Here is a 530,000-nt window from a genome sequence, read left to right as displayed (position 1 = left end):
AAATTTACTATGCAGCGCATGGAAATTTCTGCCGTAGAACCAACATCATACCACTAAGCAAGGCATCATCCATATAATGAATATGAATGAACGTCTTGCGGAGTAATATTTTACGTGTAAATAGTTCGCGCATGTGCAATTATTTATGTTTTTAAAATCGAATTTTAAAATAAATAAAAAAACAAAATAGCTTATCAATATATCGCACCCGGGGAATAATAGTGGCACAAGTCCAAATTTAACATTTTGAGTTAAGTATTCAGAAATGTTCCAAGATATCATTTCTATTCGCAAAAATAGCGGCATAATTCTTAAAAATATAATGGTGGCCTTTTAAAAGCATTTTTGTCATTATCATCATGTCATTGTCATCATGATCATTGTGCCATTGTTATTGCGGATAACATTCAAAATGAGATGACTCAAGTGTGCCAACTTCACGCTATTATAAAGGAATTTTAAAAAAACTGATTTAAGGGGGAGAGGCACGCCAGCAGAGAACCTAGCGGAAAAATACGAAGCTTGCAATTTGAGATTTTTTTTTGATAATTTACAATTTCAACTGTATTAATTAATAAATATGTACCTATCTGAAAACATTAAAAAGATTTTTTATTTATTTTTTAATTTAAAGATAAACTGGCAATTGTAAAAAAATGTAATAAAATGTGAATTCGTTGCATGGTCAAATCTTAGTATTACATTATATTTTATGGCCATATTTATTATTAAAATTTAGTTTATTAAGTGTTAAATTTTCTGTCGTTTAGATTTTTGAGTAATTCATCATTTTAATATTTTTTATATATATTTTAAAAAACATCGACTTTTATAAAAATATAAATGTGTATAACTTGAAATCCTTATTATTTATATCAAATCGAGCTTCAATATTGGGACCATGCTTAAAATAAAATTTGATATAAATAAAATGCAACCATACCCTTTACAGCATTAGAAACACTCAAATTTTATGTTTGAACTTAGCTTGCTCAAAAATAACCAGAATGGTCATGGTTCACTATGCTTGTGAAACACTCATATTATATACACATACATTGAATATGTCAGAAGGCGAATCCTGGAATACTAAACTCTCATTAATCATAATGTATGTTATGTTAAAAGTTAAGATCTCCTAAAAACTTTGAAACAAAATAACACAAAACCTTATTGTTTTTTGTAAAAATAAGTGTGTACTATCAAGTTTTTTAATAAACTTTATTAAAAAATGTAAATTAATGTAATGATTTTCATAATAATTCCCGAACCGGAGCGCCATATTCAATTTTTCCACAAGATTTAGCGGTAGTTAGGGATTGCAATACCGAATGAAAATTTCAATACCGGTTTTACGGTATTTCTTATTGAATACCGGTATTTCTTAAACATTAAAAAAACAAGTAGGTGCTTATCAATAAATATAGCTATTAAAATCTTTTTAAAATATTATTTCATGGCAAAAATCTACATAGGTACCTACATTTTATATGTTGACATTTAAAAATGTGTATTGATCATAATTGTAGAACTAGTGATTTTTTTACAAATAATTTGAATATATTGATAATTTTAACTAAAGCCCTCAAAAGTTCATCAAGTGCAAATATGTCCGGCTGCAGGAAAAGCTTCTTAAATTCAACGCTTGTGCAGTCATCAATAATTATAGACTAATTGAACATTTTTGTCACGGATGTTTTCTATTTCGAAATAATATTATGATAATTCATCGCGACAATCACTTGTATAAATATATTTGATAAAATTTGTTTTATTATTTTTTCACCTCTGTTGGATTCACTCTATATATTTGCACTTTAGCAGCACATAACTTATAATTCATTTTCAAAAACGTAAATGAGTGTGCTCTCTTAATACCGAAAATTCCGGTATTTTGGATTTTTAAAACCGGTATTTCGGTATTGATAAATACTGAAATACCGGTATTGCAATTCCTAGCGATAGTGACTCCGATGCATTCCGAGCGCTGAGAAAAGAGCGGTGGACGACGAGTGAGTATCATTGAAATGAAAATTGAGGAGGCAAACACTGGGTTTGGGTTGTGGCTGCAAGATTGTAATATTCTGGATAATTATTAAGTCTTGTAATAAAAAAGTGCAGTAGATATTAAAAATTTCTTGTATTTTAATGGTTAGATCTATTTTGTACCACCTCCATATGGTGGAGGTTTCCACACAGGGAACTCAGAAATAATGGGAACTGAAATATATAACGGGTAAGGCGATAGCAGGTAACCGATTCGAGTAAGGAAGAATCCGGGTTAAACTTACACACGTGTCAAGAATACATTTTATGTCGAATACTGACAACTGCTCTCGGTTTATTCATTTATGTTGGTGTATTGAGCGTCAATGACATTGAGCTACTTTACAAGATGTTTGTTGGCAAATTTAAAAACGGGCAATTCAGCTACTGCGATTGTGATGATGACAAACAAAACTTTCCATTCGCTGAGAAGCCAACTAGCTAGCGACTATTTTGACAGAACGTAGTTCGTTTTTTTACCGGGAGGTCGCTACTACGCTCTACTGCGCAGACGCAGTAGGGCCACACGCCGGCGTGTAGCGTGTAAAGTTGACCGGCTTTCAACTTTTCTCGGTAGATTGTTTACAATCTGCTTGTTAGCTTGTTCGATGATGACACTGGGCGATTTTACAGGCAGATTGTAAATTCGCCAACAAGCAGCTCGTAAAGTAGCTCAATGTCATTGACGCTTAACACACACTATTGCACGTTCATAAAGCGTGCTTCATTTTCGTAGGACACTCACACATTCAAAACCCTGCATCAAGATGCGGCATATTGAATAATATAGCCTATCGGTATTCTATTTATTATCTGTTCTGTGTTTCCACACTATGTTTTTTAGCAGAGTGGATACATAATATACATTGTTTATCTTTATCATCATCTGTAATCAAACGCATTAGTAAATTATATACATATAGAGTCAAGAATTCAGAAGATTTTAGATACATAGCTCCATATAAGAGTACGATATATGGATTTCTTGGGTCAACCACGTTACCAATTATTATAAGTTTTGGCTGTGCGATATGCCACCATTAGGATATGTATTACAATTTTACAACAGTAGTTATGTTGTCATGATTTTGTGCTTCGATCATTGTTACTTTAGATGCCGATGCTTTCTAATTAAGCGACCGCATCATCTACATTTGCCGCTCTTTATAGTGTGCCACCCCTATGCAACGCATGTCCTGCCTAATACCATGGGACGTCATTGATACTATATTACTGTTTCACTTCACTAGTTTCATTGGGCCCCAAGGTCTATTGTGGTGTTAAAATGAATATATATATATAATATCAAGCACATTAATTTTGTTCTCGTAGAAAGCAGTACTAGGCAGCTGTCATTAAATTTATTTATTTATTGGTTTCATGGATACTTATACTACGAGTATCATATTTATTATTTATTATTTCCAATTTTATTTATTTTTACATACAGTGAACATTACAAATTCTTAATCACTGCTAACCTTTTAGTTACCTTTTAATCACCACATTTAAATAACACGTTAATTATATCTAATTGCCAAGTACTCCAAACGCGCCAGTCGCGGTGTTAGCACTAAATGAGTGAAGACGTTAACAACATGACATTTAGAATAAAAGAAATATTAATAAAACAGTATTTTTATAAAAAAAAGACCTAGATCAGCATTAAACAGTAGAGAAGTGTAAATAGTATAAATATAAATTAGATAGGTACAAGGAAGTACACCGAATGAGCTAAGCAGACCCTATTTTAAGAATTTATAAAACAATGCCCACCTAATAATACTCAACATTATGAATATCTTGGAATAATTACGGCACGAAACTTGTTTCCAACCTAGGTACGCGTCGGATCTTTGCAGCGCTCGAAATGGAAAATTTTACGAACCGGAATGCTAGAAAAGTTTACGAAAATATTAACATAGTTATCCAATTTTATATATATATTTTATAAAAATAATTGTAAGTATGAGATTTTTTATTATATTATGGTCTATCTAGGTTGGAAGGTTAAATATTTTTCCACGAGACTGAGCGATTATTTTAGGGATTGTATAAACCGGAACGGCGCTCCGGTGCATTTCGAGCCCTGGATATTTGTGAATTGAGGTAACCTTATAAAATTTAAACACATTTTTTAAACTACCAGAGTATTTTTTACGGGGAATAAAAGCTAAAAAATGGGGGCGCTGGGGAAGAAGTTTTACGCATTACGCGCTGTAAACATTTTGAAAGTTTGAAAACCTATGGGCTAAGGGAAGTGCAACTAAAACAGAATTAATTAACACGTATATATATAATAACGCCCATGGTGGCCACGCGGCTTAAGCGTTGGACTGTCACGACGTGGGTCCCAGGTTCGAATCCTTGGTCTGGCAAGGTACACATATTGTTTTTAAATTTGTGTGAGTCAGGGTATGGACCTAATAGGTTGAGCAAGTGGCTGACATCCATTTCTCGTAAAAAAACAAAATATGTTAATACAAACCTATACTCTGTGGAGGCCCATATGATCCTATTAGGATCGGACATGGTCAAAAAAAAAAATATATATATATATAATATTATAAACAATAAGAATAATAATGTTTTTTTTCTAATTCAAAGATAAGCTTCCAATTAAAAAAAAAATTAATAAAATGAGAGTTCATTAAACTGTCTGGTTATTTTTACTTCTTTTATGATTATTTTTTATCAATGCAATGTGGTTTGTTGATAAGTCGCATCAACTTACTATAGTAACTATTTTTTTAATAGTCATGGTCAGTCTTCAATCTCTTTGGTCATGGTACTTAATATCATATCAATACATGGTACTCATATCAATACGTTAGAGGAGTAACCATGGAAGTCACGTTTGGACTTTTGTTCAGGAGAGTCATTTTAGTGTAGGTTAAATGTTTGAAACTCTATAACTTTTTAAAGAACTATAGTAATTAGGGTCTGTAAACGGTATTATTCATAATTAAATTTATTTTTGACCATAGTATAGATAGAAATACCAAATTATTTAGAATTAATAAATTAATGGACTTCCGTGTTTTATGTTCTAACACATAATGTAGAAGTACCACTAAACAATACTTCACCTATAGATAATACACGGAAGTCCATATAGGTATAAATTATTTTTATTTCCTGTGCATCATATTATTATTAATTATTTTATTATAAGTACTTACACAAAATATTTCAGTAAGTTAAAATATGAAAAGGAATTATATATTTTTTAATTTACATAAGTACAAAATTATTTGAAATTTATTATTGCTCTAGAAAAAAATCAACGCAATGAGAATTATTCCTGGTCATTCTCCGGGACATCAGCTGATGAGGAATTATGTGGAATTCTATCATAAAATTCTTGAAATTCTAGAGATATCCATTGTTTCATAGTTTGCAGATCTTAACCGGACACGGTGGTTTTGCCTCGAAGCTCTTGGCCTAATAGAATCTCCGACTTTGCGACTCCGAATTGCAGGATGCTGATCACATCCTCTGGGAGTGTCCCTATATTATGTCGGTTGAAAAGGAAGAGCTTCTCAAGTCAGTTCGACCCTCAGTTGGACGTGTCGGCCATTGCGACTTGGTATCTACGGGGGAAATTTGTCAGCTTTTAAAAAGTTTGCGGCGTTTTACGGCGAGCGAGAAGGTCGGAGGTCCACAATTTGGAAATCTTCATCGGAGAACTTCGCCTTATAACGTAGATAACCAGCGCCATCTTCATATATAAATAAAAAAGAAAAAAAAGGTGTGCCATCAATATTCTTTTTTCGAGCCACTAAAGGAGCTGAAGATGATGCATACAAAGAGTAATAATTGTTTATATCATTTGACTCCATGTTAATAACTTTAAAAGGCTTGTTTCTTTTACATGTCCCTACAAACTGAACCCAATCCCATGGAGTAACAATCTGCATACCATTCAGCATTTGACGTTCTGTTATAGAGTGGTCAGTGTCTATCTCCATGTGTGTATGGCCTCGTAATAGGAATTTGTGATTTATGATTTTCAGCGTAGGAATGGTTTTCAGAAACCAGGTATATGAAAAAAAAATCATGATATTCCTATTTTGGCCAGGGCAATTAATTATCAAACCAAATCGTCAGCTCTTCAATATTTGCTAAAACATTGCTAGATGCCCATTTCATCAAGAAGCAGCCGATCATATTGTCACCCCTTCCACTTTTTATTTCATCCACATCAGTGCTGTGTCTCACTCACCACTTGCATCATCGTAAATTGTAAAATTCAGAGTACACAATTTTCTCAGATGGAAACTATATGGAGTAGGTAAACACTTCTCCAAGTCAACCATTATTACTTTCATATTGGTATTTTTTTCTGTTGCAAGATTTTTATAAATCTTGAAAGGTGTCTTTGAATTTCTTTTTCTTCAAAAGAAATATTGACATCTTTAAGACTCGTCTTAGGGCGCGTCACAGTTATCATTGCTTGGCAAATCAAACCCGAATAAAAATTTTATTTTATTTAATCAAAAATCCATTTGAATAGGTATATGGCGGTAGAGCTACAATTTTGGGTTCATTCATGTGTTTATATTCTTTGAAGAATAAATCAAACATTTTTGTAATACTTATTTATGTATAACTAGCTGTATCATCCGGCGCTGCCCGGGAGTTACGTAGAGTGCAAGGGATTGAATTTAAAAAGTAAAAAAAATACAATATTTTAGATTTTTATTTTTTTGTAAATTTATTGCATTTAAATATCTAAAAAAGTAGTACAAATTCTATTTATTATTATAAAACTCTCCCCGGAGTGCAACGGGTTAAAACTGAAATTCGAGACCCCGACCACGCACTCAGGCTCCGATGCGTCCCCGGGATGCAACGGGTTAAAAGTGAAATTCGGGACTCCGACCACGCACTCCGGCTCTGATGCAACTACATACAATTATTGTCCGTGAGTGAAGCATTCCGATCTACGCGTAACACGTCGCCCGCGCCAACCTGGCGGTTATTAATTTTTCTAATCTAACTTTGCCATTTACCCTCCGATCGAGCTGAAATAAACGCCAATATTTTTTAAATGTACACATTGCAGCGACATTTTCAATAAAAATGGGGGTTGCAGCATTAACTTCCGCGTTTCAAGACCTTGTAAGCGGCGACTTTTTTTCCGCAAAAACCGTAAAACTGTCCCCGGGGTGCAACGGGTTAAATCTAAAATTTGAGACCCCAACCACGCACTCCGGCTCGTCAGCCCCCGTCTACTGTCCAAATTTTGTCGAAATCCGACTGCGCGTGTGGATTTTTACAAAGAAAAACGAAAATTATAGTACGTACCTACCTAACGTTTGTTGGACTTCCGTGTTTATGGAATTATTATAATGGTTTATTAACATTTTTCTTAGAGCATAAACATCGTAAAAAGGACACCCGTTGTTTATGCACTAAAGTGAATTGGACTTCAGTGATTTTATAATTAGCTATATCGGTTAATTTACTACTTATGGACTTCAGTGTTTCATTCATTTGTGTAATGAAATAAAAGAAAATTTTCTGCATATTTAACTCAGAAACGGTAAAAACTGGACTTCCGTGGTTTATCCTCTAATGTACAGATATATTATTAATACATCAATGTTTTCGCGAAAGAAAAATGTTTTAACTTCCGCCACTAGATGTATATAATTCATTATAGTATTATTATACTGCATTATTCGCTTATTGAATATAATTATTTTTATTAACAAGTAAATAATTATATTTTTTAGAAAAAGGCGAAGTGCAGTGTTATCGTGGTAGTTTTACTGGCGACATCCAACGACAAAATACGAAAGATTCAATACTTTTCAATAAGTACAGAGAACATACCAATTTTATTATAATATTATTGTAACATGAGTAAATTTTTATATTTCGTAGGTATTTTAACATGGAACATATTTTACTCATGATCTCCGACGTAAAAGCGTTACGAAAAATATATGTATAATAACCTATAGACGCGGCCCGCACCCAGCCCCGATTACTTACGCGCGCCGATTATTTACATTTTACGTTCAGTACCTACTCAGTAGCCTATATTCTGTGCGACGTATTGTTCGTCTGTTATCATTACTTATTTAGTTATATTATTGTAATTACATAATTTTCAGAAAAGTAAAATTGTTTGAATCCTTTGGAATTCGGTTAGGTAGGTACTTTTATAAATAAATTTTCTTTCGAATTTGGACAACCAGCATTCAGAGAATCAGTAGGCAAAGTATGTTCCATGGTTAATAATTTAAGCCGTCAGGGTTTAAGTAACCATCATTTGATGGGCCCAGGGGGGCAGAGCCCCTTTGCGAGGCGCGAAGCGCCGAGTTTTAATTCAAGATAAATGGACAATTTATTATAAACAAGCTGTTTACTGTGTTCATTTCACTTAATTTGTTAACACTTTCGTATATTTGTATTTAATATCATCAGCCTGAATCTATCCACTGCTGGATGAAGGCCTCTCCAAGCTGAATCCACTGCTCGGTCCCGTGCGTTGCGTTGTCACGTACTTCCGCAGAACTTAATCATTTCATCTATCCAGCGGCCTCTATGTCTAAATGTGGACGTTTTGTACTTCTTGTACGTCTTTGGATGACTATATTTTGTCCAACGATTATCTCTTCTTGTGCTCTTAGCGAACTCTATTACATCGCAAACCCTTGTCTGTTTTCTTATCCACTCATTTTTGTCCTTTTGTCCGTTATACCCAGCATGCACCTCTTCATACCACCATAATTTTATTATTATATTATCTTATGGCTATTTTTATCATTAAAACATAATTTATTAAATTGTATTGAATTTATCACCAATATTTTTATTTAATTCTTTTTGTTGTATTTTATATTTAATTTCAATAACTCGATTTTTGCAGAAAATAAAAATGTGTCTGCATGAAATCTCTAAGTATATTTTCCAAAAAAATCACTGTTATTCAAATTTTAAAAAAAATTGAATTATTCAAAAATATTTTGTCATCATCAAACTAATTTTGAATGATAAACATATTAGATGAATTATTAATAATATGTACCTAGCAATGTTCAACGAACGCACATTTTATAACAGTTTTCTTTCAACGACAGTATATTATTAAGAAACGATATATTTTTATAGTGTTTTTGGATATATGATAAAATGTATTTTTATGTCACTAGATGCCCCTAGTTCTTAGTAGTACTAAACCGCCCCGTAAGGTGAAGCCTTTACTCAGCCTTTCTAAAAGAGGCACCTAGCGGAAAAATACGAAGCTTGCAATTTGAGACATTTTTTTATAATTTACAATTTAAACTGTATTAATTAAGTAATAAATATGTATCTGAAAACGTTAAAAAAAATATTTTTTATTTTAAGTCAAAGATAAACCTGCAATATAAGAAAATTTTTATAAAATGTGAATTTGCTGCAGGGCCCCATATTATTATTACCTACATATTATTTTATAGTCATATTTATTATTAAATTTAGTTTATTAAGTTTTCTATTTTTTGTGATAGAAGTTTTTGACTAATTCATAGTTTTAATATTTTTTATATTCATTTTAAAAAACATCGATTTTTTTTAACTTGAAATCCTTTTTATTTATATCAAATCGAGCTTCAATATTGGGACCATACCTAAATAGGCAGGCTTTGAAATAGCAAAGGAAGAATTAATACAATATTACAGATTTTTATTGTAAGTTTCGTGAAAATGAGTTTTGTTCATTTGCAGCGCTGACAGGGCTTCCCTAACAAAAACATCAGTAGGTACATATATGCGAATACACATTTGTTTTGAATTTTTTTCTTTAATATATAATAATATAGGTAGGCGATAAATTAAAATATATTAGAGACTAGCAAACAGGGTGGTATATTAAGTCTGCTTATGGGCACCACTTTACCCTAGGGCAGGGGTCGGCAAACTCTTGGACCAAAAGAGCCAAATATGAGTATCACAATGGTTAAAAAAAAATTCGAGAGCCATACATGTATTTTTATAAATATGATTTATGTGAATTTTATTGCTTATTTATTAAGCGAAGACGATTTTGCGAATAAAACTAACGCAAATATAAGTTTTTTATCGTTGAAATTATAAATATAATTTTTACAGAAAATGAGTTACATATAATTTTCACGCAGTCCTTGAAACCAATGTGAACAAATGACCTTCCTTGCATTTCTTTGGGGGAATATGAGTTCGGAAAGCTATACCATGTATTAAAAATCGTAGTATCTACCTTATTATTTAGATCTTTTAGAGCGCTCCGCTGTGTTGTGAAATTAAATTGCATTTTTCTCTTTCAAAATCCTCAATTTTGGTGGTAAGACCTACAAATTTGGAGCTCCATAACTCTTTGCTTGTTAAATCCACAAAAAAAATGTATTTCAAAAGTGCTTGTGTCAATATGAAATGGAGAAAAATTTAATTTGTGGACTTTTGCAATGTGCGGATTTAAAATGACAACAATCATACCTTTTTGTAAAAAATCTGAATTGGGAATTTGGCAAAGAGCCGCACGCCAATACACAAAGAGCCGCATGTGGCTTGCGAGCCGCGGTTTGCCGACCCCTGCCCTAGGGGTATAGTATACGCTTCATAACTTTGCACTCCGGTTGTAGGATGTAATATGTTCTAAAAATATTTTTTTTACATATATTATCTACCTTATTTATTACTACACCAGCAGACTCGCAGACCCAATCAGATTCAACGATCATCGTAAGCAATCGTCAGCTTTAAATAGCAATTACACGGAACGATTCAGCTACCAATTCGATCGTGTTGACGCTTGATTTGATTGGTTCATAATTGCTAGTGCTAACAATAATAAGTAAATCAGAATATATATATTGGTCAGCTTGATGGCAACACTAAACAATATTTTCTCATTGTGTTGTTACTGTTCTAACTGGATATACAACTTAGACAAGTAACAAGATGCTGATTGTATTTACTAGGATATTATTTTTGTTTTATTATTTTGGCTGTTAAAATAATGAATATAGTCAGGCACTCTTAGTTTTACTATGTAAATGTAAAACTTGTATTGTTTATCAAATAAAAGACAGGAGACGCCACATGCGGCCACATTTAGAAGCTCAAGACTAATTCGGATATCTTCGACACGATCGTGCCAAAAAAAATAGGAATTGTTCCGATTCGGACATGACTCCAGGAAACGCAATGACATTAATATGGACGAAGCATCTGGAAAAAAAATGACACTCACTTTTTTGTCGGGTCTGCCAAATGGCATAATCTGTACTAACGCCATTACAATAAAGGTGATATTGCTATGAATTCCCGATGCTTTTTGTCGGTCTGCCGAATGGTTCGGTTCGAACGGGTTCACTCAATTAAATATTGACACTAGAAACACTGTTCTATCGCCATTACAATAAAGATGATATTGTTATAAATTTCCGATGCGTGATATCGCATAATGGAAATTGTGTGATGTCTACCTATACATGTGCGAATGACGCAATGCGCGAATTTACTTGCTATAGATCTACCATCATAAATTGGCATTTCAGCGAGGGCGCTAGTATGACATTTAGAATATTACCATAACTAACAAAAAAATGGTAATTTATAATTTTTTATTGGTAGTAGATTTCTGTACAAATATTATGCAATCCATAATTCGAGAAACATGTTGTAAAATTAAATGGCATTTGTAACAAATTTATCCTCGATAGACAATTTTAGTTTCAAATTCGACCGGCTGCCAACTTACGATGGTAGATCTTTAGCTACTGTATTGAGTGCATTGTCCATTAATAATGTCATTGAGGAAACGACTCAAAAGTGACTTTTCATGATCGGGGACGATCGTGGCAGACGGTCGGGCCAGACGGTTGGCCATAGTATCTGCCAATGTAATTTGAGATTTAGTCACTGCGTAAAACCACTGCCTTATAATTATACAGTCGAACTCGGTTATTACGGTCTCGGATATAGCGAGATCACGGATGTAATGAGGAAACATTCGTTGACATTTTGGTTTATGATTTTATCCATACCTTTATTCACTGTTATAACGAGCAACTTATCGGATATACCGAGTTAAAATACTGTTAATATGTCGATCGTTTAAAAACATTTCAACCCTAAGCAATAAAATCCGATCGGACAGGATGCCGCCAGGGTCGGATTACGTTTATGATACTAGTTAAGTATTTAAGTACCTACCTAACTAGTGTTTCGCCGACAATAATAAAGAGTATCCACGCACATGGTTGAAAAATCCAAGGTTTGTGAGGTCCGTAGGCACCTACCAGCGTTCATTACAATAAACAACTTCTTTTGTAGTTTATGAATACCATGCTTGTTTCGGGGATTTTTATGATGATTTTTAGATTTTTTATATGCGACTTTTTTCTCGACTTCATTTAAAAATACCTATCATCTGATATAACGAGTAACGCTTATAACGAACAAATTCAGTTGGTCCCAGCTTCCTCGTAATAACCAAGTTCGACTGTATTTATTAAGACCATATAGAAAGTATTCCTACTGATGGCTATAAAAACCAAAATGTAGTTTATTCAGATGTTTCAGAGCAATAATTACATGTTTTTTCGATCTTGTCAAATCGAATTTATGCACTGATTGACGGACGAATTCTGGCAATTCGGAGAGTAAAATAGGTTGTACCAAACGTGTTTGAAATCCAACGAACCTGGCCTGCGGATTTAAAAGTTCGAAAACTGTAAATCGTCTGACTTGCGTGCCACTGGAGTATGGGTATTATGGTGTAATGCCTGATTTTTTTATAATAAAGGGCTCAAATTAATTTTATTAGATCCAGTGACATCCCTAACCAAAGTCCCGCCCTTAGGCAGACCTAGAAAGCCATCCCATTCAATTTTTAATCTCTCCTTTTTCAGTTTTCTTAAACAGACAAGTGGAACAAAACTCTTAAATAATTACAAGATAAAAAGAACTTTTTTATATACCACGTTTTTAAATTTTCTGTTAAATCATATAAACTTGAGAACTCTATGTACTTATTAATAATTTAGGACAAATAAGGCAATTGTCAACAAATCATTTTTTTGCTATTTTGCAACAAACAAATATAGAATACTGAAATGTCATTTTAATTTCCATAGTAACGCAAGTATATAATTATAATTTAGTTGCTAGGACCACTCCCCCTAGCAACCAATAATAGTGGATTGGATTACGGATTTCTTCCGAAATAACTTTTCATACAAAACAGAATTAAATGAAAATTAATTCAATTCTACTTAAATATGGCTAAAAGAATGCATTGGCATCGTGTTCTGGTATATTCTAAAGTTTCAAATATCTAGATAGTCGGGAAGTTAGTTAAAAATCGATTGCAAGATTTGTACTGGATAAAAAACCACCGGACAAACAAGAATACGAGCTAAGAAAAACGTGGTGAAAAATCATACACGTCATCTGCTGAGGATTACCGCATTCTAACTCTCCATAATAAGGGCGGCACTCTGCATAGGGACGTCACTGCGTACAGTCGTATCCTAGGGGCATTAACCGACAGCAGGATTGTCTTTTAAAACCAGCTGGGTCGACGAACTCATCAAGTTCAGCAAATGTAGGTACATGCCAGCGAATATCTAAGGACCGAGAAGAGTTGAAGAAGCTAACGGTGGCGATAAAATAATTTATTAGTAGCTAATGCTTTTTTTAAGCAAAAAGTTGACCACTTCAACAAACAAGTTAGCCAGACCTGCGTAGCAATTCTTAGCAGTTAGCACTTTTAGCGCGTTTACGTTATTTTATTGGTTCAAATAATTAACACGGAAGGAATTCCATACACATGGCGTTGTCTACAATAATTGATAAATTCGTAATACCGTGAAAATTTAGGTCGGTAGACATGTCGGTCAAATTCGGGTATGTTCGTGCTGGCGTATCACCCGAACCTAAAAAAATTATATTGAAACGTCAAACATATCAACATAACCTACAATTTTATTAGTCATGTCTCATGTCATTGCGATTGTAGCATGTAGTAAAGCAAATTAATATTATATTACTACTAGCGGCTACTAGCTACTCAATATTTGACAGTTCGCGAGGAACTATAAATTAAGGCGGCGGCCGTAACGTATTATTTTTCAAAACAGTCGGACATTGCATCTCAATTCTCAATATTATGTAAACTTGACGTATTCTATCTCGCTCTAAAATTAGTTAACACAGCCAAGAGAGGGACTGTCAAAAGATAGCACCCTTTGACAGTTCAGACGGATACCGTCATGTAATATATTTGTCACATGTAGCTCTTTTTTGATGTTAAGTTATATGTTAGAATAGCCTCGCAGGAATATAGTATATTATGTACCTATACTATTATTATAAAAGGTACCTAAGTAAGATAAGTTTAAAGGGGAATGTATTGAAAGTTTGATTGCCTTATTAAAGCTTTTTGTATTTAATTAATCAATACTAAATTCAATAATAATATTACAATAATTAAAACAAATATTTTGAAATCAGCGTTCATTAAACCATTTTATATAAGTACCTAATTAGTAATATTTTTTTTAATAATTTATGTTTTATCAATTCTTAAACATAGACAATAACAAGTTGTCTCCGCCGAAGCGACGATATAAAATTACAACTAGTATAAATGCGTAATTTCTTATTTTCTATCGAAGGTTTGCGACCGATTTGCAGTACATCACCCTTGGTAAGGGATCGGCAAATCACGGCCTATGAACAACATTATAGCTATTTAGAATGCGCGCGCGGTTCTTCAAAAGTCATCATCAGCTGGGGACTGGATGAAAGCCTAGCTATCTCCATTTTTCGCGGTATTTAGTTCTTCGCTGCCACGTACATCCACCGAACTTCATGAGTTTTTGGGGATAAACAACTCAATCCGTGTCAGCATAATTCGCACCGCGAGTGTAAAACCAAAGCATCTGCATTTTTTTTAATTTCGAGATTAAATGCAAAAAAACTGCAAAAATCGTAAACTTGATAATGTAAAAGTGAAGTAACTGAAAGAACATGCAATATAATGTAGATATAAACTAAATATTATGTTTTTTTTCAGAAACTCTATTTGTCCTAATTTGTCTTTTATGTCTTTTGTTCTTGCCTTGGTTTTACACTCACGGTGCGAATATTGATCAGCGATATTAAATAACTGACCGAATTTCCCGTAGTGTCCAATTATGGCAAACTCAGTAAATAGCTGACTGCAATGACCATTTCCGCAATATCCATATTTGTTTACTCGAAGCGAATGTATGCATATATTACTCGAGTCAATAAGTTTTCAATGGTTAGAAGTAGATAAAGGTGACCCTGCCACATCATGACTCATGACTGACAGTGAAATAGCAGATGAAGTTATGATCTTGGAAAAGGTCAGAAGTAAAGATAGCGAGAAAAAGAAACAATAGTTATACCCAAAAACAAAGTTATCAATGATAAGATCGCATCTCGACTGTCTAACACATAACATTTATTGACTACAGATAACGAAATTCAACAGGTATGTTACACGCATTTTCGTAATTTTAGAGAGTTGATTATAAAACAACAGCAGACTTCAAAAGTGCAAACAAAACTTGAATCTTTTTTCAAAACAGGATTACCGAAAGCATGCACAAGATTAACGTCACTCCTCAACGAGTGTATCTAGATCAGTGATTCTCATGTGCGGCCACCAGACAATTTTGCTGCGACCACCAGCGCTTTACAGAAGAATATATTTTCAAAAAAATATTTATTTAATTATTAAATAATTGGTTGAATACACAAGACTTGTCTAAAATTTCTTTCCACGCTCAAAAATGATCCATAATGTATTTTTGTGATGAGACCATGTGTTAAATAGTCCGTTTTTAAGAATTAAGTCAATTCAAAGAATTGGAAACAATTTGGTTTGTTAATTTTTCCTCTCGATTTTTCCTACTACTGTATACTGTGAAAGATCATTCAGTGTAATGCATTTCATAAAAAACAAATATCGAAGCCAGTTGACAGGTGTAAACATAGATGCAGCCATGCGGCTCGCATTATAAAAAATGAGTATGTATTGAGGAATTTCCATTTGTATCATTTTTAAATAAATAAATATGTACTAAAATGTTCAAATGTCGTTTATCAAATGGACTTGATTTGAGTTGCCTCATATCCACTCTCCATGTTTTAGTAAATAAAATTTAGCTTTAATTGTATAATATATAATAAAAAAAAGTGAAATTTGGTGCGGCCACCAGACGTTTCCATAGAACTGTCGATGTCAATTGTGCAGCCACAGCTAAATTTCACGTGAGAACCTTAGAGAAGTTAGGTACCTATTTCTATATATACTTAATGATTCTTCTCGATTTAACCTTCGAGTAACTGCCGTCCCCAAGCGACGCTCAATCTGCCTACCCCTACGGGACGTCACTGGTTTGAACGATATTTAAAAAAAAATATAGTAATAAAATAATAATAAAATATTTGAATTGAAATAATAGGAAAACACTCTTATTTTATTTTTATTAGTATGTTTTATTGACTGTGGGAGCATTAAACTAATGTGTTTATTGTACACAAATCAATTATTGAAATACTCTACGTGCTTAGGTTGAACTAAGTAAAGATTTTATTTTCTAATGCTATTTGTTTTTACATATATGTATGTAATCAAAACTGAAATATGGGTATACATTCGACATTGAAATGACATTCAACATGAGTAAAATTATTTATATGGTAAGTACTGTGATATTGATGTCACGATGTGTGATAATTTTTAATTATTTATATTATGTTAGTTAAACATAACTTACATAACATAACAATACATATTTTTAATATGTACTAATTTAGAGACTTTATGTTGAAGAAGACCTTCTTCTGTCTACTGATTAGGTTCAGCGTTGCCAGATCTAGCATTTTTCGATCTAGCTTGCAAAAAACGCATCTGGTTTGTGACGTTTATACTAGCATTTTATTTTATGCTTCCAACAGCTTTAAATGTGTTGAAAATACGCTAAATATTTAATTTATGTATTTTCATGCGCATCAAATTTCAGATACCTACTTAAGGGCCCACATGCCCCACGGAGGTCAAAATGGAGGTTTTATGGTATTTTCAAAGCATAATCCTGGACATTCCTCAACCGCTGTAGATAATCTATTTATATCATTTTGAAGCCTTATTATCCTTTATATTTATTTTAAACATTTTTATGACTGCATAAAGTATTTTTATTACATAAAATAGTATTCTTTTAAACCTCTCGTTCTAATGTTTTAGAATATAGTCATATTTCAGTACATCCATGTGCAGTGGTGTTAAGATTTTTTAGTTTTATTAATTTTTAAACGCATTAACAAAACCATTAGTAAAATTAATGTTAACATTATATAGTGAAATATTTACGATAAAAAAATATATTGATAATCTCTGTGATCCCAAATTTGACAAGAATTAGGCATTTTATTATTCAAAAAATTACATTATAAGATCACATTAAGATTTACACATTTTAAGATAATTCTAAAGATATTGATTATAAGCTATGTCTTTGACCATTCAAATGTGATAAACATTCTATGAATAATGTTTGCTTTATAATAATTATTGACCTAAGAATAAGGTAGTATTTCTATTGGCATTTCCCAGTGGTTAAGCTACAACATACGGCCGTAGCCATAAATTAACAAACGATAAATGAAGTAGGGAGTAAGATCATATTAACGCGGGTGTTTTATATCGTCTCTGTTCTGGCAGAACACACTAACTGGAGAATACTAGTTTTGAGTAATTTGACTTTGAAGTTGTTAAAATGTTTGAAATGGTCTATCATGTGAGTTTATTAAGTAATCGTAAAAAGGATGACTTTAAAATAAATATTGTTTATTTATTAAGAAGGTTTCCAGACGGTAAAGTTTGAAATAAGGAACATTTTGGTATAGCTAACTCAATATGTCATTTTTTCGAATTAGTGTCTTCTGCCAGAACAGTAACGATATTATCTCCACCGTTTATGACGCAGACAACTTACTCGCCGGGCATAATAATTTTAAATGACGTTTAATAAATTCCTAGCCATATCTAGTTAATATAATTATTGAGTGTGAAAATATGGGTAAAACACTCATAATAAAAATGATAACATTAATTCTTTTATAAACACATCAATGCCACCAGCTTAATAATATTATAAACATAACCTAAATATTAAAAAATAATAATAATTTATATACTCGGAATGTAGACGAATCTGTTCTGAACTGAAGTATATTTGGGACAGTACAATTAATTATTCAACCCACTTCATACTTACAGAATATGCGTTATATTCAGACGTGCGACTATGATAATGAATTTTATTCTTCTAGGGAGGGAATCTAATAGGCGTTAGAGGACTTTATGCAATTATTAAATAATAATATTATCTTTATCAAAGCATAATATCAGAAAACATTCACAAAGATATAAAAAAACAAAACTTGTGATTTACTTTTTATTAAAATATCTTCATAAGACATGGTTTTAGAGAATTGTAAATCGCAATAAGAATTAGAAACTACAATATTTACATTAATATTATATATTATTTTATTTATTCAATATTGAATACATAGGGTTTTCAGAATGTTATTAATGATGTATCATAATTTTGAAAAACCTCAAAAATATTTTACCTGAATTAATCACAGAGTAGATTTCCTCCCGATTGTAATTTGAATATCTCAGTTAAAACGTGGTTATAATAAATAATTCGCATAAACCATAAATCACTCATCCGGAAATAATAAAATATAAAATATGTACGTTTCAGAGGTTTTTAAAAATTATTATTTCTTTAATATTAAACATATTTTTAATACTTTAAAATATCAGTCAGAAAATTCTATATACGAAAGAAAATATGGGAGAAGTTTAAAAAAAACATAATAATGAGTTGAATGTGTCAAATTAAATTTAAATGATAAAAAGGATTAGCCGAATCGAGGCAGCGATTCAGTAAATAATATACAACTGAGACATGTCAACTCTTATAATTATTCTCATACAAAGATGTACAAAAATTCAATCTTCTTTTGGCTCTCTTGAAAAGTAGTGACTTATGACTTATTAAGCCCATTTCTTTCGCAAACAAATTCATCGACCGATTAGATATAACTTAAAGGGATTTTTTGTTTTAATGTTGATTAAGTAATAAAAAAACTCTTATTTAACTTTATTTATTTTGTATAAATATAATATTGGCCATGTTTATATTGGTGAATCATTTATTATACCAATGCATATATACAACTAAGAGTACCTTTTAGCAAACTGTAAACATACCCAGTTGCACAGAGAAATCTGAATGGAATTCCTAAATCAACCCAATACATTTTAGAATTTAGAACGAAAGACACCGCTTTTCTCTTCTACGTGGAAAACGTGTATTGGCAACACGCAATTTTACATTATGAGTCGGGATTAAATTTCACGAGTTAGTCGTCTATGCCGGTTGACCCTTTTAAAATCCGAGCGTGTGTTACGAAAATCAGGTTCTGCCTAATACAGGGTAGGTATAAATCAAAGTAAGCAATTACCTATGGTACTTATAAAAGGTGAATAAATAATATTAAAATGTGTACTACAATAGTAATGTAACAGGCTAAACAAATACTACTCATTCATGTATTGACAATACGATTCCAAAACTGTGTTGAAATTGAAATATACTTTAATAATTAATATATAGGGAAAAAAAATATTGAATACAATATAATAATAAAATAGAATTAATATAATAATAAAATGTTTAATTATATATCAACGCATATTATTATCTATAGTGCCACTTTTTTATTCTGACCGGTACGTCATTACAGTCATTTGATTAACTAAAAATCCCCTCGTTCTTTTATGCATAATTAAATGTAGTGCTTTAACGTGTCGGCCGCAATATAGAAGTTGCGCTATACTCCCACTTGATTGTATTATTTATTTATCAGTGGCGAAGACTACTTGTTGGACAGGTTAACAAATAAAACAATATACATTATGTTTTGACAGTTATCAATGGGTTTAATATCGTCACTGTTCTGGCAGAAGACACTAATTCGAAAAAATGACATATTGAGTTAGTTACACCAAAATGTTCCTTATATCAAACCTTACCATCTGGAAGCCTTCTTAATAAATAAACAGGCTTTATTTTAAAGTCATCCTTTTTACGATTACTTAATAAACTCAGATGATAGACCATTTCAAACACTTTAACAACTCCAAAGTCAAATTACTCAAAACTAGTATTCTCCAGTTAGTGTGTTCTGCCAGAACAGAGACTGTTCGCTGTGTTAAAGCGCTGGCCTTCCAACCGAGAATTCTGGATTCGATCCCGGTGAGGACACAATATTTATGTGTTTTTCTCAAAGCCTGGGTGTTTGTGATTGCTCAAAATTACTAACAACCACCTTGTACGAAAAAGCAAGGTCATGGTTATTAATAATTCTAAAAAAATATATTATTCTTTATCTATAGTCTTAATGATGCGGTCCCAATCCAAAAACAAGTTCTATCCTGATCGTACTGAACATTTTGGATTTTAGATGGATTTTTTTTGGCAGGAGCAACAAAAAAAAGTCAAACAAGGAATGTGGTCCTGCTCTTCACTCTCAGCGTGATTAGAGGCTACTTGGTGTGTTCTTCTAAAGTCACACCTAGTATCCTAGAGCCTTCGTAAGATGTCATAATTCGCTACCGTAAAGCATCACCGTCAGAATGCAAGCGTCGAATAGGCGGCATTTTGGTGTTTACCGAGTACAATCGTGAGCCCCAGACATTCCGCATCGAGGTGAATGTTGCTCCAGCCAGGGCTCGAAATGGACCAGAGCGTCGTTCCGGTTTGTGAAATCGGTAAATTATTACTACGTCTCGTGGAAAAAATAATTTTACCGTCTGAGCTAGATCGGCCAAATAACAAAAAATGTAACACACTTATTTTTATAAAATACGTATAAATTAAGATAATTATGTTAATATTTTCGGAAAATTATCGAGCGCTCTGATTCGTAAAAAATCCATTTTGAGCGCTGGCTCCATCCATTATCATTCGGATAGTGAGCTCTCTCTGCAAAATACCATCTCCCGTGATGTGTACCCCCAGGTATTTGAAGCTGTTGACGCTCTCGATGCGTAAATCCGGATCAGGACAGGTGCTTTTTAGCTGAGTATTCTAGAATATTGTTTGTGGTTTTATTTTTAGGGGCAAATTTAATTAATGTTAAGTATATTTTTTATAAAGATATTTTTTTGTCGTTTTTTGAGTGCGAGGTTCATTACCTCGGTTTCGATATTGCACAAAACGTTGGTTTTCTTCGCGTTGATTTTCAAACCAACGCGAGATGAGTTGTCATGTTAGTTGAAAGATGAAACCGGTTTTGGTACGTATGTAATAATACTTATAGGTAGTAAATATAAATGTGAAAAAATTACGGAAATAAAACACATATTTAACGCATGTATGTAACTAGTTTTTGTTTTGTTTATATACTCGTAACTAGGATTAGTTTTTTTGTTTATGCTATGCCTACATATAAAAAAAATGCAAATAACTTTTTTTAATTTTCTTTAAAAATATCAGTTGTTCCTCAAATGTTTCTCCGGAAGCAAATGTTTGGGTTCAGTCACTATAGTTTTCAGTGTTAATGACCTCATAATATACAATCAGGGAACTCAGAAATATTCTTTTCTGTGTATACAATATTGATACCTTGCTTTATGCGTGCATATATAGGTCAGTGATTACCAACCAGAGTTACGCGAGAATTAACAAAAGCTTGCGAAAAAGTAGAAAATGCTTTTTGCCAGGCGTGTCCAACTTCAAGTTTAAGCTATGATCTACGATCCACTATCAAAACTGGCATTGATCAACCACACTCTTTCATTGTCATTCTTCAACACGAACAAATGTATTATATTTGTTTGAGGACACTAAGGCGTTAGATACGATTTAAAAAAAATATCTTTTACTATCACAAATAAATAATCAATTGATCGATAGTTTTGGTATTATTTCGTCAAACAATTTCCCTACTGTGCGACAGTAAGAGGAAACTATACCTCAGTTTATACGCAGAGATTCCAAGCTTCTCTTTCACTCACTCCTGCGTCAGGCCGTGGGTAACGGAATCGAATCAAGTAATATAAAGTCACGAGGGTTCCTCGTGGTTAATTTTAAAACTAAACTTTCATATAATCTGGTTAAGGAAATAAAAATAAGAATCGTTAATGATCTCCTTCAAAATCTCAATGAAATCATATTAGATTACAACTGAATGTAGATACAAGTTTTTTTAAATTTTCACTGTTGAATTCTCGACCTGTTGGACATGTTGCTTTATTTCGTATATTAGGGTTTTACAAAATGTCTCGAGGGTTCTAAACGGTGACGTGTAATAAGATTCTTCCCTTTCAGATCCAGTGATTGCAGTCATATAAGTTAGGATAAGTATATGCTCAGAAAATCAGTCATCGTGTCCGGAAATTTGTACATATGCAGTTTGCCGTATCACACTTAGCCGTGGAATGTTGTATCGGAAATATATGGTCATATATTAAAGACTGTCCAACCTCTTTGGCCCTTTGGGTATAGTACTAGTAAAATCCATGTCTAACTAAAACACGGTTCTTGTCGGTTTACAGAATTCAGCGGCAGACAATTTTTGAAAATAGCCGATATACTGGATTATTTGTTAGGTTGGGTTAGGTTTTCATTCTTGAATTCATGAATTTTGCCAAAATCAGCTATGAAAATTGAATTAATATTCATATTGAATCTAATAAAATTGAAGGCCGTATAGTATTCCTACGGTCATCTCTTTCTGATAGAAAGCTCACGGCGAACTGTGCCACGGTGAAGTGTTTTACGTACAATTTACATGTAACCATTATTCAAATGCGACACTTCGTTTTCCACGGGAAAAACGCGGTTATAAATCGCATTTTTCAATTCCCAATGAATACGACGTTATATTATTCATCAGAGTCACCACCGCCTTACGTTACAAAGAATTTTCCAGGGTTTTTGCTAAGATGGTTTCATAGACTCTGGCTGAATTCAAATTAGTGATATCCGATGTGGGTAGACGAATTGTTTTCAATAAGACATTTTTCTTAGCCGGCACAAATTTCCTAGAAATCTCGATAGTACCTAAATGCGAGGTATCCATAAAGGCATCTAGAAAAAAAAGGTTTCGACAAGCAAAAATGGTTGGGAGTCACCGCCATGGGTCTTACGACTCCATTCGCAAACAAAATAATATCAAGTCAGCATCCTATTCAAGGCCAAACATATTATTGAAGTGGAGGGGGAAAATCAGAGTTTTCAAAACTTTATGTTGATGATTCAACTTTTTTAAAACCTTGCCCAGTCCTTATTTATTTTTTCGGAAATCAATTTACTTACATATTATATCTAGGTTATATCATAAATTGACAATATCCACACTCTAGGGGGGGGTCTGATATAACGCGATGATTTGTAACGAAGAGGGGAGGGGTCAGAGAAAATTTGACGTCACAAAATAAACAATGAATATAAAAGCATCTGATAACACAGTACTGGGGATTGGGATTTGTCGAAAATGTGACATAATATAGACAGGGGGTAAAAGGTTATGTGTCGAAATGTAACGATGGGGGGTGGTTGAAAATAGCCAAAATCATGTGACGTCATTAGTGGACGGCCCACAAATATGTCAACTTTTGAGAGCAGTGATGGTTTTCCATGAAGTAAACGTTGCGTTTGATTTATTAGAAAGAAACGATATTTTAGTTTTTCAAATATTAGAGCATAAAAAATCCTGACACGAAGGTTTTACAAACTGAAGCTGTGATCTGATCCATTTAGAGCCCTGTTACGCATTTGTAGAAAGATATCATATCGAATACATAATATATAAATGTATTTAATATTATTACTATCGACCGAAGGTACTTGATGTAATTTGAATTTAAATTCTAATGGATTTAAATTTTGTACTATTCCATTTGAGTCATTTTTTGCGACCCGGGTTTCGCCTTTCGGCATCTTCAGATCTTCAAAAGATGCCGAAAAGCGAAACCTGCGTCGCAAAAAACGACTCAAATGGAATAGTACAAAACTTAAATCCATTAGAATTTAAATGTATTTATGTTTTTCATATCTGTCTAATGATGACTGTCTGATGAAGGTAGCACCCAGTGGCACACTCAGGATTTAATTTTGGGGGGGGGGCAAGGAGGAGAAAGTAAATTAGTCCCATAGGCTCTTTTTCTTCTTCATATAATTATTTTTACATATTTTCACAATACACGGCTGCATATTTGTACAGTTTCTCCTAGTTTTTACTAAATTGAAGGCATATTGGCGGTAACCGTTGAGCGTGTCATCAGCGACTGGCGGATTGGAAGTGACTAACAGCGACTATGCTGGACATGTACGCCTAGTATGCTAAAACATTACTCAAATAATATTGGCTGCGCTACCTGTTTGGTCTAGAGAGCTACAATATTTATGCCGAATTCCACTGAAAAAAATGTTCTTTTGATTTACACCACCATCGACTGTAGTGGGTGTAGTCGATCTTTTCGCCGAATGTTTATCGTTAATTTTTGGTTTTTTAATTTTGAGGTTCCAAAATATTAATTGAAAATGGACAAAAAAAAGTATTATTGCATTTAACTTATACACAAACCTACTCAACACAACACAGCCTAATTTCTCGTTTATCGGTCTTTTATCTATTGCACTCGGTGTACCTACACCATCCTGAAACAGGCCCTCAGGCTAGGATATTTGGCTGGCCCCCTACCTACCGCCAAAATTAAAGGCAGTGTAAAACACTACATTAACGTTTTTCAAATTGTGTTTTAGTTAAAATTAAGGGTTTATACAGTGAATTATTAGCGATTTTTAATAAATCTACTTTAATAATGGAGCTGTCGAGTATCGACACATAATAATCAGAAAATATATTGCACAATTTTATAATTTAAAACGTTCATGGCCACGAAGTATAATAGCGACTTTTTTTTACTATTAAAGCTAATTTATGATGTGTGTTTATCTCACTTACCTGGTCAACCCGACATGCCGGGCCCCCCACAGCTCGGGCCCCTAGACTAGAGCACTGTCAGCCCTCCCCAGTCATGACCTACACCTCCGGAATTCGGTTGGACACCGAGAATTTTTTGACAGTTCCATTAGGGATTTTGTTTCTAAAAAACCCGACATTAGTGTTTCGAAATTTTTGTGTTAGAAATTACAATCTAGGAAATTTTTCTAAAACAGGTGCTGGAGAATTACAAATCATTTTTTTTGCCTTGCTTTTATTTGACTAAGCCTAAGGTAGGTATAGTTTATTGGCTTTCAATTTCAATGACTAAAGCATTCTGATAATTTTTATGTTTGGGGGGCGCCAGGGCCTCTTGCCCCCCCACTCCTGGGTGCGCCACTGGCAGCACCTCCTGGGCTTTAAGGAAATCACCACTGGTTGTGACAACTCGAGGATGACTTCAAAAAATCCATACAAAAGTATTATATAACATCAATTATTATAATAATTATATTAATAAGGCCACAGTTTGAGAAGTGATATGTCCATCAGGCCTGTGGTAAAAAATGTAACTTTCATTCTCGTTTTAGTGATTAGTATGGATAGCAGTGAGCAACATAAGATAATAAAATTTTCACTGACAGATTGACAATAAAAATAATTTAATAAAAAAATCAATCTAACCATTAATTAAATATTAAGTGTGTGCATTATTATTATTACATTGGCATTTGAATGGTTAACCAATTATTTTAATTGTTTAAAAGATAACACACTATCTCCATCCATATATTTTCTTTAAAACAACATCGCAAATAAAAAAATATATTCAGTCATTTGCAGGCAGTGGGTGTGTACATATTATTTTCATACTATTATTAATATTGTGTGTAGTTTTAAGTTAATAATATAATTTGTAAGTAATAAAATAAATATTCACTTCGTTTTAACCATCAGTAAGTTTTAACCATCAATAATATTGAAAACTAATAATCTCAGTTAAAATAAATAATAACACATTTTTATTATGATTATTAAATATTTTAATGTATAATATCGACTTTTCCTTATTTGAAAAATTCCACGATCGGTTTCGTCCAACGACAGGTGAACATTTGATGAAGATAAAACCGGTTTCGGCATTTTAAAACTGTGTAAAAAAAAAGGTACTTACGTAAATATTTATAACAATTATAATGACAATCGGAACCTGTTATTAGGTATATTATTTGGAGCCATATTTTTTAATATTTGGGGCCTGTTTCTCAACAGATGACATCGTCCATTTAAGAGGACGAAACCATTTCTGATCATTGTTCAAATTTTATTTTAGGTATGGTCCCAATATTGAAGCTTGATTTGATGTAAATAAAAAGGAATTCAAGTTATACACATGTATATTTTTATAAAAATCGATGTTTTTTAAAAATAAATATAAAAAATATTAAAACGATGAATTAGTCAAAAATCTAAACGTTAAAAAATTGAAAACTTACTTACTTAACTAAATTTTAATAATAAATATGACCATAAATATAATGTAATAATATCGTTATTCGTGACATAAATATGTAACAAATTCACATTGTTTTTACAATTGTAAGTTAATCTTTGACTTTAAAAAAATATCCTTTTAATGTTTTCAGATACATATTTATTAATTAATATAGTTAAAATTGTAAATTATCAAAAAAAAATCTCAAATTGCAAGCTTCGTATTTTTCCGCTAGGTGCCTCCTACTGGTATAAGGATCCCCCTTAAGGTGGAGCCTTTACTGAGCCTTTTTTAAAGAGGCACCTAGCGGAAAAATACGAATCTTGCAGTTTGAGATTTTTTTTTGATAATTTACAATTTCAACCGTATTAATTAATAAATATATATCTGAAAACATTAAAAAGAAAAATATTTTTTATTTTAAGTCAAAGATAAACTTACAATTGTAAAAAATGTAATAAAATGTGAATTTGTTGAATCGGACCGCACCCTATTATTACATATATTTTATGGTCATATTTATTATTAAAATTTAGTTTATTAAGTTTTCTAAGTATCACCTAAGAGATTTTTGACTAATTCATAGTTTTAATATTTTTTATATGTATTTTAAAAAACATCGATTTTTATAAAAAATATAAATGTGTATAACTTGAAATCCTTTTTATTTATATCAAATTTTATTTATGTATGGTCCCAATATTGAAGCTTGATTTGATATAAATAAAAAGGATTTCAAGTTATACACATTTATATTTTTTATAAAAATCGATGTTTTTTAAAATAGACTTTAAAACTACGAATTATTCAAAAATCTCTTATGTGATGCTTAGAAAACTTTTAATAATAAATATGACCATAAAATATATGTAATAATAGGGTGCGGTCCAATTCAATAAATTCACATTTTATTACATTTTATAAAAACTTAATAAACTAAATTTTAATAATAAATATGACCAAAAATATAATGTAATAATAACGTTATTCGTGACATAAATATGCAACTAATTCACATTATTTTTACAATTGTAAGTTTATCTTTGACTTAAAAAAAAAACTTTTAAATGTTTTCAGATATATATTTATTAATAATTAATACAGTTAAAATTGTAAATAATTATCAAAAAAATGTCTCAAATTGCAACCTTCGTATTTTCCACTAGGTGCCTCTGCTGGTATTCTGCTGGTATAAGCATCGCCCTTAAAGCATTAACAGACGAAACCGGTATTGGTCAATTGTTAAAATTAAAAGTGGAAATATTTAAAAAAATAAATATATATAAGTATAAAATAGTTGAAGCAAGATTGAATTAATGTTAACAAGATAGATTGTATTGCGTTATTATTTATTTAATTACAATGACCTTTTCTACCAAGAATAGATTATAACTTTCAATAGAATTAATCACTACCTATTAATAAATTAATATACTTTCCCTATAAAATAATCATGCAGTATAAAAAAATTAGTTTCATGAATAAACAAAACAGCGATAAATAGAACTATGATCTTATAGGAAAAATATAACATTTAATATTGAAATTGTCGTATTCTCGTAATCTGTTGTATAGATTTTTAAGAACAGGTTTTAAAAATATCAAATTATATGTCTGCATTACTAATCGCTGGAAAGCCTCAATTAAACGGGGCTCAACTCGGTGTTGCCGTCAAGCTTAGGTATATCTCGTCTTAATCAATCTAATATGTTCAAAATGATTGGGTGACAAGGTGTAACGAAATAATGACTTTAATAATTCTGTAGAGATAAAAAATGGAAATTTAGCAATTTGAATATGTATTGTAATCTATCAATAAACTTAGCATCATATTAATATTATTTATTTATCTATCTAGATATCTAGTCTTTTTTCAGCAATCATGAATCTTGAATCATGAATATCAAAATCGAGCAGATAAAGTGAGAGTAAACGACGAACGGCTAACATGCAGTGATTATATATATATTTAATATTTATATACAGTCGAACTTGGTTATTACGAGGAATATGGGACCAGCTGAATTTGCTTCTTATAAGCATGTACTCGTTATATCAGGGGGGGGCAAACTGTGGCCCGCCGGGTATTTTTTTGCGGCCCGCCATCATTAATTGTACTTCTGATTACGAATAACTTTTTTATAATTTTTTAAGAAATATTGACAATAAATTAAAATTTTAAGAATTTGTTGTTTCGTAAATGTGTTATCTCAGTAGGTACGTCTTCCTTGCGTCTCGTCTCACACTATGTAACCAATATTTTCGACGTTGAACATCGTGACATATTTAAATACTTTTAACTCCGCGTTGCAAGGAAAAAAAATATATGCCCATGATATTGTAAAAAGTTTGATTGGATTTCAATTAAAACTCAAGTTAATCCTTCGACAAATATCGAATAACAACGTGGACCACTTTCCAACTTTGAAGTTGCTGAATATACCAGAATATAAATTTGAATAATATGGTAAAATTATTAAAGCTCTGAATGACGATTTTTCACAAAGATTTGGTGACTTCCAAAAAATTGAGACAAGTTTAGCAATAGTACGCAATCCATTTTCAATAGATATTGATAGTGTACCGCATGGCCCCCACAAGGGGGGAGCTGACAGGGCTCTAGCCTAGGGGCCCGGGCTCAGGGGGGGCCCAGCGTGACGGGTCGACCAGATAAATGAGATAAACACACATCTTAATTTTGCTCTAATAGCAAAAAAAAGTCGCCTGCGGCGCTAGCTTACTTCGAACTTATTACCATTTTAAAACATATAGTTGTTGGGACGTGTTGAGAAATACTGTGTTAAAAAATCGCTAAATTACACTGAATTTTATTTGACCTCGAAAACCATTTGAAAAACAATACTGGAGAGCGTCAGACTGCCTTTAACCATAGCGATAGGTAGGGGGCCCGCCCAAGACCCTGGCTTCGGGGCCCGCGTCAAGATGTGGAGGGCATGGTGTACCGACAGAGCTACAACTTAAGATTATTGATCTGCAGTGTGACACTGTTTTAAGAGAATTGCATCGTCGTGAAGAAATCTCCAAATTTTACAAGGCCCTTAATTCAGACAAATTCGACCAACTTAAAGATTATGCAAGAAAAATGTTCGTTATTTTTGGATCAACCTATATATGTGAACAACCATTTTCGATCATGAACCTCAATAAAAATTCTTTACGATCAAATATCTCCGATGCCCATTTACAAGCCGTTTTGAGAATATCAACTACAAAATTAACACCTGAATTTAAAAAATGTTAAAAAAAAAACAGTTTCGTTCTTCTAATTAATTTTTTTGTAATGTTTATTTTTCGTGATAATAAATAGTGTATATCTAAAAATGGTATTTTACTTGCGGCCCGCCACTCATTTTGAATTCTTGAATTTGGCCCTCCATCCAAAAAATTTTCCTCCCCCTGCGTTATATAGTTATATTTTTCGCGCCACGTTCTATTTAAGAGCACGGAACATAAGACATCTGAAAACCATTGCAAAAATCCCCGAAACGAGCATGGGATTCATAAACTACAAAAGAAGTTGTTTCTTGTAACGAAGTGCTGAACCGCCGGCGCTGGTAGGTACCTTCTGACTTCACAAAGCTTCGATTCTTTACATGCAATTTCAACCATATGCGTGGATACTTTTTCAATGTTGTCGGCGAAAACACCAATTAGGTACTTAGACACTTAACTATTGTCATAAACGTAATCCGATCCCGGCGGCATCGGTCTACTTAACTGCCCGGTCGGATTTTAGTGCTTAGGGTCGAAAATGTTGTAAACCATCGACCCGCGAAGTAGCTCGTTATAAAAGTGAATAAATGTATGGAGAAAATCATAAACTAAAATGTCAACGAATGTTTCCTCATTACATCCGAGATCTCGCTATTTCCGTGATCGTAATAACCAACGACTGTATATTTCGTTCATAGTTAGTATTTAATTAAAAAATTGATACGGTAAAAATGAATATTGTTTTATTTTTCCCCTGGCTGTTCTGTTTCTGTCTGTCTCACCGTTCTGTTTTATCATGTTCTGTTTATTCATGCTCTGTTATATCATGTTCTGTTTTGTCCGGTTACCAAAAAAATTATGCAACTACTGGTGTGACTTCTATATAATTCTGGCTGACATGTCGTCCCGTAGAAACTAAAAATTTCCACAGCTTTTACTAAACATACATTTTTTACTCTGAAGTTGATTTACTCAACTTGGTTACCAATTCACTTGCATTAGTTCAATCCTCAGCACTTTAATCATTATTAGTGTTTCAGCTCTCTGTTCAGTAAAGAATTTCATCGAAATCACCATGGAGATGGAGTCTAATAATCAAGATGGCGTCCACTTTACTTCTGTTATAAATGATATAATTAAGAAAGAGAAGATAAGATGTGGGAAGGTAGAGACAATAAATGATTCAGGGAAAGGCGAAAACTACATGGGAGAAATGAAAAGAATTAAAATATCCGGAAAAGATCAGAATAATAAAGACGTTGAATTACGTCTTATTTGTAAGATAGCTCCGGATAAAGAAAGTAGAAGTGTGGTTCGCGTTGATATCTTCTATACAAAAGAAGTGTACTTCTATAAAAACATAATGCCGGCTCTTGATAATCTTCAAAAACAATATAAGTTCACAACCGATGAACAATTCAATTTCATCAAATCCTTCGCAAGCAGCAATGAGTATTTGAAAGAGTATATCATACTGGAAGACATCGGTATTCAGGGATACAAGATGTCCAGCAGACACGTCTCGATGGATATTGACCATGTAACATTGGTTATGAAAGATCTGGGAATATACCACGCTTTGTGCTTTGCTCTCAAGGAGTACAATGAAAAGGAGTTCATGCTATTCGCGGAAAGTATCAGTATTGACGAAATGAGTGGCATGGAGATATATGTAAATGCCGAAGCGGACAGAGCGATATCTGTTTTGGAAGATGAAAATCTTAAGGAAAAGCTGCGACGATTCAAGAAGAAGGCGTTTGCAGAGTTGTTAAGATGCATGTCTCCTGATGTCAGCGCACCGTACAACGTGTTATGCCATGGAGATTGCTGGAACAACAATTTCCTTTTCAAATACGAGGTAAGATGTTTTACAATACATTATATTATACCACCACGTTTGTTCCCGGGAAGATCGTATATCGATGGCCTAATGTTAATATTCCTTTATTAATAGACTTTTTACAAATTGTGCAGGAAGCTAAAAAACTAAATATTTAATATCTCGTGTGTGACTGTTAATAGCACACACATTTTATAACTACATAGCATGCCAATAGCCCATAACGTAAAAAGTGGTAAAGCAAAGCACATAACGCCTAATATAATGATAACATCCAATAAAATGTGATATATCGTCGTCGCGCTTACAAAATCCGCTATGTAATAAAACACAACTTTTCAGGAGAAGGAAAAAACTGATTTACTCAACAATGCCTCACGTTTTTTACAAAGCAAATAAACTGAAAATTAGATAATTACTTCGGATTCAGTATAAATGATATTTTATAATACAATATTTAACACTTTAGTCGTGATAATTTTTTTTGTGGGTAAAAGGCACATAGCTTGTTTTATGTGGGTCTTTAAATTCGTTTTGTGGTTGAGGCAGCACATAGCGGATTTAAATTAACGCGTATTTTAGACAAAGCGGATTTTGCCACAGGTAAAAAATGATAATTGCATAATTTAATGATATTAATTCTATGTGTAAAACATCTTTAACCAAGCCAATAGTCTGTATCGAACAAAACTTTATCTTCCCAGCCAAAATTTGACACATAAATAAGTAATAATTATCGAGTGAAGGGGAAATAAAAATATCCAGAGTAAGATGGATAAATAATTAAACAATTTTATTATAGCACATCAAGAAAGTTACATTAGATTATAAATAATAAACAGTTGTATCACCTATCTACTTACTGGGCTTTTAAAATTAATACTCTTCTTTAAGTAAACACAAAGGATTGTGCAATGTAATGTAATTTTACACTTTTTTATTGTTTAAATATTATTTGTAGACAAACTTAAATAATCCGCTATTTGCACTAGCGCTGATAGTAAAAGGCGCATTCTGAAGCAAAGGTCAGTGCAAAATCCGTCATGTGTCATTAACAGGCGCAATTTATAGTAACTTTTTTTTAGTTTAAAATGCGATATGTGACCGGAATATTCATAGCGTATTTTGCAAGCCATTTTTAAGTGAAAATACATAGCTTATTTTGCATTTTTTCTAAACTAGCGTTGATATTAGAAAACGGGTTTTACAGGCCCGTCCGTCGCGTCTCATTCTATCACATAATTCACATACCGTAAAAATGTAAAAACGCAAAAAAAATGTTTGTCGGATTTTGCAGGCGCAACGACGATATATATGAATATGTGTATTAAATAAGGCTAAGTACCAAAAAGTAGTATTGCCTGTAGTTACAAAATACCGAGTCATTGCAGTAAAATTTCATGAAGTAGACCTTTTGAAAAATGTAGTTTTACAGTGTGAAGCAATCACGGCAGCTTCTATAATTTTAGGTATTAAGAACTCGCAAGTGTCAACACACCATCGTCAGCTATTTTATATTAAATGCCGTTGACCACTGCAGTGCTACTTACACCATTATAAATAAAACACGCCAACGGACTTATAACGTCGACAGGTTTAATTATTTTGCTGTATTTTTTTTGACTTGCTTGAGGCAGTTAGACTATAGTTGAAGTTATTGGCGTTGGTATGTAGAACATTTTTCTATAAAAATGTCAGTTTTTATTATTTTGGTACTTAGCGCCTTAATTAATACACGTATTCATATTTATAAAGATAAACTTCCAAATTTGTTATATTACTTACTGTTCTACCTTTTAAATAATTCGAAAGTGACATTTTGAAGCTGAGTTCAACACATGTCATGCAACACGCTTGACAGCTTAGAGGCAAGATACAGGCTATTACAGGTTTAATCCTGCAATGTTCAGATACGGGAAATTACTAAAATGGTTGTATCATTTTTGTTAAAATAACTACTTCTTCTTCTTATTGTGCCATCCCTCAGCGGAGATCGGCCACCATCAAGGCGATCTTATCTTTGTCGTCTACTACCTGGAACAGTTCGGTGGAGCTGCACTCGTACCAATCACGGAGGTTCTTAAGCCACGAAATGCGGCGCCGTCCTCTGCTACGCTTCCCATTGAGCTTTCCTCGAATGACAAGTTGGGGAATGCTGTAGTTTTGTCCTCTCATAATGTGGCCGAGGTACTGTAGTTTCCTGGTTTTGATACTACGTAGAACTTCTCGGTCCTTCCCCATTTGATTGAGAACTTCAACATTTGTCACCCGCTCAGTCCAAGGAATTTTGAGGATGCGTCTATGCAGCCACATCTCGAAAGCTTCAAGTCTCCGTAAATAACTACAGATACGGGAATTTCGCAGTCGACAGGCAGTATTTTTGTTGTTTTTAATACGTCAAAAAGTTATTTTCATCATCTAGGTCAGATACGAGGTATTAACAATAGACCATCGATACGGCCGTTCACACAGTAGAGATTGCATTGATAGATTTTTGTTTTTATGAGAAATGCATGTTAGCCACTCGATTTTTAAAGTTCATACTCTGGGTCCAAACACACGTTGAATTTATCAGACTCTTATAATTACCACTCGGCCATCGTGGGAGTGCAGGGTTATATTATGTAAAATGTACACATTACATTTTGTCATAGCACAGTTTACTCGGAGCTGTCTTAAGGTGATGCCTTTACTGAGCCTTTTTTATAATCTTATTTAGGTATGGTCCCAATATTGAAGCTCGATTTGATATAAATAAAAAGGATATCAAGTTATATACATTTATATTTTTTGTTTTTGATGTGCGATGTTTTTTAAAATGAAAATAAAAAATATTAAATCTATGAATTAGTCAAAAATCTCTACTCTTCAAAATAGAAAACTTAATAAACTAAATTTAATAATATATATGACTATAAAATAATATGTAATAATAACGTGACACCCTGCACCAAATTCACATTTTATACCATTTTTCGTAAATTGTAGGTTTATCTTAAAATAAAAAATATTTTCTTTTTAATGTTTTCAGATACATATTTATTAACTAATACAGTTGAAATTGTAAATTATCAAAAAAATGTCTCAAATTGCAAGCTTCGTATTTTTCCGCTAGGTGCCTCTTTAAAAAAGGCTCAGTAAAGGCTTCACCTTAACGGAAAGAGATGGCCGTATAGCATTGAGATGAAAAAATAAGTACATTGTTTGTGGAGCATTGCAGACAACAATTTTATTAGATTCAATATGAACATTAATTTGATATTGATTGGTATCAAATATCTAATAACGCTGTCATTATTATCAGATATTCAATTGATACGACTTGATACTCACAAGCACCTACCAGAATTTTAAATAGATATGTACAATATCATTGTATTTCTAATTTACTTACGTACCTATTTTCTTCTGTCTTTCCGTTGTATTCCGTAGTTTATGTCATGTATTTTTTAAGTGTTTTATTTAGACATCAATTTGATCTCAATACTATACACCCATCTACTTCCGATACAACATCTCACGGATAACTGTGATACGGTCAACTGTATACGTATACATTTCTTGACATAGGAAGCTTAATCGTACGTAACATTCGGCGCTCAAAATTGGCTGTTTCGTAAGTGGCGACATCACTAAATAGTGGCATAATTGAGATACTCAAGTGATAGCTGTTATGCTTAGTCCAGAACAAGATACATACTATGTCTGCATACAGATTATATAACATTTTGTAAACTTTTTCCGCTATACAAATGTACGTGCACTGCCATTTGTTAGAAAGATTTGAAACTCAATGCACGTTTGTATCTGCGTATATTGCTATTAAATTGAATGTAGTTTGAAAATTCTACATCGTACAAATTTGCACCCTGATGAATCAAAACAACATTTCACAAGACCATGCATAACTACTTCTGACGAAACAGTAATTTTAATAGTTTCCATCCGCAGTGATACAAAAAAAAATGGCCAATTGTATAATAGTTTTTATACAATGTTAATTTGTTTACAGATAGATGTATCTAGGTTTGGACTAGGCTAATGTCTATAGTGTAGTATTTCTTTTGAATACCAAACAGAAATTTTATTTTATCTACTTAATTATGTGTGTAATAAATATACTTGATCATTTTGACAGATGCTATACATTATGAGTTTACCAAGTTTGCCACCATTTGGTGACAGCACCACTAATGTTAATTTAACAGTGACATCTCTGTATCTGTCCCTAAATGTGTAAGTATATAGAAACCTTTTCTCTCCTCCAGTTTCTTTCCACTTCTAAACAAATAGCCACTGAACCAATGATTTCAATTTACTGAAGAGGTTTGGTGCATTTATTCAAATAATAAAATACCCCACAGACGGTTCATTTAATAATATCCAGATTTTAAATTAATATAATTACAAGATAAAAAGAACTTTTTATATACAACGTTTATAAATTTTCTGTTGAATTATTATGCTCAATATGCTCAAACTTGTACTTGATATGAAGTAAAGAAAAAACAAACAAATATAGAATACTTAAATGTCATTTTGATTTCCATAGTAACGCACGTATATATTAATAATTTAGTTGCTAGGACCACCTACTTAGCAACCGATAATAGTGGATTGGATTACGGATTTCTTCCGAAATAACTTTTCATACAAAACAGAATTAACTGAAAATGAATCCAATTCTACTTAAAGATGGCTAAAAGTATTATAAGAATGCATTGGCATCGTGTTCTGATATATTCTAAAAGTTTCAAATGTCTAACTAGTCGGGAAGTTAGTTAAAAATCGATTGCAAGATTTGTACCGGACAAACAACCACCGGACAAATAAGAATACGAGCTAATAAAAACGTTGTAAAAAATGGACATGCTTACCATAAATTTTGAATTGTAACCTACATTGTATATGAACAACATGTACTTACTTTCTTTTTCAAATATTTTTTTTTAGGAGGGCAAACCGACAGATGTACAATTCTTGGATTGGCAAATGATGAAATACGCATCCCCGGTGCTTGACATACTTTATCTGATGTTCACAAGTACCGACGAACACTTCCGTAGGGAACACTACACTGACGCACTGGACACGTACTACGCGAGTTTAAAGTTGAATCTGACGAAACTGAATTTGGACGTGGACACCTGTTATCCTGAGAAGGTTTTCAAAAAGCAAATGGACGATTATTTACCATACGGTCTGCTGATGGCACTTATGACGGCCGCTCTGTTTCTGAGGGAGGCGGGCGATTCCACCAGCATTAAGGAGTTGGCTGAGACGGCCGGTGCAGTCGAAATCAAGAATGAAAACTCTAAATCGAATTACCAGAAGAGGATGCGAGGAATTGTGAAGGATCTTGCAGATTGGGGCGCGATTTAAAAATAAATATGTATTTGTTTATATAACCTGAAGTCACACTATGCCTACATGATCGCCGTTCAGGCAAAAGCACCATTAGCAGAAATGGCTGGCGGTTTTGAGTTAAATAATTGCATATTTAAGAGTGGTGTAGTGGGACCGAAGTGGCTTTCCAAATAGTTGTAATCAATATTATGTAACAAACAATAATGTTGAATCATTTTGTGAATATAGAGCATTGTGGCGTTGTTATTTTTAATTTGGGAAACACATCAAGAACTTATATTTTATAATAATTATCGTATTAAGTATGTTCATATCCAAAGAAGTGGGGGTAAAAATGCGAAAAAAGCGATAGACAATCCAATTATCGGTGATTATGGAAAAAAAAATGAAGCGCTTTATCCAATTTGGTCAATCACAACCATCTTACGTTGATGATACACTGACCACACGGCTAACTTCTGAGTGACATTGTTTATGATGAACATAATACAACATTTTACTATGGGGGGTATTTAATCGTATACCTAGCTATTCTTTAAATAGGGGTCAAGGTAACTAAATGAATTAAAACCAAAAATGTTGAAGAACACTTCTTCAGTCAGATGGAACCACAGCATATATATATGAAAGTGAAGCAAAATAATTACAAGATAAAAAGAACTTTTATATACAACGTTTTAAAATTTTCTGTTGAATTATTGTGCTCAATATGCTCAAACTTGTACTTGATATGAAGTAAAGAAAAAACAAACAAACAAACAAATATAGAATACTGAAATGTCATTTTGATTTCCATAGTAACGCACGTATAATATATTGATAATTTAGTTGCTAGGACCACCCCCTTAGCAACCAATAATAGTCTTTTACTTTTTATGGATTTTTCTGAAATAACTTTCCATACAAAACAGAATTAACTGAAAATGAATTCAATTCTGCTTAAAAATGGCTAAAAGTATTAAAAGAATGCATTGGCATCGTGTTCTGATATATTCTAAAAGTTTCAAATGTCTAGCTAGTCGGGAAGTTAGTTAAAAATCGATTGCAAGATTTGTACTGGACAAACAAGAATACGAGCTAATAAAAACGTTGTAAAAAGGTCCTACAGCTCTATTCCAACAACGTTAACAGCATAACACCGTATAGTTATATTTCTGAATCGTAGATAACTCAAATGTGTTACGGATGTATTTTGTTTGTAAAACAGTTATCTAAAATAACTGGTAGTCACGCTTCACCCTTTTGTGAAAAGTCCTTCGTGCGAAGTTGCTTTCGTTAATGTTGCCGCGCATGCTGTCAGTTTAAAATTGTGCAAAACTTTACCTATAAAATAGTATAAAATTTATGGATGAAGACGTAGAGATTGATGCTATGCCACGGTTTAATATTACTATCATAATTTTTGGCTTTGTCAAATGAATATTTTACATAATAATGACAATTAACTTATAAATATAATATACTTATAAGGCAACAACTATAATTTGAACCGTTAGTGTCACAATGGGAGTATTACGAGATATTAGTTTTCCAAATTGATGTACCTTAAGTTATAGTTACTGGTTTATATCTAATGAACACCCCTGCCAGACCTGCTTGGACTGCATCATAGCATTTTATCATTATTATTAATGATTTTGGAATTAAATGTTACGTTGGAATAGAGCTGAAGGTCTAATCATTTTCATACAAACTCTCAGAAGCGGTGAAGGCAGTGGCGAATGATGGAGATGGGCTGTGGAGATTTGATATAAATATCAACCACTACACTTTGTCAATCATACTTATTTGTTTTCATTGAACTAAGAATACAATTTGCAGATGGTGTTAATTAGTTTTTAAAATACAATTAAACAATGCCGGAACCAAACTATACGTAATAGATCGAAAATATTCATCTAAATCTATCTATAAAATATCTAAAGTTATGTATGATTTAATGGCATAATTTTAGATATTTTATTGAAAGACGAATATTTTTACCATGTCCAATCCTAATACGATCATATGGGCCTCCACAGAGTAGAGGTTTTGTATTAAAAGATTTTGTTTTTACGAGAAATGGATGTTATCCACTTGCTCAACCTATTAGGTCCATACTCTGACTCATACACAAATAATTCAAAAACAATATGTGTATTTGCCAGATCCAGGATTCGAACCTGACCACGCGGCCATCGTGGGATGGTTTGCTTTAGGCAGGTTTTAGTTGAATTTTAAAAACTCACCAATACCATCTGAAATTTGTATTCTTGCAAACAAATAAGTATGGCTGACAAAGCTTAGTGTACATAATTTACGTCTGATCTCCACAGCCTACTTCCACCCTTCACCACTGGGTGAAGGTAGTCATTGTTTATTACATAGAAAAATAGTGCTTATGAAAACTGGAACATGATAGGGAAACCACAGAAGGCTCCACCAAGAAGAAGATTCGACATCTATGCATTATGCTTAGCCACCAATTTTATTTTTTAATCAATATAAGATTTATCATAATAGCAACACTACTTATATCTTTTTATTAATACAAGACTATGTATAGATTATAGTTAATATGTTGCCATGTTAATTGAATAATTAATATATTATTATGAAAATAAAATGTAATACAGTCATAATGATCTAAATTTATTTCTCTACCAAAGCACACATTCCAAGAATATCTTTTTTATTAATGGTACAACAGCCCGATGTGGGCCCCAGCCATCTCCAACATTGATATCCGCCATTTCCTTTCCGTTAGCCTAACGCCAGTTAGATACACCGAGAATCTGGAGGCCCTTTTCTCCCACTCTGTCTAGCCAAGAAAAACCAAACGCCTCATTTTTTCCATAAATTGAATTTCAAAATGTCCGTTGTAGTGAAATTCTGTATTACGAGTGTCCGTAATCAATATCAAATTTAATGCCAATACTGTGAATAGAATTTTTTTCTATGAATACCAATGCAACTTTACTGTATTGAAAACATTCTGGAGTTGCCACACAAATAGTTAGAGGTCATCCATAGACTGAAACCGTATGCGGTTTAGAACCGTGTGCCATAACGTATGATTTCTGTTCATGAATATATAATTTCACTAAGTTTGTAAGTGTTAGACCCTTGTCCCATACCGCAACTGAAATCTGACGGAACTGGTTGGAGACGGAACTCATAAACTGACCGATGTGATGCTTTGCACACGGCGGTACTGAAACCGACTTGAAATAATAATCACATAACCTCAAACTGTCAAACTGGACCATCAGCTGTTTTGTACAAAAACCGACAAAACGCACGCTGCTGCGTTTACTCGAATACAATTAGGTTATTTCAATTTTGCCTATCTTGTACTTTTGACGTCTTGGGTTATTAATGGTTTTTATAGCATGACACTTGTTACGCAGTACTACCAATTTTGGTAAGAAAATATGATTTTTCACCGAATGTACTGAAATTGGTACCACTGTTTTACGGTGACTGGAAACTTGAGAGATCGCGCGACTAGCATGTCGCGTCTCATCGCGACCGTTTTGAAGCTGAGAGATTCCAGTCTCGCCGTCAGCGAGGCGCCATTGAAATATTAGGTAGCTAGATACTGGTTGGAATTTTAGTTTCAGTTCCGTCGGACTTCAGTTGCTCCGTGGGAGGAAGGCCTTAGTGTATGGTATAAACGGATATGATCGGATGCTTATAATATACTTTGTGAAAATATATTTCCATGAACAGAAATCAAAAGTTTTATAATGGCACACAATTCTAAGCCACATACGGTTGCAGTCTATGGATGGCCTCTTAATATTATTCCCTTTTTGATTTACCCTGCTTTTTGCATATATTTTTATATTATCTAGTTTCTCTTCAATTGTCATTATTATAGTGTAAAAAACAATAATCCAATTAATATTATGTTCATGTATGATTATTTTAAATTAGGAACATTAAAATATTCTGAAGTAACTGTCACTTTTGCAAAATACCTAGTCATATTTTGGAGAACACTAAAATTTTAAATTCGATCTTGTTTCAATTATTTTTTATATTTAACATTTATTTTTATATGTACTTAAATGTATTTTAATAAAAGGTATTTGACAGTATGTAAATTGAAATATGTATCACCGAGAGTGTAGTGAAGTTAAAATTGACATCATGCAGACAATGAACATATGAGTTTAAATCCCACATGGTCCAGAATTGGTAAATGTGCCGCAGATGCCGTTATAAGATTTTATAACTTTCTTTTTAGACCAAACCAAACCTAACCTAACCTACCCCAACCCAACATTACCTAATATAATCACAGTTTGTGATAATGATGCATCAAAATGTATGAAAATTTCAAATTTCAAATTAATCTAATATTATTAATTACAATTAATAATGTGACCATGCCTAAAATAAAATTTGGTATAAATAAAAAAGATTTCAAGTTATACACATTTATATTTTCGTTTATATTATTATAAATCGATGTTTTTTAAAATATATATAAAAAATATTAAAACGATGAATTAGTCAAAAATCTATACCACATAAAATCTAAAATTTAATAAACTAAATTTTAATAATAAATATGGCCATAAAATATAATGTAATAATAAGATTTGACCGTGCAACGAATTCACATTTTATTACATTTTTTTACAATTGCCAGTTTATCTTTAAATTTAAAAAAAAATAAAAAATCTTTTTAGTGTTTTTAGATACATATTTATTAATTACTACAGTTGAAATTGTAAATTATCAAAAAAAATCTCAAATTGCTAGCTTCGTATTTTTCCGTTAGGTGCCTCTTTTCGCCTCTGATAGTATAAGCATCCCCCTTAAACGAATTCTCTGATTTTCAGTTGACAAGCTTAATAATTATTGAGTGTCGATTTCTCAAGTTTTAAATTATGAGTTCAAATCCACGATGTTTTGAAAAACTGCAGTGTTATATAAATACACATTTTCTTATTCTTCTTGTGCCATATAAAATAAATAAATGTAAAATATATGAAATTCCGTATGAAGAAGGTCCATAATATTCGAGAGTTTCATATTCAAATATAATAGTAGTTGGTGACACCCGTGAGAGTCACGGCCCATGGTTTGTGAACCTGTGTCTCAATGTAAAGGTATTGTAGTTAAATAAATTAATTCAAGACAAACGTTTCTACAGATTCATTGTGGAGTGATATTATTTTGAAAACATTGCATTAATAAAAATGGTGGGCAAGTCAGCCGAGTCAAGCGTCTTGATGAAAATTCAGTAAATATAATAGACAAAGTCATCAAAGAAGAGGGTTTTAAAAGTTTTACGAAAGAAATACTGCTCGGATCGGTAATTGGTGACCATTACATGGGAGTTATTTACCGAATTAGAGTGTTCGGTAAAAAAGAAAACGGTAAAAAGGATCAAATCAATTCTATACTGAAAAAATCACAAGACATACCGTGGCTTTCGCGCGCATGCCTAAGACTTTTTTTTATGAGAGAAAGATACTTTTATGAAACAATTTTGCCCGATTTAAATAACTTGTAAGAAAAATTAAAACACGATGCACGATTTAATTTTGTGAAATGTTTCAAAATAAATCACGCCAGTGAAGTGATCATTTTGGAAGACCTGTGCACGGATGGCTTTCGATTGGCTAGCAAAAATAAAATAATAGATTTGGAGCACACGAAAATTGCTGTTGAAAATTTAGCAGCGTTTCACGCACTTTCTTTTGCGCTTAAAAAGTATCACCCGGAGAAGTTACAAGAGTTTGTTAAGAATTTGGTAGGTGGTGAAGAATTTAACGGTGATTACGGGGCTTCTATGTGCGCGGAGACCGAACGGGCCATCGCTGCGATGGATGACGAGGTCTGCAAAGAAAAGCTCAGGAAATTTAAAGATGTTGCGTTTAGAATGATGGTGGAAAGCGCAAACGGGGCGATGACTGAACCCTACAATGTGATATGTCATGGAGACTTTTGGTCCAATAACCTCATGTTCAAATATCAAGTGAGTACTTAGTGATTGTTTTTTAAATACACGCAGGAGATGGTTCACTATATGATTTATAGATTACTTGCAGAAACACCTGTGGATGCAAGGTTTACCGCATGTCGTATGGATATGATACTCATTTGAGAGCTATGAATAGGTTACTAATTTTTTTATTCAGGATTTTGAATGAGACTCTTTATTATAGAAAATACATCATTTTTAAAAACCTATAGTAGTTATTAGTAATAATTTGGATAGAGGAATCGATAGGTCAAAAGATAAGAGCACTCACTCGGATTGTGAGAGATGTGAATATGAATTTTATCCGTCAAACTTTTTTTCTAAGATTTTTTCAAAATTATGGAGTAGGTTCGCAAAAAAGGTAAATAATTAACCCAATGCTTACGGGCCCTTTTAATTAATTTTGTAATTAACGTGTTAATTTGCATTTGAAAAGCAATTAGCAAAAACACAATTTTGTGCGGCCCGTAAGCATTGGGTTAAATGATTTCATACTACCACTGCTCATATCGATTATTTAATAATAGTGATGCGAATGTTGAATACATTAATCCAGTGTCTCCCAACCGCAGCGGCGAAGGGTGGAGGTAGGCTGTTAAGATTCGACATAATTGGTACACACTAAGCTTTGTCAGTCATACGTATTTGTTTTCATTGAACTAAGACTACAATGTATGAAGCGCCTAGTTTCAAAAGCCGCTAAAATGGTTGGGTGTGCTTTTCAAATATCGCTAAAATGGAAAGCCAAAATACTCTTTAGAATGTAACAAATTAAAAAATAAATACATAAAGTTTACAGATTTAATAGATATGATTTTTTCTCATTTTTTCAAAACTACCTAAAATCGTATTTTTCATTTTTTTCAGAACTACTTAAAATCGTTTTAGTGGCTTTTGAAACTAGGCGCTTCATATTATAGATAGTGTTTGTTAGTTTTTAAAATACAATTAAAGCCTGCCTTATCCAAGCCATAGTAGATAATGGTAAAAAAAAATTCATTATCTAATCGTAAAATTAGGAAAACAAATACGTTTGACTGAAAAAGTTTAGTGTGCACTATATATTTATGTCGATCTTAACAGCCTACCTCAAACCGTTCACCACGGGCATCTGATGACGAATGTTGAAGAAACAATGCAAGAATAATATTATTTTTCCCTTTCACATGAGACATCAATTACTAAATGTCATGTTGTTAGTGTCTTAAACTAATAATTTGTTATTAGAGGAGTGTAGAGGAAGGACAGATTCTTCTGGCATTGTGGCCATGACTAAATCACTTTGGAATGGTGTTAGTGTAATTAGAAAGTAACGAACCAACACCTAAATGAGTCACCTGTACTGCCACAAGAATCTGATACCATTCTACACAACATTATGTTTTTTAAATAAATACATAAAAATTCTAAATACCATTTAACTGGGGCGGAATTTTACTATTTTTCTTTTAACGTAAAGTTGGTAGCTTGAGGCCGACCATGGGAGATTTTTGTTTATCCATTTTTGAATCGGCTGTATCAGTATTTCATTATATGTCATTCTCTCTATCGCTGAAATTGCTGTACTGCGGTAAAATAAATTCGCTTCTAAAACAAATAATCTTTGTAAATTTTTATATCTCCCTTCTGTGTTACAGGATGGAAAACCGGTTGATTTACGGATGCTGGACTGGCAGATGATCAAGTATTCCTCGCCCATCACAGACCTTGCATATTTATTATTCACCAGCACCGATGGCGCTGCAAGAAGTCAGCATTTATCAGAGTTAACAGACATTTACTACGCCGCCCTCAAATCGAAATTAGCAAAAATGCAATGTGATGTGAATGAATTGTACCCGGAGAGTGTTTATAGGGAACATCTGACTCGGATTTTACCGTACGGGTTGTCTGTGGTACTGAAGAGTATGCGGTTGATTGTGGGTGAAAAATCTGATATTCTGAGTTCGCAAGACGTTCTGATAAAAATTTCATCAAAAAAGAATGAGACCTTCAAGCCATTTAAAAACCAGCTAACACAAATACGTTATGAAAAGCTGATGAGAGAAGTTGTAAATGACTTTGTAAGACTGGATTTGATTTAAGGATTTAAGTGATATAAACTTATAAATTTTAAGTCAGAGGTTGTCAAAGTGTTCACCTCGACGCCGTGGAGTACTGAGATTTATTCCTTAGGCCGTCGCAGCATATACGAAAAATTTTAATTATTATTTCAGGCAAAATTAAATGGGCGGTTACAAGTGATAGATTCGTATGCTTCGATGGCAGTTTTTTTTTCAGCTAATAACAAAATTTCAACTCAGCATACTGCTCTTCCCTTATTGTAGACAAAACGCATGATTTCAAAAACCTATTAACGTCTTTCACTTCACCAACTCTGATAAAATAGTCTTTCATTATCCAAGTTAGTACTCTGATATTTAAAAAAAAAACCATAATATCAATGTTGTGTTAAAAAAAATAAAACATATAAATATGTTGAAATGACTATGACAATATAATTGAGGTCTGTTATTTTGTTGAGTTTGCAATAATTGGATACTGGCTGACTATATGTGAAAATGAATATTAAGAAATAATATTGAAATTGAGAACTGGGTCACACGGATCCGATGACGGTCACAGTTCTATAAATCCACCAGTATAAGTTGTCCGCCGAGTGAGGGCGCCACATGCAAACATTTGAGATATTATCATTCAACACATTTTATACTGGGGTGAGCTTAGTTCTAAATTCGAACACCGGATGATTTATGATGGTATATCTATACAATCCTTTTTATTAATTCTGTATTTATGATATTCTTATTACAGTAGGCATATGTATTTTTTTATAATACTTGATCTCGAGAGAAACCTATTCTTTATTTTAAGGGTTTGTTTTTATTTAGTTTTTAGTCTGGGAGGGGTAGGGGGGGTAATATCTACAAAAAATATACAAACAACCTACAATTTGGACTTAACAGAATTATTAAGCACTGAGTCTGTCACAATTTGAAGGACTTCCCCGGCACAGCCCCAGAAGAGAGTGACTCCGCTTCCGCCGTGGCCGTAGTTATGGATCACCATGACTCTTTTACCATTGGTGGTGTTTACGACATCTTCACGTTCCAACCGCACGCTGTCTCGGCCGGGTCTTAGGCCAACCCACGTCCGAATTGTCTCAGCATACTGAAAATTTTAAATTTAAGTTAATTTTTACAATGTTATAAAATCACAATGGTGAAGTATTAAATTTTAAGGCAGGGGGGGTGAAAATCTGATATAATTTAGACAGGTGGGTGAAAAATTTTGTGACGAAAGGAGGTAAAAAAAAACTGTAAATTTTTGACGTCATTTATAGACAAGCCCTAAGGGCCCTAAGGGCCAAAGCACACTGGAAGTGGCGCACGTGGCGAGGTGGCGCGAGGGGCTCTTCCAGTGTGCTTTGGCCCTATGGGTTATTTTTTTTGACAGAAAATGTTTACTCAGTAAAAAAGAAATTGTCAAAATTCCTCATTTGCCTTCATTTTCAAGTCTATCTATATTTAATATAAAAGTCAAAATGTGTTTGTTTGATTTCCTTTTCCTACTTGGCCTCAACTGACGTTTACATAAACAAATAATTACAAGATAAAAAGAACTTTTTATATACCATGTTTTTAAATTTTCTGTTGAATCATATAAACTTGACAATTCTATGTGTTAATAAATACTTTTTTTTGTACTTGATAGAAATACTGAATAAATATTATAGAATACTGAAATGTCATTATGACATTTCATATTGATTTCCATAGTAACGCACGTATATATTAATAATTTAGTTGCTAGGACCCCCTTAGCAACCAATAATAGTGAGTAGTAAATATTGCTTTAAACAATTTTTTTCCGAAACATACAAAACAGAATTAACTGAAAATGAATTCATTCTGCTTAAAGATAGCCAAAAGTATTAAAATAATGCATTGTCGTTGTGTTCTGATATATTCTAAAAGTTTCAAATGTCTAGCTAGTCGGGAAGTTAGTTAAAAATCTTCAATCGTCCAATACTAATCTTGGACAAACAAGAAAAAATTTGTACTGTACACACAAGAAAAAATCTGTACCGGACAAACAAGAATACAAGCTAATAAAAACGTGGTAAAATACAGTTAGGTATTATATTTTTTGTTCTTAGTTTTCAAAGTCGACATTAATTTCAAAACAAAGCTAAGTATGAGATTGCTAATAATATTTTCCCTTTCTTACAACTGATAGTTAAGTTATTTAATAATTTTATTATATTGGATACGAAATCAGAGGTTTTAAAAGTGTTGAATTAATAATATTTTTTTTCCTAACGTATTTTATAAACATTTTTGTGGTAGGTAGAATAAATTATAATAATAAAAATAGTAGACCTCCAAATAAGAACCTCATATTATTGATATGCTGAATTTGTGAAGTGACACCTTTTCTTGAACCTATCATATTGTAGGTTCAAATTCAGTCCAAATATTTTTCAAAAAAAAATCTAATACTTATGTATGTTTCTGAGGTGTTTCAAATTGGTATATTATTTATATATATCGGTGTGTATGAATACAAAAGTTATTCATTTTTTCATGATCTTACATTACAAATTATAAGTTTAAAACATTCACAAGATGGCATAAATTTTATTGAATTCGTTTTTATTGAATTATAAAAACATGACTCATAAAAGAAAGCAATTCAATGAATATTTGTCGAGGCACAATTTTTTTTAAATTTAGTACGCAACAATCAAGATTTAAGAAACCATTATTATAATAACGTGTATTTGACGGCAGTACGTTTTGGTCGCCGCGGAGGATTTCGGAATATTAGTGTATAGAAAATTAATAATTGGTTCTTTAATTAGTGTACAGGCTTAACGGTATGTAATGTACTAGAATAACTATTATAAATTATTATTTTTTAAATTTTTTTTCTTCTCTATTGATAGCATCTAATATAATTATTATATTGAGGGTTTCTTATATCCATCAACCGTGTTAGTCTAGGATCAACGAGTTCAGGCAATATACAATTCATATAAATCTTGTCAGTTGTGATGTAAAGAGTAATATTGTTTTTATTATTCAATGAACTAGGTTCTTACCTCAATATATTTTTTACTTGTGTTAAATAATTACTAATAAATGCCTAAGGTGATTCCATTCAATTCAACTCGGCATTAAATATATTAAATTCTAAAAGTTTTGTACTATTTCATTTCAGTCGTTTTATGCGATCCTGGTTTCGCCTTTCGACATCGTCAGGCACTATGCGCACTCATCAAATACACACTGACAACGAAAGCAGCTAATTCTCACTTAACAATAAATTAATACAATAAAGTAAGGTAAAAACTTTATCACCTACCTATTAAGTCAAAGATCACTATGAAAAATTTAACAAACAATTAATTATGAATAGTTGAATTGTGGCAGTATGAAAAAAAAGATTTTACCACAAACCATCTGAAAAATACATATATCATAAAACATATACGTGATTTTGTGCCCCAAAAGACTTTTTTTATTATTATTTTAACGATTAATAAAATTATGACACATGTTTCAGTGGCCATTACGATGACAGCATTCGAAAACGTATTTTACTTTAAATTTTTGGTACTGTTCGGTTAAAGCGGATACAGCGGAAAACGCATTTTGATAATGCCAATAAACATACTCCTGGATACGTACGTCCCTTTGAAAATAACAAAACATGGCCACCCAGGTACATAAAAACTGTATTAAGTACATGCAAAGTTTTTCAAATCGCTTAAAGCCTAACCAAGTAGGTACATATTTATCAAAACAATTAAAGTCCACCTATATTTTATCTAAACTGCTCAAGACCAAAATATTTTTTTTTTATAAATGGGTCACCGAACGAATACCTTCAGTACTTCCTTGTAGCCATCGTGGTTATTAGATTCAATTATCTTACAATATCTCACATGCTGCAACCATTTCAATTACAAGATAATAAATAATATAATAAATATAATAAAACTACATTTTTCTCATTTTGACATTCAGTGGTACTATATGATGTTTGATATTTTAGTCAACACAAATTATAGCACCTGGCATGCGTCCTGTGTTCCGAATAGAACGATACAAATAATTGCGACTTGCCAATTTGATTATTACTGCAAAGAGAGTAGAGGTCATTTTTCCATGAGTTTCGTAAGTCAAAATAATATTCCAGATCGTACTAACGTTAGAAATAAGAAATTAGAAAAACTGTATGGATTAATCGATCAAATGGTCTCTTTTTGTTAATTTTGCAAAATAATTATATTTCTAAATTGTCTGAAAACAGGATAAATACATGAAAATGTACGACGTGTTTTGGTAATATAGTGTCACTAATTGTACCGAATTTATGGGGTTTTATTTATTTTTTTATTGTAAATTATTATTTATAGTATTACGGAAATGTTATATTATAATAAAAAAATATTTTTATTGTGCAGTATATATTATTTTGTGAGAAAAAATCATTCAAAATTGACTGATGTATACTCAAACTAAAATGGCTTTAAAATCTTTATTTTTCTGAAATTAAAAAAAGTACGTGGGTTAATCAATGAAATGTATTGTTTTACCCATTTCTTTCATACAATATATACCTGCAAAACTATTAAATTCAACATTCATTGTGGCGTGACAGTCGTTTTGACCAATTTCGAAAACAGGACTGACTATTTGTCATTTATTTTAAAAAGTAAAGCGAATCAGAAAATTTTAATGACACAAAAAGTGTTATTTGAATATTATTTATTAGATTTTAAATAAATAAAGTGTTTATTATGTGTCAATTCGTGTTAAACGTCCTTGCCATTTCCACGATTCTGAGAAGACAGGAAAAAACGGGTCCAATGGCCTTAAGTAGAATTGGATTCATTTTCAGTTAATTCTGTTTTGTATGAAAAGTTATTTCGGAAGAAATCCGTAATCCAATCCACTATTATCGGTTGCTAAGTGGGTGGTCCTAGCAAATAAATTATTAATATATACGTGCGTTACTATGGAAATCAAAATGACATTTAAGTATTCTATATTTGTTTGTTTGTTTGTTTTTTCTTTACTTCATATCAAGTACAAGTTTGAGCATATTGAGCATAATAATTCAACAGAAAATTTATAAACGCTGTATATAAAAAGTTCTTTTTTCTTGTAATTATATTAGATATTAAACGCAAGATAGCAAGATTTTTACTGCCTAACCCTGTTGTCTATTAAGTTAACTTTAAAATCGTATGCGCTGTTGTTTTAATTTAAAAAATCTGTAACTTATTAAATGAACCGTCCGCGGGGTATTTTATTATTTGAATAAATGCACCAAACCTCTTCAGTAAATTGAAATCATTGGTTCAGTGGCTATTTGTTTAGAAGTGGAAAGAAACCAGAGGAGAGAAAAGGTTTCTATATACTTACACATTGTTGAGCGTTGTTTTTGCGCGTACAATTTGCAATATACATGTTCAAACACGCGCGTTAACATGATCTTAGTCCCACTTCATTTATCATAAACGCCCAAAATATAACAAAACTATTATCGTTTGGCTTAGGCAGGGGTTAATTGATTTTTTATAAACTAACCAAACATCATCTGTAAATTGTAGTCTTAGTTCAATAAAAACAAATACGTATGACTAACAAAGTTTAATGTGCACTATTTATGGCGGATGTTAACAGCCTACCTCCACCCTTCGCTACTGCTAGTTACGCTTGATGTACCAAAAAATAATTTCCCACTAATGTTGAAATGTGGGACTTATCAGTTTTTGTTATTAAATAACTGAAATATCCCTCGACTATCTCCTCGGTGAGTATAAAATTATAATGTATGTACCTTTATGCCAGGTATGATTTCTTGGCAGCCATTCATAATGAACTTTTGATCTTCGGCGGACACTTTTAAATTGAAATCATTTTCTTGATGAGTTCCGCCTAGGACAACGGTTGTAGTACTGAAAAACGAAAGTTCATTATTAACCTGTTACAATGTGATTAGTATAATTGGTGCGGTAGATATTATCAACTGGCAATATTCATTACATTTTAATTACTGTTAAATAGGAGCCTTTTCATATAATGTTTGAGACTTTCACGGTTGTTTTTTATCGTAATAGATTTTTGGGTTCCCACCCTGTGTACATCTTCCTTCTTTCCTCGACCAGTAAAGGACTCGCAGTCTTTGGACTCGGCAGGTGTGGACCAGTTAAGCTGTCGGGGATGCCCGAAAACGTATATAGGCCAAGCTTCTCGACGGTAAAGAAGCGTGTGAGTGAACACGAGAGGGCATACTGACTTAAACACTACACGATGTCAACAATTGCCGAGCACTCGATGGATACAGGACACAAATTTGACTTTGAAACCAAGATACTGGGTCGGATTAAAGAATATTTCGCACGATTGGTAAAGAAGGCAATCGAAATCCATAGAAACCCTGAAAATATTGATAGCGATGATGTGTTACGGTTAAAAACGTCATGGCTTCCGGCACTGTCAGCAAAATCCAATATTCGATCCGGTATCTCTGGTCGTAACGATTGACACATTACTCTGAGCAACGTTTGCTCTTAGCTAATCGGATTCCTTTTGGCATTCTTAGAGTGACATTTGTTTTCATTAACCTACACTACACTTCATCATAACATGTATCTCTTGATAATGGCCTCTGCAATGAGCCCGAAACACCGAGGAAAGAAGGAAGAAGTACACACGGTGAAAACCCAAAAATCTATTACGATAGAAGCCTTTTCAAGTCGTCACTATCGAATATTATATAACAGGGGTTTTCAACCTTTTTTTTAAATGACACATAACCGATAGGATTCTTGTCATCGTGACTCACCAGCATAATCAAATATTAAGTTGTTAAGCTGTTAAAACCTCTGATATAACAAAATTTAAATTCAACAGTAGAGACGAAAAATTTGGTTTGCGAGTATGAATAAGTTAATTTATTTAAATAACAGGTGTAGTGGAATAAATTAACGATGAGTAGGCATAGGACGAATGTGATTATTGTTACGCTTTATTGATGACTATTTACATCGAGCTTATTGCATTGCTTTCTCTCGCACGGAGCCTCTCTGACTATGTCTTGTTTCACGGTAATGTGCAGTGACGTCCCTAGACAAAATGCCACCCCATTTTTTTATACAATATTTTTTATCATCCTTCCATGACTCCAATATCTAAGAAATGTGTTGTATGGATACAATACTAACAAAATATATAGGTCTAATTTAAATGCCATCTCTACTTCAAAAGACAATATTGCGAGTCCACGGTTTTCAGATACAATTCAATATACACCTGACAACTTTCAAAACTCTCGAGTGACTGGCAAAAATATTTGCATAAATTAATTAGGTAGGTACTCTCCAACAAGAAGATTTAGGCTAAAGGCGCTGTTGTCGACTAAATGGGTGGAGCTTGTTAGTTTATAATGGAATTGCGGTTAAAAATGGGAGGAGCTTGTAGTTCGCAGTTTTAACACGTAGCCTAGAAGCTGTTGTTCGAGTATAAGTACGAGTATGTACCTACCTATAATTCAAATATAATTCTCAAACCTGCACATGACATTGCTCATCATCAAGGATCTGACGTTCAAAGACAACGGTAGTAAACTAGACATCGCAAACCCGACAAAAAATACACTCCGGTTAAACATTCCATGTCAATTAATACATTTTGTTTCCAACCAGTGAGGTGTATTATTAATGGAGAGATATTTCCGTAATTGCTAAGTTAGGTACCTATTTCTATATATATCTAATGATTCTTCTCGATTTGCCGCCCTTCGAGTAACTGCCGCCCCCAAGCGACGCTCAATCTGCCTACCCCCACGGGACATCACTGGTAATGTGGTATGTATAGAAGACTGGCGAACGACATATGCTCCAATTAAAGAGCGGATATGGCCAAAGAAAATATTAAACAGCTCGTCATTATCGAGTGTTTGTAATAAACTCTGATGTGGTTATTACGTAACTTGGAGGTATTATGAGTCTTGTTGAAATGAGAGATGTTTTAATTTTGATGGTATGTTTTCACGTTGAGGGTTTTACTAAACTATGCGGTGTAATATAAACGAAAAGGTAATATAAACAAAAACCATTTTGACAAAATTGTTACATCAGAAGTTTTAACCGAATGTATGCCATAAGTGCGTTTATGCGCTCTACAAATCCGTGCATACAATGCCGGACATAAAAAATGAGCATGTATACACGCTGTACTTTACACTCACTACACTAGCCCCGGCGGTTGTTTTAAATAAATTAATATATTATACACAATATACACCCATCTCTAGTAATCATGGTGACATTCTTAACTGATATACAAGTCTTATATGATATACTTTTAATATATTTCTAAATAGTGATGTTTCTAAGATTTTATTTTTTCATAGAAATTATGGCCCAGCCATCTTACTTTTTTGACAGGTTGTCGAATGCCAAGCCGTCTAATATCGCAACGCTCTATTATTAATTGTGTTTTTTGTGAATGTTGCATCAGTCTGAAGGTTTGAAAGAAAGATCTTGAGAACAATATTTGGAGCCAAGAATGAAAATGGATTATGATGCATACGTCTCAACTGCAAATTCTACGGGAAATTTAGGGAAAGCAGCATAATCGAAACCTTCAAAATTTCCCAATCAAAGTAGGCTGGTTATGTTTAACGTTAATGAACTTGGGCCGATCGGTCAGGAAAGTTTTTTATGCTACGGTGTCTAGGCGGAGGAGTGTTGGGAGATCTAAATTGTGGTGGTAGGATGATGTGGTCCACGATGTGTAAGTGGTGGATAAACCGGACTGAGGACGATGACTTGAGTATGTCAGAGCCCAGCCCGGGCTGTGAAAGTGATGTGAAATAATGAGTCCGAAGATTATTAAATCTCCCGACATGGCGGAATAAACAGGAATATATACATTGAAGTTAATGGCCTACACCGAGCCACAACCGCCCCGCACCACACCCGGTTTTAATCGGGCGTATCACGGAACCCTACCTTTGGATGTGAAGCATCATTTTTATTTTTGAGTGAGAATGTCTCAGGAGCAGTTACCCAAGACTAAGGTCGCCATGCACTCAAATGTGCTTTGACTGAATTTACATGACTTTAAGTTAAGGTACCCATGGGAGAGATGAGCACGTAGAGGCAATATTAAAAATTGTAGTAAGTAACAAATAGCTAATACAAAATTTCCGAACATTCTAAATGAAGAGATCTTATCTAAATGCAATAAAATTGGCTTTTGTGGCGACCAGGTCAGACTGTCCGATGGGCCTAACAGATGGTTGAACCGACCTCGAGCAGGTCTTTCCTTTCCGTACACATTTTAGGACATTCCCAGAGGAATTTATACAGGAAAAGTAACACCCACGATGGCAACATAAATATTGTTTTTCAATTTGTGTATGAGTCAGAATATGGACCTAATAGGTTGAGCAAGTGGCTGACATCTATTTCTTGTAAAAACAAAATCTGTTAATACAAACCTCCACTCTGTGGAGGCCCATATGGTCTTATTACAATCGGACATGGTCGGAGATTAGAAATTGACAATACTATGAAAAATATGTCACTTGAAACTTGAGTGACTTAATTTTATGTGTTCTGTGTCAAATTGTCAATGTAGTTTCTGTTAAATTTAAAATATAAATGAATAAAATACTTAGGAATAATGTAGTTTCCATCATCAGAGTCATCTAGTATTGCATGATAGACCCAAGGTGCGTTTACCTGTCAGGAATATAAACAAATAGTATTAAGAACATAGTCAAGAAATAGTTTGTTGACAGCGCAAATATACGAATACAAATATCATATAGCTTGTTGTACAATGATTTATTTTTTACTAAATCTAAACTAATCACAGTTTCATATCATAATGTTCATGCTGAGACAAAATTTTATTGGAATCTTTTGTTATTGGAGTGCAAGCATAGAATTCTTCAGTCATGTTTTTATAATTTTAAAATAAACAGAAAAAAAATTATATGTAGTTTGTGTCTTTCTGGTAATGCTAATGTAACGTCATATTATATCATAATCCACGCAAAGGATTATTCTCGTGGATGACCAAGTCTACAAGTACGGTGAAATGCAAAGCAAGGACGATCTATTTTCATGATACTACACGCAAATTGCCATATTACCGTAAGCTGTCGTACGGGAAACAGGTGGCTGTATAGTATTAAGATAAAAAAAATGATGTGTTATTCATGGAGCATTTCACGATTTAGCTATTTGCTAACATAGTTTTGAATCGTTGAGAATTCTAAATAAATATATACAATAGGATTGTATTTCTAATTTACTTACCTACTTATTTTATTCTGTCTTTCCTTTGTATTCCGGTAGTTTTCATTACGTATTTTTTAAGTGTTTTATTTACACATGAATTTGATCTCAATGCTATAGGCCATCTGTTTTCGATATGACAGCTCACAGTGAACTGTGGTACTGCAAGTTGCATACTTGAATACATTTCCATCCAAGGCATACCAGTAAAATGCAATTTCAAAGATATCAAATGACACGTTGAAGAATATTGTAAAATAAATAAATACAATTTATTTCTTACTCTGATAACCTGGCCCCGTATTGGGAAGACTCTATTGTCAGGCACGAGAGTCCGTGAACCCAAGCCCGTGCAATTTATAACGATGTCATAATCCTGCGACGTGACTTCACTCAATGATTTCACTTCTCGGGTTTCGACTTTGCCCCCTATTTTGGTAAACCGATCCATTAAATACGGCAACAGTATCGTTGGCTCGCATGTGAACGATATGAAGTGATATGCAGTCCTGAAAAGGTGTATTGAAATTAGTGTTTTCAGTTGCCATTATCAGTACTATAACCCAACGTGGGTTTTGATCGCCCGCAGTAAACGTCTCCTTTCTTTTGTTTGGCATAAGCTCCCTCCACTGTCTTGTGTCGCATTCACACATGATTTTTATTGTTATTTATTGTTCAAGTTGGAATCATATTTCAACTGAGTTCCCAGTTAACTGTGAGATACGGAAACTGATAGCCGTATAACAATGAGACCAAATTTCAGGTTTAAATAAAATACTTAAAAATACATAATAAAAACCATCAGAGTACAAGGCAAAGACAGAAGAGAGTAGGTAGGTAAGTAAATTAGAAATATAATCATTATATATAAATTTATATAAAATTCTGAATGATTAAGGAGTATATTAGAAATACAGTAAAACCTCGTTAATACTAATTCCATGGGACCGAAAATCGAAAAAAAATCAAATTATGAATTACGAAATGTATGGGGAAAAAATATTAAAATTTTGAAAAAAAAAAATTTTTGATTTTCATTAATTTCGTTTCCGATCATTAGCCTACCGAATTGGGTCATAAAATGTCAGGATTATTTTTATTACCTTCATAAAATAAGTAATTTTTGATGTTTTAAGAAAAGTCTTGTCACAATTTTCAATGATTGGCTCATGGAATCATGAAATACTTTATTATGATTTATTGAATATTTTTATATGCCAGGATGCTGAAATCATTTCGAATTACGAAATTTGAATTAAAGGTATGGTTTTATATGAAAATAATGTTCAAGGGACTTTTTTTCGGGAAAATTTCGAATTATCAGTGTTCTTACTAACGAGGTTTTACTGTAAAATCATATATTATGTAGTATATATGTATATAAAATTCTGAATGATTCAGAACTAGGTGTTCGTAAGTATCAAGTCGTACCGATATATCCGATGATAATGACAGCCTTATAATCAGATATTTAATACAAATCAATATCATATTGAATCTACTAAAATTGGAACATTATTGTCTGCAATGCTCCACAAAAACTGGGTCATTTTTTGATTTCAATGGTATACAGCCAACCCTTTCCGATGCGATGCTCACAGTAAACTGTGTTACGGCGAAATGTAATATGTACAATTTACATGTAAACCGAATTGGACGAAGTTGGGGTGGGGTCCTTTCTACTATTAGTCGATTCAACAGTGAATCACCATTCGAGTCTAGGCAACTTGCTTACGGTAACCAAGGTGATCATAACTCGCATCGGCACTCGAGGTGAGTTGGAAATACTGTCACCAGATTGTGTATGCAAGTCTCGGATGCAACTACCCATACTCAGTACGTGTGGCCCAATAAACTGGTTCCAAGAAACTTGTTCGAACGCATGCGATGATATCATCGCCACGACTCACTAGTTGGTAGACTTTCAATACTATTGACATTAAATGCGCGCGAGCGAGATAGCATAATACACGTATGTCGATCTGTGATACACTCAACTGTCATTGGCGTCATTGCTCTCTCTTTCTCCCCAGTTGTAAAGTTGGTATAGTGAAGGACAGAAATGATGACAAGTTCGTTTTATAGTAATAATATGGAGTTATGTAGTTTTAGTTCCAGTTGAGTATGAGACTTATATCGAGTTGACGTCAGTCTCAAGTCCCGGAATAGGTACTAGTGCACGAGTTCTGATAAGTATTTACGCGTTTATCTGGTTTCGTCACGTCGAGTTTCTCGAATTTTTAGTGTTATAATTGGAACTTATAAACTGAATTAAAGTTTTATCCGTGATTGTCTAAATGGATAATAATTATATAAACAATTTGTGTAAAAATGGCTTCTAAAAAGTCAAGTACGCCAAACGCCCTGTATAATATTCCAAATACTAGTAAGTATTTTGGAACAAGTTTCAAAACTAAGTATTTTTTTATACTGGTAGTAAGTATACTTAGTCTTCAAAATCAACCAGTTTTCCCACTTCTAATCGGCACATCCAACTTTTTTCGACTAGCATACGATTATGTGGATGATTGTTCTTCGTCAGCGTTATTTAGTCAAACAAAATGACAGTAAGAAATTAATAAATTCACTCAACGCCATCTTGGTTACAACTATCGATTCAACATAAGTTTATATGTAGGCACATTCCATTCAACTTCTTTTTCAACATTCAATACAAAGTAAGTCGTGCACAAAAATTTACATGTGTGAACACGGCATTAAGGACGTTATGTATATTTCTACACGTTCCAATCTTCCTAGTGTAGGACTCATCCCAGGCCTTGTTTCCTCTTCTGTTCTTTTGCAGAATAGGTGTTTTCTTTTATCTTTGAGATATGGCCTGCACAACATTGCAGAGTGTTCAGGCTAAGCTCCAAATTTATTACAAACTCTTCATTCAAAATCTAATTGGATTACTTCCGCCATTAAGAAAAATCCTTAAAGTTAATTATCTCAATATTAAAGTAAATTATACTCACTTATTTTGCATGCCAAGCAACTTGTTCCAGACATCCAGTTCCTCAGCTTTGAGGTTACTGAAACCATAGACAATCTTGTGCCACGACGGCAGCGATTGTTTTTCAGTTTTGTTGACATTTAAAACAGGAAGCAGGCAAGGCCCTGGTACTCCTTTGCGCCACAGCTGTTCAAAAAACTTGTGAGTCTCCCCACTCCATAATCTGTGGAAAACGAGAAATATCAGCCGGTTAAATTAGACAACTGCAAAAATGCCCAGCGCATCTATTCTATACACAAGACTGCTTTCGGCCGCTACAGCAGCTATCTACGGTAGGTTTGTATCGAAGTATTAACACTTATTACCAACCTGTCGTGAGTGTTCCAAATCATGATTGTATCCATGACAAATGATATCTTTAGTCAGGCACACACACAGAAAAATGGTTTGGTATACTATGGCATGGTTTCGCAGGGTTTAATTGAATTTTAAAAACTAACCAACACTATCTGTAAATTGTAGTCTTAGTTAGTTCAATAAAAACAAATACGTATGACTAATAAAGTTTAATGTGCACTATTTATGGTGGATCTTAACACCCTACCTCCACCCTTCGCTACTGCTATTGATTTTTAAGACGGAGGGTTAAAAAAATTTAGCAGGTGCCACTGACTTCCACATTTACCTCACAGACTACTTATAGTTTCTTGTCGCTTCAACTGTGGACTCCCGCACTTTTTTGAATACATTCCCCATACTCAGCCACTCTGCACTTTGAGTCTAGCGATAAACACCAGTGTTCACCTGCGAGCTGTCGCATTCATAAGTGGTTATCGAATGCGCAAAGCTTAATGGTCATAATTTTTCAGATCGTTAGTATATGTTTCTATTGTCCGCACTGTTTTGTCTTTTAGACATCCCGCAATGGAAATTTTAATATAGGCATTTGTACTCTAAAAAATCGCGGACTATCAGAAAATTTCTGCAGACCACCTGTTGAGAAACACGGATCTAGAATAACAAATGTGATACTACTACTCACGATTTATTGCACCCGTGGTGGGTACATGGAATAAAGCTACAAAGTATAAAAAAGGAGAAGGATAATGATTAAACCCTTAGTAGTATGTATATTCATGCGAGAATTTGAAATTCCGACGAAAATAATTAAACTTGTAGAGATGACAATGACACCAGTACAATGCCGGGTGAAGCTTCAAGCGGATATATCCGAGCCATTTATATCACTGAATGGCCTCAGGCAAGGTGACGCTCTGGCATGCCTTCTTTTTAATATTGCGCTAGAAAAAGCGGTACGGGATGCAAAGATTGATGCCCGTGGCAGCGGCACGATATTTAGTAAGCCTGTGCAGCTGCTGGCGTATGCCGATGATATCGACATCATTGCCATATCAGAATTGGCGCTGAAAAAGGCATTCACAGCACTAGAAGCCTCTGGCAAAAGAATGGGCTTACAAATAAACGGGGCAAAAGCTAAATACATGCCTGTCTATGTCACATCACAAGAAGGCGCACCAAAGTTAGATATTGGTGCATACAAGTTTGATACGGTCGAGAGTTTCATATACCTTGGATCTCTTATAACTCGACATAAGGATATTACAGAAGCAATCAACAAGAGAATCATGTCTGCGAATAAATGCTACTTTGGCCTGTTAAGAAATTTTAAGTACCGCGTACCATCTCATCAAACTAAAAGCACTCTTTACAAGATACTTGTAAAGCCAGTGGTCACCTACGCATCGAAAACCTGGACATTAACTCTGCGAAATGAACAAGCCCTGAACATCTTTAAAAGAAAAATTCTCCGCCGTATATATGGACCAGTCAGGGACGGCACCAATTGGAGGAGAAGATATAATGCTGAGCTCTACGGGCTGTACGAAGATTGCAGCGCAGTTCAATCAATTAAAATTGGGAGACTGCGATGGCTAGGTCATGTGCACCGTATGAATGATAATGAACCGGCAAAGAGAGTGATGTCCAGCAATCCAATAGGGCGTAGAAGAAGAGATAGGCCAAAGATTCGCTGGTTGGATGAAGCTGCCAGTGACTGCCGTATTCTGGGGGTACCAAATTGGAAAGCGGCCACACTGGATAGGGACAGGTGGAAGAAGCTGTTGGAGGAGGCCAGGACCCACACCGGGTTGTCGCGCTCTTGATAATGATGATGATGAGTATGTATATTCAGAGATGCAGAAGAAATCTATGCTGTCATAATATTTAATAGTTGTTATACTTACACAATCTTTTCATCGGGGGTATTGCCGAGGATGAACGGAGTCCACAGTCCTGCCGAACCGTCTCCCGTGGTATTTGGACTCAAATCTTTAGCGATTACTGTTACCTGAAAAATAGTTTCTATTATTTATTAAAAAAACCGGTAAATCATTGTTTTTGCATTCACTTCATTTTTTCCTCATTTCATAACAACCTTACGTAACGACACACTCGCATATTAGCCTATTGCTAGTGCCTACACTGTAACTTCAAAAAAAGGCTGTAACAAGTTACTTATTCTCAAAAATTGGCGGCTTAACAAAACATGCAACCAAGTTCCTTAATTACCCGTCAAGATATTCTAGTTAATATAAAATTGTTTATTAGATAAGATTTTAATGTTGTATTACCCTAATTGTTGTATTAAATGTCTAAAGTTGTAAATTGAATTGTATAAACAATAATATCGTCACTGTTCTGGCAGAAGACACTAATTCTAAAAAATGACATATTGAGTTAGTTATACCAAAATGTTCCTTATTTCAAACTTTACCGTCTGGAAACCTTCTTAATAAATAAAAAGTCTTTATTTTAAAGTCATCCTTTTTACGATTACTTAATAAACTCACATGATAGACCATTTCAAACATTTTAACAACTTCAAAGTCAAATTACTCAAAACTAGTATTCTCCAGTTAGTGTGTTCTGCCAGAACAGAGACGATATGTAAACAGTATGAAAGATGCAGTGTGTGAGTTATACCGGACAAATGGGATGTTGAATAATAGTATAATTAATATTAAGGTTATGTAAAATGTATATTAAATGTTTAGTTAATAAAACATAAATTGTACAGCGAAATGATCGAATATAATTTAAATTCAGTAGAGTCGCTTGTAATATTAAATTAGTAAAATCATAATTTTAAATAATAAATACGCAGTAATATTAAAATGGTAACACCATTAAATACATTGTTTTGTCGCGTTATTAAATAATTCAAACCGCGCGGCCCAGCAACAGGAAGTGCTCAGTATTGGCCCTGTGAACCCCAGGCAGTTCCGTTAGTTCTTCGTAGAGTACTGGCCCTGTGAACCCCATGGCAGTCAGTTAGCATCTTTCACTCAACCGCTAAGCACTTACTGTAGGGAAGTTAACTATATAGGAGAAAGCTCGTGCGAGCAACGTATAGCAAATTAAGAATAAATATAAGTTTTAATTGTCTATTAAGTGTACTAAAATAATGTGCTCTGAAAATATAATAAAAGTGAATCTACCAAAAATTTGTGTTTCCCAGTAAAACACCTACTGTCTCACCCGTGTCCCTTTATGACACTACAGTTCCGAATATACCGAAAAAGGCAAATAAATATAAAACAAATACTTTGACACCTCAGGTCACCCCGACTGAGTTAAGCCATAAAAGACCCTGAGGATATGTCACTAACCTAAAATTTACACCTTCATACATAAAAAATATTAACCAATTGGAGACAATTGGCATCGCTGTAGACCAAGTGAGTCTGGACAATCGGCATAAATTTAGGACCGCTAGTCCTTAGCAAAAATGTTAAAATTTTTTAATTTTCGATAATTCTTAAACCTACAAATTTATTTACATAATATAGAGAAATTTAAATTACATTTAAGTATTTTAATAACTACACAAGATCCTAATGGGATCGTATGGGTTTTCCATAATGCGGAGATTTGTATTAAGCTGGCTCAAAACAAAAATCTGTTAGCCGGCTCTCACATCTAAACTCGTCTCGTCTGCAACCTGTCGAATACGTCAATGTAACATCATTATTCACAAAACACACATTGTCAAATGGAGCTCCGCACAGTGGTAGAATGCGACTTTTTAGTTTGAAAAAACATCTAGTACTGCTAGTAACAAATCGCATGCGTCTCAAAGCTGCCAGTACGTATACTGCATACGCACATGCTACGAATTGGTCATTCCTGTACCTTGCTCGGTCGCCGCACCCCATACATATCCACGTTTCGAGAGGTTACACACGACTGTCACTAGGTGCCAATGTACGCGGTCTTCATATGCAACATCGGAGCGACGTTCCTAGGTTTGATTTATGGCTGTATGGTGGACAAGGCGAGTTTAGATGTGAGAGCCAGATTTTTGTTTTACGAGAAATGGATGTGAGCCACTTGCTCAACCTATTAGGTCCATACTCTTGACTCCGAACACAAATTGAAAAATAATACTTATGCGTATTTGCCAGACCCAGGATTCGAACCTGCTACCCATGACATTATAAGCCAAGGCGTAAGATGCTCGACCATCGTAATTAAAATTGAATATATTATAATAAAAAAGTTTAGTTTGGTTTTATTTTCTCTCTTTTGAATCTGTCTTCAACACGTTAATATATTTACACGTATATAATGTTTAAAACAGATATATAGAATTTATAATCGGATATGTAAGTTTATTATTGAGTTACTTAACACAGTTATTTATACACTTAGAGTACTTTAATTCTTAGCTCATTAATTAAATGTTTATACAGTTACCTTAAAATTTGGATATGTTTCCTTGATTCTTAAAGCGCAGCCGATGCCCATAACACCTCCCCCAATTATAGCAACATTCTTCATTGCTAACAAAAATAAATCTGCTAAACACAATAAACACAAAAATATTGTTAAATCTTCCTTGTTATTTCCAATACAATTTGTGAAAGAACAATATTGTATTGTCTACACTTCAAAATATAGATTAGATAGACATTAATAACAGTTATATCTATATATATTTATATTGTAGGTATTTGTGCTATATTGAGTTATCAACAAAGTTATTAACGTATATTATATAAGATAATTTTTAATAAACAAGATTACTAATCATTCTTGTAAAGAAATATTTTATACTCCTCGGTGAGCTATTTTTGTTTCATGTAAAACACACAGATTTATCTTGACATTTCTTATACACTTAGTTGCCAACTTTTAAAAGTAATTTAGCCAATATTCATATTATTTAGACTAACTTTAAAGAAATCAATTTATTAATACATATTAATAATATTTAAAAATTATAATATAAGTATATTAATTTTTAAATTAACTTTACCACAAAGTTAAGTAATATTTGACTAAACTGTTTTTTCTATTCAACGAATAATTTATTCGTAAGACTTAAGAATGTACTTAACACGCTTTATTGAACATACATGATTTGGTTAACACTTCAGAAATATATGTATTAGAAACTATCTAGAAAACAATATGGCGCCGAGCAGAACCGGATTCTGGCCAATGTGCTTTACCAATTTAACCATCTGCAACCTACCTAATTATGACAGAATTAACTAATAGTCATGAAACTGAAATGCTTCTCGAAGGTGTGTTTTTTGTGGTTTGAAGTACCGAAAATAGATCCTCGATTCCTAACCAGTGTCAAGAATCTCTCAAAAATTTACTCTTAAGGGCGGACGTGCTCAGCGTGGGTCAAAATGGAGCTTTTTTTCTATTTTCAAAGCATGATCCTGGACATACCTTAAACGTTGTAGATAATCTATTTGTATAATTTTGAAGCCTTATTATCCTTTATATTTATTTTAAACATTTGATGACTGCATAAAGTATTTTTATTACATAAAATAGTATTCTTTTAAACCTCTCGCTCTAACGTTTTAGAATACAGTCATATTTCGGTACATAACTGTGCAGTGGTGTTAAGATTTTTTACATTTATTAATTTTTAAACGCATATATAAAACCATTAGTATAATTTATGACGAGATAATTTTAGTAAAATATTTACGATAAAAAATTATATTGATAATCTCTGTGATCCCAAATTTGACAAGAATTAGGCATTTTATTATTCAAAAAATGGGCAAGATTAACACATTTGAAGATAATTCTAAAGATACTCATTATAAGCTATGTCTTTGACCATTCAAGTGTGATAAACATCATATGAATAATGATTGCTCTATAATAATTATTAACCTAAGAATAAGGTAGTGTTTTTTTGAAATACGCCATTTCTTTTGGCATTCCCAGTGGTTAAGCTACAACATACGGCCGTAGCCATAAATTGACAAACTATAATTGAAGTAGGGAGTAAAATGATGTTAACGCGCGTGTTTGAACATGTACCGTTTAAAAAAAAGATTTTTTTTCGGTTAGGTTCGAGGTCACATTCGAGGACACATGTTACCTAGCTCATACATGTTAGTGATATGACATGTATTAAAAATGTTATTTTTTAAATTTTCGATTTAGATATATAGAAATGATTTAAGTCTTAAGGTGCGACACTATCGAATGGAAATATGTTCGGACCGTGACACAAGTAGCAGGGAACATATTGTTTTAATCCAAAATACGACTTCTATAAACTTCGTGTCGTATTCCGTTCCACAGTACAGGATGTCTATGGACGTCCTGTCATATCACATCTCACAAAATACAATGTCTATAGACGTTGTGTCCGCGAATGTGATTAAAGACACTGTTTAGTAAAAACATAATGAGACAATGGGGATTGAAATAAAACAAAGACAAATAATGTTGTACATATTATATTTCCATTGAAAAATTCTTTTTTTTTTTAAATTACAACTCTTTTATTTTAATCAGACTCTATTACATAAAACTTCTCAACTCTCAATTTGCTCTAATATATTTCCTAAAAAACGAAACCTTTTATGTGCTTAATATTATGGAAATAAATGTACAAAAAAATCTAAATGATATGTTATAACGTTGTATCAAATGTAAAACTCATTATGTGCGATGAGGTTTTACCTATGATACTACGATATATTCTTTAATCATAATTAATGTCCTAAGAGTAGCTCATCTAGTATCCACTGTATTATATACATTGGAAAACATTGTGATAGATGTATTATATAAAATTTGTATCCAACTACAATACCACAATAAATTCAATCCATTTCCAAAAATATTATCAATCGTCTTAACCCATTGAAATAACCGGTACCAATTTCACGCGACTGTGGACTATGTGATTCTGGACAATCGGCGTCAATTTGAAGCCGCTTGTCCTTATAAAAATGTTTAATTTAGATAATTCTTAAAACCCAACAAATGTATCTACATTATTAAGACGATACTTCAGTGAAACGGCAAATAATTTTCAACTATAGGCGTGACAAAATTTTGGACTCGCTGGCAATTGGAGAGCGAACGTCGAGGTGTGAATACGTCAATTTGTTTCGTGATGGCGACGGGGGTATTAATTCTTAAATCGTGTAAAGATGTATAGAAACGTTACCCATTTACTTTAAAAAGAAAACATGTCAATGAATATATTATTATTGTTACTAATAGAACAATAAACAGAACATTAAATGGACGCATGTTGGATTTATATAACAAATTATATTTCGTTCGGCATGCGTCATTTGCACCCGCGACCCGCGCATCGCCTAGCCACGATCTTTTTAGACCATGCCTCAACTTAGGTATAGCCTTAATAAAGAAAAGTATAAATTCAAGTGTTTCAATATACACACAAGTTTTAAAAAGAATATTTAAATTAAGCAAATAATAAAAAAGTTTTAGCAATTTTAGTAAACTCAAATTTAATCTGGCTGTTGGCCCACTTCTTTCTCCTTTTATATATTGTCTTCAATGGGTTAATAACAATTCAAAAGCACATCAGTACGTAAGTTATCCATACATTCATTATACAATACAAATTTATCTAATTTAAATTAATAATAATTGAGAAACAGAATATCGACTGCTTAACCTGCAAATCGTCCAACACCATTTGGGCAAATTGTTCAGGAGGAAGAAAAAACTTGATAATTAATAATTTAACTGAGCGGAATTTAACAATTCCAAAGATACTTTGTATTTTTTTTTTACAAATAAGTTGCACTATCAATTAATACACTATTTTAGCTTTCCTTTTATATATAAAGAAAATTTATATAAATAGCGGAGTTGTTCCATTTATTATCATTTTATTTTGTTTGAAGAACAATAACGCATTTATTTATAAGCATAGGAGTTTGAAATTTTGTGTGAGTATAAAAAACATGTTTTATAACAAAATGCCATCAAAATCTCATTTTTGGTCAAAAGTGCAGTTAGCTGGTTTGCAGATTAGGCAGTCGATATGTTGTAATATTATGCTTTCACCCGAGTATAGTACATACATACATTATGCTCACGGTTACTTATAATGTATTGTTTTTATAAAATTATTAACTTGTATTTAAAATTATCTATATAAAAGTTCTTCAGACGAAGGTGAATTCCCAATGCAATCATTTTATGATTCTGTTATTAACTTCCTTTTCACATATACGTAAAAGAAAAGATATACCACATTGGTAGTGAAATAAGAGTCAACACGCACAGAATCAGTAATCAACGAGACAAATAAACAAGCCAATAAGAATTTCATAAAACAGCATTGGTAAAAAAATACCTAATGGAATATCAATTTTTATTGTGTGGTAAGCGGTAAAGATTGCATTTCGAAATTCATCTTGGCACGTGGAGTTTCAACTCGTATTTAACTTATGAATATCTTTCTTATAAAATCAATTATTTATGAAATATTTGGTTGCCGGTCACGCAAGATGGGAGAGGTCGTCTAGCTCGGGGGGAGGGGGGGCGTTCCCCTGGCCGATGAAAATTGGCTTCGGAACCATTGATACCGGAGCCTATAAGCCAAAATCACAAATGATTATTACTCACAGAAGAGATACTTTTGATCCGCCGCTAAAATATACTGAGCCAAACAGTGTTAACATCTAACTTGTGGAATAACGTACAAACTGACAAATGCTAACTTTTCAGGAAAAAAAAATAAATAACCAATAAACAAACAAATATGTAGCAAAAACCGTTAAATTTGTGTAAATATTATTTAACTGATAATTCGTATCACTAACCAATCAATCGTTTTTAACTGTTGAAAGGAAAAACTTCACAAGTGACTGCTAACTTTCAGTAGACCAAAAATATTGAATTCCCAGTTTAATTTGAATTAGACATCATTTAATATGATGATTTCTGAAAAAAAAGCCAAGTACAAGACATTATTTCGATGTGCTAATTTGACAGGCCACAAGAGCAACCAAAATAATTATTGTGATACAATAAACAAAAAAATTGTGCTGTTTTACCTTTCAAATACTCAATATTCTCACGATTTCAATTTAAAAATTAATAATACAAATATATTTTTCCCCAATGCCAAAATATCACATCTAGAATTGGTATGATAGTAATTTAAAAAATTACATTACTTAGTTGTGTATACGTTACATCACAGGTAAAACTCTTTAGGTGCAATAGTTTATTGTTGCACTTGATGCATTCTTTCCCATATATTTGAATATTTTTTTTAATGTGCTACATAACAAATGGCGGTGTTCTTATCCACCCTTATAATCAATAATCAAACTGAATGCAATGTCACATTCAGTACTTTGTATCTCTAGCTAATGCCTATGAATACTCATAAACATTGTATTTCTGGTGGTTACAACAAAAAAATAATATAAAAAAGTGAACATAAACTGAAGTGTGTGAAACACATTATTTTCACTTGGTGCGTTATTCCACGACATAGTTGCAATGTAACATAATGGAGCTTACTATGTTCTATTGTGATTTTCGGCTCATATCTTGCCGCAGCCTTAAGTGTAACAATAACAACGAAAGCGTGAATGAGATGATCAATGACATTTAGAGTAAAATCATATTAGACACGTAATGTAGTCCAAAAGTACAAATTTTTTCAATAAATATTTTTCATTCTGTACATCTTGCATGCCGTCCCGTCCCATTCAAAGTATATTATAGGTTAGCAGACATTGATAAAAATACATTCAAAAGCAATTAAAGAAAATGAAAGCATATAATTACATAGCGAAGCGGTAATAATGTATAGAAAAATATTATGAATTTAGAAAATAGGAGCAAATGAGAGAAAGCATTGTGAAAAAAGCATTAAAAAAAACAGATGAAATTAAAAGGAATGAATACAAAAGCAAAAAAAATGTTGACTGCCAAACCGGCTGCGTCAAGTAAAAAAACGGTATATGCCAACAGGTATGTGTTAATAAATGCAAAAACATGAAATCTGCCCATCTATGTCAAGCACAGTATTTTGAAACATACTACTACAATCCAAATAGAATTTTGGATGCAAAATGCAATAAAAAGTAATTATGTAAAAAATTGGATTACCATACATTGTTTTTATTTGAGACGGCCGAACGTCTCTAAATGCAAATACATATTATGCAAAAATGTTAAGTCAAAAACATCTCCGCTAATATTCTTTTTCTCATATGCCAACTATTTGCGACAATGAATGAGACAGAAGATACCCATGTCATACATTTTCATAACAAAAATTAATTGACTGATTATGCCACGCCATCGATTAACCCTGACTCGAATATAATTATTATAAACTGTCTTTATCGACTTTATAAAAATACAAAAATTGTACGAAATTAACAAATACTTGTAGTTTTTTAGCAATATGTTCCCATATTTTTAGTTCATTAGGTGGAATATTTTGTAAAGAATGTGGGTATTTTAAAAGAAAAATGTAGAATCACAGCAGCGTTTATCATAGAAACAACCTGCTCATACAGCTCCTCGCCCATAAAAGAGCATGAACATCTTTAATCAGCCAGGTAAGAAGCATATCGCTATGAGAATATAATATATTGAGTAAATAAAAAATGGTTACTAATATTTCTCAACAAATAATGAATTTAAAGATATACAAATAATGTATAGTTAGGTACTATTTATTCTACAGGTCTCAAGCTCAAAAAACTCGTTTGAAATGTTAATATTTTTTTTTTTCCTGACCATGTCTGATATCATATGGGCCTCCACAGAGTAGAGGTTTGTATTAACAGATTTTTGTTTTTTACGAGAAATGGATGTCAGCCATTTGCTCAACCTATTAGGTCCATACCCTGACTCACACACAAATTGAAAAACAATATGTGTACTTGCCAGACCCAGGATTCGAACCTGAGACCCACGGCGTGATAGTCCAATGCTTAAGCCGCGCGGCCACCGTGGGTGTAAAACCTACTGCACTACAATATAGGTAGGAACTTCTAAATTGGACTAAATCAAAGTACAAAATAATATTTATCATTCATGTATAACAGAATGTCTCGATCATTTAAAAGGATTATAATATTTTTTAGAGAGAAATGGTTCAAAAGACTGTAAATTTTGACGAATCAGACTAGCATCGTAGCAACATTGAATACCCAATAAAAAAAAAATTAAAAAACATTGAAAGAAAAAAATAATTAATAAGCATTTAATAAGCTGATTGAAGAAGCAACAAGAGTTCAGAAAATGCCTTCGGAGCATTTACCTGACTGACTGTTGTCGTCTGGGTGAGGGTGGCGGGTGGCATGCACACCAGCATTACTTTCTGGCCACCCACCCCGCCCACGGAACTGCTAACTCCTTTTACCACTGTCGCCTAAACACAACTCAATTTCGTAACTACAATTGAAATGTCAATTTGAATTACGAATAAAGATAACAGGATCATAGTGAAATTATATGGAAACTGTGGAGACAGTGGTTTTATAATTCGTACATTAAATGTTAATCGTTAAAAATTGTATAAATGAAACACATTAAATATTAAAGAACCATAAATATGATGCACCGAATATCTAATAATTGGCAGCAGGTAATATTTTTGGAATATCTCATACCAAAAAATGAATAACTCAGCATCGTTAGCATCGTTAGGATATTAAAGGCACATAGGTATGGATTGCTGATTTTACCCAGTTAAAATAGTGAAATTTCGCAACACGTTTCAACGTAGCTACAGTAATTTGTAGTTTACAAAGGGCGCGTACGGTGACGTGCTGTCTCCCTCTATCTCAATGCTCCACCTTTCTTTTTCAGACATTCAGACATAAACAATTTGTCGCAATCTGTTTAGTTTAATGTTTTGTGTATTTTTTTATTACATCAAGTGACTGAATAAACTAAGGCGGCATTCACTTTATAATAACCCGAACCTTCAAACGTTTGCCTACTGCCTTGGCAAAAAGGTACCACCACTCCGGCCTCTCCCGTCAGAACGGCGGGCACTGGGTGGTATCAAAATGTATTCAGACATCGGTGCACCGATAGATACATATTAAATTTTTAATAAGAACAACACAAAATATACATAACAATTGAGCCCATATTCGGAAAACGAGCATTTTCCTGAAAAAGGCGTTCACAGATATTGGCAGTTAAACATTTCAGTTGGTTGTTGTGGAGATACCCGTTATCGAAAATATTTAATTCTGATGAATAAAAGTAGTTTGACTAATTGAGAAGACGGTTTATTAAACAAAAAAACTTTATTGGATAAACCACCATGTTTATAATAAAATATACGGTAACAAATTTAATGCTGTTTTTCCTTATAACATAAAATAATCGTACAACTCTGATTTTGATGGTAACATCCTTTACCCTAAGTTTTTAAGTGAGTCACTTGAAGTGATGTCTTCATCAGGAGGTCCATTTCCAACATTTATTGGGATAAATTCCAATATATTTTTTAACCAATCAGCACTCCGTTGACATCACAAAAGGCAAACAAGACAAAATGTCTTGCATTCCGATGGGATATTTTGCATCCCGTTGGATTTTATTTCCTATTTCCCAAAACTTGGAAAAAAAATTATTTTGTTCAACGGCTGAAAAAATGTATTACACAACTTCTGACAGATACATCAAAGTATATTTTCTTGATAATCTTTCCTTTAAAAGTTTTATAATTTTGACCACTATTCGTTTATCGTCGACACGCCTTTTTTAGAATAAATAGATTCAGATTTTATACTCTGAAGAGTAAAAAAATATGTATCGCAATAACAAATAGAAATGCCGCGAACGTTCGTAAGCACAAACGAATTGTGTATACAGTGCCGCAAACTTATCTGGAGAATTGATGGGGGAACCACAGTCGAAAACTACCCAATCAAGACTCGCAACTGGACAGAATCTGACAATTGGAATGGCGTATTCCATATGGCGTCCATATGGGTTCTAGTAGTTCCATTTTTAACCATTATTCAGATTAGTTGGTTGGACTGAATGTCGTGTACGGCATAGATATTATGGTATACGGATAAACAACGTGCAACGCGTGGTCAGTTTGGACTGTCTACTGCCACCCATTGTTAGAATATCAAAGTAATATTTGGCGAGTGCATGTGCATCATAATAAGATAACGCTCGTTTTCCGGATATGGGCTCAATTGTATTAAAATTATTTGAATTTAATATTTGAACACATGAGTTATTTTTAATAGCAAAAATTTCTTTGTATGTAAAATTTAACAAGCATTATAGAAGAAAACACAATATGCATTTATTAGTTATTGTTGGACAAAACAGCTTAATTAAAAAATTAGTCGAAGTAACTATCAAGTATTGACAGGTAACATTGTATTGAATTCAGATTTATTAAATCATGCACGATCACACAGGCAATGTTAAATCTCTCATTTTTATTTCACATGGAAAGATATTGAAAATTGTTTTGAAATGATCTGAACAAAGGGAAGGCATATCTGCTATGATTTTTATCGTTTGCATATTTTGTTACAGACCTCGCACATAGAATCTCAATGCAACTACAACTAGTCAATTTGTCAACGAGTTGCAGTTGCCCCGAGTTTGTATGTGCAAGAACGCTAAGTTTATTTAAGCAAAGAAAAAAAACATAATCCTATATGAGTTTAACAACCGTTGAATCATAATTAATGTTATGCTTTTGAATAAAAATATTTTGATAATTGAAATTCATTACAAATTTCACGAAATATACAAATACAGTATAACCTCGTTTTTACGTGCCCGGAATTCACGTTTTCCCGGCAATTGCGTGTATTTTTTTCAGTCCCGATGTATTTCAGTACATTTAATACCCGCATTTACGTTTTTCTTTCCCGCGATTTACGTCGGAAATATTCAAAATATGCGAGTTACGCGCGCTTGACAATGATTGGGTCGTGACATTCGAACGATTTTTCTATAAAAATTTTAATTGAATGTTGTTTTTTAATAAAATGTTATTTTTTTAGAAACATAAAATTTAAATGTTCTTTTTTTCAATACCCCCTTTTACATTTTCCCTCCAATTAGATTTTTTTTTCAGTCCCTTAAAAAACGTAAAATAGGGGTTATACTGTAACTAATTTTGAATGTAGTGGTATTGTGTCCCATTTACGAAAGGCGAAAGGTGATTGGAATCATTTACCCCCTTCCCAAAATGAAAGTCAATCCCACTCACCATGACTTGTTGTTGTGGCTGGGCGGGGGCTGCAGTCACCACCTGTTGTTGTTGTTGCTGAACAACAATCTGCTGCTGCGGCGGTTGGACGACTCCCGTGGGCTTCTGAGTGACAATCACGTACTTCTGGGCGGGTGGTGGCGCCACGCTTACGGACGGTGTGGCCATTACGCGACCGGCCGATGGCGTCGATGGACCCACAACTACGGTCCTAGCAGGGTGGCTTGTTACACCTATAAACGTTAAATAACATAAATATATTACAGTGAAACCTTGATTTTTACATTGTGGTTTGGATATGACAGGGTTTAATTGAATTTTAAAAAATAACTAGCACATTCTACAATATGTATTCTTAGTTCAATGAAATCAAATAAGTATGACTGAAAGTTTAGTGTGCACTATTTATGTTGGATCTTAACAGCCTACCTCCGCCCCTTGCTACTGCCAGACTTACATAGTTAGTGACAATATATTTCCATGCATAGAAATCATAAGTTTAGTATGGCATACAGTTCAAAACCACATGCGGATGGCCTCTAAAGTGTGTAGTAAGGGAGTGTGATGATGGGTAGGTTACGAATGAACAGAAGGATTTATTGCATGATAAAGTAGCCCCAAATTTATTATCCCTTAACAAACAAAAATACAAATTCAATTACAGATCGTACAACGAGAAGTTTACAAATAATATTTACAAAGATTGTGTTTGCAATGAAAATTATTTTACGTCGAAGTGAGAAGCGTGTAATTAGTTTGAATGATTTGAAGGTACTAGATACTGTTGTATTGTGACATTTGTTTTTATAGAAAAAGTAGACAAAGGAATATCAGAAACGGCGTGGGTTGATTGACCGTTGTTTTGTTCCCATACCGTGGATTGTTTCTTAGAAATTTGTCTGCGAAATTTGACTATGACACAAATGTTATCAATTAAATAATGGATTTCTGACTACAAAGTAGCAGAAATGCACCATTTACTTGTTAATTCTTGTAATACAACAGATGAAACCTGACACGTAAGCATTCCTTCGGACTGCGGGAAACGCTTATACGTCGGTTCGCACAAACGAGTTTACTGATCGTAAAAAATTATATTGCTGTAAATTTAGGTTTGAAATACACTTTAAGATTAGTTATATGATGTACATATTTCTAGGTTTTCTTAACTATGACTTAAATGCTATTGACATGTTGCACGTTGTCTGCGGAACCTCCTTCCACCCTCAAGTGAAACCAGACACACCCAACACATGAAGTACCCAAATTTTCATCACTAATAAATAAATGGTAAATAAACAGAATTAAAATTTTTGTCTCAACTGAAAATGTTACAATTTACTTATGACACCGTTTACCTCTCAGATCCAAATTTTATGGGGCACATCTGAATAATATCAGTTAGAATAATTCTGAATAACATACACTATTAACTCTTTAAAATAGTAACACAATAAAGTAGAATTCCTTACTGCTGGTGTAAGTCTGCCTGGAAGGCGTGGGAGCGATGATTGCAGGCGTAGATGCGACCACAGTGACAGTGAGCGGGGTGAGAGGGGGCAAAGAGGCTGTCGATATGCCCGAGGTGGACAGAAGCGGCCCAGTTCCTGATGCAGTCCTCGCCTTGCTAACGCACGAATGCAAAGTGGGTCCTAGGTAACCATATTCTCTTCTGGAACAATTAGACAACACAACGAATTCACTATCTTGTAACCTATTACTAAAGAGCTAGTAAAGGGTTCTGGTTTTAGCTACCGATTTCAGCAGACTATGGCTGTTGATAATGGTCAAAAACGACTAGACGTTCCACATCCATCGGATTATGACCAATGTGTTTCATCAATTTAGTTACCTGCACCCAATGACATTATTAATGGACGACGCACTCAATACAATAGGTACCTAGCTAGCAAGTAAATTCGCGCATTCGCATGTATAGGTAGACGTCACGCATTTTCCATTATGCGATATCACGCATCGGGAATTTATAGCAATATGACCTTTATTGTAATGGTGTTAGAGCAGTGTTTCTAATGTCAATGTTCATTTGAGCGAATCCGTTCGAACCGAACCATTCAGCAGACCCAACAAAAAGCATCAGGAATTTATAGCAATATCACCTTTATTGTAATGGCGTTAGAACAGATTATGCCGTTCGGCAGACACGACAATAAAGTGAGTGTCATTTTTTTTCCAGATGATTTGTCCATATTAATGTCATTGCCTGCACCATACCTAATAACAATGATATTAACTAATAACTAAACTTTTTAATCAACTAACAATTCACAAGATTCAAAAATGTAACATTCTTTTATTGAACATATATAATATGAAAACATTTTTCAGAAATATACCTATAACCACTAAATAACAAAAATTTGGAGTGATTAAGGTATTTTTTACACTTCGATTTAAAATACAAAAGCTGATTTTCAATAAGTATGTAAAGTAATTTAGAAAGCGCTTCAGAGAGTATTGTGAAAACTGTTAGTTAAATTTGTCACAAAATTAATGTTGAATACCGAGGGGTGTAGGTTTGTATCCTGTTGTATTTTCTTCAAAAAATTTTTTTTCTACTGGTTATATATTTCTTGGAAGTATTTTCAAATTATGAATGCTTAATTAGTAACTAAGCGTTCGAGATGTTCAATCTGCACATTACATGTCTAATCTGGATACGTGGAATAAATTGACTTAATCATGATCCAGATTGAAGTACTAATGCCTGCCTGTCCATGCAAAAGAACATGGCAAAACCAAAACAAAATAATACCTGCTTACCTAAAGTCGTCCATGAGATCTGGTGGATTTCTGAGCGTTTTGAGAACGGGGCCTAATATCTTGAGGACCAGTTGCTTTATGTGGCCAGCCGCCAGCTTATCTGCATTTGACGGGACATCTATATTCGTCTCGATCCTTTCACCAATCCATTTCACGCGAGGCACGATAAATACCTGTCAAAACGAACCGTATTTTGATCAAAAAGGTGACAACATTAGGGTGACCACAAAATGGCCAAATTCGAATTATAAATGTTTAAATTCATGATGTTTTACTAGGACCCATTTAAAATTATGGTGTATAGATTTTGAGAGTGATACAGAATCATACTTAGAAGCGGAAGTCCTTAAGATAGGCATCTATCTTTAGGAGGCCGATAATGAAACCTCAGATTGTGTCGCCTAATGTATCCATACATAATGTACATTCTATATATGTGGCAGGTAGTAAGTCTACGGAAAAAGGGAGTGGTCCAGAACGAAACCATTTAAAACACGGTCTAGACACACCTAAACTAAGTCGAGCTAAATTAGCAACTCTGGAATGTTGTTTATTGTTAAGAAGTGTGAGCATTAGAAGCCTCTGCCAAAAGAATGGGTTTACAAATAAACGAGGCAAAAACTAAATACATGCCTGTCTATGTCACACCACGAGAAGTCGCACCAAAGTTAGATATTGGTGCATACAAGTTTGATACGGTCGACAGTTTCATATACCTTGGATCTCTTGTAACTCGACATAATGATATTACAGAAGAAATCAACAAGAGAATCATGTCTGCGAATAAATGCTACATTGGCCTGTTAAGACATTTTAAGTACCGCATAATATCTCGCCGAACTAAAAGCACTCTTTACAAGACACTTGTAAAGCCAGTGCTCACCTACGCATCGGAAGCCTGGACATTAATTCTGCGAAATGAACGAGCCCTGAACATCTTTGAAAGAAAAATTATCCGCCGTATATATGGACCGATCAGGGATGGCACCAATTGGAGGAGAAGATATAATGCTAAGCTCTACGGTCTGTACGAAGATTGCAGCGCAGTTCAATCAATCAAGATTGGGAGACTGTGATGGCTAGGTCATGTGCACCGAATGAATGACAATGAACCGGCAAAGAGAGTGATGTCCAGCAATCCAATAGGACGTAGAAGAAGAGGGAGGCCAAAGATTCGCTGGTTGGATGGAGCTGCCAGTGACTGCCGTATTCTGGGGGTACCAAATTGGAAAGCGGCCACACTGGATAGGGACAGGTGGAGGGAGCTGTTGGAAGAGGCCAGGACCCACACCGGGTTGTCGCGCCCCTGATGATGATGATGAGTGTGACAATTAATTCAGATGGTTCTGCATCGCGCTCTCAGAGTTCTAGTATTATAACAGGTAATCATGTAAGTACAGTAAAACTGCTTGTACATAATATTCAGACCATTATTAGCAACATGATCATAGAGCAGGGGGGGGCAAACTTTTTGGATGGAGGGCCAAATTCATGAATTCAAAATGAGCGGCGGGCCGCAAGTAAAATACCATTTTTAGATATACACTATTTATTATCACGAAAAACAAACATTACAAAAAAAAATAATGAGAAGAATGAAACTGTTGTACATTTTTTAACATTTTCTTTAAATTCAGGTGTTAATTTTGTAGTTAATATTCTCAAAACTGCTTGTAAATGGGCATCGTAAATATTTGATCGTAAAGAATCTTTATTGAGGTTCATGATCGAAAATTTTTGTTCACATATAAGTATAGGTAGATCCAACAATAACGAACATTTTTCTTGCATAGTCTTTAAGTTGGTCGAATTTGTCTGAATTAAGGGCATTGTAAAATTTGGAGATTTCTTCACGACGATGCAATTCTCTTAAATCAGTGACACACTGCAGATCAATAATCTCAAGTTGTAGCTCTGTCGGTACACTAACAATATCTATTGAAAATGGATCGCGTACTATTACTAAACAGATTTTAATCTATTGTCAATATTTTTTTTTTAAATTATAAAAAAAGTTATTCGTAATCAGAAGTACAATTAATGATGGCGGGCCGCAAAAAAATACCCGGCGGGCCACATGCGGCCCGCGGGCCGCAGTTTGCCCCCCTCTGTCATAGAGTATTACGTGCAGTTGTCGTGTGGTGTGACTTTCTCCAGTAGTTTTGACGTATAAACAAGATTTATTTATGTTTATAAATTTGTTTTGTTTTTAAGAACATAGTTGAGTTAACACCCATAATTAAAAATAACTAAACTGATTTGTCAATTTTTTAACATACGCATTCGTAATACCTACTTTATTATATAACAGACTTAGGGTTTTAACAGACCCCCCCTTCGCGTGAATAAGTCCGTTATATCGAGGTTTTATGGTAATTTTATATCATTCTACACACCAGTGATGGCGAACCTATGGCACGCGAATGTTTTATATTTAAGAGAAAAAAATTAGGTATTATTAATAATAATTCAAAAAAAATATTTTTTTTGCATCAAAGTTTTACGAATCAATAATTATATAATATTAAAAAATAATGACAATATCTTAGACTATAGATACATCTAGACGCCACCCGTTGCATTGCTAAATGAAGCCGCGTGCCTTGCGTTTGGTTTGTGGGCGAGCGAACGCATTCGTCTACAAATGTTCGAGACCATAGACCATTTCGCTAGTGCTCGCCCAAAGTGCTCGCACTAGACGCTCAGAATTAAAATATAATTTTCTATTTTTTTACGTTATATAGTATTTTTAACCCGGCCGGCGCCGATGTCACACACCTTGTACAAATCAGGCAAATTTCGCAATGCGCATGTGTATAAATCGATGTCACCGCTTCCATATTTATCATACGGGACTGATTTTTTCACGTAAATTTGGCCTGATTTGTCCTTCTCCTGCCACCTATGACATATTTTAAAAGCATTGGTTCTAAATATAAAATAATCACCAAAGTTTCGAACCAATTCGTACGGCCAAGTTTTGCCGGTCGACAGAAATCAGTTTGAATTGAGCGCCGCGACTGCGCAGAATACGACAGACTTTCAACCGAGCGGGCCATTGCGCGGGATTGTATTTATCGCATATAAGTTGAATATTTACCGCAATCGTTGATAAATACTTTTTTTGCTGTCTGGTGTACTTATCACATTAAAACTGGCATGATTAACTATTGAACGTATGATTTTATTTTACCGTGATTTTTAAAATACTTTTTGTACTGTCTACCGTGTCCCATTTTAGTGAATGTGAAAATTAATACTGATATCAATAACTATTGTGTGTGAGTTTAATGGTTTCTGTGATTTGGCGTTCCCTAATACTGTAGTTAAACATTTTAAAAACATTTCATAGTTTTATAGTGCGTAAATATGGAGGAAGAAAATGTGCGTACTAATGAGGAATTGGACTCAGATTATGATATGTCGGAAGAGGAATTGGAACAGCATGAGACTGATCATGACGTCGACGATACGGACTCTGACGAGCCAATTGAATTTTTGCGGTCGTGGAGAACTGGCCCGTATATTCCAATAGTTCACGAATTCAATGATTGTCGATCTGGCGTGACATCGAACGACTTGAACGAATCCTCTCCCGAATGTTTTTTCTTTGAACATTTTTTGAATAAAAATATAATGTTGGAAATAGTGAACCAAACGAATACATTTTTTAACCATTCGTACAGTGCGGGAGACCTCGGACCGAAATCGCGGTCACACAATTGGACAGACACGTCAGTGCCGGAGTTGTATACATTTTTTGCCGTATCAATGCTGATGACTCGAAATAAGCACACGTCGATAGAGGAACATTGGAGTACCGATCCTTACCTGCATGCAGACATTTTTGGGAAAATAATGGCTAGAAATCGATACCAACTTATTTTACAAATGCTTCATTTTTCTGATCCTAGTGTGACCGCCTCAAATGATAGACTAGCTAAAATTAGATTACTGTTAGAACACACAAGAACAATTTTTAGGGAAACGATGATACCGTATCAGAATCTTTGCATAGATGAGAGCATAATCGTGTTTAAGGGTAGGTTAATTTTTAAACAATTCATTCCTTCCAAAAGACATCGATTTGGAATAAAAATGTTTGTGATGTGTGACGTAATGACAGGGTATATTATTGACTTTATAATTTATTGTGGGGAAGGGACTGACATACAAGACAATGAAAATCTCGGTATTTCCGGTGCGGTAGTGACAACGCTAATGAAAGACTATATCGGGAAAGGTCACACCTTATGGTGTGATAACTGGTATTCGAGTCCGGCGCTCTTTAAATACCTTCACTCTCACAAAACGAATGCTTGCGGTACAGTGAGAAAAAATCGTAAAGATATGCCAGAGTTCAGCAAACTGAAAAAGGGAGATACCGAGGCTAAGTACAATAGTCCACTTTTGGCTCTGAAATGGCACGATAGGAGGGATGTTCACATGCTATCCACCCTCCACGATGCATCATTTGGACCAACGGGAAAAGTGAACTATAGAACTGGCGAAAACATTGAAAAACCAAAATGTGTTATAGATTATAACAAAAATATGGGTACGGTAGATAAGTCCGACATGATGCTTAGCAACTTGTCGTGTATGAGAAAGTCGATCAAGTGGTATAAAAAGGTCGCATTCCACATGATCAACTTATATTTATTAAATGCTTTTTATTTATATAAATTTATTAAATGTGACAAAAAAACATTGGGCGATTTTCAACTCTGCATAATAAAACAACTAGTGGATAAATATTGTGTGAGAATTTCAAATGCACCCCTGCCCAAGCCGACAGCGTCAACTAGCGATAATCCCGTACGATTATTGCCCAAAAGTGCAACGGGACATTTGCCAGAATACATTTTACCGACACAAAATACCGATAAGCCTAGAAGATGTTTCGTATGCGGGAATTCTAAAAAAAATCCAAAAAAAACAAAACTCTCTCGCTATATGTGCCCAACGTGTGATGTTGCGTTATGTCTGTCACCTTGCTTTAAAATATATCACACATCAAAAGAATTTTAAAATAGGTTTATTATTGTATTTGTTTTTTTTTTAATATGTGAGTTCGTGTTAATTTATCAATAATATTCAATAAGTTAAGTGTTTGTGTAGTTTAAATATATTAAAAGGGTCCCCTTTATATTTGTTTACGACTCAACCCGAAGACATTAATATGTGATTTATCGATATGCACTTGAAAATTAGTAACACCAATTCGTGGGAACGTAATGCACAAGTGTCGAAATAGTACACACCGCGCAGAGCTCTAACTATTGGATACAAAATGGCGTCTTGCGGTGAGTTCTTTCAAATTTGGATAGCATTCGTTTGTTCGAGTGTTTCTGATATTATAACTGATTTATTACGGTTTTTTAGTGTGTCGAAATTATCTTAATGGCTTTGGGTTCTCGACTGGAGCTGTGACATATTTTTTATTGCTTTTTTTAGTATAGAACAAAGACGATAATGAAATTCATGCGTAGTTATGGTGCGTCATACGATTTTTGAGGCAGGTGCCGGGTTAAGCGGTCAAAATGCAACCATTAGATAAAGATATCCATAATTTAAGTTATTTTAAAGAAACACTAGGTCACTGATATTAAAATATATAATAAAATACAAATAAATTATCACGAACATGTATCAACTTACCTATGAAACGTAATACCATCTTCTTGCTTATCAGTACGGCTACCACATTTTAAGACAACACACAGAACCATCTTTTCTACTTAATTAACTAAAAATATTTACCACTGACTTTATCTTTAACACAAAAAATAGCAATTTTAGCAACACGAGCTCGCAAGTTATTGACACTATGTGAAGTGTTTCACCCCGATTTGATGGCGATACTTTTGGAAACTAGCTCACACTTATGTAGACCTTTTATCTTACTCTTAGCACATGTCGCAGAGATTGTAAAGGTGCCGAATACTTTCTCACTCGCACTCATGCATCGTTTTTGTTCAGGCCTTGGACGATATAGTCATGCGAATTTTTTTGGTTTTTAATAATAGTATTATCAATCGATGAGCAAACGGAAACGACGAAATTCATGCTCAAATGACAAATCGTATTGTGTAAAAAATAGCAGGCAGATACTCTTCAAGAATAATACCCCGTTTACACGTGCATGGATTTACTGTTGACAGTAAGTATTATCACGGCAATAACAAGAAAATGTATGGGTAAACATGTATTATACTGCAGTTGCAAGCTTGCATGCATAAATCAAAAAAGTTTGGAAGCTTCTGAATTTTCATGCGACAGTAGGGATTTTTTCGATCTGCGCCTGGGCAGTAGGACGATAATGGCGAACCTGCCGACAAAAAAACCAACTACACCGCGGAGACTCATTTTGAGGTTAACCGATTTTCACTACCTATCAAATAGTACGCTCCTTAGGTTTAATGCGTCACACATCATATTCGCATATATCGCACTGACCTCATCAGGCAGCGGGGGAAGCCGGGCCACGAGCCTCTGATATTGTTCGATTTGCAAAATGCTTGAGACCACTCTAGCGAGAGAATGCCTTATCTGATTGGACCAATTCTGGCATCAATTTGTGTTTAAAGAACCAAACTAAGTAATACAGTAATACTCAGAACTAAATTATATTTTTTGAACTTTTTAAATAAAATTCTTATAACAATTTTTTTAATTTTTTTCCTGTGACAAACTGCTCGCCACGTCAGTCAAAAAATTATATATGGGAAATTTTGGCACGCGTACGTAAAAAGGTTCGACAACCCTGCTATAGACAGTAACTTATGAAATGTAATTAATAAATTATACCTTAATAACTTCTGCCCCCAATTCTGACAGTCCATGTATGGCACCGTAAAGAGAAGCCAGAGGAGTTTTATCGTTCTGCTGCGATAGTTTATCCGCCGGTGACAAGTCTTTACCGATTGCTGGATCTACAGGGGTGATAGCAATCGGATTCAGAGCTTTGCTGAACAGCCTGAGAAAATGAAAACATACGTCACATTTTGTCAAAATTTCTTTTACACCCCTATCCAAATTATGTCACATTTTAAAAAATCAATTCGTGTCAAGCCATCTTATTATAATAAAATAAAAAAAACATGAGTACATAAAACAATAAATAAGTCTCATTTTCTACAACTACCCTTTCCCATTGTCACTAATCCATGACATTATAAATCCTAACAGTGACGTCATATACGGGTAACCCATTGTTACCGCCTAAACCATGGCATCCTCAGAGGATCCAAGGCCATGATGCCTGAATCAACATTGGGCGGATTCATGCAAACATTAGCAGATCGACTGCGAGACAAATTTCTAGCCCGTAAGCTTAGACGTATGAAAATTTATAGTCACCCTTTAGAAACTTAGCCAACAAAGTCTAAACTAAATAAGTATTATTCCATGAATACGTGGGTATTAAGAATAATTACTTTCTCAGCATTAATAATTTTATCAGAAGCCTTGCCATTAAATTCGTCCCTAGCGTAAAAAAAAGAACATCCTAAAAGCACTTACCTACTTGTATTAAAGTCATGCATAATAATAATTAAATACCTATAAATTTATTCATTCCAAGCCATTCAATGTCTAATGTATTTAGTTTAAAATTATGTAAGATTAATTAATTGTGAAAATATGTCTTTGTACCTAGGTAGTTTAGATATTTCAAAATATTATGTACCTATCAAGCAAAGAAATGCAGTAATAATAATTCCAAGAAATGCACAGCTCCTTTTCAAAACATGTACCTAGAAAAGGTCTGAAATATGAGACCCAAGGTACCTACCTACAAGCCAGGTACATATCATATGCCAGAGGCTGTTTTTGTCATTTTTCAGTGACAGAATTTGTAGGTAATATTTTTAATTCTTGCCTAGAGTTAACCTACTCTCCAAAAAGGTTGATGGTCATTCGGGTTGCGTCTCCCGCCAATTTAAATTTAGTATTTTTTAAATATTTTCTACGCTGTAAATTTACTGTAATGTATTCCGACAATAAAACGCCCTGTTTTCGCGTTGTCAATCAATAAGCATGTCCCCAGACGATCACCGTGACCTTACATCATCAGGGGGGGTCCAGCGCATCATCCTACACCCCCCCCCCTATCGGAGGTGACACCATGTGTTTGAAACTTTTCAACATAATCTATTTATTCGTAATAATAAGAATATGTATTTACTTTACCTTGTAACTCTAGTTTGAACGTTATTCGTGGAAGTATTAAAGTTTTTGCATATCTGCGCCATTAAGCGTGACGCAAAGTCTCTCAGCGCCCAATGGTTGTCCATCTCAGGCCGCATGCACAGTTGCCGGGAAACGATACAAGTGGACACCGAAGGTATTAACTCATGCAACTAAAAGAGAGATAATCAAAAATTGTCATTAATTTGTTGTTGAGAATTTCACGTTTGATGAAACAGAGACAATAAAAATAAAGCTATAATATTTAATTAGAGCTGAAGTATTCATCTCTAAAGCAGTAGAGATTTTTTTTTTTAATGTAATGTTTGTTTGAACTAAGGACCCAATGGTTTAGATATCTACTTGTGGTCTGTGTTGAGGCCTTTATTGCTCCGCTTAGGAAGGAAAAAGTGATTTACTACAGTTTACATGATATAATAATTGAGATATTTCATTTTTCATAAATGTCAATTCTGGACATTCTAAGATCTAGTATTGTCAACGTCAAATGGGAATATTTTGTTACCACACAAAAAACCATTCTGGAACTACTATCAACGGTTGTAACAAAAAAAGGTCATGTGAATCTCTTTAGGTATAGTCAAAAGGCATGGTTCTATGTGTCTTAATTCGGCCCTTTTTTCTTCTTTCAGGAGAGCTCAAAGAGAAGTAAATTTACATTCCACTGACTTAAGATGATATTGAACTATCTTTGCATCCGCGAATTTTTAGATAGGTCTCTTTGTCATTTACTGTAATGTTATGTTTTTATATGTCCACAACGATAAGTAACTAAAAATTGCTAAAAGTTAAGATAAGTTTCTTTGACCTTAAGGGGATGAATCATTGATGGCAAACTGTTGTTAGAAATGAAATTTTAATTATACTACTACAATAATTTCAAACTCACATATTTCTCAAGGTACAGAGACTGATTATCCAAGAGCGCTTTCACCATCCTCATGAGGTAGATAAGGAGGGCGAGGTTATTTTGAACAACGTTGACTTTGACGCCTTCCGATATGAATGTGCACATTCTGGGTAACATTTCATGAAGACCAGGATCACAGGATAAAGATTGGAGAGCTTCCTGAAATGGCAGGGACAATTTTTAATGTTATCACAAATAAGTTCACCCTTCAGTTTATGGTCATATTGCCTACAGAGAAGATGACAGCCTGAAAAATGTTGTGATATTGGGTCAAAGGTCGGAGGGGGCAAGAAAGAGCTGCCTCCAGATGGACAGACCAAATCAAGACAAGACGAAAGTCATTCATTCCGCTGAATACCGAGAGAGATGGAGCAAAGCCGTGGAGAAGGCTGTCAGGCGGTGAAATCATCTGGGTCACGATCCTCAGTCATGAGGTTTCAACGAAGAAAAAGTCTTGTAATGTACATATTATTATCACTGCCACTTATAGTCAATCTATTTCCAAAGAGGGTGTTGTTTAGATTAGATTACAAATAATATATTGAATTGATATGGGTTTAATATCCCGTGTGATGAACGTACCGCTCTTCTCGCTTCATCAGAACCGACGCATGCCTCGGTAATTTCTTTGTAGTACAACTGTTGTTCCACACTGAGCTCGTGAGTAGCCAGCTGTTTCACGTGGACTGTTTCCACGTTGCGTAATTTATGCATTTTACCACTGCCAGGTTTACCTGAAAGAAAAACATTGTTACAATTTAGTAACCAATTATTTATGAATTAATTACGTTTGAATTGTTTGTGTACAAATTAAAGCTGATTGCAATAATTCAAAATTCAAATCATAATTCGGAAATCTGACAAACCTACTTAACCACTTGACTGTTTATCCCGACTGTGACTCAGGCACACGTTTTCTTCGCACACTGACTAGCCCTAGTCTGACTCAGGCGTTTTTTTTTATCAACTTGACAGGAATGTTTATCACGCGCTACATTCTCGGGAAGATCGCATTTCAACTTGTCACACAGTTTATTATTTGTTTTGACTGGTATTTGAGTGATATATGAGCCATATGACATAATAAAAGCTTTATTTACTGTAATTTGAATTTAGTTACTTTTGTTATTTTTGAGCACATTTTAGAAGTAAGTTCGTAAAAAATAAGTATATATTATTTATACTTATTAGCTTCATTTTAGTTACCAACCAATACCATCTACGGCGAATAAAGAAAAGCCTACTAGACGTGCAAAGTATGCTGCTCACATATGAATGAAAACGACAAACGAATACGGAATGAGACGAGATTGTGATGTAGGGTTGTGTATTGAATTTTTCAAAATTTACCATACCAAAAAGACTTTATTATTTCCGTAAAATTTAAAACATAAACCTACATATTTGTTGTGATAAAAAGTAAAAAAACTTGTAAACAATTTATAATAAAACGTTAAAAGAAAATTTGACATTTTTCATAAAATTTTAAATATTGTAAAAAAGTGTTAATTTAATGTGAAAAACAACTTTCTCACCAAAATAAAACTGGGAAGTGGTTAAAAAATTATTTTTTTATTGATTTTGAATAAACTGTAAAAGTTGTACTGTTTACGCAGCGCGGCGTCTTACGTGGGCGAAGTTAATGCGAATGCGATGCGACGCGGCGCGGCACGGAAATATCAAAAACATGGAGTGCACGAGGAGTGGCCTATGTGTAGATAATACCCGGCGAGTGACGCCAAGTGGCGCGGGGCTTCAGCGACGCAATCAGTTGGTTTGATATTTTTGCGCGAACGAACGCGGCGCGCTGCGAATACTCATTGAATATCTTCATATAAATGATGAAATTCTCCATGAACGTGTCTTTCTAAATATATATTAGTTCCTCTTCTTTGATATAGATATTTCTGTAAAATTTTGTATTTAAAATATAAATTTTCAAATAAAAAGCCCTTGCGTCCGTCCATGATGAATGTGCGATGCCGACTCATTGCCGACTGGTCACGCAGGACAACGTAGCCGCTTTATAACGCTTCAAACCACATCACGATTGCGTTCGCATCGACTTCGCCTACGTAAGACGTGGCGTTAGTCTTTAGTAAAAATTAATTTATTAAATATTAACAAATTACTAGATTGTAAGAAATTTCGAATTTTGTACGATACTTATTTCTCGAATTATGGAAATTTCGAATTACAAATTAGATATTATGGATTATCGACACGATGGTCATACCAGAAGGGGGGAGCAGGGGAGGTAGTGAAAGGCTCCGGTGGTACCTATTGCATATGTTAAGAATAGAGTATGCTGTAAATAAATTGGTTATAACGACTTTTCACACCGAATCGCAGAGCCAATAACAAAAACTAGAGAATTGTTGCTTTCAACTTGTTATCATAATATGAAGGATACCCAATTAAAAATTACTCACTAGCAGCATCTTTGTCGTTAGATTTACTGAGCTTGGTGATAGGATCCACAGACTCCAATTTTTGGACTTCTTTACTCAACGGTGGGGGGTTTTCTGGCACTGTTGGTTGCACTCCGTCCACGCAAAGCCAATGGGCTCGCAGGGATATCTCTAAGGGGATCTTGGGTGCCGAACTGGCCAATATTTCATTCAGGTCCAACTCCTTTTCTTCCACAAAATGAAGTTCTCGGCCTCCTCCTGAAGCAAAGCGAAACGGGAGAGAGTCCATTTGATAGAAACCATATTGAGGCTGGAATGGAAAAAAGACAAAATCAACCCATTAGAATTTGATTTACTGAAAAAATTTGCATGTTTACATTTATAAGATGTTTGCCTATAACATTCGGTTGTCTATGCTTTTCGAAAAATGTAAAGGTCGCTTTTTATGGCCAGGGGACCAGATTAATATGTCAACCAGTCTAAATGAGTTGTAATACATATTACAAAAGACATGTGTCTTAATAGACACTGTGTAAGATACTTCTTGTACTTCCTGGCGCTACAACCCTGTGGGTTTCGGCCTCCTCCATCATCTGCCCCTATCCAAGTCTGCTGGCCGTTAAACTGCTTTCCTACATCTTAGAATGCCTAAGGTCTTTAAATATAACTCAACATTATCCCTCTTTCTTGTATGAAGTCGACTAAGTCTTTATTTGCCAAAAGCTTCCAAAATTTCAGTTATCAGCCCAGCCATCTGAAGCGGCGCTAATTTGTAATATGACTGTAAGATGTTTGAACCCCCGTACAAAGCGTACAGCGACCCACGATGGCCAACCAGGAACATGTCAACTTAAAATGTCGTGAGTTTTGATTTCTAAAGGCTCATTTAGATGAGTCACTGCGGATGATCATCCGCAGGTATTCACTTTTTGTTTACACGTGTCACCGAAAGTGAAATACTCAATTCATTCCAAAATAGCGTTGCGTGAAATTATTGCAGTGCAGGTTGGAATTCAAACAATGCGAAAAATGCAGAAATTTCATTGCAAGAAAGAGGAATAGAGAAGAGGAGAGAAAGAGGCGTTGGTAGATAAAACCATGGGTAATGCAATGTAATATCATGGAGAATATGATGACAGTACTCAGGGGCGCAGTGTGTATGCGTGGCGTGGGCAGCAGCATGGGTGCGCATGCGTAGCATTTTTGGAATCATCCATATTGATCAAAAAGTAGAACCAGTTGAACTTCATTCACTTTTGATTCCGGATGATCACTTTCGATGATTCGTTGATGAATGTGTATTTACATGAGTCACTGGGGATAATTCCTCCGCGATGATCTTCAACAGTGAATCATGTAAACGAGGCATAATCTCGGGTCTAGCAAATACACATGTAGTTTGGACCCAGAGAATGGACCTATTAAGTTGAGCAAGTGGCTTACATTCATTTCTCGTAAAAACAAAAAAATCTGTTTATACAATGTCCACTCTGTGGAAGTCGGATGATTCTCTTAGGATTGAACATGGTGATGTATGCATGTACACAGATACCATTACTTCATAGACGTGGCTAATTTGTATATTGTTATGGTCGCCATAGCCAACAATGTTTAAATTGCTTCTGTCATATTGGTTTGTACACGCGACCCTCCTCCTGCATTCTCTTGTTAACCGTCCGAACTATCTTACTTACAATGTGGTATATAATATGTAAGGTAAATGTACCAGTAGTTGACCTTTTTTCAATAAAATGCCCAAAATAAGAAACGTAGACACGGGATCGTCTAAATTGTAAAGTTGAGACAAGTGAAGCCATCTGTGGTCGGATTGAGGAACTAACACATCACCATATGTCATAAGAGCGTCATAGCAGCTATTTAAAAACAACACATCACGCCGTAAGCATTTTATTTTTAATTTCTTAAGTAAATTGTTAAGGATATCAGTGGATGTAAGCATATGGCAATTTAATGTTTTTGACTTCATAATATCAAGTTAATGCATTACGGGTAGTCATAATATTGAAGTATCGATATCATTTATAATTTTTAAGTTATATTTACAAGGAAGCAAGTTTGTGGGGGGGTCAACTACTCAAACTTTTTTTAAATACTTTTTCAGTAGTTGACCTGGATGGTCAACTACTAGATAAATTAAATAAAATTATTTCACTTAGTTTTGAACAATTTTTACATTCATAAGTATGGAACGATGATTATTTATTAATTGGAAGTGTCTAGGGTGGTTCTGTCCAGTATATGAGCTAGGCGTCAACTTTTATTTTTTATTTTTTCAGCAACGGGTTTGTGTATTTTTTCTTCAGAAAACAAATATTTCTTGAATTAGAGCCCTGAATATATAGCAACTGAATGAAGCAGGCCAACAATAGCCGACAACTTACGAGAAATAACGACGCGATAAAAAAAAATGCAGGGCATCACGGAGGATTTACTTTGGTCATTATAAACGTACCCATATAATTAATAATGTTAACGTTAGCTTTGCCGCAAATTGTCTATCAGCCTACCTCACTATACTTTTTTATATAACCTGCCTGCTTCACCATACTTTCATATATAGAATGCATAACCGTCATAGTAACAGGGAGTGTCGGTGGGGCTGTGACACCAACGACAGTCCTCTACAAGTACAAAAGAATTCTTCAAGAAATTTCCGAAAATGTGGACTTTGTCCATGGAGCCCTTAAGCTGTAACAGTATCAGGAGAATCGTAAAGTGTGCCCTCAATGGTTACATCAGAGGAACCCAAGCGGTATTTAGAGAGAGTTCCTGAGTAAAAACATTGATGAGGAAAATCTTGAATCATTCCACAAAAACAACGAACCTGAAAAAGATGATAAGTCACTGTTCGCACTGTGACGAAAAGTAAAAAATGAGTTGGAAAATATCACTCCACCTGACCCGGTCAGACTCATCGATGAGGCATTGCAAGAAGAGAAATCCGATGATATGATGTCTTTGGCCCCCTGGAATACTGTGAATTATTATGTTTCATCTCCAATCGCTAGGGCACCTGTGGCTGGTCTGACAACTTGTGATGGTGATTCGTCTCCAATCGCCAGTGCACCTAAGGCTGGTATAAGGATTTGTAATGATTCTTCGTCTCCAATCGCCAGTGAACCCGTGGCTGGTCCATCAAATATTCGTAGTCCATTCAAGAGACATTTTTTCTTCCCCGGTGAAGGGGAAGAAAAATTCAAGAAGAAAGGAAAAAAGGGAAATAACCCCCACCAGTGTTTCCGGTAAACCTTGCCAGAAGTATTTCCTAAACAAAAAGAGGAAGAAAGAAGAAATGGAACGGTTGAAAAAAGAACGAGCTGCAGAGAGGTAAAGAAAGAAAGAACTAAATGAGCAAGCAAAGGAAGGAAAAAAATGGGGGAATTGAAAGCAGTCAAGAAGAAATTGCGTTTTTCTTCCGAGTCTTCTAACCCAAGTGTTGACATTTCAGACTCAGCGGAGAGTGAATGGCATAAGTCTAGTGATGAAAGCTTTAAGCCTAAAACTCGATGGCTGCCCGTTATGAAAATCATTAATGAACATTATATTATAATACTTCTCGGGGAAAATCGTCCATATTTCTAAAGTAAAAGCTACTATTACATCGATGCAAAAGTGCGGGAGACTATGGAAATGGCCAGAGCGACCCGATGTACTTAGCTATGAATGTAAGGCGGTAGTATCCCACATAAATGACCCGACACAAGTAAGCAAAACTCGTAATGTTTATTTAGTTCCGGAATTGGACTTTATTTGGAATATCTAAGGATTTTTATGTTAAGTTTTATTTTGGTAAGTACTGAGCCTATGCGTTACTATGTAGTATGTATGTACTTAGTTGCTAAAATAAATATATTTTTGTATTTTTAGTTTGAAGTCACTAATTTTGCACCTTTTGTTACCCGAACAAAGCTGATGATTGGCTGTCAAACAAAATCCTCTCCTATGTAACTTGTTACTGAACCGCCCATTGCTACCAAGTTGATTCAAGTAGCTATGGGCTAGAGTGGTCTGACAGGAAGCCCTGAGGCAACTCTGATGACAGATTTGCCATAAAGCCTTCTGATTAGACATGGTCAACTACTGAAAAATATAGTGGTCAACTACTGGAACCCCTAATTAGACATGGTCAACTATTGAAACATATAGTGGTCAACTACTGGAACTTTCAATTTTTTGGATGGTCAACTACTGGAACAAAAACATGGTCTTGAAAAATTGAACACAAATTTTTTGTAACAGACCCTTTCTTAATTTTTGTCTTGTCATATTAATTAAGACATTTGATCCATTATGAGTAGACTTGCTTTACCAACATTCGGTGTAATGCTAAGCGTTAATCGTTATTTTTGTTGAATTTTTTTCTTAAATGGTCAACTACTGGTACATTTACCTTAGTCAAATTCTATAAATTTGATAATAATATAATTTTAACTAAGGTATGTCATATTATGTACCTTAGTTACAAAATATCTGATTGATTGGCCATCATTATCTTGCTAATGTTAATTGACTTTCTCTACCAAATGCCTAAATATTAACCTTTTCGGTGCTTTTTACTGGTTCTCCGTCATCGTAATCTGTCAGTCGCCATTTTGAATTTTAGCTATCTTTTTGTCATCGAATTATAGTACGCGGTCCAAGCCATTATAGTATTTCGGCAAAAATTATAGTACGTGTAGAGAAAATGAAAATTTTTTGTTTGTCACAAACATAACGGAGAATTCGAGAAATTCCGATGTCCTACTTAATTATAACACCTCTTACGACCGAAAAATGCTAACACCGGCCGCCGTCATTAACTGTCACGTTAGTTTTTTAGAGTAGGTATACAACGCAAAACCATGTCCATTGACTAAAATCGCACAATGAGATCTTATTTATGCTATTTTTTATAGTACTTATTCCACTTTAATTAAATTCAACGTTGAAAATGTCCCACTGAGGCGGACGAAACCGGTCCTAATATATTAATTAAAGTGGAATAAGTACTATAAAAAAATAGCATTTTTTAATTGTGGTATTTTTGACGTACTATACTTTTTTAATAGTACGCGGACGAAAATGTAACTTTTCGAATAGTACGCGAATCAAAATGTACTATAATTATAGTTCCGTTGGCAACACTGCGCTCACTGACAGATGACAGCGGCCGGTGGCGGAGAACCAGTAAAAAGACCCACCTTTTCGTTTAATACTTGGTTGAGATTATGGGTTGAAGTGTGAATACATACATAGTTTGTTTTCGTTTCAACAGTAAATATTTACAACCGTGGGTAGATTCAAAATTTATCTGAGAAAGGCATAACATAGTATCCAGACGAATGAAAGAATCATTACCTCGATATTTTTTATCTTCAACGCGTGGTCGATATCGTCTGTGACTAGCTTTTGTCGTTTAGAATGGTGCATAAATTTAGTGGAGTCTTGAATTACTGTTTTTAACCTATAGGAAACGTCATCCGCCAATTCTTTTGCCGCTTCGTCTGACAGAAAACCAACACCTATACTTTCGGCAATCACTTTCATCGATTCCAAAGACAGCGACGTGCCATACATCAGATCAGATTCACCCATTTTGACTAGTTTTCAATACAAAGCACAATGCTAAAGGTTCATGACAGCTAAATTATTAGCCAAATTTAACAACACTAGATCCATAGACTCGATCAACGCCGTTCGTATTGAAAGATTATCTATGATTGATACTCTATGGTATTATTATCTATGGTACTGATAGGACCGCAAAAAGTATTAATTATTCGAATTTGACTTTAAAGTCCTTGAGATAGGTTTTGCTCTTTCTTCTTCGCGTGAGGTTATATTCTACTAATTTATTTTCCTTTTTCTTGTCGTTGGTCATTCCTCCGTTTTCATTTACTGGCCATACCCGCGCGTCTGTTTTTTATGTATAAAGTTTGGCATGACTTTGTTTTCATTATGGATTTGACTTTCTTACTTTGTTTACATGTTACGTCTGACAGTTCATTCTAACTATCAAAAAAATTATCTTGGACGAACGTTAAGTGATAGTTAAGTGAACGTTAAGTGATCAGTGATTATGGCGCAACATCTGAATGACCGTGAGGAGGATATTTTAAAAGCAATGGACACCAGACGGCGAAGCAGAACTGCTACAGGAGGAAAAGTTCAACGTACGAGCGTCGATTAAGATGCTGATGTTTGAGGTACCTATCCTCGTTACGTACCTTATTTCAGCAGGGGGACCGGCGAGGAGTGGCACAACGTCCAAAAAACAATTCTTGGCGGCCCCTACGGTCGTAGAGTTAGGTCTAAATGACAAGTTGCGTCGGTGCGACCAATCGTCATCAGCTAACTTTCTAACGAAGAGGACCATCGCGGCCCTCCAGAATGCGATGTTTTCCCAACGGGACAGCTTCTGAAAGGGTATACAAGGGTTAGTGGATTGGGCAACCAATCCTCAAAACAATTGGTAAAAATAATAGCCGTAGCCCGCATACCTTTTGTGCGGATACCACCATTGGTAAGTCCTTCTTTACTTTTCGGAAAAATTTTCAAACGCAACATTCAGCAGACGTCACTCTCGAGATCGAGGACTTAAAAATCTCAGGGGTTCTAGAAGAAGCGGGTCAAACCCCCAGTTTTTCTCTCAACCCTGTTTCTGATCAAGAAAGAAGACGGGGCCCTATGCCCTGTTTTCAACCGAAAGCGTTTGAATGCGTTCCTACAGCCAAAGCCATTCAAATTAATTCACCATACGAGGTTCTAGCCGTCTTACAAACAGAAGACTGGCTAGTAATAATAGATCTAAGCCAGGCGTTCCTCCAGGTACCAATGGCTTCTCAAGATCGTCGATTCGTTCGACGAGCCTACCAAGGGGAGCTCCTACAATTTACGTGTCTCCCGTTCGTGCTGCCAACCGCTCCGATTATGTTGGCATCCCTGACCAATTGGGTCGCCGAACGCCTACGAAAGAATGGTTGAGAATATTGATTTACCTAGACGACTTCTTAGTAGCCAACCAATCCGAGAAACAGTCTCGGTTCAGGTGGAATACAGGATAACCTTCCTTTAGTCTTAAGGGTGGTTAATAAATATTAAAAGATCCTGTCTGAACCCAAGCCAACAATGAGGGTCCCTGGACATCACGTAGGACACACACAACAAGCGGAGGTTTCTGTCGCCGGAGAAGTGTGTAGCACTCCGTCACCATCAGCTGCTAATGCAGGTACAAAAAGGCAGTTGGTCCCTCAGACAGGCACATATCCAATCCCTTCTGGGGCGACTCAACTTCACATCCTACCTCCACGAGGTAGGTTGCATTGCCGACGGCTACAACGCTCCAGTCATCAATATGGCCGAGGTCCTATCCTCGCCAATTGATGACGATCCCACCACAGGCCCAACGGGACATCATGTGGTGGCTGTAGGCGATAAGATCCTCAAAGTTGACATAACGCAGGTACAGAAAGGCAGTTGGTCCCTCAGACAGGCACATATTCAATCCCTTCTGGGGCGACTCAACTTCACATCCTACCTCCACGAGGAAGGTTGTATTGCCGACGGCTACAACGCTCCAGTCATCAAAATGGCGGAGGTCCCATCCTCGCTAATTGATGACAATCCCACCACAGGCCCAACGGGACATCATGTGGTGGCCCTAGGCGATAGGATCCTCAGATTTGACACAACGCAGGTACAAAAAGGCAGTTGGTTCCTCAGGTAGGCACATGTTCAATCCCTTCTGGGGCGACTTAACTTCGAATCCTACCTCCACGAAGAAGGTTGCATTGCCGACGGCTACAAAGCTCCAGTCATCAAAATTGTCGAGGTTCCATTCTCGCCAATAGATGACAATCCCACCACAGGCCTAACATGACATCATGTGGTGGCTCCAGGTGATAGGCCCCTCAGAGTTGACACACATCAATCACTTCCTGACGACAGTCGCGGCTGACACAGGCTAGAGAGCCCAACTGAATGAACACCCCTTATCAGGTACGTGGAAACAAGGCCAGTTAGCATGGCATGGCATTCCAACAGGAAGGAGATGTTTGCAATTCAATCTCAGATACAATCAATCATAGGATCAGATCTGCTTCTGCAGACAGACAACATAACAGTGGTGGCATACATCAATAACGAGGGCGGCACAAAATCTGTCACCCTCCCAAACCTATGCCGACAGATACTAGTATTTACCAGTCGAGCCAACATCACGTTTACTGCACAATACTTCCGCAGAAATTACAACTGCGTGGCAGATCATCTCTCCCGCAGACAACTCATTTCCGAATGGCACCTCATCAACACCGCAACTACCCCCCTGTTTCAAAGATGGGGTGTTGCCGAGGTGGATTTATTCGCCAGCGAAACAGCACATGTCATTGCAACGTATGTGTCACGAGACGTTACAGACAGTGGCGCACTGTTTCACGACGCCTTCAGCTGAGTGTAGGACTTCAGACTGGCGTGGATATTTCCCCCACCAAACATACTTTCACGAGTCCTAGCGCACCTGAACTCAGCAAAAGGGAAGTACTTACTAGTGGCACCCAGCTGGAAACAATGCTTTTGGGAAGTGGACTTACGAAAAAGGGCGATAGTATCTCCTTATACAATGCCTCACCTACATACGACACTAGTAGATATGGAGACCAACCGTCCAACTCCAAGGACCCGGGACCTGTCCCTTTAACTATGGATAATTTCGGGTGGGGTGGAAATAACATCAAATTGAATGGTGGAAGAAAGGGCACTTCTTACTTCCAGATGGCGGCCTTCGACTCTAAAAACTTATAAACCAGCTTAGAACAAATGGAAGACAATGACATGGGTAAAATGAACCTCATGGATCATAATAGCCCTCAACCAATGGAATTGGCCAGATACCTAGGCTACATGCACAACATGGAGGGTTTGTCGTACATAACCATCCTGGTGCATAAGTCAGCCATAGCCACATTTTGCAAACCGATTATCATTGTAGATATCAGCATCAACGTGGTAGTACAACACAATATATTACAGGCAATTTCGGTACATAAAACGAAACCCGTCAAACCACCGGTTTGGGATCCAGGACGAGTGGTAGATCATCTTAGGAAAACAACACCGGTGGAGTACAACCTATTCAAAACCTCTCGCAGGACAGCCACCTACTCGGCTGCTTCTCGCATCGGGACGAAGGGTTCATGACCTCACACTACTCAGTAATAGTAGACAATGGATTAGTGGAAAAAAGTGACCACATAATTGTATGGCCAATGTTTGGCTCAAATACAGATACCGCCAAGCATCGTCAATCGGAATGGAAGCTAAGCGCTTCCACGTGTCAAAACATCGACCCAGTATTCTGGTTACGGAAACTCGTCTGCATGTCAAACCCAGGGGTCGAAATGGACCGGAACGCACCGGAGCGCCGTTCCGGTTCGTGAAATCTGTAAAGTTATCGCTCCGTCTCGTGGACAAAATAATTTGACCGTCCGAGCTAGATATGCCATATAATAAAAAATCTAGCACACTTATGTTTATAAAATACACATAAAATTTGATAACCATGTTAATTTTCGAGCGCTCCGGTTCGTAATCTTTTCCATTTCGAGCGCTGGTCAAACCCAAGGAGAGGGGAAGGTGGGTATGATTTGGAATTATTTATATCTTCAAGAGGATCACCAAAACCAACCACCAGGACAGTTATAGGGAATTGGATATGGTCAGTACTGTTAGAAGCAGGGGTACAAGAACCACCAGGCAGTGTCTGCTCAGTGGTGGCTTCCTTAAACTGTAAATATACCCAATAGATGATATTTTAAAGAGAGGTAACTGGCGTAGTGAGTCGACATTTCACGACAACTACCAGAGAAAGATGGATACACCACCATCAGAAGGGGAAAAGAACCCATTAACTTCTCTATTCAACCATATACATGGATAGTCACGATGGTCTATACCTCGTCAATGAATCATTGTCACATACAGGAATTTGGCATACCCAACACCAGGTGATAACAAACAGATATCTCAAGGACTTCAAAGTCAAATTCGAATAATGAAAGGAGTTTTACCTACCAATAAAACTCTTATTATTCATGTTGACTTTGAAGTCCAGGTAACTTCTACCTGGTTCCTTGAGTCATATCATAATGAAGACAAAGTGATGCCAAACTTTATACATAAAAAACAGACGCGCGGGTATGACCAGTAAATGAAAACGGAGGAATGACCAACGACAAGATAAAGGAAAATAAATTAGTAGAATATAACCTCACGCGAAGAAGAAAGAACAAACCCTATCTCAAGGACTTCAAAGTCAACATGAATAATAAGAGTTTTATTGGTAGGTAAAACTCCTTTCATTAATACCTAATACCTATAGTTTAATAGAATAGATTAATACCAAACACATTGCACGGTAGATCAATACTTTTTTCGATTACAGTACCTACCTGGGTAGGTACTGATTTTGCAATTATTTTTTGATTTTTCAAAAATTTAATGCCAATACTTGCAATGTTTCAAAATCTTCCACCACGTGTTTTCTCTTACTAAAATAGGTAAAGCCGCGTTGACACGGTCCAAGTACACTTGGACCGAGTGGCATCCAAGTGCACTCGTATGAGACATCTTCATACTAATTATTCCTATCCAAGTTACTTGGACCGAGTCCTACTCATCCAAGTTAGCTTGGATAGGAATAATTAGAATGAAGCTGTCACTAAACTTGGCTGGCACTCGATTCAAGTGTATTTGGATCGTACTTGGACCGTGTCAACGCGGCAAACCCGATTTTGTCTTTACAATACTGCTAAAATAAAGCAGACTAAAATTTGTTCATTGTTATTATAACAAATATTATACTTAACGTAAAAAATAGTCTATTCTAAATTCTAAAAAAAACTAGGTAGTTTTATGTACCTAGCTAGAATAGTGGTACCTACCTTGTATCTGGTCAATTAATAAAAGTATTGTATGTTTGTTATTGTACCTAATCGTTTATTAATTTTATAGTTAAATCGATACACTAAATCACTATACTTTAAAAGTTTGTAACACTATCACTATACTGTGCGTAGTGTGCGTATAAAGTGCGTAGGTACCTATGTAGTTACCTATTTGTATTGTGAATCGTAATTTTAAATCATAGATAATATACTTTTTAAATAATATTCTGGCAGCACATGGATACGACCATAGACACGGCGAAACCGCAAAATCGGCAAAATCCGCAAAATAGAAAAATCGGATTCTGACTTTTAAATATTTTATCATGCCGGTCCAGGTGGACAGGGTTCCGGAAAACATCAATTTTCCCAAAGAGGAAGAGCGTATTCTTGAATTCTGGAAGAAAATAGATGCATTCAAGAGTTCATTGAAGCAATCGAAAGGAAAACCCAGGTATTTATACGGAATGGTTTAGTTTCAATATGTCAAATACATCTGACTGACGTGACAACCTAACCTTAAATTTATATATTTTAGGTATTCATTTTACGATGGGCCCCCGTTTGCCACTGGCCTTCCTCATTATGGTCACATTCTGGCAGGAACAATAAAGGATGTTGTCACCCGATATGCACATCAACAGGTAACTTTTTGATATCTTTCCACATGTAATACTTACCACATATTGAGTCATCTATTCTGTCTTCTGGTTTTAAGGAATGTTAGTGATAACGACAAAATGGTACCCAACATTCCTTGGCAGTTGCAGGTTTCACTCGCAAATCCAAATGATTGCTTTTCAGATACCTAACGAAATAATATCTTTATCTATCTATATAAGTAATATCTATCTTTTAAGTCTTGTCCAGACCAAATTACTTTTAATTTAAAAGCAATGTTGGTGCTCTTTACTGGTTCTCCGTCATCTTTATCTGTCAGTCGCCATTTTGGAATTCAGCTATCTTTTTGTCATCGAGTTATAGTACGCGGTCCGAGACATTATAGTATTTCGGCAAAAATTATAGGACGTGTTGAAAATGTAAGTTTTTTGTTTGTCACATAAACATAACGGAGAATTCGAGAAATTCCGATGCCCTGCTTTATTAAAACACCTCTTACGACCGAAAAATGCTAACACCGGCCGCCGTCATTAACTGTCACGTTAGTTTTTTAGAGTATACAACACAAGACTACGTCCATACACTAATATCGCACACTGAGATTTTATATTATTTATATTACCTATATAGATTATACTTACTACGTCCCTCGCTTCACGTTGTTTGATTGTTGTGATTGAAGTACGAACATTTTACGGAACTTTAAGCATCGACAATATAGACAACTTTAAACGCAATGAAATAAGCAATGGGGAATATTCGCACAACCGGCGAATTCAATTAATTCCATTTTTCAAAATTGTGGTATTTTTAACGTACTATACTTTTTTAATAGTATGTCGGGACGAAAATGTTACATTTTTAATAGTACGCGAACCAAAACATACTATAATTATAGTTTGGTTGGCAACACTGCGCTCACTGACAGATGACAGCGAGCAGTGGCGGAGAACCAGTAAAAAGACCCGCAATGTTAACCATGCTTCCTTTTTGGTTTATTCAAGAGGAGTCTTGAGAGGTTGGGTGTCTTCCATCACCGTATAACATGCCATGAAATTTCTTTCTCAAAAGGACACTTAAATGCAATAGAGATTTTTCAAAAATCCGATATACATATACCTACATCCTATTAGCAGTTTAAAATACCATACAATGTGATGCAGGCAAAATATTCTCATCACTTAATCTACTTTTAAAAGTTGTAATATTTGTATTCCTTCCTTAATTAGCCGCCCTTAAGCAACAAATGACCTACCTGTCTACCCTTACAGGATGTCACTGGTGACAGACTGCGCAACTTGCATAATTATGTGAGATGACTGGGGGATAATAGTTTGTAGTTGTACCTTCCTCACCAGTGTCATCATCATTCTATAAGGCCGTATGGCTAGATTTAGACCATGGGTAGCCAACCTTTTCAGCAGCCGGGCCAGATTCTAAAAATGAGATTTCTAACCTGGCCGCACAACCGATTTTTTTTATTATACAAAACAAAAAAGATATATATATTATATAAATATTAATAAAATACAACAAAAATAAGAATCAAACATATTTATTAGATTAGACTTTTTTTAAATAATAAAAAATAAACAAAATAATATAAAAATAGGTAATTTTAGTGAGATGTTTGATTTTGTGTGGCAGAACTTAGTGCACCGATGTCGAGTGAGGTTGTTTCTGCACGCAAACAGTTTTCCAAATGCACATCAGTGATTCGTGTTTTCACTCGGGATTTGATATGCTTCATCCGACTAAAAAGCTGTTCACACGTGTAAGTGTTTCCAAATAGCAAAGTCATCGGTCATCACAGAACATGTTTGTAAAATGCAGGAAATTTCTCCTTATCCAAATATGTTTTGTAAAACTCTTCCAAACCAACCTGATAGAATTTCTCCTTTAACTATTCAACCATATTTCACAATGTGCCATTTGTAAATTTCCCGGTAATAAATTCACGTCTACGTGGCATCTACAATGGCGTTGCAAATGCAGCAAAAATCACATGCTACTTTTTAAAATCTTGAGCTAATATCGAATCTCAATTTGCGAAATTAGCACATCTAGCGGAAGCATTTGATATTATTTTTATTTTCTTACTGCTCCACGGGCCACAAGTTGACACCCAGTGGGCCGTACGCGGCCCGCGGTTTGGCCACCCATGATTTAGACCCTTCTCAATTTCATCCTTTCAAAGATATTCAGCTTCTCCCCATCTTTCTTTGATGAAGCCCTGCATTCCGATCCGGGCTTGTTTAGGGTTTTGTGTAGCTATCTTTGAGAGGAGTATTTGTAAACCATTCATTTGCCAGTGTAATTCCTCAATTAACTTCATGGCTCATTTTGAAGAGTGCATGATCCTATATAAGTATAATATGAATTCGTTAATCTTCTCAACCATGAACGTGAGTGGTGAACTTGAAGGATCCTCACTCGCAGTCATGGGTTTGCTTGATTGACCTGGAGTTTAATTTCTTTAGCAGCTATTTCCTAAGTGGAAAAGTCTTACACGTAATTCGTATTAAAAATTTGAATTTAAGAATGATTATACATGTTGGATTGGTAATAAGTGTCTAATTATATTCTCCGTCTATTGGCAGCCCTATAAACCAAACGGTGGCTTGCGTTCTGGTTTGAGGCGTGTCATTTTGTTGACATAACTTACGTATGCATTTCTTATTTTTTTATGTTATCATTCATCTTTAAAATAATGGTCAATATATTGTTTTTGGTTGCCTTCATAAAATTGATGAGGAAGTATCTTTCTACAGTTATTTATAGCTAAAAGTTGAATTTAATTGTACACCATCCAATCCTATGAATTTAAGTATTCAAGGTTTATTTTAGCAATATCTGCACATATATATAATTAAGTAATTGGGTGAATCTGGAATTATAATGGAATGTCATAGTCGAAAAGTGTGCAGCTTCTCTTCAAATGAACCTGCAATACAAAGTCACTTATATTTAATTTAATCAGTATACCAGAGGTTCTTTTTTTGCTTCAATTTTATACTAAATTTACTTGCATTTCTATAGAAGATTTTTTCAACATCTTTGGGTAAATAAATACCTGTTGTAAGGCTGGACTTTGATGCTTAACAAAAAATACTAATCAAAATGATGCGATTAATCTTGTTTTTTTTTTTTAAATTTCAGGGATATCATGTGGAGCGACGTTTCGGTTGGGATTGCCACGGACTGCCTGTCGAGTTTGAAATCGACAAACTTTTGGGCATCAAGGGGCCTGACGATGTGGCCAAAATGGGCATAGACAAGTACAATGCTGAATGCAGAAAAATCGTCATGAGATATGCGGGCGATTGGGAAAACATCGTTACCAGGATGGGAAGATGGATCGGTAATACTAGGCTTCATATTCATATTTTGTTTGGAGCAACTTATAGAGTTTATGTGATTTAGTTAATATCGCACAAACACATTGTCGTAGAGCTGTGAAAACCTCACAAGTCAAAATGTTTTTTTTATAGTTTCGTAAGACCCATAATAATTAACTTTATTGTAGATACTTACACTTTTCTCATAAATTAAAAATTGACATGCCTGTATTAGATGATTAAATAAAAAAAATTGTAACACATTTTCGTTAAAAATCATGGTTTTTTTTGGTTGAAATTCGAAATTGTGTGAAAATGATCTAAAAACAATGTATTTTGAGTTGATTCCATATGGAACTATGTCATCGATAGTGTTATATTTTAATTATTATAAAATTGTTTTGAATTGCTATCTAGTGTTATAACAGTTCGATAGTCTCTCTCATTATTACCCGAAACATTTGATCTTTTTTCAGATTTCAAAAATGACTACAAAACCCTGTATCCTTGGTTCATGGAGTCCATCTGGTGGGTGTTCAAGCAGCTCTTCAGCAAAGGCTTGGTGTACCAAGGCGTCAAAGTGATGCCGTATTCCACGGCGTGCAATACCCCATTGTCCAACTTCGAGTCGGGGCAAAATTACAAGGAAGTTGTAGATCCGGCTGTAGTCATCACCTTCCCCCTTGACGACGGCAGTTGTCTGCTGGCTTGGACCACGACGCCTTGGACTCTGCCGAGCAATTTGGCTCTCTGCGTCAATCCGAAACTGGTTTATGTCAAGATACTCGAGTTGGCCACTAATAAGATTTACATATTACAAGAAAATCGGGTCGAGACAATCTTTAAGAACCCAGACAGCTACCAAATTAAAGAATCTTTCCCAGGATCCACTCTAAAAGGTCTCAAATATAAACCGTTGTTTGATTATTTTGCCAACCAATCTGCTAAAGGTGCATTCCAGGTTTTGACAGACAATTATGTAACCGACGATTCCGGTACCGGTGTAGTACATCAGGCTCCGTATTTCGGAGAAGACGATTTTCGGTGCTGTTTGGCGGCTGGAATCATCACAAGAGATCAGGAACCGATCTGTCCAGTCGACGCCAGCGGGAAGTTCACGATGCCGGTTAAAGATTTTGTCGGCCAGTATGTTAAAGATGCCGATAAAAATATAATGGCTTTCTTAAAAACCAGCGGCAGACTACTTCAGAGCGGTCAAGTGAAGCATAGTTATCCGTTCTGCTGGAGATCGGAGACTCCTCTTATTTATAAAGCCGTGCCATCTTGGTTTGTCCGCGTGGAACATATGACGAAGAATCTATTAGAGAGTAGCGCGTCCACATATTGGGTACCCGAATTCGTTAAAGAAAAAAGATTCGGCAATTGGCTAAGGGATGCCAGAGACTGGGCGATAAGTCGAAACAGATACTGGGGCACACCGATGCCCATCTGGATTTCTGACGACGGTGAAGAGGTAGTCTGCATCGGCAGCATTGAAGAGCTATCCAAACTCACCGGACAGGTCATCACTGATATTCACCGTGAAAGCATCGACCACCTTGAAATTCCCTCGGCCCGTCCAGGTAAACCTAATCTGAAGAGAGTGAAGGAAGTCTTCGATTGTTGGTTCGAATCCGGTTCCATGCCGTACGCTCAACAGCATTATCCATTTGAAAATGTGAAAGAATTCGAAAATTGTTTCCCCGCCGATTTCATCGCGGAAGGCATCGATCAGACAAGAGGATGGTTCTATACGTTGCTCGTCATTTCTACGGCCCTGTTTAAAAAGCCACCGTTCAAAAATCTAATTGCCAACGGTCTCGTCTTAGCATCCGACGGACAAAAAATGTCTAAGAGCAAAAAGAACTACCCCGATCCTATGGAGGTTGTGAATAAATATGGAGCAGATGCGTTGAGGCTTTACCTGATCAACTCGCCCGTCGTTCGAGCTGAAAATCTTCGTTTCAAGGAAGAAGGAGTGAGAGATATAATCAAAGACGTATTCCTTCCGTGGTATAACGCTTTTCGGTTTCTGATGCAGAATGTCGAAAGAGTCGTTCAGGAAGATAAAGTTGATTATGTTTACGATTCAAAACTTGTTTCAACTACAAATAAATCTGATAACGTCATGGACAAATGGATACTGTCTTTCACACAGTCGTTACTCGGTTTCGTTAAAAACGAAATGGCAGCGTATCACCTTTACACTGTAGTCCCGCGATTGACCAAGTTCATTTCGCACCTTACCAATTGGTACGTGAGGATGAACCGGAAAAGATTGAAAGGCGAAACGGGCGCCCGAGACTGTCACATCGCTTTGGATACTTTAACCTGCGTGTTAATGAACATGATAAGTCTAATGGCACCGTTTACACCATTCCTCTCCGAGCTCATGTATCAGACTCTAAGTAAAATTACCTTAGGGGGCGGACTCGAGAGTATACATTACGTAATGCTTCCTGAAACCTGTCCAGAGTTAGTCGACTTAAATATCGAGAGAGCCGTTCAAAGAATGCAGAATACTATCGAATTAGGACGCGTTTTAAGAGATAGAAAAACAATTCCTATCAAATATCCTCTGCCAGAATTAGTAGTCATACACCAGGATCCGGAATATCTCGCAGATATAAAGTCTCTGGAGAAATATATCCTTGAAGAGATGAACGTTCGTAAAATTACTCTGAGTACAGATAAAGTTAAATACGGCGTATCTTTACGAGCTGAACCCGATCATAAAACTTTAGGCGCTAGACTTAAAGGTGATTTTAAGGCGATAACGCAGAGTATTAAAGGATTAACTGATGCTCAATGTCAGAGTATAATTTCTCAAGGATATTTGGAAGTTTTAGGTCACAAAGTTGATTTAGCGGAAATACGGTTTATTTTCCAGTCGACGGAGGCTAATGAGAAATACGAAGCTCACAGCGATAACGATGTACTTATTCTGCTGGACGTGGCACCCGATCAAGAAATGATGGAAGAGGGAATCGCCAGAGAGATTATTAACCGCATTCAAAAGCTGCGGAAGAAGGCGCACTTAGTCCCGACTGACGATGTAAATGTTTATTTCTCAGTCAGTGATGTCAAGAGTGACATACAGCGCATCGCGGTGTCACATAATAACTTTATCGAAAGCGTTATTAAGACACCGTTTGTTCAAATGACTAATAAAAAAGTATCGAAGACGGTTATAATTGAAGAAGTCCAAGAATTAAAAGGGGTCAAGTTGAATTTGATCATAACGGAAAGCAAAGAATCAGCAATGCCGGCTGTACCTTGGGTTAATGTTCAATTATGTGGAATCGTTCCGAGATACGGGGCGAACTCTCTAACCGGTATGATTCTGCTCAGAGATTTGAAAGGTAAAAATGTGACATTACAAGTTATCATCGCACAAGTTTGTAGGATTTTCGGGTTATATGGAATGCAGTTCAACGTCTGGTACGACGGGAAGAAATTGACCGATGCAGATATACCAAAGATTTCGGGTAAAATAATCCATGTCAGTAATGATGCGCTGGAAAATATCCACGGGTCTCCGGCACCTTTCTGCAAGTTTGTCAATGTTGAACACGGCGGAAAGCAGACTACTCTCATCTTGGAAAATCCCACTGGAGCGTATGTTAAAGATGCTGACATGGCAAAGAAAGAAATATTGGGCATTTGAATTATGTAACGAAAATTTAATAACTAAATTATTTTTTATTTATTTTAAGGTGACACTATTTCACTGACTCGCTTTAGCCATCTTTGAAATGTTTTTGAAATAAATAAATCTGTTTATGGAAATAAACGGCTCTTTTACTTTTAATATCTACATTTTATTTCCTGCCTATCTCGATGAAAGTTTGTGTTCAACTTTGCCTTGAAAACCTGGACATTGACTCGATAAATGCACCGATGAAACGTCTACAATTCTCTATTTGTGGAAATGATAGTTTGTTTTTTCAAATGGGTGAGAATTAATAGCAAGAGAACCTAGCGGAAAAATACGAAGCTTGCAATTTGAGTTTTTTTTTGTTGATAATTTACAATTTTAACTAAATTAATATTAAAAAGATTTTTTATTTTTTTTTAAATTTAAAGATAAACTTACAATTGTAAAAAAATGTAGTAAAACTTGAATTCGTTGCAGGGTCACATCGTATTATTTACATTATATTTTATGGTCATATTTATTATTAAAATTTAGTTTATTAAGTTTTAAATTTTTTGTCGTTTAGATTTTTGACTAATTCATCGTTTTAATATTTTTTATATTTATTTTAAAAAACATCGATTTTTATAAAAATATAAATGTGTATAACTTGAAATCAAATTAATAATGAAATTAATGTTTTCAGATACATATTTATTAACCCGGCACCTGCCTCAAAAATCGTATGACGCACCATAACTACGCATGAATTTCATTATCGTCTTTGTTCTATACTAAAAAAAGCAATAAAAAATATGTCACAGCTCCAGTCGAGAACCCAAAGCCATTAAGATAATTTCGACACACTAAAAAACCGTAATAAATCAGTTATAATATCAGAAACACTCGAACAAACGAATGCTATCCAAATTTGAAAGAACTCACCGCAAGACGCCATTTTGTATCCAATAGTTAGAGCTCTGCGCGGTGTGTACTATTTCGACACTTGTGCATTACGTTCCCACGAATTGGTGTTACTAATTTTCAAGTGCATATCGATAAATCACATATTAATGTCTTCGGGTTGAGTCGTAAACAAATATAAAGGGGACCCTTTTAATATATTTAAACTACACAAACACTTAACTTATTGAATATTATTGATAAATTAACACGAACTCACATATTAAAAAAAAAACAAATACAATAATAAACCTATTTTAAAATTCTTTTGATGTGTGATATATTTTAAAGCAAGGTGACAGACATAACGCAACATCACACGTTGGGCACATATAGCGAGAGAGTTTTGTTTTTTTTGGATTTTTTTTAGAATTTCCGCATACGAAACATCTTCTTCTAGGCTTATCGGTATTTTGTGTCGGTAAAATGTATTCTGGCAAATGTCCCGTTGCACTTTTGGGCAATAATCGTACGGGATTATCGCTAGTTGACGCTGTCGGCTTGGGCAGGGGTGCATTTGAAATTCTCACACAATATTTGTCCACTAGTTGTTTTATTACGCAGAGTTGAAAATCGCCCAATGTTTTTTTGTCACATTTAATAAATTTATATAAATAAAAAGCATTTAATAAATATAAGTCGATCATGTGGAATGCGACCTTTTTATACCACTTGATCGACTTTCTCATACACGACAAGTTGCTAAGCATCATGTCGGACTTATCTACCGTACCCATATTTTTGTTATAATCTATAACACATTTTGGTTTTTCAATGTTTTCGCCAGTTCTATAGTTCACTTTTCCCGTTGGTCCAAATGATGCATCGTGGAGGGTGGATAGCATGTGAACATCCCTCCTATCGTGCCATTTCAGAGCCAAAAGTGGACTATTGTACTTAGCCTCGGTATCTCCCTTTTTCAGTTTGCTGAACTCTGGCATATCTTTACGATTTTTTCTCACTGTACCGCAAGCATTCGTTTTGTTAGAGTGAAGGTATTTAAAGAGCGCCGGACTCGAATACCAGTTATCACACCATAAGGTGTGACCTTTCCCGATATAGTCTTTCATTAGCGTTGTCACTACCGCACCGGAAATACCGAGATTTTCATTGTCTTGTATGTCAGTCCCTTCCCCACAATAAATTATAAAGTCAATAATATACCCTGTCATTACGTCACACATCACAAACATTTTTATTCCAAATCGATGTCTTTTGGAAGGAATGAATTGTTTAAAAATTAACCTACCCTTAAACACGATTATGCTCTCATCTATGCAAAGATTCTGATACGGTATCATCGTTTCCCTAAAAATTGTTCTTGTGTGTTCTAACAGTAATCTAATTTTAGCTAGTCTATCATTTGAGGCGGTCACACTAGGATCAGAAAAATGAAGCATTTGTAAAATAAGTTGGTATCGATTTCTAGCCATTATTTTCCCAAAAATGTCTGCATGCAGGTAAGGATCGGTACTCCAATGTTCCTCTATCGACGTGTGCTTATTTCGAGTCATCAGCATTGATACGGCAAAAAATGTATACAACTCCGGCACTGACGTGTCTGTCCAATTGTGTGACCGCGATTTCGGTCCGAGGTCTCCCGCACTGTACGAATGGTTAAAAAATGTATTCGTTTGGTTCACTATTTCCGACATTATATTTTTATTCAAAAAATGTTCAAAGAAAAGACATTCGGGAGAGGATTCGTTCAAGTCGTTCGATGTCACGCCAGATCGACAATCATTGAATTCGTGAACTATTAGAATATACGGGCCAGTTCTCCACGACCGCAAAAATTCAATTGGCTCGTCAGAGTCCGTATCGTCGACGTCATGATCAGTCTCATGCTGTTCCAATTCCTCTTCCGACATATCATAATCTGAGTCCAATTCCTCATTAGTACGCACATTTTCTTCCTCCATATTTACGCACTATAAAACTATGAAATGTTTTTAAAATGTTTAACTACAGTATTAGGGAACGCCAAATCACAGAAACCATTAAACTCACACACAATAGTTATTGATATCAGTATTAATTTTCACATTCACTAAAATGGGACACGGTAGACAGTACAAAAAGTATTTTAAAAATCACGGTAAAATAAAATCATACGTTCAATAGTTAATCATGCCAGTTTTAATGTGATAAGTACACCAGACAGCAAAAAAAGTATTTATCAACGATTGCGGTAAATATTCAACTTATATGCGATAAATACAATCCCGCGCAATGGCCCGCTCGGTTGAAAGTCTGTCGTATTCTGCGCAGTCGCGGCGCTCAATTCAAACTGATTTCTGTCGACCGGCAAAACTTGGCCGTACGAATTGGTTCGAAACTTTGGTGATTATTTTATATTTAGAACCAATGCTTTTAAAATATGTCATAGGTGGCAGGAGAAGGACAAATCAGGCCAAATTTACGTGAAAAAATCAGTCCCGTATGATAAATATGGAAGCGGTGACATCGATTTATACACATGCGCATTGCGAAATTTGCCTGATTTGTACAAGGTGTGTGACATCGGCGCCGGCCGGGTTAATTAATACAGTTAAAATTGTAAATTATCAATAAAAAATCTCAAATTGCAAGCTTCGTATTTTTCCGCTAGGTTCTCTGCTGGCATGAGTCTCCCCCTTAACCAATAATACCAAACAAAATTAACATATCACACTTTAAAAATATAGGTAAACTTAATTTTGATGAGGTAGTTGTTGCATACAAGTAGTAACATTGGCAAAAATATTTTGCAACATAAAGGATGAAATTCACAAGGTGAAAAATTATTTCACCAAGCAAAATAGTAGTCCCTGGCAATCTGCAACGTCGCATTGCGAGAGATGTCAAAATACTTCAGATCCGTCATAAAGTGAATATGTGTATTAAAAAAGATGATCAGTGCCACGGACAAGTTTACTCGCCAAAGCATGCATGTCGCGTCACGCCACGGATGAATTAACTCGCGGGTTCTTGTAAATGTTGAAAACTTCTGAATTAACTAGTCATAATATTTTCTAAACAATATTCATGATTTTAGTGTAAAAATATTCACGATAAACTCTAGAAACATGTTGATTTGAGTTTTCACAAATATTTATCATTCTGTTCGTATTTCATATTTTTTAAGGCCATTGGAGCCGTTTTCTCCTGTCTTCTCAGAATCGTGGAAATGGCAAGGACGTTTAACACGAATTGACACATAATAAACACTTTATTTATTTAAAATCTAATAAATAATATTCAAATAACACTTTTTGTGTCATTAAAATTTTCTGATTCGCTTTACTTTTTAAAATAAATGACAAATAGTCGGTCCTGTTTTCGAAATTGGCCAAAACGACTGTCACGCCACAGTGAATTTTTGAACTTAATAATAGTTTTGCAGGTATATATTGTATGAAAGAAATGGGTAAAACAATACATTTCATTGATTAACTCACGTACTTTTTTTAATTTCAGAAAAATAAAGATTTTAAAGCCATTTTAGTTTGAGTATACATCAGCCAATTTTGAATGATTTTTTCTCACAAAATAATATATACTGCACAATAAAAATATTTTTTTATTATAATATAACATTTCCGTAATACTATAAATAATAATTAACAATGAAAAAATAAATAAAACCCTATAAATTCGGTACAATTAGTGACGCTATATTACCAAAACACGTCGTACGTTTTCATGTATTTATCCTATTTTCAGACAATTTAGATATATAATTATTTTGCAAAATTAACAAAAAGAGACCATTTGATCGATTAATCCATATAGTTTTTCTAATTTCTCATTTCTAACCTTAGTAGGCTTCTGAATTTCAACGGGTGAGTAGAAAAATGACCTTTACTCGCATTGCAGTAACAATCAAATTGGCAAGACCACATGACGTAGACCAGGTGTTATAATTTGTGTTGACAAATCAAACATCATAAAATACCAGTGAATGTCAAACTGAGAAAAATGTAGTTATATTATATTATTTATTATCTTGTAATACAAATGGTTGCAGCATGTGAGATATTGTAAGATACGAGGGTGGGTCAATAAGTCCTTAGAAAAGCCGACAGGTGGCGCGACTAGTACTGTAAGCGGTTTGTTTTCATGCAGCGGCACTACCGATTCAGTATGCTGCGAAGTTTCAATCAGATTGGTCGGGTTGTTGTGTGTTTCTCGTACATTTAAAAAAAAAAATTGCTTGTTTACAAAAAATGGAGAAAATTGAGTTTAGAGCTGTTATTAAACATTTTAATATAAAAGGGTTAACAGCAAAGGAAATAAAAAATGAGTTGGATTTAGTTCACGGCATATCTGCTCCTTCACTTGCAACTATTTATAACTGGTTAAATGAATTTAAACGTGGTCGTACATCAACAAAGGATGAACCACGCTCAGGACGTCCTGTAGAGGTGACTACACCAGAAATGATCAATAAAATCCACGATATGGTATTAAGTGACCGAAGATTAAAGTTGAGTGAGATAATTGAGGTTACAGGGATCTCAAAAGGTAGCGTCATTTCTATTTTACATGACAAATTGGGCATGAAAAAAATTTCTGCAAGATGGGTGCCGCGTTTGCTCACAGTCGACAATAAACGCAATAGGGTGGTGGCCTCTAAAGCCCTGTTGTCGCTCATGCAACGCAATCGGGATGAATTTTTTCGTCGCTTTGTGACTGTAGATGAAACATGGATACACCACTATACTCCCGAGACGAAAGAACAGTCAAAGCAGTGGATTGCGAAAGGCGAACCATGTCCAAAGAAGGCGAAAACCGTAAAATCAGCTGGTAAGGTTATGGCTACTGTATTTTGGGATGCACGTGGAATTATTTTCGTTGACTATTTGGAAAAAGGAAAAACAATAACAGGGGATTATTATGCATCTTTATTGGACCAGCTAAAAACAAAATTGAAGAAAAACGGCCTCATTTAAACAGGAAAAAAATCCTCTTTCATCAGGACAATGCCCGTGTTCACACATGTTTACGATCAATGGCTAAAATTGAAGAATTGAAGTTCGAATTGGTCGACCACCCACCGTATTCGCCAGATTTAGCCCCCAGTGACTTTTTCCTTTTCCCAAACTTAAAAAAATGGCTAAGTGGACAACGTTTTTTTTCAAATGAAGAAGTCATCGATCGGACAAATGCTTATTTTGAGGAACTTCCGAAAACTTATTTTTCTGACGGTTTAAAAAAAATTGAGAAACGTCTAACCAAGTGTATTGAGCTCCAAGGAGATTATCGTCACCGTTTTAGCAAAACCATCTATGTGCACTTTCTCAAATTGTGCAGGAGAAGGATAAAACTGAATAAAAAAATAATGTTACATTTAAACATTAAAATTATGAAGAATGCTTTATTATAATCAGAAAATGGTCTAAGATTATTATTTTGTTTACAAAAATCTTTTATTTTTAATACAAAAATAATAAAAATACAGTTTGTGATGTCACATAAGTTGTTTTGACCGTTTTGTAAATGGGCATTTTCGCCAAAGTTTGTACATTGCGTTTTTGGCATGTCCCATGACTTTGATTGATTTTTTCATAGTTATTATATTATAAAATGTTGGAAAGTTATGTACTTTTAACATGCAAATTTATTAATTTACTCTATTCAATCAGTTAAATACAACTATCTGACCTGTATATATTTTTAATTGATTATTTAGATCGAAAGGTAGTGCGTTTTTACCATGTCCCACCCATAAATTCAAATAAACAAAGTCTGATTTCGTCATTAATTTTGAGTGTGTAAAATTAAATTCGTAGTGTTTTCAACAGCTTACATTATATATTTTTGGAAAATATATAGTTTTTTCGTAAATTTGTACCAATATTGAAAAAAAATCACGTTTAAAGTGTGTCCCAGGATATTTGAAAAAGTGGAACTCCACATTCCGTTACCACGATTTTAGCATGAAGGCGAAAAATTTTCACTATAAATATGTTTTTTTTTAATGTAGCAACATTTTTGTATAACACTGATCGCCATGTACACTTTAAATTGTTGGTGTGTGTCGGTATCGCTATCGGAACAGGTTGCTTTCTGGGTTGGTCATTTAAGAAGTTCCACTACTGTTACCACGATTTATAAGGTAAGAAAACACATATTTCTATTTCACATACTACACATATGGAGCTTATCTTTCATACTACAGATATAATAAAACATATCGCAGGTTTAACAATAAAACTAAGCTAAATTTTGGCTTCAAACACTTCTGAAACAGAATCCGTTACTTCCACTCCGAAACTATATTGGTGGTAACGTATATGTGGAATGTAAAAGTAACGAAATGGCATGCATAAAGTTGGGTTTACAGTGTGTGTTTAGTTCTTCATAGATTATAAAAAAAATTATTTTGTCTGTTCGTATGAAAAACAAAAATATTTTCATTAAAAAATATAAAAAATAACCTGACTATAATATAATAAAGATTAAAAAAGTATGTGATATGTCTGAATACGCAAAAATAGCGCACATAAAAGTATGGAGATAAAAAAAAACAACAGAAGGAAAAGAAAAAACACCAGACTGAAATAATTGCGAGACAGGCACTGGCTCTGTCATACTCTTTCTGTTATACGCCACCAAAATTTTAAAACTTCTCCATACATTTTAGGCATAGAAATTTATAAAAATGTATGAAAAAGTATTTTTTTGTCACGTTTAACAGAAATGTGTACTCGATTAGATTTAATACCTAGAACTGTAGGTATTCACGAAATGTCAGAAAAGTACGTCTTGATTACAATCAACCTGTATAGCTACATTTTATGTTGATGAATACAATTAAATTTCAAGACAACATAAAGTCGAACTTGGTTATTACGAGGAAGATGGGACCGACTGAATTTGCTTGTTATAAGCGTTACTCGTTATATCAGAGAATAGGTATTTTTAAATGAGCATGTCACATTACACAAAAAGCCGAAAATAAAAAATTTGGAAACCATCGTAAAAATCCCCGAAACGAGCATGGCATTCATAAACTACAAAAGAAGTTGTTTATTGTAATTAACGCTGGTAGGTACCTACGGACTTCACAAACCTTGGATTTTTCAACCATATGCGTGGATACTTTTTTATTATTGTCGGTGAAACACCAATAAGGTAGGTACTTAGACACTTTACTAGTGTCATAAACGTAATCCGACCCCGGCGGCATCCTGTCCAATCGGATTTTATTGCTTAGGGTCGAAATGTTTTAAAACGGTCGACACATTAACAGTATTTTAGCTCGGTATATCCGATAAGTTGCTCGTTATAACAGTGAAAGAATTAAATGTATGGCGAAAATCATAAACCAATTGTCAACAAATGTTTCGTTATTACATCCGAGATCTCGCTATGTCAGAGATCGTAATAACCGAGTTTGACTATAATTATTTTCGTAAAAGTTATATACTCCGTGCCGCGCTAGGAACTCGCGTCTGAATCCCTTGCTGATTTTTTTTTTCATATATTGTTAATTTGCTTAAAAATATTTTTTATCTGAGTTACAAATAATATAAATGCCAAATAAAGTTATGGTAATGTATAGTGTGTCAAAATTATTACCTACCTTATTTTACAAGTATTGTGAAATTTATTATAAAATATGTCTATTTTAGTGATTAAGTTTGATTTGTTTTGTTATTTTGACGCACGTTGAATATTTATCTGTCTATCAAAAAATTCAAATAAATTTCATAAAACAAAAATTTGTTTTTATGGTAACATGTAACTTAAGCTTTACAAATTACACTCCGTTACCATTTCGTTCCATTCCGAAAATGTCCCCAAAAAAGTTGAACGTTAACTATTTTTCATTTGATTATTAAATAACGAAACTTATTTATTTTTCCAATAAAATTTAGTAAAAGTGATTATTGTCTTTAAAAAAATAGCAGAACGAACATTGATTGGTTTTTTCAAATACTAAAGGAAAAATGCTCTGCCATTATAGACATAGGGTAACGGAGGGGAACGAAATGTGCCCAAGAATTAAAATTCAATAATATTTTTTGACTATTTGTAGTTTTATTTTGAAGTGTATGGTTTTTTTAATCTAATAGAGCTCTTTTAAGTGATAAAAAGTGTTTCATTCATGTTTTAAAAGCTAAGTTTCGTAGTCACGGAACGGAAACTTATTATGCCCAATTTCATAATAAAAATGATATAAATATTGTATTAATCAATATTTTGCTGAAAAATTGCTATCACCAATTCAGCAATAGAACAAGGAATCTGCTAGCTATATAAAAATGGTTAATTTGAGTGAAAAAATAATATTACCCAAATTTCAAACATGTACAAACTTTGGCGAAAATGCCCAAATACACATAGCTTAATTTATTCATCAAAATGTGAATAATAATAAATTCATGAAAAACTGTTACATAAATAATAGTTGAAATATACATAGTGCGTTAGTGATAAATTGCAATATCATTTTATTAATTATTAATGCAATAGTGAGATGATATTATATTTATAAGTTCGTTTACTTTCTATTAGCAGGTTTAAATGTTAGGTTATCGTAGAAATAGTGGTGATTTTTCTCTATTACACTTTTTAATTCCTGAAGATGTATGTATTTCGACTGCGATATTGGCAATGATTCATTATATATATTACAAAGGCAGTCAAACGGTTGCACTGATAAAGTTGAGTTTGTAAAAGATTGTTCCATCTGGTAGATACTGTAACATTTTAATATCATATACAACAGGATCTCCGATTCGTTTTCCTGGTCTGATTGAACTTAATCCAGATTTAATCTTATCCATAATTCTTAAAAATTAAAAATCAATGACATTAATTTTATAAGGTTGTTTTGGTCTTGCTAGCCGCATACGTGCTATATAATCAGATGGTGAATATATTGGAGGCTTAAAATACTTTTCTTAGGTGGCATGTGCACTATCGGCCTCTATCATGGTGTGGCCTTTTTCAAGAAAAAGCTGTTGAATCTCGATGTTTTTTCTCTCTAAAGATATAACTTAGAGCAGTAGCGAATAATTTATTTCGGTTTTGATATCCACACCCATCCGATATTAGAATTATTTCATTGTATTGTCCTGCTTTCGATGAGATGAGACAAATTCATAAAAAGATACATTATGAAGAATGTATATGGTGAAATTGTGTAGTTGCAGCTTTTGTTTATAATACATTTGTGCCTGTGTTTTGGACATAGCAGCACACTTTGGAGATCCATTGTGATTACTAACCGTCCAGTAATACTTCTGGTACTCTCCTTCATTTCATTTTTGGTCTTCTAGCATCTTTTTTTTTTTAATAATGTGGCTATTGTATTCCATTTCTGAAACATTCTTCATTTTATAACTATGGCAGTGATGGCACACTGATCTTTACGTGGTTGGTGGATACTGATTTTTTGGTGGTAAATATACTGGAGTATAGTCTGCTGCTTTATGACCATTTTCCAGAGACCATTTTTTATATTCATCATGCATTTGTATTTTGGATCGGAAACACGATTCCACATACACCCTGGAGGTATTTTCTCTGCAATAATGGCTGGGAACTTTGGAATTAGATCCAACCATAATGTAACATTTTTCCACAAATCTCTCCGTTTTGATTTTTGGTTGCACTACCAATTATTTATCTTCAGTCAGATTCTTATTACCTGTCATTGTTGCTTTCAATTGGCCACTGTCATCGAGACGTTTGTAGTTGTTTATCCAACTTTTAAATTAATTCTCGTGACACGAGCAGAAACGCCGACCTTCAGTTAGTGTTTGTGGCAGAGTATGGTTTAACGACATAACTATACAAATCTAGCCTTGTAGTCAATTCTACTTCTCAATAGCCGTGCGACAACCTCACGACAAGGTACAAACAGAATATATAAGTCCCATGGTTCTAAACTATGGAAGGAGTAAGAATGAAATAGTCGAAAAAGACCATGAACAGGTAACCAGTAGCGTAATCGTTTAGTAATAGGAAGTAAAATGTATGTTGTTAACCTTTTCTTTGTAAATGTAATAAAATTTTACGTAAAAAAATTCGCCTCAGAGAATCGAGACTGCTCAAGTGTAATTGGAACGCTGTGACCACAGACCTCGAAATGTCACGTCGTGAAATTTCAATTCGATCTATTTTGGAAATAATTTCCGGGAAATCTCCATTAAACTTAGAAAATAAGTTATGGGAGAGATTGTTTACGTAAAATTTAGCAAGTACATGCTTCAATAACTTTTATAGCAATAATGGAAGTGTATGAAAATTGGAAAAGAAAATTGAATATTTATAAATTTATATACTGTATAATTATGAGTAAAGAATTTTAATACTAATTTTATCAATACAAGATAGAAGCTAACTACCGTTATAAAAATACTGTAAACGCGTACCTATACTTATAGACGCGTAATTATAATTATAGATTTTATTAATGCTATAACTCGCTGGCTATAATGAATATTGTAAAAGTAACAATTGGAAAAACTTAAGATTCTGGTATAGATGGGTTTCTACCCATAAACAATAATAAATCTTAATCGCATCTTGGGTAAATAAAAGAATCAAATACTGCAACTAAAAATACAAATTGACGTGTGACCTTGAACTTTAACTGAATTCCGTTCGACTCGAATTTACGGCCCAGCTGTGTTGAGTTGCAAGATAAAAATAGATTCAAGGTTACGTTTAGATTACTATGGAAAAGCCACTATTAAAGATTAAATAAATTTGTAGTCGCTCGTAATTAACATCTTGTTAGGATTAAGCATTTATATATTTAAGTTGAAATGTTAAGTATAATATTATAGAGTTTCTACGTAATAATATTCGTCCGGAAGATAAATATCGAATGAGAAAGTTTCTGCGGGACCAAACGGTTTTATTAAAACTTAGTAAAATTCTATTGGCCTAAAAAGGCCAAGAGTGGTGGAAAGGACCAGGACGTGGGTGTCAACCTTTCGTTTTGACGTTTTTAATTTAAAGACTGCCATCCCCTTATCTGGTACACGAATACCTATTCCGATACCTCGTTGGAAAGCTAAAAACTTTCCCCTTCGTTTGAACACGAAAAATCACATAAAATCAACTATTTTGCTTACGTCATCCTAACGGCGTATTTAAGGGACATGTTCTAGAGGGTGCTCAAAACACCCCTATTGAGTCTTAATTTTGCGGAAATAAAGTAGAGTAAATTTAACCCGACTAAAGTAGAAGATATCTCTATTAGAAAGTTGCCAGGAACGGGAGATATACGTAAATTTATCCCGTGAGAGAAAGATATAGATCTGCTATCCCTTACGGACTATTTCCTGTTAAACCTCTATCCGAAGGGTATAAAAGGCGGCCACTTTTTCCGTAAAATCATTAGTTTCTACACTTCTCACCAGCGATCTCCTACAAAGCAGCAGTCCTTCCGCGGGTACGAGACACGGTTCTCAGTAACATTCGTGAAATTTACCTACAATAAGTCCCCATCGGCGGGCAAAAAGTAACGCGAATACCTCGTATCTGTCGGTAGTGACGTGTGCCGCTAAACGTAGCGCGAACACCACGTATCTGTCGGTAGTGACGTATGCCGCTAAAACATAGCGCGAATATCTCGTATCTGCCGGTAGTGACGCACACGCGGAGTAATTTTTATTTTTCATTACTCATCATACGAGGTGACGTAATCGGGATAAATTACGCGATCGGATTTGTTTTATAAAAACAAATTAATAAACTTAGTTTGTAATAATAAATTTTACAAATCTTTTCCGGGATTATAAAATAAATTTTTGAAACTTTATTAAGTAAACATAATTATAAAAACAAATTTTAGTAAATAAATTTGTAAACATAAAAACAAATTTTAGTAAATAAATTTGTAAACATTAAGCGAACCTTTTGTAAACAAGTTTGTAAACACAAATAAATATTTGTAAATATACTGTGAACATAAATAAACTTTATAAACAACAATAAAATAAATTATATTCTTTTTATAAACCCAATACTGTGTGACTAAAGAATAATTTATATTTTTCTTATGGGAAAATATTTCATGAAATAAAAATATTCTAAGAATATCTGCGTATACATTCTCCGAGTTAGGTGTGACTTTTTGGAAACTTGTGAAAGATTTCACAGAGATCCTATAGTGAACAAATAAATAGTTTACTGATACTTTAATGAGATTTAATCATGGGAACAATGACAGTTAACTTTATTGTGAAACCGTGAACTCTAGAACCTGAATAAATTCGGCACCACACCAGCTGAGAGTTTTATTTGGGAATTCAAAAGTTGTGATACTACAAAGGAGATCTACCCTCCTAATTCATCACTAGTCTCCTCAGTGACGGCCCGGTAGCATTACTGAGCTAGCCGTGAGCCGGGTCATGTCACTCGCCTATACCATATTGACCATGTAGGCATGTTCCAGAAATTATTGAATATTTCCTGTCTCTCTTTTTGAGAAAGCATCTTTCAAACCGTCGTGCAAGACCATAATGCATAGCATATAACATAGAAACAAACTATGTGTAGCCAAACTGTAAAAAACATTACACTCTCGATATCAAAATACCATCTATATCAGGGGGGGCAAACTTTTTGGATGGAGGGCCAAATTCAAGAATTGAAAATGAGCGGCGGGCCGCAAGTAAAATACCATTTTAGATATACACTATTTATTATCACGAAAAATAAACATTAAAAAAAATAATGAGAAGAATGAAACTGTTTTTGAACATTTTTTTTTAAATTCAGGTGTTAATTTTGTAGTTGATATTCTCAAAACTGCTTGTGAATGGGCATCGGAGATATTTGAACGCAAAGAATTTTTATTGAGGTTCATGATCGACATTGTTTATTCACATATATATAACATTTTTCTTGCATAATCTTTAAGTTGGTCGAATTTATCTGAATTAAGGGCATTGTCAAATTTGGAGATTTCTTCACGACGATTCAATTCTCTTAAATCAGTGTCACACAACAGATCCATAATCTCAAGTTGTAGCTCTGTCGGCACACTATCAATATCTATTGAAATCGATGTTGAACTTAGAAAATAGTGGTTACATAGTGTGAGACGAGACGCGAGGAAGACGTACTGAGATAATACATTTACGGAACAACAAATTCTTCAAATTTTAATCTATTGTCAATATTTTTTTAAAAATGATAAAAAAGTTATTCATAATCAGAAGTACAATTAATGGTGGCGGGCCGCAAAAAAATACCAGGCGGGCCACAGTTTGCCCCCCCCTGATCTATATGTTACTATAATATACACATAGTTGTTTTTGTGAACCGTGGTTTTTGAACCTTACACATAGCTGTTTTTTATTTTTTGAAATAACTTCGGAGCGAGTTTACCCAACACATAGATCATTTTACTGGCCTATAGAGAAAAAAATAAGGAATGACTTGGTATTTAAAAGTCATTTTTGATAAAAGTGACACATAGATGGTTTTGCTAAAACGGTGACGTTATGTTAAGAAATAAAAAAAAAATACAAAAATAAAAACTGTTTTAATGCTTTTTTCTAAGGAATTATTGACCCACCCTCGTAATTGAATCTTATAACCACGATGGCTACAAAGAAGTCCTAAAGGTATTCGTTCGGTGCAACATTTATAAAAAAAAATATTTTGGACTTGAGCAGTTTAGATAAAATATAGGTGGACTTTAATTATTTTGATAAATACCTACTTGGTTGGGCTTTAAACGATTTGAAAAACTTTGCATGTACTTAATACAGTTTTTATGTACCTGGGTCGCCATGTTTTGTTATTTTCAAAGGGAACGTATCCAGGAGTATGTTTATTGGCATTATCAATAGAAACAAAATAATATTATTTTTCAAGGTCTATTTATTATCGATCTTAAGTGGTTTATGTCACAAATAGTAAATTTGTAGAAAATTTAAAGTAAAATACGTTTTCGAATGCTGTCATAGTAATGGCCACTGAAACATGTGTCATAATTTTCCTAATCGTCAAAATAATAATAAAATAAGTGTTTTGGGGCACAAAATCACGTATATGTTTTATGATGTATGTATTTTTCAGATGGTTTGTGGTAAAATCTTTTTTTTTCATACTGCCACAATTCAACAATTCATAATTAATTGTTTGTTAAATTTTTCATTGTGCACTTTGACTTAATAGGTAGGTGATAAAGTTTTTACCTTACTTTATTGTATTAATTTATTGTTAAGTGAGAATTAGCTGCTTTCGTTGTCAGTGTATATTTGAGGAGTGCGCATCCTGACAATGTCGAAAGGCGAAACCAGGATCGCATAAAACGACTCAAATGAAATAGTACAAAACTTTTAGAATTTAATATATTTAATGCCGAGTTGAATTGAATGGAATCACCTTAGGCATTTATTAGTAATTATTTAACTCAAGTAAAACATATATTGAGGTAAGAACCTATTTCATTGAATAATAAAAACAATATTACTCTTCACATCACAAGTGACAAGATTTATATGAATTGTGTATTGCCTGAACTCGTTGATCCTAGACTAACACGGTCGATGGATATAAGAAACCCTCAATATAATAATTATCAAGTTAACAATTAATATCTATCAATATAATAATATCAATTATCAATTAATAGCTATCAATAGAAAAGAAAATAAAATTATAAAAAAAAAACAATTTATAATAGTTATTCTAATACATTGCATACCGTTAAACCAATACACTAATTAAGGAACCAATTATTAATTTTCTATACACTAATGTTCCGAAATCCTCCGCGGCGACCAAAACGTACTGCCGTCAAATACATGCTATTATAATAATTGTTTCTTAAATCATAATTGTTGTGTACTAAATTTAAAAAAAAAAACGTTCCTCGACAAATATTCATTGAATTGCTTTCTTTTATGAGTAATTTTTTTATAATTTAATAAAAACGCAATAATAACAGAAATCTTTCATGCCATCTTGTGAATGTTTTAAACTTATAATTTGTAATGTTAGCTTATGAAAATGAATAAAATTATATTTGTTTACACTTTCGTGTTTTTTAGTATTAGATTTTTTTTTGAAAAATATTTGCATTGAATTTGAACCTAAATATGATAGGTTCAAGAAAAGGTGTCACTTCACAAATTCAGCATATCAATAATATGAGGTTCTTATTTAGAGGTCTACTATTTTTATTCTTATAATTTATTCTACCGACTACAAAAATGTTTATAAAATTTGTTAGGAAAAAAATATTATTAATTCAACACTTTTAAAACCTCTGATTTCGTATCTACTACTTCGAGCATTGTTATTTTTCATGGCGCTTATGTCAAATTTGATTCTTGCGAATAAACCCATATGCTTTAAGGGATTTATTTTATTCCAAAAATGGCTGGCTAGCAAGTCAAAAAAATACAGCAAAATATTTAAATCTGTCGACGTAAGTCGTTGGCGTGTTTTATTTATAATGATGTATGTATGTGGTCAATGGCATTCAATATAAAATGGTTGATGACGGTGTGTTGACACTCGCAAGTTCTTAATTCCTAAAATTATAGAAGCTGCCGAGATTGCTTCACTGTTTTTGTTGAAAATGTCTGCTTCATGCAATTTTACCAGAGCGTTGGAGCAGACCCTTTTTTGAGTTGCTTCGCTCTGGGACCTAATACTTGCTCCGGCTCCACTCCGGGTAAAAAGTTTGAATAAGTATTATTTCTACTAATACAAATGTTAAATAAAAGTAGTTTTAAAATAATCGTCATTTTCATTATTAATTCTATTAAACAAATTTTCCGACAGCAAATCGTCTCTCATTATATGCCTCTTCTGTCAAAAAAGTGAGGTTATTTATTTAGTGTCAAAATATACTAGCATTTTCATTGGATTTTAGGACGAAAATTTAATAATAAAAAAACATCTGGAGCAGTGGAACACTACAAATTTTCAGTGCTCCGGGTAAAATCCCATTGCTCCAGTGCTCCGAGCTCCGCTCCAACGCTCTGAATTTTACTGCAATGACTCAGTACTTTGTATCCACAGGCAATACTACTTGTTGGTACTAGAGAGCCTTAATTAATACACGTATTCAAGTACAACTGTAGAAATTGCAATAAGGCCTTAACAAAGTACATGTATGTACTTACCGTGAAATTTACCCTTAGATTTCGTTGAATAGTCATCCTGCAAGATTCTATAAATTTAGTTTTATATAATTTTTATTGATTTTCAAGAAAATATTGCATTTTCGTCATATTACAAAGTTTCGATCGTGGCTCCTACAAGGGGACGGCTAATAGTGCTCTACTCTGGGGGCCCGAGCTCAGAAGGGGCTCGGTGTGGCAAGTCGACCAGATAAGTGAGATAAACACATCACAAATTAGCCTTAATAGTAAAAAAAAGTCAACTGCGGCACTATTTTGCTGCAATGTTATTATTTTAAAATATATGTGATGTGTGTCGCTGAGTTTCAAAATAAGCTATAACACTTTTTTGAAATAATTAAGATATATATCGTTGTATTCGTTATTAAAATCTCTACATGAAAATTTTATCGCCTCTTTCAAAATCCGCTACGATTAACTGTCATTTATGAAACAAAATCAATGTGTCTATCAAATCACGCTATAACACTACTGAAACATTAAAAAACCTTTTTAGTTCAAAAAGTTTTTATTGATTTTCTCAACAATGAAAAAGTGTTATAGGGGGTTTTGAAACTCAGCGACACATGTATATATTAGTGATGTAGTTTTTAACTGTGTGTCGATACTTGAAAATTCCGTAATTCAAATGGATGCATTAAAATACACTTTAATTTTACTGAGTACACCATTTAGAAAACACTACGGTAAAGTGTCACACTGACTTTACACTTAGCGATAGATAGGGGGGCCCACCCAAGATCCTAGACTTGGGGCCCACTTCAGGATATGGCGGCCATGGTTTCGATACCCTGGTAATGACACTTTTCTTGGGATACAATAACCATACCTAGTATTGATTGTACTTTTCAATCTGACAAGGGAACAGACAGGAACAAAGAAAATGGATAAAAAAAAAAACAATTATTATCCTGTATTCATTATTAATAAACACACATACTACAGAACATATAATATTATAAAATGGCTTCATAATGTTAATGATATTGCAAACTTCATATCAGTAATGAATCTAATAATAACATAATTAATTGTTTAGTTAAACATACATGGTCAGATGGATCGGAACTGTCTTAGGTCTCTTTGGATGAAAGATCTCCTTGACTGGCCTTGGTGGTCGTATTTTTCTGCCGTGTCTGCCATCTTTGCGTTGCCAGAGACCTGATCGCGGCCTGTTTCCGAGCCACCTGTTCCGTTGAGGAGAACCGATCGGCGTCTTTCCGTGTAATACATTCGATAATCGACCTGAAATAAAATAATTAAGAAATTATTAGCAAGCGCAATTACATTATAACTAAATTGAAGTGATCCTGATGCCGTCTATGAATCAAGATTGTCATCATTTATACATTGCTAAACGAAGGCCTCTGCGAGCTGATGCCAGTTTTCTTGGTTCTGTGTGTTTATTGCCATGTATTTACGCAAAAAATATTATTTGGCCGATCCGGTAATCTTCAGATGATTTCTGCCTCTTGGACAACTAGAATTATCCAGCAATCGTCTCTTCTTTGAGCTTTGTGTCCTACCCATTTCCAGTTGATAAACATAACAAATCCAGTGATTTACTGTCCGACAAGAAGATCTAGGCAATAACTGGAAGGCGCTGTAGTCAAAGTGCGATTAACTAAATAGGAGGGGCTTGTTAGTTCACAGTTTTAACACGTGGACAACTTGTTGATAACCGGAAGTCATTGCAGTCCAAGTGCGGTAAAAAACAGGATGTTTTAACATGTTGACAAGAGATCTTGTTCGACAGTAGTGGTACCCAATCGATAGAAAACGTCCGAAAAGTAGACCTAGGGACTAGACGGATAGCTAAGTTCTACAGAAGTATGTGATAACTAGGGAATACAAACAGTGGCTTCCCTTCTGGGTGTGGTTGTAAAAAGGTACAATTCTCGAGTGTAGAGAAATATGGGATAAATTTAAACACATTAAAGAATATGCTGTTTTCAGTAATTAGTCTTATCATAATATTATGCATTGTTTTTCATTCAATATTGCTAATATTTGTGGACATTGAGAGGGCTTTTCATTCCTTACGTTTTATGGCATGACTGTCATTAAGTCATAAACCAAATCTGGCTTCAAACTCTACATCTATGGTAAATGGGTTTCTCATTTTTATACATGGTGGTGACTACACAACACACATGACCAAGAGAAATGTACTCAGCTCAGAGAGGCATTCGGAGGCATAGGTATATTGATATAAATATTGAGGTTGCCAAGTCAAAACGCATTAGAGACATTTTGGTGAAAATTAGTTATTTATGTCCCAAAAGTGTGTCAGCAAGATTATTTTGTGAGGAAGTTACAAGTGGTTTTTGGTAGGGTATGTAGTTACTGTATAACCGATAAAATTATAATTTGGCTTAGCACTCCTAGGCGACCGGTGGACCAAACTTATCCTTGACCACAAACCAACAAGATGTGTACACTATGTATGATCAGGAAAGTCTCACTTCCTGCAGTGACCACAATTAGAGTCTGTCTTCTACAAGTTGGCGTGCCGGTTTCCCCCCGCTTCAGCATCCATCTCGTTCCCTCCCATTGAAAACTTGCAACAGTTGAACGCGACGCGATGGCACAATGCTGTCCGTGTGACGTGTACGCCAGTTTATAGAATACAGACTCTATGCTGCGATGATGGCTATGGTGATTAGAAAATTCTCATTACAATCAGGTACTTACCAACAGTGGCTACGCAATGCTGGTTAAAACTGAATTCGTGTTTCGACGGCATCTGAATAATAACTCGATCATCTGCCTTTCTTAGTATCGTCCCACTTGTTCCTGCCGCGTGGACGTATAACCCTCCCATTCCTACAATAAAAAACATTTTTAAATAATACATCAATATTTTAACATACTAGTCCAGTGCTTCTCAAACTTTTTCACACCGCAGTCCCCGAAATCAGAAAAAAAATCCAAGGCTCCCATAAATTTTAGTCATTAGTGACCAATAGTACTTTGTTTACCATTAATTATTTATTATATAGTTGCATTTTTATTAAAAATAATACAACATTTCATTTACTTGCTTGTAAAGCAAAAACTAAAAAAAAATTAACTTTGAATTTATTACAGCTACTTACAGCCAACAAAAACAATTTAAAGAGAGGGGTGAGATTGCATATTTTTACATAATAAATCAACATCTGTTTGCTCCAAAGTCTCCATTAAAAGACACGACCGGTGTTTATTTTTTATTACCAGTAATGATGATAATGCTGTTTCGCATAGGTGTGTTGTCGCAAAAGGAATTATGATTAACAATGCTGCTTTTGCAATTGACGAATATTCGTGTTGTCGCTTTATCCAAAATTCTGCAAGACTTCGTTCATTAAATTCGACTGCGAGGGAATTAATTATCTGATCAATGAATTCTTCTTGAGCTGCGCCCACGTAATATGATCATATTTTAAGGATTTAGCAAATGTGTTCTTATCCAATTATACTGTTGATCTTCATTTTATTTTGGGAAATATTTATTGAAATACTGAAATATTTTGCGGCTCCCTGCCAGGAGCTCTAGGGCCCCCTAGGGGGCCGCGCCCCCCAGTTTGAGAAGTAGTGTACTTGTCATATGCACTGTCCCAATTTGTATGATTTTTGAGTCAATAATCCCATTTACGTTTTCTCTCTGTTTACATTTTGTTTTTGTCAGTCCTATCCAAAATGTAAAACCGGGGTTTCGCTGTATTTTAAGGCAGTATGAATCAATGCTCATTTGAAGGTAAAAAAATCTTCTTCTTCTTTCTTTTGCCATATCCGCCCCTTAACTGGAGCATATGGACACCACACGGCGCCTCCAAGAATCCCTGTCGCTCGCCAGTCTTCTTGCTTCGTTCCAGGCCAAACCAGCATCCCGTAGCACCGCCGTATACGCTCTGTAGATTGTATTTAGCGGCCTTCCAGGACGCCGGAATCCGGTCGGCTTGAAGAACAGGCAAGCCAGGTTGAAGTTCTCTTCTGGCATCCGCAGCACGAGCCAGGTCCAAGTAGCGTGATAAGAGGCTGCTTGGTGCGTTCTCTTATCTCCTCGTTGCTCCTAAAGTAGGCGTAGTAGTAAAAAATAGGCTCATGTTATAAATATACCTGGATCCTTTTCGATGCAATTGACCAGTGTCCCCACAGGCAGCGCCCCAAGCGGATATGCATCTCCCTCATTTGCTCTGACTGGAACACAAAGTCAATTTAACCACAATTCAATTTTCTGGGAAAAGGGTGTATAGAGAAGGAGTGTGGCACATATGTCACAACCGTTAAATCTACAAGGAATTTAGGAAACCCAAGACAATACAAACCATTAAAATTTAATTAAACATTTAATTATTAGCGGTTAGCACTAAAGTAAAAATAAGTAGACAATGCGCGCACGCAACAGATAACATGCATATCTGATAATTGTCAAATTTTAATAACAAATTAAATGAATGTCATTTTACTTGTTTCAGGAGTCTAGCTGGAGAATCATTAATATTATGGCATATCAATAATTTTTGAAATGACCACAATTCTTTTAAGCTAAAATAAAAAAACACTTACCCGTAATTCTAGGCAGATATCTAGATGTCTTTATAATATCACCGGCTTTCATATTTTCCGTTGCTAAAATATATTTTAGTTCATCGCCTATAGCCACCAAAGCAATATGAGCTGTTCGGCAGCCATCTTCCATAATCTTTAATCCAAAAAGACAACATATTTATTTTGTAATAGCGCCAGCACACGCCTATGGATTTACTGCCACCAATAATGTGTAAATTAAACTATTGTGATAATAACTGTTTACACGTAATAGTGCTGACTGTCTTGCCAATCTCATTCTTCAACTGTAAGTGAGACGCATTGTTGCCATTATATGGTGCTATTTGATAGGTTGTGAAAATTGGTAAACTTCAAAATGCGCTGTAGTTTGTATTTGTTCTACCTGCCATTCAAATTCATAAAACATATTACATTCCTATATATATGACAGAAATATCATTGGTAAATAAAATTATTTTTCTTAAGAAGGTAGGCTTTAAATAATCGCCTAGTATTCGCCACTGATAGCAATTCCAGAATGTTTTTAGTATAATTGAATGTGATTAAAATCTTTGCTTAGGTACCATTGTTTGTAAATAAAAAAATAAAATGATGGTCTGCTGACGCCTTGCATCGGTAACTTATCGTCGCTATAGGATTGGTTTGTCGAATATCCATTTTTGTCGAAATCGACCTTTTAATGCAGAATGATTTTTTGTTGCTAAATGGACCAGAACAATCCTGTTCTTTAAATTGCGTTGTAATGAATACAGCATTCATATGCTGTAAAAACAACAATTTAAATACCTCCATTGTTTGTAGAGTCTCCTTTGACGAGGAATGAGCTTAAGTTAATACTGAGGCTAAGAACAGGGCACACAATGGGCAAAAAATTTGATGTCCTCATGGGAAGAGGCGAATCGCAACTCTGCGATGAATGTCACGTTTTAGAGGACATTGTAAATATAGCAATACAATTCCCTAAATAAGAACTTCACAGAGTACAGCTGCGAATTGCGGATATCTATGAGAATGTCGACGAATTGAAGGGTGTCCTGGCGGTGGGTAAGACGGAAGAGCTACGCAAAATTGTAAAGTTATTTAACAGAATAGGAGTGACGACCTGATCGACGGATCCCCTTCTAGAAGAGAAGAGGCGATATATTTCAACTAATAATGTCTCAGCGATTTAATTACTAAATGAATCAATAAATAAAATAACTATAAAAATTATTATTAAACTGAATATAAAAATCGTATGATTAATGCTTTTAGTTTTTAAATATTTCGAAGAGAATTTTTTATATTTCTTTTGACATGGATTTAAAAAAATATCTCAAAACATTTAGTTTCTATTCACAGATATATATTTATCCTTCAATTTAAATATATTAAGTACAGTGGAACCCCGATCTACTGTTCTCGTATAAATCGTTTTCCCGCATGGATCGTTCATTTTTGAAAGTCCCGCCAAACACCCATAAGAACAATTTTAAATAATCACGCATTAACCGTTCCCTGATTTATCGTCTTCCTCGATCTATCGTCTAAATATTATGGTCCTGTCACAAATATTATCGCGATTGACTGTTTTTGTTGAATATTTATTCATTTCGCTTTCATAGAATTGTTTATGATACATACAGACCTTTCAGTCGCGTTGCTTTGTTTACCCTGCATTCTCGCTTTGTTTGTCTTGAATTTTTACAAGTCGCAACTAAAATACCCCCCATGAAGAAAACTAGAACTCTGCTGAGAAACTGAAAATATTTCAAGACGTCGAAATAATCCAGGAGAAAAACGAGTTTTTTTAAAAAAAAAAAAAATTATATATCTCGCAAATACCGTTCTTTCTTTAGGGTACCTTGAAAATTGTAGAATCGGGGTTTCACTGTAGTTATTTGGTTTGCGTAGCAGTGACTGGAAACACTCCAATTTTTGGGATTTCACTGATGTTTCTACTTAATCAAACGTGATATGTTTTAATTTACAGTAGAACCTCGATATAACAGACTTCAGATATAACGGACCAAATATCCGGTCAAATGTGAGATTTGATAAAAACATCTTGTTAATGTTTTCATGTTTAAATCCAAGTGTCGCCACTTGTAAACAATGTTCTGCGCATCATAATCTAATAACATTTATGGACTATTTGTCAGATAACGAAATTCAACTATATTACCTACATTTTCGAAATTTTAGAGTCGATTATAAAAAAACAGTAGACTTCAAAGTGCATATAAATCTTCTTTTTTCAAAGCAGGATTACCGAAAGCAAGCGCGTTGAGAGAAACATTAATGTCACTATACAACGCAGTGGCGAAGACTCCATACTAGGCGATTATTTAAAGCCTACCTTCTTAAGAAAAATATTTATTAATTTTATATTGACATATTAAATAATATAATCACATAATAATATATTCAATATGCCCAACGACATCTACCGTATAATTGTCATAATAATTTTACGATCTTTTCCACTATTTCAATAAGCACCATTTATGGCATGTCTCGAAGGTTTAAAAAAATAAGCGACATTTCATTTCGCTTCACATATTGTATGGATTACGTTCGCGTGAATCGAAAACTTTTTTTATATGAAGTTTGTTTCTCATAATTTCAAGACGTCTGCGGCGGCCCATATAAATTGGTCAGCTATTTAAGGAGCGCTTACATTTTACGTAAGTGCACATTTATTCAAAATAATTTATAAGATAATTTAAAAAAATAATTTCTAGGGATTCAATCACATATAAATATTGATTGTTGTTAAAAATAATAAATAATTTATCTCGTGATTTTTATTTATCAGTTAGTTTATTCATAAACTAAGACAATTTATTCAGCCAATTATGTAAGTTGAAATCTGATATTGTATCTAATTCTGTGTTTTAAATATAGAAGTATTTTAAAATGTCTAGTTTACGGGTTAAATTATAAATTGTTATGGAACAGATTCACAACAACGGATATTTTCAATATATTTTGAGCGTATCTTGCGTTTATATTTAGGAAAATACATAATTCAAATTAATTGCTTAATTTTATACCATTAGTGAGCTTTTGAAATTTCATCGGTTTTTGTGTACCTACCTATTCATCAGTGGTTATGTCGGATTATCTTCTTATTTCCCGTAAACACATCTAACAAGTGTGCTTTCTCCACAGCCTACCTGTTTCCAAAAGTCACCCTTCGCCACTGATACAACGAGTGTGTCTGGATATATCATTCGAAGACGAATAAACAGGATTTTGGTTGTGTTTTTATATAAAGGACTTTTGGCTTTAATGGACATCCCCTGCCGGCATTAGTTCATTATATCGAGGTTCTACTGTATTTATGATAATATGCCCATTCTTTCAGGGAAGGGGGATACTTTATTATATCGGCGATATTTTATGAATTACCTGTATAACTAATTCCTCTTGTGGGGGACCTTCTGAAGGTCCATCCCGAATCCATTTTACCCAATGGTATTTGTGTTTTATGCCTCCTCCAATACCTTTGGCTATCATTCGACCTGAAATATAAATTTATTTTTGATTATTAAAGTACATACTGATACCAACAAAATTCACCCACCTACAGGGATTATGCTGGAACCAACTTCGGAGTGTTTTATAATCAGAGAGGAGAGTTATTTGCAAGTTAATTACGATTAAGTATAAGTTTTTAATTCTTTGTAAATCTCAAAGCGAGTGGTTCCCAGACGGGGTCCCGTGAGAATTCGCTTAACCAACGGGTAAGGACCTATATCGTGACCTGAATTTAATCAATGGAGTGCATATTTGAAAAGTTGAGCTTGTTTAGGTTTCGATATTGCATCATAGTTATTATTGAATTGAATCTAATTCTACTTGGAAAGAGAATTTTTCCAACAACTATATGAAACAACAAAAATTGAGGAATTCAGTTGTATTAAAAACTGTTATGATATTATTTAATTATCGTTTACTAACCCTACTGGTAGTGACATACCGAACCTGTAGGCAGGGCATGTGTTGCTTAAGGCAAGACATTCAGAGCAAGGCAGATTAACACGTTGATCGCCATGGGGGTCACCGGTGACCGGCATTGGATTACGTTAAGGGGGCCATGGGGGTCACCGGTGACCGGCAAAGAAGACCTGCCTTAGAGTTGTTCTACAGCGCCGGCGGGCACACGCGCAGTGCATTTTTCGATACGCGATGACCGGCATGGCCCTTCTGTATATTACTGCCACTTGGCCTGAAAATATGTCTTCCCAGTCACAAAATATAGGCTCACTAATTTAAAGAATGTACATAATGAAAAAAAAAGTTTTCCTTTATGTTTATGTTTTCCTTAAATGTGTTTTTATTGATATAAAAATATAAATTAAATAGATTATAAAAATGTAAGTTATAAAAAATATGTAAATAATAAAAAAATAGAATTACAAAAATGATTATAAGGTATGTATACGTATATTTCCAGTTTATGTGTATCCAGGTATTATACTACCCAATTTGAAAACTTTTATTCCGTATTTGTGCCTTTTCTGTTTATTATACTATCTAAATCTAAATATAATTCGACCGCGAAATGGCACCATGCTCTCGTCAACACATATGGATAGGTGACCGGCGAAATGGCCGGCCCGGCGCAATAGAATAAATTAACTTGTTGGCGCCGCGACGGACATATGTGGCCGGCACATCATAAAAACCAATATTTACGTAAAAAAATCATCATAATGAAAAAAAAACATTATATTCTTTCATAACCTATCAAATAATACCTTAGAAACAAATAATCATTTTTTAACTATTTTATGTAAAACTAGTTGGCGATCAATGTGTTAAGGAATAAAAAAAAATAATATAACTTTTGATGGTAAATAATATCTGCTGCCAAAAGTTGGTAAGTCGATAATTTAGGTATTTAGAGTTAACAACGGATTATGTGTCTATATATTATGTTGATATGTATGTTAGAAAAAAAATTCAAGGTGATCCAATATATAGATCATGCATATAAAGCACAAAGAAATTAGCATTGTGCCTGATATCAGAAGGCATGTCAAACTTCAAATTGCAATTACTCCATAACATGATTTGGAGACTTACCAACTTTTGGTAGTAACCCCACGATATGAAGATTACAAACGCGCTAATTTCCTGCGAATGTTTATACAGGTGTATGCATATATCTCTTTCAGTGATTTTTTGAATTTAGATAGGTAACATTTCACACTAAAATAGTAATAAACATCATTTTTAGTCTGCTTATTGTTGATTCACTGCTTGGGTACCTATATTAACTGCATACTGCTTAGGATGGCCGTTTTGTAATTTATTGGCCTGGACCATTTTATTGTGTGTAAAGCGTCAATTACATTGAGCTTCTTTACGACCTGTTTGTTGGCGAATTTAAAAGCGGGCGATTCAGCTACTGCGATTTGATGATTACACACAAAACTTTCCATTCTCTGAGAAGCCACAAGCCAGCGACTATTTTGACAGAACGTAGTTCGTTTTTTTACCGGGAGGTTGCTACTGCGCTCTACTGCACAGACGCAGTAGGCCCACACGCCGGCGTGTATCGTGTAGAATCACTGCTATATGCATAGAGTTCGCCACTGGTGACTATCAAAAGACCCTTAGCAAGTCACTTCATGATATAATAAAGACTCTGGTAAATGTATAAATTTAAATAGTGTTTTCATTATGATTATCAGCCGGGGTCGATCCACTGCCTAGGCCTCTCCATAGCTCATTCCTCTCTTCTTGGTCCCTAGTTCTTCATTGCCAGCTTCGATTTGGCGGGTTTTAGGGGGATCCTGTGTTAATTCAATGGTCCGTTACGAAGAACTTTACCCACGTATTAAAATTCTTATGATGACATATTAAAGTATATTGATGTATGGCAGGAGTGGCCAAAGAGTCGACCGCGTAACTATTCCTAATCACCCACCTGTCTGATATGTACACATCTCTGATGCCCGTCCCACACAGCATGCGAGACAAGCCGTCCGACAGAGACAATGCGCTACAATCTCAAAGTTAGCCGATTATCGACGAGTCTCTCTCTAAAACCCGACGGGTAAAACAAGAGTTGACTTGTAGGTAACTCACGTGGCAACCGTAGCGCATAGCGGACATGTGTGTGGCCATTTCGGGTTTTAGAAGTGACATTCCGCTATAATCGGCTACCTTCGGCTCTGCAAGAAGTGTTAAGTGAAGTTTTATTCTTTGACCCACAATGAGTCACCCGACCACAGAAGCCGAAAATATATCACTATAATATCAATTTAGACTTATTTTTGGCTTTAAATTATTACGGTAGAAGTCGGTTATGGAGAAGCCAGAGGCAAATACATTTTGAAAATAGCTGATATACTGGATTATTTCGTCTCTGTTCTGGCAGAACACACTAACTGGAGAATACTAGTTTTGAGTAATTTGACTTTGAAGTTGTTAAAATATTTGAAATGGTCTATCATGTTAGTTTATTAAGTAATCGTAAAAAGGATGACTTTAAAATAAAGACTGTTTATTTATTAAGAAGGTTTCCAGACGGTAAAGTTTGAAATAAGGAACATTTTGGTATAACTAACTCAATATGTCATTTTTTCGAATTAGTGTCTTCTGCCAGAACAGTGACGATTTGTTATGTTGGGTTAGTTAAGTTTAGGTTAGGTTTTCATTCTTGAATTTTGCCAAAATCGGCTATGATATAACCGACTTGTACCATTACTACTTTTAAAGTTGTAAAATATGTAAGTATTAATGTAATTAACCTGTAAGGGGGTCACGTCCAGCCAAATTAGTCACTTCTAGTGGTTTGACAGTATATGCCTCGGGAAAATGCACAATTCTCCGGTAACTCTTGCCGAAGCCGGGTTTGGGTTTTATGATGTCAGGCTTATGTAAATATCTTACCGACATCATGCTAACATTATTGATGCTACATTTCGGAATTAATGACGTCGCTGGAGTAATTGCAAGCTTTTGAAAAAGCCTAGCTATCGTAGCCATTTTTAGGTGGTTAAAACTCCATAAATTTTGACTGATGTAACTAGATTGCCAGTGCTTTAAAAATTATTTCCGTAGAATGTTCCAGTAAAATTTGATAATGCGGAAATTGTTTCTAATATTAATTGATGTCTTTTATTAAAATATTTGCAACTACTAGAATAAACTAGAACTAGCACAAAATATTATACAGTAATAAAATCATAACAACTACCTACCTAGTTAAATAAATGTCTAGATAAATTCATATTCATACGAATACAAAGCATAATAATAAATGAAATCTCTGTCCAAATCTTCCCAGTTTTAGTGATGACGTAAACCTTTAAATCATTATCAAAGTCTGTTTCAATTTAGTTCAATGTTTGACCACTAGATGACTCTATTTTATTTTTTTATGACTGAAACATAGACTAATATACTTTTCATACCAATCTGACATTGAACGGTCGTGACGTTTTTCCGTGTTCACAGTGCTATATCTATGAAAAAATACATCTTCCGGTTCTACAAAAAAACATTTTATATTGAATAAAGGTTAGTCAAGCAAAGTTTTACAAAATATTTCAGATTTTTTTGTATATTTCTAGAATAATGTGATATTTTCATTTGTATTCATTCGAATACACCATGCATTAACGGGTAATATTTACCACATAGGAAGCTAATTTTTGTGAATATATTTTGGCCTTTTTAGATCAACCATGGCTCGCCGACACTATTTAACTGACAGGGAATTTGAAGAGTATGCTAACAACTTATCTGATAATGAGGATGGAATGGACTTCAGTGACGATGACAGTATTGGGGATCCAGAATGTCGACCAGAGATAGATGGAGGTATGCAAGATGACGAAGCGGAAGTTTCCACTTATGATCCAAATGACGACCCATCATTGCAAATAGATGAGTCCTATGATCAACCAATACATTCAACATCAAGACTTCCACCTTCAAAAAATAATCCCCTAAAACTATTATGGAAAAGGAAAAATATATCACTGGATGAAGCCTGCTTATCTTTCTTGGGCAGCACATCACTTCTTCAAGAAGTATTAGAGCTCAAAACACCTTATCAATTCTTCAATTATTTTTTTACCAATGATATAGTTGAAGAAATAGTTGCTCAAACCAATCTGTTTTCCATTGAAAAAGACCCGAGTAAGCCCGTGGGAGTTTCTTCTATTGACATAAGGCAGTATATAGGTATAATTATTTTCATGTCTGTCTTTCGATATCCTGGCACTCGTTCATACTGGTCAGATGTATATCCGTTTTTACCAATAAAATCAACAATGCCTATAAATAAATTCGAAAAGATTCGTCAGTTTCTGCACTTCAACCAAAATGCAACGCTTCTTCCCAGAACTGACCCTAACCACGGTAGATATAAAATCGCAATGAAAAGTCGAAAGCGGTATTTAAGAATTATTTATCATATGATCGACATAGCAGTCGTCAACTCTTGGATATTATATAAGAAGGTACATAAAGCGAAAAAATTACAAGGCAACCTTATGACACTCAGCAGTTTTCGATCCGAAGTAGCTGCCACATTGTGTAAACTGGGGACTCAAAACACTAATAAACGAGAAAGGCCAAGCAACGGAGTAGAACTACTAGACATGGGATATTCACAAAAGAAAGGAAGACCAAATTGTGGTCCCTCGAAAGATGTGCGGACTGATGGCATTGGCCATTGGCCGAATTGGAATAAAAACCAAAACCGTTGCAAAATGCCGGAATGCAAGGGACAATCTAGAGTATATTGTGAGAAATGTGGAGTCGTATTGTGCTTTAATCAAGCAAAAAATTGTTTTAAATTATTCCATAATGTATTATAAATTGTTGTGTTAGTATGTAATTATAAGAATTTGATTTATAATTAAAAGGTTTTAATTAAGTCTTTCAATTTTTCCATTTCATGTTGTAAAGAGTCACTTTTATGAAGTAAATGCATGGTGTATTCATATGAATACAAACGGATTTTTTATTAAAATTTGTCCAAATTTTTTTTATTTTTTTAAATTATTTTCCCCATGTTATACCTAGATAGATAGACAATCGACAGCATATAAATCGAAAAAATCATGCATTTAAGGGTTAAATTGTGGCTTATTATGTATTACATTAATGTTTCAAAGTTCCCTGTGAGCTGTCGTATCGGAAAGGTAGCCGTATAGCATTGGGATAAAAAATGTTGTGTTGTTCATAGAGCATTAATTGCAAATACCAATGTTCCAACAATGTTATTAGATTCCAATAGGAACAATAATTTAATATTGATTGGTACCTATTAAAAATATCTGACTATAACGCTGTCATTATCATCAGATATTTTGATAGATACAACTTGATATTTATTTTACTAACATCGACTTGCTAACCTACTTTTGAATCATTCCGAATTTATATAAATATTTATATGTTATTATTGCATTTCTGTTTTTTACAGTTTTTCTTATATAGGTTGGTACGAGGGTGGGTCAATAAGTCCTTAGAAAAGCCGACAGGTGGCGCGACTAGTACTGTAAGCGGTTTGTTTTCATGCAGCGGCACTACCGATTCAGTATGCTTCGAAGTTTCAATCAGATTGGTCGGGTTGTTGTGTGTTTCTCGTACATTTAAAAAAAATTTGCTTGTGGAAAATGGAAAAATGGAAAATGGAGAAAATTGAGTTTAGAGCTGTTATTAAACATTTTAATATAAAAGGGTTAACAGCAAAGGAAATAAAAAATGAGTTGGATTTAGTTCACGGCATATCTGCTCCTTCACTTGCAACTATTTATAACTGGTTAAATGAATTTAAACGTGGTCGTACATCAACAAAGGATGAACCACGCTCAGGACGTCCTGTAGAGGTGACTACACCAGAAATGATCAATAAAATCCACGATATGGTGTTAAGTGACCGAAGATTAAAGTTGAGTGAGATAATTGAGGTCACAGGGATCTCAAAATGTAGCGTCATTTCTATTTTACATGACAAATTGCGCATGAAAAAAATTTCTGCAAGATGGGTGCCGCGTTTGCTCACAGTCGACAATAAACGCAATAGGGTGGTGGCCTCTAAAGCCCTGTTGTCGCTCATGCAACGCAATCCGGATGAATTTTTTCGTCGCTTTGTGACTGTAGATGAAACATGGATACACCACTATACTCCCGAGACGAAAGAACAGTCAAAGCAGTGGATTGCGAAGGCAAACCGTGTCCAAAGAAGGCGAAAACCGTAAAATCAGCTGGTAAGGTTATGGCTACTGTATTTTGGGATGCACGTGAAATTATTTTCGTTGACTATTTGGAAAAAGGAAAAACAATAACAGGGGATTATTATGCATCTTTATTGGACCAGCTAAAAAACAAAATTGAAGAAAAACGGCCTCATTTAAACAGGAAAAAAATCCTCTTTCATCAGGACAATGCCCGTGTTCACACATGTTTACGATCAATGGCTAAAATTGAAGAATTGAAGTTCGAATTGGTAGACCACCCACCGTATTCGCCAGATTTAGCCCCCAGTGACTTTTTCCTTTTCCCAAACTTAAAAAAATGGCTAAGTGGACAACGTTTTTTTTCAAATGAAGAAGTCATCGATCGGACAAATGCTTATTTTGAGGACCCTCCGAAAACTTATTTTTCTGACGGTTTAAAAAAAAATGAGAAACGTCTAACCAAGTGTATTGAGCTTCAAGGAGATTATGTTGAGAAATAAAAAAAAAAATACAAAAATAAAAACTGTTTTAATGCTTTTTTCTAAGGAATTATTGACCCACCCTCGTATTTTATTTAGATATGAGTTTGATCTCCATTGTATACGGGCTATACGGCTATCTATTTTTGATACAACAGGTCACGGTGAATTATGATACAGCCAACTGCATAGTACAGATTTCCGGACACAAAGTTTTGGATCATTTTGCACAGGAACTCCAATACTTCTGTGTGCAGTGGCGCACCCAGGATTTATTATTGGGGGGGGGGGGGCAAGGAGGAGAATGTAAATTAGTCCCATAGGCTCTTTTTCTTCTTCATATAAATATTTTTACATATTTTCACAATACACGGCGATATATTTGTACAGTTTCACCTAGTTTTTATTAAATTGGAGGCATAGTGGCGGTAACCGTTGAGCGTGTCATCAGCGACTGGCGGATTGGAAGTGAACAGCGACCATGCTGGACATGTGTACCTAGTATGCTAAAACATTACTTAAATAATATCGGCTGTGATACCCACTTGGTCTAGAGCAGTGTTTCCCAAAGTGTGGTACGCGTACCCCCTGGGGTACGGGAAGAGTTTGGTGGGGCTACGCGATGCACCGGGTAATGGCTACGCCTGGTGCAACAAGCATTAATACAACATCCATGATAGAAGGTTTATCTCAGGCGGAAGAAGAGCAATTGTTGGAATTATTAGCTTCGGACGGATTCTTGCAAAATAACTATAAGGAGTGTACTTAAACATCATTTAGGTTGCAAATGCAACATGTGTATCCAGTTTTAGCAGAGAAACTCCTAAAATGCATCTTGCCTTTTTCAACTTTATATTTATGTGAAGTTGCTTTTTCAGCATTTGTAGACATTAAGTCAAAAAAAGGAACAGCCTTTTGAGTGTGGAACCGCATCTCAGATTAACATTAATAACCAGGGAACCAAATTATGATGATCTGTCGTTTCAACATAAATAATTTTATCCTTCTCGTGGTTTATAATTAATGATATTTTTTATAATATAACTTTTATTTATATTTTATTATGAATGAATTTTATTTTTCGTTTATTATTATTTTGTTTATGTACTACAAAAGGAATATATAAATATATTTTATTTGTTATTAAAGTACTTATATGCATTTTTCTTTGTCGAGGAGTACTCAGTGTTACGAAAATTATAGAAGGGGTACACAGAGGTCGAAAGTTTGGGGAAGACTGGTCTAGAGAGCTACAATATTTATTCCGAATTCCACAGAAAAAATCTTCTTTTGATTTACACCACCACCGTAGTGGGTGTAGTCGTTCTTTTCGCCGAATGTTTATCGCAGATTTTTGGTTTTTTAATATTGAGGTTCCAACATATTAATTGAAAATGGACAAAAAAAGGAGGTACTGTTCGGTTATACCGGAGGCAGCGGAAAACGCATTTTGAAAATAGCCGATAAACTGGATTATTTGTTAGTTTGGGTTAGTTTAGGTTCGGTTAGGTTGGGTTAGGTTAGGTTAGGTTAGGTTAGGTTTAGTTAGGTTAACCTAACAAATAATCCAGTTTATCGGTTATTTTCAAAATGCGTTTTCCGCTGCCTCCGGTATAACCGAACAGTACCAAAAAGTATTATTGCATTTAAATTATACACAACCTACTCAATACAACATAGCCTAATATCTCGTTTATCGGTATTTTGCCTATTGTACTCGGTGTACCTACACCATGGCCCCCACATCCTGAAACGGGCCAAGTGGTCGGCAAACTGCGGCTCTTTGGCCCCTTGAGTGCGGCTCTGCCGCAGATGACATGGCTACAAAGAAGAAGCAAAGAACTTGGAAGAGGATAACCGTAAAAATGTTATGTTGAATAGACCGAGACTTCGCGTTTATTCAAAACTTAAATGGCTTATCGACCTGTATTTATGTGTCGGGAAAAATTGGCGCATTCAAATTTAGAGAGATACAACTAAAAACTCGTAATTTTGCGCTAAATATTCTGTCGATGATGCAAGGAAGAAAGCAGCTGAGGAGAAGAGTCAAGAAAAATAAAGTTCTGTATTTAATTAGGTACTGAATAAAATCTTTCAACAACGTTAATATTGCAAGTTTTGTGGTTAGTAAAAAGATTTCCAAGAGAGGAAATCAAGAGTAAATTGAGAAATCGATTTATTGATGAGAACCTGGAATCGTGCTTAAAATTAAATCAACAACATACGAACCTGACTTACCCAAACTTTACAGACACATTGAGTTTGTCAGTCATTGTCATGATTCAATTTTATGGATACCTTACTCACAATTTAATTTTTATTAATAAATAAGCTCATTAATACGTATTATATTCAGTTTTATTCAGTGTACCTACCTATAATTTAATTAGGACTTAAAACTTTAACTAAAGTTTATTTAGTAAATTAGCAGTGTACCTACTTACTACCTACGTATATAATTTAAGTTTAAGAAATTTGGCTCTCAAAAGAAATCTCAATCGTTGTACTGTTGATATTATTGGCTCTATTGACTAATGAGTTTGCCGATCACTGGGCTAGGATATTTGACGGGCCCCCTATCCACCGCTTAGATTAAAGGCAGTGTGAAAAACTACATTAACGTTTTTCAAATTGCGTTTTAGTTCAAATTGAGGTACTTATACAGTGAATTATTGGCGATTTTCAATACATCTACTTTAATAACAGAGCTGTCGAGTATCGACACATAATAATTAGAAAATACATTGGACTATTATATAAATTAAAATGTTTATAGTCATGAAGTATAATAGCGCCACAGGCGACTTTTTTTACTATTAAAGCTAATTTATGATGTGTGTTTATCTCACTTATCAGGTCAACCCGACACGCCGGGCCCCCCACAGCCCGGGCCCCCAGGCTAGAGCCCTGTCAACCCTCCCCAGTCATGACCTATACCACTCCGGAATTCGGGTGGACATCGAGAATTTCATTGAGGAATGGGTTTCTAAAAAAACCTGACATTAGTGTTTCGAAATTTTTGTATTAGAAATTTAAATCTAAGAAATTTTACTAAAAAGGGTACTGGAGAATTACAAATCATTTTTTGCCGTGTTGTTTGTCTAAGCCCAAGGTATAGTTTATTGGCTTTCGATTTCAATGTGTAAAATCATTCTGATGATTTTCATATTTGGGGGGGGGGGGGGCAAGGCCCCCTGCCCCCCCCCCTGGGGCGCCAATGTCTGTGTGTAATATAATAATTCACATGCGTTTTCTTGTTTACCCATATATGTATTATGCATTAAGGCTATTAAAAGTTTGGCATATCTGATTAACAAGACATAGGTACCTTCCTTTTCCTTTTGCACACATATATTATGTTTTATAATTATTCACCTACAAAGTTAAGTGAGGTACTAATCAGCGCTCGAAATGGAAAAATTTACGAACCGGAGCGCTCGACAGTTTTCTGAAGATATTTTCATAGTTATCAAATTTTATGTGTATTTTATAAAAATAAGTGTTTTAGATTTTCTATTAGGTATATATGGCCTATCTATCTCAGACGGTCAAATTATTTTTGCCACGAAATGAACTAAACATTTTTTCTAAACAACAGGAACAGCACTCCGGCCCATTTCGAGCCCTTATTACCAGTAACACAAAGTGAAGTGGTTCTAACTTTTGGTGTTTATCTCAAATAATTTGAGGACTGGATTATAATTCTAAATACCTATAGCCTATAGGTATATGATTTTTTTATGTGTCTTCGAGTTCATTCTATAGAAAAATAAATAAAATAATAACAATACTGGGAAAAAGTTATGGTAGGTACCTATATAGAAATCTGGCTCACTTCACCATTTCCGTTCAAAACCAATTCACTTCAGCACATAAAACAGTTTTATAAAAATTACCCTCTAAATTTAGAAAAACCCTAAAAGTTCTTTCGTGTTACAGTAGTTTTTAACGATGTATGTGTTACTTTTCTAATCGATCATATTTTTAATGCATCATCATCATCAGCCTGAATCTATCCACTGCTGGATGAAGGCCTCTTCAAGTTGCTTCCACTTCTCTCGGTCCTGTGAATTGCGCTGCTACGTACTTCCGTAGAACTTTATCATTTCATCGATCCAGCGGCCTCTAGGTCTACCTTGCGCAGGGCTCAAAATGGAGCGGAACGCACCGGAGCGCTGTTCTGGTTCATACAATCCCCAAAATTATCGCTCCGTCTCGTGTAAATATTAATTTTACCGTCTGAGTGAGATATGTCATATTATAAAAAAATCTAACACAATCGTTTTTTTAAACACATATATGTATATAATTAGATAAGTAACAGTGTTAATATTTTCGTAAAATTATCAAGCGCTCCAGTTCGTAAAATTTTCCATTTCGAGCGCTGACCTTGCGGACGTTTTGTAACTCTTGGATACCACTGGATGACTAAAAATGGCCAACAATTGTCTCTTCTTCGAGCTATATGTCCAGCCCATCTCCATTTGAGGCTTTTAATGAACTCTCTTACATCGCAAACCCTTGTCTGCTTCCTTATCCACTCATTCCTCTTTTTGTTCTTTCGCGTTATGCCTAGCATTTACCTCTCCATACCACGTTGTGCTACTCTAAGTTTCTGGATCTCTCTTTTACGGTGACCGGACAAAACAGAACAGCCAGGGGAAAAATGAAACATTGATTTTTGTGGAATCTATTTATTAATAAAATTTTAAACGAAATAAGTACATATATTAATTGAGTTAGAATTTACTTGGTAGAATTCCATTTCTTGTGAAATACATATAAGTACTTATATATAAATATTTAATATTTAAAAAAAAATCAATTTTTAAGTGAAACCATGAAGGTATAATATATACTTTCATTTTTTTTACAATACCTACTTTTATTTTGAAAATAATTCATTTTTTTTATATAAGTAATAGGTATAGACTTATAGACTGACACTTAACCCGCGCGGCTATCGTGGGCGTGTATTATAAAAGTATTTTATTTTACATCAATTATTGATATGTAATTTGAACACTTGAAACATGTTACAGTCAAATTATTACCAAAGTGTAGTATTGGATAAACTGCTATTTTCATACAATTCTCTCTTTGTAAACATAGTTTTATTTTTCTGGTTTTTCTAGCGGCAAGCTACTCCTTAGAGCCGAGCCACATCGGGCGACTCTGGTCTCGAGACCAGGGGCCTTATGTTGTAACTTGCGAGTTTAAGTCGCCCGATCGACATGACATCATATGACATCATTGTGACGTACTACCGAAGTGAGTCAATAGCATTCGAGAAATTAACGCTACTCAAATACTGGCGTTATTCATTGTCCCCATACAGAAATAGGTGTTTCAGCATAATAATATCTATGGTGAGCCGTGAACATTGGGCGGCTCACCTCGATGCGTGTATTGAGTTTACGTCACAATTACGTCATGTCGTCGGTTGACTTCATGTCACGAGTTATAACATAGGGCACCAGTCGCCGAGACCAGACCGATGTATGCAGTTATATGGACCATGCGGTCGCTCAGTAGTCGCGCAAGCAATAAAGTCAGGCGATCAGTAAAATCTCATTCGTGCGCTCGGTCTGGTCTTCTGGTCTCCCGGTCTCTCTGGTCGGGCGATCGGTTGCGATGTATGAAAACATATAGCTATGTATTGAGCGCTGCCACACTAGGCGACCAGTCGCCGGCACGACTGGTCTCAAGACCAGAGTCGCCTGGTGTGGCCTGGCTCTCAGTTTGTTTTTCCATATCAATAATTTTATTGATGTCATCACCAGTTTACTTGTAATAAACTTGGCTAAGACAAATCCAGATTAAATTGATGTTAAAAATTTGCCACTAGAATTTTCAAGTTAAGTACAATTATTATTATATAATAAGTATTTAATAAAATACTCTTTGCACTGTTGTTTATATTAAGACTGACTGAATGGATTCTAGCAACCTGTTGGTAGTGCCATAGTTGTCGATTTAAATTGTTTTTTTTTTTGCCAATTTAGGCTCTCCACCAGCAAGACCTGATTAAGGACCAGCGGCAAATATCGATGTTTCTCTGACGCATTTATTAAACTCCAGCGAAACGTATAAAGGTGATATCGCACGGCCAAAATCGAATGGCTTGGATACATTATAATCGATAAATAAATCATTAAATTATTATTCGAAAGTGTAATTTTATTTAACCAACTGCAGTAAACTCCCGATTATCTGTGCACCATACGATGTATACAACGACATAATTCTCTAACTCAGTGTTTGCCGAACTTTCGACATCTGTGTACCCCTTCAATAATTTTCGTAACACTGAGTACCCCTCGTCAAAAAAAAAAAATAGCATATACATACTTTAATTATATATATCACATATAATTATAATCAAAATATATTTATTTTTTCCTGTATAGGTAGGTATACAAACAAAATAATAAATGAAAAATAAAATTCATTCATAATAAAATATACTTACTTAAATTAAATAAATAAAAGTTATATGTATTATAAATAACATTCATTATAATCAATGAGAAGGATGAAATTGTTTATGTTGAGACAGATCATCTTAATTTGGTTCCCTGGTTGTTAATTTTAATCTGAGATGCGGTTCCGCATCCAAAAGCCTGTTACTTTTTGTCTACATGCTGAAAAAAGAACTTCACATAGATATGAAGTTGGAAATGGCAAGATGTATTTCAGGACTTTCTCTGTTAAAATTGGATACACATGTTGCATTTGCAATCAAAATGATGTTAAAGTAGGTACATACACTCCTTATATTTATTTTTCAAGAATTCATCTAAATCTAATTCCAACAATTGCTCTTCTTCCGAATGCGATAAACCTTCTAGCATGGATGTTGTATTGATATCGTATTAACGCTTGTTGCACCAGGCGCAGCCATAGCCCGGTGCAGCGCGTACCCCCACCAAACTCTTCCTGTACCCCAGGGGGTACGCGTATCAGACTTTGGGAAACACTGCTCTAACTGATTACTTGTTTTTTTTATTCTAAATGTTATTCTAAGTGTCATGATATAATAGCTCATAAGAAAATTCATTAAGAGATTCCTGCAAACAAACCAAAATCACAGAATTTCTTAATGAATAACGAGTATTAAACATGTTAAAATAATTGTCTACTTTAGAAATGTATAATATTATGTAATATTTTAAAAAGAAAACTATAGTTCGGATTATCTGTGTTTTTCGTTAATCCGTGCCGCCTCTCCCCGTCTTCAGACCGGACAATCGGGAGCAGTGACGTCCCTAGATAAAATGCCGCCCCTAGGCAACACCAAAATGCCGCCACATTTTTATACCGTATTTTTGAAGTTATACTTCTTTTGTCACGTTTGGGAAAACAGATCAGTGTATTTTTTACCATCTTTTCATGACTACAATATCTAAGAAATGTGTATGGATACATTACCAACAAAGTATATACTACCACTAAATCTAATTAAATGCCATCGCTCCAATAGACAATATTGCGAGTCCACGGTTCCAGATACATTTAAAAATACACATGAACTATAAAAACTCGCGAGTGATTGGCAAAAATATTTGGATAAATTAATTATGTAAGTATGTACCCACCTATAATTTAAATATAATTCGCAAACCTGTACATGTCATTGCTGGTCATCAAGGACAACGGAAGTAAACCAGACATCGCGAACCTGACAAAAAAACTACAGTCCTGCTAAACCTTTTATATTAATTTTGTTTCCAACCAGGGAGCTGATTTTTTAATGGAAAGATATTTCAGTTATTACTAAGTTTTGGTAGCTATTTCTATATATACTTAATGATCCTCCTCAATTTGCCGCCCTTCGAGTAACTGCCGCCCCCAAGCGACGCTCAATCTGCCTACCCTCACGGAACATCACTGATCGGGAATCTACTGTATCTACATAGATACCTAGGTCAGTGGTCGGCAAACCGCGGCTCTCGAGCCACATGCGGGTCTTTGGCCCCTTGAGTGTGGCTCTGCTACAAATGCCCTCTGCCCTATTTGACAAGGCTACAAAGAAGAAGCAAAGAAAAATGGATGACGAAAACCGTGAATTTAAAGTTAAACGGACTGAGACTTTCGCATTTATCCAAAACTTAAATAGCCTACCGACCTGTATTATTTGTCGGGAAAAATTGGCTAATAACGCGAAGTCAAATTAGGAGGGACACTTTACAACTAAACACGCAGCATTTAGCACTAAATATCCTGTCGGTGAAGCGAGGAAGAAAGCAGTTGAGGAACTAAGAGACCTAAGAGTCATAAAAATCAAGTTCTGTATTTAATTACAATCTTCCAACAATGTTATTAGTATAACTAGTTTAATTAAGACTTAAATCTCTAACAAAAGTTTATTAAGTTAATAAACAGTGCACCTACGTATATAATTTTAATTTTAGAAATTTGGCTCTCAAAAGATATCTCGATCATTGTACCGTTGATATTTGGCTCTTTTGACTAATGAGTTTGCCGACCACTGACCTAGGTGAATAAATAAAAATGTTATTATTTCTATCACATACAAAAAAAGGGAAAATAAAATTAAAATCTCATCAGAAGTGTAAAATGAATGACTTTATTAATTTATAACGATGTTACCTCGGAGAGTCCGGCTTCGAACAATCCAGTATATAACATGAATTACATATTCCGGTATTGCTATAAAAATAGTCGGCAAGCCTAAGAAGCGTAGTGACACAATTTTCCTATATGACCAAACGAATACAATGAATGGCGTTGACGAAAGTCAGGAAAATGTATAGTAAAAAATATTAGATCATAGTAATTTATGGCATAAAATAATCAAAATTTACTATTTTATTTGCCTATAGGTATGTATTTTACACATAGGTAATAAAATAGCAAACGACATGCGTATCATTAAGAAAAAACATAATTGCAAATTAATAAAATATAAATGAAAAAGAAACATAATATACCTATAATTACTATTAATAAAAGAATACAAACATTGTGTGTTAATAAAATGTCACATGAATGAATAATTATTCTTACCTAAATGTTTACGTTAATTGTCTGAGTTGAAATTGAAAGTGAAAATATTACGCCTAAAAAACAAACAAAACTGATATAGTCTGTCAAATGATACACCCAATGAGGTATCTATCATTTTAGGTTGAAGGATTTGATTATCAATGGATTTTTATATACTTATAGTATTTTTAATCAATCAAAATGCAACCATTAGGTAAAGATATCCATAATTTAAGTTATTTTAAAGAAACACTAGGTCACTTGATGTTAAAATACATAATAATATACAAATAAATTATCACGAACATGTATCAACTTACCTATGAAACGTAATACCATCTTTTTGCTTATCAGTACGGCTACCACATTTTAATACAACACACAGAACCATATTTTCTACTTAATTAACTAAAAATACTTACCACTGACTTTATGTTTAACACAAAAAATAGCAATTTTAGCAACACGGTTATCGACGCTTAGTTAAGCAATAAAGTAAGATTTGGCGGCGACACCGTAGCAATCTCCCACATCTGTAAACCTTTTATCTTACTCTAGCGCGTGTCGCAGAGATTATAAGGGTGCCGAATACTTTCTCACTCGCACTTATACATCGTTTTTGTTCAGGCCTTGATTGCTCCGTCTCGTGGAAAAAATAATTTGACCGTCTGAGCTAGATAGGCTAAATAATAGAAAAACTTACACACTTATTTTTATGAAATAGGTACATATAAAATTTGATAGCTGTGTAAATATTTTCAGGAAACTGTTGAGCACTCCAGTTCGTAAACTTTTCCAATTCGAACGCTGCGTAAAAGTACCATAATTGGACATAGTTATGCAGAAAGCAGCCAGTCCACAAAAAATAAAAAAATGTGATATGATATAGATCAGATGCGAGAAGGTTTTCCCCTATTATTAAAAATTATTCTTGAAATAAAATACTATTTACAATTTTACATACATTTTCAATATCATGTTGCTAAAGTGCCATTATCTCAGCTCGACATCATTGTGGACTGGCTACAAAACTTACAAACCAGCTTGGAACAAATGGAAGACAATGACATGGGTAAAACGAACCTATTGGATCATAATAGCCCTCAACCAATGGAATTGGCCAGATACCTAGGCTACTTGCACAACACGGAGGGTTTGTCGTACAACACCAACCTGGTGCATAAGTCAGCCATAGCCACATTTTGCAAACCGATGATCATTGTAGATATCAGCCTCAACGTGGTAAATTTCGGATTCTGCATAACTAAATTCAATTATTCTTAGTGTGACAGTATAGTATTATAATAGAAATAGGGGAAAGAAGGGTGTATTTGACATATGAAATAAAAACAATCTTTGAACATTTTCTTTATATTTTTTATTTATTTGATTTCACCACACATTCGGATCCCATACATACAATGAATGGTATTATGATGCAGTACAATATTTATAATAGTAGGTATGTATATGTTTGACATATTTCTCATAAGGTACCTATTAGGGTAATTTCACAAAGCGCTTTTTAGACCAGAAAAATCCAATGTTGCATAATTTTTTTAAATTTATTATGTACTTATTATGACTAGAGGCAATAAATATAACGTATGGAATTCAACAACAGCTTTCACGTTTTCTTTTAATGTAATATTATTTTAAAACAAAAGCGAAGTACTTGCGTTGGAATTTTTTAAGGTACATTTATTTAATCATTCCATAAAATTAAGCATTTCGTAATAATATAACATCGTACACCGATAATAATTGTATGGTCCTAAACGATAATAGTAAATATAATATTTCAATTAAAAATATTTGAGTATTTTCTCAACGAAGGTATATTATAGGTACTATTATATTGTAGTCAATATAGTGTAAGGACCCAGGCGTTTTAAATTCAATGTGCAACGATGAAAAAAAAGGGATTTTTTCATGTCAAGAAAGCGGAAGATAATATTATTAGAATTTTTATTATAGGTATAATTGGCTATAATAATAATAATAATCTCTTTTTTTTGTGTTGTGGATGAATATTTACATTTTTATGGATGGTTTTCTTTAACTAAAAACTATTTGAGCTGAAAATTACAATAATAATAAGGGGGAGAGGGGTTTGTTATAAAATAGAAATGCACTGATGCGCTTGGATAATGGTTATTTTTAAATTTGTTTGTAGTTTTTTTAATGTATTTAATAAAGAAGGATTAAGTGCCAAAAATACAATGCACATAATACAAAAAGGTTCTATGTGCCAATTCGAATAAAAGGTTCTAAGTGCCAGTTTTTAACTATTATTTCATGGTTAGCGTATATAGAATAACAACGTTCTCGTTATATTATAATATAGTCTTGGCATACACGACCTATATCATAACAGATATTTAATATAAATTATATATTAAAAAAAAAATGAAAGTAGGAATATCTTTTCAAACCGATACTTTTAAAAATGTATTTATTCATTCAACAACATTAAAATGTAAAATATTACGTCGTCAGTGTTATAATAATTAATATGTTGGATTTAAAATTTGAATATAAAAAAAACCTAATAATAATAATACAAAATAACTGAATAATAATTAGAAATAAATCTTATTGTACACATAAATGTATATGTATATATTTAAATATATATAATATTTATTATGCATGCAAAATGATTAAAACCTCTAACTACTTTTACAACTTGTTTCCTATTCAAAAACACATTGCCTAAAACATCATGTGCTCTTTCAATACCCATGTTTCCAATCTGCGATTAATTTCCAAAAGTTTCTTCGATCATTATATCATAGAAATAATACTTCCTTCTGATGTTAAACAATCTCTTGTTAATTTTTCTTTTTATTTCAATATCCTTCAAGGCATTTCAATGTGTAGCACCATACTTAATATAACTCTATACGTTTCACATGTCCCCTTAAAGTACTTTTATTAATATAAAACATACCATCATTACTCGGATTAAAAACGTCACGACTGTACTACCCTCCTTAGGTACACGGTAACATGTTAAAAGCTCTCATAATACCGGGTCTGCAGTCTATTTGATCACTATAAGATTTCAAAAATTAAAATGTAGGCAGCAAATTTAAAATAAAAATATTACAATAGATACTTAGCCCCTTTTAGTTGTATAATATAACCATAATCGTTACGGTACTGCTAACGATTACATACAAAAAAATATCAGCAATTCATTCCGACTATAATATCATTCATATTCATCTTATCATAGGTACATCTATATAAGATGGGACGTGTAAGAGGATTAATATGACAATCTCCGCATTCGGGTATTACAATAGACAGATGCCTTCACTACTTGACTTGACTATGTCTATACCACTTTTCAATTATTATGGCTAATATAAAAATGGCAATTACATTTATCTATGAAGATATTATATCCAGTTGAAAAGAACGCATATATATAATATTATTATATATTGTATGTAATAATAAATATTTATTTGTTTTAATAAATATTTGACGGTTATAATAAATATTTAAATGGTTATAATAAATATTTAATTGTTATAATGTAAATAAAAATATATATGACTATTCAAACCGCAAACCATAATCGCAATAGTGAGATTTCTTTATACATATTACAAATAAATTAATATTAAGTTGTCCACCACAACAGGCTGGTGGAAACGTTACGATATATGTAGTAATATTTAGATAAAAGCCATGCATTCTAAACAAGCTTTATAGATTGTTCGAAAGACGGCAATAGCACATAAATTTCTTTCCATTATTCCAGAGGTGAGGCGACATTTGATTTCCGCAAAAAAAGTTTACCCCACATAAACTTTCCAGGAAAAAAAAATTGCCACGTCACCCGAACAACGCATCCATTCGAGATGGAAATTTAAACATCATTTTATATTCAATATTGTACAAAACACAATATTGATAATTATAATCTTTTTCAAAAGGCGGTAAGTACGTTATACCTTTATGATAGTGGTTAAATTGTGTTATCTACAATATCAGACAAAAATATCAATCAAGCACCAAGGATATTAGATGTCTCATTGAATTACTCACGCGCGCATGAGAAACTATTGGACCGTAATGTTTTGCACTAATTTTAATTTAACACCAATTAATGTTGCTCTAGCTTTAGACAAACGCATAATTGAATACATTTATCCCAAGACGCTGTGACGAATCACAACTAATTTGGAGTGATTCGAAAGGAAAACTTAGCATACATTAGGAATCACATTTTACACTAAATAGAATATAGACAATACATGTTTTACTTGTTAATTAATGATTCTAAAAATATTCTTTTAAACTTTCTCCTTGGCATCAAAATAAATAACACATTTGGATATGATCAAGGAAAGAAGCGATGATAGATTTGTCGCTGTCGCATTTGTAATCAAATATGGCCGACGGGATGTCCAAAATAAGCATTCATTATTTATTTTTTTACGTAATGCAGCTGACTCTTTATAATAATAAATTTTATTAACTATATAACTAGAGCTATATTGGTATCCTATCACAAAAAATATCAATTTATAAAACATCAAATCAAAATGGATGCAAAATGGAACCGACTTATTTTTAAATAAGTCGTTCTATAGATTCATCTAAATGTCATTCAAGACGGGAAATTAAGATTTAACTGAGCGTAATATGTTTTAAAAATCTACGGAAAAGCTCATTTTTCTTGTGCTTTAATGTCCATGAATTACATCCATTCATCTGCTTAGGGGGTTATGGACTCTGCAATGATTTATTGCATTTATTAGTTAGAGACTAGGTTTATATTGTTTTTCTAAATTAATCTAAAATGTCATGTAGGTATATCGTGAAATGATTCAAGTGTCTCTTTTCACCGGCATAAAAAAAGTTATCTGAGATTAATAATTATTACTCTACGACCGTAAACGGCTTCAGATTTGATCGGTTGCTTGAGCAAAAGATTATGGAAAGTATTAGAGGATATTGAAGCGATGAGAATTATTACAAAATTGTATATTAATTTTATTTCTAGGATTTTTTTTAACGGAACGTCTCTAACACTTCAAAAAATGGAGATTCTTAATAATAATCAACCCGTTTTAAATTTGCTAGAGAAATTTGAAAAATACTAGATGTTCAGATCATACCCTCATACAAATATCATAGTATCAAGTTAATATCTCTAAATGTTTATATTTCACTTGTCAATATCTTTCATTTGACAGTTAATATCCTATCCATCTTAAAATAGCCCACAGTTAATAGGTTTTTGTTATATCTTGAGAATATTTACTGACAATTATAAAATAAAATAATAAGTATGAAGGTACGAGTATATCAAGGAACTTATATAATTTTTTAAGTAGTATCTTTTTAACTGTTATATAAATAGTTTTATTTACAGTTAAAAATTCAACTAACCTTCCATCATTAAATAAAACGTTAATTTTTCTTTTTTTCACCATTATTAATTTCATAATAAATTGATTATCATATTAATTTAGTATGTTAATAATATTTTTGTATTCACAGAAAATTCGACAAATACAAAAAAATTATATCCATAACAATATTGGACAGTTCAAAAGTATATAAGTCAATATTGTTGATATACTTACTTACAAAATGACTTAGGTATAACCTTTGCATATTAATTATTAAAGTCCAATGTATAAATCAACCAAAAATCAGTGTAGAAGTTTTACAACAGAGATTTTTTTGTGGATATCATCGATTATGCGTATAGATCATTTCTGATTACAAAAAAAAAACAGAGTTGGTAGGTACCTATAATATTTTCTGACGACGTACAGGTACTCGATATAATTATTATATTAAGCATTTCATTTTTAAAGTTTTGCCAACAAGAAATTTTGTATGAGTCCCCACTTTTAAATATTATTCAAAATCGTCGTGAAATAAGCGACATGTTTGTATCTTATATTTAAAAAAGCATAGTTTTTTTTTTTGCAATTACGTCATATCAAATCTCTCGTTGGCAAAACTATATACGCATGAATGGCATTAGCACATTATTAGTGTAGCTTCAAGTTTTTTCAGGTAAATAATTTATTGTATAGTGAGCGGTATAAAATCCAGCAAATATAAAGTATATTTTAGTTGTTGTTTGGTCAGAAATGTTAAGTATGACGATTGCAAGATTTTAAGCCGCTCAGTTTAATTAAATTCATCGTTCCATTTCCTCAATTCATTCACAGGTAAAGTGGGTAAATGTTGACAAGACCAGATTTACAAATACCTTTACGATCTTAACGTGTTTACCACCTTTGAACATGTCTTAAAATTAATTTTATATCACATTGTCCATTTTATTGATTCTTCAATAATGCATGACATTTGACCGTTAAATCGTTGCCGTGTTTTAATTTCGGCGTCGATTCGGCATTTGTTTTTACTACACTGTCAAGTGTCCAGTCTTTCCGTGAAATTGATCACTTTATTTTAAATTTATTAAGTATTTGATAGTTGTTTCCATAGCTATCTCACCATAAAATATTACATTCAGTATTACAGGGGGCTATTAACTCATAAAACATCTATCAATTTTAATATAAAATAAACCAACTCAAATTAGTACGTTAAAAAACTCAAATATCCCTTAGGACAAAAATAGTTATATTAATTTTAATCATTCAAATTAAATAAACTATAAAATATTATACAATAATTATGTAACACAATGTAATTTTCTACTATAATATCGTATAATATTGTTATATTATGTTGAAAAAACCACGAATAATAATTAATTGTCAAAGGTGTTTTTTTTGTAGATACACTCTTTTGACACTAGAAAATTTATTGAAAATTGTCATTTATTGGGTTCTGGAAAACGAAAATCATTATGTACCCTGTCTGGATATTAATTTTTAGTACCAACAATGAATGACTGACAACTGAAAAATGTCCTAACTGATTAGGTACTTCGTAATTTAAAAAAATCCTAAGTGCACTTACTGATAATGCCCTCAAATTGAAAACATGCATTATGAAGAGGTAGTTGGGTGATGTATGATAGAAGAGTGTGGTCAAATGCCCCGGTAATAGAATGTCACCTCTTACTTTGGAGGTGAATTCTTTTCTGATGAGAAAGCTATAAACAACCCTGAGACCTAAAACTCGAGTCGGTAGGCGGAGCACGATGTCTCGTGATCTTGAAGATTGATGGTGCAACGGGAGGCCGACGGCGACAGGTCGATCTTGTACTTTTCCAGCAGTTCTTCATTTTCCGTCACCCAGTAGCCAAGCACGTCCGTGTCATACGTTGGGATGATGGTCACTTCTGAAATGTGACAATAATGGTTTCAGTTGCTTGTACACTGAAGATTTTAAAAGTGAGGTAACTAAATACCAGTGACAAAGGGTAGAAGTAGGCCGTTAAGATCCGACACAAATAGTGCATACTAAACTTAGTCAGTCATACCTATTTGTTTTCATTGAGCTAAGACTGCAATCTGCAGATAGTGTTTGTTAGTTTTTAAAATTCTTCTAAAGTTTTCATAATATATATTATGATATATTATATTTTACCATGTCAAAATAAATGAGAAAATAATGTTAAACAATAAAATAAAATTTAAAAACAAAATACAGGGCCCCGAAAATGTCTATGTCTGGTGGGAATGCATTGACTAATCTCGAAGCCCTCGCTACTGGTGCCCGATTACTGATTAGCCTGACAAGTGGAAACAGTTTTGATCCAGAAGTATTCATGGCTGCTGCGATCACACATGTCGTTGACAAATGCAAATGACTTGACATCAAAATGTTAAAATTGGAAACCATCTCTCGTGAAGAGCACGTAAAACTGCTTTAAGAGCGGAAGTGAAACTCAGATCAGGTAGATTTCGCTAATTCTGCTCTCACGTGGTATAGTTTCCAATCCTGATATACTGGAAAATTTGAATTTTTATGCACCCGTGAATTACATGACCTATTTTGGGTGAAAGCTTTTTCCTCATGTCAAGCTCACCGAGCACTAATAGCGAGGGCTGTGCGGCTGGTCAATGCACTCCCTAGAGATGTAGATATTTTTAGCGATGCAATAAGTAATCTGTTTTTAAAATTCTATTTTATTATTTAATTTGTATTTTCCTTGAATTATTGTTGTTTTTTTAATTTTATTTCTTTTGCTATAAATTTTGGTTTCCATTTTTCTCTACTAAGTTGATTTACCTGCACTTTTTATTCTGAGTGTCATGTTGTGAATGTCTTGAATTAATAATTTGCTATGTGCTCAATGTGTCTTTTTTAATTAATAAAATAAATAAATACTTAATTAAATTAGCTGCAAGTAATCTTGCATTGTAAATTAAATTGCAACAAACTTAACATTTGTGATCTGACATTTATTCAATTAATATCGAGAGCCGCTTTGAAATAAACACATTGTATTTGTGTTCCAAGTCTAAAAAAAGTTTTTTAGGCAATTGGTACCTACTTAATTATTGATAGTACAATAGTTAATTTTTTTTAAATATAATAAAAGATTTGTATTCACTCACCTAACTCTTTGTCTTCCCACGTTTGCTTGGCCTCGAGCAGAGCATTATAAATCTCCTTGGAGGGTTCAGTTCCTGAGAACACATAATACCTCGCTCTCACTCGTTTGAAGAACTCGACTGCGGAGTAATACGAGTTGCCGTGGTGCGGAACATATGTTAGATCCATATAAATGGGTTGAATCTTCTTCTTCCGGCTGGGCGACTCCAGTTTACGGCTCTCTTTGGTTTTTTCTTGGTTAATTTTATTTTTGTTAGTCACAGTCGCAGGGGGAACTTTCCTCTCTTTCTTTGGTGTGGTTTTATTCGAGTCGTTCCCGTTAGAAGGAGGTGCCGGGCTCGGTAGACCTAAAGGTTTCCCCCAGCTTTCGATGGGATCCTCAGGAACGGATTTTTTGGTAACGGTTTTATTCTTAGATTCTGCTGTTTCTATCGCTTCTTTGGTGATTTTTGTCGTCGTCGTACTGGAAGTAGTCGATGAGGAGGATGTCGCAGAATGAGATTCAGTGTGTTTGTCTTGGGTATCTTTTGTGCTGACAAACTGCAATGAACACTCATCGCTGCTTTCTTCTTTACCGTTTGTTCCCTCGGCTGAGGGGTATTGGTATTTTGATGTTATTGACGTAATCAAATCGGCACCGCGTGCCAATCGATGTTCTTCTAGTGCCTTTTCAAAATCTAGATCTGCCTCATCTAAAAATCTATGATCCACCTTCTTTTCTATTTTCGCAGAATAAGATGCGTGAACGCTGGATGATTTTTTAGTGTGGGTCTCTTTGGAAACGACACTGTCCTCCGTCTCTGTGAAAGACATCGATGAAGGCTCATCGTCTCCAGGCAGTGCTCCGTAAACGGAAGTGCTCATGGGGTCGAAATTCTTTATGTGGTGTTTGAACGCGTAAATGCTGTCTTCAGACTCTTTCGTCAGATCAAAACCGTGGCTAATATCTATTTGATCTTTGAATGCGTCCGTTTCTTCAAAACTGAGATTTAACGGTGGCGAGTGAGCCAATTGGGATGAACTAGAGCTGCCGATAATATCTCTATCGATTGTCTCAACAAACTCTTCGGTATATTCGGATATTGTGGTCTTTGTGGCTTTCGTCGTTTTTGTATATCCGTCTTTACCTTTGCTCACCGTAGTGGTTTCCACCGTCACCTTTACCTTCTCGGGTGATATTATTTCACGGGTTGTCACAACCGTAATTGTTTGAACTATTTCATCTCCATGTTCCTGTAATGTTTTAGTAAAAACTTCAGTCTCTGTAGTTTTCTCTCCGATTGGGCTAGCTTGCTTCGATTTTACCGCGGTAGGTTTAGTTGCGATTTCCTTTTGGATTGGCTCTTCCACTACTGCCACTTCTTCAATCGGTTCTTCTATTTTTTCAATTTTTGGACTTTCCTCTTCGTCTTTGGGTGATAATCTTTCTATTTGGTCATCTAAGTCATCCAACGATAAGCCGGAAGGCAAATATGTTATTTGGGTTCTCACATCTTTGATTGTTTCTATGGATCCATCTGGAGATTCATTAGTGGTCGTAGTTTCTGTAATAATCTTCACAGCTAATGAATTCTGTATGTCGTGTATCATTTCTTCTTTAGTCGTCACTGTTGTAATGACTTGTTTAATTTCTTCTCCGTCTTGAACTACAATATTATTTTGAGTGTCAGTTTCAGATTTTACTTTTCCAGTCAATTTGAAATGTTTCAACAATTCATTAAGTTCACTGGATGATGTGGTTTGATTTTCAGAAACTGTAATTTTAATATCTTTGGTTGTTTCTGTTGATCCATCAGGGTATTCATCGACTGTTGTCGTTTCAACGGTAGTCCTAATTTTTTTAGATTTCTCATTTGATCCACTCAGTGTATCTCTGGTGGTGACAGTGGTTATTGTCTGTTTTATTTGCTGACTAGCCTTTTCTATTAAATTGGTAACAACTTCGGTGTCCGTCTGAGTTTCTTCAATATCTTCGTCGGTTATGTCCGGTTCATTTAAATCATTGTCGGGACTGGGGGAACTCAATTGAACATCAGCGAGTGTGATCTTTCTATCTTTCGTTGTTTCTACAGCACCATCTGGGAATTCGTCTACTGTGATTGTCTCAACGGTTGTTTTCACTTTTTGAACTACCATACTTTTATTACAAAACTCTTGTCGACTCGTGATAGTAGTTATCGTTCTTAGTATTTCAATTCCATTTTTGTTAATATGCTCAGTCTCTTTTTCGGTAGTCGTTTCAACGTCACCAGCGGGTTTCAGGTCTTTCAAAATATTTTCTAAGCTCTTCGATGATGTAGATTTGTACTCAGAAATAGTAACTTTTATATCTTTCGTAGTTTCAACTGTTCCTTCAGGCAATTCATTCACAGTTGTGGTTTCCACAGTCGTTCTGACTTTCTTAGAGTCGTCTCCTTGTGAAGCTAGAATATCTCGTGTAGTAACGACAGTGACAGTTTGAACGATTTCCTTTCCTTCTTTTGTTATTTTATTCGTTGTGACATCTGTCGTCACATTAGAATCTTCGATTTCGACATCTTCTTCGATTATTTGATCAGCCAAAATAGTGTTTAAATCGGGTGTTACGTCAGCTATGGATACTTTTGTATCTATAGTAGTTTTGACGCTTCCATCAGGGTATTCATCCGCTGTTATAACTTGAACTGTCGTTTTTATCTTCTTTGTAACCTTGTCTTCATCTTCCAATTCTTCGACGGTTGTGATAGTTGTAATAGTTTGAACAATCTCAAAGCCTTCTTTCTTTATCATGTTGGTGGTTTTGTTTTCACTTGTTTCAATTTTACCTGAGGTTTTGTAAGATTTCAGAAGATTTTCTAAGCTGGATGTTTGTTCAGACTTGATATCGGAGATGCTCACTTTGACATCTTTGAAAGTTTCAATAGACTTGTCCGGGTTTTCATTAACAGTTGTAGTTTCAACGGTTGTTCTAAGTTTCTTCACTTTTTCTCCCTTTTCTATTATAATATCTCGTATGGTAACAGTAGTGATGGTCTGCTTCACTTCTTGCGAGTGAACCTTAATGATATTCATTTTGACATCGGTTTCTGTTGACGTTTCTTCCACTATTTCATCAGATGAATCATCAGTGACATCACTGTGGTCATAGACGGTAACCTTTTTATCAACATTTCTTTCAATGCTCCCATCAGGATTTTCATCTTCTGTAGTCGTTTCCACAACTTCCTTAATTTTCTTTGGTATTAAATTACTATCACACATGGTTTCTCTTGTAGTAGTTTTAATGATAATACGTTTAATTGTTATTGTTCCTCTCGTGATAAACTCAGTATGTGTTTCCGTGTTACATGTTTTCTCTCCTACCGATTGCAAATTATCTAATAGGCTCGTGTAATCTTGCAATGACATACATTCTTCATCAGATTTGGCTTCTATTTCTTGTCCACTTGATGTAATTTCCATATCAGTTCCGCTATTTGACTTTTCGATTTCTCCTGACATTGCAGAAGTCGACTTGAGGGTGGATGAACATTCTGAAATCGTTGTTTTAGTGTCTCTTGTAGTCTTGGTTGATCCATCTGACCCTTTGCTTATGGTGGTTGTTTCAATGGTAGTTTTAATACTCTGAGGCGTACCGTCTTCTTTGGAGACAATTTCCTTAGTGGTTACCGTTGTGACAGTCTGTGTCACCAAATTTTCTCCCTCTTTAATTATTTTCGTTGTAGTATCAGTTTCGGTAGTGAACTTTCCTACAGAGTGTTGGATTCCACTAATCATTTTAGCTTCGTCCGATTCCATCTCATCCTTCGCCTGACGCGATTTTTCAGTTTGAGTTGAAATTTTTTGTGTTACAAAATCGTCTCCGATATTCATAGTTTTTGTAACAATATCTGCATTTACACTAGTTATTAAAGAATCATAATTACTTACAATTATATCACAGCAAGCTATTTCAGAACTAGAGCTTGTATCTAATTTATCATGGTCAACAGTCTTTGTTAAGTCTTGTGCTTTAAGAACGCTCGAAATAATTTCCTCTTCAGTTGTTTTCTTGTGGCTCTCAATCTTTTCACTGACAGTTTCTGATACGTGTTGTTCACTAGACTGGAACGATAACTTATTAATAGGACTGACGGGCGCAGTGGGAGGGGTGGAGTGTCCACTTCTTGGCCTTTCGTGAGCCAGAAGGGCTTTCATTTCATTTTCTTTTTCAACATCGGCAATATCCGGAGTACTTTTACCAGAGAGATTTAAATCATCTGTTGAGGCACCTATGTTTTCTGCAGATATTGAAATCTCGTGTTTGGACGATTCAATATTTTCACTGAGAACCGCCGATTTATTTGTTTCCGTTGTCACTTTATCATGACTCTCGACTGATTTTTCTTCAGTTTTATATACCATTTGTTTCGCTTCACCATTGGCATATGGCTTATCAATTTTTTTATCAGAGATTTCAGAAGTAGCTTTTTTTATATCAGCGAGAATCTGATCTTCCATTGTGGATTCATCGATTTCTTCATAATCCTCGGATGCAATACTTCTTTTAGATCTGCCGACTGGATGTGGAATATTGCTTAACTTTTCTGACATTTCAGTGGCTTCAAGATCAACTTGTTCTATGACCTTCATAGAAGTGTCTTTAGAATCAATAACATGTTTTTCTTTGGTGACTTCAGAAGTAACGGAATGCTTGTCATCCTTATCAGCTACAGTTCCATCGTCGGGAATACTTTCATCTTTTACATGTGGAATTAATTGAGGTATATCTACATCTAATGTTGACACTTTCTCAACAGGGGAAAGTGGTTTAGATGCTAAATCTGAACTCAAATCTTTCGTTGAGGAAACCTTTTCACTAAGCCCTGGTAATTTATCATCAGCGGCCAGTGCTTGTTTTCCTAGACTAGTGATTGTTGTAAAGCCAGTCGAGATTTTATCAATAATCTCGGTCACTATTGACTGACTGCTCGAAGAAATCTGTTCACTAGTTATTGTTTTAACATCAGTGACAGAGGAGTATTCTGTACTACTTATTATTTTGTCTGTTTCAGTTTGTTGTGATGTCATTTTCGATAAATCATCAGCTTTGTCATCTGACTCTGTTTGAACGGAAAAGCGACTTTCAATTGACAACTGTGTTTCATCATCAGTGACTGATTTCTTCTGTAAATTATTATCATTATCTACAATACTATGCTCAGGAGATGCTTTGCCATCAGTAGAAGTCTTTCCTGACACAGCGAATAATTCTTTCTCATCAATAGGAGAAGCCCCTCTCGAAGGTTCTTTGCTTACTGAAAGAGATTTATCATGTACGCTTGATTCTCTTTCTTCTGCTGGCGTGTGAGCAGGTACAGGTGTTGCTTTCCCACCAGGAGGTGTCTTTCCAGGGACAGTGAGTGAGTCTTTCTCATCCAGAGGAGAAGCCACTCTCGAAGGTTCTTTGCTCACTGCAGGAGATTTATCGTGAAGGGTTGATTCTTTTCTCGATTTTATATCTTCATCTTTCTCTTCATGAACAGGTGAATCTGCTTTGGATTTTGGTTCAACCTTTTCTTCCGCTGGCGTGTGAGCAGGTACAGGTGATGCTTTGCCACCAGATGTCTTTCCAGAGACAGTGAGTGATTCTTTCTCATCAAGAGGAGAAGACACTCTCGAAGGTTCTTTGCTCACTGCAGGAGATTTGTCGTGAACGGTTGATTCTCTTCTCGATTTGATATCTTCATCTTTCTCTTCATGAACAGGTGATTCTGCTTTGGATTTTGGTTCAACCTTTTCTTCCGCTGGCGTGTGAGCTGGTGCGGGTAATGCTTTTCCATCAGGATATGTCTTTCCAGAGAGTGTGAGTGATTCTTTCTCATCCAGAGGAGAACCCACTCTCGAAGGTTCTTTGCTCACTGCAGGAGATTTATCGTGAACGGTTATTTCTCTTCTCGATTTGATATCTTCATCTTTCTCTTCATGAACAGGTGAATCTGCTTTGGATTTTGGTTCAACCTTTTCTTCCGCTGGCGTGTGAGCAGGTACAGGTGATGCTTTGCCACCAGATGTCTTTCCAGAGACAGTGAGTGATTCTTTCTCATCAAGAGAAGACACTCTCGAAGGTTCTTTGCTCACTGCAGGAGATTTGTCGTGAACGGCTGATTCTCTTCTCGATTTGATATCTTCATCTTTCTCTTCATGAACAGGTGATTCTGCTTTAGATTTTGGTTCAACCCTTTCTTCCGCTGGCGTGTGAGCAGGTACAGGTGATGATTTCCCACCAGGAGATGTCTTTCCAGAGACAGTGAGTGATTCTTTCTCATCAAGAGGAGAAGCCACTCTCGAAGGTTCTTTGCTCATTGCAGGAGATTTGTCGTGAACGGTTGATTCTCTTCTCGATTTGATATGTTCATCTTTCTCTTCATGAACAGGTGATTCTGCTTTGGATTTTGGTTCAATCTTTTCTTCCGCTGGCGTGTGGGCAGGTACAGGTGATGCTTTCACACCAGGAGATGTCTTTCCAGAGACAGTGAGTGATTCTTTCTCATCAAGAGGAGAAGCCACTCTCGAAGGTTCTTTGCTCACTGCAGGAGATTTATCGTGAACGGTTAATTCTCTTCTCGATTTGATATCTTCATCTTTCTCTTCATGAACAGGTGAATCTGCTTTGGATTTTGGTTCAACCTTTTCTTCCGCTGGCGTGTGAGCAGGTAAAGGTGATGCTTTGCCACCAGATGTCTTTCCAGAGACAGTGAGTGATTCTTTCTCATCCAGGGGAGAAGCCACTCTCGAAGGTTCTTTGCTCATTGCAGGAGATTTGTCGTGAACGGTTGATTCTCTTCTCGATTTGATATCTTCATCTTTCTCTTCATGAACAGGTGATTCTGCTTTGGATTTTGGTTCAACCTTTTCTTCCGCTGGCGTGTGAGCTGGTGCGGGTAATGCTTTTCCACCAGGAGATGTCTTTCCAGAGAGTGTGAGTGATTCTTTCTCATCCAGAGGAGAACCCACTCTGGAAGGTTCTTTGCTCACTGCAGGAGATTTATCGTGAACGGTTATTTCTCTTCTCGATTTGATATCTTCATCTTTCTCTTCATGAACAGGTGAATCTGCTTTGGATTTTGGTTCAACCTTTTCTTCCGCTGGCGTGTGAGCAGGTACAGGTGATGCTTTGCCACCAGATGTCTTTCCAGAGACAGTGAGTGATTCTTTCTCATCAAGAGGAGAAGACACTCTCGAAGGTTCTTTGCTCACTGCAGGAGATTTGTCGTGAACGGTTGATTCTCTTCTCGATTTGATATCTTCATCTTTCTCTTCATGAACAGGTGATTCTGCTTTGGATTTTGGTTCAACCTTTTCTTCCGCTGGCGTGTGAGCTGGTGCGGGTAATGCTTTTCCATCAGGATATGTCTTTCCAGAGAGTGTGAGTGATTCTTTCTCATCCAGAGGAGAACCCACTCTCGAAGGTTCTTTGCTCACTGCAGGAGATTTATCGTGAACGGTTATTTCTCTTCTCGATTTGATATCTTCATCTTTCTCTTCATGAACAGGTGAATCTGCTTTGGATTTTGGTTCAACCTTTTCTTCCGCTGGCGTGTGAGCAGGTACAGGTGATGCTTTGCCACCAGATGTCTTTCCAGAGACAGTGAGTGATTCTTTCTCATCAAGAGGAGAAGACACTCTCGAAGGTTCTTTGCTCACTGCAGGAGATTTGTCGTGAACGGTTGATTCTCTTCTCGATTTGATATCTTCATCTTTCTCTTCATGAACAGGTGATTCTGCTTTAGATTTTGGTTCAACCCTTTCTTCCGCTGGCGTGTGAGCAGGTACAGGTGATGATTTCTCACCAGGAGATGTCTTTCCAGAGACAGTGAGTGATTCTTTCTCATCAAGAGGAGAAGCCACTCTCGAAGGTTCTTTGCTCATTGCAGGAGATTTGTCGTGAACGGTTGATTCTCTTCTCGATTTGATATGTTCATCTTTCTCTTCATGAACAGGTGATTCTGCTTTGGATTTTGGTTCAATCTTTTCTTCCGCTGGCGTGTGGGCAGGTACAGGTGATGCTTTCACACCAGGAGATGTCTTTCCAGAGACAGTGAGTGATTCTTTCTCATCAAGAGGAGAAGCCACTCTCGAAGGTTCTTTGCTCACTGCAGGAGATTTATCGTGAACGGTTAATTCTCTTCTCGATTTGATATCTTCATCTTTCTCTTCATGAACAGGTGAATCTGCTTTGGATTTTGGTTCAACCTTTTCTTCCGCTGGCGTGTGAGCAGGTAAAGGTGATGCTTTGCCACCAGATGTCTTTCCAGAGACAGTGAGTGATTCTTTCTCATCCAGGGGAGAAGCCACTCTCGAAGGTTCTTTGCTCATTGCAGGAGATTTGTCGTGAACGGTTGATTCTCTTCTCGATTTGATATCTTCATCTTTCTCTTCATGAACAGGTGATTCTGCTTTGGATTTTGGTTCAACCTTTTCTTCCGCTGGCGTGTGAGCTGGTGCGGGTAATGCTTTTCCACCAGGAGATATCTTTCCAGAGAGTGTGAGTGATTCTTTCTCATCCAGAGGAGAACCCACTCTGGAAGGTTCTTTGCTCACTGCAGGAGATTTATCGTGAACGGTTATTTCTCTTCTCGATTTGATATCTTCATCTTTCTCTTCATGAACAGGTGAATCTGCTTTGGATTTTGGTTCAACCTTTTCTTCCGCTGGCGTGTGAGCAGGTACAGGTGATGCTTTGCCACCAGATGTCTTTCCAGAGACAGTGAGTGATTCTTTCTCATCAAGAGGAGAAGCCACTCTCGAAGGTTCTTTGCTCACTGCAGGAGATTTGTCGTGAACGGTTGATTCTCTTCTCGATTTGATATCTTCATCTTTCTCTTCATGAACAGGTGATTCTGCTTTAGATTTTGGTTCAACCCTTTCTTCCGCTGGCGTGTGAGCAGGTACAGGTGATGATTTCCCACCAGGAGATGTCTTTCCAGAGACAGTGAGTGATTCTTTCTCATCAAGAGGAGAAGCCACTCTCGAAGGTTCTTTGCTCATTGCAGGAGATTTGTCGTGAACGGTTGATTCTCTTCTCGATTTGATATCTTCATCTTTCTCTTCATGAACAGGTGATTCTGCTTTGGATTTTGGTTCAACCTTTTCTTCCGCTGGCGTGTGAGCTGGTGCGGGTAATGCTTTTCCACCAGGAGATATCTTTCCAGAGAGTGTGAGTGATTCTTTCTCATCCAGAGGAGAACCCACTCTGGAAGGTTCTTTGCTCACTGCAGGAGATTTATCGTGAACGGTTATTTCTCTTCTCGATTTGATATCTTCATCTTTCTCTTCATGAACAGGTGAATCTGCTTTGGATTTTGGTTCAACCTTTTCTTCCGCTGGCGTGTGAGCAGGTACAGGTGATGCTTTGCCACCAGATGTCTTTCCAGAGACAGTGAGTGATTCTTTCTCATCAAGAGGAGAAGCCACTCTCGAAGGTTCTTTGCTCACTGCAGGAGATTTGTCGTGAACGGTTGATTCTCTTCTAGATTTGATATCTTCATCTTTCTCTTCATGAACAGGTGATTCTGCTTTGGATTTTGGTTCAACCTTTTCTTCCCCTGTCATGTGAGCAGGTACAGGTGATGCTTTCACACCAGGAGATGTCTTTCCAGAGGCAGTGAGTGATTCTTTCTCATCAAGAGGAGAAGCCACTCTCGAAGGTTCTTTGCTCATTGCAGGAGATTTGTCGTGAACGGTTGATTCTCTTCTAGATTTGATATCTTCATCTTTCTCTTCATGAACAGGTGATTCTGCTTTGGATTTTGGTTCAACCTTTTCATCCCCTGTCGTGTGAGCAGGTACAGGTGATGATTTCACACCAGGAGATGTCTTTCCAGAGGCAGTGAGTGATTCTTTCTCATCGAGAGGAGAAGCCACTCTCGAAGGTTCTTTGCTCACTACAGGAGATTTGTCGTGAACGGTTGATTCTCTTCTCGATTTGATATCTTCATCTTTCTCTTCATGAACAGGTGATTCTGCTTTAGATTTTGGTTCAACCTTTTCTTCCGATGGCGTGTGAGCAGGTACAGGTGATGATTTCACACCAGGAGATGTCTTTCCAGAGACAGTGAGTGATTCTTTCTCATCAAGAGGAGAAGCCACTCTTGAAGGTTCTTTGCTCACTGCAGGAGATTTATCGTGTACGGTTAATTCTCTTCTAGATTTGATATCTACATCTTTCTCTTCATGAACAGGTGAATCTGCTTTGGATTTTGGTTCAACCTTTTCTTCCGCTGGCGTGTGAGCAGGTACAGGTGATGCTTTGCCACCGGGAGATGTCTTTCCAGAGACAGTGAGCGATTCTTTCTCATCCAGAGGAGAAGCCACTCTCGAAGGTTCTTTGCTCACTGCAGGAGATTTATCGTGAACAGTTGATTCTCTTCTCGATTTGATATCTTCATCTTTCTCTTCATGAACAGGTGATTCTGCTTTGGATTTTGGTTCAACCTTTTCTTCCGCCGACGTGTGGGCAGGTACAGGTGATGCTTTGCCACCGGGAGATGTCTTTCCAGAGACAGTGAGTGATTCTTTCTCATCAAGAGGAGAAGCCACTTTCGAAGGTTCTTTGCTAACTGCAGGAGATTTATCGTGAACGGTTGATTCTCTTCTCGATTTTATATCTTCATCTTTCTCTTCATGAACAGGTGATTCTGCTTTGGATTTTGGTTCAACCTTTTCTTCCGCCAACGTGTGGGCAGGTACAGGTGATGCTTTTTCACCAGGAGATGTCTTTCCAGAGACAGTGAGTGATTCTTTCTCATCAAGAGGAGAAGCCACTCTTGAAGGTCCTTTGCTCACAGCAGGAGATTTTTCATGTACAACTGATTCTCTTCTAGATTTGACATCTGCGTCTTTTTTTTCATGAACAGGTGATTCTACTTTAGATTTAGGTTCACCTTTTTCTTCCGCCGGCGTTTGTGCAGGTAAAGGTGATGCTTTGCCAGCAGGAGAAGTCTTTCCAGAGACAGTGAGTGATTCTTTCTCATCAACAGGAGAAGCCACCCTTGAAGGTTCTTTGCTCACTGCAGGAGATTTATCGTGAACAGTTGATTCTCTTCTCGATTTGATATCTTCATTTTTCTCTTCATGAACAGGTGATTCTGCTTTGGATTTTGGTTCAACCTTTTCTTCCGCTGGCGTGTGAGCTGGTGCGGGTAATGCTTTTCCACCAGGAGATGTCTTTCCAGAGACAGTGACTGATTCTTTCTCATCAACAGGAGAAGCCACCCTTGAAGGTTCTTTGCTCACTGCAGGAGATTTGTCGTGAACGGTTGATTCTCTTCTCGATTTTTTATCTTCATCTTTCTTTTCATGAACAGGTGATTCTGCTTTGGATTTTGGTTCAATCTTTTCTTCCGCTGGCGTGTGAGTAGGTACGGGTGATGCTTTCCCACCAGGAGATGTCTTTCCAGAGACAGTGAGTGATTCTTTCTCATCAACAGGAGAAGTCACTCTTGAAGGTTCTTTGCTAATTGCAGGAGATTTTTCATGTACTGCTGATTCTCTTCTAGATTTGACATCTGCGTCTTTTTCTTCGTGAACAGGTGATTCTGCTTTGGATTTTGGTTCATCCTTTTCTTCCGCTGGCGTGTGAGCAGGTACGGGTGATGCTTTTCTACCAGGAGATGTCTTTCCAGAGACAATGAGTGATTCTTTCACATCAACGGGAGTAGCCCCTCTCGAAGGTTCTTTGCTCACTGCAGGAGATTTGTCATGAACGGTTGATTCTCTTCTCGATTTCATATCTTCATCTTTCTCTTCATGAACAGGTGATTCTGCTTTGGATTTTGGTTCAACCTTTTCTTCCGCTGGCGTGTGAGCAGGTACGGGTGATGCTTTTCCACCAGGAGATGTCTTTCCAGAGACAGTGAGTGATTCTTTCTCATCAACAGGAGAAGCCACTCTTGAAGGTTCTTTGCTAATTGCAGGAGATTTTTCATGTACTGCTGATTCTCTTCTAGATTTGACATCTGCGTCTTTTTCTTCGTAAACAGGTGATTCTGCTTTGGATTTTGGTTCAACCTTTTCTTCCGTTGGCGTGTGAGCTGGTACGGGTGATGCTTTACCACCAGGAGATGTCTTTCCAGAGACAATGAGTGATTCTTTCTCATCAACAGGTGTAGCCCCTCTCGAAGGTTCTTTGCTCACCGCAGGAGATTTGTCATGAACGGTTGATTCTCTTCTCGATTTTATATCTTCATCTTTGTCTTCATGAACAGGTGATTCTGCCTCGGATTTTGGTTCAACCTTTTCTTCCGCTGGCGTGTGAGCAGGTATATGTGATGTCTTTCCAGAGACAGTGAGTGATTCTTTCTCATCAACAGGAGAAGCCACTCTTGAAGGTTCTTTGCTCACTGCAGGAGATTTGTCGTGAACGGTTGATTCTCTTCTCGATTTGATATCTTCATATTTCTCTTCATGAACAGGTGATTCTGCTTTGGATTTTGGTTCAACCTTTTCTTCCGCTGGAGCTGGTACGGGTGATGCTTTACCACCAGGAGATGTCTTTCCAGAGACAATGAGTGATTCTTTCTCATCAACAGGTGTAGCCCCTCTTGAAGGTTCTTTGCTCACTGCAGAAGATTTGTCATGAACGGTTGATTCTCTTCTCGATTTTATATCTTCATCTTTGTCTTCATGAACAGGTGATTCTGCCTCGGATTTTGGTTCAACCTTTTCTCTCGCTGGCGTGTGAGCAGGTACTGGTGATGCTTTGCCACTAGGAGATGTCTTTCCAGAGACAGTGAGTGATTCTTTCTCATCAAGAGGAGAAGCCACTCTTGAAGGTCCTTTGCTCACTGCAGGAGATATATCATGTACTGCTGATTCTCTTCTCGATTTGATATCTTCATCTTTCTCTTCATGAACAGGTGATTCTGCTTTGGATTTTGGTTCATCCTTCTCTTCCGCTGGCGTGTGAGCAGGTACGGGTGATGCTTTTCTACCAGGAGATGTCTTTCCAGAGATAATGAGTGATTCTTTCACATCAACGGGAGTAGCCTTTCTCGAAGGTTCTTTGCTCACTGCAGGAGATTTGTCATGAACGGTTGATTCTCTTCTCGATTTCATATCTTCATCTTTCTCTTCATGAACAGGTGATTCTGCTTTGGATTTTGGTTCAACCTTTTCTTCCGCTGGCGTGTGAGCAGGTACGGGTGATGCTTTTCCACCAGGAGATGTCTTTCCAGAGACAGTGAGTGATTCTTTCTCATCAACAGAAGAAGCCACTCTTGAAGGTTCTTTGCTAATTGCAGGAGATTTTTCATGTACTGCTGATTCTCTTCTAGATTTGACATCTGCGTCTTTTTCTTCGTAAACAGGTGATTCTGCTTTGGATTTTGGTTCAACCTTTTCTTCCGTTGGCGTGTGAGCTGGTACGGGTGATGCTTTACCACCAGGAGATGTCTTTCCAGAGACAATGAGTGATTCTTTCTCATCAACAGGTGTAGCCCCTCTCGAAGGTTCTTTGCTCACTGCAGGAGATTTGTCATGAACGGTTGATTCTCTTCTCGATTTCATATCTTCATCTTTCTCTTCATGAACAGGTGATTCTGCTTTGGATTTTAGTTCAACCTTTTCTTCCGCTGGCGTGTGAGCAGGTACTGGTGATGCTTTGCCACTAGGAGATGTCTTTCCAGAGACAGTGAGTGATTCTTTCTCATCAAGAGGAGAAGCCACTCTTGAAGGTTCTTTGGTAACTGCAGGAGATTTATCATGTACTGCTGATTCTCTTCTAGATTTGACATCTGCGTCTTTTTCTTCGTAAACAGGTGATTCTGCTTTGGATTTTGGTTCAACCTTTTCTTCCGTTGGCGTGTGAGCTGGTACGGGTGATGCTTTACCACCAGGAGATGTCTTTCCAGAGACAATGAGTGATTCTTTCTCATCAACAGGTGTAGCCCCTCTCGAAGGTTCTTTGCTCACTGCAGGAGATTTTTCATGAACGGTTGATTCTCTTCTCGATTTTATATCTTCATCTTTGTCTTCATGAACAGGTGATTCTGCCTCGGATTTTGGTTCAACCTTTTCTTCCGCTGGCGTGTGAGCAGGTACTGGTGATGCTTTGCCACTAGGAGATGTCTTTCCAGAGACAGTGAGTGATTCTTTCTCATCAAGAGGAGAAGCCACTCTTGAAGGTTCTTTGGTAACTGCAGGAGATTTATCATGTACTGCTGATTCTCTTCTCGATTTGATATCGTCATCTTTCTCTTCATGAACAGGTGATTCTGCTTTGGATTTTGGTTCAACCTTTTCTTCCGCTGGTGTGTGAGCAGGTACGGGTGATGCTTTACCACCAGGAGATGTCTTTCCAGAGACAGTGAGTGATTCTTTCGCATTAAGAGGAGAAGCCACTCTTGAAGGTCCTTTGCTCACTGCAGGAGATTTGTCACGAACGGTTGATTCTCTTATTGATTTAATATCTTCATCTTTCTCTTCATGAACAGGTGATTCTGCTTTGGATTTTGGTTCACCTTTTTCTTCCGCCGGCGTTTGTGCAGGTACAGGTGATGCTTTGCCACCAGGGGAAGTCTTTCCAGAGACATTGAGTGATTCTTTCTCATCAACAGGTGAAGCCCCTCTCGAAGGTTCTTTGCTCACTGCAGGAGATTTATCGTGAACGGTTGATTCTCTTCTTGATGTCACATCCTCCCCCTTTTCTTCATGAACAGGTGATTCTGCTATGGATTTAGGTTCACCTCTGTCTCCCGCTGGCATGTGAGCAGGCACAGGTGATGCTTTACCAACAGGTGAAGTCTTTCCAGAGACAGTCAGTATTTCTTTGTCATCAACAGGAGAATCTCCTCTTGAGGGGTCTTTGGTTGTGGTGAATGATTTGTCGTTTTCATTGGATATTTTAGGTTTATATTCCTTTACTTCTTCAGTGGATGTTAGAGACACAGTGATTTTTTCAGGAATGGGTGAAGCATCTTTAAATGGCTCTTTGATTTCAGTTTGTAATCTCTCATGCGTCACGAATGATTCCGTTTTTGTTTTAATATTTTCACATTCTTCATGTTGTGTGTGTGAGTCTAGTTTAAATGTATGGTCCCCAATTTCTTCAGTTAAAGCATGTGAAGTTATCGATAATATCTTACTGCTAGGTGAAGTTTTGCCTGAAACTGGTAAAACTTCTTTTTCGCTGATGGGAGAAGGGACCCTTGACGGTTCTTTCGATACTGCGGGAGATTTTTCATCCAAAACTTCATCTTTTTTATCATGGACAGGTGATTGTGCCTTAGATTTAGGTTCAACCTTTTCTTCTGCTGGCGAGTGAGCAGGTACCGGTGATGCTTTGCCACCAGGAGAAGTTTTTCCAGAGACAGTCACTGATTCTTTTACATCAACAGGAGAAGCCCCGCTCGAGGGTTCTTTGCTTGTGGTGAACGATTTGTCGTTATCTTTGTCTGGTTTAGGTATATATTCCTTTACTTGTTCAGCAGGTATCATGGACACCGTAATTTTTTCATGAGCAGGTGAAGCAATTTTCAACGGTTCTTTGATTTCGGCTTGTGATCTCTCATGCGTCACGAATGATTCTGTTTTTGTTTTAATATTTTCACATTCTTCATTTTGTGTGTGTGATTCTAGTTTAAATATATTCTCCCCTATTTCAGTTAAAGCATGAGAAGTTTTTCCTGAAACCGGTAAAACTTCTTTTTCGCTGACAGGAGACGCTACTCTTGAGGGTTCCTTGCTTACTGCTGGAGATTTTTCAAGATCCGCAGCCGATTCTCTTCTAGATTTAACATCTTTTTCTTCGTGCACAGGGAATTCTGTCTTTGATTTTGGTTCATCCTTGTCTGTAAATGCATGTAGAAGAACAGGTGATACCTTCTCGCCAGGAGAAGCTTTGCATGAAACTGGTATAGCTTCCTTCTCGCTGATAGGAGAGGTCACTCTCGAAGGTTCTTTGCTTACGGCTGGAGATTTTTCAGGATGCACAGGAGATTCCGCCTTCGATTTTGATTCATCCTTGTCTGAAGGTGCATGTGGAGAAATAGGTGATACCTTATCTTTACGATAAGTTTTGGCTGAAACCGGTAATACTTCTTTTTCGCTGACAGGAGATGCTACTCTTGAGGATTCTTTGCTTACGGCAGGAGATTTTTCATGATCTACGGCCGACTCTCTTCTAGATTTGACTTCCTTTTCTTCATGCACAGGGGATTCTGCCTTTGATTTTGGTTCATCCTTGTCTGTAAGTGCATGTGCAGGAACAGGTGATACCTTATCGCCAGGAGAAGTTTTGCCTGAAACCGATGTAACTTCCTTCTCGCTGACAGGAGAGGTCACTCTTGATGGTTCTTTGCTTACGGCAGGAGATTTTTCATGATGCACAGGGGATTCCGCCTTCGATTTTGATTGTTCCTTGTCTGTAAGTGCATGCACAGGAACAGGTAAAACCTTCTCACCAGGAGAAGCTTTGCCTGAAACTGGTATAACTTCCTTCTCGCTGACAGGAGAGGTCACTCTTGAAGGTTCTTTGCTTACGGCAGGAGATTTTTCATGATCCGCAGCCGATTCCCTTCTAGATTTAACATCTTTTTCTTCGTGCACAGGGGATTCTGTCTTTGATTTTGGTTCATCCTTGTCTGTAAGTGCATGTGCAGGAACATGTGATACCTTATCGCCAGGAGAAGCTTTGCCTGAAACTGGTAAAACTTCCTTATCGCTGACAGGAGAGGTCACTCTTGAAGGTTCTTTGCTTACGGCAGGAGATTTTTCATGATCCGCAGCCGATTCTCTTCTAGATTTAACATCTTTTTCTTCGTGCACAGGGGATTCTGTCTTTGATTTTGGTTCATCCTCGTCTGTAAGTGCATGCACAGGAACAGGTGAAACTTTCTCGCCAGGAGAAGCTTTGCCTGAAACTGGTATAACTTCCTTCTCACTGACAGGAGAGGTCACTCTTGAAGGTTCTTTGCTTACGGCAGGAGATTTTTCATGATCCGCAGCCGATTCTCTTCTAGATTTAACATCTTTTTCCTCGTGCACAGGGGATTCTGTCTTTGATTTTGGTTCACCCTTGCCTGTAAGTGCATGTACAGGAACAGTTGATACTTTCTCGCCAGGAGAAGCTTTGCCTGAAACTGGTAAAACTTCCTTCTCGCTGACAGGAGAGGTCACTCTTGAAGGTTCTTTGCTTACGGCAGGAGATTTTTCATGATCCGCAGCCGATTCTCTTCTAGATTTAACATCTTTTTCTTCGTGCACAGGGGATTCTGTCTTTGATTTTGGTTCATCCTTGTCTGAAGGTGCATGTGAAGGAACAGGTGATACCTTGTCTTCACGAGAAGTTTTGCCTGATACCGGTAATACTTCTTTTTCGCTGACAGGTGACGCTACTCTTGAAGATTCTTTGCTTACGGCAGGAGATTTTTCATGATCCACAGCCGACTCTCTTCTAGATTTAACATCTTTTTCTTTGTGCACAGGGGATTCTGTCTTTGATTTTGGTTCATCCTTGTCTGTAAGTGCATGCACAGGAACAGGTGAAACTTTCTTGCCAGGAGAAGCTTTGCCTGAAACTGGTATAACTTCCTTCTCACTGACAGGAGAGGTCACTCTTGAAGGTTCTTTGCTTACGGCAGGAGATTTTTCATGATCCGCAGCTGATTCTCTTCTAGATTTAACATCTTTTTCTTCGTGCACAGGGGATTCTGTCTTTGATTTTGGTTCATCCTTGTCTATTGATGCATGTGCAGGAACAGGTGATACCTTATCGCCAGAAGAAGCTTTGCCTGAAACTGGTAACACTTCCTTCTCGCTGACAGGAGAGGTCACTCTTGAAGGTTCTTTGCTTACGGCAGGAGATTTTTCATGATCCGCAGCCGATTCTCTTCTAGATTTAACATCTTTTTCTTCGTGCACAGGGGATTCTGTCTTTGATTTTGGTTCATCCTTGTCTATTGATGCATGTGCAGGAACAGGTGATACCTTATCGCCAGAAGAAGCTTTGCCTAAAACTGGTAAAACTTCCTTCTCGCTGACAGGAGAAGTCACTCTTGAAGGTTCTTTGCTTACGGCAGGAGATTTTTCATGATCCGCAGCCGATTCTCTTCTAGATTTAACATCTTTTTCTTCGTGCACAGGGGATTCTGTCTTTGATTTTGGTTCATCCTTGTTTGTAAGTGCATGTGCAGGAACAGGTGATACCTTATCGCCAGGAGAAGCTTTGCCTGAAACTGGTAAAACTTCCTTCTCGCTGACAGGAGAGGTCACTCTTGAAGGTTCTTTGCTTACGGCAGGAGATTTTTCAGGATGTACAGCCGACTCCTTTCTGGATTTTACATCCTTATCTTCATGTACAGGGGATTCTGCCTTTGATGTTGGTTCATTGTTGTCTGTAGGTGCATGTGTAGGAACAGGTGATACCTTATCGCCAGAAGAAGTTTTGTCTGAAACCGCTATAATTTCCTTCTCGCTGATAGGAGAAGTCACTCTTGAAGGTTCTTTGCTTACGGCAGGAGATTTTTCATGATGCACAGGAGATTCCGCCTTCGATTTTGATTCATCCTTGTCTGATGGTGCATGTGAAGGAACTGGTGATACCTTATCTTCACGAGAAGTTTTGCCTGAAACCGGTAATACTTCTTTTTCGCTGACAGGAGACGCTACTCTTGAGGATTCTTTGCTTACGGCAGGAGATGTTTCATGATCCGCAGCCGACTCTCTTCTAGATTTGACATCCTTTTCTTCATGCACAGGAGATTCTGCCTTTGATTTTGGTTCATCCTTGTCTATTGATGCATGCGCAGGAACAGGTGATACCTTATCGCCGGGAGAAGTTTTGCCTGAAACCGGTATAATTTCCTTCTCGCTGACAGGAGAGGTCACTCTTGAAGGTTCTTTGCTTACGGCAGGAGATTTTTCATGATCCACAGCTGACTCTCTTCTAGATTTGACATCCTTTTCTTCATGCACAGAGGATTCCTCCTTAGATGTTGGTTCATCCTTTTCTGAAGGTTCATGTGCAGGAACAGGTGATACCTTATCGCCAGGAGAAGTTTTGCCTGAAACCGGTATAACTTCCTTCTCGCTGACAGGAGAGGTCACTCTTGAAGGTTCTTTGCTTACGGCAGGAGATTTTTCAGGATGCACAGGCGACTCCTTTCTGGATTTTACATCCTTTTCTTCATGCACAGGCGATTCTGCCTTCGATGTTGGTTCATCTTTGTCTGTAGGTACATGTGCAAGGACAGGTGATACCTTATCGCCAGGAGAAGTTTTGCCTGAAACCGGTATAATTTCCTTCTCGCTGACAGGAGAGGTCACTCTTGAATGTTCTTTGCTTACGGCAGGTGATTTTTCAGGATGCACAGCCGACTCCTTTCTGGATTTTACATCCTTTTCTTCATGCACAGGGGATTCTGCTCTCGATTTTAATACTTTATCGCCAGGCGTAGTTTTACCTGAAACCGGTAATGTTTCTTTCTCGTCGGTAGGAGAAGCTACCCTAGACGGTTCTTTGCTTAGGGCAGGAGATTTTTTATGATCTACAGCTGATTCTCTTCTAGATTTGATATCTTTTTCTTCATGGACAGGGGATTCTGCTTTCGATTTTGGTTGCTTATCGCCTGGCGAAGTTTTGCCTGAAACCGCTAATACTTCTGTCTCGTCGATAGGAGAAGCTAATCTTGAGGGTTCTTTGCTTACAGCAGGAGATTTTTCATGGTCTACAGCCGATTCACTTCTAGATTTGACATCCTTTTCTTCATGAACAGGGGATTCTGCTTTAGACTTTGATACATTATCGCCAGGCGTAGTTTTACCTGAAACCGGTAACGTTTCTTTCTCGTCGATGGGAGAAGCTACCCGTGACGGTTCTTTGATTATGGCAGGAGATTTTTCATGATCTACAGCTGATTCTCTTCTAGATTTGATATCTTTTTTTTCATGGACAGGGAATTCTGCTTTCAATTTTGGTTGCTTATCGCCTGGCGAAGTTTTGCCTGAAACCGGTAATACTTCTTTCTCTTCGATAGGAGAAGCTACTTTTGAGGGTTCTTCACTTGCAGCAGAAGATTCTTCATGATCCGCAGCCCGTTTTCTTCTAGATTTGATATCCTTTTCATCATGGATAGTGGATTCTGCTTTCGATTTTGGTACCTTATCGACAGGCGAAGTTTTGCCTGAAACCGGTAATACTTCCTTCTCGTCGATAGGAGAAGCTAATCTTGAGGGTTCTTTGCTTACAGCAGGAGATTTTTCATGGTCTACAGCCGATTCACTTCTAGATTTGACATCCTTTTCTTCATAAACAAGGGATTCTGCTTTCGACTTTGATACGTTATCGCCAGGCGTAGTTTTACCTGAAACCGGTAACGTTTCTTTCTCGTCGATGGGAGAAGCTACCCGTGACGGTTCTTTGCTTATGGCAGGAGATTTTTCATGATCTACAGCTGATTCTCTTTTAGATTTGATATCTTTTTCTTCATGGACAGGGGATTCTGCTTTCGATTTTGATACCTTATCGCCAGGCGTAGTTCTACCTGAAACCGGTAATGTTTCTTTCTCGTCGATGGGAGTAGCTACTCTTGAGGGCTCTTTGCTTATGGCGGGAGATTTTTCATGATCCGCAGCCGATTCTCTTCTAGATTTGACTTCTTTTTCTTCATGGACAGGGGATTCTGCCTTCGATTTTGATACCTTATCGCCAGGCGTAGTTCTACCTGAAACCGGTAATGTTTCTTTCTCGTCGATGGGAGAAGCTACTCTTGAGGGCTCTTTGCTTACGGCAGAAGATTTTTCATGATCCGCAGCCGATTCTCTTCTAGATTCGACTTCTTTTTCTTCATGGACAGGGGATTCTGCCTTCGATTTTGATACCTTATCGCCAGGCGTAGTTCTACCTGAAACCGGTAATGTTTCTTTCTCGTCGATAGGAGAAGCTACTCTTGAGGGCTCGTTGCTTACGGCAGGAGATTTTTCATGACCCGCAGCCGATTCTCTTCTAGATTTGACTTCTTTTTCTTCATGGACAGGGGATTCTGCCTTCGATTTTGATACCTTATCGCCAGGCGTAGTTCTACCTGAAACCAGTAATGTTTCCTTCTCGTCGATGGGAGAAGCTACTCTTGAGGGCTCTTTGCTTATGGTGGGAGATTTTTCATGATCCGCAGCCGATTCTCTTCTAGATTTGACTTCTTTTTCTTCATGGACAGGGGATTCTCCCTTCGATTTTGATACCTTATCGCCAGGCGTAGTTCTACCTGAAACCGGTAATGTTTCTTTCTCGTCCATAGGAGAAGCTACTCTTGAGGGCTCTTTGCTTATGGCATGAGATTTTTCATGGTCTACAGCTGATTCTCTTCTAGATTTGACATCCTTTTCTTCGTGAACAGGGGATTCTGCTTTCGATTTTGATACCTTATCGCCAGGCGTAGTTCTACCTGAAACCGGTAATGTTTCTTTTTCGTCGATGGGAGTAGCAACTCTTGAGGTCTCTTTGCTTATGGCGGGAGATTGTTCATGATCCGCAGCCGATTTTCTTCTAGATTTTACTTCTTTTTCTTCATGGACAGGGGATTCTGCCTTCGATTTTGATACCTTATCGCCAGGCGTAGTTCTACCTGAAACCGGTAATGTTTCTTTCTCGTCGGTGGGAGAAGCTACTCTTGAGGGCTCTTTGCTTATGGCAGGAAATTTTTCATGGTCTACAGCCGATTCTCTTCTAGATTTGACATCCTTTTGTTCATGGACAGGAGATTCTTCTTTCGATTTTGATACCTTATCGCCAGGTGTAGTTCTACCTGAAACCGGTAATGTTTCTTTCTCGTCGATAGGAGAAGCTACTCTTGAGGGCTCTTTGCTTATGGCAGGAGATTTTTCATGGTCTACAGCCGATTCTCTTCTAGATTTGACATCCTTTTCTTCATGAACAGGGGATTCTGCTTTCGATTTTGATACCTTATCGCCAGGCGTAGTTCTACCTGAAACCGGTAATGTTTCTTTCTCGTCGATAGGAGAAGCTACTCTTGAGGGCTCTTTGCTTATGGCAGGAGATTTTTCATGGTCTACAGCCGATTCTCTTCTAGATTTGACATCCTTTTCTTCATGAACAGGGGATTCTGCTTTCGATTTTGATACCTTATCGCCAGGCGTAGTTCTACCTGAAACCGGTAATGTTTCTTTCTCGTCGATAGGAGAAGCTACTCTTGAGGGCTCTTTGCTTATGGCAGGAGATTTTTCATGGTCTACAGCCGATTCACTTCTAGATTTGACATCCTTTTCTTCATGAACAGGGGATTCTGCTTTCGATTTTGATACCTTATCGCCAGGCGTAGTTCTACCTGAAACCGGTAATGTTTCTTTCTCGTCGATAGGAGAAGCTACTCTTGAGGGCTCTTTGCTTATGGCAGGAGATTTCTCATGGTCTACAGCCGATTCTCTTCTAGATTTGACATCCTTTTCTTCATGGACAGGGGATTCTGCTTTCGATTTTGATACCTTATCGCCAGGCGTAGTTCTACCTGAAACCGGTAATGTTTCTTTCTCGTCGATAGGAGAAGCTACTCTTGAGGGCTCTTTGCTTATGGCAGGAGATTTTTCATGGTCTAGAGCCGATTCTCTTCTAGATTTGACTTCTTTTTCTTCATGGACAGGGGATTCTGCCTTCGATTTTGATACCTTATCGCCAGGCGTAGTTCCACCTGAAACCGGTAATGTTTCTTTCTCGTCGGTGGGAGAAGCTACTCTTGAGGGCTCTTTGCTTATGGCAGGAAATTTTTCATGGTCTACAGCCGATTCTCTTCTAGATTTGACATCCTTTTCTTCATGAACAGGGGATTCTGCTTTCGATTTTGATACCTTATCGCCAGGTGTAGTTCTACCTGAAACCGGTAATGTTTCTTTCTCGTCGATAGGAGAAGCTACTCTTGAGGGCTCTTTGCTTATGGCAGGAGATTTCTCATGGTCTACAGCCGATTCTCTTCTAGATTTGACATCCTTTTCTTCATGGACAGGGGATTCTGCCTTCGATTTTGATACCTTATCGCCAGGCGTAGTTCTACCTGAAACCGGTAATGTTTCTTTCTCGTCGGTGGGAGAAGCTACTCTTGAGGGCTCTTTGCTTATGGCAGGAAATTTTTCATGGTCTACAGCCGATTCTCTTCTAGATTTGACATCCTTTTCTTCATGGACAGGGGATTCTGCCTTCGATTTTGATACCTTATCGCCAGGCGTAGTTCTACCTGAAACCGGTAATGTTTCTTTCTCGTCGGTGGGAGAAGCTACTCTTGAGGGCTCTTTGCTTATGGCAGGAAATTTTTCATGGTCTACAGCCGATTCTCTTCTAGATTTGACATCCTTTTCTTCATGAACAGGGGATTCTGCTTTCGATTTTGATACCTTATCGCCAGGTGTAGTTCTACCTGAAACCGGTAATGTTTCTTTCTCGTCGATAGGAGAAGCTACTCTTGAGGGCTCTTTGCTTATGGCAGGAGATTTCTCATGGTCTACAGCCGATTCTCTTCTAGATTTGACATCCTTTTCTTCATGGACAGGGGATTCTGCCTTCGATTTTGATACCTTATCGCCAGGCGTAGTTCTACCTGAAACCGGTAATGTTTCTTTCTCGTCGATGGGAGAAGCTACTCTTGAGGGCTCTTTGCTTACGGCAGGAGATTTTTCATGATCCGCAGCCGATTCTCTTCTAGATTTGACTTCTTTTTCTTCATGGACAGGGGATTCTGCCTTCGATTTTGGTACCTTATCCCCTGGTGAAGTTTTACCTGAAACGGGTAATACATCTTTCTCGTCAGTAGGAGAAGCTACTCTCGACGGTTCTTTACTTACGGCCGGAGATTTTTCATCATCCGCGGCCGATTCTCTTCTAGATTTGACATCTTTTTCATCATTTACAGGGGATTCTGCCGTCGATTTTGGGTCCTTACCGTCAGGAGAACTTTTACCTGAAACGGATAATACTTCTTTCTTGTCGATAGGAGAAGCTACTCTTGATGGTTCTTTGCTTTCAGCAGGAGATTTTTCTAGATCTATATCTGATTCTCTTCTAGATTTGGCATTTTTTTCTTCATGCACAGATGATTCTGTTTTCGATGTCATGCCTGTGGAAGATATAGCTGACTCTTTTTTTGTAATTTCTGTACTAATTTTTTTTTCTGTGGAAGTCTTCGATTCTGCTGCTGAAATTTCATCAGCAATAGAACTCTTTGTAACTATTTCTGTTGATTTAATGTCATGAATCGTTTTTTCTATTGATTCTATAGTTGATGATGTGATTGTTTCAGACTGAGATTCGGTGTGACTAATCTTTTCTTCAATACTCGTCGTGACACCCTTGATTGATGATTTTATTATTTCATTATCAATAATATCATCATCTACAACATGTATGTCTTGTTCTTGATTGGATTCAGTAGAGAATTTGATACTGCCCTTAGGACATATCTCGATTTCTTGACCGCCGTCTTCACTACTGGCGGTAACAAGCATTCTTTGTACTGTTACTGGAGTTTGTATACCAATAACATTCTCAGCTTGTAAAAGTTTATCTTCACACATATCAACATCCTTCTCTTCATCAATATGAGTCTCGATTTCCTTTTCTTTGGTGGATGGCTGCCCCGTTTCTGTAAGCGAGCAAGGGCTTGTTTTTCCCGACAATATCTTAGGCATAATTTCTTCCAAACTTTTGTCCGACTTTAATACTATAGCTACATTAGCTACAATCTTTTCTACGTCTACTTCTGATCGACTTAAAATCTTATGCGCATCTATAATTTCTTTTTTGTCGTGTAATATTTCACTTTTTACTGTTGTTTGTGTATCAGATATCACATGGGTCGTAGAGTCTATGACTGTGGAAGAAGTTTTTACAGTTTCTTTAACTTCAGATAGCTTTGTTTCGACATCATCTATAAGATCTTTTTCTAGTGATCCATGATCGCTTATTTCTTTATCTTCGATATCTTCTGGAATAGAAGTTATTTTATCAGATTTAGAATGGAAGTCATCATATTGCAAGTCTTCTTTTATCGGTGAATCAACGGTGGTGATGTGAGTTTCACGTAACTCCGTTGTAAATGGTTGATATTCATAACCTCTGTATTCAGTCTTTGCTACTTCCTTACTTGAAGCATGTTCTTCTGTAGATTCTGTGCGTTTTTCACTTGCCGATGTATGTCTTGCAAATGCTGGAGAATCTGGAGCTGAGCCAGGTGTCACCGTCACAACTTCTGCATGTGATGCCTGTTGCAACATTTTAACAACCAGCTCTTCTTCCACTCCCTTGTCAACGTATAGACTTGCATCATCTTCATTTTGTTCTGTTTTTGCTGCTTTATTATCTGGTGGTTTTATGTCGTTAAGGAAATCTAATTCTGGTTTTCTTCTACCCACTTGGTTGTCTGTATATTCTTCATGTTTGAAACTGACCGATGTTTTTTCATCGTGAATTCTTTGTTCCTGTTCTTCTTTTGAATAAATCGAAGTCTTCGTAATTTTTTTCTCTACAGTTTCAGACGAAACGACATGTAATGATTTTTCATCCTTTTTGGTTTCAGTATAACCATCGAATGTATTATAATCAGCTTCTTCGTGAACTGGCAAGTCCGCTACTTCATCTGGCGTTTTGACAATGTCTCTTACTGGCATGGTCTGTGTGTCAAATTGGTTGGTTCGTGTCGAAATTTGAGGGAATGGCTCCAAGGTACTAGGCGGAATCATTACATGATTCTCTTTTTCCATAGTCTCTTCCTTGACATGTTTTTCTTCGACTATCAGATCTTCTTTAATTTCATTTAAAGGTATTCGTTCATCTTCTGGTAGAGTGGGAGCAGTAGTGGTTGCTCCCGATTCGATTGTGGCGGAAAATTTTTCTTCTGGTTGTGATTCTTGCATTATATTTGGTTCAGTATATACTCTAGGTTTATCGTCTGGATCGTCTTTGCTATCTGATGTTTTCTTTTCACTACTGCCATCCGCTTTCTCTTCGCCGCTTGTAGATGTTTCTTCGACTTTATGTTCGACAATTTCTTTCGTTGACGTAACTTCATGTACGATTTCATGTGAGTCTTCTGACTGCTTATGAATAATGGAAGTAGCAGATGTTATAATACTGTCCATCTCTTCTTGAAGCTGCACTTTATGCTCAGGTGACATTATACCACTGGCAATTTTATATTTATCGTCTTGATCTACTTGAGTTTCAATAATATCTTCATCGTGCGAAGAAGTTTCCCCCTTTTCGTTTATTTCTTCTGAAACAACATAGCTCTCTTTCCTTTTCTTTTCAGACTCGTGTGAATCCCGAACATGTTTTTGTAATTCCTCTTCATTTGTATGACTACTTTCAGGTTCATTAATTGAATCCTCTGTATACTGATCAACTTCTTCTTTTTCAATTATGAGATATTCTTCTTCAAATTCTCCCTCTACGGTAGTTTCAGTCTTTGCATCATCAACCATCCTTTCATTGTCTGATTCTACGGTATATTCCACCTTTTCTTCTGTTTCACTATCTCTATTGAATACAGCTTCAATTTCTCTAACAATCTCTTGTTCTTCTCGAAGCTCATCAAGTTCTTGTTGTTTAACATCGTCAATAGATTTAGAACTATCATCGTCTACCTTCTTATCGGCGAACGAAATTATATCACTAACTTTCGAAATCGTTTCATCCTTCTTATGTTTTCTCACAACTGCTTTTTCTTGTTCACCTTTCATCGGTTTAAGCTGCTTTGTTGGACTACTAGCAGATTTAATACTTTTCACCGGAGATGACATAGACTTCGGTCGCCTCGATATGGGTTCTCTTTTTGGTTTTAATACATCTTTTTTCTCAGCCAATTTCAAAGGTTCTTTTTTCGGGGACGCTGCTTTGTATTTTGATTCTAAAACTTTTCTATTAGTCGCTTCTTTCATACTCTTTGCTGGGGTACTACCAGGGCTAGATCTTTTAAACCGATGAGCAATCTTCGGTTTGGATGTATCTTTTTCCTTCGCCGGTGGGGGAGCTGTTTTAATATCAACAATTTTTTTAGGACTCGCCGGAGGAGATTTACTGTCTATTTTTTTCTCTACTGTCTTTCTTTCTGTCGATTTAGCTGTAGTTCTAGATATACTTCTCGAACGAGCTGTGATGTTTGTTTCAACCTTAGATTTGTGTTCACTTTTCTTACGAATAATATCACTTTTCACTTTCACATCACTTTTGTCAGTGTCTTTAATTTTTAATTCGAACTGTTTAATGGCCGGGTCGTCGTCTTTCTTGGGTGTCTCTGATTTTCTTTTGTCCTTCTTATCCACAATCGATTCATTCGTCTCAGTTTTCTTAATTTTCTTATCACTTATATACCTATTATCTTTACGATTCTTTTCAGAAATTTTCTTTTCAATACTAATTTCTGATAAATTTTCAGTCTTCGTGCTTTCAGTCTTAATTTTCTTTTCCGATACAGTTTTTTGCTTCGTTTGAGACGACAGCACAACGGCCGACGTCTTGGACATAATTTTGTGTTCTAGTTTTTTGCTCTCATCACACAGTTCCTGTTCTTTTTCAGTTCTAAGTTTATTGTCAGTGATATCTTTGATGAGATCATTATCATCTAAAAGAGAATCAATATCAATTTTATTACCTATTCTAGGAAAATCACTTAAGTTTGATTCTTTATCAGTTAATCTTTGCTCAATGTGATTAGGAAGAGATTTTTCTGTTGAAATTTGTTGTTTTTCAATAACTTTATGGTCTTTTTCTATTGAAGATTTTTGGGTAGATATTTTAGTGACGGATGACTCATTTGTTGTCTTTTCCATGTGGGAATATCTCGATTGTGAGGTCTGTCGATATGTTTTTGCCGGCTGAGCTATTGGGGCGATAGATTTCGCAGTACAAGATGGATGTTTCATGAATTCCAGATGTCTAATTTTATCTAAGCCTTCAAATATTTTGTGCTGTGGTGTACTTCCGGGGAACATTATCCTTGTAATCGTATCATTCGGATTTGCCGGCTGCCATACAAGCAAGGCGCATATTGAAATCATATTTTGAACTGGAAATGTGAATTCTTTTGAATTACTCCTACTTGCAAAAAGTTTTTGATCACTAGTATGCCATTTGTGTAAAAAATCCTTTACGTATTTTGAATCTTTTGATGGATTTAAAACGTACATGTCCAGCGTGCCTGAAACAATAAAAACAAATTATTAAAGTAACCCATTAAAAAATACAAAGAAGTCAGATTTTTACTTTATTGATGTTTCCAGCTATATTATATCTATCAACCCTGTTAAAGAAATCATTCTCTACAAGACATATCCTATAATATCAAAATGAAAATGAAACATTAGAATTACTCATTAACATTCTAGACATGAGAGCGTTTGCCCTAATAAAAAATACCATTCAAAATTGATCACACTACCCAAATTAATAGATACCACATTAGTGGAGATTAAAAAAATCGTATATTGCAAATCACTACGGTAACAGCGACATTCTAACGTAATTTTATAACTGACGCAAAATACTTACCTAATAATAAAATAGCAAGGCAACTTTATATCAAATTACGTGAAAAATAATCTATTATTAACAAAAAATTATTGTGTATGCAGGAAGTTTGACTATCGAGTTTCTATTATTCACGATGGCAACCCTTTAATGTAGGTATACAGTACACTCTCAGTAATCCGCCGCTCGATTATCCGACAACTACTATAATTGCCTTTCATATCCAGTGACTGCAATCATATAAGATAGGATAAGTATATGCTCAGAATATCAGTCCTATGCGACATTTCTTTTACCACGGGAAAAACTCGACTACAAATCGCAGTCCTCAGTTCCCAAGGAATACGACAAAATATTCATCAGAATCATCACCGCCTTACGCTACAAAGAATTTTCCAGGGTTTTCGCAAGCCGGTTTCATAGGCCCAACAATCATTGTTTGTTTTATTGATTTTAAAAAAAAAATCATATCGAATCTGTCTATTTATTCATTCTGTATAGGGATTGCAATACCGAATTATATCAATACTGGTATATCGGTATTTCTTATTGAATACCGGTATTCGTCAAAACATATTATATAAAAAAATAACTATCTATCAATAAATATGACTATATAAATATTTTATAGCAACCTAAAGTACCTTTGTAAATATGCATAGATCATAATATTTTACAACTGCTAATTTTTACAGACACCCACGGTGGCCGCGCGGCATAAGCGTTGGACTATCACGCTGTGGGTCTCAGGTTCGAATCCTGGGTCTGGCAAGTACACATATTGTTTTCAGTTTGTGTGTGAGTCAGGGTATGGACCTAAGAGGTTGAGCAAGTGGCTGACATCCATTTCTCGTAAAAAACAAAATCTGTTAACACAAACCTCTACTCTGTGGAGGCCCATATGATCCTATTAAGATCGGACATGGTCAAAAAAAAAAAAAAAATTTTACAAATACAATAAGTCCAGGTACAGAAAAATCTCTTTGAAATTCAACGTTTGTTGAATATACTATCAACGTTGGATCAATAGTTATAAAATAATTGGAAAGACTAGCGACGAATGTTATCTTTTTTGAGATATCTTAATTCATCGCGACAATTATTAGTATGTTAGTCGTTAATTATTAGTCTGTTAGTCGACACTTATTAGACTGTCTGAGAGTTTTTGTTTTAATATTATTTAACCTTTGTTAGTTTCAGTCAATATATTTGCATTTTGACAGCATAAAACTTAGTTTCTTTTATTTTGTTAACTGCCATTCATGTTGGAACTGCATTGTATTGTTGTTTGATTTAATAAAACGCATTTTTTTGTACTATTTATTTCGGTACTGTTCTGTTATCAGGAATACAACGGATAACACATTTTGAAAATAGCCGATAAACTGGATTATTTGTTAGGTTAACCTAACCAAACCTAACCTAACCTAAACTAACCCAAACTAACAACGCTGTATTCCTGATAACCGAACAGTACCCTTATTCCACTTTTAATCAATAAATTAGGACCGGTTTCGTCCGCCTCAGAGGGACATTTTCAATGAAATGTTGCATACAGCATAAAACTTATAAATTAAATTTAATATACAATATAGTAGTAAGTAATGTCAAAATAACATTAATTTCAATTTTGAAAAACATGTGCATGCTTTCTTAATACCGAAAATACCGGTATATTGGATTTTTAAAACCGGTATTTCGGTATCGATAAATAATTGAATACCGGTATTGCAATCCCTAATTCTGTATTTCGTGTGAACCAAGTCACTAGTTATTAATAATTGTCAAATAATAAGTTAGTGTTTTTACCATGTCCAACTTTATGATAGAGATTGATAGGTTCGGATCCCCGGTAGCAAGCCTGAGGTTTCAAATTGATTCCTTTTAAGTTAGCCATCATGTCATAACCCTCTTGGAGTAAGCTAACCAAGAGAGGATCTCTGCTGGTCTCACCATCAGGGGTTAATAGATTTCTGCGATCCTGAAACAAAGGAATAAATACTTCACAAAAAATCAGGAGACTGTTGAAGAGGTTTACAGGCTAACATATTATATCACTGTTGAATCTAAGAATACAGATCTATAAGTAAAATCAACAGACATTGTAAAATTAAAACAATAATGAACGCATTTTGTATCCTATTACATTAGTGATGTAGCATATTATTCAACTTCGAATTTCGAATACCACAATGAGGAATCTATTGATCACTTATAAAAAAGTTGGGTAGTTTTTTCTCGCCCAAATTTTAATAACATGATGAATTAGGAGTTGTGTCAAAATTTTCAATATCTTTGGCTACAGGAAATATGAGACAAAGCCATCGACAGTTTGAATTAAGATAATTCGACTGTAGAAAGGAAAAATAACGTAATCCACACAAACCAAATTTTACATTAGGCACAAAAACCTTTATTTTATGGTTTTCGGTTAAAGTTAAAATACAAAATACACACAGCTGTGCATGATAATTAATAATTTAGTTTTTATATCCCAAATCTGATATTAATTATAGAGTTAATTAAAGTAATACCAACAAAATGCTGGTTAAGTCATTTTCCCACTTCAATTCCTTCTTTGTTTAAAAACAATATTGTCAGTTAAATTTAAATAATAAATCAGCATTTTCATCTTACATGCTTTGGGTACAATGTGTATTCAGTTGTGTACAACGTTATTATCCAATAAAACCAAATTTTGGAAAATCTGAGGGTTACATCCCTTTTCCTTTCTACAGTCGATATATTATAATATAATGTAGTTTTACACAGAGCCAAAATGAAAATAAGTTCATAATTTGGAACAGTCTTCGTGAAAAAAAATGATATGTAACTAATTATACCGTTATTTTACAAACACCGCTGCCAACGTAGAGAATATTACTGTTTCTATAGTTATGTATATACTGGAATCGCTATAGAAATAAAAAAAACAATAAATTATGATTTCTTTGAGATTTGAAACTGTGTGTTATATTGTACCTACTCACTTACGGTGCTGAAAATTCGTAGGTACTAGTTTAATATTTTTAAAGTATTGAATAACACAAATTAAAATTTCGATCAGTTAAAATGATTTTTAAAACTATTTTAAATCTTAAAAAATGATATATGTACACATCGTAAATATGCCATCGTCATAGATGACCGTGTATTCTTTGCTCATTTCGTTTGTGTTAACTAAATTAATATGATTTACCTACCTACGTAACAAAAAATCACGGTCAATTCATTCATACGTTAAATATTACACCACAGTTACAAAAATATTAAAATATTATTTAACTTTATTTGAAATCACTTAAGGTATCGCTTTTATGTTGGCATAGAGAAAATCGAATAATAGTTCAATTCACTTTTAAATACTCAGCAACACGATGTACGTACGTAATAACTAATAAGTCTTTGCTTACTAAATCAATACATTCTAATAACTAATAACGATATAATTTTACAATGCCTATAATATAATAAACACGTAACGATCAATTGATATCATATTATTGATACTCTTTTGTATCGAATTACACATGTACAACGTTATTGAAACTAGGGGTTGCAATTTGAAATAGAATGTTAATATCCCGAAGACTCGGGATTAATTTTTTTGAAATATGAATCACTCAGGGTAACTATTTGCTGAGCTTAAAGCTTGCGCCCCCATTAACGCTTTTGGCATTTTTATGTACTGTCCGACAAGAAGATCTAGGCAATAACCGGAAGTCGCTAGTGTGGTTAAAATTGGGAGGGGCATGTTAGTTCGCAGTTTTAACACGTGGACAACTCGTCGCTATAATCGAATTGCGGTTAAAAATGGGAGGAGCTTGTTAGTTCACAGTTTTAACACGTAGCCAAGAAGATCGTGTCGTACAATATGTAAGGACACCTTTATACACCGCGCCAGCTGGCTTCTACATTTTATAAGGCGGAAGTGTCGACAGCTAGACGATAAAAACAGATTTTAAGGACGTACTCTGGGTGGGTTAATACTCCTCTATTATGGCATGTTATTAATTTATATGATTGGAAAAGCCAGCGAATCATAATGACATAAAAATCTTTCCTACAAAGTTTACAAACTATTTTGGCTTAGCTCGCAAAGATATTCCAATTTCTTCATTTGTGATACGCCAATGCTATCGTCCCTATTATTATGACAAAAAAGAATAATTTATTCTATATTTAAACAAAAACTAAATTTATTAAAATAACTATCTTAGAACAAATGAATGTCATTTTATGTTAATATTTGACGATCAAGTTGGTGTCAAAAAGCAATACATAACAATATAATTATGGAGCCTGGGTGTATTAAAGTGAAACGAAAAAACGATCCCCAGGCTTACTAATTTGCGTATAGAATCTGAAGTCAGAAAAGCATTAATTATTATCAGTTGTGTATAAATTATGACAAACCGAAACTTGCTTCAGCGATTTTCACAGAAGGCTTCATCTGTCAGAAAGGTATCTTAACCATCTTTGTTAAAGCATATTTTTCTTATACTTGTATGATATATTATTGGGAATCTAGCCCTGTTATTGAAATCATGCTTCATTACTTGAAAAAATCATAAGAATGACACCTAAAGTAAAATTTTCAGTTCTGGGACTTCGGGGTTAACAAATCAAACATAATACCGGGGTTCGGAATTTCGGAGTTGAAAACCCTACTTAATGTATACCAAATATAACATTGTAGGAAATACAGTAAGTACCTACTTATAATCGATCATAAGTAAGTACACAATATTATGGCGTCTTGTAATAATTAAAGCAGAAGTTCTCAACAATTGACAAATGCTTAGCTATTTATTATTGAAGATGAAATAGTTGTGATTTTTAAGATATTAGGTCGAAAAATTGTTATATTAAGTATGCAGAACTCTCAATTATAATATAAGATTATTTTATATATACGTAGAGATACATATATCACAGTTTTCAGAAATAAATGTATTTATCTTGTATTCCAAACAGGAGTTGACTTATGTGTTTCAAATTTGAAATACAGACGTTATGTGACTTATCAGATTTGAAAAATTAATTCAAAATAAAAAAAATATCACTTAGGTATGTACGTTTTAGTGATATTCAAAATGGTTCGATTTAAATATGATTTTTTGTATTAAAAGTCTTGCAATTTTATTTCAATAATAATTATTATAATAGGTTTCGTGTCACTGATGTGCAGTTGCGTTAAACGTTAAATGGTCATTGCATATATCGGTCAATGGGGAGTGGATAATATTACGGTAGGCATTTTGACATTCAATACCCCCGTGTCTAGTGGAGGGTTTCATTTTTTGAAAAAAGAAATACATACGTTACTCAGTGTTTACAGCATTTGTTTATCAAATCGACAGTAACATATTAATTATTATATTAAATAGTTAAAAATATTAGTTTTTAATATTTTGTTGCTACGTACTTTACTACTTACTTAAATCAAAGGATGGAGATTTTCTTTTTTGCTCACCATTATTTGAAAACCGTCTCATAATAAATAGATAGATCAATTGGAAAGCTCATTATATATTGTGTTTTATTCAAAATTTATGAGTTTCCATATCCTAAAGTATTTCCTGATATCAGCGACGTCGTGTGGGGGTAGGCAGGCCATGTATTGCGTATGTAAATGCAATTTATCGATTTTTTCCAATACCGCAATTTTAATTTAAGTGTATTTTTTTCCAAGGGACAATGGCTCATACAAGCTTAGATTTGCGCCGTGTTTTTTTTTTACTTTTCTTACCAATTAACAATCGTCAGCTGAATGCAGAACTATTTTAACTCACATTTGAAATGTTTTGCAGAAGTTTTGTTTTGAAACAGCCTACTTCAGTTATTTATTATTTATTTGGACAAGTGTATGCACCATATTTTTCATCAGTAATCCTACTAAAATATGATGCATCCATTTATCCATAAAAATAATAAATAATTTCAGTAAGTTGTTTCGAAAAACTCTCTCCTCAAAAATTTCAAATGTAAGTTAGAATAGTTCTGCATTCAGCTGACGCAATGTTTCTTTCCGATGTAGATTTGCGAGCTTTTTTACAGTTCCTTGCCAATTGAAAGTGAGCCTATCAGAATAAAACGTAAGAAATTTATCTCCGGATCAATCTATACTATATATTAGCGGGGTATTTTACCATTGGCAAGATTCCAATAAAAGTAAATTACGAATTTAAATGTAAATAATAATACATAATATAATAGTAAAAGAGATAATACATATCCATATAAATAATATGTACCTAAGGCCAACGCAGGTTTATGTATAACTATCGTTTCTATTAAATTAACAAAAGCAAATTACAATTTTCGTTCATAAGCGGAACACATGGAAAGAGTAAAAGATATACTGGGTAGCAGACGTTTTTTACGTTTAATTGTTGTTAGCCACTCGCCTAATCCATGGGTACAGAGGACACTTCATGTCACTAAAATATAAGTGAAAGATTATTTGTTTATTTTCTAAACTCTTTTTTTAAGCACCAATATGGATGGTTGCTACATCAGTTTCGTGCAGCTTTGTTTCGGGACAAGGAAGTGTGGTACTTGGCGTCATGGAAGGTGGCCGTGTACAAATCGTGACTGCATATACATGGCGGGTGAAGATGGGGTAACTCAAATCATTGATTCCTTGCACTCGATCAAACACACATTGAAAAAGAACCCAGACACGGGATCGAACCCGCGATCCATGTCTACCAACTCGTCTACAATGACTGTAAAGTTAATTAACTTCAATTTAAATCAGCAGTGTCTAACCAGTTTCGATCTATGAGATAACTTGACAATCTTCATCCCTTACATGGCCCTCCTCCATTGCAAGAAATGATGTGTTTTTTAACAACGAATCTTTCTAGTACATTGTCTAATTTCATCCCCCTCATCTTCACTCGATCAATGCGTAGACTAAGGCTAAAATTGAATATAAATTGACAATAATTACATACCTGCAGATTACAAAAGAAGTGTCCCAGCTGAGGATAGACCGGAGCGCCCTTCTTCCGGCTGATGACGGAGCCAAGTCCTCGGCCGGAGCAGTTGTTGAGTCTGGTGAGTAGGACGGCGTCTACGCGGTCCAAGTGACGGACGAAGTCCCAGAAGCACGCCTTTCGGGCGAAACCGCCGTCAACTGAAATCATATTGTAAATGCCATGTCATTTATGTACTTACGTTCATATATTCGCATGAAGGCGGTCTGTCAATGATACAAGAAACATAAATATCTACTGTGACAATTAGCACTTGATGTGACAGTCTTTTTGTTGTATTTCACTGTGCGTGTTAAAAATCACCGAAACTTGGAGTTGTAATAATCATGCTATTATTTAGCAGCAATTATTCTGATCTCGTTGACCTATTCTGACATGGTGTCAAATTTACTACTGCAATTTTGTATGCAAGGTCAGATTAATGGAATCAGAATCAAAATCTGAAACTCTGGGAGACCTTTCGTTATTTTGGAACCGGAGTTCATTAAAAATGTTGAGGTAATAACGGTTCCGTTGATTAAAAAAAAGAAAATTGTTACTTTTATGTACCTAAGTATATTATTTTTGGTCATCATTCACCATTTATTTAATATATATATATATATATATCAATCAACATAAATATCGTACATACATAGAGTTATAGGGAAGGGTGTTTTTTAAGCTCGATATAACATTAAATTGTAAAAAATAGCACAACAAATTAACCTTTAATAATGTTTTAACAGTTGACTATAATCACACTCAAACGGATGAAACTGGTCGTGATGTTTATTATTAAATAAATATATATATATATATATCGACCATGTCTAATCCTAATAGGATCATATGGGCCTCCACAGAGTAGAGATTTGTATCAGATTTTGTTTTTTACGAGAAATGGATGTCAGCCATTTGCTCAACCTATTAGGTCCATACCATGACTCATACACAAATTGAAAAACAATATGTATACTTGCCAGACCCAGGATTCGATCCTGGGACCCACGGCGCTATAGTCCAACGCTTAATATATAAAATATTTTTTACATATTGTATTTTATTTTAATTAATACGTCTTTCCACGGACTTCGACAGAATCGAACGTTAACACTACATAGTATAAATTATTCTGACGTAATATTATACAAAATTTTGAAACGAATGCGGTTTTAACTTACTTAATGTACGGTCACCATCATAAGTTAATCTTAAAAAATGGTATCATACGTAATATTATTTGTGTAAGGCTTCTAATTATTTGGTAAGTATAAATACGCACAAACAGGAAGTATCTTATTAAAAGTAGTTTATTCAAAGTTGGGAATAATTTAAAATCAACAGCTGCAAGTAAAAAAATGATATTAAGTATATAGTATTCAAATAAATATGAGAAAGTATTTAAATAAGCACAGGGAATTAAATTATAATGCTCAATAGCAAGTATACATATTTACGTGTTAGAATAGATTAAAATTTGGGCAGAAATAGTTTAGTTGGCCGCTTTTAAAAATTTAGTTAGTAAAAGTTGTTTACTTGTCAAACTATCATAATAATAATGGATATATGTTTTTCTACTGACATACGTAATTTAAATAATGATTTTTTAGTTATACAACAGATTTTTTATTGTTATTACTTGCGCAAACATTATTTTACCCTCTACATTGCAACGGGCGACATTATTCTGACTTTTCGAAATAAATACTTACCAATGATTAAAGATTCTGACACTTTTCAAATTACTTAAAAAATATACGCCTTTAACTATGTGGGTAAGTATGTTATTTTTGCAAAGGACCAGAACACTAGGAATTGGTCTGATTTTTAATTAGACAAAAGCGGATATTAACGTTTAACAGGTATATATAGAGGGGTGCTAGTTATTTACTATAAATAATGAATTTTATAAATTTACTTAATATTAAAAAAATAATCTCTAAATAGCTGAACATTATACCAACGTAAATATTTCATTTTGATTTGTTTAAATCAAACGCAAATACAAATCAGGTGAGTGGGTGCATATGGCAACATTGCATTATTCAATTATCTAACGAACCTGTGGACTTTATCCAGGTTAATTAGATTGAATTTAAATTAATAGTGTTTATTTAATCTCATCGGCAGTTGGTTATTTGAAAATGCACTGTCACTGATAAAACATTTACGTTTGTTTTATGTACAATTATTATCACGGAATGAGAGCTGGTTATCGTCAATCAAAATTCGTTAATACAAAACAATGACAATAGATGTCGGTGATACACTTGTAGGTAAAACAGTATGCTACATTGTCCTGATCATTGTCTAAATTAATAGCACAGCGTAGTATGGAAACGTGCATGCTGGGCATAACGTGAAAAGACAGAAAATTAAATGATTAGATATGGAAACAAAGAAGGAATGCGGTACAATAAATGTTAAATTGACATAATGCTAGAAGATGGGACAATCTAAGATGTCTGAAAGGTAGACGCAGAGGTCGCTCGGTCGAAAATACAGTTAAATTCTGCGGAAGCACGTAACAATGTAACACACATGACCGAAAAGAGTGGAATCAGCTGATTATGATTGATTGAAGGTTCACCAGCTTCTAGCATGAAGCCCTCATAGTTCAATGTGTAAGGCACTGACTTCTCATCTATGGGCTACGGGTTTAATTCGTAGCACTGGCGAAGGGTGACCTTTGGAACGAACTAGGCTGTTGAGATCAGAGAAAAATAACACATTTTGTCATGTATACTTACGGGAAATAAGAAGATAATACGATATTACTACTGATGATAACGACACACTAATTCGATGAAATTTCAATAATTTACTGATGACATAAAATTGAGTGATGAGTTTAAATTATGTATTTTCCTTACATTTTATAGATATCAAAAATAATTAGATAACATTATTTTTAATTTTTAAAAACAATCTATATTTATTTGATTAAAAGCCATAGAATTCATTTTTCTAAATTGTCTAATTATTAATTATTTTCATTAATAAATTATTATAGGCAAAGACTTAGGCTTACGTATTGGAGCCATCGTTTTGTATACACTGCTCCAGACATCCTGAGGTCATGTGACACAAAGTCCATACAGAAAAAAAACATCACTATTCCCGGCAAATAATTAGACAAGTTTGTCAAGACAGATGTCGCATTGTGGCATAGTTTTTAAACTTTTGACAGACATGCTGTAATATATATTATTTTATTTATAATACATTCATACTTTCCTACATATTATACTTATATTATACATATTAAAAATTATTTTTCTTAAGAAGGTAGGCTTTAAATAATCGCCTAGTATGTAGTCTTCACCACTGATTCGTAGTGAGGTCACCATACATTTTTTGTGAGTATTTCACTACACTAAGGTCATTGCACCTCTTGGCCTGTTGTAGTGTCAAAAAAAATACTTACATATAAGTATATCATATATTATATTACCTTTTATACTTTATAATAAGATATGAAGACAGACACTGGTCGAGGCCAATGCTTGTGTGCTCAAGTTATGGCGACATTTTGTTGTATTTTGAATCCCATATGAGCAGGGATCAGGATGTTAACAGATAACGAAAAACTGTGTTCTTCGAAGTATGTTTTCAGAGTAAAGCGCCCTACCTTTAAGTCGCCGACGACAAATAGTGCGTCCCAAGGGATGACGTAACGTCCCAGCTAGCTTTTATAAATTGTTTATACCAAATAAGTTGTAGAGAACCTTCTTCTAGGAACCTAAATATGTGAACCAGAGTATACATAATTTGAAACACCTCAGAAGTATACATATTAGAAAATATAGTTTTCAAACATTTTGGTAACGTTGCTGTTCATATTATTTGTATACATCGGATTCCCGCCAACGTGCCAGCACCATGCAAATGCCGTAATATAAATACTACATATCCACCGGTATAAGTTGTCAGCCGAGCGAGGGCGCCACATGGTAACATTTGGCATATCATTCAATACTTTTTATGCTGTGATGACCTTAGTTCTAAATTCGAACACCGGACAATTATTTATGATGGTATATCTATAACAGTTAGGGCCGTCATATCGAATGAAAAACTATGGATACTTGGTACCGGTACCGTATCGAATGAAAGTATTGATACCCAAGTATCAAAAAATTTTAATATCACAAAAATGCGATATTTTATTGTGAAACAACGATATACCTACTACTAAATTTATATTCATACCTGATGACAATTTAAGAAAATTTGAGGTAAGTACTTTTTTGTCTAAACTTGTACGCTGCGATTGTAATATTATTTGAATAAACACCGTTCTTCGCTAACAGTTGTATGACTTCTAAGCCCGCTTCACACTGCATCCTGATAACAAACAGATGCATCAATCCCAGGAAGGTAGATACATGCTTGTAGGTATTTCGGATTATATTTTAGTGTTGATGACACTCACTGAGAAATGATAAATAATTCACTTTTCACGATCATAATATGGGCCTCCACTGAGTGAAGGTTCGTATAAAAAGATTTTTTTTTGTTTTTACGAGAAATGGATGTCAGCCTCTTGCTCAACCTATTAGGTCCATACTCTGATTCAAACATAAATTAAAAAACAATATGTGTATTTGCCAGACCCAGCATTCGAACCTGGGACACACGACGTTATAGGCTGACGCTTAAGCCGCTCGGCGATTGTGAGCGTTGTTATAACTATTACCAGGTGGCAGTACCACCTGTCAACATTCTCATACATCTTCTCCCTCTCTACCTCTCTCTCATACGTTTACGTTATATCACTTACATTTTTTCAAATTTATATTTTGCGTTTATACGCCTAGGTTTCCTTGGGTCGCTCTTTCTTACACAATTTCATTTAAGATACACGATAGCCGCGCGGCTTAAGCGTTGGCCTATAGCGTCGTGGGTCCCAGGCTCGAATCCTGGGTCTGGCAAGTACATAATTATATTGTTTTTCAATTTGTGTATGAGCCAGAGTATGGACCTAATAGTAGCCCTAGTAATAAGCCCTGCCTAAACCAAACAATAATAGATAAAAAATATTATTCTATCTATAAAGTATCCTGTATGATTTAATTGCATAATTTTATAGATAGACGAGTATTTTTTACTATTATTTATTATGGCTTAGTTTTGGCAGGGATTAATTGAATTTTAAAAACTAACTAACACCATCTGTAAAATTGTAGTCTTATTTCAATGAAAACAAATACGTATGACTGAAAAAGTTTAGTGTCCACCATTTATAGCGGATCTTAACAGCCTACCTCCACCCTTCGCCACTGAGTACCTAATAGGTTGAGCAAGTGGCTGACATCAATTTCTCGTAAAAACAAAATCTGTTAATACAAACCTCCACTCTGTGGAGGTGCATATATTATGATCTTATTAGGATCGGACATGGTCAGAAAAATATTATATAAGTTTATATTCTTACGTATACTTCATTTTCTATCAATGCGATTGCAATCTGTAAACATTCAACACGTGATTTTTGATTAACCGGAAAATCAATGATTCAGGGAATAGATTGCCCTGTCTACCCTAGTAAAACGAGAGTGAGGTATATGTATAGAGTATACTGTATAGTCTATGTACCCATTCACTTAATATGCCGCCCTGGCTTCTCGGTAAGACTCTGCGTCCTAAATAAACCTCCCAGAGGGACGTAAAGCGAGTGCATAATGTCGCGCTATCATTTTTTTTTGTAAGCGACATTTTGTAAAGTAAGCAACTACGTGGCCTTTAAATGTCTCTAATGGTTTTTTAAGGAAGCCATTTTGCGGAAAACCAGGAAAAAGGAAGAGCCGTTGATAAGACTGCAATGTTTATTTCGGATTTCCATTTAAAAAATAATATTTTTTCGTTGCATTGCGTTTTAATTGTAATTGTGTGAGGCATGCACGTGCGGCAGAAGTCAAATTAATAATGACAATTAAACTATTTTAATTTTGATTGACAGTTTTAAAAAATAGATATTTAGGTATTTAGGACTAGAAAATCGTCTTCTTCTTACACCAAAGAAAGATTTATTATTATTTGACCATGTCCGATCATAATAAGATCATATGGGCCTCCACAGAGTGGAAATTTGTATTAACAGATTTTGTTATTACGAGAAGTGAATGTCAGCCACTTGCTCAACCTATTAGGTACTCAGTGGCGAAGGGTGGAGGTAGGCTGTTAAGATCCGCTATAAATGGTGGACACTAAACTTTTTCAGTTATACGTATTTATTTTCATTGAAATAAGACTACAATTTTACAGATGGTGTTAGTTAGTTTTTAAAATTCAATTAAACCATGCGAAAACTAAGCCATAATAAATAATAGTAAAAAAATACTCGTCTATCTATAAAATATCTAAAATTATGCAATTAAATCATACATAACTCTGGATATTTTATAGATAGAATAATATTTTTTATCTATTATTGTTTGGTTAGGCAGGCTTAATGAATTTAAAAAAATGAACCAACAATATGTGTAATATGTATTCTTAACCTAACGAAAACAATAAGAATGAACGAAAAAGCGTGTTCAATTTTATCGTTTCGCCCAAAATATACCAAAACTATTATGGTTTGGTTTAGGCAGGTTTTAATTAAAAACTAACTAATACCATCTGTAAATTGTAGTCTTAGTTCAATAAAAACAAATACGTATGACTAACAAAGTGTAATGTGCACTTTTTATAACGGATCTTAACAGCCTACCTCCACCCTTCGCTACTGATGGTACATACCCTGACTCAAACACAAATTAAAAACAATGAAAGATTTATATAGTACCTAAATAATTTTGTATTACCTATAAGTCCTATAACTAATTCATTGAACTGACAGGAAATACTTTTCAAATTTTGTGAATGTTCTATATTTAAAATTTCTTATTATTTTGTTCATGTTAATTTATTAAATCAGAATCGAATACCTCCTCACACATTATGATCGTCTGATGCTTTATGATTTTTCGTGATGAATTTTCGTCTCGCATTGCTTTCCTTCAGGCGATTTCACGGTGATTCTTCTTCTCTTACCATCCCCGGTCAGCATCAGGGCGATATTTACTCTATTGTCTGCCACACGGAACAGTTCGGTGGAGATGCACTCGTACCAATCACGAAAAGTTCTTATAACACAAAATTCGGTATCGTTCTTTGATTTTCATTGGATAACGATCGTGGGAATGCTGTGGTTCTCTCCTTTCTACGTATTTTATGACTTTTATACTATGTAAAACTTTCCATTCATTTGCGGACGTTTTTTACCCTGTCGGTTGGATACATCATAAGTTAATCAAAATGGAATCATATATAGTAATAACTTCCGGGTTTGGCAGGGTTGATAATAATGGCAATACTCTGCTACCATATGAGTGGTGTGAATTTTTGTACATACATACCAATAATTTCATCCAAAACTCAACAGCAACACTTGAGTTGTTAATTTATAATAATCCTATGAAACTTCACAATAGTCGTTTAGTATCGAGCCTCTGGCGGTGATTTAAATGGATATATTAATTAACTATTTTTTTATTCAAAGAATAATTCACAAGATTTAAGAATGTAACATTCTAATTATTGAACATACATAATTTTGAAAACACTTCTGAGAAAATATATTATAACCAATAGAAAAAAAAATTAAAAAAGTAAAACACCCCGCAGGATTGAACCTGCATCTCTCGGGTATCGCACCCACGCACATGCTAAAGGAGTCACACTTAATTGCGACAAATTTTAACTAATGACTTTTAATACTGTCTGAAGCGTTCTCCAAATTGAGCTACTATTGGCGATCGGATTTTGTGTAAATCAAAGTAGTATTACTTTAATTACTAACCGACGTCACGGATCACTCCAAGAATTTTTTGATCTAACTTACTTGAACTTAGTTAAAAGCCATTAGTTAAAATTTGTCGCAATTAAGTATGCCTTCTTTAGCATAGTGATCTATATGCGTGGGCGCGATACCCGAGAGATGCAGGTTCGATTCCTGCGGGGTGTCTTACTTTTTTCATAAAGATTTTTTTCTATTGGTTATATGTAATATAATTTCTCAGAAGTGTTTTCAAAATTATGTATAGATATAATAATATTTTACAGAGTAGAAACTTTATAAATATTTTTAGAAATTATTATATGGTATTGTTTGGTGTGTTATATTTATAAAAGTTGCTGTTGAAAAAGAGTTGCCATCGTGCGAGCACTCGAGAGATTTCCACCCGAAAATATTTCCCAAAAAAAAAGTTTTCCGCCGTGTCAAACGGCTTGTACCTAACCGTTCGTCATACGTGTTTTTGTAAAAGAAAACACGGGCTATTCATTCAAAGTTTTCCCGTGTTTCCCAACCGTTCCACTGGCTGAACTTTTCCCTCGCGAAAACTGAGATGAAATTGAACTTTGTCAACTGAGTGGAAGTTGGCCATGCAGACCTCTCTCTTACCGCCGGGAAGCCCCGCGGCACATCTCAAAAGCGTTCTCTTTACTTTGAGCAAACAGAAAACACAATACCGACCCGCATTAGAAGTTTAATTCTTTTTACAGATAACGATAAAGAAAAATACAACACGGGCCTTGAATTTTTACGGTTTTATTACGGCGCCAAGAAAAAAACGTTCTGCGCTCTTTTATTTTACAAGGTTTCCGGAGGAAATTATCCTAGAGTGATTTAAAAAACACGAAAAACTTTAGTCGACCTTCGCAGATGATAGGGTGAACCTTTCACTGGTTATATATTATCCTCTCTGTTCTGGCAGAACACACTAACTGGAGAATACTAGTTTTGGGTAATTTGACTTTGAAGTTGTTAAAATGTTTGAAATGGTCTATCATGTGAGTTTATTAAGTAATCGTAAAAAGGTAAACTTTAAAATAAAAACTGTTTATTTATTAAGAAGGTTTCCAGATGGTAAAGTTTGAAATAAGGAACATTTTGGTATAACTAACTCAATATGTCATTTTTTCGAATTAGTGTCTTCTGCCAGAACAGTGACGGTATATAGCATGCAAAATTGGGTCTCGGACGATTTGGACGCCTGGACAATTGGATAACTGCTCAATGAACGATTGCCATCTTGATGCCAGTATAAAATAATGGAATACGTGAAGAACTACACGTGCAAGTACGTATTATATAGGAATTTGAATAAAATAATTCTTCTTCTTCTTTGCCCATATCCGCCCCTTAGCTGGAGCATATGGACACCACGCGGCGCCTCCAAGAATCCCTGTCGCTCGCCAGTCTTCTTGCTTCGTTCCAGGTCAAACCAGCATCCCGTAGCTCCGCCGTATACAAACGCCGGAATCCGGTCGGCTTAAAGAACAGGCAAGCCAGGTTAAAGTTCTCTTCTGGCATCCGCAGCACGTGGCCGAACCAGGTCCAACGTCGCCTCTTCACTTTCAGCGTGATGAGAGGCTGCTTGGTACGTTCTCTTATCTCCTCATTGCTCCTAAAGTCATACCACCGCACACCCAGTATTCGTCGCAAACATCTGTTTTCGAAGCTCAGTATACGGTTTCCCTGAGCCTTTGTAAGGTGCCATGATTCGCTACCGTAAAGCAGCACTGTCAGAATGCAAGCATCGAATAGGCGGCATTTGGTTTTGACCGAGTACAATCGTGAGTCCCAGACATTTCGCATCGAGTTGAATGTTGCTCCAGCCATTCCCATTCGGATAGCGAGCTCTTTCTGCAAAATGTCATCTCCCGTGATGTATACCCCCAGGTACTTGAAGCTGTCGACGCTCTCGATGTTTTGTCCATCGCTAATCAGAGGGAAATCTGGATCAGGACAGGTACTATTGCACAAGACGTTGGTTTTCTTCGCGTTGATTTTCAAACCAACGCGAGAGGAGTTGTTATGCAACCTGTCGATTGTCTCTTGAATGCCCTCGATTGAGTTGTCGAATAGGACAGCATCATCGGCGTATTCCAGGTCGCATAACTTCACCGTGGGGGTAACAGGTATGCCTCGGTCGGGTGGTATTGACTTCCGTAGTATAAAGTCAAAGAGAATGATAAAGAGAAACGGTGCAAGGACACAACCCTGTCTGACTCTGGTCGTGACCCCGAACCATTCCGTGACAGTATCTCCAATTCTGACACAGCATTCGCTGTTCTCGCGCAGGCTTTTGATTATGGCAATGATCTTGGGAGGGATCCCGTATGCTCCCAGTATCATCCAGAGGGAGGGGCGGTGCGGACTGTCGAAAGCCTTCTCATAATCCACAAAGCAGCAAGCCATCGGACTGTTCAACTCATGGCTCTGCTGGAGAAGACATCGAAGGTTGTGGATTTGGTCTGCACACGCTCGACCAGGTAGAAACCCGGCTTGGTTTTTCCTGAGGACGTGCATTATTGGGTCCCTTATTCTCATCAAAATGATGTTTGCCAAAATCTTTCCCGGAACACTGAGTAGCGTAATGCCTCGGTAATTGTCGCAGCTTAGAGGGTCACCTTTTTTAAGAAGTGTGATGATTTCACCGTTCACCCAGTCCCTTGGGCAGCGCTCTTCTTCCCACACCTTTGTCATCAGATGAAACATAGGGTGCAGGATTGCGCTCAAGCTGTACTTAAGGAATTCAAGATGAATCCCGTACTAATGATCTATTTTTAGGTTTTGACGATTTATTATAATATGCTTATAGAGTGTATTATTAATAATAAGATAGGGGGGGTTTTACCAACATTTCAACTATTCATAATTTGTTTATTATATTTTTTATTGTGACCTTTGACTTGATAGGTAGATAATGGAGTTTTTACCTACTTTATTGTATTGATTTATTATATAAAGTCCCGTTTACACGGTTCACTTTTGACGATCATCGTGGAGAAATCATCCGTAGTGACCCGTGTAAACGCATATTCATCAACGAATCACAGAAAATGATCATTCGGAATCAAAATTGAATGAAGTTGAATTTGTTCTACTTTGGATCATTTTTGATCACTGCAGAATATTCCACGCATGCGTACTGCGCCCCTGAGTACTGTCATATTTGCATAAGTACATAAACTGTTATTTTGAATAATTGAAAACAAACTGGTTAAATAGATGTTCCTGCAGTCCACATCATATTTGATAGTAGGTACCTACATACTGATAATAAACAAAGCGTTGTTTTGTGGTTCTTGGTTGCTGTTTCTGTGATTTCTGTGTTCGTTATTTCACTTGACGCCATTTTGGAATGAATCGAGTATTTCACTTTCAGTGACACGTGTAAACAAAAAGTGAATGTCTGAATCCAATTCCCTGCGGAGGATCATCCGCAGTGACTCGTGTAAATAAGCCTTAAGTTAGAGTTAAGCGTGTTCATTGTCAGCATGTGTTTGCCTTTGGTGAGTATACACAGCGCCTGAAGATGCCGAAAGGCGAAACCCGGATCGCAAAAAACGACTCATAGAATAGTACAAAACTTAAATCCATTAAGACCTTCGGTCGATAGTATTAATAATATAGTAGGTATGTTTGTTTGTTTTTTCCTTCCAATTGTTATCAAATATTAAGGATATATTTTGTATATTTTGGGATCGATTTTATTTGATGTAATTTTGTTTGACTTTTACTATTTTCATTCCAGAGCTGCGCTCCGGTGCGTTCCAGTTCATTTTAAGCACTGCTTGTATCAGATCACCAATGTCTTGGACATTGAGCAACTTAAGGAGGTTGCCTCACAAAGACAATCATTTGTTGCCTAAATTAGCTGGAATGAAAACTGTGCACGGTTGGATGAAACAAGATGTGTGAAAGAAGTAAGAATATAACTTGAAATGTGAAACAATGTTGCCAAATGAAAGACACTGCGCTTCGTAAAAAAGGAAATAATTTTTGTTACATCTCTCTGGCATCTAATCAGCTTATCAAAAGCGAAAAAGTCTTTTGATAGTTCAGTAAAATAATATAAACTTTTTTCACTATTTCTCACAGATAATACGACCCATAATGACTGGACAGAGCCTTCATTGTATTAACAAAAGAAAAAAACAAATGTTTCTATTATTTTGTCGAAGCAAGGTTATTTTTCGTTGTATTTGCGTAGTAAATTTTTATGTTCTTTAACTTTGTGAATAAAATAGAAATATGATACAGTTAACAATGATTTTATTGTAACAGAATATCTTAAGTAAAAGATTGTTTTTGAAAAACAGTACGTTCAATAAAAATGAATGTATATTTTCTTTATCGTTTGGATTGGTTTGTTTGCTATTTTAAGGTTTTTCCGTGAAAGTTTGCATAAAATTTGAATCAGGAAAAAAAGTTTTTTTTTTCTATTTAAAATTTAATCTATCAAATATCATAAACAAGTATAATGAATAACATCAGAAACTTTTCATTTTATTTATTTACAATATATTATTATTCAGCGCTGTCAACACGGAATACTTTTAATTTTCTATAATTACAAATGGGTTCGAATTGTTAGGCTTTTCTATCATATTATTTAGTTCACTGTCACTGATCCGACATAAATAGTGCATATTAAACTTTGACAGTAATTCGTATTTGTTTTTATTGAACTAGGGCTACAATTTACAGATAGTTGTTAAAATCTAATATTCGAGCCGGTATCCCCAGTCGTAGTGATTGACAGATTACTCTGAGCAACGTTTGCTCTTAGATAATCGGATTCCTTTTGACATTCTTAGAGCAACGTTTACATTCACACACATATACTACATTTCATCATAAAACATATCTCTTGATAATGGCCTCTGCAACGAGCCCGAAACGTCGAGTAAAGAAGGAAGAAGGAGACACGGTGAAAACCCAAGAATATACTACGATAAAAAAAACCGTGAAAGCCTCAAACATTATACAGATAGTTGGTTTTTTTTAAATTAATTAAATCATACCCAAACCAAACCATAATAGTTTTGGTATATTTTGGGCGATACGACAAAATTGTGCATACTTTTTCATTCATATTTATTTGTTTTCGTTAGATTTAAGAATACATATATTACACATATTGTTAGTTCATTTTTTTTAAATTTATGAAGCCCTGCCTAACTTAACTATAATAGATAAAAAAATATTATTCTATCTATAAAATATTCAAAGTTATGTATAATTTAATTGCATAATTTTAGATATTGAAGTTATACTTCTTTTGGCGCGTTTGGGAAATCAGATTAGAGTGTATTTTTGGCGTGTGACATGTAACACATAATTTATTTTTTCACACGAAAAAAAACGCACTCGATTGGATTCGAACCACCGATTGTTCGGTTATCAGCCGAACGCACTATCTTTACGTCACAGTATGATACTGCAATCGTGACGATTATACAATATAATATTGTAGTTTAGAATTGTTCCGTTGCCTAGGTAGCGAATTTATTATTGTCGGCCATTTGCAATTCCTTACGTAAATAAACTATTAAACGTCATAGTGGCAGTTGTTACTTTAAAAATAAAAACAACGATGAATAATTATGTATTTTAGTAATATAAGTTAAAGTGTATAGAAATAAACCAACGGCGTTCCAATAAGCGGTCCTTTTTCTTGAGTGTGTAATTTAACAAGATAATTAAGAGCTAGTCAAAGAATCTAGTTTATCACAAGTTTTGTTTTTGTTTTGTTACGCCAAATAAGTATAACTTCTAACGCGCGTACATAAGTACACACACCGATTTTTTTTTACTATTATTTATTATGACTTGGTTTTCGCAGGATTTAATTTCATTTTAAAAACAAACCATCATCATCTGTAAATTGTAGTCTTAGTTCAATAAAAACAAATACGTGTGACTAACAAAGTTGAATGTTCACTATTAGTGTCGGATCTTAACAGTTTACCCCTACCTGTCACTGGTGTGTCCAATACGGAAACAAATAAATCGAATAAAAGTTATCAGGCGAAGATAAACTCACCGAGCATATTAAATCCGTTGATTCCGAAGAGGGCTGCATCTCCCTGTCCCCCCGGGAAGACATAGAGGGTCGGGTGGCTGAAGCGGATATTGCCGACGATGTCGCTCGACTCCAGCAATTGTTCGATACTAGCGGGCACCAGATAAGGTTCCACGTAAGCTGCAACAAAGAAAGAAATCACAATACAACAAGGGTGAAAAGACGACAGATAATAGTAAAAAGAAAATATCCGGATATCAGGCGCGCAGAATGGGACAGTGATAGAGGTTCCGGTATCTCTTTTTGAGGTGAATCCGTTCGCGAATGAAAATTGTTAAAGTGTTCTGGATGACAACATATCTGGGACGAAAATTTTGATCGTTATCTTGCTTTGAAGTGTACTCTCTTTGCGTTCACATTTTTGAAATGTAATTCTAAGTATAGCTGGCAAATATATATCCACTTTCATAATATAATGTAATATACTACTTACGATATAAATTTAAAAAAAATTACCATATCGGGGACGAAAGCTTTTGAAAGTTATGATCGTTAACTTGTGTAAGTCCATGTGTACTCTTTTGGCGATCACATTTTGAAATGCAATGCTAAGTAATAGCTAACAATTATATACCTTTACAATATAATTTATGAGACTGTCTAATGCTGTGTCCGCATTGGCAACAAGTTGCTGGCGACCTCATTAAATTTCACGATAATTATTATGACCATAAATTATTTTAATCGAAATTTAATGAGGTTGTCAGCGACTTGTTGCCAATGTGGGCACCGCTTAAGACAGAAAAAAATTAAATAACCTATCGTTATTGATAGACGTAGAATAAAACACATTACAATTTATTTTCTATATATTCATTATTAAGGCGAAGTCTTCACTGAGCCCTTTTTAAAGAGGCACCTAGCGGAAAAATACGAAGTTTGCAATTTGAGACATTTTTTTGATAATTTACAATTTCAACTGTATTAATGAATAAATATGTATCTGAAAACATTAAAAATAAAAATATTTTTTATTTTAAGTCAAAGACAAACTTACAATTTGTCATGGAAATTGTTTTGACATGTGGATGGGAAGGATGGGATTGGGATAGGATGGGGATGTAGGATATGGGTATGGGTAGGATGGGGGTAGTGGATAGGGATATGTTGGGGATAAGCATGAGACTCGGGGAAATAGGATGCAGGGTCGTGGATGGTTTGACTTATTACCTCTAAGACCTCAGTTACCTGTCCGGTTACTATACTCATTCGTGTAGGTTCCTAGATTAATAAAAAGGCATAATAAATGGGATAAATATAAATATCTCGGTTTGAGCGCCACTCTATGTTGATGCATAGAGACAATTGTGATAAGGAAAATTAAATGAAAAGCAAGTAGAGAAATTGCAACAATTGTATATTAATAAATAAGATAACTTGCGGGCTACAGTGTATAAAAATGTATAATTACTTAAGTGAATCACGAGCACCTAAAGCGATACAATATTTAGATAAATTAGAACAAAAACCCAAAAGCTAATTCGGTCGGTGGACCGTAACATAAAATGACAATAAATACCGATTACACAAAAGGCTCTCCAGCCTTTTCGCTGCCCTCGATTCCTTCCAGGACGGAATCGAGGAGTGCGTCTTCAAACGTGTGGGGAACGTGGAGTTCCTCCGATCTCCTGGCGTGGGGGGGACGTCCTTCAGATGGCCATCGTCCACGTCTCCAAAACGTCAGGAAATCGAAAGCCCTGTGCCCAGGGTCCGAGGCGCGGAACTGGCCAAGACGTCTGCTTCCTTCGAAAGGTCAAGACTGAGAGATCGACTCCCGCTTCGCCTTCGTGTAAAAAGCCCGCTAGCTCCGATAGCGCCGGAAATAGTGTCACGAACTCCGTACAAACTATCCCGTGCGCAGGCGCGATCCGGTCGTACTTTTGCGTAGTGTTGCCCTCGTAAAGACTTCCTCGACTTAGTGTGTTATGTTATAAAATAACATGACATTACCTCCAACCTCGGTAAGAGAAGGACAAGCCATAGCGAGGACTTCGACTGTCAACTTCTCGGGGGGGTCTTCTGATAGCATCAATCCTCCCAGGGGTTGGGCATCATGGACGGCATGCTTAGAGATAGCGCGGCTACAGGCGAAGCGAAGGAGACATATAGATGAAGTTTCCACTCTGTTATTTGGTGACAGAGGGAGAGGCTTATGAAGAATCCAAAAAAAACGAAGAAGATTATTTGCTGAAGAGTGAAGAGCTGGGAGAGGTCACGTAGATTTACCCTACCTAACCGGTCCACCAATAATTTATAAATTTTGAAAAAGATCTAATAAATATAAAAACACCTAAGCTCGTGTATATAGAAATATATAAAATATTATAATTTATCACAGATAATTCACCTCATAACAAATAGTGAGGATTCAACCCAGCAGTGTAAAACTGCAATATTTAGAATATATAAGAATTGATTTAGATAAGGCTTCCAAAAAGATAGGAAGAGTTGTATAATAATTATTAGTTTGAAAAGATTTGATATCAGTATAAAAAAATGGAAATAATAGCCAAAAAATTTACATAAATGCACCTCAGATAATAATAATATATGAAATGGTATAATAAAAATATATTGTATATAAAGGAATTAATATTTTAGTTCAAGAAATTTAATTCAATTCATTAATTGATAAAATTGCAGAGATAGTATAATATAATAAAGTAATTAATAGAATTATATTCAAGAAATTAAAATTGCTTCTATAATTTGAGTAATAATATAAGCATTGAGTAATTAAGTTGAAAATAATATTAGATCAATGAATGATTTAATAGATTGATTTCGAATAATATTAAGTTATTGAAAAAAAGATGAACCTTTAATAGTTGGCAAAAGTTATAAAGTGCACAAAGCAAAAAATATAAATTCTCAATCGTATATGCCGTGGTTTTTGGCAAGTATACATAATACAAAATAATAAATACAATAAATTCACCAACTTGGTTCGAACAAATAACATAATAATTAATAAACAATGAGTGCCAGTTTGCTTTTGCGTGAGGGCGTATCTGTCGAAAAGTAATAAATACTGTGCGTCAAGCACCGTCCGAATATTTAAAAAGAACATTACTAAAATATACTACTTTCAGATGTCTAATCTGAATAAAAATAACAGTGTGGCTAACAACCAACAGCTGTGATGTGAATTCTCTGTTAAGCCTGTAGGAAACAAATGACGTGTGATGGTATTCCAAGCCATGATCCGGATCCCAAGCAGCGCTCCCACAAATAAAATAACGCGAACAAGGAGGAAACTAAGCTAGAAAAGAATTCCTAGTACAAAATGTAAAGTTAAAATTAATCGATGACTTTAGTATACTAATTTAAGATCTACGATTGCGTTGCGAGGTATTCGTCCAGCCCTGGATACGCGATTCTTACTTCAAGACTACGCTAGAACTAAACTGGCCAAACTTAATACTAGATAAAATTACCACACCGCGGACCCCGAGATCAACTCAACCTCGCAAAGCAAGAGACCCCTCATCCGATGCCCAATCTCCCTTGGTTCTCGGTGTCTCCAACCCAAGGACGAGAGAGCCCAAGGCGGAAACCCAAAAGAGGCGTGGCCCGGATGCATAAGAAAACATGAAGCTAAAAGAACGCCGCGCGAAAGCAAACAACGGCAAGGAACCCATGATCACATCGGAAGCTAAATGTAATTAAAAGAACAACATGGTTCGCAACTGGTCCGACATTCAAGTTGGAGCTGCACAAAAATAAAAAAAATGAAAGGCTAAAGAGATCGTATAATAACGTCCACTTTCTTCCCTCAAGGAATTTCGATAAGTAGGTTGATTTCCTTCATACAGTCCAGGCCGCTGCACAACATCATCAGTGTTGACAGACGATCGCTTCTATTATTCGCATCACGCCTGCCAACTCACCATCACCATAAACATCAGAGTGCGGTGGAATCCACACAATCAGCGGCAGATTCCAACGCCAAAAAGAGAGGGGACTACCGGAACCGCCTTCAGTACCGATAGTTCAACCCAAATACCAAGAGGGTTGACTGCTAGAGAAAAAAAATCAGACGCGTCCGAGGAACATCTTCAGCACCCCGGATCACTAAAACACACCGGACAGTAGTGAGACACCTTCAGTTCCCACGACTTCCAAGGAGCTAGCAGCCAACAAATAATAATAAAATCTCCCCGCAGCCTGTACCGACAAAGATACATTGACAGAACAAGTATAACCAATCACTACAATCAATAAAAAAAAATATATAATAAAAATAGCAAACAAAACCGTCACGCAAAATCAAGTACAAAGGCAACTGGTATAAATAAAGATCACATGATCCCCAGCGCGATGTACTTAATTAGACAATTGTAGGTAATTTTAAATATAGGTGTTTTATCACTAGGTAGCTAAACTGACAGGCCCTTCCAAACGCCAAGACAGCGGTTGCGTCTTCCGGGAACACCATAACTCTCATCCTGGCACTATGGTGGTTTTTAGAACTATGCTTGTTTACCAAAAGTAGGTCCAGATGCTGAATGTGTGGTATGAATTGAGTAGGCCTCCTTCCCGAAAGGTCTGCAACCACCACCTTTGCGATGGACGTTCACCGGAACAAGGGTGTATTGCCATGTGCAGGAAAGAAGTCAGTAACTGAAATAGTTTACCATAGGTGAGTAAAAATTCACAAAGAAATTGAAATAAAGAAATATAGAATTTTATAATAGAAAATATTACTCAATGACATAATATATATATAAAATTTGCGATAATTAATTCGATAAAAAGAAAATCAATCCAAAAAAGAAGCTTGTAAAAGAGCAAAAATAATAATTATAATTTATAAATATCTGAGGTGTGTAATAGACAAAAGACAAAACAGTAAAAAATTCCTTCACAAAAAAATTGAATATTAATAAATAGGCATTATTAAAATGCGGCCCTGACAAAATTCAAAATAATTTGTTGAGTGTGACTAGCACGGAAACACACCTTTCCATAATAATAAAAGAAAAAATATTTGACAGAGTGTATGTCATAATGAATGAAGGTTTGATAACTCCTAAAGGTTTCAAACATAGTTGATAATAAATTAAATATCAGCATTGTAAAATATTGCCCAGTAAAATAAGCATGCTAAACAAGCAAAAAAAATCAATCAATTATTAAATTCAGGTTAAATTGAAAGAAAAAATAATTTAGTTATTTCAAATGGAAATGTAATTAAATATCCAATTCAAGATTGTATTTGAAAGAAAAATATTTTAATACTCAAAGAAAATTTTTAAATCTCAATGAAAGAGAATATTCAAAATTAAAATGTACTCTAAATGCATATAAAGAAGTTTTAAATAATAATTATTTATTTATATAAAAAAAATTGCAAAATCAAAAAGAATGTAATTAATAATTTTAGTGAAAGTAAATTGAATGTTTATGAATAATAAATAGCTGAATGCTAGGATTTGAAAAGAGAAAAAAAGAATTTAAAAATATTAATTAATGTTAGCTTATATGCTTTTTTAAAAAAATTAGGAGAGGACGGAAAGTTGCATATAGTTGAGTGAAAGCATCTAGAATGAAATCAAAAAGCTTTAAAAAAAATATGTCTTTAAATTAGAAAGGATTGTGACAGGAGAGAAAAAATTAAATTGATTCAAAAAAATATGTAGACGGAAGTTTTATATAGGAATTAAGAAGGAAAATTTTATTAAAAATATTCACCTGTAAAAATAATTATTTATGTATAATAAATAATCATTCTTACGAAAGAACAGAATCTTGAAATTAAATGTTTCAAATAAATTCTATGAAGGTGGCATCTATCGACCGCAAATGTAAGCGCGCTTGACGTTTTAACGTAAACAGAAATCAATTTGAAATATGAATATTGAATAGGAATTAAAAATGACTAAATCTATTTCAATGAACGAAAGATTATTTCAATTTTATCAATAATGAACGCGAAATGAATAATTTCAATTGTCTACATTATAAAAAGAACAGATTTGAAAAAACTAATATCGAACTGTCAAACTAGTAAGAAAAACAATGTAAAAACATATTATCCGAAATAAATATATTCTACCGTCGCAAATAATTGATTGTAATAGCAAAATAAAATGAATAGAAAGTTAATAATTAAGAAGAAATGAATTCAGAATAATTTAGTGTCAAAATTTAACAAGAATGGAAATAAATCACTGATAATCGATGACAGCGCGACTGCCGACTAAAATAGTGGAATAACCCGATAATGATTTTATTCGAGATATAGAAATTATTAATTATTCACAATATAGAAATGGAACGAAAGGACCTTTTGTAAACTCTATTCCATAATAAGGTTCATCCAGCTGTCCAATTGATTTGGTGTTACATCCACATAGTATGTTTCAATCCAATGGTTCTGTCAAATTTGAGGTTAATAATTCTTGTCATCCAGTAGGTATATAAATGTTCCATGTCGATCTCGTCCAAATCTGACATCCTTCCTTCTCCTTTGAAACTTTATTAAATCACTTATAGCACCATACTAAACATTAAACAAACTTTTTGCTGAAACAATCAATGGTTAACACAAATTCCGATGCCCAAATATTGACATTTCCATACCAATAATGTGGGTATCACATAAATTATAGAAGAAGTATGTATTGATGATAAATGTGCAAATTGTATTTCAAAATTAGGTGTAAACCATATATAACACTCTTAATATTAATTTGCGAAGGAATAATTGTAACTTACAACACAAAATTAAATAAATTCCACAAGGACAATGATAAAATTGACGTATTGATCTCTATCATTTAGATCGCCATTCTGCGCATACCGCATAGACTAGTCCGACGTCTCTTGCAAGTACCGCGTAAGTCAATAAAAGACTATATAAATATATGAAAAATATAACACACATAGTTACGACCACCGAACCAGAAAAATTTAAGAAAAAATATTAAGCAAATAATACGTTTTAATTTGTCATTAATTAATTTATAAGTTTAATAAGTTATAACAAATAGAATAATTATCAAAGTGCGTCTAAAATCACGCCGTGCGGCCTAGCTTGTACTACACGACGGTAAACCAAAAAATTTAAAAGTGAGCCGGCAAAAATCGGTGTAATTAGAACTAATGACTCTGAAAACAAAATACCGTTACGGTAACAATTATTGTATGAAATCGTGACTAGCAAAATTTAAAGTTTTATAATCGGAACAAATAAAATTTAGAATATTAGGACAAAATAACGAACGAGTTCATAATCCGAAACAAACAACTGCGAGTCTTTAAGAGGTAAGTCATCGTGTTTTGGAAAAGAAATATTCAAAAAGAAACACGATGCTTGTTGGGTGCCAATGTCATGGAAATTGTTTTGACATGTGGATGGGAAGGATGGGATTGGGATAGGATGGGGATGTAGGATATGGGTATGGGTAGGATGGGGGTAGTGGATAGGGATATGTTGGGGATAAGCATGAGACTCGGGGAAATAGGATGCAGGGTCGTGGATGGTTTGACTTATTACCTCTAAGACCTCAGTTACCTGTCCGGTTACTATACTCATTCGTGTAGGTTCCTAGATTAATAAAAAGGCATAATAAATGGGATAAATATAAATATCTCGGTTTGAGCGCCACTCTATGTTGATGCATAGAGACAATTGTGATAAGGAAAATTAAATGAAAAGCAAGTAGAGAAATTGCAACAATTGTATATTAATAAATAAGATAACTTGCGGGCTACAGTGTATAAAAATGTATAATTACTTAAGTGAATCACGAGCACCTAAAGCGATACAATATTTAGATAAATTAGAACAAAAACCCAAAAGCTAATTCGGTCGGTGGACCGTAACATAAAATGACAATAAATACCGATTACACAAAAGGCTCTCCAGCCTTTTCGCTGCCCTCGATTCCTTCCAGGACGGAATCGAGGAGTGCGTCTTCAAACGTGTGGGGAACGTGGAGTTCCTCCGATCTCCTGGCGTGGGGGGGACGTCCTTCAGATGGCCATCGTCCACGTCTCCAAAACGTCAGGAAATCGAAAGCCCTGTGCCCAGGGTCCGAGGCGCGGAACTGGCCAAGACGTCTGCTTCCTTCGAAAGGTCAAGACTGAGAGATCGACTCCCGCTTCGCCTTCGTGTAAAAAGCCCGCTAGCTCCGATAGCGCCGGAAATAGTGTCACGAACTCCGTACAAACTATCCCGTGCGCAGGCGCGATCCGGTCGTACTTTTGCGTAGTGTTGCCCTCGTAAAGACTTCCTCGACTTAGTGTGTTATGTTATAAAATAACATGACAAATTGTAAAAAATGTAATAAAATGTGAATTTGTTCTATCGATCCGCACCCTATTATTACATGTATTTTATAGTCATATTTATTATTAAAATTTAGTTTATTAAGTTTTCTAAGCATCACCTAAGCGATTTTTGACAAATTCATAGTTTAAATATTTTTTATATCTATTTTAAAAAACATCGATTTTTATAAAAAATATAAATGTGTATAACTTGAAATCCTTTTTATTTATATTAATATAAATATTTTATTTATATTTATAAAAATAATTGATTTGATATAAATAAAAAGGATTTCAAGTTATACACATTTATATTTTTTATAAAAATCGATGTTTTTTAAAATAGATATAAAAAATATTAAAACTATGAATTAGTCAAAAATTGCTTAGGTGATGTTTAGAAAACTTAATAAACTAAATTTTAATAATAAATATGACCATAAAATATATATAATAATAGGGTGCGGTCCGATAGAAGAAATTCACATTTTATTACATTTTTTAAAATTGTAAGTTTGTTTTTGACTTAAAATAAAAAATATTTTTATTTTTAATGTTTTCAGATACATATTTATTTATTAATACAGTTGAAATTGTAAATTATCAAAAAAATGTCTCAAATTGCAAGCTTCGTATTTTTCCGCTAGGTGCCTCTTTAAAAAAGGCTCAGTGAAGACTTCGCCTTAAGATAGCAATAGTGTTTAGTTAATTCTCCTTTTTATATTACAAAACATTAATTGAAGATGTTTTAACCAATTTATAATTATTGATATTTCACCCATTGAAAGTAAGTATTGGTTATTAACTTGTTAATTTAAAGCAGTGATTCAAAACTGGGGTTCCGCAAATCGTGTCAGAGGCTCTGCGATTATTCGCAAAAGCTACAACTTGAAACCAATATGATGATGAGTAAAACTTATTTTTAAACAATGTAGTATTTTAAATTTTATAGTAAAAATCGAGGATTTCAGTTATCAGTGATGGACGTTACCGCCTATTATGCACTATTCATTGTGTTTCTGTCAAAGTTCAAGCACAGTTATTGCTATACTATTTATTGGCTTGCCCAATAGCGTTGGACTGAAAGTATCTTTAAATAACAATTCAAATCAAATTTTTCACACGCTAAAACACTGTGGATTTTGAGACGAAACATAGTAAGAGCTAGCATGTTTAGTCTACAGCAGTGATTTCCAAACTTTACGTTACTACGCCTCCCTTTTTCAAAAATCTAATCTTGGCGCCTCCCCCCCCCTTATTTCATTAAATACATTTTTATACAAAATGCTTCTAGTAAACGGGCTCGATATATGGATTTCATTGCATCTAATGCAAAAAAAAATTCTTTAAAAATGTTTCTTATAAATTTACGAACGGTAGCAGTACCTACTTGCATTGCTTTTCTTGACAAAGTATTAATATTCTTCAGTTCGATTCAACCAAAATTGAACAAAGGTTTTTGTTTCCACATACCTAGCCATTTTTATTAGCCAGGAAATACACTACAAATAATTATTAAATAAAATTCTACATGTGAATTATCATCAATCACACACATCACACAATCACATCAAATTGTATCTCACAGACACATACATCATAAAATGTTAATAATATGCAACCGAAACAGCGACTTTTTTAACTAATAGAACGAATTTGTGGTGTGTTTATCTCACTTAACTGGTTGATCAGCAACGCCGAGCCCCAGGCTGGAGTCCTGTCTGCCCCCCTCTTGTAGGGGCCATGCACAATAGTATAGAAATGAGGTATAATAAAATTACTCTCCATATCTTCATACAGGTTTGCAAACAACCTAACTTTTATAGAACTGTTTTTTTATGTAGTTTATAACTACCTGCCGTTTTATGCAAGATTTATGAATTATTCTTGCAAACTGCGAACCTGTGGCTACATTATTCTGTTAAACTTTTTGCGCCTCCCTTTGCAACAGTCCGCGCCTCCCCAGGGAGGCGCGCCCCCCAGTTTGGAAATCGCTGGTCTACAGAATTGCATATCGGCATTTTGTCTCAGAATGTCACTACTCTACTTACTGTTGTACACGTATATTTTAGGGTGGGGTGCCTCGAGATTCTATAAAATGTACGAAGGATTTCGCCGAGAGAAATAATGGGAACTGAAATACTTAACATATGTGGAGAAGTAGGCAACCGATCTCGAGTGTGGAAGAATACGAGATACTTAAACACGTGTCAAAAATACGCCATACGTCAAATACCGACAACTGCTCTCAGTTTATGCACTGACGCTCATTTAATATTGGTGTATTGAAGGTTGCAAGGCACATTATTGCACGTCTATATGTAATGCGTTGTTCATTTGTATAGGACACTCACACATTCAAAACCCTCCGTCAAAATATACTGTATTGAGATATAGCCTATCGGAATTCTATTTATTAATATGATCTGTGGTTTCGCTAAACAAAAAGGTTGGGAATCACTGCTTTAGAATGTGAGTCCTGTGGGTCTATTCTATACTTATCGAACACTAAAGTGATAAATAGTATCAAACTTAGGGTAGGTTTGTATCAAAATATTAGCACTTATTGTAACAATTACACGAAGTTGGTTTTTATTGTTGCAATAAGTGCGATATTTTAACAGCAGCAAGATAGTGCTAATATTTTGATACAAACCTACCCTAAGTTTGATAATATTTATCACTTTATTACTTAGGCGGTCGATAAGTATAGAATAGACCCACTGATTGAGCTAAATTATTGGTCCAATCGCTCTCAGACCGGGCCTGCGTACCGAAAGCAGTAATTTTCGATAACTTGTCATATAAACAGAACGATCGCAACGATGATTAATTAATACATTAGCCCTATCTACTTACCTGCGATTATTCAAACCAAGCCGTTGAACTAAATTTTTGGATCTTAACGGTAACTATGCTGAAAAATAAAATTCTTTTGTCCCAAAAAGTGTTTCAATTATTTTGTTACTAACTTTTTAAAACTGCCCCCGCCCCGCATGTTACGTGGGAGGTAGAATACAAAATTACCTCCACTGATATATATTTAACCTGTTTCAACAATCTTATTTATAATTACACAGTATCTCTGTTAACCGAAAACTTTGATAAAGTTCGTAATTGGTGTGAATTATTTCCACTGGAATAAAACAGCTGATGTTGTCTTATTATTCACACGTAATCAATAGGGAAGGTCGTCTGACCTTTTGTACAAGTAAAAGAGATAAGAAAAAGGAAACGTGTGGGGCAAGTTAACTCTAAAACTCATTTGATCAGCTCTCGACGGGGAATCCTGACCTTTACATAATTGAAATGGTGTAAATTGTCTTGCGGCCTGGACCTTCTCTTCTGGGCATATCTCGGTAGATTTGATTCTATTTTGGTATATTACGTTTAAGGATCAATATTGCAGATTTCTCGGAAGCCATCACCGGATATTGGTAACCAGGGTGGATTTATCAGTACTATGAGTGTGTGCAATGGTACGGCCCCCAAAAATAGTCGAATCATTAGTAATAAAGTTTTAAAATATGAAAATACTGTTCCGCTTACATATATTATGTTTATTGCAAATTATGAACGCAATAAGTAAATCACTTCAGTCAAAATATGCCATTTGTTATAGACTTTAAAAGTATTATAAACTCCCAAACTATTCATTGTTAATAGTAATTGTATTCATTGAGAGGTGTATTTTCAAAGTAAATATATTCAACTACTTGAATGAGAATTACTACATTAAGTTATGAATAAGGATACAATTTTATTGAACAAGTATTTTTTGCATGAAAGAACCTACTAGCATTCAATCCAGCAGAAAAATCAACTTCAAAATCGGTGTTAGTTACAAAAGTAACTTATTCCAATACAAAAAAAACATAATATGTATCATCAACACCGCAATTATTACCGTTTTATTCCTTTTGCCAAAAATTTGTTGAAGTGGAATAAGTTCACTTTGAAAATACACACCTCAATTGTAATCATAAAAAAAATGTATATATTATATTCTTTACAGCACTACATCAGGCCAAGAGGCCCAATGATAAGAGGGTATTTAGTAAGAGAAGTGAAAAAATCTCCCAAAACCCAGGTTTTGAGAAAAATCTATTGTGACCTCACCGGAATCGAACCCGGAGCTCCCGGAAGAAATGCCAGCGCTTTATGCACTGGAATACGAGAGCCGTTGAATTAAGAAAGAATATATCGCTTATTGGGAAAGATGTATTGTTCAACAAATTTTATAGATAATCACAATTACGATTCAAAAGAAAAGCGTTCAGTAAAACGTAAAAGTATACTGAAGACTTCGAAACTAAACTAAAAAAAGTTTCTGGAAAATTGTGGAAAATATCATAGTCTATATTATATAACAAAGCCCTCTACAGAAAGCTTTTGAAATACAATATAATAATATATGTATGGATACTCGTAGGTACATAAGTTCCATATTCCAACATAACCAGCTTTTATTTAAGTTAATTAAATACTAATGTAATTATATTTAATTTTGATATAATATGCCAACACTGAAGCTCGTGATACCGTAAGCATTTAATATAAATATATTCAGTACACAAGTTTTAATGTATTCCAACTCAAAAGCATAACAAATTAACCGTCAAAGGAACCCTTAATGTTTCAGACACTTCGCACCTGCGAGCTGACACTTCTATACGATTCTCCGAAATACGCTTTATAATGAATACCGTCTGTATGTTGAATTTGTTGATAGATGGAGGTGAGGGGATACAAATTAATAATGCAAGCAGGGTTACCGCTAAGTTACCTGGCACACCTGCGTACAATTTACGATTGGACAACACCGGTGAACAATGGTGTTTAAGTCATTTTTTTGACGTAGAACATAATGTGTATACACATAGTTGGGTCACCTCACACTTACGTGTTACATACGTATATGATTGTCAACAGTGTTCTGTATTTACTTAATCTAGAGCAGTAAACTACACATCGTTTAAAGGGTAAGAAATATGCCAATATTATGAAAACAATAATCACCGGAAAAAAATGGTAATAGGTATGGCGGAGTGAATAAAATCAAAATTTTACCTTTCTTTCTTTCGCCCTAAAGATTGCCTAACCTATTGGCGTGACTTTTACGTATTTTTTCGGTTTAGTTATAGTTTAAATCTCGGCGTTTTTACTTTATTCGTTTTGAAGTAAAGTTTTTGTCAATTTTATAATTGAAGATTTTTTGAAGTTATACTTCTTTAGGCGCGTTTGGAAAATCAGATCAGAGTGTATTTTTGGCGTGTGACATAATTTACTTTTTCACACAAAAATAAACGCAGTCGGCTGGATTCGAACCACCGATTGTTCGGTTATCAGCCGAACGCACTACTATTACGCCACAGTATGATACTCCAATCGTGACGATTATACAGTGTAATATTATAGTTTAGAATTGTTCCGTTGCCTAGGCAGCGAATTAATTATACAGTATTATATTAAAGTTTAGAATTGTTCCGTTGCCAAGGCAGCGAATTTATTATTGTAGGCCATTTGCAATTCCTTACGTAAACAAACTATTAAACGTCATAGTGGCAGTTGTAACTTTAAACATAAAAACAACGTTAAATAATTATATAATTTATTAATATAAGTTAAAGTGTATAGAAATAAACCAACGGCGTTCCAATAAACGGTCCATTTTCTTGAGTGTGTAATTTAACAAGATAATAATTAAGAGGTAGGCGAAGAATCTAGGTTATCACAAGTTTTGTTTTTGTTCTGTTACGCCAAAGAACATAACTTCTAACGCGCATTCATTAAGTACACACACCGATTTTTTTTATGTTGACAGCTGTTTTGGGTCACAAACTCATCATCAGAATGAGTTAATAGGAGCCAAAATTGAAATATCAAAACAACACACATTAATTTAAACAGCAGTCAGCATGGTGTTTGATCATCTGAGAAGGGAAACAATGTTTTTATATTGTAGAAACTGGGAATCCAATGATTCTTGTCGATGTCTCAGGGCTAAATTTCGAGACTAACTTCAAACTACTAAAATATATTACAAAATTAAGTCCCTGTGGTAGAATTTAGCTAGAGAAATTATGAAATAAATTACTTTATAAAACAAATGTTTATTATCTACCTTACAATCTGAACTCCATCATTATTTTTATACATAGCTAATACAAATGTCCTAAAATTTCGTCTATATAATAAAATGAATTTCAATTTAAAAAAAAATTTAATTTTCTGTAAAAAAAATGTTTTTTTTTTTAAAACAGGTACTTAATATACTTACAAAAAAATATTTATATCATGATTCACTATGATGGAGATAGCTTATATAATATTTATATATATATAAGTAATGTCAGTAACAATTAGTATTATGAACTTGAACTTTATATTAGTTTTAAGGGTTGTCGATGAATTGAAAATTTTTAATTAGGTATTTAAGACCTAAGTTTAGGGAACGCAAAAATAATGGGAAGCGAGTTGCCTACTGGGTGAGGCTTTAATGAGGTTTAAATCTCGTGAAAAGAGAGTATGGAGAAATATGGGATAAACTAAAATACAATATGTTAAAGAATATGCTATTTTTAATAATTACGCCTGTATCATAAATGCGCATTAAAAATTGCCACGTAAACAAAACGCACATTCAATACTGATAATATTTAAGGACACTCGGCGCGGTTTATATTTCTTGTGTTTTATGGCATGGTTGACATAAAAATAATAAACCAAATCCGGTTGCAAAATCTTCGTTCATGTCTACTAGCTTTTACATTTCAGTTATTAATCTGTTCTGTGTAAAAGACGATTAAAGTTAATATTCGACAATTTTTCACTATAGCTATTGCGCAGATAAGGATTTCTTCTACTGCGCACGAATTACATAGGATAAATTTAATAATTATTGTTATCGTTATTATTTCTGACTGCTCTTACATGAAGTATATTGTATCGTTTTCAGTCAGTCATATTACTTTCTGTCAATACTATCGAACTCACAGTACAGACAATAAATAGAATTCCGATAGGCAATATTCAATACAATACATTTTGATGCAGGGTTTTGAATGTGTGAGTATCCTACGAAAATGAAACACGTATTATGCACGTGCAATAGTGTGTGTAATACACCAATATTAAATGAGCATCAATGCATAAACGGAGAGCATTCGACGTATGACGTATTCTTGACACGTGTTTAAGTTTATCCCAGATTATTCTTTATTCGAGATTTGTTACCTGCTACTCCTTATCCGTTAGGTACTTCAGTTCCCATTATTTATAAGTTCCCTGATCGAACTTCACGCATATGTGGTATATTTATAGATTGTATATTATATAATATATAGAATGTAGGCTGTGGCGCCCTATATTTGTTGTCAGGCAAAGTGACACGAGGCAAATACTCACAGTACCAGGGCGGTAGAAAGGCTGTTGGGTAACAAATTTGGTTTACATCTCGTTCCATACAAATTGTGGTTCATGCTTCAAGTTTGTCGGTTTCCCAAGTACTCAGTGCTGCGTTTCTATTCATATGCTAATTGGAATTTGGAATACGTTTGCTGAACCAAATGAGCGCCGAAGTTTTCTTATGAATTTCCGGAGCGTACAGAAAATGCTTGATCTCCATTCTACATTTTCTCCTGTTCTTCATCTATACACAAATCATCACGTGGCTTATAAATTGAATATAATATACAATCCAACCAGAATAAACATTATTAAATTTATCAAAATTCATAAATATAATACCAGACAAAGCACGTAGATAAGTATTAACCCTGAAGTTAAGGGCGTGTCCGGAAACTTGTACGTACGCAGTTCGCCGTAACACACTTCAGCGTGATATTATGTTGTATCGGAAATATGGAATAAGTATCTACTATAAAATTGTGTTTCAATTAATTACAAATAATTAATCAAATAATACAATGCAGTTCCACCGTAAATAATTGACAGTTAACACTATAAAAGATACTAAAGTATTTATTATTTCTCCCGAATCGAATAACTCTGTATTATATATATATATATATATATATATATATGGGGAATATTATATTATATTCGTACAATTAAATAGAATGTTTTCAAAAGTTTCGACATCGTTTTAAAATATGAAATTCATATCGAAAATGGACAGTTTCATAAAAATGATCGACAACTGTCAAATGGTAGATTTTCACCATGGAAATAAATAGTTCTCACTTGTCAATATATTATTAACATTCAAAAATGAATCGATGGAAAATATATATTGCTCTTCTTTGCGGTTAAATTAACTAAACAATATTTTAACATAAGTATACTTAATAGGATTGTACATTACATATTATTATATTCAGATATAATAGTAAGTATATATCAATCTATATTATCTTATATTATATTTGATGTTATCTGTATATGTCAATTAAAACGATAATTTCTATAGTAATATCTTACTTTATGTGACAGATCTAAAATATTAGATGTCTCGTGCAATGCCAATATCCAAGAGAAAGGATTATTTTGATTGATGAACTATTGTCTCGCTTTGTGAATTTCCTCTCTTTTTTTCTATTTTAGTAGTTGTCAAAACTAAGTTTGGTATTAAATATTTAATTTATGTGAAAACTATTTGCTAAATATTTAAATATTTTTTTCGGTGTGAATTTTGACTACGGCGATCTACCTATATAGTATAATATTATATTCGTTTCCAAATGATTGAGTGTATTAGATGTAGATTTCATTTACTACACGTGTCGAGGTCTTATTCTATTACTTTTCATAGTGATTTTAACACACTATGTATTAAATAAATAGTCAGCACTGAGTTCTGTTATTTAAACTTAATGGCGTCTATCTGAAAAGAGACGTAGGTATGTTCTGAACTGTGATTTTGATAATTCCTTCGGGGGACTTTTAGTATAGAGGAATTAATACGGAATTTATAATTGGATTTTCAGTAGTTTAATTAAGTTCATAACAGTAACTGTTCATAATTATAGTTTTTGACTACGGAAAAGTTATTAAAAAGTTTATAGGTAACAAATTGTAATATAATAATTAAACCAGTAGTAGTTATTTGGTCGTGTTTTAAAAAATATACTTACTATTGGAGGTAAATTCATTTCGATACTGTCTTATTGCTTATATTATGCACGATGTTCTTTTTATGGAATAATCTAGATTCTAGAACACATTAGTACATATTCTGTCCATAAAGAAGATTAGCCTTAAGCCTTTTTATAATTTATCTGATTAACAAGAAAAATATTTTTTATTTTAACTCAAAGATAAACTTCGACTTTAAAAATATGTTATAAAATATGAATTTGTTAAAGGGTCCCATCTTACTTATGTATTATTATAGATGGTCATATTTATTATTAAAATTAAGTTTATTAAGTTTTCTATAAATTATCATCAAGAGATTTTTGACTAATTCATAGTTTTAATAATTTTTTATATTTATTTTAAAAAACATCAATTTTTATAAAAATATAAATGTGTATAACTTGAAATCTTTTTTATTTATATCAAACAAAGCTTTAATATTGGGCCCATACCTAAATAATAATGATAAGATTTGATTTTAAAATTGTAAGTTCTTTGAATTAAAATAAAAAATATTTTTCTTTTTATCGTTTTCAGATACCTACATATTTATTAATTAATACAGTTTAAATTGTAAATTATCAAAAAAAAAAAATACTCAAATTGCAAGTTTCGTATTTTTCCGCTAGGTGCCTTTGGTAGGTAGAGAATTCGCCTTAACTCATATTCTTGTCAAAATGGAATTAAGGTTGAGATTTTTTCATTTTACTTTTAATAGTTTTACAATACCTACTGCTTATCAAAAATGATTCACGGATTATTTATCGCGCACAGAAACGATCGGTAACAAAAAGCTCACATTTTTTTGATACAAGGTTTTCCACAATTTTTATGAGCTTTCTGATTACTGCATATTATTGAAGAATTTAATAAATACAGAATTTACGTTTAATTTACGTTACGAATATTACCTACTCGTACGTAACACAGTGTATTATTAATAATGCATATAATCTATTTATCCAAAAAAATGCTAGATGATGATATTATTTCATTTTTAGTCTGCCAAAAACTTTGATACACCCAGTTTCTTCCCTATTTTCCGATCAAAAAGTGGAGAGCTTTTTAAAGCTTTTCATTCCTATGAGAAAAATGTAATAACTTCCCCTTCAAAATCTATTATGATACGCATATGCGAACTTTCGTGTATTTATATATTTGGAAGTGGCTTCTAAAAGTCCGGAAGATTTTGCGTCCTGGTTATGGTTCAACCGAAATGCTGGACAGGATTTTTTTCCAGAACAATCCGGGACGGTTGGCAAACAGCAATTTATTTACAATTTTTATATGAATTTTATATTTAGGACAGCGTGTGTTGGTACCTACTTATATATTTTCAGTCTAATAAAGTTAATATTACATATTATGTAGTACTAGTTTCACTTATTTTAATATTAGTCAGGACCGGTTTCGTCCGCTTCAACGGGACATTGTCTGGTAATGAATATAATACAGATACTAGTGACATACTCCTGGACTTCCCGTCTTCAATGGGGAGCCGGAATAAAGTTTTGTAGGCCTAAACGTGCAGCTTGGCCACATAGTCAATTAACAGAATAGGAAAGACTTATGACGTATCACTTGGCTATCTGGATAAAAAGGAATATGTTAGATTTAGAATGTTAATTATAGTATGTACCTAGATATAAATTTTCAAACAATAGCTTTAAGTGTAATATTAAGATTTATACCATTAAAATTGTAATTAATTTAGTAATAGGAATACATAGTTTGTAAATCTATGTAAGATTTTATTTTATGAGTTTGAAAGAGATGGGTGTAAAAGATGTAAGAGTGGAAGAGAGTTAGCATGAAAGTTCTTTTGTAGTAACTGTACTCGGTAAATTAACACGCGAGAATTTTTAAACATTTAAAGAGGCAGTCGAAAAAAATACGTAGGAATCATGAGCAGACGTAAAGTTGAGTTCGTAAACTCTCGCGTCAAAAATAAAACTAATGTGTTAATAATTAGAATATAAGTGTAAAAAAGAAAACCATTGAAAATATAAAGCCACGTGCTTACAAGAAAAAAGACAAAGACTTTTTATTTAAACTAATTTTTGTGAATCCGAGTTCGACCAATACCCTGAGTTAGCCCAGATCTCGGGATATCTCACTAGCAAAGTTTTAAAATGAAAAAATATTTAATACTGTTGACAAAGGGTACTTGATGGAATTTGAATTTTAATGGATTTAAGTTTTGTACTATTAATTCCGCTCAAATGGAATAATACAAAAAATTTAATCCTCTAGAAAGATTATTTATTGAAGATATTATGAATATTTAAATAAAGTTCAATTATATTTACTTGACTTATAAGAAAACATAAATTATAATCGCATTTATGTACTTAAGCTGCTTTGAGTGAATATTAATACATAATACAGTTACTAGGCATTAATTAAATTGTAAGGAATTGGAAGCGACAGAAACCCTTAATTGTAAACAAAAAATATAAGAAACCTGTTCTGACCAATATTAAAATAAGTGGAAGTATGTAGTACTGCGTAATATTGTGTTATATTTTAATTAAAACAATACATTTCCACCAATTCTCAGTTAAATACCATAAAAGATATTAAAATTAATTAGTTATTCAAACTGTACTTACTGATAAAGTTTTGAATAGCCTCTGATTTTTCGTCGAGGACATCTGGCGGATTAATCCTAATCCTGCATTGCTTGGCGAAGATTTTCCCTGGCAGCTTCTGCCATTCGCCACTGGATGGTGCTGCGCAGTGCACGTCAATGGTTACAGTGTTTTCATATGCGCGAATTACGCGCTGTACTTCGTTTTCTTGGAACGCGTCGCAAAAGTCCGCCAGTGAGAGGGTTCCATCCTGAGAACAAAATTAAATATTTCATAAATAAAATTTATTCAGCTAGTATACTGGAAAGAATTAGTAAAACAATGTAACATGCCATATACATACGGCAGTTAAAGTTATATGTAACCTATTTTGGATTAAAATTGTATTGTTTGTGTTAGGCTTCTCAACTACCAATAGCGATGGTTGCAGGACTAATCAATGCATTCTTTATAGTCAGATATTTTCATTGATTCGCTGTTTATTTTGTTTTATATTGATATTATAGCTTGCTCTATTATAACTTTTTCGGTACAGTTCGGTTATGAGGAATACAGCGGCAAACACATTTTGAAAATAGCCGATATACTGGATTATTTGTTAGGTTAACCTAACCAAACCTAACCTAACCTAACCTAAACTAACCCAAACTAACAAATAATCCAGTAAATCGGGTATTTTCAAAATGTGGTTTCCGCTGTATTCCTCATAACCGAACTTTACCGATTATTTTTATTGAACACAAGGAGGGTTTTGAAAACAATCTTGGAATGATCCGTGACGTTGGTTAGCAATTAAAGTAATCGATACCAACTTTGATTTAAAATACAAAAGCCGATTGACAATAGTAACTCAATTTGGAAAGCGCTTCATAGAGTATATTGTGAGAGCCATTAGTTAAAATTTGTCGCAAGTAAATAGGATACCTATAGCATTATGGTCGATGTGCGTGGGCGCAGAGACGCAGGTTCGATTCCTGCTGGGTGTCGTATTTAAAAAAAATCTATTGGTTATAATATATTTTCTTAGAAGTGTTTTTAAAATAATATTTATGTTAAATGACATGTTGTGAATATATTGACTTATTAATTTATCTATAATATGTTTTAAATAAATAAAAGCAGTAGAACTGATCATGTTTCCATTATGCTACCAGCTACACGATGATTCATAATATTCTCTGCTATACAAAGATTTATTTTTGAATGTATTTTTAAGGCTTTGTCCAGATAGCGCCATTTAACTCGCGCGTAAAAACTCGCGCGTTTCCAGATACGTATAGCCTCACTGAGCCATCCACATGTCATCGCCGCGTGTCACTTCTCGCGCGCAGTCGAGGTACAGGTGACCTAATTGAGCCGTCCACGTACACTCGCGATGTATCGCGGCGAGACACGCGTCATCTAAACAAGCTCTAAGCTTTTATGGTATAAATGCTGGGTTTACGATATTTTTAAATATTTGTGGATAGACCTCTGAAATAAATGATACGATAGTATAGAAATAAAATAATACACGGCTACAAATTAATCAACGTTTCACAGATCAAGCGACATAATAATCCAAAAGATGACAGAAAGAAAGCCATCTGCTGATGTTTAAAATCCTTCAATGTATAAATGGAAAAAAATAATATTATCAGGCAAAAGTATTGATCCGTTTCTTTGAGCGAAAGCTTTGAATTGAGCACATTGTTCTGATTGCGTGGATTGTGCGATATAGGAAAGAAATAGACGAAATGTAGTATGGAAAAAATACCAGTTTGTCGCCAACAGTTTTATACGAGAAATAAAATAAAAATACACAGTGAAGATACGAGAAACAAAAAAAAAACATATTAAACTTCTATAGATAAATGTTCTATTTTGTTTATATAAATTCATAGTATGTCAGTATCTTTAAATTCAGTACAACTATAAATTATCCTAAGGTCTAAAATTAAATATACCTATATATGTATAAAAAGTTAATAAATACTTAATAATTACAAGATAAAAAGAACTTTTTGTATACAAGGTTTATAAATTTTCTGTTGAATCATATAAACTTGACTTGACTTGACTAGCTTAAACGATAAAAAAAAATGTACTTGATACAAATACTGAATAAATATAGAATACTGAAATGTCAATTTGACATTTCATATTGATTTCCATAGTAACGCACGTATATATTAATAATTTAGTTGCTAGGACCCCAGACCCTAGCAACCAATAATAGTGTTTTACTTTTAACGGATTTCTTCCGAAATAACTTTTTATACAAAACAGAATTAACTGAAAATGAATTCAATTCTACTTAAAGATGGCTAAAAGTATTAAAAGAATGCATTGGCATCGTGTTCTGATATATTCTAAAAGTTTCAAATGTCTAGCTAGTCGGGAAGTTAATTAAAAATCGATTGCAAGATTTGTACTGGATAAACAACCACCGGACAAATAAGAATACGACCTAATAAAAACGTTGTAATAAAATAGGATATTTTAAAATTAATAAAACGGTACCTAAGTAAATTTATATAAACCTAATCTAAACGTCAATAAGAAAATCTATAATTATATTATTTGCACGATGACACAAATTATGTTTTCATTTGCAAAATATGACTAGTCCACATACCTACGTGGGATCTAAATGTCTCCATGCAACTCCACTTAACTTTAAATCGTCTAAATGCCAAATTAACTTAATTTGTATGAATTGGTGACCTTTGCCATTTTCATGATGACTTGACCAAATAAGTATGTACGTATCCTGCATAGTAAGAATATTAAATAAGAACTTATAATTTTACTAATGCACTGTCTTTAATTTGACTATAAAATACGAGCTGTTCACTTTTTATAATATATAATATATATATATATGTTTCTTATTTTACAGACAATAATATGTTAATTTATTTAAAAATTGTGGGGTTTATTAAATTTTTGTGCTCTACTAAAAATTTAGCATCATTTACTTATAGCATAGTTAATTATTATCTCTATATTTATTATTATCGACATAAATAGTGCACACTTAACTTTGAACTTTTAACACAAACGTATTCGTTTTCATTGAACTAAGAATACTATTTATTTTGAAGATGGTGCTGGCTAGATTTTAAATTTCAATTAAATCCTACCTATAACACACTTTTTCAGTCATACTTATTTGTTTTCGATGAATTAAAAATACATATTATTTCACACGCTGTTGGTGAGTTTTCATTAAGAAGTGAGAAATTCATTAGGCCCGGTCTACCCAAACCATAATCGATAAAAAATTCTATAAAACATCCAAAATTATGTATGGTTTAATTGTATAATTTTAGATATTTTATAGATTAATATTTTTTGACTATTATGTACTACGACTTGGATTAGGCAGGGTAATTAACCAGCATCATGTGCAAATTGTATTTTTAGCTCAATGAAAACAAATAACTATGACTGAAAAAGTTTAGTGTGCACTATTTCGGTCAAATCTTAACAGCCTACCTCCATTCCTCGCGACTGATATCTACTAATATTAATTTTTTGGCATCTGCCTATTCGTTTTTTCGGTTATAATTAAAAAACAATAAAAACAATATTGATGAAACTAGCACAGTTTATAGATTATAAATTATTCGTACTATCTTAATATAGTTTAATATCGTCAATATCTCAAAAGGCTTAGAATTTATAAAATAAAACTTCTCAAAAATAAGGCGCGGGTTAAGAAACGTGTGCTTAGAAATCGAATAAATTTTGTGTCAATATTTTGCAACAAAATGAGGTAAGGCGCAGATACGGAATAAAAAAATCGTATATTATAACCCGTTGACACGTGCATGAATTAAATGCTCACAGTACGATGTATTATCGCAGCCATAACAAAAAAATGCACGTGTAAACACGTATTATCATGCAAGGAACAAAAAAGCTTCTGAATTTGCACACGACAATTAGACCGTACAATATCTGCGCAGTAGATCCATAGTAAAAAAAACCTGGTGCTGGTAAAAAACTAACTACACCGCGCAGAGACACATTTTGAATTAAACCGATTTTCACGATCTGTCAAATAGTACCATGAAAGGACAAGATCGCGTCTCGCTTACTCTTGGAGAATGCGATTGGTGAGACAGTCAGAACTTTTACGTGTACACATTATTTATCATCGCGATAGTTTAAAATACACACTATTGGTGCAAGTAAATCCATACACGTGTACAGGCGCTATAATTCTACTTTATCATTATCAGTTTATTTTACGCAGACGATGTCGTGGGCGATCGCTAGTGTATAAGATAAAGATATACGTATTTTTGTATGAAATGTTTTCACTTGGTTGATTGATTTTGAACTTTTTTTGATGTCTTTCAAAATCCAAAGAGATAAAAACGTCATTATTTGAACGAGTTTGTTCGTTACATTAAGTCGTGCTCAGTGAAGCCAAATAATGACAAAAGACGCCATCTGCAAAAATACGGATTAAAAAGATTGGAGAGGAAATTCTGGCTTTTCTAAGTATTTTTTTTTTCAAAGACATGTATGTAATCAATCTTCATTTTGTGAGTTTGTCGGTATTCGTGAAAGGGAAATTAAACAAAAATATTGTAAGGTAGTAAGAAATTAAAAAGCAATATTTTTACACTTGTGATCGATGGAAACATTGGAAAAATATTTACGACGGTATAATGTTACTTCATAGAAATATTGGAAACTATATCTAACTATTTATTAAATATATTACATACGGGTTCATGATAATATGTGCAACCGGGAAAGCAAATCAACAAATAGCTTCAAAACCACACCCAATTATAATTGTCATCCTATTCTTATATTGTTTTATGGGATATGTTCAGAAGCAGTAACGTCCTCTTTCATTTTTAGTTGCAAATTCGTTAGATACACGCTTACATATTATTTTATTATTTATTTTCAGCTAAATTAAACAGAAAGATACACTAAATATCTTTAAATTGACATACATACAATCTACTTAGAATTAGAGAATTTCCACCACAAAATCTACTCTTAAACAGTTGTTGTTGTGGGTACGTGGAGGTCTGTGGCGCTGACAGGTTTGGAGACACCCTTGTGAAAATATTGTTTGTGCGATAAACTGCCATCATAGTGGGTATTAAAATATAATAATAGTTATGTTATCAAGATTTTTTATACTTCTAATATTTTTTAAATTAAACCGCCATTACTCTCAAAAGCTGTAATATCTATATTCGTTCCTTCATTCGCCACCCTTTATAATATGCCCCCATGATGCAACGCATGCCATACCTACCCCCAAGGGACGTCACCATTCAGAAGTATCGCCGTGATTTTTTTTGATAATTTTCAGAATCGTGAAAATAATTAATCATTTAAATTAAAAGGAGGCAGTAGGATGGAAAAGTTTGAGAAACTCTAGATAGGTGAAGAAAATTTGTAGCTCTAGAAACATTAAATATAAAATGGAAAATAATCTATCTGCCTTTTCATAAAAAGAATTTCCACGAAATATGACCGATAATAATTTATTCTATTAATTTCGTATTAGGAGCACATGAGTCTTACCGGGTAGATATATATTTTTTTTCGATCTATTAACAATGTATGAAGCTGACGTTAGCTTTAATCATCCCTTTGTGTGTTTGCTGTGAATAAAAAAAGCGACATACCCATAAATATAGAGCTACCCTTCGTAAATAATAAATATACGGTTAAATTATTTCTCCGAGTTACCAGGAGGGCGTAAGTTTGCGGCGAACCGACGTCTAGAGGGCTTCCTCTTAATTCCCACCAGGTGGGAAAAGTAGGGGACTGTTTCCCGACGCGCGATTTTAATTAAAATGGATGAATTGAATAAATAGCGATGCAAGGAGGTTCTGGAACAAAATTTCTCGCAGAACGTCGGAAGCACATTAGCACTAGCAGGCTACCAGGGCAACATGAATTATAAAAGGTGATTTGAATTTGTCAACAGAAGAATCCGAGATGAATTTAAATTAACTCAATGAAGGAAGAAATTTGAAATATGTATAACTTCGTTATTTAAATTTTAAGTCGTAAAATGACTCAAATATTAAGAGTTTCTTTCAGTAATTCAACGTAACTTGAATATGTCTATACTATAACGAGAGAAATGAATATTTTAGAGCACCAGCAGAAATGGATTTTTTGCAATGTAAAAATGTATAATATAGTATTATCATCATCATCCAGAGTCGATCCATCGATCCTAGTTCTTCGCTGACATTTACATCCATCCACCGAACTTTATAAATTCTTCTATCTAGCGAGTTTTAGGGCATCTTTTTGTGGTAGTTTAGTGTATTTTGAGTGTACGTTTTATAACTTTGCATTTTTTGCACTTACATGATACGCATCTATGCTTGATTACCTCGCATCAAATTAGATCAAAATGATATTTACTTTTATTAATATTAGTAGCATGTAATAAATAAATAGACAGATAATATGTTAAAAAATTATTTTGTGTATAATATATTACTTAAATTTCATCATAGAGCCGGAGTGCAAAGTTATGAAGCATATACTCTATCACTGTATAAAAGCATTTTCCAGTGACTGAGCCGACTGAGCGACATCTATAAATTTGAGTAATTTTGTCTGCCATCTTATTTATTGGTTTCTTTTGTGGTCTTTCTACGTTATTCCCTACATGCACTTTTCTATGCTACGTTGCGCGACTTGTATTTTATAGATTTCTTTTACATTAAGTATTCATGTTTCTTATACATACGTGAGTACTGGTAGCATACATTAGTTGAAAACTTTCCGCGTAAGACACGATGGAAGATATTTTTTGAAGATACTGTTTACTGAAGATTAGATTAGTTTAGAATTAGATTAGTTAAGATACTGAAAAAGGGCTTCATTTCAGTGTGGTGGGAAGTGGCTAATATCCATGTCCCGTAAAAACCAAAAAACTGTTATGAGAAGGTCAATACGATATTCTTAGGATTGAACATGGTAAAATAATAATGTATTAGTAAAATACTGAAGATGAAACAAAATTCAAAATCAAGTCCTGTAACTACTGTTGTCTTGGGACGTATTTTCAGTTATCTACCACAGTCTACATTCTTTGAACAGGCACCCTTCACCACTAATATATTATGAGATGTTTACCAAGTTTCATTCGTCGGTAAATGTGTTCAAATGTCATAATATAAATAGCAGGGTTTCGAACAGGAACTGAACCAAAAACCGAAATAAACCGTTATTTTTGTCAGAACAAAAACTGGAACCGAACCGGAAAAAATCGTTTTTTTTCGGTTCGGTATATGATCAAATACGCGCATTAACATCATCTTACCCCCACTTCAGTTGTCGTAGGCGCAACAGATCTTAAATCTTAGAAAACTTAAAAAAAAATCATTCGTAGCTGAACCGAAAACCGGAAAAACCGAAAGTAACGAAAAAAAATAACGGTTTGAAGCCCTGATAAATAGTAGATACTCCTACTATATTACACTAAAAAAATCTTTGACCGGTAAGAAATATTGTATGAGGAGAGATTAAATTACTATAGTTAATAAGATAACTGTATATATATATTATTATTATTATTTTACTATTTTATTAAATCCTACTTTCCTTTTAAAATGTATAATAAATTCTATTGCTACCCTGACATGTTTATAACAGGGATTCATAAATGTGAAGAGGTATACGAAATCCTGTTCAATTACCAGATCGAAGTTTAATTACCTGCATTATCCAGGAACCGTTCCCGGCGAACGTGTATCCGGCGTGTATGATGTGACGATGTCGTGTGAACGAGCTGAGTAGATTCCGCATGCACTGCAGGAGTGTGTTCATCTGGGGGTGAATCAGAATTTCTGTCACCAAATTCTCTGTTGCGTATTGAATGAGTCTCTCGCCTGGAATCACAAGAGAAAATCACGTGGTTATTGGGTATCAGGAGCACATACACTTGGCTTATCATTTCAAGGGAACGTATTAACGATACTCTGGAAAGCTTTCATTGTTGACTTATATAATGGCTATTTTTTTTTTTTAATTATTAGCAAGTAAAAGTAGGTACCAAAGTTAAAACTTAAATTTGCAAAAAAATATACTTTATTAAAACCACAAAATCTGATTGCCAAAATTAAGGCTACACTTCAGCTGGGGTACGGTCTAAAACGATCGTGACTGCGCGACGCGAAGAATGTGCAAACGACGCGTGCAGAACAAAACATAATTTGTCATAAAAATTTAACATCCGTCCATTTAGTGTTATGTTTATTGTTCTATTTGTAATAATAATAATATATTCATCGACATGTTTTCTTTTTCAAGTAAATGGGTAACGTTTTTTAGTCATCTTTACACGATTTAAGAATTAATTCCCCCGACGCCATCACAAAACAAATTGACGTGTTCACAGCTCGACTTTCGCTCTCCGATTGGCAGCCAGTCCGAAATTTTGTCGCACCTATAGTTGAAAATTATAAAAATTAAATTAGTATGCTCTTAACGTATTTTTAAAGCGATGTACCTATATACTATTAGTTAATTTCGTTGTAATTGGATAAGACATACGTGGCTCAATATTGGTACATTATACTGTGGAGAATCCAGTGAATGCGGGTTCAAGTCCCGCCAAACGTCAAATATTTTTTGTAGTAGATAATATATATGTATACATCTGAGGTATTTTCAAAATATATATGTTGAAAGAATGTTACATTCTCAAATCTTCTGAATTATTCGTTGAATATAAAAATAGTTTATTAAAATTAATTTATTTTTACAACGTTTTTATTAGCTCGTATTCTTGTTTGTCCAGTACAAATCTTGTAATCGATTTTTAACTATCTTCCCGACTAGCTAGACATTTGAAACTTTTAGAATATATCAGAACACGATACCAATGCATTCTTTTAATACTTTTAATCCGTTAAAAGTAAAACAATATTATTGGTTGCTAGGGGTCTGGGGTCCTAGCAACTAAATTATTAATATATACGTGCGTCACTATGGAAATCAAAATGAAATGACATTTCAGTATTCTATATTTGTTTGTTTGTAGTTTATTTACTTTTTCAATTCAATTCAATTCAATTAATTTATTTTACATATTGTAGACATTACAAATTATAAGTTTAAGACGTTCACAACATGACATTTAGAAACAACTAAATATTATTAAAACAATATTAGGTACATAACAAAAGAGATAGATCAGTATTAAGTTATTCTAAAGTATAAATATGTAAATAAGGTACAAGGAAGTACACCGGATGAGTTAAGCAGACCCTATTTTAAGAATTTATAAAATAACGTCCACCTATACTCATCCTCACGTAGAGGGAATATATCAACATCCGAAGCGAGTTGATTGAACAGAGTTATTGCCCCCCCCCCCCCCCCAATTGGCATCTATCATATCAAGTACAAGTTTGAGCATATTGAACATAATAATTAAACAGAAAATTTAAAGACGTTGTATATATATAAAAGTTCTTTTTATCTTGTAATTATTACTTGATTAATATTAGGTAGGTACATATACAGTTTCATTGCAATAATTTCTTGATTAAATTAGTCATTAAAATGTGTATTTGAACAACGTACAGAATAGATTTTATTACATGGAAAACTGACGGGTAAATTCAACCACTTAAATATGTTTATAATGAACGTTTTTTTTCAGAAATTTTATTCAATGTTATATCAATTCAAGTAAAAGGTATCTTTAACAAGATTGCGTATGATTTATTAGTACGTACACACGAGAATTTCTCGAAAATGCCGACATAAATTTCCACCCGCTTAGGTTTGCAAGGAATTTCCAGCGTAATTTTACGGCTTAAACGCTTCCCAAGCACAAATTTATAAGACGTCAACCTGGAAGAAAATTTATCGTATGTCATGCTTCACCTTTGGCTACTTTACAATAAAGTAGAGTGTGTAAGGTTTTATCGGTTACAACTTTAATAGCTTTAAATCGCCAAGGACTTTAATATAATTATACGAATTAGGTATACCTAATTGAGATGAGAATTAAATGGATCCATTTGCATAAATAAGTTGAGTAAATCGGTATATTATCAAGAGTACCAATGGATTCAGAGCCCACATGCTCAGCGTAGGTCAAAATTGAGCTTTTATGGTATTTTCATAGCATAACCCTGGACATTCCTTAAACATTGTAGATAATATATTTATAAAATTTTAAATCCTTATTATCCTTTATATTTATTTTAAATATTTGATGACTGCATAAAGTATTTTTATTACATTAAAAAGTATTTTTTTAAACCTCTCGCTCTAATGTTTTAGAATATAGTCATATTTCAGTACATCCATGTGTAGTGGTAAGATTTTTTAGATTTATTAATTTTGAAACGGATTTACAAAACCATTAGTAAAATTAATGTTAACATTATAATATAATGATATATTTACGATAAAAAATATATTTTATAATCTTTGTGATCCCAAATTTGACATAAATTAGGCATTTAATTATTCAAAAAATGGGCACGATTAACACATTTGAAGACAATTCTAAAGATATTGATTATAAGCTATGTCTTTGAATATTCAAATGTGATAAACATCCTACGAATAATGATTGCTTTATAATAATTATTGACCTAAGAATAAGGTAGTATTTTTTTGAAATACGCCATTTCTATTGGCATTTCATAGTGGTTAAGCTACAACATACGGCCGTAGCCATAAATTGACAAACGATAAATGAAGTAGGGAGTAAGATCATGTTAACGCGCGTGTTTGAACACGTACCGTTTTAAAAAAATATTTTTTTTTCGGTTAGGTTTTTTAAAATGGTAAAATGGTTTAATAGGTAATTTCTAAAATGAGAAAAGGTATCATTCAAATTTAAATGTATTTATTTTATATGTATGATGACAAATTATAAATTCAAAACGTTCACAATTTGAGTAAATATTAAAATAAGTACATGTAAGTACACAGAGTGAACTAGGTTGATAGACTCTATCTTAAAAACTTATAAAACAACGTCCACCCAAACTCAACTCACGTAAGTGGAATATTTCAATATCAGAAGCGAACTCATTGAACATTGTTATTGTCCTCCCAATTGGCATTACTAATAGCAGATTAATTCTGCACATTAAGAGAACAAACAACGGATGCTCTCGATTTATATATTTTTAGTCTTAGTTTTTAGTTTATGTTGTAAATAAGTTGTATAATATTAAGTTGGAAAAAATATGTAGCTAAATAAAGATCCCCTTTAAACTTCTAAGCTACATGACGTGTACGTTTAAACTCGCAGACACCCCAAATTTTTCATTGTTAACCTTCACATAGCACTCCTGACATTAAGTGTATGATTATAAGAAATAATGGCATTCACATAGGTATAATGTATTATACATGTATGTAGAATTTAAATTGTTTTTAATTAAATAGAAATCAGTCGTCGGGGATGAAGTTTAATTATAAATCCCCCATTCCAACATCACATAATACCTACACCTCCCCTCTCTTACTATATAAGAGTATCCAAGTACAAGGACACATCGTGGCAAGATTTTCACTTCTTAAAATAATGTTTGGTTCACTTTGTCGGAGAAATAGCACTTGGGAGAGCATTTGAAGAGGATTTCGAGCCAAATAAGTTAACTTTAATTAGCTCTTATGTAAGTCCAAAATGCGGGATAGAATTCGAGCTCAAAAAAGCCAACTAGAAAAACAGACAGTGCCAAAAAACTTTTAGTCAGCAAACCCCTCTTATCTGTGCCAGTGAAGTACTACTTCCACATACAGCACTATTTCTCACTTCCCACAGTGTAGGTACTAGTATTATAGTGGAGTGCCTGGATAAGGGGTATATTCACATATTTTGTATTATTCTAACTAACTGATGTATTAACAGGACAAACATTTACAGAAATTGTATCGCAATAGCCATGGTTACATGTAAGTTGTACGTATGCAGTTCATCGTGGGACACTTATTCGTGCGCCGCAGTACGTGAAACATGAGTTCGTATAAAATTTTATCAAATGACGAGTTCTTCGTTGAACATTTCACCGTGGAATACATTTGTACGGATCTTACAAAATGGGCGACAGTTTGCAAATAGTACTGTTCCAATTAGATTAACCCTAACCTAACCTAGTAATAACATCTCATAAAATTCGCCACATGTAGTAGCATACGTACAAATATACGAATAGCCATTGGGTGCCGTATGAAGATAAAAATATAGAATTTAGCGTGCTACGACTTAATGATTTGTTGATAGGAAGATGTATATGCCATTACGATTACCTGTCTTTTCTCATCTTAGAAATTAACATTTCATGAAATATATTAATACAATAAAACATAATTATTATAAACGTAATCGTTTTAAAATTGAGAATAAATAAGTCATACTATTGATATATCAAAAAAATGTGATTATAGCATTTTAATCAATTATAATATTAAACAGTCAGCACGTGCACTATATCTTATGTATGTTATTTAACATTATAAAAGTAAGTTGTATTTTCTAAACTTTCTATTAAATAAACTTACTAAACATCTTGCGCCTTTTATTTTTCATCAGCGGCAAAGGTTGGAGGTAGGCTGTGGAGATTCGACATCAATAGAGCACACTTTTTCAGTTATACTTATATTCGAAATTACATACACAATTTTGAAAAACGCTTTCTGAGAAAATATAATATTATAACCAATAGAAAAAATCTTTTTAAAAGAAGTAAGCCACTCCGGCAGGGAATCGAACTGTACATCTCCTGGGTTTACGCCCTGTCCGTTGCATTTACCTCTATGCTACAAGGCGACGTACTAATTGCGACACATTTTAACTATTGGCCTTTTTAATACCTACTCATCAGCGCTCTTCCAAATCAAGATACTTTGGCAATCGGTTTTTGTTTTATTAAATCAAAGTAGATACCTATTACTTTAATTACCAACCGACGTCGTGGATTTCTCCAATAGTTTTTATGATGTAACTTACTTGGCTTACATTTTTAAAAAGATTTTTTCTATTGGTTATAATATATTTTCTCAGAAAGTGTTTTTCAAAATTATGTATGTTCAATAATCAAAATGGTAAATTCTTAAATCTTGTGAATTATTCGTTGAATAAAAGAAATAGTTAATTATTTGTTTTCATTTAACTAAGAATACAAATTGCAGATGGTTTTGAAAATTCTATTAAATCGTACCTAAACCAAACTATATTAGATAAATAAATATTCTTCTATCTATAAACTAGCTATATAAATATGTATGGTTTAATCGTATGCTATTAACTATCTACCACGTATACAGCTAGAATATACCTACCTAATGATGATTTGTTTAAAAATAATTGAACTTAATTGGTTCTGTTGAAATATATCTAATAATAATTTATATTATTTGATCAATATTGTAACTAAATGTGGTAAGGTAAAAATGATGCAGACCATGTACAGTAGTACTACAAAGTTACGCGATAAGTGGGCCGGATGAAAATCGCTTAAGTCGGGATACAACATTGCATATAAATATATATACATTTTTGTTTAATTGGAACCAAAGACCAACAAAAACACTAGTTTATAAGACAAATATTTAATAAAATTTCAGTTCTTTATACATATTAATATGTACAACATATTAAAAAATAAATGAGTTATGTAAAAAAGGTATTTCTAAAATTTAATAAATTCGTCTGACGACACAATGCCTTCTTTTTTCACGCAGAATTTCTTCGTAGCTAGCTAATATTTTTTTTATTCCTTGCTTTAACGCGTTCTTCGTTAGAGTGTATAGTGTATGTTTTCTATTTTTTAAGCCGTTTTTAATTGACCTGCGACCTTCTGTCAAGTTTGCAATTGTTATGTTCTTTTGGTTTGAAGTGTCGGGTTATTACTGTATTGCGATTAATATGTGATAATTAGATCAAACTATGAATCGGTTAATTATTATAACCGTAAAATTTATTTTATTCCAAACCAGAGATTTAAAACAAATGATATCCATGTAAATTATTATAGTGAAACAAGGTATATTATATTTCAGTTAATTTCTTATGCGTTTTAAATTAGATTATATTAAACATACATAATTTTGAAAAACACTTCTGAGAAAATATATCATAACCAATAGAAAAAATCATTTTGAAAAAAGTAAGACACTCCGGCAGGGAATCGAACCCTGCATCTCCTTGGTTTACCGTCCGTGCATTATCCTCTATGCTACAAGGTGACATACTAATTACGAAAAATTTTAACTATTGGCCTTTTTAATACCTACTCACCAGCGTTCTTCTAAATCAAGCTACTTTGGCAATCAGTTTTTGTTTATTAAATCAAAGTAGATACCTACTACTTGAATTATTAACCGACGTCGTGGATTTCTCCAATATTTTTTTATGATGTAACTATGTAGGTATCGGTTAATTATTATAACCGTAAAATTTATTTTATTCCAAACCAGAGATTTAAAACAAATGATATACACGTAAATTATCATAGTGAGACACGGTATATTATATTTCAGTTAATTTCTTGTGCGTTTTAAATGAGATTATATCATTTTTGTCAGTCAGTTTAAAGATACTCGACATTAATATATATCCCAGATAAAATTTTAACCACCGGTTATATAATTATGCGCACGTCACTGGATATATGTTCGTGATAGTAAGTAATTTCATTTTCTCATCCCATTCACAATGTGCTAACTTAATATAAAGTGAGGTGAAAATATTTTGGTACGTCGTGTTATCCGTATATTTATTTTTCTACGATCAAGATGGGAAAATTTAATTTTATTTCCTCTCTGGCAATGGAGCTAGTGAGTTTATGTACACCGTTATAATAAAGATAAATAGTTCTCTATATAGGTAAACATACTACTATGTATCTAGGAGTATCTTGGAGCCCACATAATAATATATCTAAGAGTACATACGTAATTTAATTTCCTTTAGGTGCTACCTAATAATGTAAGACTACGAGATATTAAATTTGTGAAATTTCAGAATATATAAGGGAATGTTTTATTGGCTGTACTTTATATAAAAGGAAGAGAAAGAAAATCTTAGGGATTGCAATACCGAATGAATAAATCAATACCGGTATTTCGGTATTTCTTATCGAATACCGGTATTCGTCAAAACATTTATTATAGACAAAAAAGTACCTATCAATAATTATAGCTATTAAGAGCCTACGTGCGCCGCGTAGGTCAAAATGGAGATTTATGGTATTTTCAGAGTATGATCCAGGACATTCCTTAAACGTTGTAGATAATCTATTTATATAATTTTGAAGCCTTACTATCCTTTATATTTATTTTTAACATTTGATGACAGCATAAAGTATTTTTATTACTTTTTTTATTATTTTCTTTTAAAACTCTCGATCTAATGTTTTAGAATATAGTCATATTTCAGTACATCCATGTGCAGTGGTGTTAAGATTTTTTAGATTTATTAATTTTGAAACGCATTTATAAAACCATTAGTAAAATTAATGTTAATATTATATAGTGAATTATTTACGATAAAAATATTATATTTTATAATCTCTGTGATCCTAAATTTGACAAGAATTAGGCATTTTATTATTCAAGAAATGGTCACGATTAACACATTTGAAGATAATTCTAAAGATACTGATTATAAGCTATTTCTTTGACCATCCAAATGTGAGACACATCCTAAGAATAAGGTAGTATTTTTTTGAAATACGTCATTTCTATTGGCATTTCCCAGTGGTTAAGCTATAACATACAGCCGTAGCCATAAATTGACAAACGATAAATAGAGTAGGGAGTAAGATCATGTAAACGCACGTGTTTGAACATGTACCTAACCGACAAAAAATCTTTTTTTAAAACGGTATATTTGAGAAATTTTGTTTTATTGTTATTTAACTTTTGTTGGTTTCAGTCGTATATTTGTGTTATGGTAGCATTAATCGGTTCTAGTCGGTTATGTGGAATACAGCGGCAAACACATTTTGAAAATACCCTATATACTGGATTATTTGTTAGTTTGGGTAAGTTTAGGTTAGGTTAGATTTGGTTAGGTTAACCTAACAAATAATCCAGTATATCGACTATTTTCAAAATGTGTTTGCCGCTGTATTCCACATAACCGACTTGTACCCATTAATATTATACACTAAATTGAATATACAATATAGTAGTAGTAATGAAAAAATAATATTATATTCAATTTCGAAAAACGTAAATGTCTATGTTTTCTTAATACCGAAAATACCGGTATTTTAAATCTTTGAAACCGGTATTTCGGTATCGATAAATAATTGAATACTGGTTTTGAAACACTGGTATTTCCCCTTGGTCTTATCTATGTTCTACTTGGTCCCTACTTGGTCTGATCTATGTTCAATAGTGTTGGCAATTTGCTCAGTTGTGTCCTGGGAAAACTGAAGGAAAATAGTGTGAACAGTAGAAACTGCCCACGAATATGAATAATATGAAGCGATGACCGATAAGTAGTTTTACTAATTGGGGTGACGATCGCCGAGAACCGTCGACATAACTGTCACCGATCGTCAACTGAGTCGTATGCAGAAAATGGGAATAATTCTATTTTTGCTATGACTCCATCTAACGATCCAAAATATCACTACGCGGTCGATACGATCGCAGCGATCGATGTAGACGTAGACAAGGCCATTCTATTACATAAAAAATGTATGCAATAAAGTGGACACGTTAGCAGAATAGGGCAATCAAATTAACGAACATTTAAAATGAACACCCATATTTCAATATACATAGAGTTAATTTTTAAACTAAATATATAATTTTTTTCACGAACGGTTTTTTTTTCTAGATGCCTTTATGGATACCTCGCATTTACTATCAAGTTTTCTTTCAGGACTTTGGCAGGCAAACTACTCTACTTGATGCTAGTCAAATGAAAATTGTGCCGGAACGGTTGTAGATGCATTAGAAAAATATTACAAAAATGCTCTGACGACATGAAAGCAAATTTGCGACGATGATTCTTATTTCAAATTAGGTAGGGTTAATTTTTAAACCACATTCATATACGCAGTGTATTTATGTATATTTTCATGATATAATGACATTTTTTATGAGCAGACTCAGACGCATATGGGAAGAGTCGTTTACAAGAGCCCTTTTATTTGTTATATGCTACGTCCATCAGTAAGTCAATGATGAAAAACTCTGAATTTTACAAAATTACACGTCAGCTATACAAATGAATTTTAGTATATTAGTACAAATACTATAATTATTATAGTATGGTTGGCAACACTGGGCCATCCCCTCGTGTATACTCTTGGTAGCTACTACAAATGTTTATTTAAAATGTATTATGAAATCCAACACCATTTTTCAAAACAATTTATTAAAAGCAACGTTCGACTAATCGTTTTTAATTTCAGCGATTATTTTTGCACAAATTAAAGTCGGCAACCATCTGTCCACGCCACTGCTTTAAACCAACGTTCATAAATATTCATAAACCAAAATGCAAAGAAAATAAACAAATATAATAATGTTATGTAGAATAAATTTAATCCAGGGGAAAACTGATTTACATATTATTAATTTTTACCTGATGTTTTTATTAAATTTTCCCAGATAGGTCAAGGTGTTACAAGTGTAAATCTAATATTATAATATTAAATTAGGTATGTATTTTCGAAAGTAATTTTAATATTGAGAGCGCGCAAGCGTTGATTTTTAATTAAATCTTCCTCAGATTAATTTTAAATAATTATCACATTTAAAATTGTGATTAAATTTACTTTTTGAGGTTAAAAATAAAATAATTGTAAATTCTGTAGACACGCTTGCATCGTGATGACGCTATCGCTTAATTCGAAGAAAGACTGCGGTGTGACGGGGAGTAAGCCAGACCATCGTACACGAACTGTGGAAGCAACAAGGCCTAGTAACGTAATCGATGGACGAGGATAAGTAGCGCGCGATGCGAGTAATACTACAACAGGTAGCAGCGAAGCCTCATCACACATTCTCTGTATAGATTCATAACCTGATAAAGAATAAAGAATTGGCGACATTTTTGATTTGTGACGTAATAATAAGCAATCCATCAAACGGAAGCAATACAAAACCCCCTAAACGTTCTCAAATGTCACCAATATTTGAATGTGTGTTACGTTTACGTGATAAACTTTAATGCATAACGACTTAAATATTGCAATTAACGTTTTCTTTAATTTATCCGCTGTTTATTTATGTTATGGAAAGCCGCTAAATACTATCTGAAGAGGGGGTCACGCGTCGGCTTATAATGTCGTAGGTCCCGGTTTCGAATCATGGGTCTGGCAAATAAGCATATTATTTTTATTATTTTTCAATTTGTGTTAGTCAGAGTATGGACCTAATTCTAATAGGTTGAGCAAGTGGCTACCATCCATTTCTCGTAAAAACAAAAATCTGTTCATACAAACTTCCACACTGTGGAGATGATCATATTATATCCTAATAATATACGGGATCCTGGTATCACCTAGAATGACGCAAGAATACTGGCGATTGACAAAGGTTATTAGAGGCGTCGTATGGTGTCAGGACCCAACCGTCTTACAACCACACCCAGAAGGTTGCGCACTTCCCATTATTTTGAGTTCCATGTACCCACAACCTGTTTCGAGCAACATTATAGTATGCATACGAAGCAGGCATCGTAAGACTTGACGATTGAAAGGTTGGCGATCACCGTGAATGGGCTCTATATCAACTGGAGGAAGTTTGCATCTGACAGAGGGAAATGGAGAGGATTTCCAGAGGTGGCTAAAACCTGAATTGGATAGCCAGTATCAACCACTGGTGATTGAAAACAACAAAACATGTGAAAGAAATAACTTCCAAAAAGTAATTTTATTGCATTTTAATGTATGATGGTATTAGAATAGAATGGGATTAAAAACGATAATTCACTGTTTAGTTTATTTGTTACGTTACGCCATTTAAAAAGAAGTTATTTAACCTTTGCTAGGCCTCTCGATATTACTATGGCAGATCTGACAGGTCCCAGATTTTTGACGACACACGTTGAATGTAGATCGAAGCTCTTACTAAAATCGCTGTCATACCGATAGTTTGTGGCTTAGTATTTCATAATTATTGAAACAGATGTCAATGTGTGTTTAATTTTTTAGATTATGCAAATCAATCGACAGTGGCTAGTAGGTAATTTGAGTTTAAAGTCGAACGGATAATTCGCGAAATTTGTATGTACGGCCTGTCGATCACGGCCTCAGAGAGCGAGAATACTCGCTAAAGGCATGGAACCGGTTAATTAAGATACGTGTAAAACGATGGCTACATTGAGCGAGTAGGGACGTGGTCGTGATTGGAAAAAAACAGCGAGTAAAAGAAATAAAATTAATGATGGTGATTTGACGTCAATAATATGACGTGTTGCCAGTGAATTTCCGACTCGTTACAGCACAACAAAAATACTATAACTGTCCCATCTTTATTTAATTTAATAAACAATGCAGAATTTACATAATTTTGTACAGTCGCCTTTGGAAGATTTAAGTAAATTTATTCAACAATTGTTATTCTTAATTTATAACACAGTTAGATTAAAGTACACATTTCATTGTTCGTAAAACAAAAAAGCTTAAATTGAATCGTTGGCATGCCGTAAAAAGATTAACTACGTTCATTTAATAAAAGCTCATTTATTATCTTGACATAAAGCATCTCGAAAGACATAATCCGACAACCCTAAGATTCTCAACCTTTTCCCGTCAATCCTCTAACGCAAATATAATCTGATTATATTTCAATATTTTTTTGACACAATATTTAATAAATTAATTGTTATCATAGAGATTGGACTGGAACTAGAAGGTTTTTTATGAACCTTTTGTATTTCATTTTAATGATGATTCTACAACCTTTTTAGTGTTGCTGAATTTGTATAAATATACATATTGGATTGTTTCTCTGTTTTCACGTTTCGAGATATGTACCGTATGTATGTATGTATGTGTAGATATTACCTACGCAAGATATACGATTTTTTGTGCTTGTTTATATAATTTTCAATATTATAATTGTTTAGTTGTTGTCGATGGCCGAGTGGCTTACGCTTATAATGTCGTGGGTCTGGCAAATACGGATCTAATAGGTTTAGCAAATGGCTAACATCCATTTTTCGTAAAAACAAAAATCTGTTTATACAAACTTCCACTCTGTGAAGGCTCATATAATGTTATTAAGATCGAGCATGGTTAAAAAAGTATATTTGGTTGCTTATAACAAAATTGACGCAAACTGTCCTTCCACATTAGATGAAATAACTGCATTTGTATTATAATGTGTGTATTATAATTTACGTGTGGTACAAGTCAAATATGCAGTCATCAATAAAACAGTTGTATGCATTCTGATTATACTGATGAAGTGAATCAAAAATTGTATTGAATTAATTGCAATTTTTGACATACACGAGCTCCAACAATGCGTAGTTTACTCCATAATATGCAAAACGACGCCCAACTAATTTAATCATTAGCTTTAGTAACTTTTTTTTCCAGTTATACTTTCATATATTATTTTGGTTTTGTTTAGTGCACAGGGTTTTTAACCATTTTACTAAGCATTATTAGTTAGATTTATAATTGTAAGCATAGCAATGAATTCTGTTTACAGTGTTTTGTATGTTACCAAGGAATACAAACTAACAACGATAACCGCCTTCGCGACTAGAAGCGTCGATTGCACGCCTCACAGTTTTAGAAATCTCACGAACTAATCCATTTATGAATATAGCCAACCGTAAGCTCGGGTCATATTTAAAAAGCATCCCCACAAAAGCTCGGTCGACCCACATATTGCCCACAATTTGGATTATTTGATCATTACGTAAACTCAGGCATCCATTGTTCTGAGGGTTTACACGTGCCTTTGTTAACAAAAGATTACAGCAATTAATAATAACCCAGCGGAAGGTTATAATATTATGTCATTTTGTTTAATGAAAACTAAGCGGTGTGTTACTGTTATTTATTTTCCTCTTAATTTCCATTGTTGCATAATGAAAATCATCCATCTATATGCTATACTAAGAATACAATTGAAGTGTTTGTGATTTCGTAATATTTATATTTTAATTCGTGATATAACTAGTTTACACGATACCGAAGCACAAAATACAGTTTTCAAAATGTTTGTCTACTAGTATATTTAGATTAAGCCTTAACAGAATGATTAACAACATTTTACTCCTCTTGGTTAAAAATTGCAACCCCCTCTACTCATTTGTAATTTGAAAAAAATATTTATTCTCTCTTTCTCACAATAAATATTATGTATATTTGTTTTTTTTTCTATCCCCAACACATAGTATTAACAATAATAACTTGAGTATTAATACTATCGACCAAGGGTAGCGTTGAATTTAAATTCTGATGGATTTAAGTAGTGCACTTTTTTATTTTGTTTTTTGCGACCCGGGTTTCGCCTTTCCGGGGCTCCACGTCCCTAAACCAGCCGTTGAAAATAATATATTTGCTGTAATTCATCACTATTACGTAAAGTGGTTAGATAGCAACGGTGGAATGGTAGGGTGAGGTGGGCATGTATGTACAACCTTTGACAATTTGATAACAATATCCTAGCAATATAAAATAATCAAGAATATAATATATTAGCGAATTATGTAATTATGCAATCTTATTTTATTTAGATCTAATGAGGCGTCTCATTTTTAAAAAAAGTATTCTGTTATCTGAATTCTTCTCTGATCCCATGTATTATTGATTCAGGACCCTAAAATATTATATTCTTGGCTACTTATTAAATATTTCTTCCCATTAGTACAGCCAATTCGCAATGATTAATTTTATGTATCAGTCTGATTATGGCCCATATGTTTCTCCATGTGAATTTAATATAAGAATAAGTAAATATAAATGAATCCATAAAATCGAAAAATCTATTTGTGTAGTATAATATAATTGAAGTCTGCGAAATACTTTTGCTAGCATTCATTACTAGAAATGTTTTCAAAAGCGACGACGTCGTCGGAGTTTTCTACTCTCGCAAATAAATATTTGAGTCCATACTTTATCTCAATTTTCTATCAAAGCCGAGGGCTATTGTTTCCTAGTGGCAATATTAAACCACAGTTGGCTGGATTTCATAACGTCAACCACAAAGCAAAAGTGCTTCCCAGCTTCACAATGCATCAATAAAGAGACCGACGTAATCTCCAATCTTTTGGCAACAGAATCGCTTCTAGCGATAGTTTTGCAGCCGCATAAACCGAGTCTCCTCGATGGAAAATTGTTGACTCGTTCATAATATCCGAAGCTGGTTATACTGCCCGGATACTTTTCTTTGATACTAACGTAAATGTAGATAGCGATTATGTTATTTCCTAGCGTTATATCATAAAGATTATCGACGAGGCTGATGTAATGATGTAAAAAAAAACTACCTTAAAACTTGCTTAACCGCGCGGCTTAAGCGTCACTATCACGCCGTGGGTCTCAGGTTCGAATCCTGGGTCTGGCAAGTACACATACTGTTTTTCAATTTGTGTGTGTGTCAGGGTATGGACCTAATAGGCTGACATCCATTTCTCGTAAAAAGCAAAATCTGTTAATACAAGCATCCACCTCTACTCTGTGGAGGCCCATATGATCCTATTAGGATCGGAGTGGTCGGATATTAAAGAAACTTTATGTTGGCATCTATAATTTAGGAAAATGACATAGATAAAACAATAGATTGCCAAAAAAAAATCCTCCCATAAAGATGGTATATAATCCTAGGAGACAGAATTATAGGTGTATTTTTTTGGAAAATATAAAATTATAGTATCTAAATTTTTACTCATTGCTTATGTTTTCCTGATACTTTACAAATGTGTAATAATTGTAGTCATATGTTTATTCATTCGCGTGATGACTGCTATTATCTATAAAAATACAAATAATAATTAACTGGGTGTTTCAATTTATTATATTATTAGTTATTCTTTAATTCATAATAATATCTACCGATATTTTTACTGCTTCCCTAATACATTTTTTCGTATACTTTTAAAATTCAGTAGTTCTTTAAAATTTATGACACATATATCTAATGACGTAATTCCTATAGTATTATTACGAATTAATTTAAAATCAATTAGATTTGGTTGTATTTAAGAATATGTAGAAAACTAAAAAAACTAGTATTAGATTAAAGATATACATTACAAATTTTGCCGGCAGATATCACAATTGTGGTTTTTTTTTTACATCCGATTAAAGAAATAATCGGTTTACTAATTTATCATATCGACAATACTTACATAAGTATATGATATTATGTACAGGCTTTTCGATCATATAAATATACGTAATATACAGACTGTAAAATAATGCGAAGTTTCCCACTCTATTAAAAGGTTTTTCATTAGATCATATTTTCCCCCAGGCTTTCCCACTTTTACTGTAATTTGAAACATAGCTTACTTCTCATAAATTATATAATTCCACGAGCTTGTTATTTATAATTTTCACGTACTTGATTCAAATAGTATTTTACGACCATTAATATAAATCAATGATTTTCAAACAATTATCTAGAATATAATTTAAAGTTTTATACACAAGAGATTTTATTTTTAGATTTGTAGCAAAGATAAATAAATTTATATTGATGATATTATTATAAAAGATGGCAAATGTCAACAATAAATTGAATAAATCAGTTGAATTGTCATGTTCAGTAGCTATTTTAGCTGTGTTTAACAAAGCCAAAAAATACGACTGTCGTCACCTAATTATATTGTCTGACCCTTTGGTTTTCAGACATTTAGACCCTGGGAACCCTCTGCTTTGAAGACGGTGGCTGAGATCAGTCGTTGCTTGACTGATAAAACAGGTGAGTGCTTTTATCTGAGTACCTGAGACAGTGAATACGCATATAAATCCAAAGAGGTGATGCGGTTGCTGTTTTAGACACTCTTGAGGTATCCAGAGGACTGGAGGAATTATTTTATATTCATTGAGAAAGCTAGTATATCAATAGTTTTATCATTATTAGATTATTTATTTTAAACTTTTTGTCACTTATTTTGTTTTAATATTTTATTAGTATTATTGTTTCTCTATATTATAATTTTTTGATTCTATATGTAATTCTCAATGTTATAATATTCTGTAAATGTTTGTTTGCAATAAAAATGAATAATAATGAAACAATATTTTCTATTATTTCGTGTTTAAATGGATTGTTCTATTGTTATTTACAATAAATTTTTGGTAATCATTAATTTACAAATCTATTTCTGGGTGTAAATTTTCTTATATCTGCTTGCAGTAAGACTGCTATAAATAGTTAAATTGTTATAGTATCAATATAACTAGTTATATAGTTACGGAAGAATTTCTTCTTCGAATCTTTTCAAAAGTTTTAAATGAGTGTGTATAAGTTTCAGAAAAGCTTGCATCTTTAGACGTTCCTGTTAGTAGGCGTATAATATATAATTATTTTATAAATATAATGTTTCAGACTTTCACGATTGTTTTTCATCGTAATAGATTCTTGGGTTTCCGCCGTGTGTACTTCTTCCTTCTTTCCTCGACGTTTCGGGCTCGTTGCAGAGGCCATTATCAAGATATATTATGTGTTATGATGGAGTGTAGTGTAGGTATATGAATGTTAATGTCGCCCTAAGAATATTGGATTTTGCTGACAGTACCGGAAGCCATGGCGTTTTTAACCGTAACCCATCATCGCTATTAATATTTTCAGGGTTTTTATAGATTTTGATGGCCTCCTTTACCAATCGTGAGAAATATCCTTTGTACCGATCCAGTATCTAGGTTTCGAAGTCAAATTTGTATCATGCATCCATCGAGCGCTCGGCAATTGCTGATATCGTGTAGTGTTTAACCGGTTAAGTGCCCAAAGCGTCTTTGGACGCCCTAATTACACCAATTCTTATGTTAATTACTATCAATTAACTAATTGCGGCATAGAAAGGATTAAGTCGGTATGCCCTCTCGTGTTCACTCACACGACGAGGAAAGAAGAAATTATTACAAGATAAAAATAACTTTTTTATACCATGTTTTTAAATTTTCTGTTGAATCATATAAACTTGACAATTCTATGTATTAATAATTTAAAAGTTAGTTAAAAATCGATTGCAAGATTTTTACTGGATAAAAAACCCACCGGACAAACAAGAATACGTGTTAAGAAAAACGTGGTAAAAAGTACACGCAGTGGAAACCCAAGAATCTAGTACGATATTTTATAAATGTATAAAAATGTCACAACGTAAAATTTATTTTATAAATGTATAAAAATATTCCCAAAATAAATTACATTGTTACAGAAAACTCTAGAAATATTAGATGTAAAATATGACTGTCCCGAACTCATTTAAAGTATTCTATGGGCACAGGTTTCATGATAAATAATATCCATAGAATATTCCGGTTAGCAATAAAAAGGACTTCTAACGTCCGCATTTGTCAAATGTCTTCGTCGTTCGCGTGTGAAATTATTGTCGTTAGCACTCCGTTACCTGACCCACTATATCTTACTGCCTCCTGTTCGTATCGTCAGCTATTAAAGCCTCGTTTGGAAATGTGTTTGTTGAATGTTGCCATTACACAAATTGATAAAAATCATAACTCCAGGCGGCGCTGTTCACCGCTTTTCGCGAGATTCCTGTTGTTTTCGTCATGACCTAAATCCGTTGTTATTATTTAAAATCATTTTTCATTTTTAATGGTGATGGAAACACTCTCATTTATTAAAACTACGCGTATGTGTGTCGTGTAGTGAAATAATTAATTGAGGTAATCCCCGGAAAAGCGTCTACGCCATAAATCAATGAGAGAAATTAAAACATATTTTTGATGACTTATATTCCACTTAGACTTAATATGGCACTCGTAGTCCAGTGCGTAACGACATAGCCTTTTGTCAGGGGGCTACGGGTTCGATTCTACGTGAGGTCACAATATATGTATGTAAATTTATCAAAGCCATAGTGTCTGTGACTATTTCGCTTATATTATTAACTACACTACTGTCCTTGGCATGTTGAAGTGCTCAAAAGAATATATAGGTATATTATTTTTCGAATGTTAAAAATAATGTTAATAATACGTACTGGGAAAATTTAACTAAATTTTAAATGGGTACGACATGACCAGGACACAGCGCTCGAAATGGAAAAATTTACGAACCGGAGCGCTCGACAGTTTTCTGAAGATTTTTACATAGTAAAGTTATCAAAGTTTATGTGTTTTTTTCATAAAAATAAGTCTGTTAGATTTTCTATTATAAGGCCTAGCTCAGACGGTCAAATTATTTATTACATATAAGATGACGATATTACGAGACGGAGCAATAATTTTACCGATTTCACGAACAGGAACGGCGCTCCGGTGCGTTCCGGTCCATTTCGAGCCCTGCCAGGACACACAAAAGTTTTGTTTATTTAATATTAAATTAGCATAATTAGATTAATTGAAAATGAGGAAAGATACCGGTTGAATTGACTGGTATAGTAGTGTGACTAATCGACCGTTATGAAAAAAATACCACAATGATGTTGACAGCGATTATGACTCTCATATTAGCTTAAATTTTATGTCCAACTAATTCGTAGCATTTCTATTAATTTACTATATTTTTGTCTTAAATAATTACGTTTGTTTCATAATATGCATTAAAGTTAAACAAAACGCGAATTCAATATTTGAAGACAGCCAGCACGCTTGGATTTTATGTCCTAAAGTAATAAAATAAAATATGCTTCAAATCCTTGTTCCATGGCGACTAGCCTTTATATTTATCTGTTCTGTGAACAAGACGCAATATCATAGATGCATAATATTTTATATAATATGAGATTTTCGTATAGTGTTGTGTAGTTGAATAAATCATTTCAAATTGCAGATTCATTTTTAGCAAAAATATATTTATTTACAGAGTTGTCAAGACCACCATAAAAGATAAAACATCGTAATTGGTACAAGTCTTAAAGAAATTTGTAATAGAACTTACCGCGTACCACACTCGGCATTAATCGAGTGTATCATGATGCTCAAATAGGTGACGTAAGAGGCCTGCAGTTTTTTTTATATCAGGTAATTATTTGAGAAATGTTAGACAAAAAAATGTCTATAATTCATAAACAACCTTCATATGGGTGAACAATCACGAAAAATGTAAAATAATATAACGTTATTAACTAATTCTGGCAAACGTAAACTGCATGGTATGTAATTTAAAAAATTAACGTACAATCTGTGTGCACTATCTGACATTTCAACTGCCACCAATAATAATTGGGGGGTGATACTATCTCAAGATAAATATCGAAATAATTTATATAAAAAGTTAGCATAGTTATAAAACACCCTTATCGATCGAATTTGAAATCAGTTCTTTTTTTAAATTAATTTAAATGCGATTCTCATAGATGGCAGTCTCAACTGGAGTCCTTATTATATTTGTCTATCTTTGTCTATGGATCCAACACTAATAAATCCGGATACCGAATACCGTATCATTGTTAAATTAAATGATTAATGTATTTATACTTGCCGAGTTTTAGTTTAGAAACGAAACCCGTGAAATCCTAGAATACTCAGCGTTAGGGATTATGAAAAAAAACTACTTACCTACAACTATATTCTGGAATTTGATTGATCGCTTCGGGCAAGTCTCGTTTTGTTTACTGTGCCAGTTAAAATGATTGATTGGGTTAATTATTTTTAGTGCGATCGTTAGTTGGGAAAGATTTTCCCTTATTATTATTAGGTGTATAAAATAATATTTTAGATACACGTGTAAGTAATTTTAACTGTTAGAATTATTTTTCAGTTAGTGAATATAACCGAATAATATGTAATAAGGTAAGTCGGGGGAAAACGCCAAAGCTTAAATCGCAACATGTCAGTGCAGTAACCATTTTTAGGATCTGTCATTAATACCGGAGAACAATGCTAGGCGATGGTCCTGTTAAATTTTAAATTAAAAATAATTACAAGATAAAAAGAACTTTTTATATACAACGTTTTTCAATTTTCTGTTGAATCATATAAACTTGACTTGACTAGCTTAAGCGATCAAAAAATTTTGTACTTGATAGAAATAATACTGAAATGTCATTTTGACATTTCATATTGATTTCCATAGTAACGCACGTATATATATTAAAAATTTAGTTGTTAGGACCCCAGACCCCTAGCAACCAATAATAGTGGATTGGATTACGGATTTCTTCCGAAATAACTTTTCATTGAAAACAGAATTAACTGAAAATTAATTCAATTCTACTTAAAGATGGCTAAAACTATTAAAAGAATGCATTGGAATCGTGTATTCTAAAAGTTTCAAATGTCTAGCTAGTCGGGAAGTTAGTTAAAAATCGATTGCAAGATTTATACCGGACAAATAGCCACCGGACAAATAAGAATACGAGCTAATAAAAACGTTGTAAAATACGCTTATAAAACGAGGGAAGTACCCATTTTTTTGGTGGTACTTTATTTACACATTTACTCAAAATATATTCAGCATAAAATTCATGGTTAAGTTCGGTTTCATTGAATAATACACTACGTTTGGCATCACATTTTAGTATTTAAGGTTATCTTGCACACCGGCCTTATTTTATTTCTGTCCTTGGCATCTTACCCCTACAAATGGGGGAAGATGCCATTTTGAATATTTTTGGTCATTCACTGTGTCAGTTTTTAGTATTTTGCAAAAACTCATATTTAATCATTATTGCATTAACATTAAAACGTATTTCTGTCATTGAAAACATAATATAAAAATTCTATATTGTAGTGTAATTAGCATTTCTGATGTGAGTGAATTGAGTGACGAAGAAAACTTTTGCGCCTCTTGCGATCGATATTACTTTGATAAAGAAAGCCCTACAGTTGATTGGATTGCATGTGTAGGGTGCCAACAATCGCTACATGCAACAAGCGTGTCCAATCCGGACATTTGCGACCTGTGCATGAAGTCTTATTTTTTTTTAGTTTGTGGCATCTTCACCCGACAAAGTGGGGGAAGATGGCATTTTTAGTTTTTATATTTTTTATAAGAAATGAAAATATAATTAATATTAAATTCTATAGGTTTTTAAAAGGTTTTGTCGGTAGCTATTTCGGTTGTAACACCATTATCAAGACTATTCCGATAGGCCGTTTGCCTTTGCTTAAATACTAAATGGTGTTACAACCGATATCGACAAAACCTTTGAAAAACCTGTAGAATTTAATATTAATTATATTTTCATTTCTTGTAAAATGTAATTCTACCAAGTAAATGCTAACTCAATTAATATTTCTTGTTTTTTTAATAGTATTGCTGCTAAGTGTTTTTCTAATATAAATATGTTTTTATTTTGAATATAAATATATTATTTTACAATCATTAATTCGTCAAAGCAAAAATTAGGCGTGTTCCCCCGACTTACCTTATAATAATTCTTATTTTTATGTGGGAAGACATTACCGAAAAATTCCCGCAGTACAAAGTATCAGGCTCGCATAAAACGTAGAAGATAAAATAATAATGTCACATAATAATGGTGTGTTGCTGTAGCTTACCATGTCTGGCTTCTTCTCCCTCCGGTGCGTGAGAGGTAAGCACCTGGAGCTCCTTTTCCAAGTCGACGTGACAGTCTGCAGAGTCCCATGATAGAAAACCTGAAAAAGAAAAAAAAAACAATTTAAAAGCTGTTAAAAAAATAATTCAATTTATTTTACCTATCTCCAAAGAATACATTAATATAGAAGTGGTTATATATTTTATGCTGTAGGTAGAGCATCAATAAAACTTTTTAATATTACTTATCTAATCTTAGCCTTGCATTAAAAATGAAAGTAATTAAATTCATATTACGTATTTTGCATTGTCGAATAACTCATAAAGTGAGTTTATGTAAACATTTAAAACATCATTATACATTCTGCTCGCTTCTTTGAGTATAAAAATCAAAGCTTTTTGCATCCGCCGTTGCGAAGCGCTACCGATAATTTGCGCCGTAGGCAGTGCATAAAAGCTCGCTGCATACAAAGCCAATTTCCGTTTCCTACTTAAGCGGGAAACTTTGCTGTAGCAATAAATACGTCGCTGCTCTACGTGAACTTGTTACAATAATTTAGTTTGCATAAAAGCTATCAGAGATAAAACAGTATTATGCCACGGTTCAGAGTGGTGGATATTAAAATCGTGCACCCAGGATAATCACTTGTAGGTGCGACTTTAAGGTTGAACCTCTTACCAGTGGTTACCACTGTCTGGGTGAGGGTTCCGCTGTGGAAGCAATGAGGATTGGTAAGGTAATCGGTATCATAACACGTGGCAGACACACGAGGCACCCTAACAGGAAGAGTGTGTATGGAAAATATACGGTTAAATTCTAATGGATTTAAATGGACGATTTTACACCTCTTGAGTGTAGTATTTTTATTGTTCATAATTACTAATGATCTATAATTAGGTTTTTACGATTTATATATGCTTATCGGGTGTATTATTATTGATAAGGTAGGGGTTTTATACAAACACTTCAATTATTCATAATTTGTTTGCTATATTTTTTATTGTGATTCTTGACTTAATAGGTAGGTGATAAAGTTTGTACCTACTTTATTGTATTGATGTCTTATATACGTTAGAGTTAATTGTATTCATTATCAGCGTGTATTTACTTTTTGGTGAGTGTACACAGTGAATGAAGATGCCGAAAGGCGAAACCCGGGTCGCAAAAACGACTCAAATGGAATAGTACAAAACATAAATCCATTAGAATTTAAATTGAAGTTCCATCAAGTACTTTCGGTCGATAGTATTTATATAATAATAAACGGTTAGTTGCGGTAATTAATCAACCAAGAATACTTCTATAGATTATGAAATTCACAATTGTACAAGATGTCTCATACTCCTCTATCATTCAAGAGTCACATGAATATTTTGGTACACTCTGGTCCCAAAGTGCTCATGTTAGCAAAATCGACACGAAATGGAGCGTATTCTTGCTTTTATGACTGCATGTGCTAATGAGAATATTTCCACCAAAGATATGACTAAACATGGTCATCTTGAGAACAACTTTAAACAATACGAGACTTACTCTATACCGACATAGCGTATCCATCAAAGAAACGTTTTCCCTTGAGAAGTCATTTTCGGATGGCAGAAGAGGAGCTGCATGACAGACTGAGAGGGAGAGCAGGAGAATGCTTGGTGCCATGATTGGCAAGCATGAGACGTGAGGAATTCCCTTCACATTGTGGATTCATTGGACGAGCTCTTGAATTTAAATTTACAAACAAATATAGTATGTGTCTGAACCGAATTCGGTATGGGTATTCATGATGTGCTTGACTGACTTCATGTACATACGAGTATATCATGGATTCCTGCAACATACTCGTATATGCCTTTTCCGGAAAAGCTTCAGCCGTAAATTAAGCTAAGCTGGAGGGTATTAAATAGATTAATGCCACTGTGACTTTTTATATAACTGGGTCTGTGATTTAATTATTTTCATTTTGTTTTCTGATCTAGTTTCTTCTTTCCGATTTTTTATTAAATTTTTAGAGTTTAAGACTTGCTATCTCCGTGTGATTATAATAATTATATTCATATAACTTGTCATTACCATCAGGGTGAATTATATATAACTATCTTAGGCTACAACATTAAACCTTAGAATTCGTAAGAAAGAAAACTTTACGGTTATTTGTTTGATGATTTGGATGGGTTTTTAACTAACACAAGTTTATTTCTTTCTCAAAATTTAACTATAATAAAAAAATGACCAATGTTCGAGTTCAGATACCATAAAAACCAATGTTTAAATTACTTTTTCTGTTGATGACAACTTAATAGGCATTCAACGCAAAAGAAATTTGATTCGGAAGAGAGAATGAACAATTAAAGCAGCCTAATTGTAAATTGAATATTCCCCAGTGTCTGTGAAAACCAGCAGAAATTTTAATTCCAGTTTAAAAATCAATTTATTCAACAAAATGGCGTCAAAACCAGAATTTTCTTATCAAAAGTTAGGCTTAACTTTGTTATTATCTCCGTGTTAGCAAAGTATGCTTAATTAATAACGTTTTGAAAAATAAAATGAAGGTTGTTTCGTTAACAACATTAAAATATTGCCAGTTCAACGATAACACTCATTAAGGCTTATTAAAAGATTATAAAAGCGATTGATTATTCATGTTAGTGCATCAGATAAGCTAGTTGTTAAAATTAATTCGCAAGTTTCATAGAGAGATTATTATATTAAATAATGATAAAAACACTCACTCAGACAATAAAAGATGTGAATTCAAATGCCATTCGGCCCATTTTTTTCTAAATTTGAAACAGAAAAGCACGATACGAGATTTTAAAAGGTGTAATTTTGATAGAAAACGCGCGTTTTTAGGTACTACGTATTTTTATTTTTATTTATGCATAGCTTTTACATTCTTACAGGAATATTACAGAAATGTTTTTACATGGTTATACAAAAACTTAAAATATTTAGAAGGCAGGGGGCTAGGGGTATGACTGCTTTTACCAACATCTGGAAAACACAAAATTTCATGGCTTTATATTATAGTATATATATACAATCTCACAGCAAGACTCTCAGAGTATGGTAAATATCCATCGCTTGATCGATATTTTTGCATGTGAAAATGGCGAGACATTTGAAATTTATAAAATTTAAGTTGGCCTGTTTTTAAATATTACACGTATCACAGGCGTATTGTAAAGATGGTGATAGTAAGTATACTTCTGAGCACAGAGCAGATTAATAAATATAATTCAGATAGGCTATACCCCAATACACAGAATTGTGAAGTAGGGTTTTGAATGTGTGAGTGATCTACGAAAATTTTGCAATAGTGTTGCAACCTTTAAATACACCAATATTGAATTAGCGTCAGTGCATATACCGAAAGCTATATTGTCAGAATGAAGGACAAGATTAGAAGGACGTATTCTTGACACGTGTTTAAGTTTATCCCATATTCTTCCACACGATCGGTTGCCAGTTACTCTACACCCGTTAGGTATTTTAGTTCCTATTAATTCTGTATTCTCTGCTTCTAAGGTTTTTTAAAATTATGCATTTTCATATTATGTAAGTATAATGTCGATCGTAGAATTTAATTGAGATATTTAAACTATGTTTGATCCCCTGTACCCAAAACTTCTCTCATTATTATGTTATTAAACTTTTACTGTACAATGAGAATATTTGAATAACAGGATAATAACATAAAATATTTAAATGGGTTTACTTTAGTGTAGGTAATTTAATGTTCTTTCTTATTTTGGGTTTATCAAAATTGCAAAAAACATTACACCTTTCATTTGGTGTGTGCTTAAAAAAGGTACATTATAAATTAAACTGATATGCATAGGTCCTTTCACGTAGGTACTATAAAAATTCGGACCTCTGAGGGAAAAATAATATTTAACAAAATAATACTTAAATGGGCCATTAAAATTCCCAAAATGGTGCTTTGGAGCGTAATGAGTACCTATCTTGTGGCAAAAACTCCGCAAAAGCGAAATTTATAATTTTACATGATTTTTTTAAAAGTACATAAACTAAAGTCATGATGTTATATTATGTAGTTATTAATATAACACCAATAAACTAAAAATAAAATTCAGTGAAGGTACCTATACGTTTTTTTCTTCTGGTGCGGTCTTATATCGACGGATAGCGACCAACTTATAGTGGGAACAGCTCTCTATCCTGAGCCAATCGTATATCATCCCCAACGCTTATGGTCACTTATGGAGCGTAACTAAGAGAATCTCTTTCTAAATCACGGTATATAATCGGTATCCCAAGTAAAATATTAAAAATTTATATTGAGTTTTCTTAAAACTCTTCAGTTCTTCTTTCTTAAAGCATTTCAGCATAGCTATAAATATTTTAAGCCTGAAAATTAATTTTCGATATTAATAATATTATAATTGGAACGTATGGTTCCGAAGTTATAATAAAAAAATCCAACGCACTTCCAACAATTCATCACGAGTAATTATAGCAGTCGGGTACGCGCCTAGGTTCAACCATTGTACATCACGCGAGATCAGTTGGGCTTTGAATCCAATTCTCACTGACTACATATTGTAAAATTACAAGATAAAAAGAACTTTTTATAAAAAACGTTTTTAAATTTTCTGTTGAATCATATAAACTTGAATTGACAACTTAAACGATAAAAAAAAATTGTACTTGATAGAAATAATACTGAAATGTCATTTTGACATATTGATTTCCATAGTAACGCACGTATATATTAATAATTTAGTTGCTAGGACCCCAGACCCCTAGCAACCAATAATGGTGTCGAAATAACTTTTCATACAAAACAGAATTAACTTAAAATTAATTCAATTCTACTTAAAGATGGCTAAAAGTATTTAAAAAAAAATGAATTGGCATTGACATCAAATGTCTAGCTAGTCGGGAAGTTAGTTAATAATCGATTGCAAGATTTGTACCGGACAAATAAGAATACGAGCTAAGAAAAACGTTGTAAAAATGGAACTACTGTGTAGAAGCGCACGCATAGATATGAAAAAAAATCAAATCAAATCAATCTATTTCTTTATTGTGTGTAGATAAATGTCTACTTTTTATTCCAGTATTTCACGCGGACAAATATGCCGACTATCGTTAGTATAAAATATCTTAATCATTTTGTATTCACCACATTTTGGGCTTCTTGCGTAGGATATAAGCCCTTCCGAATTACACTGGTTCGAAGAAATGTTAAGGTTCAGCAGAAATACGTTGTAATTAAGGACAAGAACAAAGATTGACGAGGCTTTCGACAAGACAAGTAGTACATTGAAACACGTCGATGATTTAACATAATATAGAAAATATTATCTTACGACACGTGTTTCGCTCACATGGTGAGGTACCGAGAGACGGGTTTATAAAATATGTGTAAACAATCTACAGGGTGGAAAAGAGAAATTTAATGTGAGAAAGGGCGAGCTGATAAAATATTCAAAATATTTACTTGTAGAGAGAAAATCATTAAGTTTGTGGAGAAATTAAGAGTTTAAATGTTGTTAAATATTGTGTGCCCAGGATTCAATTCATTTATTTTTAACATATTGTGGACATTAAAAATTATAAGTTTAAGACGTTCACAACATGACATTTAGAAACGAAGAAATATAAAACGGTATTACATAAAAAAAGAGATAAATCAGTATAGAGATAGATAGTATGTTATTAAACAGTAGAAATGTGTAAATACAAAAATATTAATTAGATAGGTACAAGGAAGTACACCGGATGAATTAAGCAGACCCTATTTTAAGAATTTATAAAACAACGTCCACCTATAATACTCATCCTCACGTAGGTGGAATATATCAACACCCGAAGCAATTTAGTTGAACATAGTTATCGCCCTCCCAATTGGCATTACCAGTGGCAGGTTGGTTCTGCACCTTGGGAGAATAAACAACTGATGGTCTCTATTTCTAAGATAGTTATCAGGGACACACAGGTCAACACTGCCCAGAATGGCAGAGTTCTCATTTATACTTCGTATAAGTCGAAAAAAATACGTAGCTTAATAAAGATTTCTTCTAAATTGCAGACTGCAGTATGTAAGCATGCCTAAGAGAAAGTCAGTTGGATAAAGCCACGGATAGTGTCCATACAATCTCAAGTAAAGGAGTCTCAAGAATTTCTTCTGAACCTCTCCACCATAAGGCCTTACTTCAACTGATACAGTGTCCAAACAATTGACCCATTCTCAAGTCTGCTTCGAACTAAAGAGTTAAATAAAAGTTTTAATAGGTACCGTAACATCCGAAAAGACCCGGGAAGTACGCATGACGAAGCCCAACATTTTAAGAGCCTTGTTACAAATGGTAACTATATGGGTAATAAATGTCAGTTTAATCTCAAATGGAAGGATACTTGAGATGTCAGTTTTGATCGTTATTCCAAACAGCGGCACAAAGGTCGAATATCACGTGGAGATGTATGACGTGTTGCACATGTATTTGGATCAAACTGTCAAATAACGTTCCCGCGCGAAGTTAAGATAAGTATGTTCACGCGTAGGTATTTATAAAAAAACCCTGCTCGATAAATTATATTAACAGCCTGTCGTCATGTTAACACTATGTTAAGCCAACCTTATTTTTTCGGTGGAGAATTTTAAAATTGCTAATGAATAAATAGATGGTTAACAAATCACTAAAATATTAACTAACGATTTGTGGTAAGTTGGGGAAAAATATAATTATTTGCGCTCATCCCGAAATCAACTGGCAATACCAAAACAACGCGATACGTCAAAGAAATGCTAGTAATCTGACACGTCACTTCTTTGGCCATCCACTCACGCAGAAACTAAAATCTGACGATCTGGTTGGTGATGGAACTCATAAACTGGCCAGTGACTGATGCTTCGCACATGGCGCTACTGAAACCTAATAATCTCATGACCTCAAACTGTCAAACCCATTGTCTTTCCTACTTCATTCTAAGCTTTTTTCCGTAAATCTTTACGGGAATATTCTGGCAGCCTGTAAGTATACAGGCAGAAGTATTTCTCAACATCTGCCACATATTTTAAATTAAAAATCGGTTCGTCTTCAACATTTGACGTCTTGGCTTGTTGTTTCTTGTTCAGTTCAGTTCATGGTTCAGTGTTACCAATTTTGGTAAGAAAATATGTTTTTTCATCGAATCTACTGATGAAACCACTGTTGGGAAACTAGCATGTCGCGTCTCTTCGGTTTCGGTCGCGAACGTTTGAAACTGAGAGAATTACATCAGCTACATACTGGAGTTTCAGTCTCGTCTTTTTTTAGTATTCACGTGAACGGATGGCCTTTATTTGTCCTCTGTGTTTAGCAGTTTCATTGCGTCTATAAATTCATAATATATTTAACTTAATCAGCATTGTGAGAGTATAGGATAATAAACGTTGTACAATTAAAACTGTGTTTGAATTCAATTTTCTATCTGATGATTGAAAAGAATTGAGTTTTAATAAATATACAGGTTTTAAATGTTCCTTTCAAAACTTCAGCAATTTAAGCTCAATGTCAAATGCAACCATATTTGCATAACGCGAAGCAATAGCGAGGTTATTCTGGATGCGGAAACTTAAAGCAAAGTGTAAACTTCGCCTACTCTCTCCTCGAAGTAGTCAAAAGTCTCATTGGGTTTATTTAGTTCCCGTGAAAGGGGAATTGTTTGATATTTTAAAAGGCGACGCTGGTTTCATTTTGCGAAAAACCGGCGTCGGGTTTTCTAATGAAAGCAAAAAGGCTTTTGTGAAAGTTTTACGGTTGAATTTTTCACTTACTCTCCGGCACCTTTGTGAAGAAAAATATAGTGCCGGAGGAACGCCGAAAAGGTCGCTCTATAGACTATGGCGTGCTTTGAGTTCAGTTTTTTTTTAAACTATAAAATAGGAGTAAATAACTTACTTGAAATGGGTAATAAATATATCGGCAAAGCGAATAAACTTTACTCGGTGGGTAGTGGAATATGTGTGATACTAAATTCAAGAACCATTAGACCTATTCGAAATTGATTCCAAATAGGAACATAAAAATCTATCCGCTAGTTATGTGGCAGTGGTTGAACTATTAAATTAAAAAAAAAACTATATATTATAAATAAATAAATGTTTTCACCCCATTTTAGTTTGAATAAATTAGAATTATTGATTTAGTATTGAAGTACTTAATTAAAGTTTTTTTTATAAAATAATATTATACTTAATAGAAAGTACGAAGCATGGATGTTAGATGAACGGACCATCGGTCGATTGAAGGCTTTCGAGATATGGGTGTTTAGGCGTACAATGAATTATCAGACCGATTGAACGTTAGTCATTTAATTCATTCATTTCATTTGGTAAATAATGACATAAAAGGGTTAATCGGTTTTATTAACAGAGATGTCAATTTGAATTAAAATTTAAAGCACTACTTTTAAAACAGCGAAATAAACGTATTACTGTCAAATGACAATTTCGATTGCTCCATTGTCACAAATGTCACTTATCACAGTGATTAAAATATAGCTCAAAATAGTTTTGAAAATCAGGGTTTCACTCTATTTCCAAGTTCCAATAACTGTAAAGTGACATTTGTCAGATACGATAGTATTCAATGGAGATATATATGTATCTGTAGGTAGGTTTTGTAAAACGTATATACCAACAGTAGTTTTAGTCAAATTTTCCTTATTTTTATAGTTTACCATACACACTTATCATTTTATCATTTATTTATCAAGGAAAAACACTCCAATGTGTGTCTCTTGGCCACTTTTAGGAAACTTAACCTAACCTAACCTAACCTAACCTAACCTAACTTCTATCTCCCGCGACCGATTTAGCGCCAGGGATACGGTGTCTCTTTCTAACAGTCCAATCATAACAATCTAGATATCCAAACCCTCATTTTCTCATCTAAAGTTTGGCTTCTTTTGTGGTTGGGTGTCTTCCATCTTTCCTTTGTGCATTTCCTGTTCAACGGAGTGACCTCACTCTCAACGCTCCGAGATTCTCAATATCGTTATTTAAGATATTATCTAACATTCATTGTATCAATAACTGTAATTGCATGTATTCACGCAAAGAATCTTTGGCAAGTCGGGACGATTTTTTCATCGTTTCACACGACCAATTCAGAAACGTCCCCACTCCTTCATGCCTAAGTCTTACAGTTGCATAATGTTATGTGATGTATTTAATTTCATATATTTAACTAATAATCTAATTGGAGTAAGAAATCGTGTAGCGTGTCTGTGTCATTACTCACCCTCTTATTAGCATAAATCTATAAACCCACGTTATTTTCCAATTTAAATACATAATTATATTCTACCATCCCAACATAATATGCACGTCACTGAAATGTTTCCAAGTTCTCATACGACTTGACGGAAAAAGGGGGCTTTTGGGTCGTAATAATATGTCGACAAGTGAGGGCATATTTAATACCGGAACGAAAACATTGTGTATACAGTAAAGTTCAAAGTTTGGACGCCTAATTGAATCACTTATATATAAAATAGTGTATGTACTTACATATGAAAAAGAACCCCATATTATGCGTAATATATGAATATGTCTTTTATAATATTTTTACCTATTATAGTGATAGCGTCGTATCCGAAAAACCATTAATATGACAATAGAATTTTCTAATCTTTTTGCAGCGAAACAGAATATATTTATTTATTACGTTATAGTATTTTATAATAACGACTCAATTACAGATTTATAAAATAAATAAAAAGAAAATCACTGCCAGTCGCATTGAAAATTCAATAATATATACCTATGGAAAAAATAGTTAGATACACAAATATAGACAATGAAAAATCATATATTTCAGTATTAATTTAATTAATAATGAATATATTTTTAAATAATCATGCCGTTTTCGGTATAGAAAGAAGGTCAGCGATGATTTTAGATATCTTTTCCCTGTCTGTGACTGCTTTAAACGGGGACGGAGTGCTGATCTTAAACCAGTATCTGAGATTCTTGAGTCACGACAGTCTTTTTTAGGAAATCTTCCCTTTGATCTTTGATGATTAGATGCAGAGATGAAGTTAATATCATTTGGGATACCGCATTATAGCCAAATTTCTCTTTTTTTATCGTTGACATCACCTCGATATTCGTAATTGGTATTCCCGGCTGATACGGATCATACAATATCCTTACACTTATATTTCAAAAGCTTAGGTTTGTATATCATTGTTTCTATGAGTACCTATCGACGCGTCCATTTCGTATTTTTCTTTCGACCATGTCCGATCCTAATAGGAACATATGGGCCTCTACAGAGTGGAGGTTTGTATTGACATATTTTGTTTTTACGGGAAATGAATGTCATCCTCTTGCTCAACCTATTAGGTCCATACTCTGACGCATACACAAATTGAAAAACAATATGTGTACTTGTCAGACCCATGATTCGAACCTGAGACCCACGATGCAATAGGCCAACGCTTAAGCCGCGCGGCCACCGTGGGGTTAGTTAGCCCACTTCGTATAGTAGAACCGAAATGACATCTTACCTTTTGCATTCTCAGTCATACTATTAACTTCTTCAGTTGTAAAAAAGCAACCCTGGCCTTCTCGACTCGACATTTAATTTCAACAGTATGGTCCCTCAAAGTTCAACTCAAGTATATAATGGAATGTACTCTCTCCAAGGGGATGTCATTAATTTTCCGCGAAAGGAGACTTGCTTTTACTAGATATGTATGTATATGGTTTATTACAAAGTCATTGAATAAAACCGCCTTTATATATTATATACAGGTTTAATTTAAATATCTGCAAGTGAAGCTCAATAAAGGTTATTAAGAGTAATGATTAAATTAGCTGTAACTCATTTCGAATTGCAGATGAATTTGTAGCAAACTTAAACACTATTATTTATCGTTTCTGTTGAATACCGCAATCATTTCAACACTATTATAAATTGACTTAATCAATCAATTTCCTTTGTCATACTAAAGGGGGAACAACACAAAATATAGATAGCTACCTCTAAACCTAACACATTTCACATGCACAAATATATTTAAATATCTTCCTCAATTATATTGAAAGTGCAGTTTAGTCAATATTGGGTGACTGTGCTGACTGGAAAATGAATCAGTAAAGAGAATAAGTCTAATTATTATGTGCAGAATAAGAGGCATTCCTAAATTCACTGGTAAAAAAAATTGAAAATCTGTCAGTTAGAGAGAGCTATTGGGGGAAGCCAGGAACTACCCTTGGATATCACGCCCCTGATGATGAAAGAAATTGAAATTTTCCGAGAATTAAAATTATCATTCAAACAAAAAAAAAGTAATGACGTTTAAAAAAATGCAAAAATGTTTTATTTCACAATGAAAAATATGCAGTAAAATTTTACAAGTATCAGGCGAACATGAAGTATTATAGGATGTATGTTTCAATGCTGAATGAGAACGTACTTGAAAGAACGTGCTCCGTAAACACTCAGAATTGTGTACTCAGCCAAATACAAGAGAAGCTGGAACTGTGACGTGTGTGTGGGTGAATATTTTGCATGTATCCGTGTGTAAGGTGTAGAATAATTTTGTGAAAATGTATCAGGCCATTACCGGTACATCATTATGCTCTCCTGGTAAATGTATTCATACCAAAACAAAGTAATTAATGTGATAGTTTATCTTAGTATACAGAAACTATATGAGTACCAACCCTTATTATGACTAGGTAGTTTTCAAAGTGAAATTTGTTAAGCAATCCGCCAGTAGAGTAGATGCGGATAATGTATAACAAAAAAAGATTTAAAAATAGAAAAACAAAAAAGTGGCAATAAAGATGGGATGTGATGACGTGAATTCACAGTCACACCTTTCCTACACACACATTCATGTGTTTTGGAAAATTTGATTTAATAGTGATTGATTTAAGACGGCTGACTAGATAATTACTTTTTAATTACCACATTTAAATAGAATTATAATTATATCGAACGGTCACCTAATTGTTATGCGCTAGGCGCGTCTTTAGCGTCCAATGTATTAACTTCGGCTTTAAACTGCGCAGTATTTTATTGTAAAGTTCTAGCCTTAATTCTCCAAAATGGTGCCATAAATTCACTAAATCGCAATAGCCAATCTGTCCGATTGAAGGTCGGACAGACTTGAGTACCCAGTTGTTTCCTTTCAACCGACATAGTATTACGGCGACACTTCTAAAGTATCTGTAGTGGGATTACAAATGCAATGAACGAACATTATTAAAATGAAAAATCACATAAAATCCTAAATACGAAATTCAGAGAGCAACATAAATCAAATGCGGCAATGCATTGGATATTAATTGAGGTACTGATGATTAAATTGGTACAAGTGACAGATTATTAAAAAAAATAGTTATACCTACGTAGTTTTCACATCAAAAACTATATATGTATACCTTATGCGCCGGCTAAAGAGCAGCGACTTGCCTGCGAGCTATAGTTTTCCCGTCCATACACACGGGCTTCCCGATACAAATCGGTTTGCGCATGTAAGCTTGTGGTAAAGCATGAGCGTCTAGCCGGCGCTTTAAACAGGGTTCACATAATATGTAACTTCTTTTTGTGAAAAGATATAAGGATTTTATTTCCAAAATTAATGAATTCAATTCAAGAAAGAAATTAATGCCTTGAAAATATGGTGTTGGTGCCCAATGCTTCCTATTTCTTGTACAAAGCACAGGATAAACTAGGCGATAATCCGGAGACTACAGATCAAGGAACAACTCTCGGGAATATATTATTTGAGACGCATTCTGCAGTTTTTTTTACATATTGTAGGGCGCGGACCGGATAGTCTGGAGAGACTGGAGATTTTGACTAAACTCCAAGGAAGTCAAAGCAGAGGAAGAGTATTAGCGCGCTGGCGGAGCTTACTGGGGCAGCTTTCATTCTGCCCTGAGAGAGGCAGAGGATCGAGAGGGATGGAAAGTCTTCGTCGCTCAAAATATGAAGGAATTAAAAATAATCTCTTGTAAAGCAATAAGTTAAAACACTATTTCTATTATAGTATTTCAATCTCTTTAAAATTAATAATATTCCTACAATATTAATACCTCTCTATCAGAATACCACTAAAGAATTATTAAATAATAAATACGTCAAACTGGCATTAAACTTAGGGTAGAAGTTTCGCGTACTTAATCATTCTAAAGTTTTGTTCGAGAAACTTCTTCTTTAAGACTAGGAACCCTTCTCAATATTGTCATTTAATTGGAAACAAGCTTATAATTTTGCAAAAGGCTTGACACTCATGCTACGGGATTACACTTTGAACTGGAGGATGGAACCTTTGTTGAAGCATTATGCTGAAGTGTATTGTGTCACCGTTTCTAATAATACAATGCGGATTCGAATTTAATGTAGACTGACAGCTCAACAAAATGTTTAAACGATGTCAAGCGTGAAATAGAATCGAGGTTTTTGTTAAGGAATAAAAGATTTTCCTGATGTTCCCATAACTTAGGAAAATGTCGACTTTTCCACAAGGTTTAAGGCCTGGAGTGACGTATAAAGGTTGAACATGAAGAATTCTAAGTATGTGAAGCTGAACAATCGGTAAACTTTGTAAAAAATGCTCTATCCATTCTTGTTATGAGAATTAATACAATAACATAATTTAATTATGAAATAGTATTATTGAAATTCAACAATATAGGTACTGTTTTACGAGTGATAGGTACAGCAATTTTACCCGTGTATAGAGAAGAATCGTAAAATAAAAATACCTGCGGTCCGCGTCGAACCACCAACTCTTCGGTTGTCAGCCAAGCACGCTACTAAATGCACCTTCGAAGGCTAGTCAAATATGAACGTTTTGAGAATACACAACTTACTAAGTGAGGTGTATAAAATAATGTAGTCGAGGTGTATGGCGTGGATAGTTTTGATTTCGAGTCAATCGGCCAACCGCGTAAATCATTTAACTCTCATGATTGCGCATTCTAAGCATCAAATACAAGCTACGAAGCAAATAATGCGATGAAAAGTCTTACCACTAAATGGATGAATCGAGTTATCTCGATTGCCACAAAAATTATGCTAGTGCAAACATTTTAGTGGTCTCTATATTTTTATATGGTGTTGAGTCATGGCCTTGACCTTCGAGATGACTTGTTGGTGGTAAATTAGGATTTAACTCTACGCTAACTCCGTAATTTTTATCTATCACAGTCTTACAGCCAGTCAGTTTAGTCTGATTAGCTCAGACCCTTTTGATCATACAGGTCCTTTATTTTGAAACCAAGCACCTTACACTATCGAGATTTGTTTCTAGTGATAAGTGTGATTTCTAGTTGTCAAATGTAATACCTACCTCAACTGAACTAATCTTTTGGCAAGCTCATCTGGTTATTTGGTCGAGCGAGTCATCTTATCTTGTTAATCTATTGTGTGTTGTGTGTACCGTTTGAAGTATTCTCTGTTATTATTGATTAAATCGTTGTGAACTCTGAATAAATACTAAACCGGAAGTGTTTTTATGTTTGTAAAAAAACATGCTATAAAATGTTTATAAGTGTTTATTATTTCTTAGTAATTATTAAAGTAATATTAGGCACAAATAAATTTCAGAAAACAGATAAAATTCACTTTCAAAGTTATTACAATATCAAAATGAGATTGTTTTTAGTAGCTATATGTATATTATCTATATAGTAAAAAAACTCATTAGTTAAAAAAGACTGATGCTTTTTTGTCACTGACAAACAAACAGTGAGTAGATAACGACTAATTATGTGAGAGTACGCAGTTTGAGTAGAGTAATGGAAATCCTTAAATTAAATTGTCGGTATGTATATACCGTATATAGACATACGTCTATGTATCAGGGCAGCATTAGTTTACACAGATAGAACTCGCGTTCTAAGCGCTCCCTAGTGAGATAGAAAATTTCCACCTCGCAAGCCTTGGGAGCGGTTTCCGCAGACGCGCGAAATTTACAAGCGCGACGCGATCTGTTGCCAGGCAGACCGAGGTAGACTTATGCAACCCTGTTACATGCCGTTTGCAAAAGGGGCACACCCTTGCGGGAAATGTACGGTGAAATTATGAGGGAATAATTGGAGCAGACGCGCAATAACCTGATATTCAAATGACACTTTCAATGAAGGGGTAGGATAATTGAGAGAAGAGAAACTGTGGAAAGTTTGCATACCAAGAATTGTGTTTACGCCTTGCGAAATGCGTGGGTGAATAATTACTCGCTAAGAAATTACCTACGTGACATCTGCTAGCCTGGTATTTATTTCTCAGTTGAAACTATTACTCTATCAGAATAATTTACTTTTAACTGTAAGTTTAGCGTTGAAAATGACGAGTTTTTACTACGAATATTTCAACACGTTAAATTTTAAATAGATAATGAAATAAACGATGAAACAGTTTAATTTATAATAAAATGAAGCTATTCTACCAAAGCCTTCTAATATTTCATTTATGTTCCTAATTAAACAATATTAAATTCTGAATAATAACGTAATAGCATGTCTCTATTGAAATATTAAAACAGTTTACTTCGTATTAAAAATTATATTTGAAAATTTTAATATAAGATCGAATAATAATAATAACTAACAGAGCCAGCTATATTGCTAGGTCTTGAAGCCTACTTAGGGTCATAACCACATAGTGGTAGATTTTAATTAAAGTGAGTCTACTATTTAAAATGGGAAGCTTTTACATGTGATGCCTAATTTATTTTGTAGTTATTTAGTATATCGTCAAAGTTTTTCCTTTTGAATTAACTTCTGCTCTAATGTTAATTTAACATTATTTTTTCACTGATTTGTAACTTAACAATGGAGGAAGAATCAAAGGGATTGGACAAATGGCTAGCAACTATTTCTCGTATAAGATCTTAATATTACTTCGAAGACGTAGGAATTAAAATGGCTATTTATTTACAAATCCACATTGTAAATCAATATAAAAAGTGAAAATGAAAATAAAACCTTTTTATTCCATAAACATACAATATAATCGTAGAATTTATTATGAAAAGGATGACAATGAATTGGTTTTAACAATTATTTAATACCTAACAATTTTACCTCAGAGAGTCCGGTTTAAAACAGTCCGATATATCACATTGATTATGTCCTGATATTGTTTTAAAAGTATTTGGTAAGCATATGTAGACAATGATTGACATATATTCATTTACATAACTTCGTCAAGAAAGGTGATTGAAAATATGATATATAGGTACTTACTAGTTACCTACTACGTACTATATCACTGCTAAATTGGCAACTTTTATATACTGATAAATGTGCATTTTATATAAAGAAATACAAATAATCTTATAAATCATTAACATGTAACCTAAACAATTAGACAAAAATGGCGAAATATTATTAGAAAACCATTTTTGGTATTGTTCAAATTCGACATTGCAACTATCTTCTAACATTTACTTAATCTATCTAGCTGGATTTGATAGTTAGTTATTGGTCATATTGTGTGACATATATTATAATGACTAAGTTGCCTAGAATCATAACTCACATATTCCAAAAATCGAGTTTTGAGATAATCGCCAAAAACCACCGGAGCACTGTTTTTTGTAATTATGAGAAAAGTATTGAACTCCCTTGAATATTAATGAGCGAGTGAGTAAGACTGCAGACACATAGCACACCAGTGGCGAAGGGTGGAGGTAGGCTGTTAAGATCCGCCATAAACAGTGCACATTAAACTTTTTCAGACATAGATATTTGTTTTCGTTGAAATAAGACTACAATTTACAGATAATGTTGGTTAGTTTTTAAAATTCAATTAAACCCTGAGAAACCAAGCCATAATAGATAATAGTCAAAAAATACATGTATATCTATAAAATATCTAAAATTATGCAATTAAATCATACATAACTTTGAATATTTTATAAATAGAATAATATTTTATATATATTATAGTTTGGTGGAGGCAGGGCTTAATGAATTAAAAAAAAATAACCAAGAATATGTGCAATATGTATTTTTAATCCAACAAAAACAAATAACTATGAATGAAAAAGTGTGCACAATTTTGTCGTATTGCCCAAATTAGACTAAAACTATTATGGTTTCGTTTAGGCAGGGTTGAGTTGATTTTTAAAAACTAACTAACACCATCTGTAAATTGTAGTCTTAGTTCAATAAAAACGAATACATATGACTAAAAAAGTTTAGTGTGCACTATTTATAGCGAATCTTAACAGCCTACCTCCACCCTTCGCCACTGTAGCACACTATGATAAATACAGCTTCCTGATTGCTTAGAAAGGCCTTGATGACAGAACTCACATTATTCAGTGAAAAATGTGAGTTATGACACCAACAGTCAACTTTGTCAACGATTTTCACATGGCTTAAAGTGACTTTTTATAGCCAACTCTTTTTCTTTACAGTCACTTGGTATATTTAACTCAAAAATGACAAAATTGCAAAATGTGAGTTATGAATCTAGGTGACTCAATTAGTCTAATTAGGTTTAGTGAAGATAACTGACTTTTCAACTAATATCTTCATTTATCCATTTCAAGAACAGCTCTTTATATAATGATATCAGCTGATTATTATTATCGATTTTAATATAATATTTAAAGAATACAATAGCCACGTTGAAAGTTCGACATGAAATCACGTGGCTATAAAATAACATGTGAACTTTAAGTGATGTACGGCTAGGAATCACTATATTATATATATTATGTTACCCAAACCATCTATATCCGATCCGACCTTTGGCATTTGAAGGAATATGATTGGAGATATTGAAAACTTGCATAGAGCGATAGAACTGGGTCACAGTAATCTAATTAGAGGTCAATGTATTGCCTCGTCTTGTAGCATCGGGACATTTTTAATGATTTGTACTATTTATAAACCATTACATTATTATTTTCGATCGTTTTAGTGGTACAAGTAAAGTATTTGTAATACATACAAATAAAAAAATCATTAACTTATAATAATCCATTATTTGTTAGTAGAGGCATTTAAAAATTAAATACTATCCTATTAAAATAAATAGCAATTTTTAATATAAAAATGGAGAAGGTAACACAACCGTATAACTATTAGTTAATTTCCTCGCGATGAGTTATGAAACTGGTGGTTTAATTGGTAATCCACGTTGCTTAGAATTCGTCCCAACATTTTTTTATTAGATACGTTTTTGAGGTATTCTAAATTTTGTGTCATCATCGATCCAATGCTAGATAAAAGCCTTCCTTAGCTGCTTTCATTCTTCTCGGTCCTTAGTTATATGCTGCCACGTATATCCACGAACTTTATGAGTAATTCGTATATCCAGCAGGTTGTCGGGTGTTCTTGTAGTGGTTTAATACTCTTTGGGAAACACTGTATGACGGTATTTGTCCAGCGGTCCATTCGCCTGCATAGTGACCTCTATTACCTTCATTATCATTGATTTATTTTATGGTCTTTTTACGTTACTGGAGAAATTGCAACATTTTGACATTAGTATTTTCAGTAACACGAAATCTATTCTTTTCCATTTAATACATGCTAAAATCAATAATAAAAATCAATTTAAAAAGCATAATAACATATTAATATACATCATTTTTACAAAGTTTAAAGATTGCTCTTAAAGATACCCTAAAATATTCATTTTCGATCACTGTTTGGCTGGGCAACGAACAAAGATTCGAAGGATGTGTTCCATTAAATTATATTGCGTTTAAAATAGTCTGTTAAAAAATATTGGCATATTTTCAGTGTCTATTTTTACTCTCAATCTATTTAAAAGGTTAACTTGTGTCGCTAGCAGATATAATAATGTAGGTATACTTAAAAAGTACGTATGCATAATTTTGTATGCATCTCATTTCATTAGTACTGCAGGATCTGCAGTGCTAATTCATGCGTTAATAAATTGCAGCTCTACAATTGGAAAGTTCAGTTCGTTATACTAACGAGTTTCTACATAATCGTAGAGCAGCGAATCGCTACGCTGCGACCCAGGTTCACGTAGACGTTAGGTTGCTACGGAGAATAGGGACTGCCTTTAATAGATTATTAAAGTAAAAAATCTTGTATGCCTGCCCTGCAATTTGTTGAAAGTATTTTTATTAGAAAATGTGAATTTTTTTAATTCGTTTTATTTTTGATATAATATTTTAATACCTAGTTACATTTAATTCTTTTTGTATTATTGTATTTTTCTTCTTAAATATAAAATTGATTTTGCGTGACGAAATCAACTACGATCAGACGTGATTATACATTATTATAATATTATAAATAATATATTTTTATTTCTGCGCTAGCGGTCCGCAAAACGTCTTTCCCATTTTCAGTGGTTCACCGATGTAAAAAGGTTTAGAAACACTGATATAGAGTCCAAATTATTTGTTTAACACTAATATATTATAATGGATTAACATAAAATAGTAGGTAAAGATATCTGGCTTTGCAACCAATATATAGATACAGTGACGTCCCTAGATAAAATGCCGCCCCTAGGCAGCGCCAAAATGCTGCCTCATTTTTTATACATTATTTTATCATCCTTTCATGAGTCTAATATCTAAGAAATGTGTTGCATGGATACGTTACCAACAAAATATCAGACTAATCGCAAATCTGCAAGTGTGGTATATGGTTTCTGGTCACCAATGACGTTGAAGGGCAACGGAAGTAAACTAGATATCGTAAAACCGATAAAACCAGTAAGCTGATTTTTTTAATGGGAAGATATTTTCATTATTACTAAGTTTATGTAGCTATTTCTATATATTCCAAATGATTTCCTCGATATGCCGCCTTTCGAGTAACTGCCGCCCCCAAGTGACGCTCAATCTGCCTACCCCCACGGGACGTCACTGTATAGATAGAATTAATTGAGATATTATTCCACTGACTCTAATTAAATTATTATATAGTTAATATTAAATACGTACATCAGAATAACTCAAATTTATAATAAAATTGAGCATTTAACTTCATGAATATATTATTTATAATACGTGTGAGATTGTTTACACTTTACACGCAACGTTGTTTTATGTGTCTATTCGCTTACTATAATGAATTTGTTGTAATTAAAAGCTAAGAAGAATTTATGTTGACAGATATTTTTACACCTATCAAATAAGGGTAGGTATTTACAAGCACTTAACTAAGAGGGTTGCTATAGTTTGTTTATTACCTTGGTAAAAACGTGTGTCATCAAAGTACATTTAAAACGATAGGATATTTACTATAGTATGTGTGGTGATCAATAAGTCATATGAGAACAAGCATTGTCAGCAAAATCCGTGACATACGAATTGATCGCGAAATAATTATTTAATTATTTTTATATACATTTTTAACAGGCCGTCAGCGGTATCTGTTAGTATTTACTCAATGAGAAACGCTGATGGCGAAAATAAGATTGTGTAGTATAATAGGTACATTTTTAGCATACACATTTCATACGAATCTAATTACCAATTGCAAATAAGATTTTTTACCTAATAATATTTATTATGTTAAATTGCATTTTTCATTGAAGGCATAGGATACTCAGGGTAAGCAGTATTTATTCGTGAGGGGTTCAATTAATAGACTATCACGATTAAATGAAGATCTCACTGCATTTTTATCTTGATCGTGTAACTGTCACTCAGTATCGTGAAGCCTCGGGCTATTAAACATATCTCACTAGTTTTTATATCTTATAGTATTGTCTTTATTGTACATATGTAAACTGTACTTGTCAATTCGGAAATAAATCTCACCATCTCCACCAGCAACCATTGAAGATATGTTGAATTATATTTTCTTTAGAGCAGTGTTTCCCAAAGTGTGGTACGCGTACCCTCTGGGGTACGGGAAGAGTTTGGTGGGGGTACGCGCTGCACCGGGCTTTTGTGCAACAAGCATTAAAACAACATCCGTGCTTGAAGGTTTATCGCATGGGGAAGAAGAGCAATTATTAAAATTAGCTTCAAACGGATTTTTAAAAAAAATATAAGGAGTATAATATAAACATCATTTTGGTTGCAAATGCAACATGTGTATCCAGTTTTAACAGAGAAAGTCCTGAAATACATCTTGCCTTTTCCAACTTCATATCTATGTGAAGTTACTTTTTCAGCGTTTGTAGACATTATGTCAAAAAAAAATGCTGTGAAACCGCATCTCAGATTAAAATTAACAACCAGGGAACCAAATTATGATGATCTGTCTCAACATAAACAATTTCATCCTTCTCATTGATTATTATGAATGATATTTATAATATTATTAAGTATTTATTTTATTTAAGTATATTTTATTATGAATGAGCTTTATTCTTCGTTTATTATTATTTTGTTCATGTACTTACTAATATATATTGATTGTTATTAAAGTATATGCAATTTTTTTTTGACGAGGGGTGGGTGTTACGAAAATTATAGAAGGGGTACACAGATGTCGAAAGTTTGGAAAACACTGTTTTAGAGAAATGAAGTGTGTATTACTTTCACAATACAAAGAAAAAATGTCGGAATTAAAGATGATGACGTAAAGTATACACTATTATAAATCCAATAACAAGTTATTGGAAGTTCAGACGGGAAAAGTTTTAATAGGATATTAATGTCTGTACTTGACAAATGAAATTGATAAATCCAAAGATTATAATAGTTGTATGCAGTGATACCAAATATCGCAATAAAAGGGAAGAAAGGAACTCGTATACAATAGTATTTGTAATTTTAAATGAAACTGTAGAGGAATGAGAGATCGGGATGTAGAACAATGCAAAGAATTACACAAATTATGGCACTGTGAAGATGACGTACCGTTGCTTGACTCTGCGTGGCTGGAAGGATAGAGGGTGGATAGTCGGGAAGTAGGCCTTGAAACCGCCTTACCTAATTCGTCATCTTTTCGCCTCAGAGTGTGCGTGCCCGTGAAATATCGATATTAATTATTAATTGTTACTTCAATCAATATCCTATGTCTTGTATATCATGTGAAAAGCAAAATATACGTAATATTTAATCTCCTTGAATCCGTGCTTTTAATTAAAGTAGAAACAAACCCTCCTACATAAACCCTTCTATACCAATAGGCACTGTTACCTTTTGACTGCGTGTTGTATTCCGCAGATTTTATATCAAAAGAGAGGAGTGGTAAATGATAATATTTTCATATACATTTCATACTACTTCGAAAGAAAATATATTAAACAAAAATTACGTGGTTTATAATATATAGTCTAGTTTCTATGAGTTGAAAATGTCTCTCTGAGGCGGACGAAACCGGTACAATTATTTAATAACAAAAAATGAATTCAGTACAAAAAAATTGTTTATTAAAATTGTTAACACAGTGCATTTCCACCATAAATTGGCAGTTAACACAATTAAAGAAATTAACTATTTCTTTTATTCAACGAATAATTCACAAGATTTAAGAATGTACCATTCTAATTATAAAACATACATAATTTTGAAAAACACATATCTAATTTGGAGATATCCGTGACGACGGTTAGTAATTAAAGTAGTAGGTACCTTTGATTTAATAAACAAAAACCGATTGCCAATAGTAGCTTGATTTGGAAGAGCGCTGATGAGCAGGTTATTATAAAAGGCCAATAGTTAAAATTTAGTATGTCACCTAGTAGCATAGTGGTCAATGCACGGACTGGGGCGTAAACCCAAGAGATGCAGGTTCGATTCCTGCCGGGTGTCTTACTTTTTTCAAAAAGATTTTTTCTATTGGTATTGGCTATTATAATACGCCCACGGTGGCCGCGCGGCTTAGGCGTTGCACTATCACGCCGTGGGTCTCAGGTTCGAATCCTGGGTCTGGCAAGTACACATATTGTTTTTAAATTTGTGTGTGAGACAGGGTATGGACCTAATAGGTTGAGCAAGTGGCTGACATCCATTTATCATATCATATATATTATAAAAAACAAAAATCTGTTAATACAAACCTCTACTCTGTGGAGGCCCATATGATCCTATTAGGATCGGACATAGTCGAAAAAAATTATAACGTATTATTTATATTATTAGTGTTTTTTTTTAAATTACGTATGTTCCACAATTAAAGAAATTTCTATTAGCATTCACACGAGGAGATACCATCTTGGTTGCTGTTTTCTATCAACTCTCGTAAAATTGTCCACGATCGGGATGGCGTCTATTGATTTTTAGTCGATCCTTGCTTGTATCAAAACGGCGTGAAACGTATATTAAATTCTTATCGTACTTTGATAAGATAAAAACATTTGTTACTTATATAGAAAAAGTTTTAAAATAAAATAATGTTATCCCTAGAAGTAAGTACTATAATCTTTGTTAGTCAACACCAATTTCCATAAGTACATACCTAATTTGTAGTCATATAAAATAATTGAATTTATATTCCTATAATAATACCCAACTATAATAATATAAAGCTTATCATAATGTGTGAGGCTTTTGGGAATTATCGTTAATTTGTTTGATTAGTTTAGAAAATTATAATCTAGTTATTGCGTTGCGTGCCTACTCGAATAAAATGGAATAATCCTTCCCTAGCAATACATATATGAATATATATTACCAAAGCGGTATATGGTTATATATTATTAATAATTATTATATTGAATAATAACACGACCACAAAATTCGCAGTGCAGTATAAACGCCTACATTGTATCAAACACGATTCTACTATATAGCAGCGATGCCCAACATTTCGAAAGCGGAGTAAGCTTTGCTGGAACGCTTTGTCTGTTGGCGGATTATTGCGGACGTGAAGATCTCTTTTCATAATTTTGTTTGTCCGTATTTTTAAAAATCTTATATATCATTAAATTCATTTATTTATGTTAAGCGGGATCGTTATGCTGACAGAGAACCTAGCTGAAAAATACGAAGCTTGAAATTTGAGATTTTTTTAATAATTTACAATTTCAACTGTATTAAATAATAAATACGTATCTGAAAACATTAAAAAAAAATTTTTTAATTAATTTATTTATTTATTTATTTATAAAAAAGAGTATTACGGCATTACAGCTTTTGGCCAATGCGCCATAATACATAATACATACAAATATATAAAAATATCTTAATTACAAATAACAACTAATATGACAAGAAAGTGGAAAAGACAGCATGTGTAAATATTAAAGAAATATGATAATATATACAATTATAAATTTATCCTATTTAAAACGTCTACAAACATTATATAATTAATAAAAAACAAATCAACCTTTATGGTGCCATCAAATAAGCTAATTGCACGATACACAGCATCATGAAACATAACATCTGTCCTGCGACGAGGTATCTTGAAGACCGTGGAGCTGCGAGTGATATTGGTGGGAACATGAAAATTAATATTTGCCAGTATATGCGGATTGTAAATGAGCCCACGAAGAAGTAAAAAGAAATGCTTTAAAAGAACAATCACTCTTCGGGTAGACAGGGATTGCATTGATAGCATACCCAGAAGAAAACGAGTCGGGAAATTCATTTTATTGTCATTATCATAAGGAAAGAACCCGTATGTTCTTAAGTAGAGAAATCTAAGAAATCTATTGTGGACTCGATCCAGCTTAATTGTGTGCATGAACCTATTAGGACTCCAAATAATGCTGGCATATTCAAGAATACTCAACACAAATGATACGTATAATGTACGTAGCACTCGGACGTTTTCGAATGATTTTGAAACCCTCATAACAAAACCAAGCATTTTGCTAGATCTAGTACTGATGTTAAGAATATGCTGATTGAAAGTGAACTTTGTATCATACAATACTCCCAAATCTTTTATCTCCGTTACCCTACTCAATATTATACCAGACAATGTGTATGGGAACAATAAGGTGTGCCTTGAACGATTGAATGAAATAATATTACATTTGGAGGTAGCGAATTCAAGTTTATTTAAGATAGACCATTGCGAGATAGCATCTAGGTCAGACTGCAACATCGCACAGCATAATGGGGTTTCAATAGTTCGAAAAAGTTTAAGATCATCTGTGAATAGCAAACAAGAAGAATTGGTTATAACTTTGACAATATCATCAAAAAATATTAAAAACAAAATTGGGCCAAGATTTGAACCTTGAGGAACACCAGAGTTTGTTCTAAAAATCCGCGATTCATTCCCATGGTAATCAACAAATTGACGGCGATTTTTCAAATAAGAAGCAAAAAAACATATTATACTATATGACGCGCCAAATGTACAAAGCTTTTGTAATAAAATATCGTGATCAACATGATCAAATGCCTTGGAAATATCTGTGTACACAGAATCAACTTGAATTGACTTATCCATAGAATTTGAAATAAAATTATTATACACTATAAGATTTGTTACTGTGGACCGCCTAAGTTGAAAACCATGCTGCGAATCGGAGAGGCGAGAGTATATTTGACGGTTGATGTTTATATGTAATATCGATTCAAATAATTTACATGGAGCCGAAAGAACTGCTATTGGCCTATAGTTAGAGATCTCTGATCTAGATCCCTTTTTATGAAGCGGCCTTAGGCGGGTTATTTTCCATGCATCAGGAAAAGTGCTGGATGCTATGATTAAATTAAATATATGTTTAAGCGGAAAGGATATATGTTCGTAACAGCCCTTAACCACATAAGGTGGCAAGCCATCTGGACCAAATGAACTTTTGGGAGACAAATTTGAAAACCCATATTCCATATCTTTCTCGTCAAAAGCTGAGATTTGAATATCTTGCGTTGCAGACGAAGGACCAGCAGAATCGGGGTCAAGTAGCGGTTCTATTGAGCTATAAAGTGATTCAAAATGCTTAGCAAATGCATCAGATATAACATGGTTCTCTATAGGATCATTATTCAACGTCATCATGGCATTGTCTTTTGTAGTACTACTGGAACTAAGCGAATGAATATATTTCCAAAAACAATTAGGATCTGAGACAATATTTCGACCAATCGACGTTAGATATGATTTGTGAGCCGAAGAAATGTCACACTTCAATGAGTTTCTAAGACAGGAAAATTTACTATAATCTGCAGTCCGTCTATGTTTTTTCCACAGTGCATGATAATATGCCTTTGACCTTAGATTATAAATAATTTCTGGCGTAAACCACTTAGGATATGAGTACTTCGGTAGATGAACGAGCCGGCGAGGGAAACAGGAGTCCAGACTATTATAATTCAAAGATAAACTTACAATAATTGTAAAAAAATGTGAATTTGTTGCAGGGTCACATGCACTTATTATTACATTATATTTAATGATCATTCATATTATTAAAATTTAGTTTATTAAGTTTTAAATTTTTTAACGTTTAGATTTTTGACTAGTTCATCATCATTTTAATATTTTTTATATTTATTTTAAAAAACATCAATTTTTATAAAAATATAAATGTGTATAACTTGAAATCGGCTTTTGTATTTTAAATAAAAGTAGGTATTAAATTACCTTAATTACTAACCGACGTCACGAATCACTCCGAAGATTTTACAACGTTTTTCTTAGCTCGTATTCTTATTTGTCCGGTGGTTCGTTGTCCGGTACAAATCTTGGAATCAATTTTTAACTAACTTCCCGACTAGCAAGACATTTGAAACTTTTAGAATATATCAGAACACGATGCCAATACATTTTTAAATACTTTTAGCCATCTTTAAGTAGAATTGAATTCATTTTTAGCTAATTCTGTTTTGTACGAAAAGTTATTTAGACACTATTATTGGTTGGTAGGGGTCTGGGGCCCTCGCAACTAAATTATTAATATATACGTGCATTACTATGCAAATCAATATGACATGTCAAGTACAAATTTTTTTGATCGTTTAAGGCTTAAGCCAGTCAAGTCAAGTTTATATGGTTCAACAGAAAATTTAAAAACGTTGTATACAAAAAGTTCTTGTAATTATTTTGTTGTAACTTACTTAAACTTGCTAATAATTTAATTAACTATGCTTATAACATGTAAGTCATTGTAAATTATTTGTTTGAATAAAAGAAAGTTCATTTATATACTTATTACTTTAAAGGCGCATATTTATATAGTATTTTGGTAATTATTAAAAAGGTAAATTCAATACAATATGACAAAGTATTTATTTTAATATTTAAAAAATAACATGACTGCAAATCAGATTTCCAGGAACAAATGGTTGGTCATCAGTGTTATATAATATATAACATGAAAGCAAATGTTTGTCGGCCCCGATGAAATAATTAATTTCGTTCCCCACGAATCTCTTTGACTCTGTGATAGAATCCAATTAAATTTTATTATTCTGCCGCTAAAAATAATCGACGTCAAAGTCGTATTTTTTTGATATTGCAGTACCCAGTATTTATAAAATTTAACGCATGGTGTGAATCAATCAATATAGCACAAATGATTAGACATTAAAAAAAGATACACGCAAATAATGAGTGACTCAATTTATATTAATATCGTAAATCAATCAAAATCAATTTATTCAATATACATATTCTCATCAAAATACATATTTTGTGGAAACCTACACATTAGAAAAAAATTGTAGATTGAAATGCCAACCAAGTGGAATTTTAACCTCACATCTCATGACTGTCTGCGTGAGTGCTCTTCCAATTGAAGTATCGGCCCATCTATGAATCAATCGAACTAAATCTAATATCTAATAATATCTGTGTCAAGGTATTTCAAAACATCACCAAAACCACTACCTTTATAATGGAACTGAGGTAATGACATTACTAACACGACTCATAAAAATGGCGTCAGCCAGTTTACGGCGTTTTTATATTTGTAAATATTCAGAAAAAAACTCATTATTAGAATTAGCATGATTCGGTGGGTCGATAGTTCAATAAGGGAGAGCACTCAACCGGTTAGTGAAAAATTATGTAACGTGCGATTCTCATTTGGTCGGCCTTTCTTCTAAGTTCTTTTCAAACAATAATCGAGTCTATCATGAGGCCCTACGTTTGTTGTGAAGCATGAGCAATTTTTTATGCTTGGGAATGTCTCAGGAGCAGATACTCAAGACTGAGGTTGCCACGCACTTAAGTGTACTTTGACTGAGTTTACAGAGACTTTTTAAATAAAAAGTGGCCATAGTGGAGTGGAATACGGTGAGTATAAATAAATGATTGTAATTAATAAATATAGTATATAAAGTACAAAAAACCAATCTAAATCGACTGGGTCTGATGGCTCGATGGGCCCAACAGCTGGTTGGACTGACTAAAATATCTCTGACATTCCCAGTGTATGTGGTTTGCATCATGTCGTTCTACGCCATATGGACATGTTGAGTGACAATACAAGCTCAAGGAACTAGACAGCTAATCTACAGTGGCCAGTCAAAGCATTGACTGGCGTAGTGGTCAGGAGTCAAACAGGTTATCTCTAATGGCCAATAAACGTTTGGAAAGAACAAATATTTGTGTCAATCTTGGTGAAGGCATCTAAAATTTGCTATCATGTCTTCAACGTCGCACCCAGCGTCATTAATTTGATCTATTGTCCACTTCCACATTGATATTTTTCAACATCAAGCTTCTTCCTTTTTTCCAAGGTCTTCTTAACTTTGAGGAGCATCGTGGATGAATCACGTACCTTCTACAAATAGATTACCATATTGCATTCGAAGAATACGCAACTATAAATCAATTGAAATTTGCAGTTTCGTGCCCTGGCTTGAAAATAGTAAGTCTTGATCGAAACCCTTCGATTTAATGAACATAACTGATATTTCTACTATACAGATTATAACTACAGAGTATTGTTTTAATAATTCCAATAATACCACTGTTATAAATATTAATAATTCCGCGTTGAATGAATGTTCAAAATCGCAATGTTATTATTCAAAACAATAGTTATACTGCGTTGTCATAGCGGAGTGCCGCTGTATTCAAGTGGTATTTGCATAATGTTTGCAGAAAATGGGAACGCAAACATAGAAATCCATTTTGCAGTTGAACAGCGCTCCAGGCACGTCCCGTTTGTATTGCCTGCAAATCAATAATGCAATCAACACACAAAAAGCAATCATAGACGTAAATGAAGGAAGCGAAAATCATTATCTACCCTGAAACATCTCTGCGCGCCTGATAAATTGAATCGATTCTAAATAAATGAATTGTATTCTTTCAAATGGATTTCTGTTTATTTTTTGTAACAATTGAGTTGTCAAATGCATAAAATACTATTATTTTCTCGGTCGTTCCCTTATTCTTCTTCTTTTAGTGCAGTCTTGTATTGAAGATTGGCGACCAAACTGCAGTATACCTCCCCATCCTGGATCAGTCATAACAGATCCCGTATGCCTTGGACATTCAGCCACTTAAAGACCAAAATAATCTCCTTTTACCCACGCTTCTTACCTATTGGCAAGGCAGTGGCTCTAAATCAGCATCATATACAACGAAACTACATATTATAAACACTTCATATCCTTTAAACAAAATTGCGCCGCATGCGGCTTTTTTGCTAAATCAAATTTGTGATGTGTGTTTATATCACTTAGACTATCGGTTCGCTACGCCAGACCCCCAGGCCCTGTCAGCTCTTCCTTTGTGGGGGCCATGTTTCTTTTTTTCCATCGTCCCCTGCATTATGGGTTGGAGCATAGTTTCTTAACTGGTGGTTCGTGAAGATTTTTAGGTGGGCCTCAAAAATTTTTAGCAGTTCAAAAATAGTTAGTATCCATTTTGAAAAGCTTTTATTAAATTTCAATAAATATCTTTCAGAACTCGTGCACCTCAAATAATTAACAAGTCATTTCCGGAATGAATGACACTATTGTATATAGTCATAAATCGTTTCATAGAATGACGGGAGCGTGGTTTACCTAGAAACACAACATTTGAAGTGGGGTTGTATTATATTTCGACAATTGTTTCAAAAATAGTGTAAATGTGTCGCTAGGTTTCAAAATCAGCCAAGTCCATAATGAACAAATATGAGAAAAACAGCTTTTTGTTTTCTCAAGTACATAGTCACAAGGGTGAAAGTTTATATTATTTCGATTATAGAATATTTAAAATTAATAAGTTCCACATTTCGATAATACAGACATGTTAGAAAGTAGTAGTTCTTCAACAATTCACAAAAAAGTCAAAAACACCCAAAGGTGGACTTGGCTGATTTTGAAATCTAGCGACACAAATATAAATATTTATTATTTTATTCCAATGTTGATGGTCCGCAAAACATTTTTTTGATTTTTTTTGTGGTCCGTGGATGTAAAAAGGTTAAGAAACATTGGGTTGGAGTATATCGCGGAAAATATGACCGAAAAATGTGTCTCTTCTGCACTTGATAATAACTATATGCTCTCTTGCCTTAGTATCTTATATCCTCATTAGTAATATGATGAGTCCAGGATATCTTCATGGTACGGAGATACAGCCACACTTCAAAAGCTTCCATTTATTTAACGTCCAGGCTGCGAGTTCGTAGACCAGTACGGGTGTGATTTAACACTTCATCGCCTTCCATAGAGTGCCCAGCAGCCCTATGTTGTAACTTGTGACATGAAGTCACCCGACGACATGACGTAATTGTGACGTATGCTCAATACACGCATCGAAGCGAGCCGCTCAATTCACACGGCTCACCATAGATATTATAATGCTAATGAATTACGCCAGTATTAGAGTAGCGTTAATTTCTCGAAGACTATTGACTCACTCCGGTAGTACGTCACAATGATGTCATATGACATCATGTCGCCGGGTGACTTCATGTCACAAGGTACAACATAGGGCTGCAGAGCTATATATCGATTACAGAAGAGACGTTAAATATTTTCATATAATATTACCTACATATAAGAAAAATAATTACAAAGCTGAAAAATGTATTTTTATTACTATTGTACGTTGTGACATTATAAAAGTATCTCACCGTTAACTTATATGAAAACTAATGTTGGTAGGCGAGTAAAACAAATAAAAATGTGACCTACTTTACCCGGGGAATAAAATATCATCCTAATAAAAGCTTGGCACAATGCCAAATCGAGCTTTGTAGATATAAGAAAAAACACTTTTAATGATAAGTTATTGTAAAGTTTATTACATACTGATATTGATATCAATACATTTGTGCTAGATTTTTGACAGAAAAAACAAAAACTCACAAGTGTTATCAGCATAGAAAAACTATTTAAAAATATCACTACGTTTGAATATTTCTGTAGATTCAAAATTATAGATTTTCTTTCTATAATATAGACTATAGAGGGTATGGACGCTAAACCTGGAGATGTCACAGAGAATTGATGCTTTCGATATATGGCTGTATAGACGCATCTTCAAAATTCCTTTTACTGACCGGGTGAGAAATATTGAAGTTCTCAATCGAATGTGAAAGGACCGAGAAGTTATGTGTAGTATCAAAACCAGGAAACTACAGTACCTCGGCCAGATTGTGATAGGACAAAAGTGCAACGATAGGTGTAGCAGAGGACGACGAAGTATTTCGTGGCTTAAGAACCTCGTGATTGGTACTAGTGCAGCTCCGTCGAACTGTTTCAGGTAGCATATGATAAAGCAAATATCACCCTGATGGTGGCCAATCTCCATTAGAGGATGGCATGATAAAAAGAAGATGAATATTCTGTTAATAAATTTGTAACAATGATAACAATACATTCTTCTTCTTCTTCTTCTTTCACCCTGTCACGTCCCAACATTGGGGCATAGGGCAAGCACAAGTTGGCGCCACTTCCCTCGGTCCATCGCCAACTCCTGTGCCTCCCGTCATGTCAGACCTGCAGCACGTAGGTCGCTTTTGTAGCATCGCTGCAGGGTAAGGGAGGGCCGGCCACGGCGACGGAACCCTTGAGGCTGTGCCACAAGGGTACGAAGTGCCGCACTTTTTGGCGGCATCCGGAATACATGTCCCAGCCACGTAATTCGTCTATTCGTGATAACTTCAATCACCGAAGGCTGTTGTGTCTGCTCACGAACTCGGATGTTTGTAACGCGGTCGTACCAATGTACCCCTAAGATTCTGCGGAGACATCGATTCTTAAAGCTCAAAAGCCGAGACTCTTAAAGCTTAGTAAGATGCCATGTCTCACAGCCACACAGGAGCACAGGTAGCACGCACGCGTTAAACAAACGACATTTGGTCCTCACAGAATACAGCCTTGACAATAATAATATATTATATTATTTAAAGATTGGTAGAAAAGCAAATCGACATGGATATATTTATCTTATTAGAAACAATAGAAAAACAAACCTTGGATGAAAGACAATATTACGAGTAAATATTATCTTTTTTTAACACTACAATAGGCCACGAGACTCAATGACAGTAGTGTATTTAGTAAGAGAATCTTTCACAAAACACCTAGGCTTTGGGAAAACCACATAAATATAATATTGTTACTTCACCGATAATCAAATTCGGGGCCCCCGGATAGAAAGTCCAGCGTCTTACGCGTTGGACTGCCAGGGCCGCGATTAAAATTATTACAATTCCAATAGGTTTTGAAAATGAATAACAAGAGAAATCCACCTAGTTTAACTGTGATTTAAGTTTGATTGTGATTTCTTCTACTGCGCATGAATTACATAGGGTAAATTTAATTATTGTAACCGTTATTATTTCCGACTGCTCTTACAGTCAAAACTAGTTAATTTCGTCGTAATTAGATAAGACACACATAGATTAGTTGGTAAAAGTACATCGGCTCGAATCCCAGGGGGCCGCTGGTTTGAATTCCGCTGGGTGTCGTATTTTTGATTTTTTTTACAAATGGTTAAGTATAGATATACCTACATTTTTCAAATTATGTAGATTCAATAAATAATGTTACATTCTTAAATATTGCAAATTATTCCATAATTTAAAAAATAGCTTATTAATAATACATATATTATGATGGCCACAAGGCCTAGCAGAGGCAACCGGCATTCGCCTGGCACTAAAATTATTAAATAAAAATCTATGTAGATTGAATTTGAAAAGGAATTTAAAAATATTTTAAATTTATTATTGCATTTCTTCAACCACCAGGTGTGCTACGGGAAGGAGCTTTGTAATGAACAGGTATCATAAAATAAGGCGGCGTTGCTGTACTATTTTGAATCGTGGAAAATGCATGAACGTCCTAGCAATTGCATACCAGAGAAAAACATATGTCATAAAGATAGAATGATAATAACCACAATTTTTGTGTTACATTGTATCAACTTTACATGTACTTATTGACATTTGAATTCGGTATCAATTTCGGCCGCCTATTAGAAGGTTTCCAACACATTTTTGAAGTAATACTTCATTTGGGGCGTTTGGTAGAGAGTGAAATTGAGAGCTGCGCGCGCACATCGTTACGAAAGTGCGCGACAGTATGAAGTTAGCTGCGAATCAGTCAGCTGTATACAGACGCAAGTTTGATTTTTTCCGAATTTATTATTGTCGGCTATTTACAAATTCTTGCGTAAACAAACGATTAAACGTCAGAGTGGAAGTTGTTACTTTAAAAATAAAAACAACAAGAAATAATTATATAATTTAGTTTTATAAGTTAAAGTGTATAGAAATAAACCAACGGCGCTCCAATAAGTGGCCCGTTTTCTTGAGTGTGTAATTTGACAAGATAATTAAGAACTAGTCGAAGAAACTAGGTTATCACAAGTTTTGTTTTTGTTTTGTTACGCCAAAGAAGTATAACTTCTAACGCGCGTGCATAAGTACACGCACCGATTCTTTTTTTACAAGAAATAGTTTTTATTATCTCTAAAATATCACGTGAATTTCTTTGAAGCAGGCTTCGATCCTGCAACTAATAACATTAAATACGGCCGTTCTGCCACTACCCCAAATCGTGTATGAATAATATTACTTATTTAGCGTTTGTGGTAATATGAAGAAGGTATTATACCCGCCTGATATAAAATGAGAATAAAATATTTATTGCGAATCATTTCTGGTGTATTTTGTTCGTTTCCAACGCTCAAGATACTACAATGGCCGGGAATCACTTAGCACTAGCGCGAAAATTCTTCCAGTCGTATATACCAGGAGCACAGAGGCGGATTAAAGATGTATAACAAAACACAATAGAAGTTAACTTCAAAAGGTAGCACGGTCGTAAGTCCTATGTGTATGAAAACCTCGCGTTCTAAATACCTCCTCGAAGCTTATGGTTTCCTGTGAAGATTGCGTATAGGATATTTTATGAAATGAAAAATAATATGGTGTTTTTGTTTGCGTGTTTTAAATGTACCACTTGTTGAAAGGTTTTTGTAATATTAGTATTTAATGTCGCAAAAACATGGCAAGTTGTACTAAACCTATATATAAGATGGCTATATGACGCAATCATTGAAAATTAAGCTTATTCTCTGAGGTATGTATGACATATGAAAATTCGTAATCGTTGCTATGAGATTTAGTTTGATTTTATATTATGTATTTATATCCAACATCACCTTAAAAAATTGAAATTCTTTCGTGCGGCAACCGGAATAAATTTCTTTCACGTCGGTATTACCATGTATCGAGAGAATAGTTGGTCTACTATTCGCTATTAGATTGCTGCATAGTTACTCTCTAGGCCAGCCATGGTCTTGATATATATGTTGTGAACGTCTTAAACTTATAATTTGTAATATTTACAATATATTAAAAAATAGATTGAATTGAAATGATATAGTGAGCATTTTTTCAAACAATAGAGTTCAGTATTACATGCCACGATAGCCGCGCGGCTTAAGCGTCGGCCGATAGCGTCGTGGGTCCCAGGTTCGAATCCTGGGTTTGGCAAGTACACAATATTGTTTTTCAATTTGTCTATGAGTCAGAGTATGGACCTAATAGATTGAGCAAGTGGGTGACATCCATTTCTCGTAAAAACAAAATCTGTTAATACAAACCTCCACTCTGTGGAGGCCCATATGATCCTATTAGGATCGGACATGGTCGAAAAAAAATGTATTTTTTTTCTCTAATAATTATTAATTTCTTGTCTTTAATAATTAACACACATATCATGACTTTTCTTTTTAAATATTAAGGGGTCGTAAAATTTGCAAGTTTTGCAAGTATCTTGTCTTTACAACTCTACTGGTTGTGCGAAAACACAGCAAGGACAATATTGTTCTTGATTACATACAAGGAATACAAAAAAAATGGGCTTGGAGCCTTCTGAGTGAGGCTGTTACGATGTTTAAATCTTGAGTGTGGAGAAATATGGGATAAATTTAAACACGTATTAGAGAATATGTAATTTTCAATAGTTACGTCTGTATCATAAAATGCATCAAAGATTGCCACATGAAAAACGCACGTTCAATATTGGTAATATTTGAGAACACTCGAGACGCATTGTGGACAGTCATAAAATAAAAAACCGAATTCGTCTTCAAATACTTGGTCCATGGCAATAGGCTTTCACATTTATATATTATTAATCTGTTTTGTGATTATATACATATCTCTCAATAGTATATAAAGCCTGGAGATTGTGATTGGCGAAACACGGATTGATTAAAAAAATCAATTCTTTTAGAAAAGTCCAAAACTCTCCATCGTTTAAAATTAAAATTCAATTTCTATATATTTTATAATATGAACAATTTCATTGAATATAACTATATTGCATTATGAATTATGGCACAATTATACCAGCAAATTAGTCACGGATACTGCTGTATATTAAACTATTAACCGATAGTGTTTCCGGTGGTAACTGGTAGCGTATATCAATATTTAAAAATACATACCTTTGTAATATGAGATAACATCACATCAGTGAGATTAGAATTAGCGATACCTCTATATGACGTATTAATTTTCTGCCTTTCGTTCAAGAATGGGGTTGAGTCAGTAGTACAAACCTGAAACAAACAAAAAATTAATCATTAATACAGGTATTCAATTAGAAGACTATTTATTATACTTGACACCTGACTAATAATCGTGTCCATCATCGACGGTACAAAAGCAATTAATGCAATTTGTAAACACTACTAGTTATTTAACATAGTCGTAATTAGATAGGACGCTTGTGACTTAATTGGTAAAGCACATTGACGCAAATCCAGTGAATATGGATGCAATTCCTGCTGGGAAATATTTTTTTTAGATATATCTCAGGTATTTTCAAATTGTGTATGTTCATAAAATGTTTTAAAAATATATTGTATTCAATTTATTGAAAGAATACACAGCACTACTGTTTATGTATCAATCAGAACATACTAATAATTATTACAACGTTTTTAGAAGCTCGTATTCTTGTTTGTCCAGTTCAAATCTTGCAATCGATTTTTAGCTAACTTCCCGACTAGTTTGACATTTGAAACTTTTAGAATATATCAAAACACGATGCCAATGCATTCTTTTAATACTTTTGGCCATCTTTAAGCAGAATTGAATTCATTTTCAGTTAATTCTGTTTTGTATGGAAAGTTATTTCAGAAAAATCCGTAAAAAGTAAAAAAACTATTATTGGTTGCTAAGGGGATGGTCCTAGCAACTAAATTATTAATATATACGTCTGTTACTCTGGAAATCAAAATGAAATGTCAAAATGACATTCCAGTATTCTATATTTGTTTGTTTTTTATTTCCTTCATATCAAGTACAATGTAACATAATTTAAAAACGTTGTACTTATATAAAAAAAAATTATCTTGTTTTTTATTTACTTCATATCAAGTACAATTTAACATAATTTAAAAACGTTGTACTTATATAAAAAAAAATTATCTTGTAATTTTTTTAATTTCAAATTGGGATGTTTAGTTTATTTTGGATTATTGTTTTTTTTTGTTTTTGTTTTCTGTACATATTTATTTTAGAAATTGTGCTCTATGGATAAGTCAACCCTACTATTTAGTACCATCACTTATTCATGTATTTTATGTCTTATATCAACCAATATTGAAAATGTAGTCCTCCTAATAATTGTCCTTAATAAAAACAACAATTTTATGATATAATTTCTAAATATTTACCTACTACTTATTATCTGTAAATCTAGTAGTAAAAGTACTGTAATATTTCTATCAAAATAGTACATGAGGCTAATTTTATTTGACTGTTATAAACCATAAAATGTATACTGTACTCCAATCGTGATACCAGAATATAATGTGGTAAATAACCATCATACGTCTGGGGTGAAAAAAAAGGAATTTCTTTCGCACTGAATTTTCTTCGAGGCGTGTTTATTTTGAACATTAATTTTCGTCAAACCTTATCTCACATCGCGAAATTTGCTCTTTTAGCAATATTAAACCTTTTTAGTGATATCAAAAATCGATTTTTTTTTTGCAAAAAGAGGGCCGCGTAGTCAGTCACTTCCAACGACCGGATATTGTTTTTTTAGATCCATTATAATGTGGTTTCTCTGCTTTATTTTATGAGTAAAGAAATCAGGAATCATATTATAAATCTATTTTTATTTTTATACGTTATCGTGGGTAAATATAGGAATAGATTTTTTTAAAACATTTATCACCTTAAACCACAATTATTTGCACTATGTGTCTGAAATTACTAGTAAATTTCTAACTCCAATAAAAAAACTTACCGAATGTATTTTACTATATTGACGTTTTCAATATAAAATAATTAAAAGTATAATGGACGTGTAAATAAAAGAATAATAATTGTAAAAATTGCAATAATCACTAACATCCACTATTAATAATTGAACCCGTTGTTTTTTTACACTATTTATTTGTTTTTAAATATCATGTGAATGTCTTAAATTTATAAATTGTAAAGTTCACTATATTTTTTTAAAATTATTAATAACCATGTCCTTGCTTTTTCGTTGTTGGTTTAAGGTGGTTGTTAGTAATTTTGAACAATCACAAACACCCAGGCTTTGAGAAAAACACATAACTATTGTGTCCTGACCGGGAATCGAACCCAGAACTCTCGGGTGGAAGGCAAGCGCCTTACGCACTGCACCACAAGAGCCGCCTAAGTTCACTATATTATTATTATGAAAAATAAATAAATTTGTAATTGAATTTAAGAATTAGGCCGGAACCGACTTTTGGTGGTCTTATAACTAGGAGTTAACTTAAATTTAACATGTACCTACTTATAATATTAAGATATAGTTCTAGATGTTTTATGTTTCTGTTCAAATTGGATTGAATGATTATAATGTCTGCCAGTGAGCCATTTCTGAGAAACGTCACACTTACGTGAGTTAGCGACAGTCTTCAGGTAAAGAGAATTGAGAGGGGATGATGATTACATTTGTCGTCACTTGCTGCTCACATTAAGTCGCGGAGGCAAGAAGTCACTCAGCTTCTCTCCTTTAGAAGAATAATTATTCATAATAATTGCAATACACAGTAATCGTCCTTTTTATTTAATTTTCGTGGTGAATTTTTTATTGAGTGTTGGCCCCCTTCATTGTATTTATTTATTTTTTATTATTTATTATTTATTAGTACTATTTTTAATTCAATTTATTAATAATATTTTATGATTTTTGTATGAATGATAATTTCCACAATGAAAAAAAACAATATTGTAATAACATAATATACATATTTTCTACAAAGTAAATTTCTATAAATTTTCATATATAGAGCTTCGTATTATGATACTCAAAGTTCTTCATTTGGCATCATTATATGCCACTTTGGATTTAAAAATACGACCATATAAGTAGAAAATCGATATATATGAATCATTATAATTGGAAAATATTCTCTTGGCACTAAATTGCGTTCGTATTAATATGACTTTATTGTCGATTCCTACCCCCACAGTGTGCCAAAATAGAACCACTTCTATATTATTAAATCCATAAACTTAAGTATACAAATCATGCGGTATTCATGTTGCCAAGCCTGCGAAATTTGGCACGCGAAAAAATCGATGCTACTCGCCAAAAATAGGTACCTTCTTTCCACTTTTGCCCCAATACGGCATTATCCGACGGCAGAAAAGCGAAATATATTATGATCGTTTGTGCGAAATTTGAAAGGCTGTAATACCACATCGGAAAAGATATACGTAAAGTAGGTGATATGCGAAAATTCGAGGTAATTTATTCCACTATTGCGTACATCAACATGACATTGTTGTACGTAATACGGTTCTCGCACAGAGAATCACTGCAATACCAATTTAAAATTCTGAAGGAATCTTTCATATTCAAAATAAATTGATACCGACATTGTATGAAAAACTTTTATATTTCACGGAGCTCTAAAAATAACAATTTGTGGTATGGAAAAGCATGTCATTTACTAGGTAGACATTTTATCAGATCTTGTAGTCAAACTATACACAGGTTTATTTTCGGATGACTCAATTTCTTTACAGGTACCTAGCAGAGCAGGGTGGAGGTAGGCTGTTAATATTCGACGTATTTTTTTTTCGACCATGTCCGATCCAGCGGGTCTATTCTATACAAAAGGCGACTATCGACCGCTAACGTGCTAACGTGATAATGTGTTAGTATTTGTTACATACATTTTATATTGAAATATTATAATTGTAATTGTATTGTAATCAGTAGTTAATCAGTCGAAACTGTCCCTCTCTCGCTCTCTCTCTATCGCTCATGCACTAAATTTTAGCACAGGCAGGGGGCATGCCGTTAAAATATATCATTTATTGCAACAATTAATACCGGCTTATTATAATTGTTACAATACGTGTTAATAATTTGATACAAACATACCCTAGTTAGCGGTTTTAGCGGACGAAAGCAGCCTTTTATATAGAATAGACCCGCTGGTTAGTTTTTAAATAGTTAAATGGTTAAAAAATTTAACCAGATGATGCTGGTTAGTTTTTAAATTCGATTAAACCATGCCTCAACCAAACCATAATAGTTTAGGTATACTAAGGGCGATTCGATAAAAATGGTGCACACTTTTTCAGCCATACTTATTTATTTTTGTTGAATATTCATATTACAGATGGTGTTGGTTAGTTTTTTGTCTATATCAAACCATTATCGATAAAAAATATTATTCTATTTTTAAAATATCTAAAATTATGTCATTAAGCCATATATAATTTTAACGAGGATTTTTTCATTATTATTTACTATGGTTTGGATTAGGCAGGGTTGAATTGAATTTTAAAAATTTACACTATCTACACATTGTAGTCTTAGTTTAATGAATACGCTTGAATGACAAAGTTAAGTGTGTACTATTTATGTCACATCTTAACAGCCTACCTCCAACCTTCGCCACTGCTAAGACGTGAGGAGGATTCAGAATTCAGTGTTGCCAATCGTACTATAATTATAGTATGTATTTGTACTATACTGCAATTCCAAGGAAGAAGGCAGTAACTCGCAAAATTTGTGAAATTGGGTTATGAATGCCATCCGTTAGGTAATTTTGAAAGCTATGTTCTGTTCACTTTAAAATCAGTATTATCACTAAAATACCGTTAAAATCCTTAGTGAAAAAATAGACATCTTCTAAATACATCTTTTTAGCAAAAAGACAGTAATTGCACCTATTCATTACAGTTACTGCTTGTTTATTATTACTTTGTTTGTATTTTAACATCCTACTAACAATAATTATCACAGTACTAAAGTTTGAAAAAAACACATTATGTCATTTATCTCGAAAGTGTGTGAGAGTCAGTTACTGCCTTCTTCCTTAGAAGGGTAATATACTTTTCGTATGCCTACTATGTCCGATATAAAACAGGTATAGTACGTTCAAAATACTATAATTTTCAAAATTTAGAAAAAAGTTGGCAATAGATAATAAATAGCTCTAAAGCTGCTCCGGAGAACTAAAATACTTACCTTTTGAAATTTTGTCTAAAAAAACAAGACGATAATTACCTTACATCTGAAAATTTGTCTAAAGAAACAAGACGTCAATCACTTTCCATTTGAATTTTTGTCTAAAAAAAGATGACGTTAATTACTAACGCGCATTCTTTTTAATGCAGAAAAGTAGTGGTCATTTTGGAAATATGGCAACACTGATTCAGATACATGGCATAATATGCTTGTCGGCGAAGGATCTAACCTAACCACTAAGCTACTGACCTATGTAACAACTTTGCAGATATTTCCTAATAAATATGCTTTATGAAGTTTTTTCTATTAATATTTAAATGCGACGTAGACGAAATGATCCCGAAAACTAAAATTTGAAAAGTTGGAATATTAGTTTGCATAACTTTATTTTAGTACGCACAATATTACGTACCTAAATAGTGACTTACGCCCATACTACAAAATAATGACTTACGCCCATAATACCAAATAGTAACTTACGCCCAAAAAGATATTATGTTGTAATAATGTACAACTTGTAGTTATATTGCGATGGTATTGAATGCCGCAACCGGGTAAATTATTCGCGTGCCTGTTTATGCAAATTGAATTTTCTTCTCATAATAAATTATTTGAAACACCAACGATAAATAGTATTTCCGTTTTGAATGCTTAATAGAAGCTTAAATTAAAATTCCAGAAAAATAGAATAATAATTAAATTATATACTTTCGAATGAAACTGATTTTTTGCTACATTTACCGATCAATATAATATAAATTATTGCTAATATAATTAGAATAATATCTTTCAAAACGAATAAATCCCATTTTGGTCAAAAGTTATATTATACGATTCTTCACGGTTTAAGCATTTAAAAGACCAATAGATAACATTCAACGGAAACATTAAAAATTGCAAACCTCCTAAATACCGGGATTTTTTGACTTCACTGACTGATTTTGAGACCCCCCACGATAAAAAAACAGAAATCACATCCCTTAATCAATCGCGGTTGCATATACATGATGGGTGGAGATGGGGTAACTCAAATCATCCCTTAATCAAAATTAATTATTATTGATGATGACAACATAATAATTCACTCTTTATTGTAAACAAGTAAGTATGTATTATGTTTCAATGGTTATGTTATGGACCCGTTTGATGTTAGTTGAAGGGATTTATATGCTCTGGGCAATATATAAATACTAAATTTGTGACAAATGCGCATCTTTTGAAGATTTTGATATAATTTAGAAATTCTATGACTGGTTTGTACTGTTTCAAGACCCCCTTTTAAATATTATGATGAATCGATTGTGGTATCAGCGTCAAAGAAAATCGACCTAGCTAATATAATGTTAGATGTAAAAGCTATTCTTAAAAATGGGGGCTAGAAAGTGTCTTATAAGCAGTGGCACCCCCAAGCAAATTAAGAAAAATGTAATATTACATAAATGTATGTATATTATATGAAAATATCAATATTATTTCAGCGTATGATAAGCTCGCCCTCGCACTGATACATCCAATGTCTAATAATAGGTACGTACCGCGGTAGGTACTTGATTTTGCACAGTACCGTTTTCGATAAAATTTTTGAGTTGACGAAAAGATGCGCGGGGAGCGGGGCTTGCAGCTGCAAGTTTAATCAGTACTGAGGGTCAGACAGTCCGCTTTCAGTATTTTGCCCATAGACGAATATACTTTCGCCGTTTCTGCATCGCACCTAAGCACGCCCGCCACAGCGAGGAAAGAAATTTATGCAAAGTTCTTTATTTTAATTATTAATATAAATAATAGTTTATATTTAATTTTGATGTTAATAGTAAAATATAATCCAAATAAACATTTTTTTATTTTTAATCAACCGCAGCACTCACAGATATAATATCCACGAGCCTCCTCTGCTTATAAGTATAAAGATACTTCAAATAACTATATCATTAAGTAATAGAGAAATTTACGAAGCTTCGTCGTAATGATAATATAATTATATATACTTTTTAATTATTCAAAATGTCACTCTTTAAGTATAACTAATAAGTATAAAATTTTATGCAACAGTATTTAGTAACTGTCGTTAACAGGAAGCACCAAGTACTAAAGCTTTCGCGTAGCACCTACAAAGGATTCTATAAAATGAGAAAATGTCACGTTTATACTGTCCAGAACAATTTTAATTGTTATAAAATATTCTCAAGTTGAAACAGTGGCACTGTGCCGAGGTTTTTATTACTGTTTTTAAGTTTATTTGCATCGCTTTTATAGCAGAGTAAAAGGAATGTGAAATACGAGACAAATATTTTTCTCCTTGGAAAAAAGCACTATCAAATAGTATTTAGAGAGAAAATATAGTTATTTACTAATAGCTTCTAGACTAATATTTACTTAATGATAATTTACAATTAGTTTTTTAATTAATCACCACGTAGGTAGCTAAAAGTAGTTATTTAAAAAAAAATCAAAGATAAACTTACAATATCAAAACCGTAAAAACTGCGTGTCCGGAAACGTGTACGTATGCAGTTTGCTGTATCACACTACGTATCGGAACTATATGGCCGAATATTAAAGACCGTTCAACCTCTTTGGGTCGTATAGTACTGACATAAAATAATTCATGTCTAAATAAAACACGGTTCTTGTCGGTTTACACTTTACAGGAAGCCAGGAGCAAACAAATTTCGAAAATAGCCTATATACTTACTGGATTATTTGTTAGGTTAGGTAAGGTTTTCATTCATGAATTCATGATTTTTGCCAAAATCATCCATCAAAATTGAATTAATGTTCATATTGAATCCAATAAAATTAGAGACCCTATAGTATACGTTCATCTCTTTCCGATAGAAAGCTCACGGCAAACTATGCCACGGTGAAATATTTTACGTATAATTTACATGTAACCAATAAACTGAGTGTAGGTTATCTCAGAGCCAGTGTGGCATATGTACGATTTTGGAATGAATGAATTATATGCACTACCTAAAGTATCATATCTTTCATAGACAATTCACTCTTTGAGTATATTCATAACATAAATCAGAAATTCTTTAAACCAAAAAGTTGAAAGTCCTTAGACATCAAATGGCCGAAAAATCTTGAATCGTGGGTTCTTTTTACTGTGTTTAAAATATGAGCGGTTTTTCGTATATTTCCATATACGCAATGATTATGAAATTTGGTTTATATATGCCAATTAGGTGACAATACACTATTAAAATTTAGGGGCGGTTCAGTACTCCAAACATATGTTTCATAACTTTCTTTATAAATAACATTCTGGACCTACTAGCTTGAAGGTTAAGATACTCGTATTATTGCATGGTAATTTTTATCAAAAAACAAAATATTATAGTCACACAAAGCTTATTTTTTATCTGTCAAAATGACTAGCAACTAAGTTAATATAACGAGCCTTTGTAGTTTTTTTAGAACCTACAATTTCGTATTATTACAACTACGTATTATTAAGGGTAAATTTATTGTTTTTTGTCACTATGTTTATCGTTCATCATGTATGTATTGAAAAAGACTCTAGTGTGTCTTATTTAATTCATTTTAATTGTGCTACCACTGTCTTTGCTTGGTAAGACCATGGCTCCCACATCCTGAAGCGGGCATCCTACTATCGCTAAGGGCAAAGGCAGTGTGACGAGCTACAGTAGCGTTTTCCATGATGTACGCGGTAAAATTAAGGTGTATTTTTAGCTATTATTTTAGGCTAAAGCCCTGTCTGCCCCCCCCCCTTGTGGGGCCATTGGTAAGACTATAATATTAATAATATTAAAGTTATGATTAAGTTTGTTCATTATTATTTTAACGTCAAACTATTTTTAACTATAAATTAATAGGGATTCCATAAAAATTTAACAAATACTTTGGAAGTCTGTTAAAAAAATTCGATATATTTATACAAACTTTGGAAATTTTAAATTATATATTATACTAACGGTGAATAAAAATGAAAATCATTCTCGTAGGTACTCAATGGTATACTTATAACTTGTTCAACCGAAAACACAAAAAAAACTTGTGTAATGAATACTAAACTTTCTTCATTTTCCGCTTAAAAAAAATAAAAAAACTTTTATATTTAATCATTGGAAAAATCTTTTGTTGAATTATTTCCAAATTGGAAATATATATTTGACAGAGTATGGCTGTTAGGGGAAAGCAAGAGCGAATAAAAGCATTTGCGATAAAATGCGTTCCATGTTTTACAAATTACTTAGGAACTTACGTACAACTTCGATATATCATAATCGTGTATATATATATATATATATATATATATGTGTGTGTGTATATTAAAAGGATGTATAAATAATTTGTCATAATATATTTCATTATATGTTAGAAAGGAATGTGTAAATTAAAAGATTTAAGTTTAATATACAGTATGATCGGAATGTCTACTCATTACATGAAACTTGTATGAATACAATTTGGTCAACAACATTAGTACGATTTATAATAAAGCAGAAAAGTATTTAGAACGAATGGAATGTTTATCAGTATTTTGCCGAAAAAATATTTCGTAAATTATACGTGTAAGTATAAAACAATACATGACAGTTATTAGTGATTAAAATTTTGGTTGAGGACAATGTTTTATTTGATATCAACTTTCATGAATCATGAATTACACAATTTTTTTCACACCTAAAGAATTAAAATTGTATGATTATTAATTTAAAAAATATATTAAATCGAGTATGTGAAGCATTATGAATGATTTTAGATAGATAAATAAACTGACGAATTTAATTTAATGAATTTCGTCTACTTCAAATACAAATGCAACACAAAAATGGCACGTAGTCTGTAGTCTTAAATTTCGTTCAAATACTGCGTTGATTCGATTTGCTTACAGCATTTTCTGCCTTTTGTTAATCGGACTTCTATTTTCGGCCATAGTCTATTCGCATGATTAGTATTTTCATAAAAAAAACCTGAATACGAATCAACATAACGCAAGATGATATTATAACCATATTGCGTTTTTTTAATTTTATATATTTGAATTTAAAAAAAATATCAAAGCCTATAAATTATTATGATATTGTTTATTGACTGTAAAAATCATTGTGAATAGATAATAATATTATCATTAATATGTAGGAAACTATAAAATATTATCTTGCCTGTTGTTTGCTAGTATGTTATGTCATTTGTATGCCTAAATATCATACCTAAGGCGCAACCCAAGTACATAATTATTATAATTTAAATTTCACCATTCGTTAATACTATTTGAACAATAGGCATATCTAATGTGTAGAATACCATTAGTATATTGACTATATTGTACGAAATACGTATGCAAAACATAAAATTTTCAACTGAAAGAAAGTTCAAAAGTTTGTGACGCAATGCGGTACGTTATGATGTAAACTAAAAATTATGCAAATATATAGGGAAGACATAATTAACATCCGATAAAATCGAGTAAGTTTGGCAAGAAATTCATTTAGAAGTGGTTAGACGAAGCTACTGAGATATTATACGCGAACATAAGTTATGCAAATTTCTTTGGGTTCTAAACTATTGAAACATGACTAAATTCACAGGCAAAGACAAAGGTAAACGATTTAATTCTAAATTTAAAAAATAAACCTAATATTATGTTTATTTTAAATACTTACCATTTTTGCGCTAATACAAATATTAGTTATAGACCCAATAATTTCATCGTATTTAAAGATTTCGCTTGTATATAACGTCGAATTTCATAGATAATTACGGATGGAATAATAAATCAATTAACGCTATTCATGGAAATTATATGTTTATAAAATTCTCATATCTATATGATTTTTATGGAATAATATAAATAATTTTAAATCTACACTGTGGCAGGTAGAGTTGGGTATTTCCCGAGAAAATCTCAATCTCGAGATTCCGGATTTCAACTGATAAACGTAAGAAGAATAAATGTAAGAAGACAAACAAAATAGAAGTAGAAAAACAAAAATAATTCAAGACATTACTTATTAAAATAGAGTTTCAAAAAACACAGACTGTCAATCGCTGCGTCTGACAATCGCGTACGTTTTTGAGACACAAAATTTCCAGATGTTGCAAAAATTGCGTTCATTTAGAGTCGACGTTGGTTTAATTGTGTTAAATGCCCCGATCAGTCTTTGAACGTTTTGTATTTTCTGTCCACTTTTTTCATATAGAAAATCGGTTTTTCAATTAATATTTGATAATAAACAAATCCCGAATCCCGAGGAAAGATTCTCGAGATCTGGGATTTCCCGAAATGTTAAAAATTTCAATTCTCGAGATTCGGGAATGAAAATCTTGAAAATTTCTCGAGAATTCCCGTCGGGAAAATCCCGAAACCCAACTCTAGTGGCAAGGCATATTTTTATTGATTTGTTTCGACAAATACCGTTATCTATCTGTATGAATATAATACAAAACTGATAGTGGATTGATGAATTTATTAAGTTAGACAACTCTAATGATAGCAAGAATGCCTTCATTTAATAGCGTTGTTGCTGAAATTAACTGTGCCGAAACCGGGAGATTTGAATATCTTCGATCCCGTTGTTGGTGGAATCATTAAATTTGAGTATCACTGATTGATTGCTATTTCGAAGTCGCTTGTGGAATCCTTGTGATATACCGTAGTATAAAATAATACGTTTTCGACTTCTGTGTCATTCAGTGATGAGTGGGTATTATATTCCTCTCTTTTGTGTGAGTTCGGAGAAATCTAAATCAATGAGCATGTGTTAAAATTTGCATAATATATGCCTTTAATGGGTATTTTCTGATTCTATTTCTTGACAATATGATTTTGTTTTGGTGTGTGTAACTGTGGTTTTGTTTTTGTGGATATTTATATATTGTTATCTATATTCTATATCCCCATAGAAGTAAATATGAAGATATTACTGATAAATAATTATGATAAAGATTAGGGGTCATCCGTAAATGATGTCCTCCGCCTCCCATTCGTTCAAAGTATTGATTTCAGTAAAACGGAATATTTTATTATCTGAAAAAAGTGTTATGTTTTGTGATGTTATCTTTTATAGAACCCCTCTCCTCTAACCCTTTCATCGAAAATTATTGAAAACTTATATAAAATTCATACAAAAAACACTGTTGAAAGTTACCAGTGAATAATCATTGGAAAAAAGTATCCGGAGATCATAAAATTAAGGAGGTAGATTTTCTTAAGTAACATAATGTTATTTATTATATATTATGCCCATCGATCGTCATTGGAAAAAAAGTATCAGGAGTTCATACAAATGAAGAGGTGGCTTTTCTCATTAATAATGACATGTAACGAATGCTTGTCGATACGATACCGTTCGTCTATTTTTTGCATAAAAAAACTGCTTATTTACTGCACACAATCTGTGATAGAATGCATCGGTGCATGAACTCAGAATATCGCGTGAGAAATGAATGGGTAGGTACATGGTATGTATATTATCTATAATTTATTTTAAAAATAGCACTGCAAAATGCACCACGTTTTCGCTATGCAGATGACTGTAGGTATAAGCCTAAGCAAACTAAAGTCAAGACCCCTTTTAACTATGTATTTTTATATATACTTAATTATATTGAACTTGTATATTTTATGAAATTATTATGGGTATGTAGTAGCTATAATCACTAATCAATAATCATATACAGTGCAACTTGAAATAAATAAAAAGCATTTTTAGTTGAACACATTTTTTTTTATATAAAAATCGATATTTAAAAAAATACATTAACACTGTAAATAATTTTTAAATCTCGCCGGTGAATACTGCCCTCATAAGGAAAAAGGCAGCTTTTCTACAAAAATCACAAATTGAGTTTAGTGTACAGATAATGCTCTACGTGAAATTCTGAACCATTTGACATAAAGTCAAAAGCGGTATAAAATTTATTTCAGTATCATAATCGACATATTGTTTTTCGTTTTTTTTTCATATAAACGGTAGTTATTCTAAACAAAAAGACATTATAACGAGTTTCATAAGCAAAAACACAGCATCGATTGAAAATATACTGGTTTTTGCTTATACCATATTATTTCAAAAGATTCTACCACATTATTTAAAAAATTATTAAGAAAAGTTGAAAAAACGTTAATTTAAAATGTGACTGGCGAATAGCTGCCTTTTTGCTAATGGGTGCAGAATACTACACCTACCAGAGGCACATACCGGAAAAGTACTTGCAATTTGAGACATTTTTTTTTAAATAATGTACATTTAAAAGTATTTTAATTAATGAATACGTACCTATCTAAAAATATAAAAATGAAAAGTATTTTTTTATTTTAAGTCATAGATACCTAAAAGTTCTTATAATTAAAAAAAAAACTTTACAAAATATTATTCTATGGTCATGTTTATAACTAAATTTTAGTTTATTAAGTTTTTAACGTATTGTAAAGATTTTTGATTAATTCATTGTTTTAGTGTTTTTTTGATATTTATTTTTAAAAAAATTACAATTTTTATATAAAAAAAAGAAAATTTGAAAACTTTAAATCATTTTTATTTATATCGAATATAATTTTGGCATGGTGAAAATATTGAAGCTCGATAAATAAGATAATTACACGTAACTAGTTAAGCCACGGTTTTTTAATTGTTTTTATGCTATATGTAACACAGAATGGATCATACATGGTGCTAAGTGAACATGTAGTGTTTACCACAATTATTATTGTACCTTTCATAGCAAGACCAGTTTCATTCTAATGGACATTTTCAATGTATGGTAACCATGGTAACAACACAATATATATAACATTTCCGTTGACATATACATACACCTAAATATTTCCAATTAACACAAACACATACAACTGAAAAACTAATTAACTATAACTATAAAACTAATAACCAAGTAAACCAATCAAATTATTAAGTATTAACAGCGAAATACCAAATGCTATGTATCACTATTATTGAATATAATATGTATAATATCACTAGGTAATGAAAAACATTTCCATATAAAATGAGCTGAGGAAATAATTCTAAGTTCATTTCTTTACTGGCGCATAAAAAAGTCATTATAAATAGAATAAATTCACACGAATTGTGTTCAGGTATGCATGTATGCGTGTGTATTACAAAATTCAACACACTGAAACGAGCCTAATGTAAAATCAATAGTTAGGGAATGTGGTGTAAGCATTCTATTATTCAATAAAACCACCGGTGAATGTGTGTTCTGCTATATTGTATGTTTTCCCTTTAAAACAATCATTATTAATACTGTACCAGTATTTAAACTTTATTTTGGGTATATCCAGGTCACGGATTGTAAACGGGTCAACCGGAACGAGGAATCGGATTGTGAGATCCGGAATAAAAAAGATCCGGTTATGTTAAAATAAAAACCACTCCGATTAAAATGTTTACTATATGACATTTAAAAAACTTACTTTGGAAGAGATAAAATAATATCTAGCTAATCTTCGAAATTTTTGATGTCATTCTTTACTAATTAATATGTTGAAGAAATTTATATCTTTCGGGATCTGGTGGGTTTATAAAAGTAAGAGAGTTGGTAACAAAGCGTCCTGCTTTCCAAAATATTTTCAAATAATTATTTTTTTCATCTGGTAATTAATGTACTTAGCGACGTGTCCGGAAACTTATACGTATGCAGTAAGCCGTATCACACTTCACCGTGAAATGTTATATTGGAGATATATGGCTGTACATTAAATACCGTCTAACCTTTTTGGGTGGTATAGTACTGAATGTCTAAATAAAACACGGTTATTGTCGGTTTAAACTTTAAACAGGAAGCCAGGAACAAACACATTTTGAAAATAACCGATATATGTAATGAATTATTTGTTACGTCAGGTTTTCATTTTTGAGTTCATGAATTTTGCCAAAATCAACTATGAAAATTTGATATAAACATATTGGTAATTAAAACTCTGCTGTATATGTAATAATAATATATTTATATTAAGCAAGATATTATGTAACTCTACAGTGCTTTTGAGGTGAATCATGGCTGTCTCAAATACTACTTTCCATCATTCTCCTAGTTAATATCACGATATTTTACGAATTAATAAGTATTTCAAAAATGTTATCAATTTTTATTTTATTACTACTTTTGCGTGATTACTCCGAGAAAAGATTATCTAATGTTTGCTACCTAAAAGAAATTCACCTAACGTGTATCATGTTAATTTTTCGTCACATTGATCTAAGATTAAAGTAGTACAAAAACAGGTGCGCGATCCATGCTATTTACACGTTAAAAAATAATCATACTTGTTGACAAGTAGGTGGGTACTATTATTTGTGAACGTTTTAGAGCGTTCCACATGGTTAAGTGATCCAATTCGATCGCTGGATGTAGTCGCAAAGGTCACGCGTGCTGTTGACATTTTGTTTTCATTAAATTTACAACGGCACGATAATGGGTCCAATGAAAGTAACATTGTCGTTCAATATACTGCTCATATTGTTTTATGGTATTATCTCTTTTATAAAAGTTCTAACGTTTTATAAAACTTAACGTTTAACGTTTTTAACAAAGGGTAACATACCCTTTTAATGCTTCTGCTATCCTGGAATTATTGAGCAATAAAATGAATAAAGAACTTAAGTAAGTCAATAAAAATATAGAATTTATAATATGCATATTCACAAACTGTAAAATTAAAATACTTACTACTTAAAATACTAATAAGTTTGTAACCTTTTCAAAGTATTTTATAATATAAATCGAATATTTTAATAATAATTGTTAACAAATTAATAAATATAATTTTGATATACTATATCCCAATACACTACATTTTGACGCAGGGTTTTGAATGTGTGAGCATCTTACGAAAATAAGCCACACATTATAAACGTACAAAAGTGTGTGTTGCAACTTTCAAATACACCAATATTCAATGAGCGTCAGTGCATAAACTAATTGACGATAATTCAATATATTTATACAATGTTAAATTCTCAAATTTCGTGTCTTATTAGTTGAATAAAAAATGGTTGATTAATATTAATAGCTGGCCTGTAGCTAACTTAACTAGAGATCGTACGTAGTGTTCCTTTTTCTGCCATCACGTTCATCTATTTATACCTATAAAATAATGTTTTTTCAACATCTTCGGATAAAACCTCTCTCAATTATATTTCGAATCTCTCACACCTACGTGATATTAAATATTATATTTTCAGACATATTGTCGTGTTCTTGGTTGGAAATACAAGCCACAGAATTACGTAAGATGTATAAGGTTTTACAAAGTACCCAAGAGTTGTTTATTTTCATCTCATGTAATCCATCTTGAGTCCGTTAGCGAAGTAGTGGAGATATGACAAGACGTTGGCATTTTTCCAAAAAATATATTTTCTCGTGTAACCGAATATAAAATCAATATTATACTTCACTGTCCATTGTTCTCGTATAATATAATTCAAATTATACGCCATACGGTACAAAAAAGTGTGTAGCTAATATTTTGCATAACCTAAATATCCAAAACCAATAATTACATTTCTAAAATATACAATGTTGTTTAAACTGTTTTTATGTATACAATAAATGTACAATGTAATGTACATAATAGGACACCCTTCGAAATCAAATAAATTTCTGAAAATTACACATTCTATGAATTGGAATTCATAATACAGAGAATGGGATCACAACTTTTTATCGACTTGCGACACCCTTTTGTAATAGCGCAGTAACCTAACGCCATATTTTTATAGAAAAGTATTTTTAACAGGAACAAAAAAAAAACACATTCAAAATAAATACTAGGTAGCTATCAACTGAGGGTACTAGGTAATTCTAATTCATTTTAGTTTTGTAAAATCTGAAATGCCGAAAGGTGAAACCCGGGTAGCGAAAAATCGACTCATATGGAAAAGCACAAAACATAAATTTAAATTAAAAATAATCACAATTTTTTTTTTATTATGATCACATTTTCTTTCATTTCATATATATTTAGACGTGATTTCGCAATCATCACATTTTCTTTCGCGATACTGTTTTTTTTCCATGTGGATTGTACTGAATTTGATTCTACTTTTAAAATACCAAAAACAGCAATCTCTACTGCTCGTACAGAATTCATTATTAATTAGTAAAGATATTATGAATGTAGATGAATCTGGTTGAAAAAATAACTGTGTACTCGTTGCAATAACGTTGTACTTATGTATGCGTACTTATGTATATCTGTTAATACAAACCTCTTCTCTGTGAAGGCCCATAATATGATTTTATAAGGATCGGATATGGTCACATATATAATATATATTTGCATTCGTGTATTTACGGCTTTTTTTTGTTCTGTTCTGCTAAAGTGTCGGATTAAATATTGCCACATAAAAATGGTGATTTTTTTTTTTACTATTAGAGCAAATTTACGATGAGTGTTTATATCACTTGTGGGGGCCATGACCTAACAATGAGATGCTTAAAGCCTACGATGTCGAAATAATTATCTATGAGGATGTCTGTATATGGACAATTCCATATTCAAATTATAAATTCATACAATTTTTAATGTAGCGTTTTCTTTTGTTTTAAGTTTGCCGCCTTATTTCTATTGATACGCATTTCCGGAGAATCTAATACAATGAAGGTGTTATATTACTAACATGTTAATTTGAATATTGAAATGTTCTATGTAAGAGTGTGTTCTTTAGGTATAAGTCAATGTTTACGATACATTATTATTACCAGTTCATAAAAATCAGTGTTATAAAACCAAACTAATCAGAAAATAAGTTAATTACTAAACAGTTGTGTTATTAAATTCGGAAAGTTTATTATTGTTCGATTCCTATTTCGGTTGGCACAACATTTTCAAGACTAATATCGAATGATCAAGATGAAAAAACGGGTGTGTCTTGATAATAGTGTAAAACCCTATATACTGTCCTTCCAAGGAAGAACACACTTTCAAGATAAATGACATACTTAATGGATTTTTTTCAAATTTTAGTACTGTGGACTAATAAAAAACGGTGATATTTTTTATTAATAGGGTGTTAAAATACAAATAAACTAATAATAAACAAGCAGTAACTGCAATAAATAGGTGCAATAACTGCCTTTTCGCTAAGAAATGTGTATCATTTCAGCAGATGTCCATTTTTTCATTAGGGATTTTAACAGTATTTTACTGGTAATACTGATTTTCAAGTGAACAGAATATTATAGCTTTCAAAATCACCTAACGGATTGCATTCATAATTCAATTTTATAAATTTTGCGAGCTACTGCCTTCTTCCTTGGAAGGGCAGTATAGCCGCACATTAATAAACTCACGTATATAATTTAATATAATATAATAATATGACAGAGTGTTCTTTAAATTCTAATTGATCAGGTACTTACTGTTGAAGATGCCAATAGCGAAAATGGATCGGAAAAAATGATTTAAATGGAAAAGTTTAATACGTCGTGTATGATCAAAATGGTGTATTGACAGTATAAATACATAATTTTCATATTTTTCAAAGCCTAGCTGAATATTTAAGTTAAAAATATGGGTAGAAAATTGAACAAAAACTCGACGAATTCATTATTAGCACTGTGGAAAACATTGACCGCCATACAAATAATGGGCACAGAGAAGTGACTAATTCCCTTCCTCTCATTTCCGGCACGCGATTTATCTTTGGAGGCTTTTCAAACGCGGAAAAACCATTCAGCTGACTCCCCACGGAGCCTCCATCCGCTTCCGACCTCCCCCCTTTTTATACATTTCGGCTAGACGAGAGGGTAGCTACAAAAATGGCGCCAGTCGGCTGTTCAGGTGACGTCACTGGGCTGAAATGTCAGGATACGATGCCAAACGGCTTGCGATCGATTTTTATGCTAAAAGTAGTCTATCTGAATATAAACATCTATATTATTAGAACATTTAATATCTTTTACAAATCAACTATGTGATAGAATTGTCTTTAATTGTGTAAACTGTCAATTTTTGGTAAACCATTGTTTTATAAACATTTTAATTAAAAAGCAATATTTACGGATATATTAATTCATAATCATCTTTTTCCGGCAAAGATACACTGCTGGATGAAGCAAGACTCCACCCATCCTTAGTTTTCTTCTGACATATCTTCTCCGCCAACGTTCCATGTTGCCGTGGACATTTAGTGCCCTTGGGTAGGGTTTGCAATACCGGAATTTTGGTATTTCATATTAAAAACCGGTATCAAAACAGGTTTTCATTAAAACATATTTTCATACGTCGACTTTTCCGCCCGAAATGAATGAAAATTCCGTTCAGAAAACGACGTCGAGATATATTTTTTTGGTTTTACCAACTATCGTGCAAGATCAAAGCCGAGAGCTATTCCGTCCAAAAGAAATTATATGGTGAATATTTTAATGATTATTTCACTTTGATCGGATGACAATATACCATAAATACCGGTATTTAGGATTTATAAAACCAGTATTTTGGTATCGATGAATATCGGTATTGCAATAATTCTTACCCTTGGGTATCATTGAATATTCGATTGCGTTTATTAAACAGTTATATCTTTTGAATTTTAGATTATGAATATATATTAACATTTGATTTGGCTTGGCATTCCTTTACCTACTTGCAAATATAATTATGTTCAATACATTTCTATCGAATTTAAATTTATTTAAGTTTTGCATTATTCCAGTTGAGTCATCAAACGTAAAATTTTGTATCACAATTGAAGCGTGTTTTTGAATACTACTTGATTCATAGTTTTTCTAAGACCTAATGTTCAATTTCTTCAAGTTTCTTTCCTAGTTATAACAATTAGCTATTTAATGATTTGTAGCAGGTGTCAATATTTTTTTTGATACGATCGAATATGTTAAATTATTATAACATATAAAGTAAAACGAACTATTCATTTACAACAGTAGTTGACAGTGATTTATGGACGTTATTAGGTAGTTTGATTGAAGTCGTAATAATTAGGTTCTATAGAAAAAATAATACTCGTTCTCTGCGTTGGCAGCACTGTAAAAAATCAAATTGTGGTATTTCTTGATACGAAAAGGGTTGTATAATAATTAATATACATGTTTTGAAAATGGAATGTTATATTATATAAGTGACATTAAAGAGTTTATGTTATAATTCCGCAGTTCCTCAAAGTATTTTCCATTATGAAATAATAATCTTGCGTAAAATGTAGGTACTTAAAAAAACATTGTTTTCTTACAAAGTTAATCGCGATAATTGCCAAGTGAGCGTGATTTATGAGCAATGGCTTAAGATTATAGCGCTAAAGGAAAAGTGGATTGCGAAATAAAAAAATATATATACATTTTACGATGTGCTCTGAGAACTTTCGTACGAAAAAAATAAACCATATAATAATAATGCGCTCTCAGCCATATTGACTTACTATATAATACAGGCGTTTCCTTCATAAATAAATACGCATAAATTACGCAATAAAAGAAAAATGGATATTTTTCTCATATTTTACATACGTATCTCTATTACCTACACATCTGATGAATAGCAAAGCACTTTTTCTGGATGATTTCCATTCATCAGAGAACCACGACGTGAGACTTTAATTAGAGTTTGGATTCATTTAAAAACACAAAATTTTATATGTAATTGGTTTATCGATACAGGGATTATACTGCAAAAATATAAGCATTACATAATTAGAAGGTAAAAAGAACTTTTTATATACGTTTTTAAATTTTCTGTTCAATTATTATGCTCAATATGCTCAAACTTGTACTTGATATGAAGTAAATAAAAAACAAACAAAGAAATATAGAATACTTAAATGTCATTTTGATTTCCATAGTAACGCACGTATATATTAATAATTTAGTTGCTAGGACCCCAGATAGCAACCAATAATAGTGGATTGGATTACGGATTTCTTCCGAAATAACTTTTCATACAGAACAGAATTAACTGAAAATGAATTCAATTCTACTTAAAGATGGCTAAAAGTATTTAAAAAATACATTGGCATTGTGTTCTGATATATTCTAAAAGTTTCAAATGTCTAGCTAGTCGGGAAGTTAGTTAAAAATCGATTGTAAGATTTGTACCGGATAAACAACCACCGGACAAATAAGAATACGACCTAATAAAAACGTTGTAAAATACGCTGCTCGCCCCTGAAAAGAATGAAGGGATGAATTTACATTATTGTATTTATAACATGTGTCATCAAGGCGAATGCTCACGAAAGTGAATTTACGAGTAATTCTGTCAGGGAAAGTAATTATGATTTGAGTTACCTCATCTCCATCCAAAATAAATAAATAAAAACATAAATAAAAAGAATCTTGACTTGCTATGCCGTTATTTATCTTTAATGACATGAAGTGGCCTCTGTACCCGTGTACTAAAACTCTGCCGAAACAGAGGAGACATGCGTTGAAAGTGATGAATCTAATGAGGGATCGGAAATATTCCGTCCTCCATATGACTCAGATTTTTCAAATGCCTCAAAGTTGACATTGGTTGATATCAAGTCGGCGTGGGCAATCGGACCTGTGTGTGGACGGACCCTGGCAAACAACTCCGCTCGATCGGATCCCATCAACGGGCAGTCCCAGAGGACGTGAAAAAGTAAGCAGTCAATTACATTTTTTCAAGTATTATGAAATGTGGATATTATTAATTTATTAATTTCTACGTACATTGATAATTTCGAAAACAAAACATGGTCGCGTTGTACATAATCACAACATTCACACTAAAAATAAATTGGATCAATAAATTATTGTGTATGTATATAGATATGCAGTCTAATACAACGAACATTCGTTATTTAAAATATTTAGTGTAACAATCACAAAAATAATTGTGAGTGTGGCATGTAAATAAAACTGCAATGTTAAAACAGTTACAAAAGATGGCGTAGGTATATAAATGATAGTTTATATTATTTGCCACGTTTCAATGCGCCATCTTATAGAGCAATGATACTCAACCTTTTTTCTCTTCGGGCCAAATACATATATTTGTAAAGTAACGCGGGCCGCATCACTAATGGTGTGAAGAAAAAAATCATGAAACCCCCCCTTTTTTACAAAACATTTTTGAGATTTTAAAAATTATAAACAAAAGTAATGTGTATCCAAGCGTTTATTTCAAAATTAAAAATCATGTTCCTGATAATAAATGTGTTTCGGGCCGCACATAAAAGCTTAAAGGGCCGCATGTGGCCCGCGGGCCGCAGGTTGAGTATCGCTGTTATAGAGTCTGGATTTATATGCATTTACTTATTCACCCACACTAAAAACGTTGCAGAATTGCCATACTGTTTTAATATCTTTGGTTTTTATGATATTTTAACAACACTGACGAATCGAGAAATCTCGTCTGATTGTTTAAATTCTTTAAATGTAGGATATACCTATTCATATTATTATCAATATGTACAATAGTTTACAATTTCAATGTGTAGAATTATATGTTATATTATTATATAGGTATAAAACATATTGTAGTATGTATATTTGAAGCCGTTTTCGGAGTAAATTCAGAAACCATTTAAGTCAGAGGAGTCTTTATGGGCAAAATTAGAAGCGATATTATTATTTATTTGTGCACAAAATGTGCGAGGGTCATTGCACTCGGCTGGCTGACGTGCCGCACGTACGTGCATACACACTTCATTTTATTTCTGGTATTTTTATAACCCCCTTAATAGTTTTTTCGAAGAATCAATTTGCATGTTAGTCAATAAAATTGCAGCGTAATATGGCATTCAGCGCCATTTTGAGTTGACGTGACATTCAGCTGTCATGCTAGCGTTCGAAATTCAAAAACAGATCTCTACATAATTTTTGTGTATGGTTAATAAACAATTCAAGTGTTGATAGAATGACAGTAATACGTTATACTTACAACAAAACATTGCATTGCAAAATTTTCTAAACACTAATCATACAATTGAATGTTTCTAAGCCAACATAAAAATGTTTTCATTGCATTAATAGCACTGACGTCTCGTGGAGGTATGCAGAACATGCATTGTTTAGAGGCGGCAATAAAGATAATAAAACTTCTGATAGTTAAGTACCTACGTAAGTTTCGTACGGCGCTGATAAAGCTCAAAATAAAAAACCCGTTTATAAAGCTCAAACGGATGAAAAATCCTTAATTGCGTGCTATTTAAAATACACTGACAATACAAATACAATATATCTAAATTGTATAAAAACTAACTGCGAAAGCTTATAATCCATTCAGAATCCTGAGATATGGGAGAGAGGGCCCAGCCCTGGAGATACAAATAAATGTAAAAAGCTATACACCAATATAATATACATAAATACAGATTAAATATAAACCAATGATTATAACAAGTGATATCGTTAACACCAACATCTCACCTCATCGTCGTAGATGAGGCGTATCTAGCATCGGAGTTGATTCAAAATTATATAAGCTGCGTAGTGACTATATCGCTATAAGTTGGTACCTAGTTTCTCCAATTATTAGTTTAAATAATGCTCTATTTGCCAACCAATTTTTTTTTGTACACTGATCGATTAAGTACAGAAAGCTCGTTCTCTTGTTAAAAGCTCTCTGCAGCGCAGTGATATTATTAAGCTCTCGTACTCGACGAGACAGGCGGACTGTCACAGATAAACTATTAGGGTTGCCAAGACTACCGGTATACTGACTGCATTATCGGTATTTACCGGTTTTGACATTGTAAAATCATCAATTAAAAGATTATTATTGCGCACACAATTATTTCTATTGACAATATATTATTTTTAAATATATAATAATACATATTTCAATAATAAAAAAATCGTACATTTACATATCTTGTGAATATAATATACAGTCTTGAATAATTAATAATTATTATTAGCAAGTGCATGGATGTTATAAATACAAATTTAGATAAATACTGATGCCAACAATAAATCATGATTTAAAATATACCGTAATGACTACCAATTATTCACAAGAATGTCGGTTGATGTTGTACAATATGTTTTGAGTTAGTTTTTTCACATATTAATAATAAAATTATAAATTCATGTAAATTAATTGCTTTCAAAAGACAATTAAGTTAAGATATTATATTAGTATTAAATATTGATAGCCCTGATAATATATACTTGGTATACAGTTCTTATATTATATCGGTTGTACTTGAATATGTGTATAATAATGTATGAGTACATTTACATACGACGCATGACAGCAAACACAATGTGCCAATATTTATTATCTCTGCACGCAAACCTGGGTGGTAAAAGCTCGTTATATTTACTCCTAACCGTGTATTTTTGCATACAAATCTGAGGTAGATAAGATGCTTAAAATGTAAACCAATACCAGTAAAATTGACAAAGGGAACGTAATGTGTATTTTTCTTTTACAAATTCACTGTATTATTTATACATGTGAGAACAGGTAAATAATATATTGAATGAGATAAGATAGAATTAATGCAGTGATAGTAATATCGAAGGAATGATATTATACAATAGCATCTGTGATAAAATACACTTTTAAATTTAATATAAGAGAAAGTATTATAAATTCTACTTGCTTATTACTTACAGCTGTAGTATAGTGGACAGAATACGTGTCTATAAAGCAGCTGATCGCGCATCAATATATAATGGCTAGATTAAAACGACATGACGAGACAGCAACGCAAATTCTAAATTTGAAAAATAAAGTTTATTTTAATTGGGTCGTGAAAGAAAACAAATGATATGCTACTCTAATAATAGTTTGACAGATACTTTTACAGAGGACTACTGGCATATTGATTATATATAAATTATTAAATGATACTATAATTAATTTGGTATTGATTGGCGAAAAGGTAGCTAGATATAAAGAAGTATGAGTTTTCGAGAGTAAATAAACCAAAGTGTTTTAAAAATCAACAGATTGTTATTTATATAGGTATGTAAGAAATTAGTGTGTTATCCAATAAAATCTATCATAAAATAAGACATCCAAGAATGTTGACAAGTGGCAATGCAACCTGGTATTTTGGCTTTCGTTGCTGAATAAGTTTCCTACTTTATGTTAATGTTCAAATTCTTCAAATTCAAATTTATTTACTTTACATAATATAATAAATATGGTAAATTACAAATAGCGTTTACGATATGACACAAAAAATAATTGCTAACAATTCTTAAATAAAAATTCACAGTAATATGAGTAAACAAATATATATTAAAAAAGTACATGGGAGCTGTAGTGACATCAAGTTATTGACGAAAATAATAAATAAAAGCCCGAGCGGTAATGCAGTTAACTGCATTTCCATTTGTTTTAAAAACAAATGAGTCACACTTTCACTTTTAAAAATTTTCATTTATTTTGAAACAAATGAGTCACTTTTTCACTTGTTCTTTTAGAATCCATCATTGAACATGGATAATAAATTAAAACTAGTTCTGTGTTTTTATTATTTCTGAATATTCTTCCACATAATACAAGTTTTAATAATGGTAACCAAACAATAATATAAAGCACACATACTGATCTAAGAAGAGTGATTTAAGCCTATTTATGCCTAAGAGAAAGTCAGTCGGATAGAGCAACTAATAATATACATACAAGTTGAAGTAATGGAGTCTCTAAAAATTTTCTGAACCGTAGGTACTTCAACTAATGCCGGGATCCAGACAATAGACCTACTCTTAAGTCTGTGTCTTACTAAGGAATTAAAATGTCGAGGTCAGTCTTTATAATATTATTACATTATACATATTATTATCATAGTCCCGTCCCATCTGGTTAAAAAAATAATCTATTCAAATGAAAAAAAACAGCTTTTCCATTCGATTAAATCTCTCCAAATGTGCAAAAAAGTCTTGTAATGTTTTTAGTGCCTTAGAGCGAATAAGAAAATCCAATTTTTATCAATCAATGTCCGTTTTTACGACGTACATTTCAGACTACAGAGGGATATGTATTCGCTTCGCAAATAACTTGGTTCATTTTATGTGAGATATATTGTATCTCTCGTAAGAACATTTCGAATTACACATATTGTCAGTGACGAAGATTCAGTTACAGAGGCGTCGCTATAAATATTAGGACCTTATGAAAAAAATACTAGTTTTGCGGTTATTTACTTATAAATTTAAGATTCAATATTTTGTCTTTATAGGTTCGTAAAAATGTGTATAAACACGGAAAAATTATCTATACAATATCTCAGATAAGATCAACCATACATAGTTCGTTTGTCAGTTATCCGTATTTGTTTTCATTGGAATAAGACTACAATTTACAGATGGTGTTGGTTAGTTTTTAAAATTCAATTAAACCCTGCGAAAACCGAGCCACAATAAATAATAGTAAACAAATTATCTTATAAATATAAAATATCTAAAATTATCTAATAAAATCATTCATAGCTTTGGATAATTTGTTTATCTATTTTAGTTTGGTTTGGGCACATATCTTTTCCAACACACGGTGTAAATTAGCATTGACCTGTGTGTTCCTGATAACTATCTTAGAAATCGAGAGCATCAATTGTTTGAACTCTCAAGTTGCATAACAAACCTGTCTTTAGTAACGCCAATTGGGAAAACAATAACTATGTTCAACCAAATCGCTTCGGATATTGACATACTCCACTTGCGTGAGGTTTGGCTTAGGCGAACGTTGTTTAATATAATTTTTTTAAATAGCGTCAATTTAGCTCATTCGTTGTAGGTACTTCTAGTTAAGTATGTATCTATATTGTATGACGTTTCTGTTTATGTTTTTTTTTAAATATATATATTGTTAACAGTGTTGCATATTCCTTTGTCGCCCCTCCCCCCTTCATATCATGTTGTGAATATTTTGAAATTATAAAAGCATGTAAAAATAAATAAATTTCAATTTCAATTACTGTAAATATATCCCGACCCATAAAAATAGTTATACTTTTGTATTATCGTACCTAGCTACTACATATTGTGTATCCTTCCCTCAGTCTCAAGTTTGATTTTCTTTAGTCGTAATTTTACTGAGTTTTTTTACTAATAATAGTGAGCCATCTTGTGTATTATCTTTCAGTTTCAATTTGTTTTGTTTCCAAACTATCTATTAAAGTAACTTATTATTATAACAAGTATTTATTCTTGTTAGATAAGCTGATCGATCTAATATCCAACGTGTATTGTTAAATATATCCGCGTAAAAACTTTTGTTTAAGACTTTATCCAAGATACAATTTTATTTTGATATTTTTTAACACAACACATAAAATGAGCCTAATACACTTAGTATGGGAATATCCCAAATCCATCTTTTCACCACAAAAGGAATGACATAGATAGATAGATTACGTCTAACGTTTTAGCCGCCTTTCAATCCTGACGAGGGTATTCGTCCTTGCCCTTATTCTCCAAGATAAGAAAGAAGAAGAAAGGTCCTTTTTGAAGGATTGTCTGCAGTAATTCTTGATGCTTCAACCATCAATCAAGCAATTGATAAATTCTAGGAGGAAGTGGCACCGCGTAATAGTATAATAGGATTTTTCTCTGAAAGAGATTTATCGCACTCAATTACGTATCATAGAACGTCGTTTGGTCCAATATTATAGTAATAAAGACTAAACTTGATATCTATATCCTTTGTACTAACTATAAACTAGGCGTGTCAATTGCCTACTCGACTCTTTTGATAACCGCGCAGTCGAGTATTTCCAGATTAATTATTTAATTATTCAGCTGGCTGCAAAAAAATATAATTTATTATAAAACAAATTCTTTTTAATGTAGCATTCTTTTTAGCTAAATTATATCGTCAGTGTACAGGCCAAGTAGCGTAACCCTCAAATATCAAATTGATTAGGAAGTGAAAAAAACTGTGGGCACTTAATTTATTTATTATTTTGTAAAATATTTATTTATTATTTCATATATATTATTTTATTAAAAATTGAGTGGCTTGCGTTTAGAGAGGGTTACAGCATTTGGCTGGAATATTTTTTGTCAAGTTACAAATGGCTTAAAAAATAGTTTTGAATTATTTTGATATGAAATATTTTTTTGGGATTTATGATACTTGACCAGTTCGTGGAAGAGTACGCAATCAGTCTATTACCAACAAAATGTCACTTTGGTAAAAAGTGAGGTTTACGTACGCTACCAGGCTGGTACAATGAATACATATACATAATATAGTTTTGTAGGAATAAAATGTAATAGATTTTACTAAAAAGCACTATTCCACAACATTACTAAGATCAGACTTGACAACTTCACCAGTTATATGTATATATATATTCTGTTAAGTGGACCAAGTTGGTCTTGATATATATTCAATAATATGTGATACCATTGTAATAGAATGTATTAAAAATCTCAAATGGAAATGCGTTTTACGCATAGTTTGAAGAAGGGACAATCGCTGGATAAATTTAGTCATCCAATGGAATCCTACAGGTATAAAACGTTTGAAAGGTATTTCTAGAGGTCGTTGGTTGAAAAGATAATTCAATTCTGTGAAAGTAAGCGGCGATGCAACTCACACGACTTAGAGGAATATAATCAGCTTGGAGATGTCGTCATAAAGCAGTATATTGATCCGGACTGATATCGATCGCATACTTTTTAAAAACCTTGTATTCCTATTCTAATCTAAATTCTATTCAAAAATCGTTGGCCTACCGACCCAAACATAATTAATGCATTATAATTCCTAATAACTACGCTATCTGAGGTTTTTCAAATTCCACCAAGAACTTCCTACCTTCTTTAAAATTGATTTATTTTCAATTAAATGACTGCAATATTCTTAAATCTTACATAATACTTAAAATTTATTGTAGGTACGCAAGAACTTAGTTATTTTTTTCAGTTATACAGATTACAGATTAGATAACGGTAGTCAATATTTTATTGATGAATTTATTTGAATTCCACTAAACTGAGAGAAAAGACGTGACCTAGTAGTGGTTTCCGTTGTTTTATTTCGATCCAGTCCAACTAACCAACAAAATTAAGTCAGGTAATCGATTGGCCGTTATCACGCCGTCGGTTAACCGATTACTTAATATTTAGACTCACGCGAGCACTACCCAAACTGTTTTTGTAACATAAAGATTGTCTTTTCAAAACGTATATTATATAAAATATTATCTCCAAAATTGATACTTCAAGTTTGATGTGGGTTTGTGTCTCTGCTAATATTTTTACGCCCATGCGAGATCTATCAGTAAACTGGTAAAGCTTATAGGAACATCTAGTTCAATTAATATTGAACCTATATATATTTATATTTCATTTGTTTATTTTGTGGTCTTTCCGCGTTATACCTTACTTGCACCTATCCGTGTCATGTTACGCTACTTGTAGTTTTGATCTTTTTTACATTAAAGGTCCATGTTCTTATGTGAACACTGATAGTACATACATATTATTTGAACACATCACCGCAGTGGGCATAAGATACTATTCATGCATCTAAATACGCTACATGCCGGTTCGGTTCTGCGAGAAATCTTGTATATTTTCTCCTTAAGAAAATCATAAAGCATCCACGAGTAAATGTTGTATTAACGTCCTTTTTTACGAGAAATTGATAGTACTCACCCCCTTAACCTAATAGATCTTTACGCTGAATCCAAACACACATTGAAAAACAATATGCGACTTTTTTCTAGATCCGGGATTCGAACCCAGGAACCACGGCATTATAGACAGACACGCCACCGACACTATCATACATAACTCCATAAATTTACATTTGTTTTCAGAAATATACGTAGTTTATGGCTCGCTATATGTTTAGGTATAATATATATTATATGTAATAAACTATTTTTAATTCAACGAATAAGACACAAGATTTGAGTATGTAACATTCTATATATTGAATTACATAATTTGTAAACATCTCATGGATATAGACACTAGAAAAAATCATTTTGTAGAAAAAAATACGACACCCGACGGGCCTTGAACCTGTGTCTGCTGGATTAGCGCCAGTATGGTTTTCCAATTAAGATACGGGCATCTTAGTTAATTACAACGATTTTTAACTAGTAGTTGTTACATGAAATGCTTATCGAATTCCGTTATAATGTTAGCTATCGGTTTTAGTATATTAAATTAAGGTAGATATCAATTAATTCCTTAATTACAAACCGACGTCGCGGATTACTCCATTATTTAGTTTTCACGTTTTCACGTACTAAGACTTAGAATTTAGATTATATTTCATTATATCGTGTGACAGACAACAAAAATTTAATCGATGGACTAGATAAAAAGCTTTTTCCCTTCTAATAACCTAAATTAAGTACCTACCTAAGTAGTTCGTATTAAAATTGTTAGCCTAGTTTGAGTGGAGTTTTAGTTCGTAAGCGCTTTTGGACATATCTGTCATCGCGGTAAAGTTTATTCAACTTGGTTTAGTTAATAATTTACAAAAGAGCTACTCAAATATAGATAAGGCAAACGTCTAGCCTGTCTTGGCATATAAGTAAGAATATAGTATATGACAAACACGGATATATTTAACATTGGACGTTGAATATTGGGTCGATCCGATTATCTAACACGAATCAGCCGTTAATAAGGCACCTTATATAGCTAAAGTAGAACTACCAATAGCTTTCGGCAATGTTTTTATTATAAACCAATCATTTACATTCTTTTAAATGCTAAATAGATATACCTATTATCTAGATTATGACGCATCTACTGGTTGAAGTACCCGGCGTCGTACGAGGTCGCTAATATACGTTTATCTTTCTCAACGTAGTAATAATAATTACTTTTTTTTAATAAACAAAATATCTGTATCTAGATAAACAATATATTTATGTAAAAATGAAAATAATTTTGACAGCAGTAAACGTCAAATAAAAGAACACCAAATTAAAACCTAATTTAGAAATTCAAAATTGGAAGGAACAGACAAACGCACAAAGATAATTTGTATTTTATGTATTAATAGCAAAAAGACTAGGTAATTATATAAGACGATGTTTCCCAATACTTAAACATTTTGTATTGTATCATAACGTATTTTTAGTGTTTGAACTTGTAAGTTGGCTCATTAAAATATTATGTCGCCATCTTTGGCAGTAATTTTGACGATAATTATTATAATATTATATTTTGGACGTTTTTTCATACATCATGGATGAGGGGCAATTTTTACCAGTGATTATTTCAATATTGTCACCAACGACTTACTTCGTAGGTATTTAGAATGTCAGCTATTTTCAAATATTGTTTAAATACCTGTGCTTTTTATTTCAATGTATTTTCACGACCTGACAAACATTGAATCTCACCTTTGAAGCACGGTGTTTTAGATTTCAGTAAAATAGTAAAACGATATAAAGCAATTTCACATGCAAATACCCATAAACGTATTATTAAAAACGAACGTCGTGATTTTCTTTACGGGGTTATTGACTTTTCCGCAGGCAGTCGCTAGGCGAATGAGAACTGGCTTATCGATTTTCCTTTTCATATTATATTAATGTTAGTGGGTATCATTGTTTGACCTTAATGAATGTAGAGCACAATGTATTCAGTCCACCCTTAGCTATTGTAGGTAAAGGGTAGCAAGTTCGTCTATTATGTGTATTGTATCCGATGCTTTGAAATGGATCAAATTTATAATACATGCTATTTGTGTATGCCTAATTTAGTCGACCGGCCCGTAACATACCTACTGTGGTTTAGTTTTGTGTCTTATAAACCCGAATACAGAACTTCTCAACTGGTATGCGGTGGCATACTAGAGTATTACAAAATATTGTTGCATACAATAATGGTCAATTTTAATATTTTAAAACGGCCATCTTTAACATGTCTACAGTAAAAACTATGAGTGAGTACTAGGTCTTTCATAAATCGACCCAAACATTGCAAAACAGAAGTGAAACCAATAATATACGTTTAATTAATTATTAATTGAACTAATAAAACTTCATTATGACGGTTTTAATACACTGAAGTGCGTGTAAATATTTTTTAGTAAATAAATAAACAGATGTAGACCATGCCACTGTTGTAAATGAGAAGGAAAGCAGATATTAATATATTACACCATCTTCTCTATCATCACAGTCTGAGCATGCTAAAACTATCGTGACTACGCGACGCGACGATTGTGTAAACGACGCGTGCAGAACAAAACATAATTTGTCGTAAAAAGTCAACTTGCGTCCATTTAATGTTATGTGTATTGTTCTATTAGTAATAATAATAATATATTCATTGACAGGTTTTCTTTTTCAATTAAATGGGTAACGTTTTTTAGTCATCTTTATACGATTTAAGAATTAATTCCCCCGTCGTTATCACAAAACAAATTGACGTGTTCACAGCTCGACTTTCGCTCTCCGATTGCCAGCGAGACCGGAATTTCGTCGTATCTATAGTTGAAAATTATTTGCCGTTTCACTGAAGTATGCTCTTAATCTTTGTGATTAGTTATCACAGGTCGTTTTGAAGATGGGTTTATAACCCGGAACAGCTGTCAATAGAAACAAAAAAAAACTTTGTTTCAAAACCAGATACCAGTAAAGTGAAACAATAATGTTGCTAATTTTTAAAAGTGGAAGTAAATCTAGTGCTATAAAAGTAATGTTTAAAAGCAAGTAGACAATGTAAAGATGTGATGATTGATAATTCACATGTAAATTTTTATTTTTTACTGTGTTTTTTCATCATATTAAAAGTGTCTTGATATCAAAATGTGGCAAGGATTTTCATGTTACCTTTGGCAATTATAAAAAGGGGATACGACTAGTAAAAGTTTGAAAACCCGTATTCTATAATATATACAGGCAAATAATTTTGTATGCATAAAGTAGTATCGTCTACATTCTACAGCATTACCACAATCTAAGTATATTTGTAAACAGACGGACATTTGTATTTCTTGATCCCAAAGGATAATATTTTAAAGAGGCTTTTACTTAATTGTTTTTCTTTGGCAAGCCTGAAGTAAAGTGAAGATAATTGTTTTTGAACTTAGACAGTACTTAGGTAGATTACAAGCGGCGAAAGAAATTAATGTATCTTAATGTAAAACAGCCAAACCTAAATTAAAAAATAGAGAGGAAACGGTCCGCCTCTCGGGGTTCAAAAAGCTTCAGTAGAAAGGGGAGGTGGGCAAAATATTATTGTGAGAAAACGAAAGCTCAAATCTTTAGTCTGGTGCCAAATGATGAATAAGTATCCAATTTTTCATAATTATATTACTAATGTATATGTAAATTGAAATTATTTTTATGCCTTTGGTATATTTATATGTAGCGATTGTCCACGATTTCGTCTGCGTTAAATTTGGAAAGAAAAATAGACACATCGAGACGATGAACAAATTGATTCGTATTATTAATTGTGGTGTTTAATAATAAGTTCAAAATATTTTAATTTTATAACTATGCCATTTATCATTAAGTGTGTATTTTATTTTCCGGCCTGCCCAATAACGTTTGGACTTAAGGTATGTGGAAATAAGTATCACATAAAAATATACGCCAGCACAAAAAAGGGTTGAGAATCACATAAACGAAAATTCTAAATTTGAAAAATATACTGAGATGAAAATAGAATATTCATTTATTTTAATCAGGTCGTGAAAGAAAATTCATGATGGGATACTCTAATAATAGTGAAACAGATACTTATATTACAGTAGGTACCTACTACTTAATCGAGCATACAGAAGTTATTGAACGATTACAATTAATTTGTGACAGATTGACGCAAAGGACCTAAATAAAGTAATGAAGTCTGAATGTGATTTTAATTAAATTTATTTCTGTTGCAGAATTATGCCACATAAAATAATTTTGACAGGTGGCGCTACCACCTGGTATTTTTTTCTGGCGATGATATACATGTGGATATTTTTTTTATCATTATTGAAATCCAGGGCATATTTTCTCAGTTTTTTTTATAATCAAAATATTAAAACTAGTGCTAATTAAACGACAATTTATTTAGATTGACCAAACATAGTAAAACTGTTTAACTATCTCTAAATTAATATATTTGCTTTTATAGTATCTGGAGTCTGTTATTCAATGGAGTTCTGTCAAATAAATACTATCTCGCATCTTTTTTTGTCCATCATATAAAATAGTCGAGTATATATTATTATTGATACTAAAAAATACTAAACTCAAAAGGGACCAGTAATAAAAAAAACGTTGAGAAAAAAAGAATATTATAATAATTGTTATAATGAATTTACTTTGAAAAAAATATCAGCTCTAGTGATGAGTCCCATTTTAAATATTTACGCATATACTTAGTAGATAATAAAATTATATATTCACAAAAGACGGAAATGTTACGATTGAGTGCTTTACTTTATAATTGAATTATAAGAAAAATGTGGATATAACGGTCGCGCAGAATAAAAAATACAAAGATCTCGGAAATAAATTTTCCATCAGAAAAATGGCAAGCGTAATTTTCAATGCTTTTCTTGCTCCTTAACAAATATTATTGGAACTAGATATTTTTCGTTAGGTACGCCGGGAAAGTTTTGCTTGAGCGACGGCAGGCTTTAAGGGAAAAGAAAAAGGGTATATAATATAAAATACATACATACCGATTCAAATGTATATTATATTCATATGACGGAAACGGTAGTGACGCCTTACGACAAAATTGAATAACGGAAAATTGTTTATCCAATTTTTGCCGCCCGTTTTTTTTTTATCGGAAGCCTGATATTAAATTTAAATATTATTGAAAGTAAAATATTTTGAATCTGTAAAAACGGCGTAAAAGCTTATTCGGGATTTGAGGACCGAATAAAATTTTTATTGTCATCTTTTTACCCATAAATGGTAAATTGATTCAGTATATAATACTAAGCAAAGGAAATGTTCACACTATAATATAATATAATCACCATATACGATAAGGTCGATACAACCTACGGATTGTCATCCTCGTATTATACAAAAACTAATGATAGTTTTACTGTCTTACAATAATATGATACCGCCCATCTGAACTTTGAAGACGACATTGTAGTCTTTGCAAATGACCTAGAAGACCTTCAGAATAAGATGCAGAAGCTTTCAAATGAAAGTTACAAAGTAGGTCTAATATATAAATGTCTTGAAGATATAAGTAATCACAAACTGCTTTGCTGAACCAAAATATATCATCATCAACGGCACTCAAATCGAGCGAGTCAAAGAGTATATCTATCTTGGATAATATATGTCAATTGACGGTGGATGTATGACTAGATTGCTCGCAAAACCCAACTGGCATGGAACGTATTTGGGCGGCTAAATTGTATCTTCAAAAGTGACCTCCCATTGTGTCTTAAGCGTAAATCGTTCAACCAATGTATGCTACCAATGCTCATGTATGCAGGGGAAACACGGACTGGACTCTTATGTAAGAAAAACGTGGCATGGAAAGTTGCATGTTGGGAATAACGCCTAAAGATAAAAAAATAACCCAATGAATGAAAACAGACAAGAGTACGCGATGTGATAGAGGTCGCTTAGCGGATGAAATGGCAATGGGCTGAACATATCGCTCGGTGAGTGGACAACTACTGAAAAAATGCCGTGATACAGTGGTACCTAAGGGGCACTAAACGACCATCGATTGCTTCACACGCATCTAAGAAACTCGCTGCTGCTTATTGGTTCATCGTGAAATCTATGCATTGTTAATGTGATCAGTCCAGAATATCTTTTTGGTTATTTATTGTATTAGAGTGTTCTTATTTTTTACTATAATAGTGTGGATATATCTTTTTAAAAATACTTTTTTTTACAAACAATGCCGTTGTATGGTTGAAATTTATGTATATTTTCAATGTTAAGTTGAATACCACCATTATTTGTGTTAAACCATATTTTATGAAAACGAGTTATTTTTTTTGTGAGAGAATACACTACGCTCAGTGATTAATTGCTTCACTTAGCTTCAGCTCTCAGTACACGGCGAGAAAAAATATTTAAGAAAGCACTTTTTGTAGCGATTTATTTTAAAAAGCGCAATTACTTTTGCTTGCAAGAAAACCGTCGTTATTTATTGTAACAGACCTAAAAATAAGCCCACGAGATTACCAAACACAGGGGAACTGAAAAATACTCACGGTGAATACTTAGATCTTGTAACAGGGATGGCGAACCCGTGACAACGAAGTAAAAGTGTGCCAAGCTGGCAGTTCTGATGTTTTATCGACTTGACATTATAGGTATTTTTTATTTAATTGAGAATATTATAAAAAATTTCCATTTTCATATTCCTTTAAGTCGACATTGATGTAGGTAATACGACAAGAAACATACATCATCTATGACATATTTCCCATAGGTTTAAATTTGAAATGTAACCCATTCCTATATTCTGTTATCATAATCGTACACATTGATTCAATGGTTGTTAAAAATCTTCATATTTTCTGACGTTTTAGTCTCTTTTTAAGATTAGTGTGCTGAAAAATTGTCTTTACTTAATATTTTTAAGTATTAAAAACTGCATTAAAACCTTCCCAGTAAAATACTAAGTACGTACATATTATCATGTGAAGGAATGTATTTTTTGAATATTGAAATATATTATATAAGCATATACAATATTCAATAAATAATTTTTATCGATCAAAAACGCAAAAATGATGATAATAATAGACTGTTTAAATTCATTTATTTAAAGTAGGTATATTATAAACGACGTTCATATTAGGTACCTAATCAGGGATTTAATGCTAAAGATTTGAGATCAAAAAATCAGTTGGTTATTTCAAAGTAATGTTGTAAAACAGGTGTATGGGGAACCGAACCGCTTCCAAATTTGAATATATTGTATTGTCAAAGTATTAGCATATATATATATATATGTACCACAAATTCTATAGTCAGTGTATATCCGGAAAACATCCAGAAATCGTTCTTATTTTCTTCACTTCTGAGAAAAATCTTTTTGAAAACATACGACACCCGGCGGGATTCGAGCCTGCGACGTTTTTACAATACTCTACGAAGCACTTTCTAAATTACTTTACTTAATGGGAATCGGATTTTGTATATTGAATCAAATGTTTGAATTACTTTAATTACTAACTGGTGTCAGGATTATTCGTTGAATAAAAAAAATAGTTTGTTAAACAAACATTCTCTATTATCATAATGTAACAAATATGTAATGTAATCAAAAACCTGTCCGAGCAGTTATTTTTATGAATATATCTCAATGTGCAAATGACGGAGAGAAGGACTTTTGCTTTTAATCCACTGGGGTGAACTACCAAATAAAGTTATGAAAAAAGGTTCACCATCCTTGTCTTGTATGTGTATCCACTATTGTTTTTTTTTTCTCTTTCGTTTGTTTACTTTGATATTGTTATAAAGGAGAGCATTTTGTAAAGGAAAATAGAAATATCCTGGGAATAACGAGGTAAAACGTCCCTTCATATAATATGAGGTAGATAAAGCAGAGCTGGAAAAGGTTTTTATATTTATTGTTTGAATGTGAAATAAGTAAGCATTGTCGGGTAACATTTTGTATCGTTGTCAGATTATAGTAATAAAACTGTTTACTTCGAATTATAACATAAATTATCCAAGAAATAAACACGGTTTTTATATTACCCATAAGATTATTTTGAAGCACACTGTACCTATTACAGTAAGTAAGTTTCTTAGAAGAAAAATGTATTTAGATAATCATAGGTTTATTTTTCTACCGGCTTATACATGGAAATTTTGTTAATGATTATTAATTGATAACAGCTTTTTTATTTGTCTTGATTAATAGAATTCTTCCTAATTTGTGTAGCTTGAAATGCCAAATTACGGTTATATAATTATTAATGTTTTATAAAAAGCTATCTAAATTTAATTCATATACTATCTTTATAGTTAGTGTTAACTGTCAATTCTTGTCAGAAATGCATTGTATTAATTATTAATAACACACTGTATGTAGTAGGTACCTACTAGTTCCGCTTCACATGGAAATTTTCAAATGGTTATTAGCTATGTCGACAGTAATAGGTACGTATTGTGTATTATTTTATTAATATGTTTATGTCATCAATCAATATCTTTGCCTTTAATTTTGTAGGTAAAAATAGCTGTCAAATTGTATATTTAGTAACAATTGTGAATGTCCTATTGAAGCGGACGAAACTGGTCTTGATCATTATTATGTGAATTAAGTACTATATAATATTGCGTTTTATTTTTATTAATTACAGTATAACCCTTGTTTTACGTTTTTTAAGGGACTGAAGAAAAACAACCTAATTGGAGGGAAAATGTAAAAGGGGGGTATTGAAAAAAAGAACATTTAAATTTTATGTTTCTAAAAAAATAACCTTTTATTAAAAAACAACATTCAATTAAAAATTTTATTGAAAAATCGTTCGAATGTCACGACCCAATCATTGTCAAGTGCGCGTAATTCGCATATTTTGAATATTTCCGACGTAAATCGCGGGAAAGAAAAACGTAAATGCGGGTATTAAATGTACTGAAATACATCGGGACTGAAAAAAATACACGCAATTGCCGGGAAAACGTGAATTCCGGGTACGTAAAAACGAGGTTATACTGTATTACAATCTCTTTCCATCAAGAATTCATAGTTAACACCATCAAATAGTTAAAGTATTTACACAATTACAGAATAATAAGATAATACCGAGGGTGCTATTCCATAGGTTCATTGGTATTCCAGCTGAATCTATTGTCTATAGTTGAACCCGAACTGTTGAGTTATTATTTTCATGATAAGTAGGTAGGTGATAAAATTTTTACCTACTTTATTGTATAAATTTATTTTATAAGTTAGAATTAACTGTATTCATTGTCAGTGTGTATTTACCTTTTGGTGAGTGTAAATAGTCCCTGAAGATGCCAAAAGGCGAAACCCGGGTCGTAAAAAACGACTCAAATGGAATAGTATAAAACTTAAATCTATTAGAATTTCAATTCAAATTCAACTAAGTATCTTCGGTTGATAGTAATTAATATAACGAGTTATAGTATAGTATTGATTTATTGGTAAAATTACGCTTTTTATTATGGTTGATTAGTTTTGAACGATGTAGAAATAACTTTTTAATAATATAATAAATATATAATAATAATAAAATTTTATACGTGTATCCGAAGCGTAGGTAAATATTATTTTATAAATTATTATACTTTTTAAATATAATATGTCAATTTATTATTCTTTACTTTAGGTACTATACCATATATTATATATTTAAATGTATATTTTGTAAGTGTGAGTGAGATAAGGGTTAGTCCGGATATATTCCGTTTATAAATAAATAAAATATGTATGTCTCCGAGAATGAAAGCAAAATAGAGATTCAAGCTAATTTTCTTATATTGGCATTGACATGTAATCGTAAATAGACAAGCTCATCATCTACATCCATACAATATTAAATTCCAATAAAATTGGCGGTTTAATTGAGTTCAGTCTAAAAATGAACGCAAACGTTATGTACGCCGATGTCTATCTCAGCGGCAAAATTCAACAAAATATCTCAATGCCGTATTTCCCCAATAAACATTTACCCTGAATACAAAACATCCCGAGAAGGGTGTGTTCAGGCTTTTTTGTATTGGCGTCTAGCAAGGGTAGGTACCACGCAGAACGTGACTGGAAATTGGTTCGGTGGACTTAAGTTTTATTTCCCATTTACCTTACCGCACCTGCTGTCGGACGAATATCGTTTTCTCTCTTATAAAACCAAAGTAAACACGAGCAATTCTAAGGAATTATTGCACAGCGCAGAACAGTTCAACAAATCCATAAAAACAAATTATTTTTTTAACATAATGCTAATAGAGTATATGCTTCATAACTTTGCACTCCGGTGCTAGGATGAAAATGATGTACCTACTTAATATATTCTAAAAATATTTTAATCTATTTATTTATGACTAGATATTTAATACATGTGAATATAATTTGATCTAATTTTATGCGAGGTAATCAGGTAAAGAGGCGTACCAGTGTAGTAAAAAGTGCAAAGTTATAAAACGTATACCGACTCTACCTTTTCTTAGTTCAAGTCTAATCTTTCTCTAACAATTAAGTATACAGCATCATTACTAAAAAACTACAAAGGTAATAAACTATTTTGTTTTAATTAAAGAATAATTCATAAGATTTGAGAATGTGACACTCTTTATGGAAAACATCTTGTAACCAATATGACGCCTGACAAGACTCAAACCTGTATCAATCGGATCCCGGCCAATTTAGCCACCTGCCCATAACCCAATTACGACGAAAACAACTGAAGTGTTAGTTAGAAATAGTCATGCAACTCAAGTGCCGAGAACTAAAGGTTTGAATCCTGTCCAGCGCGATATTTATTTCAAGATTTTATAATAGGTTTGGTTGGTACAAGTGCAATGACGTCTAAACTAAATTTTGGATTACTTTATTATTTTATAAATGTCATTGCGTTGACATAAATCACGAAAAACAATTGATGGAGTTTGAAACCATAGATTGCGTATTCATTAGATATTATTCGCAAGAATTAGCCCTGTCGCATATTGAAAATCGTCTCGTCTGGGATAGTCATAAAACTCATAAATAATAGTTGGGCGCAATGTTGTGAATATCCTCCGTGCACATAGGCCATGCCGGGACAATGATGTCACGCGGCAGGTCGAAACGAATTAAAAGTCCACTTCTGCCCAATATGTGCCATTGCGACATTTTAGAATTATACCTGCGACCCGTGTCGTGTGAAATTTGTTGCTTGCGACACCAGCTGATGTTTTCAAACAAAATATCGCATACGAGCAGTGTGCGGAGATATGTTAGGTTACATGTGTTATGTGAATACCAAACAAATTCTGTCAACATATTCGACGTGTTGCACGGTCGATACGATTTCAGATGTGCGACCAGGTTTACGTTTCGGTCACTCGGCTAATTGGTTTTCCTGAGACTCCTGTTTTTGGAGCCATTCAAAACGATAATGTTGATTACAAATTAGCTAAGGTTTCTGAAATAAAACCCGCAAGTTCAAATCAATCAAAATTTTAAACACTGTGGAATAACACCGACATTGATTGAGAGCATGAAGGGAAATCGTATTCGAATTTGATATGTTTGGAAATGTTCTTACCCAAAGTACTCAAGATTTATAAAGTCAGTAAATAACAATTTGGCAGTGTACCTACTTACTGTATAAATTTCCATCCAAAGGTTCTCACCACATCCACCTAACTAACCACTGAAACGCTAAACTTAGATGTTTACTTACCAGGCTGACAGAAGCACCTTACAAACTTCGGGTGGACAATATACCTTATACAAAGTTACTTTACTTACCTACCTTTGCAGTAATGATAGGGCTTAGTATAGTGTGTGATAATTTTAACGATGTCACCCTTACTAAACAGCTAGTAGTTTTAATAAAATCTGTCAAGTTTGCTCCAAGGCTAACTTCTTCATTGAACAGCAAGGCTATTCTAACTAGTTAGCATGGTAACATCATTTTTCATGATCCAAAATAACACGGATATCACTCGGAGAAATTCCGTATATAAGGCGGTTATCTGAAATAATTGGTAACATATGACGTCTTACTTGATTCTTAATGCATCCGATTAGATTCTTCAATTGGATTTAATATTGCGTTTTATTGGCACAATCACTTATTCAATTATTTTATATCCTATATTCATAAATATTGTATATTTTTATAATTGGTCCTGTTGTTTGTCTAAGAATAAATAATAAAAACTGAACTAATTTTGAAAACACTTCATAAGATATTATATATTATAACCAATAGAAAAAATCATTTTTTGAAAAAAGTAAAAATCTCGGGTTTCGCGTCTATGCACAATATGCTAAAGGCGCCATACTTAATTGCGACAAATTTTAACTAATAAATGGCTCTTAATACTCTCTGAAGCGCTTTTGAAATTGAGTTACTATTGGCGATCGGCTTTTGTATTTTATATCAAAGTAAGTATTACTTTAATTACAAACCGACGTCACGGATCACTCTAAGATTTTTGTTGTAACTTACTTGAACTTGCTAATAATTTTTAATTACTTAACTATTTTTTTATTCAACGTATAATTCACAAGATTTGAGAATGTAACATTCTAATTATTGATTATTATGTATGTTCAATAATTAGAATACTATATTCTTAAATCTTGTGAATTATTCGTTGAATAGAAAAAATAGTTAATTAAGAAAAACTGTCATGAAGAAAATTTCGGGGGGAAAACTGATCCAGGAGTATTCTAATATTTTAGATGGTTTTTTTAGGATGGCACCGATTTTTATTATAATATACAGATTTATGTAAAACAAAATCGTTAGCAATAAAATGAGGCTATATCGTTTCACTACTTACTCGAGAAATACTTATAATACTCGCAGCTTACGAAAGGTAAAGTTTTTGAGGTAAAGGATGAAGCTATAAAACTGGATGATATTAGAAACGTTGGAAGCTTACCATTATATTTTGTTATAATATTACTTTACCCGGTGAACTTATTAAGGAAAATTTCTTTAGTGGGTGAGACAGAGAGTGCGGGCTAACTCCGTGAACGTTTCTGAATTTTTAATCGATTTCTAAACAGATTAAACGGTGGTTTAATAACACTTTATTATTAATGCGAAAGCAAACCATAAAGCTTTCTGAATAATTAAATTGTGTTTTACTTAGATACAATATTGATACTGTTATGAGCTTTTAATGTAGGTTACGATAATATTTATATATGTATACATGGATCAAAGAGGAATGGAATTAATCTTTTAATGAAAGTAGAACTACGTTATCAACTACGGAGGTTCTCAGTAACATTTTATTGCTTTAATTTGTACTGTTTATTAAAAAAACAGCTGGGTTGGTTAAAATCTCGTAAATTAATGTGCATAAAATGGCCGTCGGAACGTAGTTATTGCGATCCATCTGTCACACTGACCTTGAGGGTCTGAGTGGACTGACGGGACATGAACCTGTAATCTGTGGTTATGATGATTGTAACTAGTAGTTCTTACATGAAACTATGTTACGATCCCGTCGGTATCGTATTTGTTTTTGAAAAAAGATTTTTAGTGGGTATATGATATGCATAAAATGTTTTAAAATTGTATACTTATGTTTAAAATACAATAATTATTTAGTAATAATCAGGACCATTTCTGCAATAAAAAATGAGATGAAAAATACGGTTGTAGAGCTATTTATATTAGAATTTAATTTTAAAAGGAATAATTAATTGATACACTAATGAAATATGATATTCATAGTTTTTTTTTCGTTTAACAATAATTCAATTAAAATTACTCTGCGTAACAGAATTTATTAATATAAATTTTAGGTACCCAAGTACTAAGGCTATATAAAATGATTGTCACTAATTGAATCTAACTGATAGAAAAAATAAAAGCAATTCAATCAACCGAATGTTACGATCAGTGCACGACTATTAAATAAATTTCCAATCTTGCGCCGCTACTGCCTTTCTTTTCATCGCCGTCTTGGAAAATATTTTAAACTATTATTATGGGAAAATGTTTCTGCGAAATTGAACAAAAATGAGCTTTCTTCGTAAAACTTTTGCGTACATTGGATTATTTTATTTTCCTCGTACTTTGTATCCAAAAAAATATGTTTTACAATTCCGGGAATAATATTACAGTAATATAAGGCGGAAAACTTTTCGAACTTTGACGTTTGGCTGTATACATTTGTTATGCTGGACCAATAACTTTTGCATTATTCAAAAGCCTGAAAAGATGGTGGTGATACCCCCCCTTAAAATAATACTTGCCGGCTCAGCCAAGTACATTACTATAAAGTATAATTAGACACAAAATATAATAATTTAATTCTTTAGAATTGAATTAGTTTGATGGTAAACTGTCAATTTATAAATGGAAAGTAAATGTATTAATTTTAATTAAAGTGTAATATTATCATTATTATCATCAGCTTAATTATATTTACTTTTAGATGAAGGTCTTCAAAAGCTAATTATAGATTATTTCTTCGTCCTATGTGTTGTTACCACGTACTACCACATAACTTTTTGACGTTTTCTGCATTCTATGTACGACTGTATTGTATAAATATCATAAATTATATGATAATGTGCACAGTATATTATATTATTTAATTCAATTTCAAATAATATAATGTCATACTACAATAATTTATATTTTAGCTACGACATAATTAAAAAAAAAGCTTTCCATGTATAGCATGTAATGTAAAGCATGCATTATACATTATTTTTTAATATAGTTCACTTATAATAAGTATATATTTAGATAAATATAGTAAGTAGATGATATACCTTCTTATCAAGAGATATTTTTTTTCCGTAATAATAGAAGTTATATGGAAATTAATTTCAAAGCTGTGATTTCTAGGTAAGTTTACGATAAAAAAAAATTGATATTTATCAATATTGTTCCATACATAAGTAAATGCAAACGTTACTCATTTAAAATATTTTGAATCTTTTCTCTACTATTGTAAAAGAATAGAATGTTAAAAATGAATAATAAATTATATCCATAAGAAATCCTAGTTGTTGAACGAATATTTAAAATATATATATATAAATATATATGAATAAATTATAGAGTAAATATTTAATCAGTAATTGGCCCGCGATAAATACAAAAATCTTAAGTTTATATTTTTAAAATAGTCTTATTTTTCTGCCAAGTTCATGTCAATAACTCGATAATCATCAAATGTAATGACACTCCCAAACTTTCTGAAAACGACCTTTTTTGTCGTTAAATCTGTATCAAGGAAAGAAATCTGTCACACGAAACAATATGATGCCGGACGGCCGCTGTCTCCCTCTACCTTCAGACCGCATCAAATTAGGAGCGCAGAAAGCTCGAGGAGGTATGAGGGAAACAACATCTACGCCGCGCCGTAGAGCCGTAGCACCGTAGCCTTTGGGTCTACGAGTATTGATCGAGGCGGGCTTTAGTTGGTCACTTTTTCGGGGCGTCACCCCAACAGCTGTTTCTCGCTTTCTCACACGCGGTGTATAGCCATCTCGCTCTGCCGTAGTGGAAAATCCAACCCACTTTATTGCATGTCTGTGGGTTATAGCGCGTATTGATTGATTTTATTGCTTTTTTTCGTGAATATACCCGCGACGCTATGCCAAAAAAAGTACCTAATTTTATTGCGTACGGTAGATTAGATGTTAGCGATCGCAGGGTAACTTATGTATGTAGGAATTCGCTTTGAAATGAAATACGACTGGATTAACGTTTTTACACATTCATTTTAATTAAAGTATATCATTATTATGAAGCTTAGACATTATGTATTTTTTATCACTCAGTTTTTATGATTATATTATGAATTAGCCTCATTGTGTTACTTATTTTTTGTATCGAACACGCATAATAATTATCTTCTCATTTATTTTAGTTTTCTCTTCTACCGAAGGTTGGCGTCCAGAATGCAGTAAAGTCACAGGCCAGACGTATCGATCATGCAGAAGAGGTTTCAGTTTTTCACTGGTATTTTGTACCATCTCACATCTCAATCCAGATTTTAATTCCATGGTTTAGAATCCATTATTCGTATAGACCAGCGACTGAGACATTTTACATACTCCATCTTCTTTACAACACTCAATGCGTAGGGGGGCAACGACTTTGTATAATTATGAACGCACACATCAATCTAACGCATATAAAAATTCAATACCTAATATTAAAAGCATTTACCATTCAAGTTTACTGCAACGAGTCATGTTGAAGATTTTGTTATGTCTCTTTTCATATGACATTATAATTATATTATGCAGTTATGTAAAGCTACATCATTGTGTAGGTTTGGCAATGGTGTAAGTGATGAACTAGCTAGGTTTAAACTTAAAACAAACATCCATTCATTGTACCTAACTATTAAACGATTGTAATTGTGAAAAAAGTGTTTTCATTGATATAAAATATCTCGTTACAATAATTCATTTTTATATTGACTAGCAATAGAAAACTTGTGGCCAAAATAAAAGTACTGCGAATGGTAATAAGTATTTTCCTCATCACCTTTATTCTTGAAAAACTGAAAAGAATTTTCTCTCAAATACTTGAGGGAACGAAATAAAGGTAAAAAATGAATAAAACAGAAGAAAGATATTACATGAAAACATATTCTATTTTTTTTAAAGTACAATACTTCGATATAATACATTTTTGACGCGTACGTTGAGAAATGGTGGTTTTTTAAGGCATTGTTTAATGTAGTTTTATAAAATAAATTCATAGGAATGTATTTTATGTTATGAAGGGGAGTTTCTGTTAAATTATTTATGTGTTGAAACTTTCTTTTTTCTAATATCAGAATATATAAATTTCTTATAACGTGTTTCTTCCAGAGATTTGTATCTCAACAACGTATTATTATTCCCACAAAATTCAACGTAATAAAGTTAACATCAAAGACGTCAAAGAAATCCATCAAAAGATCACAAATACTATAATGATTAAATTAGCAATAAAGTTATATCGCATCGTAAATTCATTTGTAGTTAATCTTCACACAGCTTGGCATTTGCGAAAAACCATAATTATCAAATATTATTACACCATTATCCTGTTCTGAACAGGATGCAGGAGCTTGCAAATAAAAGCTGGAAAGCTAATTTAAAGATGAATGTTTAATGATAAACTGCTTTGCTGAACCAAAAGCGATCCTCATCAATGGCACTCAAAACGAGCGGGGTCAACAACTACGTCTATCTTGAACAAAAAATGTCGATTGTCTATGGCGCCTGAATAGTATCTTCAAAAGTGACCTCCAATTTTATCTTAAGAGTAAAGTGTTCAACTAATGTGTGTTTCTCACGTATGTGTGCGAAACTCTCAATGTAAGAACAATCAAAAAATATAAGTAGCGCAACGTGGCATCTAAAGACAATGGGAATAACCTGAGAACCAATGGATAAAGCAGTAGACAAGAGTACGTGGTGTGATAGAGGTCGCTAAGCGGGTGAAATAGCAATAGTCTGGACATGCTGACAACCGCTGAAAAGGGGTACTAAACGCCTACAAGGATGCCTTAAAACCTGTTGAATAGACGAATTCATAAAGTTCGGTAGATATACGTGGTAGCAAATAAATATGGGCCGAAAAGAATGGAGGGAGTTAAGGTAGGCATTAAATTATAACGACATTTGTCTCCTTGCCGAGCGACATGTCCAGCACATTACTATTTCATTTGATTCGTCGGTATAAAATATACATTAAAATACACTTACAAATAGTTGTTTACTCAAAACGCCGTCTTTCAATCAGTATATTAATTTTATTTTTCTATGGTGCATTGAAAAATGGAGCTATAAACTCTCGTTTATACCCACCATCTGGCATCTGTTTTCGCTCTGTCTAATAATATAATGTTTATTTAAATCTAAATACTCTATGTTGCTTTATTTTATTACAATTTTAACATTACTTTAAAACATATTATTAAAATATTATATGATTTGCGTGAGTTAGTGAGCTTTTATACCTTTTGACATTATAGTAAATTAGTAAGTTATTAAAAACCATGTTAATTCAAAAAGAATAAAGAGATGCATTCTTTTTTTGTCTTCGTTTTGTTTTAATCGATTACAGGCGAGCACATAATCGAGGGTTCGGGTCCGGACCCCCTCAGGACCGAAAAAATACAAAATATTGAGGTCAATCGTTTTCTTCGCGACTTCCTGACTGAGAATTGTGACCCGGATGATTTTGCTATTGAATAATAATCTCAACGGGTGGACCCCTCTCCTTTTGTGATTCTACGACACGCGAGGCCTGTATCATGAATTGGTGAAATTCACTGAGGCATTTAGTATCTTTCAAGCTAAGGCATTGCGGACGACATTTAAACGAAAACTAATGATCTTTTAATTATGACCATTGCGACACGCATTCCATAACTACTTGTGGTTGCAATACTTGCAATAACTTTTAGATGAATATCCGTGGTTATAGCTGCAGGCCAGGTGTTTATAGCTAGACTCAATCTGGGTATGATGATTGTACCCGGAATAGTGCGAGGGGTCCACAGTTGAAGCCGTAAATGTGGGACCACAACCCCTCCCGTCACCTTAATAATTATTTAAAAAAAAAATTGAAATGGACTCCTCTAAACCATTTTTTAGTGTGCGCGCCTGGTCGAGTAGGTACCAACGTATTGCTAAAATGTAATAATATAATGTTAAAATTGTTCAGCCAATTCTTTTGGGGTTTTATATCGTAAAAGTTTTCAGTGCTCGATACTGTGATCGTACATAACTACGATAACTTCGGTGGTAATCCGTTAAGCTTTGCGGCGAGTTAGCAAGAAAATAAATCCTCTTTATGGCTTGCAAGATAAGTTTAACAATGGTCTGCCCTTACCTAAGAAATTTTTCCTTGAGAATACTGAGATTTATTTTTAAACATTAATAAATTGCTACACCTGGAAATATTAAGAGGCTAATATTTCCAGCTTTAATAAACGGGAAGTCGCGCAATGTATCAAGGAACAGGAAGTTCAATATCTTGTTTTCATAAACAAACGAACTTTGAGGAAATGAAATCCTTTTGCAGGAAGTCGTTTTAAGATATAGTACTATTATATTTCGGTACGTACGCAATATAGAAGTAAAAGCTTATTTCACATTTGACAAAGATGTTGCAGCTTACTAACTGTGAAATAAATTATCACACTAAAAATCTAGTATAAGAAACGTGCTGGATTTTATTCTCATGTGAGTTACCAATTTTTTAACATTAATTTAATTTTTTATCTTCTCATAGCCGCATCATGCGCAACTTGGTCAACCAATTAAATATTGATATCGCTTCTTTTCTGGATCTTGGATGAGGATGCTGAAGGAATCTTTAGTTTTTGAGATCAGAGTGAAGGGAGGCTTTCATGAGACATATTGTTATGTAGCAGTAAAAGTGAAGAAAACACAGAATTTCATATTGTATGCCTTTCCGCAGAGTTAGATTTATTACTATGAATACAATAATATTATTATTGTAAAGGGCTTACAATTAATTATATTAACAATATTTGAGAAATTGTTACCATGGTTACATGTTGTCTAGGTGGAGAGCGTTTGGTTTTTAATCTGACCGGCACAATATTACTCTTATTATTAAACGTTATTCCTCAAGTACAGTTTTCCTAATTTTTGGGACATAAAGTTGTATTATTAGCATTCCTTCCTTAATTTTACGCCATCTTATAATGTTTTGCCCCTATTCAATGCGCATTTTAAATCTACGTATATGTTTAACTTTGTTGTATAATAATATATTCTATAATTATTATTATTCTATATTACTTTTAAAGCCGTTGTATTGGTGAGATAGTTAAGTAAGGAGATTGCAATACATTGTATTCAGATTGAAAATATCTTGATTAATGAATTTAATCTGATGATGGTAATTCAAGGTTTTTTAAACCAGACTTTAACTGCGACATTCTATCATATCATGAACGTCTGATACTATATAAATAAATGATTTTGAATTTGAATTATACCGTTCTATTATTATGGTGGGAAATTCCCGCGGCAATAATAAATAATGACCATACATTTTCATTATCCAATTCTGTAGGGAATTATCACATAACTTAAGCAGACAGACCGATAACTCAATAAATTATAAATGAAAAGTTTTGAGGTTAATCGCCATTCACGCTCCGGGTAGCAGAAAAGTTAGTCGGCATTATTAATCATGACCTGCAATGCGGGCAATAATATTCGTCTCAGAAATACAAGACCGTCCTCCGCGCTATCACCCTTGTCCAGATGAAATAAATGACTCTCACTACCACGCCTTTGAACTTTCGGTAGGATCCGGGTGTTAGAATGCTTGTCGTTGGGCCGCGGCTAAGCTAAGTTTTATACACACCCATTAGACTTTATGTTAGCCTGTTACTTGGATGAACCTATTACTGGAACATTCTTGTTATTTTGGATTAAATAATACATTGTATAAACGAGTAAGGAAAATGACTATTTCGCCAACTCCGAAAATCAGACAATCAAGTTAATGGTATTTAAAGTTTTTGTCAAACTAAAAATACAATTCTTTTGTATAATATTATAAATTTATTCTAATTTATTTTTACAATAAAATATTTGAATTTATTCCATAAATATGTATACGACAAAAAATTGAGTAGTTAGTTATCCCGCATAAAAAATACAAGTTATTTGGCAGTGTGTCATGTTATAATTTAAATATTAAAAATAGTCATGATTGGGTAATTTTTCGAAAGATTTAGCGTTTTATTGGTCAGAATACGAGATACCTATGTTTGAGATGTACTGAATCCAAAACACTCATTTTATAATTAAAATTTTGCCTGTGGTCCAAGAAAATTAATGTACATACGAAGCAGCTAAATACGCCGAATCATAATGTATCAAGTATGAGTACCAAAATTTATGTTTGAGTTTATATAAACTCACCATGTAGGAATAATAATATGTGTTGTAAAACAATATTTATAATATATGTGATAAATACCAAGTAATAAACTCATTTTATAAATTCGATGTATTTAGCTGCTTATCAACGAACGATAATTGACTTAAAAGTGTTTTTTCACATGAAATTTTTTAATTATAAAGTGAGTGTTTTGATTTCGGTATAAGTCGAACATATCACTTGATAAAATGGTACCATCCATTTATAAAAGATTCATAATAAATTAAAGTTACAGGGAAGTTGGAAATGTCTGCAAATTTAATAATTTATTGAATAATTGACTGTTTAAGTGGTAGAAAATTGTATTGGAATTCTTGCGGTTTTTTTTATTAATACGGACGATAGCTGATGGTAGTGTCAAATTTTCTATAAATGAATCTGCAATGCATTAGTTTAAGCTGTTTTAATTTCAGTGTCGCGAAGGCGCGAAGGCGCGAAGACTGGGATGGGCTTATAACGTTGTTAGCTGCGATGGATGTAGAGAGCTCTGTAAATTTTATGAAGGAACCTCTCGGCCACCCACTGAGGAGATATTCTGATAACCTGAAGAAGAACACGCAGAGAGACTGAGTGTGGCGGACTAAAGAGAGAGAGAGAGCTCGGGATAGTAATCCTGGAGAACGGTTGCCGGTATGGATTCAAATGCTATGTAGCGCCAAATGATCTATCAGTTTAACTATGAAACTTTCATTTTATATTATATTCAGTGTTTCCAGAGTTTTCTTAAACCACACTAGTCGACATTATTACATATTTTATAATATTATTTACAAAATAATTTGTATATTTTTTAATTTGTCTATTCCGTTTTCGTTATTTAATATACCGAAGTTAAAATGTTTCTTATATAATATAATATTTTAAAATTAAAATACTTTCCCGTTGAATTAATAGCGAAAGATATGTATTTTTTTTACTGCGGAATATTAAAACATCGCGAATTCTATCTACTATTTTTGTAACCTAACGATATGAATGCAGTTAGTTCCTCCATACATTTCCGCATATTCCCGTTAACACATCAATAAGTCCATAAAAACGAGAGAGATTTATGAGCCGCGGTATGAAAAGATTGAGTTTTAACGATGCCTGTTCACGAACGAAATTGATGTAGAACGAATATTTGCATAAATATTATGAACACGCTATTGGCAAATAAATGGCTGGGAAATTTCGACAATGGGGTATGCTCTCTCCCCCATTAACATATTTTTTCATATAGATTTCAACCATAAAGCACATTACGTGTTCAGATAAATTCGCCGCATATACAGTAGCGTCTCCAAGGCTGATGATAATCGAACTCGATGCTTAATAATTTGTATATTATAATATTATCTATTTTTGTGATACGTTCCGAAAATGATAATGTATTTCACGAACATCGCTGCCATGATATGGGGATTCTCCATACTGTCTTAATAACGAGGGTGTTACTGATAACCCAAATGGTGAAAAGGGGGACATGTTGGTGAAAATGCCATCTTAAATATCCCAAAAGTACGTCACAAAGAGTTATTCTGTGTGTGACAAAGTTTAAAATATTCGTGTTCGCAGTTCATGAAAAGTATATGATGAAACTAATAAACTATTCAACATACATAATTTTCTTTTCATAAAATTTTTCAGAAAATATATTATAACCAAAAGAAAAAATCTTTTTGAAAAAAGTAAGACACCCAGCAAGAATCGAACCTGCATCTCTCGGGTTTCGCGCTCACGCACATAGATCACTATGTTAAAGGTACCATACTTAATTACGAAATTTTTTAAATAATGGCTCTCATAAAACTCTCTGAAGCGCTTTCTAAAATGAGCTTCTTTTGGCTATCGGCTTTTTTATTTTAAATCAAGCAGGTATTACTTCAATTACTAACCGACGTCACGGATTTCAAAATTATGTATGTTCAATAATTAGAATGTTACATTCTTAAATCTTGTGAATTATTCGTTGAATAAAAAAAGTAATTAATTAATAAACTATATTGAACATACATAATTTGAAAACATATCATCCATATACCCACTAGAAAACATCTTTTTTTAGATAAAAAATCGACTCCTGACGGAACATGAATCTTTAACCGCTGTATTCGCGCCATTGTGCTTTTCCAATTAAGCTACGGGCATCCTACTTAATTGCGACGATTTTAACAATGTGGACTGTCGGCTTTTGTATATTAAATTAAGGTATGTATCAATTAAATGCCTTAATTACTAACCGTCGGTTGTACAACACATAATGTTTTATACGTATTTTGTCTTATATTTTGACCAAACGTAGACTTGTTGGTTTATGAAAATAGACAACAATATTAACACACGAGTGATTGGTTATCTGACATAATATTATTCAGAAAGGTAAAATATCTAGTTTCTTAATGATTGGTATATCATATTAAAATTAATTAATAAGTAATGAAAGAGAATAATGATAAATTGTCGTTTGGATAGAATTGTTTTTCTTGGTTCATCCAAGCGACGAAATGATAATTAACCAATTATTTCAGATTAATTGAGCAAGAAACTTTCCTAACGATAAATAATTAGACGTCCTTGAAGTGATCGCTTGCTCGATAGGTATTTACCAAATAAGTATTATAAACAGTCGCGAAATTTTTATGACATCTTACTACACAATTATTTTGCGTTTTTCTTGTTTTTTAAATTACGAACATCGATAAATTAAAAAAAACTTAAATTTAAATCACTGCAGTGACAATAGTAATATATCCGGTATAACCATATTAGATAATAATAATTATGACTGTATGAAATTATCAAACAATAAGCTAGAATGAATGATATGCAAAAATTGACTACACTATCTAGCCGCTAGCGGATAATTACCAAGGCATGTTTCGATGATTAAAAAATGATTAATCGACAGCGTGCTGTGAATTTTTTAGAATAAACTATAACTTAGAACCGAATTATATACTCCATAAATGATATATTTTTCAAAAGTTATGTCTAGGTATATTATCTTTGTATTATAAAATAATGAATTAGGTATTTTAAAAAATACATCTACGATTAATATACAGATATATTCTTTTCAATCAGAACTTACTTGTAAAAAAAAAGAGCCACTGGTCCACTGATTAAGTTATCTATAAGTAACTTTGCACTGCAGGTTCATTTTGCAGAGAACTTCCCATTACTATGGTACGACATTAAATTGAACAGTCAATAATACTGCACTTTGGCGTAATTATTTAGTTAAAAAATCATCCAAAATTTGTGTAAAACCGTTTATAAGTGCACTCGAGTAAGTAATTACAATGAATATTAAAAAAAGCAATTGCATGAAACAAAAAGATGTGAATGGCAACTGACCGATATAAATATTTGTGAAGTATAAAACTTAACCGTGCTTCACTCAGAAGCTGCCTCAGAAATAAAGGGTCCTTCTATTTTAAAGTCCAAATTTTAAATCTTTGGGGTTAATATAAGTACCAATTTTCCACAGTTTTTAACTGTCATTTTATGTGTTTTATTTCATTTATTTATGAAAATACTTTAATTGTTTGTCTTTAAATGTATATAAAAACAATATTGCAATCGAAGCGGATCCCAGACTCGTAGACATTAGAAACAATTAAAAGTATCACAAAATAGCTTCTTTTTTTTAAAATATTTTTTTTAAATAAAAATGCTAGAGTCGTGTATGCATAATATTATTATGATGCGATCCTAATCAAGATGAATGTAAAATTATACTTGCAAATATTCATATTTAAGCGATGCATTGTTCGGCTTGAGTTATCAGGCGGTCATAGAAATGAGAAAGAAGTCTACAAGCAGTAGTAATAAAACAAAACGTGTGAATGTAGGCAAATTATTATTCTTCGCCTCTTTTTTGTATTCGGAACTACAACAGCCACCTCTTCTATCCCTTTTGTTCCCCTAGTAGTCTATTGTTTCAGAACAAAGAAATGTCAACCGGAATAAAAACGGGTCGATAAAACAAATGTGACGAAAACGCCTCGTTGGTTCTTCTGTTGACCTGATTAATTAATAGATTGCTCTCACGTTCAGTAAGGCGTGGAATAACTAAAAAATTAATGCCGAGCCAATATAATGATTTATCATTCGACAATGGTGAATTTGAGAAAACATTCGGTTAACTTCAAGAGTACATTATTAATTTTTCGATTTACACCTAGTGTTTTCCTGTACCCCTGATAACTATACAAAAATCAGAAACTATTCATTATCAATAAAAGTATAGAAATAACTTAACAATATGAGAACAAAATAATATTATAACTAGTTCAACAGCTCAACGAGATAGCTTCTCGGGTATGACATATTATGTCATGTGAGTGATGTGAGATTAGATTTACGCTATTTCTTATAACATATGCATATTTTAAATAAGGTATTATTTAACTTCTCAAAGTTCTTGTATATTATCGTTTTTTAGTAGCGCCACTTGGAGGCGCTGCTGTATGGCACTTCCGTTTTTATTCATTTATTTAAGAATACAAAACATTGTGGACATAACAAATCTAAATTCAAGACGTACAAAACATGTCAAACATTACCCTCACAAGAGAGAAGAAGAGAATATAGAAAAATATATATAATAACAAAAATAATAATAACAAAAAAAATAAAAACATACTTAAGTACAATTTAATACAGAAAAATATAATTTTTGAAAACAAAAAACATACACTTTTATACAGAAAAATACATTTTCAAAAACAAAATGCAAAGCACATCATTGAAAATGTCTATGTCTTTAGGGAGCGCATTTAGTAATCTTGCACCCGTCGCTAATGGTGCCTGATAGGCTTGACACGATGAAACGGTTCCAATCCAGAATAAATCATGGCTGCGACCACGTAGGTAATTGACAGGCGCATGTAAATTCAAATTCATTAGGACACCAGGATTGGAAACCATTCCTCGCGATAACAGGCAAAAGTGTTTCAAGAGCAGAAGAGAAGTTTTTGAAGAACTTCTTCAGGGCTTAAACAATAATATTTATTATTAAGTAAATTTTAAAAGAATACAATTTTCATATGTAATTGACGCATAATAAGGACTTTTATTATATTAACATACCTACTCTTTTTGAGGAATGGTTTCCCAAATCATTGAACCTACGCACTGCTTCAAACATACATTAAAAACAACATGATTTATTTCCCAGTCGCAGGATCATCCCCGCGATTCAAGATTGCAGAGCTGGCCGCTCTACCAACCAAGCCACCGTATGTGCAAATCATCACTCCTCATAGTTGTGTGGAAGTAATGTGTGTGTATGCAAAATGCAATAAAAACATTGTTACCGGCGGCGGACTATGGCGCTTCTTCAAAGCGCGAGAATTAGGTGTGTACCTACACGTCGCAAATAAATGTATGGAAATAAAATAGATACCAATTAACAGCGCCGCTAAGTGGCGGGTAAAACGCTAATGTGTAAGAGGTCTAGACTTCTTTTTAGCACACTATAATTATTTTTGTAAAACGTGGTTTTTAGCATGGATACATGCTTTTATCTTGACCTCCCGGGCGGATTCGTCACGAAAAATCGCACAGGCGTAACGAAAAATAAAGTCACAAAAGTAGCGCAGCCGCCAAGGACTCCAGTCGGCCGCGAAGTGCGCAAACGGCGCTTTGAGAATAACATGTCACGTCCCAACATTGGGACATAGGGCAAGCACAAGTTGGCGCCACTTCCCTCGGTCCATCGCCAACTCTTGCATCTCTCGCCATGTCAGACCTGCAGCACGTAGGTCGCTCTTGTAGCACCGCTGCAGGGTGAGGGAGATATGTATAGAGTATGTATAGGTTAATAATAAAATTATTGACGCTTAAACTTAAAACGATAGTGATTATTTTTTTTTATATATAAAAATAATAAAATATAATAATATGGCTGTTGAATTTTTACCTGCCAGTTAAATACTGAATTTTTTTTAAAGGGTCACATTTTACGAAGTATCTATATTGTATATATATATAGGTATCAGTATTGTGATGCACGTATTAAACTACATTAAATTTATAATAAACACAATATTGTGTAAACGTGTATTTGAGAGTAATGTGCTGATTAGGATATATTATTATGGGGACATACTAGAAGGCGAAACGAATCTGGAACCTATTCCAAGAAGAGTATCTCCGTAGGTATTTGTTAAACTTGATAGACTCCAATGGGAGGGCTATGTAGCCAAAATGGACCGTGGTTAACCGTTGAGGAGAATCCTGGATACCAGACCGGAAGTCGACTGGAAGGCCCATAATCTAGAGTAAACTGGGCCAGGATAGGGAGAGAAGGACAAAGTTCTTGGAAGAGGCTAGGACTCGGCAGTTAGGGCAAAGTAATTTTACAACGTTTTTCTTAGGTCGTATTCTTATTTTTACGGTGGTTGTTTGTCCGGTGGTTGTCTGTCCGGTACAAATCTTGCAATCGATTTTTAACTAACTTCACGACTAGCTAGACATTTGAAACTTTTATAATATATCAGAACACGATGCCAATGCATTTCTTAAATACTTTTAGCCATCTTTAAGTAGAATTGATTTAATTTTCAGTTAATTCTGTTTTTTATGAAAAGTTATTTCGGAAGAAATCCGTAAAAAGTAAAACTATTATTGGATGCTAAGTGGGTCCTAGCAACTAAATTATTAATATTAATATACAAGTGCGTTACTGTGGAAATCAATATGACATTTCAGTATTATTTCTATCAAGTACAAATTTTTTTGATCGTTTAAACTAGTCAAGTCAAGTTTATAAAATTCAACAGATTAAAAACGTTGTATATAAAAAGTTCTTTTTATCTTGTAATTATTATTAATACAAGTTACATCGATTTATGATCACACTCAAAACTAGTTTTTTATCAGAAGCTTTTCTATGTAGGTACGGTTCGACGTCATTAATAAATAATACAATAATTATAGAAAGCCTTGTGAATACGTCGAGGCCACGTTTGTGTTCTCTGTTTTAATGGCTTTTTAATAAAGTTTGTTGAATTATGACAGTAAAAAATACACTTCACACATAAACTTCTCTGTACTTATATTATTATTATTATCTCAAGACCACCATAGTTGAAGAGAGATACATAAAATAATGTACCACGAATAGCTATTAAATAAAAGAGACTTAAAACTTTTATATTTATGTAATAATAGTTTTGATGGAAAGACAACTTTTTGATGGAAAGATAGTTTTTTTTTACACAAGTTTGAAATGAAAATGGTAATTTCCATCTTACACACGTTTCATCGTAACGTCTTATGAAAAACCATTGCCGCCGTCGGCAGGGGGAATTTAGGTATCTGGAAGTCCTACTTTCAGGAGGAATCCAGACAAAAATACATATTTATATTAAATATAAATTTTAACTACCGAAAAACCAAGTGAAAATAAGAATTCTTAAATCCAAACTATTAATATCTTCTGAATAAGTTGGTTCACGTTAGTTTTAATAAAACCATTTTTCATTGTCTTTTTTTAAATGATGAAGCAGGAGGGAACATAGAATTAATAGAAACTGGATTATCCTATCGGGTGTGGTTTTAGTTTTGAAGCAGAGTTCGCTTTATAACTTTAGGCCATAAAACCAAAGGACACAAAGCGCGCCAAATTTGTTATTACTGAATATATTTTTTTATGTTTTGTTGCAGGTTTGTATTTTAATGATATTCAAAATAATCTATAAAACTAGCTATAGACATTGCATCTTTTTCAATAATCCAAAAATCATAATATTTTTTGAGAGTTGATACTAACATTACAGCCATGACAATCTCTACTTTTTTCTCTCTAATCTCTGTTTTTGACTATGTAATTAACATTATAGAGCTTTGAGCTGTTTTCACGATTAGTCAAACGTTTTGCGGAGTAAATTTAAATAATTACAAGATAAAAAGAACTTTTTATATATAACGTTTTAAAATTTTCTGTTGAATCATATAAACTTGACTTGACTAGCTTAAACGATCAAAAAAATGTACTTGACATGTCATATTGATTTCCATAGTAACGCACGTATATAGTAATATTAATAATTTAGTTGCTAGGACCCACGTAGCAAACAATAATAGTTTTACTTTTTACGGATTTCTTCCGAAATAACTTTTCATACAAAACATAATTAACTGAAAATGAAAGCAATTCTGCTTAAAGATGGCTAAAAGTATTAAAAAAAGCATTGACATCGTGATATGATATATTCTAAAAGTTTCAAATGTCTAGCTAGTTGGTAAGTTAGTTAAAAATCGATTGCAAGATTTGTACCGGACAAACAACCACCGGACAAATAAGAATACGAGCTAAGAAAAACGTTTTAAAATGGAAATAGTCACGGAATGTACAATGATTATTGTATCGACGATCTAATTTTCAATAGAAAAACGATATAGAAGTAGGTTTACAAAATAATTTAATATTATTACGATATCATAGATATGAAAAAATACATATCATGACACATTTTATTTCAAACTTTTTGTTTTATTTGTAAACTTTGACAGTAAAACTAATAAAATGTTTAGTTAGGTATTCACGATTACTGTGCTAAAATGTAACTTTAAACCCAGCGATTTTTCACGTTCCACTGAAGTTTCCACTTAACTATATATTATATTATTATATACTCATGAGATCTGGGAGAATGTAGAAAATGGAGAAGAAGTAGAAAATACTGTGCAAAATGGAAGTATTTACTTCAGGCGGCAAAGGTCCACCCAGGCTTCTACCGCAGTTAAAGAAGAAGAAACATAATTAAATGCTATGCCAGTGAGTTAATATTGATTTCTTTATTTTAGTAAGTCTATAATAGTTGATTAGATAGAATAATATTTGTGTATATTGATTGACGTGTCTGTCGAAAGCATTTATTTCATCTAAGCCAGTCGATAAAGTAAATTTAATTGATATTACACAAACACCATTTTGGGCAAATTAATTATTCGCTATTTACGTCTAAAGCATTCACGACTTAATAACTAAATTACTTTCTCAGAGCACATTATTTTCGTCATTCCAATTATATACTTAATAATATTCCAAATGTATAACCTTATTGTGTAATACTTTGAAGGTTTTCCTAAATTTAATAGTATCGTTAATAACAATTTCAACGCGTCGACAATTTATTTCGTTTCGATGTTTCTCTGGAAAATTCCCAGTTACTTTCAGCCAACAGCCATTTTTAATAATATAAGCTTTCAATTCGGTTTATAAATCGTTGGATTTGACCTTACTTCATAGGCTAATAGCTATTATAGAAAATAAATCTTTTATTATTATACAACTCAACTTTTAGTATTTCTACACAAAGAGCTTCGACTGTACCTTCAGGGATTCTTATACGTTGAGTTGATTCCAGAACATTTTTAGTATGATTGAATTGGTAGCCATGGAAAAGTTAATATTTTATGCGAAGGCATGGCGTGGCGATATAAATAATAAAGCACTTGTTATGACGATTGTTATATTGTACCTACGTTTGAGACTATTATTATTTGCAATCTCTGTGATTATTTAACAGTTTTTTTTACTAAGCGAAGCATTATGGTGCCCCAATGACGTTCGATATTTTTGTTGCGCTCATGGAGATACCGAATTACCTAAAGTCATAAATGATTGCAGCCATGAACTATTCTGGATCAGCGCATCTATGCTGTACACAACACTGCTATCGGCAGCTATCGAGGGTAGTTTTATATAGAAGTACATATTATCATTTATTGTAACAATTACAATAAGTTAGATGTAATTGTTACAAGAAGTGCTATGTTTTAAGAGCACCTCTCTTGGCTGTGCTAAAATTTAGAGTGAGATAGACAGTTTTGACTGTTTAGATGGCTAACTTAATACTTTGATACAAATATATGAAAAACTTCCCTTGATAGCTGCTGATAGCAGTCTTGTGTATAGAATAGATGCGCAGAACCGTTTCCTCGTGTCAGCTTATCAGGCACGTCAGCGCTCGAAATGGTATTTTTTACGAACCGGAGCACTCGATAATTTTCCCAAAATATTAACATAGTTATCTAATTATATGCATGTTTTATAAAAATAAGTGGTTGACTTTTTTATATGGCCTATCTGCCCGGAACGGCGCTACAGTGCGCTTCGGTCCATTTCGAACCCTGCAGGCACCATTAGCGAGGGGTGTAAGACTTGTCAATACGCTCACCAAAGGCATACAAATTTTCAGTGATTGAGAGTGAATTTTTTTTTATTTTATTGTATAACATTGTTTATTTTATAACATATATTTAGGTAGGTAAGTTCTTTTTCCGTAAAATAAGGTGTTATTCAATGTCTTGTGTCTTTTACCATCCATGGAAAAGACAACATCTCAAAGGTATCAAACTTATAACTTTTTTCTTCTTTTCGATTAATATTTAGTTGGTATTATCCAAATATATTATGAAAGATTAATTTACGACTTCTATCCTAAATTCGGCTAGTGAAAATTTTTCATAACTAAAAGTACTTATTGTTCTTGGAATGAAAGCATTATTAAACTGTACCAATTAGCACGCCTACCCCAAAAAGTGTATAGCTTTATAATAGTAAAATTTATGTGGGTACGGGGTATAAACCGACAATTCCAATTTCATAAATTAAATAATTAATAACCCGGAGTTCGTTCTACCAAGGGCAAGTTGGGCTAGATTTTACGAACCACTTTTAATCAGGGTCTATGAATCTACAAAAGGATGGGTCAGTTTTCGGGGAGTTTGTAGTTTTTCCGCGTACGGAATATGTAATAATATTCTCCTGATCCAATCAAAGGGAGTGTTCATGGAAACCGTTATATTCTGGATGATACTAACCTGACAAAGATTATGTGGGTGACATTGAATTTATTATATTATGGCTACGCCCTCTGGCATGGATTGATGCTCTACCGATGTCTTTTTGTAATAACTGCTTCTGTTTCGAGGAGTTTATGTTTCGGCAGACGGTCGAGATCCACTAACTAATAAAATTTCCTAAATACAATTGACTAGAGGGATAATGAAAAGGTAACAATTTGTTAAAAATTTCAAACTGCGTCATCGAAAATAGTCATAGTTTTGTTATGGGTGCATAATAAATAATACAAATATTCATAAGATGAATAGGTATAGTGGATTTAAAAGTATAATTTAGAATTCTTAGAAATAAATACTGATATTTTGTAATAAAATATACTTATATCTATTAATTAAAGACATCTAATGTCATAATTGCTTTCTACCCTTCACGATGTTACCATTAAAAATTTCCACCCCTCTACGCAATTGTAACATATAAATTTTATCAGCTGTTTCTTTCTCACATTATTTATCTCTTTTTCTAATGCTCCATGCCCCACATTGACAATAATAACTTAAACCAATTAATTTGAAAAGCTTACTATTTGAGCGAAATACGTGTCTTATTTAATATTTTTTATATTAGTGTTTTATATTTTTTGTAAGAATTATTAAACGATGGTCTGACCAATTAAAACACTCTACGGGTCTCTCGATACATTCTGCTACGTCAGTGTTTCCCAAAGTGGGCAATAACGCTTTCTAGCATTGGAATAAATTAGTGGGCGGTAGAATAAAAAAATGTTCATACATGTTTCATGACGTGTTATGTGATATATAATTAAATTCTAAGTGATAACTGTATTGTCCAACTAAACACAAAAAAAAATCAAGTTAAATTCATATAAGGTGCTTATATCAACAACTGACAGGTGTCACTGAAAAAAATATAATCGAACATTAATAATTTGGTATCAGGTTCTCATAAGAATTATTTTAAATGTCATTGTTAATTGTTATTTATGCATAACGTTTTCTTTACTATGTTTCGTAGGTACGTAGAAATATAGATACATACATAAAAAACCCTAATTTGTCACTGCATCGGTTTGTTTGTTCGTTTAATGAATGTAGATTTCCAGGGCGGCGTTGAGTATTATTTTTTTTTCTGAAAAGGATGGGCCAAATAAGTTTGAGAATCTCTGGATTCTCAACGATCGCTCATAACTTGTAGTATATTTAAAAGGATCAATCTCAACAGTCACATACATGATAACAAAGAAGACTATTTTATCAATATACATATATGTATTATGGTTATAAACCAAAACTAAGCTAAGCTAAGCTTTAGTACAATAATTAAGATTAAATAAATTAATTACGTACCTATAGAAGGAGCAATCAATGTGTTAGGTAATCCCCAGGTTTGTGAAAATTAAGGCGTGTTGTATAAGTACAAATCGATTTGAGTATTATTTGAATGGGTTTACTTTCGATATAATATAAAATGTTTATATCGGAGAACAATATCTACGCACAGTAGAGATTTTATATGAAGCATGTGCGACTTCGGGTTTTACTGTTTGCACAAAAACAAGAGACGCATTGCGGATATAGTTATATAATACGAGTAGACAGTTTATTTATTTTGTTGGATAGTTCGTTGTTCGTTTCGGTTAAAGCTAATTAAGTATTTAGTTCCTTTTCATGCCACGATTAATGAAAAAGGAAACGTTTTGTGTGGTTATGTATAGAGAAACATGGACTTTGAAGGATTGACGTGGAAGTGTGAGCAACAAGACAGAAACTAAATGAAAGCTTTTTACTTGAGATTAATAAGAATACTTTTGTAGTGTAGTAAAAGACTTGGGATAAGTTTTTACTGGCAAATTGTCACTCTTCTTATAACAGAATACTAACTAATTCTGTGTAGTATAATATATAGTTCTTTTTTCTTATAATTACATTATATACGCACTCTGTAACTATTTTAAGTGTGCGTAACAAGACAGAAACTAAATTAATACTTTTTACTTACGAATAATGAGAATAATTTCATCGTACAAGATTTCAGAGAAGTTCTTATTGAAAAAATAGTAGTAAAATACTTTTACTAAGACACATCCAAAGTTAATCCACGGTATATAAGTAGCCATGATTTTATTTTCTTCACAAATTAGTGACAATGACAGGGTAATGCTAATTCAGTTAAATAAAACACTACTGGTCTTCGTATAATATGAATCAGAATGATCGGTCAAACTGTCTGGTATTTTTGAAAGAAAGATTCTGAAAGGGATATTTTGAGTAAAGAATTAGAATGGGTGTCACAAAGATGTTGAAAAAAACATTATATAGATGGGAGCCTAACTGTTTGAAATTAAAGTAATAAGGACTTCTGGTTTACTGATTAAGTTAGCAATATGCATCAGAGTGATCGGTCGAAGGGTCCGATTTTTTTAAAGAAAGATTCTGAAAGGGATATTTGGAGTAAAGAATTAGAATGGATATCACCAAGGATGTTGAAAAAAATCTTATATAGATGGGAGCCTAACTGTTTGAAATTAAATTAATAAGGACTTCTCGTTCACTGATTAAATTAGCAATAAGTAATTGAGCATTGTAGATCCATTTGAAGAGAAGTTCAAAGCAATTCTACTATAATATTCCAATAGAATTTCTGATTCACCCAAATCGTTATTTACATATATGATTAAATGTGTAAATGTCGCCAAAATAAGCCTCAATTAAATACATTCATACTATTGGATAGTATATAATTAAATTCAATTTCAATTTTACAATTCAAGCACCTCAATTATTACTGTATCAAAGCAGAATTTCGAATATGTATACAATTTTGTTATAAAAATACCTGTGAAAAGATAGAAAAGCAATACATTACCCGTATTTTTTAAGATGAATATTCACGTAAAACATCTAGAAATGCATATTTAGGTTATCTAAATAAAGCAACAGACTTCAAACGCGAGCCGCCATTTAATTTTTTACACTTCCAATAGAAGAAGAAAAATTAATGAACTTGTCACCAACACAACCACGCGTACAACGTGTAATATATTATGATTCTTTAAATCTAGATTACAAATTCTTTGGATGGCACATAAGTCACAACCGTGAATTCTATGCGGATTTGGGAAACTCAACGTAATACAAAGCATCAAAATATCCCGACTAACTTGGATTAGAAACCCAAATCGCGACGGTTGGGCGGCAAGAACCAGGATAGGTGAGCGATCGGAATTATGAATCGGAGGACATCATGAGTAATGATGTTATAATTTTATTATTCCGATTACCGATTAGTCAGATTAGTGTCAGGAATAATAAAAAAATGATTTTATTCAATAAAGATAAATTGGGTACAGCGCGAGCGAACTTGTCAGTGTCAGGTAGGTATATATCATGATTTTAAATTTTAGTTATATTTAGTCAGGAAATAGATGGCATTAAAATAGCATACAAAAAACCTATTGATGTGAAAGTATTGATAATTAATATTTTTATCTATTCGAGACACCTATATATACCTATCTATTGTTGGTTTTGGAAAGGGTCAATTTAGATAACAGGACGTGCCTATATTAGGTAGGTACCTATCAGTGGCGAAGACTCCATACTAGGCGATTAGATCATGAAAGCACACTTTCTTAAGATAAATAATTTTTAATTGCATATTGACGTACATATTATAATCGACATCTGTCGTATATGTAGGAAAGTAAGAATATATATTTTTTTACCATGTCCGATCCTAATAGGATCATATGGGCCTCCACAGAGTAGAGGTTTGTGTTAACAGATTTTGTTTTTACGAGAAATGGATGTCAGCCACTTGGTCAACCTATCAGGTCCATACCCTGACTCATACACAAATTGAAAAACAATATGTGTACTTGCCTGACCCAGGATTAGAACCTGGGACCCACGGCGTTATAGGCCAACGCTTAAAAATATGCAACAGCGCGACATCTGTCTTTAACAAATTCGTCTAATTATTTGACTTCAGAATGTCTAAAGCAGTCTTACATAACGATAGACGCTAATGCGTAAGCCTAAAATCTTTGCGTATAATATAAGTATTATTAAAATAATTAATAATTAGATAATTTACATATGGCATAACTATGGCATTCAATCACATAGAAAAAAAATTAATCTAATGATTTTTGATATGTATAAATGTTTAGGAAAATACATAATTTAAACTCATTGCTCAATTTTATGTCGTCAGTAAGTTATTTAAATTTCATCGAATTAGCGTGTCGTTATCATTAGTATATAATCTTCATATTTCCCATAAATATACCTGACAAGTGTGTTCCTTTTCTCTGATCTCCACAGCCTACCTCGTACCAATACCCGTACCAATAGCCGAATATGTGTTTCATTCCTCGCAGGTGACAGCAGGGTTGCCACCTTTAATCGATTGCCGGAAAAAATGTTAAATTTGAGATTGCGAAAACGTAGCATGTGCAAAAAAGTGTTTTGACCTCGACGCCGACCGTGATGTGGGGAAGGTTTCGGCTGGGTACGATAGGTTATTCGGTTTAATGTTCACAAAATGGGGCCTCGCCATATGTCTTTCTCCCTTTCACCTGGCACGCACATTTCACCGGCTTTTTCACATTATGTGACGTGACCTTTTTACGACCTATTATGGCTTATTCCGTTCCACTTCTGCGAGCACACCCGAAATTAAAAGACATATAAGTACTTGTTTATTTGATATACCTTTCGGCACAACCGTATTACCGAGTTGATACTTATTTATAGGTTAGTGATAATTTTCAACGGGAGTTTCTGAACCGCCTCATGAGTTTTATGAGAATTCGGAAAAGCTTGCGACAAATGAACAACGTGAAACCTTTTTGAAAGGTAATGAAAAAAGGTTATTTCAACATTACTTATTTTTCAGTAATGTAGCAATTTTAATTAGAATAATTGAGGGGTTGAGAATTAAAATAGGTAGTGTAGATAACATAAGTATATATTATATAGAAAAATAGATGACCATTCTAAGAGTGATCACCATGAAATGGCTTGCAGAACCGAACTGGCTTGGAGTATATTTAGGCGTCTGAATTGTATCTTAAAAAATGACCTCCCATTGAGAATGTCAACAACTACGTCTACCTCGGATAACAATAATGTCAATTAACAGTGGTATGTATGACGAAATTTTTTGCAGAACTAAACTGGCATGGGATGCGTTTTGGGCATCTGAATTGTGTCTTTAAAAGTGACCCCACATTGTGTCTTAATAAGTATTGAACCAATGTATACTACTAGTGCTCACGTATGCAAGTGAACCATGAACCCTTAATGATAAATTGAAAAATTACGAGTATCGCAACGTAGCAAAAGGTGCATGTTGGGTATAACGTGGAAAGACCACAGAAGAAATCAATTTATAAGTAAGGAGACAAGAGTTACATTGTATGTAAATTCATGAGATGTTTTCAAATTATGTATGTTCATTGTTCACTATATAGAATGTTAGGTACATTCTCAAATCTTGTGAATTATGCGTTGAATAAAAGAAGTAGTGTATTAAAAATGTAGGTAAATATCCAAAAATAATTCAATCATAAAACAAAATCTTTCCTAATTGACATTGCTATCTATTGTAGATATATATTATTATGATAACTCATTGATCACTCTCTTAGTAGCCTAAGTGTATGTTGTTTTGTTTTTTTTTGTCATAGATATAAACAGATGAAGTGTGTATAAGTATACAGAAACAATTGGCCATGAAATTTAATCGAATCCACAGCTGATAATGTCGGAACCCGTCATCGTGGTATTTTTTCATAACGGTCGATTCCAAACAACTATGTAATCGGTGTACTAAACTTGTCTAATTTTCAATCGATCTATGCTCAGCGAATCGCTTGCCACTGTACCACTGAGTAGAATATTCATTATTTCTCTTTGTTTTTACTTAGTTACTTTAATCTGAAAATAGAAGTGTATAAACACAAACAAAATGTACGTACGCCAGACTAAAAAGAAACAAAACTCAAATGACATCATGCCATTCGTGGACACGAAATAATTTTGTCGTGAATTGGTTATGAGTCCGCTCGGGAAAGATGAACTGGCAAATAACTAAAATATTAATTGTATTGAATCAAAAATAGCACTATCCAAAATTTAATATATTTTAATGCTACTAATGGAAAAAAATAGCATGTTTTTAGTTTTTTTTTAATATTATTCCTGTTGTAAATAGTTCATAGATTATCTATGTATCTCTATGTATATATTTTAGAGGTATGCCGGTATTTTAGAGGTATTTCCATGTCATGAGATAATTTTCAAAAACTGTCAACTCCATAAAAAAATAATTGCAATGACAGATCACTCACTCTCTTTAGACCGCTTGACATTATGTGGTTTTCAGAAATACAGGCAGGTTTATTTTCAAAAAGCATCAAATCCATTTCTACTAATCACTTCATTGCAAAGGCATTTGCAATCTTGCTGAATGACATAATATATTATGAAGGTGATCGAAAAGATGATGTGCTCATTAAAAATATTGTATTTTCCCACATTTTTAAAAAGTGGATTTGACCAAATTTAAAAATTACTTATTCGATGTCTGCATTTCAACCAATTCCAAATTTATCTTAACACAAACTATGTACTAGCAAATATTACAAGGTGGCAGTACCAGCTATCAACATTCTCATACGTCTTATCCCTGGCTCCCTCTCTCTCATAGGTTTACGATCTGTACGTCTATATTCTGTCTTACTGTCTTAGGTCTGGTGTTTCAGACTCAATTATTTGTCTGTGAGCTGCTGTATAAACTTGGCCGAATTTTTGTGGTCTTGAGATTTTCGAGCACACCATCGCTGAACTCGTTCATTTGTAAAACAGCGACGCTTAGCCGATGGTTCTTCCTCATCCATAATTTTTATATGTTTTAATTGATTGTGTATAATGCCTAAGCTAACAGTAGGTCACATACCCCGTATCCCTAATTATCCTTGAATCTCTTGGATAACACACTAATTTCTCGATAATATATACAATCACTCGATATGTTATTACATACTGTAAGCATCTTTCAAACTATTATGAGAGTATCATTTATTTTTTTCACGACCCTATCAAAATAAAAGATTCTTCCATTTTTTAAATTTAGAATATGCATTTATAATACGACTTCTCCCAAGTTTGCTCTATCTTACAGATAATTCAAGAGATATAAATAATGTAGATATCTAATAACACTGCGAACGTGCAGATCATTAAAAAAATCGAAGCTCGCTGAATGATATAAATACCGCCCAACTTTCTATGTACCTGAAGTATCAGGCGTTCAGAAGATAGAATAGGTATCATAGAATTGTTTAAAAACATCATCGATGACGTCACGCCTGTTGACCCGAAGCAAGTTCCAGTCAGTCGACGAGAGTGAAAGTGACCGGCCAATAAAACACGAATTTTAATAGATTCAGATACCTAATCTTGTTGAATTTGAATAGCATTATGCAAATCACATACTTATACGTATGTTTCTTTACTACACAATCATGTTACGTTTTTAGTTTTTATTTAATAGTGATCCTATCGATATTCTGCTACCCCGATACTTGGATTGTAATAGGGTCGCAATATACTATTATTTATTAAAAATTAAATATTAAATACATATATGTAAAATATATTATTTTAATCGATTTAAATTTTACACTTTTTGATTTGAACACTTCACATTTTTTCAGGCACTATGCACAGTCACCATTGGCAAACGTACAACTGACACAGGATAATATAAGTAGTATCACTGTACTGTCTATAAAAGTTTTTAGATCTTTATTTCACTGGAGGTCCATATTTTTCTAGCATATTTGTACGAGTACACACTGGTTGAACATTTATTATTTTAGGCACTATAGGAGACAGTGGTGATGCATTTGTGGTGGTCACAAATCAATCAAAATATCACAAAACTATCAACCTGTAAAAAAATCTGGCAACATTTTCCATGGCTGTAATAGTCAGTGACGATCTACCGCATACGCAATATATTTATATGAGGGCCTCCAAACCTGTCAGATCTCTCGGGAGCTATAACCGTCACTGATAGAAGGTCTTTGTATGTGTGTTTTTTTTTTCACTGAGTCTACAATCTTAGATGCCTCACGAAGTGGTTTTTTAACATTTTTTTTAGAAGAAACGTATGCTTGCCACTTGCTCGACCCCACGACGGGCCAGTGGCTAATGTGTAGGTCTATAATGTCGTGTGTTCCGAGTTCAAATCTCTGATGTGGCAACAACGCAATGACATTATTAATGGACGACGCACTCGATACAGTAGCTAGAAAGTAAATTCGCGCATTCGCATGTATAGGTAGACGTCACGTAATTTCCATTATGCCATATCACGCATCGGGAATTTATAGCAATATGACCTTTATTGTAATGGCGTTAGAGCAGTGTTTCTAATGTCAATGTTCATTTGAGCGAACCCGTTCGAACCGAACCATTCGGCAGACCCAACAAAAAGCGTCAGGAATTTATAGCAATATCACCTTTATTGTAATGGCGTTAGAACAGATTACGCCATTCGGCAGACCCGACAATAAAGTGAGTGGCATTTTCTTTTCTAGATGATTCGTCCATATTAATGTCATTGCAACAACGTCACATGTTGTTTTTCAACGTGTATTTGTATGACAGAGTATTGACCTAATAGTTTTTTTTATCATGTCCGATCTTAAGAACATCATATTTTGGCCCTCCACAGACTGAAATTTTCAAACTCAGCATTCAACTCTGAAGCTCACGGATACTGAATATTATAATTGTAAATAACAATTACAATACAAAATGATAGGTAGTCAACTGGAAATGCGACTCTTTTGTACTGCGACAAATAATGCTATTAATTATTACTATCTTGAATTCTGATAAGGAAAATTACTTTACCGACTGCTCTATTTGCGACAAAGTGAGAATTTTCAAAATTGTATAAAGCACTGGAAGAAGGGGAAAGAGGCAGGGGTGGCAAACTAATGGCGTTCGAGATATGGCGAGACTCCGAAATAGCCAGTACCACTGCGGCGAAATAGGGAAAAAAATAAAACGACAGCGCTCTTTGGAGATGCGATATTTCTTACTCGCTTCCTCCCACTGGGGCAAGAGGTCACGAGCTTTAGGGGTGCGAGCCGAACAAGGATCCTCAAAATACATTTTTATTACCTATTTAAAAATGGATGATTTATGGAGCAATATTTTCAAAACATAACAGTTAAATAATTAGACACAATTAAAATTTAACAAAGTCGATAGATATGTCTATAAATTAAATTAATATTCCTAGTACCGGAACAAAAATATGTTTACTACATGTCTTTTATATTATGTCATGTACAAACATATAATAGATTAATAATATATAAATGTAAAAGCCAGTCGCCATTGGCCAAGGTTTTGAAGCCTTTTTTTAATACCTACTCCTAGTATCTACCGGATATTACAATACTATTTTTACTACATGTGTTTTATACAAGCACATAATAGATTAATAAGACATAATTCAAAAAGTCAGTCGCCATTGGCCAAGCTTTTGAAGCCGGATTCGGTTTATTACTATACGACGGCCACGCCATCCAGTGTCCTCAAATAGTACCAATATTGAATGCGCGTTTCGTTTAGGTGACAAACTTTGATATATTATTATGATACAGACGAAATTATATTAAATTACTTATTCTTTAACACGTGTTTAAGATCATCCAATATTTTCTACACACTGTAGAATAAACATAACATATTATTTGCGTGAAGTTTCATAAATTTAAATAATTAATTATGTACTGTCTGTCAAAAGTATTATTTTTGCAATAGATACGATAAAAATGTTTACAACCCCACAGTAGGTACTACTAAAGTCTGGCAAACGTCCGTGAATTATTTCGCTCGTTTTCTCTTCTTTTATTACAGCTGAAAGGGGAAGGCGAACCTTTTTTTGCAAAAGCATTCGAGTGCCCGTTTTATTCGTTTCTTTGCGATGCCGGCAGAATCTGCAGTTACCCACGGTCGTCGGTTCGCAACATCAAATTTGCTCGATTTATTCTTTGGAGCGCTAAAATGATGTGCGAACTCTTTTGCACCGATCTCTTTGAGCTGTGCAGCAACAAAGGGTTGCGATTTGGAGATAGCGCCTTTTTTCGCTGTAAGATTCATTATGTATTTCAACGACAATTTGTAAAGCCTGATTAAAAAATTCAATCAAAACGCGTCATTAAACATTTTTTTCTCCTTTGATCAAATTAATTATAAATAATTATATAGGTGTACAATGGTGTAGTACTTCCCTATTATCATATTAAATATTCAAATTAATACCAGAGATTTTTACAATAGAAAGAGACAGATATTCTATAAGTAACATAATAAAAAAAATGTGTGTGTAGTAGTGATGGAAAATGTGTCACTTAAATTTGAACATAAGTATTTGTGACATTGAAGTTAATGGCCCCACCAAACTTCACCTGGTCTTAATCGGGCCTTCAAGGGACGCTTGGTGTGAAACATCATTTTTTTTATGACTGGGAATACTTCAGAAGCAGTTACCCAAGCCTGGGATCGACATGCACTCAAATGTGCTTTGACGGATTTTACACGACTTTATGTTAAGAATACCCATCATGAGAAAGGATTATATAAATTATTGTAATAAGTACAAAAAACTTATTATAAACTAAAACTTACTAAAAGACAATTACATTTCATCTCGTTCTTATTGATTAAGTCATTCGACTCACGAATAACAAAAGTCTTCATCGAACGCATTCACGGAGAATATTCTGATTTGTTTCCGTCTTCAGAGCGTTCAGACGTTGACTGGATAGAAACATCGTTTTAGCTATGACACCTGAATCAGTCATTACGCATGCACGCATACATTCAGACTCACTATGAGTCTTGTCTCAAGTCAGTTGTACATGAACGATGCATTTTTATAGTGCGGACGCGGAGTGAAACTTTTATTTTGTTTTTAATGAACGTTTATTCAGCTTATGAAAACTGAAGTAGGAAATTTATCGTCTGAAAATATATAATATTTAAAATACTTCCGTGACACTTTTCGTAACATAGCTGAATCGGATGGGAGCAAATCCAATAGAACCTAAAAAAGTTTCATTTCAAAAAGTAATTTTGGAGAAGGTTGTTATAAAAATTAATTGACATAAATATTACATTGACGATGTGATTTTGTTTTGGTGAATACAGTTTTTTTGCTGTAGATTATCTATAATTTGCCTCCATACGAGTATTTAAACAAAATAATAGAATCATACCTGTAAATTGTATAAGCTCACTATTATAAATTCTACATTCAAAAGCTCTGCGCATTTCTTCTTGTCCCTAATTCACACGCTTTGCTCAAGAGAATCGTCTATGTACCATATTGTCATGGATAGCAGTACTTATAAAACGTGAGTTATGGCAATATTTAATAATAAACACTTTGATAATGATTGCTCCATCGCATACAGAGACCATGCAGTCGTATTTAATTGGCCGCATCATCAGGGTCGTTCCTCGCGTACCGCAACATGCCATATATCATGAGGTCGAAAGCATCGCTTTGCTGGCCCATTCAAATTTCACCGCAATATATTCCATGTTACCACAGACTGCTGCTGAATTCCGCAACATGCGGTGTATTTCTATCCGTCATAACTATGTTGACTACTAACTGGCAGCTATGAATGAAGTGTGTGAAACATCAAAGAGTCCATGTAAGGCCGGTATTAGACTGTAAAAGATCTTTGTGAAAAATATTAATGAACAATATTTTATAAAATCTTTTCCGGTGTTCAGTTTATATTTTATAAAAGGTAAAAGTATGACAACTACTTGATGAAAATTAGATTAGTGACCTTTCAAAGCATGATATTGTTATATTCTCACAAGTATCTTTTAAAAGAAAATACGTACATATGACATTTAATCCGAAATTACACACTACACAATTTCAGTAAACATGGCAACACTGAGTTACTGTTTGCTAGCTTGTTTTAAAATGGAAGACGGTTATAAATTAACCAATATAATTACTGATTGTAACATGCGAAAAAAATTAAATATTATATACTATATTCATGCCTTCTCGTGTTTTATAAAAGAATGCTCTTGAAAAAAATGGTATAAAACATTTAATAAAATATCTAGATCGTAGTCTAATAACGGCCTAATAACCAACACGTATGATACATTGGATTTTTCGTGAGATTTTTTTTAATAAGTATGTTTCTGACGTTATTTAAAACGATGTATTTTTATTAAAATATTAACATAATCTTTCATCTTTGGCAAGTCACACTACAGAGTAATAATTATTTTTGAGATAGCGTTGAAGTTCATCCAAGTATATCAGGAGAGCAACGCCAAACCGCGGTGCATTGCCACTTTCGAGCTATTTTCGTGTATTTCTTGACAAAGAGTAAAAAAAGAAAAATCTCATCTCGATAGCGGGAGATTTTTTCGCGAAATGTTCTTACGAAACGTTTCGCTTCGATTCCGAAGAATTGCGATGAGATTTCTGTGATTTAAGAACGAACTGTTATATCTATCTCCTTTATAACATGTAACCCTGATACTTTATAAAATGTTATACAAGACAAAAATGGATACAACGCTTTCCAGATATATCCTATATTTAATTAACTATTTTGTTATTCAACACGCAAGGTTTAAGAATGTAACATTTTTTTATATACCTACTACATGCATAATTTTGAAAACCCTTCTGAGAAACTATACAATCAATAGAAAAAATCTTTTTTAAAAAAATACGAAACCCAGCAGGAATCGAACCTGCGTCTCTCGGGATTCGCGCCCACGCACATCGACCACAATGCTATATGAATCCTATCTAATTGCGACAATTTTTAACTAATGGCTCTTAATATTCTCTTAAGCGCTTTCCAAATTGTGTTCCTATTGGCATTCAGCTTTTGTATTTTAAATCAAACTAGGTATTAATTACTTTAATTACTAATCGACGTCACGGAATTAATACAAAAAGATTACCGCATCGCATTTGAAAATAATCAATAACTAATCGACGTCACGGAATTAATACAAACAGATTACCGCATCGCATTTTAAAATAATCAATAACTAGCACTACTGACGTAATTCAGTGCCTCGGCCTGTATAATAGTCGGCCTTAGAACGTACTAATTAAGCCACCCGCGTCCTACATTACGACGAAACTTACTACAGTGTTGAACGGCCTATTTGAAAGAAGGGCCAATTTTATCAATGTTCTAATTTTTCACGGGTCACAGTGGATAAAATTGTTGAAAAATAATGATATATTATACTAGACGAGACATACATTTCATTATTTTAAATTAGGTATTTAATAGTTGCATATCAGCTACTCCAATCACTCTCCACTCTGCATTACGTATATATTATGTATTTGCACGATAGAACTTAGTATATAGGAAATTATAATTTTATCGTATTCAATGAAAAACGTGTTGATGAATTACTTGTTATTTTGGGCCTCGGTTTTGTGCATCACTGATCTAGTACAACTGAGGCGCTTCTCAAATTGCGTTAAATATTGACAACAGGTTTTTGTGGTTGAAATCAAGGCACTTACCTTGATTCCTTGTCGATCTCTTCAATTCTTTGTCTTACACTTGCTAATATGTCCGGAAAAAATAACGTTTAAAATTTGTGCAGAATGCAATTAAACGCTTGCTCTGTTTTAAATGGCATTTATGTAAATTCGGTTGGGTTAAGTACCTATGTTACTCTCTGGCTGTCATATTGGAGTATTTCTGTCTCTTTCACAATATTTGTCTTATATATAAATCAACACGACTGGACAGAAGCTGAAAGTATGCACTGTCCACACGAAATAAGACGGTGTATGCTGCTTGAAAATTTTCAGGATTTTATCCGTTTTTTAGATTTTATTGGGTATGTAAGGGTAAAATTTAAATACACGTAATCGTGGAATATGAAAATCAAATCATAAATATTCAGACAGACCCAAATTATTTTTTTCAATATGTATGTGGATCCAAAAAATGAACCCAACAACGTCGGTTAAATTAAAAGGCACTTAATTTACCTTAAAACACAATACCCGATAGACAATAGGTATATATATAATAATAGGTAGAAATACTAGTTAATTTCGTCGTATTAGATAGGACTCCTGTGGCTGAATTGGTCAAACACATTGGCGCTAATCCTGTCAATATGATTTAAAGTCCCGTCGGGCGTCGTATTTTTTAAAAGATTTTTTTTCAATTAAATAATGTCACATTCTCAAATCTTGTGAATAATTCGTTGAATAAAAACAGTGCAAGTACGTAATAACAGAAAATGTAGAGTGATCCTGACACTGGTCAGTAATAATTATTGTAATTTAATACTTTGATTTGAAATACAAAAGCCGATTGTCAATAATTAGTAACGCAATTTAGAAAGCGTTTCAGAGAGTACTTATTAGTTAAATTTATCGCAATTTGATAAGATACATAATATAGGCCATATATCATAGTTGTCAGTGCACATGGGCGAGATTTCCGAGGGGCGCACGTTCTTCATTTTTTTTTTTTACATATAAGTAGTGAACATTACAAATTATTAATTTAAGACGTTCACAGAATGACATTTAGAAACAAATAAATGTTATTAAAACAGTAGAAAAGTGTAAATACAAAAAAATATAAATTAGATACAAGAAAGTTCACCGAATGAGCTAAGCAGACCCAATTTTAAGAAACAGCAATAAAACAACGTCCCACCTATACTCATCCTCACGTAGGTGGAATATATCAACATCCGAAGCGATTTGGTTGAACACAGTTATTGCGCTCCCAATTGGCATCACCAATGGCAGGTTAGTACTGCTCCTTGGAAGAACAAACAACTGATGTTTCCGATTTCTTATCTTGCTGGGTGTCGTATTGTTTCTTTAAAGATTTTTTCTAGTGGTTAAATATTTCTCAGAAGTGCTTTCAAAATTATGTAAGGATCTATGTTCAATTATTGTATTATTTTTAGTAGGCATTTAGGCTATATAAAAAGTTTAAATCCTGCCCAATATAAATCCGATTGCAACAAATACCGATTACCGATTATATATTGTCATTATAATGCCAATGAATTTAATACGAATATGACGATGTTAATTATAACAGCTTTTGATTATAGAGAAAGAAGTCAACTTAATTGCACACAGTGTGAACTTGCCGTTGTAAAATATCTCAGAATAGCACCGAACACAAGTTCATATACCACGGTCAAGTGAAACTTGTCACACCCGTTTGACCAGACACGCGCAATATCGAATGTGTAAATGACGCCGTTATTATCAAAAATCATAAGCGGTTTTTTTTATTTGGTCAGAGACATCTCAATCCGGTTTTTTGTTCTCATCGAATGCATCGCACGCGTTGGCAGGTGACACCTACCTCCTCACGCATTCTGCGAGCCTGATAGACAATTTTCGTTTTTTTGTAAAATCTCTGATTTTAGGCAATTTTTTTTTTCCAAAATCGGTGAAAATTTAGAGGACATTAAATTTTTGAAATTTCTCCTTACTATCCATCCGTATGATAACTTGATTTCGACGCATATTTTTACGGCACCTATTGACCTATAGCGACTGTTATGACGATATTTTCGTTCGATATTGGTTATATTATACTGTGCGTATTTGATATACAGACCTCGAAGTCTAATGAGAAGGTATTGTATTGGTTTTTCATATAGAGAGTTCCAGGTTCAATTCCCATTAAGATTACAGTATTATTTTCATAAGTCTGGTTACTTCTAGGCTTAATTTCATTGCATTACTTATGAAATGTTAAAAAACAAATGAGATGGTATTTGAAAAATTCTTCATCTTTATTATTACATAGAGATAAACAATTGTTTTCTCAGTTTTATAGATGTCAGTCATCGTCGATTTTCAGTTTGGTGATTGACTCTCTTTCACCCTTTATCAACTGCAGAAATAGTCTACACGCCTAAGTAATGATATGGAAGTTAGCGAAAAACAATAAATATCGAGCGAAAATTTGTGGCATCGTACCTACCCTATGTCTGAAACGCATTCAGCAGTTTTTTTAACACATTGTTTTGTTCGATGCGGACTGGATAATTTGAAGAGACTGGTGGTTTTGGAAAGCTTCCAGGGGAGGTGAAGAATAGGAAGAGAACTGGGGACAGCCTTCAATCTGCCCTGAGAGAAGCAAAATATCGAAAGGGGTCGAAAATCTTGATCGCTCAAAAGATGACAAAAGATGGTAACTATCGTCAGCCATAAGGAAACGACCAAGAATAATCCTACCCTATGTTCCAAGGCCGGTATTTGTCAGGGTTAAGTGAGTGAAGGAGAAATGTCTTGAAGTATTTCAGATAGGGTGGTAAAAAAAATGAAAAGTTAATCAGAGCTTCCAAGTTTTTAATTTGTATATAAATTCAAAATGAGATATCAAAAATCATCTTTTTATTCTGACTCGTTTTACCTACCGCCATGGAATGTGACCGTGCAAAAATCGCGACTGCATATACATGGCGGGTGGAGATGGGATTACTCAAATCAAACCTCAAATAATGAATGCGCGTTTCGTGACAACCTTCAAGATATATTATGATACAGACGTAACTATTAGGTATATATTTATCCACACTCCGTTATACCACATACAGTAGGGTAAGCCGGTCTCCATTAATTTTGACTGATATCTACCTAATAAAAGAAAACAGTTGGACGCAATAGTATTCAAACTCACATTTTTCAATGTCCGGGTGCTTCTATTTGTTGTGTCATTGATTGCGTCGTAGTATCCACCAACTCAAGACAAAAGCCGCAAACCCTTGAATCTTTATATTTTCCTTTCAGATGTAAAATATACCAAGGAATAAAATGTATATACAAATTTTATTAAAACAGCGAAAACAATATAATTCCTATTTATACTTCATTACGATATTTACTGTAATTAATAAGAACTTATAAACAAAAGTTCTAATGTCTGCGTCGACTGGCTTTGAAAAATATGAAACGTAGTGGAAACAGTAACAATTCAAAATACTTAATACTGCTTATTAAATACTTTTGAGACAGCGTAATTAATTATTTGTCTCATCTTTGTTTGTTGTACAACATAATTACAACAAAGAAAATTCGTTCGAGTAACCGCACGTTAGGTAACAGCTCTACAGAAACGACATGACGTATGAATTTTCCAAAACAAATGAACCATTGTAGAAAGCTTTCCCTGTCAAAACCCACCGCCGCATCTAGGTTATACCTCCATGACATTATACATTATACTACCCTGAGACATATTTCAAGGCATGTTATGTGACATCTATTGTACTGTGGTGTACACATTTTCTTGATATTACTGAGATGCTCTGACAGCCGCCAATATGATAATAATGTATACGAGTAGGTATATAATATTATTATGTACAATTTATATTGTGTCATTTTAATGTTTCAATGTGTCTTAAGCGCGAAATATATTATGGTTCATATCGTCTACTATCACGTGACGTCACAAGTAAAAAAAGTGTGTAATGTCGTTTTTCTTGGTGTTTAAAATGTTATCAGACTGATGCTCCCATCCTGTAGCACATTTTGAACCTTTTAACGAACATTGTCAGTTAAAAAGCAAAATCTGCCGAAATCACCAGAACAACAATGAAGTCACCTCAAGTTGAACTGCACTGCATCGTCACCTGCATGACTCAATGAACGTTTTTATCATCTTCTACATGCCTACACTTTTCGACTGTCATGTCAAAATCAGGTATTTTTTGTTTTTAGCGGTTGGCACTATGTATTTTCTATTAGAATGTTGTCTATTATCTATGGTCTGCAGGTTGCGTTCTATTCAAAATATTATCTATGGATGTCATATCGGAAGTAATTTTAATGTACGCACACGTGGAAACTGTTAAAATTAATTGTAATTAGCATGAATAATTAACAATAATTTAAATTACTAATACATTATAGTTGGCACTCTTCATCGGTGTCATTCTTCAGTGAATTTACAGAGAAGGTGATCGTTCAAAATATTGTGCAAAATGACGAAGCAATATACTAAATTTGTCGCCGCGACAGCGTGACAGTAGGCGACATGTAGGCAAAATGCACCTCAATTTGATCACAACTTTAATCACGTAATGTTTTTTGATATAATAAAATGATATATCACAGGCGACCTGACAATATAACGTATGCAAAAAATATTAAATTAACAATGAAGAAATATAAATATTTTGATGTATTTTATTATACACATTTATATCAAGTTATTAAGTTAATAACTCTATGATTCGGAAATACATTACTTATATCACATTTTAATGAAAATGAGTTTTCCATTATACACTGTGTACGGAATATCGCTCTTTATGTATTTTTGCATGCACCTACTAAAGGGATGTTTTAAATGAAATACTTACATAACTTAAAAAAAACACCTCAGAGAAATATTTAACTGATTATTTTTACCATGTCCGATCCTAAAAATATTATTATATAGGCCTTCACAGAGTGGAGGTTTGTACGAGTGTTAACAGATTTTAGTTTTTACGATAAATTGATGTTAGCCACTTGCTCAATCTATTCACAATTGAAAACAATATGTGTATTTGCCAGAACCAGGATTCGTACCCGGGACCCACGACATTCCTTGACTACTTGTCAAATACTCTTAGAAATGCTCTACCCGTGTCTAAAATATAATAAATCTTATTTTAGATGCTGACGATGCCGAGACTAACTGCCACACAAAAGCGAGAAAACTGCCGAAATCTACTATCACAGAGGTTGCAAAATTTCAATTTAATCGTAGCTTGAACCATGGTGATTTTTTTGTCTCTACTCTATAAGTCAGTGGCAAGAGGTGGAGGTAGGCTTTTAAGATTCGACATGTATGGTTTAATAGCATAACTTTAGATATTTTATGGATAGACGAATATTTTTGATTATTATTTATTATGGCTTTAATCGCAGTGTAATTGACTTAAAAAAAACTAACCAACACTATCTGTAATATATAGTCTTAGTTCAATACGTAGGACTGACAAAGTTTAGTATACACTATTTATGTCGGATCTTAACAGCCCACCTCCACCCTTTGCTTCCGCTCAATATTATATAACAATTATCTAATATTCAACACATTACTTTATTTTTGAAAAATTATTATTATATGAGTTATAATTTTATTCTGACAGGGGTGAAACTGTTGACGTTTTTAACAATGAAAACAGTAATCCATTAAACTCTCGACTTCCTGTACTAGTGGATTGTACGAGAATTCTGCTAAAATAATTTCATCGAAGAGGAAAGGATACTATACGAATAAAGTGTTCTAAAAATATTTGACTTTCTCAATTTGAGCACTTTATAAAATTTCTTAATCAGTTTGAATGTTGTTGGTATATTAAAATCAAAATGTTGCAATTACCTAATAATTATTGATGAAAACAATGATCGTAAAATGTATCGTACACTTTGTATAAAGTAACCATGATTTAACTACGAAGGTACCTGCGTAATATTAAAATTAATTTATACTTAACAGGCGGCCATATAAATGAAAGACTTTCTTGAGAACAATGAAATTCGAAGGCAAACTCAATTTTTTTAGTAAAGACTTAAGGAAGAAACCCTTCTTTATACGGAAACTAAATATATTATGAAAGACTTATACGACGAATTATTAAGGTAAAAAACGGATATATGCCCCACGTTAGCTTTTTATGTTAGGTATACAATTTTAATTCATTTTTAAAAATCAACTATCACGTCTTCTGAAGACTATACCAGCAATATGTTCTCGGTTTATAAATAAATATGATAAAATGGATCAAATTTAATTAACTATTAAGTGATATGTGTCTTAGTCACTTCAATATTAAATATAATTTAAAAAATAACGCGATGGTCATATTGAAATAAGTTTAAGAGTTATTCAAAGTGGGGCATCTATCCGAAATTTATCCAAAATAGGTATAGCGTAGTACGCAGTCGTGGTCTATCAAAGTAGCAACGCGTATTTTTATGGCATTTTTTTTCATTCGTTTCATCGAAAACTTATAGTACATTTCAAAATCATTACTTACAAACACTATGTATTATGTATGTATGTATTATGCACAAAAAAAATATTTTATTATGATCAATAGCTGTTCGAGCCCTAGAGTGACAATAAACAATTACGATTAGTTTAGATCTACTACATAAAAATCATGTGCTGGTTATTGCGTAACTATGACTGCATTGTGGTTCAAATTAATTAATAACGTATTACCACTTTTTTAAATGTGAAAGAATAGCTCATTTTGGGAATATATGGGAAAAGTCCAGTTTTATTTGATAACTACGTAAACTAAACGTAAACGTAACTACGGTAAATATTCATTGAATGTATTTTATTCAAATTATGTCAGAAAAGAGTGAGATAAGTACATGAATCCAACATTAGGTAAGTATGTCTACTTGACAAATTTATTAAATATTCACGACAATAAAATACAACTAAATCGACGGAATCAAATTAGCGGGTGCGCTTGTTTGGTCAGCTTAACTTGGTGAACATAGTACCTACTCAATGAAATATTGACTGATGAATAGGTCAGCAGAACACAGCAAACGATGTCATGCATTTGGCGCACTATGCGGACAATGCGACGTGTCAACTACCTATTAATTATTATTCGTATATCTCCTACTGCAATGTTATGTCATCCGGATACAAATTCCTAATAGATTACGTGGGGATTTCGCAATCAATCACCTGTCAATTTACGGATGCAACACGTGCTGTTCATTAACAGTGTATTATTTATTAACGTGTGGAGGCTTCGGGTTAGATTCCGAGTAATATAATACTAAGGTTGTTTATTCGTGTATACAAGGGATGACTAACGCGTCGATCGCGGGGTGGATTTTGATCGATTGCACCCCACCATAGATTCTGTTATGCCGAATTCATGAAAATTCCGAATTGCTTTAGTTTTAAATTTAAATATTGCATATTATAACTACATTGTAATGAAGACTGAATATGGGGACTTCTATGCTTATCGACCGCTAAAGTGATAAAGTGATAAATATTATCAAACTTAGGGTAGGTTTCTATCAAAATATTAGCACTTATTGTAACAATTACACGAAGTTGCTTTTTATTGTTGCAATAAGTGCTATATTTTAACAGCACCTACCTTGCTGCTGTTAAAATATCGCACTTATTGCAACAATAAAAACCAGCTTCGTGTAATTGTTACAATAAGTGCTAATATTTTGATACAAACCTACCCTAAAGCCGCGTTGACACGGTCCAAGTACGATCCAAGTCTACTTGGATAGGAATAATTAGTATGAAGATGTCTCATCCAAGTGACAGCTTCATACTATTTATACCTATCCAAGTGCACTCGTATGTGACATCTTCATACTAATTATTCCTATCCAAGCTACTTGGACCGCGTCCTACTCATCCAAGTTAACTTGGATAGGAATAAATAGTAGGGAGCTGTCACTTGGATAGGAATAAATAGTATGAAGCTGTCACTTGGATGAGACATCTTCATACTAATTATTCCTATCCAAGTCTACTTGGATCGTACTTGGACCGTGTCAACGCGGCTTAAGTTTGATACTATTTATCAATTTAGTGTTCGATAAGTATAGAATAGACCCAAAGGTCTTCTGAATTGACTGGGTTAGAGATGATTCGTCAAATAGGTCTTCTCATGAAATTGGTTTTTAAAAGTTCACGGATTTAACAGAACTACAAATAAATAATATGTGTGATGCTTGACATATCGAAAAGTAAATGTTTCAGTTCTGATTGGTCAAATAATTCTAAAATATAAATTTCGCTCAGGCTACCAAAATTACCACACTAAAAACATTTCAGAAATGCCATCGAGTGTTTTAAAATTATTTATTTGCTACTTAATAGTCGATGACCGATTTTCAAAACAAATGAATATTATTTTACTGTTATCTTCTTTATTCACTAAGAGTCAGTACGTACCAATATAAAGAAGACATTAAAATATTTTTAATTTATTAAATAATAACTCAAATTTTCTCATAGTACACAACATTTTCTCTCAAAGGTAGTAGTAGCGGTCAACTAGTATGTATATTATTATTAATTTATCAGTACCTACTTTGAATTCTGATAAGGATATTCGTGTTTGTATTTTCTAACGTTGTTTTGAGTATCAGGCAATCAGCTCTGTGTATAGATACTCGCTGTATGTCTTTTCCAACCCAGTTTCCAAAATAAATAGCGTTTCATTCTCAATTTGGATGCATGAAATATTCAAATATTCGCGGGTAAATCAGTTCCCGGATGTACGTATTCAATATTCCAGCGTGGCAGTCTACATTTCAGGTTCTGAACCGTATCCAATCGAACCCTCCGGATTGATTTTCTACACCGACATGGTTCTACTTTGCCGCTCCGCCGACAGCCTGATAGATTGGCCAATCAAGCAACGCCCTGGGCGCCTCGTGTTACCGCACGATCGTTTTTACAAATTTATCTTATGTTATTTCTCTAGCCCTGATACATTTCTGTGGGATGTGGGATGTGGGATGCCGAGTGAGAAAATACGCAATTTGGTAATTTCGGGGAAATACTGAAATGCGTGAAATTGTTTTTAGGTACAAACCAAAGATGTTAGAGAATTTTTGTTATTGTAAAGATGTAGACTTTATTATATGAAAGAGAAGCTCATAATATTATTACGAAAACTAACATTTTTATTTATAGTTAATGTTTAGGCTGGATAGAAGATGGCATCTGGCGGTCGACGTATAATGATGAGCTATACATACGCTATGGAGGCGAAGTTACCAGCAAAGCGGGCTATATACGCTGAGAGCAAGAGAAGACATGGATGACCAAAACTGAGATTGTTGGACTGTGCCACATGAGATTTAAGTTGACCAGAGCAACTGGAGAGTGTTAACGCCGGATCGTGCAGAATGGAGGACGTTTTTGAAGGAGGTCAAGACCCGTTGAGGGTTTTACTACCAAAAATGATGATCTAAAGGTTGGAGAGGAAGAAGAGAAGGCCAATAATTAAATCTGTGGTAGAGATTTATTTCATAATTTATGAATGTAGATTTTTGTGAATTAAAATCAAGCAACTAATCCTGGCAAATACCTACGTTTGATTGCCGATCGTTCATTAGTATCGATGCGCAGTGTGACATTACGGCCTGTGTCTGAGCCTGACTTCTCAGAATTTGGAACCAGGTAAACATTCATCTGAAGAGGTAGATAGTCAGTTACATTTAATATATTTTTTTTAAGTAGTAATATTAAGTACATATTTTAACGCTAATCAAACGTGTACACGCAGAATCGTAAACCAAAAATTATTATTGTTACAGTTAAGCTAACTCCTAGTACCTATATGACTATCAGCGCATCTATTCTACACACAAGACTGCTTTCGGCCACTACATTAGCTATCTAGGGTAGGTTTTTATCGAAGTATTAGCACTTATTGTAACCAAATTGTTATAATAAGTGCTATGTTTTAACAGCACCTCTCTTGGCTATGCTACGTTAAAGAGCGAGATACGAGATACGATAGAGAGTTTTGACTGTTTATACGGCTAACTTATTGTAATTGTTAAAATAAGTGCTAATACTTCGATACAAACTTACCCTAGATAGCTGCCGTAGTGGCCGAAAGCAGTATTGTGTATATAATAGATGCGCTGAAGCTGGTTCGTTAATGATTCGTTCTATATCGGCTATTGACAAATGTCGGAAGTCTAACATTTTTAATGTAGTAGTAAAGTAGTTCAAGTATCAAGAAATTTAGCGGGATTCTAGGATTGCAAATCCTAACCCTTTCTGACGATCGTAAAATATTATACCTCTGTCACCAATAGCTTTCTTGACGCGTTCATCGGTTTTTTATTCGTAAAATAATGTTTCTTTTCGGTATACATCACTTTAGAACGTAATGTGACAAGACATTAAGGTGGTAAGTGCTTTCTTTATTAAAAACAACAGTTCCCTCAAAGTCGAGCGAAATCAGGTCGAGTTGATTCCATTAAACGTGTCAAGTCGCTTTAGCTTCAACATTAAAGGAATACGGCGGCCGTAAGCTTTGAGACTTTAAGCACTTGTAGACACACACGGTTTGATGAAATTCCATTGTCTTGGAGGTGAGCGATGATTAAAAAAGAAACAATACATGGACCTTATAAAAGTAAGAGAAAACTTTGAAATAAAAGAAACCATGAATTGAAATACACCACAACTAACACAAAATATACATTGTTGTAACTATTTATACTAAAGACAAAATATATTTATTGAAGACATAAAATTAAATGTAATATTCTAATCAATTTTATTATTTTACTTAGCTAGTAGGTATAAAAAGTATTAATTAATAATTGAATAAGGAATTCAATCAATCGACACGAATTCAAAGATATTAATAATTAGTAGGTAATCATTCAAAAATTTCCCACTGAAAACATTTATATGATTTTAATTAATATAAGCAATATCTTTCCACGAAGAATTAACACCATAAAGTAGATAGTAGCCATTGCTCAGTGTATCAAAAATATGTATGTACTGAAAGATTAAATTTAATGTTAAATGGGGAATGTTTCTTTGCGTATTGTATCAATGTCGTCAATATAATCTGAGCTTGTGACATTTTTATTTGAGTTTTTTGGAATCTATTTAAATTTAATTACCTTTAAAAATAAATCTACGGTAATCAATCAGGCCATTCATGAGAAATTTATTGTCTACCTCAACTGAAACCAATTACAACGAATCTATTGGTGAAGATTTCATATTGACAGCGCTATTAACATGCAAAGTTAGTATAGTAACTAAATAATGTGAAAAATAATTCCATTAAATAATTTGAGCATCGGACCACCCCCAAAATTATATAGAATGTATTGTCATCGTATGAGTATATTGAAGATTCCATCAGGTGTCGTAAAACCATGAAATCTGTTACTTTATGGTGTCCAAGACTTATGCGATTGAGCATAATGGAGAAGTCTGGTTTAAAAGTCAAAGAAGAAGTTTCAAGTTTCTATTGTATCCATTGTTATCGCTCTCTTTTGTTAAATGACAGTATAGATTCTTATTCAAACCATATGTGACGTCAGACATTTTCATCTCTTTCAAAGCTCTTCATTAAAGAAAATGCTGAAATGGAGTTTACTTAATAAAAGCTTTACTTAGTGTGATTAAAAAGTCAATACTTATCTATATAATATTATCGTTCATTCTGTGGATACTTAACCATAATGGCTTTGAAACGTTTATTAACTAAAGATAATATCAATTTATAGCTCTAATATATTGGGATGCTTTTAGTTTATTTAATTTTTATATATACGAATACTCTTTTGTTTCTACCTACCATCCACTATACTAAAATTGAAAGCTAGGTAGTTATATGAAGGTACATATTCATTAAACATTTATAACATGTTGTGGTGATTAAATTCAAAATAAAATAAAATAATTAATTAGATTTAATTTAATAAAACAGAGACAAAAACTTAGACAGAGGTAATTATATAAGGTTGATTCGGTCAATATTTAGTTGAATTTATAATAAGTAAACTATAATTTTCAGTTTTTTTACGTATACCAAACAGTTGTTAGGCATTCACCAAACTCATTGGGACCGTGCGGCGTGCACTGAATGAAATAAACGTTTAACTTCGGCTTTTAACCTGCGACCCACGACTTCATATTTATATAAAGGCGGCTACTCTAGCAACTAAGCTATTGTGGGTGCAAATTATAAATAATTGTAATAACCATATTATGTATATTATTGTTTTTCTCTGATTTCAAAAAGTTTGGCGACGAGATTTCTTCTTAGCGAGGCTTGGCATAGTCACGTGAGACATTTTTAGCACAGTTTTGAAAGACGCGTAACGTTCATTACGCCGTGGTATACGCTCGCCATAACTAGTGAAGAAACGTGGCAGTTGCTGGAGTGAACGTATGTGTATTTTATTATAACTGTCATATATATATATATTACCATGTCCGATTTGTATAAACAGATTTTAGTTTTTCGTGAAATGGATGTTAGCCACTTGCTCAACCTATTATGTCCATACTCTGGCTCCAAAGACACATTAAAAAACAATGTGTATTTTCAAACCTGGGATCCACGACATTATAGCCGCTCAGCCGTTGTGGCCATTTGTATAGATAAATATTTATGTTGATCTATGCGCGAAACCTTTAATTGAAATCACGCTTCGTGGTCTTTTCCCATGGGAGGGTTGGTATCCGGAAGGGAGGATATTATAGTAGGAATTAGTTTAATTCATCCCTCTCAGTGGTTAATAAATCTTAGTGGTTTCTGATTGGTAAGACTTTATTTCTAAATAATTAGAAGATAAAAAGAACTTTTTATATACAGCTTTTTTAAATTTTCTGTTGAATCATATAAACTTGACTTGACTAGCTTAAACGATCAAAAAAATTTGTACTTGATAGAAATAATACTGAAATGCCATTTTGACATGTCATATTGAATTCCATAGTAACGCACGTAGGTATATACTAATAATTTAGTTGCTAGGACCCCAGACTGAGCAACCATTAATGGTGTCGAAATAACTTTTCATACAAAACAGAAATAACTGAAAATGAATTCAATTATACTTAAAGATGGCTAAAAGTATTAAAAAAATGCATTGGCATCGTGTTCTGATATATTCTAAAAGTTTAAAATGTCTAGCTAGTCGGGAATTTAGTTAAAAATCGGTTGCAAGATTTGTACCGGACAAAGAACCACCGGACAAATAAGAATACGAGCTAAGAAAAACGTTGTAAAATACAACGAAAGCCTTCACGGTTAAGGAAGGCTTAAGCATGATTAAAGAAAAAAAATCTTAGTTTTATATCATTATTAAATTTCATTATTTAAAAAAAAGAAGAAGACGCTTTCACAAATCCCAGAGTTTTTGCGGTTGTATTTTCTTTAGAAAAGCTATAACGGAAAATTCCTAATGCTGCTTTTATACGCTAGGGAAAGCCGCAAACAATCGTTATAAATAAAAATCTGTCCTCTCCAGGTATTAAGGAATTCTTTCCTTTGCTCAGTGGAAACATCGAGCGGGCTCTTTGTATAATTTATTTAAATTTTCGAGATATGTTTATGTATTTTTTTAAATTTAAGCTGGATTAATTTAATTTTTATCTCACCGAGCATATTGTTTTGTTACGTTGAGAGAAATTTATATTCGTTAAAATGACAGATTCAATTTTCAGAAGAGAATTATTTTTATATTAAGTGCCTGCCATTTTCTGTTATCGCATAAGAGATCGGCGTAATGAAAAGAAAATAAAATTATATATATATAGCATTTTACAAACCGTTCAAGCCAATATAATAAAAATACACATAAATCTACCCATTTTTATAAAAATACTTCCTAATCAATACTAAGTATAATTATGTACTTATATAATAAGTATAATAAATTCTTTATTTTTTATATGAAGTAGGTATGTATGTTTGAGGTTTTTCAATATATAATTAATATTTAATATTCCTTGATTTAATACATACCATACCAATAGTCAATAATAACGCAATTTGATAAGCATTTCATCTGTGACCTACTATTTTAAATTGTCGTAATTATATAGAAGGCTCGTAGCATAATTGGTTAATGCATAGTTGGCGCGACACCAGTGGTTATACGAGTCGAGCATCTGAGGTGTTTTCAAGTTATGTATATTCAATAAATAGAATGTTACATTCTCATAATCTTGTGAATTATTCGTTGAATAAAATAAATGAATAAGTATAGAGAATGTTGGATTCTTTATTGTAGAAAAGAAGATAATTTTGAAATTCGCATACATCTTAATGATCGATATCTGAAAGGTGATAGCATTCATCCGAAAGTGAATGATGTGAGTTTCAGTCCCACTCGGCTCAACTTTCTTTTTCTAGGATTTATTCTTATATGTAGTGTTTTATATTGGTTGTTATTTCTATGTTTTTATTCACATTTATAATTTTGTATTGTATTTTATTATTTATTATGCTGTATTGGCCAATAGTTGTCATGAAAACATATTTTTTTCTAATAAATAAATAAATATATATTCATTATTTCAAAATTATGTGTATTCTAAGTGATAATGCCAGTGTACCTATATATGTAACTATGTGATATTGACACATCATGGCTCGAGATCACGACCGGAGTCTGATAGGGCTACCTTTTTAATCCGTTTCTTGCATGTTTTTCTTTTATTGCAGAACATGTAAGTTAATACTAGGGATTGGAATACATATTATAGAATATCGGTATTTGTTAAAAACATGTTTACCCATTAGTTCCTTATATCTTTCTAAAAAAATTAAATTTAATAAAATCACTATCTTTATAGCAAAGTTTGTACACAGACACGTAAGAAAAATGAGGGAAAATCACAAAGTGCTTGAACCCTTTACCACGTTTTTCTTAGTTCTTATTCTTGTTTGTCCGGTGGTTGTTTATCCAGTACAAATCTTGCAATCGATTTTTAACTAAATTCCCGACTAGCTAGACATTTGAAACTTTTAGAATATATCAGAACACAACGCCAATGCATTCTTTTATTACTTTTAGCCATCTTTAAGCAGAATTGAATTCATTTTCAGTTAATTCTGTTTTATATGAAAAGTTATTTCGGAAGAAATCCGTAATCCAATCCACTATTATTGGTTGCTAAGGAGGTGGTCCTAGCAACTAAATTATTAATATATACGTGCGTTACTATGGAAATCAAAATGACATTTCAGTATTCTATATTTGTTTTTTTGTTGCAAAATAGCAAAAAAATGATTTGTTGACAATTGCCATATTTGTCCTAAATTATTAATACATAGAATTGTCAAGTTTATATGATTCAATAGAAAATTTAAAAACGTGGTATATAAAAAGTTTTTTTTATCTTATAATTATTTTTAATAATGCTTTAAAATATGCATTGCAGAAAATATACTTCAAAAAGTTTTATTTCCCATTTAAATCTTTGCCTGGCCGTAGAGAGATGCACAATGGAAGAACTCTCAAGTATGAGAGACAAAACAAACACCTCCAGTTAAAGTCAAAGGCAGAAAGCCGGCATTCAGATAGCTCAAACACCGTGACAATGAATGAAAAATTGCCCTTCTTTATCTATCTGTTTGCCTTTCATTTTGCGATATTTTTCTTTTATTTACAGCCTGCAATTATTTTGCATTATTCATAGCAGTTTATGTTAAAATGCCGGAGCAATTTTTGAGAACTACCTATAAGAAAGAAAAATATGTTGAAATATATACGTAAATTAAATTTTAATTTATCATTCAATAGAATGAGATTTTTTTTAACCAAATTCACTTCTAATTAGACCATAATATTATATGAATGCTTACTAATTATATATATGATATAAACAGACTTTTTAATATTAATGGTGAACAGGCATGGTAGTATTTCACCTCCAGGGGGCACTGAGACGATCCAGGAAGGTGGAAGCAATAGCGGGGAGTTGAATATAAAGAAGTCGGTAGGTATAACGAAAAAGAAAGCTGAACATGTTTAATGTGTTGTGATATGTAAAGTTAAATCCATAATGTTTACTTTATTTTCCAAATATAAAATGATGACAAATCTATTCGCAGAAAAAATATACTAAGATATCCTCAGCTACGAGGGGGCGGCCGAGAAGAAAACGCAGGTTATCATGCGGTTACTGCCAAAAGTTGGTAAATGTCGAAATCATGTTATGGTGTATTATTGCAATTTGAAAGTTTGACATGCCCTTTAATACCTTGAATTTTTTCTAGCATACTATAATATATAGACATAATCCGTTGTTAACTCTAAATATCTAAATTACTGACTTACGCGGCAACAAAATAATAAGAGATTTTAAAACGCCTCAGACATATTGTACCGACTAGAAAAAATCATACATGAAAAAAAATACGAAACTCGACGGGTCTCAACACTCTCAACCCGTATAACCATTGGTATCGTGCCAATCTGTGCATTGACCAATTATACTAAGAGCCTTCTATCTAATGACGACAATTTAAACTATTAGATTCCAATCCTGTCGAGTTTCGTAATTTTTTTTCAAATATGATTTTTTCTAGTGGGTAATAACTAATAATATATCTTAGGTATTTTCAAGTTATGTATGTTCAATATATATGGAATGTTACATTCTCACAATCTTGTGAATTTGAATAAAAGAAATTGTTTATTAAAAATAAAATAATTGTTCTGTAAGAATCGGTGAACGAACCTACGTAGTTTAGTATTGAGAAATTTTATTGCATTATGATTAAACACAGAGCGTTGGAGCAGACCATTTTTTGAGTTTCTCCGCTCCAGCTCCGCTCCGGAACCTAATACTTGCTCCAGCTCCGCTCCAGGGTCTGCTCCGCTCCGGGTAATATGTTATTATGTATACAAATGTTAAAAAATTTAAAAAAATAAGTAGCTTTGAAATAAGGTTTGTTATTCGTCATCTTCATTATTAGTTATATTTAAAAAAAAAAATCCCGACAGCAAATCGTGTTTCATTATCTGCCTCTTCTGTAAAAAAGTGAGGTAATTTATCACTCGACAGTATTGCCGTATTTCAAATAATTCCAGTGTTGCAAAGTGTCAAAATAAATATAATATTTTCATTGGATTTTAGGACGAAGTTTAATAATAAAAAAACTTTCGGAGCAGTGGAGCACTACAAATTTTCGCTGCTCCGGGTAAAATCCCATTGCTCTACTGCTCCGTGCTCTTGCTCCGAGCTTCGCTCCAACGCTCTGATTAAACAAATTGATATATATATCTACTTATCTACTTCTGTTTCGTAATAGTATACATAATCAATGCTTAGTCATTAATTATTATTCAATAGGTAATTACATTTACCAATCGAACTATTCGCCTGATTGGTTTATCGTTAGGCGAACCATGAAAGCGAATTATCGGAAAATTCCAGCTAGAGAGAAATGCAAAAATGATTGAGTCATATTCGCTGAAATGCCATTCGCTAGTTTATTACAACAGGAAATCAGAAAAATGACAGCTCCGGCGTGCATCACAGATGAGTGTTACAGGTAAAACATCGTAAATTAAAGTGCATTCAATATTTCATTTCTAAAAATCTTAAGGGGGGACATGCTCGTCGAAGGTCAAAATTGCTCCCTACTTCAATTATAGTTTGTCAATTTATGGCTACGGCCGTATGTTGTAGCTTAACCACTGGGGAATGACAAAAGAAATGGCGTATTTCAAAAAAACACTACCCTTATTCTTAGGTCAATAATTATTATAAAGCAATCATTATTCATAAGATGTTTATCACACTTGAATGGTCAAAGACATAGCTTATAATAAGTATCTTTAGAATTATCTTCAAATGTGTTAATCTTGCCGTTTTTTTGAATAATAAAATGCCTAATTCTTGTCAAATTTGGGATCACCGAGATTATCAATATAATTTTTTATCGTGAATATTTTACAAAAATTATCTCGTAATAAATTATACTAATGGTTTCATAAATGCGTTTAAAAATTAATACACGTAAAAAATCTTATCACCACTGCACAGTTATGTACCGAAATATGACTATATTCTAAAACATTAGAGCGAGAGGTTTAAAAGAATACTATTTTATGTAACAAAAATACTTTATGCAGTCATCAAATGTTTAAAATAACTATAAAGGATAATAAGGCTTCAAAATTATATAAATATATTATCTACAACGTTTAAGGAGTGTCCAGGATCATGGTTTGAAAATACAATAAAAACTCAATTTTGACCCACGACGAGCACGTGGGCCGTTAATACTTATATTAAAAATTCTACAACGTCATATTACGTTGAGAGTAAGCTTTTAAACTATTAACTATTATTATCAACAACTCGGCAACTTGTATGAGGTGATGTATTACTATGACTTCAGTTATTTTTTATACATTTATATTTCGCGCAATTTTCACCGCTGACTGAATAAGAGTAGTATACAAAAACCTTAAGAAATGGCGTTCGAGCCGTTACCTTTGGTTCATTACTAGCTAATTACCTGAGATAAAATGAAGTTATCAATTCACGTGTAATTAGCTTTTACTATATGTAAAGATTTTAAAAATATTACCGTGGATATTCTGTTGTTTTTTAACGTAAGAGGAATATACAATTACGCCACAACCTCTGTAATAAGGTATTTATGTTGTAATGTTAAAGTATTTAATATTATTAAAAATGTTATTTTAGAATTTTTGCCGCCCTATGAATACTGCTGTCCTGCTGTTTCGCACCCCTAACACCCCATTTGGCGCGCTCCATATTACTTCTAGTACTAACAATGTAAAACCGTTGGTCAAACCAAACAATAAATATTCTCCAAATCACTTGTCCAGTTGTGATTCAAATAGGTTATCCTATTTAATACTGTATCTACTAAATCCATTAGAATAATTATTAATATAAGGATTGTTATGGATACACATCGACGCGGTATATTTATAAATGGTGACCCCAACGTGATCCTAGTATCGTGTTTTATAAAATATCACACTTTAAAAACGCGGGTTTTTCTGATTTACTTTTTCATCGATTACTTTGGATGAATGTGCCAACGATGTAAAACGTAATAAACCGTCAATCAAAAATATTCTCCAAATCAATTATACCGCTGTGATTCAAATAAGTTATCGTATTAAATACTGTATCTACATACGACATTATCTGCTCATCAATAAATATAAGGATGCTTACATATTTATAAATGGTGACCCCGACGTTATCCTATCACTATATTTTAGAAAAGATCATACTTTAAAAACGAATTTTTTCTGATTTACTTTATCATAAATTTGAATCAATACGTATGTCATAAATAGCATTTACTACTAACGATATTTTTGCGGAAAACTGATAAAATTTCAGGCGTGATTTTCATTTCAGCCGATATTTCAATGAATAACTTCTGATTTCCTAATACGCCAGCTCGTCTGGTAATATGTAAAACATGATTTCCGATTTTTTTTTTTAAATGTCGAAGAGCAATGTAATTTTGTTAGTTGGAAAAAATCAGACACGATATGCGCGAAAATGAAATGTTCGATAAATCAGAACGGATTTATTTATGTCATATATATGAAATAAACCAACGTGTGTGAAGGAGCTAACCGCCGAAAAGGTTCGACGAAAAATTAATCATATATTTTTGCTTTCATGTGTACGTCATATCGGACATTCAATTACTTTTTATGAAAAAATAATAAATCTATTATCATTATATTGAAGTAAAATGCCGAATCTTGAAGGTCGGGCTGACTTTTACACAGTAAAAAAGATAGTGTGTAGCCTTGAACCTAAACATGGGAATCAATATGAGAATGCTAAGTTCCAGGCGCAGACACAAAAAAATTATATGATAATAATATATATGTAATATAATAATTTACTGCCATTTTTATGAAGGGATAAGGATTATGTATACAGGCTTTATAAAATATCTTAAATTATGTATGGTTTAATGGCATAATTTTAGATGTTTTATAGATACACGAATTTTTCACTATTATTTATTATGGCTTGGAGTTTAATTGAATTTTAAAAACTAGCAAACATTATATACACACTGTAGTCTAAGTTCAATGAAAACAAAAACGTTTGACTGTTAAGATTTATTGTGCACTGTTTAGGTATATGGGATCTTAACAGCCTACCTCAAACCCTTCGCGTCTGTCTACATAATCCTTACCCCTTCATAAAAATGGCAGTAAATTATTATATTACATATATTTTTTTCAAGTAGACCCGTTGTACTATTACAACGTTTTTCTTAGCTCGTATTCTTATTTGTCCGGTGGTTCTTTGTCCGGTATAAATCTTGAAATCGATTTTTAACTAACTTCCCGACTAGCTAGACATTTGAAACTTTTAGAATATATCAGAACACGATGCCAATGCATTTTTTAAATACTTTTAGCCATCTTTAAGTAGAATTGAATTAATTCTGTTTTGTATGAAAAGTTATTTCGACACCATTATTGGTTGCTAGGGGTCTGGGGTCCTAGAAACTAAATTATTGAATACGTGCGTTACTATGGAAATCAATATGACATGTCAAAATGACATTTCAGTATTATTTCTATCAAGTACAAATTTTTTTGATCGTTTAAGCTAATCAAGTCAAGTTTATATGATTCAACAGAAAATTTAAAAACGTCGTATTTAAAAAGTTCTTTTTATCTTGTAATTATTTCATATAATTTCTTAGTGGGCGCGCTTTCGAAACTCACACACTACTTCCCGCATGGGAAAATTATTTAACTGAAAGATTAGTAGCTTTAAATTCAATACATTTTCTTAAAAATACATATATTTTTAAAAAGGTCTAGAAAAATTGTTGGACCGAGTGGGACTCTAACTTACGTCTTTGAGATGCACTTTCCGCTTGAGTGCTTTCGTTTCTAACCAATAGATCTGTTTCTGAGGTTTCTATAATAAAGAATTTAAATAGATTTGTAAACAACATTTTTAAATGATTTTTTTTAATCCGCTGATTGTAGTAAATCGACAATAAAAAATATACGTACATAATAAAAACATGTGAAAAAAAGTAAGAAGAAGAGTGGTGATCGATTCGGATAAAGCTGCAACAGGACTACGCCTCAATTCAAAGCATTCACATCTCCTCTTACTCTAACTCCTGCGGCAGGCTGTTAATGATGTAATACGAATCATGTGATATGACTGAGTCAAGCGAACTTCATCATGGTTAATTTAAAAATGACATTCACGTATACTTTCAATACTTACAAATTTAAACGAAGATATATTATATTATAATATTTAATTGAATGTAGGTACACGCTTTTAACATTTCACGATTAAATTCCCATGGGCTTATACCTACGATGCGATCAACTAAAAGCCAACCCGTGATCGATTTGTTGGATATACATGACCTAGAGAAAATATTTTTTTTTCGTTAATCACAGTAATGGTTTGGGAATTATTTTCCGTTTAATTATCGGTATTCCTACATAAATGCTGCCTCTCAAATTACCAATGTGTAAAAATCCAAATTATCTCACACTCCAACATTTGATTGCTTTTAGATAAATCACGTATCGGCTAAGCCGGAGGAAACAAACAGGAATTAGCAAATAATCCTTTAAAAATGGGTAACTTTTGTTATGTAATTTTTATTGTAGATATTATGTTATATTGTTTTTTTTTTCATAAAATATTTTTAACTTAATTATAGTATTTAAATTAAGACTTACCTGATAACATTTCTTCGATATTATTTCTATCTTCTAAGCAGGTAATTTTTAATTTTTATATAGATTAATATTATTATACTCGGCGGCTCCCGTGGAGCGGAGAGTTCTGGATTCGACCCCAGTGAGAACACAATATTTATGTGATTTTCTAAAAGCCTAGGTATTTATGATTGTTCAAAACTACTAATAACCACCTTGTACAAAAAAGCAAGGACATTGTTATTATAATTCTTAAAAAAAATATTTACACTCAAAATCTATTTTAATTCTGAATTGACTTCACATATCCAAATAGAAAAAAGTTACTACACATAATAATTATGTGGAAATATCAGTTAAATGAAAAAAAATCGTAGGGTTAGGAAATACCCTTTTGCATAGCAAACATCTAATAAATAAAAAAAATATATAGAAATCTTATGAAATGTTATCAAATAATCAGAGATTTTTTCAAGGTTGCGTCAAAGGAAATATTTGAAAAGATAAACATAACCATTCCTATTTTATGTTCATAATCAGCTTACGTGAAAGTCGTTTAACCATGTTGAAGCCCCTGTGACCTCGTCGTATTGCTTGATTCGTATTTCATCACTTACTACCTGCCGCAGGAGTGAGAGAAGGAGAAGATATGAATCCCCATGGCTAAAAACTTAAGCGTTGTTTCCCTTTACCGTCACGCAGTAGGCTCTTTTCACAGTAGGAGAATGGTTTGACGGTAAGTGAAACGGGTTGCCAAAAGAAGACATTTTTCACGACGAAGGGACAATTGAGTATTCCTTTGTGACAGTAAATGATAAGCTTAATTTTCAACATCTTAGTATCCTCAGCCAAATATAATATGTTTGTTTGAACAAACATATTATATTTACTCTACTGACACTATCATTTTTTTTTTAACTTGATTTAAAAAAATGATAGTGTTAGTAGAGTGCGGTAGATCACAGCCTACTTGAAGTTGGACATGCCTGCAGCTAACACATCACTTAACTCCAAAATCAATAAAAAAAAATGTAATAAGTCGTATTAAGGTAGTTAAATATCTCGGGAAGTTAACTTGTCAGGTGTGATATTTTTTAACACGGCTGCCCATGATTGCATTAACTGCGGGTGTCAAATAATGTCGTTGAGTAATACAATTAACACGCCTTTTTTAATTCGAATGAGATGCTTTGCAATCTAGCAAGACGTGTTAACTTCGCTAAAAATAAATATTGTAGATACCTCTTTGTTTATGGAATTGCTCTGAGAGATATTCGTATTATTTTGGAGCAATAAAAATAACCGAAACATGTTTACGTGTTAACTTTGTATTTAGAATAGCTCTGCTTGGTATGTCTAATATTATGTGATGGTCTCTACTCAACAACTATTCTTCTGCTTTTATTTATATTTTGTAGTTGTTTTATATATTATGTACGTCATGAATACGACTTACGTGAAATATATTTCTAGGTATATTTAACGAGATTTTTGTATTTTGTTTGAGAAATATACGCCTTGACACGGATAATTTTCATCAGAGCAATATATCATTTATCTTATTTAACCCTCTTGTTTGTCGTCCATTTCAGTATTTTCATTTTTTCTGGCTTTCGCCTAACTAAGCCAATGGTTTATGAAAGGCCATGTCAACGTGCCATCATACGCAAGTCAATATGTCGATTTATGATTCAATAAAATGTCGTACGTCTGTATTTCATATTTTACCCACCTTCATATTTATAGTGTTGAGGTATTGGGAAAATCTCCCGTTGGACTTTTTGTTTCTGTCAACTTAATTTACTTTTGTGACACATCGTGTTACAGCGTGAGCTAAAACTAGTCATACTATAAGCCAATATACCCCCAATTCTAATCAGTGTATATGTAACTTTGAAAAAGCAGATAACAGAAAATAAACGTAATTATTTATCAAATACGTTGAGGAAAATCTTCTCTATATAGATGGAATCTAAGTATATGAAAATAAAGCTGAGACGAAAACTTAATAGGACGAGTGCCCTGTCCAGGGTGGATGCGTTCGGCGGAGCGTTGAGTGGCGTGCGCAACTCAAACGTAGAACCGTATAAACGTATAACCAAAAAAAAGGCATTGTCTACGAACATTTTCACACACGGTTATACCGCTCAACTCAATTAAATTATCTCCATGAAATTTTTCATTGCATTTATATGTAGCAAATGTCCCATTGTTATTAACGCTATTATTTGTCAAACACCCACGTATGTTAATACAATTTTAGTTTCAATCAATCACCTTAATTACAACATTTCGAACTTCGACTTGTACCAAAATCAAAACCACATTATATTACAGACGTAGGCAGCTATAACTGTTTGTGAAAATACAGACTCCTCCAATCAACATTTTAAACAACACGTTAAATCTGTTATATATTATGGATATTTTTAAACAATATTGAAAGATATAATTATACATCGAAAATCAAACGAAACAAAAATATATTTAAAAAAAATAATAAGGATTTATAACAGTGGTCCTGCAAGCCGCTCAAAATGACATATTTTAAAGTTTAAAGTAAAAATCAAAGGATCCAGTTGTCAGTTATAAATGTCAGTGCCTACTACGCACTGTTTATTTTACTTCTGTCAACATAATACTTTATTGCTATACTAAGTTAAGTGTGTGTTTACATCACATCAAAAATTTCACCTGCGGTGCTAATACTGCGTATTTAGTCTACTTAAATGGCTCATGAGCGAAAATTTGTCTCAGTATATCACTGCCTACTTAACTGATTTATTTTGTTTTTTTTTATCTGGACCTAAATTTTATGTGTCGGCCAGTGGGTCTATTCTATACTTATCGAACACTAAAGTGATAAATAGTATCAAATTTAGGGTAGGTTTGTATCAAAATATTAGCACTTTTTGTAACAATTACACGAAGTTTGTTTTTATTGTTGCAATAAGTGCTATATTTTAACAGCACCTATCTTGCTGCTGTTAAAATATCGCACTTATTGCAACAATAAAAACCAACTTCGTGTAATTGTTACAAAAAGTGCTAATATTTTGATACAAACCTACCCTAAGTTTGATACTATTTATCACTTTAGCGGTCGATAAGTATAGAATAGACCCACAGATAGGGGTTCCTCAAAAATCTAGAAAATGTTAGAAGGGTTCGGCAAAATAAAAAAGGTCGAGAATCACTGGCTTGCAGAAATATATTAAATAATTAAAACTATACAAATAAATGCAGATTTTTATTTATTGAATATGAATATTGACTTATTTTAAACTAGATTATTATAATTGTAATTGTTATAATTATTTTACACAATATTGAATGGCAGAATTATAGGTTTTTGAAAATATACGCCTCGAATGAGATATAAAAACGTATTATAAATCGAATTTTTGGCTTATACTTTTTGGCCTTCGAATGAAAAAAAAATCATATCATAAAAGTATTACAACATAATACCAAGGTAACATAACTAAGTAGGTGGTGTTTTTTCTCAACGATGCAGCGGGCTATAACGTGCTCTGGGAAAGCTCACATCCCTTCTCATTTCTGATGCCTTGATACCCCTAAGCCTGATATTGTGTTACGTAATCCTCTTGGGAAACTCTCAGCCTGCGAAATTCTGTCAGCGTCTATTTTACTCACAACACGAACAGTGTCTGTCTATAAAATCAAAATGGCTGGAAAGTAGCTTATGTCGATTCACGAAAGCGGATATGTAAAACGATTTACGGTGTAAGAAGATTGTATTTAAATAATATTATGGTAGGTACACGTGTATTTCCTGTCATAAAATTAACTTGTGTAAATTGGCTTTCTGCACTATATGATATTATAATAGTTCATATTTAACTGGAAATATTCCTCAAGATAAAAATAATACATATTTTTGATTTTTCTTCAACTTTTACTTGAAACTACATAATTTTGAACAAACACTTCTGAGAAAATATATTAAGTAAATATAACCAATAGAAAAAAATCGGTACTGTTCGGTTATTCGGAATACAGCGGAAAACGCATTTTGAAAATAGCCGACAAACTGGATTATTTGTTAGTTTGGGTTAGTTTAGGTTAGGTTAGGTTAGCTTGGGTTAGGTTTGGTTAGGTTAACTTAACAAATAATCCAGTTTATCGGCTATTTTCAAAATGTGTTTTCCGCTGCATTCCGTATAACCGAACAGTACCAAAAAATCTTTTTGAAAAAAGTAAGACACCCGGCAGGAATCGAATCTGTATCTCTTGGGTTTACGCCCCGTGCGCATTGTCCACTATGCTACAAGGTGTCATCCTAATTACGACAAACTTTAACTATTGGCCTTTAATACCTGCTCATCAGCGCTCTTCCAAATCAAGCTACTATTGGCAATCGGTTTTTGTTTATTAAACCAAAGTAGGTACCTACTACTTTAATTACTAACCGACGTCGCGGATTTGAAATATTTTTTCTATATTTTCTGCCGTTATTGAGATTTGGCGAAAAAACTACTCCACCATTTTTTTAAGATGGCGGCCGTAACAACTGAAATTATTCTACAGTGTCGCTATGGGTACAGCAAAAGTTGTTCGTAGTTATAATAAGATCGAATTTACTACTGCCAGTGACGGCTAGTGTAGGTAGGTAGATCATGTGTTATTTAGGGGGTGCACTTTATAAAGAGCCAGAAAATTAATGAAGAAATGTGACTAATATAAATTTTAAGTATAAATTCCTGCGTTGCCTACATTATTTGTATAGAAGATTTATCAATTTAAATTCTAATGGATTTAAGTTTTGTAGAATTATATTTGAGTCGTTTTTTACGACCCGGGTTTCGCTTTTCGGAATCTTCAGGCACTACACACTGTGTATCATCAGAATTTAAATTCAAATTCCATCAAATACCTTTGGTCGATAGTATTAATATTTTATCAATTTGTTAGCAAGTACCTGCCCATTGCAGAAATAATAATATAATTAACTTACCTAAAATTTTAATACAGATAGTTGGGCGGACTTTACGTAGGTATGTTATAGCTTATTGATTTACCCCTTTGGATCAAAACAAATGTCACCGAGGTAGGGTTGCTTGAGATTTTATAAACTGCTGCAAGAGTTCCGCAAATCAAAATGGGTTGAAAATCACTACTATAAGGTTTGCTTTTTGAAAACTTGGAAAAATTGTAAGGTGAGAAAAATTAATATTCTACAAAAAAAAAACATTATGTTGTCAATTCGTTTGTCAAAGAAACCTATGTACATATTTCATTCTCAAGCAAACTTACCATTCATTGGGCGACGTATATCGTCTGTCTGGCGGAATAATCAAACACAACATTGAAATGCATTCAATTTTCACATGACGGACGCCTCAATTCAAGAGAAGGGTTTCTAATAATCTTCACAGACCGGAACGGATTGAACCGGAACGTAGCGAGACGGATTGAAACCGGAACGAGTGCATCTGGCTGCAGTGGCTTCTCATATTGAAGAGATGCTCCATTCAAAGATGCAGCAAAGCGGATTAGGGGATCAAGAATTCATAAGGGTAGGTATATCTCGGAATATGATATTATATTACTTTGCATAGGTACCTACCGTCGACAGCATATTAAATATAAATACAAACTAACATAGAATATTTTTATATAACATATTTTTATTTGTAGATTCTTTGTAGAAAGAAAATATATTAATAATTATATAAAGTATGTAGTACATATCTCATCTATATAAATAATTAATACTTAGTTAAATTTTTAATCGTTTTGGATCGATCCACTGCTGGATTAAGGCCTCTGCATGGTGATTTTATCCAGTTTTAATATTATTGAAAAATCTTTCCTTACTGCTAGTATTTCGTGTTTGCGTAGATAATCGATACGTCCGCGACGGGTTAGTGGTAAAGTATACTTGGAAATTTGACGATCTCAGGTTTGAATTCCGGATCTGACAAAAATCACATATTGTGTTCTTTACAAAATGTCATCCAATTCTCGTAAAAACAAAATAATGTTAATACAACCCTGCAACCTACATGTTTATGGAAGCCATAATGTTCTGTCAATCGTAGTTCAGTGCGTAAAGCGCTGGCCTTTCAAGCGACAGTTCCGGGTTCGATTACCAGTAACGTCACAATAATATGTTTATGTGATTTATTCAAAGCCTGCGTGTTTGTGATTGTTTCACTTTTATTACTACACTATTGTCATTGGGTTATCATGTCCAGTTTTAGTGTTAAAAAGAATATAATATTATAGGTACATACAGATAGTAATTTACTTTTTATATTTTACAATACAATTTTGCTTTGCCGGAAACAAGTAAATTATACAGGAAACTATGTTTAGTTGATTTCTGTTAAGGTGATTCATCAGTGAAACGGCAAATAATTTTCAACCATAGGCGCGACGAAATTTTGCACTCGCTCCCATTCGGAGAGAGAATGTAGAGCAGGAAACACGTAATTTTGCTTCGTGATGGCGACGGCCGTAATAATTCTTAAATCGTGTAAAGATGACTTAAAACATTACCCATTTACTTTAAAAGGAAAACATGTCAATGAATATATTATTATCGTTACTGATAAAACAATAAACAGAACATTAAATGGACACATGTTGGATTTATAAGACAAATTATATTTGGTTTGACATGCCTCATTTGCACCTGCGACCCGCAATCCGCGCATCGCCTAGCGACGATCTTTTTAGACCGTGTCTCAACTAAGGTATGGCCTTAACGATACGTAATTGTGACACCTGCCATTTACGTTTTAACTTCGCCGTTTCACTCGTTTGATTCAGAACTATGAGCGACTTCCAGAGGATTAGAGCTTCCATAAAATGTAGGTTGTAGGGTTGTATTAACATTATTTTATTTTTACGAGAATTGAATGACATTGTGTAAAGAACACAGATTGAAAAACAATATATTGTGTATTTTCCAGAACCATGATTTGAATAGGGCACTAAATTACAAACCGACGCAGTATAATTACTGAGCACTAAATTTGGCCCTTGATTAATTATTATTTATGGTCAATTTATCTTTTTTCAGATTAAATCTGTCAACGTGAATCGATTACGTTGTTAATTAATTGCACTGTGTTACTTAGTTTCATTTTAGTCTAAAAGTTCTGTCATAGTTGCGGTATACATCCTTTCGACACTCAATTAACGCAAATGGGACAAATTACAGAGAATTTAATAGAGTCCAACTTTTAAAGTAGAATATTCGTTACGAACTACCCTAAAAGGTTTATTGCGCAACGCTTAAAATAGAAAGATTAAAAAAACTGAACGTCTGCGTTGGAGGCTCACCTTACAAAATGGCCGCATTTTTTCTCTGTCCCAGTCTAAATGAAACATTTATGGAAATTTTATGGAAAATTTTGCGTTTAACGCAGACGATTTCCTTTATGCGACTAAAAAGAGTCGTTAAATTTCAGCCGAGAAGCCCAAACAAAAAAGACAACTACATTTTCATTAGCTTTTGATGGTGGATGAAGGCGTTTTTATGTTTTTCGGGCGCCATTTTAGAGAGAAAAAACCATATAGCGTGACTGATAAAGGTTAAATGCCACTATAGATAACATGATCTTATATAAATTACGTAAGTATTAAAATTTCATGTCTTAATAACACACATACCTATATAATTATAAATACTATTTAATATTGGTTAAAATAATCGGACGCTGGGACAACTGGACGTCAGGACAAATGATCGCCGCGATTTCGAATGAAATAAATAGACGTTTATTACAATTTTACACAGAAAGTAGACGAAGAAATTTAATAAGTTTCTATATATTATTTAGTAGTTTTAATTGAGTTTGCTCTTGATATAATGTTTTTTATTGCGGATTAAGAACACAATTAAATCATTATCTACGTGTCCATATTTAAATTTAAAAAATATTGAATAATATAATTAATAAGTATTAAATATGTTTTTTTTAAAGTAAATATTCACGAACGTTTATTTATTTTCAAATTTCATTCGATTGCGTGCCGCCCAGTTGTCCCCGCGCCGAAAAGTCCTAGACCCAAATCAGCTATACCAGACAAATGTCCAACGCGTCGATCGAGGGATAGATTATGATTGATCGCACCGTATGTAATAGGGATTGAGTCACTAAATTATAAAACGTGAGTATAATCAATTGTAATAATATGATTTCATTGAGTTTTTCGGGCTTCGATTAGTTTTCCAGTAATTTAATACATTTATATAGTCCAAAGTAGTCCAAAAGAAAATGAGTAGGTAGGTAGTGAAAATGTAGAAATCATCTATATTCAGTTGGATGCATAAACCATTCCCATTTTTCTTTCCTCAGCCAGCTTACGTGAAAGTCGTTTTCAAATTAAGCACGAGGAAGCCGGCGTGACTTCGTCGTATCACTTGATTCGTATTGCATTACTCACGGCCTACTGAAGGAGTGATATAAGAAGATAAAATGTAAATTACGGCACTTTAAACTGAGGCGTAGTTCCCCTTACCATCACGCAGTAGGTTCTTTGTAAAAGAAGACCCAACTTATCATTTTTACGAGGAATGAAAAATTGAGTATCTCGTTGTGATGGTGAAATTTGTGTTCTTGTCTTCGGCCAAATAGAATACGTTGAAAAATGACAACGTGAGAGTGTAGTAGATCACTACTAGTTTTAATCCTGGATAGTTGATCATAACCTACTTGAAGTTGGACATGTCATTGCTAATAACAAAATTAAAGTGTATGCTGTGATTTTAAAATATTTCAATTTTGACTGCATTTTCACGACATATTTCAATGATACAAAATATTTTTTTGTGTCTGTCTGTTTCTTATATTATAATTTTAAAAAAAAACTACTGAACTAATATTGACGACATTTTCATATTATCTTCTAGAGTACTTATGGCGTATATTTCAGGTGTCTCATACAAATTTAATTTTTAAAGTTTCATCTCGGTATATTAAAAAGTTCCGAAGTTACAAGACAAAATTTATGGAAAATAACACGCTTACTTATGAGTAAGTAAAGTTGTCATATAGCAGTGGTGGAGCGGTGAAGTGAGCTACGGATAAAATGGCTGTATTTCTCCAATCCGTGTATTTTTCTAATTTTTACTAAATATTTCTAAATATTTCTAATATTTCACTTGGGCGTGGTCGTGGGCAATAGCTACTTATTAATATACTTCATTTATCTGACATTGTCAATTATTTTAAATCATTTACTGGCTTTAATATAAGAAAATTAATGGCAGCAGAGGCCTTGGTTGAATAATGTCCAATTTGTTACGCAAGCATAGAATATATTATTATAATGGCTTCGTTTTTCAACGTAGAGGGATAATGAGACCAAATTAAATGGATAGGTAGTTACATAAATTTTCAAAACTTCTGCCCATTTTTACAAAGAAAACTATGTACTAGGAAAAAGAAATGTGTGTTCCCTTAACGGCTGGTAAAAATTTTGGAAAATTAATAATGATCGCACTTCTTCTCACACTGAAGAAAGACTTAAGCCCGAAGTATATTATGCTGCATGTCGCTGACTATCACGTGACGTCACAGTAAGCTGCCGCTACGGGGAAAAGTATGTAATGTCGTTTTTCTTGGTGTTTAAAATGTTATCAGAATAATGCTTCCATCCCGTAGTCCATTTTGTACCTTTAAACCAACATTGTCACTTGGAAAAATCTGCCGAAATCACCAGAACAACAATGAGGTCACCTCGACTCAATGAACGTTTTTATCATCTTCTACATGCTCACACTTTTCAACTGTCATATAAAAATCAGGTTTTTTTATTTTTAGCGGTTGGCAGTGTTGGCACTATGTATTTTCTATGGTCTGCAGGTTGGGTTCTGTTCAAAATATTATTATCTATGGGTGTCATGTCGCATGTAATTATTTTAAGGTACGCATACGTAGAAACTGTTAAAAATAATTGAAATTAGCATGAATAATTAATAATAATTCAAGTTACTAATACATAATAGTTGACACTCATCATCAATGTCATTCTTCGGTGAATTTACAGAGATGGTGATCGTTCAAAATATTTTGCAAAATGACGAAACTATAGACTAAATTTGTCGCTACGACAGCGTGACAAGACAAGACAAGAAAATGCATTTCACTTGTTTAGAACATTCTATATTTAAAATGTGTCTTTATTTTTTCAGGTTTGTTGGATTACAATCGAATCGAATACCTCCTCTTATATCGTGCTGCCTGATACTTTTTAATACTTTGTGACGAATTTTGGTCTCGGATTTCTTTACTTTAGATGTTTATTATAGGTATAAATAATTTACTCCATACGAAGAATCCTATATTTTAAAAAAATATAGACAATTGCTTGTAATAATACATTTTTTTAAAGTACAGTTTTCGAGAAATTTTAACAGCAAGGTAAATTTTCAATGAAATACCTGTTTAACTTTCAATAGGTACAAAAAATGTTTTACGTGAGATTCATTTTATCGTATAAAATTTTCCCAATCTCCCAATAAACGTTTTGCGTTCAATAAGCCTTTCAAATCTCTATCGGATAACATTATGTAACTACAGGCTTTGTAGGCTATTGGCATAGTCAGCTGGCAAAAGTCCCAAACGCTGGAAATAAGTGGGGCCGATGTCTGCCATGAAGTGTCCAACTGTACAATTTAGTGGATGAAAAATGATAGCGCAAATATTTACCGTGCCCGTTCTGCAAACCGCTGTTGAATTATGCGCTCCGGATACATCTAAGATTTCATTTTCATATTTTATTTCACGAGATTGCAATAATTTTGGGTTATGCTCGCCGGATATAAATTTATGATAAGTCAATATTATAATATGTATCATATTGATCAAAATTTTAAAGCAAATTACGCAATTCTGGAACGTTTTTACTGTGGTTAAATTGGTAGCCAAATAAAAAATATTTTGTAGGTTGGTGCATTGAACTATATACTCAAGATTGTAATTATCTTAACATTAAATTTATTGAATGGGGAAGATGGAACTTGAAGTAATAACATTTTAAACAATCATAAAATGCCAAATATATGAATCAAAATGTTGTAAATTATCTAAAATTACGAATAAATTGCAAAGTCCAATGGAAATTTTACCGAAATTATTTCAAAATGTAATGTACCTACATATTGGCACGAGAATAAATTTAAAATGAACTATAACCACGGTCATCCGACATCAAAATGTCACGATGTTTAAAATATTCCTTGTGCTTGTATGCTGTTAATATATTTTGTATGATCTTGTTTAATATTCAATTATAGTATGAAACGAGATAGTTCATAATAACAAGTCTACATATTTGTTCAGAATTAGCTTTCAAAGATACCTCAAATTCTTAAATTTCGCTGTACATACATGACGCGTCGGTCTTGTAATGCCAAGTATTGATTAAATCGGTAATATACAAGTATTTTATATACGAGATAATATAAAAATATGATTACCGATATTTATCCACATGTTCCCATTTTCAAACCTCTTCTCAATTTATGCACTCCGGATACACGGGAATCTTTATTTTCATGTTATATTACTGAAAATTTTATTATGGATGGTTTTGTTCTCACGATATTTAAATTTTGATACCTTTGAAATAATTTTGATATTCCGTATATTTTGTTTAGACATTAACTTACTCTACTAACAATGCTTGGTTGCTCTAGCAGAATATTTACGATTGATGATCTTGTCATAAAGTTTATACTAACTCTGTGTTTTTTAAGTCTATGCTGGTTAAAAAGCACGATTTTACCGTCTATAAAATGAAATAATTTAACAGTAAAAATTTTACTGCCGACAATTTCAAAAATTGACATGAAATATGGGCAGAATCATTATTATAATTTTTTTAGCAGGAAGGAAATAATTTCACACAAGTACATACATATATAACTAAGTTAATTTTCCAACGCGACAAATGAAATATACGCAGCTATAAAGATATTATGTGACTTTTATGCTTTATAATGCTGACTCAAGACTTGTGATTTTTTTACGTGACTTTTCCGTGATTTGACTAAATTAGTATAATATAAAGGACGTAGGATCAAATTAACACAGTCAGGAGGTATTTTAACCTCAGCCGCTGTACTCAACATGGTTATTTATTTCATATTATGCAGTTGGATTATATAATCATGGTTGGACCATTCATGTTCCCATTCCGCTTCTTATCTCCTCACCCACCTCCTAATCCCCAGTGTTATTGTTACCAGACAATCAATAAGCAATTACGAGTCAGGAGAGACAGTGTTACAAACAACATTCAGTTGCATCTCGATAGCGGGCGTGAGCGAGCTTTTAATAGCTTTCCGTTGCTTAAGTGATTGACTCAATAGATACAGACTCATTCAGAATCTATCATCATCATTCATACCTCACATTTAATCCATAAAACTGACACAAAGTGCGTGAGTGTACGAACCGGGTGACCCAAAGCAACAATACAGCGCGAGTGAGATTTGAAACCAGACCACGGAGCCATCATACATCATCACAAAGATCAGTGCCTGGCATTCTGTTCCATCTCCTCCACCCCTAGATCTGACTTCGTCACCATCCCTTAAAATAATTACAGTCCACTTAAAAAGCTCAACCAAATCATTAATATGTCGTCACATTTATTTATATGCTTGGCTACGAGTCACGAGTCTACGAGTCATCATTTAAGCCAAAGAAATTGAAAAAAGCTTGTCTATATAGATGAAGCCCAAATAAATGAAAGTAATTTATTGAGGCAGCATTACTCCATTTTATAAAAAGATAATATAAGTTATATTAAATTCTATTGGATTATTTTAAATCGATAGTTATTTCGAGTATAATATCATTATCAAGTCTACAATTTAAAACTTAGAAGTAGTGTAGAATTGAATATAGTTTGTAGGTATTATCATTTTATATTATAAAAGTAACGCTGAAAACTGGTTATGAAGCCAATACTAGTTAAAATCAACCGCAAGTCACCTCGCATTGCAGAAGTATAGTCCAAAATGGGAATAGGGAACAAGCGGTATTGTACGACATCAAGTGCGGCTTTTTGAATGAGTCCAAATATTGCAGAACAATTACTTAGTCTTTCATTATTTTTAATAGATTTAGAATGAACATTTTCCTCAGTTAGAAATGGTTATTAATAAGAAGTAGTCTTGCGAATCATTTGAAGAATGTGCAGCAATTATACACTTTTGTTAACAACTACAGTTTCATTGTCTTTGAGAATGATGACATAAAACAAATGTTAGCATTTCAACGTTATCTAGGATCTCTAAAGAATTACAAATGGTCTTGATTGAGCTCTCAAAAGATAATAAGTATCTTTATTTAACTCTAAGAAAGATGCAATTGGATGCTTATACATTTGAAAATTTACGATATTTTGCTTAGGAAATATAACGAATTTGATTATATTTTGTTCATATATATATATATGTTCATATTTGAAAAAAATCCATTATCTGATGTTAGTAGTAACTGCTTTCTTAAAAATATTTGAATTATTACAAAATAATGAACATTTTGATGTAGGTACATCTTTTATTTTGTTAACTGTCAATTCATGGTGGAACTGCATTGTATTGTTGTTTTTATTTAATAAAACGCAATTTTTTTATAGTAATTATTCCACTTTAATTAATATATTAGTACATCTAATTGAAGTATCTTGAACGTGGCTTTTGATTATATTATAAGTAACTTAATGCAGCTTACCAACGTTAAAGTGGTCCCCACCCCACTTATCATCCAAACTCTTATACTGAAACCCTAAAAATCGAGCTTTAGTCGAGAGCGAGTCAAGGGTATAAAGAAAAGCACTCGATGGTCGTTTATTGCCGTTAATTCGCAACGACAAAAGTTAAAAAAAAAAATACGGTACTGTTCGGTTATCAGGAATATAGCGGAAAACACATTTTGAAAATAGCCGATAAACTGGATTATTTGTTAAGTTAACCTAACCAAACCTAACCACACCTAACCTAACCTAAACTAACCCAGACTAACAAATAATCCAGTATATCGGGTATTTTCAAAATGTGTTTTCCGCTGTATTCCTGATAACCGAACAGTACCAAAAATACTTAATAAAGATAACCGTTAGTTAGCAATATATTATGTATCAAATTATAATAAATACTTTTAATACTTTTTAAACTACAAAAAAGTTTTAAGTAATTAACAGAAATACAGTAAAAGTTTGTTTAAAATAAACTTTATTTGTTAACCTTCATTTAGAAAGTAGGCAGTTATGTTTGTAGCACAGTCTAGTTATAACTTTATTAAATATAATCGATAAAAACAGAATATTAAAAAGTAATTTCGGTCGTAAATTACTATAGAGTTACACATTAATTGCTTTACAAAATTACACAAAACTTTTTTGTCTGTAATGAAATCTGGCATTGAGTATTAAATATCACTTTGGAATGGTACCAAAATTTGGATATATTTGTGTTGGTGTACATTTATATATATATGACATTATTATGATACAAGTAAACTAACAGTTCCAATAAAAATGGCTTAATGTTCTTCCCAAAGAAAGCAAATATACTTCCGGGCGCCTCGTGTCGTAAGGCGTCCGCGTTATAAAATTTTCCATACATTTACAGCATTGCGGCAAAATGTCGACGCGAATTCGCACGAGTACGTATATATGACATACATATATATGGTATACTTACACAGTAACCCAAACTATGGGCAAACAGAATCGTTACTGTTTTTCAAAGTGGTTTTTACATCAATCCATATTGGTAAAGTTTTATATAAAACCTTCATCTGATTCGTTCGTGGCTCACGTGTTTTGCGTTCTACTGAGTTTTTACTGTGTGTTTTTTTTTATTTATACCCGTAATATATTTTTCATACCTACACAAAGGAGTAATATAAAAGCTTAAATGGACATCCATAAGTACTAGTCTAATAATTAAAAGCCAATATTGAAATTGTACCGTCAAAAATACACGATAATAACAATTAATCATTGGATAATAATCACATCTATTATCTATAAAAAAAGTACATAAGTATAAGAAAAAAATATTCATAAGATGACTATGGCCACAATATATATTTAAAGGTTCTACGACTTCTACGGAATAAAGTTGATTCAATTTAATTCAATTCAATTCAATTTATTTATTTTCACATATTGTGGAAATTACAAATTATAAGTTTAAGACGTTCACAACATGACATGAAACATTATTATAAAGAATAAAGAAAAAGAAAAGAAATAAAAATGAAAATATAAAAAGAGAACATAATATAAACATACAAAAGCAGTGAAAATACAATTATACATCTATAGAAGTTCAAAGAATACACCGAGACCCTATTTAAAATATATATATAAAATAACGTCCAACTCACCTCTCGCAAGTGGAATATATCAAAATCCGAAGCAATTTGGTTAAACATAGTTATCGCCTTCCCAATTTGTATTACCAGTGACAGGTTGGCTCTGCACCTTGGGAGAATAAACAACTGATGCTCCCTATTTTTAAGATAGTTATCAGGGACACACAAGTCAACACTGCCCAGAATGGCAGAGTTCTCATTTATACCTCGTATAAGTCGAACAAAATATGTAACTAAATAAAGATTTCTAAATTTCAGACTGCAGTATGTAAGCATACCTAAGAGACATAAAAGCTTAAATGGACGCCCATAAGCACTAGTCTAATAATGATATTATATGTAAGTACCTACAGTCAAAAATACAAGATAATAACAATTAATCATTGGATAATAATCACATCTATTACTTGTAATATTTTAAATAAAGTAGGTAGAAGACAGTTAATGATAAGATGACTATGCCCACATGTGTATTTAAAGGTTATACGTAATAATATTTAATTATCAATAACTTAAGAATTACTAAAACAACATTAATGAAACTCTCAAAGCTTATAAACAACAACATAGCCCCTACAGTGGGGAGACGATAGGGCTCTATCCTGGGGGCCTGGGCTTGAGTGGGCCCAGCGTGGTGGGTAGACCAGCTAAGTGAGAGAAACGCACATCACAAATTTACTCTAATAGTATATTAATTTTCGTAATTCGCTGAAAAAATACGATAATTTTAAAATGCAAGGTCTCCATATCGGAAATATTATCTGAGAAAACTGATTTGACGAGACATCTTATATAATATATATAGCGAGATTTTTCTTGTGTGTTTTGTCTATAGATCCTGGCCTGGAGCCCGTTTTTTATGGTTTGGGGCCATCGACGACACTATTGGGATCAATAATGCATAACAATTTAATCTTGATATCTTAAGAAGTTCCGAAGATACAAGATATAACTTAAAAAAATAACGCGCTAAGTAAAGTGATCAGATAGCAGCGATAGAGTAGTGAGGTGATAAACCACGTGATACTTACAAATACTTAACAGAATTTTATATAAATGTACAATATTATTATAATTCTGATTTATTTATTTATTTGCTTATTTTCCTGTCTTTGCCTTATAAAGCGGTGGATTTATAAAATATCTTTAAGTGTTTTATTTAGACATGTATTTGATCTCAATGCTATACGTCCATATATTTCTGATACAACATCTCACGGTCATCTGTGATACGGCCAACCGTATACGTACAAATTCTTAACAAAACTAATATACAATTTCAAAAAACGGGTAAAACATTCAAATTTTAATAATAAAACCTCCCCCTCTATGGTACATATTAAATGTTAATTAACATTGAAGTTTTGTAACGCTTTCTTTGTCAGAGTGGGTCACGTTTCACCTTTATCAGCTGTTAAACGAGCTCAAGGTGGAACTCATTTATTCTGTCATCATATTAGACAAAGTATTTAGTATCCCGTATACTTACAAAATTACAGGTAGGTATGTAATTAGTTATTCTGAAAGTACCTACTATAAGACAAATTAGACAACTATCTACAAGAGTGTTTTTATATTACATTACTTGCTATTTATTACATTATTTGTTTGAATATTTTAAAATATTTTGTACGATCTCGGAAAAGCCCTACCTATCCAACAATTAATATTAAGTTCATAAGGGGTTAAAAATACTACATTTTACTAGTATTATTAAACATTATAAACATATTAGGTATATTGTTTTTTAATATTGAATTAAATTATGCGAATATTAAACCAACCTAAACTTTCAAAATGCTTCATTTTCTAATTATTCGATGTTAAAGCCTTGTTCATTAATCATTTTTCTCGCCAGCTTTCGTGAATTTTGGAATAAAATGGAAACCAGTATTTGATAATCACTGCTTTAAGTATATGAAACCTGTTCAGATTGTAAATAATTATTTGTTTTTTGTTTAAAACTTTTTTAATCACGTCGTGAACGTATTTATTGATTAATTTTTAATATTCATAATTATTAATAATATATGTAATACATATAACGTAGTATATCACTAACATACGTTTTTTTATGTAAGATGCTTGTGATGGGCGGGTCGTAAGAAATATATAGCTTGACAGCATGAATTGAGAAGCCATCATACAGGATTGTCAAAACTGGAGAACCATAACGCAGGGCAAGCTGGCGAGGAGAGATACCCTAGATCAGTGTTTACCATTCCACTAACGTGAAATATAACACGTGGTATAATATTATTTTGATTATTAGTTTTTAAATTTTATGTTATAACTGATGGCCATAACAGACATAAACAGTCTGATTATGAATACAAAAATATACATATTTACCATGAAAATTATGTCGTTAACAGAAATAATCAGATACAGATCTGTAAATAAATAGGCAAAAATAGTGTGAAATCCGTTGTTGCATATTTGCTAGTATAGCTGTTGTTAGAAATGGCTTCAGTGTTGTTTTGGAATGACGAAGCGGCGCTGCATTGACAACCATTTGGTTTATATTTATACTTATCATTATGTGTTATCACTGCCCTCCATTTTGGTAAGAGAATTTCAACTGTCAATTTGTGTTTTGTTATGGTTTTTTCGTCTGGATTCGGGATGGAAGGTGGATAATTAAGACACCGGAATTGTGAATAGAAGCGGCGAGTTTATTTAACGTTAATATTATAATCGTTACATTTTTTTATAATTTAATTTTGCGGAGGACGAAATCGGCGTGTTGGCGATTTAGCTGTTTGTGGCGTTCTGAGCGCCATCTTGTGATTTTTTCCAACGAAAGCCGTCGTCGAAAAAAAAGCGACGTTGCTAATTTTCAACGGCTATATTATAATCTACTCTACGGCATAGCCGGCTCGGCTCTGTTATTATTATTTAATTATTTTCGCAATCAGCCACTATTATTTGTTGGCTTCGATACCGATTCGGGCCTCTTCAGATACACAAAGACATCCTCAAATGGGGACCATAGGGGGGTGTCACAGTGTGTAGTCAAAAATCCGCACAATAATTAAATTGGCCATAAAGAAACTTAAAGATATAAATGGAGGAACATAACTAACTGCACATCAATGTAACTAACCCTCCCAACCACCTTGTATGAAAAAACAAGGACATGGTTATTTAAAAAAAAATCGTAGTATCTTCTTATTTCTCGTAAGTATATCTAACAAGTGTGCTCTTTTTCTCTAAATCACCATTCGTAAGTGAGAAATACTTTTCTATATTAAATATTATTAGCCAATTATTATAGTAATAAATGAAATATGTGATCACTTCATATTTTATTTTATATCACCAAAATTATATTTTATTTACTCACCTTTTTTATGTGAAATTTATATTACTACTGTCAGTATCACGACTTAGAGTACTGAACACCTTATAAATAATAGCGTTATTTTGAAAAATTACCGTAACAAATCAGAGATAACAGAAAAAGCGTACTGCGGCGCTGGCAAATCATTTGTCAAAACTCAACCGAACAATGCTTTATAATTTATTAAATTTCTCCTTACATTTCGGCAGCGGAATAAAATTTCGCGCAAACAATATTATTATTTGACCTTCGTCGGCCGTATTACACGTTCAATAAAGCGATATTTTACACGAGCTGTAAATTCAGGCTAAATTGACTAAATTTCCATGTGTATTCGAGTCTACGAGTATCTTTATTTTTGTAGGAAGATAGTGGTAGTTCAGAAAGTTGTTAAGATAAAAAAGTGCCTACGTAAGTCAATTTTGAGTCACTCTGTAATAGTGGTGAAAGGAGGAGATAAGTTTTAGAGATCTGACCAAAATGATACACACTTTTTCAGTCATACTTATTTATTTTAATTTAAATAAGAATACAAATAACAGATAGTGATTAGTTTTTTTTTAATATTTAAACCCTGCCTCAAGCAAGCCATAATAGTTATAATAAGATAAAAAAATATTCTTTTCCCTATAAAATATATAAAATTATGTCATTAAATCATACATAAATTTAGATATTTTATAGATAGAAGAATAATTTGAAAACATCTCATGCATTACACTAGAAAAAAAAATTGTAGGAAAAAAATACGACACTTGAACCTGTAACCGCTAGATTCACGCCAGTATGCTTTTTCAATTAAGCTACGGACATACTCTTAATTACGACTAGTAGTTGTTCAATGAAATGCTTACCTGTGTTTATAATGCATGAGATGTTTTCAAATTATATATGTTCAAGATTATAGAATGTTACATTCTTAAATATTGGGTCTTATTCGTTGAATAAATAAAATAAATTATTACATAGAAGAATGTTTTTGTCAATTATGGTTTGATTTAGGCAGAGTTCAGTCGATTTTTTAAAACCATCTGCAATTTGTATTATTAGTTCAATGAAAACAAATAAGTACCTACATATGACTGAAAAAGTGTACATCATTTTTATCGGATCTCCACAGCCTACCTATACTATTATGGTTTGGTCAAAGTAGGGTTAAATTGATTTTTAAAAACTAACCAATTCCAACTGCAATTTGTGTTCGTAGTTCAATGAAAACAAATAAGAATAACTGACAAAGTGTAGTGTGCTCTATTTACGTCGAATCTCCATAGTCAACCTCCACCCTTCGACACTGGTCTGTAGGCAACGTTGGCTCTAATTTTTCTTTTGTGTTTCCACAATATCATAACATTATGTCAGCAGTAAATTTTGCACAAGTACGTAGAAAAACGAACTCGTCAAATTCTTATGCCGCACGCAAACGTATAAAAATCTTTAACTTCTTTCACGTCATAATCACTCGCGACTCACCAATTACGAACCGAGCGTTTCAAAATCAAAAATTTGAATTTTATCGATTTTATTATTAATATGCTATAATAGCTACACATATAGCTCAAATTATGTACTTAACTTACTCTACAAACGATTTCCAATTAATTCTAACACGCATTCTTGAGTATTGATTTTGCTTGTTTTTATAACAACTATATCATACATTTTTGATACTTTCCTTGTGTGTACCGTTATACCTACTCTGATTAAAAGATAATTTTATACCGGTTACAAGGTTTATAATAAAACGAAATATTCTTAGGATAATTCAAGTTATATCGTTGTAGTATACACATATATGAATGCTAATATCATTCTAAGCGTTTTAGGTGTGTAGATCGAGCATTTTCGGCGAACAGGGACAATCTGTTTCAAAATGTTGTCTTTTGTTTTATACGTATGTAATCGGGAAGATAGCGTACCATTAAAAACTCTTTTAAGACCGTGTCTCTCATTTGTTTAAAAGTCTTTGAAAAACGTGTATTTTATAATTTTATCTACCACCATCACCAGAATTTCCAAATTATCCGGTCCAAACAATATGTCTAAAAAAAACTGTAGAATACGTCTCGAACATAATATTATCGAGAGCCGTTCCTTTATCCGTAGTCTCTACATGATTAACTGGTTCGGTCTGTACTATGATCAAGAAATACAAAGCATTCGAGGTCAACACCACATTTCGGAGGTATCAATTCCGCTCTCTTACTCTCAGGGTCCATGACACCGTACAAAAATATGGAGAAGACTAATGTTTGCACAAGAATTATTTTTATGGCGATTTAAATTATCCGATTTAGTTAAATCAACTAAAAAAGATTAGTTCAATTTAGTCAAATTTAGTAATAATTATTCCCTTAATTTAAAATAAAGTTGGTAGCTATCTGTTGGTGGAATTTGAAAAAAAAACTTAACAAGCAAGCTTAGTGATCAGATTCTCGGCTGGTTACCAATCGAAAGACAAGTATTCGAATCCCACTCGGCCGAAGATTTATTTTGTTATATTTTAAGTTTTGTTTGATAATTACATACATCACTTCTATTTCTTTTTTTAATTTAATACTGTTGTATATTTCTTTGTTTCTAAATTTCATGTTGTGAACGTCTTATAATTTGTAATGTCCACAATATGTTAAAAATAAATAAATCAAATTGAATTGAATTACTTTCTGGAAATCGTGAACTCATCTTTAAATTCATTTCGATCATTCGTTTAATAATAGAAATATAAAACTTTAATTTAAATCTACCTATGTTTTTTTTTAGAATTATTAATAACCATGTCCTTGTTTTTTCGTACAAGGTGGTTGTTAGTAATTTTGAACAATCACAAACACCCAGGCTTTGAGACAAACAGATAAATATATTGTGCCCTGACCGGGAATCGAACCCAAGAACTCTCGGGTGGAAGGCAAGCGCCTTACGCACTGCACCACGAGAGCCGCCTAATCTACCTATGTTTAATTAGTAGTTGCTTACCTTGACTGCTGAGTGGACTTCTGTCTATCTCATGGCGGATATATTGAAAACTCACCTGAAAATAAACAAGAAAAAATACGTTATTATTAATATCTCTACTAAAACATAACAGGCAAAAACCAAAGACACAATCAAGCACATTGACCAAAGAAAATCATTTAAATCAATAGTATTAGTTATTTCCATATCACGGAAAGAAATATGGAAAAAAATCGGAATAACAAAATAAATTGCTTTAAAAAAACACCGTGACAGTAAGATTGATGAAAATTAATTCTATCGAGTGAGTTTGCTTTATGAAATTTGAATTAAAATTCTCATTTATTGAAGTATTGTAATTTTCCATTTCAATCATTTTTGCAACCCAAGTTTCGTCTTTTGGTATCTTCAAGCAATATGTACACTCACCGATGGAAAATGTACAACTGACAAAGCATATAATTATTTAATGTTTATTAACCAAAATTAATACATTAAAAGAAAATGCAAACACGAATACTAAGTAAATATTTACCCAGCCATTGAAAAATTTAAATTGCTTTATTAGAAAATATTATAAATAAATAGAGCATAGATGCAGAGTCCACCTATTCTTAATGACCAGCTAACCTCTCGTAATAACCACTTTATTTAATTTAATTATTATGTACATACTATGGATTAAAATAAATGATTGCTTTATTTGCTATACTTACTGCATACATACAACACACCAAATTCTTCATTAGCCATCCGCTAACATTCATTTATTAACAATATGAAAAGGTAATTTTGTGTAGTAAAATAGAAGATTTATTATCGTATAGATTTTTGGTTTTTTTTTCCATTTCAATGACTTTGATATAGAAAGATATTAGGTACATATTGATTGATCAATCCTTCTTTTCCTTCCTACTCATTTTCTCGACGTTACTTCTTTTTCTAGATTAGTATATGAGACTTTCGAAATCCACAGAAACCCTGACAATATTAATATGTCTCAAGAATAAGTAACATTTTCCGACCATATCCGATCCTAATACGATCATATGGGCCTCCACAGAAAATACGCAACAACTCTCAACTAAACGGATCGTACTTTGACATGGATACTTAGAGCAACGTTCGTAATCATCCATCTTACAGAAAACTTCAACGCATTATCTCTTAAGAATAACTGTTGGGAATTGTGGATTGTTTTGAGGATCGTAAATAAGCAACGTAGTTTTAATATACGATTAACTTTATTTATATTAATCTGGATGAATTTTATTATACAGAATGATCACATTTTATATACGCGTGTGCTCTAAATAACCGATGACAACTATCACGCCACACACAGGTGCGGCATAAGAGGGGGAAGAAGAATCTGTCTCCCTCTTACAAACAATAGTCGATTTCTAGCTTCGGCGGAGCGAGCGCTAGATGTCGACACGTACTTCTTTATTCTATTATATTATTCTATTAGACGGCTATATCTCAACAATAACAAATAACCGCGAAAGTCCCAAACATTATAGAAGTTATATTTTTTATTAACACCATCCCTACAAGCAATAGTCACCACACAGTACTGGTACGTAAGTATCAAATAGTCTTGTAAATGTTGCAGTACTTTCTTATTAACCATACCTATAGAGAAATGGGGTAGTTAGGCCCGCCTATAAATACGGTACTGCGGGTTGAATTTACATTAACAGAGCAGATTTAAGGTTGTGTAATGAATATTGCGTAATTTGTGCCCGATATAAGTGGCAAGTAAAGGCTTTAACGAGGCGAACGGCCTTGCTTAAAAGCCTCTTTCATTATTTGAAACATGGGTTATATTATGACAATTATTGTTATAATTTGGGATATTATTACGTCAATACTTGTTTTATTTTTGTTGATAAAAATAAGTTTAAAAACACTTACGGCATGAAATGTGCAGAAAACAATGGAACAGATAATATATTAATTCTCTACTTCTGTATTTTATCGGCGCCACCGGGTAAATGCAAGTGCTTTTTTTAAATTTCCAATTTGATTTGTTTTCAGTCTCATTAAAAATACAGTTACAGGTACATACTACAATATTATTATTCTGTTGTTTGATGGATCGAATCCATGAACTTATTCAATACGTCATGATTATGTCAAAGATCGCTTGAATGATTAAACAGCTGATAGTTAAAAATAAATTCATATTTTACAACGTTTTTCTTAGCTCGTATTCTTATTTGTCCGGTGGTTCTTAGTCCGGTACAAATCTTGCAATCGATTTTAACTAACTTACCGACTAGCTAGACATTTTAAACTTTTAGAATATATCACAACACGATGCCAATGCATTTTTTTAATACTTTTAGCCATCTTTAAGTAGAATTGAATTCATTTTCAGTTAATTCTGTTGTGTATGAAAAGTTATTTCGACACCATTATTGGTTGCTAGGGGTCTGGGGTCCTAGAAACTAAATTATTAATATATACGTGCGTTACTATTGATACAAATTTTTTTGATCGTTTAAGCCAGTCAAGTCAAGTTTATATGGTTCAACAGAAAATTTTAAAACGTTACAACAGGCCATAAGGTTCAATGACAGTAAGTAGTGTAGTGAAACAGTAATGTATGTAGTAATAGAAGTGAAACAATTACGAACACCTACCCTTTGATAAAATCACGTAAATATATTGTGATATCACCGGGAATCGAACCCGGAGCCCCCAATGAAAGGTCAGCACCTTACTCACTTGGCTATGTTGGCCGCTAATGGTAAATGAGGACTATGATAAAGCACATTCGTCGGAATTCGTTGAAGACGAATTCGATTCTAATATAATGTATGTTTTTGATGATATAATTAGCATGATATTTAAATGTATCCATGGATTTTCCGTCATTGCACTTGCTTAATTAAGTATTCCTTCTTCACCATATTAATCACACAGTAGTTTATGGATACGAGCCATGAAAAAAACTAAAATATTGTAGTAGGTATCTATATTTTAAGACTGAAAAAATATTAAATAGGGAACCCTGAGTACAATTCGAAATTTACGATAAAATTTTCCGTACTGAAATCGAACCTGTATCCATCGGTTTCCGGCCGATGTACTTTTCCAATTAAGTAATCTTCTCACCCCTAATCATGTGTTGGATAGTTCATGGATACGAGCCATGAAAAATCTAAAATATTATTGTAGATATCTATTTTTTAAGACTGAAAAAATATTAAATAAGGAACTCTGAGTACAATTCGAAATTTAAAAATAGCATATTCATTTGCCATAAATCTTTCATTTTATTCGCATTCAAGCAAGAGAGCGAGACAAAAACGCCATTTTATGTAGCAATAATCAAAACATTCAACATAAAAACGTAATACAGAGATACGCAAAAGCAATGTATTATTTATTTCCTTCAAACTTCTGAGACTAATGGAAATGTCACGTCAGGACAGGAGGATGAGGCCGGTATCAATATTAAAATCTCAGAATTCGTATTATTGATCCCGTGTCGCCTTAATGTGTCAGCGGTGTGGGACTGGTGCCACGCGGACTACTTCTGGCACTTGGCTAATTTTTGTGAACCTAAACTTCAAACTGTTTCTCAAACTTGTTCGTAGTAACGTACTGGAAAACGTTTAAATCCGGTGTTAAACACGCATAAAGCCATCAAATAAAATAGAAACTGTCAAATATTTAAAAAAAAATATATTCAACAAAAACGCGGTAAACATGAATTTAAAAAAATATTCATTTTTTTTTTTTTATTTGAATTCCGTTACTCCACCTAATAATTGCCTCCAAGCCAACTCGCCCCACACTATAGGTACCTACGTTGTTTTTACATATTATTAATTTTTGTTAATTAATTAGAATGGTTTATTTCTGTTAATTCTCCGTCCTCCTCTCTTTCATGGGCACTTTTTATTAAATTAAGTAAACAGTAAACCTAGTCAAAGTACCCTTGAGTGCGTGGTGAGCTTAGTCTTGGGCATCTGTAGGGTCTCTTGATACGCTTACTACTACTTCTACTTCACCCTGTCACGACCCAGTGTTGGGGCATAAAGCAAGCACAAGGTCGCGCCACTTCCCTCGGTCCATCGCCACGTGTTACTGTTTATCATTATTAGTCCCTCAGTACGACTTATTGAATTATTCACTTTTAACTATATCGGTAGTCGCCTACTCCATGTCGCGGGCGTCGAATATATTTTAATTGTATTGTTAAATATTGATTTTATTATAAAAATGCCTTTATCCAAAAGAGGTGTTCTATTAAGGCTATACCTCAGTTGAGGCATGGAAACGACGCATGCTGTACGAAATATAATTTGTCATATAAATCCAACATGCGTCCGTTTAATGTTCTGTTTATTGTTCTATTAGTTATTATTATTTATTGTTATTATATATTATTATTCTATTAGTTGTTTATTGTTCTATTTCTTTCTTAACTTTCTTCTTTAAGCACTACGGTGCATGGTTGCAGCATCAGTCCCGTGCGGCTACGTTACGGGACGGAATGAGCACTTAAAATCACTTCTTTCAGACACGTTTAAAGCGTCATAGAAAGCGGCCGTGCATATCCACGGCTGTGCATATATGACGGGTGGTGGTGGGCACTTTAACGTATGTTCTATTAGTAACAATAATAATATATTCATTGACATGTTTTCTTTTTCAAGTAAATGATTAACGTTTTTAGTCATCTTTACACGATTTAAGAATTAATACCCCCGTCACCATCACGAAACAAATTGACGTGTTCCCAACTGAACGTTCTCTCTCCGAATGCCAGCGAGTTCAAAATTTCGTCGCGCCTATAGTTGAAAATTATTTGCCGTTTCACTGATGTATCGTCTTAAGTGGCGCTATAAGTAAAAGTGGGTCTCGGTATGCCAATGGTTACACACCACTGCCTTGCGTAATATAAATTATTCGGATATCTTACTTTTTGAAGTTAATAATACAAAAGTAACAATTGATCCACTCTGTGAAAACAATGAAATGAATTTTAATGAAGCCAATTTTTCTACTGACGCAAACAATGACGCTTCAGAATTTAGAGCTTTATGAGTTTCCGATACAACATTATACGTATGTGCTAATTGACGATGAGATATTTTTTCAGGTCGTTAGACTTTTTTAAATTTCATTTTAAGGGTGACTTCACATAATTTTATTATATTATTATCATGGAAACAAAATTAATGGTAAGCATTTCAAAATATTTTTAATTATTGCAGTCAAGAAATACGTATTGGATATTTCATTGGAAAATGTTATTATACTTATTAAAATTATAACAGTTACATAATATGTAACTGTTATATATATTTTTTTTTGTTATAATTTCAGTCAAATTACTCAAAACTAGTATTCTCCAGTTAGTGTGTTCTGCCAGAACAGAGACGATATTTTCATACACAGTACTCTCTCAGTAATCCGCCACCCCAAAAACCAGATAAGACGTGTCCAATTAGTGAAAGCGGCGGATTATAGTGCATACCATATAAAATATGTATAGTAAAAATTAAAACAGGTATTTCGTAAAAATAGTTTTTTTGAGAAATTTGTAGGTACTAGCAAATTACGGTTATATTTATAATCAAAATCAAGTACTAACAAAATTATACGTATTTATAAACTAAGTTTATTAACTAAATATTAAACAGTAAATCACTTGACACAACCAGTTGTTCAGTGAGGCAGATATTCTTGAATGGCTTAGGATTCCTGGCTTTCCCTATAACCAAAAGCTTCATTTTGTGTGTCCCGGTTGCATTGGAGCACAGCATAATTGTGATGCGATCCTTGGACACTTTCCTCCCTGGTACATGTATTATTCGCGATGAACGTACGTTTACGAAGGAGAAGTTTCCAAAATAAACCCGTTTCATTTGCGTTGTATACTTGTACGCGGCGGACTACTGAATTTGACAACCAAATACCGGCGAATTATAGAGTTTGATTTTGTACTTTCAACTAGTAAAAATAACGGCGGATTAAAGTAGTTGTCGGATAATCGAGCGGCGGATTACTGAATGTGTACTGTATAATATGTTTATAAACATGGCATTTTTTTGTCATGTCAAATTTAAGTTTTGAAATCGTCAGTTCCGTCAAGGCAGGTGGGGCCTATTGGTGTCGACAAGATGGCAAGCGATGATTCCATGGAGGGCAGGGAAATCTATGGTTTGGGATACCACCGTGTGGATTGAATCAGCTCAATAGTCAGATTCAGCAGCTTTTTTGGCTGACTCTAAGAAAGCAAAAGTCTAACACGACTGTCTGTCACCTAATTATAGTGTCTGCCCCGTGAGTTTCAAGGCGCTTAGACCCTGGAGAGACCGTCTGCTTTGAAGACGGTAGCTGAGTTCGGCTGTATAAACATAGAAATTCAAAGAGGTAATGCAATCACTGTTTAGGTAGTCTTGAGGTATCCAGGGGACTAGAGGAGGTATTATTATATCTTAGGTATATCGTTTAATTTTACACCTTTTGTCACTTATTTTCTTTTAACGCTTCTAGTTTCCTACTTCATTTGCATAAATTAGTTACAAATCCTAAGTAGATTAATAAATAATGAGCGTATCCCTCCAAGTAAAAGTCGCCGCATGCCACTGGTGAATATTTTCAAGTCATAACTTAATTTTATAAAATGAATATATTTAAGAAAAAAATACAACTTTCGGCTATTATTAATAAACCATTTCTTTTATGCAATTTCACAAGATTTTGAGAATGTAACATTCCATAATATATTGAACATACATAAATTGAAAAAACACCTCAGATATAAAATTTACCTACTAGAAAAAATTATATATTAAAAAAAAAAAACGTAACTCGAAGGGGTTTGAACCCGTATAAACATCGGTGTCGCGCACATCTTTGCATTAACCAATTAATTACGCTACGAGCCTCCTATATAATTAGGACAATTTAAACTAGTAGATCATACATGAAATATTTATCAAATTGCGTTATTATTGACTATCATCGGTTTTTGTGTATTAAATCAAGGAATATTATTTACCTTAATTACTAACCGACGCCGGGCTCTCGCCAAATATTTTAGTTATGACGTCTACTTGAACTTGATAACAATTTTTAATAAACCATTTATTTTATTCAATAAATAATTCACAAGATTTTGAGAATGTAACATTCATGCATATACGCACTAGAAAAAATCATATTTTAAAAAAATACTACTGGTGTCGCTATATAAGTTTTATCTCATAGCCCTCTGTAAGGTTAAATTGGGTACTGGTTGGATCATAAGATAATACCATTATAATGAAACTGAAATCCCCAGGAGTTTGTGTTAAAGGTTTATTATTATTAACAGTGTTACCTAATTGCTTCTTGGTGAAACAATTAGAGGCATCAAAGCGCTGTTTCGACAAACAATTATTTTGACTTTCAGCATATCAGAAGGATAATTACTTATTCACGAAAGCCAGTTCACAGTTCCATTTTAGTCCTCCAGCGTCGCGGTAATTAGCATTCAAAACACGAAAACGTTCGCGGGCAGAGCCTAATAAATGTCGCATTATACTTCCAGTCGAACAAACGGAGTTTGTGACTCACAACCGGTGACGCCTCGTGGCCTGAAATTATTTCGCAAAAAGCGACTGCCGGCATGGCTGAAAACAAACGATTTTTTCAGAGACCTCTGGGAGCTATGTCAAAAAAGCTTACAGACCTCAGAGTAATGATATACAGAGAGCGCCTATTTTTCAACAAAATGAAGCCGTGTTTCTTGCGGATAACGCACAGTAGAACCTCGTCTTTATTATTATCAACTCAACTATGAAACGTTAGGAATGGGACAACTGAAAACCAGGACAATTGGACGCCGCACTGTCGTAGACACGTAAACAGAACGTAGTCGAGGAATTTTAATCAGTTTCTCGATCGCCTACTTAGTATTTTTAATTCATATTAGGTACTCTTCACAATAATGTTTTTTTATTGCGGATGGAGAATTACCATGCCTAAGGCTTTATATAAAAATAAAAACTCTTATTTCGTTGGTACTTTGGAACTTAAACATATTATGCAAGATTAAATCATTATTTACGTGTGCATATTTAAATTCTCACCAACTATTAAATCATAAGATAATAATTTAAATATAAATAATAATATTAAATATATTTTATACCCATAAGTACCTAACGTCTATTTATTTTCAAATTGCGTGGCGTCCAGTTGTCCCGGCGCCAAATCGTCTTAAACCCGAAACGTTATACAACCGTATTGCTTCACAGTACGGCTACCAAATTTAAACACAACATAATTAACAATACTTTATATAATTTCAGCAACACGTGCTCGTAGTTTTTAAATGAATGTAATCAGTTTTTTCCATTTTTGCCGGCGATGTTTTGAAAAATTATTTAATTCAGCCGTAAAAAAATATATTTTTAGCGCATATTGCGGAGATATGAGCGTGCCGAATGCTTACTCACTCGCACTTATGGTTCGTTTTTGTTCAGACCTTGTTCCAGACGCTTTATTGTAATAATAATAATATTGATAAATATAGTAACTCAGCCCCCCCCAGCTTGCGGTACAATCGCCTATGCTCAAAATTAATGTCGACCTAAGTTTTAAATAGTTAGATAGTTTTAATAACTTTATCATAATCCAGGTGATAGATAATTTACGGTTGTAAATTTAAAATATTTATTAATAACGTCGAGAATGTACTTAAAACAACAATATTTAAAATATTATTTATATTCAGACTGGCGTCGTGTAAAACCTGGGTCCTACAACATTATACTCGTAAGTCTGACGCGTAACCGCTCGAACATCGTGGGCAAATTTAAAAATTACTTACTAACCAATATTCTGAGCATATCAAGTATTATAATTACTTAATAATATTATATACTTAATAAAGTATAATATTACATACTTAGTATTTATATTATATATATATTATTTGTATATATATATATATAATAGTATTTATTATTATTTAGTATTATTTATATATGCACGTTTTATGAAAGCACTTATTATGCATTTTTTTTTTAAATCAAGGGTCCAAGATTAAATTTTCCGTTACACGATCGTCATAAAAATCTAGTACGGGCGTGTTTCCGTATCCTTTACATAGGCATATAAAAGTTTTCACTGTTAGGTTTTTTTTTTGTTTTCCTACTCAAAGGTGCTTTGTAAAGATTTTTTTGAAAAGGCGTGTAGAAAAAAAACCACTTCAAAATCTTGTAATATTATTTTAGACTCGCATGCTTACCATGTTATTATGAATTCTTTATTGAATAATACAGGTAAATGGTTGTATTTATGAGATTAAATTAAATACCTATTCAATTTTCCATATATATATTCTGGTTTATGTTAGAGATTACAGGGTTTCCATTAAAGACAAAAAAAATTAAAGGGGAAATTGATTTTGACCATATAATGAGAGACAATAATTATATTTTAAATAGAGAATATTGACAATAGAGGAGTCTTAAAAAAATATTATAATACTCATGTTTCATACCTATCGCAAATTTTTCCAGCAGGGGTGTATTCGGATATAAAATTCCCAATTCCAAAAAGTTTTGCAAGGCTTTAAAAGCTTGAAAATCTTAATACATATTATATTAAATTATTTTTTCTCAACAATTTTATGTGTTAAATAAAATCATTCATTATGGGAAAACCATGTTTGAAAATACTTACGTCTTTTAGAATAGTACGAAAAAATATTTCTACAGTACCTACCTAAAAATTCCATTCACAAAGAATCAGTATATTGCAAATTATTGTAAACTTTTTAAAGGTATCGTATTTCTTTGACACCTGCTAACGATGAAGATGAAATACGATAACATTAAAAAAACATAAATTATTATTTATATCTCATATATAATGAGCATAATAATAAAATATAAATATTACAATTTAAATTATAAAGGTTTGATATAAAGATATTTGATGGAAATTGAATTATTTTCATTGAAACAGGTTTCATGTTACAATATATTTGAACTTTATACGTGGTTAATATAATATTAAGTAGTTTAAAAAGGCGCCGATAGCTTTTCCTGTTAACATATTATTATGAGTTCGCCTCTGCCACTAACTTCCATAGAAAATTTTAAATGTCAAAATAACTTTGTTTATTTGTTGCATAGCAACTGAGAAATATGGCTAACTGACATTTTCTTCTAGTTATCTTGTTAATAGAACCAAATAAGGCTCTATCTTCCATATGCAACATATCTTTATGTTCATGACGTAATTATTCTTGTCGTAGAGAATTCCGTGCAGTGTCAGTATTTTATCTATACAAATCGACCATAAACAAATAATAATAGTGGATATTCTTTGATCCGGAGAATGGTTTTTAAGAAGTCTAATTAATATTTCATACGATTTGTGCAGAATGAGTAATGACTTCCGTGCATAGAGATGGGTAAAGAATTGCCATTAATTTTATAGCGCGTCGTGTGCCACAGACGGCTGGGTTATTGTTCAAAAATGGATATAATTAGAATTACACATGGCAACATTCGCGATCAACCAGACGTGCAATGAGTCTAACAGATATTGCAAAAAGGACTATAGCGATATAAAAACAAAAATTTATAATATTCCTCAAGGAAAATTATGCACGAAATAGTATAACCTATTTTGATATTCTGATAATGTAACCTTCACTGGGAACAAAATATTGAAATATTAAATTTATAATATTGGAATATTTTGAAATATATTTTGCGTTACTTCGTCAATTTATAGTTTCGAAACATACATATTTTTCAGCATACGATACAGATTGTGTGATTTAATATATGATGTTTAATATATAATACTATTTTTAAAAAAATATTTTTTCGTGGATTTCGGCGCCCCCTAAATCTGTCGCCCGGGTGAATATCCCCGATCCCCTCGATCGATCCCCAACATCCCCGCTACACTACACTCTTGTTTTACAACTGCAAGTACACTATTGTATTTGGTGTTCGTGGTATATTGTTATATTTTAAAGAAAAAAGAATCGTATATCACACTGACATATTTCACCACTACCTTGCTCGTCATCCCTGGCGTTCATCCCTGATTGGAAATATCTCCTGAATAAATTATCAAAACATGACAATTTTATTATTTTGTTACAATATGTTTTTTCCTTCATTGACTTGAAAGAAGATTACCATATACATATTGCACGAAATAAAGTTTAGTTTTGTGTGTCAATTATGTAATCATATAAAAATACCGATGTATAATGTAGTCATGTGTTTACAAAGCAAATTTCTGAATAATGACAAAATTTAGTGCTGAAAATTTCACCACAACAATTTAAAATGTGTGCTTAACACAAAATTGGTGATATATTAAAAAAAAAAAGAATAACTCAATTGTTGTAGAATTAACAATAACATGTTGCTTAAAAACCATTAAATTGATAATAATCTAGCCACAAAATACAATACTTTTTCATTTGCCGTTTCAGTGCAAATACGACTTAACACGGATTTAATCGTTTTTTTACACAGGCATTCAATTATGACTGAATTATATTATGACACAATAAACGGAATAGCTCAATTATATGAATTTAAACGGCTATATAGGTTCTTATTATTACTAAATGGCAATATAAACTGTAGATTGGAGTAACTATAATACTACCTTATTTATTTGAGTGGTATATTTATCAACTACAACATAGTATAGTAGGTACCTACCTAAGTATATATTTTTCAAACATTTTTTTTTAATTTTGATAATTTAAATAAAAATGTTCCGATAAAAGTTTAAGGACCTTTCTTTCAAAACAACATCCAAATTTGATTAGTTTGTATTATGTATAGCATTTTTTATGGATCTATTTCAGTGGACTGGTATCATTATAGCTGTAGACATGAACCCATACTAATCCATCGCGGAACCGATGTGTTGTTTCAAAATCCTGTCATCTATGGGTCGTATGCATGAGATTCCCAAAAACCCTATAGGCTATATACTGCACGTTTGTATGCATGAGTACAAACGTGATTCGTTGTTTAGTGACGTCACGAATGTGACGTCATCATGTGTCATGGTCTCCGTATAATGGCAATCTTATAAAATTTCATTCTCCGATCAATAATTCAAAATTTTGAAATTGTAAATGTGTCTGAAAGTGTGCGAACGGTACCATATAAATTTAATAATTATAAATGAATAATTATTATGAACTTTAAATAATTTATCAGTTATTTTATCACATTTATTTTATAATTGTACTGTACGAAAGGATAAAGTATTGCCAGTAAACATTTCCATTTGGTGGTAATACTGAATACATACATATTATTATGACTAACTTCACTTCAATTATGAGATGTCAAAACAGAATAAGAATAAATGACAGAAATACAAATGGATTTAGATAATAATATGTAATGATCTCTGTATAATATTATCATTTATACCAATCACCGTATGACACTAATGATGTATCCAGTGTATTTAAGAGTTGTGCCTTGTTTATTACAGTTATCTTACAATAATTAACTAGGTAGGTAGGTACCGTAATATTTTGAAGAATGCAGAATGCTTCCAATTGCATATTTTAATGCCAGATACCGCAGAAAGTACATATTTTTGCAGTCGTTTAGCGAAGATATTTTATCGTAATCTTATGTAAATCCATCTTATCTCTCCATGAGAAATATTGCGCTTTGTAAGCGAAATAGGTACGAGGCATTGTATCAGTTACCTACTAAAATGACATTTGAAAGTGACAGATGAAGCAGCCATTTTGAATGGTGTGTGACGTCAGATTGCTTACGTCACAAACAGTGCTATACGCTATATGATGGAAAATCGTTAAATAGCTTATAAAGAATTTGGGAATCTCATACATACGGCCCTATGTTAATTAATTGTAACATCTATGAATGTATATCATAAGGTAATGTAGCACAATAAATATTGTTACTGTATACTTAGTATACTGTATGGTAAGACCCACATTTTTTTCGTCTGGAATCCATCACTGTGGATCGTAGCTCGGATGATTTGGCCGTCTGACAGCCTTCTCGACCTCTCTCAGCGCTTAGAATCACGCAAGACTTGGGTCAGTGGAAAACCTGTGACACTATCATCACATTCACATCTCGGTAAGACTCCAGTCTTCTTATTGTCTGTTCGTTTAACGCCCGGTATGTCTCAGTACGGATATAATGCAACACCTGGGACCTTATGTTAGAACTTGCGAGTTGTAGTCGCTCGGTCGACATGACGTCATATCACATCATTGTGACGAACTACCGGAGTGATAATAGCATTCGAGAAAATAACGCTACTAAAATAGTGGCGTTATCCATTGTCCCCATACATAAATAGGTGTTTCAGCATAATAATATCTATGGTGAGCCGTGTGCGTTGGACGGCTTGCCTCGAGCGTGTATTGGCTGACGTCACAATTACGTCATGTCGTCGGGTGACTTCATATCACTAGTTAGAACATAGGGCCGCTCTACATCGGGTGGCCAAAGCTATGCCTAGATTGCAGAAAAAAATGTTTCATTTTTCAAATCTCAATTTTGATTTTAATCTCACGGTCTGAACTCCAGTATTCATATTTCATGTAGACGGAAACCGATGTATTTTACATGATTCACCTACTTTACAGGCCTGCTCTTAATGTGGAAGCAGATATTTCTGACTTATTGGTTAATGATAACCATTATAACGGTTTTTTTTTCATATTCATACTACGTATATCTTAGATGTGGTGTTTACTTAAGTCAATAAACATGGTCGTCAGAATTATCAGCCAGTAACACTATGTCGTTGGCATAACGAAGATACTATACTACCCGACCCTCACATCTAAACTCGCCTCGTCTACCACACAGCCGTAAATCAAACCTTCCAAGAACGTCGATCCGCAGTTGCATATGAAGACCGCGCAGATAAACCTAGCGACAGTCGCACGTAGCCTTCGTAACGTATAGATATTTGGATGCGGCGATCGGCGAGCCGGTATAGGAATGACCAATTCGTATGTGTTTGTATGCGTCCTGGCGTCTTCGACTCTCAGCCTGAGAAGCGTTCAACTTGTCGATTGGAACAACAGATATTTTTTTTAAACTAAACAGTCGCATTTGATCAGTCTGCGGAGCTCCATTTGGCTACGTGAGTTTTGTGACGTCATATCGACATATTCGACACGTTGCAGGCGGTCTTGATGTGTGAGCCGGCTTATAGGACATATCTACATATTATTCAAATCGGAAGCCTGTGTATTCAAAACACACTAAATAAATTATTTAATACCATAGGCGTAACGCATAAAATTTTATGGTCCACATTCTCCGATAATGATTATATTTCTATTCGGATCTTGCCTTCCTACATGAACCATTTTTTCTTAAAAAAACTTCGAGACGAAAACAACAAAAATAATAGAGCTTATTCAAACAATTTGTATGTAAACCACGTTTCTGCGCTATCCTAGTTATCCAATTTTCGTTTCGTAAGGTGACCATTCGTGCGTGAAGGTCGTGCTAAAGCCAATTGTTTTTTTTTCTGCTAGATTTGTAACAATTTCTTCGGAATCGATAGCCATGACCCGGGAGCGATTGAATGTCTGTAAATATATACAGAATTTTTATAAGTAATCATTTATCAATCTATCTATCCCTACTCTAGTAATAAAATTGTAGTGTGATTTTGAAATATTTGCCTTTTGCGTGTCCGGAAACTTGTACGTATGCAGTTCGCCGTATCATAACATCACCGTGAAATGTTGTATCGGAAATATATGCCTGTATATTAACATTTATTACATTATCAACCTCTTTGGATCGTATAGTACTGACATAATATTCATGTCTAAATGAATTGTTGGTTTACACTTTAGAGGAAGCCAGCAGTAAACAAAATATTAAAATCGTCGTTAATAGTATATTATACTGGATTATTTGTCAGGTTAGGTTAGGTTTTCATTCTTGAATTCATGAATTTTGTCAAAATCAGCTATAAAAATTGAATAAATGTTCATATTGAATCTAATAAAATTGGAGACCGTATAGTACACAGTCATCTCTTTCCGATAAGAAAGCTCACGGCGAACTGTGCCACGGTGAAATGTTTTACGTACAATTTACATGTAATCTTGCCTTTTGATCGACGTTTTGACTATTTCCATAAAACCTCAGCAAACTTTTTTTTAAATTTGTTCCATTATAAATATTGATAAAAACATGTTACCCCAAATAAATAGAGCTTATGTCTTATATCAATACTTATATCAGAAGAACGCACCCATTAATTCAACAAGAGTATGAAAAATGGTTAGATAGCAAAAGTGGAGTGGTGAGGTGAAGTGTGCATAGAGGAACGCGCGCCTAGATCCAACTGTGTTCTAACTAATTGATTTGAAAAAATCTAATCAGTCCATTTACAATTCTGTATATCGTCTACGTTTTATTTCCGTATTTTGCGCGTACGAAGTAGCGGGATATCACTACTTTTAAATATAATATCGTGGGTACCAGGTTTGAATCCTGCATCTGGCGAATACACATATTGTTTTTCAATTTGTTTTTGTGGTCAGAGTATGGACTTTGGAGATTGAGCAAGTGGCTAACATATATTTCTAGTAAAAATAAAAACCTGTCAATACAAAACCTCACTCTGTGAAGGCTGGAGACCCATATATTGTGATCGGGCACGGTCAAAAGAGAGAAAAAAAACGAAAACGACAATATAATAGGTATATTTATGTTAAATGTTTTAATACTATTAGCATATTCATGCATATAAAAACAGTCTAGGTTACTATTGTACGGTGGCTCGACTCTGCAGCACTATGAATCTTCGCAGTGAACGAGTGAAACTGTTTTGTTCTCTTGCCTCTTTCAAATCAATTTGTTCCACATAAATAGTGCACACTTTGTTAATCATACTTGTTTAACTGTATTGAACTTCAATTCACGTAAATCACGTTGGTGCAAATCGAGGCCAACCTTTTTTTATATTTTTGAAATCATGACTACGATTTGGTTTATGCAGAGTTTATTTGAATTAAAAAAAAAAAACTAAACAACACCCTGCAATTAGTATTCTAAGTTTAATAAAAACAAAATATAAGTATTCCCAACAAAGTGTGCACTATTTAAGCCCAATTGTGTGAGAGCCTACCCACCTACCTGAACCTCTTGTAAAATATACCAAAAAGCTATAGTACCACAAAAGAAGATAAAAAGAAAAAATATTTTTTTATGCTAATAGATATGATGAAATCCTATATTTTCGCTTTGTGTTATTTACAAGTACATCCTTTTGATTTCCACCCTCTAACTTTTAGAGTATAGGTGTTCGTTAGATGACAGACTCTTCAAATTCGCAGTAGAGGTGGGCTCACGTTTGCATATTCAATATTACAAAAAAAATCCACTTTGAACGCCGGTCACGTCCTTTCCGCATATTTTTTTATGAAAGCTCGCAATTTTTTTTTTTCAAACACGAAACAAAAATTTTAAAGCAGCATTATGCGTCCAATCGTAAAATATGACTTTGCAAAAACACACGCATTCGCTGAAAAATGTTAACCTTTGAAGATAATTTTATTTTGTAAATTTAAAAATGTAAAATTGTAAAATTTTCAGCATTCACATGTCCTAGCATATTATTATTATATTATGCACATACAGATGAAAATATTTTCAAGGAGGTTTTTAACCCCTACATATTGAACAACAACACGTTACATAAAAAGAATTCACGATAATAATATGTACATTGATATCAGTGACGAAGGGTGAAGGTAGGCTGTAACTTTCTCAGTCATAATTATGTTCATTGAAATTAGAGTACAATTTATAGGTGGTGTTGGTTATTTTTTTAAACTCAATTAAGCCCTGCGAAACCCAAGCCATAATAAATAATAGTAAAAAAATACTCATACATCTATAAAATATTTAAAATCGCGGAATTAAATTATACATAACATTAGATATTTTATAGATAGAATAATATTTTTTATCTGTTATAATTTGGTTAGGCAGGGCTTAATGAATTTAAAAAAATGAAACAACAATATGTGTAATATGTATTCTAAATCCAACGAAAACAAATAAGTATGAATAAAAAAGCGTGCACAATTTTGTCGTAGCCCTCAAAATATACCAAAACTATTACGGTTTGGTTTAGGCAGGGTTTAATTTTTTTTTTAAACTAACCAACACGATCTGTAAATTGTAGTCTTAGTTCAATAAAAACAAATACGTATGACTAACAAAGTTTAATGTGAACTATTTATGGTGGATCTTAACATTCTACCTCCGCCCTTCACTACTGAATTGCACATACATATGAAAACATTTTCAAGGAGGTTTTTAACCCCTACATATTGAACAACAACACGTTACGTAAAAGCAATGCATAATAATTTATATTGATACAGTATGCGTAAAAGACATGATATCTTAAGTACATACAAAGTAAAAAATTTCTTCTTTACATAATAAGACGTGCCGTCTTCCAAACGAATGATGGTTATTTAAAGCTCGATAATATGAAACCAAAAACGCAGATCTTTTTTATTAAATTTATCAATAATACAATGCAGTTCCACCATGAATTGACACAGTTAACACAATAAAAGAGAAAGAAAAACTATTAAGTGTCAGCTGAGGCTTACTTATACATGATTACTTAAAATATTATATTAAATTATATAATATATTAATAATTATTAGTTAGGTACATAATATTACATGTTAGCTTCAACCGTGTCGTATTTTAATTTATACTTGCAAGTTACATTTTCTCAGAAACATTTGATTACACAAAATCGCTTTGGTGTTAGGCTGAGCTATTTTAATATAAAGTGACAATTGATAATTTAAGCATTCAAGGAGCCTTCATCTCTGAACAGGGAAGTCAGAAATAATGGGAACTGAAATACCTAACGGGTGTGGAGTAACAGGCAACCGATCTTGAGTGTGGAATAATATGGGATAAACTTAAACACGTATCAAGAATACGCTTGTCCTTCGTTCTGACAACTGATCTCGGTTTATGCACTGACGCTCATTTAATATTGGTGTATTTCAAGGCTGTAACACACACTATTGCACGTCTATAATGTGTGATTAATTTCCGTACGACACTCACACATTCAAAACCCTGCGTCAAAATGTAGTGTACTAGGGTATAGCATATCGGAATTATATTTATTAATTTGTTCTGTGTCTTTGATCTGTTATAAAGCGGACATAGCCAAACAACGTGATTTATATATTCATTGAATGCTTCCGCGTTGATATTTCGGATCATTTATTGTACCTAGGTAAGTTAAGCAATACTGCCTACAACACAGATTCTTCATCCAATAAATTTGTCTTCTGTGTTTTCTTTTGCTTTTTTTTCTTCCACTATAATAAACCAAAACAGTGCATATTTTACACTTCGCATCAAATCGCCAAAGAATTAAAAAATCGTTTCCGCAAATGAATAAGATTCTTCAGCTTTTTCTAACCATTATTTAGAATACTATATCATACCATATTCTTTATTACCATTATTTATCCAATAAACTAACATCTGAACAGTTGATTTTATTATTTTACTAGGGAAAGGCATGCTCTATCACATGCAGGAGAGGTACGTATTTTTGCTTTTCATAATATGTTATCAAAATATTACGTATTTAATGGCAAACGATAAACACCCTTATATTAATAGTTATTCATAAATATTAAATTTCTACCAGTGTGGTTGAAGCTTGCAAGAAATATCATATACCTACTTAATCAAATATGATTGTTGTGTAATTCAAGTTCGACTATATGCTAAAGAGAGCATTGTCTTTTTACTTTTCATCCGTTTTGATGTAAAGTTTATGGGACAAAAGATAAAAGCTCTTATGGCAATATAGCAATAGTTCTTTATAAAATACAAAATCCCTAGGTTTGGTTGAAGTTTTCGATTTTTTTTTTAATATAAACTTTGGTGTGTTCAACGGAGATAGCAATGGATTTTTAATTCACCTAAGTATATAATATGATAAAATCTGTTATTTGGAGCGACGTAAAACAAGAGATAAGCAACTAATCGCTCGGATCGTATTTTATTACACGTATTTCTTTGCCCGTATTCTTGTTTGTCCGGTGGTTGTTTATCCAGTACAAATCTTGCAATCGATTTTTAACTAACTTACCGACTAGCTAGACATTTGAAACTTTTAGAACATATCAGAACACGATGCCAATGCATTCTTTTAATAGTTTTATCCATCATTAAGTAGAATTGAATTCATTTTCAGTTAATTCTGTTTTCTATGAAAAGTTATTTCGGAAGAAATCCGTAATCCAATCCACTATTATTGGTTGCTAAGGGGGTGGTCCTAGCAACTAAATTATTAATATATACGTGCGTTACTATGTAAATCAAAATGACATTTCAGTATTCTATATTATTTGTTTGTTTGTTGCAAAATAGCAAAAAAATGATTTGTTGACAATTGCCTTATTTGTCCTAAATTATTAATACATTTTTAAGAAAATTTAAAAACGTGGTATATAAAAAGTTCTTTTTATCTTGTAATTATTTAGAAATAGACTTAATACGTAGTATATTAAAAGTCTCAGGTTTTTTATGAGACAATTCGCGAATGCACCAAGTATCAATACAATGTATAAAAAATAGAACATTATTTTCGGTCATTGACACATTGAACATTGTCACAAAAAAGATTGCATGTCGGCACAGTATCGTCGAGTTTAATTTGTGCAAGTATAATTTTTTCAGTAGAGTAGGTAGGTATACGTATCAGTTGGTTACCAGTCAGTTATCTCTAGTTACAATATTAGCCCGTATTACTAATAATAATACAATCTATATTAGCAAATTGTATACGATACGACTTATTGATTTAGTAATGAATATAATGTCATTATCATTCTTTCTGTCTCTATTCTCTAGTCTCGTTCTATTTACTATTTTAAAACAACAATTAATAACCATACCATCGGGTCTATTCTATACAAAAGGCGACTATTGACTGCTAACGTGCTAACGTGATAATGTGTTAGTATTTGTTACATACATTTTATATTGAAATATTATAATTGTAATTGTATTGTAATCAGTTAATCAGTCGAAACTGTCTCCCTATCGCTCATGCTCACCTAAATTTTAGCACAGGCAGGGGGCATGCCGTTAAAATATATCATTTATTGCAACAATTGATACCGGCTAATTATAATTGTTACAATAGGTGTTAATAAATTCATACAAACATACCCTAGTTAGCGGTTTTAGCGGACGAAAGCAGCCTTTTGTATAGAATAGACCCGCATGTAAAGTCAACATAAAACGGACTTTGCAACTGCCGATACCAACTATCTCCACCCACTGATTTCCATCAAAATTAAGCAGTATTATTTACTCACAAGAGATACTTATGTAAATTATTATTAAAATCCCTTTTTTTGGCTCTACAATCCGATGTGAATATTTGCCGCCCCACAGATAAAAATGGATATTTACCTTTTGCTCAACATATTAGGCCCATATTCTGTGTTCTAACATACATTGAAAAACAACAAGTGAAATTGTCAGACCTGTGAACTATACTATATAAGCCGGCAGGTTAGATTAAGCGTTCAATATTATTCAAACCCACGATGGCTGCGCGGCTTAAGTCGTTGGTCCCAGGTTCGAATCCTGGGTCTGCCAAGTACACATATTGTTTTTTCAATTTGTGTATGAGACAAAGTATGGACCTAATAGGTTGAGAAAGTGGCTGACATCCATTTCTCGTAAAAACAAAAATCTGTTAGGTAATACAAACATCCACTCTGTGGAAGCCCATATGATCTTATTAGGATCGGACATGGTCGAATAGAACATTGTTCAAAACCTAATATTTACGAAATTTAAGAACGTAGTATTCTTTAATGCATATATTATGTCAACGTATTTTTTATAAACAATTTTATATTATCAAACCTTATATTCATCGTTGTAGTCCAGTGTGTAAGTCGCTGGCCTTTCATCGGGGGCTCCGTATATTTACGTGATTTCTCAAATTGTGTGACTGTTACACTTCAGTTACTACACTACTGTCATTGGCCATCATGACCTGTTATGTACTAAAAAAAGTTGTATTAAAAAAATTGCAGATGCAAGTACGTAGAGACGCCGTCTATGAATCAATGTTAGTACTGTCCTACATATATTGTTATCAACATCTATAATATTATACAAATAGACGCCATTAAGACGATACTTCAGTGAAATGGCAAATAATTTTCAACTATAGACGCGACAAAATTTTGGACTCGCTGGCATTCGGAAAGCGAACGTCGACGTGTGAATACGTCAATTTGTTTCTTGATGGCGACGGGGGCATTAATTCTTAAATCGTGTAAAAATGACTAAAAACGTTACCCATTTACTTGAAAAAGGAAACATGTCAATGAATATATTATTATTGTTACTAATAGAACAATAAACAGAACATTAAATGGACACATGTTGGATTTATATGACAAATTATATTTCGTTCGGTATATTGTGTCATTTTCACCCGCGACCCGCAATCCGCGCATCGCCTAGCCACGATCTTTTTAGACCATGCCTCAACTGCCTTAATGGAATTTGAAATACCACTTTAGTTGCGTATTGTTAGAAATTTTGGTAAGATTAGTGATTGCATCGGTAATAATATCGTCCGGATTGAAATGGTTATGGATTCAAATCCCATAGTATGGTTAAATTCAAATATATTTGACTATAAAAATAGAAAGAGTGAATGCGTGAGAATTCGTTATTTCTGTTATTTGAAATTATTTAGCAAAATGCATGAATCATTTTTAAGCAGACAAACTCCGCAAATAATAACATCGCTCAGTTGGCATTCCAATTTTTTTACACACGCGACGGGAGCCATTTTTAACTTTCATTGTAATTACTTACTCGACTGCAGTTATAGACGATTAAACACAAATTTTACATGGTTTTTTTTTTACTAAATAATAATGTCATGTAGTATTATTGGCTACTTATCTACTCGTCGTGACCGATTGTTTTTTTCATGCCATGCAAATTGCCAAATAAAATAATGTCATAATAGAAGTGTGAAGTTCTGTGTTTTACTTTGATTTCATATATTCACGCTCTATCTCGATAGAAAGAGGTCTCAACATATTTTCTAACAGGCATGTTTGTCATGTTGTATGACAATGAACCAAAGAGAGTGATGTCCAGTAATCCAATAGAGGGCGTAGTAGAAGAGGCAGGCCAAAGATTCGCTGGTTGGATGGAGCTGCCAGTGACTGCCGTATTTTTGGGGTACCGAATTGGAAAGCGGCCACACTGGATAGGGACAGATGGAGGGAGCTGTTGGAGGAGGCCAAGACCCACACCGGGTTGTCGCACCCCTGATGATGATGATGTATGTTTCTGAGGTGTTACAAAAATACGTTTATTACGATTAAATAAATACGAAATCTATTTTTAAGAAAAGCGACATGTCCGTTTTAAATATTGAATCGTTCGGTTTTATATCGTTCCCATATAAAGTTGCAATATCTTTCAGCCGTATTTTAATTAATTTGTGAGCAATAATGAAAATTACAAATCAATTTAAATTTAACGGTATTGCATCTTGATTCTAGCGAGACAGGTTTGATAATAAATTAATAAGGTTTTAGTGACTAAACACCAACATTTGTAAACTGTCAGCAAGCAATTAATTATACAGGGTGACTGACACTTGATAATCTAAATTAAATGTATGCTGGGAAAACAGTAATATGTTATAATATAATACATACTTATTAGTATCATCATAATATACCGATTAAATACAAGACCGGGTATAGTGTCAATGCTCTACAGTAATTAATTGTATATTTTACAAAACTTAAATAAACTAGGCATACTATGGGGTTCCGCTGTGTTGATGTTATATTAACAAACTTACACTATTACGAAGAATGGTTATATTCTATTCGTCCTACCTATTGGATCCTTTATTTGGACATTACTGAACTAACTACCTGTGATTCCTTTCCAGACGCTGAATTCGACCAACCTCCTGTACCAATGGCTCTAAGGGCGATTTGCTTCTACTCCAATGCTGAATCATTTTATTTACAGATAATATTATTTTTTACAAGCAATTTTAAAGAAAAATTTCGATAATAAAGAATCCAAGATTCTTAAATATTGTTTATATTCAGTATCGAATAAAAAAGTGATTATTCACAAGTTTTTACCTAAAATTTTTCTAAATTTTTTTCATATGCGAATGTTTTGGAGCTTTTCAAAATTATGGTATTTCTATATTAATAAAGAATCTAACATTCGTAAACTTTATTTATATTCAGTATTAATCAATAAACGCCAAACAACGGCTACAAAATTATGTTAGTTATGTCATTTAAACGTAGTATTTAAAAATAATTCTCTTGAATCATAGACGGATTGATAGCTTAAAGGTTAGGGCACTCACTCGGAAAGTGAAAGATCCAACTCGGTCCAACCTTTTTTCTAAGATATTTTCTAATGTTAGTAGTTTTCAATCTTTTCCGATTTACAATGCACTAAGAATACCATTTAGTGGAATGGGTATGCCAGTTTATTACCTAAACACACATATTATCAATGTTTTGACTGAAATTAGACACGGCTACACTTATTTTGTAGAAGGTCATATTTTGATGATAAAGAAAGAGCAGTATGCTGAGCTAAAATCACCTGCATAAAACAGCCACCGAAGTGTTCAAATCAATTATTGTGACCGTGTATTGACTCATTCGATTATGAAAATTTAGTACTTACTTAATTATTGGATTTTTTTTAAATCCTGCCGTAGGTTCTCCAAAACCCCAAGGCAGAACTTATATTTTATTGAATAATTAAATAAAAATATTTAACTACAATAGCTTTAATGATTAATCGACTTTCTTCTAAAACATTTGATTAAATTTATAAAACCATCATAAAAAAAATCCCAAAATATAGCTTGTATAATCGAAAAAATAATAAATCACTGAACAAAAATATTGAATCTATACAATACAGGTTTTTCATTTTTCCTAGATTTACGACATGTCATAAGGATCCAATATTAAATTTGTCATAAAGAAAATTTCTGAAGAGACATTTATATTATTATACAATATGACATATTACTTGTATAACATAAGTTAGTACCTATTGTGTTATGCCCAATAACTCATTGGGTTCGATATAAAATGATTCGATTATATAATGTTATTATACCAATGTGTTCTACCGGAAAAGGGTCATCGTATTAAATTTGACAAAATATATTATTACTTGTATCAAATATTCACGTTTACTTAGTGTATCATGTTAAATTCATACTGTTCCTAGAGCTTTAAGCTTTTTGCAATGTATAAGTATGAGGGTTGTACCTAATCCTCGCATTGGAAATCAGCGTTTACCTACTTTTTGTTGGGTCAAATTAGGTGGGAGAATTAATTCATGAAATGTTTAATGAAGTCCATGATTATTATTTTATATATATATAAGTATATATACCTACTTATACTATAAATATTTTCTATAAAGATAAATATCATATATATTTTATATAACTTTGTTGTACAGGTTGGGATATATTTAAATTTAAATTGTAAACTAGTTTAAAAGTGACCCAGCTAATGTTGACAACTACTTACAGTCCCTCAATTTCAACATCCCCCACCCCCCGCTATACTTTCAGACTTGATTGCGCTATTATAGTGTGCAGTGGGCGATGCAAATGGTTTTCTGAGAACATCCCTTCTCCATTCTGACACGACATTAATACCAATAATTCATGTTTGCTATTTGGGTATATACGAGAGCCGAGTGGCTTATGTGTCGGTTTATAATGTCCCAGGTTAGAATCTGGGGTCTGATTCAATAGGTGAATTTGTGTTTGGAGTTAGAGTATGTACCTAATAGGTTGAGCAAGTGGCTAACATTCATTTTTCGTAAAAACAAAAGCCTGTTAATACAAACCTTCATAATGTTATGATCTTATTAGGATCGGACATGGTTTAAAGAAAATAGAAATAATTCATAAATTATATTACTGTCCGACGACAAGAAATCGGCGATAACAGTAAGTTGCTATAGTCGCATATAGAAGACTTCTCAGTGACATACCTGTCATGGCGACAATGCGTATTTAAATAATCTATCGGTTCTCCTTTTCTTCTTCGCAATAAACCAAAAGTTTACTAATAATAATTATTACATCACTCCTGATCGTTTTAGACATATTTTTATTATAAAAAGTTTCAATTTACGTAAATTAATAGACCCGTACACCACAGGAGCGTAAAATTTGGATGCGTTCCTCATTTGAAAACAGAAATGCAATTAGCTGCACTGGAGGAGATTATTAGTTCATAGTTTTAACACGTAGACAAGAAGTTCTTGTTCGATAATAGGTTGTAACTTTAGTTAAGGAAAATTTAATATTTCTGAGAATGGATGTATAGCCTGAATCAGCTTTCAACGTCCATAGTCATTGTCAAAAGTCATTATATGAGAGATATACACTTATATGAGAGTGTGGTTGATACTGGATAGCCTACACAGCCTACTGCTTGAAGTTGGACATACCTGCTATACTGATATACAACATCAAATTGTCCTGGAATAAAAATAGCCCGAGCGAGCGCCATGACCTTCTTAAAATATATAGGTATGCCGTGTAGTCACACGCAATAATACCGTATATATATTATATAGAAATAATATAATGTTTCTAGAGTAATAAACTTCCAGTAGATTGATTTTATACGTCTTTATACCAGTGGGTCTATTCTATGCTTATCGACCGCTAAAGTGATAAAGTGAAAAATATTATCAAACTTAGGGTAGGTTTGTATCAAAATATTAGCACTTATTGTAACAATTACACGAAGCCGGTTTTTATTGTTGCAATAAGTGCTATATTTTAACAGCACCTATCTTGCTGCTGTTAAAATATCGCACTTATTGCAACAATAAAAACCGGCTTCGTGTAATTGTTACAATAAGTGCTAATATTTTGATACAAACCTACCCTAAGTTTGATACTATTTATCAATTTAGTGTTCGATAAGTATAGAATAGACCCAAAGGAACAGCTTTGTCACCAGAAGGCGAACGGAAGTTTATCAGTTCCGTTTATATAGAACAATTATTATATATAAAGTAATCCTGGATTTTCTTAAAAATATATATTTTAGTCGAGTATGCGCGAACAAATAGCCAGGTGATAGGTATTTGTCATTGTTATCTATTACAGATGCATTAATGCATAAGTGTGTATTAAATCATGGACCCTGAGGGCAAGGAAACAGAAGATAACTTTACTGTTGTTCGTGTTGGCACCGAATGTTTCGTATTTCTTATACAAATTAAATTATCTAGAATAGGGATTCCTAACCATGTGTACTCGCGAGCACTTTTGCGTACGCCCACGGATTTATTCGTGCATTTTTGTAAATTAAAAAAAACCGCAACCAGCAGTGTTGTCGCCTAGCGGGTTAATGGTGGTGATTTAGTCTATTTATAGCTATATACGTGCTTGTTTGTCAAAATACACTATTTTTTCTGTCGAAGTTAGGTACATAAGTTTCATTGGAAGAAATCCTTTATTCAATTTCTGGCTATAAATGTGCTCGTGATGAAATTAAGTTTGGGAACCTCTTGGGAGACTCCAGATAAAGTAATGCTTGTTGACGATATGTCTGAAACGCATTCTGCAGTTTTTTGACACACTATTATAAACATTTTATAAAGACTGCTGGTTCTGCTGGGTAGTCTCCAGAGAAGGCACAGCAGAGAAAGAACGTCCGCGTGTTTAAACGATCAAAGACGTTTACCGGAGCAGTCTTCACGTTGCTATGAGAAAACCATAGGATCGAAAGGAGTGAAGAGTAGGTATTGATTGCTTAGAAGATAGCTGTATTTCATGAATGTCACTATTCTCAGCCATAAGGAAATAACGCAGAAGAGTGTGTATTATTACTAATAACTGTAAGTTAATTAACTATTATTATAGTTTTGTATTCTTTATTTTCTATTATCTTATATTTTGCATGTATTATATCTGACAGAAAATAAAATACAGTCAGAAAAATCTGTCCTAAGGGGCTTCAGGGTACTCATTTTTTAGCTTCACGTCTAAAAGTGAGTTCCATTATATTGCGGTTTTGGTACGTGACCCGCTTAGCAGCTAAACAGAAACAAATTGAAGTGACATTCGGGTTCGCAGTATTCAAGGTCATTCTGATAAATTTTATATTCGTAATAAAAAGTGGTAACGATACTTTGAATATCGTTTTAATACGGTTAACAATTAAATAACAATTTTCTTATAGGAATAATTCCACAAACTAAACTTGTTATCAAGATTTCGTAGCTTAAAAGTTTTTCAACTGGTAAAAAAAGGTAAAAAGTTTGGACTCGAAACAAGCATTCATTCACTTAGCGTTTATGTTATAATTATTATAGTTCTTCCTCAGTATAGTTTATATGCAGAATTGACTACCATAAACCCAAGAAGTCTATGTTGATAGCTATAAAACTATTGATATATTAAAACAAATATATAATGTAATAATTATTCAAGTTTTGTACTATGTATTTCATTTGAGTTCATTATTTGCGACGCGTGTTTCGCCTTCGGCAGACCACGACTGGTAAATACACACGGACAAAAAATACAATTAATTCTCGTTCATATAATAAATTAATAAGATTAATGAAGATAGGTATTACCCGTCTACTAAGTAAATAAAAAACGTCAATACTTATAAACATAAATTTAGAATGTTTGTAAAATACCGTAGTAGATACCTAAATTAGACACTGACTATTTATACATCGTCACTGTTCTGGCAGAAGACACAATTCGAAAAAATGACATATTGAGTTAGTTATACCAAAATGTTATTTTATTTCAAACTTTACCGTCTGGAAACGTTCTTAATAAATAAACAGTCTTTATTTTGAAGTCATCCTTTTTGCGATTACTTAATAAACTCACATGATAAACCATTTCAAACATTTTAACAACTTCAAAGTCAAATTACTCAAAACTCGTATTCTCCAGTTAGTGTGTTCTGCCAAAACAGAGACGACATTCAATTGTTATTGCTCGCGTAAACTATGGATCTAGGTGTTAACATAATTTAGTATAATAATTAGCTAATGAAAAATGTCACTAAATAATAAATTTAAAAAATCCCGTAATCGTTAAACTGTGTGCATCAAACGCGGCACAAAAATATCAGGCTTTAATAAGGTAACTATATTAGTTAAACATACGTAGTTACAGTCTTAAGTTTGTTTTTACCATTGCCGTATATGTATTGGAATATTCTGAAACTATAATACACAAGTCATAATTATGTTTTAGTCAAAATAGTGAAAACAATCTCTTACCTATATAAAAATAATATTTTTTTTTATGTAAAATATATTATTTTATGGTAAGTGTTACTGTTGTCTTCAAAAAACTACAAAAAAAGTTGCCTTACATTTGTGTATTTTGGTACCAAATATGAAAATTTTTGCAACTTATGTCACTCTTTTTAAAATTTGACATGTAACGATTTAGAAGTACAACATTCAATTATTACAACTTGGGATTGAAAAATCGAATGAAAATGTCAATACCGGTTTTTTTGGTATTTCTTATTGAATACCGTTATTAATACCGGTATTTCTCAAACACTAAAAAAACAGAAGTAGGTGCTTATCAATAAATATAGCTGTTAGAATCTTTTTAAAATATTATTTTATAGCAAAAACCTACATACCTACACTTATTATGTTGACATTTAAATTATGTATTGATCATAATTATAGAACTGGTGATATTTTTCAAATAATTTGAATATATTGATACTTTTAACTAAAGCTCTCAAAAGTTCATCAAGTGCAAATAAGTCTCGGCTGCAGGAAAAGCTTCTTAAATTCAACGCTTGTACAGTCATCAATAATTATAGAATAATTGAAAATTTTTGTCACGGATGTTTTCTATTTCGAAATAATGTTATGATAGATTGTAAAATATATTTGATGAAATTTGTTTTTATTATTTTTTCACCTCTGTTGGATTCACTCAATATAATATTTGTATTTTAGCAGCACATAACTTATAATTCATTTTCAAAAACGTAATCGAGTGTACTATTTTGACATTTGATATTAATATGTGCACCTGTTAAGTGTACTTACATACAAGTTAATTTGTATAATTTTAATAACGATAGAGATATGGTTAATCATCTTTGGATAAGAGTTATTGTTAAATTTAGTAATATTATGACTGAAACAAACAAAACTATAATAACTCAATTAAAGTTTGTGATATAAATTTAATATAATTGACCAAAATCCTTCGTGCGGGTTACGTTGTTTTTATTCCCATTTTGCCAACAAAAATGCTGTACCTATTAAGCCCAAGCTTACTAGGGCAGCAGAACACATACATAAGTAAAACCGCACATAAAGACAGGCGTGGATTTCACAGGCTTCTTTTACATAAAAGTGAAATATTGTATGAAATAGGAGCAACCACATAACTCCACAGTCTGTATATAATACAGATACACAGAAAATTAGTATTCCGTACAAAACGTTTAGGCCGAGATGCATATATAATTAAATCGAACATTAAAAGGCATGTATATATCAAATTATAATAATAGATGCGAAAATATTAATTGGCGAGGTAACATTATATTCTACAATCAAAATTCTTGCCATTTTTTAAGAATTTGATTGCGACAGTAAATGTAGTTAAGGAAACTTCCCAATAAAGGTACCTAATTTAATGATGCATTTCGGATATAGTATACCTACCGAAAGTATACACATCTTATATTTTTATTGACATGGCAATGAAAATTTGTATAGGTATTATCAAGATGATGTCTGTTTACATTGTAGATATCACACTTTACACTGAGAATACTATAAGAATACTTATATATTATTTGCTATTATTTTGTGTTTGCGTACATAATCGGTACTTAAAATAATTTTCTTTTGTTTGAAACAAATAAGTGATAAATTAATATTTAGTGATTAGTGATATTCTATGCGTCTCGGTCTGAAAGAATTATTAATTTAGCTTCTGCTCTTTGAAATATTCGCAAAGATTTGGTTTTAAACAAAGTCATTGCACTTCCATTTGTCATCGTCAATGGTAGGTTAGTCCTACACATATTAGGACTATAGAAGACGGGTTTCAATATCTCTTTGATAGGTAATACAATATCAATCAGAAAGTAAGTATGTAAAAAAATGATTTTCTAATCACCCCGAAATTAGTATTATGTAAAAACTATCTTTTTGTTGATAGTGATAGTTCCTGAAGTGCAACAGCATATTATTGATGTTTAATTTGATAATGGCAATCGTCCACGACTTAATCCGTGTGAAATACGGAAATAAAAAGAATCCATATACAGAATGAAGAAATAGACTGACTCCTCTAGTTGAACTATGTATAAAACTGTTGGATCTATCCACATCTCACCTCACTACTCCAACGCTGCTGCTATCTGACCATTTTAAGTGATGAATTGTTGCAAGTGGGTTATTCTACAACGATTAGATGTAGGAGCATCTCTATACCCACAGATAATATAACCATAATAATATAACCACCCAAGTGCATTATTTTTGAGAAGATATGTTTTGTCATTTCCAACATTTAAATCAATTGTATTAATTTATAAAAAAAATATATTACCTATAAATGTACTATATATTTTTAATAAACTATTTTTTTATTGAACGATTAAGACAAGATTTGATAGTGTAATATTCTATATATTGAATATACGACTAAGTACATAATTTGAAAACATCTCATCCAAATATCATGTCTAAGTACGATATTAAAACTAAATAATGGAGTAATCCACGATGTCGGTTAGTAATTAAGGAATTAATTTACCTACCTTAATTATAAATATATCAAAACCGATAGCGAACATTATAACGCAATTCGATACGTATTTCATGTAACAACTATTAGTTAAAATCGTCGTAATCAACTAAGATGCTTAATTGGAAAATCATACTGGCGCGAATCTAGCAGATACAGGTTCAAGTGCCGTCGGATTTCGTATTTTTTCTACAAAATGATTTTTTCTAGTGTGTATATGCATGAGATATTTTCAAATTATGTATATTCAAATATTTTTAACACTACAGCAGGTCGAGAAGTCCAATAACAGTAGTGTAGTTAAACGGAAGTATATTTAGTAATAAAAGTGAAATAATCGCAAACAAACAGGCTTCGAGAAAATCACATAGGTAAATATTTATTGTGTACTCACCGGGAATCGAACCGCTCGAGATCCGTCAGATAGAGACGTCATAGAAACAGTATACTATTACTAAATTGTTACATTAATCCAGTAGTTAAAATAAACTATATTATGTGATTAGGTATCATGTAAAATAATCAAAACGCTCATTTAACGATATAATATAGATATGTATATAGATACATAGCTTTATAATGCTATAAAGGTTGGGTTTTACGTTAGTATAAAATAATATAATATATACTTAGCTATTTGTCATGAAACGTATCAGAAAATCGGTAAAGTCAGCCTAAGACGTTTTTCGCATTTATTTTACGATACCGTGGTCGAACACTCCTCGACATTGCTAGCGAATTTTTCACGTTTCTTTGCCCAAATATTGTACAAAATAATATGCCCTAATTTTACAGCGGGTCACTTTTTATGACTTTCGTAAAATATTATTGCAGAGAAGTAATAGTACAGCCGTCGTAAAGAATACGAATTTAATAAGATTATTTTTATCCGCCCCTCTGAGGCGTTGAAAATCGTTACGTTTTATAAAAATAAAATTACAATGCGTAATGAAATTATATTTCACCTACACTACTGCAGTCTTCGGTGGGGACCAAAGTGCCAAAGCGTACTACCTGCGCTCCTGTACGACTGTGAGACGTTTCGTCTGACCAAAGCTGAAAGTTATCAGCTTTTCAATTTTGATAATTTGACACAGTGGTCTAACTTCAGTTTGGAACAACATAAAATCGAGAACACGGCTATAAACTTTTTCTCTGTGTGTACAAGCCATTACACGCTTTACAGGTACACTGGTGTAGCCGTGTCACAAACCATCGAGTTTTTAAGCGGACGCAGTAATCGCGAGAAGGCCCATCACGTGGTCCCTTGTTCCACAGCCGTAAGGATTCCGTCATCTTGGTGTACCCTCTCTCATAATGCAGGTGCTACAAGACCGATATACCTATCCTCTGTAGGTTTGACATGACAAGAGGCACGGCACGTTGTATTGAACCACGTGAAATAGTGAGACCTTGCACCAGCCGTATGCTCTGACACTGGTGAGAATCAAAAGATGAATTATTCGTGTATAAATTAAATGAAATGCACTTATTTTTTTTTTAATAATAATATTTTGCTTTTTTATATAAACAAAAGATTGCAGACTGTTTTAGTGAATATTAAATTCATTCTGACAGTTGCATGCAATAATACTGTGAAGATTGCCGCAAATGAATCTGTAACTATGGCATGTCTTAAGCCGCGTTGACACGGTCCAAGTACACTTGGATCGAGTGCCATCCAAGTGACAGCTTCATACTAATTATTCCTATCCAAGCTAACTTGGATAAGTAGGACGCGGTCCAAGTAGCTTGGGTAGGAATAATTAGTATGAAGATGTCTCATACGAGTACACTTGGATGGCACTCGGTCCAAGTGCACTTGGATCGTACTTGGACCGTGTCAACGCGGCTTTACAGCTAATTTAATCATTAAGCCTAGTAGTCTTTTTTCAGCCTCAATTTCATATAGCTCGGTCTATAATCTATATACTTAGATAAAATTGTAGAAAATACGTTAATATCAAGATAAAATTGAAAGTATCAGGAGTTCAGAATTTGAAGTCGGCGAAGGTTTTTCGACATATTTTCTTAGCTATTAAAAAAACACATTTTTTATCATATTGCAAGCAAAGATTTCAATCAGGAACATAACAGATAGTATCCGGCGCGCAGAAAATGAAAGATATTTCCAATTTTTACCAAAGGCATTACTATAGTATTGCACACAAGAGGCTACCTTTAAAACCGGATTCGCGAGGCGAGACCAGCTGACATTATCACAACGGAATATCGATCTGCATTTGAAGATAGTATACCAGTTTTATTCCATTCGATATTATGCCATTATGCACGTATACAGTGTTGTTATCATCGTCGAGCTATCGCATTTATAAAGTATGCATTTTTTTCAAATTGAGATAAGTACCTATCGTGAAATTAACTTAATTTTTGTTTCTTTCATATGTTCTATTGATGGTAGATAATCTATGATAATTCAAATATAAATCTATACTACAATTATTTTAAGAAAATATTTGGATGTTTGTATGTACCGTCCTGGTCAGTTTTTCTTTATACAAATCTACACGCACCGTCGGATTTCGACAAAATTTGGAGAGTAGACGAAGGCCGACGAGCCGGAGTGCGGAAGTTTTACGGTTTATTCGGAAAAAGGCCGCCGCGTACAAGGCCTTGAATTGCGGAAGTTAATGCTGCAGCCCCCATTTTTATTGAAAATTTCGCTAGAATTTGTACATTTAAAAAATATTGGCGTTTATTTCAGCTCGGTCGGAGGTCAAATGACAAAGTTAGATGCAAATAATTGTGTTATTAGAATCGGTAATCGGTAGGGAGCCAACCGAGCCGGCGCGGCGCGGGTGACGCAGTGCTGCCACATTAGATCGGAATGCTTCACTCATTGACAATAAATTGTATGTAGCGGCATCAAGAGTGGCGAGTAGTAAAAATCTATATATTTTGGCACCAAATGGAAAAACCACAATTATTGTATACCGAAAAGTCCTGTAATGATGGATTGGATATTTAGGTATATTATATAGAAAAGCCTTAAAATAATAAATGGAATATGTACTACTTTTTAAGATATATAAATGCAGTAAATGTAGAAAAATATACCATAATATATTAAAAATAAAAAATTCTAATATTATATTTTTTTACTTTTTTAGTAGAGCAAGCACATTCATTGCATATTTATGAATGCCACTGTTATCGAATGATGTACTATGCCATTTTCAAGTGTTAACAGATATCAAATGTTAAACACCGTATTAAAATAATGGAGTTTGCATAAATTTATTCATAAATTGTTTTTTAAAAGATGTAGATCAGTGAATAACTGTTATGTACTTATTTATTACTTACCATATTAAATTGCATGCAAACAAATCGCCACGGACAAGCAATAAATGTATCACGTCTAAAAGAAAATTTAAGCCCCGAGCCATCTCCAACCTTTTCGATTATCTATCTATATATTATTAAACAAAAATATGTAGGTACATAATATTTATAAAATATGTAAAGAATCTAACATATTATTTGAAAAATCATGTTACCCGCAATTCTCTGATATTAAATAATATATGTTAAAGATACATAATTTGAAAACATCTCACATATATATACACACCTACCAAGACTTGAACCTGTAACTATTAGATTCGGAAAATGTGCTTTACAAATTAAGCTACGGGCTTCCCATCTAATTACGTAGTTTTTTATAAGAAATGATCGGATTTTGTATATTAATTCAAGGTATCAATTCGGTGTTTTAGGATAACAGGGGCCTAATTACAAAAAATCATGTTTTGAGTTAGTACCAGTTTCGATAATGCCGTAATCATATTTATTTTTGACACAAAGCTCTATGTCATACATATATCCGTTAACACCATATATTTTAGTAAAGTGTCCTTTATTTTTAATGAATTTCATAGTAGCAAAATGTTTATTTGCGTTTATCTCAAAACTATTGTAGATAGGCCCCTATGATCCTAAGATTTATCCGATTATTAAGTGCCCTAATTACTAACCAACCTCTGGATCGCTCCAAATTTTGGTTATAACCTACTTGTACTTTTTTATTTAATTAACTATTTCTTTTTTCATTTCACAAGATTTGCGAATGTAATATATTTATATTGAACATACATAATTTGAAAACACCTCAAATATATAATAACTACTAGATTTTTTTTAAATACGACGTCCAACGTGACTTAGCGCGAATCTAGTGGTTAAAGTATTTTTCTATACGTACGTTCGCTAAGACTTTCAAGTGCTTTTCTACTATTAGTTATTGCATTAACCTAAATTCTATGAAATCCAGTTTTTTCAGCATGTCAATTTATCAGGATTAAATTGAAAATTATTTGTTAAGTCGGTAATATCAATAAAGGGATAATGATATATTATTTGAAAAACACACAGTGGGGATGTTTTAACAGATTTTTGTTTTCAGAAGAAACTGACATTGACAAGATGCTGACATTGAAAATAAAGCGCAACCCACATTGAAGTGCATGTCGCCTACTTTCACGCTGTCGCGGCGAAAATTTAGTCTATAGTTTCGTGATTTTGCAGAATATTTTGAACGTGCACCATCTCGTTAATTCACTGAAGAATGACACTGATGAAGAGTGCCTACTATAATGTATTAGTAATTTGAATTATTATTAATTATTCATGCTAATTTCAATTAATTTTAACAGTTTCTACGTGTGCGTACGTGCAATACATGCGGCATGACATTCATAGATAATAGAGCCTAACCTACAGACCATAGATAATACACAACGTTCTTATCGAAAATACATAGTGCCAACCGCTAAAAACAAAAAAAAACATGATTTTGACATGACATTCGAAAAGTGCAGGCATGTGGAATATGATAAAAACGTTCAAAACGTCATGCAGGTGCCGATGCAGTGCAGGTCAACGTGAAGTGACCTCATTGTTGTTTTAGTGATTACGGCAGATTTTTCCATTCGTTTAAAGGTTCAAAATGTGCTACGGGATGAAAGCATCAGTCTGAAAATATTTTAAACACCAAATACAATGAAATTACACACTTATTTTCCCGTAGCGGCAGCCCATGACAGTAGGCTACAAGCGCCGTGACATGCACCTCAATTTGGGTGGCGCTTCCGAAGTAAATATACACAAGCCGGGATTCGCGCCCAGACATTGAGGCAACACGCTATCGCTCAGCCACCGTGGGCGTACCACGTGCAACTAGTACTATATATATTTTTTAAATGACAATTTTTGTATTTTATTTCTCACTATCTTCTTATCATCAATATCATATTTAAATCCATTTTTACTGGACTGAATTTTTTCGTTGAATTAGGTACCTACTTAAATTTTATTATTCTAAAAATATTATTTTATCACAGAGAAAAACTGTCCTACTCTCATCGACAAGAACTTGACATTTTTCACAAGGAAGCGAATTTTTACTAGGTCGAAGATTTAAAAGTTCCTCATCGCTGGTTCAGAGAGAAGAAAGGGGTAATAAAACAAACTCTCACAATAGCATTTTAACGCGAATTCTTTAAAGCCTAACCAATCGGTTAATAAAATATAATTATACCGAAACGGTACAACTGATTGGTTATAACTGTGTTTATTTATAACCGATTGTACAACTCAAAAAATGTTAAAAAATTAAACATTTTCTATTTAATTTTAATATTTAACTGTATGTTAACATTCTACTACTTGATAAAATTCGTGTCCGGAAACTTGTAGGTACGTATGCAGTTCGCCGTATCACACTAATTCACCGTGAAATGTTCTATAGGAAATATATGGCTGTATATAAAAGACCGTTCAAACCAAGGCCTGAACAAAAACGATGCATGAGTGCGAGTGAGAAAGTATTCGGCACCCTTACAATCTCTGCGACACGCGCTAGAGTAAGATAAAAGGTCTACATATCTGTGAGCTAGTTTCCAAAAGTATCGCCATCAAATCGGGGCGAAACGCTTCACATAGCGTCGATAACTTGCGAGCTTGAATTGCTAAAATTTATATTTTTTGTGTTAAACATAAAGTCAATGGTAAATATTTGTAGTTAATTAAGTAGAAAAGATGGTTCTGTGTGTTGTGTTAAAATGTGGTAGCCGTACTTATAAGCAAGAAGATGGTATTACGTTTCATAGGTAAATTGATACATGTTCGTGATAATTTATTTGTATTTTATTATATATTTTAATATCAGTGACTTAGTGTTTCTTTAAAATAACTTAAATTACGGATATCTTTACCTAATGGTTGCATTTTGACGGCTTAAAAATACTATATAACGTAAAAAAAAATAGAAAATTATATTTTAATTCTGAGCGTCTAGTGCGAGCACTTTGGGCGAGCACTAGCGAAATGTTCTATGGTCTCGAACATTTGTCGACGAATGCGTTCGCTCGCCCACAAACCAAATGCAAGGCACGCGGCTTCATTTAGCAATGCAACTGGTGGCGTCTAGATGTATCTATATTCTAAGGTTCAAACTCTTTGGGTCGTATAGTACTGACATAAAATAATATGTCTAAATAAAACACGGTTCTTGTCGGTTTACACTTTACAGGAAGCCAATAGCAAACAAATTTTTGAAAATAGTCGATATACTGGATTATTTTTTGGGTTAGGTTAGGTTAGGTTACGTTCTCGAATTCATGAATTTTGTCAAAATCAGCTATGAAAATTTAATTAATGTTCATATTGAATCTAATACAATTGGAGACCGTAGAAAACTCACGGCGAACTGTACCACGGTGAAATGTTTTATGTACAATTTACACGTAACCGATAAAATTGGATTCTCTTTATGTCTTCCAGTTTTCATTTGTGCGATTATAACTACAAAAACTAATGCATTATTATTGATGCAACTTCCACAGTTATAGATAGTTTCATCTTCTTTCGGTGCTCGAAACATGTAGTCACCACACAACCTTCTTTAAAACAACCACCATTTTTTTTATTAAATGACGCTATAATAGATTTACAATAGGTTTACAGATATAATAAAATTAATATGAATGTCATCTACTTATTTACTTTTTGGGATACTTGACGTTGAAAATTTTAATATTCGATATGTCCAAAGAAAAATGAAACAGAAGCTCGCGACTGACAATATGTTATAATAAATACCATAAATTAGTAGGTTAAAAGCAAAAGGCCGCTCTCCGCCACTTACACATTGAGATACTATGGTAGGGCGCATCCGAAATAGCATGATGAATTGGGGGTTCTGCGATGACCAAACCTGCAAGTGCGGTGAAAAATACAAAGCATGGCGCACCTATTTTCATGCAAGTCTTGTCCAGTAAGCTGCAATTTCGACAAGATCCTACAAGCCGAGGAAGATGGTGTTGCTTTCGCCAACTTCTGGAGCGACACATTGTAGCTATTGAAAACCTGACACGATGAAGAAGACATTGAGATATGCGCACACAAATATTGACAGTTCTGATATATCTAAACTTTATTACATTATATGAAAAGAGTATACTGAGCTACTTTGACCGTTGATTACGTTAAAATTCATTTTGTTATTACTTAGTCTAATTTGAACATTTCAGAGAGAGACGGTTGTGTATTTTAATAATGGAGAAAAGCCCGGTCCTGTTGCTTTTAACTTATACAGTGCTGACGACACGGCTGCCGTGACGGCATTAAATGGCCATTCGATATAATTAGCATGTTATTTAAATGTGATAATTAAATATTAATTAACTGGTCCGCAGTGAATAAGTTTTAATCTACTTAAATCATACCCCGAGTAAAGTCAAGTACTTTAACTAGTAATAATATAAGTACATAGTTATACCCCCTCGACGTGTGCATTGATAAAATGTCTACTACACTACTCTCTTATTATGCGTCAGCTAGCTCTCCTTGGTAAGCTATAAATTAATATGTAGGTATGGTAATTACAAACACTGGGTTTATTTAAAAAATTGTATTTTGAGATATCTGTAACAATATTTCCATAATAATGTGTAACAGTAAAATTAATAATGAAATTTTAACGCGAAATCTAATTGCACAGTGTTAACGGCATGATTCGTGAACATTCTCTACTTTATTTGGACCCCCAGAGGTATTATGATATGAAAAACGTTATGCTCATTAGCCATCGGAATGGACTGGTAGATAGGTGGTATTTTTTACTAAGAATTACGCATCCAAAATACTCAAGTTATCAAACTTTATTGTATACTTTAGCTGCAATTTTATTATCTGTAATACCGTGTCGTTTCTTATCTTGTCTTTTCACGATATTTTAAGCATTTATGTCTATACACATAAAACATCTAAGTAATTTATTCTGCAAGATTATTTAATTGTGTCTAAAATTATCCTACAACTCATAACATAATATGTTTATTAAGTATTCGTGTAATAATGTTTAAATTATTAACTACACTGCTAATTTGGTCATAGGTTTACGATGTATGACGTATTGACTACAACATACTACCTACCCGATATGATACCATGTTAATTTTTTTCATAGCGCGGGGTTTTATGAATATAATTAAAAGGATAGTAATTAATTGGAATACTAATAATATTGTAATGGTGCACCGGAAGTCGACGGGCGTGGTTTGTGATTGGCTGATATGCTTCGATTATTTTGCGCATGCGCATATCTATTTAGAACTAGTTTTGCGCATTTTATTACCTATTATCATAAATTTTCACAGCGGTGTTTCGATTATTTGACTTAAAACGAATGCATCAATTGAGTAATCAAACTTTCTTTTTACCATTAGAAACCATTCAATACATTATTTGAATTGTGGTTAGTATTCTGTACATTTGGAATGTTCGTTTTTATTATTTTATTTTGTTGCCACTACGAAAACAAAACCGGTAGTTGTTAGTTTAATTATTTGAAATGACTGATTAAACATAAATGTTGCGTAAAAAGCTTTCTTGGATGTTTGTGGCGATGAAAATCAAATCGCAAAAATCTTAGGTTAATAAATAATATGCTGATTAATAAAAAGAATTATTTTTACCCGGTTGAATATTGATGTGGAATTTGTATTTATTTCGCAAGATTTCTAATGAGAAATATTATGTACAGACCAATATACCGTATAACTTCATTTAAAAATATTTTTTTTAAATCTTATAAAAATCGCGATGATCTTCGGCTCCCTTGTAAAATTTTGAAAAAAAAGACGGCCAGTTTCGAAGTCCTAACTAAGATAGCTTATAGAGGTGTCGTTTGGGTAAAAGTCGTTATCAAAAAATACCTACATAGTTTGAAACATTATTGTTTCAAAATTAAAAAAGATTAATGAAAAATAAATTTCTTTACATGTTGTGGAAATATTTTGTTCGTAGTTGATATCAGTTGAAACAGGAATTATCTGTACCCAATGATATTGTAACTCAATTCAGCCAAAACTGTCAAATATAACATCAGCTGTTTGATATTCGCCATCTTGTAAGAAGGAGCTCAATTTTTTAAATCAGCAGCGACATAAAAGGAATGACCTTGTGTTTTATACAAAACATGTTTACCATGTAAGCTATTTTTACGACAGATTTCCAGAAATATCAGATATCTTACTGACTTCAAGAAGTGGTGTTTAATAAATGTGCATGTGTCAACATACCTAATTAAAAGCATTATTTATTAAAATCCATTAGATAGGTACAGCATAATCCAATCTGTCTAATAAGATGGTGGAAATCGAACAGCTGATGTTCTATTTGGTTTTGAATGTTTTTTTGAAATGTTCGAAATCCAAACATTGAAATGGCAGACAGTCTTTGTCAATGTTTAAAATAATACATGCATGCACAGACATGTTTATGTTAATATTTTACTATTTATATACCATATATAACATTAACTTAAAATAATGTCTATCCGAAAAAGTAACGTGTGTGTTAATGTGTAGTTAATGTCAAACTCAGCCATACACAACCTAATTAAGTTCCTCGTTAGCTTAATAAAAACAATGCATGCGACGGAAATAACAATATTATCACCAATTTTGACCTACGCGTAAAAATACATACCTATTGTAGGTACCTACGTTAGTGTCAAAATAAAAACTTGAAAGAACGGCAATTTGAACCAGAGGTGCACTAAGGTATTTTAAATAATATTATCATCATCAGCAGCAGGTGTCGTTCCAATGCTGAATGAAAGCCTCCCCTAACTCCATCCACTCTTCTCAGTCCTTAGTTATTCGCTGCCGCATAAATCAATTGAACTTTATGAGTTCGTCTATCCAGCGGGTTTTAGGGCGTCCATGTGGTCGTTTAGTGCCCTTTAGTTACCACTGCATGACGACATATATACAACTGCTTAGCGATTTCTATCACATTCGCGTACTCTTCTGCTTCCTTATATATTAGTATATTTTGCAATATTTCTGCGTTATGCCCAACATGCACCTTTCGATGCCACGTTGCATTACTCGTATTTTTTGTAATTCTCTTACATTAAGCGACCATGTTTCACAAGCATACGTAAGCACTCATTGTTTGAATATGGTAGGACACTTTCAAGATATTATTCAGTTGCCCAAATGCATTATATGCCAGTTTAGTTCTGCGAGCAATCTCGGCATATCTGCATACCACTCTCAATTGACATTATTTCATGTCTGAGATAGACTAAGTTGTAAACCTGCTCGGTTTGAGTGCCATTTATGAGGATATAATATATATTTATAATGAATCATTGATGGTAAAATAAATAAACTATAACAAAATAACCGATTTTTTAAAAATATTTATAACATTTTGGTTTGTGTAACAAGACGTATTATATAGTTTTATCATTTTAAAACAAGTATATTATTATATTATCATCTATAATGAATGCAAATAGACTTTGCAAGTACCAACGTCAACTAACTCTGCAAGACTGAATTGAATTCACACACCTTCTTTAACCAGCCCTGGAATTTTATTACTTGATTATGAATGTACATTTTTGTGGGCATATACATAGCACTACACACATAAATGTATCAAACGATCGCATTGTATTACCATTTATTATTGTCACAGTTAAACCATGTATAAAGTTGTAAACATGTTTGTTGTTTGGCACACCTTCTGAGAACTGGCACCTACGGCGATCCGTCTCCCTAAGTCCGCTTCTGCTCTGGACCTTAAGTCCAACGAATAGAACTTCATAAATCATAAGCCTTTGGATATTATACTAATGGAATTTTAATGACTGAAAATTTGGACAAGACCACAACGTGAGTCATATTGTGCCTACAGGAAAAGAACGATTTTATTTTTAAAGTGAGATTTATACATTCTTACTTCAATTTTATTTCCAGTAGCAAAAGCGGTCAACAGTATAATATAATATTATGGAACAGAGTATAGTTGAATTAAAAATGAATATTTTTTGAGTTAGTCGCATTGGATCAATCTTGTAAATGAAAAAGAAAATAGCAGTCTTCTCTTGACGTTTTGGTTCGGTTATTTAAGTATGGCGTGTATTTTTGAAGCAAGTATTAATAGACAATTTAGAAAAGTTTTTAATATCAATTGTCAGAATTTTAAATGAATGGTAAGTATTTATTTCAAAGTATCGGTATAAGCCAGCCAGCACATAAAGTATATTAGTCTATGTTCGTACGCAATATTCATGAATAACTATTTATGATTACATTCATTAAAAGAAGATCAACTAAGACGTCGCACAGGTGCAGAAAAAAGAACTAGATGGACATTTCACACAAGAAATGCGAATAATAGAGAAAAACAATAAATACTTTTCTAATAGTAACAGCCAAGGCACAATCTGTTCTACATAACACGGAAGCTGCTAATAAGTTATTTCTGTAAAAGAAAAAATCTGTTTTTATAGTAGATTTAGTATATATAGTATGTAGTAATTGTAGATTTTATTCTGACAAATTGATATGTATACCTACTTACCATTTATTATTTAAATAATTCCTTATACTTATTTAAATATTTCCATAGAGATAATTTTTATACTTACCAATAATCCTTTTTACATGCTTTTAATATTAAATAATAATATGTACTATAATTTGAAATTTCACGTAGGTAATTGTTATGTTAATAATTTGAATAAAGAATGATATTTGTCAACGAACGAATAATTCAAAAGATTATTAGAATGCAAACTTTATTAAATTTTCTATTTGTGGGTTACCTACGAATGTTTCAGGGGTGTTTCCGAATTATCTACGTTTATTTTAAAAACCGAAAAAGTACCTAGTAACCAATGCAATTTTTTCAAGATATCTTTACCAGGCGAACCATATGGACATCATGATTTGCAGAGTTTCATAATAGAAAAAAAAAATCGTTTGAATGTATAGCAACATACCAATTAAATGCTGTCTTTCGAAAACGTTACAATTCACATTTTGAAAAGAGTGACAAAAGTCGTAAAAATCTTCATATTACCCGAATACACAAATGTAAGGCAACTTGTTTGTAGTTTTTTGAAGACAACAGTTAATACTTACTATAAAAGAATGTATTTTACATAAAAAAACTATTTGTTTTTATATAGGTAAGGTATTGTTTTCACTATTTTGACTAAAACACAATTGTGACTTGTAACGTTTTCGAAATACAACACAATTATATGCGTTTGTATAACTGACTCCACCAAATATAATAAAATAGTTTAATCCTTGGAACCTCGTCATTTTTAAGAGATTTCGGCTCCAGTTCGGAGTTTTCAAGATAACGAATCGATTTTTACAGTTTCAATTCAGAGAATCCTATGGTTAAATTTCCAGCTCTGGTAATAATCATTTACCTCCGTCTAACAGGCAGTACTCGTCGCCACTGACACACCTACCAGAATATAGACTGCAGAGTATCATAGGACTATATTTTTAGACTATACATTTAGACTATATTGCAAATGAAATTAGTGTAGGTATTAATTTTATTTGTATTCGACCGTAATAAAAAAAAATTACGTGTTTGCACTGAAATGGCCTTCTAGCGAGTCAAGATTGTTTTAACTGAGTAAATAAATGTTGCATTCAATTAACAGAGATAGCAAGCGTTTTAAAAATATACGTGTAATATCCGGGATTGAAGTAAGAATGAATTTTGGTGGGAATATTTTTTTTCGGATGTAAATGAACAGTTATATTAATACTTATACGAATGTACAGTAAAATTGAAACTGTATATTTTTTTCTCGCATAGTTTTATTGATCAGAGAACCCGAATAACAATATTTGTATGATGGGTTATTAAGATCGGGCTCATGGGTTCGGACAAGGGTTGTCATGTTTTAAAATCACACAAGAAAAGGGGGGACATGTTCTGCGTAGGTCAAAATGGAGCTTTTGTTCTATTTTCAAAGCACGATCCTGGACATTCCTTAAACGTTGTAGATAATCTATTTATATAATTTTGAAGCCTTATTATCCTTTATATTTATTTTAAACATTTGATGACTGCATAAAGTATTTTTATTACATAAAATAGTATTCTTTAAAACCTCTTGCTCTAATATTTTAGAATATAGTCATATTTCGGTACATAAATGTGCAGTGGTGTTAAGATTTTTAACATTTATTAATTTTTAAACGCATTTATAAAACCATCAGTATAATTTATGTCGATATTATTATAGTGAAATATTTACGATAAAAAATTATATTGATAATCTCTGTGATTCCAAATTTGACAAGAATTAGGCATTTTATTGTTCAAAAAATGGGCAAGATTAACACATTTGAAGATAATTCTAAAGATACTAATTATAAGCTATGTCTTTGACCGTTCAAGTGTGATAAACATCCTACGAATAATGATTGCTTTATAATAATTATTGACCTAAGAATAAGGTAGTATTTTTTTTAAATACGCCATTTATTTTGGCATTCCCCAGTGGTTAAGCTACAACATACGGCCGTAGCCATAGATTGAAAAACTATAATTGAAGTAGGGAGTAAAATGATGTTACGCACGTATTTGAACATGTACCGTTTTAAAAAAATCGGTTAACAGGTACGTCAGGCTGTCTACAAAAATTAAGCGAGCCTCTTTAACTTCTCTTTAATAGAATTACATCATTTCTGAATCTGCTAATCATATCATCTTTTTGAGCTACATACCACTACGCCAAATATATAATGACATATAATTTTCATTGAAACTTGACTGCCAAGAAAAAGTAATAGATATGTACATCAGTTTGACCTTTATAATCAATCTAATGTTGATCATTCTAGGTCGAGAATGTTATTTTAATTTAGAATAAGATTATTGGTAGGATCTAGGTACCTTGAAAAAATTGTAGCGTGGCGGTGCAATTGTCGCATGTTTTCTTCACACCTATTTTACAAACGAAATGTTCTTTTAGATGGCGTGCAGATTTGAACTGTCACCCTAAATATTACCAGTCACGTACACTATCAATACACGCTATTGTCCAGTGGCGAAGGGTGACTTTTGGAAAGAGTTAGGCTGTGGAAAAAGCACACTTTTTAGGTTTACTTACAGGAAATAAGAAGATAATTCGATATTACTACTAGTGAATAGGTACAAACTAATGACAACGGCACACTAAATCGATGAAATTTCAAAAGCTTACTGACGATATAAAATTAAGCAATTAGTTTGAATTGTGTATTTTCCTAAACATTTATAAACGTAACATAATATGGTCAAAATATATTGTCATCTTTGAAAAAATCCGTTGTTGTGTCATAAAAATTTATAATTCTACCAGTAGGTAAATCTAGACATTTTAAAATACTTCTATATTTAAAACACTGACGAATGACTTAGGTAGGTACAATATCAATTCTCAACTGACATAGCTGACTGAATAAATTATCTTTGTCTATGACTGAACTAACTAATAGATAAAAATCACGAGATAAATTATTTTTTTATTTTTATCAACAATCAATATTTATATTATGCGATTAAATCCCATAGAAATATTTTTTTGTTTAATTATTTTGAACAAACGTGCAGCCATCGATAATAATATTATGAGCAAATATGTTAGGCGCTACTTCCACAGCCTACCGATTTGTATAGACTGGTATAAACGACCTGAAGTCACGTGACATAATTCAATACAAAAAAACGCCTGGATTCACTAGCAAATATTAAATACAGGAGATTTTGAATGTACACCTATCTACATATATGAGGTGTAAGTTTTATATATTTTTCAAACCTCGGATCTAACGATTACCAGTTAAAAACTCAACTCAAGTTTAACATTAATTATTCAAAAATTAGAAAACTAAAGATGTCAGTATGTTGAATCAACATTGTCGACGTGTTGTTCATAATGAAAATTGGATAATTTTGGCGATGTGTCATTCTAATATACATACCATATCTCAGCACATTCTTAATAGTACTCAAATATCCCGATTAGGCAGTTGTTAATCTAATCTAAATGTTTACATTTTCCATTAAATAAACTATGCCAAATCTCGCTAAAAGCTTTATACGGCAGATTGTAATTACATATTTAAATACATACTGTGTTAATACTATGTTACTACAAACAGGTCACCACGAGAATAAATTTTAACTAGTAATTATTGGTGAATATCGTCTTAATTTAAATTTACATAATAATATACAATTTGCAGTTACAGTGCAAAGATGCATATTACCAAATTAAGTTAATTACAAATTTTACGAGATTTTTTTAAAATGAATATTTTACTTACTTACCTCTATCTCATAACTTTGATTTGTAATAAAATTAGCCAAGCAGAAAGTTTTTCTGGACAGTTGCATAGTTGTTAGACAATTTTAAACGTTGAGCACAAAACCATGTCGTTATGCAGTAATTTTTAGTAAATGCAGTGTTCTCCGTAAAAATGGGCAATGTTATTTTTAATTAAAACGGTCCCAATTCAAAAAAAAAATCTTTGGTAGTTAGGTAGATACCTACTGCAATCATAATAATATATCTAATAATAATATTAATAGACAGAAACAAGATTTTATTATAAAATTTCATACCATGTGCTACGTAGTCAACAGGCATAATATTCTTTATTTTGTCAAAGACCATCACCTCCATTATAAGTGTCTCGTGTGTAAGACACTTTACTTTTTAAAAATCCACACTTAAAAGATATAAACTAATTATAGTACTCATTGTGAAAATGAACTGACTATTGTCAAAGCATTAACTACTATCTATATAATATATCAGTGGCGAAGACTTCATACTAAGCGATTATTTAAAACCTACCTTATTAAGAAAAATATTTTTTAATTACATATTGACGTATTGAAATAATCACTTGTTTATTTTATATTCTACAAAAATAATTCAATTTACCAAAGGCAGGTATCGTATAATCTGTTGGAATGTATTATACAGATTGCAAAACAATCTGCAAAGGTTTAAAAAAAAAATACCACAACGTACCAACTGTCTTGATATAAATAAATAATGTCGGATTATTACTCAAGGAATTGTGATATTTTTTCGTATGGACGTTACATCACGTAACCTCGGTCAGTCTATCGAATTATATGAAATATGATAGGCTCCTATCGCAGAGCTTAAAACCTTCGCGTATAATATTGTTGTCATGACTGCACTTTGTCCAAAATAATTAATAATTAGACAATTTAAAAAAATGGCATTTAATTTCATATTATTAATTAATATACGTACCTACCTACTTAGATTGTTTTTAAAAATAAAAATAAATTTTATCTAATGATTTTTAATGTGTAAAAATCATTGACATTAATATGGACGAAGCATCTGGAAAAAAAATGACACTCACTTTTTCTGTCGGGTCTGCCGAATGGCATAATCTGTTCTAACGCCTTTATAATAAAGGTGATATTGCTATAAATTCCCGAAACTTTTTGTCGGGTCTGCCGAATGGTTCGGTTCGAACAGGTTCGTTCAAACGAACATTGTAACTAGAAACACTGTTCTATCGCCGTTACAATAAAGGTGATATTGCTATAAATTCCCGATGCGTGATATCGCATAATGAATATTGCGTGACGTCTACCTATGCACGTGCGAATGTCACTATGGGCAAATTTACTTGCTAGCTACTGTACTGAGTGCGTCGTCCATTAATAATGTCATTGGTAAAAATACATAATTTAAACTCATCGCTCAATTTTATGTCGTCAGTAAGTTTTTGAAGTTTCATTGAATTAGTGTGTCATTGTCATTAGTTTATACATATTCATAAGTAATAATATCGTAGGTACTATCTTCTTATTTCCTGTAAGTATACCTTACAAATGAGTCTTTTTCTCAGATCTCCACAGCCTACCTCTTTCTAAAAGTCAACCTTCGCCACAGATATCTATCGATTTCGTATAATTTTGTAGTAGATATTTTAAAATGAGTGCACTCGCACCTGTTTTATTACAAAGGCATACCGCCAACAAGTCAAGTTTTCAACCGCTGTCAACCAATCTATGAAAATATCTTCCATTGCAGTTTTCGGTTGAATTTACATTTTAACGAAGTTTATTGCCTCCATGTAGCGTTACATTGCTTCAAGGTCTCGACAATTATTAACAAAATTTGCGATTTAAATTTACGTCGAAATTACCGCATTCCAGACTCTAACTACTACCGACAAAATCACGGTTAACTTTACTTACATTATTAACTTATTCACGATAAATAATAGCATATTAATGCAGCATTAAACTTAATGACTGTCTTCACAAGCAAAAGATAACCTATACATATAGCAAGAGATTACTATGCATGGTTTATAACCAAAACTAAAACCGTATCAAATTGGCACTTCATTTTTTTTTCGACCATGTCCGATCCTAATAGGATCATATGGGCCTCCACAGAGTAGAGGTTTGTATTAGCAGATTTTGTTTTTTACGAGAAATGGATGTCAGCCACTTGCTCAGCCTATTAGGTCCATACCCTGACTCACACACAAATTGAAAAACAATATGTGTACTTGCCAGACCCAGGATTCGAACCTGGGACCCACGGCGTGATAGTCCAGCGCTTAAGCCGCGCGGCCACCGTGGACGTTCTTCCTTTTCCGACGGGCTTCCTTTTTAGTCAGTCGCAAATTAATATTTCCATAAGGCGACAACTTGTCAACCCAAGAAGCAGAACTAACCTGATATTGGTGATGTCAATTCTGAGGGAAATAACTTAGTTCAACCAAATCGCTACGTATGTTGATATATTCCACCTACGTGAGGACGAGTATAGATGGATGTTGTTATAAATTCTTAAATAGGATCCACTGTCCTCATTCCGTGTGCTTCCATGCTTTATAATTTTTATAATTTTTGGACCTTTTACTACTTTTCATAGTGTTTTTGTGATACTGCATAATATACTTATTTCTTCTTTGCGCTTGTTTAATACTATTTCTTTGTTTTTAAATGTCATGTTGTGAACGTTTTAACCGTATAACCGTCTTTCACCATATGTAAAAATAAATAGTTTTGAATTTGAATAATACAAGAAACATCAACAATATGTCTCTAAGTATAAACAACGCCAAATCTGGCACGCCAGTTTCTTGAATTCTTTCGAATCTCAAGACTCGAGAATTCTCGAATTCAAGAATATTTATAACACGAGATTTTTTTTTTGTAACATTTTTTTATCAATTTGCTTCAACAAAATATTTTTCCGTCGAGATTCGAAGCCGAAATCTTTGTCGGTCATCGAGAATCTTCGAATTATTTAACAAAATCTTTCCAGAATCAAAATCGACAGTTATATTTTCTATTTTAATATCTTCCGGCGAAAGTTTTCACCAGCAATTTCCTCTAAAACGCTAGATTGGCAATGTTACCTTCGAATGTTATTTTTTATATATATTCCCGTTAAAAGAGTATTTCTCGAGAATTCTAAAGACGAGATATCTTTATCACAACCTCTACACAAGTCCTGAACATATTGTCACTTTTTTTTTATTAAATTATACTCCGTGTTATTGATGGCACTGCCGAAGCTGATGAATTTTAATAATATTTGGTTTCATTTTTAGCAGAATATATTTTAATTAAAAATCTATCTACTAGCTAATTCTAATATTCTTTCAGAGTTATCCATACTGATACATTATCATCGAACCCTGGCGGTTAGTTCTGAACTTATACGCATACCAATAATATAATATTGAACTATGTTGATAGATTAATCCAAAATGAAAATGTTCACGAAAATGCGATGCAAGTTTAATTACCATTGATATGGAATTACATTAAGTTATTAATATATTCCATAGTAGGTATGCGTTAATAACTTTGTTTTAGAGTGACTAATAAACATTACTGAATGCATACGATATTTCTGAACACTAGAGGTAAGGTGACTAAAGGGAAAAACTCCATCATTATTTTCGTACATTATTTTTGTTTATTTGGAGATGAATATTGGGATATATTTTTTGGCGAACCAGCAAGCGATTATTGTTGTGAACGATAAAATTTAAGCACCCGTTCAACTTTGTGTGATTTGATAGATTTGACGGTCATTGGATGGTACCGAAAAATTATCAGCCAACGTATTTACTTGAAGATCAAAGAGTCAAGGTAAGTACATTTTATCGGTACCTTGATTCAAATGACAAAAGCCTGTCGATAGCCCAATAATTAATGAAATTTGAGAAGCGCTTCAGCTGGATATTTGGAAGGAGGCAGGTGGCTCATTGGCCGGAATTTGATGGAGGCGACCCGGCTATATTTTGTTTTGAATGTTTTCGAATTATTCTATATTATGGTGCATTCAAATCCTGTCAATAATTATAATTCGTTGAATAAAAAACAAGAGTTTATTAAAAGTATTCTTGTTGGGTTAATATGGATTAGCTCTTTCAAGCATCGACCTAAATAAAAAAGTGCTGTGTTCTCTTAAACCAGCGAAAGTTTTTAAATTTACAATAAAATAATGGTCCAATTAAAATAATCTGTTAAATTTAAATTAGGGCATTAAACGACTGCTAAGCATACGATAATATAAGTACTATTAATTGCTATTGAATAGGTACTTAGGACTCGTTTATATTATACGATGTGATATTTTATTATATCATACTGTTATAACGTTATTACAATAACGCATGGAGCACACCGTGGAGTCGTGCAACATATTGTAAGCCTTTGTAAGAGTTTCAGCCATACATCAGGCAAAACCGGAAACTGTTGCATGAATTGATGCCTTGCCTTGCCAGCCCTTGCTTTTTCATACAAGGTGGTTGGGAGGGTTAATTACATCGATGTGCAATAATTATGTTCCTCCATTTTTATATCTTTAATTTACTTTATGGCCAGAATTAAATATTTTGTGCAGTGCTCTTGTGTTGTTTTGTTGTTTAATATTTCGTAAGGTTTTTGGAGGTCAATTTCATTGTTTTTCTATCGCTCCTTTTCTAGTATTTGACAGATCCACTATAATTGTTATAGGTATAACTAGTTTAGTATTTTATTTTTGTGGTTGATTTTTCTGATATTTTTTCCCTTTTGAACCAAATGGTTTTTTTACTATCCCAATATTATATATAGCAAAGATTTATTATATATAACGAAACAGATTGGAAAGTAGGTACCTAGTGTGTTACGTTGTAACATATTAAGCATTTCAACTAAAAGCCTGTGTAAATTTCAAATATTATTTTTCGCTTAGGATAATAATGCTAGGTAGGTATTAGATAACATTCCAACCTATTAATTTTTCCAGGAACTTCCAGAAAATTAAATGCGAGGTATTATGTTTCCACCAAAATATTATTTTAGATGCCGACGGGTTCTAAATTTTAGGACATCCATACATGATGCGGCGTTTTAAAAGTATATGGAATGATATAAAAAATATTTAAACCAATTTTTAGATAGGTACGCATATATTCCATTCTTATTCAAAATTCTTTCAAATCTTGACCTTAAATAAGTATCAATTTATTGGCGATAAAATTGTTCTGGCTGTTAGCTGAAGAATAAATCAAGCTCTTTTACTACATTATCGTTTTCACCAAACCATTAATATGTTTTTATAGACTACGTAAAAGATAGTAATCTTATGGTGTCAGATCAGTGGTATATGATGGATTTATCATAACTTAACTTCTCGTTTGAATTTTCATTTTTTTGTGATGGAAAGTGACACCTCTTCTGTTGTCCTTTTTCTTAAATTGATTACTTTATGCATTTGCCATGACCGGATTTTGTATAATTTATAAAATTCTCATGTAATGACTTAATAGGAATATCGCGTTATTTGTAGTATTCGTAATGATTTGAAGTTTTTAGTTACCTAAACACTACTAATGTTAATTTATTTGTAATCTTTTGCTAAAAAGACAATATATTTATTAAAATATAACTTACTATAATAGTATAGTTATAGTAGTTAATTCAAATGATTCTGCAACCATCATAACCACAGAACAGATAATAAATAGAATACCGAAAGGCTATATTCAATACGCAGCATGTTGATGCCGGGTTTTGAATATGTGAGTGTCCTACGAAAATGAAGCACGCATTATGCACGTGCAATAGTGTGTGTAATACACCAACATTAAATGAGCGTAAATGCATAAACCGAGAGCAGTTTTCAGTATTCGAAGTAAAACGTATTCTTGACACGTGTGTAAGTTTAATTCGGATTCTTCCTTACTCGAGTCAGTTACCTGCTATCGTCTTCCCGTTATGTATTTCAGTTCCCATTATTTCTGAGTTCCCTGATCATAACTGATTTTACTTGAAAGATATTGACAACTGATATAAATCTCGTATGTATACATATTATTAACTTTGCTGTATCCTGAATGTTTCCTGTAAAAATTGCAGCTAAGCTTTGGTACATACCTTATATAAGTATTTTTATTCATTTAATTAAATGAATGACTCGTCATCATTATACCGGGGTATTACCTCTATCGTTTCCTTTATAACCCAAAGAGGTAAACATATCGGCAACCCTAGTATATGAAAACCTATTTTCTTACGTGAAAATGATTTCGTTGACTGTAGGTATTTGATGTGTACGCAAAATCTCACGTTGAAAATGCAGCTGCAATTTTACCATCACTACATCGTTTCTACACAAAACTATGCTATAAGAATAGCGATTATAGAATGATCCTTATTCATGTACCTACTAACCTTTTTTCTAAATAGGTTTGCATATTCGCTATTACCTACTCCAAAAATAATATTGCGCAAGGTAACTGTTTTAACAGTTACCATCATCGATCATTGAATTTGTCTCGAATGAGTTTGTAGATTGATACTTAAAATAAATTGGTTAGTACACGCTTACTCATTTTGCTTAACAAGTTATCAACGGTGATTGTCAACAGCTGACAATTGTATCAATGAGCTGATCTTTCATCAAGATGACACTGAATAATGACAATATGTTGTATTAATATTGGTTAATATCTAAACTTGGGCGATTATAATAATTATCTATCCAATGGATGATTCAGAATGGAAAAATAGCGGCAATTATACGATTTCGGGGCCGTAATATCCGTCTACTGTACCTATTTTAAAAATTGCAAGAAATCTGTCAGCTTATTATATATTATTTGATCCTGATAACTATCTAAGAAATTGTTATAATCAGTTGTTTGTTCTCTCAAGGAGTAGTACTAACCTATCATTTGTAATGCTAAATAGATAAATTGTTATCGTTTTCAATCAAGATGCTTCGTATGTGGATATTATATTATTTATATAGTAGGTATTTAAAGTACACAGAGGGTAAATGTACCTACATGAAGGTGGTATTATAATTTCTTAAAAATATTATCCGTAATAAATTCTTCATCGCTCCAATACCTACTGTGTTAATTCTAATATTTAATTGTTCAGGTATTTTAAACTAAATATCATGTTAGTCATATTTAATTGTTAACCATTTGTAATGTTTATATTATATGAAATAAATACATTCAAATTACTTGGATTTTTACAATTTAACTAGATACTCATAATACTGTATAATAATAAGAAGAATCGCAGAAAAGTACTTAACTAATTGTCGTCATAATGTAGAAATGGATCAAATAACTTGAAATATAAACATATTTTTATTAGAAGCATTAATAGATTTAACTATACTTTAATATGGATCAATTTCTATGACCAACGTAGGTTGTATGTTTATTAGGCGAAGACTTATATTATTAAGATTTACGGAATTTCCCTCTTTCCCCAGCTTTTACTAACGCATGACGCGAAGTATTTGTTTTGAGTTAATCGAGATTCATGATTAAATCCAGAGTATGTGCGATAGTAGTATATAGGTTACGGCAGAGTAGAATTCCGGATAGCAAAGACTAAGCTGAAGAATCATAATATGACATATATATATATTATACATATACATACATTTGTGATAAGTTATGTCAATTAAAAAGGTTATTTTTTCATCGTATAATTATTATATCTTAAATAAAATGTATACTTCTCTCTTAAAATGAATAATTTCTACTTCTTTTCGTGTACAATCTTATATGCTGCCTTAAAAAGAATTGGAATAAGTCGATAATCTATGTAGAGTTAATCTTTTCACCAATTAAATTCAAACACAATACATAGTACTTAATTCGCTGTATTTAACAACAATCAGGACTGGTTTCATCCACTTAAAATCAGTGGTATATTAAAACGGGAGCGCGTCGGCATTTTTTCAAATGTTTATCATCAATAGTAGGTATGTTGTAGGTATACAACAATTTTCAATCATATGAATTCGGCAAATTGTGTTGTTATTATTTTAAATATATACATACATTATGTATATTCGTATTCGGTACGCTGAATGTAAAAATTTGAGAAAAACAATTAGTCAGTCCAATTCCGATTTTTTATGAAAAAACTTACAAAATATTGCCTTTTTTTTACTGAAAGCGATGAAATTAAATAAATTCGGTAGTAAGAAACATTGAAATATTAATGAAAATTAATTAATTTGGGTGGGGGAAGGTGGTTAGGATGTTAAATACCTAACGACCCGTCACCACAAGTAGGTATAGTCAGTAGGTCCCTACCAGCGCCGGCGGCTCAGCACTTCATTACAATAAACAACTTATTTTGTAGTTTGTGAATGACATGCTTTTTTCGTGGATTTTTACGTTGGTTTTCAATTTTTTTTATGCTATATGCTTAAATAGAACGTGGCGCGAAAAGTTATAAAGATATTACGAGTAATGCTTATAATGAGCAAATTCAGTCGATCCCATCTTCCTCGTACCTAATAACCAAGTTCGACTATATTTTATTTAGCACCACACCATTGGTTATGATGATAATATAATAGTATATATGGATTGAAACAATGTGAAGAATAATAAGTGTTGAGTTAAAGGTGGGTATTCATTATAGAGGTTAAATTGATACAGTTAATAGATTAATAACAGTAAAAATAAAGCAGTGAATTATGCGGTATTTTTATATAAGTGGTGGAAAATCTTTCGGAATTTCCCTTTTCCTTCGTCACAATTAATAACGACGCTACAGTCATCCATTAGCAGCGGGCAAGCTTGATGAAATCATTCGCGCTGTTGAGTGACGAGACTGCAAAGTTGTTTGGCGGCCGGCAAATTCGCCGGTCGGTCGCCATTTTGAAAACAGTTGACCGAGGAAGCACGGCTTCCGTATCCGGATTACGGCTAGCAAGAGCTAAGCAACCAGCGCTACGCCAAAGTAATGTTTTATTATAATTCTATCATCAGACTTACGTAATCCACTGCGGTAACAAATTCAGTAAACATCACAAGTCTGTCGTATTAATTAATAAATGTTTGTTAATTGCCGCCGATAAACACCGTCCGTCTTAATTAAAAATGTTTTACAGTTTAATGTTCATTTTATACAGCTATTAATGAAAATAATGACACATAAAATTTTGACTCCCGAAAATACTTTGACGTAAATCAGCTGATTGTTTATACTGCTCATACAGAGTAATAAATATCGCACAATATAACAAACTTAATAAAGTCAATAATAAGTGTATTTAATATATCAATAATTGTGTTTTTTTTCATATTATTACAAGAATTAGTAAAAAATACTGATTTTTTCTGTCTTTTAAACACAATAATGACATTAATTAGACTTTTTTTAAATACTACTGATATGAATAATAACTTATTTTTATAAAAGGTTCATTGTATTCACAAGGTGTGAATACAATGAAAACAGCAATCAAAATATTTTGAATTTTAACTGATTGATAATAATATTGAAATGTGATGGGAGATATGACTAACCTTTGGCCAAGCGTTTGAGGATGTGGTCCTTGTGTTCTTGGGAGTAGGGCTCGCCGATGATGATGAGCAGATAGCAGCCGGTGAGCGGGCTCGGGGGTGGGGCGCCCAAGCTTAGCTCTCCGCCTAAAGACACGGACTTGTCGTCGTCTTTCACGGACCCTGGCTTCTCAGCGGGGTCTTCCCCGCTGCCGGAAGCCGATACTTCCATCTTAAACTCGCGCCGGACTAGACAGGACTAGACAATCGAAGGTTGTAAAAGTGATAGAAAATCACTAATGTTATTGACTCTCCGGTCTCGAATAACGAGGACCTGCGATGAGCCTAGGACGTTAGGTTTGGTAGTGTAATTTCGATGCGAAGTATCCGGGAATCAGATACTACGCAAGGTGTTTGGACGATTTTTTTTTGTTTTGAGGAGGTGGCAAACGGGATACCCCTCTGGCCGTGGCACGAGAGGGGTCCTTGGGGTCTGCGGCCCCCGATTCGCGAGGGCTCGTGGGGCAAGCCCTCCGCGTCGGGCCCCCGGGAGCTTAGTCCCGGAGATGAGCCGTCGCTCCGTGTGTTCAGGAGACGACCCTGCACGCCGTCATTTCGTTCGAGACGAGGTTTTCGGTTTCAGAATTCGCGGTCGAAGGTCGGACCGGAGAGCCGGTTTATTTGTCGGACTCCGTGGCAAAGACTATGCGCGTCGCGTGTTCTTCCACGAATGACAGCTGGACGGCTCGCCGGCTAGAATCGCCAGCCTTTCCCCTCTCCGCCCCTGGCCCCTCGCTGCGTCACCTCCCCTCTTTCGCGCATTTCCCACTCCTCAGACTTATTTCAGGCATGCGCTTTAGTACTTCATGATCCTGTAGGACCTCTCTGTTTGTGACTAACTCACCAGGAATCATAAAGAGAAAAATACAAAAACAAAACAGAAACACACTCCCAAAAATATAATTTTAAAATCATCTCTTAAAAACGTTTTCAAATATAAAACATTTCATTGCTAAACTATCAATCAATTTTCTTTTTACAGCAACTGAAAAAAAAATGTATCTACGTTATTTTTTTTCGATTTACATTGTTATATGGAGCATGGGTTAAATTTGGTCGGTGCGTGAATCGATTATTTTGCAGTTCTCATAAAAAATGCGGAAAGTTTACTTGGGGTCTGGTTATTTCTCGAAAGTCAATACTTGGGATTGGAGGGGGTGTGTCGGGGGCGCGTGCGCAGGCAGGCGCAGTCAGCTGACTGAGACTGCCTCACACTCGGGGCCCCCCTCGCCTCTCACGCCTCGGAGGGGCCCTCCCTTCGTTCGTGGCGTCCGCAGAATATAACCTCCTCACAGGGTATGCAGCCCTGGGAAGGTTAACGCAACTACGCGCCTTACAAATCAGAATTTCAGATGTCACAATTGAAATAAATAGCCCCCCATTTGATATCTTAAAAGCCTTAACAACATTAGGTCATCCCCATAGTCTTAAACATCCGCATATACCAAAAAATAGATACAGTTCAAAAATAAAAATTAACACATACGAGGGATAGAGTAGGTACCTATATGTTTTATAACTTTTAGCACTTTTTTACACGGGTGATTTTTACTTTTATAAATATATAATGTAGTAAGTAATAAAATATAAATATACAGATAATATTTGTAAAAAAAATATTTTTAGAATGTATTATATCATTTAAATCTAGCGCCGGAGTTTTTATCAGCCGTATATACTTCGGTACTTATCTAATTCTTCTTTATTTCTTTTGACCGTGTCTGATCCTAATAGGGTTATACGATGAGCCTCCACGGAGTGGAGGTTTATATTAACAGATTTTTTGTTTTTACGAGAAATGGATGTTAGCCACTTACTCAACCTATTCGGTCACTACTCTGACTCCAAACACAAATTGAAAAGCAATATGTGTACCAGTGTACCCCTCTGAGATTCACATTACAACCCGACGGTTATGTATTTTTTTTATATATTGTTAGTCATTATCTATTGTTACTAAGATGAAAATTTGACGATCCATTTTTTTTAATACTTAAATAAATATTTGAAATCAATCACTTAAGGGGGGATATGCTCCGCGTAGTTCAAAATTGAGCTTTTATGGTATTTTTAAACCGTGATCCTGAACATTCCTTAAACGTTGTAGATAATCTATTTATATAATTTTGAAGCCTTATTATCCTTTATATTTATTTTAAACATTTAATGGCTGCATAAAGTATTTTTATTACATAAAATAGTATTCTTTTAAGCCTCTCGATCTAATATTTTAGAATGTAGTCATATTTCAGTACATCCATGTGCAGTGGTGTTAAGATTTTTTACATTTATTTATTATTTTTTAACGCATTCATAAAACCATTAATAAAATTTATGTCGACATTATTATAGTGAAATATTTACGAAAAAAAATTATATTGATAATCTCTGTGATCCCAAATTTGACAAGAATTAGGCATTTTATTATTCAAAAAATGAGCAAGATTAACACATTTGAAGATAATTCTAAAGCTACTAATTATAAGCTATGTCTTTGACCATTCAAGTGTGATAAACATCATACGAATAATGATTGTTTTGTAATAATTATTAAACAAAGAATAAGGTAGTATTTTTTGAAATACGCGATTTCTTTTGGCATTTCCCAGTGGTTAAGCTACAACATACGGCCGTAGCCATGAATTGACAAACTATAACTCAAGTAGGGAGTAAGATCATGTTAACGCGCGTGTTTGAACATGTACCGTTTAAACTACGCGGAGCACGTGGGCCGTTAAAATAATAATGACACCATTTTGATGGAGTTTTAGGTACATTATAATGTTTATTATATTATTTTAATATTGTGTACATACCAGCGCTCGAAATGGAAAAGCTTACGAACCGGAGCGCTCGAAAATTTTCTGAGGATGTTAACATGGTTATCAAATTGTATGGGTATTTTATAAACATAAGTGTGCTAGATTTTTTGTTATATGGCATATCTAGCTCAGACGGTCAAAATATTTTAACCACGAGACGGAGCGATAACTTTACAGATTCCACGAACCGGAACGGCGCTCCGGTGCGCTCCGGTCGATTTCGAGCCCTGGTACATACTGAGCTACTTTGATTTCTTTGACTTAATAGGTAGGTGAAAGGGTTTTTACCTTAAGTTAGAGTAGAGTTTTTTAAGGGGGGACATGCTCGTCGAAGGTCAAAATTGAGTTTTTATTGTATTTTCAAACCATGATCCTGGACACTCCTTAAACGTTGTAGATAATCTATGTATATAATTTTGAAGCCTTAGTATCCTTTATAGTTATTTTAAACATTTGATGACTGCATAAAGTATTTTTGTTACATAAAATAGTATTCTTTTAAACCTCTCGCTCTAATGTTTTAGAATATAGTCATATTTCGGTACATAACTGTGCAGTGGTGTTAAGATTTTTTACATTTATTAATTTTTAAACGCATTTATAAAACCATTAGTATAATTTATTACGAGATAATTTTTGTAAAATATTCACGATAAAAAATTATATTGATAATCTCTGTGATCCCAAATTTGACAAGAATTAGGCATTTTATTATTCAAAAAATCGGCAAGATTAACACATTTGAAGATGATTCTAAAGATATTTGTTATAAGCTATGTCTTTGAACATTCAAGTGTGATAAACATCTTATGAATAATGATTGCTTTATAATAATTATTGACCAAAGAATAAGGTAGTGTTTTTTTGAAATACGCCATTTCTTTTGTCATTCCCCAGTGGTTAAGCTACAACATACGGCCGTAGCCATAAATTGACAAACTATAATTGAAATAGGGAGTAAAATGATATTGACGCGCGTGTTTGAACATGTACCGTTTAAAAAAAAATAAAAAAAAATTCGGTTAGGTACATGTTCAAACACGCGAGTTAACATAATTTTACTCCCTACTTCAATTATAGTTTGTCAATTTTTGGCTACGGCCGTATGTTGTAGCTTAACCACTGGGGAATGACAAAAGAAATGGCGTATTTCAAAAAAACACTACCTTATTCTTTGGTCAATAATTATTATAAAGCAATCATTATTCATAAGATGTTTATCACACTTGAATGGTCAAAGACATAGCTTATAATAAATATCTTTAGAATTATCTTCAAATGTGTTAATCTTGCCCATTTTTTGAATAATAAAATGCCTAATTCTTGTCAAATTTGGGATCACAGAGATTATCAATATAATTTTTTATCGTGAATATTTTACAAAAATTATCTCGTAATAAATTATACTAATGGTTTTATAAATGCGTTTAAAAATTAATAAATGTAAAAAATCTTAACACCACTGCACAGTTATGTACCGAAATATGACTATATTCTAAAACATTAGAGCGAGAGGTTTAAAAGAATACTATTTTATGTAATAAAAATACTTTATGCAGTCATCAAATGTTTAAAATAACTATAAAAGATAATAAGGCTTCAAAATTATATAAATAGATTATCTACAACGTTTAAGGAGTGTCCAGGATCATGGTTTGAAAATACAATAAAACCTCAATTTTTACCTACGACGAGCACGTGGGCCGTTAAGCATGGTTTAATTGAATTTTAAAAACTAACAAACACCATCTATAATTTGTATTATTAGTTCAAACTGCCGTGACAAAGTTTAGTGTGCACTATTTATGTCGGATCTCCACAGGCTACAACCAATCTTCGCCATAATAATAATATATATATATATATTATATAAGTTTATATATATTTGAAACTATATAGTCGTTTCAATAAAAAACAAAAATACATCAATTCCGAAGACCATTATAGCGACGTAGAAAAGTATTTCCTATATTCAGATATGGACATTGTATTACAAATAAATCTTTATTTGGTCGTTATTTGTGTCAGCAGAGTGTTTATTTCCAGTACAAAAAGGCGACGGAAAACTTTTTTACTCCGATACTAATAATAATTTACACTGGTGAGATACTCACCTATTTGTCCTGCTCGTTTCTGCTCTCCTTGTCGACTTTATACTGACTTTAATAACTTATGGTGTTATACGCACTTCAAAGAAATTATTGTACCTATTTAAAGGGTGGCGAATGGTGGAGGTAGGCTTTTAAGATCCGACATAAATAGTGCAGACTGAGCTTTGTCAATCAAACTTATTTACTTTCATTGAATTAAGACTATAATGGGTAGATATAATAGTATTTATTAGTTTTAAAAAATAAATTAAACTCGGTTTAATCCAAGCCTTAGTAGATAATTCTGCCATTAAACCAGGGGTTCACAAACTTTTTTGTTAGAGGGAAAATTTTGAAATGAAAAATATTTGGCGGGCCGCTTCTTCAGTAAAAATATTTTCTGTTTTTAAATAACATAAGGCAAAAAAATAAAAATAAATATTTCATTATGTAAACTTATATTTTCAACAAAATATACATTATTATTAGTTATTACTCTTATTAATATTATACTAAAAAATAATTGTTTGTAAGAAACTAAATCCTGCAATCTATGTTCAAATTTTGTGGTACGCAAAACAGATGCGACATGGTTGTCTGTTAATAATTTTGATCTTAAGTTTGATTTGTTAGTGCTCATTGTATAAAATGTTTTTTCACACATATAGGTACCTACTTCCAAATAAAAAAGCTATTTGATGAGCATGTTTAACTATATTTGGAAAAAGTGAAACCCAAGTGAAAGTCCTCATTCTTGCCAGAGGATATTTATTATAAAATTTAATTTTTAATATTCGATATGAACAATAACAAATAATACAGATTTAACATAAATCTCGCGGGACACATCAAAAAGTCACGCGGGACACACTTTGTGAATCCCTGCATTAAACCATACATAATTATAGATATTTTAAAGATAGAAGAATAGTTGTCTATATTATTTTATGGTTTGGTTTAGGCAGGGCTTAATGAATTTTATAAAACTAACCACCACCATCTGTAATGTGTATTCTTAATTTAATGAAAACAAATAAGTAAGTACATTATATGACTGACAAACTACAATATTTTTTATCGGATCGCCCGTAACATACGTAAACTATTATGGTTTAATTGAATTTTTAAAACTAACCAGCACCATCTGCAAATTGTATTCTCAGTTCAAGTATGCCTGACAAAGTTTGGTGTGCACTGTTTCTGTCAAATCTTAACAGTCTACCTCCACCCTTTGCTATAAAATATATAAGTTTATACGTATTTGAATCCGTATAGTGCCAAAATAATATATAAGTATTATTTATGTATACATATTCAGGGTGCACAGTGGAGTAGAGATTAGGACCCTCGCCACTTATACGATGGACTATAGATTCGGATTACGTGGGTGAAACTCACGAATTTTTCCGTTCACTACTAGCTACCAAAATTCCCTCTTAGCTGTAGGTACTACATTAACTTGTAACAATTGTCAGCACACATATTTCCAAACTCCGCTCACAGAAATTTCGTACATGGTAGTATGCAATATAAGATCCTTGGTTTTTGTTTATTAATCTTCTTCTTTGGCCAAATCCACCCCTTTTGGAGCATATGGCCACCATGCGGCGCCTCCAAGAATCCCTGTCACTCGTCAATCTTCTTGCTTCGTTCCAGGCCAAACAAGCATCCCGTAGCTCCGCCGTATACACTCTGTAGATAGTATTTAGTGGCCTTCCAGGACGCCGGAATCCGGTCGGCGTAAAGAACAGGTAAGCCAGGTTGAGGTTCTCTTCTGCCATCCGCAGCCCGTGGCCGAACCAGGTCCAACGTCGCCTCTTCACTCTCAGCGTGATGAGCGACTGCTTGGAGCGTTCTCTTATCTCCTCGTTGCTCCTAAAGTCATACCACCGTCGCAAACATCTGTTTTCGAAGCTCAGTATACGGTTGCTCTGAGTCTTCGTAAGGTGCCATATTTCGCTACCGTAAAGGAGCACCGTCAGAATGCAAGCGTCGAATAGGCGGCATTTGGTTTTAACCGACTAAAATCGTGAGTCCCAGACATTCCGCATCGAGTTGAATATTGCTCCAGCCATTCCCATTCGGATAGCGAGCTCTTTCTGCAAAATGCCATCTCCCGTGATGTGTACCTAATGTATATAATCATAATATATCTTAGAATATTTTAAAATACATTTTATGATAAGTTCATCTAATCTACCTAATCTATAATCGGTTGACGCACTGGAAATTAATAGCAAATATATATATCATCAAAATACTACCATAACCATACCATGAGAGAGTTACTCTAACAGAATGAATGCTTTAAAGGGCTTTACGAAAGAGAAAAGGTTATAAAAAGCTTACATCGTGTATGCTTCTAATTCATGAGAACGCGTCGATGGACACGTCCACAAAGTCGCAAACAGCCTTTCAAGGATGTGGGTTTCAAGAACTAAGGTACTCACTTGACAATTTACCACTGGCTACTTCGATTTATCTTCTGATCGTTGTTTTAAAAATAAATCTTGCGACGAGGAAATAAGATTTTTGGATAACATGAATATTGTTTCAAATGAGTTCACGTCGTTGCAGGCAGGGATTCAAATACCGAATTAATATATCAATACCGGTATTCGTTAAACCATATTATTATAAAAAAACTAAGTGCATATAATATAATATAAATATAACTAGGTATTAATAATTACAAGATAAAAAGAACTTTTTATATACCGCGTTTTTAAATTTTCTGTTGAATCATATAAACTTGAGAAATCTATGTATTAATAATTTAAGACAAATAAGGCAATTGTCAACAAATCATATTTCTGCTATTTTGCAACAAACAAAAAAACAAATATAGCATACTGAAATGTCATTTTGATTTCCATAGTAACGCACGTATATATTAATAATTAAGTTGCTAGGACAACCCCCTTAGCAACGAATAATAGTGGATTGGATTACGGATTTCTTCCGAAATAACTTTTCGTACAAAACAGAATTAACTGAAAATGAATTCAATTCTACTTAAAGGTGGCTAAAATTATTAAAAGAATGTATTGGTATCGTGTTCTGATATATTCTAAAAGTTTCAAATGGCTAACTAGTCGAAAAGTTAGTTAAAAATCGTTTGCAAGATTTGTACTCGATAAACAACCACCGGACAACAAGAATACGAGCTAAGAGAATCGTGGTAAAAATCTTTTTAAAACACTATATTATAGCAACCTACTGGTATGTACCTACATTTATTATGTTGACCTTTATAGATGTGTGTAGATATATATTTTAGAACTGCTAATTTTTACACATACTTTTAGTCCGGGTACAGGGAAATCTCTCTCAAATTCAATGTTTCTTGGATGTACTATTGATGTTGGATGGACAGTTATAGAATAATTGTAAATATTTGCCACGAATATTTTCTTTTTTTAAATATGTTAATTCACCGCAACAATTCTATAAGTATATTTGAGGAATTTTGTTTTAATGTTATTAAAATTTTGTTGGTTTTAGTCAATATATTTACATTTTGGCAGCATAAAACATATATTTTAAATTTAATACACAATATAGTAGTAAGTAATGAAAAATAACATTCAATTCATTTTCGTAAATCATAAACGTCTATGCTTTCTTAATACTGAAAAAAAACGGGTAGGTATATTGCATTTTTAGAACCGGTATTTAGCCGGTTTTTAAATACCGGTATTGCAATCCTTAATTGCATGAGTAATTAACAAAATTATGGGATTATAATGTTATCAAAATAAATGTGACATCGAACATACATAATTTTGAAAAACACTTTCTGATAAAAGATATTATAACCAATAGAAAAAATCTTTTTTGAAAAAAGTAAGCCACCCCGGCAGGGAATCGAATCCTGCATATCCTGGGTTTAGGCCCCGTCCATTTCATTTACCTCTATGCTACAAGGCGACGTACTAATTGCGACAAATTTGAACTATTGACCTTTTTTAATACCTACTCAGCGTTCTTCTACATCAAGCTATCGGCAATCGGTTTCTGTTTTATTAAATCAAAGTAGATACCTAATACTTCAATAATTATAAATATGACATCATTCAATTCTCTCAAAAGATGTGAAACAAACGTAAAAATACACTGATTTAATATTTTTTATTACTTTGTAAATCTAAAATAAGACATCACATAAAGAGAAGCAATTTGCATGTTTCATTTAGAGGTATTTTTTAATTGCTATTTTTCATATTAGCACTAGCGTGATGAGACCTGAATTAATACAGTTATGGATTTTTTTCAAGTAATAAAGCAAGTATGAATATTAATTAGTTTCATGAGGAATGTCACAAAATATTTCACCATATTATGAAAAAAGCAAGACATTAATTATTGACTAGAAAATCAGAGAATGCTTTTAACATTTTTTCTTCCAATAATCGACGCCATTATTTTCTATCGACGCTTTTCAGACGAAGAATCATTCGGTTACGCTGAAAATAAAATATGCCTAACATTATCCATTAAGGCGAATTTTTCGCTTTTTTGCCGTCTTGAAGAAAACGTGTATTTTTCAAGCATGATTAAAACGAATTGATATATTATTTTTGTCACTTAAATTTTATAATACCTTATAAATGATACATAATCTTTTATGGTTATGGTTACTATTCAACTTTTATAAATCACTTAACCTTTTCAAATGCGCTGCAAATAGTTTTCGTATTTGGTTTTAAATATTCATGAACTAAAAATATTTTTAAAAATAATTATTATTTTACTCCCGACTGTACTCGGTCAAAACCAAATGCCGCCTATTCGACGCTTGCGTTCTGACGGTGCTGCTTTACGATAGCGAATCATGGCACCTTACGAAGGCTCAGAGCAACCGTGTGGTGGTATGACTTTAGGAGCAATGACGAGATAAGAGAACGCATCAAGCAGTCTCTCGTCACGCTAAAAGTGAAGAGCCGACGTTGGATCTGGCTCGGCCACGTGCTGCGGATGAGAGAAGAGAACCTCAACTTGGCTTGCCTGTTCTTCAAGAATCAAGCCGACCAGATTCCGGCGTCCTAGAAGGCCGCTAAATATTATATATAGAGTGTATATTGCGGATCTACGGGATGCTGTTTTGACGTGGAAAGGTGGCGCCGCGTGGTGTCCATATTATGCTCCAACTAAGAGGCGGATATGACCGAAGATCATTTTACTTACTTACCGTTAGTGGTCAGGGAGGCGCGCCTCACAGTTTGTAAATCGCTATTTTAGGGTAAATTATAATAGAAGAAGGTTTTTTCAATATCTATGGATAATATCATATTACATGAAAATATAATTATCTCTCTGAAAAATAAATGTATCGCATTATACAATGTATTAAAAAATATATAGACATGTAAAAAGTATCCGATTGCCGCTTTTATATCTTAGAATTAATATAATACCAAATATACGTCAAATTCTGATATTTCGTTTGATTGAACTGCTGGAAAACCTCTGTAATTTGAGAAAATAAATAAGATGTGGAAAACTTTTAATAATGAGTCGTACGTAATATGTCAATATTTCCATCTTGTGTACATTCTTATTGTACCTACAAAATTTCTTTATAAAACCATTTTAGAAATTTTCAAACATAAAAATGTAATTTAACTAAGAATGAGTAGGTATCTATATTCATTATTATATAATATATAAAAAACAATATTTGTTTGTTTGTTCGTATTTTATGCGTTGCCATACCGTTCATCCGATTGCGATAAAACTTTTTCAACTTATTGATTGCACTTTCGCGAAGAGTATAGGCTATATCTTATATGTAAAAATGAATGTCTGCCTGCCTGTCTGTCTATCTGTCTGTCCCGTATGCGTTCCTATACCATTCATCCGATTGCAATGAAACTTTGGTGAGTTGTCGTGCGCATGCTCGCGAAAATTTCTGAATTAGAAAATCATCTTCTTCTTCTATTCGTATGCGTTCCTATACCATTCATCCGATTGCGATGAAACTTTTGTCAGTTGTTGTGCGCACACCTGCGAAGGTTTCTAAATTAGTATTATATAAAATAAAAAGTTTATTTTTTGTTTGTTCCATGCAATTTTGATTTTTTTTTACTACATATTAATATCATTAAAAACGTTTGCATATTTTGGATTCGATTTTAATTTAGTGTAGTACTAATAGTAGTAGTACTGAATATAGTATAATACAACATTTCATATTAAAAATAAATATAAATTTTCCATACTCACACCGTTGAGTAAGATAACACAGATATAGACCCCTCCAAACCAACTCACCCCTCGCCACACTCATTCTTAATCGAGCGTATCACGAGGCCCTACGTTTGAATGTGAAGCATCAGCAGTTTTTACGCCTGGTAATGTCTCCACGCACTGAAGTGTGCTTTAACTGTGTTTATAGAGACTTTCTTATGAAAAGTGCCCATGGGAAAGAGGGGCACGGTGAAATAACAAAAATAAAATAATCTAGGTAATTAATAAATGCTTATAATTATAGTAAAGCTAAAATGATAAGGGCCCGCAAAACTATGTGAAAAAGATCTTCACGTTTGCAATAAACCTAAGTGGCGGCCAAGTCGGACGGCTTGATGGACCCAACAACTGGACTGCACCGACTTGAAAATCACTTCCCAAATATTCCCACTAAAATGACAATTGCGCATTTATTCACTCGCATGGCGGCAGGTTGAAAACGAAACACAAAATGTATAAAGAATGTCCAACGCATCGATTGCAATGTGTCCCCGTAAGAATTGAGTCGCGAATATGTAAAAAGCGTGTATATTCAGTTGAAATATAATTAAGTAAGTATATGAGTTCTCATTAACGTCTGTCTTAAGTACCTAGTTTTATCATTTTGAAGAGAAGGAAATGTAGAATCATATTCAATAGCTAAATCAAAAAAACAGTGAAAATCAAGTTATCTAGTTATAAGTATTGAGATGACGATATCCATATGACATAATATTATGTATTTCTTTTAAATAAATTAATAATCATTGCCAGTTTTGAAGTTGGACATCCTTAACAACATTGTTATATGCGAACCCAAAATAATTACAATATTATCCAAAAAATCGCAATTTTACTTCTGAGGCTGTATTATAATATTTTAATATTCCGTTTGATAAGGATTTTATACGGTAATCTGTTGTTCTTATTAGATTTATATAAATACACCATCTAGCAAAAATATAATTACTCAGGTAAAAAGGTTCTCCCGGCAGTTGTCTTGAAGAGTAGATACCTACCGCCTGCTTTTAACTGATTAAACTATTCGAGGCCTGTAGTTTTATTATTTGTAGCATTTCCACTTTGGACAAAGTACAATTTTTAAAAAACCAGGCCTGTCTCTCTAACATGATTTGAATTTAGACTAATGTTGTGACTCTTTATTTTTGAAGTTATACTTATTTTAGCGCGTTTGGGATCAGAGTGTGTTTTTGGCGTGTGACGCCGATGTAACGCCTTTGGTGTGTGACGGCGAGTTGCGCGCGTCGATGCAACACAATTTATTATTATAATTATTCATTAATATTTGAGGCTATATTTATGTAAGTATTATTTATGAGTAAAATTATATATAAATAAATTATTAATTTTTGTAAATGTTGAGTTGGTAACTAATTCAAAAAATGATAATATGTTGTAAATTTACAATATTTAGACACTTCATACACAAAAATACATATTTTTACAGTTTAGGATAATATTTGTCGCATCCCATGTCAATTTATTTATTAGCGGTTTATAATAATTGAAGACAATTATTATGTTTCATCACAAAAGCCAATATCACGTTTCAGTTAAAGCATTAAATAGGCTATGTTTTACTTTTGATTTGTAATAAATTATTATTATTCACGAAAATAGTTGTACAGTCATCTGTTTAAGCAAAGATGGTCGAAATAGCGTTTTGCTAAATTTTTCAAACACAGGTTTTGAGATTTTTTTCTTCCAAAGTAGGTAAATTCTGCAATAATAGTATTTATTCGCATACATAATATTATTGCTGACGATACCTATATCGATAAAATACAATTGAGACCAAAATGATATAATAAATGAGTATAATCATAATAATACGCCAATAAAATTCGATTTTTTATTAATTCATCATGGGCACTTCTGAATCGATTATAACCACTGTATGGCAAAGATGAGTTTTTTTTTTGTCTTGTTAGGCCAAAGTAAAACTTTTAATGCGTGTATAAGTACACACACTGATATTTATTTATTAAGGAAACAGTTACATTTTGATTACAAAAATATGATAGAATAGTGAAAAATGATTCCAACCAGCAAAGTTTCCATATATAAATTAAAATATAGTTAAGCCTTAGAAGATAGAAAGTAAGAAGAATATAAATATAAAGAAATTACATTAAGGAAAATGCGGAAGAATATTGAATAATATAGACAAAAAAGTAACATTTTTTTAATATATATATATTATATACTATATGCATGTTAATACAAATTATTGAAATGTATACATAATATGTGCAATCTAAGATCGAACAAAAAAGAGAATAATAAGAAAAGAAGAGAACATACACTTCAAATTCAATTAATGTCCATTATAAAATATTTTGGAGATAGCACGTTTAAACGAAACTGAACTATGAATTATTGAAAGGATTCACAGTGGAGAAATTCATACACATACACGTAATTTAAGCGAGAGCCCCGAATAAAAGAATTTTATGCATAATTAGAATCACTACGACTGACATGGTGCAATGCTTGGTTTCACGTAAATCTTGATAGGCAATGGAAACCCACCCTTTCGAGTAGGTTTGGTGAGTCAATAAAACCATTGATAATATTTTGAAAAGAAAAAAAAAGAAGAAGACCAGGTTACCAACTTACTATCAACTCACAACCATATTGACTGTAACAGATAGATTGACATAAAAGTCATAATAATTGAGGTTAATGGTTTTGAAGTCGGTTATAATATTTATATACCTATGAATATTTTACTTGATTTACGTTACCTTACACTTGAATAAACTATGAAATCCAGCTTCGTCTATTAGTAAATATTATTAAACCCGAGACTGATTATTTCTTCTTATTGTGCCATCCCCTAGCGGAGTCGGCCACCATCAAGGCGATCTTATCTTTGTCGTCTGCTACCCGGAACAGTTCGGTGGATGTGCACTCGTAACTGACTGATTATTAATAATCACGGATGGACGATTATTAATAATGCAGCCAAGTAGTGCGACACTCTGTATCATTGTGACACCACCTCAAGGGTTCCGTCGACGTGGCTGACCCACCCCCACCCCAGCAGCCAGTGGCGAAGGGTGGAGGTAGGCTGTTATTGTATTATTTATGTATTGTGCTGATTGTGCATAAATAGTGCACACTAAAATTTGTCAGTGATACTTATTTCTTTTCATTGAACTAAGACTACAATAATTTACAGATGGTGTTGGTTAGTCAGTAAACCCTGCGAAACCAAACCATAATAGATAATAGTCAAAAAATTCTCGTCTAGGTATCTATAAAATATCTAAAGTTATGCCATTAAATCATACGTAATTTTAGATATTTTATAGATAGAAGAATATTTTTATCGATTATGGTTTGGTTAGGCAGGGCTTAATAAATTAAAAAAAAAACTAAGCAACACCACTTCTAATAAATGTATCCTTAATTTAACGAAAACATTGAAGTGTGACTGAAAAAGTGTGCACTATTTTTCGCGGATCCCCCATTGGATATTTAATGAATAATAGTTAGGTTAGGCAGGGTTTAGTTGTATTTTAAATACTAACCAGCACAATCTGCAAATTGTATTCTTAGTTCAATGAAAACCAATAAGTGTGACTGACAAATTTTAGTGTGCACTATTAATTTATGTCAAATCCTAACAGCCTACCTCCGCCCTTCGCCACTACCAGCAGCGGTGCTAGAAAAATGATATACGCACTACAAGTCCCACACGGCGAGATGCGAGAGACGTGGCGATAGACGGAGGGAAACGGTGTGACAGCACAAGGCTTGTCCTATGTCTCAACCATAAAGGTATTAATTAAAAAGAGGGGCAAGGAATCGGCTTTTTCATACAACTGAATGAAGCAGGCTAACAATAGCTGACAACTTACGAGAAATAGCGACGCGATAAAAAAAAAATACAGTTCATCACGGAGAATTTACTTTGGTCATTATAACGTATCCATATAATATAATGTTAATGTGAAAAATTTGCCGCAAATTGATTACCAGCCTGCCTCACCATACTTTTCACCATATTTGCCTGCTTCACCATACTTTCATATAACCTGCCGCCTCTAGGTCTCAACACTAGGCCGTGACAGGTTGAAGTAAGTAAGTAAGTAAGGTACACGATGTGTTGCATTTTAATTAGTGGTCTTAACATCGTATAAAACGCTCTATATTATAAATAAAATCGTCAACGTACCTGAAGTCATTTTATTTTATAGAACGTATAGAATGTATTGGAAAGCGATCACCCAGGAGAATATTTTTATGAAGGGCGGCTGTTTATTGAAAATGTTAATAGGTACTTAAAATGATAGATTATATTGGCGAACCTTTAAACTCGACCCCCCTCATACACTGCACATTTTGCACGTCTGAAAGAGGTGGCTCTGATTATCGAAAAACAATATTATTTTAAGTGTAGATTCCTTTAATCTATATAACAAAGCTAGGGATTGTAATACTAAATGAAAACATGAATATCGGTATTTCGGTATTTCATATTGAATACCGGTATTCATTAAAAATATATCAAAAAAATTCTCACGGTGCTTTAATTTCTTTCTCAGTGCCGTCAACGTTTTACATGAAATGAAAGGAAGTTTCGTCCATTAACCGAAGTCAAGAAAGATAGCATTTTGTATCTCTTGTTAAATTCCGTCATTGCTAAAAGTCAAGCTTTCCCCCCCCCCCCCCCCCCAAAATAAATATGTGATTGATTTTTTGTTATTATTTCATTTTTGTCAGATAATTTAATCATTTTAGGCATAGTTTGTTTCAATTATCTTCTTTGTTGATACCAGATGATACCACCGGTGATACCACCAGAATATGCCAGCATTATTTGGAGTCTAACAGGCCCTTCCACGCAATTAAGTTGGATCGAGTCCACAATAGATTTCTTAGATTTCTCTACTTAAGGGCATACGGTTTCTTTCCTTATGATACTGATAATAAAAAGAATTTTTCGACTAGTTTTCTTCTGGATATGCTATCAATGCAATCCTTGTCCATTTGTCCTTATCCCGAAGAGTGATTGCTCTTTTAGAGCATTTCTTTTTACTTCTTCGTGGGTTCATTTACAATCCGTATATACTAGCAAATATTAATTTTCATGTTCCCACTAATATCACTCGTAACTCTACGGTCTTCATGATACCCCGGCGCAGGACGGATGTGATGTTTCATGATGCTGTGTATCGTGCGATTAACCTATTTGATGGCACCATAAAGGTTAATTTATTTTTTATTAACTATATCATGTTTGTGGACGTCTTAAATAGGTTAAATTTATAATTGAATTTATCATTTTACTTTAATATCTACATAAGCATACTTTCTTGTTATATTGGTTGTTATTTGTAATTAAGTCATATTTATAATTTGTATATATTATGTATTATGGCGCATTGGCCAATCGCTGTAATGCCATAATACCTACTCTTTTCTAAATAAATAAATAAATTTATAAAAACAATGGTATTTCAGTATCGATGAAAACCGGAAACCCGGTTTTCAGAATACCAGTATCGCATTCCCTAAATAGGGCTGCTCGAAATCATATCACATTATCAGTTGATGATAATATACACGAATTAATTTGAGATTTTGTAAAGCTTCTAAGTAATTCACAAATATAATCACTGAAACATTTTAGGGCTGTTGAATAATCAATTGCCTAATTGTATACCATTGTTTTGGTCTGTTCTCAATACGAATCCTTCATTTTGTCACATGACAGCTGTCAGCTGTATTCATAATTAATAAACCTGGCCACATTTCCCGCGCGGAAAATTTCCGACGTGACTGGCTAACACAACATTGACATTTTGTTTTAAATTCTCGCTATAGAGTGAATTTATATAGTAATTGTTTTTAGAACAAAAACAGGATTAAAATGAATACGCTAAAAATATATATATTATATATATATATAGATAAAAGCACTTTTATTATGCAATCAGAGCATAAACCTGGCCACCAAATAAATGGTGATTAGATACGTTATATTCATATTGGTCTACTCTGTGATTCCCAACCTTTTTCGCTTAACACATTTTATGAACCTCGGGGAGCCCCTACCTGGCTGATACATATAAAAAGCGGTAAAGAGGTAAATTAGAAACACAATATACATAATTTTGAAAATACGTCTGAAAAAATGTATTATAACCAATAGAAAAAATCTTTTTGGAAAAAGTAAGACAACCCGCAGGAATCGAACCTGCATCTTTCTGGATGTCGCGCCCGCCGCGCATAGACCACTATGCTAAAGCTGTCATACTAATAATTATTACAAATTTTAACTATTGGCTCTTATAATACTCTCTGAAGCGCTTTCCAAATTGAGCTACGATTGGCAGTATTAGTAATAGTTGGCGATTGAGAGTATTTTTTTTTCGAGCATGTCCGATCCTCATATGATCATGTGGGCCTCCACAGAGTAGAGGATTGTATTAACAGATTTTGTTTTTTTACGAGAAATGGATGTCAGCTACTTGTTCAACCTATTAGGTCCATACCCTGACTCACACACAAATTTAAAAACAATATGTGTACTTGCCAGACCCAGGATTCGAACCTGGGACCCACGGCGTTATAGTCCAACGCTTAAGCCGCGCGGCCACCGTGGGCGTATTATATGAGCCTGTAGTTAAAATATGTCGTAATTAGTATGGTAGCTTTAGCATAGTGGTCTATGCACGGCGGGCACGATACCCGGACAGATGCAGGTTCGATTCCTGCGGGTTGTCTTCCTATTTTCAAAAAGATTTTTTCTATTGCTTATAATACATTTTTTCAGAAGTGTTTTCAAAATTATGTATGTTCAATAATTAGAATATTACATTCTTAAATCTTGTGAATTATTCGTTGAATAAAAAAAAATAGTTTAGAAACACAATATATGTGTAAAGCGATAGTAATTAAAATAAATAGTAAATTGTCACTTTCCTTTACCATTTTTATTTACCGGTTATATATTATTGTATTACTTAGTAAATAAGCAAATTACTATGTTTGATTCTAAGTTGGGCATAGAGCAGGCATAGAATGGAACTTATAATAAGAGATTTTTATGAGGAATAGTTGTTTGTTTCTTACACTGGATCAAATACACATTAAGGCTATACCTCAGCTGAGGCATAGTATAAAAAGATCCTGACTAGGCGATGCGCAGATTGTGCAAATGACGCGAGCCAAACGAAATATAATTTGTCATAAAAATTCAACATGCGTCTTTTCTGTGTTATGTTTATTATTATATTCGCAATAATAATCGTATATTCATTGACATGTTTTCTTTTTTAAGTACATGCGGAACGTTTTTTAGTCATCTTTACACGATTTAAGAATATATTCGTCCGACGCCATCACAAAACAAATTAACGTACAAACAGGTCGACTATCGCTCTCCGAATGGCAACGCGGCCGAAATTCGTTCCACACACAGTTGAAAAATATTTGCCGTTTCACTTATGTACGCTCTTAAACATACATCATTTTTGAAAATACTTATTAAATAAATATTATATTATATTTACAACTATATTAAAACCAATCTTTTTGAAAAAAGTAAGACACCCACAGGAATAGAACCTGCATCTCGCGGGCTTCGCGCCCACGCACATATACCACTATGCTAAAGGTACCATACTTAATTACGGCAAATTTTAACTAATTGCTCTTATAATACTCTCTGAAGCGTATTCTAAATTTAGCTACTATTGGCTATCGGCTTTAAATACGCATTAAAAAACAGCATCCATTTTTTACCAGCCGTGAGCTCGAACTTGCAACTCATGGTTTCGCATTTATAAAAAGACGGTGGCTTCCCGCACTAGGCCAACGCGGGTTCACGTGGATGTATTATCATAGCGGAATTTACTGTATAAAGTTCTATTGTTCGAATTCTGAATTCCTATATTAATTTTCCACCCCGTGACCCCACATGACCTGCCTATTTAATCCAGTGTGATACTAACAGTAGGGTAATTAAATAATAATTAATGGTTTCAGCTAAAACATCCCCTATTTCGGTAATGATGTTGTCGCCATATCTTACCAATCTTAAATGTGCGCATTTTTTTAAATAGGTCACGTAAAACGTTTTTTAACTTCATTATCAAAAATGTTTCGGACCCCCGAAATCCTTGGTTTTAAATCACTGGTCTACTGAGACAAACTCTGGGCATTAAGAGAACGGACTATTAGAAGTCTCCTTCATGATGTAGCTGTGTCGGCGAACGATGAGGAATAGACTAACTATAGTTCAGGGTTGGCGAACTTTTTACGTACGCGTGCCAAAATTTCCAAAATATTATTTTTCGACTGTCTGACGTGCCGAACAGTGTATAAAAAAATAGTTTTTAAAGATTCTATTAAAAATGATGATATTATAAATATCACTCACAGAACATAGCACACGGATAGCTTTAGCACTTTTTCAATTACGCCATATATTTCAGTCCATCAATTTTGAAACTGTTAGCTAGAATTACCACTACAAGCTCCACCAAGTTTTTGTTTTGTATTCGGTACAGCCATTTTTATGGGTAGAAATGAGATTGTTTGTTACTGTATTACTTTGTTTGCTTTTTTTACGCACAAATTGACAGTAAAATTGCTCCGATCAGATGAGACATTCTCTCGCTACAGTGGTCTCAAGTATTGTAATTCGATCAAAATCAGAGGTTCACGGCGCAGCTTCTACCGCCGCCCGATGAGGTTAGTGTGATAATATTATATGTGACGCATAAATCATAAAGACTGACCTATTTATTTACATTAAACGCAATGCTTATTCTTCAAGAGTACTTGCCTGCTATTTTTTATACAATGTGATCTGTCATTTATTATCAGTATAATATGTATATTTCTGTACATTAGAGCTGAAAGTACGGAAGACACATTTACATAATTTTTAGTTAAGGCCATGCATTAGTTGAGGCACGGTCTAAAAAGATCGTCGCTAGGCGATGCGCGGATTGCGGGTGGCGGGTGAAAATGACGCCTGTCAAACGAAATATTAATTGTCATATAAATCCAACATACGTCCATTTTATGTTCTGTTTATTGTTCTATTAGTAACAATAATAATATATTCATTGACATGTTTTCTTTTTAAAGTAAATGGGTAACGTTTTTAGTCATCTTTACACGATTTTAGAATTAATTGACCCGTCGCCATCACGCAGCAAAGTGACGTGTTCCCGGGTCAACATTCTCTCAGTGAATGGCAGCGAGTCCAAAATTTCGTCGCGCGTACAGTTGAAAATTATTTGGCGTTTCACTGATGCGTCACCTTAAGTATGCAGATTTAAATATGTATTCACGTTATCTCAATGCTTAAAATTCCAATGTCACATGGTTTTCAAAATACTTACTGCTCTCCTACAAAATATTGAATATGTGACTTCCAGACTTTCAGCTCTAAGGTACAGATTTTTTCTCTTCACGTGCCATGGGTTTGCCACCACTGAACTATATCATCAAAGGGAAGGTTTTAAATCTCACTTAAAAGATATTACACTAATTGTCATTGACAATAATATTCTTACAACTCTAGGTCCAGACATATGTTGGGCTCATTGAGAAAATTACATTTTAGAGTAGTGGGCAATTATTAAAGAAGGGTAAGATATTTATGATATTTCAAAATGAAATATTAATTTTCCTTTGCTGCGACACTTTTCCTCTTAAAGGTCAAGATTTGTGAACTGTTCAACTTAAAAACTTTTTTATCACTATAAATAAAATTACAATGTAGCCAGAAAATAGATCAATAAAATTTATACACCCGACCGAGCCATAGTTTATCACATTATTTAAGAAATATTCCTAAGTAAAATTAATGCAATCGACTGAGAGCACTTGCCGGAAATTGGATTTAAATTCTAATTACCTACTGAAAATTTTGTTCTGTTCCATACGAATTGGATTTAGCAATTTTTGTTTTCTTTTTTCCAATATTTCATTCTACTTCTTCATGAGTTCATTTAAATTTAAATCACATTGTAAAGCAGCCCTCGTAGTCCAGTGAGTCAGGCGCTGGCACAATATATTTGTGTAATTTTCTCAAAGTCCAGGTGTTTGTGATTGTTTCACTTATATTACTTAGTTCACTATTGTTTCACAACACTACTTACATTGGGCATCGTGGCCTATTGTAGTTTTAAAAAGAAAATATATGTATATTAAATAATTATTATTATTACTTAAAATGCCATCGTCATAGATGATTTTTTTGTTCATCGGATCACTAGCGACTAAATAAGATATAAAGATGAGCCATTTATATTATTTGATTCACGATGAATCCATCAAAAAAGGTTTCAGATCGATAGAATAATTAACAGAAAAAATATTTTTTAGAAGAATGTAGTATGGGGAACACTGAATTAATGAAATACAAATGTGTAAGCCAATCGCCATGCACCAAGGCTTTGATTTTTGGTTTACGACTTAATGACGTTCAGGCCATAAAACGCAAGAAACACAAAGCCCGCCGGAATGTTCGCAAATATTGGCAAACTTTGTTGCATATTATTTGATACAGACGTAACTATTAAAAATAACATATTCTGTAACACGTGTTTAAGTGTATTCTATATTTTTTTCTCCACACTCGAGGATTAAGTCACCAAAAAGGCAACCTTCTTCCCACGCTTGATTGAAGCACCGGACCGCTCCCAAATTTTAATAAACTTATAAATGTGGAGCTCCGTTTAAAAATGTGAGTCACCACTGTTTTGGCCTGCGAAGGTTTGTTTGAAATAAATGAATACTTCATTTTAACACAATAGTATTCTTAAATAGTCTTTTCAAACAGAAAATATTATGTAAATTAGTTAAATACGTTGATGATAAATTCTCCATAATTTACCATCCATTCTCCGTGCGCCCAATGGTAATTTTGTATTGGCGACTTCGCCCTATATTTCAAAGCGCTGGAATCTTTCCAAGAGTTTCTTTCGTCAGAAATCTTTCCTCTTCCTCGCCGAGGAAATAACAATAAACACCCCCGCGTTTTCAATGATTACTGGAACAAGCCCAATGCCTTTAATCCTCTGTGCCGTAACGATACTCTACAAATTATACAGAATAAGCTTACTAACATTGGCAAAGTTTTCACCGAATTTACTTTGGTAAAATATAAGTAGTATAGGTGTTTTCTAAAAAGTGCTACTCCATATCATAATTTATAGGCCAGTGGCGAAGGCTCCACACTAAGCGATTGTTTAAAGCTTACCTTCTTAAGAAAAATAATTCCTTTATTGCATATTGACGTACCTATAGTCTATAAAAATAATTTAATTTACCAATGACATCTGTCGTATATATAGGAAAGTAATAGTATAAAAAATATATACAACAGCGCGACATCTGTCCTTAAAAAAATTGTCAATTATTTGCCGTGAATACTGATGTTTTTTTTTTGTATAAACTTGATGTCACGTGACCTCAAGATGTCTGGAGAAGTATACACAAAACTATAGGCATTAATGTGTATGCCTAAAATTTTAGCGTATAATATATTATTAAAATAATTTAAAAAAAAATCTGTAGTATTCAATCACATAAAAATAAACATAAGTGAATGTTTTTAAAAATAAAAAAAATATTTTGATTAATTATTTTTGATCTGTACAAATAAATGTTTGGGAAAATATATAATTTAAATTCATAACTCGATTTTATGTCGTCGATGATTTACCAATCAACACAAATGTTAATTTTTGGTGGGAATCAGAAGCAAAAATTGGCTGCTATGACGTTTTAAAAATGTATAGTTCTAATTTGGTAACCATTTATGTATGTCAAAAACAATTACATATTTGCTTAAACGTTATTTTCATTACACATGTTCAGCTGTAAAAAAAAACAACATGTAATCTAACACTAGACTTTCTCAATGTATTTAATTGATTCACTTACAGATTATATTTGGTTGACCGTCTTATTTTAGGGTATAATTTGTTACAGCATCGTTTAAAAAAATGTTTGCGGGGCCTCTAGAGATTAGGCGCCCTGGGCTATAGCTACTTTAGCCCTATGGTAAATCCGGCCCTATGTATTATTATAGGTAGACTCTTATTTTTTTTAAATGGATGTTAATTTATTTTGAATATTATTAGGTATTCAGGGGTGTATATTTTATTATTGCTTTTTACGTGTACATTATGCTAACCGATACCAATTTTATTAATTGATGTTTAATCGTATTTCTTTTTTTGGCCATGTCCGATCCTAATAAGATCATATGGGCCTCCATAGAGTAAAGGTTTGTATTACCAGGTTTTTGTTTTTTTTTTGAGAAATTGTTGTTAGCCACTTGCTCAACCTATTAGGTCCATACTCTGACCCCTGTAGAGGTTTCGTATAACTTTACAAACTGCCATGTTGTTGTCTGTGGTCATTGATAGACCACAGAAAAAAACGCATCGGAAATCAAACACTTGTTTTCCGGCCTTCTTAGCGCTTGGCCACAGTGACGGGCGGGTAACGCCGCAGCGGCGTCTTGCGCAACTCAATCGTATAACCGTATGTGATATGCCCCAAAAAAGACACTGCTTACGAATATTTCATACACGGTTATACGTTTGAGTTGCGCAAGATGCCGACGCCCGCCGACCACTACGTTCTTGCACTTACGATGTAGTCGACACGCGCCACTATCCGTGTCCACCATTAATGTAAAGCTATCAAACTTAAAATCAATGTGACAGTAATTTACTTTGTGCCGTGTTTATACTAAATTTATTATTACAATATAAAACCAAGAAACTACCAACTCCGTGTATCATTCATATCTACCCAAGTATATCAAGTCACTCACTCTCAAACAACCTTCGACGATTAAACATAACAGCGGGGGTAAGAACAACACATAAGTATAATGCATCGCCTCTATACCCCAAACACAAATTGAAAAACAATTTGAATCTGGGACCCACGACATTATAACATAAGCCTACGCGTATATTATATTAAGAAAATTTAAATTACCTACCTACGTTACTAATCGACATAAATTAAAAAAATATATAACTCAAAAAAATATGCAACGTAAAATCTGAAGTCTTTTCCATTCTAAATGAAAATTAATGATGACGCTGTTCTTTAGTGATAAAGGGATTACTTAATTGGAAAAAAATAATGAAATATTCAAGAAATTTTTCAAAAGTAGGTCTGACCTAAAAAAGTGTGAAATCCTAACTCAATTAAGATTTATTATAAGTAGGTACACTTTTCATTCCGTCTACAATCCGGTGTGGATCGGAGTAGTCTCTCGAGGATATTTCTTAGTAGGGTTTTTGCATTGAAAAAATATGATTTGAATTTTCCAAATACGGGACCAAGGCATGCGGATTTATGCGAAACAAATGCCACTGCTCCGCCGTGGACGCTTGTTATTGTACTTAAACATTCACAATTATTAAACATGTACCTACAATTAAGACGTGAAGTATTCACAATATTTTAATAATGCATATTTATTTATTTAGGTACCTACATACTTTTGTGAACTTTACAAATTACAAATTCAACACGTTCACAACATGTTGATTCATAGACAATGGAGTCTAGATATTACCAGATGAATGGTTTCCTTATTCCGTCGTTAATGTCATTCAAATTTAAATTCAAATTCAAATTTATTTATTTTTACATACCGTGAACATTACAAATTATCGTTCACAACATGACATTTAAATACAAAGAAACAGTCTAAAGAAGAAATAAATATATGCAGTATCACAAAAACAGTATGAAAAGTAAAGTAAAAAAGGTATAAAAATTATATTAAAAAATATTTATATATAAATTATAAAGCATGGAAGCACAACGAATAAGCTAAGTGGACCCTATTTTAAGAATGTATAAAACAACGTCCACCTATACTCATCCTCACGTAGGTGGAATATATCAACATTCGAAGCGATTTGGTTGAACAGAGTTATTGCCCTCCCAATTGGCATCACCAATGGCAGGTTAGTTCTGCTCCTCGGGAGAACAAACAACTGATGCTCCCGATTTATACGATAGTTATCAGGGACACACAACTCAATACTACCAAGAATGGCAGAGTTCTCATTTACACCACGTATAAGTCGAAAAAAATACGTGGCCAAATATTGATATCTTCTAGCATTTAAACTACAGTCATGTTGTCAACGTCTTGTATTATTAATTTGTTATGTACCAATTATGTTTTTTTGTATTAAATAATAAATAAATAATAATATATCGCTGGCACGTCGTTTCACCAAACAAAGTCAATTCACCCACCCTTCATCCTTTTGAGAATGTAGGTAGGTACATTCATATTTTAATTGATTGTTATTGTATGTATGGATACTTTTGAATTGACTGAAGAATCTGAAATTATTCTTGGCCACTTTTTTTAATGAGAATTATTCTTTGCCATCAACCTAAACACATTGAAAAAACTTATTAACGTAAATTTGGTAAACGCAGTATTCGAATCTATAATACAATAATTTATGGCTTCAGAAACGGAAATACTGGAATTCAGGAATCCTTCCGGCAACACAACCTAGTATAGATATTTACCTAATCCAGAATCACTCTATAAGAGTCTCAAACCAGGATAGGTTTAATCCGATTTTTTACCCCTAGGGTCGTATGCATGAGATTCCCAAAAACCTTATAGGCTATATACTGCACGTTTGTATGCATGAGTACAAACGTAATTAGCTGTTAAATGACGTCACGAATGTGACATCTCATGTGTCATGGTGTTCGTATTATAAAATTTCATTCTCCGATAAATAATTCAAAATTTTGAAATTGTAAATGTGTCTGAAAGTGTGCGAACGGTACCATATAAATTTAATAATTATACATGAATAATTATTATGAACTTTAAATAATTTATCAGCTATTTTATCACATTTATTTTATAATTATTCTACTGTACGAAAGGATTAAGTATTGCTAGTAAACTTTTCCATTTGGTGGCAACACTGAATACATTTGGTGGCAATACTGAATATTATTATGACTAACTTCACTTCAATAATTATGAGATGTCAAAACAGAATAAGAATAAATGACGGAAAATGCAAACGATTTAGATAATAATAAGTAATGATCTCTGTATAATATTATCATTTATACCAATCACCGTATGACACGATTGATGTTTTCAGTGTATTTGAGAGTTGTGCCTTGTTTATTACAGTTATCTTACAATAATTAACTAGGTAGGTAGGTACCATAATATTTTGAAGAATGCAGAATGCTTCCAATTGCATATTTTAATGCCAGATACAGCAGAAGGTACATATTTTTGCGGTCGTTTAGCGGAGATATTTTATCGTAATCTTACGTAAGTCCATCTTATCTCTCCATGAGAAATATTGCAAGCGAAATAGGTACGAGGCATTTTATCAGTTAACTACTATCTAGATTATAGATTAGGGATCAAAATTATACGTATTTTGTAAACAGCACGACTAGGAACTGTTTTTAAAGTTCGCAAATGTTTTACAGAGTCTACAAAACGAACAAGGGCCTCAAGCAAATGTTTGTTGCAAAATGCAAAATTAAAATGACATTTTAAAGTGACAGCTGAGGCAGCCATTTTTAATGGCGCGTGACGTCAGATCGCTTACGTCACAAACAGTACTATACGCTATTTGATGGAAAATCGGCTAAATAGCTTATAAAGAATTTGGGAATCTCATACATACGGCCCCTAGTGTCTTATATTATTATCTCGTGCGTGGTCGGCCAATACTTATACTGCCATCTGATTAAATGTCAGTTGTTTTGCAGTACGTAACTCGTTTATCCTGACGATGCATAACTCATGGGCAATGAATCTCCTTCTCCACTCTGACTGACTGTTATTGATAGTTCCGATGATAAAACACCCTTAGGTCAAAAGTGTCTAGCATTCTATTTTACCACGTTTTTATTAGCTCGTATTCTTGTTTATCCAGTACAAACTTGTTTGTCCAAGATTAGTATTGGACGATTGAAGATTTTTTAACTATCTTCCCGAAACTTTTATAATATATCAGAACACGACGACAATGCATTCTTTTAATACTTTTAGCCATCTTTAAGCAGAATTGAATTCATTTTGCAGTTAATTCTGTTTTGTATGGAAAGTTATTTCGGAAAAAAATTCGTAAAAAGTAAAACACTATTATTGGTTGCTAAGGGGTTCCTAGCAACTAAATTATTAATATATACGTGCGTTACTATGGAAATCAATATGAAATGACAAAATGACATTTCAGTATTCTATATTTATTCAGCATTTCTATCAAGTACAAAAAAATATTTATTAATACATATAATTGTCAAGTTTATATGATTCAACAGAAAATTTAAAAACGTGGTATATAAAAAGTTCTTTTTATGTTTTGGAGACATACACGACAAATTGCTTTACCTGTATTTTACTTTCAAATACCTTCAAATGCAGCTCTACATCCAATTCGATTATTTTTTTAAACATACTGTGGACATTACAAATTATAAGTTTAAGACGTTCACAATATGACATGAAACATTAGTATAAAGAAGATGAAAAGTAATAAAAACGATAAAAATTAAAATATAAAAAGAAAACATAAAAAAGTAGAAGCTAACGAGGCTAAATCGACATGTATTTTTCCAAACAATAATCGAAGTCTAATGTCACTTATATTTTATTCTCAGTGTTAATGGATGATGCATGAAGACGGCCGAGGAACAAGGATTTTTGGAGGCGTCGTCTGGTTTCGATGTCAGTTTTGGATATATTGATGACTTTTTAAAAAATCTCTGAACATTTGATCATCCTCTTATCCTGCCAACCCCTACTGGGCATCGGCCACCATCAAAGTGATCTTTGATCTATTATCTACTGCCCAGAAAAGTTGAGTGGAGCTGCACTCGTATCAATCAAAGAAATTCTTAAGCCGGCGTCATCCTCTGTTAGTAAACATTTGATAACTAACCAAAAATTCTAATTAATACATTCTATTCTCAGAACTATAGAATGTCTTACAAAAGATTTATATTTTTGTTTTATTGATTGGATGTTTGTCGTCCAAAAGAGTGTGTCGAACCCATTTTTACTTTTCACAATATGCAAATTTTTCGGACAAACAGTTTAAATCATATCTTAAAATACTTTTTACTCTTTCATCTGATATCGAAGTGGATGAAAATGTTTACTCTGTTATCTGACATCGTACTGAATGAAAATGAATGAATACCGACCAATATGAAAGCTTTTAACGATGAAAAAAGCTCCCGGTACCTAGAGCGAGTGGCAATTTGTATGTAAAAGTCTATCTACCTATACCCTCTTCTCCACTGTATGTATGCATGAAGGCAAAGTCTAATATTTTTAGTTATTATAATCCATCACTGCATTGACAGAAATGATGTATGAATATAAAAAGGCTTATTCGAAGTACGTATTATACGAAAGTCTCTATAGACAAAGAGTTTTCATGGTGTATTAAATATTATTTTATTAAGTAGGTAGTAGAGAAATAAAAAAAAATATGTTTGTTCCATACCAATCGACGATATTTATAATAATTAATAAAATTTGAGTGAATATCTAGCTGTTCGTTTGATTGGTTATGTTGGCGCCAATTATCGTGGCGTAAATCACATCCCATATTTCCACCGTATCTACTACACTCATTGTTGTTGTCCAGGCACTTTTACCTGTAGACCATGGGTGGCCAACCTTTTCAGCAGCCGGGCCAGATTCCAAAAATGAGATTTCCTAACGGACTGCACAACCGATTTTTTTTATTATACGAAACAAAAAAGAAATATATATGAATAAAAATACATCATAAATGAGAATCAAACATATTTATTAGATTAGACTTTTTTTAAATAATAAAAATGAACAAAATAATAGAAAAATAATAAATTTTAGTGAGAAGTTTGATTTTGTGTGGCAGAACTAAGTGCACCGATATCGATATCGAGTGAGGTTGTTCCTACATGCAAACAGTTTTCCAAATGCACATCAGTGATTCATGTTCTCACTCGGGATTGATATTCTTCATCCAACAAAGCTGTTCACACATGTAAGTGTTTCCAAATAGCGAAGTCAACATTAGAGCATGTTTGTAAAATGCAGGATATTTCTCCTTGTCCAAATATGTTTTGTAAAACTCTTCTAAACCAACCAACGGCCCACGTGCTCGTCGTAGGTCAAAATTGAGTTTTTATTGTATTTTCAAACCATGATCCTAGACACTCCTTAAACGTTGTAGATAATCTATTTATATAATTTTGAAGCCTTATTATCCTTTATGGTTATTTTAAACATTTGATGACTGCATAAAGTATTTTTGTTACATAAAATTGTATTCTTTTAAACCTCTCGCTCCAATGTTTTAGAATATAGTCATATTTCGGTACATAACTGTGCAGTGGTGTTAAGATTTTTTACATTTATTAATTTTTAAAAGCATTTATAAAACCATTAGTATAATTTATTACGAGATAATTTTTTTTAAATATTCACGATAAAAATTATATTGATAATCTCTGTGATCCCAAATTTGACAAGAATTAAGCATTTTATTATTCAAAAAATCGGCAAGATTAACACATTTGAAGATGATTCTGAAGATATTTATTATAAGCTATGTCTTTGACCATTCAAGTGTGATAAACATCTTATGAATAGTGATTGCTTTATAATAATTATTGACCTAAGAATAAGGTAGTGTTTTTTTGAAATACGCCATTTCTTTTGTCACTCCCTAGTGGTTAAGCTACAACATACGGCCGTAGCCATAAATTGACAAACTATAATTAAAGTAGGGAGTAAAATTATGTTAACGCGCGTGTTTGATTCTATAAATTCTATAAATAGATTATCTACAACGTTTAAGGAGTGTCCAGGATCATGGTTTGAAAATACAATAAAAACTCAATTTTGACCTTCGACGAGCATGTCCCCCCTTAACTGTTCATCGCAATCTATATCACAATGTTCCATTTGTAAATTTCCCGGTAATAAAGTCACGTCTACGGAGAATGTCGTTGCAAATGCAGTAAAAAGCACACGGTGCTTTTTAAAATCTTGAGCCAATATCGAATCTCAATTTGCGAAATTAGCACATCTAGCGGTAGCATTTGATTTATTATTATTTTTATTTTCTCACTGCTCCACGGGCCACAAGTTGACACCCAGTGGGCCGCGGGTTGGCCACCCATGCTGTAGACCATGAGAGCGTCAAGACTTGCGCTAGTTTGACTGCCATAGCGTCATCAAAGCAGTAATTTAATTACGAGTTACGGTTCGACCAAAATCGAGTCAATCACCATAATTCATAAACAATCATAAACTCATTACCCACCTATCCATCACAAGTACAGTGTAACCGTGAGAGTGAACGTACCAGTTGTGTGAGTGCGTGAACATGGAACCAGCTTCAGCGCTCTAGCCATCTCAACATCAAAGGTTAGTGCCTAGACTGAATCCCTGTCCCCCAGCATCCAAAATGCCCTTCCTACAGTCCACTACAAATTATCACAAGGTTATTATTACTTATTTTATTAAAAAATATTGGAGGAATATTGATGAAACTTGCACAGCTTATAGACAATATTGGAGGTTAATAATTTAATAGAGGTTTATCTCGATATCTTCTGTAACAGGCAGAGAAGGTTCCTCCTTATCAAAACATGGGATCTCCATACAATTAGAGAATGCAATACAGTCGGATCTTGCATCTCAATTCCCATTATGTAAAATTGACATACTCTGTCTCGTTCTCAAAATTAACACGGCTGAGCGAGGTGCTGTTAAAAGACATCACCTTTTGACAGTTCAGACGGTTAACTTTTTTTTTACATAATTAACCACCAGAATATGTAAAGTAATAAATCTGATATATTTATCACTATTACATAGCCCTTTTTTGATGTTAAGTGATATGTTATAATATGCCTGATGGTTATAATATATTAGCATCTGTTTGCAGTTTAACGGCTGCAGAACGTACACGTCATGGTCATTGTTTAAATAAACTTTTATAGCAATACTTAGTTAACATATACTAAACAACGAAATGAATTGTATGTAGGTAAGTTTCCCTAGTAAATATTTGTTTTTCACACTGTAATCTACATTGGGGTATAAAGTTATATTCCGGCAGTATTTTTTTTTATTGACTATTGCAAGGTTTTGACGGTGTAAGATGGCAAAATTCGTTTTGAGGACCTCCTGGTGGTGGGATTTCTAACGCACCATGTACCCTTCGTAAAAAAATCTTTATTCACGTAGCTCTGCAATAATAAAAATAAACGATGTCAAACCCAAAAATTCTGAGTGAAAAGAGCAGTTTGCAAGGAATGTATAGTTTCCCTGATCTCTTCAATGTATATGGCGAAAAAATATGAGAAAAGCACTTGATAATAAGGAAAACGACGATGCTGATATGTATAGGTAAAGAACTCTCCAATTTCACAACACATTCATCGTTACAAAATTACCCGAGAAAGATAGTAATCTCATCTTATTCAACTGATCAATATAGTTATACTTAGGGATTGCAATACCGAATGAAAATGTCAATACCGGTTTTTCGGTATTTCTTATTGAATACCGGTATTAGTACCGGTATTTCTGAAACATTAAAAAAACAGAAGTAGGCTTATCAATAAAGATAGCCATTAAAATCTTTTAAAAATATTATTCTATAACAAAAACCTACATAAGTAAGGTATAGAGGTGAGTTCGAAATACTGTCACCAGTTTGTGTACTCAAGTTTCGGATGAAACTACCCATACTAAGTATTTGTGGCCCAATAAACTTATTCCAAAAAACTAGTGATGCTATCATCGCGAGTCACTTTTCTGTGCACTCGCCAGTTGGTAGACATTCAACACTATTGACATTAAATGCGCACGTACGAAATAGCACTTAAATATAGGTATATTTTAATTTATTAGTCTATTGCGTTTGAATGTATGAATAATATTAGGTCATAAATTTTTTGTCGCAGCACAGTGGTGGAATGACGCATAGGCTTAGGCTTAGGCTTGTTATATACCGCTAAAAACATGTTTAAAATTTTTAAAAAATCACTGTTATTCATTTCTGTTAACAATAATGTATTGTAACCTAACAGAAAAACAACTCATAAATTTAACATTTTATAATAAATGAGACTTTTCGACAAGCGGAGCTCAGCGTATTTTTAGCGATTATATTGAAGCCAATACACAGTCTGAGTTCCCTGAGCCGATACGTATTTTAAAATACTAATAATACGGAGTTGGTTTTAGTTTCAGTTGAGTATGAAACTTTTGTCACATACGCACGCCAAATGATCTATATAGTATTCCAAATACTAGTAAGTATTTTGGAACAAGTTTATTTATTTATTAATATTTTTAATAAGTTTATTAGTATTTTTTATACTGGTAGTAAGTATACTTAGTCTTCAAAATCGACCAGTTTTCCCATCTCTAGTAAGGTACCTACATGAGTAAGGTACCTACATTGATTATGTTGATATTTAAAAATATTTATTGATCATGATTGTAGAACTAGTGATTTTTTACAAATAATTTGAAGCCCTCAAAAGTTCATCAAGTGCAAATATGTCCGGCTGCAGGAAAAGCTTATTAAATCAACGCATGTACAGTCATAAATAATTATAAAATAATTGAACATTTTTGTCACGGATGTTTTCTATTTCGAAATAATGTTATGATGATTTGTATTTGTAATATATTTGATGAAATTTGTTTTATTATTTTTTCACCTCTGTTGGATTCACTCAATATAATATTTGTATTTTAGCAGAACATAACTTATAATTCATTTTCGAAAACGTAATCGAGTATGCTTTCTTAATACCGAAAATTCCGCTATTTTGGATTTTTAAAACTGGTATTTCGTTATTGATAAATACTGGAATACCGGTTTTGAAATACCGGTATTGCAATCCCTAGTTATACTGACAGAACGTGACAAAGGTTGTTAAAGAAACCTTCTTCAACATAAGATTGAATGTATGATATTGAAACAAAAAAAGAACTTCTGGTCTACGCATTAAGTTAGCTACAGGTGACTACGGATTGCAGGTTCTTTTGAAGAGAACTTCACACTTCTACTTTGACTACCTGCAGATGTTGCACAAATTTAATAATACTGGAATACATAATTTCATAGGATCGGACAGTGTGCTATAACATAAGTATCTATGTCGATATAAAATAGAAGTTCCTACTCGTCACAAAAGACTTACCTACTTATATTAGATTATAATGAGTAGTCGATATCAAACCTTTTAATGCAGCAGTTCACGAATAATCTTTCAATTGAATCGTTCCTCGCATACTGTATTTGTCCGCAAAAGACTAAAAAGATACAAAAAATAATAATGAAGCCATAAAAATGAAACAATAAACAACCATAAAAACAGTTCTATGTTTATTAATCAAATATGCATCCATTAAATTTATTGGACGTAATAATATTAAATTAAAATAGAATTAAAATGACGAACAATTACAAATGATTACAAAATGAATCACAGATACATTCTCGTCTATTTTATGTAGGCTGCCAAAAACAATACATTAACCGAGCAAGACACCGATAAATGCATAAGTAGCGTAGATGTTAATAAAACAACAGACTTCAAACCAGAAAGCGAGCCACCATTTTGTTTTTAGAGCAACCAATAGAAGTAGAAAATAATAAAATTGTTAAAAATACTGCCAACCACACCTACTCAACAATCACCACCATTCGATACCGAAATTTGGGAATGGGACAACTTGGCGCCTAGACAATTGGGCGCCGCACTGTCGAATGAAATAAATAAACGTTTGTTGCAATTTTATACAGAACGTAGACGAGTAATTTTAATCAATACATAATACCTGGTAATTTTAATTCATTTTGCTCTGAACATAATATTTTTATTGCGGATTGTGAATTATCATGCCTGCGGCGTTGTCTAAATGTAAAAGAACTCCAGTGCTCAAAATGGAAAATTTTACGAACCGGAGCGCTCGATAATTTTACGAAAATATGAACTAGAAAGGACGATCGTTGGACAAATTTAGTCATCCAGTGGTATCCAAGAGGTACAAAACATCCGCAAGGTAGACCTAGAGGCTGCTGAATCGATGTAATGATAAAATTCTGCAGAAGTATGTGGCAACGCAACCGAGAGAAGTGAAATCAACTTGGAGAGGCCTTCACCCAGCAGTGGATGAATTCTGGCTAATGATGATGATGATAGGTATGTAATTTATGAAAATAAATGCGTTATATATTTTATTATATGGTATATTTAGTTCAGATGGTCAAATTAATATTTCCACAAGCGGAGCGATAATTTTGTAGATTTTATGGCGCTCCGGTGCGTTTCGTTCTATTTCGAGCCCTGAAAAACTCTCTTCTCGTTGAAACTTAAACATATGCATAATTAAATCATTATTTACGTGTGAATATTTAAATTCTCACCAAGTATTAAATAATAATTTTAATAAAAATAATATTATAGAAATATATAATATTTTAAAAGTACCTATAAATCATGAACGTCTATTTATTTTCGAATTTCATTCGATTGCGTGGCACCCAGTTGTCCCGGCGCCGAATCGTCCTAGACCCAAAAATTTAACCGCGTTCATTTATTAATGAGAAATACCTTATATCTAGAGTCAAAATTCTTTGGGAAACTCTGGATAAACAAAAGAAGGTGAGTAAGAACACATTGCTTGGTTTTTATTGTCAGACGCACAATAAACCTTCCTGATTTTTTTGTATGTATACCTTATGCTTAATATGCATAGCTTGTAATCAAACATCATACAAAACCACGTAACAAAACAAAATAATATTATGTTCTACTTCCACGGCTGAAACCAACACATGTGGCCCTAAATTAGCACGTGAACTATATAAAAAATGAAAATTTGTTCTGGTAAAAAAAAATGAGGGTATAATAAAATGTTCTGAAGAGTTCTAATAACTCACCCGTAATAAGGGCATCTATTGTACAACTGACATATTAAAACATAATCGTTTTGTTCCTGCGTATCAAATCTAAAAACGGTTTGAACTAGTTTAGTATTTTTGCGCGCATGCGTAAAACCAAAACCGTATGAAAAATAAAATTTGGCTGGAATTTATTATTAATGGATTACTAGTATTTTACATTAAAATTTATGTGAAAAGCAATACTTGCCTATGCCATAAGCAACCCATACTGTGATCAAAGATTGATTTTTATTTTTTAAATAAGTCGATGTGTTTTAAATTAAAATATAATATATTATGTAGGTACATATGAATAATTCAAAAATATTTTTTTATACTTTAAAGAAAATTTAACAAAATAAATATTCATAAAACTTATACAACATGGCCATAAAAAATATGTAATAATAAGATTTTTAAAAGTGGAACTAGGTCACCCATGAAGAGGATTTTTAATATGGTTTTACGAGAAATCGATATTAGCCATTCGCTTAATCTACTGCGTCCGTGCTATGGGTCTAAACACACATTGAAAAAACTACATTTGAATTTTTCAAACCTGAAATTCAAACCCACGACTTTATAAGCCAACACTTTACCGATCGGCCGTCACAGGATAACACTCTGTAGCAATAATTACATAATTTGAAAACATCTAAGAGAAATATGTAGGTAACTACAATTGAGAAAAAAAATAAAAAATACGACGCCCAGCGGGACGCGAACCCGCGTCCACTGAATTCGCCCCAACGGTGCAAGTACGGCTTAACTAAAATTGAATCAACTAATTAAAGTAGGTAGTTATAATAATAAATAAATAATAATCCAAAATTAATGCAATTTGTGAAGCTTTTCAATGATCTTAAAACTATTAAATTATTTCATCGTAATTAGATAGGACGCACATGGCTTAGTTAGTAGCGCATAGTGCCATATCCAGGACGCGGATTCGAGTCCCGCTGGGCGTCGCAGTCCTCTGATGTGTTTTCATAATGTAGTATGGTCAATAAAGAATGTTACGTTTTACAATCTTGTGAATTATTCGATGAATAAAAAAATAGTTTACTCTGTTACACATTTACATATTTTTATAGCGGTTGTTTTTATTTGATAAAAACATTTTAGAGACCTACGTATTGGTCAATTAAAACAATTTGAAATTTAAATTATTAATATTTTACATACTTTCTAATCCAGCGGTCCCCAACCGGTGGTCCGTGAGAGAATTTTGGTGGTCCGCAGAGTAATTTGAATATATGTATTTGCAATTTTCGTATTTATTAAAAAGATTCAGTATATTCTTATAGTATTTACATGTTTGGCTTTCTGTTAAAAAAATAGTACTTACAGAGCATTGAGTGAAAAGGCCTTAAAAATTCTGATTCCATTTAGAATTACATATTTGTGTGAAGAGACATTCTCATCAGTTACAATTAGAGTTGGGTATTTCCCGAGAAAATCTCAATCTCGAGATTCGGGATTTCCCGAAATAATGAAAATTTGAATTTTCGAGATTCGGGATTAGCAGAAAAGAATTCTCGAGAATTCTCGAGATATCGGGAAATTTGAAAAAAACTGTAAATATCCTAAAATCAGTGTAAAAACAGACAAATCCCAACAAAATATGTTTTTTTTTATTTATGTAAGAAGACCAATAGAAGAAGAGAAGTAAAATAGAAGTACGTCAATCGCTGCGCCTGACAATCGCGTACGCTTTTGAGACACAAAATTTTCTGATAATGCAAATATTGCACTCATTTTGAGTCGACGTTGGCTTTTGTGTTAAATGCCCCGATCAGTCTCTGAACGTCTCTGTCCACTTTTTTCACATAGAAAATCGTTTTTTGATAATAAAGATTTTTGATAATAAAGAAATCCCGAATGCCGAGAAAAGATTCTCGAGATTCGAGATTTCTCGAAATGTTCAAAATTTCAATTCTCGAGAGTCGGGATTGAAAATCTCGAAAATTTCTCTAGAATTCCCGTCGGGAAATTCCCGAAACCCAACTCTAGTTACAATGGCAATTAAAACCAAGTACCGCAGTCGGCTTGAAATACAAATAGCTCTCCGTGTTGCAGTAACGTCATTGGAACCAAGAATCCACAGCCTGTTTCAAACCTGCAGCAACAAAGGTCAAACTGACTACCTTTCTGTTACCTATCATTAATCTTTTATACACCTCTATGTCAGCGTAGTATTCATATTAATTTAATAATTGTACTGATTCTTTTTTAATAAAATGAAATTTAAAATGTTTTTTTTGCATTTTTCGTAATGAATATCTGTGTTAATAAGTTTATTTATTATAATTCGTTAATCATTATATTGACATATCGAATTTTTAACAACTGTGTAAAAATACATGGTAGTGGTCCGCGGGATTCAAGATTTTGAGTTTAGTGGTCCGCGAGGTCCAAAAGTTTTGGTACCGCTGTCTAATCTACCGCTAGATGCCTCTAGTTAGTAGTAGGTTGAGGTTTCGCCTCAAGATAGTCCACATAAAATTTAGTATTAATAGTTGATGAGCTCCGTTAGTAATTGATTTACCTTCGTACTTTTGAAAGAAATAAATACATCCATCGTATAATTAACTACTGTGGTAATTGCCAACTATTTTTCTTTTCTTTCTCGTATCTACGTTTTGTTTTAGTAATACGAAAGAACGGCTACATAATAAATAAGTTAATAAATCATGGATTCATGACCTAGCATAAGTAATAGACACGGTTCACTACGTCTGTCTTTTTGTATGGCTCTGGCTTACAGCACTCACAGGAAGTCTTCCCAAGCTCTACTAAATAATACAAAGCGAATCATCCACTTCCTCTTATGTGCTCCTGTGACCAATAATAAATTATTCTCATACAAAACTGTTGTGGACATATAAAAATACTTTTATAAAGTTACTCATACATTATTATTATTATTATCATCATTATCATCATCAGCCTGAATCTATCTACTGCTGGATGAAAGCCTCTCCGAGCTGAATCCACTTCTCTCGATACTGTGCGTTCCGTTTTTTTCTATGTGCTTTTATATATACCTCGTATTCACTACCGAGGTTTCTTTATGGTCTTTGGCACGCAAACTACTCTACTTGATGCTAGTCAAATGAAAATTGTGCCGGCTGATAAATACGCCTTGTTGAAAACTATTCTTCTACCCGCATCGGGTATTGCTAATTTGAATTCGGCCAGGGCCTATGAAACCGCCTTGCAAAAACCCTGGAAAATTCTTTGTACCTCAAGGCTGTGGTGATTGTGATGAATATTTTGTCGTATTCATTGGGAACTGAGAACTGCGATTTTTGGTCGAGTTTTTCCCGTGGTAAAAGAAATGTCGCATATGACTGATATTCTGAGTATATACCTACTTATCCTATCTTATATGATTTCAATCACTGGATCTGAAAGGCATGAATCATCAATACATGTCACCATTTATTATTTTGATTCTTTTTATTACATCGCCACGTACTTCCGCAGAACTTAATCATTTCATCGATCCAGTGGCCTCTAGGTCTACCTTGCGGACGTTTTGTACCTCTTGTGTACCACTGGATGACTAGATTTGTCCAACGATTGTCCCTTCTTCGAGCTATGTGTCAAGCCCATTTTTATTTGAGGTTTTTAGCGAACTTTATTACATCGCAAACCCTTGTCTGTTTCCTTTTCCACTCATTCCTCTTTTGTCTTTTCGCGTTATTCCCAGCATGCACCTCTTCATACCACGTATTATATTATTATAAAATATTATTAGATATAAGACATAATCATTGAGTAAATTTATGAGTGACCGAATTCCCATAGTATATGTTACATATAGGGGGATACATTTTTTTTAGAATTATATATAACCATGTCCTTGATTTTTCATACAAGGTGGTTGTTAGTAATTTTTAACGATCACAAACACCCAGACTTTGAGAAAAACACATAAATATTGTGTCCTCACCGAGAATCGAACCCAGAACTGTTGGGTGGAAGGACAGCGCCTTACGCACTGCACCACGAGAGCTGCAGGGGATACATTTAGATTAAGTACCGATTAAGATTTGTTGTGAATTGTAATGTTCACAACGTAAAATCTATAGTTTATGATGTTTTTGGGGAACATCTGCTGCAAGTATTCTCATGGTGACGCTAGTCAAGTCCGTGGAAAGATACGATATATATCTTGATGGACTCTTGATTCAGACGTGATACCGATAAGTTATGTTAAATACCTTATTTTACAATTGTCAATTAATTGAATCCAGTAAAGTATTTTAATAAGATAAAATTGTTAATTACTAATTTTGGATAATTATAGCAGCCTGATTAAATCGTGCTATAACAATATTATTAAAAGTTTCGAAGACAAAAGTAATGATAAACTGCTTTGCTGACCCAAAAGCGATATTCATCAATGGCAGTCAAATCGAGCAGGTCAGCAACTACATCTATCTCGGATAACAAATGACAATCGACGGTAGTAGGAGTAGGTATGACAAGATTTCTCGCAGAACTAAACTGGCATGGAGTGCCTGAATATTATCTTCAAAAATGACCATTGTGTCTTAAGCGCAAAGTATTCCACCTTCCACCAATGTGTGCTAAGTGTAACCAACGCTCACGTATACGTGTGAAACATGGACTCTTGATGTAAGATAAATAAAAAAAAATAGTTCTACAACGTGGTATGGAAAGATGCATGTTGGACATAACGCGGTAGATCACAAAATAAACCAATGGGCATAGAAGCAGACAAGATATGATAGACGTCACTATTCAGATGAAATGGCAATGGGCTGGAAATGGGCTGGAAATGTAAGGACAACCTCTGGACAAATGACATCATACGGTGGTGCCTAAGGTACTCTAAACAGTCTAAACGTCCACAGTGACGCCCTAAAATTTGCTGGAAGGACGACCTCATAAAGTTCGGTGGATGTAGGTAGGTATGTGGCAGCGAAAAAATAATGAACAAGAAGAGTGGATGGAGCTATGGGGAGACCTTCATCTAGCAGTGGATCAACGCCAGCTGATGAAGATGTTATTATAGGTATATTTTACTCAACAATCGGTTGGTATTTTTATTTTTCTCATAGCCTCAAAACTTTGAATCAATATGTTTTATAGACTCCACAATTTGTCGTCAGACTCTATTGAACCAGTGCTACAAGAACGATTGACACGACCGACGCGCTGCAGTCTTCGCATTTCATTAAAAAACTAACTGATATATTCTACTTATTTATTCTTTTTAACACTACAACTATTTGGCGCATACAATGTTTGCTTTAATATTTCGATTCAGTCAAAGTTAAGACAACGCGGACGACACAAACAGACACTGACGATTCGAATAATTATTAATTTATCCGTAATTAACAAATCCTTAAGCTACGGGCATCCGATAATCACTTGCGGATGCGGCAGCTCGCAGGTCAGGTTTTTATCGCTAGAACCAAAGTGCGGAGTGTTTGGGTTCGGGTAATGTACTCGGAAAAGTACAGTATTCCGCGGTTGGAGCGACAAAAAGCTGTAAGTAGTAACTGGAATAAATATGGATGTTAGTGGCACCTGCTTGATTTTGTTAATCCCATCCTCTCCCGACACCTTAAAAAATCATTCAAATATATTATGAATAAATGATTTTCTTGATGATGAAGAATGATTGAAATAAGTATTTCTGCCGTGTTACATTTCATTTTCTAAATTTTGAAAGAAAGAGGAAGAGGAAGAAAATAAAATATTGAACATACATATTGTATTTGAAAAAAAAATACGATGCTCTACAGATTTGAACCCGTAAAACCACTGGTATCGCGCCAACTGTGCATTAACCAATTATGCTACGAGCATCCTATCTAATTAAGACAATTTAAACTAGTAGGTCATACATGAAATGCTTTTCAAATTGCGTTATTTATTAATAATATATGGAATGTTACATTCTCAAAATCCTGTGAATTATTCGTTGAATAAAATAAATGGTTTATTAAAAATAAAATATATGATATATATGCGTAAAATAAATCTTGTTTATAAATATTATAAGAGTTTAAAAACGTACCTATAATACCTAAGTTATTTTACTTAAATAACCACAAATAACAAATGATTATGATCTTCATATGTGTAAGAAAATATTTGAAAGCTATCTTATATTTACATGTTATTAAGTTCGATAATTTTTTTTGTTGAATTTCATCTCTCTTCACAAAGTCCTACGCGAGAGAAAAGTCGAGTCGAAGTGAGGTTTAAAGTTTCCAGCTAAACATACTTTTAATCATCATTTAAGGCGTGTTTACTAATTTCCCACAAAAGAGGCCGTTTATGTAACCGCCGGGTTACCAAAAGGCGCAAAAACTCAAACAGGGCGGGAAAATAACTGTCTCCACTTTTAAGGTTAATAAAATACCCAACGACTATATCACGGAGGCTCGGCGCATGATCGCTCGTGATTTGTTTGTGTCGTACACAGTTAAAATGTGAAATAACGTAACTCCAGTGTAAAACTACCGGATGTCAAAATTAATAATATACACATTTTTCCTTCGTTAGGACCCAGTCTGAATTTATCATATGGTTATAAATCTTCTTTTCCAGTTGGTGCTATCTTCTATTGAAGGTTGGCGACGACCAAAGTGTAGTACACCTCCCAACCAGATCACTGATACCTTAGATATAGAGCCACTAAAGGCTAGATTACACTGACAGATTCTCACGCCGATTGTCAGCCGCGATCTTCCAATCGTGAAATGTCACTTTGGATCTTTCACCGGAGTCGTGACCCAAATCGAATAATTCATTTGTTTCACTCCTAACGCAATCGAAGATCGTGAAGATTGTCGACGGCCAATGATCTAAAGTGATCCTATTCCAGACAATCGAAAGAACGATCGGAGTGAGAATCTGACAGTATAATTTGGCCTTTACGGAGGTTTTGTATCCTAGAGAGTGTCTTTATACATACACTTCTGCTGTCCTCTAATTTTCCCTGCAATACAAACTGGAGTAAATCAAACTTCATTAAGTGGTATTTCCACTGATATTGTTGGTTATTATTATGTAATTAAATTCTCCCAAATTATCAATTTACAGTGTTACCTTAAATATAATATACATATTATCCAACATGTCGATCACATCATAGGAATCGAGCTGTGAAAATGTAAAAAGCGTGTATCTATATTCAGTTATAATATAATATGATTTCAGTGATTTCATTTCATTAGATGCATTAAACATTCTTTTTGTATTTCCTTAACCAGCTTAAAGTCGCTATCCATGGGGAAGCCCGACCTCACTTGATTTGTAATGCATCACTCATGGCGGCCAATCGCAGGAGTGAAAGAAAGAGAAGATGTGAAACCACGCGCTTTAAACTCTGTCGTAGTTTCCCTTAACCGTCGCGCAGTAAGCCCTTTACGCAGTAGTAAAATATTTTGACGATATGTAAGTACCAAAAATAAAACTAAATTTTATCATTATCACGACGAATGAAAAATTGTTTAGGTGGAAATCATTCATCAACCAAATACGTTTGTTCAAGTTGCATAATAACAGTGGAAGGGTATGATAGATCATTGCTAGTTTTGATACTGAGTAATAGAGGTGAGTTGGAAATACTGTCACCAGTTTGTGTAGGCAAGTCTCAGATACAACTGCCCATAGTACGTGTGGTCCAAAAACTTGTTTGAACGCATAAACGTGGTTGTTAGTAATTTTGGACAATCACAAACACCCAGGTTTGAGAAAAACACATAAATTTTGTGTCCTCACCGGGAATCGAACCCAGAACTCTCGGGCGGAAGGCCAGCGCCTTACCCACTGCACCACGAGAGCCGCCTTGTTTAAGTTCCAGTTGAGTATGAGACTTATATCGAGTTGACGTCAAATTTTATGCGTGATTGTGTAAATGGATAATAATTATATAAAAAAATTGTGTAAAAATGGCATCTTAAAAGTCAAGTAGCCAAACGCTCTATATAATATTCCAAATACTAGTAAGTATTTTGGAACAAGTTGCGATACTAAGTATTTTTTATACTGGTAGTAAGTATATTTAGTCTTCAAAATCGACCAGCTTTCCCACCTCTACTGAGTATTATTATCACAGCCTACTTGAAGTTGAACAGGCCTGCTACATGTTTTTCAAAATATAACATTGTCTCTGAAAGCAATCCAACATTTATTAGCACGTTGTGTGAGATACTCTGAGAATTCTCTGAATGTCGCATTCGATATTTCGGCCGGGAGTTACATAAACGTATCGCGATCAGCTGTATCAAAATTTCGGTAAGGCGCCGCGCTCGTGGGAGGGCATTTGCGCGGTGCCCCTTCCATGCCGAATATCGGACAGTATTGAACCCGCGTACAGCGCATGCGCGAACCAAACACTATTACGTCACAAATCGTAAAAGCAGATCTACCACCCGAACCGGAACTATCGAAGACATAAACCAAAATTAAACTTAGAATAAATTGTTTTTATAACAATAATCACTTAGGATTTTAAGTTATTATGAAGATTTTTGTGAGTGATTCAAGTTAGTTTTTTAAGAGTTCTGTAAGTTTTTTCGTCTGGCTGTCTGCGGATTGTTGTGGATTGTTGTATTCTCTCGTTTCTTTGCAGAAAACATCAGACGCTAAATAAAGCTGGAGCCGAATTTTGATGGCTAAATAAAAAAAATGTTTCAGTGCTGTGAACACTTGGTACGGATTCAGGAAAAGCCTGCCTAAGTTTTGCTATGCGACAGTTCTATGTATGTAGCACAAAGCGGATGAATCAATCAGAGACATTGATTTCTTTATTCGTTACGTGTAATATTTTTTTATTCAAAAAAAATTATTATTGAATTCAGTTCAAATTTAGTAGGTTATAAATACATAAGTATATTTAAATTGTAATGGATTTAAATTGTGTACTATGTATTCCATTTGAGTCGTTTTTTGAAACCCGGGTTACGCCTTTCGGCATTTTCAGGCACTATGTACACTCACCAAAAGGTAAATAGGTATAAATACACTGACAACGAATACAATTAACTCTAACTTAGGTATATAACAAATAAATACAATAAAGCAGATAAAAACTTTATCAACTACCTATTAAGTCAATAAAAAATATATAACAAACAAGTTATGAATAGTTGTTAAGTTTTTTTTTAAAAAACCCCTACCCTATCGTAAAAAAAACCCCATACCGTATCAATAATAATACAATCTATAAGCATAATAATATATAAATCCTCAAACCCTAATAATGTCTCCTTAGTAATTATAAATAATAAAAATACTACAATCAAGATGTGTAAAATCGTCCATTCTGGGAACAATAGTAACCTATTGGGAATTAATGGAGATATATCTATGATATCAGTCTTTAAAAGTTATTAGTCAAACAATTAATATTAAATAATATTCTTACATGATACCTACTATTTTTTTATATTAATAATATAATAACATAATGTATTCTTATTGGATTCGAAAAATACAGTATAGGTAGAGAGTAGAACATCGATTATCACTACTAATAATTAATACGGTTGCAGATAGTCTAACTAGATGATAAAATCAGGTCTTCTACTTCTTCTTATCAGAGGTCAGCCAGCATCAGGGCGACCATTATCATCTGCTACCCGGAACAGTTCGGGAAGCTGGAATTTTACCAATCACAGAGGTTCTTAAGCAATTAAATGCATCGTCGTCCTCTGCTACGCTTTCCGTGGATCTTTCATTTGATAAAAAGTTTGGGAATACAGGACGTACTTTGGTTTTGGTTAAACGGAACTTCTCGATCCTCTCCCATGAGATTGAGAATGTCAACATTTTGTCACCCGGTCAGTCCAAAGAAGAAAAAAGCCTCAATTCTTCGTGACATCCAATACAAGCAAACCAGGTAATGATGAAATATTAAATAAACTAGTAAAGTATTATTAGCACAGCGTTGGAGCGGTGCTCGGAGCAGGGGCACGGAGCAGTGGAACAATGGGGTTTCACCTGGAGCAGGAACGGAGCCGGAAAACCGAAAATTTGTAATGCTCTACTGCAGGGGCGGGCAAACTTTTTGGATGGAGGGCCAAATTCAAGAATTCAAAATGAGCGGCGGGCCGCAAGTAAAATAGCATTTTTAGATATACACTATTTATTATCACGAAAAATAAACATTACAAAAAAAATAATGAGAAGAATGAAAGTGTTGTACATTTTTCAACATTTTTTCAAATTCAGGTGTTAATTTTGTGGTTGATATTTTCAAAACTGCTTGTAAATGGCCATCGGAGATATTTGATCGTAAAGAATTTTTATTGAGGTTCATGATCAAAAATGTTTGTTCACATACATAGGTTGAAAAAATCGTCATTCAGAGCTTTAATAATTTTACCATATTCTTCAAATTTATATTCTGGTATATTCAGCAACTTCAAAGTTGGAAAGTGGTCCACGTTGTTATTCGATATTTGTCGAAGGAACAACTTGAGTTTTAATAATTGAAATCCATTCAAACTCTTCACCATATCGTGGGCATATATTTTTTTTCCTTGCAACGCAGAGTTAAAAGTATTTAAATGTGTCACGATGTTCAACATAGAAAATAGTAAGTAGTAACATAGTGTGAGACGAGACGCAAGGAAGACGTACTGAGATAATACATTAACGAAACAACAAATTCTTCAAATTTTAATCTATTGTCAATATTTTTTAAAAAAAAGTATAAAAAAAGTTATTCGTAATCAGAAGTACAGTTAATGATGGCGGGCCGCAAAAAAATACCCGGCGGGCCGCAGTTTGCCCTCCCCTGCTCTACTGCTACGGATGTTTTTTTTCATTAATATTAAATTTTCGTCCTAAAATCCAATGAAAATATTATATTTGACACTTTGCCACAATGGATTTATTTGAAATACGGCAACACTGCCGAGTGATAAATAACCTCATCTATGACCTCACCTTTTTGACACTTAATAATAATGAAAATGGCGAATAATAAACCTTATTTTAAAACGACTTATTTGTGCATAAGTACATTAATTATAATACTTATTAAAACTCTTTCCCGGAGCGGAGCAGACCCTGGAGCGGAGCTGGAGCAAGTATTAGGTCCCGGAGTGGAGCTGGAGCCGGGAAACTAAAAAAGGGTCCTTTCCAACCCTCCGATTATAGTACATTTAAGCTAACTCATAGTTATGAGACCGTCAGAAGCTGGTTCCGGCCGAATTTCAGAAATCAGGTCAATTTATTGAATGTCATTACTTATTAGTTATAAAATATAAAGTCTTTGGGGTAATCGGGTATGGGATAACGGATAAAGAAATTAAATAAAATTTAGATAAATAGTTAGGTTCGCCCCTAGTCATATTAATTATTTTATTTTTAAATAGTTTGTATTTTTATTACATTTAAGGTACTATTAGGAGATTGGAAACTATGTTGCCATTATTCCACGTTCTACTTTCTTACTATGCGTGAAATGGGTACTGACACAATAGCAGCGTTGCCGTCGGGAAAATTAATGTAGGTATGTACCTTTAAAAGTTTTAACTGAAGTCAGTAGGTACTCATTAAACTTCTAAATTTTTCTTAAACAGGCTTTTAGTTAAAAATAAAATAGTTTTTTTAAAGAAAAACTGAATATCTTAAAAGAAAATAATTAAAATTCTATCCACATTTTTACTTTCCAATATTACTTACCTGTAACTTATAAAAAGTAATACTTAAGTAGGTATATAATAAAATAACCAAATTCTTATTCTTCTTCCTGGCTCTACAAACCTATGTAGATCTTGATCTAATTTTACCTTATCTTCTATATCTGATCAATATTTTTTTTTTAAATTATCAATGGTTTTGTTGACTCGCCAAACCTACTCGAAAGGGTGGGTTTCCATTGTCCATCAAGATTTACGCGAAACCAAACTTTGTACCATATCAGTCGTAGCGGTTCTAATTATGCACAAAACTCTTTTATTCGGCGCTCTTGTTTAAATTATAATATGTATTTCTCCACCGTTGATCCTTTTAATAATTCACATGTTTCATTTAAACGCGCTATCTCCAAAATTTTGTATAAATAGATATATATATATTTTTTTTATGTTAATTTTTTTGGTATATAATTTAATTATTCATTATTCTTCCTCATTTTTCTCATGTAATTTCTTTATATTTATGTTATTCTTACTCTCTATCTTGTTGGGCTTAACTATATTGTAATGTATACATGGAAACTTTGCTGGTTGCAATAACTTTTCATTATTATATTTTAAATTTTTGTAATCAATATATACCTAACTGTTTGTTTCCTTAATAAATAAAATAAAAAATCAAATATGTAGGATCTGCCTCCATCTAAGTTTGTCCAAATTCAATTTCCTCCAATGTCTTCAAATCCAACTCACTCGACACTATTCCTCCATCTTATACGAAGTGTTCTTGTCCCTTTCGGTTTATCGAATGTAGGTTTAGTTTGATGGACTGTTCACAATGCGGAGTCTGTACCATCTGTACAGTTTGTTATTGAATGTCCGTTTCACCATGACTGTGCGTCATTGGGTTCCGAAAATACTGCGTAGCATGCACCTCTCGAATGAGCCAAGCACTCTTTATATTATTTTGGTCATGCACCGGGTGTATGAGTCATATAGAACAATCATTTGTTTTTTAGTATCCGTTAAAATCAGGGGGGGGGGGCAAACTTTTTGGATAGAGGGCCAAATTCAAGAATTCAAAATGAGCGGCGGGCCGCAAGTAAAATACCATTTTTAGATATACACTACAGGAGGACCTCAACTTTCGCACATAATTGGTTCCTGAAAAGGTGTGCGAATGTTGAATGTTCGAAAGTAGAGGGAAGTAAAAAAAAAAATTAATTGTGTGTATTTTGAAATATGTATTTATCAAGTAAATATAAGATGTTTGTTGGGTTTGCGGGTGTTTCCATTAAAAAGTTATCAAGAGTTAACTGTTTGCTACTCTTTTTTTTCTTATTTTAAATAAAATATTTTAAATGGTAAATTATTAAGTTTACAATATTGCTTAACTGCTGGGACGAAATGTAAAGTGAACCAATCTTTTAATATTAACGCAGTAAACCCAGTTTTTTATTTATTTTTATTTGATTACTGGAAGCAATTCTTTATCCTTCCCTTTCAATGCTCTGGGATTTTCTGGTTGATAAATTAACATTGGCATCCATTTTAAATCACCAGCCAAGTTTCCACCAAGAAGCAATGTCAATCGGTTTTTAGAAGGTTTATGCCCAGGGGCAACTGATTCTTCCCTAGATAAGAATGTACGACTAGGCATTTTTTTCAAAATAAACCTGTGTCATCTACATTAAATATTTGGCTAGAGGAATATTCTCCATCTTCAATAATTTTGGATAATGAGGAAATAAATTCTACGCGAAAATCAGCCGATTCTCCAGTGAATTCAATATAAACCAACCGCACCAACTTGCTTGAAAAATCGTGTTAGAATCTTCTTCCCTAGCCTTCCAATCTTTGTGCAAACTAAGAAGCCTTCGCTTGATTAATTGCAATATTCAGAGGGACATCTTTTTGATGTTGGTCGTCGATCCAAGATGACATATATTTTTCCATTTCATACATAACTATGCTGTGTCTTTTGGAAACAAACTTTAAATATATATTTCCACAATTTTGAACGTATTCCGTAATTTCATTTTTATTGTTCAAAATTGAACATATCGTAGTAGACCTGTTTGTATTATACGAACGTCCAATTGAAGAAAAAGATTCACCGCAATCAGAACGTCGTGTGAAGTTTTCTCACTCATGTTTATAAATTTTTAAGGTGAAATATTTCAAATGAATAAATTTAGCAAAACGCACAACATGACACGCCCGCACGCGCTCCTGCGCAGTGCGCAAGACTAAACCTATCCTAGCTAGCTCATGAGCAGGATGCAAGTGACGCAAGAAATGCACTTGCTTGTGAGCGAGCGAGAAGGGGATATCTTAACCCCACGGCCAGCGCGACGTTTTAATAAAACGATTTTTTTTTGAAATGTGCGAAATAGCGAATTGTGCGAAAGTCGAACGTTCGTAAGTCGAGGTCCGCCTGTATTTATTATCACGAAAAATAAACATTACAAAAAAAATAATTAGAAGATTGAAACTGTTGTACATTTTTTTTAAATTCAGGTGTTAATTTTGTAGTTGATATTCTCAAAACTGCTTTTAAATGGGCATCGGAGATATTTGATCGTAAAGAATTTTTATTGAGGTTCATGATCGAAAATGTTTGTTCACATATATAGGTTGATCCAAAAATAACGAACATTTTTCTTGCATAATCTTTAAGTTGGTCGAATTTGTCGGCATTGTAAAATTTGGAGATTTCTTCACGACGATGCAATTCTCTGAAATCAGTGTCACACAGATTAATAATCTCAAGTTGTAGCTCTATCGGTACACTATCAATATCTATTGAAAATGGATCGCGTACTATTGCTAAACACATTTTAATCAATGTCAATATATTTTTTTTTTAATTATAAAAAAGTTATTCGTAATCGTACAATTAATGATGGCGGGACGCAAAAAAAATACCCGGCGGGCCGCAGTTTGCCCCCCTCTGGGTTAAATGCTTTGGAACGTAGCACTTTCATTAAACCTTCTTCTGCCGTGTTCTTGGGAGAGATATGCCTACATGCTACGTGTTTCGCAGTTTCCTTGGTACCACATTCACATCTTGAAGAATTATCGGAATATCCCCACTTATTCAAATTGTTTTGTTTTCTGACTGGTTCGGCTCATATGGCACCACTGAAAAAGCCGTGTAGTCGCATCTCTCACGCACCACCTTCCTATTATTTCTGCTGCAGAGGGCTTCGAGATGTCCTTGAATGATATAAGCAAGCTTCTTCATAGATTTTAGATATCATTATCATTGATTAAATTAAACTTTAAAAACTTACAAACACCACATATTTTCTTAATAATTATACGATATTAATATAGGTTACATGTAAATCGCACCTATAACATTTCGCCGTAGCACAGTTTCCCATGCGGAAAGAGATTCCGCTATAGCACTGAAATTTAAAAACTACATGACGTTATTCATGGAGTATTGCAAATTCTACTGTTCCAATTATATTAGATTCGATAATAGCATTAATTTGATATTGATTGGTATTGATTAGTATTGATTTGTATCAAATGTTTGATAATAACGCTGTTACCGTACGACTTGATACGAGAACCTACCAAAATTAGTGTATACGATATGATTGTATTTCTAATTTACTTAACTACCTATTTTCTTCTGTATTTCTCTTGTATTCCGGTGGTTGTTTGTCCAGTACAAATCTTGCATTCGATTTTTCACTAACTTCTCGACTAGCTAGACATTTTAAACTTTTAGAATATATCAGAACACGATGCCAATGCATTCTTTTAATACTTTTAGCCATATTTAAGCAGAATTGAATTCATTTTCAGTTAATTCTGTTTTGTATGGAAAGTTATTTCAGAAAAATCCGTAAAAATTAAAGACTATTATTGGTTGCTAAGGGGGTGGTCCTATCAACAAAATTATTAATATATACGTGCGTTACTATGGAAATCAAAATGAAATGTCAAAATGATATTTCAGTATTCTATATTTGTTTGTTTGTTTGTTTTTTTATTTACTTCATATCAAGTACAAGTTTGAGCATATTGAGCATAATAATTCAACAGAAAATTTAAAAACGTTGTATATAAAAAGTTCTTTTTATCTTGTAATTATTAAATGGTTTATTCAGATGAGGAAGTGATTTCATATACGGTCATATATTTCAGATACAACATCAGCTCACGATTGTGTTACGGCCAACTGCATGCGTACAAATTTCCGGATACGATTATTCTACATTGACATTAGTGTGTAATAAAAACCTAATATTCATTAGTAATATCATGCTATTATTATTTTTACTTTCCTAAGTATGACTGACAAGTATCTACGTACAAGTATCGTTTTTAGGTTGTCCCGTTTTTTGTTCATAAATCCTGATTTTTTTAATATTTCAAATGGTAAATAAGAATCCCGATTTGGTAAAATAATTATCTAGTACCTAACGCTGCTACAGATAGATAAATAAATCACACCAAATATACATTAAATCTGCTTTAAAATCATATTTATAACGCTATTTAAGAAGGTGCCATGTTATACATAAAAAATGAGTAGGTAAGTACATATTATAATTAATAACAAACACGAAAGAGCAAAGTACAGTTTCTACGGAAATTTCATTTAAACTTGTTTGATTAAAATATTACTTCCACGATAAATTATTCATGTTATCAGTAGGGACTTCCCTACTAATAAATCTTCCCCCATCAACATCTATGAAAATTCTTCAACATAAATATTATTTTTCCCAAGTTTCCTACTTTCTTATAACGTGGCTTTTTAATATACCCGCACACATATTTATATATAATAGTACATAATATAAAGTTTTAGCGAGGTACTTTTCAACTTTGAAAAGTATAAAGTACTTTGGGGTTTTTAATATTTTTGTTTTGGGATGTTCAAGTTGAACATGTCCGGCTGTTATATTGTATAATCAATCATAGTTTTCGAAGGCCTAAAAGTTCTGTCATAAAAATATGACGTAACTATACAATTTTACATATGTGTATCATATATTATTATAATATTTTTATATATTGTCACCAAACTTTTAAAGCCTCAGATGTGACAGCTTTACCTGTGCATTTATATTATAATGCATGGTTTAGTAAACCCCTAACTAATTAATATATATACCTACCAGTGGCGAAGGCTCCATACTAAGCGATTATTTAAAGCTTACCTTCTATTTTCAAGTATTTAATTTATATAAATAAATATCTATATTGTAGGACATTGTAGGTTATAATAAAAATATTGATTGCCATCTATCGTCGTTATTTATAAGTAGAGCTTTTAATTTAGTCATGTTTCGAATCAAAAATAAATGACGGAACGTCCAACGTGAGTGCTATTTTTAGAATTATTTCAACGATAATCCAAGCCGAATTTTCTACCGCAATTCGGTTGCCAACTTCATGCATGTCTGCGTTTTTGTTCTAGACTCGGAAGCGTTAACAGACAAGCTTATTCGAAATGTTGATTTGTTTATTGTCTTTGCTTATCTTTAAAAGCAAATAATAAATAATAAGGATGATTAAAAAAAATAATAACTATTGTGTTCGATCACATATAAATTATAAATTGTTATTAAAAATAAATATTGTATTAATTCGCGATTATTATTTAGGTTACTTCAGTCATAGACAAACATAACATGCTATTCACAGTTTATGTCATTTTGACATGTCAAAGCGGTGGTAAAGGTTTATTTTATAATACAAAATTCATTGTGTTACTGTGAATGTGGATAAATTATCTCATATTGTACCGAAATCATTCGCCAGTGCTTTAAATATATAAGTATTTATTAAATTGTGTAGTGTCCCGGTAGAAAATGTGCGAACGATTGCATTTAAAACTTATCAAAGCTTGACCTTCCAAGGGTTCATTTAGATTTGAATACAGCAAAAAAAACTTATATTAGACATTTTCACAACAATTTATAAATGATAAATATTTGTTTTTAACTGGCAGTTATACATTAAACAAACTTTTTTGTTGGCGATGCGTATTGTTTGGTAAAGAAAGTATGCGTGGAATTCTACTGCCATAAGTGATTTAAATAATTTGACAAATTCAGCGGTGAAACCTATGACCAGTGTGTCGTTGTCATTAGTGTGCACCTATTCATCAGTAGTAATATCGTAAGTATTATCTTCTTATTTCCCGTAAGTTACCTGACAAGTGTGCTCTTTTTCTCTGATCTCCACAGCTTACCTCTTTCCAAAAGTCACCCTTCGCCACTGATACCTACCACCAAAATTTAAATTGTATTGATAAATTATATAAATCTCCGATGTCACATACATGTAAGTATCATTTTAAGAAGAGAGATAATTCAAATTTGCGTAGTAATCACATCGAAAGTTTTAACATCTCAACAATAATAATATTTGAATCCGGGCACTCGATGTAGGGTGACGGGTGCTATATTTTATTAGTACTGATCTACGCAATTGAAACGACATCACTCATAGTCATGCACAGTGGCGAAGGGTGGAGGTAGACTGTTAAGATCAGACATAAATAATTAAATAATGCACGCTAAACTTTGGCATTCATACGTACTTGTTTTCATTGAAATAAGACTATAATTTACAGACGGTGTTGGTTAGGTTTTAAAATTCAATTAATCCCTATGAAACCATGCCATACTTAATAAATAACAGTCAAAAAATACTCGTCCATCTATAGAATATCTAAAATTATGCATTTAAATCATACATGACTTTGGATATTTTATAGATAGAATAATAGTTTTTTCTATTATAGTTTGGTTAGGCAGGGCTAAATGTATGTAAACAATTGAACCAACAATATTATGTGTAAGTAATACGTATTCTTAACCCAACGAAAACAAAAAGTGTGCATAATTTTGTTTTATCGCCCAACTATTATGGTTTGGTTTAGCCAGGGTTTAATTGATTTTTAAAAACTAACAAACACCGTCTGTAAATTACTGTAGTCTTAGTTCAATAAAAACAAATACGTATGACTAAAAAGTTTAATATGCACTATTGATGGCGGATCTTAACAGCCTACCACCACCCATCGCTACTGGTCACTCCTGCACTAGCTTCTCATCCGATGGATGTGATCCGATTCTCGGTGAGGTTACAATGCATGTACATGTTACAGTACATTACAAATAATGTAATATTCCTAAAGCATGGATGTTTTGTGATTGCTTCACTGTTTTACTAGATTATTGTAATTAACTTTAATGCTTTTTTAAAGTTTTAAAAAGAAAACAAAAAAAAATACGTTAAAGAAACAAACCATGATAAGACTGGAGGCTTTCAAGATGTGGCTGTATCGGTGCACAGTGCGAATTTGCTGAGCTGATCACATTAGCAATGAAAAGTCTTTAAGACGAATCAATATGCGTCTGAGACATGATTTACTCTTATTCCCTCCACAGTATCCGAGTTGGTAGATCGTCTACCTCTGAATTCGTTGACTGCGAGTTCGGTCCAGCGTCTGGGAAGAATTTTTTTCCCATGTACAAGATCGAGAGCACGGACCCAATAGTTTGGCGAATATATAACAACTATTCTTCGTAAAAAAATTGCTAAAATCACCAGTCTTTAACGCACATTATGTAGGGGAAATTAAGGCTATTAGTTTCAAAGTCGATTAACTCCATATTCCACCATTTTGTTAAATTAAAAAAACCGCCAAGAACATTATTTAGAACTGTAAATAAAATATTATATTTTACCTTTAGTAAGTAATTAGAAAGAGCGAATGGCTAAATAAAATAATATGAAATTCATTCAAATTACTAAGAGTCTCTTTGTGTAGTAGGTACACAATAAATATGAATATACATACAAATATGAAAAAAGTACTTAGTACTAGTAAAAATAACCAGATAAAAAAATCTAAAATAATAAAAATAGTGGTAACCTACTTTGGAACCAATGACCTAAATTGCATATTGATTTTTTGGTACTGTTCGGTTAAAGCGGATACAGCGGAAAACGCATTTTGAAAATAGCCGATAAACTGGATTATTTGTTAATTTGGGTTAGTTTAGGTTAGGTTAGGTTAAGTTAGGTTTGGTTAGGTTAACCTAACAAATAATCCAGTTTATCGGCTATTTTCAAAATGCGTTTTCCGCTGTATCCGCTTTAACCGAACAGTACCGATTTTTTTTTTAATTAATTTAATATTATCTATCTCTAAGACACCTTTACATAATATGTTTAAGTCATTATTATTATTACAGTGAAATATATAAAATATATACATAGGTACTTAGTAATTACTAATGCCAAAGTGTATTAAAGCACCCCGTACCTAAACTTTAATAAATAGTACTTAAACCATACCTAAGTATATTTATTTTATACAATTGTGTTGTGACATGGGTTAAAAAAGATAACAATAGTAGTTCAATATGTATAAGTTATTGAATTTTAATTGCGGGATGCTTTTAAACTCTGAATTTAAATTAATATATTTAATATACCTACATATATTATAGATAAAGCATCAAGTGTCAAAAAAAATAATTGAGCTGTAGGGTTAAAAAGAATTCATAGGAAATCACACTTAAAGTGATATGAAAATAAAAATCTTGATTCAGAGGTTTGCAACCTTCTCCAAGCCTTCCACACTATGACATGTGTTATCATACTCACACTCCGTACAAAATCATTTTTTCTACTACAGCTTCCCCGCCAAAAAATCCGTCCAGAAACCAGATCGCGAACTTATTTTTAGCTTATCCTTCAAAAGTTGTTTCCTCAATCCGCCTAGCAAAAAAAACGCCCAGAATTCTCAAGAAGTCATGAATTTTTTTAAAGTTTTCTTCCAAACATTAAATTTTTTGTAGAATGCTTCTTTGAATAATTCTTTCCCCTATTCTCGTAGCCCCTAAAACAGACATTTACACACCCTGGGGTTGCGTGCAGCCAGGTTGGGATCCCCTGTTTTTTTAATCATTATATTTTACAGACAATCACATTCCACGCCGTCAATAAATTTGTTGCTGTCTTTTTTAGAATAATTCCAGATAACACATAGGTAGGTACTTAGTGCCTTTCAAATAAAAAAATAACACACATTGTGATTTCAACTGTTTTATTTTTGAGTATTTTTTGTACACACTATACCTTTAAAAAGACATTGGATTGGCATTAAAAAATTTTGAATTTGTCTACTTTACATTGTTAGGTAAGTAGGTTAATCCGACGACATTCTCTCCCTGTCTTTTAACGTATGTAACTTTGTATCTTCGTATTTTTTTTACATATGTAACATTCATAAATCACACAATCACTCAGTTTTGTAGAGGTTTTGTACATAACCCTACAACTATCATGTTGTTGTCTATGGTCATTGATAGACCATAGACAATAACGCAACGGAAATGGCACAGTTGTCATTGAGCCTTCTTATAATATAGTTGACACGCGTGTATAAATTAAACCTTTCAACTCAAACTAAAATCAAAATGACAGTCGTTTTTTCGTGCCGCATTACCGAACATTATTACCATAAAATAAAACTAAGAAAACACCAACTCGTGTGTTGTTCATCACCGCCTCAACATATTATGTAATTTGTGTGTGAACTATCTGAACTTAAACATAGCATCGGGGGTAAGAATAACAAAACATTCATCCCCCCAGATAGTTTAAACATGAATTTACAACACGGTCATTTAAAAACGTTTTTTTTTTAATTTATGTCATTATCACAACACAGTTCAAGAATATTGTACGTCTAAAAATACAAACCATTAAAATGAAAAAGCCACCGACGTTTGTAAAATGTTACATCATATTGACAAATGTTGATATTATATAATATCATGTGCTAAATTCTATTGACCACTGCGCGAGAGAAATCTCAAAGTACGACAGCATCTATATTCCTGCTATATGCTACCCTAATAATACGGATCCAGTATAGTACTTTATCTATTGTAGGTATTCATAATTATATTTACTATAATTTGGAATCCAGTACCTAAAGGTCCTAAAGGTTTAAGGTTGAAGCCAAATAAAAATAACAAGGGACGACCGTAGCGCACACACGGCGCAATTCTAAACCAAGTCATCAATTATCAATTTTGCCAAACGGTTTGTTTGTTTGTTTGCCTGTTGAAACGGCACAAAGTCAAACCGTAAGCGTTTTAATCTCGCAGAAAGACTTGACCGCCAACACGAAAACAGTTGCGAACTCGTTAACGCGGCTTTTAACGCGGCGGGGTCGTTAGCCCGCGTTAACTTTAACCCAGAAAGCGGCTTTGGGAATAACTATTTCTGAATATTGGTATAATTATTCCTTGTAGCCTATGTGAATAATAATTCTGTCCTCATGGTGTACATAAATAGCCTTAATTCGTGTATATAATAATAAAATTTAATTAAGATGGCAACATCATTTACTATCTACAGTAAAGTTGTGTAATATTACTCAATAATTTAGAAGTACTTGTGCTGGTCGAGTTGCTGGAGCGGTAGTATATGAGGCTATGGGTGAGTCGTGGATTCGATCCACGATGTTGATCTCGCGGTTCTCGTGATGCAGTGCGTAAGGCGCTGGCCTTTCATCAGGGGGTTCCGGCTTCGATTCTGATAAGGACACCAAATAATTATGTGATTTTCTCAAAGCCTGGGTGATTGTTATTGTTTCACTTCTGTTTCTAAATACACTACTATCGTAACGCATCTAGACACCATAATTCGCACAAATTATCAGTCTTCCATGCCTTTATACATCGTTTATTAATGGTGCCGATGTCAGAAAATAGTTTTAGTTTAGAGTTAAAGATGCTCAAAGAAATTGCTATTAATAACGGATACAACACACTTTTATTTGATTGAATTTTGGCTAAGAAATCGAAAAAATTAGCTTTACTAAATGTGAACTCTAGCTTGGTGACTGATGAACCCATTGTTAAAAAAACGCTGGGTTAAATTATCTTTCCTAGGTAGAATACCTATCTGAGAACATTTCTAGAAAAATATACAAGAATCTTTTTATTGTAACTTTTTATAATACAAAAAATTTAAATCAATATTAGATAATACTAAATATAAAATTGATAAACATTGTGAAATTGGCATTTATCTTTTGAATTGTGATTCTTGTGATGCTCAATATGTTGGACAAACAGGCCGATGTTTCAACATTAGAATTAAAGAGCATTTAGCCTGTGCCAAGAATGTCAATGAGTCTTCATCTTTTAGTAATCACTTGTGTGTAAATAATCATCCATTTAATATTATTAAAAAAATTTAAAATTCTGTATTTAAATGAGAAATCGGTAAAATTAGATAAACAAGATATTCTAGAGATCAATAGATATCATTTTTAACCTTATTTTATTTTACTTAATGATCAATTGAATTTTGTGTCGTCTCCGTTGCTATATCCTATTTAATATAATATATTAAATAGGATATAGCATCGTGATATAGGATCGTGGTAAATGCAATAGGTCGTATGTCAAAGATACCAAACTTTTCAGGAGAGACAAAAAACTATCCCATCTTAACCCCAATGCACTGATTTTTTTCACAAATTTATTTACTTAGTTGAATTTGTTCCCTGTTAAGACTGTTATCATCATTTTGATGTAAGATGGATAATAAGAAAGTTAGGTTGACATACAACTGTTTGATCGTCAATGTTGGCCACTTTTGTTGACATAAGTCCAATTTTTATGTAAACATACCTAAATTTAAAACACTAAAATTAGGTATTTATAATGAAACAAAATATAATATTATATTAATATAGACATATTATTATATACTTGTACATAAACGTTTAAAAAGTAAGCTTAAACTAATGAAAAAGTTTTTTTTTATTATAAATCTCTGTTTAATTAGGCACTTGTATAAAAACGATTTCAATGTTTAAAAGAAAAGATTAAAAGTTAATATTCAAATTAACACACAATAATTTTTAAAAAGATTTATTTAAAAATATCATAGTTTAATTATGTATTTGCATAAAACAGAGCACGTAAATACCTACTTAAAAGAAAAAAAGAACAGTTTTAAAAGAATACTTTTTTTTAGAAAAGTAATTTTTCTATTTAAAAGGTAGGTAGTATTATTTTGTTTTCTTCCAAAAATTTGTGAATAGCAAGCTGCGTTGTTCATCACTGATTGTATCGCACTTAAAGGCTGTTTTTGGCCCAACCTTTTGAGCATGTCACTATGCCCACCACAACGTGGACCTATGGTCATAGATTCTTTTTTAGACGCCTGTCTATACTTGCCGCCCTTGCCGGACTCTTCATACTTCTCAAAACCCGCATAAGACTTGCCTAGCAATCGCAGTTGAGCTGATTGAGTTGAGTTGATCAGTTGAGGTGTATCTATAGTATAAGCAGTTGAGAGTTTTTTTTGCCTCTTCCACTCTTTACAATTATTGCTTTGCCCTTTTCGTTTTCTTTGATTGACTTGCTCAGTAGGTTCGTCACCATGGGTGTCAGACTGCATAGCAAACTCCTCTTAGTCTTCTGATGAGCTTGATTGATTTGATTCAGGTTGATACAGAGCTTCAGAGTCACTACTGATATCAGATAGTAAATGTTCAGGGCCACTTAGATGTTCAGTCATCGTCATATCATAATCTATATTTTATCTCAGGGCTGATTGTGTTGATACAATGTTCTCTGCTATCTTTATGTCCAAAAGTTGCCTCAGCAATGATTCTGCTTGTTCTAAAATTGGAGTTTCGATAGTCAAAGTATTATTAACCTCAGCGAAATCGAGTTCTATTTCTGAACCAATATTTTGAAAAGTGACTTCAAATGGATGCTCTAAGACTAAGAGTTCAAGTTCCGCTGCATTCCCAGGTTCAACTTGTAACGCCATATCGTCAGTGGTTCTTACGACTTCACAGGTTATTTGAGGTCCTGAAGAAAATAATCATTTTTAAATTTGATAATCGTTAATGCATCTCAGCAAAATATCATCTCCACTCCACATCTTATTGTTATGTGGCGACATAATCTTATTTATTCTTACCATTAGTATCCGGTGAAGTAATGTTGCTGACTGCTAAAGACACCAAGTACCGCCCACAACTTCCATTAATCATTTTAATAGCTTTTTACTAAATAATTTTTAACTAAATAAACAGTGTCTTATTAAAACTGTCCATCGTGATTGGTGAACAAATAATTACTTTGGCAATAAATAAATGAGACAAAAAGTCATCATCATGAGGGGCACGACAACCCGGTGTGGGTCTTGGCCTCCTCCAACAGCTCCCTCCACCTGTTCCTATCCAGTATGGCCGCTTTCCAATTTGGTACCCCTAGAACACGGCAGTCATTGGCAGCTCCATCCAACCAGCGAATCTTTGGCCTGCTTCTTCTTCTACGCCCGATTAGATTGCCGGACATCATACGTACGTACATTCATACGGTGCACATGACCTAGCCATCGCAGTCCCCCAATCTTAATTGATTGAACTGCCCTGCAATCTTCGTATAGCCCGTAAAGCTCAGCAATATTTCTCCTCCAATTGGTGCCGTCCCTGATCGGTCCATATATACGGCGGAGAATTATTCTTTAGTTTGAGACAAAAAGTAATGTTAGATTATCTGTAGAAAGAATCTTGAAAATTTTACTAAATCTGACAACAATAATGTAATTATAAAGTAGATTTTAAAAAACAGTGATTGGTAAATTACTTACATCGTATTATTTGACGAATTCTTTAGTATAAAGTCAAGAACGAGGAATAAAAACAAACAAAAACATTACTATCATTATGATGAGCTCTGACATACGACTGTTTGGCGTGACCAATATCAATGACGTGTCGGTTCGTCTTTTTGCAAGTGTTGGGATAGTCGACTTCTTATTGGTCTAACGACATAAGACTTATTGGAGATGGTGTAGATGACTGGGCTGGTCACTATGGTGCAATAAAACAAAATTGATTTTTTTTGACATACGACCTATTGCATTTACCACGACGATATATTGTTTTATTATTTTTGTTTTTTAAATTTTGATATTTCCCTTTATTTGTTTACCCATAAATTTTTTATCCATGAATTTTGTGTCGTTTCCGTGGTTATGTCTTATTTTTATATTTATTGTGTATAATTTTTGTTTTATTTATTTGTTTTTCAAATTTTAACTTATTTCCCTTTTTGTTATCCATAAACTGTTTAATATAGATTTCCAATAATAATTAAAATTTGAATTTGTAATTGAATATTGACTAAACGTAAATGTGTGTCTAATTTATTTAAATATTTTTTGTTTCATTTTATTTTATTATATGTTTCATTAATTTTTAGAATAGTTGGTGTAGTTTCCTTAATGTTATACGTATCAAGAATTGTTAATATTAATATAATATTAGAATTATTTTATGATTTGTTTGATAAATGCCTGTTTTAAGTTTATTATTTAGTTGATGAGGTCGAAACCGGTACAAAATTTAATTAATAAATAGTACTTATTATAAAATTGTGTTTTATTTAATTCAATAAATAATTAATCAAATTACACTACTGTCATTGGACCTCTAGCCCTGTTGTAGTGTTAAAAAGAATATATACACAATAATAGAATATAAATTGAACATACATAATTTGAAAACATCTCATGCATATACACACCAGAAAAATCTTTTTGTAGAAAAAAAAGACACCCGACGGGATTTGAATCTGTATCCTCTAGATTCGCGCCAGTGTGCTTTTCCAATTAAGCTACGGGCACCCTACTTAATAACGACGATTTTAACTACGTACCAGTTGTTACATGAAATGCTTTTCGAATTGCTCGGTTCGAATCGGTTTTAGTATATTGATTCCTTAATTATTAAATGACGTCGCGGATCACTCCATTATTTAGATTTTATAACGTACTTAGACTTTCTAATAATTTAATAAACTATTTCTTTTATTTTATTTTATTTAATATACATAATTTGAAAACAAACGGAAATTATTTTAGGCAAACCTGACAGAGCTTGGAGCTTGACAGAGTTTTACCTCCAAGCTCTGTCAGGTTTGCCTAATATAATTTTCGTTTGTTTTCAAATTATAACCACCGTGTCCGGCTAAGAACTGAGAAGTCCAATGCTTTGGAGACAATATGGTTATCTCCATGCGCCACTTTACATTTGAAAAAAAACATATGCGTTTGTCTGCCCTTGGAAGAAGAGGTCCATCGGCCCTGCAATGCACACAATGTGGTGTCATACGCCAGAACGCGTACAACAACTCTTCGAGCGCACTGGCCCATGGATCCAGGCATGGCCCCCATACGGGGAGGCTGACAGAGCTCTAGCCTAAGGGCCCGAACTCAGGAGGAGGGGGGGGCGGCATGGCGGTTCGATCAGATATGTGAGATAAACACACATCACAAATTTGCTTTAATATTTTTTTTAAAGTCGCCTGCGGCGCTATTTTACAAAAAGGATATTAACATTTAAAAAATGAGGTTGTACGATGCAATTTTTGATTGTTTTGTGTTGATACTTGATAACTCCATAATTCAAGTATTATAAGAATTCGCTAAGATTACACTGAAGGCCCTTAATTTACCTCTAACACAATTTTGAAAACGCTTCTATTTGTCACACATGACACTAAACTTAGCGATAGGTAGGGGGCCTGCTTTAGGATGTGTGGGGGCCATGGATCCAGGATCCGACGGCAGATGTTAAGTTACCGCCAACCTCACTTTGAGCCACGAGAGACGTGACGTCTTTGCAAGTCAAGTTGAATGTTAAATTAACTCTTAATTCTTTTTGAAGCCAAAACCCTACAATGATGGGGGGGAAATATGAAAGAAAATAAAAAATCAATTCTTCCGTTTATCTTTGTGTATTTTCATTACAAAGCCTTCGCTTTACATTGTTGTAATCGACATATAATTTGAGTTTCCAATTCTGCGGATGAACCCTTTGCTAATTGGATTTGGTGGAAATCGCTCGACCCCGTGTCTCTTTGAAAAAGCCACCAGTAGAGACCATTTTACTGGAGAATTCCGATCACTTGGAACATTTGGAGCTGGATTCAGCGAAGATTTTTTTACAGGCAATCGAAGGTGAAAAGGCAAATAATTTTCAACAATAGGTGGGACGAAATTTCGCATTAGTCGCCAATCGCCGAGCGGCATTCGAGGTGGGTGCACGTTGATTTTTTTTTTGTTATGGCGTCTTAAGAATATATTCTTATATCGTGTAAATATGACTAAACAACGTTATGCCTGTACTCGAAAAAGAAAACATGTCAATGAATATATTATTATTATTACTAATATGACAATAAACATAACACTAAATGGACGCATGTTGAATTTTTATGACAAATTATGTTCCGTTCGGCACGCGTCATTAGCACAATCCGCGCGTCGCGTAGTTCCGATATTTTTAGAACATGCCTCAACTGAGTTATAGCCTTAAGATTTTTAAAAGGGGCCTCGAAACAGTTCAAATTAGTCAAACAATTATTAAATTAAACAAAAATGTTGTCAAATAATGCACAATAATAACACAATCCGTGACTAACATTAAAGTGGCCTATAATAAAACCACTCAACAGATACGTACTTGTATAGAAAAAAATAAGCCACTAACATTATTTTTATATATCGTCACTGTCATCTTTAGTCACATGTTGTGATTCTAGTAATTATAATATTGATTATACATAATTTTGAAAACACTTCCTAGAAAATATATTATAACTAATAGAAAAAATCTTTTTGAAAAAAGTAAGACACCCCGTAGGAATCGAACCTGCATCTCTCGGTTATCGCGCCCACGCACATAGACCACAATGCTAAAGGAGTCATACTTAATTGCGACAAATTTTAACTAATGGATTTTATTAATTGGTTTTATTAGTTATTATATATCTTCTCGGAAGTGTTTTCAAAATTATGTATGTTCAATAATTAGAATGTTACAATAATAAATCTTGTGAATTATTCGTTGAATAAAAAAATAGTTAATATATATATTGATATTTTTACTAAGTATGTTGGTAGTTGGAATTTATGGTTTTTATTCTAATTTTTACAGTAAGGGCCTCAAAATCAGTCAGTGCATCGTGCCTCTAAGTCCCTAAACCCACCACTGGCTTGATCTGTGAATCAATAATAACAGAAAGAAATTGTCTAATACCTTTATTTTGTAATCTGTACAACAGCGGTATTGGTAGACATAATAATATAAACTAAGTATTTTTTTTTAAATTTAGAACCTTAATTTACGGTTCTCAACTTTTTCATAAAATACTATTAAATTCAAATTTTAAAAAATTGGGTAGCAACTATCACCAGATGAAAATACCAATGTGCCGCCTCTAAGAAATTTTGAATTTACTTACCCTGTTTTAAATTAACTAAACAAATTAATCAATTAGATTAAATTAACAGTTATGTATCCAACTCCTTTGGGATTCTTAAGACGATACATCAGTGAAACGGCAAATAATTTTCAACTATAAATAGGCGCGACGAAATTTTGGACTCGCTGGCATTCGGAGAGCGAACGACGAGGTGTGAATACGTCAATTTTTTTCGTGATGGCGACGGGGGTATCAATTCTCTAAATCGTGTAAACATGATTAAAAACGTTACCCATTTACTTGAAAAAGAAAACATGTCAATTAATATATTATTATTGTTACTAATAGAACAATAAACAGAACATTAAATGGACGCATGTTGGATTTATATAGCAAATTATATTTCGTTCGGCATGCGTCATTTGCACCCGCGACTCGCAATCCGCGCATCGTCTAGCCACGATCTTTTTAGACCATGCCTCAACTGAGGTATAGCCTTAATGTATTTGAATGTTTAAAATAATACTTGGACATGATGCCATCTTATGTCATCGCATTTCAGGACATTCACCCTTCCTTGTCTCTTATAGTTTCTAGGGTCTATTGTTTTTTGAGTTTGTACTTGGATTTCGTTTCCAGGATTCATTCGAATGCATTCCTTGTTCCGGTCTAGATTAAATTATTGTGTCAGGCCACAGAAGAAATCAATATATGTTTAGTATTTATAGTTATATAACCCTTAATTAAAAATAAACGTGTGCTGTTCAGTCACTTTACATTATCCATGTGTGTTTTTATTCCAATATTAATCTATATCTTAAATCACCTGCAAAAATATGTAACTATTGTATATAATACATATAGTAAGTCAAAACTATTCCGTTTCAAATAGAAAAATAATAAATAATCGAACATATGATTAACATGACTTAATTACTGTAATATTAGGGGTACATTAGTACGCGTTACAAACACTAGAGTTCGTGAGCGGACACGGCAGCCCTCGGTGATTGAAGTAATCACGAAAAGACGCTTCACGTGGCTGGGATATGTGTTCCGCATACCGCCAGAGAGTGCGATACCCCGTACCCTTGTGAGATAACCACAAGGATTCCGTCGTCGTGGTAGGCCCTCCCCCATCCTGCAGCGGTGATACAAAAGCGATCTACGCGTCACAGGTTTCGCATGGCGAGAGGCGCGTATTGCATACATATCCACAGGCCACCACTCATCTCTTACGTAGGTA

At 33.3% G+C, this 530,000-nt stretch overlaps 6 protein-coding genes across 7 annotated transcripts; 2 read left to right on the top strand and 4 right to left on the bottom strand.

Moving 5' to 3' along the window:
* Positions 1-30,861: 30,861 nt before the first annotated feature.
* On the top strand, positions 30,862-45,231 carry LOC147072917 (uncharacterized). The gene is made up of 5 exons (XM_085945892.1): positions 30,862-31,682; positions 36,618-37,045; positions 40,421-40,434; positions 42,542-43,005; positions 44,649-45,231. The coding sequence occupies exons 1-5, from the start codon at positions 30,900-30,902 to the stop codon at positions 45,093-45,095; spliced, it is 2,136 nt and encodes a 711-aa protein (XP_085802018.1). The 5' UTR covers positions 30,862-30,899; the 3' UTR covers positions 45,096-45,231.
* A 57-nt stretch (positions 45,232-45,288) lies between these two features.
* Daao2 (D-amino acid oxidase 2) lies at positions 45,289-63,239 on the bottom strand. Its single transcript, XM_085946220.1, has 7 exons — positions 63,072-63,239; positions 60,560-60,663; positions 58,318-58,518; positions 55,623-55,848; positions 54,711-54,778; positions 50,866-50,983; positions 45,289-46,182 (listed from the first exon to the last, which is right to left on the bottom strand). The coding sequence occupies exons 1-7, from the start codon at positions 63,153-63,155 to the stop codon at positions 45,958-45,960; spliced, it is 1,026 nt and encodes a 341-aa protein (XP_085802346.1). The 5' UTR covers positions 63,156-63,239; the 3' UTR covers positions 45,289-45,957.
* A 3,169-nt stretch (positions 63,240-66,408) lies between these two features.
* On the bottom strand, positions 66,409-92,845 carry LOC147072915 (transcription initiation factor TFIID subunit 6-like). 2 transcript variants are annotated; one of them, XM_085945887.1, is made up of 11 exons: positions 92,533-92,845; positions 87,196-87,484; positions 85,346-85,497; positions 84,743-84,922; positions 83,836-84,005; positions 82,453-82,621; positions 75,643-75,815; positions 74,331-74,530; positions 72,859-73,091; positions 69,916-70,026; positions 66,409-67,216 (listed from the first exon to the last, which is right to left on the bottom strand). In XM_085945887.1, exons 1-11 carry the CDS (start codon positions 92,767-92,769, stop codon positions 67,124-67,126), a joined length of 2,007 nt encoding a protein of 668 aa, XP_085802013.1. In that variant the 5' UTR covers positions 92,770-92,845; the 3' UTR covers positions 66,409-67,123. The 2 variants fall into 2 exon arrangements, with proteins under 2 accessions (XP_085802013.1, XP_085802014.1); XM_085945888.1 differs by lacking the exon at positions 69,916-70,026.
* A 5,523-nt stretch (positions 92,846-98,368) lies between these two features.
* IleRS (Isoleucyl-tRNA synthetase) lies at positions 98,369-105,887 on the top strand. The gene is made up of 4 exons (XM_085945960.1): positions 98,369-98,571; positions 98,656-98,761; positions 101,898-102,099; positions 102,553-105,887. Exons 1-4 carry the CDS (start codon positions 98,444-98,446, stop codon positions 105,741-105,743), a joined length of 3,627 nt encoding a protein of 1,208 aa, XP_085802086.1. The 5' UTR covers positions 98,369-98,443; the 3' UTR covers positions 105,744-105,887.
* A 17,807-nt stretch (positions 105,888-123,694) lies between these two features.
* Positions 123,695-134,367, bottom strand: mRpL2 (mitochondrial ribosomal protein L2). The gene is made up of 6 exons (XM_085945959.1): positions 134,092-134,367; positions 130,739-130,851; positions 127,343-127,478; positions 126,893-126,973; positions 125,486-125,617; positions 123,695-124,036 (listed from the first exon to the last, which is right to left on the bottom strand). The coding sequence occupies exons 1-6, from the start codon at positions 134,327-134,329 to the stop codon at positions 123,831-123,833; spliced, it is 906 nt and encodes a 301-aa protein (XP_085802085.1). The 5' UTR covers positions 134,330-134,367; the 3' UTR covers positions 123,695-123,830.
* A 19,644-nt stretch (positions 134,368-154,011) lies between these two features.
* On the bottom strand, positions 154,012-465,330 carry futsch (microtubule-associated protein futsch). The gene is made up of 9 exons (XM_085945956.1): positions 464,623-465,330; positions 254,481-254,579; positions 232,603-232,775; positions 224,920-225,148; positions 204,893-205,051; positions 190,986-191,167; positions 185,833-186,004; positions 155,543-183,694; positions 154,012-154,320 (listed from the first exon to the last, which is right to left on the bottom strand). Exons 1-9 carry the CDS (start codon positions 464,828-464,830, stop codon positions 154,151-154,153), a joined length of 29,544 nt encoding a protein of 9,847 aa, XP_085802082.1. The 5' UTR covers positions 464,831-465,330; the 3' UTR covers positions 154,012-154,150.
* Between the last annotated feature and the right edge of the window lie 64,670 nt (positions 465,331-530,000).

The sequence above is a fragment of the Rhyacophila brunnea genome, unplaced genomic scaffold, assembly GCF_057557595.1.
Source record: "Rhyacophila brunnea isolate RB1 unplaced genomic scaffold, BYU_Rbru_1.0 scaffold_19, whole genome shotgun sequence".
In the NCBI taxonomy this organism is placed as follows: Eukaryota; Metazoa; Arthropoda; class Insecta; order Trichoptera; family Rhyacophilidae; genus Rhyacophila; species Rhyacophila brunnea.
Note: the sequence above shows the minus strand (reverse complement) of the source record. Positions and strands in the feature narration are given on the sequence as shown.

Bases quoted from the DNA above. Each gene is read 5' to 3' on its own strand.
- Daao2 (XM_085946220.1), bottom strand. From the start codon at position 63,155: ATGAAGAATGTTGCTATAATTGGGGGAGGTGTTATGGGCATCGGCTGC. The intron at 54,779-55,622 runs GTAAGAAATAAA...TATTCCTGACAG, and splicing joins TACGGGGCCAGGTTATCAGA to GTAAACGCACCTTGGGTCTA. The intron at 46,183-50,865 runs GTACATACATTA...TAAAATTTTCAG, and splicing joins AAATCATACCTGGCATAAAG to TATGCTGAGACAATTCGGAC.
- mRpL2 (XM_085945959.1), bottom strand. From the start codon at position 134,329: ATGGCTACGATAGCTAGGCTTTTTCAAAAGCTTGCAATTACTCCAGCG. The intron at 127,479-130,738 runs GTAATTCATAAA...TTTGGATTAAAG, and splicing joins AAGAGGAATTAGTTATACAG to ATTATGGAAGATGGCTGCCG. The intron at 125,618-126,892 runs GTATATTTATAA...TTTTTATTGTAG, and splicing joins TTGCATCGAAAAGGATCCAG to GAATGGGAGGGTTATACGTC.
- LOC147072917 (XM_085945892.1), top strand. From the start codon at position 30,900: ATGGAGATGGAGTCTAATAATCAAGATGGCGTCCACTTTACTTCTGTT. The intron at 31,683-36,617 runs GTAAGATGTTTT...ATTTTTTTTTAG, and splicing joins ATTTCCTTTTCAAATACGAG to GAGGGCAAACCGACAGATGT. The intron at 43,006-44,648 runs GTGAGTACTTAG...TCTGTGTTACAG, and splicing joins ACCTCATGTTCAAATATCAA to GATGGAAAACCGGTTGATTT.
- IleRS (XM_085945960.1), top strand. From the start codon at position 98,444: ATGCCGGTCCAGGTGGACAGGGTTCCGGAAAACATCAATTTTCCCAAA. The intron at 98,762-101,897 runs GTAACTTTTTGA...TTTAAATTTCAG, and splicing joins CCCGATATGCACATCAACAG to GGATATCATGTGGAGCGACG. The intron at 102,100-102,552 runs GTAATACTAGGC...ATCTTTTTTCAG, and splicing joins CAGGATGGGAAGATGGATCG to ATTTCAAAAATGACTACAAA.
- LOC147072915 (XM_085945887.1), bottom strand. From the start codon at position 92,769: ATGGGTGAATCTGATCTGATGTATGGCACGTCGCTGTCTTTGGAATCG. The intron at 82,622-83,835 runs GTAAAGTAAATA...TCATTTTCTCAG, and splicing joins GTTCAAACTAGAGTTACAAG to GCTGTTCAGCAAAGCTCTGA. The intron at 70,027-72,858 runs GTGAGTGGGATT...AGTTGTGTTTAG, and splicing joins AGCCACAACAACAAGTCATG to GCGACAGTGGTAAAAGGAGT.
- futsch (XM_085945956.1), bottom strand. From the start codon at position 464,830: ATGGAAGTATCGGCTTCCGGCAGCGGGGAAGACCCCGCTGAGAAGCCA. The intron at 186,005-190,985 runs GTATGTAATTAT...CCTTTGTTTCAG, and splicing joins ACTTCTTTTGTAATCTGCAG to GATCGCAGAAATCTATTAAC. The intron at 154,321-155,542 runs GTGAGTGAATAC...GTCACATTTCAG, and splicing joins GTGGGAAGACAAAGAGTTAG to AAGTGACCATCATCCCAACG.